General features: G+C 40.4%; 11 protein-coding genes and 1 long non-coding RNA gene across 33 annotated transcripts; 6 read left to right on the top strand and 6 right to left on the bottom strand.

Annotated features, from left to right (window-relative positions):
• Positions 1-3,052: 3,052 nt before the first annotated feature.
• Positions 3,053-16,462, top strand: LOC129180251 (uncharacterized protein C2orf81 homolog). 7 transcript variants are annotated; one of them, XM_054774525.1, is made up of 7 exons: positions 3,053-3,192; positions 7,069-7,157; positions 9,311-13,089; positions 13,582-13,679; positions 14,251-14,513; positions 14,601-14,807; positions 14,904-16,462. In XM_054774525.1, the coding sequence occupies exons 5-7, from the start codon at positions 14,280-14,282 to the stop codon at positions 15,732-15,734; spliced, it is 1,272 nt and encodes a 423-aa protein (XP_054630500.1). In that variant the 5' UTR covers positions 3,053-3,192; positions 7,069-7,157; positions 9,311-13,089; positions 13,582-13,679; positions 14,251-14,279; the 3' UTR covers positions 15,735-16,462. The 7 variants fall into 7 exon arrangements, with proteins under 7 accessions (XP_054630500.1, XP_054630502.1, XP_054630501.1 ...); XM_054774529.1 differs by lacking the exons at positions 3,053-3,192; positions 7,069-7,157 and adding an exon at positions 7,639-7,798 and having other exon boundaries at positions 9,311-9,525; positions 12,333-13,089; XM_054774527.1 differs by lacking the exon at positions 7,069-7,157 and having other exon boundaries at positions 3,071-3,192.
• wdr54 (WD repeat domain 54) lies at positions 8,392-13,567 on the bottom strand. Of its 2 annotated transcripts, none has more exons than XR_008570122.1 (9): positions 12,960-13,567; positions 12,775-12,837; positions 12,642-12,708; positions 10,322-10,378; positions 10,112-10,239; positions 9,884-9,984; positions 9,313-9,470; positions 9,147-9,221; positions 8,392-9,045 (listed from the first exon to the last, which is right to left on the bottom strand). XR_008570122.1 is itself a non-coding variant. In XM_054774531.1 (9 exons), exons 1-9 carry the CDS (start codon positions 13,182-13,184, stop codon positions 8,914-8,916), a joined length of 1,011 nt encoding a protein of 336 aa, XP_054630506.1. In that variant the 5' UTR covers positions 13,185-13,567; the 3' UTR covers positions 8,392-8,913. The 2 variants fall into 2 exon arrangements, 1 of the variants encoding a protein (XP_054630506.1); XM_054774531.1 differs by having other exon boundaries at positions 9,308-9,470.
• A 1,176-nt stretch (positions 16,463-17,638) lies between the features above and the next one.
• Positions 17,639-33,202, top strand: nol6 (nucleolar protein 6 (RNA-associated)). 2 transcript variants are annotated; one of them, XM_054774948.1, is made up of 26 exons: positions 17,639-17,785; positions 18,297-18,500; positions 18,577-18,693; positions 18,784-18,963; positions 19,459-19,627; positions 20,028-20,174; positions 21,026-21,189; positions 21,488-21,608; positions 22,579-22,637; positions 22,740-22,841; positions 22,917-23,032; positions 23,114-23,291; positions 23,537-23,659; positions 23,736-23,884; positions 24,129-24,204; positions 26,664-26,804; positions 26,905-27,022; positions 27,131-27,285; positions 27,395-27,558; positions 27,677-27,829; positions 27,941-28,038; positions 28,184-28,308; positions 31,892-31,981; positions 32,065-32,265; positions 32,507-32,608; positions 32,719-33,202. In XM_054774948.1, exons 1-26 carry the CDS (start codon positions 17,747-17,749, stop codon positions 32,866-32,868), a joined length of 3,441 nt encoding a protein of 1,146 aa, XP_054630923.1. In that variant the 5' UTR covers positions 17,639-17,746; the 3' UTR covers positions 32,869-33,202. The 2 variants fall into 2 exon arrangements, with proteins under 2 accessions (XP_054630923.1, XP_054630924.1); XM_054774949.1 differs by having other exon boundaries at positions 20,028-20,162; positions 32,719-33,200.
• Positions 28,344-29,100, bottom strand: LOC129180456 (cocaine- and amphetamine-regulated transcript protein-like). The gene is made up of 3 exons (XM_054774950.1): positions 28,883-29,100; positions 28,708-28,791; positions 28,344-28,622 (listed from the first exon to the last, which is right to left on the bottom strand). Exons 1-3 carry the CDS (start codon positions 29,027-29,029, stop codon positions 28,515-28,517), a joined length of 339 nt encoding a protein of 112 aa, XP_054630925.1. The 5' UTR covers positions 29,030-29,100; the 3' UTR covers positions 28,344-28,514.
• A 6,059-nt stretch (positions 33,203-39,261) lies between the features above and the next one.
• Positions 39,262-47,721, top strand: aqp3a (aquaporin 3a). Of its 5 annotated transcripts, XM_054773165.1 has the most exons (9): positions 39,262-39,448; positions 39,534-39,611; positions 40,487-40,554; positions 40,900-41,165; positions 45,163-45,289; positions 45,367-45,504; positions 46,451-46,566; positions 46,663-46,880; positions 46,972-47,721. In XM_054773165.1, exons 4-9 carry the CDS (start codon positions 41,058-41,060, stop codon positions 47,171-47,173), a joined length of 909 nt encoding a protein of 302 aa, XP_054629140.1. In that variant the 5' UTR covers positions 39,262-39,448; positions 39,534-39,611; positions 40,487-40,554; positions 40,900-41,057; the 3' UTR covers positions 47,174-47,721. The 5 variants fall into 5 exon arrangements, with proteins under 5 accessions (XP_054629140.1, XP_054629141.1, XP_054629139.1 ...); XM_054773166.1 differs by lacking the exon at positions 40,487-40,554 and having other exon boundaries at positions 40,991-41,165; XM_054773164.1 differs by having other exon boundaries at positions 39,262-39,409; positions 39,534-41,165.
• Positions 47,722-49,836: 2,115 nt separating this feature from the next.
• LOC129180162 (uncharacterized) lies at positions 49,837-50,907 on the top strand. Its single transcript, XR_008570103.1, has 3 exons — positions 49,837-49,981; positions 50,044-50,086; positions 50,211-50,907. It is a non-coding gene; the product is annotated as an uncharacterized LOC129180162 (long non-coding RNA).
• A 3,049-nt stretch (positions 50,908-53,956) lies between these two features.
• si:dkey-245n4.2 (uncharacterized) lies at positions 53,957-61,097 on the bottom strand. 2 transcript variants are annotated; one of them, XM_054774856.1, is made up of 6 exons: positions 60,361-61,097; positions 59,412-59,800; positions 59,146-59,293; positions 56,887-57,009; positions 55,710-55,800; positions 53,957-55,619 (listed from the first exon to the last, which is right to left on the bottom strand). In XM_054774856.1, exons 1-6 carry the CDS (start codon positions 60,584-60,586, stop codon positions 55,421-55,423), a joined length of 1,176 nt encoding a protein of 391 aa, XP_054630831.1. In that variant the 5' UTR covers positions 60,587-61,097; the 3' UTR covers positions 53,957-55,420. The 2 variants fall into 2 exon arrangements, with proteins under 2 accessions (XP_054630831.1, XP_054630832.1); XM_054774857.1 differs by having other exon boundaries at positions 59,146-59,290.
• Positions 61,098-61,245: 148 nt separating this feature from the next.
• LOC129180406 (arrestin domain-containing protein 3-like) lies at positions 61,246-69,125 on the bottom strand. Its single transcript, XM_054774855.1, has 6 exons — positions 68,662-69,125; positions 65,026-65,083; positions 64,807-64,954; positions 64,591-64,678; positions 62,545-62,798; positions 61,246-62,251 (listed from the first exon to the last, which is right to left on the bottom strand). Exons 1-6 carry the CDS (start codon positions 68,915-68,917, stop codon positions 61,835-61,837), a joined length of 1,221 nt encoding a protein of 406 aa, XP_054630830.1. The 5' UTR covers positions 68,918-69,125; the 3' UTR covers positions 61,246-61,834.
• A 451-nt stretch (positions 69,126-69,576) lies between these two features.
• LOC129180348 (arrestin domain-containing protein 3-like) lies at positions 69,577-80,486 on the bottom strand. 2 transcript variants are annotated; one of them, XM_054774743.1, is made up of 7 exons: positions 80,081-80,225; positions 78,650-78,867; positions 78,117-78,174; positions 77,864-78,011; positions 76,060-76,156; positions 73,028-73,284; positions 69,577-71,976 (listed from the first exon to the last, which is right to left on the bottom strand). In XM_054774743.1, exons 2-7 carry the CDS (start codon positions 78,708-78,710, stop codon positions 71,380-71,382), a joined length of 1,218 nt encoding a protein of 405 aa, XP_054630718.1. In that variant the 5' UTR covers positions 78,711-78,867; positions 80,081-80,225; the 3' UTR covers positions 69,577-71,379. The 2 variants fall into 2 exon arrangements, with proteins under 2 accessions (XP_054630718.1, XP_054630717.1); XM_054774742.1 differs by lacking the exon at positions 78,650-78,867 and having other exon boundaries at positions 80,081-80,486.
• Positions 80,487-81,983: 1,497 nt separating this feature from the next.
• Positions 81,984-459,854, top strand: LOC129179358 (X-linked retinitis pigmentosa GTPase regulator-like). Of its 2 annotated transcripts, XM_054772505.1 has the most exons (16): positions 81,984-82,074; positions 83,873-84,058; positions 85,378-85,558; positions 135,501-135,543; positions 138,551-138,785; positions 171,418-171,530; positions 216,855-216,979; positions 223,149-223,292; positions 437,229-437,266; positions 444,110-444,230; positions 446,442-446,554; positions 446,865-446,913; positions 448,263-448,394; positions 453,388-453,500; positions 456,709-457,092; positions 457,943-459,854. In XM_054772505.1, exons 3-16 carry the CDS (start codon positions 85,396-85,398, stop codon positions 458,237-458,239), a joined length of 2,070 nt encoding a protein of 689 aa, XP_054628480.1. In that variant the 5' UTR covers positions 81,984-82,074; positions 83,873-84,058; positions 85,378-85,395; the 3' UTR covers positions 458,240-459,854. The 2 variants fall into 2 exon arrangements, with proteins under 2 accessions (XP_054628480.1, XP_054628481.1); XM_054772506.1 differs by lacking the exon at positions 448,263-448,394.
• Positions 445,669-479,378, bottom strand: LOC129179360 (uncharacterized). 6 transcript variants are annotated; one of them, XM_054772508.1, is made up of 5 exons: positions 476,512-479,378; positions 476,233-476,434; positions 468,614-468,833; positions 468,467-468,528; positions 457,266-461,442 (listed from the first exon to the last, which is right to left on the bottom strand). In XM_054772508.1, exons 1-5 carry the CDS (start codon positions 476,620-476,622, stop codon positions 461,045-461,047), a joined length of 993 nt encoding a protein of 330 aa, XP_054628483.1. In that variant the 5' UTR covers positions 476,623-479,378; the 3' UTR covers positions 457,266-461,044. The 6 variants fall into 6 exon arrangements, 2 of the variants coding, with proteins under 2 accessions (XP_054628483.1, XP_054628484.1); XM_054772509.1 differs by lacking the exon at positions 457,266-461,442 and adding an exon at positions 461,824-462,412; XR_008569951.1 differs by lacking the exons at positions 457,266-461,442; positions 476,233-476,434; positions 476,512-479,378 and adding exons at positions 445,669-446,539; positions 472,669-472,767 and having other exon boundaries at positions 468,614-472,548.
• nr2f1a (nuclear receptor subfamily 2, group F, member 1a) lies at positions 478,156-494,914 on the top strand. Of its 2 annotated transcripts, XR_008569947.1 has the most exons (4): positions 478,156-479,482; positions 480,513-481,040; positions 484,351-489,265; positions 493,371-494,914. XR_008569947.1 is itself a non-coding variant. In XM_054772507.1 (3 exons), the coding sequence occupies exons 1-3, from the start codon at positions 479,050-479,052 to the stop codon at positions 484,623-484,625; spliced, it is 1,236 nt and encodes a 411-aa protein (XP_054628482.1). In that variant the 5' UTR covers positions 478,156-479,049; the 3' UTR covers positions 484,626-490,803. The 2 variants fall into 2 exon arrangements, 1 of the variants encoding a protein (XP_054628482.1); XM_054772507.1 differs by lacking the exon at positions 493,371-494,914 and having other exon boundaries at positions 484,351-490,803.
• Positions 494,915-499,197: the final 4,283 nt, after the last annotated feature.

Genomic DNA, 499,197 nt, shown 5'->3' with positions numbered 1-499,197 from the left:
CATCTGCCAAATCCAGACGACCCTTCATAGATGTCTTTGAGTTTATGTTCTCATTTATGACCATGATTCCCCCAACACTGTCCAATTTCCCCAGCATCTCCCCTTGTTGAATATTATTAAAGAATGTGAATTAACCACTTAGTAACCACATCAATTGTTCACCCGACCTCTTATAGTGATAGATAGTGTAGATCTGCACGCCAAATTGGGCAAATGGTGAAAGAGGTTTAACATATAATACCTGAGATTAGATTTTGTACCAACATAGGACAGAGTAGATCCTACTGTCTATCTCCATAATAACAAATGATGGAAATGCTATGCAAGAGGAAGAAGACAAATAAAGGGATGTGAAAATGATCTGTGTCTTTTTATGTCTTTGCCAGGTAACCGAGGAAACATCTCAGACTCTCTCACAGTGTTTTAGAAGCTAGATTTAGATCTACTAGTCTTGCCCTGTGAAACAAAAGAACGATGGCATTGGTATTGTTAGACACAAGAGGAACTTGTGTGCAAAATAACTGTGCTACATAATATGCCACAGATGGTTTTGTTTTTGTCCTATGAAAGAACTTTAATGTGACGTCTGGTTTGACCTTCTCATCTAAAGACACAAATGCCCTCTCATCAACTTCCTGTTGTGATTATAGTTGGTCGGTATGCACATAATGCCCATTTTATTTATTTTATATATAAAGTATTAATGCATTTCTAGACAGTAGTCCCTCGCCACTTCGCGCTTTCAATTTTGCGGCTTCACTCTATCGGGTTTTTTTAAAAATTATTTAATTAATAAATAGAGCTGTCAAAATAATACGTTAATGGTGGTAAGTCATTTATTTAATTAATTAAATGTAAATGTTTTAGTGTAATCAACGCATGCACACTAAAACAAGCATTCCTCTCTGTTAGCACAGTGGAGCGTCCCCACACAGTCACAAGGAGTCTGACGCTCTTTTATAACTTCATTGTGACCTGAACACATCAACAGCAGTACAATTCCAACACCATATACTGCATGTATCTCCAAGTCACACACGTCTCTGGTCCGTTCAACCTGGGAACGACACTTCCTCATTCTCATTACAAGAACGCTGTCACGCTCTGCTGTGACATGTCAGCCTTTTCCTTATCACTGTATTGTGTGTAGACCCTTTTGACTTGTTAAGTGCTCTTTACTGCCCAGTGTTGTGGTCTGTCTCCCAGATGCTGGTTTTCCTGAGGTGGGCGGAACCACTGGATGAGCGCAGCTGCTTCCCATCAGCACTTGCATTTATGCTCTTCAGCTGCTGCAGGAAGATGTAGGAGTATTCCCCTGTTTTGGACGCTACTGACTACACTTCATGTCAGCTGACTCCCTAGTCTCAGTGTCCTTGTTTTACTCAGACTCTGGGTCAGTCGGGGGGCGTGCGTTTAGCTTGTTTGGCTTGGGGCTGACTCTGGGTCAGTCGGGGGGCGTGCGTTTAGCTTGTTTGGCTTGGGGCTGACTCTGGGTCAGTCGGGGGGGCGTGCGTTTAGCTTTGTTTGGCTTGGGGCTGACTCTGAGTCAGTCGGGGGGCGTGCGTTTAGCTTGTTTGGCTTGGGGGCGGACTCTGGGTCAGTCGGGGGGCGTGCGTTTAGCTTGTTTGGCTTGGGGCTGACACTGGGTCAGTTGGGGGGTGTGCGTTTAGCTTGTTTGGCTTGGGGCTGACTCTGGGTCAGTCGGGGGGCGTGCGTTGCGATTGTTTGCTGAATCCTATTGAGATGCTGTGTGACCTTAAAAAGACGCTTCATGCTCGAAAACCCTCCAATGTGCCTGAATTACAAAAATTCTGCAAAGATGAGTGGGCCACAATTCCTCCACAGCGCTGTAAGAGACTCAATGCATTATCGCAAACGCTTTATTGCAGCTGCTGCAGTTAGTTTTTTTTCCTCCATTAATAATAAAGTTTCACTTAAAAATACATGTTTTTCCTCATTAAAATACACATTTATTCTTGTAAAATGTGGACATTCTTTTAAGAAATATATTACATTATTCACTTAATATTACAAGTGAATTCTCATCACTTTGTATTTATTTTCCTGTCATAAAAAAAATACTTATTTTCTTAGAACATGATTTGATTTTTTTTTTTTTTCCATTTCAGCATGCTCCTAATAATACTTCGTAAGCTAGCGCTTCACTTCACTTCCACGAATATGTAAGAATGGTTTTACTCGGGAATCCCATACAGTCCCCAGGCTGACTTTGTCCCTGGCCACATTTTAATCAGGCATAAGAAAAGTACTCTTACTCTTTCTCTAACGTACGGGACAATGTGATTAACACATGCGTTCCAATGTCCACACCACACCAAAATTGCCAAGAAAGCATGCAACTTAAGGAAGCAGGAAAATATTCAAGGCACTTGGAGTGTCAACTGCAAAATTGATGTCAAGGAAAATACAGAACTGGAGAAATCTGTTGTCAAAGACGTCAAGGAACAGGACAAATGCGATTGGCTGGCAACCAGTCCAGTGTGTACCCTGTCTCTCAGCTGAAGTCAGTTGAGATGGGCTCCGGCTTATTCGTGATCCTAGTGAGAAGAAGCAGTATAGAAAATAAATAAATGGATGGATGGACATTGTCTTGACTACAAGGAAATATAAGACACAACTCGCGAAGACTTGATGTAGCTGAAGTCATAAACCTTCGACTGTAACAACTCTACAAGAATAACATAGATTATGCCAAATTGAACAATGTTCAGCAATAAATTTCATTCATTGACTATCACCAAGAAATTATTGCTTAATTTTTAAACAGAAATTGCTTATAAGTTGTGAAACTTTTATTATGAAATTATTTATGAAATGTTATATCCACCTCCCCTTATTGTAATTTATATTGAAATGACAAAATGTGAGCAAACAGAATATTGTAAGTGTCAACATGTAAAACAGTGATCCCCAACCTCCGCGCCACGGCCCGGTACTGGGCTGTGGGTCATTTGGTACCGGGCCGCACAGAAAGAAAAAATAATTTCTATGATGTTTTATTTTGAAAAGTGGCCGGATTCTCTCTGTTACATCCGTCTCGCTTGACGCATGTCCATTGTGCGTGTGCTAACTTTCTCTCGCCGCACAGATAGACTACTACTGTATTTTTACCATTTTTCTTTCACCTCATATTTGGTGTCAAATGCTGATACTATGTGGGAATGCATAAAGGTAAGTTTTGATGACTTATTGAGTGCTAATGTGCACATTTGTCTCAAGTTAATTCATGCTAGCACACTGCCTTTTAACACACGTCAAACAGCGATGTAATAATCTCTCTGGAAAAACTCCAGAGATAAGATAAATGAAAATTAATAAATTTGATAAGGTAGATCACTATAATGTACGAAAACCCCCCCCCCCACCCACCCCCCACCCCCCCCACCACCACCACCACCCCCGCCTTCGAAAAACATTTCCATTTCTTTTTTTCTTTTAATTATTAACAGAGGAGTCGTAACGGTCTTGGAAACATGAATATTTTTCCACGCTTGAGTTTCCATTTTTCATACTTTTCCTGACGTGGACATTTATAAAATGAAATTCCATACTGGCGTGGGAACCTTACATACCATACCATACCATACCATTAACAACAGAATAAATGGTACTGTGCGTTTGGTACAATCATAGAAACACAATAACCCCCACATGTTCATATGGTCTTCACTTATGAGAATCTCTCTCTCACTCTCGCGCACGCACACACACACACACACACACACACACAGTTAAATCTGACTTGATTTGGAGTACTGTCTGGAACATGAATCCATCATCAATTCAGTGGTGTCATCCACATGCACATATGGACACACACATACACAAAGACCTTGCACACTTTCCAGCGTCACATTAACATCAAACAGCGCCCGATGCTAGGCAACAATGCCATCCCAGATGGCAGGCTCTGATCATGTTTATTTTACTCTAATCTAATGCACTTAAGTCCTATTTCCTATCCATGCCGCCAAGATGACGCAAGACAATATATATATGTTGGTGTGTATGTGTGTGTACATATGCGTTTGGGATGGGCAGTACTGACCCATAAAGCAATGCTATACCATCCATTTTCTACTGCTGATCCTGTTCAGGGTCACGGGGAGCTGGAGCATATCCCAGCCGACTTTGGGCAAAAGGCGGACCACACCCTGGACTTGTCGCCAGTCAATCACAGGGCACATATTGTATATTGTATAAAGACAGGCAATCATTCACACAGTCACTGAGTGGGGCCTGAATTCACACAGCTTCCAACTGAAGTCAAGAGAGTCATCCACTACCATCAGTGACTCACGAATGAAAACCTATTCTAGAAATTAATGTTACATTCAGTTTGCCTGGTTCCACTGCCTGCATAAATTATAAAGGGTTTAAAGTGGTCTCCTGTGCTACTTTCAGATGTTATGCTACCCAATTTTTAGCTCCCACTCAACTCCATCCTTGTGCTGAATGAGGCTGTGTGTATTGCCCATCAAATTGCCCCTCAATTGGTTTGGAAATGGATGTGCCACCCTCCTATTGTACACCCACATTAGTAAATTATATTCTTGGAGCTGTATTGTGCATCCATGCATTTAGCTCTTAGCTTCCTCCGTTGCGAGTGAACAATGGCAATTGAAAAGAGACAGTGAGGGTTCTGGAGCCGAATCTACTCTAATAATTACAACAGTCACTTTAATTACAAATGTTGTTGCTAATGTTTCTCACTGTTACACTGACTACAAGTCATAATAAGACTAGTGAGATTTTATTCTCATTTTGTACATTTTATTTTATGTACTGTATATCCTTAGTGCTTTGGATTTACAGCAGTAAGCAGTGTTTTGTGGCAACATATCATATTTTCAGTGCATTTTTAGAGCGTACACTGGAGAAGGACTTACTCTTTTAATGGGGAGTACGCTACACTTTAGTAGTGTGTTATATTAAGTTTGTTGTGCCATATCTTCCTAAATTCTTAAGCATGTTGCATCATTTTTTTTAAACCAAATGACATCACTGGTACTTAAATTGCCTTTGTGCTTACAAGTAATCCTCTTCTGCGTAATTCTTTTTTTTTAGTGATATGTTGTACATATTGTTAGCAAGTAATTAAGCATATATTAAATGTTATGTTGGTTATTGCACCAGCATTCCAAATATTCACAAGGTCAAGATATAGTTCATATTCACTCCACACACAAATTATCTTTCTTATTACAAGAAGTAGATCAGTAGTTTTGGATAATGCCCACTTCTGAGAATTGATGCATTGATGAATGCACTGGCCTATTCACTGTTTAGTGGTTAATATAGAACAGCACTGACATTTGGGTCATATTGTCTTCTGTTATTTATCATCCATTTTTAAATATGCATTCCTGGCGTGCAACATAATTCATTAAGTCATGCTTGTTTGGTGTAAAGCAAACAGATAAATGTCTATTGATAATGTTGATAGACCAATTATGATTTTATCATGCATTCGTATGCCTTATGGTCTGTCTGACAGACTTCCCCATTTTAGTTAATTGAGAATGGAACATGCATTTATTCAGCATGTATTAGAGAGCTTCTTTATTGTTGGTTTTTTGCTATCAGAGAGATGGCCCATCTATGTCAGCAGACTGGAGGGGCTTTAGGCTCTTCATCCCCTGTGGTGAGGCTCTATCCCAGCAGGCTTAGCCACACAGGCCCAGCTGCTGCCACAAGCATGGATGGCCACGGGATAAATTGTTCACACTGCAGCACGATAATGAAGTTTAACACACAAACATGCATGCTTCTACCACACCTTCTGGCACATAAGGCCTTGTACCATAGCTGCAAGTGTATTGGAAGGAACATGTCTGCCTAGTTTGTTAGGTTTTTTTGGAGCCTTTGTGAAATTTATATGAAACGCTTACTTGTTTGCATTGACAGTAGAATGTCAGGAAAATACATTGGTACACTAACAATGCATTCTGGGACACTACTTGGTTTTTGTTTGCTCCGATTTGGAAAAAAATTCCATTAGGCATTGCAGTACATGGGTAAAACTGTCACAATCATAAAAACTGCATTAAGACTGGGTCTACGAGAACGAGACAAGACTTTAACATTATTTTTAAGAAAAGTACAAGAAAAAAAAACATTTATATTGCAATATATTGCAATTTACTAATTACATTTTTACTATGTTACACTCTTCTGCACTCTGTGTGTATATGCTACTGGCCCAACCTCCACCCACTGAGACAAAGAGACCGTATGAAAGGGCTCACTCCGTTCATGTTGTTGTTCTATGGAAAAAACGTGCCAAAGTGCTGAAACCAATACACAGAGTGAACCCTCTTCCTGCCTGTTTGGAGGCAAGAGACGAGGAAAACAGACCCGCATGCACATGGCAATATATTGATGGCAGCAAAATTATTGAGTTCACTCCAGTCCTAGTGCCCACGAGACATTTTTTTTTCTGAACGAGAAATCTTGTCATGTTTTCATCTTGCAAAATCTTGTGACACCCCTAATTAACAGTACAGGCAATTTCTAAATTGTAAGTTAACCTCACTACAATAAAACGTTGTGTACTCACTCTTTGAAGACTTGTGCAGATGTGTCCAGCATATTCAAGTGCTGGACAGGGTCAACTTTTACCATTTTTTAAATTGTCCTACAAGTGTAAAAAGAAGTTTAATGCCATGTAGTGCGAGGACAGAGACCACTTTCCTGTAGCACATATACGTACAGTACATGTCCATTTCTATCATTGTCATCATATTTTTCTTTTTCCCATCACTGGTGCCCTTCTGTAGCAAAATCACAAAAAAGATGCTCAGATGCTTACTCCCATGTCATTTGCTGATTCTGGCAGGATATGCAGTAGGGTTGCATGACCTCATGCATGATAGCGGTTAGCCCTCTAATATTTTTTCAGACGATTTTGAAAAATAAGCATCTTTGTAACTTTGATTCAAGCTTTTTGCTGAACCTAATTTTGGAGCTCTGAAAGAATAATGTGCAGAAAAGCATGTGGGCACACATGTTCACACATGTTCCAATCTCCCCTCTTTGTGTGCTCAGCTGGAACAGCCAAGTCAACAAGAATTGCAGCAGTGGCCCCAGGCTTGAGAAAAGGACCACAGTGTCACACAGAGTTATTGACTGACCTGGTGAGGACTCAATGACGTTTGTCCCCACGATTTTTTTTAACAAAAGTGATATGCAGGTGATCGTCCCGTCTACTGTTAAACCCTTACTTCAACAAGGTTCGATCAATCCAGCTTTGATTTTGTGAGCCACTTTTGAGCAACCGCTCTCTCCCTGCGTACTGTTCTAGAAAGTTATGTAATAATACTGTCTGTGTCATTGAGGAACTAATTTTAACCATCAAGTCATATACTGTCCCAACACACCGACCGGCCAGCTAGGTGGTGTGGCACAACATGACCTACTAAAATCAATCGATTCCATTAGAAAATGTGTCGCATATGTCCTCATGTCTAGGATTCTCATGTGGCCTGGGCATCACATCGACCCTACCATCAGCTGGCACCTAACAAATTTAAGTTACATAACGTGTGTGTGTGTGTGTGTGTGTGGTGGTGTATGGGGTCAAAACAAGTCTTGTCACTTGATGTTATGTGACCAGTGTTGACTGCAAACCAAAAAAAAAGACAACTCGGGGATTTAGTTGAGCTGCAGACTGACAAACAGCGTACAATTCCTCTCTGACCTGATTCTTCTTATCTCATCACGATAAGGTGGATGGATTACCGTGATACCTATAGCCGCATGATGAGCAAAAAGATGAGTATGTGACGTGTGATAAGGATACGAGAGACCACATTAGCCATCAGTAGTGATAACCCTAACCCTCAAGTTAGGTTTGTACCACTTGATAAGGATTTATAAATAATACATTAACAGTAAATTACTTTCCTCCACAAGTATTGGCTCACTATTTAGCAAGTTCAGGCTTCTGCCACACTGTTAAATCTTTGATTCTGTGCTCAACCATAAATTGATGGTTTGTAAAATTGGTAAAAATGGAAGAAATGTCACTAATCAACAACTACACGTACTAACAAACAGACAAAGCGATAGAAGTCTATACGGTAAGCAGGTGGTCCCTGTGCACTTAATGACAACAGTCCAACTAAGTGGTCTATAATAACACGTGTAAACCCCTTCATAAAAGGTACACTACAGTATCTTCTTGTGTTTTAGCTAATGCTTTCCTGGCCTGTTTTTTTTTTTAAAGTGACATAAAGGCTCTATTTGTTTTTAATTGAATTATTTTTGCTTCTTCTATTCCGTTTACTTTTACTAGACTGCAAAGTTTTCAATTTACCACGTTAGTTTTAAAAAAAATGACATACTGTACTCTAAAAAAATCACATCTGGTTTGGTTTGAGAGAGTTTATGATAATACTGTTTAAGTCTGGAGGAAAAAGAAAACACTTCAAATAAACCTGAACAATAAAACATGAAATGTACAGTACTTATGCTTCTTCACCAAATTGTGCTGCCATATATATTGGTCGTTCTATTATCGGTTGGACAAAAGCAATACTGCCCCCTAGTGCATTTTCTTTGCAATACATTGTTACGTTCCAACTCAAAACCAATCAATGCAATGTACAAGTGAGAGTACAGTAGAATATTTAATCAATCTTTGAAGCAATTTTCACAAACATATAAACATTTTCCATTATAATATCAATAGACTATATTTAAAAACATCAGATTCATTTAACGTGTGTCTGAAGACATGTCCTGAAATAACACTTCTACAAAAAAAAAAAAGAAAGATGTCATTAGATACCCGCTGAGCTTCTGACTGTGCTACATCTAGATCACTTTGCGGAAATATCCCATTACATCCGTTTTGATATCCATATACTCATCCATGATAAAGGTGATGTCCTATGTCTGCGTGTAGCAGATAATCTCATTGAGGTCATATCCTGTCACGGCAAAGGCGCAGCCATCTCCGTCACAGAACTTGGCGCCACAGATTTGTGTGTCAGTAACACACTCATTGTGTAGATGGGCAACCTGAGAGGAAATAATTAAGATGAACTGACGCAACTGTGGACAGACTGATTCTGGCCAAAACTAACTGAATGGGGTTTTCATTGTGTTTGTGGATGATTCACCTCCACACTGTTGGTTTCTGGAGTTACTGTCAGGTGCCACACCCTCACAAAAGAGTCCTCAGCAGCAGACAGGAGCTACAGTGTATGAACATTCTTGTATATTATGGAAACAATACATGCAAACATATAACATGTCAAATGTGTTACTTTTCTTAACTAACCAGACCAGAAAAGGGAGCAATGTCCAGCGAGTAGATCCAGCGAGCGTGGGCGTTGACCTCAGCATGCAGAATTCCCGTCACTGCCTCATAGAGACGGATCTGGCCTGTTCCGTAACCAGCCACCACTGTACCTTTCCACAGCTTCACGGATGAGCAGCTCACGCTGACAAGAAGATGTAGGATCATTGTAGTGAGGAAACAAAAGAATGAGGACAGAGGTAAGTGGAAATTACATTAGAGGAGCAAGTGCTGAATTTGAAAACAGTGGAACAGTGGAAAGAAACACAGCTCAGGTAATGATGCAGCAATGACGCACACAGGACAATGAGGACTACCGTATGTAAGAAAACTACACTGACAACCACAGTATATCCCACCTGTGTATGTATAGTATATTTACCATCAAAGTTGGTTTCGTTTCAATTAGGTCAGCTCAAATGATATTAACGATATTAAACAAAATTGAAGATGCACACAATTTTTGGGCCTATGTTGACATCACAAGTACTGTGACAAATACAAAATGCAAATGTAATCCAGGGAACAAAATTCATGCTAGTGTCAAGGGGGCTTTACTCAAATCCGCAAATCTTGTTGAGAAGCTGAAACTCCTCCCCAGACTTCCACACACACAAGGTGCCGCGATCATCTGCACTGACCAGGTCAGCTATGCACTCCTGAGGGAAGATAGACAGCAGTGGAATTTAGAGATTACATTTGAGTGAGGGTGCTGCATGCAAAATAGTGTCACATTAATTTCTTAATAGCACATCAACTTTCCTTAGGAAACACCTCACGACATACCTGGCTGCCCGAGCACTCAGGAGCCAAATCTGTGATGGGCTCCATGTGCTCCTCCAGGACCTCAGACAGGGTGATATTACTGCCTTTATTGGGAACGTCAAACACCATAACTGCACAGGAGGACGCACCTAGAATGACAGCAAGGGACTTTAGAATTGTTTAATGTATTTTAAAATATTATGATAAGAACATGTTTTACTCAGTACTTACCGACACATATGTAATTTTCCCAAACAGCAGCAATCCCTCGAGCAAACACAGCCTGAGCTGAGAGCCAGAGATAAAGACCAGAACATAATTATTACACAGTCATCTACAACATTAGGTACAACTGCACAAACTCCACAACAACAGCTGTACCACAAATTCAGCATAGTCAAAGATAACTATGCTTAGTTTTGATTTAACAGAGGGGCGCTAATTTAATGCTTACTATTGTGGTTGTAGTTTGCAGTCATGTACAGTAATCCCTTGTTTATCGCAGACCGTGATAAGTAGGAGTCCTTATTTATAAACGGAATAATTTTGTAGTTAGAGCATAGAAAACCTGTTTACAACCTTCTAACTCTGACCCGTATTTATTTTTCCAGAAGTTGGAAACCTGTTAATTTGCCCATTTTAGTTTATTATCATTGAATATTTTTTGCTGCTGACAAACTTGTGCTCCACACTTGGGCCCAGAACTTGACAGTAATGCGCAAATTTGCTAGTTTGCCAACCCACATTAACTCTTTAAGACGAAAAATGGAGACACCAAAGAAGAAGGAAAGAAATGACAGGAAAATGTAAATGTATATTTACTTTGCAAGTCGGTTTCGGTGTGCGCCCCTAAATTTGCCCTGTATAATGTTTTGTACATGTGTTCCGGATGTGTACAGGACACGAAGTGACATTGGTGGTTCAGAGTTTAGTTTTAGCTTGCCGTGGGTTACAGCGCAGCAGTAAATGGTAAATGGTCTTTTACTTGTATGGGGCTTTTCCACCTCCAAGGTACTCAAAGTGCTAATGACGCAGCATCAGTGCCCAAGGACACTTCAACATGATCATGGGAGGATGGAGGATTGAACACGCAACCTTCAGGTTGGGAGAGGACCACTCTACCACCTGAGCCCCGTGTTATCATGATTATTAATATTGTGCCTGTTGTGAGATAATTCAAAGCAGCAATAAAAGCCTGTTTTCCTGCGACAAAGTCTCACCAAACATTACAGTAAGAGGACTGACACCTAGTAACCAGTGTGGAATACTATATATCACAATTTGAATGCATCTTCTTAATGCCTTATATTTGTATTTGAGTTAACGTTGCCATTTTTATTCTTGAAACTGCTTAATTTAGGTAACAAAATATATCCAATTTGCTTAAATGTGCATTTTTAAAATAATAATAGGCCATATTCAACCACAAAACAGCATGATTAATAATATATTTTGAAAAACCGTGATAGAGTGAAGCCGCAAAATTCGAAACGCAATGTGGCGTATACTACATCATACAAAGATAAGATTTGGTTACCCTTTTTTTGAACTACACAAAAGAGGCTAAATATGAGAAACACTTCACTGTATGATCGGTGAATATGTAACCGATATATTAACATTTTTTGCTGTGTGGAGATTCTGTCGCGCCGTTCCAGCATCTCTCTCAGCGTTGCTCCCTGCCAGAGTACCTGGCCCCTACCCCTCACACACAAACAGACTGCAGCAAGGTGCCACTCTTACTGTCTCACTCACTCGGCTGCAGCAGAGAAACAGCGAAAGAAACTGCTTTTTTTTTTTTTTTTACAACATAATTTTGAAAATGTAGGAATGTGAAAAAAGTAATGTATGTATTTTAATTTGATATATTGCATGTTTTGAAAGCTGCTACGTTGTTACATAAAATCTAGTTTAGTCTAGTAATATAATGCATGTTTTGATTATTTCTTATTTTGTTTGTATTCAAGTTTTTTTCCCCACTTTTTAATGTTTGCTTTAGCATTTGTTTTTGAGCTGATGGAACTTTTCAATAGCTAGTAAATGTGACTAATTGATATTGGTAAGATGTTCCTGTGAATAAGCCTTTTATAAAAACATAATGTATTATTTCAAAAACACCTCACATTACCCTATGTATTATCACGTTCAGCCGAATGCAGCCATTTGTTTTTATTTTAAAATGGTCAACTACAGTATCAAATTCCATGTTAATGCACTAAATGTATATATTTTCATTTCACAGGCAGAAGGGAAGAGTAAGGTGTGGAGTCACTTCACAAAATCGTATTTTGGGCATTGTAAGAATGTATGTTCATGTACAGTATATAACCTGTGTATAATCAATGGTCATATATCAGCCAAAATATGGGTTAACAAGCATTATATCGGAAATCGTCCGATATATCGGATATCTTTTTTCATCCCCAAAAATGTTTTTTCAATATGCAATCTAGGTTTAGTTATAAACCTATAAGATGTATTACTGAAAAAAGTGTCTGCAACTGTAATACTGTACAGTACTTGTATAAGGGTTTTTCATTATTAACTTTACCTGTTTGTGTTTCAGGAGTTTCCAGTGCGTGCCAGTACACCATTATAGAGCCATCAGATTCATACATCTGGTGAAATACAAGCTTTTATTAATGTACACAATATAAAAAATACACTTGAGAATGACGTCTCACCTGAATGCCTTTTTGTGAAGTCACCACCAGCATATCTCGAGAGGGCAAAACACAAAATGCAGCCTGTTGCAAGAAAACAGTTTCTCTGGATGCAATGTGGACGTCCAAATGTCATGCTGATTTAGTCAGCATACGATGATAAACCATGGTTCGTTCTTCCAAATGTTGCTGCATAATGGCCTTACCTGCATGATGAGCGACGGACTTGTGGCCACGTTGGGCTCCTTGGACTGCAGCTGCCGGTGGGAGTAGTTGACACCGTCCCACGACGCACTGACCATGTTGACCACATTTGCGTGGACCACCGTGAAGTAGGTGAGGCGCCGCGGGGCGATGCGCAGCGTACTCAAATTGTTGTACAACGCAGACGCGCTGTTCTTAATCTGGATGCTCTTATCTTTGTGATACATTGAGAAGGTTACAATGTTTGATGAATAAATGTAGGTAAGCCTAAAAGGGTGCCTGTTCAAGACTGAGGGGATTTTTTTTTTATAATAACGGCATTACGCTTTCTGCCTTTACTGCGTGGTACTTAGCATTAGCATTAGCTTTAGCAGCAAGGTGGCTGCTAACATAAAGTCGCCTGTAACTACGCAGTCAAATGTTAAAAAATGGCACGGTAACTGTTGTTCATGAAAACATCTATGTTAACGGGTCTATAATTAGTGCTGTGGTTGTCGAGAATTACTAGTACGAGTTGATCTTAGCGTTTCGCTCACAGCTAATCTCCACGGCGTCTACCGCAGCCATAGAGACAACGCCGCCAGTACGTGTGACGTCATAACCAACCACGTGTTCTGTTGCTAGGTAACATGTCTACACACCAGGAAGTGGACTCAAAGAGGAAGATTGTCGCGATTAGTCTGTCTGGACAAGATAAAAGAAAGCGTACAAAAGAATTCGAGGTAAGTTTGTTTGTCATCGTATTTTAGTCTAAAAAATGTCACCCACATGAGTATAGTATTTCAACAGTTGCCCACTGATAATAGCAGAAATGTCAGTAAAAGACTCAATTATTTAAATAAAAAATCTATTATCAAGTAAGACGGAAATACAAATATAAATAGACAATGGTCCCAGATTTAAGTAGTAGACCAGAAATTGCAGGGTTCTCAAACAAAAAAAAACCCACTTCAGTTTCGTTCAATAGATACCAAAACAAAGACGTACATTTTACATTACGTCAATGAGTTATTTTCAAATTAACCAAAAACATGCTCTGATGTTGTGTCAGAAGGATGTGTTTTCATTGGTGATAAAAATTTTACATTATCAATACTGTACAATACAATACATCAATACACACACAATACCATATTAGGTACACTTGTACCTGTGTCTAATACAAATAATTATAATTTCGCTGACACTGTTTGGGAGATATTTGTGTAATACTGTATGTATAGTTTCCATTGGTGAGGAACTGCAATGCTTGATATTGGGAAGTCTTACTAATATTTTGCCCCTCTCATGTAGCTAAAATAGGGTAACCAAACACCGCAAAGATGTCCCGCTCTGCAGCCAAAGCCCAAGCTGACAAAAGTAAGGCCCCTCCTCGGGTGAGCCCGCCGCCGCCACTCGAGCCGGAGGAGGAAGACATTATCCCTGGTTGTCTAACTCAGAGCCAATGGATGGACATGTTGATCCAAGAGGAAGCAGAAGATGTAGTGGGGGAGATAATGGCCGAGTTGATGACCCGGGTCATGGAAGGCTGTTACGCTGTACACATTGAAAAACAGGTAAAACATCATCATCAAAACTTCATTTCATGTTTTATATTATTATATTACATATTTTTTAGTACTTATTTCATTCTTTTTTTCCAGCTAGTATCTTTCACTGCATACTGGGCCAAAGTTTACTTCATACAAGCTTTGGAGCACCATCTCATGTGCCGAGATAAAGGGGAAGATGCAATGGAATCAGTAGGAACAGAAGACTCTGAACCAAGACCAATCACTCCAGATGTCTGGTCTGAAGGATGTTTCCAAGTTATACATGGAGCGCCTCAATCTAAGACTATAGTACCAAAGGTACAGTTCCTTTTCATTGTCTCTTCTCCAAGTCTGTTCTTCTAATATAAGCCAATACATGTACTTAGTAATGAATGTCACATGTTCTCTAACCAGATCACCCAAGAAGATCATGTTTGCCAAGCCCTCGGACCATCTTATCCTGGAACAACCCAGCAAAATGATCCTGTGCCGCAAATGAGCATCTCCCCAAAGCCATCTGAAAGCAAAATAAGTCCCAGCAGGTCTGTCATTGAGAACGTATGTAAAGAGCCAAGTCCTCTCCCCAAACAAAACACTTACTCCAAGAAAAAACTAAAAGCTTCTTTGTCCCCGAAGCTTGCCCCAAGAGCTGTTCTACCAGCGGTGTCTTGTTCAGCAGAAAAACGGGAAACCAAGTATGAAAATAAACTCCCTTCTGTTTCTAAACGTACAGCCAAATCATCGCATCAACAAAAAGAAACTCGATCCATACGGAAGCCTGATCATACTTCCTTGCCCCACTACTGGATCACTCCTCAGTATGAGATCTTAAACAACAGCACAAAAACTGGCAAAAAAAGTAGATCATCTAAACCGCCGGCAGTACATAACAAGCAGCAGACTGACATAATGGGAACTTCGCGGAATCCTGCTAACAGGACTCAACCAGCAAAACCTGCAGATAAGACAGATGTTCAGCAGAGAATGTTGTCTACCATAAAAGATGAGGAGATGATCGCTAGAGCTCTGAGGTTGGACACCATGCATTTAGAAAAAGGTGTTTCTCTCATGAATCATCAGAGAACAGAAGTGGGACCAGAAGAATTAAAACCACAAGCCCAGTCTGCCAAGCTGTGGCCGATACCAAGTGATGCCGTAACTCCGCTATTTTCTCTGGACCAGTTGACAACAGGACGTCCACCTCAGGTTACGCCACTGCTGTGGTCTGAGAAATTTGGCTTGTGAATAAAACAATGGCAACACAAAAGTGCATACATTGTTGCTGCATATAGAACAAATCTAGTAAGATATATGCTTTTTCTGTACTTCTACAACCACAAAATACTGTATCATCTACTAAGCTTATGAGTATACATGTTGGAAACTGTTTCCATGCATTAAAGATGTAATTAGATTAAATGTTGCACATATGATTGCATGTAAAGTAGGGATTGGATCGGGATCGGCTGCCGATCTGCTGTATTTTGATGATCGGATAATCTAGGCTTCCGCCACCATATTGGGGCGATCCGGATGCCTTATAATGTTCGGAACTCTGGGCCATACTCCAACACGGTAGGTGCGGTAAGAGGATTCAGTAAGAACATTTGAACATTTTGTAGCAATGTGCTGAGGGTGACATCCCATTAGAAAAGTTAGCCAAGCTACATCCATTTCTGAATTGCTGGACAAAATGGGCCAATGATGTATTGCATCAGTAAATGTAAAGATTTTTGCATTTAATTAATGGACATTTTATTCACTAACCCTAATAGCACACACACTCTGCTGGTAAAATAAGTGGGAAAAGGTAGCCCTACCCTAAAAGTATTTTGCATTCCTATTTTTTCAAATTAGATTTTTTATTGGATGGATTTCTGTTGGATTAGGGACCTGATTCACAGAGGTGTGTTACAAAAGCCAAACAACATTGTTGGTCATGCTGTGTAATAAAAAAGTAAATTCAGCAATAATTTGGTTGCATTATTTTTAATACTTTGAAGAGCTACTGTATTTTCATAACCATATTCAATTCCACAAATTCATGTTTGTAACTAAAGCTTTTTTTTGTTTTTTTTTTAAAGATCGGTAGTGGATCGAATCGGATTGGCAAAACTATAAAAATAAATCTGATTGGAAGCCAAAAAATGTGGATCGGGACATCACTAATGTAAAGTATTCCTATACTTACTAGACTCTTACATCCTTGGTTACATAGATATTCATATGCAACTGCTGTGAAATGTCGCTGCTTTTGCTCTATAAAATAGGGTGACCATATTTTGATTACCAAAAACCAGGACACTCAGTCCAGCAATGAGACAAATGACGTCAAATGACACTTGACGTTTACTCAAAGATGTCTTATAATTTCAATACATTTAAAGTACGAATTGTTTGTATGGATACATTTACAAAATACTATAACCAAAGAGAAAGGAAAAACGTTCAACAACTAGCATGAAAATGATTCCAAAAACAGAATGATAAAGGGACCTGAGCTCAAATGATAAGTTTTCCAATGTAACCAATATTTTCAGGAAAACTGCGCCCTCTAAGGTCGCAAGAACTTGGGAAATTTAACTGCCTTGTGCAAGACGTCCCCAATTTTAGGAGACTTCAATTCAGCAAGCCTCAGAGGATGAACTTTTGCTTCTTTGGCTTTCTGTGACTTTGGCAACAGTCAAAAAGCCTCTCAGGAATTACATCACATGCAACTGAGTGCCCTAATTCTGCTCAAATTAATGGCCCAATGAAAAATGGTGAAAACCAGGACATTTTCATCACTTTATATAAGATATATACAAAAAAACCAGGGGACAGCTAGGACAGTACGTTCAAACAGCACATGTCTTTGGAAAACAGGACGCTTGGTCACCCTACGATAAATAAATTGAATGGAAAGTCACGGATGAAAATATAGAAAGTATGGCACATTCATGTTTTGTTAAACCGCAAGTACAATAAAAAAAAAAAATCGGTAAAACTAACAGCTGTGCCATTACTCTGCTAATGCAACCTAACTTGAAACAAAGGCGTCGAACCAGGACTCCGCTTGAAACAGCCAACCGGAAACTTCACAGCAGTAAACCAATCATGGTTACTTCCGCCTGTGTAGACCAGTTAGATAATGTTTTCCAAACAAGCATGTTTATGTGACCCTTGCACATGTGTGAGAACTGTTGAGTAGAGTACAACGCACACTGTCGATAAGCAAAAAATATTACATTTAACTCCACTTTGTGTGCAGATTGGTCATGAAAAAGAAACGTATAATTGAGGAGGCGTCAATAGAGGTAAGACTACAATTTATTTGACTTAATTTATGAAAGGAACATTGACATGTTACGAACTTAGCCTCTTGTCCCAGATCCACAGCGGGATACCTGAACACTTCTTCAAAATTAGGGGTGCAGTAGCGTTACTTAGTAAAATTAATCACCAAACACCTTTGCTGGTATATTAAAGTCACACTATTCATTTGCGTCTTAGAGGGCAGCGTTAAATGTGATTGCAGCAGACGTTGTGGTCATTCCTTCGATATCTAAGTAATTTCCAATAAGCAAATATAGTAGCTACAAATACAGACCAATTTAATTTACAAAATTAAATATCGTAATGAAAAGTTTAAAGCACAGATAACGTGAGTGCAATTAAAATATAATAATGTCTTGAAATGTGAGGGAATATTTGTCATGAATATTGATTTTAGTTTATTGAATGCTTTTCATGTTGACATGTACGTTTTGACAAAGGCCGTTTGTTATGTGATATAGTACCACAGCAATAAGTTATGTTGGTCATTAGATGATTCCGTCAGAATCGACCGGAGGCATGAAGGAGGACGACAATGACGGACCTTCTGAAATGAAAAAGAGCAAAGCTGAGGAGGTGATGTATCACCCGGTGAAGCTGTCCAGAAGCGATCTGTACAGACCTCCAACAGTAGAGGAGCTAAACCACCTGAAAGAGGCGGATAGCTTATTTCACTGCAGTTTGCTCAAAATGCAGGTATGACCTCTGAGTTATCAACATTATGAGGAAGACAACCAGTAAATGGACAAATATATTCTATGGCCAATAACAGATGGAGGAGCTGCTGAAAGAAGTTGTATTGAGTGAACGCAGGAAACAGCAAATTGACTCTTTTATTCAGACGGTCACCAAGCTTCTGCTGGCTGTACCTCATTCTCCAGAGGTGGAGGTGTGTACTCTTTTACCTAATGTGGTTCTCTGTGTAAGGTAGAATCACAATTGTTGATTGAATAATACTGCACAATATTTGTCATCTCAGGTAAATGACCTGTCATGGCTGTCTGGTGCTGTGAAGGTTCCAATTCTTCTGCTTCCAAAAACACAAAAGGGCAAATTCCACATGGCACCTCCCGCTTCTATTGATGTAATTGGAAGTTACCCTTTGGGTACCTGCATTAAACCACGTGCTGTGGTGGACCTGGCTGTCACAATTCCAGCTGTAAGTAACACATGCATGCTTTTTCATAGTACAATCGTCCCTCGTTTACCGCAGTTAATTGGTTCCACACCCAATCGTGATAATTTAATCTCCGTGAAGTACGATTCAATATTAATAAATTGAATATTTCTGTAGTTGCAACATGGAAAACCTGTTTATGACCTAAGTACGTTTTTTTTTTTTTTTTACCATTATTAGAGCCCTGTAGACATGAAATAACACCCTTATAGTTACCTTTACACTTGTATTACCTAATATAGGAGACATTATATGTGATAATAAGACATAACAACTTACACGTTAGCATTGGGAAAGTTCCTTGTAATATCTCAAATGAAATGTGGGTTGATCACATGGCATAAAAAAAAGCGACGTTAAAATATTGCCGAAGTGGTGAGGGGATGACTGTATAACCTGATGCTGGGTCATAATGATGTTATTTTTTCATGCCTTCTTGACAATACAATTATTTTTGGGGGGATTCTTTGTTTTTAGGATGCCCTCCACTGCAAAGACTTCTTAAACCAGAGGTATCCTAGGAAAAGAGCTATATACCTGGCAGGTCTGGCACAGTATCTGGCATCCTCCTCAGACATAGGAGCCATGTCCTATTCGTGCCTTCATGGGAATCGTCTCCGTCCCATTCTACTGCTGAGACCTCCAGGTATTCATTTATTTCAAGTCAATTGTATATCTACGTATAATGCCAATTCACAACAGATGCTATCAAAAGGCCAGTTTCATATGCAGCAGGTCGAGGACCATGCTCCTCGTACATAAAAAAAAAACAAAAAACAACTGAACCCAACATGAGCAAGCAGTTTGGTGACACAAGGAAAAACTGCCTTTAAAGACGTAACGTCGACCGGAATCGAGACGTAGGCATTTTTTAAAGTAGCATTTTAACATTGTAAAGTACTGTATCACTGGTCAATTTCCAGGTTTTACGACCTGTTGTGCAATTAACTGTAGAGGTTTCACTGTATTCTACAAATGTGACTTTGTGTTGGAAAGTATTTAAAAAATTATATCTAATGTGCGATATGTTTTATCCCACCCTCTAGGTAAAGACTCATCTGCCTTCACGGTCCGACTTCATGCTTGTCCACCTCCTGGGTTTTTCAAACCCAGTCGTTTCCGCCCTCAGATGAATAACATAAGGACAGGCTGGTACACCGGGGTGAATAATACAGAGTCCGGTGAGATGTTTGGTATGGTTTATTTGTTTCAGTCATGCTTAACAAGTTACATAAAGGAACATTACGTGGTTACATTGTCACAATTCAATATGTCCTATTATGACATTTTACTGTATATTTATCAGGGATGCTCCGATCAGGTTTTTATGCTGCCGATACGATCATCCATGAGTGAAATCGGCCGATACCAATCGCATAGATTAGGTGTAAATTTTAAAATTTAGTATTGGCTATATCAGGGGTCACCAACGTTTTTTCTTGTGAGAGCTACTTTTACAACGTGAAAATGGCCAAGAGCTACTCATTTTTGTACCATTTATTTTGTTAGCTTATTTCAACCCAAACAAACCGAATATGCTTGCCGGCCATCCAGTCCCACGAAGCCAACATTTTTGGTCTATCCACCTTAGACCTCCGACTGCCACGCACACACGTGCGCCTATCCCCCGTTTTGGCCAATTAGCCGCCGCCCGAGCAATGATGACATCGAAAACTTTATGGTATATACGAAAACTCGTCACACCCTGCCAATTGCCCGCAAAACTTATATCACGCTCGCAATGACAGGAAGTCCCGCACGGCAGGCATGCTTGTTTTGGCTTTGTGAAGGGAAAGTGGGCGGGAGGTGGTCGCTATAAGCTGGCTGCTGCAATGGGGCGGAGCTGATCGGCAAAGGTGATCTGCATTAAAAAGCACTGTATGGGCATAAGCCCATACAGTGCTTTTTCACGGAAATCGTCCGATACTATTGGGTGGCCAATTGATCGGAGCACCCCTAATATTTATTATATATCCACTCCCTGTGTTCTTCCAGGCATTGTTATGAGCATTGTCCGTCTTTTTTTTTTTCCCCCTCCTCCCAGAGATTGATGAACCTCCAACTCCACATTACAATAGCTCCCTTCTAGGGGATTTGCTGCCCAGGGCTCACCTACAGTTTCTGTCTGCTGTGAGCGCCCAGTGCTCCGCTTTTCCTGAGGGCGTGGCTTTGCTCAAAGTCTGGCTCCATCAACGAGAACTTGACCAAGTATGTTTGCTTGTTGCATTTTCAAGGTTTGCAAAGGGCTTTGTATTTGATTGCACTATTTTTGTATGTTTGATATGTGGTTTCCCTTGAAGATATTTATTTTTAATGTATTTTAAGTGTTTTTTTTTTTTTATTTTGTCCTTTTTAACACTGTATTTTTATAAAGTGCACAGCTGTGGAGGAACACCCCCACAATTTGTTGTCGCACGTTGCAATGACAATAAAAGCCTATTCTATTCTATTGTACCTACAACAACAAAATTTTCCTCCAACTATGTTCTTTTTTACTTTCTTTTAGGGCACTGGGTCATTTAACGGCTTTCTGGCCTCCATGCTCTTGGCATTCCTTCTGACTACACATAGGATCAGCAACACCATGACTTCCTATCAATTACTGCGAAACAGCTTAAACTTTCTGGGTAAGATGACAAAATCTGTAATTGTAAAAATACAAATGACAGCAATAAATCCTGTCCTAAAAGCAGGGTTTCTACGCAAGTGTGGAAAGTATTGAATTTGATTGTTATAAATTTCCAGGTCTGGAAAACGACAGAAAATGGAAACTCTAGTGTGGAAAAACATTGATGTTTCCAAGACTATTACCACTGTTTTGTTTTGTAAAAGATAGCATTATGAATAAAAAGAAAAAAGAAGAAATTAATCTATGATTTTTTCTGAAGGGCTTGCTAGGGCAGCTAAGATGTTTGTGTGAGAGCACACAGCAGGCGACACATCCCGCGAAACATTTGGGAAGATTGATGAGTTGAATAGCCAGCTCTCTGCTCTTATCCTCTTCCAACTCTTTGTATGAGCTACAGGACCTAGCTAAAATCTCCTCAAAATTATATGGTGACATAATGGCATACACATTCAAAATAATGAAAACAAACGTTGAATTCCATAATTTATTTATTATATTAGGGCTGCAATTAACGATTATTTTCTTAGATTGTTAATCTGAAACTTGTTTGGATTAAGCAAGTAATCGGTTGGGCCCTAGACAGACTAAATCAACATCAACATGGTTTGGTCTGCAACATATCAGAAAAGAGGCAAACATGTCCACCACTGTTCTCCAAAGTCATCTTGTTTTGCCTAAGAAGCAATTTAATAGGGCTGTTTTCTTGGAAATTGAAAAAGGAAAGGAAATTAAAAAATATTCACATTTGAGAGGCTGAAATCAAGGGACATTTACATGTTTAAACCAAAAAGCAATTAATCTAATACCAAAGTAGTTGTCGATTAATTGGATACTCGATTACTCATTGATTAATTTTTGCAGCTGTTATGATAGACATCTGTTTACTGAGTCTGGAAAAAGTATGGAACTTTGCAATGTACAATCCGTAGGAAACCTGTAAAAGCTAAATTTTTTCTTCAAATTCCCAGCATCCACAGACCTGACCACGAATGGAATCAGCTTAGCCAAAGATCCTGACTCGATGGCAGTGAGTGGGCTACTTCAAACATAAACCTCTTATTGCCATTCATTCATAGCTTAAAGTGCACATTTACCTTTAAAACCTTAACTTTTTTTTTTTTTCTTTCAGCCACCACTGGCAGACTTTCACAATGTTTTCCAGGTTGTGTTCATCGACCCGTCTGGACACCTCAACATGTGTGCTGACATGACTGCCTGCACCTACAAGAAGGTACAATAGATTCTAAAAAAATAATGTTTTGTCAAAGGGGCGACTGGTTATGACCCAGCAAAATGAATCTCTCAGCTGCAGCATGAGGCGTCAGTATCCATGCAGTTCTGGGACGACCCAACAGTGGATGGCTTCCACAGTCTCCTCATGACCCCTAAACCAATGATGAGGACCAGTGACCATGTCTTCCAGTATGACTGTCAATATTAATTACCAAATGAATCAACAGTGTTTTCCATGTTGATGTTGGACTTTCGTCATATCCCGCCAAGGTTGTGTGAGCTTGTCAAACTGCAGTCCAGCTGTAAGAAGCTGAACCTCCTTAATGAGCTGATGGACCAGAGTGGAAACTATGTACAAACGGCACTTCCCTTTATACTGTCGCTGCTTCAGAAAGGACTCGGCCAAAGGATCAGTCTCCTCACTCACTCTCTTTCCCCTGAACCTGAGGTTTGTGGCACCACACTATCTGTGTTTACGCAGATGACACAGAATCCAAATGCACAGACACGTAGATTCTTAATTAGGTGTATGAAAACTGATCCTTTTGGTGTGATGTACACTCTACTATGCTGTACTGACTGAAATGACTTATTTAGCTACAAAACATGTATTTGTACTGGAAGGCTGTTAAGTCGTCCAAAAGAGGTGGAACGCACACAGTCTTTATTTATTGTTTGTGAAATATATGGCAGTGGTCCTTGGAAAGTGAACCCCCAAAGCACAAAGCCCAGCCTCCTCTCTCCTTTGGATTGTTGTTCCAACCTGAACTGGAAACCTCAGTCTTGGAAAGAGGACCTCCAGCGGACAGCCCCAAGGTATCCTGCCAAATAATGGTATAGAAGTAGACTTTCAAGTGAATGCAAAAGTGATACTGATGTGGTGTTCTAATAGGCGGCTGAGTTCCGGCAGCTGTGGGGCGCACGCTCTGAGTTGCGTCGTTTTCAGGACGGTGCCATCACTGAGGCCGTCGTGTGGGAAGGAGAAACGGTGTGCCAGAAACGACTGGTACCCCAACAGATCATTACACACCTACTCTTGCTGTATGTATTTTTTTTTTTTTTTTTTTTTTACTATACACATAATTTGCCCTGCTAATTATGCAGTTGTTAGCTACTAATTACATTCATAATTCCGGATTCCTCATTGTCAATACAGACGAACAGCAATAATAATAAACACCATCTTTTCAAGTTAAATACATCTGAATCTGCTTCTTTTTGACAAAAATTAAGCAAATGCATATTATTTCATTTGAGACTTCTTAAATGTCACTTTTCCTTGCAGGCATGCAGACATCCCAGAGTCCTGTGTGCGTTATGTGGGGGCGATTGTTGATGACGTCATCAAGATAAATAGTCAGGTAAAAATCTTATAAGCCATATCATAAAGTTCCAACTAACGTCTCAGTTCAATTAACCACCAGTAGTCTCCAGGTGCGTGGCCTCCAAAAGCAAACGACTGCCGAGGTCTTTAAAACCAAAAAACATCAACATTGGCAGCTGTGGCTGTAGGCAACCTCCTGATGTTGTTTTTTTTTAACTCAACGAGATGTCAGTTGCTGCATTTGAAGTATCATGAGTGGTCAGATCTTTAAAATGCGATACTCAACTGTTTGTGTGAGACTCATGCATGTTAAGCCTCGTTTACACTTGCACACTTTTTGTCCCCCACAGTGGTACGCAATTTTGCATGCTAAACAGGTGTGAAGTATGTGTATGCACTTGTTTTTAGCAGCCATTTTATTTGAGTTGTAGTCTTGTGGACTTAAATGCTTCTTGTTTTAGTCACATTTTAGTCATTTCTGTATGTGATAGTTTTAGTCCAGATTTAGTTGACGAAAACGGCCAAAAAATAGGATTCAGTTGACGAAAACTAAACGTTTGTCAGTTTTAGTGAAAAAATAAAATAAAATATAATTTATGTCAACAAGTATTGGAACTCTGTTTACAAAGTACGCCTGTAAAAGTGTACAGGTGAATACAAAATCAAACGTAGGTATGTCATATCTTAAACAGGTAGTAAATGGGTAGAAATGTCATGCATTTTAAATGTCTGATAGACCAGGGGTCCCCAACCACCGAGTCATGGAAAACTTTCAGGTGGAGTGATTAAAAAAAAAAAAAAATACACTTATTAAAATGAATTTTAAAATGACTCGATTTTAGGTAAATGCATGCCAATTTTGGAAATATTGGTCATTTATTAAAATAAATAATATACAGTTATAAATTCCATAGTTTTTGCATGTTTATGTTGTTGCTAGCGGCGACCTGTCCCACATTGTTTGACAGTCCTTGAATGCACCATTGTGCATGTGCCAACTTTCTCCCACGCTGCACGGATGTTGATGCACAACCTCAAGTTAAATCATGCTAGCACACTGCCTTTTACCACACATCAAACAGTGATGTAATAATCTTCTCTCTGAAAAACAAACTCTAGGCTCATACTGGTAGATGGTGGGTGTGTATTCATTTTGTGCTTTTAATTTGATGTTACTTAGTTTTACACACTACATAATAAATAAGATACATTAGTTTGCTATAATGTAGCAAACCCCCATTTTCGCCGGAGATTTGTGGGAACCCAAGCCGGTCCGTGGGTCAAAAAAGGTTGGGGACCACTGTGATAGACCACCCATAAACATTTTTGTCCGGTCTCATCTTGTTAAGGAAAACTCACACGACTCGTCACATTTTAATCATCAAAGAGCCATGTTTATAATCGTCACCATCTCGTTTTCGTCATGGAAAAAAAAGGGTCGTCAACTAAGTAATTTCGTCAACGTTGACGAAAACAACACTTAAGTGTAACCTTTGCAGGGCTGCGTGCCAGTGCGCAAAGAAAATTGTAAAATGTTCTAAATTTGTGGCACGTGTAATTTCTGTGAACTATTCGTGAACGCACCGCAACCTATGGCTAAACAATGCGGGCGGTGTGTATCCCAAGCGTGTCTCATTCACATGAATGGATTAACTGCTGTTGCGTGGCGTCGCCCTGGACATAGTCTGCCCAAATAATGCCACGACTACTCCACGGATGTGGGAAGTGGTGGCGACAATGCATACCCATGCAGGAAAAATGTGCGTTGCGCGTACTACTGTTTAACAATAAGGTCCAGCTCACGGTTGGTTTGAACCGTGCCAAGAGCTCCACTTAAATCTTAGGGTGAAAGGGCTTTTTCTGTTTGGTGGAGCGTTTTAAGCCCTTATTGAAGTCTTAGCTTTATGGACTAGCTTTTAACGCAGGTTAACCTGGCTATTGTCTACATTTGTTAGCGATTGTTGTTGATTGTACTGTTTCACCATTGGGTGTGTTTATTGTGTAGTTTGTGTTTTATTGGCTGTTGTACAACACTTTGGACAGTTGAACTGTTGGAAATGTGTTATATAAATAAATTCAACCCTCAACCAGTTCATTTAGCCATTTTTATGTTTTGAAAATGCTTAATTTAAGCACAAAATACTTACAATTTGCTTAAATATTCATATTTTTGGTTAATAATGGGTCGTATTCAACCATGAAACTGCAGGATTTATTCAGATTCAGAATTCTTTATTTCGAGCCATACCAAGTAAATATATATTGTACATTGCTGCATACATTCTACCCACAGTTGGTAGAGCAAACCCATTATTAATGAATACGTTTGAGAAACCATGATAGACTGAAGCCGTGAAATTTGAACTGCAATGTGGGGAGGGACAACTTTACACCATTTTTATTAAGGCTATTGTTTTGGGTCTCGTTTGAATGTGTAGCTGTGCTAAATGTTGGGGGTGACAAGTGTTTGCTTTTTGTGTACTGTATATACTCAAGGTGCCAAGTACTGGTGAGGAGGAAAGTTTACATGTGGTTCAATCCTTTGATGACCTAAGCCGAAAACTTTGGAAACTGGAAGGTCTCCCTCTCTCTATTACATCAGTGCAAGGAGCTCACCCGGCACTCAGATACACACAGGTAAACACATATCACCTCATTGCTGTTCATGTCCCACCCAGATCAACTTACATTGTTTCAATTTAAATGAATGTTCTGACATTTCTGCTGTGCTCTGTAGGTTTTCCCTCCTATCCCACTGAAGTTTGATTACTCTTTCTTTGACAAAGAAAGAGCTTTTCAGTCATTGGTGCCAAAGGAGGATAAACCCTGCCCTGCATATGTCAGCCCCATCACAGGTTTGTAGGTCAACTACATTAACGGTCTGAACGAGACTTATGTGATATGGCGTTGTGTGCTCTGTGTCAGCTCCACAAGACATAATTGATGCATTTGGTAACCTGCAGTGATCTGTCACATGGAGGGGAGTGGAAAGTGGCCTCACGACCGTCATGCCATCCGCCACATCAGAGCTGCCTTCCACATCCGCCTGGCAGAGTTACTCAAGATGAAGCATAACTATACATGCAGAGCCTATGCCACACACTTAGATGTCTGGAAGGTACTTTTGGTTTTGTTTTGTTTTTTATTGATATATATCCATCTTTTCCAATCTGTAAGTCTGCAGTAGAAGCTTTTTTTGTTGTTGTTAATCTTACCTGTCGTTCTAGAACGGCTTGGCGTTCCGCATCCAGGTGGCATACCATCGGGAGCCCCAAGTGCTCAGGGAGAATGTGAATGCTGAGGGGCTGCTGGTTGTCAGGGACAATGAGGAGGCTCAGAGCTTGGAGATGAGGACTATACACAGGCCTCTAATAACCAGCACACTGCATGGGTAAAAGAGCGTGCTGTTTGGGTTTTGAAAAATGGAAATTTTGTGTAAAAGAGGCTTGGGTATCATTCCTAGCATAGGAAAATGTTGGCTATTTACTAGGTTTTCTCTTTGTTGGCAGGCTTCAGCAACAACACCCATGTTTTGGGGCAGTGTGTCGCTTAGCCAAACGTTGGCTGGGGGCGCAGCTCTTCAACGAAGACATCACAGAGGACACAGCGGATCTCCTAGTGGCATCACTCTTCCTGCAGCCTGCACCCTTCACCCCTCCTGGGTAACTACCACTCCTTTTTTTTTTTTTTTAAGCCTTGTTTCTGTTTCTTTGGCCTCCTTTCTTTTCCTTGCTATGTCGGTCATGTGAATGCATTTTCCCTGTCCCCTTCAGTTCTCCTCAGGTGGGCTTCCTTCGCTTCCTTCATCTGCTCTCCTCCTTTGACTGGAGGAACAACCCGCTGGTCGTCAACCTCAACAAGCAACTCACAGGCAAGCACTCTCACACATATTCCTTTCCTCTCAGTGCAAACAAACGCCTGCTGACCTCCTTCTATTTACACATCTGACATACTTTAACATCCTGTCCGTTGCCAGTGCAGAGTTCTGATTGTTGTTCTCCTCTCCTCACGTGTAGCGGCTGACTACACAGAGATCAAGAATGACTTCATGGCCTCCCGGGAGTCGCTGCCTGTCATGTTTATAGCAACGCCTAAAGACACAAAAGTGTCTCTGTGGACCAAGCGAGCACCAACTGTCCAGGTCAGTGGACAAACAAATACAAGTGCAAAGCACGTGCATAATTCATTTATTAAATGATACCTTGATACTTTCACACAGTTATAGTATAACAAAGCATTTGTGTGTAAATGGTGTGTAAGTTTATAGTTACAATGTAAAACACTTATTAATACATATGTTTTTACAGTCCAACCTTGTTTAGCCATTATATATAAGAAGAGAGAGGATCAGAGACAACGATGTAGGAAAGAGTTGCATGTTCTCGGCAGGGAGCAGTCACACAGCTTCCCAATCCTGGAGCCTTTCCTTAGTGCACACTGGTCTCCTGGATCACACTGGACAAACAATACACAAGAGAGTCATAATTATATTTGTGTCTTAATTAGATGTATTCTTTGGTGGGCTTATTGCGTCACATACCATTGGCAGGTGGCCCTGTTTTTTTCTGAGGGATACAAGTTGATTTGTCTGGAGTCTTTCCAAAACATCATGTAAATCGGTGATCTGAAATTGCATGATGCATGCGCAGCATGATGAACAATTAAAAAAAAAAAAGTTGTCATGGATAATCAGAACTCTTAGAAAGTGAGCTCACCAGTTGTTTTTCGTTGCTGTCCTCTGTGGTAATGAAATATCGTAAATGTTTAGCTTTATATTCCGCCGTCTTGATCAGAGCGTCACCGTAAAAGGGTCTTGTGGCGCACACCACCATGCAGAAAAGGTAAACACACCAGGCTGCCATGGTGCGTAGCTGACCTAGATAAGCTTCCCTTGCTCCACTTGACTCTCCCCCAGAACACGAACAAGGAGCCTCAGAGCATCCTCTTATAAGGGTGACAGAGGGCAGGAACTTTGGGCTTTGTGACGTTCTGATGAGGCGTCGCCTTGGGGCTTGTCAACCTAATGGTCACTGCATAAGACTTTTCTAAATTTGAATAAGTTAGATTTGAACCATACTCTTGTGATTGAACTCACAAGTCCTCCTAGAAAGAAAATCAACACACCGCAGTGGCAAAAAGTCTGATCTTTTTAACTAACATCACTGTAGCAGTCGTTGTGAATGACCACTGGGGGGAGACTGACCTCATTTGAAGCAATAGTTCACATAAAATAATGGAAATGGTGATAATCTGTTACTAAACAGCTGCATCAAAATCCTTCAGTGTTTTAACTAATATGCTAACATTCTTACTTTCTTCTTCTTGACTTACCATATGAAAGTAAGGAAGAAAATGAACTTAAATTGTAATTAACATGTGCCCATGACCTTCGACCTATACCTTGGCCTCAAAGGGCCCAAATGGTTATTTGTGAGTTTAATAAATGCTGGGGCAATAACATCAAACAGCAAGTAACATCCATTTCCTCGATGGTCGTCATCATCACTCCTTTGTAGTGACATACAGTCAGGGCAGGCACAGCCTCACCTGTCATGATGAAAAGGAAACTAAAATAATGATAACAGAATATATAATATTTGTCAATTGAACTGTATTATAAATATATTTTCTGTATGATTTGTAAAAATCACTGAATTTGCACATTTCCTGATCAAATAGAGGGGCTGAAAGATAAACTTAGACTGCAGTGAGTATCTCCTCTCGGCTTAGTGCTGTTCTGGTTAATCAAACAATAAAATACAGTCGTCTCTCGCTACATTGCGGTTTGAACATTGCGCCCTCATTATCACAGTTTTTTGACAAAGTTAGTAATAGATGTTCACTGTTTTGTGGGGTTCAATATGGCCTATTAGTTTAAAAAATATATCAATATATTTGTCTTTTGAGAAAATGTCAAACACTAAAATGGAGTGGATTTTTTTTTTTTTTGCAAATTGTACTTATTCTTGACTTTAAATTAAGCATTTCCAATAATAATGGCTAAATGAACTAACTCAATCAACTAAGATGCAAATACAAGGCAGAAGAAGCGTTTGAATTACAATGTAGTATTCTACATTGGCCACTAGGTGTCTGTGTTTGGTGAGACAAGGGCCAGGTGTGAGTGATAGAAAAGGCATTTATTATAAGTTTAAATGATCTCACAACAGGCACAATAACATTATAATACTGCCACTGTTAGAGCATGAACCCATGACAAGTTAAAACTCAACTCTGAACCTCCAAGGTATACACACATCTGTCCACCTGCCACTAAAGTCCTCTAGGGAACACATTTACTGTGACACACAGGAGTTTTATTTGCGTCTTAAATGGCTTATTTACTCTTATGTCTACTACATTGGGTACTACGAGTGTAAAGTCATTTAAAGCCACCATTACAATACTTTGAGGAGACCATAACCACTGCAGGAAGTACGCTGTCCAGAAAAAACGAGGAACCGCTAACGTGTTAGTCTGTTATGTGTTTTTATGTCTAATATGTCTTATTTTCTCTGATTATATCTTCTATATTGGGTAATTAAAATGTAAACGTGACTGAGTGATATTTCATGTATGGAGGCCTCTAATAATGTTAAAAAAACATATTTAGAAGACTGGTAAACAGGTATTCTATGCCATAACTATGAAAATATTCCATTTATTAATATTGAATCCTTCTTCACGGAAATTCACTTATTGCGGTCAAGTCTGGAACCTATTAACCAGGGTAAGCAGGGAACGACTGTACAGAGAAATGTCATACGTGGAGGCGCTGCAGTGCTCGACCTCACCATGAAGGGATGCGGACGTGCGTGAGTTGAAAGATGCTTGACGCTGCTTGTCGTCCTTCCATAGAGGGGAAAAGCCAAGGTTTTTTTTTTTTTGACAGCAGCAGCAGCTGGAGAGCAGCAAGCTAAACGCATTCAAAATATTTAGTATATTCTCTGCTGATTGAGTGAATGAATTTGGCTGCCAAGATGGATTATATATCCAAACTCACCAGAAGGTGGACAGGCTTTTACCACAAGTGCCAGTACTTTTCCCGGAGAAGGATAGGGCGCATGTATTTTATATATGAATAAAAGGTAACACCACAGATGTTTTTCAGTTAATAAAAAATAAATTGGACTAAGCAGCATTTGAAAACAAGAGTGAATTATTCTCTTTGTTTCTTGTTATCCTCTTAGTGAGCAACCTCTATTAGGTAATATAAACAAAACCTCCAAAGTCATGAAGGAGTCAGCAGTGAACCTCACCGCACGTCACTGTCCTTTTGCTTTTTGCCAGCACTTAGCCCTGTGTGGGCAGCATCACAAAAAAGCAAACTACACCTCCTGTAGCTAAGATGAACTCTCACAAGATTTCCTGAGATCTGACATGACATCATGCATAATTTCAGTCTAACTTCCAAAAAGTTTTCCACTTTAGAGGTTCCACTGTATTTGGTTTGGGCCAGAGCACAAATTACATCATCTCCTTAAGGCTAAGGTGTGTGTGCGTGTGTGTGTTGTTTTTTTTTTGTTTTGTTTTGTTTTTTTGTTTTTTTTTACAAGACAAGTTGAAACGAATACAGTCATGGTTGGTGACAGTTTGTTAATCCTGGGAACTTCTTTGGGCAATCTCCAGTCTGACTCATTCATTGTGAATTCACACAAATGCATTGCGTTATGAAAAGAAAAACAATTTCTTGCAATGCTTAGTTTGTATGTCTGTGTCCTCAGATGCTGCAGCGTGTGATGATGGTGGCTGCTGAGAGTCTTAAAGTTCTGGAACGTCAGCTCATGGATGGTGGTCAGATACAAGATGTCAGGGTTAGTTTGAGGGAAATCAAATCAGTCGAATGCTTCTACTCTCAATACATCAAGTTTGATTAGGTTTCCATTTGAATGCATAGGTGGCCATGCGTCCTCCTCTAGATGCCTACGATGTGCTGATCTACTTGAACCCTAAGCAGGTCCCCCTGCTTGGCCAGGCAGTGGACCGCCCAACAGTCAACTTCGGCAGGGGTGTGCTCCCCGGCGGTGCGACTCAGTCGGGTGGGATGATGCCCGTCGTTGACTACAACCCTGTGACCCTCTACCTAGCAGAACTGCGGGTGAGTGTTTGCATTCTTCAGGAACAGTTTGTTGTCAGCAGATTCCTGCCAACACACTGAATTGCAAACAAGAAAAATACCCATAAAAACAACGAGGACTTTTTGCACTTTGTGAAAACAATTTATACATTTGTAGGTCACTTTCCCTGTTACAGTAATTGATTGAAGGTACAGTATGTGGGCTACACTGTGTTGCTCATACTTTTATTTTCACATATTTAATCATTTAAAATTGCTCAAGGATGCATTTGGAGACCTGGCCCTCTTCTTCTGTGATCCCTATGGAGGAAGCGTGATCGCTGTTTTATGGAAGCCAAAGGCATTCGCCCCACTACCCTTTAAGGTAAAACACATTTCATTGCTCTTTAACATAGCTTTTAAGGGTGTGACTGTAAGTGACAACAAATAAAACACCTGACTGACCCACGGAATGTTCTGCATCATTTCCGGTAGACATCCCAGATGTCAGCCAGGAGTGTGGAGGTAAATGATGACAAAGGAAAAACCGTTCCCAATGTGGAAGCGATACTAGAGGACTTCAGGATTATTGGAAAGGACTTGGTCAAATCAGTGGAGGCCCGTACTGAAAGATGGTCATTTTAGTCAACTCTGTTTTAGTGTTTGACATTTCGTCACATGATACATATGCTGTGTTTGCTTTTAAAAACACAACAACAACAAAAGTTTGAATTAATAATGTTTTGATACATATATAAAAAAGTGACTGTTTTTGACCATGCTGCATCATGTCTAATAAATATACAAACAGGATCACTGGGCCTGCTTATTTATTTCAGCTGATGTGAAATACAGACATATAAAATATGAAGTATGTAGTTTATTAACTCTTAAGTTACCTTCATATCCACACTAATAATTCCACATATCAAGTATGAATTCTATTGTGGGGGTTTTATCCCTTTTAAAGGCAGTGTTTTTAAATAGTCTAATTTTTCTTACCAAAAAAAAATTTTAACACATTTATTTACATTTACATGATCCCACATCAGTAGAGACACTCTTACAATTTCAGTAGCAAGGCTGCCTTACAGAAGAGGCACTAAGTAGCGCCATCCGGTGGACAAATGTAAAAACTGAAATCTTAAAGGATTATGTTAAGATGCTTTGCCATTTTAGGCTATTATATTCATTCAAAATGGCCAGAGAATGGCTAATGGTACATGCAGTATGTCACACGTGAGTACGACCTCCCATTTCTACAAATATTATATCGTACCTCCACATGAGTGCTGGCAATCTTATTGCATAGAACATTTGTATGTAGAATAACCATTGTTTTTATTATATTCTCTCGGTTCTTTGCCATGCAGTGCCATGTTGAACTTCCAGTGGGAGCGTGTGGAAGAGATAACACCATATTTAACACACCAGCTTGCCTTGTGAGACTAACCAGAGAAAAATGGCTAATTGGGCCGATTTAATACAGTTTAACATAAGGGAGTATACTCACTTTTGTTGCCAGACAGCGGTTTAGACATTAATGGTTGAGTTTTTGAGAGGATAGCAAATTTACACTGTTATCCAAGCTGTACACTGTCTGAAATGTGAGGGGTGTACTCACTTTTGTGACATACTGTAATGTCCCTAGCATCACTTAACCAAAACCTTTTACCCTTTGAGAAAAAGTGACCTAAAAAAGTGACCAATGGAGTGGAAAAAAGCATATTAAGCAGAACGATTGAGGTCTGCCTATCAACACAACAAATTCCTAGTTAAGAACCGTTTGTAACTTTGGTAGATGTAAAAAAATTGTTTAAAGAAATGATATGAAGGCTCGCTACCATGTCTGGTATGAAATAAGCTAACGCCACAAACACATAATACCTTGAACAGATGTGATGTACTGTAGAGATGTGTAATCTGCTAACTGACGCACAAACCGACCAACAACTGAAAACAACAGCTCTCGCTTTAGTGCTTTAGCATGCTTGTCAAACATAAGAGGAAGTTGTCACGTTAGGTTGAATTAATTGCGTGACAGCATCCAGCTGGTTGGCACAGCCATCCGCATTTTGGCGTAAGACTTCCTGTAAAAATGCTACGCCGGTTACTGTAAGGGTGTAATTATGTGGGATGCTGAGTGTTGTCCTTAACAGCTGTAAATATTAGGTGAAAGGTCATGATCCCTATCTGTGGTCTCAATACAAGTCTACCGCGCTAGTCTATCTTTTTGGACCAAAATGAATGCTACTGCACTGCAAATGTAATAAGACATTTAAAGTAGCATGCATTATATTGTTTTAAATTGTCCTTTGCAACATGCAGTGTAGATGCCTGGCATATTTCTCATATTAAGGGCAGACGGCATGGCGGCTTGGGCTCATCATGAGTTACTCAAGAACATACTATAAGGTGGATTTATGAACTGCCATGCTGACAAAGGCGAGTGTCATGTGTTGTGAAAACATGCAGCTGTTGACATGTTGTGACTACAGCCCTGCATAATTATATAGAAAGTGGAAATGTACTAGACATTCACTTTTTATAAACAGGAGTAAACGCATCAACAGCGCTATAAAATTGTGCAATCCTACCCGGTGTGATGATACGTAAATGACACGTGTGATCTTGTTGTTGTCTTGTGCAATAATGCATTGTGTTTAGATGAATGGAATCATTAATTTATTAGAAAGTGTCTTCCTGGGGTGAGTGGTGAAACAGACGTTTTTGCCAGGAGCTAGTCAAGGAAATGAGAGACAACCACAAATCATGGGTATTGCTGTTGGATGATGCCATTAGTCAGTGGTATTGATTCACATACTTCAGTGTCATCCTCTGAGGAATCTGTTTTTGTGAACTTGTGAAATGTAGCTTTCTGCTAAACAACAATTGACCAATTCTTCTTCCGCAAAGCTAGCAGACAACTTGTAGTAAAAATGAATCTATTAACTGTTGATCTGCGTGCCAATTTGAAATTTTCATTAAGACTTCCAGCAACTGATGGAAAACATCTGGCACCCTGACTGGAGACAGACACAGCTGGTTGCCACATGTTACATATGGTCATCAGTCATTTCAAGGCAAAGGCAAGGCAAAACAGTAAAGCCTATGTGGACTTGTTGCACAAATAGTCATTCATCTATTCATTTTTTTACCACTTGTCCTGTTCAGGGTCATGTGTGAGCTGGAGCCTATCCCAGGTGACTTTGGGCAACAGGCAGCGTACATCCAGGGCTGGTCGCCAGTCAATCACACAGTGCATATGGACCAACAACCATTCACATTCACACCAATGGACAATTTAGAGTCTCCAGTTGAATTAACATGCATCTACATTGGTGAGAAAAAGTGTTTGCCCCCTTCCTGATTTCTTTTTGTAGTTCATGTTTCTCACACGTAAATGTTTCAGATCATCAAACAAATTTAAATATTAGTCAAAGACAACACAACTGAACACAAAATGCATTTTTAAATGAAACCTTTTATTGTTAAATCCAAACCTACATGGCCCTGTGTGGAAAAAGTGATTGGCCCCTAAACCAGTTTAAACTGGTTGGGCCACCCTGAGCAGCAACTGCAATCAAGTGTTTGTGATAACTTGCAATGAGTCTCTTACACGCTGTGGAGGAATTTTGGCCCACTCATCTTTACACAATTGTTGTAATTCAGCCACATTGGAGGGTTTTCCAGCATGAAGCGCCTTTTTAAGGTCATGTCACAGCACTCAGTAGGATTTATGTCAGGACTTTGACTACTTTTTCACACAGGTTGTAGGTTTAGATTTTTTTTTATCACTTTAATAATAAAAGGTTTCATTTAAAAAGTGCATTTGGTGTTCAGTTGTGTTTTCTTTGACTAATAGTTATACGTATTTGTTTGATGATCTGAAACTTTTAAGTGTGATAAACGGGCAAAAAAATAAGAAATCAGGAAAGGTGCAAACGCTTTTTCACACCACTGTATATGACAAAACACGCAAACTCCACATAGAAAAGTATGAGCCGGTTTCAAACCCAAGACCACCTGACTGTGAGGCAGACTCGCTGCCTGTTGCATAATTATGTTTCCAAAATATTTGTGGTCTCGAGCATTGTTTTCACTCACCACCCTTCCTGTTGTGCCTTTTAAAGTAACTACTTCCAGAGAACTGGTTAGATCAGCTCCTCTGCTTTTCCTTGTATTGCTTTTCAACTTGACACCGCTTTTTCATTGAGACACTGGACATCTTATCTTGTGCTGCTATCAGAGGAAGTTTTTTTTTTTTTAATAGGTTATATAATTAGGCGAGCTTGACCTTTCAACCTAGAGTCTTAAGTTTGAAGACAAAAGTCAAATTGGGGAAAAAATGAGCAATATATTTGTTAGATTCAACACAGAAAACAAACTCAACATGAAATATTTATTAGCTAAATAGGAATGCAACATTTTTATGAGGAATTAGTATACAGCGGAGCCTCCGTAGTTGAACATACAAAGAAGTCGTAATTTATTTGGTCAAAAAAAAAAAAAACATCTTTAGACCATCATCATGTGTGACATTACATGAGACTTTAAATCAGGGGTCACCAACGTGGTGCCCGCGGGCACCAGGTAGCCCCCCACGACCACATGAGGTGCCCGCAAGCCTGCTTTTCATTCAGGTTTTCAGTTAATAATGAAAGAACAGTAGAAAGAAATGCATTCTGAAATACAAAATGTGAGTTGTGGACACCAGCATTTTGTTCATGTTCTGGTAAAACAAGCATATTCGCTTTGTTTGGGTTTAAAATGAGCTCTGAAAAATAAATGTTACAAAAATGAGTAGCTCTTAGCCATTTTTTTTTTTGTAAAAGTAGCTCTCACAAGGAAAAACGTTGGTGACCCTTGCTTTAAATCTTGCAAGACTTCAGCTCAAGTACTACTGTACTACTGGTTGTACCCGGGCTCCATCTAGTGCCACTCATACCAGAAATAAAAAAAATATAAAAAATACAATAATATTAGAGATATAAAAATGAAATTAAATTCAAACAGTTTTCCTTTGTTGCAATATTAACGATTAAGGACAAGCCTCATATTCGAAGGTAAACCAGATTGTAAACTGAGGTAGGGTGGTACTTGGTGTGAAAAGTTTGAGAACCTTTGGCCGAAAGGGTTCATTCCAAAAGCGTGTTTGGCTTTGTTCTTTTTCTATTTGTGTTTTTCTGAGAGCAAAGAGAGAAAGCGTGATAATGACCATAGAACTTATCAAAAGAATTACACTAAAAGTCACTGCGCCATGCTGCTTTCATGAAACAAATCAAGTGTATAATATTTTTAGCATGTTATGTTGTTCCTAAACTTGCACACTCAAAAATATACAGTGTTACCTCCTTTATCGTGGGGGTTAGGTTCCCAAAATAGTCAGAATTCGGTGTGGCCGCTATTTGCCTCAAATACTCATATTGTAGAATGATAATGCACGGCACCATGCTGCAAGGATCTGAGCACAATTCCTGGAAGTTGAAAACATCCCAGTTCTTGCATGGTCCGCATACTCACCTGGCATGTCACCCACTGAGCATATTTGTGATGCTCTGGATCAGCGTATCTGGTATTTGACGCAAATGGTGGCCTTTCTTTGTGGCCAACCTAAGGAACAAAAGCTGTTTAATCCGCAGCTTGATTTGCCGTACCTATGAGGTGGACTGGTTATCTCACCTATCATCATGTGGAAAAATAAGTTGTTTTGGATTTGTGTCATTACAAAAATTTGTTTTTCTTTTTTTGTAATTCCCACACGCTCCCTGAGATGATGCTAAGTGACATGTCATTGAACACAGTGTTGCTCACCTTCTTCACTCGGACCGGGAGGGGTAAAGTTATGGGGCGACAGACCTACTGCTGACTCTTTTGTTGTTATTTGTTGTTAAATCTGGTAAATGGGGGAAGGACAACTGATTTAATTATACATGCTAAACATTTACCTGCGCTGATTAAATGTTGGTTAAAAAGAAGTGAGATGTACGCTAACACATGCGCTCTGCTAGCTTATTTCATTATGGACATTAAGGTAACGGGTTCATTTCCACGACACACAGACTGGCTAGGCTACAAAAAAAGCGTCACATATTGACACCCTTTTCGTTTGCCTTTCTTCTCTCACCTTTTTTCAATCCCAGACGTTATTTTAGCGGGCACTGGCAGCAGAGTTTCACTCTGATTTGCCACAACTGCCAACTGACAGTCAAAGCTGGAGCTATGAAGCAGTAGTGGACCAAACCATTTAATGTAGCTATAGGTGGGTGATCAGTCAATATGGAAGTTTACTTTTGATCAATGTGGATATTTAACTGTTACTACCAAATACAAGAGATTGTTTTAATCGTTTTCTGACTATATTCAAAAAAAAATAAAAATCACAACCAGATAGCAAAATTATTTACCTATTTACTGGGGCCCCTGTCAGTAATGGGCCATTGGAATTGTCGTAACTTTCCCTCGCTTTGCGGCGCCCCTGAATATGGTAGAGGAACTGGCTTAAATTCACCTGAGCTGCCTCATTTCCTTCTATTCTCATGTTCCCGATATTACCTTCTCAGACTGGGAGAAAACTTTTACAAGCTTCTTTTGCACCTCCTTTGTCTGGGTGGTAATGCTGAATCACCTCGGCGTGAACGAACATTCCTGACGCAGATAAGCTCTGATTAAGGTGATTCATACCAACCCTCAGGGCCCTTTAGTGGTGATGCACGTCACTGCGGTCAGACTTTATTCCTCTTAGGAGCTTGGTTAAAAATCTCATAGAAACAGTCAGAATGCCGATAACGAAGCTAAAAAAAACAAAAAACGAACTAACTGAATTTGCCGCTACAATAAATGGATTTTATTGGAGATGTACAGTACATGTGATTTAATAGTTTTTTAAATTTTTAATAAATTTGCGCATTTACATTTCCCATTTTTTTTCTATGTCGACATTATGGGGTGTTTTGTGTAGAATTTTGAGGACAAAAGTAAATTAATAAGGCTGTCACGTGACGATGCGTGAAAAGCAAAGCGCCGTGAATGCTTTCCGGCTGCTTCGTGGATGTCAACTACACCGTGTCTCTTCAAGCCTGAAATGTTCTCACACTTTTACTGAAACCAGAGACAGGACATGAAGAATAATGTGCAGTGATGAAGTTTCAGACCAGGAACAAAAGAACAGGTCAGCCCGAGCCAGGTGAGGTGGTGCGGAAGCGAGGAAGGAAGAAGAACGGATGTATGCAGGTTTAACCCTTATATTCACTGAATTACAGTTTGACAATTATTTTTATTATGTTTTTTTATTATGTTGATGTGTTCAGGTCAGAACGAAGTTATAAAAGAGCAGCAGAGTCTGTGCTTTGAAGCACAGTGGCGAACTTCATCTGCCGCCATAAGAGGTGTGTTTGCTCTGGTGCGCATGCGTTAATTACCTCCGTAAGGCGCAAGCACAGTGCAGAAGTTATGTTTTTGCTGGCGTTTATCTGTTTGTGTGTGTTCAAAATAACTTGAACACTTCTGAATGGATTTGGATGAAATTTGCAGGAATTGTCGGAAATGGTATATGGACGAACTGATTATATTTTGGGGGTGATCCGGATCACGGTCTGGACCCAAGACATTGCTAGATAGGACCATTATTGGCATTTGTGCATATAGTTCCACAAAAAATGGTCAGAACGCTTGGAAAAAAAATTACAGGACAAATTGCCAGCACGTCTACACAATATCAAAGACTTCATCCATAAAAATGTAGGATTATTATTTTGGTGTGAATCACAATATGGCGCTTGGCGGAGGTCTGCGCTGTCAGAGTGCTTCGCCAGTTACACAAAAAATTGTTTTTATTAAATATATTTCTTACCGCCATCAATGCATTATTTTTGACAGCCCTAATAATATGTTATATTGATTTATAATGTTGGAATTCTTAACTTTCTTCTCTGATTGGCTAGGTGAAATCACATGACTCTGGTGCCTTACAATAAGGCTTCCATTTCAACTGAAGTTTAAGTTATTAAATTTGGTTCCTAACCCCATAAAGGGCACATCTTATGTGCTGTAGGTCTTTGATTTCTGCCTTTGTGAGGAAGAAAAGATAGAAAATCAAGTTGAGACTGTTTGGCATCTTTTATAAGGGTTTAACCACTTATAGGCCACAACATTATCCATATCCAATACAAGAAGACATTAATCATAAATTGACTTCATACTAATGATGATTAGTGCTTAATTTAATTTAAAATGCTTATGATTGTGATTTTACTTTACCAAGATGAAGTGGTGCTGCCTGCAGGAATTCTGGGCCCCATGAACAGAAAAAAGCTCTTTGCCTGCCCCTAAGTATGATTATTTTTATTTTATTTACATTAACTGCACTGTGAACTATAAACGTGTAGTTTATCCTGTCTGATTTTAGTTTGTTTTTATATATATAGTAGTATAAGTTATATTATAATCTTTCTACTGTTCGATGGATTGCATTTTGAATAGAACTGAATTTGAGGTGCAAAATTGTCCATTGAGACTGCAGGTTGATGTATAGCTAAGACTGACTGGAGTACATGACATAGGAAATGCTGCACATACTGTAGGTAATGTTTCAACCTGTCAGATAGGAAATGCATGTGTATGAATGCATGCAATCCTGTCTGTGAATCACATTGTGACGTGCAGTGTGAACTGCAGGCGTGTGCTGCAGTAGGTGGAGCTGCTCTCAGGATTGGCACCGACCCAGTCCACGACTCTTCTCTTTATAAGAGGAGTCTGGTCTTTCCAGCTTCACATTCACCCTGTGAAACCTGCCAACCAAGTGTGCCTGCTCCTTCCCTCCACCCGAAGACAACATGGGCAGACAAAAGATATATTTGGAAAAACTGTCCAAGACCTTCCAGATCCGAAACCTGCTGCTTCGCCAGGCCCTGGCAGAATGTCTGGGCACGCTCATCCTTGTGGTAAGTTTATATATACAGTACATATACTGTACTATTGCATGGCCAGGTAGTAGATTACTGCAGAGTTTTCAGTGTTAATGTGATCATGATCAGTCATGAAAGTTTGTTTTATTTCCGCCACCTTCTCTCAAGAGTCACTTTTGTCCACGTTCCATTGTTTCTATTATGCTGCAGTCTAATCATTTACTCTGCTGTCATTCCTTGGATAAATTTTCCTGTGACAATATTTGCAAAGTAATGAAAGCAACTGACAAGCCAAGCACACACTAGATGGAATGCAAAGTGTTATTCTTTGTATGCAACCTTTGCATTGTAAGAGTGTAAATCTAAGCTAAATTTACATTGTAGTTCACAGTTAAGTGTATCTAATACAATACTCAATGTATAAGCTTGGAACCAGAATCCCAGGAGCCTTAATGATATCTGTATCATGCCACAATGTGTGTGTAGTTGTGTGTGTGTGTGTGTGTGTGTGTGTGTGTGTGTGTTACCACCTATTGCCTACTAAATGCAATTTATTGAATAGGGTGCAAAATTTACTTGCAAATACGTGTAAACACTAATATTATATCATTAAAATAACAATTTCTTTAGATTTATATTCAGAAAAAGAGCGGTCTAATGTCCACCCAAGTGGACCAAGGAGTTCAATGCTTTGCTTGAGGGCTCCTTGGGAGAGCACAGTCGCTCCATCGCTCCAAAGTTCCTTCTTTCATTTCTTACCTTTTATTCATTTTTTTTCTGAAAATAAGACTGTGAGGAGTCCTGAACCAGTTGCCCGATGCCCTAGAATCGTGAGCCCTGAATAGAACAGAACATTGGTTTTCAAAGTTGAAGTGGGAGGTGCCAGAAGACGTGAGAGGAAGCGCAGCAGCTTGAGAAAAAAAATTGTTGATTTTGAGTTCTCCGGTCAGCGAGTAAACAGAGTTTTGGGAGGGCAGAAAACACCACAAAATATACCCCAGAAAATCAGTTTTTCAGAGAATAGGGGAAGACAGAAATGTTTTATATTATCTGAGGGGATGCTCACTGTGCTACACTTTGAAAACCCCTGGAATAGATTAAGCTTTAATTCCTCCCACACTAAGGGGAAATCAGTCCATTATGTCCTTATATACTGCCATGACAAAGTCCAATAAAAAAAACAAAAAAAACCCCATTAATTTCTCCTTTGACATTTACTAAATGACACACAAAGGTGTGGTCCAGGCATTTAACAGTGACACACATAACTAGAATCACAAAGAAGAGTGGAGGCAGAATAATAGTGTGCATGACATGTTTGTCTTCCTGTATCACCGATGACAGAAGTGTCACCTAACGTTCTCTCTCTTTTTGCTGGTGACAGCAAACAGTAGACTAGGCACAGTGTGCTCCGTCTGCACCACCTTTTTGACGTAGGGATATAGATGTTAACAAACACAGATGGATTCGCACACTCAAGTTTGAAATTATATCCCATTGCTCAGCATCTTCTTGCTTGTTTTTGACCTGGATCAAATCCTTCTGCTCCAAAATGCACCACACAAACAGCTTTGTGTTTTAAATTTAACTTTCAGCTCTTTAAAAACATTTGCCAAATGTTTTTTTAGGTGTACTGTGGGTTTGATTATAGGCTTCCCTCACAGTGTAGAAGGCTGTCTGCGTCTAGCCGCGCTGGTGCATAACTTGCTGCATCAGCAAGTTGCAGTTTTGCAAGTGGAATATCATAACATATCAAAACATGTTCTAAAGTAAATCATATATGAACATATATACTGAATAAAAGGAGAAAAACAAAGTGTTTGTGGTGTGTTAATGAGTGGTCCCATGTGAGGCCTGAAGACAAACGTCTGGTGCTTCAAGTCCGCATCCTTTATGTTAACCTCAACACATGAGTCCTGTAAAATGAAAACTTTTAAAGCAAAAAGGTGTGGACCACACATTCCTTTTACAAACCAATAAAGTGCATGCAGAAAACGACATAATCACAGCATGCAATCTGTACAGTAACAACTTGGCAATGATTCTTCCTCATCAGCTGAAGACTACTTCTACTACTACAAGTACTAACCAAATACACCAAAATACACTACTAATGGAACCTGGAATATAATATTTAAATAATAGCATTGAAAGCATTAACACAATCGACCTTTTATAATGACAGTACCGTACATTCCGGTGTATAAGCCACTACATTTTTCTCAAACTTTAAACCCTGCGGCTAATACATAGCTAAAAACTACATTTCCCATGATGCATGGTGTGGTCATGTTCTAATCTCATCTCCTATACTTAAGAACTACTACCAATTGTTTAAATATGTATTTCCGATAACGCTATTAGTAAGATATTCGATCATAAGGGCAAAAAAAGTTCAGGAAACAACCAAAAAACACAGAGAAGCCACCATTCTCGGCATTTGCTAAGCCTGTCGCTGTAGTTGAGCGGAGCCGGGTATGCACACGCTGCAGTTTACAGTGAGCAACAACAGGCACAATTTATACTAAAATCAAATGTAAAACATTGTTGGATTTTGATTATTCAATAAACACCATAAATATATCGCCAAGATTGCAAAGCCTGTTGTGCTGAATGAAAACAAAAGAAAAAAGGGGATGTATTGGAATTGTGCAGCGATCGCGTTGTTGACACACACCTTGCATCTGCTGGGGGGATCCACGCACTATGATGACGCAAAGGTGCCACTGTACTGTGGTTCTTATGAAGTCCAGAGGATAACTCCGGCAGAAATAATGTGTAATATCCAGCAATTTCACAAGTGTCCCTACGTAAACCTTACGCACTGTACGTAGTGCCACAGGCGTACACGTCATATCTGCTGACGTATCCTATACGTCAATAAATAGAAACAAAATAGAACAAAAATGCTGTGTTGTTCTCTTGGAGATGAATAAAGTATCTATCCATCTCACACTGACGACTGAAAATAAACAACCGTATGTAAACCGTCTTCTTATTATTATTTTTGGCGGGCCACAACCAACGTTTAGATGCATACTGCCACCTACTGTACTGGAATGTAGACACGGTGCCTGGATGTAGATGCGTTCTGCACATGCGCAGTGACAACCCGGTAGTAACATCATGGGAAACACGCAACGAAAATAGGTGGACCATCGTGGTGTCTCAGATATACCTACAGTACACGGACATTTGTTTCTCTTGATTTGCTGAAGATCATTGATCAACGTTTGAAAACACCATCATGACATACTTTGAAATATTAGAGGTTTATTTAGATGTAGGATTTGGCACTCACTCTTCACTGTGACTATGAGACCAACACATACTGTATGAGCTCTTGAGTTGCATGCATCTCATGGAACCTTCACACAGTCCTCTTTCCAGTGTTTATTTTTGTCGACTTAGCCGTATTGTACATTGTACTGAGCAGCCACGACAGAAATGTGTGCATCGCTTTCCTACGTAGCAGCAAGTCGCAGTTCCGATTCTAAAGTCATCATCACATTTTTCCTTTTTGCCATCACTGGTACCTTTCTGTGGCGGCAACACCACAAAGGTTTTTTTTTGTTGTTGTTTTTTTTTAAGCCAAAGAAAAAGCAATGTCAAGCATTTCCCTACTTTTTTCACTGAAGTACATGTACAAAAAAACTGAGAGATTCGGGGGTATGATATACTTCACCTTGTTTCTTAAACTCGATCAAACCCATTCAAGTAATTCAAGACATGCTTAAGCTGTTAAACATAATTAAATAAAAAAAACAGCCTACGTAACAGATTTGTTTTATTAGTCACAAAGCACAAAAACCCAGGCCGATAAAAAAAACAAACTGTGTGCCCCAAATGGCCCGCTGGCTAGGCTTTGAACCCCTCCCCTGTAGAGCCAAAGTGTTGTGAAATGAGATACAAGATGAGGATTTTTCAACAGTTTGAAAAACAATTTTTTAAATTGGGTCAAATTCAAAATTGTTTAACCTGCACACCATCTGACCTTAAAGGTTGTAGTTAATTATGTATATTTGTCTTCCAGATGTTCGGCTGTGGTGCTGTGGCACAGTTGGTGTTGAGCGGTGGTTCTCATGGTTTGTTTCTGACAGTCAACTTTGCCTTTGGCTTTGCTGCCACCTTGGGAATTCTAGTCTGTGGCCAAATATCAGGTATAGTTTCAGGCTAATGTTTTCTATTACACAAAGCTGTGCCACCGTTGTTGACAGTCTACATGTACTTGTCGCAGGAGGACATCTGAACCCTGCCGTGACCTTTGCCCTGTGCCTGCTCGGAAGGGAACGATGGAGAAAGTTCCCCATGTACTTCCTCTTTCAGACAATCGGCGGGTTCTTCGGCGCGGCCGTCATTTTTGGCATGTACTACGGTAAGACGAATCCCCGTGTCAAGCTTGTTTTTTATGTTTGGGTTTAGTCAAGTCTAACTGGAATTGTATTCAGTGGTTCATGGGTTCCTATCACGTCCTTTTTCAGTTTTTATTTGGATTACCAACTGTCAGTATAGGATGAGTTTTTTGAGGCTTTTTGAGTCAGCGAATGTCAGTGAATTTTTTAATGTATACGTCAATATTATGGCCATTCAATACAGTATATTCTGATTTATTTTGGTAAGTTTAGGTCCTGGGGAGGAACCAAAATGGCCTTAATATGTGACACTTTATACACCTTTACAGAAACATTCAATGTCCCTGAAGGTTCCTGAATTTTGTCATTAAAAATGTTGGAAATTCAGCTTCCAATTTTGGACCAATGCAAATATTTAAATGTATGTACTTCAAAAAGTTACCTTCAACTATCCAAGTCTCTCAAATCACATGGAATTAAATATTTACAAAAGCAAAATGCAAGCTACGTACAATAAACAACCATTTTTTCTCTACTCACCGGTTATACTAACCTACACTATACATACACTACTACAACAAATCCTTAAAATATACAATAGAGAAAATTCACTATATTTAGCACAATATATTTTCAGAAAAAAAACATCTTGAAAATTAACAAGAATAAATTAGATTAGATTTTTTAGATTAGAATTTTTTTTCTTACCAGGGACTTTTGTGAGACCAATTTGGATACCTTAAGTATTATATAGGAGCTTTGCCATTTTACTTGTTTTGAGCATTTTGGCTTAAAGTCAGGTTTTCTTGTTATCTTGGTAGATTATTTATATTATTTTAAGTAATATACGGTATATAAAAAAAATAGGTATTTACTGCAGTACCATATGTTTTAGATTATTACGGCAAATGTGCAAAATGACCCTCACTGACAAAAGTAACAAAACGGTTATGCCCTGAACCCATTCAGATGCTCTGTGGGACTTTCCTGGAGCATTCAATGTGACTGGACCAAATGCAACTGCTGGTATATTTGCTACCTATCCTGGAAAACATCTCACTATTGTCAATGGATTCTTTGATCAGGCAAGATTTTGAATTCTTTTTTTTAAATTCCTTATATATAAATAAAATACTTTGGTAATCAAACTTACAATATCCATCCATCCCTCTGCACTGTAGATTATTGGCACAGCGGCACTGATCGTTTGCATTCTGGCCATTGTGGATCCCTACAATAACCCTATCCCACAAGGACTGGAGGCCTTCACTGTGGGTTTTGTGGTTCTGGTCATCGGCCTGTCAATGGGATTCAACTCTGGCTATGCTGTCAATCCCGCCAGAGACCTCGGACCTCGTATTTTTACTGCAATAGCCGGGTGGGGCTCAGAAGTTTTCACGTAAGCACCCATTTCACTTTTAATTATAATCATCTGGAAAGCTTGTTGACCGCAAAGTGCTTACAATCCGATCGGAATTGTCACTCTTCAGTGTCAGAAACGGCTGGTTCCTGGTGCCTGTTTTTGCCCCCTTCCTCGGCACAATCATCGGCGTCATCATCTACCAAATGATGGTCGGTTTCCACGAGGAGGGAGAAGTTCGTGACCAGAGGGCCGCGGAGGAAGAGAGTGTTCGACTCACCAATGTCGGCACCAACGACAAGTCGAAAGAGGCCACCAAACAAGTGCATTGAGCCGCTCGTACCACAGCAACAAATTTTTGATTCACTTTCCAGCACAGTTGATCTCCACCCCCTTTCTAGCTACTGCCAGAACGATGTGATCATGAAATGAAGCTACTTTGTCGTTTTTTGTATGATGTGTAGACTAGAGGAGCTTTGAAATTGTGTCTCCAGCCTTCATGTATAAACAGTATTTTTATTCTTTGTACCAGTGTAGTTTTAAATCTGTTTTAATCTACATAAGCACTAAGACACCATACCAGTCCACACAATTTCAATGAATTCAACAAACTGGTCATGATTAAAGTCATATCAGAAGATTACTTTCTATTTCATTCTGGGAAAACAGTTAAATCACGTTGACGATTTTGTGTCACAAATGACCTTTTTTCCCTTGCAGGTACATAGTCATGAATTGAACCGTGAACCATGCACCTTTTGTGACTCGTGTTTTGGTACCAGACTGGAATATGAGCCTTTTTTTATTGTGTTTTTTTTTGTATGTCAGTTGTACGTCAGCTGAGGGGTTGTTCTTTTGTACGGATACAATAAAGTGTTTTTATACGGTTTCGTGAATGTGGATCTCGCTTCTTTCTTTCTCTCTTTACCAAATTGATTTCTATTCGTTGTGTAAAGGCTATTTCTTCTCTTTAGCCTTTTTTTTTCTGGTTCTTTGACATTACTGTCGGAGAAGTAGTCAACAATCACACAACTGAAAAGGTTTTCAAATTGTATTAAAAAATAAGAGCAATGTATCTGGTTACAGCGCTGGACTCTATCATCAATGAGACAGATGGAAAAGAGCCCAGAATTAAAATACACAGACTCTACACAGCAGCTGCCGTGCCCATCTAGTAAGCGAAACTTAAGTTTGTGTGTAAGTGAGAGTTAAGCTTGTGCGAGTGACAACAATGCATATATTGTGTCTCTCAGTATTTTCCTTCATCTCGATTACGGATAATAACGAGCTGTACTCGTTTCATGCTCGTACTCTGCTAAAATGTATTATCCGTACCGGATACTCATCTAAAATGTAAAGTTATTTTTGCACCATTGAAACTTATCAAAAATATATTATTGTAGTCATAATAAAACATGTTGAATAACCTCTGAGAAGCCTATCTGAATTTGTCTTTAGTTATAGATAGTGTTTTGTAATATAACATTTTTTCTGGTCATACTTTAAATGCATTGAAATGATAAGGCATCTTTAAGTAAACTTCCAGCATCATTTGAGTATCTCATTGCCAGGCAGGGTCTCCTGCTTTTCAGTCATCAAACTCACAAAGAGCCATTGTCACACAGTTGTTACACTCCTGAAACTTCACTGTGCTCTTAAAACATGATTTTTAATTACTAAAACAGACCAAGCTACTCCATTATTATGCCGTGCACTGCAGTATTTCAAACCGCTATTTCAAGATGACACTTTAATTACAAGTATACCTCAGGAAACTTAAATCATCATGAAATAAAATCTGCTTTGGTCTTGTTTTGCTCATCTGTTCTCAACATTAGCCAAGAACGGATTCGCTTCGCTTAATTTAGCTTAGCAGACAGACGGCCAGGGTTCAAAATGGAAAGTGACCCTCCTCCAAAGCTTACTCATTATAATTTGAACAAGTATAAATCATAAAGTGTGATGGGGAAAGGTTGATTTATTGACTGACTCACATACTCATTGGGTCATTGGGTCTCATTGGGTCTGTCGAGAAATGAAAAAAAAAAACACAACAACAAGAGCTCATGTCTTCGGACGTTTAAATCCTCCACTTTTGACTGAATGTTGCAAAGTATAATCATTGCTACAACAGAGCCAAACACCGGAAATTTAAGTTGACAGTACTGAAAATGTGTAATTCCACTGTCAAGGTACACTAATCAACCTTACGACTGCGGAAATGTTCAATTTGCCGAGCATAGGGGCACAGTTTGAGTAAAATGGAACTATCCGATCGGGTGTCATGTATTTTAAGTGGTAGACCGACATCTGTTCAAACCATGTCATGTAGGGGGGAAAAAAAAACAATTGTCGTGCTTCTAACTGTACATGTTGCAAAAGGAAGGAAATGTAAACCCCTGACTGGTCTGCTGCAAAAAAAACATGGAATGCTTTCATCTTTAAACTGTGTAATACCCTCAATATAGCATCTGACATACCGAGTGTAATCAATTTTACAAGGGTTACTACAGAGTATAGCTTAAAGTCTCTATTACGTCCCCTGGGTCAGTTTCTGCATGCCAAAGTCTCATCTCCAACATTGTCTCCTGTCTGGATGTGAGTATATTTCAGACAAAACAAGCTGAACATGTGAACATGTGGGGCAAGTGGCATTCTTCACTTTTGTAGTGCATCACTCTTACAAATTGTTTACTGTAGTCAGCAAGCAAGAATCTTCTCGTCTGTCTACCTGCAAAACTTCTGTAAAATAAAAACTTCCCGCAAAGTCTTTGTTTTCGGTTCATGGAAACGTTTACAGTATCACTTTCAGAAGCTTTGACATCAAAATGTGAAAATGAAGGCTTCATTTTTTTGTTATTTCCGTTAGATAGTTAGTCATTACATCTTTTTGACCAGTCAGTTCCCCTCCTTCCATGTGTTTGTTACCACTGTCACATGGCCACTGTTTCATTAGCTTGTCCCTCCCCTTGTATGTCTCAGCCAAACAGCACACATTTAGAATTCAGCATTCATGGTCCTGAAAATCCATGGATTTTTGGCCAAAACAATCATTTTTTTTATTTTTTTCCAAGTATGGCACAATCATCCCGACATCCTGGCAGGAGTCGTGATCTGCTGTGTTTGTGTGCCTTATTCAGGTCAGCAGATTTCTACGTTTCCACCTCCTTCATGTATTTCTTTAAATTGTCTGATGTAACAGCACAGATTCACACCAGTCGGACCCACTCTGGACCAAGTTGAAGGTACAGTGGCATCCAATTTCCAGTTTAATAAAATGTAATGCCTAGGAAGTTGAAAACAACCTTTTTTAATTTCCACATTGGCATAAGACAAGACACTTGTATGTGTCTTGTGCTTTTGTTGCAGATGCCCTCACCCAATGAATGATGCAGTGGCGATTGCTCAAGGACTGCAAGGGAAGCTTATCTTGCCCTATAATGTCTAAAACAATGTGGCGAAATATGTACTGCTGTGTGTACATTTCATTGACTAAATATGCGCTAGAATACCTTCATCTTTTGTTCAGAATCAGCTACTTATCACATGTAACCCACACGACTCCCTCATTCTCCCTTGCAGCGCCACCGCGCTTTTGCACAGTCGGACGCTGAGAGTCTACTGACTTCTACTGGGAAGCGTAGAGGGGTTGTTCCACTGCGCGAAACTGGACGGTCATTGGATCAATGCTGGGCTTTGTCCCGCCCATCGGACGCTCAGCGTCTCCGGGGGTCTAGGGGCAGTGGGCTGGCACGGACGCTCGGCTTCTGCATGATTATTGGATGATCTGTCTGAGGAGGGATTCCCGTTTGATTGACAGTAAAATGAGCGAATCAGCGATCGTGAAGTATAAACCTCCACCGGAACATATTTCAAGTTTTCATTCCGTTGGTCTGAACTGATCCGGGGACTTTACCGATCCCCAGCGACTTTGTCCTTGTTAAAAAGCTAGCAAGCTGAACATCATGCCAGATACTTGAATTTTCATATAAATAAATACACACATTTATGATGTAGGCTGGAAAAAAAGGAGCTTCCCCTCCTTGAATGACCAGCATCCGCCACTGGAATGATGATGCTTTTGCTGAAGCAGTGAATGAAATTAAATACAATTTCTGTTATAAAAGTGTGTCTGCTATTATACTAGATAAAATCATATAGCTTGTAAACCTATGCCATCCTGATTGCAGATAAAGCAAGATTATTATGAAATATGGCCATCAAACAGCATTAAATGAGCCCTATTTCTTCTGGTATTATTGAATCCACATTGATTTGAGTTACATTGAAATTTCAGTGTTTCAATGTTCACAAAGGTTGAAATACAATTGAAATTGTGTTTGTGGTTACGAAATCAACGTTTCATTGTTAGCAGTGGGTTAAAAGTGATGCTAAATCAACATTATAATCTGACAATGATTCAATTATCGAACATTGAGACCTCAATGTAAATTCTACGTTATTTCAATGCCACCTTGCTATCTGGGTACATAATATGTTGTATATGCATATTTAAGTGCCACAACACAAAAAAGAGTATAATGTTGTATAAGGACGATTAACCTTCCTCTTGTGTTAGCTTTCTGGTATCATCTCTTATGTCAACGGGTCAGTTTTGACCCACGTATTAAATCAGCTATAAAATACACTAAAAACATTAAGTTACCATCTAATTTGTTTCTCATCTCTTGCTTACCTTGTTAGGCTTCCTCATCCATGAAAATGTTGGTTTTAATACTATTGGTGTGGGCCTTTGGGCCCTTTTTTGTCAGTATACCCCTCGATTAAAAAAAAAAAAACAGTAAAATGAACCTCAAGAGAATTATATTAATAAATAAAAGGTTGCTTTGTTACCTGACTATTACTGAGGGGTATAGAACACATCTCTTAAAGAAATCTATGGTGTTCGGGTCAATTTGGACCCATATATATTAACGTCAAGAAAAGGCAAAAAAGTGTTTTTTTTCAGCAACAGAACTTTAATATAAACTGAAAAAAATAAAAAGACAACAGGTCATGACACAAAATATAGATTTGCATGGCCAAACACACAAGAACCAATCAAGCAAATAGAAATAAATTACTAGTTCCAAAACAAACACAAACCGAAATCAGAGTAAAATCTTTCGTGTGCAAGAATGTGCTTGTATATGTGTGTGTTTAGATGCGTGTGTGGCAAAAGGTGACACTTTTTGTGTGTTCTTTGCAGAGCTATTTCTTGCAGTTGAAACACGATACATTTGTCTTTCTGTCTGTACTGCTTGGGCAGACCTGACACCTCTTTCTTTTCGAATCAGGTGGCCTGACTGGGGTTGGGGCTGTTCTGGTAGGTGTTGATGCAGAGGAGTAGGATGCACCTCTGGCCCTGGGTTGAACATCAGCAGGAGGAGCTGCACACATCTCTCCCAAACATCCCTGATGGGAGCAAGCTAGTCAGATCTTGCTCTGGTCTCTCTGTTGTCAAATCTGAGGATGCTTTATCATCTGAAGTGACATTGTTGAGCGGAACATATTTCTGCCTGTCGATGCGTCCCAGAGACTATCAGTGGCCTCATTGCCCGATCTGTACACTCCAGCAAGAAGAAGAACACCAATGAAAGCATCCAGGAATTCCTCATCAATTTCTTTCCATATGTCGCCATAGACATTGTTTCCTAGTGGCATAAACAACTCAAAACATGTCTTGATGCAGCAGCTGCCCTGCCATGTGCATCTTGAGGCACTGAGCTCCAAAAGATGTTGCCATTTTTGGACTTGAATATTTCAGCAAGAGCAGCTTTACCACCAGCAACCTCCTCATCCGACTCATCAGATGTGTCTGTGCCTTCTGGGTGATACTCCACATTGTCCTCCTCCTCAGAAAACTGCTCATCTCATGCTGGTCTGTGTCCTCTTCCTCATTGTCACCAAAAATTTGGTCCAGAGCTTGGGTCACTACTTCTTCTCATTCTTTCCATGATGCAAATTGTAAATGTGAAATCTGCCAGTCAAATGGCCAATCAAATGAGTGAATTCACCTCACATGTCTGGACATGCCTGGTTTTGTTTTTCTGCTGGTATACTGGAAAACCCAGCGGAATGAGACTCCCTTCCATGATTATCTGCAGGTATAAAATGAGAATCCCCTAAAGCTTGCATGATTAGAAGAGGATCTGGCTATCGGTGTGTTGGCTGACAGTGCGCTTATGATTTCAGTTTTGGCTCTAATTATTGCTTTATAATCGTATTATTATAACCGGGTCGAAACTGACCCTAACAATACAATGGTCATCATTTCAACCAGAGCATTTTAAAATTTAGTGAAAAGATTTCTTTGTTTTTATTTTGTTGAAATAGAGTTTACTGGCAAAGTCAAAAAGCCTTGATGCAATTTTATGTGATTCTTTTATGCATATAAAATTTAAAACGGGTCGGTGCCGACCCTAACACAAGACGAAGGTTAAGGGATATTGTACACACAGTTAAGGTAAACACTCATTAAAATGCTTCGCTAAATGATGCTTTGTCGAAAAAAAAAAAACAAGTTGTTTTTCCTCCCAGCATATGGATGTGGTTTGGGCAGGGGGGGGTTAAAGCGCCATGCCATTTTCACAGTGTAGTAAGCAGTTTATGTGATGTGGCTCCGTCTCATTAGTTTAAACGCTGCCAGAAGGGCAGACACTTTCTCCTCAAAACAAATGAAAAGAGCACTGGATGCAAAATTAATATATAAGAAAACAATGTCTTACTTTGTCTAAGATAGACACGGATCTATAGATTATTGTTCAAATACAATCAAATTACAGCCCCAGAGGCCATACCGCCTCCCCAAAAAATGGTAAAAAACAAATAAAAAACACTTAGTTGACAGTAGATTCCTCCCACTGGGAAGTTTCCATGCTACAGGCGGATGTATTGTTCCTCAGGACTACAGTCACATTCATCCTACTAGTGCACTCTAATAAATTCAAAGGATTCTTTTGTCTCGGTCTCACACATACACGCACATAACGACAATATTTGAAAATAAGAAGCAGCAACTATGTGCAAATATTGTCTGCCATGGATATACACGCATACAGTTCACACAAAACACAAACTCAGTGGTAAACATAATGTTTTATACAGGTAAAAGATTGCTTTAAAAATGTTCCAAACGTTTATTTCAGAAAAATGCTGTAAGTCAACAAGTTGATTAGAGTTAACCTTACAAACTATTACCTACCTTAATTTACACTGGAAGTCATGGTCAACGTAGACCTGAAATCCTACGAAAAACATTCCTTCCTCTACATCCTCATTTCCATTATAGAAAAATGTTATTAAATGCAAGAAAATGCATTACATGAGTCACAACATATCCAAACAGACATTTTAACTAAAGGTTATCCATTATTTCTTCTTTTATTACACAATATTTCCCACCTTAAAGGCAACTGGCAACCATGGTAGCCACGACTACATAACAACATTATGCCTAGTAAAAACACATAACTTTAATTAGGCACCCGTAAACAAACCATTATTAGATTACGATGAATAAAAAGAAATGACAAGCTGTTGAGTTGAGGCCAGCAGCTGAATGTAACCTCTTACACTTTCCATTCAGTCAAAAGTCCAGAAGATGACATTTATGTAAAAATCCCATAATATACTATGTTTCAACAATTTTAAATACAGTACGTCTCAGAGGTCCCGTAACCGTGTATTGGAAGCGTATCGACACTTTTAAAAGTGGTTTTAGTAAGCCCTACTGGGACCACGATGATTTGTGTGTGTGTAGTTTTAATGCTAGTGAGCTGTGTTTACAGAGTGTGTGTCTCCAAGAAGGGTTATTGTGCACGATATCCACTTTTTAGATGTACAATACACTGTAACCTGACACTTGCCCTGCAGGGCAATTCAGATATTTTTTGCTCAAACGTGACCTGGATCAGATTTTTTCATGTCAGTGTGAACTGTGTAATTCAGATTTTCAAATGTGACTCAGTCCTCGTTCTAAATGCGATACGTATGTATCATGCTGGATTAGCCTGAATAAAAACAGAATGATCAAACTTACAGCTCTCGCATCTTTATAGCTGACCAACGGATAGTTGACAGAGGCTTTATTTTAAGATGAGTAGTGAAGCCTGATTTGTATTTATTTATTTATTTCTCTGTGAAGTGGTGGGGAATCACGGGGCAGGCATCTAGTTAGGGGTGGGTCAGAGGTGGTATCATGAGGAAGGAGGTTTTTCCATTCATGATACAGTATCATAAAAACCTGCAAATTCAAAACCGACCGTTTGAGTGGCTCTTCTCTCAAAAACGGCAAAAACAAGTAAAGATCATGACTGTTTTTTGTTATGTTTAGTGCTCATAAACAACCCCTAGGAACAGACTGCTGTTTAAATGTCAATTTAAACGGGGATGCTTAAACTATTAGCTCACATAAATGGCCAGTAGAGACTTTCAAATTAAGAAATAGTTTTGTATCATTGCAATACCACTAGCTTCATACATATGAAAAACCTCCAGTCTTCTCTTTGTTTTCTCATCTGTTTTCACTAAAACCGCCTTGTCAGACAGTAACATTCTGTGTGCTAATTGCACAACCTTCAGGCCTCATAGAGTGGCGTGACGGTGCCATCTTTCCACTCAATCAGGATTTCTCCTCGTTGTAAAGTAGGGGAGGAGAGCGGGAGGCACATGGCATGCTCTGTTAGGGGAGCTCTCTCATTGGGCACCGGGGACCCTGGAACACCAGCCTCTGGCCTTGGAGTGTACGACTTCAGAACACACACCACCTTCTTCCTCCTGCAACAACAATACAAGAAATGATAGACAATGTCAACCTATTGACCTCATGCATGATTCAGGTTTACATGCAAGATTGTTTACCCTCACCTATTGGAATAAACATTGAGAATAAGGATCACCGTTCCCAGGACGAGAGCCAAAGAGCTTAAAACCAACATGGTTATTTTCCAGCCCATGCCTGTAAAGGTATATATGCAGCACATCATTATTTTTACACAAACCACAGTGCAACCACTTACTGGTGACTATTTCTAAACAGGGATGCACTTTTTGTTCATGTGTTTGAATGTTGACGGTACACTATGTACATTGTAGAATCTAATGAGAGCCATACAAGAACCGTTAGATGTAGAACTCAACTGATGTAGAACTGCACACCATCACATTCGTACAATCAAATCCGTTGAAAGTGATTTCTAGACAACTGCAAATTATATTGCTTAAGACGTTTATGCGTAAATTACAAAACAAAATAGCGCTCTGACTGTGTCAATCAAATTAGCATAACTACCTTTGTAAAAGTATATTTTTTGATGCAAGTCATGCATTGGCTAATTACATAAATCATATGGCACTCCACGCACTGCTTTTACCAGATAACTCTTGAAAACATACACTTTTAGTAATACATCACATTGCAATCTCTCACACTTTTATTTGTTCGCTTTGACCATTTGTTTGCTTTTTTAGCATCTTTGAGTTTTCTCTATAAATAAAATGTATTATTATTACATTTTTCAGTTGTGCACGACTAGTATTTGGTTATGTAATACATTACAGAGAGGTCACCATAGTGTCAATTTAGTATTTTATAAATTACAAATACTTTTTTTGCCAAATGTATGGGGTTTACTTAAAATAAATGTGGAATATAACACATGCACCAACTATATCAAATACATACACATTTAAAAAAATATAGTGCATTGACTTATAAAATCAGCAAAGTAAAAATAAATACATATTATCACATTTCAGCTTGTCAGTATAATATAATATATAATGTAAGGTAATATAATATATAATAATACTTTAAAACACCCTTTTTATGTCCCAGTGCTGGTCCCTCAAGAAACTTCAAAATCTTAATTGACAAATATCTTTCAAACACACACACACACGCTACAAAACATTCTTTGCAGTTTCTCTTTCCTTCATCACCACCTAGTGGTGGATCATTAACATTAAATTGCATGGCTGAAGCCAACATTTCCTCTCTTCCAATTAGATAATTGCTGCATCTATTCTAACATCAATAATTTACCGTAGTCCATGCTGAAGAAAACCATGGTTGGATCCGCAGGGGATTTGGTGCTCAGGAATAAAACATCAGACACGTTTCTGACAGAAAATCCTTCTGTGATGCCATTACTAAATGTAACATCAGCTACCAGGGTGGGACAGAAGAAGAAAAACAGGTCAAATACATTATAGATTTTGATATGAGAGAATAAAAATGACTGGTTTCTTTATGGATATCTACTATTTGTCAAGGCCCGGACTTTTGTGAAGATGGAACATGAGTCATTATTTCCATGACTGGGCAGAAACGATGTTGTCACACTGGTGCACCTGGCTGACTTCCAGCAAGAGGACAATATTGAATGGAGCAAAAGTGCACTTAAATAAATTACAGCCAGTGATGTAATTTGACTAGCAGGCTTACTACAGAATCCAGCTGGTATGTGATACCTCACATCTTGTATTGAATAGTAGTTTGCTTTTAATTCAAAACAGTATAAAGTCTGGTTAATTATTACATTCTCAATTGTGGCCCTCTTGACATAGCCTCACATTACATGGAGTGTAGCGTTTGAAGTCCTTTAGCTTTATTAACTACATGAATAATCAATAACTTCTGGCTTTTATGTTTGTATTATGGGTTTAAATTGCTTCACCTTTGATAACGATAACAACAGTGTTTGCCACACAGTGCAAAGGCAAGCCCGTTCAAACACAAGCACGCATTAGATTGCAATGACTAAACAAAGTGATCACCAGTGTTGAGCATTATTGATGCTGAACTAACTGGCTTTGTGATATCAAACCCACAGTTTATTCTTTACCTTTGTATGTTTTGGCGTGATATTTATAATCAATGTAATATGAATCCACTCCCTGTGTCCTTGCCCCACATGAGAGCATCTGTAGTCTTTACTGCTGCAGAGCACTTGAGCAATTCTGATTCTTCTGCAAACAAGAATTCTATGGTCAAGTCGACCACAAAGTATACCATCTGACGTCCTCAACGTGATTCCTATGTAGGCTGCATGCACCACAACAATATGTTATTCATAAGAGCACTTAGATCAAATAAAATTGTCTCCAAATATTTAGGTCGGGTAGAATCAGTGAGTTCCATTTACTTGTTTTATACTGGTTGTGGTTTACAACATGGGTGTCAGAAGACACTCAGTTCGCAAGACGAGACGATACACAAGACTGGGTCTACGGGAACGAGATGAGACAAGATTTTAATATTACTTTTAAGAAAAGTACAATGAAAAAATGTAACAACATATATGATAATATATTGCAATCTACAAATTTAATTTCTACTACATTACATTACTTCTGTACGCTGTGTGTATGCTACAGGCCCCGCCTCCACCCATCAAGACAAAGAGACCGAATGACTGGCAAAAGTGCTCATTCGTCCATGCCGTGGTTCTATGGAACAAACGCGCCAAGATGCTGGGGGTGAGAGACGAGGAAAACAGACATGCATGCACATGGCAATATATCGAGGCCGGCAAAATGATCGAGTTCATTTTCATTTATTGCGTGATGAATTAATACATTTATCATCGTCCCAGGCCTATAGTGCCCACGAGACTTTTTTTCTCCGTAACGACAAATCTTGTTTTAATCTTGCAAGATCTTGTGACACAAGATCTTGTGGGACACTTAGTTTATAACAATGTCATCTCATGATTCAGTTTTGAATGAATGAATGAATTTGATTTAAATTGAAGATGATTACAATAAAAATGATTAGCATCCATCTACACTTCTCAGTTGTATTATGTGCAATACAGTACAGTCATTATAACTAATTATGCATTTAATTTATAATTCACTTTGAATTTGAAGCAAGCTCAAAGTGCTACAGAGAGGAAAAAATGTATAATAATATTAATAATAACAATAAGATACAAATATGAGGAAAAACCCTAAATAAACATACATTATCATTAAAAACAGTCCAGGTTAAAAAAATAAAAATAAAACATTCTCCTAAAAAGGGGAAGGTCTGAAGGGCTGTACTGTATTGTCATTAAACCACTTAATGTCCATAGCAACTGAAAAAAACCAACATTTTGTCAAGTTTTCACATTCTAGTACACAAGTGGATGAAAGCATAATTACAGTGTAAGTGGGAAACTTGGTGAATTAAACTCATCAACCCTGCAAACCCTCTTGCAAAATAATAAAGTTTAATAATTAATAGTTTAGTAATTTAATAGTTAATAATTAATAGATAGTTTTGAGAGAAAACACATCCAAGTCAAAATATCCGTACCTGCTTGTCTGTCCATATCAGTGATTGGTAAAATGGCGTGTTCCATTGACTTTCCCAGAGAGTGGTGATGCTGGTTGTGGTGGTGATGGTTGCTGTCTCTGCCATCACACAGTGTTTGGTCGTCCAGCGTCCTCCACCGACTGCCCTGCTAGTGAGTCAAAACAACTTCAAGGTAGCACCATGGTTCATATACTGTACATCTTTCTGCCTACCTAATATCAGTGCATACTGTAAATCTTCTGTTTCTTCTAGTTAAACATTCTCACCTGTTTATGTTCCCTCGATAAGAACAGTAAAGTAGATTCTTGTGTGGCACTCAAGTGCAGCCCCCTCCCCAGCAAAGTCAAGTGGCCTTTCTTGGTACAAGACCATTTCTGGCTGCCTGCATCATTGTCCAACTCTGTGCCAGCTTCTTCAACTTGGCCTTCAACGTTGCAGGGCTGCATGTGAACACCCTCAAACTGCTCTTCCGGTGCAGTCAGACACTCCCCGGTGAAATGGTTGCTGAGAGCCTGGCTGCCAGACAGCCAGAGCCATTCTTGTAACGCCGACTGCGGGTTGCATTCCCCGAGTGACACTCTCCCCCCTGGAGTACCATCTTGTACCTGCAAGCATGTTCCCAGCAGCTTGTTCCGTATCTTCAAAGCAGACACTTCTGTGCAGGGGACAAGAGGTAGCAAACTACAATACAGTATACTAATGTGAATGCACAAAACATACATTTAGAAGGAGACCACAACGGCCTCAGAAATTGTGGGTTAATGCTGAGAAATTACATGGAAAGAATGAGCAGAGGACTATAATGACAATTACCACATCTTGAATTATATGAGCACTCTCCAGATAGCTTCAATTGTCTGTAGTAGGATTACATTAGACATGACATTACAATGTTTCCCAACAAAGAATTGCGAAGTAGAGTTGCATGGTGGAGTCTTCCACAAGCTCTGTTCGCAAGAAAATGACAGTTAGTATGAGTCTTAAATCCAAAAGGAACAAACTAATACGTTTTTTTTTAGCTTGCCGTGATATTGAGTACTAAAGCAAACACACAAGTGAGACCAACAGCTTGTGTCGCAGTCCAGCGAAACTACACGCTAAAGTGGCAAAGAGTAAATTATAACAGTAAAAAAAGTGCCAACACTTCAGCTGCAGTAAATAAACAGTTTAAAATAGCGAGATAGTCAACACAACAAGCTCTTAACTGCGTCTCACCAGTAAAAATGAGGAGAGGAAGGAGGTAAACAGACTTGATCTTTCGCCCCATGGCGGCGATGGGTACAGTGGGCCACTCAGAACAAGTGCAACTAGCTGGAAAGTGGACTTCACGCAGCCTCCCTCCTCTCTTGCATTCATTACTGCAGTGAGTGGATGAATGGAAGCAGGGTGGGGGGTGGTGCTGGGGTGGGATTACATTCCTTCCCGAAACTCTAGGGGACATCCATAACTCTCAAAGTGTGGAACTCTTTCATTATAAAAGCCCTGTGCCCTTTTAACACCATTACCATCAAAATTTGCATTCGTGCCAGTTGTCAGTTTTAGGGCTTTTAGACAATTTGGTTTCTTTTTTGGACGCTTGTTACACAAGAAAATGTGTTTTTCCTTCTGCCACATACTTGTGTACCAGCCCTGTAGGTGATCTGGTCAGTGCACAACATGCAAATGGCCAACGGTTTGAGATACATTTGAAGGCCATAAATCTGTTAAGTGGGTGAAAACATTGTTCCAAGCTGAATAGGATTGCCCACTCGTTATGGTGAGAAATGGGACAGCTTTGGAGGCCTGTGCGGTCACATGATGTTTTTCTGTATCTTTCATGCCCCCCAAAGAATGCTATATATAAAAATAAATGCACATTCAACAGTCTTTTTTTTTTTTAGCAGATCTATACTTAATTTGGACTTGTATTTCAAAATAGCGACACATTTTAAATCCATTTCGTTACCAAAACTAAACAAGATCACAGTGGATGTTCACTATGTTGTTTTTAGTTTCCATCTCAACATGTTGCACTTAGGAAGCCTGTTAACCCATTAAGACATGCAAACACCATACTGACCCACATGGAATTTCACTAGAAAAATGTCTCAAAAAGATGGGTTGTCTTATACTTGGAGTCTAGAGAGTTATACGTGGAAACCAGCAGGTGGCATCACATGATTTCTCCCCAAGGAGCTTTTCTTCCTGTCACTCACGCACACAAGTGACCTGCTCAAAAAAAGTGTCTCAAAGGTTGGGCAAGCTCGTCATCAACAACTGTCAAACAGCTAAACATCTACTACTTGTTATACCAGTGATATTACAAATCTGGTTGAAAGGAGTTTACTTTTGTCTTTCATTTTGTCTTACTAAATATTTTTTCCAAAAAGTGGTCTTATATTTGGGTCAATACGGTACTTTATACACAATTACGGTATATACAATAACTTACACCTGCTTTTGTGTATCAGGAGACAAAAAATATATTGGAAACTTCCCATGAGAATAAAAGGGACTACAGTATGTCACGCATCTAAGCCTTTGTACCAACTTCGGTGTTGATTAATTAAATAAATGTAAAAAATGATTAAAAACAAAGATATTATATTAGAAAAGTAATAGCATGCTTTGTCAAATGTTCTTGCTTCTCGTGCAGTCCTTCAGGAGGAGAAAAATAAGTAAGAATTAAAAACATTAACGGCCCACAAACTTAAAGCTCATCTGACTTGCTGCTGTTGGCGGGTTGGAAAATGGGCATGTGCGATGGCGGTTGTTCCCCATGTTGAATAAAAGGTGGAGCAAAGGGTGCTTGAGGCTGCACTACAGATGGAGGGAAAACCGCTGATGCAAAGCCATATGAAGCAACCGGCTGCGGATATGCGTTATTGTAGCCACTAGTGGGCCCATGTTGCATCAGATCTGGTGTTGGGTATCCATAAGGGCCTGGGACTACAGGTAAAGCAGGAGCTGTGAAGGGGAAAGCAGGGGCGGGAAAATCACAGTTGCTTGGGACACCCACAGCACCAGCTGGGTGGGGAGCAATGGTCTGACCAGTCACTCTGGCAGGAACAATGACCAGTGGAAATATCACTGCTGGGTCAATGGTAAAGCTGATGTCCAAATATACCTGGGAAGAAAACAAAACATGAAGTAAAGTAAAATTCACTGGAAGGCCTTTGAGCTTTCCATAGAGACCAATAACAATGGAAGCATGTTGCTTGCGTAGGTTTTAGCAAAAACTTCTAATTTGTTTTAATTGCACACTACCGACACCTACAGGACATCAGTGGAACAGCAACGACCCAAACATACAGTGTGAGCATTCAAGTCTTGGTTCTCAGTCAGTGCATTCAGTGTGAGCATGTATTTAACCAGTGGTAACCGAATGGTAGCGTATGTGAGTACAACAACATGACATACCTTAACATAATACTGGACAGAGATGATTTCACAGTTATGGACAGTGTACGCCTTTTCGGGGACCTTCAACTGGCAGGAGACACTTTCCACAGAGTTTGGCTTGATGGCGTTCCCGACCACTTTGCTCACACTGAGGTCACTGTGTTCGGAGCTGCTGATGGTGTGGTAATGTATTCTCTCCTGTATGCTGACTTTGGGAGCAACATTTTTCGAAGACATGTTGCTGATATGGGCAGTTATGGACAGAGTTTCACCTGTTAAGAAAAATAATCAACATTAAGATGTGCTTTTTCAGGCTATACGTTTAAAAGTAAGCAACTTCATTGGGAATGGCTCGTAAAAAAAAGTTAAGTAAAAAGTAAAGCTAACATTTTCCGTGTGATTGAGTCATGCTGAACACTGGAGACTTCATTGTGTACAGCAGGGGTGTCAAATTCTCGCACATGGGCACAAAACTCATAGGTTACTTTAGGTTGTGCGACGAACTGGACATTACCCCCCATTCCAACCCCAAATGTGTATCTTTGTTATTATTTATCCTGACATTTTCAACATGTATATTTTTGTATATTGACAGTAACCAACATACATGTAATTGATGAATGAAGCACACTCATATGCATCATCAGTGCACACATGCAGATGCTTGTTTGAAGTTGCCAACATGACAGGGCACCAATAATTTGTTTGACACATGTGGTGTACAGTATAACTACATACAGTGTCTCACAAAAGTGACAACACCCATCACATTTCCACAACCAGCTTAGTATATCTCCTCAAGGGAAAACACTATACAAATGAAACTTGGATATGCTTTAGAGCAGTGGTTCCCAAATTTTTTACAGTCGCGTACCCCTTCAGACATTCGACCTGAAGTCATGTAGCCCCTAGTCCTGCACACTTAAAAAACAAAAGCCTTTAAATCTTAATTAGCTTGAAATATTGAACATAATGAATTGGTTAATTAATTTGATCGTAATCTCAGGTAAAAAAATGTGTATTTTGAATGGTCGGATTTTGATACAGTTTCACATGAGCTCTGATAAACAGATAACTAATCATTCGACATATCTTTTATTCTAGTTTGATGTTGGCATCCTTCTGTTTGAATGGATTGAATTTGAGCTTCACTCTTTTTGTCCACTCACGATGGCTACGGATTAAATCTACATATTCATTCAACACCAAATTTAAGGGGAAAGTTGAACAATCATGATAAAGCAGTATCCGAAGTACATAAATACACACAACCGACAATAAAGCCCCACTCACAGTGACAGGTTTTCACTGTTGCGCCGTGCGGGGATTGGAATACCAATATCAATGAACTGTTCAAGATGAAACAATCTTTATGCACAAAATAATCCTCAAACTTACGTATTTGTTCATATGATGCACACAGAGCAATGGACAACTTCATGCTCTGTCTCCTTTCTGCTCCGCTCTCCTTGCGCCGGGAGGCGTTCAGGCGCACTCATAATTGAGATTGTTAGGTGCTAATTGTTTTTCATTTTTATTCATGTAGCCCCTATGACAATTGGTGTACCCGTAAGGGGGTTCATGTACCCCACTTTGGGAACCTAGGTTTTAGAGTAGTCGGTGTACAGATTGTATAGCAGTGCAGTCGTCCCTCGCAATATTGCGGTTCGATTATTGCTCCCTCGCTATATTACGTTTTTTCATAAATTAATTAATTAATAAATGATTTCTGTTTTGTGGTAGATGATGGGGTATTATTATTCAAAACATACTGAAATTCAAGTGGTATGTAGTATTCTGGTCACTAAGCGGCAGTGATGATACAAAACGTTGATGAGACATTACCTTACATTTCATTGCCTTAACACTGCATGAAGTCATGAAGTCAGCCATGGCATGTCCGACATGATAGAGTGAAAACAAGTTCTCCTCCCGTCCCGTGTTGAAGTGGTAAGTTTTTGGCTTCTTAAGTTTAGAAGAAATAAATTTGAGGCTAACTGCTAGCTAGCGGCCGTCTCGAGTCCCTGCAGCACAAAAGTTGCGCAATGTGGAGAGCAACTTTACCTGGAGAGCAAGATCTCCTGTCAACAGTAGCAGACATTTGGACTTCCCCTTTGGACATCTTTTTGGAAACTGAACCAGTCTGAGGACACTTGAAAAAAAGATCAGAGTAAAATATAAAAAAAAAAATCACAGCCCAATGCAGATTATAAACATTGCAACATCAGGTGAACAAAAATTTAAAATAGAATCTTGACAAAAACAGTCAAGTTAGCTTACCATAGTTTGGTCAGGCAGTGGAAAGTACTTTGTAACAAATCTTAGTTCTTTTTGCACAAATGCAGGCATTCGCCAGCTCCTGTAGATCCATGCTTCGAGGGTGTATACAATCTTTCCATGAAACCCACTGAAGGCTGATGGCCAGTCCCTGTGGGAGCAGAGAAGATCCTAAAAGCGGCCATTTCCAAGAATCAAACAGGAGAGGCTAACATTACTTACCCTTCTGGGATTTTGAGCTTGAACTTATAGGAATGAACACCTTTGGAAAGTTCAGTGTCTGCAAAAACAAAAATATGGACTCTCACGTACTGCGAAATACAGTATTTTCTCATATAAGAGCACAGGGCATTTATTGACTGAATAGCAGAGTCTTCTTCTTCTTTCGGCTTGTCTTTTGCATCTTCCTCTGTCACTTCTACCATCTGCATGTCCTGTCTTACCACATCTAGAAACCCCCTCTTTAGTCTTCCCCTTCTTCTCCTCCTTGGTAGCCCTTCTCCACCATCCTTCTGCTAATAATCACAATCCCTCCGTCTCATGTGGTCAAACCATGCGACCTTGTCTCCCAGACGTCTAACATGGGCTGTTCCTCTGATCTGCTCGTTTCATCACTCCCAACAAAAATCGTAGCATCTCCCACTCTGCCTCCTGTCTTTTTATAAGAAAACTTTAGATTCAAGATTCAAGATTCAAGACTTTTATTGTCATATGCATAGTAAAACAGCAGTTATACTATGCAATGAAATTCTTATTCTGTTCATTCTCCCAAGAAAAGAAAGAAAACACAAGAAAAAGAATAAGAACATAAGAAACATAAAGAAAAAGCTGTTTGCCAGCCTTGTGGTCCTGGACTTCAAACTCCTGTAGCGTCTGCCTGACGGTAGGAGTGTGAATAATGAGTGTTGTGGATGTGTGCTGTCCTTGATGAGGTTGTGTGTTCTGCGTAGGACTCTAGATTTATAAATGTCTTGCAGTGAGGGGAGGGCTGCCCCAACAATGTTCTGTGAGGTCTTGATCACCCGCTGGAGTGCCTTCCTATCACGTGTTGTACAGTTACCGTACCAAACAGTGATGGAGGCGGTAAGGACACTTTCGATAGTGCATCTGTAGAAGCAACTCAGGATTGTGGGGGACATGCCAAATTTCCTCAGTCTTCTCAGGAAGTACAGTCTCCTTTGGGACTTCTTCATAATTTGTTGGGTGTTATGAGACCAGGCGAGGTCCTCGCTGATGTGTGTGCCAAGGAACTTGAAGGTTTTCACCCTCTCCACCTCAGTCTCATCAATAAACAGGGGTCTATGCGGCTCCTTTTCCCTTGTTCTTGGGTCGATGATCATCTCTTTAGTCTTATCTGTATTGAGAAGGAGATTGTTATCACGACACCAAGCTATGAGGTCCGCCACCTCTCTTCTGTATGATGTTTCAACACCACCAGTGATCAGTCCGATGACTGTAGTGTCATCCGCAAATTTAATGATGCTGGTGTTGTTGTGGGAGGCCACGCAATCGTAGGTGAAGAGCATGTAGAGGAGCGGACTCAGCACACACCCCTGTGGGGTCCCAGTGCTCACAATTCTTGAGCTGGATGTGCGATTGTGGACTCTGACTGACTGGGGTCTGCCTGTGAGAAAGTTAAACACCCAGTTACAGAGGGAGGGAGACAGGCCAAGTGTAAGGAGCTTATTTGTGAGTTTGTGGGGGCTGACTTGTATTAAATGCAGAGCTATAGTCTATAAATAGCATTCTGACATATGTGTCCTGGCCCTGTAGGTGAGAAAGGGCTGTGTGGATGGCAGTGTTGACTGCATCATCCGTGGACCGGTTCTGGCGATATGCAATCTGTAGAGGGTCCACAGTTGCCGGGATGCTCTTTTTGATGTGGGTCATGACTATTCTTTCAAAGCACTTCATAACAATAGGAGTGAGTGCTATAGGGCGATAGTCATTCAAGCAGGTCACGTTGCTCTTCTTGGGTACGGGCACTATGGTGGTGGACTTAAAGCAGGTCGGTACAGATGCTTGTGCAAGCGACAGGTTAAATATGTCAGCAAGCACATCAGCTAGCTCTGATGAGCAAACCCGAAGTGCACGTCCTGAGATGTTGTCTGGGCCTGCTGCTTTTCGTGGGTTTGTTTTGTTTAGAACCCTGCGCACATCAGCTGATGTCACCATGAGAGGTGAGTCCTGTGTGCTCCCCAGGTTCAGCCACCCTCTCTGCTCATCAGGAGTTTGGGTGTCAAAGCGGGCATAGAACTCATTCAGCTCATCTGGAAGTGTGGTTTGGCTGGACGTGGCTACGCTACTCCGCTGTCAATAGTCTGTGATGTGCTGGAGCCCCGCCCACATGCACCGAGGGTCTGAGGTGGAATAGTAGCCCTCCAGATTCTGTCTGTACTGCCTCTTGGCCTCTCGTATGGACCTCCTCAGGTCATATCTGGCCTTTTTGTAGTCATCAGCGGTGCCCATGACAAATGCAGTCGAACGAGCACGTAGCTTAGCCCTTACATCACAGTTCATCCACTGTTTTTGATTAGGGTATTTTCTGTAATACTTGGTGGTGGTAACAGTCTCTATGCATGTGCTAATGTAGCCAGTAACAGCAGAAGCATATTCATCCAAATCAACAGTACCGTCTTCCCTCCCCGCTGCAGTTTTAAACACATCCCAGTTTGTGCAGCCAAAGCAGTCCTGAAGTACTTGATCAGTTTCTTCATTCCACACTTTAACTGCTGTACGTACAGGGGGAGCTTTTTTAAGAAGTTGTCTGTATGTTGGATAAAGAAATATGGAGATGTGGTCAGCCTTTCCAAAGTGGGGTCTTGGAACAGCCTTCAAAGCACCTTTCATGTTGCTGTAGACTTGGTCCAGGATGTTATTTTCCCTTGTGGGCAAGCTCACATGCTGGTAATATTTGGGGAGAACAGTCATGAGGTTGCAGTGGTTGAAATCGCCAGATATAATGAATACAGCGTCTGGGTGTTTGGTCTCGTGTTTATCAATGATGTCATGCAGGAGGCCTAGTGCGTTAGCGGTGTTAGCTCGTGGTGGAATGGTAACAGCAGTTAAATACACAGCGCTAAACTCACGAGGCAAATAAAAAGGTCTGCATTTCACCATCAGCAGCTCAATGTCCTGCGAGCAGTGCTTTACTACAATATATAAATATTATTTTAACAGAAATGTTCTTGTAAGTGGTGAAATGTTACTAAACTATATACAATGGATAAATATATATGAATAATAAAAAGGTAACTCGGATTATAAGAAAAAAAGATAGATTCTGTTGTTATTTCTCAAATTTCTACCTATCTTAGTAACATTCTTGGGAGTGGAGGGTGGAGTATATTGCTTGCTGCCATAAATTAGATTGACGGACGGTGTAGATTACACATGCCTAACATGTGACTGCTGAAAAACAGGCTGCTGGATGTACAGTAGGCGTGTTTTGCACATGCGTAGAACCCAGTTGAACCGATTGCGCAGTGATAAGGCCCTCTCGAGCCTTGCTACCAAGCCAGGCTATTTTCTAGTCCTTGCCTACCTGCAGGTGTCATCTCCTGCTCATGCTTGCAACTTTTATATCAGTGAGTGTATACTGAAGAGATCTTCATATTTGACCACCTTATTTACTTCCATGACATGGCAAAATATTAGACTTATGCGATGTAGTTATACACCACCCTATGTATCATTGTAGTAGCGACTACAATGATAATATTTATACAGAGTTATAAATAATGACAAATGACAAACTGAACTGTGTCAATCAAACCCGAGCAATGTTACCTTTATAATGTTTTCGTGTTCACCAGTGTTGATGTAATTTAAATGACCAAACCATTATCTTTAACTTACCTTTAGCATTCTCTGCAATTAAGTATTCCTTGTCCTTGAAATATTTCCTGTGCGCATTGTGGGATCTTCTTTGATCACCTGTATTGTCAGTCCAGTGCACACGCGCTTCACCTTTGACTTTTACCTTAAAGCTCTTCACTTTGGTATCTTTCGTCAAAGTGAAAGAAACGGATCCTATAACTATTTCCCCGCCAGAAAAGATTCCTGCTTCGTTGGGAGCCTCATAAATGAGCGCCAGGTCTTTGATTGGAGACATTTTAGTGGAGAGAGTTGCTGCTTTCTGCGTTGGTCTGCCTCTGAGAAATTAGACTTTAGCTTGAAGTTCGCCCTTCGCAGCCGCAGCCAAAGTCACCTGTAGGAAAGTACTTCCTGTTTTTTTTGACAATGCATATGATCTCAGACCCTCCCCACCCAGTCTGGTGTGTAAAATGTTTGCAAAGTGTTGAGTTTCTGTTGACATAGGCAACACCCTACTGTGTACTGCGTTTGTATTGTTTAGTGCGTAGGCGGCTACTTCATTAGGTACTCCTACACATTCTAACAATTCTGCCTTTACAAAGATGATAATGTTCCGTTTTGTTTGACACTGTCAGAGAGGTTTCCATATAACAATATTTATTTCTAATATTTTGACCCTCTAAATAAGTACAGTGCTTAAACGCAAGTAGCTGTCATCCAATGTAGCGCCACTTCACACCAAACTGCAAACTACAACCACAATAATAAACATTATTGTTATTATATTGCGCAGGTGTGCAGCGATATTTAACACCAAGTACAACCTCAGAAATATTTTCGCTTTCAAATACCAGGTTTTCTCTCTCAGAATATGTGGCTTGTACTCGCAGATCATTGGCTTGTTGCGTATGAGGTGAGTTAAACAAATAAAATGTAATTTGAAATTAATTTCACCATTTGTTAATCATTTTTATTTGTACAAACATTGAACCGGTATACCTGCATGTTTGTAATGTCATTTTTTAAAAAGGTGTTGCCGCTGAGTACCACAAGCTGGAGCCCCGTGTACCACCAGCGGTACCATAACTTGCAAAACAATACAGCAAGAACATGTACTGTTACACAGCAAATACTAACTAATTAGGAGCGGCACTAATGAGTAAAAGTAAATGAATTTAAAAAGAAACAGAGATCAATTTGACCTAAATCTTCAACATGCGAGCTTGTAGCATATTGTGAGTATGTGAGCATACTGTGAGCTAGTGTAAAATGCATACAACAATGACAGCAACAACTGAATAATACAAACTGATTAATAATGCAATTGAAAAAAGGTAAATAGCATAGCATAGCATATCAAGTGTTATTGAGCAGTTCACATGCATTATTTTTACAATCAAAATGGCATCATTGCACAGTAATGAAGCTCAAAAGGAGTAGGCTGAAGCAAGAGGCTTATGTATGCCTACCCAATGTTGTTGTCGACATTCATGCAATTTGAAGGCACATTTATAGAGCTCAAAAGATATGTTTATATTTCCTCCTTTAAAAAGAGTTACATCAAAATAGCATGGACATCATTACAGTATCCAACAGCTGCCATTCTCCTATAGGGTGTAATAATACCAATGACATTAATACAGTAGTAAACATCCAACAATTTGCCATAGGTGTAAAACCACGTCTTCCTGAGTTTTTACATTGCAGATTAATGTATAGTATCCATTATCATGATGTAGCTCATACAACTGATAAAATGTCCAGATCAAACAAATATTCTATCAACAGTCTTTTTCCTTTTCATGTTAATACATCCACCTATTTTCTATGCCACTTATCCTCATTAGGGTCAGCCTATCCCAGCTACTTGGGGCGTGAGTTGGGGTATGCCCTGGACTAGTCGCCAGCCAATCACAGGGCACATGTAGACAAACAGTCATTCACGCTCACATTCATACCTATGGACAATTTTGAGTCGCCAATTAACCTAACATGCATGTTTTTGGAATGTGGGAGGAGAAAACCCACACACGCACGGGTAGAAAATGCAAGCTCAAAAGTATTCCATTTTCAAACGTTCCCATTTTCAAAATGTATAGGTGATTACAATATTTTATATCAAGGGTTTGCCTTAGACAGAAGACTGCAGGGGAGGCAGAGCAGCTTGAAAAAAATAAAGAAAACACATTTTTTCAAATCAGCTTAGCTAACCCGAGTTATATCAAAGGCAAAATGAACTGATTTTTAGCGTCCAGGGTGGGCTGAAAATTCTACAAAATATGCTCCAGAAAAATCAGTTTTTGGATTTACTCGAGCTGCTGCGCTTTTCCTGCAGCCACACACTTTGATAACTCCAGATAATGCTAGAAAGTATGAGAATCCTTTAAAATAATGCACGAGATTAAATTTCCTCAAAACTGTTTGATAAAAGCACAGATACAAATAATTTTAATTGAAATTGTGAATATTTTTTTTACAACTTCTTAACTTTTTTGTGTCATTAACAGTATAACAATATTCAATCAACAACAACTGAAATCACAAAGGGTATGAATTCTTTTACTTACTGTATTCACTGTAAGGCAGGAAGAAACAAAGAACATGATAAGGCCACAGAGAGCATATTCATATTCATCATATTCAGTCAAAACAATACCAAACATAGCACTTGACCTTAAATCTAATATTTCAGTTTGTTTCAAATTCACACTTAATGGAACACGATCCAATTTTTTCTGTGGTGTGTGTATACCGCTGCTGCTATTTGGCTTCATTTGACTCTTCATTTGCAGAAGATGGGAAAATAACTGAATAAGCGGGAGGAGGTTCATCAGATTGAGACAGGAAATTGGTGTTCATCAAATAAGAAGGCAGTTCGTATGCTGGAGCAGACGGGGCTGTGTCTAATAGTTGTGGTGTGGCTGGGTCTGAATGGGTCATTTGGGCTGATGGACGTGGATGAAATGTTGGAGAAGGTGGCTGAAATGACGGCACATTCGGTGGAGGGTGAAGAATATGGGATGATGATGATGGTAAACATGGAGACCCATATGAAGAAGATGGCTGAGATCCTGGATTGCTGTAACCCCATGCCATGGGTGCAGGCTGATTACGATGCATGAGTGATGGACCAGCATATGGATTACCTGGGTAAGAAGGCGGGGGTGCTGAATATGCTTGGGCTGCTGGGTATCTGTGTGGGGAGGCAGGATAATAAGGCACACTGGGTGCAGAAGGGAGGAAGTCACGGTTTGGCCCAGAAACACTAGGCTGAGAACCAAAGATTAGCGTAGAAGGTATGACGATGACTGGGAACTTGATCTCTGGGTCGAAGGCAAAACTGATATCCAGATACACCTGGGGGAGAAAAAACATCTCAATATCTCATGTCAACAATACCAAGACAGTGTTTTGCAATGCCAACAAATTACATATTACATCTAATTCTAAGTGTACTGTATATGTGCTGTAATGACCCAACTATTTTATATAAATATCAGCCCTAAAAAAAAGTCTGTCCCTCGCCACATTGCGGTTCGAATTTCGCGACTTCACTCTATCATGGCTTTTCCAACCAATATTCATAAATAAGTTATGCTGTTTTGTAGTTGAATACAGCCTATTATTAAATATACAATATATGTATGTATATTTAATTAAATTGTTCATATTTCTTGCCTAAATTAAGCATTTTCAAGCATAAAAATGGTAAAATGAACGAATATACAAATATAAGCCATTTATACAAGCCAAATACAAGCATTCAAATTGGGAAAGTAGTACAGTCGTCCCTTGTTTATAGCAGTTGATTGGTTCCAGACCCGGAACGGAGGGGGTGATAATCGGACCGCGATATTGCAACGGATGATTGTATTCCACATTGGTCACTAATTGTCAAAAACCGTTCTGTAGGACAAGCACCAGACTTGATCGCTGGAACAACAAGCTTTTATTGCAGGTTGAAATTGTTTCAGGCACAATAATAATAACGTACCATAAATTATCGACTATAAGCCACTATTTTCCGCATGCATTTGATAGGCAGCTTAAACGATGGGAATAATTTATGGCTAAAAGAACTATAGTTCCCATGATGCTTAGAATGCAGCTTCAGGATGTAGTGAATTGGTCTAGTGAAGTGGACGCTAATATCACGCTTTGAAGTGCAGCGAAAAGGGCTTTTGGATTCTCATTTGCTGTGTTCTTTACCATGAGTTTATGTCACTGACTGTTATGGTAATACACAATGTAATCATTGTGTTATTTCTAATTTGGGTCTTGAGCTGCAAAAGTTTGGGAAAACTTGTTCCATATTAACTTTATACACCCCCCCCCCCCCCACCCCCCCACCCTCCTTGAGTGCTTAAGATGACTAACGGCAAGCTATGATAAGGGCAACCATAAGTACCTTTAAGTAGTATTCCACTGAGATGACGTCACAGTTTCTGATGCTCAGCTCCTGATTGGTGGGAATCTTCAGAGCCCAACTGACCTCTTTCTCTGAGTGAGGTTGCACACTTTGGCCAGCTACTTTGTGGATATTTTTGCTTTCATGTTTGGTACTGCTGCTGGCAGTGTACACAATAGCCTGGGTCAAACGCACTTTGGGTATCATGTCACTGGAAGAGGAATTGTTGATTTTTGCAACAATCATTGCAGTTTGTCCTGCGGAAAAACAACAACAATAAGTCAATGTACAGTATAGTCAGTATATAAAGTTTTGTACACTGTTGACTCTGTTGACTATTCTCAGAGAATAGTCCAAGTAGCTAAATAACAAAAATGATGCATATGCAGGAGGGCATGTTTAGCTATACATTTTACCAATATGGTAGATCCTTGCTATTTGCCGGGGTTACTTCACAAGAACCGCCTGTAATGGACGCACCCGTACGCAGCTCTATAAATGCCTATTTTTCATACATTAAACCAGTGATTCTCAACTGGTGGGTTGCGACCCGGAGCCATTTTCACTGGGTCACCCGTCTTGCCAAAAAAAATAATAATAAATTGTGTAACGACCCAATGTCCATGAATGCACCTCACATCTGTGCTATTTGCTTGCTACACCATTGCGAGGTTGAGGGACAGGGGAAGGACATCAAGTGTTAACTTAACGTACCATCCATGACACACGGCTAGATAGCCGTTATATCTGCTGGAGAAGAATGCGCTATAAAGAGACAGACGTCTCACCGGCCCAGCTCACGTCGTGTTGAGTAGGGGAATTCTGCCAACAATGAAGACTTGCAGATACACTTTTAATTCCCAGTTAGAGCTATTGACCCAGGCAGAGGGGTGGTCTACAGAAGAAATGGACCTCCGATTATTTTTTTAAACTTAAACTGCTGAATTCATCAGGAAACGTTTAATTTCTATATTTAAATCTTTTGGAATTGTACTTTTTGTTTATCTGAGGAGTTGGACTTACTTGATTTTCTTAAAAAAGTTTCACCTCTCATCCAGGTCCAAGTCTAGTTGCGGTCGTTCAACTGCTCAGATATACCATGGACCGAAAACCTTTACACACATTTTTGTTTAAATAATTTTTGAATATGTGACTAAAAATGCGTTGTTCCTGAGCAATGCCTATCATATGCCTCTCACAGTAAACAGTATTATATTTACCAAATATGCAGTTACACAACATTGCGTCTTGTCAAAACATCTTCCTATTGGGAAATGTGACTGGAGTGACTTGTGAGATAGCGCCCTCTCCTGGATTCACAGCTGCAGCAGTCCTTTTCCCATACAGATAGCACAATTAAACATACAATTTAAGTTACCATTCAAAAAGCCTGAATTATTTACTATTTAAAGCAGAGACAAGAAATCCACCAACATTCGGGTGGGTGAATGCCAAACCGTGATCTACTGTATATGTGTACTACACTCCTGATCCAAATTTTAAGACCAGTTGAAAAATTGCAAGGTGGTTCTACGTTGGGCTTCAGAATGCAAAAAGAAGAAATTGAGTGAGACAAAAAAATTTGGACTCAGCATTTTATTGCAAACAACCATTAAACTTAAATAGGTTGTTCGTCAGCTGATCAAAGTTTTAGGACCACAGCTCCAAAAACCTAAACCCTAAAGATTTCAAAAAAGGACTGAGTAATGAGTAGCTGCGCCATTCTTGTTAATTACCTCAAAAATTGGTTTGAGCATGCTTGATGCCAGTGTTTCCAAAAGGCTGGTGGGAATGTTGCTCCAGGTGGTGAAGATGGCTTCATGGAGCGCATCCACTATCTGGAACTGATTTAGTAAACTTCCCTTGCCCTCCATCCCCATCCAGGATGGTCTGAAAGAGTGACGTTATTCTTCTGGAGGAAGGCGGGCATTGTGAACTGCTGCGTTGTCCTGTTGAGAAACCCACTCATTACCATACAGACGAGGGTCTTCAGTCATGTGGGATGCCACCCGCCACATAGCCAGCTACCGTTGGTCACCCCTTCACAACCTGAAGCTCCATTGTTCCATTGAAGGAAAAAGCAGCCGAGATCATGACGGCGCCCCCTCCACTGTGCCGTGTGGAAAACATGTCAGGAGGGATCTCCTTGTCATGCCAGCAATGCTGGAAGCCATCAGGACCGTCAAGGTTACATTTTTTCTTATCAGAGAATAAAACTTTCTTGCAACTTTCAATGTCTCATGTTTGGAGCTCTCCTGCAAATTCCAAACGAGCAATCTTGTGGCTTTGAAGGAGACGAGGCCTTTGGAGATGTTTTTTGTTCTTAAAACTCTTCTCTTGCAGATGCTGTCTGGTGGTTATTGGACTGCACCCGGCACCAGTAACAACCTTCATTTGGGCCGAGGATTTTCCGGTGTCTTGACAGCCACCCAAAGCCGGTGACATTTTTTGGGGTCTACCACTTGACTTTTTTGTTCCATAACCCTCCGGATCTTTTAAGAAGTTTAAAATATGTAAATAAAAGATACTTGTGTATCTTGCTTGCTGCTGTAACAGGTGAATTTCCCTGCTGTGGGATTAATAAAGTACTACTACTACTACTACTACTACTACTAAAAGTAACTGTTGTCCTACGTCCAAACTCAGCAGCAATGGCACGCTGTGAGAGGCCTTGCTTATGCAGATCAACAATTCGAAGAGAGAGAGACAAAGCTTTTTTGCCTTTGCAATCAAGAGATAATGACAGTGTGAATACCTGACAGAAAATGGTATTGAATCCACATTTTTGCTAAGATTTGGGCTTTTTAAGGCTGTGGTCTTAAACTTTTGATTAGCTGAAGAACAGCCTATTTTACTTTAATCGTTGTGTGCAATAAATTGTTTCCTTATGTCTCATTCTCCTGCTTCTGCTTTTTGCATTTTGAAGCTCTACTTAGAACCTACTTAATATCCGACAGTGCAAAATTTCAATTCTTGCAATTGTTCAACTGGTCTTAAAATATTGATCAGTACTATATAAACTAATTTCTAACCTGGGGCATAAGCCGTCCTATCCACAGTGGCTTCCATGTGCACATTTCCACTTGAGAAAATTCCCACTTCTTTGTCTGCTACTCCAATTTGTTGTGACTAGAAAGGAACATACAGGATACACATTAACTCCCATTAATACATCCCATAGCTAGCATGCTTATTATTCAGGGAGATTAAATGTAAGGAAGGAAGACCTACAGTAACTGATGACTGTGTAATGACGAAAACAAAAAGAAAATACCAATACAGTAGCACCTCAAAACATATGAAAACCGAATACATTTTTCCCATAAGAAATAATATAAATCCAATTAATCCATTCCAGCAGCAGGCACAATCATCAATACACACACTGGCCCGGCTCACTATCTGTTATGTGTCTGCGTTAAACCATTGTGTTAACTAAGGAACTTTTACATGGTAGTGCTATTGTTACAGTTGTTCATACTTTGTTATGAGTTCTTTCTTGAATTCAATAGTGTTTGTCACCTTCTTTATCACACTCAGAAATACACAGGGTGCTTGAATGCCTCATCAGCACATGGCACATTGCTTGAAAGAACGCAGGAAGGAAACAGATACAGAGTTGTTCTATGAACAAATACACCACCCATACACACATACTTAAGACGACTAAAGAATTCCCTGGCCGCAATCGGTTTATTGCGTTCCAACTCTCAAAGAATCACTATCCATTCTTCACAGACAGTCACCAATGCGTGGATACTTTGTTTAGGCACTCGACTAGTTTGTTAGGCATACTGTAAGTTCGATAACCGAGAAAGTACACGAAAACCGAGACATATTCGTGGCAATAATATTTGTATGAAAACCGGGGTTCCACTGTACAGAACAAAAACAGAAATGTAACTGATGTAATTGCCCTTGTCCATCCATCCATTTTGTATATCGCTTCTCCTCTTTAGGGTCGCGGGGGGCATGCTGGACTGGTCGCCAGCCAATCGCATATAGACAAACAACCATTCACACTCACATTCATACCTATGGACAATTTAGAGTCACCAATTAACCTAACATGCATGTTTTTGGAATGTGAGAGGAAACCGGAGTACCCGGACAAAACACACACACGCACGGGGAGAACATGCAAACTCCACACAGAAATGCCCAAGGTGTACCCGATCTCCAGACTGTTACTGTGTTGGCCAACATGCTAACCACTAGACCACCGTGCGGCCCTAATTGCCCTTGTATCATCCTCTATTTAAAATTACAGAGGGACCTCTAAATTTAAATGCCACTGAAGTTGTACAAATTTGTAATTTGACCCGACCAAAATTTTCAAGAAAAATATGCTATTCAAGTTTCCCAAAATGATATCTTGGTATATATCAGTTCAACGAGCATTGAAGGAATATCTTTGGGCATGTGTTTGGCATTTTCAGAAAGATGTATTCAAAAAGATAAAATGTTTATATGCTTTACATCATGTGAGACTTCAGCATTTTGCAAGCACCACTATATGCAATAGTTATGCCTAATCTTTGGCGTTTTTGCAACACTTATTCTTAAAAAAAGGATTCAACACGGGACTTTGAGAGAAGAAGAATGTGAGAAGATAAGAATATGGAAGTTATATGAAGTAAACTGGAATATATTATTTATATTAGCATTATTTCCTATGGGAAAAAAGGATTCAAAATCAAAATGGAAGATGACGAGTCTAACGTTCTTGAAGGTTTTGGAAATGTTAATGTCGCTCTATTGTTATCATTGTAACACAGATCGGGTCACAAAAAAAATGTTTCATCATAAGTGATGAGTGAAAATGAAACGTCAAACCATCAGAGTCTGTAGGTGTGGGAAGGACTTGGAGCAAAAATATATCTCCTTTTCCACAGTCTGATCCACTCTCCAACTTCTGGCCAACTTTGCTTCAAGCCTGTAGACAACAGAGCCATAGCTGCCCTTGAAGCTTGAAGGCATGCTCCTGTAACAGAGATGAAGCAGACGCATGCCATGTAAACAGAACATGAATTGAGTTACGTTGATGTACTGTATGTGCCCATTAATCAATGTAAAGCATCTTACTTACGTTGATGGTAGGGTAAAGCTGAAGTCATACACATGGTTACCTTGGGAAAGCACAGTCTCTGCAGATGGAAGAAGTGTGGTTTTATGATAAAAATCAATTTGTACAGCCTGACAAGTACTGTACTACTGGTATGGTACTACAACTACTGGTGCTGATTGTCAATGGTTGTCAATAGGGTCAGTCTGAGGCTTTCTTTGACCAATGGCATACACATCAGCTGCCCAACTGACACAAGTCTTTGGGCATATCTCAAAACTGGTAACTCGCAGGGGTTGGGCTATGCCCCTTAATTCCATGCAAAACAATTGTGTACTGGGAAGAGTTGGGAGAAGGTCCTTTTATTTGTTTCAGCCTGATGGTGCGCCAGTGCTTTGTGCAAATAATCAAGTTATGGAACAGATTGTCGACCCACATTTAGGCCGATTGTTTGTTTTTTTTGTCCCATAACGCTCAGGAATTTAAAATCGCTTTCTTTCTGCATCCAAGCTCGCCAGGAATGCTACGCTGAAAGAGGCTTGTGCAGTTCAACAAACCTGCCAAAGACAGAAAGCCTTTCGCCTTTGCCATCAGGAGGTCAGTGTGAATATCTGACATGAAAAAAAAAACGACAAGAAAGTGCAACGTTAACTTCTTAAGGCTATGGTCTTAAACTATGCAGTATCAGGGTTTCCCCCTAGGATTTTTTTGAAGCTGTGGTGGTGGGCTGCATGCGAGGGCGGACTGCCGCCGCTGTGTTGTGCCGCTGCTGCATCTGCAATTTAAAAAAAAAATTACAAATAGCAATTTTTATGACTTATTTATTTATTAACTTATTTCACTTTTTTCCAAAACTAGCAGAAAATGAATCGAGATTATTGCAAAACTGTAAATTTAACGGCTGAGAGTTTTTAAATTGCACTTTATTTAGAAGGCACATCTCCACTCAGTGTGCTGATTTGTCATTAAATACAGGTGTCACGTTTGAACAGAACACTTATAAAAATGCTAAGCGGTGAAGCAAATATTCTTTGGTGAACTACACAACATCAGCTGGTGAGCTACCTGTTGGAAGCTGTACACAAAGCTGTTTCTGTTGCACAACTTCGACACACAACTACAGTTTTGAAGGCAAGCCATACGTATTATAATGATAACAAGAGAGCAAGATTGTTAAGTGACACTTTAAAAAGTAAGTTGTGATGATGATCGTAGCTTGTCCATGGGACAAAAACGAGCTAGCTAGATGCCGCCAGCTTGACATGTAAACAAAAATGCCAGAAAGTGTGGAATGAGATTGAAACGTGAGAGATCGTACACGCTGGCATAAATAGGCTTAGCATCATCAGCGTCAATTGACAATTTACAGGCTATTTGTTCATTCATAACAAGAAAAAAAGTGAAAGTCAACACAAGACGTGTGGCATATCTAGTCACATGAAAGTACCAGCTAGGCAGACAGGCGATTCTGGTGCATGCTTATCAAAATAAAACGCAATGATTTGTTTAAAATTATGTTTTTTAATCGTTTTCAAACTAATTGTGATCAATATGCGCGTACATAATAAGCTATAAATGTATGTGTATAGCATATATCCATTCATACAATATATTATTTAAAATTGTTTTCAAGTTTAATAAACACTAATTTTTAAGGTGTGGCGGCTTTTATTTTGTAGTAGCGCACCGCCACGATCAATTACATGTAGTGGTAACGCTTCAGTATAAAAATGCCTTTTTTTCCCTCGCTCTTGTTTTTTCATTTTGATTCTCTACTAACATTCTGCTTCTACTTGAGCTCAAAATGCGAATACGTCCCCCTGGTCTTTACATTTTGATCCGGAGTGTACTACGCAGGGTAGTTTTAAGTCATAAAACTGCACCTACTGATGATGCAATGTGGTGAGGTCCACGATACAGAGAAGACAGTTTAGAATGAAATACAAAAATCATGCCTGTTGCAAATGAAGAAGACATGCATGTCTTACCATTGGCGCTCTCCACGATCAAAAAGTGCTTCAGCTTGAAGTATCTCCGGTGTGAAGAATGTGTGTGGTTGTGGTTGCCACTCCTAGTCGTCCAGCGTACCTGAGCGTCTCCTTTCACTTTGACAAAAAGGCTTTGCACCGCTGCTGGCTTTTGCAAGGCCAGCGTTACTTTTCCTGAGAGGGTGTCCCCCTCAGAGAACGTCCTGTCCTCATTTAGCGCGTTGTAAACGATCGAGAAGCCTTTAACCGCAGGCATATTTGGGAAAGTACGGAACGCATGAATGAAGAAAAATCAAAAAGTCATGTATTAGATCGACAGTTTTCCGGACTTGTTCAGTTTTTTTCCAGGACCCTCATGGCGCTGATAAAATTGGACAGGCCACTCCCAGTGGAAGTGTCAGCACAACACAAAGATCTCTGCTGCCATCAGACGTTCATAGGGGAGACTGTGCGCAAGTACAAATGTCGATACTAACAGGAAAGCAGCGGTATCTGACCGATACCAGCACTTAGGAGCGATATTTTTCAGTTGACCGTTTCACTGTAATTTCACCAATATCTGTTTTTTTTGGTTGCGTTGTTCATATTGTTACATTAACTTTGGACTTTATTATGCTCAAACAATTGTATGTAATAAAAGAGAATAAATTAATTATTTTTATAGTTTTTTTGATTGCATTATAATGTATTTTATATAGTTACATTGCTCACAAATACGTTTGTTGATAACATATATTGTTTTATGTTTGGCTATACCTAATATATTTATGTTTTTTTTAATTCAAATTATAATCAACAAATCGACATCAACAAATGCATAATCAGAAAATCATCCAATGAGCGAGAAACAGTTCAAAGTGAAAAAAGTATCGGTATCAGTATCAGCAAAACTGGTCGTGTATTTGCTTAGTATCGGATCAATACCACAATTTTCAGTATCGCCCACCACAAGCACGAGGGTCATTTTTTTGTTTTTGTAGTTACGTCAACTGTACACTAGAGGGCACAGATGGGCGAGTGACGTCACCTACCATTTAGACTCAAGTATGATCAGATGCTGTATACGGGTACATCTCCATACATTACAATATATTTTATAATATATTTACAAGAGTTACATTGAGACTTAGGAAGGGAAGCCCTTCTTATTAATTTGCTGCTAAAATATGTAATTTTTTTCGCACATTTTCACATTTTATGCTGTACTAAAATTGGGGTTTTAATAATAATAATAGCAATATATCATCATAATAATTGTTTAAAAATAAGAACTACATTATTGAAGTATTTCACTCTGCTTAGTGAATTTATATAAATACTCGTTTCACTTTTGAAGCGAACTACTGAAATAAATTAAGGTTTTTCACAATATTCGAGTTTGGAGTTGGAAGTCACAGCTTTTCAACCATGCCGTTTTTGAAAAATGAAACTGTTTAATCTGTCCTTGAAAAATATTTTACATTTACAAATGAAAAAAAAGGTAAAATACACTTCCCAAGACTGGACGTTTCTTATTCTATTTTATTTTTTTACATCAATGCATTTGCAGTGGTTTCCATTTCTCAATATAATAGCTAGAAAAACTTTTAACGTATAGATTTCCACTGTATTTCACCTTTGAGAAATTAAAGACCTCAGTCTTAAAGCAATTATTATCAAATATTGTTAGAATGTGTATACACTAAGACCTAGTGTGACCGGGAATTACGACAAATTACTATCAAAATAATTAAACAATTAATTATGTCAACTATTACAAGTTAATTCGGATAAAAAGGTTTATGTTGAACCACGGCACTACAATCTAAATTTATGGAACTTTTTCTTCTCTTCCTGCAGTTCAGCTTTAGGCTGATAGGTGGATGTAATGCACCGTTGTCACCCGTTAATCAAACCAAAAGAAGAAATGTGTGGACGCCATCATCCTGCAGGTGTGTCGAAGTTAATTCCACCTTTACTTCACGAAAAATCACCCGTGCAACCTGAAGTGACCTGTAAGTAAATGTTAGCAGATGTCAACATGTTTTGTGTGCTGTAATTAGAAAGAGTTGTTTGTTTTTTGAGGTGAGGGCATACTAAACTTGATTTGTGTAAACTCTGGATGCTCTTGGGTTGTGTACTAGACAACGGAATGAGAATGCTATAATGAAGATAGATAGAAGGATTGTAATACCGTCAGTCAATCAAGTAATATTTTGGTATACATTACATGGTATATTTACTATAATGAGTTTTTTGTGTTATGCACAACTGATTTGAAATGCTCATCATGGTATTCTCATGAGAAAATGCTAAATATTTACAAGTGTTACTAATTATAGATCTAAATGCCTCTGGCATCGATGAATCCAAATGTAACTTAATTGGTAAAGTATAATCAACATAAATGTACAATACATGTTTTTTATGTAAACAAAGTCAGTGATTATTTGGGCTGAATTATCCGTAATGTAGCAACCTGTGCAACCCATGTCTTTTCAACACAATAGAAATGTTTGAAGTATCGTCAATAAATGTACTGTAGGTGTGACCATAATAAATAAGTACTGGTATACAAGTGTAAAAAAGGGCAGAGTTAAAGCAGTATTGGCCAGATACTGTATACTTGCTGTAAATTTGTCTGTATGCTTGTTGCCCAAGTACCTTTTTTTATCATTTTATTGTGTATACCTGCATGTTTGATCAGTCAATAGTGAAGTATAAACATCTATTTTACTATAAAATACGTGATTATGCTATTGACTATTGACCAAATTCAGGGTTTCCCTTAGGATTTTTTGAAGCTGTGTTGGTGGGCTGCATGGGAGGCGGACTGCCGCTGCTGTGTTATGCCGCTGCTGGGTCGCTGTGATTTAAAAATAAATAAAAAATGAAAAAAATTACTGTCAGTATTAATGTCAACGTAAGGGTTGTTTTCACAGGCTTGACCAACAAATGCATTAATTAACTTTAAAAGCCTTTCTCTGGGCCTTTTCTTCCACTCCTTATCTGTCGAGTGCCAACAGGCAGACAGGTGGTTCCGGTGCATATTTTTCAAAATAAAGTGTAGTGAAATGTTTTATGATATTTGATAGATATTTTATTTCAAATGAATTGTGGTCAATATGTAAATAATAGGCTACACATGTATCTATATAGCACAGGGGTGCTCACACTTTTTCAGCCTGTGGGCTACTTTGTCCCAAAGATCTACCTCCTACTATAAACATAGAGAATATATATGTTTGTTTATTTTTATTTATAAATGAGTATTTATGTACATTGTACATGTATATGTACATCAGGGGTGAACACAATCCAGTACATGTAGCGGAAACCCTGGAATCTGTCTCTTTGCCAAAATATCGGTATTGACAATACCAGGGACTGTTTTGCTTTGTATCACATTGGTTGGAAGCTTTGCCCATCATTCATGTATGGCCTCGAGGTTCATGCAATATGTGCAACTGTCCACTGCAAATCTTTTTCCATAAAGTGGGATAACTATTGCTTTTACAGATTGTTTCCGGCAGGATTTGTTTTCAGAAGGGTGAAATATCATTGGAAAGACAATAAACAGATGTCTTCACTATGCTCAGTAGTTGATCAATAGAGAACAAAAGGCTACTGGAACCTCAATTTTGCTTGTGCTAGTGTGTTTTTGCCATTTTTTTTCTGGTTGAACGCTGCACAGCACTGTGTTTTTTGTAACTTGCATATGTATTATGCCTATAACTTTGACCTTTCTGTGGCTCTTTTATAGCTAACCTCAATTCAGAAAACATTAGCTTGATGTTTATTTGCTGCCAACAGAAGAAGGTGCCATGGAGACTGTAACCCTGCCAATGTGGTCAGTGCGAAGACGAGAGGAGGAGTAAATGGAGTCTGGGCGACGGGGCAAACATACCAGTTTAGGAGGAAGTTGTTGGGGGACAACAAGCACGCAAGTCTTTGGTCTGCAAAGGAAGTAAGAAGACGGTACAGGTCAGTCTGATTGAGGTAATTTAACAATCTATACTCTTAAACCGCACTGCAGACAAAAAGGCACATATTTAATAAAACTAAGGGAAGTGTGTGTTTTTTTTTTGCAATTTAGGGAGTTGAAAAGATTTGGAGACAGATTCTGCGAGAATCTGTCTCCGTTTCCATGCCAGTGTTGTATTGAGCGGAACAAAGCTGCACGCAAGAGTTATGTCATGTTGATCTTCATTCGACCACAGACTAGCTGAGACTGAATCAACAGTGCCGTTATTGGTTGCAACCAAGTAGTTTGCTAATTAATCAACAATCAGTTCCACACAATTGACAGGATTCTTAAGGATTAATTAACCTTCTAATCACTTGTCCACATCCCTTCATTGGGGGCGGCATCGCTCAGGTGGTGGTCGTCTCCTAACCTGAACGTTGCGGGTTCGATCCTCTGTTGAAGTGTCCTTGGCCAAGATACTGAACCCCCATTGCTCCTGTAGGTAAATGTAAAGGTGCTAGCAGTGTCAAAGCGCTTTGAGTGCCTTGGAGGTGGAAAAGTGCTGTACAAGTGAAAGACCATTTGATTTGACTCGTAGACCACAAACTAACTACTTGTTGTTCTGAGTAGTTATTTGGAAACAATACTCTAGGATATGAAATACTTTATGGTTAATACTGAAATCACAGCCTGCAGTGGAGGATCATTAGTACATGTGTTTGTGTATATGCTCCTGTTTGAGCAGGCTGGACACTTATGTTAGGAGAAAAGGGGGGGGGGGGGGGGGGGGGGGGATGGCGCAGTGGTCAAGTCCCGTCTTTATTAAGATTAATGAACAGCTTGACATTTTTAGTCTTCTGTCTGAATCGATAATTTTAATACTTGCAAGAGCCAATGGGGATGTCGGTTTGTGGAACACACATCATGTCCACACGGTGAATGTTAAATGTCCAAGGGGTAATCAATGCAAAGAAATTAGCTATTGATCTCTGATAGTTTTGTAATGGGTTATCTATTGGTTTGCTCTTTTGAAAAATTCCAATATCAATCGGATGGAATTGTGTTGGTTATATTGCTGTGGGGTCTGTGTGTGTTTGTTGGTGCACACTCACAGCTTTGTATATGCGTGTTTATGCGTGCGGGGTCATGTTCTAATTAGGGCAGCGGGCAGATTTTAAATGAACATGTATGGAATAATTTTGGTGATTTGTATGAGGTTTGTGGGAGCCTCGGACTGCTTTACAATAACTTCATGCTAAAGACAAGACCGATGTTGGTACTATAACATGAACACTGATTAAGTCAGACTTGAAATAATAGGAACTAATCAGTGTCCTATCAATGCATCCAGGTTTAGGTTTTACTGAAAATGGATCTTCTGTGCTGGGGCAATGGGGATCTTGGTCAGACTGGACATGGCGGAACTGGTGACATCACACCAGAGGACTCCCATCTCGGGGAGTTCACAGAAGGCGGGCTGGGAAGAGTGAAGCTGATGGCATGTGGGTCTGCTCACTCCGTTGTGGTCACAGGTATAGTTCCCACTTGTCCACTTATATATACTTACCGTAATGGCTTGGCCACTTATTCACCTAAACCACAAAGAGAAAATTGGACAGAGGTTGTTATTTGTGACATTTGAACACTCATTATTAGGGGTGTCACGAGACACTCGGTTCACAAGACAACACGATGCACAAGATTGGGTCTAGAGAACAAGATGATTATAATGTTACTTTTAAGAAACTTACAATGAAAAAATCTGAAAAACATATGACATATTACAATCTACTAATTGAATTTCTACTGTGTTACACTCTTCTGCACTCTGTATCCTAGTGCCCCCGCCTCCACTCATTGAAACAAAGAGACTATATGACTAACAAAAGGGCTAGCTCCGTTCATGCCGTTATTCTATGGCGCAAACGCGCCAAGGAGCTGAATACCAATGCACAGAGTGAACTCTCTTCCTACCTGTTTGGAGGCGGGGAGAGATGAAGCAAACACACGCATGCACATGCCAATATACTGTATTGAAGCCGGCAAAACTATCAAGTTCATTTTCATTTATTGTGTGATTAATTAATGTATTATTGTCCCAGGCCTAGTGCCCACGAGACAATTTTTTTTCTAAAAGAGAAATCTTGTCATGTCTCGCAAGATCTTGTCACACGAGATCTTACACCCCTACTCATTATACATAACTTATTGTTTTCAGAAATACATGTCACATGTTTTTTTCATAGCTTGGCTGGTTATGCGACTAATAGCCAGGTGTGCCTTATGTATAAATATATGTGTATACTGTGTATATATATAAAATTTGCTTGTCGATAATTGTCCTACAAATTGTCGATAATTGATATTATTGAGAACATTTTTTTAAGACCATTTTTTCCCATTAATTATATGGCATAATAATACGGGTACATCGTATCAAAAGCAATCAAATAAATCAAACAAACAACATAATAAATTAAACAACAAAAAAAGACAAAGAAAACACCAATGGAATCAAAATGGTCTCTGTTAAGAAAAAAACTCACTCTCTCACACTCCAGTAAAAACTGGAAAAAAATATGCAACAACAATAAATACAATATAAATAAAATGGAGTATCAAGTCTGTAAACAAAATTGCACTTGAATAAATAATGAACACTGGGTATTATTCCTTAACAGGAAGGCTAACAATATAGCGAACGACACCATTTTGCAATATTTTGTTTAGATTTACTTTGCTGACCAAATGCCTCAGTAAGCATTGACTGTCGGGACGAAGGCTCCGCTACTTTCGGTCTCTGCTCTGCCGCTGGAGTGTTGTATCTGCGTAGACTCCGCCTACCCATTCATTTCAAGTCTGGTCCCCGGCCACACTTGGTTTCTAGGGCTGCACACCCCTGAGCACTTACCCATTGCCCCTTGATTTAAGGACAATTGGGACACCACTTGAGTCTCGTCAACGTGCAAAACCTAGGGGTAAGGGGTAAGGGGTAGAACTGGGATTCAGCCTAAGGTGTGGAGCCACTTCACAAAAGACTCAACAGGCGTTAGATGCCTCCAGCACCAGCAAAGCAAAAAACACTACAAATTTGTGGCAACACTTAAAAGTAAATCACAAAGAGGCATGTCCTGATGTTGACAGCCTTACTAATGAAACTTCCTCATTTTACTTTCTGCTTATTCGTGTTGAATCCTATTTTGGGTTTTATAAGAATTTATGTTCATGTACAGTATATATCCTTTGTATATCAGTGTTGTTATTTCAGATATCCAACGATATATATCGGATTTTTTCAGCCACCAGTATCGGCATCGGCCCCAAATATCCTATATCGGTCGGGCTCTAGTTTGTAAGTTATCGGGACAAGCTACAATAAACAATGTTGGTTAATCTATTTGTCTTTTACTGTGTTTACAGAGCAAATATGTGTGCATAGATCAAAGGTTGTGTATAAGTTACCGCGCCCGTAGAGTCCGTTAGCACCCACCACACACTCACTCGGATATTTGCTGGAGTCTTTTGAAATGTGTAAGGCCAGAAAACAGATCTATTGTGGTCAGGTTGCGTTTTTATTTGTAGGACTTACAAACAAGACATGATGTATACTGCCGCCCTGCCCTACTTATTTGCCAATTTGATAGAAACCCCAAAGACAAGAAGAGAGGAGGTTCTTTTCGTACATTTGCTGGCAGTTGCCATAAATCAGTAGCCAGGATGAGTCTTAGTAGATCACCCTTTACCTCTACTATCATTACAGGAGAAAGGTGACATGTTTGATTGATTAAAATGGTGCGCTCCAGCTTAGGCTAAATCATGTTAAGTGATGTGACATTGCAGTTTCACATATCATATTTCTGTCAAGACAATGGCGGTGGACGGCTTTGTCGAGGCATGATATCTGACAACAGCAGACTTCTGTGGGGGGGCGACCGCGGGAGATTTATGAGAAGGTTTTAGTGGTCTGAGGGAGATGAGAGAGTGTGAAAAGTGGTCCTTTTTTGTACATTGTCACTTCCTGAGTGATTGTAAATTTTGCCCCACTCCTGTTGGGAATCGGAGACATTTACACATTGTGACAAATTGCCTGCTGTAAAAGTATTTACTGGTTTTAGCCCCCCCTGCTCCCCTTTATACTTGGTCAGCTTGCAAGCACATGCCCACCACAGGACATACAGAAATATTTACCCACAGGTAATTTACGTGACACACATTTATGTGGTGTACCTGAGACTAGTCCAAGACATGTTGTAATGATGTCATGTTAAGAGCACTTGTCTGTTGTTAATGCTTTAATAGAGGAGTTGGTCATAATGGTTTTATATTGCACACGTTGTCTCCAATCACCAGCTATCTAACCGTGACAGCCCCGCCAAAAGGCTTGTTTTTGTGAATTTTGCTTCAAAGAACAATCCATATGGTTCAGATGAAGATAAAACTGTACTATACTATACTATACTATAGATCAGTGGTGCCCAAACGTTTTCCAGTCGCGTACCCCTTCAGACATTTGACCTGAAGCCATGTAGTGGCGTGTGTACTCCTGCACACTTAAAACCATACACCTTTTTATCTTAATTAACTTTAAATATTGAACAGTTAGGATTGATTGGTTAATTCGTTTTGTAGTAATTCCGGGTCAAAAATGTGCATTTTGCTAAAGTTTCACATGATCACTGACATAGATAAGTCATCATCCCACATTATTCCAGTCTGATGTTGGCATCCTTCCGTTTGAATGAGTTTTTCATTTTTATTCACGTACCCCTTGTTACAATTGACCTACCTCTGGTGGACTATAGATTACATTTTATTTACTGACATTCACAGAAAGATGGTTACCTGTTGGAAAGAGACATCAGTCAGTTTAACTGTCCATTGATAGCCATGTACCAAACTGGCCCTATTTGCTACACGCTGTGAATGACAAACAAACACATGATTCATTTCAGTAATCTTATGTGCATCTACAGTCTGTCTAAATGTACTTCTATTTTTTAGATACTTTACAATATGAGCCACTTGGTGGCACTGTGAGACTGCCATTAAGAATATGAAGCATAGGGAAGTGGTAGTGGGAGTTTCAAGGGAGGCCTACACTCATCCCATGTGGAGACAGAGCTATAATTTACTAATAGTGCAGGAGCCGCTGTTGCTGTTATCTTTTAATAGATTTGTATGGGTGGAAAACAGGTGCCTGTTCTAAATGTGTTCAATTGGCTAAGTTGCCGACTGAATTTAAGGCATCCATCACTGTCGTATATGATGACATCTCTGCGTTCATGTGGTGGTCTGCTAGGGCTGGGCTGTTTAACAGATGAGGTTTCTCTCTCCTCTATGTGCCCACGGTCAACCTCACTTGCATATACACACCCCAAAACACATTCACATTCTTAAGAGGACAGACTTGCCCTCTACATTAGGAATGCATTTATTGAGTAAAAGCAACTTGAAAGAACCTGATATCCTTGGGATTCAGTGGAGTATTTTCGATCATGGAGGGAGAATATGCCATTTAAAAAAAATCTGTGTCAACTTTGCCCCCCTACTGCTTTGAATTCCTGACCTTCCAGCTGCACCCTTGAGCTCACCCAAGTACTGCATGTTGCTTGCAGGTTTGCCCTGTGCGCCCTGAAAAACACCCTGTGCAGCTGTGTTTCTTTAGGCAGCGAGTTGTAAGGTATATTTGAGGTGCCTGCTAATGCCTTGTTAGGGCTCTATCAGTTGCTGGGTCTCTGCAAGGTCAGTGTCAGTAGTGCTTTAGTTCAAGGCCCTTGATCTGCTGGATGAAGGCTGAAGCACATAGCTATGCTGCCCGTTTGTGACCTCCTGATGTTCCTGGCGAGAGCCTCCCTCTCTCTGCAACCATTGATGAAAAATGAGTTTGGTGTTGGAGGCAGACTGTATGTATAATTGAGGTGTTTTTAAAGCTAAAAGAATTTAGTTAGCAATGCAGTGATATTTACCTGTTGCTAATAAAAAAGCAGGGAGTCTGTGTTTGACTGGGGAAGGGATGTTTTTCAAATCATATCCTCTGTTTTTCACTTTGTCATGTATATCTCTCCTGCGCATGTACTTTATTGATGTCTATCCATATTTATGATGGACATTAAAACAGATCCCTTCAGACAACGTTTACTCTGAATTACACTATTCCGTAATTCAATACTTTTTTTTTTTTTTAACTAGAAAAAATTGATACATCTTTTGAAAGTATGTGACCTGCCATCTAACTAATGAACAGTGACATTCAGGACACAGTTCTATCTCAGAAAAATAAATGGAGGGAAAGATATTTGACCAAATTGATTTAAGGACCGACCGTTACAGTGGCAGAAGAAATCATGAAAGCATACACATGACCATGCTTTTCAAATCAGCAGTCATGGACAGGATGTGTCTTAAGGATAGTGTTCAGGCAGACTCGAGTAGCTACTGCTGTAAATGCAAAATCCACTGTCAGGAAGTTCGGTTGTTAATATGGAGCGCCTTTTTATCCATTTATCTTTCTTCCTGTCTGACTTTCAAGCCATCTTTGCCTGGAGGCCAAAGCACATTTACTTATATATTTTATTGTCTCCTCTAATGTTTGTCAAAATGTGCCGCAAGAAGAAAAGTACTGGCAATCCTTTAGGATGACAACTCAAGTATGCCTGCTTTGGAACCAGAATAGAAGGAACGCTTTGGTAATAATTTGCAGTTTAACTGTGTTATTTTTTTCTCTGATTTCCTGGTTGGCAAAGGTGAAGGAGCAGCAACAGGGGAAAAATAGCTCCTGTCCTTGTCTCACTTTCTATTTGATTCTCCGCTTGATCTTGGTGCGAGGCCGTACGGGCGGGTTGAGAGTTCAGTTTTGCGCTCTGTTGCTCGGTTAATAGTCGGGAAGATGCGTTTGTTGCCACAATAAGGGTTTAACACCCTCAGCAGAATACTTGATAAATGCAGTTTGCCTTCCACCTGACCGCCACTTTCCTCCCACTCACCCGACCCACCCACCACAGATGAGACAAAAGTTATGCAGCACAAAAGACAAGGGAAAGTCTAGCCTATTAGCAGCTAATGAGACGAGCTTGTGAGGATTTCCAAATCCAAAATGTGTGAGCGCTCATGGCGACCCCCATCCCTTTTTACACCTTCAACGTGCACCGCCACGATCTGCCCTCGCTCTCAACCTCTTGCAAGGAGACGAAAGCACCACTGAGGCCCTCCCTGTGATTATTCACACATGGCCCTGGCATTTTAAAGCTGCCAATAGGTGTGGGGGTGGAGAAAAAAGAAATGCCTTGTGCATCACAAATGTGAAAATTGCTCATCTGACAAAAAACAAGGCTATTTCGATTAAATGAATTTACTTTTTACCCTATAGCCAACGAGCTACCACTATCCGTTGTCAATTTTTTTATAATATGGCAAAGCCAGGAATTGGATTGGATAGGTTGCGGTTGGGAAGTTGGTGAGGGAAGCACATTTGATAAGTGAAAAATAATATGCCAAGACAAAAAACAGTCCTCCCAGTTGCTTTTGTCATGCTGCGTTGGAAGCACATATAAAATCTGCTTCTGTAATAGAGATCTTTGAACAGCCTTGAATGATTCGCCACGACTCTTTCTCTTTCTGGCCTCATTTTCTTCCGAGCGTGTATTGGGAGTGAGTTTGGGGTATGTCGGCAGGGAAATGTGAGTTGGACTGAAAGTGTTGCAGTAAACACTGAGCAACGCAAACACAGGCCAGTTCAGGGAATACTGTGCAGAGTATAATGCTTGGACTAAAAAGATGAAATGTGGCACAAATTCCACCCTCCGAAGGGATCTGTAATTGATTCTGTATTGTTTTATACTGAATGGACCACCTTGCTTTACTCAACATAAGAAAAATTAAATGGTAGCTATTATCACAGCACTGTTGGTCCGAAATGTGACCGCAGATGGGTGAAAGGAAAGATGGGTAAATGAAAAGTAGCGAATTAAAATAGAGAGGTGTGGGAAGCGCAGACTATCCACTTGATATGTTATTTGTTGGGGGCCGTGCATTTGAGCATGTTAACTAAGTGTGCCACTGGACTTGGCCTGCTCAGAATGCTGTTCCAGTGCAAACATTTTCTCTCAGGGATTTCTATTATTAATTCTGTCAGAACACATCCATAAATGAATAATGAAATAAATAATGAAAACATTATTACTTTTTGGCGGCCGTGTCGGTTTCTTGTTGTCCTGCTTTGCCCCCCGTTTGCTCGCTTCTTCACTAATTAACTTTCTAAGGAATTGTCCTCCTTTTCACGGTGTTTTATCATGATGAAGATGGGCTACGGAAAGTGGGCTTCCATAGTCTTGTGAAAACACAGCAACTGGGATAATACGTAAGTTCATTGTTGGATGCTCGTCATTCAAAGACGTTGATATTTTTATACCTTTCACACAAAATACAACTATTCAGTTGGGCTCTCAAAAAAAAGGCGTTAATTACGGTTAAAATGTTTTAATCTAATTGACGCATGTGCACGAGGGCAAGCCACACCTCTGTGTTCTGACGGCAGACGAAGGCATAGTATAACGTCCCCGCAGAGTTTGATTCTCTTTTACAACTTTATTCTGACCTGAACACATCATCAACAGTGCAATTCCGACGACATGTGTGTCTGTCACTCACAAACACGTCTCTCCGTTCGTCCTTGGAATAGCATTACCCATTCTCCATCACACTCGTGTGAGGTGCATTCAGGGACATTCCGAACTCTTTATCTCAACTTCTTTATTATGCTTGTATGTGTGGTCTAATTAAACAGAAAACAGAAAAACAATAAGCGGATATAGTTATCACTTGTTCTTATCACTCTCGGTATGCTCGGAAATCCCTAAAAATCAACTCGAAACATGCGAAATCAATTTAAATGATGTGATGTCTCTGAACGCAACCGCTCATTGCTTATAATAACACGGTTAAAGATTCAAGATTCAAGATTCAAGAGAGTTTTATTGTCATGTGCATGGTAAAACAGCAGTTATACCATGCAATGAAAATCTTATTCTGTTCATTCTCCCAAGAAAAGAAAGAAAAACACAAGAAAGAATAAGAACATAAGAAACATAAACACATATACATAAATACCAAGAAATTAAGCAACAACAACAAAAGAGACATTGTGAGAAGAGAAAGTGTGATTCAAATGTTTTGCTACGACTAAAGAGACCAGTTTTAGGCAAATCGATTTTCAGACATGTGCGCTTTTAACTTGATTTAAATTTGCAGTTCATATGGAGCTGTTACTACAAACAAACATATACAGTATAATTCTCCTGTGTCATTTACAGTATCTTTCGGTTACTAAAATACAGGCATACGGGCATATTTCAGACATAGTTGCAAAAGGTGATTAATCATAATTAATTAATTTGAAAGTGGCGATTAATCTGATTTTTTTAAAATCATTTGACAGCCCTACTATTCGGTGAATTGTGCCACAACAGGTGAATGCAAAAGTCGGGTTGACGTCTTTTACCACGTGCTAAAACCTAATTAACTTTCAAAACCAACAATTTTTAAAATGATGGGCTTTTTATCTTACAATTTATGTAATTGTGAGACCGAGAGGGCTTCAGTCGTGTTCCTCTACTCCACCATGACCTATCTCGTGTCTTTAAGATGCCCTTTGCCCAGCATCCTGCTGTTAAAGCCTTGTGTTTTTAGACAGAGGCTTGGCACTAAGTGGTCTGCATTCATTTTGCCACTTAAAGAGGCCAGTAAAGCTAGTAGTCCCCCTCCATTTTCTCTTGCACTACCATATAGATGACCATTCTGTCTCGCTCTCCTCATTAGAGTCATTGCAAATTCTTTCAAACAGCGCCTTCCTCCACTCTGCGTTTTACTGTTAATTAGTTTGCTTTGTAAGGTTAGACGTGCGGACGGTGCAACTTCGGTAGTGCTCGGCCGCCATCTGCGTGCACACGGCGCTAACTATGTGCAGATGGTGTGTGCTTACAGACAGGTTGCCTCTTGTTGGGGAAACGGCGCGAGAGACGCTTTTGCTTACTTTAACAAGATTTATGGCCATTCTCTCAGGTAACCACTCGAGCTCTAATGATGATGGTGTGTCACTTGTCAAAAAATGGATAATTTGAGGCAGTAGGAAAGGGGAAGGAAAGAGGAAACATTTTCTGTCTTCATCCCTGTTACTAGTTTACGTTCTAAGATAATATTTTGGAAAATTTCCAACTGTAAAACACATCGAAGCAATTCACAAGAAGTAAGATAAAACATTATTAGCCACCTTGAAAAAATATTATTTACTTACAAATGCAAGAAAAAAAAAGTAAAAAAAAAAAAATAACAACATTTATTTCAAAATATAGATTTGTGCTTGGTGTGCTTGCAAGGTGCCTCTTCCCAGTGGGGAACCTGCCCTTGTCAGTTGCAGTTCAGTGGCTTAATTCTTTCTGCTGGGCACTTGAGTGACCCTCCTACAATTAAGAAAAGGTTAGCAAAATTATCTTTGGCCTCTTGCCACGTACATTATGTGACTGAGGGGCAGAGTCTCCAAAACGTGACTTTTCCCATCAACCCGTCGCTGTGAAATTGCTCAGTGCAATTAACAAATTAGAGGACAGGAAGTCTTGCAGTAGATGGATAAAAAGAGAACATAGCCGCTGAAAGCCATCATTGTTGTTACAGCTTACTTTTTCTTTTTTTTTTTTGACTTTCACCAATGTGAGAAAGAGCCTTCTGTCACCAATTGTCTCGATATGTTCGTATATTACCCTAATTGTCCTAGTCAAAATATATCATATTTCTGCTTCTACATGTTTCTCCTAGCTCAAAGCAAAGTGCGAACAGTTTTATGTGGTAAATCAAAGTCAGTACTTTTTAGGAGTACCTAAATATGCACTTGCCAGAGCTTATTTATGTATTCAGAGTGATACATCCTTGAGTACATATCATTTTCACAGTTTTGTCAAACACCTTTTAGTCAGGGTTTATTAATAATTATAATTTTCTGTGCTGACGCCTTTTTTTTTTTTTTTTAAATGATGAGATGGAGTGTTGACTAGGCTGAGAGGTTTTACATAAGGCGTCAGCGCTTATGGATTCAGTCATTTTGTTTGATCGGCGGCAATGTTGTGTATTGACATTCCATGGGTTGCGAATAACATAATTGTGACATTTGCAAGATGCTTTCTTTTATATTTCCCTTTAGAGAATCCATAAATGGACAACATTTAAAAAAAATCACACCACTGCTTATTATTGACAACAAAAAGACCACAATATGTCACTGTATGAAATTTGCTTGTCCATTAAAACCAGACTACTCCTCGCTTTCTAAAATCTCAAAGCCTGAGGATCATCTCCAAACAATTCAAGAGGCCGTCCCAAATACCGAGGGAAGAAAGAGAGAGATGTCTTTGTTCATTTCTTCCCCTCTCTTTCTCTCGTTCTCACTCTCCCTAAGGTTCTATTAGGAAATAGATCCCAGGTGTTCGATAAGCCTGTAGTGGACATGACAGCAGTGCAATCAAGTGTATAAATTTAATTGCAGGCTCGTTTTGTGCCATTTATTAGCCGTTTAGGGGCACATCGCTCCACTTGAACCCTGTTATTGCCAGACAGAACAGATGTTTGGCTCCTTTTTTACTGTTGGTTTTAAAAGCCAAATGCTGCAGCTTAAAATAAACGTAAAGCTATGTTTGAATTGCCAATGTTTTTTTTTTTTTTTTACATTTGGTTAGTATACACAAATTAAATGTAGTATTACATTGTTATACCAATAGAAACATAATATTTGAAATAAAGAATTAGTTTTTGTACAAAAAAAGATCAGAACTACTAAACAAGGCAAACATGGAAAGAGTCTTTTCATGCTTGCATGTCTGGCTTTTGTTGCCACTAACGACCATCTTTGCTGCTAACACAACCACACACCAGGAGGCTTGCAAATACAGCAACTTGGTGGACGCCTTACCCTTATGTGACACTCCATTAATAATAAAAGAAAAAAGCCTAGAGAAAGCCACGTTAATTGTTACCATACACTCAGCCGTGGCATTCCTATAAATCACCCGACTAATTGTAACAAATTACAGGCTGACATTAAGCTATGATTCCAAACCGGCAAATATTCATCAACATTGCAAGTAGCCCCTGTAAAAGAGCTGGCCATTTCCCAGGCCGAACATATATCCACCCTCTAACTTTCCTATTATTTATGGATCTTTCTTGTCCTCGCTGTTTAAGTGCTGTGTGGTAATTGAATGAGATGCCGTATTGTTTATTTATTGTACGTTTGGATAAAGCCCAAGCGGTGGCAGTTGTATGACCAGTCGCAGACCTTGTTTTCCATGTCACCCTTAGAGCCTGGTGAGCTCACAGCCCTTTATTGATTAAAGTCTTGCTTGTTGCATCGCAATAAGCTTGAAGGATTTTGGTAATCGCGAGCCTGCTTAGTTTTAAACGGCAAAGAATTGACATTTTAAAAGACTGAGCTTTTCCAGTTTATTTCATGATCTCAACTAGGTGCATATGAACTGACAAAAATTAACCCAATCTATGCCTTTTCACTCAGCTTCATTGTGGTTTTCCTATTTTGTCATTGAAGCAATCGAATGGTTATATTAAGAGGCATTTAACCTTTAACCAGGTGTTGTTTAATTCACACAGACAAACACAAGTAGCATCAGTTTCTCTATGGTCTGTTGCACAGTGGAACTGTTACACCGCCCAATGCGTCACTACCACTAATTTTTCAATCTCCTGTCAAAACAGCCGAGTTTTGTTCAAAACTACCACATGTGGAGTGGAAAGTGGTTAATAGGCGTCTCGCAGGTGTACATCAGCAGGCGGACATGTTGGAGGCAAAAGTCAGGATCTGATTTCTTGTGTGAAATTTTGCTGGGAAATGTTTTGTGCATAGACTGGTCAATGCCACATCCTAAAGTGAACCTCAAACGATTTTCACTTCACTTTACACAGCAATTTCAAGTATTTTCATCTTGTTTCTCTATTTCTATTATCCTTATGTTCAAATTGCTGACATCCTAGTTGCCTCGATGGACCACAATAGTTATTATCAAGACAAGGTGGAGGTGACAGGCTTAAGAAGAATCCCTCCTCTTGACACTGTTAAACATTGACGGCCTTATTAGCGTGTTCTCTGATTCAGCTGGATGTGTTCAAGGATCTTCTCGGCGGTTAAAAAGGTCAGCTGTTCTTAGTTGAGCTCCGCTATAGAATACTAATACTGTCCTTATTCAAATGATCTGCTCTAGCGCTTATTAAATTGATGGCCGATGCACTGTAATTTAATAGTGTTGTTGTCCAGGAGAGGGACAAAGCCGGTGTGTTAGTTGGGTGCTTCGGATGTAAAGTTCAAGCATGAGCCCACTTTACTTTAACGATGCATTTTTCCATAGCAAATTAGTCGTCAATTGTGCGAGTGTGTGAGTAGAAGAAGCTGTAGACTGAGACTGAAGATATTTTCATAGCTGGTGTACATGTCCATGTACAGTAGTTCTACATTGTGACGATTTTGACGAAGGGTGGGCATTTCCGTGATGAGCTTTGACCTACATCACAATCCATGATAATCACGAGAGTGCCCACGAGACAGTGTTTTCTGAACAAGAAATCGTCTCACGTTTTAATCTCGTGAGATCTTGTGACACGAGACCTTGTGAAACCCCAATAAAGTGTTTTCTTTAGAATGTAAACTAGTTACAATTGAATCAACAGCAATGTGTGCTGCATTTGGCCGAGATTGCTTCAAGACACAGTCAACTAACAATTTCATGCAACTGAAATCTTTAACGATCAAGTAATCAATTGTTATGCCCATCTCTAATGTGAATGAAGACTACCTATCGTATCGAAACAGCCACTGAAAACCTTTGGTTTAGTCGTGTTTTTAAATTAGTATCTTCATTGGTTGCCAGTAATGCCCATTAAACGTGTGGTTCCACTTCAGACTGAACTCCAGTTCATTTGGTTTGCAGAAGAGCAAACTAGTAAAGACGGAGGCAATAATTTTGGCCATTTTATTAGTATGTCATTTAATTGAATCTGATGCATGCAGGTCCAAATTAGGTGAGGAAAATGGCCATTTAACTATGAATTATGCTGAATGGGAAATATAAATACAACCACATCGCGGTTCGAATTTCACGACTTCACTCTATCATGGTTTTTTAAACATTTATTTTAAAAAATCATGCTGTTTAGTGGTTGAATATGGCATATTATTAATAAAAAAATGCATATTTAAGCAAATTGTACAGATTTTTTTGCTAAATGAACTAAAATAAAAATATTTATACAAGCCAAATACAAACGTTCCAATTGTGAATGTAGTATTCTACATTGGTCACTGTGTCAGTAATTGTTCGATGAGACAAGCACCAGACTCGATTGCCAGAACAGGCTTTTATTGCAGGCTTAAAGTATCTTCCAGCAAGCACACTAATAATAGTGCTGTCTTCGACTAAGGGTTTTTATAGTGGAATCAGATTTGTTAGATTTTGTCCATAGTCGACTAATAGGCCAATGTTTTGTTTTTGTTTTTTTTAAAGCAGCGCTAATGGCGATCCCGACAAATAAACATATCTCATTTGTGACTTTTTCCACCTCCAAAGAACAAGTCTAAAACACTAAGATAAACAAATAACAGTGTCTTAATTTCTTTAGTGACAGAGAAAGCAAGACGAACAAAACTGAAACACGGTTCATTACCAGCAAGTAGTCATATATCACACATCAGAAAAGTGCACATAAAATAGGAACCACATTTTTTGAAAAACAACAATTTCCCAAAGCTCTGTTAGCAGGCTAATTTCTTTTGTATTAAAATTCACTGTCGGGATATAAAATGAAGTTGGCGGAACAAATACAAATACTTCCAGACTTTGGATGAATATTTTGTTACCATTATGAGCAAATAAGTCTGTCGATGTTGGCGGTCTTCCTAGCGTTCAAAGCTAGTTATCTAACACACATTAGGCGTTTTTTGTATCAAAATAGGCTATTTAGAACAAAAACAAATGCATTCTTTGTAAAAATGTATCCTCAGCCCCGCCATGTAGTCAGAATGGCATCTTCATCACATGACATTTTTATATGATTCAACGACGAGATATAGTCGACTCAGACACCTCCTTTAATCGTCGAGTAGTCGACTATTCTAAGACACCCCTAATAATAACATCATAATAATAATGCTCATCATAATTAAAACACAGGCCACTGTTGTGGCTGAAACCCATGACAAGCTAAAACTCAAAGTCAATTCCTGTTCCCCACACGGAACACATTTACTGTCGTACACACGAGCACAAGTTTTATTTATGTTAATTATATCTACTATACTGGGTAATTCGAATGTCATTTAATATACAGTATGGATGTTATTTCATGTCTAGAGGGCTCTAATAATGTTAAAAAAACGTACTCAGAAGATTATGAACAGATTTTCTATGCCATAACTACGGCAATATTCAATTTAGAAACAAGGAATCCTACTTTGCGGAAATTCACTTATCACGGTCTGGTTTAGAACCGATAAACGAGGGCTTACTGTTTCTTTTTAGAGATAAGCTTTCCCCTTGAACCTTGAACCGACCACTTCTTGTGGGCTCAGCTTCTGAAACCTGTAGCTCATCCTCCGTGTAGTCTAGGCTCTGGATCCTCGTTTGCCAAAAGTAGTTGGCGGCTCTCACAAAGTCTGCCATGATTAGTATTAACAGACACGCGCTTGACACACTGCTGTTGCTGACGGACGTAACACTAGATGTAAAATCAATGCGCTCAGGAAAGAAGTTCCAGGGATGTTTAAAATGACCAAAATATGGCAAAATACTGTAAGTATTGCATGTTATCATGAATGTACCTGTTAGTGCATGGTCACAGCATGTATATAGAATGATAAAACAGTGTTGGAGGTTTTTTAGAGGGCTATGATGATGTCCCATGATGTGCATTGTCAGCTCCCTCATGCTAACTTGTTTTTCTCTCTTTAGAATGCAAGAAAAGGGAAAGACGTGTGCTAATGTTTCACATAAGGATTGTGGATGATGGGCAAAATTCCCAAAAAATGTTTTCCTTTAAAAACATTTCAACACATTAGACACACAATTACACCATTTACTCAATCATGTGCAACATGACCTTCATTTATAAGGTGGGTTGGTGATGGTTGCTTCAGCTACAGTCCATAAAGTGTCTTTAAATCATAATATGGCCCAGAATTTTAGGTAGGTACATTGTCAGTTTTATCACTGTACTGTTATGTTTTCCCCAACTCGGAGCTCTAATTTGTATGGCAACAGAGCCATATTAACCCTCAGACACACAAACATTGCCTGTTCCCTAATAAACTGAGGTGAAGCCAGTCAGTGTTGTAGGTGTCTGATTGATGTGACCTTGATGCTGTTTAGCGCAGTGATTTGTTTATTGGCACTTACTTTGACGCATGTGTAAGTGAGTCTTTAAAGCGCTGCCAGTGACACTTGCACACTTCACAGAATGAGCAAGATAAAAATGGATAAAATGGCTAGAGAGATGGAAGTGGAGGGAAAAAAAAAGCAAGGGAGATGGAGGAGGAGACATGTACTCCCGGGGCAGATTACATAATACATCATTCACAAAGCATTGTTGCCAATGCGTCTTTTATACTCCTTAAATTGCTGTTGCCATCCCTGAGCCCCCCTCCACGCTTTGACAAATGCATCACAACACACACAAACATATTGTATTCTCTCTCTGTACAGTTTGTGTATAGTTAGTAGAGTCTATCACAGGCCCCCTGGGACACGCCTGTGTGAGTAGAGGAGCTTGTGCCGGGGAGAGCTGTACAGTATTGATGGAGCTGTGTTTCTGTTAGGCAGTGAAAACAAAGTCTCCCTGATGCACAGCGGAGTGTAGGGGGATCAATAGATGCGGAGCGCTTCATTTCCTCAGGCTTTTACTGAAGAAAAACTCACTGATGTGTCGGGGCTGCTGCAGTTGCTGCGTTGACACGGAGCAGCAAGCACACCATCATGCTCCACTCTGCGAGAAAGATGGAAACACACGTTTAGTGGACATGTATGCACAATTCGAACTGATTGATTGAACGTTTGTAATCACATTTTCTACACTTGGAGCAATGAGCATTTCACTACTTGGTAGCAACCAGCAGAGGGCAGAATTAATTGAGGCACGAGTTAGCTGTTATAAAGTTTCTGTAGAGAGGAAATTTAGTTTAGAGAGCAATCAGTTGCAATGAATTTGAATGTTTATTGAAATTGTTTGTCTACTGTATACAGTATATCTCAAGCAATGGAGTGAGTTTCTCAATCCTCATGTCGACCTTTGCGTTCGTGCAACTTCATCACCTTTGGAGTAACGCTTTCTGTTCATTTGTAATTCATGTTTCCCCTGCTCGTTGATCAATGCAATTGCTTTAAATCCCGTCTAGAATCCACTAATACGGTATGATGAGGGGAAAGGTGAAGGTCAGCAGGGTATATCACAATAAGCAGAAACAGGCATGGCTTTAGCTGACGCACAGGATATAACAAAGCATGAGCTTGAGTGATGGGGAAGGGTTTGGCCCCCGCACAGAATGTAACTCAACATGCGATCGTGTGCTGAGGAAGGCTTGGCGGGCGCATGGGATGACACAGGGCCAGAGCCTGGGGCAGCCAGGGAGAGTTGAGGGCCCAGCTGTCACCTCAGTCAGCCCCTTCTCTGGGGGCAACTGTCAATCAGCAGCCTCTCATATCGCTCTGTCATTGAAGCTAATTGCTATTGTCAACCCCAGAGACCCTCGTGCAATTGCCCTTTTTGAGAGAATACTGCCTCCAAACATGAGATTAAAAAAATGCATGTACAATCCAGAGAACCATATCAAAGGTAGTACTGGTAGAGCGTTAATGAGGTATTAGAAAGAAATGAATGCAGGATCAGACAACCGGCACGCATCCTGGCCCACAGAGCACAGACTTGACATAGAGGGCATTGTGCAGGCACAGTGGAATAGTTAAACATTGACGCACAGACAGTTACAGCGCCTCTTTACACACGCATGTGCACCCTCACATGCATGTAGACCCTCACGCACATGCACAAGCAGCAATAGACCTAATGAAAATAAGATGGATGCTCTCTGAGAGATGGGTGGCTATGTTATTAATTGCTGTCTGTCCCCTCCTACTGATAATGATGGGTTGCATCCCGGAGAATTTGCAGGGAATACATTTTATTTGGAAAGATTATTTATTGTCCTCCTCATTGGAGGGGTGGTGTGTTTAGAATAGCAAGGCTTTAAATAATGGCCTCTGTGAGATAAGTCCTCATGTTAATTCCTCTTGTGCCTCTTTCTCTTCTGGCACCTTCTTAAGCGAGCCATCCCTGTTATATTAATTTATCTGCACAGTGAGTGAGACCTCAATTGGGATATTTACAGCCTCTATTTTCCATTCATAATTTAAACTCTCATGGAAAAAATGTCATCGGAGTACTTGATAGACAACATAAACAATTTGCACAGATTTGTAATCTTCCTCGTAATGGCATTATTGACATTCTATTCCATCAGGACTGTTGAGCCATCCTGCCTTGTTCACAAGTGGACATGCAAATTTAGAGCAATTATTACCATAGAGATTACCATTCTGTTTTTATGAAGCGCCACTTGGCTCAAATTAAAAGAGCGTGTCCTAGAAGACGCAGGCAACCCCCCAACCCCCAAAAAACAACTAACGCCCACGAGAGTTTGAGCCTGCTCTCTTGCCTCACGTCTCGCACTCCCCTCATTTGTGCAAGTACAGAGGGAAAGCATTATCATAAGGTAACACTGCCTCCCCTCCCTCCTCACCCAACTCCATCCCATCACCCTCTCACAACCCATAAATCAGGATGCTGCTGTCATGGCGACTGTAGGCGTGGTAGCTGTGGCGACACAGAGGAGCCTGGTGTGGGTGTGAAATCACTTGACCCCAAGCGTTAACCTTTTTGGTGTGAATGGCGGATCTCCTCAGCAGGCTGCGAACAAAAGCGGCCTAGTATTGATTAAACTCCATCACGCGCACTTGATATTAAACACTTGCTTAGATACCCGTGTTCCCCTCAATCGCCTCCCTCAAGCCATGACTGCCGCTGGTGTGGCTCACTAGCAGAACTCTAACAAATGTTGAAGTCTTCATCTGCAGTGACCACCCGCATGTGCAGCAAATACACACATCCACACAGGAGTTTAAATAGCTGCGCCGACCATGGCGTTGGGCACGGTGTCAAAGGTCACGTTGGGTGATGGAGAAAGAGAGAGCAAGGAAGGTGGAGGTCTCCGGGGTGATCAGTGTTTTGTCATCTGGAGTGGTGTTTACTTTTTCTCAGCACAGGTTGGCCTCCCCTTCATCTCCTCCTCATCTTCCCGATCAATACCGTGCATCCACAAAGGTCCGTACGAGCATCTGACTCAGTCAACACTTACACAGCTGAAGGCAATGGAGTTTGAAATCTCCCAGCTAGGGTTCAGCCTTCTACAATCACTTTCTCGTCTACTTTTTAGACTTCTTGAAGCTGAGCAGCTGTAGACTGTAGGTGGTGACTCTCTAACGTGTAAACATTTATCAGTCACTCTTGCTCTTAGATAGTACTAAAATAATATACAGTATTTAGGTGTTTGTCCCCCACCCTCTTTTAAAGTATTTTTTCATGTATTTATTTTATTTTATGTTTTTTTGTGTGAGAAGTATTTGTATTTAACTTAAATTTGACTCTTCTTAGTTATATCTAATTAAATATTGGAATTATTACACATTTTCTTGGCTGTGGTTTCTGTGGTCATGCACATTTTTAATATGATTCTTTGTTTTACAAAGGGCTCTAAAATATTTACCTAAAAGCATCTTGTCAGATGATTTTTTTTTTCAGTTAAATGATTTATTTACTTAAATGTATGAATTTACATGAATACGTATGCCACGAACGGAGGAATGATGTCCTGCGCAGACTTGAATGCAAAGTCGTCACTATTTATTTTTCTAATCATATATATTGCTATAGTTATAAAAAAATACCCAACAAAGCAGTTCTCAATGATACAGAAATATTTATTCATTGTATAGAATGATTATTTTCTAATAATACCATATTAAATCACACATAAATATATAAGTTCCATTGCTTTGCATACACATAAAAACAAGACCTTTACTTTAATGGTTGGAGAGACTCGTGCTGCTGTGGCCTAAAACACATGCTCGCTCTTGTCTCGCCTTTTGATCACAAAGGATCCAGTACAACAAGGCTGCTTGTTCCCATACTGTTCTGTTCCTCACCACATTCACTTTAACCACAGACAGGCCGGACAGGGGAACGCCAGCATCTGTTCCGGGAAGTGCTCGTCTCGTTCAGCCTTAATTGTCGTTCCAAAATGAGTTGAGGGCTGGTAAGTGAAAGTGGTGCAGGAGGGGCGCTGTCACGTTCACGTCATATCCCAATGGTCCAGTAAATAGAGCGTGTGAGTGTACACCCCCCATCCCCTCCAAGACACTGACGGACCAATTGCCCACCAGTCACCCGCCTCAAATCCAGCCTCCTCTCCCCCTTATTTATCTCTACTCTGTCATGTTCTTCACCTCGGTTGAAATTTATTAATTACTGCACCCTGTGATGATTTATGATCTTACTGACATAATTAATGATACACATCAATTTTCCAGCTTAATTGAAGGGGGCTGCCGAGCCTGTGCTGGCCCCCCAGAAAGGCCACTGCCCTGAGAATGTGACTAGAGCTCTCCTAGCTCACACACACACACACACACGCACGCACACACCACCCTCAGCTTATATTTCCTCTTTTCCCACCCATTCGTCTTCCCTTCATCCGCCTCTTCTGCACATTGAAGTGCTACAACGCTACTGACGTTAAAGTTTCATATATCACACTAATTCCTGTCCAGAAGCTCCAAATAAACTGGACATTTGTTTTCACGTGCATTTATGCATTCCTACATACCTTGGTGTGTGTGTGTGTGTGTGTGTGTGTGTGTGTGTTGTATGCATGAGGACTTCATAATGGCTACTGTGTGTGTGTGTGTGTGTGTATACAGTGATATATGATTCATGAAGATGCGTGTGAGGCATATGTAATTCCAGCTCTACCCTCAGGACTAGAGACAACAAGGTAGTGCATGAATATTTGATTTGCGGGGAGAAGGTATAGGATCTATGCACAGCATTTTAAACAGACAAATGAGCATATTCCTGTTGGAAATCTAGACACTCAGCTTTCCCGCCATGCAAATATGTATTTTTGAAAATATCTGTCTCTCCTCTGCATTTTGAAAGCTTTAAAAAAAAAAAAATATCTATATCCAATGTGTATTTCATATATAAAGATACAGATACAGTGCTGTTGTATATGTGCACAAAAAACATTTGGATATTTTAGGTGTATTTCTTTGGCGAGTTCCATTTTCCTTTTCTTTCTAATGACAAAATCACCTGAGTTACATTTTTCAAGTGTGTTTCCAAGAGGTGTCCAGCTAAACGTGTGTTCAGGTACTTTCAAAAACTGTCAACACACAGAAAGTGGACATGGAGAGTGTGCAGGGGGCTTAGATTAGTCTCCATGGCAATGGCCAAGTATCACTTTGTGGACTGACAAAATTCTGCTATGTGAAAATGATTGGCAGCCCTATTCCCTCCACTGATGACCCATAGAAATTAGCAAGCGAGTGTTATAATACCCCCGTCGCATTGATGCGGTCTCCATACTTTTTTTTTTTTTTTTTAACTGCTCATGTAAGTGCTTCTCTTTTGGCATTTGCATAAGAAACATGGCATGCTTATTGACAGGGGCTTGGGCATGTTGTGGGCTGCTTTCATATCTTAAGCTTGACGGCTTCTTTGTGATCAAGAGGATTGAAGGGGAGGAGGGAGGATTGCCAGATGAGGATAACTTCATTTCAGCATGAGAGAGGAGGGCTGAGGAAGTTCATGATAAAGTCTCACTCACATATTAGGAATAGGAAAAAAAAAAGTCTGCCTATGTCATTGCTGGTCTATGCATTCATGTGGCAGAGAGAGAAGAGGCCACAAATGGTCACAATTTTCAACATCAAACATGACTCATATCTGTGTGACCACACATTCGCTTTCCATTAATTGTGGACCAGAAATATGAAAAAAATGGTTTAAGATGTGAAAAATATGTGTGCAGGCAATTGACACTGCAGGATGTGCCTTCTCATTACATTACATTTCTAACTAACAATCATCCTGTGTTGTTTATAAAAGGTACCAAGAGATGGAATGGGAGATAAAAAGGGAAAGCAAATGCAAAGCCTTTATTTTGAGATTTTAATCAGTGTGAAAATTGGTGATGATCATGATGTTGTTAAAGCTGCGTAAAAGTAGACTGTTGAATTATGGCTATTTTAAACTTAAATGTATCTATACATAGAACTAATTTAAGCTAAAACCTACAGTAGTCTAATTGCATATTCAATATTTGATTGGGAATTTTACACATTTACTTCCACCATACATTGCAATCAATATATGTAATATGTAATCATCTGCACATGGCACTTGCAGCAGGTTAGTCTTGATTGGACCTAATTTCGATCTAAATCCAGTGTCACATATTCTTCACTAGGTGGCACCAGTGTTCCACACAATGCAGCGCCATGCATTTTCAGGAAGAAAGAAGGGACATCAGACTATGGAGAGAGGCTGTGCGTTTGGCAGCGCAAAACACGTTCACAAGTCAGAGGAATAACAAAATAACCTTGCAAAAATTTTAATTGATTTTGACAAGCGTTTTAGAGGAATCAAACTCACGCTGGCATTGTGAATAAATTTCATTTGACGGTGAAGAATTTTCTTTTCAGAAGAAGCGACTAGTGTAAAAGTTGGGCTCAAAATATTCACAAAGAAGCATGAATGAAAACAATCACCTGTTTTCTGCACTTAGCACTTATGCACAAGTATAGTGAGCACGTAACCAATACATATCAAATGGCAGTGCATTTGAATTAGTAATTTATGGGGGGGAAAAAATCAGACAAATAAAAAAAATGTGATGCAATTTTTTTAAGTAAAAAAAATGTGTTATGTATTTGAGAGGCCTTTTGTGGGAAGTTAATTGATCATTTATGTGTATTTAATCAAAATAAAAATTGCTTTGGTAGTATACTTTTCCACAAGCTTCTGTAATAATTTTTAAAAATTGTAGTAAATTTTAGTTTTATATATATATATATATATATATATATATATATATATATATATATATATATATATATATATATATATTGTGTGTGTGTGTGTTTGTGTATTATCATAAAGCCTAACACTGCACTTTTAGTGATATATATATATATATATATATATTTTTTTTTTTTTAAACACATCTTTTTGTATTTAATTAATTTAGTTAATTTTGTATTTTTGGCCCTGCAAAGTACTAGTGGGATTTGATTTATTTATTTATTTATTTTAATTCTTTATCAGTTAATGGGAGGGTGCTCCGAGTTGTAAATGACAACTGATGAATCGCCTCGGCAGGCACATATTCATACAAACGTCCAACGCCGTCTGTAATCATAGCTCAGCGGTCCTGATCAGTGTGTCACCTGCATCTTATTAGAAACATTTGAAGCCCACACTTCAACCCGTTCAAAAACGCTTTTATTGAACACACACTCCTTTCCCCATCTCCTTTCCTGTATTTGTGCACCCGGTGCTTTGCTCTCTCACAGCATGTATTAAAACTACCATTTGATAATTGCTGCTCTTCAATAACTTTAGGATACTTGTTGCTTTTGCCGTAATTCTCCACATTGACAAGACATGGCCGTATGCAAGCAAGTGCAACATGGACATCTGCGTGCGTGAGTGAGGTTCCCTCGGGGGCTCAGGTCATGGGGCATCATAAGCCACACCCTGTGCTGCCTCCGCTCACACCCGCTGGATTCTGATTGGATTACAGTGTGAGACCACAGAAAGCCCAAATTGGCTCCCTCCCCCTCTTTTTATCCCTTGACTGAATAGTAAATGGAATAGTCGGACCAAATAAGTTGAAGTACAGTAAAAATAATATGAAACTACTTGAGAATTAGCTTAATATTTGGGGTGCTTTTAGCCTTTTAATAATTGAGGTGGCAAGGTGTAGTAGATAACGTTTGGTGAAATTACATTATTCCTTAAGGTAAACCCTTATGAAACCCATTTGGATTAGATCAGAAGGACAGCATTTTCTGATGTTACGTGTGGAAATAAGGTAAATTTGCTTGGTATGTGTACGCATATGATCATGTTTGTTACCCACCCACATTGCAGCAGCTCTCCCTTGTGCTATTGTTGCATGGATAGCTCGGTGCCCTGTCCCCATCATCTGGCTGTGACACCCACTCGGTGGGATGTGGCAGCTCCCTTTAGAAAGCAGCCGCGTTCCAATCATCTACACGCCATAACCTTACGACTGCCTTTGTCCGAGCCTTTGACGAGAGCGGGTCTGACTGCTGAACAATTGGAAGGAAAATATATTTGACTGCCTAAAGATATTTGGAATAAGTTGGACACGAAGAGTTAGGGTTCCTCCCTGCTCTACTGTCCCATTACTGTCCCGTATCTATCCTGGACCTTTTCCCCCAAATGTTCCTGCTTAATTCACCTCCCGTCCCATTTGTTGTGGTGTGTATGCATTTAATTTATTATAGCTTATTATGATTTTCTATGTTACACTTTTAATGTGTTACACCTCCTTAACACCACCACTATCACTTAATTATCCAAACAATCCAATCAATAACATACAAAAACGCAATACAAAAAATGCGTGGCATTACAGAATCGGGGACGAATTCCATTATTGAGCAACAAACCGAGTTAACCCCTTTATCTTCGAATACATCATCTCTAAACAACTCCAAACCACTACACTACATACAGCAGGTGAGAATCAATATTTATTTAATAACGGGACAAAAATGAAATGAAATAAATGACAGAAATGAAATAAAATACATCACACTCACTACTCACTTGTAAGCACTGGTCTGGATGGCTTCCAGTGTGGCTTCAACTGTCTTAGATACATACGTATGTATGTATGTATGTATGTATGTATGTATGTGTGTGTATATACACTATATACATATATACTCCTGATCAACATCTTAAGACTATTTGCAAAATTGCTAGATTTTGCATTTTGCATATTTGGATCTTAATGAGGTTTTAAGTAGAGCTACAAAATGCAAACGCAAGAAGGGCGAGTGAGACAAAAAGCACTTTAAAAAAAGTAATTTATTGTAAACAACAATTAAACTGAAATAGGCTGTTTATCAGCTGATCAAAAGTTTAGGACCATCGCTCAAAAAATACCAAAAAACTCTCCAAACTAGAACGAAAAAATGTTCTCAGTAGGACTCAGTAATGAGTAGCTGCACCGTTCTTGTTAATCACTTCAAAAATTGGTTTGGACATGCTTGATGCGAGGGTTTCCAGGAGGTTAGTGGCAACATTGCTCCAAGTGGTGAAGATGGCTTCATGAAGGGCATCAACTGTCTGGAACTGATCCATCCCCAAATGTTCTCCATGGGATTTAAATGAGGGGAACATGCAGGATGGCCCGCCGTTTGACGACCCTGCACCACCTGAAGCTGCAGTGTTCCACTGAATGGAAAAAGCACCCCAGATCATGATGGACCCCCCTCCGCTGTGCCGGGTAGAAAACATCTCAGGTGGGATCTCCTTGTCATGCCAGTAACGTTGGAAGCCAATTTTTTTCTCACCAGAGAATAAAACTTTTTTCCACCTTTCAATGTCCCTTGTTTGATGCTCCCTGGCAAAGTCTAAACGGGCAGTTTTGTGGCGTTGAAGGAAACGAAGTCTTTGAATTAGTTTTTTGTTTTTAAACCCTTTTCCCGCAGATGCTGTCTGATGGTTATCACGCTGCAGTCGGCACCAGGAAGGGCCTTAATTTGGGTCGAAGACCGCCCTGTGTCTTGATGGACAGCCAATCGGATCCTCCAGCTCTGCACAGGTGACAGTGTGAATGCCTGACAGAAAATGAAAATTTTGAGCAGAATTTGGCTTTTATAGCCTGTGGTCTTAAACTTTTGATAGGGTAAAAAACAACCTATTTCATTTTTTTTTTGTTTTTGTTTAAATTACAAGTTCCAAATGTTTTTTGTCTCACTCCTCCTCCTTGCTTTTGCATATTGTAGCTCTACTTAAAACCTCATTAAGATCCAAATTTTTCCTATTTTAGGAAATAGGCTTTCGGACATCAACCAATCAGAGGACAGGCATATGCTGCAGTCACTGTGGGCCAGGTAGCTAGCCTTGGGAGGTGACTCTGAAATCTGATTGGTAAAAAAAACAACACCATTGCTAATAGTGTAACATGTGATTCTTAAGGCGCTGGGCAGATTACATTGACATGGCAACACATTAAGCTGAAATCTGATTGGATGGAAAAAAAAAAGTAATTTTCACATACAGTACATGCACTGGATACAGTGCAGCTAAGAGACATGCTAGTCATTGAAAACAATCGACTGTTGAGAATAAATTAATAGAATTTCATGAAGCAAATAACACAATTTAAGTTGTAAATGGGATCGTGTTTAGGCCAGCAGAGAACGCGTTGCTGACCACTACTAGAATGATCCACCAACTTCCGAAAGCAACTTTCATTACTTTTTCTGTAGTAAAGACCTGCCGAAATACCTGTAGGGCAACTGTAATAAAATATGCAGCATTGTAAAAACAAGCAAAAGTAACAACAAACTTTGCATTGGCAATAAAGGACAGAAAAGAGACTGAGATGTCAGACAGGCCGAACAGTGGGAGAACACGATGCCTTTTTGTGTGCTAGCTCTGTGGCCCGGCCCTGGGCTTTTTGCCATATATGCCTCTTGTAGCAGCATCCCAGTATATGCTGTAAAATAAGACGGAGGACACACACACACACACACACACACACACACACACACACACACAAAATCAGAACTAGCTGGGCTTGCCTCTTCCTCTGTGGTCAAACATTGCCGTTGTAAGTCACACATGAGCTGCCTTTATTTGTTAGTCAATCAGTGAAAAGGAAAAGACAAAGCTACACAATGAATACATATTTCACATGAAGCGCATCTGCACACCAGCAGGGGGCAGTGTTACTTGCGATGCAAATTGAATCCCACTGATTGAACAAATATGTATGCACTATTAATTAAAGACCAAACATTCTCGTCTGTGTTCTGTTGTTTGTTGTTGACTTTGTTCACATACAACTTTTAGTCTATTTTGCATGATTAGTTCGACTGGAATTGCCTTGCCTTTATTGGCAGGAAACAAATACACAGAGGCCCATAACTTCAAATGTTTGCTCCACTTTCCTCCACAAGGTACTCCACTATATGGGTCATATGTTTTGGAAGGTGGAGAATGAGGGGATGTGGGAATTGGCATATCTTTTTTGAACATTCTGCCCATTTCCACTCCTGGAGTCACCTCCAAACCCTAATTAAAAAGGGAACGCTATCAAATCAAACTTAAAGGATTCCCAAAGGTGCTGACTGAAAGCATTTGGCACAAACATGCCCGGTGCCACCTTTTTCTCGACAGTTAACTAATTCACAGGTATTTCAGTGGAAGGACGTGTGTGTAATTGCGCTTGGAAGAGCATGCATTGCCACTTTCTTTGGTATTGACTTATTGCTTGAATGTGAGTCCGCTTATACAGCATTATGAAACGTCCCATGTTTAACCTCGGATGTCCTTTTGGAATAAATGTTGTGAAAAGATGACACAAAAAGCCAAAGAAAAGCAAACCACAGGTAATGTGAGGCGGGGTCTCGGTCAATATGCTGGCGTCTAACGTGATGCCATGGATGACTACAGTTCTCTGAAGTTTTGTGCAGCTTTAAAGGCATATTTTTCCCCGACATTTTGGTCACATTTTAAACTGTTTGACCGTAGGAGCGTTCAGCTTCAAAGGTTATTATGTATTAATTACGTAGTATGAATGTTATTTAGTGGCGTAGTGCAATGAGTCACGACAAGCAAATCTGAAGTGGTCGCTCCTTGCCACATAGCGGTTTTAATTTCGCGGCTTCACGCTACTCTATTTTACAAAAGACAACCCCTTCAGTAATTCCTACTAAAAGAGAGATTAGACTCCCGTCTTTCATCAGGGAAAAAAAGTTACACTCAACAAAAATATAAATGCAACACTTCTGTTTTTGCTCCCATTTTTTATTAGATTAACTCAAAGGTCTAAAATGTTTTCCACATACACAATCACCATTTCTCTCAAATATCATTCACAAATCTGTCTAAATCTGTGACAGTGAGCACTTTTCCTTTGCTGAGATAATCCATCCCACCTCATGATTAGTGCACAGGTGTGCCTTAGACTGTGCAGTTTTATCACACAGCACAATGTTGCAAGATATATATATATATATATATATATATATATAGAAAATGGATGGATAATCATAACACAGGTGTAATCCACTGCAGCTAAAACTCAACTCTGAACCCCTGACATCACTTCCTGTCTTCCACATGTCCGGAGCACGCAACACACACAAGCATGAGTCTTATTTATGTCTCAAATGGCTTATTTTCTCTGATTATTTCTACTTTATTGGGTAATACCAGTTTAAAGGTGACTATAGGGGCATTATTTCATGTCTAGAGGGCTCTAATGTTTAAAAACCATGTTTAGAAGGTCGTAAACAGGTTTGTTAATGCAAAATAAGGAATCTTACTTCAGAAAGTATGGTTGGGTCTGGAACCAATTAACCACAATAAACGAAGGATTATTGTATTCTATTTTAAACATGACCAACATTGCACCTTAGAAGAAATGCTATTACAAGAAATTAGTGTGATTAAAAAAAAAATACGCCAAATCATTATTTTGGTAGTCAGGCTTATGTTTGTGTTAAAACATACTTTCAAAAATATTTCATGAAAAGCTTTTTCAGGTAAAACAGTTTCTCACTAATTAAAGTGCATTACTTTTTGGGTAACACTTTGCAATAAGGTACACAAAATTACAGTAGTTCATGAGGAGCAAACCTGTCAAACTCTAACCCTAGCCACTACTCATTAGTCATTAGTTCTTCATTAGTTGCTCAGTAACTACTCTAAATGTATGTGCATTAGTTCCTCAGTAACTACTCTACTCTTTAGTTCCCCATTAGTTCATTAGTTTGTCAGTAACTAGTCTAAATTTGTGTGCCTTAGTCATTAGTTCTTCATTAGTTCCTCAGTAACTACTGTATTTTTGTGTACCTTTTTATTGTAAAGTGTTACCACTTTTTGTATGACAACTAAATTGATATGACAACATAATGAGAACATGCTCTATGAAGGGCAAACGATCTGGAGAAATCAAACCCCCCACAGGCTAATCATTCCCATGCACATTTCTTGTTAAATTGTAGTATGTGCGCCTGCATGCGGCACCTTTACTCTTGGTGTTTGCGGCTGTGCACTTGAGCGCCTTTGTATGCATGTGTGCATGTCTGGGGTGACAAGTGAATGTTCGATGTCAGCGGAGGTGAGGGACTCTGGAATGTGGAGAGCAGCAGAGTGGTGCTCCGTGTGACACCGGTCCTGGAGACGAGGGTTAAACAGGGAATAGGGAATAGTCCTGGGGTAATAGCGTGGGGGCGGAGGGTTGATGAAGGGTGAACAAAGGTGATGCAGTGTTTTACAAACACAACACCCTGATATGCTTTGTTGGCTCATTTGATACGCGCACGTGAGTGAAGGAGTGTGCCCTCCGGGGAAATTTAATAGCAGTCAACATCAGCCTCTACGCTTTTGGAAGTAAAAATAGGGTAAACACACACGGCATTGAGAGTGGAATAATTAAACAACGTCGTGGCATAAGTCAGGATATGTAAGTGGGGAAGTGCTTGCCATTCATTGGTAGCCTTTATTTCACTTACCATTCAGACTGTGGCTAAAAAGGAAAGTCTCTGTCTGCATCATTGTGCGGGCAGTCATCATTACACAGGCGTACTCAAGGGTCTCTCTCAGTTTCATTCTTCTCTGAGCAGCTTTCAGATTCATATCTGGTATTTAGCCACATTATACTCTCCTTTTTGCAAGTCTAGACAGAACCAAAGCCTGATGCCACCACCTCTTCAAGGAGCGACTTATTCCCAGGTGCGAAGCAGCATTCTCAAAACCAGACAAGAGGTGATGGGCTCTGAAGTTCACATTTAACGTTTGGGGCCTAATGGCATCCAGGAAAGGGTATCAGGCGAAACACTTGACCTTCCATTAATTGTCTCCTGTGCATAACCACTTGTTAATTAGTGGAAGAGTCAAAATGGCTTCCAAAGCTGGTTTGTAAAAGGTCACTCGCCACTGGGTAATGAACAGTCTCCAAGGCTCTCAAGTTTGATAGTGTGCTGTTCTAGCGTTGGGCCAATGGCTAAAGACGTATGATGAACTCATGTGGACACTGCCGTTTGAGCGAGATGAGAAAGAGGAACTAGCTTTGGCTTTCAAGTTTACTTTTTTATGTTGTGAATGCTGTCTGCCAGTTTAAGTCAGAGACCTAGGCTAGAATTTAAATTCCCTCTGGGCCGTCTATTCTGCATTCATGCCAAATGCTGTCGTGTCAAAGTGGAGTAAATGTAAGGCTATGGAAGTGTGAGGTGCCAATTAATAACCCTCGGGTTCACAACTTTACTACATACACACACACACACACACATCATTAGCCTTTGTCCCTGGTTCTCTTTATCTTTTCTACCTAGTCTGCAAAGAGAATATATACATTCTTTGTAGTGACAGTATTATCAGGGAAGGGTCATCTTTTTGCCTTTAACAATAAAGACGTGTGTTAGTTTAAAGAGCTCGTTAAAAGAGAGGAGCGACAATACAGTGATAAAGCGATTAAACAAAGGCTTTTATATGATGCACATTAACAGTTTGTCCCCTTTCATGTCTCAGGAACGATTACCTTTAAGTAACTCTGGCGCTTTTTATTGTGTCTTTTGAAAGCATCTAAATGACAGCTTAGCAACTGGGAGTGAATTTCTTCTACGCACCATATTTTCTCAAATAGTGGACTTTAATAGACGCTGTGTAAAAAATTATTTCAGATGTGTCATCCACAGCTCACCTCAAGGAAATGCCAATACTCTCTGAAGTTGAATAAATAAAACGGCCCAAGTCACGAGGAAATACAGTTATCGTTTATCTCGATACCCAACCCGTAATAAGTGAATTTCCGCGAACTAGGATTTCTTACTTATAAATCAAACATTTTCATAGCTAGAGCATAGAAAACCTGTTTGCAACCTTCTAAATACGCTTTATAAACAGTATTAGAGCCCTCTAAACATGAAATAACACCCTTTTAGTCACCTTTACACTCGTATTACCCAATATAGAAGATATAATCAGAGAAAACAAGTAATTCAAGATCTTTTAAAAGAGATCAATAAGATTCATGCTCATGTGTGTTGCAATAAATGTGTTGCGGACATGTGGAGGACAGGAAGTGACTTTGGGGGTTCAGAATTGAGTAGATTACGGCTGCAATAGTAGCCCATGTTATTATGATGAGGATTATTAGAATTATGATGTTATTATTGTGCCTGTTGTAAGATAATTCAAACCTGCAATAAAAGCTTGTTGTTCCGGCGAACAAATCTGGTGCCTCACCAAAATATGCCAGTAGCATTACTGACACCCCTGACACCTGGTGACCAGTGTAGAATACCTCATACAGTAACATCCCATGTTTGAATGCATCTTCTGATTGCCTTACATTTGCATTTTAATTCATTTGGCCATTTTTATGCTTGAAAATGATTCATTTAGGCAAAAAACACTTAAAATTTGCTTAAATACACATTTTTTTTAATGAATAATAGACCATATTCAACCATGAAACGGCATGATCTATTAATATATTTTTGGAAAACCATGCTAGAGTGAAGCTGCAAAATTGTGGCCAGGGATGACTGTATATTTCTGGTCTGGTAATTTAGTTTGGAAAGTTCCTGTCTTTGTCCTTCAGTTTATGGGTATTGCACAGTAATACTAAAGTTGAAATTACCGTTTGAACCACAGAACAGTTGTGCAACCATATACATACTGGTATTACCACAAATCGAATTATGGTTCAGGAAAATGTGCTGGCTTCAACTTTGCAGAGGTCTGCAACCTCTGCAAAGGGCATCCATCAGAGGTATGCAAACCTAGCTGATGTTTAGTGGTTCACCCGGTTCGTTCTCCACCTTTACCCCTTTTTTTAATAACTCCTGCTATTGTCTTGGTCCTTGCTGACAACAAAGGGGATAAATGAAATGCCTACTGTAAGTCCCTGTGGTTAGGCCTTGGACATGACATGTGTCAGCGCATGATAAATTGGCTGTGTGTCTGTTCAATTTCAAATGCAAAGCTCAAGAGAGGATAGGAGAGAGAGAGAGAGAGAGAGAGAGGAATGGGGAATGCGTTGAGAGGGTGTGAGGAAGAGAGAGATGCAAGCATTTTTCTGGCACGGGTAGAGGAGGATGCCTCAGTTGCTGGATGTTTGTGTGTGGGGTAAAGATAAGGTAGTGCACAAGTTTCAGTGCAGGATGCCCACTTCCCGGGGTTTAGGAGGTGAAAAATTGGCAGCAAGACAGGTGCTAGACGACTGAGGGAGGGAGAGACAAGGAATGAAAGACTAGAGCTCTTTTCACAGAACTACGAATCCCTGTTTTGCTGACGTATCCACAAAGCACAGCTAACAAATGTACATTATTAACACTGCTGCTTCCCCTTTGTCCTTGTGAGACCAGTTGTCACATGAGTTGCTGGAGAATTGTGTGCAGTAACCGTGGGGGGAAAAATGGCTAAAATAAGAAGTATGCCATGTCTGGCTAATAATCTGCCTGTGCTAATCAGTGCAGCTGAGCTGGGAGAGTTGGCACCCACACACCAGGCAGCTATAGAGAGTGTTGGGGAAGAGGCAAGGTTGCGAGCCAAATCCAGTTTGTATCTCTAAAGCAGAGCTTCATAGGAAGGATGGAGTGAGGGGGGGTTGCAGGGTTAAAAGAGGGGAGAAAGTGGCTCCAAGACCTTGGATTGCTTTCCCGCTTGCCTGCCTGCTTGATGCCTTGATGGGGAACGAGGGAAGGATGGCACTTCTCCTTAGCGATTGGCCTGTTTGGTGGCAAATCCGATATTATGGTAATGTTAGTCTAATCACAGAAAGAGAGATCTCTGGAAAATCCTTAGGAGCTGGTAGGTGGGTCAGTGAGTACATCCCCCTCTGCTTTGCAGCCCCCTAACCTCCCTCTTTAGTGTGGCTCACTTTAAAGACAATCTCTTCCTCTGTTTTGGAGGGAGTTTTGTCTCGTGATTTTTAAAAATATGATGCATCCCTGTGGGAGCCATGACTAGAAGACAGTCTTTACCATTTTCACACGCTATTAATTCATTAATTTTTTATTGCTTGTCCTGTTCAGGGTCACAGGTGAGTTGGAGCCTATTTCGGCTTGGGCGAGAGGCGGGTTACACCCTGGAGTGGTTGCCAGTCAGTCGCAGGGCACAAAGAGACAACCAATTACACTCACAACTATGGACAATTTTAAGTCTCCAATTAACTTAACATGTTTCTAAGCAGTGGGAGGAAATTTAGTACCTAGAGAAATGTAGTACCTACAGTTGTGGCCAAACGTTTTGAGAATGAGTATTGGTTTTGACAAAGTTTCCTTCTTCAGTGTTTTCAAATATCAGATGTTATTGTCAGATGTTATCACACACTGAAGTATAATTACGAGCATTTCATACATGTCAAAGGTGATTATTGACAGTTATATTAAGTTTATGTAAAGAGTTTGCATTTGCAGTGTTGACCCTTCTTTTTCAGTTCACCATGGCATGCTGTCAGTTCACTTCTGGGCCACATGCTGAATTATGGCAGCCCTTTCTTGCATAATCAATACTTGGAGTTTGTCAGAATTTGCAAGTTTTTGTTTGTCCACAGGACTGACCACAAGTCCTCAAAGGGATTATAGTCTGAGGAGTTTCCTGGCCATGGACCCAAAATGTCAATGTTTTATTCCCCAAGCCAGTTAGTTAACACTTTTGCCTTATGGCATGGTGCTCCATCATGTTGGAAAAACGTTGGTTGTCACCAAACTGTTCTGGGATGGTTGGCAGAAGTTGCTCTCAGAGGATGTTTTGATACCATTCTTTATCCATTGTTGTGGTCTTTGGCAAAATTATGAGTGAGTCCACTCCCTTGGACCACTCCCCCCACACATGAATGATTTCAGGATAGTTTGCTGCTGGCATGACACTGGACTGATGGTAGCGCTCACCTTTTCTTCTCCGGACAAGCTTTTTTCCGGATTCCCCAAACAATCGGAAAGTTGATGCATCAAAAAAAAATGACTTTACACCGATCTTCAGGAGCCCCATCCCTGTACCTTTTCCCAATAGCAGTCTGTGCCTGATGTTTTTCTTGGAGAGAAGTGGCTTTTTTGCTGCCCTTCAGGCCATCTTCCAGAAGTCCTCACCTCACTGAGCAAGCTCTATACTTGTGGTGCCCCGATGCCGCAGCTGAATCAACTTTCAGAGACAATCCAGACACTTGCTGGACTTTCTTGGGCGCCTTGAAGCCTTTTTCACAATGACTGAACCTTTCTCCTTGAAGTTCTTTATGATCTGCTAAATGGTTGATTTCATTGCAACCTTACCAGCAGCAATAATGTGAAGACGTTCTTGTGTTAAGCGATCATAATGCAAGCACAACCCTCCTTTTAAAGCTTCTCGTCTGTTATTCAAACTTAATCAGCATGACAGAGTCATCTTCTGCCTTTGTCCTTGTCAAGACTCTCACCTTTGTTAACCAGAGAATTACTAACATGATGTCAGCTGGTCCTGTTGTGGCAAGGCCGAAATGCAGTGGAAATAATGTTTTTGGGATTAAGTTAATTTTCGGGATTAAGAGGGACTTTGAAATTCATTACCATTCATCTTGTCACTCTTAGTAACATTTTGGGGTACAGTCGTCCCTGGCTACATCGCCGTTCGAACATCTCACTCTATCATGGTTATAAGTGATTGCTGTTTCGTAGTTGACTATGGCATATTATTGGTCAAAACATATTGAAAGACAAGTTATATGTGGCATTCTGGTCACTAGGCGTCATAAATGTTACATTGATGAGACATGACATTACCTTCACACTGCATGCAGTCAGCCATGGCATTGCCATCATGATTGAGTGAAAAAAGTTCTCCTCGTATTCTGTGTGGAAATGGTAAGCTTTTGGCTTCTTACTTTGTCCTTCTTTCCTACTCTGTTTGAAACACTTTAAGTTTAGCATACGTAAATTGGAGAGTCTAACTAGTTGTCTCAGCAGCTTGCTATATGCTAGCGGCAGCCGTCGACTCAGGCTGGATGAGTATATTTTCACCATGTTGTGTTTTACCGTTTGTAAACAAAGGTTTTGCAAATGCCCGTTGATGATGTGCAAGTTCCAAGTGAAAATAGACGAGAGGCTCGTTCATTCTTGCATCCAGCTCACCTTAACCATCCACTGACATTCTCAACACACACAAAACACACTTTCGGTCTTGAAAATAAAAACACTGTGTGCCACATCTCCTCTAATTGTGTAAACAAAATAAGGGTGTCATAAAAAATATCTTACATTAATAATGTAATTGGAATTGCATCTGTGACTACATCTGCCTTAATCACTACCACAGGCATTAGACTTTGTTAAAGATGTGTATGTACTTTATTTATCCCACAGCGGGGAAATTAACTTGTTACAGCAGCAAGCAAGCAAGATACGCAAGTAAAGAGTACAGTGTAAAGAATGCATAGTGACTACAACATGGTTCAGGTGGTGCAGGTGTTGTAGAGCCTGACAGCGGTCGGTATGAAGGACCTGCGGAACCTCTCTTCTTACACCGTGGGTGTAACAGTCTGCTGCTGAAGGAGCTGCCCAGGGAAACAACAGTGTCATGTAGTGGGTGAGAGGTGTTGTCCATGATGGATGTCAGCTTAGCCATATATATATATATATATATATATATATATATATATATATATATATATATATATATTGTAGCAATGTGTGCAGAGGCTGACGTCGCATTAGAAAACTTAGCCAGGCTACATCTATTTCTCAGTTACTTAGCGAAATTGGCCAATTATGTATTGCATCAATAAATGTAAGGATTTTTGCTCTTACTTAACGGACATTTTATTCACTAACTCAAAAAGCACACACTCAAAGCTGGTAAAATACCTGTAAAATGAAAAAAGCGGAATTCGGAAAACAATATAACAGGATTTTGGATACAAATAAAATGGATTTCATAGGGCCCAATATATGCAAATTTACATTATAAAAGCTGAGGCAGCAAATTTTGGTGGTAATTAATATTTGTCATTCTCAAAACATTTGCCCATGACTGTAGATAAACCCGAAACAAGCATGTGGAGAACATGCTACCTCTGAGCTGGATGCAAACCCAGAACCCACCTGGTTGTGGGCAGGTACTCAGGTCAAGGTCAATTTCACTAGAATGTCCTCATTTTATTCACGATTAAAAGTGTAAACAATGAACAAATGTCATCAGGTTTACTAAAAGTCAAAGGTCAACCACTGTTGCTCGATATTGTTTTGGAAAAACCTTTTTTGGTCATTGCTGGCAAAGGCATTTGCAACAATGTGTAGAGTTCTCTGTTTAGTGTATTCTGTGTCAAATTCATTTTGTACGTAACTGATATCAAATAGGAAGCTTGGAATTTGTCATCCACACTTCAAATGTTAAAATGATTTCAAAGTCATTTGCAGTTAGGCACCACAACCTGATTAAAAGTGTAACTGTTGTAGAATTCAGCAGCAGGCTACTTTTAGTAGGGACACCGGTGAAGCCACCAAAGAGACTAAACCTGCAGAACAGCCACCAAAAAAACTTGTAAAATATTTGCTGACCAGTAAAATACATGTGACAAAATAGGGATGGAAACAAAAGGTGGACTGAAAGAAAAGTCCATGGTGCGTAAGATCCTAATTGTGCTGACCCAGGGCCATTTTTTTCCTTGTGATCCATCCATGCCTGAACTCTTTGACACCTCATCTAGTGTGCTGACGAGACGTTGCTGTGCCTTAATTGAAGAGGGTTTGTCTCATCCCTGCTCTCCCATCATCCTCTTCTCCATGGGTCAGTGAGAGGTGGGGGGAACCCCCTTGAGTATGGTGCATTGGCAGGATTGCTATTTGCTTCCAACCACCCCGCAGAGAGGATGTTAGATTGAAGTTATTTTATGCTTGGCTTACCCCTCTCTTTCACTCTTCTGCATCGTATCGTATCTTCTTTGTCGTTCTTTTTTTCTCTTCCTGCCCGACTGCTTCCACTATTCCACCATTCTTAAAACCTCTCATCTAGCACGAAGGGGGGGAAAGCATCCCTAACAGTTTTAAAGTGTTGTGATTTTATGGTGGTCCAACACTTGAATAATATGCTTTAGCCATTGCATTGGAATTCAGTTCGACAATATGCCTACCTTTTTATGGTTCAAAATACACGGTGACTGTTAGAAAACATAGTTGGAGTGTTTTGTCTTAATTCAAAGACAAGTTTTGAAGTCAATAATGACCTATCTACTGTAATGCAATGAGTCAGAGGGTCATAAAAAATGTGTTTTTCCATTAAAAGTATTGTAATTTGCGATGTATAAGCCTCTACTTTTTTTGTGGCTTATACAGTGATGCGGCTAATTTATGGCGAAAAGAATCAAAGTTCCCATGATGCTTAAAGTGCAGCTTCAGGAAGTCGTGAATTTGACAAGTGAAGTGGATGCTGTCGTGTTTTGAAGTCTTATGCAGAGATTATGTTTTGATCTGACAAATCTTAAATAATGTTAATCAAGAATAGTAGAATTACTACAGCTTCTGTTTGGACTGCGTGGACTGTGGCAGATGTTGAACTCCAATGAAAAAAGCGTCTCATATCTCATCATCGGAGCTAACGTGCGATGCTGAGAACATCGCATGGCGGTTGGATTGCAGGGTTTATAGTGTGTCATTCTGTGTCAAAAAATCCACTATAACCAACGGGTTTCGAAAGGCTGGATTACTGCGTAATGAAGAGGACAGCTCACGCTAAAGGGCTAATTTGCCTCGAGATGAAAGTTCCACCGAGAGTGACAAGGAAAGAGAGAGAGACTGATCAAGTGTGTGACGAAGGAATTGTGAGGCTGTTCAATTCAGACGCCGAAGAAGACGACTTCAGTAGTTTTACGTCCCAGGGGAGGATGAAGACGGCAATGAATAACTTTTCTGGTAAACTACTCTTTAAGTAGTTGTGTTAGACACACCGTTCGGCACTGTTCCCATGTTACGACATAGACACCTGCGGCTTATGGACCGGTGTAGCCTATATATGTACAAATCTTTTTTTTCTCTTTAAATTTAGTGGGTGCGGCTTATATACCGGTGTGCTCTTGTAGGATAATATTATTTTATTAACTTGTTAGCTGATCGAGTAAATATTTATTACAAGTAGATTATAGAAATACTGTTTTACTAATTTAACGGAGTGGACCAACATTTATTTAAGTAGGTTCTAGAAACACATAAAGATAAAGTGGATTCACATAATCAGCAGTCAGATAGGATGTACTAAGCTGGGGGGGTATGTGCTATTTTGTACAGAAAAAGGTGCTGATGAGAGTCTGCTACATCAGCTAAGACGCAATTCTCAGCTGTTGTCATCATACACATATCACCAAAGAATGCGAGGGATAAGATATCTTGGGATATTGTGGCCAATGGTCTCAGGAAAACAATTACAAAAAGGCAGAGGGGACTAGCGATCAAGGCCGACCCTCTCTCCTTCTGGTCAGGAAGGCGCAGGAGGCCATGAGAAGAGACAGTGAGCCCGGATATCCAAAACATGTGAAATTATTCTTTCTGAATCATTTTCAATACATTTTGTAAATCTTCAATTGGAGTGTGAGTCTTCTTTCCTTTTCTAATTAGAGATTAACGAACATGTAAGGGGAGGTGCAATTTGTTTAATTTACTAAAGTGCTCCTTGTGGCCTTATTAGGGTTCAGGGAAATTCATCTCCAAAGTTCTATAGTCCGGAAATTACGGTATAAGAGCAGCGTCAAGATTAAACATTTAATGCAAACAATAGAACTGAGAGCCACTGGCTAGTAATCTCTGTTCTTGTTCATCCCAAACATGTTTGATGAACAGGGCTCTAAGGTTCCTCCAGACCAAACTCATTTAACCGTAGCTTTATTGAGTTTGCGTTGAATACTGGGGCGCAGTTATGCTGGAAAGTACAGAGTTCAATCACTGCCACATCATAAAAAACGTGAAAAGGTAACTGTACAATGCTAAGTTCAGGAAAAATAGTGGCAAATAAAGCCATACACTCACCTAAATATTATCTGATAACAATCATGATGATTGGACACCACATTGTTTTTATATAACAATACATAACATAATAATGTTTTATTCGCATGGAGTCATTTAGCCCCATAGCTATAGCCTAGCTTCTTGCTTTGCAGCTAGTGTGTGTGTTAGGAGCAAAACAGAAGGCCTTCAAGGTGCTTCCCCCGTTAATCAACAAGCTTGACAGCAGCGGGCACGAAAGGTAACGATTGTTAAATTGTGTAAATTGTGTGCATATTTTGCAAACAGCACATCAATAGTGACTCACACTGCAAATCATTTTACAGGATGTAATTACAGTTGATATCAGAGCCACTCAATAAAACCATGATATTCGTGGCAAGTTTTTGCACCCCTTCCCCTCCCCCTTCACCCAATATACGCGATTAAATCATCAATTAAGAAAAGACCAAAATCCAAGATTCATTTTCTCTTCGCTATACTTAAACAATCTAACAATTACAAGCAGGAATTTTCATTTCACCTACGACAAACAATTTCAAAATATGCATAGAACACAAGATACTTGTAAAAATCTCTGCAGGTTTGGGGAATGTGTCATATACAGTAAATTACATTAAATGTGTACATGTCCTGGGCTAGTGTGTGGCTGCTGCGTGTGTTCCTGTTTTTTTGAAGCTCTAAGTGTTGAGCACATTAGGGGGATGAGGGTAATGATGTGCGAGACACTTGTGTTTTGTGCCAGGGCGACCCTGCGGCTCACACCCCATTCTCAGCCCAATGTGTTTCTGATTCTCTTCATCCTTCATCACCAGTCAGCCTTTATGAACTGCAGCCACCTACGTATAGACTTAGCCTAAAATCCCATGCACGAACACACACACACGTAGTGCATCTTATATGTATCCTTGCATTCAAACTCTTATCCCTCACACAGTAATATCCAAGTGCATATACTGTCAAGCACTCAAAGATATGCATGCACACATTTGATTTCTTTCTTTCTATACAACAATCGGTTCGCTCGACGACCCCTCCTTTTTCTCTGACATGCAAGCACAGAGCAATATTCCACCTCATTCCTAAGGTGAAATTGTAAGGTCATTGTATAAGTAGAAGTCAGCCTTGATTCACCATTTCAACATGCAAACATGTGGGTTGGCTCACATTCACCCATATAAATGTTGTCCCAAAAACCTGTTAGAAACATGCCGCTGCATATGTATTGTCGCCATTACCACCAGAAAGATCTCTCACATTGTGTATTTTTCCCACCTATACCATTGTGGGGTCTGTGGGACACAAAGGCAAATACTATACAGGCAATAAAACCTTCTTCTGAAGTGCTTACCTTTATGGTTCACTGCAGTAATTGGCCAAGGGTGAATGTAGTCACCCCACACTGGCAGTAATATATTTGACAAGATATTGAAAAAGCTGATGAGGGATGTGTTGTAGAATACAAAAGTTAATAATGGCGGGGATTTTGATGAATGGATCTCTAAATATATTCTGATGTCAGTCGAAATTGCACTCTTAGGTCCCACTTTTTTAATTTATACCTTTCCTCAATGACTACACATAAGGTGCCACAAACAGAAGAGCTCACTTTACGTGGAAGATAATACATGCAGAAAGCGCACCGTCTTGCTGTATATATAAATGTCCATTGAGGTTGTTCAGACAACACTGTAAAAACCTTCCGCTACTGTAATCACAAAGGCACACCATCAATGTGTCTGAAGGAGACATGGGCTCAACACACACATCCAATGTGCTTTTGAGTACATACATATCATTTTATCACTGCATATATCATCCTCACACAGAGGCATCTAAAGGAGAGCATGATCTATACCGAAACATTAATCATCATTCATTGTATGTTAATAAATTCAGAATTTCTCCATTTACCATGCGGACGTCCATGCGTGCTGGAAATGCAACCTTTCCAGAGCTCATAAATCACGCGCACTGAGTCATCTGACAAAGTACCCTAAACACAGGCTGAGTCGCTGTGATCCCTGGGGCAGAAACACAAGCCATCTAATGTGACGGAATCAGAGTGGGGACTGGAGCTTTCTGATGCCTTTTGTAAACTAACAGAAAAATATGAACATAGGTATACAGAGCAAGAGGAGGCATTCGGACCGAGTTATGACGAAACACTTATTACCCCCATAGTTTAATGTGGTAAAGTACAAAAAGAAAAAAAAACAACCATTCATCCATTTTCTACAGCGCTTGTCCTCACTAGGGTCGCGGGTATGCTGGAGCCTATCCCAGCAATCTTCAGGCGAGAGGCGGGGTACACTCTGGACTGGTTGCCAGCCCAACGCAGACCACATATAGACAAACAACCACACACACCACACAAACAACAACACTCAAATTCACACCTATGGACAATTTAGAGTCTCCAGTTAGCCTAGAATTCATTTTTTTTGGAATGTGGCAGGAAACCGGAGTACCCAGAGAGAACCCACGGACGCATGGTGAGAACATGCAAAAGTAAATGCGAACAGAAAAAAAACGTGTGTTGTCTAAAACTATTTTCCATAAATAACACATCCATACGTCATACACAAACCTACTTCTTACATGAAGGAAAACCAACTATTGATCCAACAGATGAGCAAGCACTTTGGCGACAAAGGTAAGGAAAAACTGTTTGCAATAGAGACCTCAAAGAAAACTATGACTGGAGATAGGAAAAAAAAAATGCAATGAATAGTTAGAGCAACAAATAATGGATAAATGGAGGTCATGTGTGAATGTGTGGTGTTGACTGATGGTCCATAATGACATTTGTCAAAAGGTCATGACAAATGAGCACAGACCCGTCACTGCAAACTGCACCACCTGGTGTCACAGACAATGTTTTCAGGCTCAGGGCTATTTGCAGCAAAGCAGCTCATCATATTATGTGAACCATTTTCAAGGGAAGCAAGTCAAAAGGCTCCTATTAGGATATGAAGGTCGGTGAAGAAAGGACATACACTGTATCTACTTGCAAGGCATATGATGTGCGGCATCATGTTAGCAGTTTTGGACCTATGTATGCCTCCTGGCCTCCTGGTGAGGTGCTCCAAGCATGTCCAACTGGTAGAAGATCTTAAGACAGACCTAGGACACACAGAAGGAACTTGTCTCACATCTGGCCTGAGAACACGTCGGTTGAGCTTGAGAAAGTGGTCAGAGACTGGGGTTTCAGGATAACCTGAGGACAGTAGATGAATGGACCATGTAAGTAAAGTACTACAATAGTGTTCATCAAAATGTGATGGGGAACACACATGCACCGCAAAAGAGGTCACAGCAGTTTAATGTCTGCAGCAAAATGTAGTTGATTTTTACCTTAATGTGTCGATACAACTCATCCATCGCTTGAAGTTCAATAAGATTACTTTTAAAGATTTTGTTCAGTCTTGCTCCATTTACCTCACATTTTTATCTCCATAGAATACAAATCACTGTAATCTGGTGGTTCAGAAAGATTACCAAGGGAAGTAGGAAATCTGGGCCTTTACATTAGCTTCCTCTGCCTCAGCACAGCAAATCTCCTAACTTGAGAAACTGAATAATATTAGGTTTGCTATTCAGGTGTAAGGCTGTTTTTTTGTGCTTCTACATGACAGATTAGATTATTTTTAGCCTCCGGGGAAAGGATCATCATTGTGTCTGTCTTTGCACAAAAATAAGCAGGTCTTTTTACCTTTTCCCAAAGTGGTCACATGATCTCTGGGCTGTTTACTCTTGCTTTATTCTTAAGATTAAGAGATTAAAGGCTTTGTGGTGAGGGGGGGAAAAGACACGGTAGCCATTGCCAACAGTAGCCCATTGAAAACCGTGATATTGTCAGAAAGGGTTTGAGTCAGAGCTGCGGTTATGTTGTGTACATTATGGAGGAGACCCTCTGTAGTGCGATTAGGGAGATAATGTCATTGCATGTTAATGACCGTTGTGTTTGCAGTGTGGAAATGAGCGCCCTCTGATCTGCAAAACACTTCTGCTGAGCATGTAGAATTGTCTGTTGAAATCCAGTGAAAATAGAGACGCAACTCGGTGCGAGATAGAAGAGAAAGCATTATTTATCTCGCCCCTTTTCTCTCATTTCCTCCTTTTTACCCCCCTTTGGGTCTCTGGATCCTTTCCCATCTTTCCTCTGTTGCAGAGGCCTTTTGCTGGCTCCCCGGAGACTGGAAGACGAGTGGTTATTTCTGACTCCGGAAGATGGTCGTGATTAATTGATTCGACATCTGATGGAACGTGTGTAACGTCTCTCTTTCTTTTTTTTCCCCTGCTGCTCCAGCCTTGCCACTTGCTCAGATGAGCAGGAACCATTAATGTGTTGTGCATATATTTATGTAATATATGGCAGTGTTTGATATGAGGAATGTGTTTATGCCAGTGCTGTCTGTATTCCTTTGTAAAGTCCACATAGAGTTTATGTCCCTGGCAATCTGCATTATTGCTGTTTGCCGTTACCCTTGGAGAAAACATTCTGTACATCAATGTTTCCCCATTGGTTAGATAACAATGGGTTTACATGGCTAAAATTCAACATACTCTCATTTATGATCACTTTGTATTGTTTTTACACGATTTTGCAATGTTGCACCACATAAACACAATTGATTCCTGAGGCGCTTTAGTAGGGATGCCTCTTGTTTTATCTATTGAAGTTCTGACGTCTCGCTTTCTCTCCGTCTCTCCCCTCCTGCTGTCTTCCCCTCCTCTGGTCCACTGTCTGTTTTTTCTGTTGGGTAAAATTCAGAAACATAAAAAGGACATAATAATCGGAAATGTCCCATGGCATTTGAAGGGGGGGGTTGTGTCCAGTCCAAAGGAACAAAGTGATCAGATCATTCATTGGTCGAAGGAAAGACACGTGGGACAACTGATAACAAATGTGTAGTAGCTGCTTGCAGATATTTCTATAGTTGCAGATATACAGTAGTTTACTACACGTGCTCAAGTCACTGGGGCATCTGTCTGATAAATTATTTTGTTGGGGAAAAAAAAAACAACAACTTCATGACTTAGTTTTGCTGCTCATCCAAAGTTTCACTTCCGAAAATAAATATGAAATGAATGCTGAGACACCTAGAGTAAAGTTTGTAGTCCAGTGCACTGAGTGGGAAATAGCAATATGATATAAATCGTTAGTGAAAGGTGCAATTAAAAAAAAAAAAAATCCACCATTTACATCTTTAATAGTTTGCAATGCCAGGCGCAATGGATTTTATGTTATGCCACCAGGGGATGATCAAGTGTGCATCCCATCGACCCACATCCCCTTCCCCATTACCCTGACATTTCATCCCTACATTTAATTCCAGGCCTTTCTAAAGAGCAGGTAATAGTGCAGAGGGGTACAGGGACCCAGAATTAAGCAGTTTTGCACCGAAGGGTAATTTGGTGTGATAAATGTGCCTTCGCTGCTAACTAATAATACATATTTTAAGTAGCAGCGGCACGGCTCCATGGCCCAGTAAAGGTAGCATCATTATTAATGTGGGAGTCTCTGCGTGTTTTAGTCAGGGTTACGGCACCAAGGTCAGAGCTACGTTTCACTGAATTAAAAGCCATTTTGAGCTATGGCACTGCTAATCAACTCAGACCTAAAGGTGCATAGCTCAGTTATAATGAGGCACCAATGAATTTAAATAAACAGCAAGATCTAGTGATTTATAAAGGCAGTGTGCTATCCTTATAGCTCGTTAGCCAGTGACGGATACACTTTATTTTCGGGGGCCTCTTTACCCACAGGAGCTTGAGCTTTTAACCAAGTAATGTCTGCCTCCATTGTCAGCGGATACACACTGAGAGCAGGACACTTATCCCTGTCATTATAAAAAGTGGAGACACAATACAAGAGTAATGGTAATGTATGCTACCCAAATAGGTGATTTTTCTCCAGCCCTCAACCCACCCCCCCTTCCTTTTTTTTTTTTTTTTACGGCTGTAGAAACTACCCCTGAGTTTTAGGCCTATGAATTCATCATCATATTTTCACAAAGGGGTTTTCAGATATCCTGAAAGGAAGCATAATCCTTGATAGTGGAAATGTTTTGCATTTAAAGGACTGCTTTTGGTCTGGGGAAATGATGGTGATGTTTAGAAGAGGGGGGTGGGTGAAGTGGCGGGAAGAGAATGAAAAGTTCTAGTTTGTAGAGTGATCACTTATATATATTATAATATTTTCATGACTGAAAAGTCAGGGGCTTATTTATGCTACTCTCCTTTGAAATACTCCAAACTTGTGCCGCCATTAATATGCTGATTAGGGACTTTCTACCATAATAGCGTTTGTTGCTGATACCTTCATTTTCCAGCATGTTATGAATGAATCCTTATGCAGTCTCCCCCGTTCGTTAACAATCCTAACTTTTCATACTAACTCCATATTCAAACAGTGATCTGACCATTTGCTTTTAGGGCTGGATCTGCATTTCTTAATCTAAGAACCACGGGAGGTTTGTTGATACTTACTTCATTTGGGGCCAGATGGAGCAGTGGTGCATGCACTTGTCTGTGCGCCCCCCTACTACTCCTGTTGGGGCATGTCTGGGCATTTGCCACTTCATCATTGGCTTTGTTGTCTGATGCTTTTGTGTCACCCATTGAAGGACATTGCACGCTAATCAGCGTATTCAGGCTCCTGTTAACAAATTGATACACAATCTGAGAAATTAGCGGCTCTGGGCGGCCTTTTTTCTCAAGCGTGGGTTCAAGATGACATTTCTTTTTCTGGAGTTCCTCATTCCATGAATGTCTGGATTTATCACTACTTACTGAACACCCTGGCATTTCAAGAAAATGATTCGGGTGGTGTACTATTCGACTGGAAGTGATTGCATGTGTCATGGTACCTTTTAGTGTTGTGCAGAACAATTTCTTCAGCAGTACCAGCAAATCCTTAATCAAAAGTGACAGCGAATATTTTAATTTTCAAGGGACAAAAGTGTTTGCTCTCATCCAAAGTACACTTGTTTGATTTCCCATGTGAACATAGTGCGCACTGACACCCATGGCTTTCACCATTCAGAGGCTCACTCGCTCCGCTTCTCACTGTGCTCCTCATTTCAGAGTAATTTTCACTCCTGACACCACAGCTCTGTCTACCTGCCAATTTCCGTCTTGCCTCCTCAATGGGTGATTTGTAAAGCCATGTTCACCTCAACACTCAGAAGATTTACTCAGGAGCGGGCTTGCCAGGTGTTTGAGCTGTCAGTTTGCACCGTGTTCACAAACTTGCCGAAGGGAAAGTAACAGCCAGGCTCAGCAAATTGACTCAGAGTTGTTTTTTGCGGTTGTAGTGAAATACATATGGTTGTTCATATTGATTTATGTAGCAACAGGCGGTGTGGTATTATTTCATGAAATAATTCCTTCCCGAGAAAGCTGCTTAACTTATTATTTCTATAACATGGCAGAAGAATGCTAGGACTTTACCGTATTAACTATTATAGGTGTCTTTGTCACATTTAAAAAAAATAATCCTGCACTATACATGTGGTGCAAGCATTGGTTCTGCAAAAGTGCAAGTCCCTGATAGAATGATGGACAACTCATTGAAGTCGCAGGATACAGGTTGTAGCTACAAATACTGATATCCATGGACCTCACACCACCCAAAGGTTCCTTGTAGATGTTCCAAACCATAGTACTAGTAGTAGTCGTCATAGTACTGAAAATGGCATTCTTCATTCTTCCTCTTTTGTTGTCTTTGTGGCCACCTTTAACACTTCATCCCGCATGCGACACCAGCATAGCATTTTTATATTTCTGCAGATTTTTGCACATTTTGCATCACAATGTCAAAGTCAAGTGATCTTTTCAGCCACATTTCGTGATGGATGGATTCATTGATCCGAGAATGGCTTTGATTGTGTGGAATTGATTACTTGCGTCTTGAAGGAATGGAGTGCAGTGCTAGCTGCCACCAGCACTATGCCGCCGATTCAGTCTCAACTAATCTGTAGTCGGAAGAAGAGCATGACGTCAGCTAGCGCCTACAACTGTTTACTGTACACCTTTTGCGATAGACACCGTACAGCGTTAATCTACCAACTACAATAACTTTGAGTGCACTCTAGAAAATATGGAAAAGAATCAAGTAATTGGTGATTAATATTCCCTAGTCGATCAGGGAAACTGAGATGATGTTGGCATGGCAACAAACAATAATATGCTTCCTCGCTGTGATTTATCGCAAGATATTAGGCTTCACCTTGTAGCTTTTTCGGTACTTCCTTTCACACTTTCCTCACTGAACTGGCTGTAGATATTTTGGGGGCTGGAGGTCGTTGATGTGTCTCCCTCTCCATGTAGGTCATTAAGTTCACCATGGCCCCCAGAAGCATCATGCTTTGAAAATGAGAAGCCCTGCTCGGCTTCCCTGCTTGCAACTGGGAGCACCGCTTGCCCGCTCCTGCCCCAATGATTAATGCCACCCCCGTCCAGCCACAAACCTTTCTGCCTCAGATAATGCCAGGCAGCAAGCGTGGCTGACACTTTTAATGTATAATTAAGTAGAAAAAGTCAGCACCGGCTATGCAAATTTTTTAAAATGATAAATGATGCTGTACAGCAGCAGGGATTGATTTGGTGTAAATGAAACTAATTAAGGAAATGTCAAACATAATTAATAAAACAGGTTTAAACTGCAAAACATTGTCAATTGAATGAATGAGGAGGCATTGGCTCCCATTGTTCAGGCTTTATTTAGGTCTTGTGTTTAGCTTGTTCCCTGCTCCAGAATGCTCTCTCCCCTCCTCGCGCCCTCCACCACCAATTCCCTGAGAGCGGGAAAATAAATTTGCTTGTCTCTCCACTGACTGTAGAAATTAATTGCTGAAATCTTGTCCCATCCAAGTGTTACATTCACACGCAGGACATTAACATAACTAATTTGAAAGAGCTCAAATGACTGCATAATAGCGCTCCGTCACCATGCATGACAGTCGCTGGTCATACCAAATTAGCTTGGTTTTATAATTGAAAATCCCCCCCACCCTATCTCATTTTCACACCATTTTCCCACTTTTTCTTCATCCTTATTCCCCCTATTCCGTGCGCCTCTTGCCTTCACTGTCACTCCTATGCATTTTTGTTTTCCTGATAAAAACACAACTTTCATAATTCACAAAGTCAGAGTGCTTGACCTATAATTAGGGAGAAGGAGTGAGGGGAGGGGGGAGTTGCCAAGTAGTGATGGCAAAGTCTGATCCTTAGTCCTGGTAATGATGCTGGAGACCTTGTGCCCCCCAGGGAGGCAGAAGAATAATGGGATGGGCTATTTTTATGGGGAAGCAAAGCAATGGGCCACCAGCCGCCGGGATGCTGGTGCTCGGGTGTATGGTGCGGAGCAGCAGGGGCAAAGTAGGGTGAACGCTCAACCTGTCACGCCGCCGTGCCCATCAGTTTTGCATGTCAGCCTGATGCACTGCTGGCGGCCTCTGTGCCCCGGTGCCAGCCGCTGCCCTTGCCACAGGAGGAGAGGGCTGGGTGGGGGAGGGTGGGCGAGGGGGAGCAAAACATCTGCCACCAAAACGGAGACCACAGAGGTCTGAATGACTGAAGTGATGCCACGGAATATTTGCATGATTACAAATACAAAAATATAGATTAAATTGGATTTTATGACATGAACACATTTAACTTAAGTTTTCTGAACTAATTTTGCATGTTTAAACTTTTTCTTTGTCCCAAGTCTGCTATAAGCTATTGTGAATATGCTGGAGTTACTTGGAACTTGGCAGCACACTTACAGGCTCCGCTATTTTTGTTTTGTTCCGTACACTCTCTAAGAATTGCTATTCATCTTATTCCCACACCACAAGTCTCTCAAGTGTCTCAAAAGAGTCCCAAAACAAAAAAAAAAAGCACAGTTACAGAAAAACAAAACAAACCAAAAAACAAGAAAACAATACACTGGAATAGTCACAGTCTTGATTCCCTAATGGATGTTCTTCCTCATCTTTATTTCAAAATTCCAGCAAAGACGCTTGTCAAAGTGAACTTAGATGCTGGACTCCTGTGTCTTTTTTGTATTTTTTATGGGTTACAACAATCTTCGCCTCACTGTCTGCCGCTAACCATTTTTCAGCGTCCCACTGAAAATTTTGGTCATAAATGTTTTAACTTATATTTGTACACGGAGAACCATACACGGCCAGAACCATAGACAGTCATTTTAATAATTACTTATCATAGCGGGATGATAGGGCCACTATTTTCCAAGTTAAGCTGAGTAACATTACTGACACCTAGTGACCACTGTAGGATACTACATATTATCTGCTTTTTGTCTTCTGAATGCATTATGCTTGTATTTGAGTTCATTTAGCCATTTTTATGCTTGAAAATGATTAATTCAGGTTAAAATACTTACAACTAATACGAATAATAGGCTGTATTCAACGACAAAACTTGATGATTTATTAATTTATATATTTTTGAAAAACCGTTATAGAATGAAGTCACGAAATTTGAACCATGATGTGGCGAGGGACTACTTGACCTTACATTAAAGAAATGATAACAGATCCTGTTACTAGGGATGTCTGGATCCGATCTTCAGGTTGGATAATATCGGCTTCCGCCACGAGATTGGGCCGATCCGGTTGCCATATCACGTTAGTAACTCTGAGCCACACTCCAATATGGTAGGTGCAAGAAGAAGAAAACGCAACACCACCATGCAGACATGTCCCCGGTGTACCGTGGTGAAGTTCACGTTGCACGTTGGACATTCGGCTCCGTAGCTACAGTGGCAGTTGCCCCTCTCTGTGCCCGGCCTGCTGTGTCATTGTGCGGGGAGCTCGCACCAGACATTTCAGGTATTAGGTAATTTATTGGCACCCTTATGTGAGCAATAGTCTCACCTTGGCCACCCCAATGAAAAATTTCTGGTTTCGCCACTGCTGGCATGGGAAGTGCTGCTCTAACCGCTGTTTTTTTTTTTTATTATTATTATTTTTTTTTACACTAGTGGCCGTCAATAAATTCCACAAATTCATGTTTGTAACAAAAGCTTATTATTTAAAAAAAAAAAAAAAGGGTTGGCTTTGGATCAGATCGGCAAGACTATACAAAAAATTGGATCAGATCTGAAGCCAAAAAATGTGGATCGGGACATCCCTAACCCTTACATATACTTTGAAGTCCGTACATCTTCTTGTTTCTTCGCAGTATTTTACCTTGTCTGGGTTACAACTCTTTAATGCAACCTCTAAAATGCCAAGGGTCACGAGTCAAACATATGCAGCATGGGTTACAATTTATTACCCCACATTTGCCTGATAATTTTTCTCCTTTGACAAGCTTAGGTAAATCATATAGCCTACTCTATAATGTATGAGAACTCTGCAGGCTTGATGAGTATGGTCTGTTGCTATTGGCTGTTTCCCATGAGGCTTTTGGGTTCCCATAAGACCAATAAGGCTCGTCTGTGCTCCAACATGACTGGTATTACTGCCGGAACAGGTAGAGGTCCAGGTATTTATAGCAACCATATGCAAATGGATCAGTGCCACGCTGGACTGTTGGAGCAGAGAGGTGACACTTAAACACATGGACGTGGAAGTAGAAACATATTTCCCCCCTCTCTCTGAGACAAGCCTAATCAGTTAGAAAGGTCTCCTCTCATTTCATTTGAATATATTCATCTTGGATTCTTAAGTGTCTCTCTCTCCTCCCATGCATAGTATTCCTTCATGCTGAAGGCTCATTATTTTCCAGCCGATGCTGTGAGGGTTGGCCTCACTCTCTGGACTTTTGTGTTGAGGCTGTATTAATCAAACTTCACACAGCAGGGAATGGTTCAGACACTGACACGACACACCAGTATTGTTTGAGACAAAGCCCTCTCTGGTTGCTTTGAAGCATAACTTGTTTGCTGTTATAAAAATCAATATATGTTGCAATAAAGTTGAACATTTCCTTGCAGATGCAGAAAATGCTGGACCCCCAGTTGCTTTCATGCTGTTTCAACATTGTAAATATCCTCATTGTGGGACTAAGTAGTGATTTATCCTGCTTTTTTTTTTTTTTGTTTTTTTGTCCACAGCGGATAACAAGATCTTTGTGTGGGGAAATGGCACCAGTGGACAGTAAGTACATTTCTCTCCTGACGATATGGACATCCATCAATGCTTATTCATTACATTCTCAACAATATCGCATGTGATTGTATAAAAGACTAAGCACAACGGATGGTTGTAAATTTCCGTAAACTATTTGGCAGTAGATCAGTTCATGCAGGGGGTCCAAAGTTTTTCCACCAAAGAAAAATACAGAAAATCTGAAGTATGCGTGGGCAACTGTGATATTCGTCAACTTCAAATTATGAAACTTGTTCAGAACAATCTAATGTAGGTCAAAATAACTGAACGGTTAAATATGTCTAAAGAACAAAGGGCCTGCATCTCAGCTTTGTGTTATAAGTGACGAAGCAGATGGTTATTTCAACTTTTTCTTGCAATATTATTACCTTTTTCTCATGCATTTTTTTCCAATGTGTCCCTAATGCTGTGTAATGCTCTGATGTGGGCTGTGTTGAACTATTTTTAGAATATGCCATAAGCTCCTAAAAAAACAAGCTGCGGGCCACAAATGGCCCCTCGGCCTGACTTACGACACCTAATTTAATGTGGTCATTCCTATTTTTAAATGCTGTATTATTTTCCAAATTTACAAAAAGCCCAAATTTGAGTAACCAGTCCAAACTGTACCCCTCCACTCCCCCAAAGACAGCTGGGATAGAGGCTCCAACATACCCGCGGCCCTCGTGAGGACAAGTGGTATAGAAAATGGATGGATGGATGGAAAATTGAGCATTAATCAAGTCCACACGAAGGACAGGTTATTAATCAAGTATTAAGCACGGTATTTCATTCAAACCGGCCTGATTTCTAGCAAAATGAGCGTCATCATTCAGGTGCAAACCCCGCAATGGCAAGACAATGCCAAGTCCTGCTTTGACACACTCAACATACATGGTCGACAAGCCTTTGCCTGTGAATATTCGAATTCATCCAGGTCATTGTATTCTCAGGGCAATGAATTGATTGCAACTGGATTTTTCCAGTTGTCTTAGAAGACGTGTCGCCTCTCATCTGAGCAGGCTTTATTAATTCATGCTCAACTTATAGGTGGGACAACTCTAGTCTGACTAGATAGGACAGCCTGAGGGATTGGTGACGTATTTATCCTCTAAAAGGTAGAGGTATACACAGGCAACAGCCGTTTGGTCTTTGATATACTAAAAAAGACGCACATTTTAATAACTTAATGTACAATTTATCCATCCAACCATTTTCTGTGTAGCTTGTCCTCAATAGGATCATGGGTGAGCTGGAGCCAGGTGATTTCAAGAGGCAGTGTACAGGGTGGGAGGAAGACAGAGTTTCTAATAATGTAATATAGTAATGGTGTGAAAAGTGTAATAGTGCAAAGGTCGGTGGTGTCCACATTGTCGCCTGGGGGCCATTCTCGGCCCGCATCTTGTTTTTTATTGGCCCTCTGCATATTCTAAAAATAAAATGACTTAATTACAGTATTAATTAGATTATTACAATATTATTAGATTACACTTATTTGCTTTGTCACCTATAACACAGTGCTAAGGTCAATGTTTTGTTCAGAACACTTTGACCTACATTGCATTGGTTTTAGCAATGTAATTTTAGCAATGCAATAAATGAGTGTATCAAAGTGCCCCCCCGCCCAGGGACACCCTAGCATACGTGTGAAAGATGGCAGACACGATACAGAAACTTATTGTTTTTCCCCTCTGAGCAGCCTCCGTATTAAAACTTGTCTCTGGCTGTTCTCAGACAACCTGCCTTTCATTGCATTTTCAGGTCTTGGGGCATCATTGAGTTGGTGACCCTCCAAGTAATCAAACGTAGCAGCGCAGGAGACATCTCAGAAATGTATAAAAGAGACAAAAGCGCATTGTCACCTCCTCTTGTTAAGTTGCACTGAATCTTTGTCTCGTTCCTTCAATCCAATAATGCTCTGACCTCTCTAAGCACGTTGAGACTCACCCGTGAGGAGCTTATATTTGGAGGAACATATAGTTGGAGCTCCGCAATACCCACTTACAGAGCAAAGGGCCAGAAACACTGGCACGCTGATATCTGGAAAAAAAAAAATCTGCGACTTTCCTGTGTGTCTCACTGGAGGCTATGGTTGAGAGGGAGCTGTGTAAATTTAAACTGTCAAACTTTCTGATGGAAATAGCCGTGACCCCAGAGTGGTCTTGTCTCGAGTTGAAGCATTGTTGTAATCAATACAGGCCCTCGTGGGGACGGCAGGCGAGGACCTTTCGTTCCCCCGTTTGTGGAAATAATGGAGAAGACGGTTTGTTATTTTTCCTAGACATGCCGCAAACTAGCAGATATGGCCAGGGCATTGCAGGTTATGGAAACAAATACAAAGAGGAGCATTTTATCAAGAAACAAATAGCCGAGCTCAGTTTGAAGCTGCAGGGAGCTTGCGGGTCGGGGGGGGTGCTGGTCTGTGTTTGACCAGCTCATCTTAAAAAGGACTCTAGGATGTACTTTGTTCATTCACACTGGGGACATTGAGACCAATAGCGGAACTCTGTGCTAAGTACAATGTGGAGTCATTTATACAGTCACAAATGTCGTTGGGATGTGGACATGAACCTGCCCTGACTGCAATTATTGCAACATCTTTGTTCATATCCACAGCACTGCTAGCACTTAGTAAAACTACATTTGAGAATGGAAGGCTTCTACATTCAAATTCATGTATTGAAGGGACATGTGTTGCTTTAAACACACAAATGAGGTATTTGGAAGTGAATGTTCATGTGTCCTCCTTTTTTATGGAGGAAAGTAGGCAGTCAAAAAATGAAATGGTCTATGTTTCGTAGTTAAAATTACTTCCACACATTTTTGTATTTAACACACAGCCACATCTACATCGATGTTGATACATAAAGCATGAACTTTTCATAGGCTATATCAGTTCATTCCAATCTTACTGTAGTTCACCTCCAAAGTCAAATACTGTAAGTGATTTAGTTAGTCAGTAGATTTGCTATTTGCCAATTAAACACATTCTGATTTTTTTTTTTTTTTGCTTAAGGTTGGGTAATGGAGAGAGGACAGTCAAGTATCAGCCAGTGGAAATCACATTACCACTGGAAGAGAATCGTAAAGGATCAGACGACAACGTTCAGGCGATCAAAATAGCTGGCGTTGCCTGTGGAAGCAGACACTCCTTCATATGGACTAAAACTGGTCTGGCCTACAGTTTTGGAAACAACTATTACGCTCAGCTGGGCTATGACTTCCAGAGGGCTGATTACAAGGAGCACCAGGTATGGATATGATCATTTACTAATTTTTATCACCAAATTAATACTAAATAAATATGTAAGGTATCATATTGCTAGTTTTGTCACCAGGCATGTCATATTTTTAATTGGTGTGAACATTTCTCAAATGGTTGTTCAGAAGGGAAGAACATCATTGTGGTCCAATTAAATACATATCAAGCTAAAGCGGGCCTTACATCCCGACGTATTACCACACGCACGGGCGCCGCAATTTTTGGGAAATTTGTTGGCCGTGGCCATCACATAGAGGACGTAAGATGTCAGAGGGGTTGCGAGTGTGTCGTACTTGGGGAGCAAGTGACACGTGCTTGCCACTCGCCCTCCATTGGTAGCTTTTAGATTGTGAGTGTGGCATGCGACTCGTGTGTTCTTGGTGCGCATCATGTAAGGCTGTCCGGATAGAACAGCGTCTGTTTTCTGAACAAAAGAATGAATCAAAATAAGGCATATAGCTTATATGTTAGAAATATTAGGGCTGTGAACTACTGTACAGCAACCATCTAGTAGTAGTCCTTGTTTTCGGCATGCGTTAGCAGTGTGCTGTGATTTGAGGAGATTCACCTTCTTGCTCAGTGATTGGATTTTCTGATTTTAGTCACACTTGTGCTTTCTTTGTTCAGGCTTGCAATGACATTTCATCAACAGACAGGTTAAACGGGGCTGCTGCTCAGTGATTTGATGGCTTTATTTTAATGTCACACCGAGGGACGTTATGTGCATGAGCAGAAATGAAAGTCAATCTCTTTTTAACTTCACTAGCTTATTAATTTTTTCAATGACAAGGTAATTTTAGGGATATGTTTTATTCTTTTAGCTAAAAGAAGTATCAAAAAACTAATGTATCATGGGTGTTTTTTTTATCGTGATGCCACTTAATGCAGCATCTATCGAGCATGTTCCTACTAAGCTAATCGACGTGAGCTCAGAAATGAACCCCCAAAATGCAACACACATGCAGCTCAAGCTTGGCACAGCATCCATGTTCAGCCTGGCTGAACACAACTTGTTTGAATGTCATATTTATTCCTGTTTTGTCAGGAAATTGACTTCCTGTGAGTTTGCAGCAGAGCCGAGCATATGGCCGTGGCTCTCTTGAGATGACAGCCTAGCGGAGCGGGAGCTCGCCGGTGCCGCTGCCCTGCTCTGGCGGCAGATGCTCCGGGCTTCTCCACGATTAAGTGGAGATCATCACTGTTTTCTTTGAGCACCGCTGTGCCTTGTACTCTGAAGTGTTCCGTTAATCACTGGCTGTCTTCGCTGCCTTCTCCACACAAGCTGGAAAAGCACTCATTAAATTCGAACCTTTTTCAGCTGGAAAATAAATCTTGGGACTGTCACTTGGTAGACAGCCCCGCAGTAGGAAAACATCACTTTGTTGTACCTATTTGCTAGAGGGAGCATAATGTTTTTGTGCATGCTTGTTTGAATGGTGAATGCACCTGTATCTCTACCTCTCGTCTGCGGTTCATTCATATTTAAAGCATGGGTTGTACAGTGTACACAATACAAAAGAAGAGTTGCACTTACTTTGTGCTACAGAATGTTTTCTCTAGACTCTGTGCTAATGTAGACTGTGTTTTAGTTCCTCCGCGGGCCTTGTTTCCAGTACAGGCCTCAGAGGAAACTGTCTGCCTTTTTTTCAAATTGCCCCCCCTTCTTTTTCTGCATTTTATCGAGGAACGCCACACATCACATTTACAGTTGTACAATAATGCTGTGTGTGTGTGTGCTGAATTTGCAGTATGTTGAGTTTACCAAAACCAAATAGTATGGAATATTCGATGACAAAAGGGAAAGCTTTGTATTTTTCCATTGCTCCTTCATGCACCCGCCCAGCACCGCCCGATCCCACCTCTGGTTTCGGTGCGCACGTTTGCCTCACAAACGATAATCCATTGTTGTTTAACATTGTGACACGCATGAACCCTGATTGATCTTGATCTCCAACACAAATAATAATGTGATTACAGGCCTTTCTTTGCTTGCTTCTCACATGAGTGGAAAATAACATTAGATATTTCTTTTCACGTTAATCGCCTTGGTTTTAAGTATACCTTGGTTCACCAATAGGCCCCTGTAATGCCTCCTTTCTTCTAAAAAAAACATCCCAAATAACCTATTTGCTGCACACCCACACAAACACACACAGACATTGCTTAGCTCTTTAACGCCATTATTCTGCCACCATCAAAGCCTGGCTTGCATGTCCTGGTGCGGCACTCATTCCTTCACAATAGCGGGATGGCATCACTGTGCTTATGAAAGCATTTGCCTGGCAAAGCAATAAATCTCAACTTTGTAAATAAAGGATCCTGTTGGATTTCTAGGATAAATCTGTGGCAAATGGAGTGCTGCATCATCTTGTTTGGATACACAAGAGCTTGGTTCCCCATTCTCTAGTACTCAAGCACCTCATCTTGCAAGGCTATTTCTATATTCTGTTAGGCAGGCTGAACATTTGTGGTTCCCGCATTTACTCATTATTGCCACTAGATTCCGAGATAGAAGGTCAGCCCTATTCATTGACTCGAAATAGCAATTTCTCTTCACATTCCATTGTGGTCAAATTGATTTGTATTGTTGAGGTTGATGAGTGACTCCTCAGGAAAAAAAAAAAAAAGCAATGTTCTTACAATTACAGAACTTTTCAAGGATGGGTTAATGGAGAGCTGCTTAAATTTCCATTCTACCCACTTAGATTAACAATAAATAACACATTTTATAATCATAAACTATACAGTAACGGCGATTGTGTCCCCTGGCCCGCCAATTTGCTATGCAACACGATAAACGTTTATCTCATCTGCTCAGAAATCTATTCATAACTGAACAAATTGCCGCTGCACTCTTGGCTCCGTACTGCAAATTTTTAGACAAGGAAATTCCTTGTCAGGAGCAGCCAAGGGAGAAGGTGTCAGTTTGAAGCCGTACGCACACTAACGGCTGTTGCTGGAACATAAGTGTTTGCTGCGCTTCGGTGGTGGTGCATTTGATTTCCACGCTGACCACCGGTGATGCCAACACTGCAGCCCTCATCCGAGCTGCCCCCTGAGACGCAAATGTTCCTCCCCCACATCTCACTGCTGCTGAGAAGCAAGGAGAAAAATAGAGACTGAGGGAAGCGAGATATGTGAGACGGCGGCAAACTAAGTTGACAAAGTATAGTGTGCACTTTCAGAACTTCTTCATTGTTAACGCACAAGTTCGTGACTACGTGAGAATACAGTGTGGGAGTACTGCGACCTAAACTTCTATATCCATATCCCTCAGGGGGGCCTCTAAAGACGCTTGTTCTGCTCCTCCTCTCAGGCCATGAGAAATGAGTGAAAAGAGGTGAAATTGGGAGGTAGTCTCAGCTGTGTAGGAAGCCTAACCTGCGAGTCCGACTAACGTGACCCACGCATGTCTTCTCCAAATACACACCCCGTTCTCGCTGACATTTTTAGCACCTCGTTGACGTAGTTCTGCTGTGATGACTTCCGCTGCACTCTGGAATTCCCTGTGGACATTTTTCATTGTTTGCATTATCTTTGCTGCAAAGCTCGCACTTGAAAGATGCATTATTTTCTCCGCGTAAATGAGACAATATGGTTTTTGCGACCTTGTTTTAGTCTGAGCCATGCGCCTAACTGTTTCCTAATATGTCCCCAGTGTATGTGAGCCTGAATGCACATTTAAAACACATCAATAATTCTGTACATTTCCTTCTGGAAAACTAATTCTTATAATAGGATTTTGTCAATGTGATTTGAATAATGATCTCAAAACATCCAATTTTAGGCTACTTAACTAAATAGAATATTACTGATTGCAACACTTATTCATGGTAGGGCTTTTGGTAACCTTCTTTTCAGTTTCTTGCCAACAGCCAATTTTCTCTCAATTAAAGCATGATATTAGCACTCACGAGGGCATAAACAGAAATAACCATACACTACTCAATATCATGCCTTGATTATGAGCTTAAAGTGTGGGTGTGCAGATGGATTCTGTTTCAATATTCCTCTTTGAGCGTTAATGTTTTTTTGGAGTGACAGAATAGGAGAGGAAATCACCACCTTGTGCTTGCGCACAAAAGGATGCATAATGTATAATGAAAAACAGGGAAAAAAAGAATTTACTATCATTACAATGGAACCTCTAAAGTCAAACTAAGGGTAGTAGTTTTACTCTATTGTAGTTTTATCTTACAGCACGGTAATCTCTCATTCATCATGGCTAATTGGTTAAAGACCTGACCGTGATAGGTGAATCTCTGCAAAGTAGTGTTCTTTATTTATAAATTGAACATTTTCATAGTTAGAGCATAGAAAACCTGTTTACGCCCTTCTAAGTACGGTTTGTGACATTATTAGAGCCCTCTAGACATGAAATAACACCCCTATAGTCACCCTTACACCCGTATTACCCAATGTAGTAGACATATTATAATAAGAGTAAATAAGGAATATAAGACATAAATAGGACTCATGCTCGTGTGTTACTATAAATATGTTCCCTTTGGGGACCTGAGTGAGGGACAGACAGGAAGCGACATCAGGAGTTCAGAGTTGAGTTTCATGTTGGGTTACAGCCTGTGTTTTTATTAGGGATTTGTATAATGGATTATTGTGACTGTTGTGAGGTAATTCAAACCTGTTCAATTCAAAAAGTCTGTTGATCTAGTCCGGCCCTTGTGTGCCTCACCGAACATTACAGTAAGATTACTGACACCACTGACACCTAATGACCAATGTTGATTACTACATTTCATCGTCTTAGAATGCTTCGATTGTTTGTATTAATTTTTATGGTTGAAAATGCTTAATTTAGGCAAATACACAACATTGGCTTAAATCTGCATATTTTTGACTAATAATAGGCTGCATTCAGCCATGAAACAGCGTGATTTATTAATTAATATATTTGGGGAAAACCCGTGCTAGAGTCAAATCGCAACATTCGAAGCATGAACGTCGGTATTTAACTTTTACTTACACAGCAGCATGACATGTTAGAATGTTACTTAAAAGTTCTTATTATTGTTTATAAAAGTCTTAATGGTCTTGGGCCTTCTTATCTTTCAGATTTGCCTTTATCATATGAATTTTTGCGGACCCTGAGATCCTCCGGCACTGGTCTCCCCATCATTCCAAAAGTCAGGACACACCCACACATGAAGAGGAGTCTTCAATATTATGGCCCCAATTTGTGGAACAATCTGCCGGAGGACCTCAGGACTGCTCAAGACCCACATCTTTGATCTGGCTTTTACTTACTATTTATTATTTATTCATTTTATTAGAGCTGTTTATTTTTCTGTTATTTCAATTATTATCGTTATTTTATTTCTCATTCTATTTATATGCTAATGATTTGCTGTTTATTTTTTATCTTTATTCCACTTGTATTATGTTTATTTTAAATCACAATGCCATTTTTATCGGGGCATTGTTTTTTACTTTGTAAAGTCATCCATCCATTTTCTGTGCCGCTTTTCCTCACTAGGGTTGTTGGGATAAGCTGGAGCCTATCCCAGCCGAGTTTGGGCGAGAGGCAGGGTATACCCTGGACTAATCACAGGGTACATATAGAGAAACAACCATTCACACTCATATTGATACCTATGGGCAATTTACAGTCAACAATTAACCTAACATGCATGTTTTTGGAATATGGGAGGAAACCCACGCACGCACGGGGAGAACATGCAAACTCCACACAGTGATGCTCTAATAGAGATTCAAACCCAGATCTTCCCAGTCTGTGTGGCCAACATGCTAACCACTAGGCCACCGTGTGGCCACTTTGTAAAGTGGATTACATTTTCTATTTACTAAAAGTGCTATATAATTAAAGTTTGATTTGACTGTTTGATTTGAAAAATGTCCTGTACGGTTAATCAAGTTTTTATGATGGTGACAGGCAGGAACAAATTAATTCACTTACTATGTTTTGATATGGAAACATTGTTTTGAACAAATTAGAAGTTCACCAGTGTCATGGAAGGGCTTGTGTTAGACTTTGGAGGGTCCGCTCTAGTAGATAAGAACATCTGGAAATGACCTAAGGCAAATCAGAGTATATTAAGATGAGCAAGTATTTGACTGCGGTGATGCCAGTTGGCCGAAGTTAGCAGGATGCTGTCTTAGTAAATGGCAGCATCTGCTCGCATTTCGTGAGAGCATGTCCCAGTCAGAGGAGAAAAGCGATGGCATCTACATTAATACTACCTTAATGGCCCATCTGGTGCTCCATAGGGTCCCTGACTGCGCCATCGACTCATAGGCGTTTGACAGGCAGTCTCCAACGCACCAGACGCGCATGGCATGCCAAATGGAGGAGAGACGCCTCTGCGGTGCACAGATCTGTCAAACTCTCGCCGCCACTGTAGACGCCCAAGCGAGCGAAGTTGAGGCAAGTTTTCACACGTGATTGCTTCCTGACATAAACGTGGAGGAAAAGGGGGCATGAGAACCACTGCGCTTGTCTGTCTCTTTCCTTTGCGCTCGCCTCCAATTCACACACTTAATCACTCGCACACAAACACACCTTCACCCAAGCACACACTTCATGCCGGATGCTAAGTAGCCGTGACCAGATTAAACGTGAGTGAGAAAGCCAGGTTAAGATTAGCCAGTGGTGGATTCTCTGTGCTCTGATGGCAAACTGAGATAACAAATATTATTTTTGCTGGAAGTCACAGCCTCTTTCTGTAAACAAATACTGGAACAAATTACTTCATTGGAAGAAAATACGGAAGGTCTTATCAAAACACCACAGGGGGTTCTGCTTATAATTGGGATAATTGGCTGATGGAGCAGGGTGCAGTCTCTGATGTGCCACAGTGATGCACTTTACGAGAAGTGACTGATCATGGCTTTAGGTCTACAGATTGTGCTTTTAGATGTTTTTAAACAGTTGGCAAAAAGTATCATACTTTATATGCAAACATAAGCCCCTCACTGGTGTGTTGGTATCTATCATAAACTATATAAACATTTGGTATAATCCTTAGTCTAAAAATAATGTTGTCTTAGCCCTCCACTTTTAAATATCATCGGTTTATGATGTCCCGATGCACAGAATTAAGAAGAGCATCCAAATTCCCCACTCCTGTTTGCTGAGATCCACCAACCTGGCACATTGGAGGTTTTTACATTTTTGGTGTACCTGCCAGCACAGATCACAGTCCCAAATGTCTGCTTCACACTCCTGTCTGAAAACCACACCTTCCTTCTAAATGAGTAAACACTAAACGGAAACATGTATGCCGCCACAATGTACTGCATTTTGCACTTTTTCTTGAGGACATCTTAAAGCGATAGCAGCAGTTCAAAGATGGAATGGAAGGCTCTTTTAAGAAAATGCATTTCAAATGGCTTATTGGGTAGGTAGCCCCAAAGGACACCTCAGGGACAAATCTTGGCAAGAAAGGAAGATAGCAGGGGGAAAAATATAAAATTGGAAAGAAGACACAGCCGTGACTAAAACAGAAGAAATACACTGAAGAAAAAAAGTCGACGTCTCTTCAGCGGAATCACCGCAACCCAAGTATTAGTATTCACGTACTGAACCTTTACTTCCTGGAAATCAACTGTACAATACAGTAAAATAGATAATCTGATATCTATTCAGTCAGATGATCTCCTATTTAAACAACCAGTATACTGCAGTTGGCTAGACATACTGTATAAATGATGGTGAACTTTGGGAGAAAAGAGTATTCTCCATCGGCAATGACTGGCAGCCAAGTGCGACATAGCCGCTCTCCCTTAATTGTAGAAAAGTATGAAGGGAAGTGTGTTTTTCCAACTAGATATCTTTATTTCAAAGACAGACAGGCCCGAGACCTGACAAGCCTCTGCACATTAAACCAGGGGTCTCCAAAGTGTGGCCCGGGGCCATTCACGGCATGTGACTTGTTGTTATTGGCCCTCGGACAATGTAGAAATAAAATTAAACAAAACAAAAAAAAAACAAACTTGGAGTAATAGAGCAAAAAGGCAGAATGTGAACAGCAAAGGGCTGAAATGTTGATATTATTAACTAATAAGTTTGTCTTGAAATATATAGACTTTTCAGTATGCGCCTCTCAGTGGGAAAAGTGAGGACATGCCAAATTTAATTGATGAATCACGTTCTGAATTTCTGCATCCATGAGTAATGCTGCCCAAAGGAGTTTTGCCATGTACAGTTTAATTAATTGTTATGGATTAATTCATTGTTAGTTCTTGACACAACTACTGCAAAGTTAAACGCAGAAGCGTTACAGCTTCAGTCTTACCTTCTTTGCGATATAAAGAACAACATGTCAACTATAGGACGTCTGCTATACAAATGTAGACTATGACATTATTCTAGTCAATATAAATATTTTTTGTATAAATGTATGGTAAGAAAATGAAAGTAAATGTCAAGGAAGTGTAGTCAAATGCGCGTCCCAAGCATGTCCCAAGTTGAACTTTCTCTAGATGCCGTCATAGTGTTCTTTAAACAGCAAACTAGTTAACGGACTTTGCTGGTTGCAGCCAAATCAGGCACTCAGCCTCAATTCATTGAAAACATCCATTCATCCATTTTCTATGCCGTTTATCCTAATTAGGGTCGCGGGGGTATGCTGGAGCCTATCCCAGCTGACTTCCGGCATGAGGCGGGGTACAGCCTAGACAGGTCGCCAGCCAATGGCAGGGCACATATAGACAAACAACCATTCACACTCACATTCATACCTATGGACAATTTAGAGTCGCCAATTAACCTAACATGCATGTTTTTGGAATGTGGGAGGAGTACCAAGAGAAAACCCACGCACGCACGGGGAGAACATGCAAACTCCACACAGAGATACCCAGGCCTTAACTGAATACACACAATTACACACAATTGCTGCACACCAAAAACCATCAATAAAATATATGTAAAATGTATTATTTCCATACCTTGCAGCATGACCTTTAATGATGACATTTTACAATTATAAACTATTTTTTTTAAATACAACACAATAAAGGGGGATGTTTACAATTTACATGGCAAAGTTGTGTGTCGCGGTTTTTAAAATGCAAAATAGAGACATTGGTGCGCATGAAGATAGAAGCTAGGCAAAATTCTAAAGAGTGAGAGTACTATTGAGGAGGTTGAAAGAGAGGAAAAGAAGGGAATCAGCAAAATGGTTTTGGGGGATTTGGAAGAGAAGAGCAGGAGGAACTCTTCAACTTTTTCTCTCATTCCCAGATGTGTTGCAGGCAAGGCGTCGCCTTTGAAGAGCTTGTGGCAAAGTAGGCGATATCTGAATACACACACACCCTCTCCACTTCTTTTACATATACTTCCTCTTATTCCCCATCTCTCACTCTGACGTTTCACATTCTCTGTATATCTCCCTCTCCTTATTGCTCTCTCTGGGCTTTGCTGTTCCTTAGTGGCAAGCCCAGCAGGAGAGAGTGTGGGCTGTTCTGTTGTATTGCGAGTGAACCATCACTGTGTCCTCTGCAATGCACCTGTCCCCTCGCAAACACACACTTATTACACCTATACATGCCTACATAACACAAAACTATACTGTAGGTTTCATTTTCATGCACATTTAAACTGGGCCACTCGTTAAAATAAAATCTCAACAGCAAATAGGTTGTATGTTGGGTGGGTGGGGAATGAGTATATCACATTATCATGATGAGTCTTGTAGTATACCTTACAGCCACTAGAGGGGGGCTTCCATTATTGTTTGGATTCTGTGCCATCTTCTACTCCAGCGGAGTCCTCAGGTCAGGGCCAAGACAGGAGACGAGTGGCCTCAGCATTTGGACGATGCTTTGCTTTAAAGATGTTTGTGTGTGACCGGGTGTGAACACTGATATCCCATCGTGTGAATTTTGAGGTGATAATTTTACAGTAGCTCAGAAGGGTGTGTAATGACAATAACGGCGAGCGTGCCTGGACGTGCTTTCAATCCGCTCCCCAAAAGTAATGAGTCTTGAATAAGCCTGGTCATCCCAACTTCATCAAAAACAGTAGGAAATCTGCAAATGATGTATTACATCCTGTGGCGATTCATCACTTGCACATGCCAGAATGATGCTGAGCTGAAAATTAAAAAGCATCTTTCATCACCATTATTTTCCTAATCGAGATGGAAAGTGGCAGTCAGAACTGTAGAGGAGAACTTGTCTGTTTTTTTTGTTCAGTTGGAAACATATTCAGCTCGAGATGATCATGCTCTCAATTACATTTTTGGATATTATTTTACTTAAGTATGTCATCACAATATGGGTGGGAATTATTATTCCACAAGAAGGAAACTTTTAAAGTCTTACTAAATCCATTTTGGGGATGCTGATCAACCTAATTTTACCCATACAAAGTAATGGCAATTGAAAAAAACAGTGCCAGAGTAAAAACTAGCATGAATATTCTTGAGTGTGCAAATTTTCTAATTGAAACTAACAATGACAGCAGTTTAATGGCAAGTTACAAATACATATGGGAGAATTACTCCTCGGAAATTGAGTTGCCTCATGTAAAGACACTGACTTTCATACATACATTCCGTTTTTCTGTTATTATTTGTGACTTAGCCAAATTGTATTGAGCCTTTTAACCTTATTGAGCCTTGTAACTATTTCCTCCATCTAAACCCCCACAAGCCTACAATAAAATGTTCTCCCCTAATTTCCCAGTCTAGTTTCTTCTACAATGGGCAGATGCATCTCTAATTATACTAACAATTGTTTTAGACTGTCAGGTTTCTGTGAAAAAGAAGCCAGCCTCGTTGAGGAAGTTCAGGATGAAAATATAGAGGAGGAGGAAGAGGGGAGTAGTGGAGCGGTAGCATGATGGACGCACTTTGTAACACCAACATCTGGCAACAGCTGCCACATCATTTCTCCAGCACCAGCTTGCCGTCTAAGTAAATATTGCCACTATCTGTCTTGTACGAGCAAGTCTAAATTACTTTAACACGTCAATAACTACTTTACAATGACGTTGCTTTTTTCCCCCTGCCATCTTGTAAGATATTGATTTCATATTTTTGTTTAAAGGGCACGCGGTTGCTGTTGACTCACAGTAAACCTGGAAAGAACAAGTGATAAAAAAAAGGACAATGTATCACCTGTGCAAATCCAAATACTACGCATTTGTTTCATTGAGAGTGCAAGGTCAGATTTGTGAATATCCACCTAACCACAACTTTTCATGGAAATAAATGGTTAGCCAAGTCCTGGTAATTAAATTACACATAAACATAGTAATGAAAACAATCCCTCTTTCCTTCGCATGTTGATGCTTGGCTGAGGTAATTACCGTCTTCATGGAGTTTGGGGCTTGTGTTAGATCCTTTAATTTCCCCTAAATAATGATTCAGGAACAACTGTATGCTTCCAACATTATGGGAGGACATATGATGGGATGAGTTTACACAGAATCTTGACCTCAACCCTGTCAGACACCTTTGGGATTGACTAGAGCAGAGACTGTGAGTTATAGGCCCTTCTCAGGTCCCATGTCTGTGACCTGATTTTGCAATTGGATGGATACACAATTCCCAGACATGAAATCCTATAGAATGGCTTACCTGAAGAATAGAAGTAAATGTTTGTTTCTTGTATTTTTAGTAGGCATGGCGATATGTAGTTACGCTTCTGAATACATTTTTATAATGTGGGAGAATGGGCACGTGCCGGCCCATAAAGCATCCCAGCAGCCACGTGTCTATTTTCATTCCTATGTGTTCCTCTCCACGACAGCAGATGTTGGGGAAACCCACCAAATCAGAGTTGAAGCTGCACTGTAATTACTGTGATTTTAATCAGGGTCTGTCATTTTGACCCATTTATTTTGTGTGCTGATTGCACTGCAAAACAGTTGTGACTTACATTACAAAAGTGCAGCCAATGATTAACCTTCACATCAGATGCATATCAACCAGCACACAATCTCAGTTGGAATGATAAAAAAAAAAGTTTCTCCCCCCTACTACCTCTGTGATACAACATAATTATGCTACCCAAGGAAACATTTATTGATAAATATATTAATTATAGGAAAACACGTAGTTTCATATACCCATTCTTCAAATTTAAATTCATTCATGAAAAGTAAAAGTAAATACCGTGCATGAATGTTTTAGGCTTCCGTGGGCATGTAGAAATATTCTTATTTTCGAAGCCATTTTCACCAGTTCTGCTCATTTTCACATCAGTGATAATAAAGCAGATTGATTATTCATTTTCATGCGTCAACACCATTTAATTGTGTAGCCAGAACACTCCGAGTTGGGGTCAAACAGGGCTCTCCCTCATTTACACAGCTCCAACACACACACACGCACACGCAGGCACCTCACACAAGCTTTTCTTCCCTTTCTAGACACACACACCTCTAACATGCCCAGACTTCATTTTCGCAAAAAAAAAAGCCTTTATTTCATCAAGCACAAACTGTGGCCCATCTTGGTCCCATGCCACCTTTTCCTTCCACTTGACAATTAATAGCCTTGACATAGCACCCAACAGCCTCAGATATTAGCCTCAGTGGTGGTGGATTCTCCTGATTATTTTTTTTAAAGCACATCAGACATGATATACTTAAATTTGAACATATTTTATAAATGAACATTTTTTTTGTGGTGTACAGTAATCCCTCAGTTATTTTGGCTAATTGGTTCCAGACCCAACCACGATAAATGAATTTCCGCAAAGTAGGACTTGATGTTAAAAAACTGGGATATTTTCGTAGTTAGAGCATAGAAAACCTAATTATGACTTTCAAATACATTTTTTTAATCATTAGTAGAGCAAACCAGATATAAAATAACACCCCTGTAGTCACCTTTACATTCATATTACCCAATATAGTAGATATAATCAGCGAAAATATCCCATTTAAGACACAAATAAAAATGGTGTTTGTGTGTTTCAGCAAATGTCTTCCGGACGGGTGGACAGGAACTGATGTCGGGGATTCAGCCCATACTCAGCCAAGAAACGGCGATAATTGATGAATACATTTTTGAAAACCGTGATACAAACCGCGATGGAACAAGGGACGACTGTACATGTATTCGTATTCGGGATTTTTGGTAAAGAGCTTCCAGTACAGATGAGTAATGAATTCCCACACGTACACAATAAATGTCAAAGACGGGGAGTGTTTCTTGCATCATGCATTTACTCGGTAATCAAATACAAGCGGTCACGAAGGCGGGACTGAAGATCCAGACATGCAGGGCACCTCCTCAAGCCCGGGGAGAGTCCATTACCACCACCGTGAAAGGCGAGGTGTGGTACGTGCAAAACACCTCCTGAAGCATGCAGCCCAGCTTTTGACTAGCGGCTTTTCTTAAAATAAACCTTGTAAATTATGATATATGTCATATTTATAAATTTTTTATTCAATAATTTTATATATTGGCAAAGTAGTTTTATATTTTGTACCCTTTTTGTACTAAAAAAAGAACCGTACAGTGACCAAAGATGCCGTACCATTGCTCCCCTTACAAACAAACCCCTTATATCATAAAGTATTATATATTATACAGTATAAGAATTCACACATCCATTATGTGAAAAACATTTAAAAAAACATCATAGTAGGAGGAACTTTCAGATATAATTTAGTTGAATCTTTTTTGATAAGAACAAAACTTGCTGTGAAATGTAATTTACACAGTATGATTATGTTTGTGTTCCATGAAAATCGCTCTATACCGTAAATCCTATTCATTATAGTTATGGTCATTATTGCACATTTGGAAACAATAAAATTTCTATGTGCAAAACAAATAGCTGACGTACACACAGATTATTTACAATTCAGCATTATCCTTTTAATGCTACCCATTAGAATGTAGAACGTTATGTCTCACAAGCCAGACCAATTGTCAGGTTAGGTTTGATTTGAATGTATGCAAACAAATATTGTGGGTGTGCAGGATTCTGTTTGAGGTTCCATCGATAATGGTGTAGGAATAATGATGTGACATTATGGTAGTTTGTCAATTTACCGGAGCCCCAAATGTACCTGCCATTAAAATATCAGTGTCACCTATAAAAGTCAATGTCAAAGGTAATTAGCCATTATTTAATGTTTGGTGAGTTATACTGCTTTGTGGTCGAGACATTTTCATTGTATCTGGGGTGTGATAAAAGTACACAAGTACCATTCCTTTAAATCTGTATCATCCACTGTCCTCCTGTGTTTTTGTCTCTCTCCTTATCCCTGTCTGTTCCTTTGCTCCATAGCTAATGGATGGTTGTGGTTCCGAGATCTGTTTCGGAAATGTTTTCCTGTGGAGATCTTGGAAGAAGTACCCTCATCTGGCCCCTCGGTCTGCCATTAGGCCACTCCGCACTTTTTATCCCCAGACCTTCGAGACCTCAAACTGCCAAATTAGTTGAATTATGGCCAGTTATGTGGAGCGAACCTTGTGTCACAAGAGAGAGGCCTGACTCAGTGGCGCAAACCACACTTTTGAACATTCAGAGGCAGCCTGATACTGGCTCTCTGTTTCCTCTTGCACCCATTGGCCTGCATAGCAAATATGTATCTCCGAGTGGGAGTACTGCAAGTATCCTGTAAACGCCAATATTATCCATACACTGACGTCAACACTACCATAAACGTTAAATTAGCGGGAAGTAATTTTTAGACATGCCAACACCAAGCAATGATGTGTCACGCTGTTGCTAACACAACACCAGAAGTGTCCAGTCATGACTACCTACAGTATAATGGACTACTAAAGCCCATGATGCAGACTTCATAAAGATGCTTATTTCCAATCCGGTGTACCATCAACATCGTTTTCAAGTTATTTTAAGCTTCACTTAACACAGCTTGTTGCTTGAAACGTGTATTATTTAAATTACCCGAAAATAATACATACTTTTAATTTGGTTATAACAGGAGAAGCCAGTTTATTACCACCAAATGTGAAAAAAAAAAATAACTCCCTCACAGTTTGTTCCCAGTAGGGCTTACTATAAGCACTTTTAAATTGTGTAAACTCCAGCATCAAAACTGGAACATAACCAAAACATTTCTAATACACTATCGTGGGATCTGTGACTTATTTAAACCTGTTGAAAAATACCATAATATGGGACCTTTATTGAAACTGCAGGATGAATCTGTAACAGTCACAGAGAAAACACATTCATGCATGCATGCATACTCGCAGCACTGAATGTGATCCGTGACAGTAACAGGGGCATCATGGCATGATGTATACAGCCGTTTTCACTCTCCTCTCCCCTGTTATGCCTTTCTCTGGTAATCTTGATGTGGTGTGTAATGTTTGTTGTAGCCTGTGGCTGCAATTGAATGAGTGATACATCCACAGGTGCTGGAATTACTCTAGGCACAATTGATGCTATCTGCCCAATGATGTTATTTTTTTTTGGAAGTGAGGCGACAGACCTGGAGAGAAATAGTTACAGAGGTCTATATGAATTTACAGTTGAATTGGTAATATACAAATCTAATATAGTTGGAGTAATTGGTTGAGTAATATTACTCCATTTCCAAATGCATGTATCTTTTCGAATCTTTTTCTGTGCTTTGCACTGATGCTTTAGTCCTATTAATATTGTTACTCATTGTTGTACCCGCTAGCTCAGCAGGAGTGGGACAGATTCTGGCCAGAATCTCGCTATCTAATCAGGCCAGCTGAGGAAAGGGTCAAAGGTAAACTAATGACACCTGCAATGAATAGTTGTCCTTGGAAACTAAAGCTGGAGCTAAGCAAGGCGTCTGCCTCTGGGAATAAGAGTGTGCTGCTTTGAGAGAATGCCTTGACTGAACTATGTGCTTACTATTTATTACAAGATTGTATTTGCTTCTTTCTGCTGGTGTGAGGAAACAACCTGAAGGTCCTCGGCGCATGGGTAGTGGGGTTGAATTGGGGTCAGGTTCAAACAATTCAGATTGCAAGAACACGTGACAGACATTCCACAACAAGCTGAGCATTTTTCACTTCTTATAAAGTTTGGTCAAGACGTAAGACAAACCTTAAAGTTCTGATGTTCTGACTTCCATATATTTCTTGGGGGATTTGATTTGTTTCGTTCTGCTCATTTGACGCACCTTGCCTTAGAGAAAACATGTATTATTTGAAATCAGGTATTTAAGGAAAACTTTTACGTTATCAATTTCTTCTCACATTGGTGCCTTTTAAAAAGTCCAAAAAGTGCTCATGTGTATTTTGTACTCCTTCACCTTTTACATTTTGGTTTTGCTGTGTATTTTTTGGCTGGTTGAGAAAGATTGTGCACCTTGGTTTAAGAACAAAACAAACTGGCTATTTCATTCTCTATGTAAACAGCTGGCAGCCTCCCATGCTTACACAATTAATGGGCATCTAATTGGCAATAATCATTTTTGCTTAAGTAAATTTAGAATAGGCACTTACCCCTTGAACACACAGCTGTTGGCAGACCCTTCTGGGGAACATAGCCAAATCTTCAAATACCTACACTAACACTGACTGCAAGAGATGGCCCATACATGAAAACTGGCTTCCACAAGCTTCTTTCTTCTTAGACTGGAGAATGTTATACACATTAGATTGAAATTGTGTTTTATCATACAGTAGCCTTAAGACTGCTTCTTTCTAAATACCTGTTACAAGCTGTTCCTGCTCACTTGATATAACAATCCAGCCTGGTGATGCTTTGAACCGGATGCCAACATTACAATGTTAAGGTTGGTTCTTGGAATATGTGTCTCAAAAAAGCCAAAGACAAAGCTAAACACACATGCCCATAACATGAAGGGCCCTGCGCACCACTGAAGCTAGGACCGCTATAACACAGACATGGTCACCACGGATCTTGCCTCCTGCCGTAACCCATCTGTCCATACGATAGCATGTTAGCTTTTGGAGCGCAATGGTGGGGATAGCCGGGATGTCGTTCTTAAGCCATCTTGATCCATGTTTCAGAGAATATGTAAACACTCACAGTCTGATGCGTGGATCTCAGAAGGCGTACTATATATGGGCCATTTTGTTGTCCAGGGAGCGAACATTGGCCTCCCCTATTTGGAATTGCAGGCTTGCATGGGTTAGCTGTTAGCCTAGCCCAGATCCCTCCGCGCTTCACCCGCTTCTGCTTCCTGCAGCGCTTCTTCTGTGGTTGCACAGTGGGCCATCGAAGGATGCTTAGTTTGCCTGACGTCCTCAGGTTCATAAAGTCCTTAAAGAGCTACTGCTAATGTCTTACAGCAACGTCCAACAGTACGCATTTTGGTGAACGTAAAGACGTGGGCTTACACATGTGAAGATATCAGGGGAGAGAGAGGGTCCGCTTGCGCCACCATTTTACGCATTTGGAATAAAATATTTTTGTTTTTTGGGGGGCAAAGATCCACGACCCACTGAAAACAGGACCCACCAGTTAAGAATCCCTGCTATAAGGTACTATCCAGACGATGTAGCTTTTGAGAACATGTAATAACACAAGCTTTATGTTGTTGGGAAGTTGCAAACAAATTGACCTTCAGTTAAAGATGAATGTTTGTGGCCTATGACCGGCAACATATCTGAACTTTAGTCTACCTCACAGTGCCTGTAATGGTAAGTTATAAAGATCCTACTTTTTAGTCTTTTGTTTTAAGAATGCTTGTCAAGTGTTCTTTGGGATGCTTGTAAGGTCACCCCTCTGTGATGTGTCTGTAGACTTATGAGTTCATCAACTGAAAGCAACCCTGCCAAGGCCATGATTCAATAATAAAATGCGATGAAATAGTACAGTACAAGCAGGAAGGACAAAGCCTTGCCGCCAGCAGAGTGGCAGGCAGCAAGCAATGAATTAAATAGTGTTCTTTGACGTATAACTTATCTTGCTGGAATTGCTGCAACTGAAAGGCAAATTGGGCTTTTACAAAACAAAGTGCAAAGCGCATTTGATAAAAGGACAGTCGACATGTTTTCATCTGTGACTTTCTGACCTACATTATAATTTTCAAACTAATCTACATATTGTGTTTTTTTTGCTTTCAGCCTTCCCCTTGATTAAAGGTTGAATGAATATGAGGGGAAGAAGGAGAGGATTGAATGCGTAGGATGTTGAAAAGTAATGTCAAACAGCCTCATTGTGAGAACGGAATGGATTAAGGGCATTGTTTGAGATGTAAGAAGAGGTTCTCAGCTATAGTAGTAGCTGACATCTTCCAGTGTCTCCCAGCCCAACTGTGGCCTAATCTGTTGGTTTGCATGCCTGCAAATAATTTCCATTTGTCAGACTGACAGTAGAAACACCACCTTGTTCTGCATCGCGGATTACAGTACTCAGCATCCTGTCCTGCTCCTACATAGACCCCTGACAAAGGATTTAATTGAATATCCATCCGTAGCTAATTTGTGCTTGTACCATGTGGGAACACGCACAAACACAATGCTTGAAGCCCAAACAAAAAACACAGCGAGACGTGTGTTGTTGTTTGTATAACATGCATGCTCCTTGCAGTTTGCATATTCAAGTGAGCATCGGTGTATGTGTCACATGGTGTTTTATTATTACTTTTTTACTTTTGTTTTATTATTACTAATTTATTCATGCTGTTACTTATTCATTCATGCCCCTTTTCCGCTGTCCCGTACATACTCGGCTTCAAATAGCTCTGCTTGCTTTTCCATTTGCAAAAGGACTATGAGGTGATATTTCCAGTACTGTACTTGTGCCTTCATACGGCTGATGAAAGGTAGGGGTGGACGCTCTCATTGGTTCAGCGGATTTATTGTGGATGGGTACAGTTGAGGATACAGTAGATGACAGTAACCAACCAAAATACACATACTAAATGCGCTATTTTCAATTTGCTGCGCACTATTATACTCAGTCTCCACACAGTATAATAACCTTTACTTACCCTTGACCCAAACCCTCCTGTTTGTTTGTTTATATTTCAGCTAGCAGATTTGATATACTTAATGCTTAAATACATATAATTGTCCATTTTAGCTTCACATTACATTTGTGCTTAAGCTAATTAATCCTCAGTGTTTGCCATACACAAACAGTGATGGATTTCCATTACCGGTGTATACATATTCAGTGATGGCAAAATGATGTTGAAATTATTTAGTGCCATCACTGTTGTGTGTGTCCTTGTTTGGGGACAAATGCTGTTGGATGACTTTGACATTGAAGAAAAGAGGTTAATTTTTCTGGGGTTGACTGTGTAGAGATGTTTTTTTTTTTTTTTGTTGTTTAACAAATGAATCCTGATAATCTTGAATGTGGCCCCAGTGACACTTGGACAGAGTCTGTGGACTTTTCGAAGTGACAGCAGTGCTGCATCCCATATGATGATGTGTTAAATAAAACACTGCCCACATGTTTGCCTTAAACTAAGTAGTCCTTAACTGTTTGGACAGACAGCCAGCAGTTGCACTTAATGTATTGTTTATTTTTTAGATAAGCGGCCTCCTTTATGGATAAGCAGCTGATGCTTCCCTTCCGTCAAGCTGGGACAGGCTGTGGAAGATAAAATAGAGTCTGTTAATCTGGTGCTGGTGAGCAGAGAGAGCGATGTTATTGACCTACGCTGGCAGCAATGTGTTTCAATTATACTCCGCTATCCATTTGTCAGGCAAGCAATGTGATGGGAGGGGGGGGGGGCATGTAGTTCAGGCCTGGGTTAGAGTTATTCTCCATCACTTATGTGTCTTATAGCAAAGTGCTTTAATTGAATTACCCAATTTATTCTTCAAGCACCAATACTCCGGCTCAGACTCATTGTGTGAAACAATTATTTGTTTAAAATAAGGGCGGTTTCCATATGCTCTTTATGGTTGAAATGCAAGCAAGCAACATTACCTTTCTTGTAACTGCAAATCTGAATACATCTTTGTGGAGAAAGTGTGCTGTCATAATAATTAACTTAAATAATCTTAATTTAATTTCTATCCTAATTTGATTCATGGTGTACTGTCATAAGTGGAGATACCCAATACATTTGTAATTACAAAATTTTAAAATGCCATACTCCTTAGTAGAGTATAGCTTGACAGTTTGCCTTTCACCAAAGCTGAATCAGTTTGGTATTTAATAGGGTACATATATACTGTCTGAAAGTGTTAAATATTCCACTGTACATACTACGGATGGGTATGACTTCAAAATATTTCTCAATTTATTTAGAACCTGTTGATCATGTGTAATGGATCTGTTTGTTTCAACAAGGCTACATAGTTTGTTTTCTAGCAAAGTGGGCTTTAATGTATTGCACTACATAGCACACATCAGTCGGAAGTGCAGTTGATTTTCACCAAACATGTTTGTTGGCTAAACGAGCTGCTGTATTGAAAGCTCCTTGCATGTTTTATATTATATTTGCAAATTGCAAGTGGTTGCATGAGATCAATTCTTATCAAATTCAATTTATTCTGTTCGAGCAGCTGGAAGAGGTCGAAGTGTTGCCTGCATACTGTCTGTGAGCTGTCTGACAAGATGGCCAGGCTGTCAATCACCTCAACCCCAGTTGCAGGTGTGGATAAGGTGCACGCATTCATGGTGCGCTAGCCTACTTGCACTCTGGCCCTCACACCTGGTTTTTCCACTACGCTCTAATTGTCAATTCATTTATTTCCCACAAGTCTTCAACTCCTGCTGCGTGCTCCCACTATCTGCATCTAATCAACAGTGTATCGCCACAGCTCCTCTTGTTAACAGTGAAGAATAGTGAGTAAAACTGCTCTCTATAAGCATGTAATGTACACCAATTATGGTAATTTGCCGGGTTGCAGATGGTCCAGTTGTGATTGCAGCTTTTGCGTCGCGAGAGGCCGTCTGAAATTGCATCGTAAAAGCCACGTGCTACTCATTACTGCTCATCCTCAACCAAGTATCCCTTTGTCACTTGTTATCCATCTGTGCAGTGTGTCCGTAGCACATAAGACTATGCAAAGCTGCAACAAAAGCAACACAACATCCATTGTCAATGAAAAATTTGTATTTTCAAAATGCAATGTTTGTTTACCTGTTTACAAAGGCGTCACACTAATTAGACCAGAGCTATAAACCCAGTCAGTTGTCTAATTATCTTCTAACAAGCATTTTCATTAAGTAAACACTATGGCTTAAAAAAATACGTTCACAAACATACCTGTTGATACCTTTCCTTTGATATTTTACTCCATCGACGTATGCAGTACATAGTTATTCACTTCCAGCTATCTCGATCCAATCCAAATGTCAATCCTCAATGGGAACTGTGGCATTTAAACAGTGCAACCTTGTGTTGTCTGCAATTGACTGGCGACCAGTCCAGGGTGTACCCCGCCTCTCGCCCAAGTCAGCTGGCATAGGCTCCAGCATACCCGCGGCATAGAAGATGGATGGATGGAACCTTGTGTTGTAAACTCGATAGTGAAACCAGCAAAATGTAACAAAATGGAGAGCAGTAAGGCATACAAGCGTATTCAAGTGTCAAATTGCATGCAGAGTACAACAAATTCATACATGTTGGCAGGTCCGCACTAATATTGAAAGTCCTCCCTGCCTCTCACGCCCCCCCCCCCCGACAGTCCACCGCCCCACTATTTGAGAAGCATTTAGTGATAAAATGGGCAGCTTCCTTTACAAAATCCATAATCAATCAAATATGGAGACATACTATACAGGCTTGAAATGCTGCAACCTTTGTGACGTGGGGAACCTGCCAGTCATGATTCTTGTTTAGTGTGTAATTACTGAGGCTGTGCAGAAAAATGTCACCAACAGATAAACTGTAAGGATAACCACGCCATCAATCAGTGTTTTATACAATATGTTTTTTTAAATAGTAGAAAAAATGAAATGGATAAAAATGACAACAAATTAATCAGAAAATGCTACTGAATAGAGCGTGACCTCAGAAAAATTGCTGTTAAAAAATGTACACTTTAATACAGGAGTCATGAGGTCTGAATTTTGACCCTTTCTTTCTGAGCCCAAACCTACAGTATGATTAGTTAGTTTGATACTTACTTTTTGTTTTTTGTCTTGGACCTGCACAGCTTTCTCACAGCTTTTGTGGTCATTAAGGTAGCACATGCATGCACACAGGAAATGCACAAGGCAATCATGTGCATTGTAACTATTCCCGTGTGACCTGACTCAGTCCATCAAATAGTTTATTTCATGCATGGACAGATATAAGAACCAGAGTTCAGGGTAAAGAGATAATCCGGTGCTTTACAAAGAACACAGCAACAAATAAAGAGGAAAAATGGGTTACTTCTTTAATTATTAATAATAGTTCACAGTGTTTATATCCAGATTATTTTTGCAAAGAAGGAATGCAGGAACCCAAGCTACTCACACTCTGTAATTTGTCTTTATGTTCTTTAATATTTATCCTATCCTATTTCTTTTCTCATTTATACTCCTGCCTTAGCAGATACGCTACTACTCCATACGCATGGGTTTTGTCGTTAAAGGGAAAGTTCGGATTTTTTTACATGAAGTTGCATGACATCAGTAGTGTAGTGCATCAACTGTGAATTTCCCCCCCATTTTGTCCGTGAGCCGAGTTCTGGTCGGTTTTCCGTGTTGAGGAAAGTAGTTCCGGCTATTTGAAGGTGTCACTTAAGTGTTTTGCTTCTCCAAACAATATGCGTTCGGAAGAGTAATACATTTGCATCACAAAACCATTTCCCACGAAAAGTCAGACCTCACAATCGCTCTGCTCTCTTGGTATCACTGCTCGTTGCTGCCAGCTGTCAAATGTTGCACACATTACATCGCCTGTTTCACAGCGTTTACTGCTGGGATAGTGAAAGTAAACATGTCTGACTAAGAAACAAGTGATGGCGATATTCCTTTTAGCTCAAAGCCAAAGGGATACCTATGAACAGGAATACACTGATGGTCGACAAGCTGAAGCTGGACACAGCTGTAGGTATATTAAGTCTTTTCTATGTTAGTTTGACTGATTTCCAAATGACACTGGACATCTAGGTTTTTTTTTTTTAACTCACATACACCTAACATATATATTGCAACTTGACGCATACTCATAGAAACATGGATGACCACACTTCCACGTAGCGAACTAAAATAATAACAGTCATCATTTGATATTTTGTTATATAGAGGCTTCACAGTGTAATACCATTGGCTTGTAAAAAGGTGGTAAGCGGCATCTAATTAACTAGTATAGCTTACTCTCACTCTTACCTGGGGTGCTGGAACTGTAGAACTCTTCAAAACATGTTTCTTCATCTGTCTTGGGCGTGTCGGAACATAATCATCCTCGCTGAAGTGTGCAGTGCACACATGAAGCTGGTTCATCTTGGCCACTTTGGTTCATTGGTCCGTTTTTTGAATGCATATTGTTTTGAGGAGCAAAACACTTTATTAAGTGACCCCACCAACTCGCCGTAACTACTTTCCTCAACAATAAGAACTGACCAAAACTTGGCTCACGGGACAAAGTGGGGAGAAAGTCACCGTTGATGCACTATACTGCTGATGGGGATGTCAAAGAATCTGAACTATCCCTTTTATATTATTGCATTCTTCACTATGACTCGGGTGAGTTTTGTAATTCATATAACAAAAGTGAAAAGAAATGACAACACAAGCTGATCTTCATTGTAATGTGGATGAAATTTGGCATACATGCTTAAAAGCCCTGTGTATTTAGTGGTCAAGTACATCTAATGGAAAATAGATACAGGTGTGTAATGACAGCTGGCTATCATGATTACTGTTAGGCAGTGAGAACCTTAAGCTTCTCAATTCCAATCCTCTGCATCGCTGATTGGCGCCTGAATCCACACAAATTGCCTTGGACTAATGATGGCCCACTAACACTTGACTGCAAGGCGGCCTCCATGACATCATAAGCCTGGGGAAATGGGAGAGCCAGCCAGTCAGCTAGTGTCATTGTATTACCTGCTGAAATTGATGCCGGCATATCTACTCCTTGATTAGCTTTGTCTCGAATAACAATGATAGGTTTAAGTGTGTCTAATTGAGGCTGGGCTCACCCTCCCTCTATTGTATGAAAGTGCTTCGTCATTTTGTCTGTCCTTTTAATAATTACATTATCATTTTACGCCCCTGCTAGTTCCTTGGGAAGTGGGCTGGCGCTTGTGTTGAAGTGAAAGCTCATTATTGGGGCTGAATTATGTGCAGTTTATTGATCCCCGTGGTGGATTATGGCACTCTAAGTTGGTCTAGACAGAAGAGTTAGCCAGATGACAGAGGGGGGAAACGTATAGGCCCCAAGGGGAAAATTCCTGGGCTCACTTAGCAATTAATTCTTCTCAGGTAATGGAATTTAAGTTCACACTAAATTTACCAATGCCTTGGCATATGAAGTGCTGCACACATAAAAAACATTAACTATATAAATTAACAAAATTAACCGTTTTTGGCTCATTTTTTCCTTACATTTGTCTTTAAAATAAATAAAATGAACTAAAACCCACCCTGGCACCCTGGATTAAGTGATTTTTTTTTTTTTTGCTATGCACTTTAGTCTTACTGAGTGACCACTATCAAGGTTGATAGATAGGCTTAAGTGTGCTCCATTTTCTAGACAGCATTTGCTAATGCCCATCATCGGCTATGTGAGGTTGTTTGTCTGATAAAGGGCTCATTGAATGGGTAAAGGCCAAAGTGCTGAGTAAGAGGCCATGCAGGACATTCATCTCTATAAAGCCAGGGGTCCGTTTTAAAGCTATCCATCATTATCTTGATGAACATTTCCCTCTGGTCATCCATGGCTTGTTGCTGTTTGTCCTTCATTGGACTCATCTTGACTCCAGTCATGTGGAAAGGCATGGGGAATATCGTATGAAATATCCATCCATCCATCCGTTTTCTATGCCGCTTATCCTCACTAGGGTCGCGGGTATGCTGGAGCCTATCCCAGCTCACTTCGGGCGAGATGCGGGGTACACCCTGGACTGGTCGCCCGCCAATGGCAGGGCACATATAGACAAACAACCATTCACACTCACATTCATACCTATGGACAATTTAGAGTCGCCAATTAACCTAACATGCATGTTTTTGGAATGTGGGAGGAGTACCTGGAGAAAACCCACGCACTCTCCACACAGAGATGCCCAACATGCGGCTTGTACAAAATATCTTTCTTTTATTAAGTTATACCATACTTCTTGCCGTTAAAATGTACAGCGAGGTATATTGCTCGAACTAGACTATCATGTTTTATTTTGGGAAATATAGTTCCATTGACAAGCAATACACGCAGTTACTCGGTCAGGCTGCAATGCAAAACTCAGTCCTATTTAACGGGTGAAATACTGGCTAATTCAGAGGCATGGGGCCTTGTATGCCCATGCCAGATAACCAAAATGTTGACCTAGAATGAGTCTTTCAGTGACCTTTCTGTCATTTGCTATGTTGTCTTTAATTAGAGTAAATACTGCACACTGGAAAACCTAGCTGCAGCTGGGAGAAAAAGAGAGTTGATTCAGGGTGGAGATGAGAAGGAAGCAGCTTATTATGCTACTTTTACTGCTCCTCTGCTGACTTAGAAAAACACGGCAGCCTTGACCTTGCATAGCAGAGCCCACAGTCCCTCTAATGATCTCTGAGTACCTTAATGGTAGCATATGCTAGCCCTTGACTCTGTGACTTAATTTTACCTATTGGTCTATGTCGTCAACTCTCAACTCTCTGTGAACATTAGCACCACTTTACACATACGCACACGCACACACACACGCGCGCACACACACATACACACACAAGCGGCCTTGCAGAACCCTGTCAGCAGTTTGAGCCAGGAGTCTAGCAAATGAGCTGTCCTATTGAAATAGAAAGCAGAGTGCACCGTTTTGATGAAAGTGCTACTATGGCAAACCTTAAAGGAGACCAAAAATGACAATTTTCAGGCATTTACTTCATTCCTCTCTTTATATTATTTACATATTTTAAAGTTATCCCCCATTTTTTGACAAATATGAGTTAAAACGGATATGCAGTGGCACTTTGGTTAGCATCATTAATTCGTTCCAGAAGGTCCGACTCGAACTGTAAAGGACGCTAACCGAATCAAGTTTTCCCATAAGAAATAATGTATTAGTCCATTCCAGAAGGCCAAAATATTTTTTTTTATAGTTTTACAATTACAGTTTGACATGCAGAAAACAATTTGAAAAGCATATACAGTAGACGCCCCTACAACGTAAATAATCCGTTCCGAGAACTTTTATGTTAGAGGGTTTTTATGTTATACGAAGCGTAAAATACATGTAATTAGCCTAATCCGTTCCAAGATCTTCCCAAACTCACCCCTTGGCCCTTCAAAATATTCAAAGTCCACCAAATATGGTGGGAAAATATAATAAAACTTTAGCATAAATATAATAGAATAGCATTCCAATATAAAATAAGGTAATAAATAAGATTACTGTAAATGAATAAAACTGAAAAACAAAAAGAATCTTACCGTTCACGAGATGTCTTCATCAGGAGCGCAAGTGGAGGCAGGAAGGAGGAGGAGGAGGACTAGCCTGAGTCGAAACGCGACTCAAAGAGTCTAAGAGTCAGCTGGTCTCACAGACAAACGCACACACACTACATGATAATGCTGTGTGCAAAATTTTAATTTGTAACTTAACTTAATTGTTTATAAGTTAGTTTAAGCGCGACTACGAAGAGGAAAGGAAGTTGAAGGGACAAGCCTGTCTCTCACTCTCACGTAAGCGCTGTATGAGCCACCCAATGAGATGAGAGCGTAGGCGGTGCCCTGATAATCAGCCAATGAGATGGGAGTGGAGGCGGTGCCCCGATAATCAGCCAATGAGGGCGTGAAGCGTCAGAAGGCGTCAAGCGCTAAACAAATCGAATTTCTGAACTTGCACCGACTTGACGCTTTACGTTATATGGAATTTATTTCGTAATAGGATGCAAAAACTTTACATAAATTCTTTACGTTCAGTGGAATTTACGTAAAAGGAGGTTTACGTTATGCGAGGTACTACTGTATATATTCATATACATGATGAATGACTGTTCCGTAGGCAGTATCCAGTAAAGCAGTGGTCCCCAACCCGATACCCCGGTATCAGGCCGTAGGTCATTTGGCACATATTTTCATTTTTTTATGTTTTATTTTGAAAAGTGGCCGGATTCTCTCTGTTACATCCGTCTCACTTGACACATGTCCATTGTGCATGTGCTAACTTTATCTCATATGCCGCACAGATAGACTACTACTGTATTTTTACCCTTTTTCTTTCACCTTATATTTGGTGTCAAATGCTGATACTATGTGGGAATGCATAAAGGTAAGTTTTGATGACTTATTTAGTGCTAATGTGCACATTTGTCTCAAGTTAATTCATGCTAGCATGCTGCCTTTTAGCACACGTCAAACAGTGATGTAATAATCTCTCTGGAAAAACTTGGCTGGAACTTGAACTGGTGGATGGTGGGTCGGCATTCATTTTGTGCTTTTAATTTGATTTTATTCATGTCTTAGTTTTACACAATACCTAATAAATAAGAATTTAATATTTGATCGCTATAATGTACGATATATTGTTCATCAAGGACCACTTAGTGCTATAACACAGTAAATAAACTAGGGACCTAAAAATGTGTTTACTCATTGAGATGGTGAACTCGCCTCTCTTCCTTGCACCACTGTACGTTTAAACATCCACACAATGTGGCTGAAGTCTTGCAGTGTAACGGGGCTGGGCTAGTTGTACAGCTTGGCTTCACTGCATCAAAGAAGACTAACCAACCATGATGCTTTCCTACATTTTGAAGGCAGAGGGTGATTGCTGTGTAATAATCTCTTATCCCCCTGAAAGGCGTGGATGGATCCCGGCTGATTGACTATAGGTTCACAGATGGAGGTGTGTCATACATTATAGTCTTCAGTTTTATGCAGGTTAGAAAAGAATAGAAAAGAACTGAAAAACTTCCAGTCTACGTATCCGTATTGCCAATTTGGACAGTGTATAGCAAACAACTTGCAGTGGCTGAAGCCATTCAGTCTTTCCATTCACACTCTTGGCCTACTCAGAGCACAAGTCTTGGTACCCCTCCTCCTTCAGCTCTGTCTTCCCCAATTAAGATTTCATTACGCTCTGAATAGGAATGTTAAGATTGAGGGTTATCACTGGGCCCCTCTCGGGCTCACCCAAATGAAACACCTATAGTGACCTCTCTGATTTATCCAATAGAGCTGGCTTACCCCACCCCACCTCTCCCCCTCATCAACCGTCTTGATGTGTGGTCTTGTCTCTTCATTTCTCTCATTCCTCTCAGCGTGAAGGACTGGAAGGTGGGTGGCAGGGAAGGGGTAGGATGGCAGGCGGTGGGATTGGCTGGAGAGCTTCTGTCCCCGGGTGAGTGAGTGTGGATAAGAAGTTGTTTGAATTCATAATTGTGCTCTTGTGAAGGAGGAGATTTGTAAAGCAAGGCTGGCTTCATTGTGTGGCCGGGCCCAGTCCAGTGGAGGGTGCGAACCGCTCAAAGCTAATGTAATCTATGCTATTAGAGAGGGTTAATTAGCTGCTGAACTGGCCCCTGAAGAGCAGGCACAGAAGGGGGAGGACTTGGGGAGCGAGGTGGCGAGAGAAGGAGGGCCAGCAGTTGCGATAGAGAGGTCTTCAGGGAGTCATTAGAGGCTGCTTGTTGTAATACAGCCACATAGTCAATAAGGCTACTCCTTGTAGAAGTGGAAGAAAGGCAATGGATGAGATGAACAGAGAGTGACTTCCATGATATGAAAACAATTCCAGATGTTTGCAGCCCTGAAAGATGATGACTTTGGTGGGTTTGTTCATCACAAAGTAAAATGAGGGGATGCACTTGTTTAGACATATGTGTCTTACAAGGTGGTCTGTACCACGATTATTCACATGAATGTTCACTCACTCATATCCGCAGTGGTACATAATTTTGTGTACCAAGTATGTGTAACCTGTACGGGGCTGCGTGCCAGTGCAGAGAATAAATTTTGAAATTCTTCAAAATTTGTGGCATGCATCATTTCAGTGAACTAGTCGAGAATGCAACGTGAATGCACTGAGAATGCCCTGCAAAGTACAGTATGTGCAAACAATGCGGCCGGTGCGTATCAAAGCGTACCTCTGAGTGGCATCATTCACATGAATAGGTGAACTTTTCCACCACCTCTTGGAGCAATTCGGGGTTGGGGGGGTTCTCAAGCAATTTCTGTAACATCTTGGATATTCCTTGTGATTTTCTGTTAATAAGTGATGATGCCCAAAGTGATGTCTTCAATTCAGCAATTCCCTCTCTCACACTCTCTTTTTTCTAGTTTATTACCCCCTTCCTGCTCTTTGCACATTCTCCAACTGCAGCTGCACGAAAATATAGACTTGCCTTTCTTTATTGCATGAGTTTCGTCTCTGAGGTTCAACATCTTGAAGGTCCCTTACAAATAGAGGAACTAATAAGTTAATACTGTTGCGTGGACGGGCACGCGGGACACAGCGGGACCAAATAATGCCACGACTGCTTCATGGATGCGGGAAGTGGTGGTGACAATGCATACTCATGCGGGAACAGTGTGCCTCGCATGTACTATTGTCGTGCACAAGACGTAAACAGTACTTGACAAGGTGTAAACAAGCGGGCGCGTGGTCACTTCATGCCAATGCGCACCATTTTTGGTCACAAAATGCATTCGGACTGGTTTATCTATGCGTAAACAGAATGCAAACAGTGCACAAATGAGTCTTCACACTTTTTAGGTGTTTTGCTACGGCAAATTGACAATGCCGAGGCAAAATGCGTGCAAGTGTTAACGCCGCTATACAAACAAAGCATCTCAGCCAGCATTGCCAGTTTCACTTATTAGAAGCGACTTTGGGCTTGTTTTTTGTAAAAATGCTTGCAAATTGCCAACTTTCTTGTTGTTTTGGGCTTGTGTTTGTTAAGTTGCGAGTGATTATGTAAAACAATTACCTGCCAGACACAACTGTTGCCCACTATTCAATTTCTGACGAGCAACTTGGCCTGGTTGGCTAACAATTTGCACATAAATAATACAGGTCGCCGGTGTGATGGCTACTGTTTTTACATCACAAAGTATGGTCGTACTGTACTTGATGTCTTTAATAGCCACTAACGGCAGACACAGTTGTCTATTTTTCTCCACATTCATGAGCAATCCAGCAACAATTTAGATCGCAGCTGGAGTTACATCCACCGAACATGGGCACTTATTAGTGTGAACAGCTTCCAGCGACAACCATTGGACATTGACACATTAGCTTGGACTGCTTCTAGAAATGTGCATACAGCGAACATTTACCAATTTCTACACAATCATGACCCACTTGGCCACAATTAATTCCAGGTTATATCCCGCCGTGGAGGCTGTCGTGTGTGCAGAACTCCGACTCCACTCCAGTACCACGGGCATGCAAGAGAGAGCACTAGTTTCCATTCGCATCATCTAGGTATGTTAATATGACTTAAAAAGCCAAACACGATCTAATTAAGGAGTTTACATGCGTGTTTAAAAGCTAATTTTACGCCAGTTCATGAAATAATTTTTTTTAATGCATTTAAACGGAGCAACAACATGTACACATTGTGGGCTTTCTAACTGTTGTACATGTATGCTGTGCATGTTACCTGTATTATCATGTACTGTAAATTATTAGCGACTTAGAGTGAATGAGATTTTGAGTCATTTTCAGTGGATAGAAAATCTCCACTGCAATACAAGTTCTACACTGACTATTCTAAAGTATACCTATCTTTTATTACATAGTATTGTCCCTTGAGAACAAAAATGGTTGCTGAAATGTAAGGGGCGTGCTCACTTTTTAAGATACTGTATATACAAAGCATTTTCATGTGCCAACTATCATGAGACATTAATGACATTTTTATAAAATTACCGGTTAACTACCGGTAATGTCATTACTTTTCTCTATAAGCAGCCAAGATAAACTCAACAACAGGTAACTTTTATTGTGCCATTAGAGCTGCATATAAAATGTGCCATCCATGCTCTTGATGGTTGTGGACATTAGCATTAGACAACATACATTTTCTAGTTTAGGTGAAACATATATTCTCATTAAACTTTCATACTGAAATAAACATAGTGATTAAACAGTCAATTGTTACCAAAAACAATCACATATACTGTATTGGCACTACACTACGCAGCATACCAAATGAAATCAAGTCAAACTTTATTTAGAATACAGCTTTTATACAAATAAATGCAACCCAAAGTGCTTTACCGAGGGTAAAAACAATGCCCCGTTACCCCCTCCCCCATCACACCGTACCCCAACCACACAGACACACATGCACATTTACCCATACAATTAAAATATGGAATTAAAATATTAAAATATAGCCGCTTGCACCAGGAGCCCACAGCCACCAGGACACTGACACAGGGGACCCCTGGCAGCCATGACAAGTAACCATAATGCAGAGGGCTCCCTCTGAAGAACACTCGAAGATAAAACTAATACAACTCATGAAGATAAAAGTAACAAAACACGTAGAAATAGTAAACACTATATGATTAAAATGGGAAATAAAATATGAGAATAAAAATGGCATTAAGAGTGAAAATAAATAAGATATAAATGGGATAAAGATAAGCAGGATACCATTCCAATATAGACAGAATAAAATATTAGTAACAATACAAAATAAATAGCTCTTATATAATTGGTAAAGATAAAAGAGGTGGGTCTCTCTGCAGTCCTGAGGTCCTCCGCAAAACATAGCAAAACTATTACGCATACTTTCACCCTTATCTCCAAAATAATACTTCTATCACCTTGCACAATGCTTTTAAGATTGAATTTGTTCCCCACATGTGGAAACTGAAAGCTTGATGAGGTAAAGCTGTTAAAGCTCTGTAGGCCCTCTGTGAGTTTATACTGTGTTTAACTATCAGTGCGTCTACTCCAGTTCTTCTATAAGTCTGCATTCCACCTGAGCAAAACTTCAGTTAAAGCAGGCTACTGGGGCCGTTGGAGAATTTTAATTCAGATTAATTGCTTCCCCAGGTGGAAGCAGTCTATTTGTGTTTGTTTGTGGATATTGTGGCTTTTTCTTGACCTTGGGGTGAAGGAAGAAAAGAGAGAGAGCGAGAGAGAGAGAGAAAGCCTTCAACAATAGAGTTATACCCTCAATTTAATAGTGGAGTGAGGTGTTTCTCTAGCCTCATCAGATCAATGGAGAGTAAATAGCCCACACTTCGTGTTTCACAGTGCAGTATTGATCTTTTCCTCAGCCTCTGCTTCCTTTTTGCAAGCATTTCGTGTCTTTCAACCCCAGGGACTGTGTTGATTGCCATAGATTGGACAAGCTAACAAGCGCATGATGAGGAACCAGGCTTGCTTTTCTTCTCATAGGCTGTTTCATTTTTTTTTTTTTCTTTGTGGCACTGGCATGAACACAGCTAGAAAGACAGACGTACACTCAGGGACTTAAAAAAAAGCATCAGATCTACACAGCTCGGCGCCATGAAGGAGTATTCTTTTTTGTTGCCTCTGTTGTTCACGTTGTTCAGTATTCATCTTGGAGTATGTGCTGAAGCTGTGCCTGTGCTGCCAGCCTACTGGAGTAGACCAACTTAGCTACACAGCAACTCCCAGATACTATCTGTGCCGTCACCTCAATGGAAACTTTGTTTTTTCCAGCTGGCACCACGTTTGTTCCGGAGTCTTCCATCATCTTTGAAAATATCTCAAGTGGCCTGTGGAGAGCGACACACACTGTTTGCACTGCAGGATGGGAGAGTGGCGGCTTGTGGGTGAGTTCAGTGTCAGTTTGCAGAATTCTAGACCTGATAGGGCTAGGAGTAGAGATGAGCGGATTAACTCCTCCCCACTCACATAGCTACACCCCTTATATTACATATATATATATTAGCATGTAGCCAAATTAAGACAAAGAGGAAAAACACATTCTCATTTGTGTCTATGAGGAATAATAATATTGATCGGGAGGTATTTAAATAATTAAATGTCAATTCAAGCAACGCTTGTGCACACATCACATGCATGCTTGCGTCTCTGTTTGTCTCCCCTTTAGACTCCACATTGGTAGTAAATACTGTTGAATGCTGTGCGTCTGAGAGGCAAGGATCAATATGGAGTGTGTTTACTGAACCCAAAGGTTGTTTGTGCAGAAAGCGAACAAAGTAGATAAAATATGTCAGCTCTTTTTAGGAACATTTTGGTCATATAGACTGGATCGGAGAGAAACCTTACAATACGAGTTTGCAGTGCTGTGATATTTCTATTTATGCATCAAGATCTGACTTTTTTGACTTTGCCGTTTTGCTGAGAAAATCATTTAGATCCCTTCAATAAATAAGTGCCTAACTGTAATGTTTAAGTCCTAAAAAAAAGACGGCTGTGTGTGCAAAACAAAAAACTGCCTACATTTAAATGTGCATATCCATTAACATAGCAGGCCGGGTCCTTTAGAAATGTGTGACATTGTTTCATGTACTTTAGTCAACAAGAGAACATGTCTAAAAACAATATTACCTTATTGCTGATTGTATGTTTTTTCCACTGATAGACACACATAAGTAATTCATTTCTAAAAGTCATGTTTTCTAAACATAATGTACACACACAGTTGTATATCTAACATTTCTCTATGTTGAAGAGCAGTTTGATGTCCTTTTCCCTTTAACGCTCAGTCAAGCTTGAATCTTCCTTCTTCTGATAATGGAATACCATGAATGAATGTCTCACTATTGAATATTATCATTATGTTATTTAATGCCAAATATGATACTTCCAGCTACCCATCCTTATTTGTGATCTTGTAGCCCCCGTTTCATATCACCTGATATGAACACGCTCCAATTCTTCCCTTCCTTCTTGGGTTTGTTTGCATGTGATATTTCAGGCGATGGTGTGAGGGATGACAGTTCTAACTAGGCCTATTAGGCAACCCTCAGGGTGCCCTCAGCGCTGATTTGAGCACCATTAATTTTCTATTATGGAGTGCTAAGGATGTGCCCCTGCACAGTCATTCACCTTGCTTATTGAGTCTCACACGCACCAATTGTGGACTTTTCCTTGGCTGCTTGCTACTGGAGGTGTAGTGTGACCCCTCAGGGGAGCTAATTTATTATTTGCAGATATTGATCTGGACTTGTAGGCTAGCCAAGCTGTGTCCGGTGTTGACTCTGCTCTGGCCTGTGGCGACTTTAACCATTGCTAGACTAAAGCGGACATACTTGGCCCTGGTTAGAATGCTCTTTTTCAAATATTTTCACTTCCTATTTGCTCGATGGCGTGTTTAACCCAAAGAATAGTAAAACATGAAAATCGAGATGATATATTTCTTCAGTGAAACAGTTTTTTTTTTTTTTATTTGCAGAAAGCCAGGCTAAGCACGCACACACTGAGATTTAGATACACTTGATGACTTATCCAAGTGAAATAAAATTGAAGTTAAGAGGAAGGAAAACAAACATGGAAGGTCAGACAAAACATTTATCAAGCTGTGTGCATCTGGTGGATAAATAGCAGAGCAACGGTAAAGGTTATGACTGCAAAACCGCCAGATAACCACAGCCCATCATGACCGTCTCAAGATTCCCTGATGGGAATGGATATTTCTCAGAGGGCTGCCTGAGGAGCATATATTCTTTCTCATGTGTTGTTCTTTTATTTTGAAGTTACTACTTTATACACCCATCTGACTAAATAAAGATGAAGAAAGGCACAGAGACAGATTTCATCATTGAACACAGCAAAAGCTACTTTATGCTCAGGGCGAAACATGCGCTTGCGAAATATCCAAGTAACGCACATTGGTGGCTTCAACATGACTGCTGAACGGGTTTCTCTTCTGCTCCAAGCATGAAGGTTATAATTTGTTGCTTGTAGAATCTAACAAATTTGCGAAAGCCATTTGCCATTTGACTTGGTATTGGGGCCAAATAAGCCACCAAGCCAACCAACCCAGCCAGCAGATGGGCCAACTGACTCCCTTTAATTACCTGTGCGTGTTGTACGTTGCACTCAATAACGTTATTAGACATTTTCTGTTGTTAAATTAATTTCAATTTGAATTTTCTAAAAAAACGTCCCCCTTTTTGAGTCGTCACTCTGTCCGCACATTTTCTATGCAACCCCCTAAGCGTCATGGAGGACTACTTTGATGGGTAAACAAAAAAAAAAGAGAGATTTTCCCGCTTAATAAGACCCCAAATTTGGTTATGGACTTCTGCCATACATCGCAAACAAGAAGTCATGCTCTAAGTTGTTACACTAATGACATCATTTCTCAGATTCAGTGGCCATTATCAGCTGTTAAACCTCAATGGTGACACTTTTTGGAACAAACCTGGAATTGCATGCTTCAATATTAAGTAGAAAATACACATGCTTTTTTTCTGTGGCAATGAGTCTGTAACGGATGCCAGCTGTTGCAGCTGTGCAACAGTATGTGGGTAAACCTCACTCTCCGACTCCTGAAAAGTTGGACATCAAGTTGATATCTCTGGCTCCTAGCTCGATGGATAGCGATCTTGACACTCATTCTGCAGGCCCTAGGTCAAGCCCAGGGGGAGCGCAGGTCTGGCTGGACCAGGCAGGTTACATTGGTGCCGTGACCTGGATGAGAGTGAGGTTTAGTGTGGTGAGTGTAACAGCTGTGTGAAAGTATATTGGTAAACAGCACTCCATGACACCTTAAGAGTCATGCTGGACATCTAGTCGACAGTCTGGGCTTTTAGCTGGATGGCTAGCACTCGCAACTCTTATTCTGCAGACCCTGATTTGAGCCTGGGTGGAACAAAGTGGGGCGGACTTAACCATATGGTAAATATTTTTGCTTTAATATCAAAACATCCACATTTACACTACACACAAAACGAACTGTGTCGAAGAAATGTCAGGTACAACCAATCAAGCCCTGTCTCGCTGTATGGTAATATAAAACAAATGGAGACAGGAACTAGGCTTTTCACAGAGATGAGAACATGAGGGCATGTGGACAGTGTTTAATAAGATATCCAGATGTGCAGCATGTGTTTGAAGTAGGAATTTGTCCATGGGGAGATTTGTCTCCGCTATTGATGATCCCCTAACATGAACACACTCTTTCACATAATGCATGTACCTGATGGCCAGCAAATGCAGACCCACTTGTGTATCTTTGTGAACATATGCTCCTATATCCTTATCCAGAACAGGCGCTAAATCATTCAGATTGTCACCTGAAGTCTTAACCCTCAAACAGCTATTCAAACTTGTGGGGTCCAGCAGGGGCCCTCAAATGTGTTTTCAGACCCCACCACACAAAGTCATGTTATCCAAAGACCTATTCAAGGCATTTTAACAACTCCAGACTCAACTTGGCCCACCTCAGCTTTAATTGGTTTTTAATGCTTTTGTTGGTCCTCTGAGGGCAAACTGCAATGTGTTGTTTCCCTAAAGTGCTAGGGCTAATTTATCACTGGCGATATTACCAAGCAAAGGGCACAGAAGTAAGATCCAGATAGATGTTCAGAGATGCATTATAAAAGATTTTCCTCTATGTGATTTATTTTGATAGAATCTAACCTGATCTTTATGGCCTTGAACATAAAGAAAAGGTCAGGAATTTTCCCACCGACAAACGGCCTGCTTGAAAGCCAAATTTGTCTACACTATCTCTGTAAAGATGATTTCATGGTTGACAAGCTGTTGTTGAATTTGGCTGGACCTCAGAGGCTGGCACATATTCATCTTTCATTTTCATGCGAGTCACTAAACCCGAGGCAGAGGTCACTCAGAAGACATCTCTGATGAGGAAACATGGTGGAGTGAAGTTTCCACTGTTGCTTCATTGATGTCTGCTAATGCAGTTATGGAAGAGTGCATGGGCAAGCTGCCCATGGAGCCCTGATGGAGAAAGAAACAGGGGAAGGAAGCCACCTCAGACACCCTTTGTCTCGTTTCACGCCGCTTCCAGAACTCACTTGTCTGCCCTTTGCCAGAGACCACAGAGGAGACAGTCTTCACAGCTGTCTACACTCAAGGGGGGAAAGTGAGTGGGCGAACAATATGACAGAGATGGAGGGGAAGAAATACATGAGATATTGACCACTTAGTGTGTTGAATATGACGTGTTTTGTAGCGGTGGGACAAAATATCAATATCACGATTTATTGTATCATTTTCCCATGCGGTACTACAACGATACCAAGGGGTCAAATATCAGTATTATACTGTAGGTGCATGATGTCAAGTACTTAAAGGAAAACTGCACGTTTTTTTGAAATTTTTCCCCTCATCCACAATCCTTATGTGAAACATGAACACATATGTGTTTCTCTTTTCTGTGCCTTCTAAAGAAATAAAAACAGATTAAAAAAAGGCAGCTCATCAATGCATGTAATTGGACACACCTATTCTGCCTAGAAAAATTGCTATTAAAAAAAACTCCAAAAACGTGTTATAATTTTATATCCATGCTGTAACCATGTTGTAACAGGCACATTCATGAAAACATTTAATACTTACAGTATGTTGCTGTACTTTGGTTAATCATTCCCGGAACTTCCTTCTAGGGTGCACTGATTTCACATAGCGTTAACTTTTACAAACTCAAAAACAAAAACACAGCAGCAGCTCCAATATGTAGCCAGGCCTCTCACGATAACGAATTTTGCTGGATGATAACGGTCCTACAAGTTATTGTCGATATGTGATATTATTGACAACATTTTTGAGACCATTTTTTCCATTAATTATATGGCATAATAATGCAAGTACATCATATCAAAGGCAATAAACTTAAATTTTACAAGCGTATTTACATTGTAATTGGAATGTTAAGAGCTTTTTAAATAAAATTGCAGATGCAATTGTAGTAGCTTTATTAATGTAAGCTATTTTTATGACACCCTTATTTTATTACATTACTACTATGAGACAGGATGTGCGCCAGTCTTATTTTGAAGGTCGGAGGTGTGATGAAAATGTGTTTTGACTATGGCTAAATGAGATAGCCGTGGCTTCACACACAATTTGCACGAAGCCAGCGGCAAACCTAAAATGCTGGGTTACATTAACAAGCACTAAAGCACAACTCACACAGCCTGAGTGGCACACACACACCCACACACACACACACACACACACAGCCACATTAGCATGCTCCGCTAAACCAAAATAAATAAAACAAAAAAACCCTGCAGTTTTCCTTAAATGGCAATTTTGAAGTTAATATGATCTGAATCTCAGTATCATATCCAGTGTAAACTACTGTATTGTCCTCACATAACTGTAAACCAACCAATGAAAACTTGTTTTACAGTCATCGCTGTATCTTCACATTATATTATATATATATATATGTGTCATATTATGGGCGACATAGGAGTTACACATCATGAAATTCACTGCAATTCCCACCCGTACACTATAATAGGCGTGTAACGTATTCATCATCATATTTTTCAGAGGCATACCTATTTCCCACACAGCACACATTAAGTGAGGGACTGCAAGTGTAACTGCCCACAGTTCTGCATAAACAAATACAGCACAGCACAGCTTTTATTTAGCGGAAGTCATGGCTCGTGATGGAGCCAATGAAAAGTCAGAACTTCAATGCACTCTTCTTTCGCTAAAATCTCCTGTTTTGGAACACTTGGCCTTCCTGATAAAGCGTTTGAATCTCTGTATGGGCATCTCTGTGTGGAGGTTGCATGTTCTCCCCATGTGTTTGTGGGTTTTCTCCAGGCACTCTGGCTTCCTCCCACAGCCACAAAATAGGTACATTTGGTTAATTGGAGACTCTAAATTCCCCATAGGTGTGAATGTGAGTGTGCATGGTTGTCAACTGGGATACGCTCTAGCTTACCTGTGACCCTAACGAAGACAAATGGTATAGAAAATACATTAAGTCCCCTACTAACGAACATCCGACGTGCGAACATTCGGAGATACGAGCACAAGCCGACTGGTCTATGTTTTCATGTGTTTTGCCTTATAAGTCCATATTTATACTGGTACATGCTTGACCAGCAGAGGACACTGTGACACTGCTAATGGGACCAACAGATACAGGAAGACGAGGAAGAAGAGAGGAAGGCTAAGAGTTTTATCATACAACCCTGACAGAGCGTGTGATTAAAGTTTATGAAGAGTTAATAGGCCTGCTTAATTCTACACCACCCACAGAACACTACCTCTTTTAGAAGAGTCTTACAACAACAACGATTTGTCCTTTTATTCAATATCGCCTCCTCCTCCACCACAACCAACAACGTATGCTCAACCACTCCTCTTCAAAGGTAAATAACATTTATCATTACGTATTATTATATCACTTTTATTATTGTTTTTTTCATTAATTATCCTCGTTTAATATTACTACTGCATCCAAACTCATCTTTACTGTACATACATACGCATATACTGCATATGTATACACGTACATGTAGTACCTATATCATTTGTAATATTACCTTTTCCTCGACTTAAGAACAATTCAACTTAATAACGGTCGTCTGGAACCAATTGTGTCTGTTAGTTGGGGACTTAGTGTAGATTGATAGACATATGTTTGAATTATTTTCATTTTTATTTGAGAATTTTAATTATTGGATAATTACCTGCTAGCAGTTTGCAGATTTTAATGTTTCATTTTGAAATGATTAAAGGTGTTTACACTAAAGGTAAGCAGTTTTGTTTAACATTTTTTGCCCCTTACTGTATGATGAACCAAACCACGACCTTAAAACATACCGGTCCGTAATTATGGCGTGCCGTTACACCCCTACTTGATGGTGCATTTTCCTTATGGTTACTTTAAGTTCATGGTCTATGCTTGTGGTTTCCACTGTTGTAATTTGGATTTAATTTCCATCCATGTCAGAGTTTTGGAACATGTGCCAACACAAGTTGTTAAACACCCAATGTAAAATGCTCTTTTGAAACACAGTTGTCAAAAGCATCAAGCAGACATTGCTTACATCTGCTGTCTTATCACTAATCTCGGCAATCTGTTTTACCAGAAAATGTCCGTACCCGGTGTAGCATTGGTGGAGATGTATGCTCAGCTTCATGGTGTCTTGTGAAATCCAAATCAAATGTTCTTGAATTTGACAGCAGAAGCGTGGAAATTGTATGACAACTTACTTGGATTCCGAGGGCTGCCAGCCTTTTGCATTAAGTTACACTAAGCACTAATTGGATGCTACCTGGCTCCACATCACTAGCAGTTATGAAGAGCATCAGGATCTGGGTCTGACTAACAGCAGGCTCTCTGGTGTTTCTGGCTGATTACCTTTTTGCAATGGAAAAAGGATGAGGAAAAAAAAATCTTCTCTTCTCTCGCACGGGCCCTTGGCCTTGTTGGCATGGTGCTAGCTTTTTGATTTTTCCCGATGTCCCTGAAATTGATTTTCAGCCATGATTGCCTCTGTGAGGATGATCAAAGATTTGGAATAATTGCTGCAGTATGACTGTACGGTGGGGAATACCACAGCTAGTGGCTAGACTTCCTCTCACTGTCGTATATGGAATCATTTTTACTGATCCCTATACAGTATGACTTCACATCATACCTCTCAAATGGTTTCCAGTTATCTGCATGACACTATATGTTTCATTGGACATGTCCTTTACAACGCCCTGATGAAATGTTACAGCATCAAACTCTGTGAATACCATACACTATTGAACTCACATCCGAGAACAAACATGCTTTCTTACACAGGACAACAACAACACGGTGGCTCTCTGGAGCATTTTTCCTGCTTAGTCTAATTATTTATTTGTATTTTTTCAAAAAACATACTGAACTCCTATACACAAATGGAACACCCAAGTATTTACTGCATATCCTGTAGAGGTGTACCCCCACAAAACACTGTATATCAAATACAGTTAACAAAGTTAAATAGCAGCAGCATGGTGGAGCATGTACCTGTGAATATTCTCAGGAGCATGTAGTTAGAACATCTGCCTCACAGCCATCAAATCTTGGCCCGGATTTCTCTGTGTGGAGTTTACGTGTTGTCCCCATGTGTGCATGCGTGGGTTTTCTCCGAGTGCTCCTGTTTACTCTCACAATCCACAACCATACATGTTAGGTTAATTGGAGACTCTAAATTGTCTGTAGGTGTGGATGGTTGTTTGTATGCATATGGGCTGTGATTTACATTGCAACCGGTCCAGGGTATACCCCGCCTCTAGCCCAAAATTAGCTTGGGTAGGCTGTGGCTCACCCATGACCACGGACATGACAAGTAGTAAACAATGTATGAAAAGTGAAATAGTCTCACTTTTTGTCATCTAATATTATCATTTAGAATTGTTTTTCCCAGTAGTTTTTATTTGATTGCTAAAAAGTGAAAACATGTTGATGTTGTTAGGACCGGTGCACAAGGTTATTTATCTCCCTGTCTCAGAACAATGGTGAGGTTTAAACTTCCTGCTTTGTTTCATTATTCTAAGAGGACAGAGGGAGCTGTTTGCCAACGATGACCTTATAAAATTCCACCTTCAATTTGGTAAAGCAGCTCATATAGCCTGGAGATACAGTACAGCCACTGAACACACACCAGCGAGAGCCTCTTGAAACATTCAAGAGAGAGCTGAATCATTCTTGATTGGGATATATCATGTTCAGATGCTATACAACCTCAGGTCATAAAAGTGCAGAAATGTAAAAGCAACAATGACTTAATAACGTTGTAATTCCTAATTAGAAAGAGTGATGTCTCGTTTGATGCCCTGGTTGATGACCTGTGTGAAGTTGGATGGAATTTATTCCTGGTAAAGTTTGAATACACATACAAATATCCCCGAGCTAAAAAAAGGAATGTGCAATTTTGAAACCTGGCACCTCGACTCCTTTCAGTGTTTCCCATACAGTAATGGCTGCCCCTAATTGATTTTGACTGCCACAGATCGATTTAGTGCTACCTATTAAGAATTTTCCATGTTTATGAACATTTATGCGGAAACTCTTATTTTTAAACATTTTACTTTGAAAGCGTCACTTCTGCTTCTTGTTTTTTCATATGTAATGCTATTCTCTTGGCCACTTTCTATGGTAGCTAGCATAATGGCATTGATGGCGCCACATTTTTTTTTTTTTGGTCGAATTTTGAATTGTGCCATTGTATCAGGGGTGTACAACTTCAGAGGCTTCATTGCCAGACCCACCAATAAGGCATCAGCATGTTTGTGTCCAGTGAGATTAAACATCCTCGTCAACTTTGAAAACAGTCGAAAATGGTCTTGCTCGTCTTTTTATTACAGATAATAGGAGCTGCACTTGTATGTTCAGTACACAACACATCTCTTTTGGTTTTTTGCTTGTATAGTTTTACAACTCATCATCTCTCACCTCTCTGCCTCTCAGTCTCACACATTTACAGCCATATCTTTTTTTGACACCTGTAAAATATGGAAGTAATGATGTCTACAGTGAGTTGATGGCTGAGCGAGCCTGCAATGGTGCTATATAGTGCCATGTTCACCTTGGGGCCACTCATTCGATTCACGGCCTGCTCGCTACTGATCAGAAATCATTTCCATCTAATGGTGGACCAGAATGGAAGGAACCAAGCATCTCTGCGGTCGCTGCTTTACCTTCATAATACAGAACAAACCATTAAACCCTCACCCACTTCTTATACCTGCCTCACCGGTGGGTTGGTCCCTGCAAGTGAGTTTTGTGGCAGTCGTATGACTGAGTGTGTCTATAAACACACTAAGTTTATCATGTGTCATTTATCTCAGTGAAAGACCATTCACTTATTCTTATTGTAGCATTACACTACTTTCTTTTTCGTATTGTATCATTTTATAGCTGTTGGAGAAGGGTTTTTATAATTACAACGAAGTGGCTATGTTAACAGTTGTAAAGAATTCATTCATTCATAAATACACTGAATAATAAACGTCTTTGTAGTCATCCAACATTCTTAATCATTTGCAAGTCACACTCAGACCCACATTATTCCCCAAATCAACAATTGGATTTGAACTTAAATTCAAAGGGCTTGGTTTTTATATTTTAGATATTACCATTTTATAACATTGACAGTAAGAATAGGAAAAATGATAGTGTTCCCTTTTTTGTCATGGGGGATAGGTTCCCAAAATAACCCACAATAAGTTCAATCCGCGAAGTAGCCAAGTTAAATTTTTGACAATTATACATGTTTTAAGGCTGTAAAACCCCTCACCATACTCTTTAAACACTTTTCTCAGACAGGCATGGACATTTTCTCACATGTCTCTCTTGTTTAAACACTCTCAAAGTTCAAAAATTTGTTTGAATTTTAATGATCAACCTATTAAGTTGGACACGTCAAATAAGTGACTCACGCGTATTTCATTTCTCTGACAGTGTCTCTTCCTCCTCGCTGCCGCCGTTTGACTGTAGCGTTTTTGTATCTTGAAAACATATTTCTCCTGTCGTCGTATTTTACTCCTTCTCATCGTCCTCCATGAACCGAAGATCCATTTACAGTATTCTGTAGTGGCGCCCTGCAGCTTACTATGTAACTTTTGCCTTCCTTCAGCATGTCCAGAAGTCACATTTTTTGTGTGATGGCTGGCTTCCTCTGCCTTTTGGGTGCAGAACATTTCGTCAACATTGTGGGTTTTGTCCGGGAGAAAACCATACAGCATTCACACGCGGTTAGCTTCTTTTGTTTCTTCCATTGTTTACAGTATTGGCAGTTAGCAAGCAGCTCATTGTTATCTAGTTTGCTAGCCATGACCACAACAAGAGACAGCACGTACAGTGGGAGATTGATTGACAGTGGTCTACAGCCAATCAGGACAATGGGCGGTGGAGACAGAAGAGAGAGAATAGAGACACCGCCGCCTTGTGCTAAAGCACAGAATTGCAACACTCAACTTCCCACAATGCAATTCTTCTTAAAGGACTGGGCTCGGCCTGTAACAGCGTTCATACGCTTTAAAAAAAAAAACACACACACAAAAATTGCACAAAACTTAATCCGCAAAACAGCGAGCCCGGGAAAGGTGAATCCCGATGGAGTGAGGGAACACTGGACATTAAATACATTTTTTTAAATTAATGGACAGCTGGGATAGGCTCCAGCATGCCCCTGCAACCCTAAAAGAGGAGAAGCGGTATAGAAAATGGATGGCTGGATGGATGGATGAAGGACAGTTTGTAGTTGAACACAATCCATTCTGTGATGCTAGCTGACAATCAAGTGGTTTTCTGAAATAATGTGAATGTGTAAAGTGAATTATTTTTTTCTAGGCTTAAAATATTGGCATCATAAAACCATTAAACACACAAAGTAAAAGCTAAACACACTGAGTTTCTCAGTAGTCTCAGTAATTAGGCATGATGATGGTTTTAACGCCACGTTTGGAAGCATATTTATCCAGAAAAAAATGGTGGCTCAGTCTGTTCAACTGATAATTTTATAGTGCCATGTTTTTGTTTTTATTTCTAATTTTATATATTATTTTTCTGTTACTTTCAAATCGCAGATAACACAAAACTCCTGTTTCAAAACAAGGCTTATATTGAGCAGAATGATGCTGCCAGGAAGAGCTGTGGCATAACAAAGGTAACTTTGATGGCATATTTGGCAAATGCATTTTCATTTGGGCTGTTTTTTAACAGCAAATATTGTAGGTAGTGTTTGCCGCTTTTAAATACCTGTGCACGTGTGGACATAGCCAGAGGACTATCTTCTTCTTCTCAGTTGGTCACCGAACAAATGCCATCCTGGTAGCTTCCGCCAAGCCCATGCCGGTCCACTCCTTAATGTCTTTCAGCCACGACGTAGGAGGCCTCCCCTGTCCTTTTCTTCAGTGGACTTTGCCAGATATTATAAGAGAACTATACCCGAGGACTATACTGGCCATTGTAATGCAGTGAGAGAGGACTCGGGCAGGGGCTGGAATGTGCAGGGTTTGAGCACAGGGAGCATGGGACACTGTATAGGCCAGCTATGTGCCTCTGCCAGCTCTCATTGTTCATGATTTGTTCCTTTTCCAACAAATTCTTAGATAAGTATTGGTGATACACCACTCTGCAAGCAAGCCATGAATCCATGTGTCACGGTCCTGGCCTATGAACAAGTCTTGGAATGAATCACACATACAAAAACACCAAACAAGAGTGCATACTCACACACCTTACTCACACAAACAAAACTTTGGGCTTCAGGGTGGACAAGTGGTTTATTTGTTTTGGAGCCAAAGGATAGAGGGTATAATCCTGGATCCTGCGCTGACACTCAGCAGAGTTCAGCAGACATCACTGGTTCCTGTTGTGCCCAGCACTTTCTTCTCTCAACACTAAGTTCTTCTAAGTCCCCATAACAAAGAGAGCGCTCATGCTCTCTTCTCTGCCAGAATCAGCACTACAAGAAGTCATGCCTCTACTTTCTGCCTCTAAACTACTTTCACAGCTCAGAGCTCAAGAGGCACAAGCGGAGGTTAGTTTGTTCAATGTGTTATGATCGCTTCCTGCTTCTTTTCTATGACTTACTCCTGAGATGTTTATATCATTATGATTAGCTTCCCACATTTTTTTTTTCTATTCTAAAAAGATAATTATATTTTTGTACCACATTTTGCTACAAATTGGGACACAAACATAAAGAACAATGGCCTGGTTTTCAGTTCAAAGAAATAATAACCACATTATTCTCTTGCCATGTTTTTTTTTACAAGGGTTCTTGGATCTTCGTTTTGCTGTGTATTATCTAGTCTGATGCCAGCTGAACAGGGGCAGGGGATGACAATGGAGTGGTGTACTGTGAAAGACTGAAGGCTGTGCCAGCAGGATAAGACAGAGTGGAAAACAGAGGGTGGGGGTTTCATTAGCATAACTAGAGGGATGCCCAGAACCTTTCTGGAGTGGCATGTTTATGGCAGCGTGCTTGGCAAGACCGCACTCATTTTATAGGGTTTATTAAGGAGACAAGGGGTGGCATGAGCAGAATTTGGGATTTAGGATATTGTCTGTGCATGTCTTTGTATATTTGTGTGCGTGTGCAACTAAACATCTGTTTTTATTTCTGTGTTCAGTTTGAATGTGTGAGGTCTTTCAACAGAAGTGTGCTTAGTATTTGGAGCTGTGTGGCGGCATCCCGTCCAACTACTTTTACATGTTTGTATTTTGACTTAATTTCCCCTTTAGATGACACAGCATATGGGGGCGCTTTCATAAGCCAATTCTCTGGAATGATCCCATTTCAGAAGAGCAGAGAATGGGGTTCTTTGTTGTACTCCTCCTTTCATCTCTCCATGGTCATTTTCACAGAGCAAACAGGGACACTCATTATCAACCTGCACCTGAGAGGTCAGAACCTGAACTCTCCTCCCCCAATCCCTCCCCAGCTGTGCCTCTGTTCGCCTCTCCTACCCCTGGTCCGCACTCTGCTTTATTAGCGCAGAACATCTTTTCCAGTGACTGAACTTGCCCTTATTGTCTACAGCGGTCAGGGTCAAGTCAAGGGCACTCGGGCGAGATTGGAATCATTTGTCACATGGTCCCGGACCGACGGTGATTCCAGCAGAGGACAGAATGAGGTACATGCTGGTTGCAACACAAACTCTGACACTGGGGGTAAAGGGGAGCAGCCACCGGACTCCGCAGATGGCCCCTACATATTACATTGCCTCCGCTTGCCAACACAAGCCCCCTCCGCCCCTTTATCCCTTTTGTGCTTGCAAATTTAAGAGGACAGAGATGGGAGCCTCGATTGAGAACATAAATGGGGCAAGCTCTCTGGGTTGTCAGGACATATGCCTTCAAGCACAGACCAGTTTCAGAAACCAAGGTCTCCTTCTGGGAGGCCAAAATTGCTGCGCAAGTGACTGTGATAATGACTGCACCTTTTCTGTCACAAGTGGAAAAAAAACACTTCTTCCAGGAGGAAGGCTCTTTAAATGATGTAAACCGTGCAAGTGTTGCAATTTGGCTATAGTGTGTATATGAGGGTTTTTTGCCTCCTACCTCTCATCATGGTCAGCAGGTGCTTGCATGAACAATGGCTCATGCTGAGGTAGCATGTAGAAAATGACTTTAATACACCATATAGAACGGCTTATTGCTCTGGTCAATAGGACTGCAGTGAAGACACTGTTTCCTGCCACTTGGGAAGGTTAGACCTGTCACAGGGGCCACAGTGACTGATACCCAGACTCTGCTTATGGGGTCCATGATGGGTGTGCGTGCGTGTGTGTGTGTGTGTGTGTGTGTGCATGTGATGACAAGAGGTTCTGACTGACAGGCAGGTTTTAGAGGTTACATATGACATACATCTTGATATTAAACCTGAGAATACTCCACATTTTTTATAACTCTTACATCTATGGTCATTTAGTACATGGTACGATACTGTGTCAGGGTCACACTGAAGTACTGATGTGAATCACAAATATTAATAGTATGAATAATAGAGCACACACATCACGACATGTTTATGAAAAAAAACAATAGGAATAGTAGGAAAACAAGGGAAAAGATTGAGCATAGAGCAATTTTAGCTTGTTTTCCCTCAGAGAGGCCAAGTGTGGAGGTGAAGGTCACAGAGCGACTAAGCACACAGCTCATAAACAGCACAGCTGGAGGAATCATTGAAATATAGTCCTTTGTTTTCTTGGTTCCGTAATTGGCCCTGGAGTCTTGTTTCCTTCCAGCTCTCTCGTTTTCTCTCAGTTCATCTCTCTCTCTTGCTTTCTCTGCACATGATTTCCACCAGTGTGCAGCAGTTTAGAGACCACTACTGGAAGGCTAATGACTTTGGGGTTGAAGGGCACACCTGCGGTCACAGAAATGATACACAATACAATAAATACAGAACACACAAACACACTGGGAAATAACAGGAAATGCTCTTCTTCCCCAATGCCCATTTTCTGTTTAGCAGAAACTGATACACTGATAATATTGTGGTTCACAGTATTTCAGGACAAGCAAAATGTTATTTATCAAATTTGACATAAGCTGAATTTCAGCAATGTGTTGAAAGGCGTACCACTCAAAGAGCAAAATGGTCAGCTTCCAGAGAATATTCATTCTGCACAGAACAACACAAGACATTGTTTGGAGTTTAAAATGTTATGGAATGCTGTGAAAGATTTGCTTTAGTCCTCTACATAATAATGTTTTAATTTCACAATAGTCAGCAGACATCTATCCAGAAATGACCATAGGGTTAATTACTTATATTGTTGATATAAAAACCAGAAATGACTTGAAGTCTTGCTCTGTGTTGTCAATATGTGTCACATAACTGTCCTTTATCAAATAAATAACAGTAGATTTATTACATTATGATAAAATTATGAAATTATACAAGCAATTTTAAGGGCTAGATATAATTTGTCTTCCATTTGTAATAGAATGGTTAGAATAATGCCATGTGGATCAGTTGTGCGATGGTGGAGCTCTGCTTGGATCTAGCGCAACTTCTTGGAGCTGACGTTATTTTGTTCTTTAGATTGCAGGACACTTGCCTGTCACGATAACACATTTTGCTGGTCGATAATTGCGCTATAAATTATTGTTGATAATTGATTTTATCGGAAAACTTTTTTTTAGACCATTTTTTCAATAATTGCCATGGGACACATTTGAACCACTAGATGGTACACGAGTATAGTGTACGGAGTACCTGTGTGAGAGCTTGACACAGAAGTTGCCTGTATGTACTGTATGTTTTTGCAATGTAGCCAGCGACACTGGTTGTGAGAGCACACCATTTTGCACTGTTTTGTTTATATTTGCCGACCAAACGCCTCAGTAAGCGTTACTGTCGGGACGAAGGCGCCGCTGCCTGAGGAACGTACATCTGTAGTTTTTTTTTTTTTTCAGTTGAAAAAACTGTTTGTGTCGATCGTCTGTGTTCATGCGCTCACCATGGTTCATTCTGTTTAAAACCGAAATGTGCCCACATCGTGGCTGTTGGCTGTGGCATTCACCTCAAAACCCATCGCTTCTGCACGTTCTTCATGTTAGCGTATGCCGCCTCACGAAGCTCACAGCTAAACCCTCTGTAGCCACTCACCAGTAGCCCCGCCTCCACAAAGAGGCTGAATGAGATGAGGGCCCACTCTTTCTGTTCAGTCCATGAAAGAACCAACAGATGCAGAGTGAATCCTCTTGTCATCCAGCCTGTGTGGCACAGAAAGACGAGCAGATGAAACACACGCATACATGCACATGCACAATTTATCAAGGGCGTCATAATTATATACCAGTTTTTTTTATTGTTCCATTAATCGATTTATCGATTATCGTGACAGGCCTAAGGACACTACTTACTAGGGGTGTCACAAAACACTCACAAAAAGACAATATACGAGATTGCGTCTACGAGAAATAGACAAGATGAGACTTTAACATTACTTTTAAGAAAGGTACAAAATAAAAATATAAAATGTATATGACAACATACAGTATTACAATCTAACAATGGAATTTCTACTGCGTTACACTCTTCTGCACATAGCATTATATTGAAGCCACCAAAATGATTGACTTCATTTTAATTTATTGTGTGATTAATAAATTAATTTATTAGCGTACCAGGCCTTGTGCGTTTTTGGACAAAAAAAAAATTGTCATGTTTTAATCTCGCAAGATTTTGTGACACGAGATCTTGTGACACCCCTAATACTTACATTTCTGCAATTGGTTTGTATTATGAGTCAAATATTCGCTTTAGTTTCCGATGTCTAATTAATTGAAATGTGTCTACATTGGGCTACAATATTAATCAACCATTAATTCAGGACACATTTGACATTCTCCTCAAACCTGCTAATATTGACAAAGTTGATATACAGTATGTGGTACGGAGGTAAGACCCCTATCTCATATGTTTGTGTCATCGAATACATGAGCTCGTCGCATGCTCATTTTTTTTACTTGAGGACCTCTTGAGGAATTAGCTATAGAAAATAGCTGCTGCAGAGGCTCCTGTCAGGAGGCCTGTGATCTTCGGGTTATAGATGAGAATAACAGTATCAGATCCAGCCTGAGATGGGGGCTTCTCCTGGGTGGGGCTTTGCTGTATAAATACCATGTTAACCCAGATGATTCTCTCTGATCTGCGCAAACATCGGGGCGCAGGCCTTGCAAGGCTGGCTTAGGCATGGATCTGTCACATTGCACTGTGGGACACTGGATGTATGGAGCTTAGCAGCAATATGACTTTTGGTGTTATCTGCATGTGATTTATTTTAACTCCTCGGCAAAGCTTGTTGCACACAGTCAGCGCAAACAGTCTCTTTTTTTTTTAATGTTCTAAAAAGGTTTCACAGGCTAATGCTATATTTGCATGAATCCTGGATGACATTGTCATCTGCTCCAAGCTTCAAAGAGTCACTGACATGTTTTTTCAACTTTGCTTAAATATGTTGTTTGTAGGCGTCGGCTTCATGAGCAAACCACAACCATTTGGCTTGTTGGCTCAATGTACCGGACAAGCCATGCAGATTGAGGAGAGAGGGGCTGGTCAATGCCCTACAACAGTCAGCCCTTAACGAGCGGCGTCGTCGTGGCTCAAATATTTTTGGAGGTCCATGGAGTTATATTTGTGCCCTAACTTTCAGGTAGCAAAGGCAGACTTCGAGCCCTATTAACGTGCAATAATTACCGTTGTGTGCGCAAGCACATGGCTGCGGGCTGTCACTTCCTCCCATTCTCGCTCGACCTTTTTGCTAGCGCGGGGGGCGAGTCGGTGTATGAGGCGAGCTGGTGTACTATTGTAACTCCGGCCGGGTTTTGGGGACTGGTGTCCTTGCTGGGGCTTGTGGATTGCTGCCTGGATAGCGGCGATGTGTACGGGCTTGTTCAGTGGACAAAATGCATGCCTGTTGGTCGCTTTCCGGGAGGTGAGGGCACTGATATAATACATTTTTTTTTTATGTTTTCGCAAAGTCCAAAAGATCCACTTGTAGCTCACGATCGACGGATTGGCAACCCCTGCTGTAAAGCATTATACATTTTAAATAAACATCTTTTCACAGCGATATGTTGACGGTGGGGGACGAGGGCAGCAACAGCGGTGAAATACACAATAAAAAACGCTAGAAAGACCCGTTTGCGCTCATTAAGAAGCCGATTTAAAACAATAATTGAAAGAAAAGCAATTCCAGAGTAATTTAAACTTACCATTCAGTGTTTTGAAGGCGACCGATCTTCACTTCTATGTCTTAAGGCTTCAATCCATGTTCTGCAAGTTCTCAATTTTCATCTCCAAATATTTCTCCCATGTTTTCTCCTCAAAAACTATTAACACATCGCTCAAAACTTTGCTATAATCACTGTAAACATCCTCTGTCTCGTACACTCCTATATTTATGTAGTGTAGCTGAGAGATGAAAAGAATTAGTCATAATACATGATTGATAGTATGTTGATATATGATGATGGTATAATAATGAGTAATGGCAAATTAGTATTGCTAAGATGTATAGGCTATAACGGAATAATAAGAATACACATTGCATATGTAATATATTGTTTATGTATTATAATGTATTACATGTTGCATGTGTAGTAATATAAATGACTTTAGTGTTACGAATAGGGGGCGGGTGTAAATAAGCTTGTCTTCTTCCCACTCTTTCTCGAGCCAAATTATTTTAGTTTTATATGTGTATTTTGATTATGTTCTGTGTATCTGCCATATATGTCTAAATATATATTTCTATGTAATTTTCTTTGTTTACTCCACCCAGTGTGGTTGCAGTATGTACAACGTGTGTTTATTTTGTGAGGCTCGAAATAAACAATCAATCTTTTGTGAATTTACTGTTCGCTTTCAAACAACAAACAATGTAGAACATAACTACAGACAATACATAACAACATCTTCAAGCAAAGTTGCTAAATCATGTGACTGACCCTTCAAAGATTCAATATTCAAAATGCAGTTTGACAGAAGTTTTATTGACTAAAACATTGTGTTCAGATAGGTTTGCAAACACACTTGAGCTGTTTAATGAATAGGAAATCCCTGCAATTGTACATACCTTTATATGACATTTTTAACATTTACAGACTTATATAAACACATAAAAAATAGAGATGAGAACATTTCCTTCATTGAGTGTTATCCACAGTGAATGTGAGTGGAGATTTCAGCTTTGGTTGCTTGCTTCCTAAGCCTTATTGATCCGTGGGCGTTTTTTCTGCCCCATTCTCCAAAGTCACTAAGCTTGCATCAATTCATCTTAATCTGTTTGCTACTTAAACCCGGAACAAGGCACGTCTTGTACCTGTTTGTAGGAGTCTCTCAGATGGCTTCCTTCACATCCTTCCTAGCCGGGCTTCTCCTGGGTGGTAACAAGAGGCTTTTCATATCAAATCAAGTGTTATTGAGTTCCCCTCTACACACCTCTTACACCCCCCAACTCAGTTCTTCCCCCTCTCTGTTTTTTCTCCTCTCTTCCATCCACTTTTAACAAAGCATTCGTTTAATGATTGTGGGATTAAGGACCAACCTTTTACAGCCAGTCCATGGACTAGCCTGTAATCTGACCTCATTACAGCTCCTGTGACAAGCTCATGGGTCATCCTACAGTGACGCCACTTTATCCTTCTAAGAAGAAACATGGACACAAGTCCCTTCTTTCTCCAAGTTAACAGTCACTCATCCAAGTCTGGTATCCAGACCACCCTTATCGCACTGGCTTACCTGTTAACCAAGGCATAGCTTTCCTTGATCATTCTCCCTTTTTTTGTAATGTTACTACCATTACACCAAAGCCAAGGAGAATGGCCACTTGTTAGTGTGGATAAAAAGTCCATTAAGCGGGACCATGCATGGTGCCATTGATACCTGCAAAGATGAGTTGTGATGTTGCTCCCATTTCTCACAACAAGAAGGCACATTGCTGTATGTGATGTACTTCTCCTTGGTCTGACCTCCGATACAGTCAAATTAAACACACACACTGCATTCATCTGACCCAGAAAGTCTGTCCAGTGGAACTTCAAAATGTGAGGCATTGACTCCTTTGGTGTTTTTTTTTATGTTCATACAGGCTGCTCATTAAGAGGATAGAAACCAAAAAAAGAGAATAATTCACTTTGGTTTATAAAATGTATTCAGATACTGCTTAGACCCAATTATTTACTTTTTTTTTAAATAAACTGAAAAGCATTTGTGCTCTTACCTTTTAGTTGAGTATGAAGTGCATGCAGCCTTTCCTTCTTCAGGAAAAGTTCTCTTGTTGTACTTTGTTGTAAAAGTCTGATCACCGCCTGGTGAATTTTGGGTATATAATCCTTCATCAAATTCATTCATTCATTCAGCAGAGCATAAATATATTTTTAATGCATTGCATGCAAGCTAGTGTTAGAAAATATATATTAAAAAAAATAAAAATAAAATAAAAAAAAACACAGTGACAAGCACCTTCCAGCTCACGCATGCCCCCATCCCTTCAGGATGCAGCGGTATACTGCATTTGCCTCCCATATGACATTTCTGTTCATTTTATTGTCTGATTAACAAGAATAATTATGTCACGATTAAAGACATTAGACGGGCTGTAGAAAGTCATGGTGTACAATAAATGATGTTTATAATAAATATTAAATGTTTCTGCAACATGATATTATTGGCCACATGCTGACAAACACAAAGTGGCAGGCGCCAACTCAGTGTGCACTCAGACAGTAGGCGGGGCTTTCGCACTAAGCCGAGAAGCCACGCTCACTGCGACCTCACCTTAGGTTTCTGTATTTGATCAGGAAATCTGCAAATTCTGCGATTTTTACAAAAATGTTAAAAAGGATCGGACTCATACAGAAAATACATTTATAATATAGTTTGTCAACAAATATAAATTAATAATCGTTTTGTTATTCTTCCTGAGGTTCTGCCTCACCTGCCTCCCCTGACCGCATGTCACTGCAGGGAAGCTACATGTGCTCCACAGACAAAAACAATCGATCACAGACTGGGACAAGATTACTGCAGAACTTCAGATTCACATATGTATTTGTAGGCTGAATGTAGAAACATTATTAAACATTTCCCATTGCTTTTACACCAATAGATCTTGAATGGATGATGATTTTATCTTCCCATTTGAAACAAATGCTAATTTCATCCGAAACAAGTTTTCATTTCAACAGGTATTGTATGTATCCATTTTAACCTGTCACACATGCTGCCACTCGGTACTGTAGCTTGAAGATGTAAATGGTAGAAAACAGTGGAGCAAACCCTTCACCAAAGATGTGGCCCCCAAGGCTGGTCATGCAGCGCTGGAGCCTGCTTTCTGCGGTTTCATCTGAAAACATGTTGAATGGTGAAAATAGTGTGTTGTGAAGAAGAAACTCTTTTCAATTCATTATTTTACCACGAAGCTCCACCACTGCGTGAGAGCTCCCTGAACAATGGCACAGCAGTCCGGGCACAGCGAGAGGAAACTACCGCTATAGCTACGGAGCCGAATGTCCAATGTCCAAATGAAATTAACTTCATGGTACACGGTACATTGCGGACATGTCTGCATGGTGGTGTTGCGTTTTCTTCTTCTTGTGGGTGGGAGGAGTCGAATGGCACCCAGCTTTGAGGCTCATTACCACATCTTCCACGTTGGAGGGTGGCCCACAGTTACAAGATACAAGATACAAGATACAAGATACAAGAGAGTTTTATTGTCATGTGCATAGTAAAACAGCAGTTATACCATGCAATGAAAATCTTATTCTGTTCATTCTCCCAAGAAAAGAAATAAAACAAATGAAAGAATAAGAACATAAGAAACATAAACACATAAACATATATACCAATAAATTAAGCAACAACAACAGAAGAGACATTAATACAAGCAAATAATATAAACAAATAAATAAATAAATAAAGTGCTATGAGTGTGTGCGTGCGGCGTGTGCGAGTGCTTCGTTGAGGAGCCTGATGGCCTGTGGGTAAAAGCTGTTTGCCAGCCTTGTGGTCCTGGACTTCAAACTCCTGTAGCGTCTGCCTGATGGTAGGAGTGTGAATAATGAGTGTTGTGGATGTGTGCTGTCCTTGATGAGGTTGTGTGTTTTGCGTAGGACTCTAGTTTTATAAATGTCTTGCAGTGAGGGGAGGGCTGCCCCAACAATGTTCTGTGAGGTCTTGATCACCCGCTGGAGTGCCTTCCTGTCACGTGTTGTACAGTTACCGTACCAAACAGTGATGGAGGCGGTAAGGACACTTTCGATAGTGCATCTGTAGAAGCAACTCAGGATTGTGGTGGACATGCCAAATTTCCTCAGTCTTCTCAGGAAGTACAGTCTCCTTTGGGACTTCTTCATAATTTGTTGGGTGTTGTGAGACCAGGTGAGGTCCTCGCTGATGTGTGTGCCAAGGAACTTGAAGGTTTTCACCCTCTCCACCTCAGTCTCAGCAATAAAGAGGGGTCTATGTGGCTCCTTTTCCCTTGTTCTTGGGTCGATGATCATCTCTTTAGTCTTATCTGTATTGAGAAGGAGATTGTTATCACGACACCAAGCTATGAGGTCCGCCACCTCTCTTCTGTATGATGTTTCAACACCACCAGTGATCAGTCCGATGACTGTAGTGTCATCCGCAAATTTAATGATGATGGTGTTGTTCTGGGAGGCCACGCAATCGTAGGTGAAGAGCGTGTAGAGGAGTGGACTCAGCACACACCCCTGTGGGGTCCCAGTGCTCACAATTCTTGAGCTGGATGTGCGGTTGTGGACTCTGACTGACTGGGGTCTGCCTGTGAGAAAGTTAAACACCCAGTTACAGAGGGAGGGAGACAGGCCAAGTGTGAGGAGCTTATTAGTGAGTTTGTGGGGGCTGACTGTATTAAAAGCAGAGCTATAGTCTATAAATAGCATTCTGACGTATGTGTCCTGGCCCTGTAGGTGAGAAAGGGCTGTGTGGATGGCAGTGTTGACTGCATCATCCGTGGACCGGTTCTGGCGATATGCAAACTGTAGAGGGTCCACAGTTGCCGCCGGGATGCTCTTTTTGATGTGGGTCATGACTATTCTTTCAAAGCACTTCATAACAATAGGAGTGAGTGCTATAGGGCGATAGTCATTCAAGCAGGTCACGTTGCTCTTCTTGGGTACGGGCACTATGGTGGTGGACTTAAAGCAGGTCGGTACAGATGCTTGTGCAAGCGACAGGTTAAATATGTCAGCAAGCACATCAGCTAGCTCTGATGAGCAAACCCGAAGTGCACGTCCTGAGATGTTGTCTGGCCCTGCTGCTTTTCGTGGGTTTGTTTTGTTTAGAACCCTGCGCACATCAGCTGATGTCACCATGAGAGGTGAGTCCTGTGTGCTCCCCAGGTTCAGCCACCCTCTCTGCTCATCAGGAGTTTGGGTGTCAAAGCGGGCATAGAACTCGTTCAGCTCATCTGGAAGTGTGGTTTGGCTGGACGTGGCTACGCTACTCTGCTGTCGATAGTCTGTGATGTGCTGGAGCCCCGCCCACATGCGCTGAGGGTCTGAGGTGGAATAGTAGCCCTCCAGCTTCTGTCTGTACTGTCTTTTGGCCTCCCGTATGGACCTCCTCAGGTCATATCTGGCCTTTTTGTAGTCATCAGCGGTGCCCATGACAAATGCAGTCGAACGAGCACGTAGCTTAGCCCTTACATCACAGTTCATCCACTGTTTTTGGTTAGGGTATTTTCTGTAATACTTGGTGGTGGTAACAGTCTCTATACATGTGCTAATGTAGCCAGTAACAGCAGAAGCATATTCATCCAAATCAACAGTACAATCTTCCCTCCCCGCTGCAGTTTTAAACACATCCCAGTTTGTGCAGCCAAAGCAGTCCTGAAGTACTTGATCAGTTTCTTCATTCCACACTTTAACTGCTGTACGTACAGGGGGAGCTTTTTTAAGAAGTTGTCTGTATGTTGGATAAAGGAATATAGAGATGTGGTCAGCCTTTCCAAAGTGGGGTCTTGGAACAGCCTTCAAAGCACCTTTCATGTTGCAGTAGACTTGGTCCAAGATGTTATTTTCCCTTGTGGGAAAGCTCACATGCTGGTAATATTTGGGGAGGACAGTCCTGAGGTTACAGTGGTTGAAATCGCCAGATATAATAAATACAGCGTCTGGGTGTTTGGTCTCGTGTTTATCAATGATGTCATGCAGGAGGCCTAGTGCATTAGCAGTGTTAGCTCGTGGTGGGATGTAAACAGCAGTTAAATACACAGCGCTAAACTCACGAGGTAAATAAAAAGGTCTGCATTTCACCATCAGCAGCTCAATGTCCTGCGAGCAGTGCTTTTCCATCGTCTGTACGTCTGTGCACCACCGTTTGTTTACGTAAACACAGACGCCGCCACCTCTGTGTTTACCAGACGCTAAAGTCCGATCTCCCCGGTAAGCAGCAAATGATTCCAACTGGATCGCCGAGTCCGGTATATCCTCCGTCAGCCAGGTTTCTGTGAAGGTGAGGACACAGCATTCCCTGATCTCACGTTGAGCTGTAATCCTTGCTCGTAGTTCGTCCATCTTGTTTTCAAGAGAGCGGACGTTGGCTAGCAGCAGGCTTGGTAGCGGTGGCCTCGTCGCTCTAGCTTTTAGCCTAGCATGCAGGCCGGCTCGCTTGCCTCGTTTACGCCTTGGATGCTTTGCTCGCCGGGTATTCAGCTCACCGGGTCCGCAGGCTGCTGCGTTCTCCCGGCGCAGAAGAAAGGCAAAGTCTGAGAGGCTAAATGAAAGTTCATGGTGAACCCTGCCGATGTTCAAAAGTGTCTCTCTGTTGTAATGTACTGCGTGAGTGTGTTGAATGTCCAAAATGAACAATAAAATAGCAAAAAATAGAAAAACACGGGAGAGTGTCACAGAGACGTCAGCCACGGAGGGCGCCATCTTTGATCATTCATTATCATCATGCATTACGAACGTAATGCAGCAACCGGATCGGCCCAATCTCGTGGCGGAAGCCGATATTATCCGATCTTCAAAATACAGCAGATCGGCAGCCGATCCCAATCTTGAATATCAGATCGGGTCATCCCTAAAAATAATGTAAACATGCAAAGCAATATCAGACGAGGAGATACGGGAATGGACTTTGTCCCCTCAATGCCAGTTGCAGTCAGTGACGGAGCCAGAAATTTTTCATTGTGGTGGCAATAGGTTGATACCTGAAATGTCTAGACGGCCAGTGGGGTGGCCAGAGAGTGACCAGGCCACCATGTAGCTCCGTCACTGGCTGCAGTGGCACATCCCAAGGACATCCAGTACAAGCAAAATATAAAGTGTGATCTGATTCATTATACAGAATGGCATATGTCTAGATATATTACACAGTTTATACAGTATGTGTTTTTAAAAAGGAAACTTACAATTGCATAAAGAATCAGTCCTGTAGTGGCCTCCAGTGAAAAAATACCACTGATTTTGGTTCCAATCCAATACTAAGTCAAATTCAGGCTGGTATCCGCGATACCAATTTGGAACTTTGTGAAAGTACACCTAATGTGTCTGTTCAATTTAAAAAACTAGTGTATTGTGACTGTGACTGTAAATGCACGTGTAGCTTTGCTGAGACGACTCAGAGAATTCCCGTGGAACTTCATGAAAGAAGTCAGACTTCAGACACCTGCAAACACTGAGCACGGACTGAAAACACTGTTAGCACTGACTCTTAGCGCATTCTTAATAGGTTAAGTGATGGTTAACAATGTTTTGACAACAATATGTTACACTTAGCATGTTTTCTATTCCACTATTTCCGACAAACATTTAAGCATTTTTTTCTGTAAAATAAAGTAAAATGGATTAAGATGTGTTCTTTTAAACATTGCAATTTCATGCTGAAAAAAATCAATGACTTAGCACCATGCTTGAGTCAGAAAGCATATTTTGTTGCAGTTTGTAGACAGTTTGTATTGACAATGTGTTTTAAACTAAATCAATTACATGTTAGATACAGTCTTGTGAATTAAAAAAAAAAAAAAAAACTTTGCTGCATACAGTCAGTCACAGAAGTGAATACAATACAAGCTGTACACAGTACCCGGTATATACAAGTTCCATTTCAGTAGTTGTCCCTTGAGAAGATGACATTGACAAAGTGTTGGCTAAAATGTGAGGGCTGTGCTCACTTTTGTGACTGACTGCATTTCATTAACAGGACAAAACTTTTAGGGAAAAACTTCCATTATACAGTAGTTAGGCAGCATTCAACTCGCAACAATTAAATACAGTCTGCAATTTATGAAGATGCAAATCAGCACTTAATTTATAAACACAATAATATGTGGTTGTTGAGATGCTAAGTGATATGTTGGGCGAAACAGTTGTTAATTTACTCATCATGCTTTATTTATATCGCCCTTGTCTCTCAGCATATGTGATTCCAATGTCTCTGTACTTCCTCCATTCGCCTCTCCATGCCGTCCATTGTGTCCCTTTAGCAGGTGTTGACAGTGACCTGGCACTTTGTCAGGCCTACTATGCGGGATCGTGCTGTTCAGCTGTGCTTGGAAGGACAAGAGAGGCCAAGGCAGGTCCATTACATCAACCCCACCAAGACTGATTGGGCTTTGGATATAGGTCCCATCTATTCACATGAGTAGTTGGCCCAGCTCGACCCATATGCCTTTAATAGATGAACAGATGTGTAGCAAAGACCCTGATCTCTGACTTGCTCTCTGATTATGGTCTCAAGCTGGTCAGGTTTTGGGCCATGCATTGTGAGATGCTAGTGCTTTCTCATCAACCTGCAACTTTAAAGTAGACTATAGGCACGTATCTTCAAATTCAACCTCATATATAGATTTCTTACAAGGTCAATGTTTCATTAATTGTGATAATATATTAGCATCAGTCATGTGTAGATAGTGTACGTCTAACATCTTATCCTGACCTTGAGCAGTAGCGATGACTGAGAATGGGAGGTGTCAGATGAGTAATAGAGGGAAGGACATCTGAAAGGTTAAGTGGATAGACAACTACATAGGGCAGTGGGTGGCCTGATAGACATAACACTTGAATGAGATAGGTGGAGAAGGTGAAAAAGCGATAAAAGAGGAGACTGATATGATGATAGAGGAGCAATGGACCGGACCCAGCAGGGGTTGACTTGTATTGCCTCAGTTGCATTCTGCCCTTGTTAGCTGTGCCAGTGCAGTACAAATACAGCCAATCAGGTCCTGAGGTCTTTGGCAGCCCTTTTTCGTGGAGAGGGATTAGCCACCCCTCCTATTGGGCGGTACAAGGCCTCCTGGTCAGAATTCATCAGTAACATGGCCGCTGAGATGTAAGGAGCAGGTTAATAGATACTCATCAGACATCTGCCACTGGGTTACCATCCAATAATCTTCTCCCTGAATCTGCTGCCAGCAATTGATGACCACATTTTCCCCCTTAAACCCTTCAACTGCCCTCCCTCCTTCCCTCTCCTCCCAACCTCTCCTGTGAGTACATCCAGCTTCATGTGGGCAATTACATTCCTAGACAGGCCTGTGGCTGGGCCATGAGTTAGAACTGTACAGCACTCCCATACATTTCCCTTTGTACTCCAATGATGACAACAGGATTTTTTTATTTGGTTTGGCTGTGACAAAGTTATGTCAACTGTGGCACCAAAGCCGAACTACCTTCCACCCAAACATCATCAAAGGGGAATGTGTGCGATAAATACACACATACATCTACAAGGCTGTTTTTGTGTCAATCACATGCTAAAGCAATGTGAACTACAAGGCTGTGAAGCCTTTATATTTAGATTTGATGTATTAATTTAGCATATTTTAGCCTTTGTCAGTGCTAACATATTACCCGTACTGAAGTAAGGCATCCAATATTACAAATCCAGAAATGTCCCACCCATAAATAACCCGGGGTCTAATTCACAATGGTTGTGTACCCACCAAGCACGCCCTGAAATTAGCGGACACCACTTTTTACACGGATGCCGTGATTAATAAAGAAACAATTTGGTGGGAGAATATACGTGCCTGCACACAAACTCTTGAGCTGTCGTATGCATATTTTGGCGGCAGTGAGAACCGGAGACTCAAATGGGAACATGATAAATGAAGTCACGTGACTCACACGCAATTAACTCTGTGTCAAACCTAGCCTAATCTACTTATGCTCTCATACACTCAATGAAACTTTTATCCGTACATCACTTTTTTTGTATAAAGTGCATGCTTATTGTAGCGTAACTATTCCACTCCCTTTTCAATTTCAAAAGGTCTAAGCCAACTTGTATGTTAAATAGAATAGTCCTTCAAATGATCATTATGATTGATCGCTGGGATACGATTTGACGCCAAATAGCTCGGATTAAAAGCTTTGCGGAGCGGACCGTCAATGATAGTTCATTGATTTTATATTGTCACTAATATTGCACTTTATCTTAGACTTCATTTCTATGATTTCACAGTGAATGCCATCTGTGCTTGCGTTATGCGCTGCAAAGCGAAGCGTGTGGATTAAAGGAAATTGGCGCTAATATGGGGGTATCTGAGATTGTCACAATAAAATGACCCATCTCCAGTAATTTTAGTGCCAACCTTAATTTTGTATTCTGGGGTCCATATTCGGCCCTCGGGCTGCCGATTGCCTTTCCCTGTGTTTGTATTATGTCATACAAAGCATATAAACCAAAAAAACTCCCTGATTTCCTTTCTGGATGTAAGGAATGGAAAGGTTGTGGTTGGAGTTTTCCAAAAAGTCAGTTTTCAATAACCTAAAATGCATATAAAAATATCAGCTTTTAATAAAAATATTGTTCTTGTGGTCTCTCAGGTCTTGATTACTCGGTTTGCCAGGCTCTCGTCTTTCTTTCAATAATTTATTGTAGCTTGTAACATAGTGTCCCTTTCCATCCGGATAATAGCAGTATTGGTTTACCTTGAATGTTGCCTCGAGCCACAAATGATTTGTTTTTCTTCACTGTATTGAACATTCACAGTTAGCACTGCACTTTAAGACACATAATGGCTCTGCTAATGATTACAACCACACAACTCCTGTGAAAGTCATGTGGTTCCTCTCTTATTGACTGTTTTCAACCAGGTTCAGAGGGCAAGGAGAGAGTGACTCTCCCTCTCTGCACGGTTATTTATGACTTTTCTTCCCCAAAGTTATTTTTCTTTCTGTGATTGCGGAGTAGTGTGGTAAAGCCGACGTGTCAGGAGATTACTCAACTGGCCATCAAGTGCACATGGTCAATTTGCCATGATGAGAGGCACTGGATCACACAACCCCTGAAATCCCTCTGTGGAATCTCTAGGGGGGAAACTCTGTGTGTACACACACACACATACACGTATGTTCGGTCTTGGAGGATGCCAATGTGGTAGTCATTTCAGCTGCCAAAGTCAAATGGAGGTTCAATTGTTTCCACATTTCTTAAGATAACATTATGAGAGGGAGAGCAATCCGCAGACCCGGGCAATCAACCATCTTCTGCTTAGAAAGGATACTATGGAAGGAGAAATAATGGGGTCATGGGATGAAAGGTGAGACATGTGAAAGCGCAGTTCCTGGGTTCAACTGTAGGACAGTATCACTTTTTCCCCGACTTCACCACACATGCACAGTTCACCACTGTCAAAAGTTGCCTTGATGTCCGATGGCCACTCTTGGCTGCAATTAGTACAATTGGACCTAATAACATTGGGAATTACTGGGAAAAACAGGAAAGAAGTGGTCAGTAACCCAAACTGTAACATACCAAGCACATGTTGGAGCAGTTAGGTAAACATTATATTTCTATAGTTAATCTTGGGTGAAGTGTATGACTGTCAACATTAAAAAATGAAGGGGTTGCATACTCCAAGGTGCACTGAAAAAAAATACTGTTGGGTGGACAGCAATCCTTTGTTTATTGCAGTTAATTGGTTCCAGACCGACCGCGTTAAATTAATTTCTGCAATATAGGATCCGATGTTAATAAATGAAATATTTTTGTATTTAAAGCATAGAAAACCTGTCTATGACTTCCTTTCTTCCTTCCTTCCTTCAAGTTTTTTGACCTTATTGATCGTGAAATAACACCCCTTCAGTCACATTTACACTACTATTATTGTTTACAACACACAGTGTTGACTAACTTTTGTTACTAACTTTTCTTACTGTACTAAAGTGTGATTTAATCATATAAAACAAACGAATTGTATAGGAACTGCAACAATTACTGTCAATTCCGGATTATTGAGCATACCTGAATATAAGCCGCAACTAGCAAATTTAAAGAGAAAATACATTTTGTACATATATAGGCCACACTTGTTGATAAGCTGCAGGTGTCCACGCTGTAACATGGGATATTTACACAGAAAGGCACGCTATAAACCTTGCAGTCCTACCTACACTCGGTGTTCCCAGTGTCACATCACAGCTATGATGAGTGAGATGCTTTTTTTTTTTAAATAGTTCAACAGCTGCAGCGATCCAAGCAGTCCAAGTTGTCCGAGCAGAGGCTGTAGTAATTCTACGCTTGATCAAACTTACTTAAGATCCACCAGATCACATCACAACATGGTCACTGCATAAGATTCCAAATGTAATATTAGTGTCCACTTATTACTCTAATTCACTACTTCCTGAAGCTGTCAACATCATGGGAACTGTCTTTTAGCCATAAATTAGCCGAATCATTGTTTAAGATGCTGGGTTCAAAGCTTGTAGTTTTTTTTTTTTTTTTTCTTTTGCCGTGGCAGTTTTCTGCTGGAAAATATCGTATAGACCTATATATACAGCATTTTGAGTACTGTATTTTTTTTTCCCTAGAAAAAGGTGTTGTCTTATATTCAGGGTCTCGAGATTTATAGATGCAAACCAGTGAGAGGGACCAAATTACGTTTTTCGTCTTTTACTCACACACTAGAGTAGAGATGGGTACCGGAACTCAATACCATAGTGCCAACATAAATGGTAGTAAACAGCGGGTTGTTACACTTACTTAATTTTGCACAATTAAAACACAACCTTTGGATGCATGATTAACTAGCAAACAGCTGTAACGGCTGTCTAACACCTCCAGAATTGTGTATCAATTGTCACATTCTGCTCAAATTGTGCTGCATGAATGCACTTAAAAGTACTGTAAAATCCTACAATGTTTTTGCAAAATCCCCTGTGTTCTGTTTTGCTGCTGGTTTTGGTGTGATATTTATGGCAATTTCTTGTGGATTTTATTCAGGATTGGGAAGTGTATTACTTAGTTATAATTTTTATTATATTACTTAAATTACTAACTGTTCAACATGAATGTCAAAACATTTCATACAAATAAAAAGGCATTGTTTTCAGATAAAATTTTCCAGTTTTTTTAAGCACTGGTTTGGGCATCGTTTAAGCACTGGCACCTTTTCAGTGGCACCAGATTTGGCACCTTTTCAGTGGCACCAGATTTGGCGCCGGTATCGGATAATACGATACCCAACCCTAGTCTACAGAGATGCAGCCTGTGACCTGTGTGTGAAAGTTGAGGCAAGTGAGCAAACAACAGAGGAAGCAGAAATATGATACACTCTTATATTGTGATCTGTCAGTTATTCCACTGTTCGTGAAACCATCATTTTATGTGATTGATTTTGTGTAAATTTTTTTCCCCCAAAAATCAGGTCTTGAAAAAGAAGGGTTGTTGTGTAATTGGCACAATTGGTGGCTCCTAAAGTCTTGCGCCAAGGAAGTTACTACTGGCAAAAGCACTCTATCATAACTCCTCACTTGGTCTGTTTTTCACAATTGTGCGATGAATCCAAGATGCTGCCCGTTTTAAGGTCTCAGAGGGATTTTTGGGACAAGTAGAATGGGCAGAGGGGCGTTTCCTCCGTTCACACTTGAGGTCTGCCCAGCCATGCTGAACCTCCCAGACTCCATCTCTTCTCAGGGCCAGCATCTCCTCTCCTAGCAACAGGGCAATTGGGTGTGGGGCATGAGGACTACGGCTCATGCTAGGTTAATTGAGTTCAGCCAATGGACCATCCCACCACTTTCATTCAACATAAGCAACTGTTGCACAAATATGTTTAACTATGTCTACTATTGAATACTTACCTGTAGGCCTTGATTATTGCACACGCTTACAAATATGTCTTGTACGGGCTACCTGAGCCTTCACTGAGGAACGTTTAGTCATGTTACCCAAAATAACATTACACAGTAGCTTGCTGCCACAGAAATCCATTAGCAAAAAGATTTGGAGTCAGTGTTACCATATCTGAGCCTTCTGGTTCAGATTGAACTTTGACACCTTGCCACACAATCAACAACACCCCTACGCCTTCCTTTGACGTCAGACATTAAACATTTTTGCTTTCAAAGGGCTAACTTTTCACCTAAAACATGTTCTTCATTCTAATTGCTTTAAACCTTTTTTGGTTTCTATTTTGTTTGGGTTGGAGTTAAAGACTAACTCAGAATGCAAGTTTGTCAAGACATTATGTCAACATTAACAACAGTGCCACGATGCATCAATTGCGCAAGAATTGATATACTGGAATAAAACGATCAACAAATGAAATCATTTCATACACAGTATATTCTTCTCTGATTTTACAATTTTACTTATTTGTAAACCTTTAGGGTCTTAGTTAGCTATATTGATATTTGATGCAGTTGTATCCATACTTTACTGCGAGATATACAGTATGTAGTAACGTTACTACTATAATACACCTATATATTTATCCCCTAAGGAGGCTGTTGTCATCATTCACCTCTTAACTAATTCATACAAAAAATGGAGAGATTATGAGCTATTTTTGTGCAGGTGGTGTGGCGCCAGGAGCTTTTTTATTTTTGCAAAATTTTGAAATTTGTCTTACTTTTAAAAATAGACTAGTGTTAATATGCACAGATAGATAGAAGGGGTGTTTTTGAAAAAAGAGTCTGGCATGCAGGCATTTCCTTTAACTCGTTGTTTGCACTGTTCCCTGTACTGTAAATTGATTTCCAATTAGACCTGCACGCCAGATGATCGCTCTCTTCTAAATCGATATGTTCAACATGACGAGGGTGCCTCATTTCGTGTTTTTGGGGTGTGTTGGACAGGCCCAATGTGAATTCAGAGTGTATCCCTCTGGGTGTCCCATGAGGTGCTTGTGTGATTCCGAATAGGCGATGGGCGTTTCTCCGTTCACACTTCAGCTCTGCCCAACCATGCTGAACCTCTTGGCTTTCCTCTTTTCTAAGAGCATCATCCCCTCCACTATTCTTGCAGCAGAGTAATGGAGTGGATAACATTAGGGTCACAGCGGCTAATGTCGTACTAATGGGAATCAAACAGATGACCAGCCCACCTCGACGTATTACGCCTGCGTGTATACGGAAGACACTTTTAAGACCTAAGACAGGGATTGCCCAAGCACCAGTGATTTTTACTGCTAAGCTGCTCATAATATGTCATAATATTTCTCTATTCACTGCTAATCTTTGTATTGTACTGGAGCTGTGGTACTTTTTCAAAAGACTATGAACTTACTGTTTTATGGGACAGCATTTAACAGATTAAAGCAGTATTTCTATTTAATCTTTCGATTTTGCATGTCTACGTCTAGCTCCTTGCATTTCCCCTCTTATTTTGATCTATCCATAACGGTCTCACAGCAAGTCCACGTCTCTTTCCTGGTCAGTAGGTATTGGAGGAAGGCCATTATTCAAGATAGAGGTGTTATCCATGCTGGGCCGACCTGTATTGATCGCTTTCGAGGGGAGGCTGAGCGGGGGTAGAAGGACTATTTGCTTTAAAGTTCAATGCTTCTCCACTGCTGTTAGTGTTGCAGCCACAGGAGCAATCAATATCTGGACAGGGACCCTCGTCATGAGACACGCTCCCCATTTAGAAACATAATCATGCTGTGCTGATGCTGTTACCCCACAGCCACAGCTTGTGTTTAGATTTTTTTTTTTTACCCGCTCCCTCTCGTGTCAAGTTCTCCTTTTGCACCTTACAAGCGTCTTTCTTATTTTCTACTGTAGGCTGGGTTTAGCGGGGCGGGCTGGAATCAGTGTGAATTGTAATTATAGATGATACATGCATGGCTGGAAAGGAGAGATAGAGGGAAAACACAACAGAATAAAAGGCAAACAGTCATTTGCTGCAAAGGTACAGTAGGTGTCACAATGTAACTGATTATGTAAAGAACACAGTGATGGTGTTTACTATTTTGTGTGTGTGTGTGTGTGTGTGTGTGTGTGTGGGTGTGTGTGTGTGGGTGTGTGGGAGGGTGTCTACGCACGGACCCCCTCGTTTTTGCTTATAAAACACAAAAATATATAATAAAATGCGCTCCCTGCATTTCTTGGCAGCGGTTCAAGTGCTGAGGGGGGCGAAAGAAAGGGTGCAATTGTTTTCTAGTTCAAGGTGTGTAATGTACAGAGGCGTACATACTTAATGGGGTATTGTCAGGAGGTTTGTGCGAGGATATTAATGCCCTGGTTTGCCTGTGCTATTTGGTGCAGTGTCGCTCCCGCAAGGGAAGAGGAGGCTGCTCTAACTGCTATACATCCCTCAATTCAGCCTCTCACCCTTAGGCCCTGACTAGAGGTCACTCTCTCTAGCATTGGAGGCGAAGACCCCTTTTTGCTGTGATGTACAAAATGATGTACTAAATGCATGCCTCCTCTCCTCAGCGCTACCGCCCCCTCCGTTGGTAAACATAAATGCCTCATTGTGTTTCAAGCGCTCACCCTCTTTTTAAACCCTCTCAGTGTCTCTGCTTCCCTCGATGTAATCCCTCTCTACCCATATGCATATGTATAGCTGCTCTATGGCCGTGCTTACATTTTCATCACCCCCCTTTTGCCCCCGCTGCCGCCTCCCACCTCTGCTCTGCTCCTCTCAGCCCTGCAATGATCTATTTATGTTTGAACGTTTTCGCTGGCATTTGAACTTGCCCCATTGATTTCCTGATGGCGAGGCAGTTCTTTAAAGGGGATGGAATCGAACATCTAAATATTTGACTAAGAGGTTGCTTACATTGTACCAGCTGAGTAAGAAATACAGAAAAACGAGTCTAGTGGGCAAGGGGGCGACTGGGTAACGTCAGAAGTGCTGCAGCAGAAACGCTGCAGTCTTTGACTGTAGGTTGCATTTCACCTAAATTTCACAAGAGGGTGCTGCTCAACAGTCCATTCCAAAGCTTAAAGCTTGAAATGGGGAACAGAAATCCCAAATGCCACATGTGCTATTTGCACGGTTAAACAACCTTCACTTTTAGGCATTCAAAAAAAAAGTTATGTACTTATGCTTAAATTGCCCTCCTGAAAAGTTAAATTGATTGTCCTTGCACTTTTTCAAGTACTGCTATTGTGCCTGTGTGACAGTAATTACATGCTAAGCTGTCAGGGACATCAAGCAAAAATGACTTCCCTTGCATTGTCAATCTATCTTTTTTCCTGAACAAAAATGTGTTTCAGAGATAAAACTGAATGAAGAGGGGTCTTGACCGATACTAAGAAATATGTGAAATAGTTAATCTACTTGAATGTCTATTAAGATTATCATTCATGGCCAATTGAGGGAAGTGAAAACCCAAACTCTTTTTAATATTTTTTTTTTCCCATGCAACACAGCATTGCTATGTATAGGTTATGCCGACCATGACAATAACCCTCAGGCAAACAGGAGGGTTCATGTACCATCTCCTGTGGAAACCCCATTTGTAAGTGAGTTCTACAAATCATTGTAAAACCTCACCAATTATTAGCTTAGCTGTAATTATACCTAAGCTGTACATTTCCAAACACTGCCATGTTCCCTCACACCCCAGAAGATACATGATTTGCATTGGAAACAATGAGGCAACAACCGTCCTTACATTAGCAAGGCTCTCCATAATCCACTTGTTATTGTGAGTTGTTTAAATGCTTGTAATTACTGATCTCTTTACATTGCATTCTCCCCTATTAGCAAGCTGTCTGCCCTCACCTCTCTTGTTGCACCACTCTTGTATGCTGCTGTGGGATTTGTAGTCGTGGTGTCTGTTGTCATGGTTTTCAGAGCCCATGCCAGATGTCATAGTTAACTTTGAGGGAGGGAGAGAGAGCTAGAGAGTCATGCTAGAGGCTATTTTGTTGTCAGTGATTTAGATGAAACACAGAGATGTTAGAATGTTAGACTTGCCCCCACAACGCGTCTCTTTTTCCTGCCTCTTTTTATTTTGTGAGATTGTAAATTTACCTTGAGGGAAAGCTGCCTTTTGCTCTGAATACAAGCGCCACGCGGAGAACAACATTTGAAAGCAGCATCATTAACAAGGAGTTATCACAGGAGAACACAGAGATGTATTCATTGTACTTTGATGTGATCCAAAATGAAAAGACTGACTGAATCTCCACGTGAAACGTTACATTTTGTCTGTTTGGGTATTAATCAGCATGTTTATATGACACATAATGCATAATGACAATATATTCTCTCATTATTTCTTCACAATTACTGTCTCAGATGATTCCTATCACTTCATTCAGCAATGTTTCTAACTATTCTATTCTAACTATTAAGTCACACACTGCACATTATAATACAATAAATAAAATAATATTAATTTGATTTTAAATGTATACATATACGCAGCGCAAGCACATTTTTATGTTAAACACCACTTAAATCTAAACTGTGTCTCACAGTTTACTATTTATTATTGTATCTGTAACTCACATTTTGTAACATTTAAAAAGAGATTGTATTGTTCTCAGCGGAGGCTTTATATCATAGTTAAATAGGCCATTAAAAATGTGATGGGCTCTAAAATCTTTCTACACAACACATTTGATTTACTGTAACCACTTAGCGTATGTATTTATAATGTAAATAACAGTGATTTAAAATTAAGAGATTAAAATGTTTTAATTTTTTGGCATTGTGAGATGAGACTGATCAGACTCACAGATTTTTATTTTGGAAATAATTCATCACCTAAAGTTTATTGGCTTAATTTATGGATAGGCAATTTCCAGCAGCAGCAGCACTGTGGTAAACATCGTTAATCAAAATACATTATTATAATGAAGCTGTTTTTAAAGGAAATAGAAAGGGGTTATCCTTTCTTTGTGTGCTCTATTTTGCTGCGATAAATAATAGCTAAAGAGAATGCTTTCTTTGCCAGGGCAGGGGAAACATTTGAACTATGAATTTAACAACAGATATGCTTAACCTTAAGGTAGGAGCAGTACATAATATTACAGCAACAGGCAGATAGGAAGGCACTGCACAGCTTTATTCAAGGCTAGAAAGGAAAGCCTATTAAAACTGTCAATATAAAAGGCCTAACTGGTAGACCGATGTTCAATGGGTGGTGTTACTTTGCATTTCTCGATGGTATCTGCTCTTATGTCCACTAATTTTAATGGAGGTAATGAAAGGTGTTAAACCCTCCTCATTCACTTTGTGACAGCCTACCTCCCCACAGCCCTCTTTTCTTCATGAGGGATCACCCATTGCCACTTCCCTGAGCGCCATTTCTTAATGAAGGCCAAAGTGTTAGATGACACATATCGCTGAATGTAAGTGAGCTCATTTAGGAGCATTACATTTGAATTTATTGGGGTACTCAGAGGGGACAGAGAGGCCATGACCAGGCCACAGAGTTAACACATGACTGACTTATAATAGACAGTAACCTCTTTCATGCGGCAATCCCGCAAAATTGGTATATCAGGGCCTTAACAGCAGATTCTGAATGTATTCCCTCTCTGCCTTTCACACAGGACAAAGTGACTGCAGCATCTCTCAACTTTGCACAATCAGATGTATTAGGTATCTCATATGACCTACAAAATACCTGTTGGATAGTGACAACTGTTTTGAACTCAACAGGGCAAGTATTCCAGGGATTGTTTGCAAAAAATATAAGAACACCACCCCCGGCTACTACATGTTACCATTAGTCGTTTAGAAGAACAAATTGTCCAAAAAATATATATATTTTTCACAGTTACACATTAAGCTTCATAATAATATGACAATAATAATAATAATAATAATAATAATAATAATAATAATAATAATAATAATTTTCGGGTACTTCAATTTGGGCTGAATAAGATAGCTGCCGTTCGGGGCTGTCGCAGTACACACACACAAAAGCAGCTTCAGAGAAACGACCAACAATTTGCTCTCATGCTATTGTTGTGATGCATTCAATGATAGCTAACTTTAGTGGCTAAGCTTTTGCCAAATTACTATCATTAGCTGACAACAAACATAACTAATGCAAAGGCGTGTGTGTGTGGCAGGAAGAGGGTGCGATATCTTGCTTAAAGTGCTTCAAAGTTAAGCCTCGAACGTTAGCGCCCTCTAGGCAGCTGCCTAACGCTTCCAAACAGTCCTTTTAAAGATGACACTCTGGTTCCTGCATAGCATATACGCTTCCACACATGTGCCATTGCCACACTATTTTGGCTCTGACATTACCTCAAAATTGGTGGATCAACTTTGCCCCCCCACCACTCTGGGTTGGTGTACAACACACAGAACAGCAAACTGGAACACAGACAGAACAAAAGACTGACTGTATATGTGAAAGGCGAGTTAACGAAGACCAACACTCCAACCAAAGACAGGATATACATGCACTTACGTTATGTTTGTCTGTCAACTGCATACTGATGTTTGTACTGTACATATATATTTTTTTTACATTCTTAAATATGTAGTTGAGTCTTCATCATTTCTGTTGCAGCACCTCTTTTCATTCTCACAGCTCCAATCCAAACTCCATTGTTGTGGTGTTGTAATGTTTGCCTTGAGTGATTATGCTGTTCCTGTAAATAGACTGCACCGCATTATGGGTGTATGGAACGAGCCGTTGAGCTATAATGCCGCCTTTTCAACGTCATATTATATACTGAAAACATTTTAAAAAAGCATTACCATCAGGAAGCAGGGTTTGGGTGTAACACTACTAAAATGTACGCCTTAAAATTGGCAAATTGGCATGATATGTAAGGGTACACAATTGGGGAAGGGAGAAGCATGCTTTCTGGATATAATCCTGTGAGCTTTGCAGCGATGTCTCACTTTTAGTTTTAATTTACTTAAGTTTGGTTGCATCAACTAAACCCATATTGTCAGTCAACTATTCAGGAGAGTCCTACATTATTTCTAAATATTTGCATTGTGAGACAGAGTAATAGTTGACATACTGTGGATTGCAGAAGACAAACAATATATACCATCCATCTCTCAGCCCACATGCATTTAGTAAACAGTGCCTGGTTAAGAGGGATGTTGACAGAAAATCAAAAGCAATGTAGCCATAGCGTGCTGTAATGAGACTTAGCGCCACTTTACAAGCCCGCTTACAAAGATCTACGATTTGAGAACAATCAATCCCTTCATGAGAGCTTGTTATGTTCTCCTATCATAAGAACAATGTCTTTGTTCCTACACGGCACTGATTACACTTCCACTGTATACGTAAGCGTTCTTGGCATGTGTTTAAACAGGCGTTGTTGCACTGTTGTTGTTTATGAGACTCCCACCTTTTCCCTTTTCTACTTCTTTCTCCATTGACGTACAAGTGATTTTCTATGAACACGGTACAATGTGGCAGAAGACTTGATGTTATTGAATTGTGGTCCAAAATTGTAATACATCTGAAATAAGACAGATGTAGCCTATATCTTCAGTATATCAGGTTCACTTTAATATACTATTGCCACTGTTAGGCAAAATTTTCTTGCCAATTTCAGGTGGAGTTTGCTTGCAAGACAAACAAAAGAAACATCCGTAGTGCTCGTCAATGTGAAGTGTTCGGAATCTATCATTTGAGCGCTATTTCCTTCTCTTTGCAAGGCTTATGCCAGTGGCACAGCCTCGATTAGGCCCCATTTTGTTTCTTTCTGCAAATGACCGTTTAACCGTCTTTTCCAAACCCTGACGCCTCGCCTGTTATTACTGCCATTGTCTCCCCCTTAGTTGTATACATGTGTGAGGCTGGGCCCTTTAATATGCGGAGAGCTTTTCTTAGGCTTTCCTACGGGCACACTGGTCTGTGTTTACTCCTCAGTCAGAATGCCTCTTTTCCACAAGTTTGACATGCCTTTTTGTTGCCATGGTAAGCCCTCCCTTAAAATATATATTTTTGCTTTTGGCCTGGATGTCTTTTTATCTCAGCGGTTTAGAGTCTGTTGCCCCCAGGGCCAGATTTAAATGTGTGTGGGTCTTCAAGGATTTTTCTGCAGAAAAGCCGTTTGGATCACAGCCTCACCGCCATACAAGTGCGACCGAATTGTGTCATTTCAGGTTTTTGAGCTATCGTTGGAACCAAAGGAAAGTCCAAAAGAGAAGCAAAAAACATAAAACAAAAGCTGATGAAAATGGACCCGATTGGATTATGTCAGACTTGGCATGTGTCTCAGTATGAGGGAAGTCTTCGTTCTGTCTTATCACCCTCTGCCTTGCAGCTAAATGAATAAAAAAGCCATAGCGCAGCTAGCCTCCTTAAAACACAACAGCCAGATCATAACTGTAAATACTGCCTTTAAGTGGTGGGGGCTCTGCTTGATTTTTGCTCACAAAACAGGAAATGACAGGGAAGGAAGAAACCTACGATGGGATTGTGACAGAACTTTGGGGGGAATTTAAATAATTTTAAGCCCCTATAGATACTAGGTCAAACTTTTTCCCTTACCATCATATGGGGTTTGTAGTCAATGTAAAATATTCACATGTGAACAAGCTATATCTTACAGATGTTTCCCATTTCAAACAGTATCATCAATATACCTATTTTGGCATTAAGTTGTATGACATCCTCATCAGCAGTGTACTACAGCAACAGGTTTACATAGTTGACTTCCATGCAGATGGTGTGGGATCAGTTCCCCTGCAATTGACATGGTGATTATCAGCTGAGATATGCCCCAGATCCTTTACAGAACAGGTTTAAAGCTGTGAATGTGAGCGCGAATGGTTGTTTGTCTATATGTGCCGTGCGATTGACTGGCCATCATTCCAGGGTGTTCTTGGCCCCTCGCCCAAAGTCAGCTGGGATAGGCTCCAGCACAGACCCCTGGAAAATGGATGGATGGATGGGAAGTTTACAGGAGAGCAGAAAGCAGCATACAAATTGGGTGGTTCTCCAATGTAGACCTTCAGTAATGGATGGGGCCCACCCTTGCAACCGCTTAACAATTTGTGCTAAATGCACAAAAACTCATGACCTAATCCTAAAACCAGTTTAGTTCTGAAATTATGGAAAGGTAATGCTGTTTGCAGTGTTGCTGCAGGGGTTTGCATGAGGTGCCGCACTAGTCCAAATGTAATATAATGCTTCACCTTTTGTTTCCCAATCAAATTCTTTAAATCATGTTGTGTAATGATATCGGTCATTGCTGCTTTGGTCTTTCGGCAGAACAGTTGATTGTGATTGTACTTTTTAAGTGAAGGGCAAGAGTTCAGCTGTGAAACCCGATTGAATCCATTGAACTTGAGAAATTTGTTCTCATAATCCTAGATCCCTGACTCTTATGTGACCATCCTCGCCGGAGGATACGGACCTATGTATCCATCATCTCCAAGTCAACCAACTGTAACACCATTACAAATGCAATCATCCTTGTGATCTGATGTCCATAGCCTTGAATAAAAATAAATACATATGTCAGCGATATGGCTGAAAAAGAAAGCATGAATAAGTCATCCATGAAAGGTTCATCACATGGAACGAACTCTTCCAGCTGGCCTTGATGGCCTGAGGTGATTTGAGCTACATGAGCTACAAAAGGGTTTTGATCATATGTGTATATTGAGGCATACGTCTGTATTTGCCCAGGTCATGGTCTGAAGTAGTTTACACTTTGCATCTGCATATGAAAAGAAAAAGGCGTAAAATCATTGTTTACCAAGTATCTTAGGCAACATCTGGCACACAGCAGCTGTGCAATGTAATGTTTTCCCCGAACAGTCCAGATCAAGGACCAAACACACCTTTTAATTCCACCAAATAAATGCAATGTTACAACACTGCGACACTCAAAAGGGACCACTTCATAATTTAGGAACTGTTAGGTGGACAACATCTAAATGTTTAAAAGTCAAGTGAAGGAAGGCAGCAGTTAGACCTGAAGTTATGTCCTCCAAGGGAACTTTACAAAGATCCTCTGGTAAATTTATGGCCACTTACCTTGGAGCCTGAGTTGATATTCATAAACATGGCTTCAAACAAAGCCCCTCATCCACTAGGCCTACTTGTAAATAAATATAGATATGCCTCTTTTACAGACAGCGGCAATCTAAAATATTACTACCAGCATAATTTTACCACATACATTAATATTTTACAGCACATTGTATTTTACCACATTGAAGCTTAAACGTTCATGGCCGTCCCAAGGATTTTTATTCCTTGGAAGTTATTAGACAAGACTTATGGGGGTCTGAAATATGAATGGCTTGATTTTCTCCGTGGCCATTTCATAGATAACATTTTGACAAAATGATAGATTAATGGCTGCATATATAGTTTGCGTGGTAATTTCCTATGAAGCTAATTTGAAGCGTTTTCGTGCATCTAAAAAGTGACACCCAACCTGTATGGCGCATGCCTCATTATACCGGGAATAAAGTGTAACATCTGCATGTGTGTGTTTGAATCCACACTTGTGCATATGGCTGCATAGTGATTTAAGTACTTTTAGTGTCAAAACAGGCCTAATGAGCTGGTGCAATAATTATCAGCCGTTTTGCTTTCACTTAAATTAGCTAAGGCTTTATATTACAGTTAATACCACTGTCTACCTTCACTGTTTTTACCGTTATGAAAACTATATACGATACTTTGTACATGTCAGTGTTTTAATACCTCCATATCTACCATACTTACGATCTTCTCGAAGCCTCTCCAGATGGGGATCATTGACTAGAGCCTGTTCTGTGAATTTGTCACCAGTTCAAACTAGCACTTTACACATTAGTAGGAGAGTGAACAGGAAAAATAATGAATCTTGACTACAAGTGTTTATGATTTAAATAAATATTGTTTAGAGACTTCAGTGTCACAATGATATATGTACCTCATAAAAACTCATACACCATACAAACGATTAAAGACCGCTCTTTTCTGTTTAAGTTCGCTCAGCACTTTTGTCTAAATTGTCTATCATGTTTTCTTCACTCTTCTTTTCTCACGTTGCTACATGTATTTGGGGGGCTTTGTAAAACTCCTGTTTTATCCAGGTGAGTCGGAGTTGATCCCCAGGCCTTTTGCTCTTGTCAGGAATCTCTAAGGCTATTGGCCTCTCTTGGGGCCTCGTTTCACACACCAAATTGATGTCTCCGACTGGAAATGACACTTTCAGCAGGATTTGCCATTCTAAACCACCTCAAGCTCATGTGATCTCACCCATTCACTCTCTGAGGGATTGCCTTGAAATGCTCCGTAGCTTCAAAAGCCAATGAACGTATGATGTGCCAATGGAAATATCCGACAGGGGAAAAAAGACAAGAGATTCCAAAATAACAGAAATGTAGAGCAATATGTTTGCTCCCAACAAAGGCCAATACATCCATGAATAATTAGGTAGTGTATTGAGGAGTAGATTGGAGGGTGAAAAAAGAAGAAATCAATATGTCAAAGTTTTTAGCCACCATTAAAATGTATTGTACTACTAGAATACCATATCCATGATGCAGGGCAATTGTGGCGGCATCATGTTTGAGTTTCTTTAGTTTAGTTAAGTTTTTTTTTTTTTTTTTTTAAACGTGGGCTTTGCCCTGCTTGAGGGACAAGAACAATTCCAAATAGCAATCAGTTTCCACCCAAAACTTTCAGATGTCTGCTTGAAAGCTGAAGAGGAACTTCACCTTTCAGCATGACAAAGATCCCAAGCATACATCTAAATCAGCAAAAGAATAATTTGAACAGAAGATCAATAATGTTTTAGAATGGCTCAGTCGGAGCCCAGACCTAAATGTCATTTAAAATGTGTGTATGAGCACGTTTGCAACAGTGGGCAAATATCACCAAGTCAAGATGTACCATGCCGAGGTGTATATACTCTCGCAATGCATTTTCTAAAAACAAACTAAACGAGGACCCTTTCCAAGAAACAGTGTGGCTGCTTGATGAGCTTCCAGTATTTTACCCAGCAACCTGATAAAAAATGACCTGCGACCCATTTTGGGCCCCGACTCAAGGTTGGAAAACCCTGATTTATGCCATTCAGCACTCCATTTACTGTAAGAAGAGGAGCACTGTGACCATGTTGCCCGTTTTGAGGACTAGCCATGATATAATCTGACACTGAAGTAGGAGGAGGAGGCAAAAGGTGTGACCAAGAATCCCTCCCGTGACTTATTTTCAACCTCAAGTCTTTTTGGGCATGCACATTTCTCCAAGGGGGCTCTACACACTGGCATAATGGATAAGGGTAAGGGTGTGAAAAGAGCACCTTAAGGCTCTGCATTCAACTCCCCCAATCTCTCCTACACACACTCTTGAGCTGTGAAGATTCTCTTTCTTTGCCCCGCTAACATGGGAGCCTTGTAATAGGCTCTAATTTATAGGGAGGTGTTGGGGTCTTTCTGTATGGGCTGAAGGGATGAGAGAGAGGGAGATTACGTGCATGCATGTGTGGTAGAGTGGGGGAGGAGGATAGGCTGTGGAGCGGTCCAGGGCTCGTACGTAATGAGTCATTAATTTCCAAGCCGTTTTGTGGCAGTTGGCTCATTACCGGCCTGCAGAGGAGCCGGAACAAAGCTCTGCGTAGGTAGGAGGTGAGCTTAAATAGTTGGGGCTCAACACTTCCCAACAAAAGGAGGACGAGAGCGCTGAATGGCACTTGGAACAGATGCAGTAAAAAAGTGGCAGATGCAAATTGCTTGAGACCGAGTCTTCCTTCAAGCACATTTCTTTCTTTATTTTGTCAGAATGCACCCTGAGAGTCTAATTAGTTAGTGAGGTGTTTCTCTTCTGATAGGGCCACGTTATTGTCACAAAGGGGACGTGTGGAAATGGTTGGAACACGCATATGTTCCACAGTCCCCCGTGGAACCTGTTCACTGCCACACTTTAATTAATTTGATTTTTATTACCCTATAGAAAATGAACTCAATATTTGAATGCATTCCGCTTGATATATATTATAAAATATGATAAAACAGTACAAAGATGACAACCCTCAGGTAATTAATTATGTTTTTAATAAAGTGTTCATGCTCTTCTCCCCATAGGCACAATGATTGTGGACAAATAGGCAGCGGTTCGGATGAGAATGTGATCGTCCCTCACTTTGTGCAGGGTTTGGACCATGTGTCTAAGGTCACTTGTGGGGCCAACCACAGTCTTGCATTGACAGGTACAGTAATGAAGTGTTGATTAAAAACACACCAAGTTGTTATATACTGATTTAAAAAAAAAAAAAAAAAAAAGGTCTGTCATTTGATAATGTCAGCACTTTTAATTTTACCTATTGTTTTTTTTTTTTTTAATGCTGCCTCTTATGCCTCAAATGTAGTTCATGCCATGTGAAATTAAGTCTTAGGGAAAGAAAAAAAACAAGTTCTTATGGAAATATCGGTTAATGCTGGCCTTATTTGCATTTCTAATCTTTCACTCTGCTCCAAAATTCACATATTTTACTGTTTTATACAAGTATCAGGGCCTCCCAGCCCTCAATCGACACATCACATGCGTGAGTGAAGGAAGAAGGGAGAGAAAGTGAGAGAATATGGCCCTGGCTTCTGATCCATAACAGTCATTGCCTGTTACATACATTTCAGAATTCATTCAGGCTATGAAGATAATCGAGGTAGTCGACAGTTTCCCCTGCAGCCCAATGGATTTATGATACCACTGTCAAGAAAATGAGGTGAAATGACACAGTAGCTGACTTTGGCTGCAAATAATGTGATAGGCTGTACAGTGGTGCAGCAGCAGCTGCTGTCATTGCAGGTAATAGGCTATAAAGAAGCCTGATAGCAATACCTGTCATTTCTTAATGGCTGACTTCACTGAAGAGCTTTTGTGGCCTTTAACATGAAGATAATAGAAGATACAACAAATTTTACAGCTTTTGAGTTGCATCCATAATTTATCACCGCAGGCCTCGTGCAGCAGCAACACAACAAGGACAACATGCTCCTAGAGGTGTGCTGGAGGGAGCATTCAAGATGAGATGCACAGAGGGTTAGAGTCCTCCTGCTAACAGAAGGTCTCCTTCCACTGTATACTCACCAGGCACTTCATTCGTGGGATATAAAACATATGTTATGATGAAAGTTATGTACGTAAATAGTGGTCTTTTATTAGGTAAATAAGCTAATATGTAGACTGCATACCTCTGACAAGGCCAAATAATCCAAATAAAAATAATGATAATGTTCCAGATGGCAAGAAGTTATTTATCCCTAACTGATGCATAGAGTAGCTTCTCATTTGTTTTAACAACCATGTCCAAAGACAACATGCTTTGGCTGTGGAAAATATGTAAATATGTTTTAGAAAAGTTAAATCATTGACATGCATGAGAAAACATATACGGAGATTGTAGAAACGACAAAAATCGGCTCAACAACTCTCCAGTGCATTCCTAAAAAGTGGAAGGACTGTGGGGAAACTTTGCACAGTGGTCCGAATCTGCCTTTATCAATACAATACAATCAATCTGTTTTTCAACAGATTTGAGTCTGCCCCCTCTCTATCCCCTACCCACTCACCACTCTTCACCCCTACATCCACATCCCAGCCATCCTCTACCCCCCTCTCCATAACTGATGATCAGGTGAGAAGTCAACTAAAGAAGACCAAGGCAAAGAAGGCCCCGGGACCGGACGGCATCAGCCCAAGAATCATCAAGGACTGTGCTGACCAGCTCTGTGGAGTGTTAAGGCACTTGTTCAATCTCAGCCTGAGCCTGGAGAAAGTCCCGGCCCTGTGGAAGACCTCCTGTGTGGTCCCGATACCAAAGACACCACGTCCCAAGGAGCCTAACCACTTCAGGCCTGTTGCCTTGACCTCTCACCTGATGAAGACCATGGAGAGGATTATCCTGCAGCACCTGCGACCCCTGGTGGGCACTTAGCTGGACCCCCTGCAGTTTGCTTACAGGCCTAGGATCGGAGTAGACGACGCAGTGATCTACCTGCTGCACAGATCACTGCTACACCTGGAGGACAGCGGGAGCGCTGTGAGGGTCATGTTTTTTGACTTCTCCAGTGCCTTTAACACCATCCAGCCGTCACTGCTCAGAGTGAAGATGGAGAGTGTGGGAGTAGACCAACACCTGACTGCATGGGTTATAGACTACCTCATCAACAGACCACAGTATGTGAGGCTCCGTCACTGTGTGTCTGACATGGTACTCTGGAGCACAGGTGCCCCTCAGGGTACGGTGCTCTCCCCTTTCCTCTTCACCCTCTACACCTCGGACTTCACACACAACTCCCCACAGTGTCACATCCAGAAGTTCTCCGATGACACAGTCATCGTTGGTTGTGTTTCGGAGGGGAATGATCTGGAATACAGGACGGTCATCAGGGACTTTGTCAGCTGGAGTGAGCTTAACCAGCTGCAACTCAACACCAGCAAGACAAAGGAGATGATCATTAACTTCCAGAGGAAAACATCCCACTTCACACCGGTGAACATCCAGGGAGCGGACATAGAGTTGGTAGACAGCTACAAATTCCTGGGTGTTCACCTTAACAACAAGCTGGACTGGTCCGTCAACACCCACGCCCTCTACAAGAAGGGCCAGAGTCGCCTCCGCCTGCTGAGGAGACTGAGGTCCTTTGGTGTGTGCAGGACTCTCTTACGGACCTTCTATGACTCTGTGGTGTCCTCAGCCATCTTCTACGCTGTGGGCTGCTGGAGAGGGGGCAGCACGGACAGGGACAGGAGCAGGATAAATAGACTGATCAGGAGAGCGAGCTCTGTCCTGGACAGTCCTTTGGACTCCGTGGAGGAAGTGGGGGAGAGAAGGATGTTGGCTAAGCTGACATCCATCATGGACAACACCTCTCACCCGCTACAGTACATGACACTGTTGTTTCCCTGGGCAGCTCCTTCAGCAGCAGACTGTTACACCCACGGTGTAAGAAGGAGAGGTTCCGCAGGTCCTTCATACCGACCGCTGTCAGGCTCTACAACACCTGAACCATTTTGTATTTCACTATGTCTATGCATTGCATGCATTGTCTATGACTATGCATTCTTTACTTGTGTACATACTTGTTTATCTTGCTTGCTGCTGTAACAGATGAATTTCCCTGCTGTGGGATTAATAAAGTACTACTACTACAAGATCTTGCCCAAAAAATAATGTGAACTTGGACACAAATAAATGCTGTGACATTGGAGACGCTTATTGAAACGATGCCATATCCAATGCATGCCATAATCACAGTTAAAGGCGGTCCAAGGAAATAGTAGAATGTAGTTTAAGGCCATAAGACTGTATTGTTATATTGTATTTCAGGATTCAGTGAATGAAAATGTTGGGTTTTGACAGTTTTCTTTTAATGTATCCTGCGATTACAAGATGTATTCATAACATAATACACTTACCTATATAAATGAAATAAAAAAAAAAATGTATGCACATGTGTATTTGTTAAAAGGTTGTGGACAAAGTTGAATAATTCTTTTGAATGGGTAAATTGGCTACGATACAGAAATACTTATCCTGCATTGTGACCCACTGGGGGCACCTTAGTGATATTACTGTATTACAGTTTTTCTCCATTGGTTTGGCTCATTTCTTGAAAAAAAAATTACATTTTCAAAATAACATGGACAAACCTCCAAACAAGTTTGCAGTTGTTCACAACAGAATAGAATTTCACATTCATTTCATCAAATTGCAAATATCTTAGTACATGTCTGAACGTCTAAGTACAGCCTTGTAAATGATCAAGTATAGGTAGCCTACAGTTAGCACAGTAGCATACATTTAGCACAATTTCCAATTTAATAAATCTTGTTAATCTAAACTGATTGTCAATTCTCAGGTCTAATGATTGTTCTCTCCAAAACATATCGGAATCATTTCATCACATGTCATCACATGCACAATAGTCTCTTCAATTGTCACAATTAGTCAACAACATACTGTAGTATCATAGATACTGTATGTGAATCTCATGGAACATTGGATAAACTGATTATTTGACAGTCAGGTTAAAACTAAAACTTGCACTGTGATGTGGATGACAATCTGTGATCAGACAGCCAAGCAGTGCGTGGACGCCCAGAAAGGTGAGAACGGTGGCCAGGAGAGGAAGGGTAAAAATAGTACAATTTCCTTGGCAGTATCAGTGCAATGTGTGATGTCAAGCCTCGGATGCTATTGTATCTGTAAAATCTAAAATCATTTTTTTTTCCAGTTTTGTTCACAATTGTATTCTGTTATACAGACAAAACAATTTGTACCGTAACCATTGTCAATGGAGGACTGGGCTAAGACCGAGAGGTGGACATGAGGGACATTTCAGTGGTCCTCTGCCATAATGACAAAACATCAACACATTTTAACTTGCAGTGCTTACACAATGCCAAAGGGATGATGCGTTCTGGGGCCACTGACAATTTATATGGGAAATAAAGGTAGTTTTGACACATGGGTGAGCTGTTTTTGGAGAGATATGAGCTTTCACCTGTGAACTGTGGTGTTGTGCTGAACCATCCAAGTTTATTTTGCTAAAACAACCAAGACTGTTGAGAAAATCTGGTCAGTTTCAAGGAATGGGCCAAAGCAATTGAGAAGGATCTTTCCATTTTGGTGGTACTGACGAGCCATATGTGAAAAGAATTATCTTTGAAGCACGAGTGAACTGTTTTGGGAGAGATCTGAGCTTTTGCATGTGAGCTATAGTGTTGTTTCAAGAAATGAGCCAAACCAATGAAAAAAACTGTAAATGAGGGTTTTCTAGGTACTTAAACTTGATATCTGGTGCAAAAATACTTTTGGTTTTCTTCAATTTTGATGAATTTATTCAATTTCTTATTAATCATCATTTTGCTATTATTCAAAAGCCAGTTAACATAATTTCAGGTGACATTTGGAATGTAACCTGAATATTTAATTGAGCAACATACTGTACAGTCGTCCCTCGCCACATCGCGTTTGAATTTTGCGACTTCACCCTATCGTGTTTTTTCAAAAATACATGAACTCTTTGACTGCCAGCCATGTTCAGAGCAGAGAGCTCCATTTTTGGGGCATTTTTGCTGAACTTTTAAGACCCACAGAATATTGAGTTTTGGGACTACATAAACACTGAAACTATCTAATCTTTAGACTCCCTTCTTTCATCAGAAAAAAAACGTTTGTTTCTAGCCTTTTTGGGTCTTTAGATATTGGCGGTAGAACATAGGGTACTTTCAGCAAAAACACCTGATTTTGGCCAAAAATCAGGGAAAACAAGCTTTCTCTGCACAGAAGCAAATTCAAGCAGAGTGTGATGGTGGGGTCTGCTGGATGTGGGGATGAATCCCTTCTGCTGACCGATCCAGACGGCAGCCACTTGTCAGAAGAGTCGGGTTCTGAGTCACCCGACACTGAACTGCTTCCGGTGCCGCGCCACATGGCTCAGCAAAGCTAACCACTAGCTTGTTGCTTTGGCTGCCACTGTCAACTGCATTTGTGTCTACGTCACCTACATCACCCACGTCACCTCTATCTTTCACGATAGCGTCACTACTAAAGGCAGATCCACCGACAGACAAGCTCTGTGACAGTGTTAGCTGCCTGTATGTTTTGTCTCCGCTCGATTTCTGCATGTGTTTCGCCATTTTCCTCTCTCAACCACAATCCGTCTTCTTCATAGACACTCTGACGCTGCCGGTTGGAGGAAAAGAGAACTGTGGCCCCCTACTAGGACAGAAATACATTTCCTACAAGTCAGAAATTCACACACAAGATGAGTAAGACTTTGTAGCTCCCGTGAAAAAAAGCAAAAGACGTCAATAGACGTCTTTGCCAGTCAACGTTACTTTTTGAAAAGACATCAATAGAAGTCTTTGGCAGTGGAAGAGTTAATTAATAAATCATCGCTCTTTTGTAGTTGACTATGTCCTATTATTAGTCAACTCTGAAAATATTCCATTTATAAGTAAGGAACTTTACTCAGCGGAAATTCACTTATCACGGCCGGGTCAGGAACCAATTATCTGCGTTAAACGAGGCTTGATTGTATACGTACCATATCATAAATGACTGGAGGGTGCAAATCGGGTACATTGTGGTTGTCTACCCAACCACACAAGGGAAAACAGTTAAAAAAAACTGGTTTTGCTGAATAACTTTTCAGGTCCATATATAATTGAATGGTGCCCAGAGGGATATACAATGCTGTGGTTGTCGATGGCCATGCATGTCTAGTTGTTTGTGCAAAGCCAGACTTGTTAATACAAGTCTTGGATTAGATTGAGCATTCCACACCTAGGTAGTTTGGGACTGGTTAGCCTACGCAAATTGAAAAGTGCCCTTTTAATCATGTATTTGTTCTCTTATTTGTGATATGTAGGTGACGGGAGGTTGTTTCAGTGGGGCTGTGGACGGGCTTGCGGAAACACAAAAAAAAACATCCTCTACCCGCAACACGTGATGCTACAGAGTTCACCAGTGAAGGAGATAGCTGCTGGATGCTGGCATAGCCTGCTTCTAACAGGTCAGTGCATGGCCAATCTTTGTAAAGTCTCATGCAAACACTTCCTCTATTTAAATCAGCTGTATTGTCCGCTCTATAGCACATGCTTTGAATGTATACCCCAACATGCTCACAACGTCATCATATAGGATGCATTAATCCTTGCCTGTACGCTTTGGCCGTCATAAAGATGTACGCTTTTATCTGCAGCATTCATCTATTCACATCATTCATTAAGAGCTCTCCCAGGGGCGAGCGAGGCTATATAAACACAGAGGCTCTTTCACCTCACTGCAGAGGATTCAAAGTCACTTCTCTTTACATAGCAGACCAATGCTCCCCATCTGCATGGCTGATATATGGACCCCTGTTGCAGTCTTCTGACTATAGTGGTGATGCAACTCAGGGCCCATCACAGTAGATCAGTTTTAGCTCTACCTCTTAGACTTTATTTCTCAAAGGGAGTAGGACATTAATCCTTTTTAATACAACACTTTGTACAATCTTTTTCCAGTGTTGCTAATGCCATTGCCTTTTATTAACCCAACTAAAAGCGTAATGTAATTTAAGCATAGAGCTTTAAGTGGATCATGTGTTGCTGTGTTCTTTTCGTTGTCCTCTGGAGGGAGGGGATCCTGCTTTGTTTCAGAATGTCACAGTGCATGTTGTAATTCATGTTTCCTTCAGTGAATCTCATCTCTCCAGTGGCGGCAGCACTCATGCAGCCCCAGTCAATGACGCTGCCTCCGCCAGGCTTGACTGTAGCCAAGACGCAGTTACTGGATCTTAGTACGCACTTGTGTTGCTAGCTATGTTGACAATGATTGCTGTGTGTTGAGTCATGCTCAGTGGATAGTGTACAAGTTGTATGCTGGCAATACTAAAGTATACCTAAGTTTCATTTCTTATAGTATTGTTCATTAAGAAGATATACTACAGCAAAAATGGTTGCTGGTGTGTGAGGAGTGTAAATGTAAATGGTTTAATCTACTGGAGTAACAGCAGCCAGTGTTTTTACCAAATGGTCAAGCATAGATTTACTCCTATTAATACAAACATTTATAAGCACAGACATGTCCAAGTGTACAGAAGCACATTCAAACAAATCTGCAGCTGTATTACATTTGTTCTTCAAATGCTGTCACATCCCCAGCTCGATCCCGTCATGAGGGAACTGAAATATCCATCTCCAATCAGGACTTAATGAATAGCCTGATGAGTGTCGGGCAGAACTGAATTACCAGTTAGATTTGAAGAGCATGAAGGTGTGGGTGGGATGTGTGCGTGTGTGGGATGGTTAGTTAGATGGTCATTAGAACACATGTAGGAATTCACTCTGTAAGAGTTAAAAAAAAAAAAAAAAAGTATTAAATTCTGTCACAGGGCCTCATGGTATCGTGTTTCTTATCTTTCCGGTATGAATTTCATTTGTTAGGGTCAAACTATGTGACGGATGCACATAGGACGTAAGAAAAGAGATTAAGGGGAGCTGAAGTTAAAGTCATACGGGGGCATATTTGAAAATTGGTTAAAAAAAAAAGTGAAAGGGAGTGAAGTGAAATGAATAAGGTACGGAGCAAAAAGAGAACATGCGCGCCAGTGCTATGAGAGACAGCTTGCCTGGGCCAGAGCATATTGAGGGCAGCAGGTGGAAGAGTGGCACAGTTAATTAAAACGCCTGTCTTAATGTCTCAGCCCGTCACTCCAGGGAGGCAGGGAGTGAAAGACTTGCCAGGCTGGAGCTGGGATGTGCCCAACCACCCATCTAGACTGCAAACCACCCAACCAGCGAGAGAGCCAACCAGCCAGCCCACTAGGCCACATGTCAGACAAGCCCTGACACTATGTCCTTCACCCTCACCTCACTCCCCCCAACACATGCAGACACTAGCGCCACGCCTCCTTAGCAATTCACACAGCCTCTCTTATCAAATATATAAATAGTTTAATAAATAATAAAAAGTCTTTCCACCATTAGCAATGCCATGCTAATCTCATAAACTTGTATCCCACTGGTGGAAGCCCGTGTTTACATTAGATCACATTCAATTGTTGTTTGTTGGTTGGTTGCTTTGTTTAACTGATGACAGTTTTTTACATTGATTCATTGTTATTCAAAAGTTACATTTGTTATGGTACATACTGCATCAGTACCATAAACAACTGCAGCATGCCTAGTGTAATACAGCATTGTTAAGTCTAGGTCACAACTGGATGTTTGATTTTTTTGGCCGTGCGAATTTTGGCGTTCCCCACATCGCTTTGTTTTTTTTGTGAAGGACAAGGTTTTGGTGACCATGAAGGAGTAAGAGCTTTACACGCATGGAGGACGTATGAAATATCTGAACATGCATTGGCCACACAAATTACATATGTGGGGTGCATGTGTGGCGCACAATACACATGTGCGACGTACGAAAAAAGTTGTAATTTTGCCCAAACCTGAGACCCCCAAATTGTCCGAAAGACACACGTTGGCCGTACGGACGACGCACCAAGATGTATGATGAATGCAACCTGAAAAAAACGTAAGTGCCCATATAGTTTGTTTGACATAACAAAGAACCTTTGCGTCTGCTCTGTGGCCAGTGTATGGCTCGACAATCAACACGTCACACACGCACCCTCCGTGCGTTTCTTGCGGGTTTTTTTGCATGTAGACCTGCCGTAAGAGCACGTTTGTGATCTAGGCTTCATCTATTACCATGTGTTTCTATAGTTTCCAGTGTGAAAACTATTTACACTACACTTTTAGTTTATTAACTTTGGTATAAATACATCCATCCAACCATCCATCTTCTATCCTCACTGTGGTCGTGTGTATGCTGGTGCCTATCCCAGCTGACTTGGGGCAAGAGGCGGGGTACACCCTGGACTGGTCGGGTATAAATACATATAAACAATTAATGACTTAAATTAAGGTGTAAAAACATATATATACTTAAAGGATAATATCAACATATCACAACAATAAAATCCTAATTTTCAGAGGATAAAGTTATATATTGTGCAAAATAAAGTAGTACGATTTTAAAATCATTTAGTCATTTAGCTGTCACAGCACCACTGGCTGTCATCACTGCTTTAGGTGGACCTAGACAAATGCATCTGACTTTGTGTTCCAGCTACAAAGTGGTGATCCACAGGGGAGATCCTCCTCTTTGTTGTCGCAAACTATTAGACTATTAGGTTGCAGCAAAATGCATTGGTGTGAACAGCCGCAGATAAACGTGCACTTCGTGGCACACTTATGTTGCAATTATTTGAGATGTGCACTTCATAGAATAGATGGTGTAGTTTAGTTTTCCCACGGGTGCTTCAGATTTTTAATGGTTATGTTTTCAAGGATTGAAATGTTTCTGAATTTTGGATACAATAAATTATTGCTATTTATAAGAAATGTCTACCTAGCTAAATAGTCTGCTTGTAGACAGAAAAAAATACATTACATTGTGTTATGAAACATCACTGTGTTAGTTTACAATGCCATATCTCTTCATGTGAAAACTAACAATTTTAAGTTTGTCTATATTGACAAATATTTTATGTTCCACATGTGTAATATGGTTATGTGCCTGAGTGGTTGAAAACATGGTTGGTGACTCAAATGTCGTCGGTTCCAAATGAAGAAATGACACACAAACTCTCATATCAACAACAATGGATTAAAAAAGAGAAATAAGTTGTTAGCAGCCATCCGTGTGAAAGGTTTGTCTGGAGTTCTATCGCGGGGTTTGTCTAATGTTTTGTCAGGCGTTGTTGCTGTATCACTGTGGATTGCTTTGTCAATATCCAGCCTGGCGCTTCAGTGAACAAGAATCAGAGATTGTCAGATAGAGCGACAGGTTCGAGATGTCCGATAACTCAAAGAAATTGGAAGTGTGAAATCTTTAAGGGCCACTTCTTAACACGGCAAATGCCAGGGTATCTTTCCATCAGTCGGCCGCTCTCACAAGCCACCACATTGTTAATGGTGGCCTGTCTGTCCATCATGGCCGCTTCAGGAGGGATTTCCACTTGTTTTGGCGTCTTATCTCGCTGACTGCCTTCCGCTAACCTGACCACACTAAAAAGACCTGAAGTTGACTACTGCAAATGTATAAAATTTGCAAATAAATAGCAATTGCATGTGGGGTTGAGTTGAATAATTTTGAGTGCAACTGTATCTGTTTCGGAATATTTTTGGCAAGAAGTCAGAAAAAGTGACATTCATCATGTGACATTCATCCTGTCATCACTATTTGCATTGTATTTGGGATTTGTGTTACGCTGTGAAGGCCATTGTGCCAAATGTGCACATTGTGCGTAAAATGAAACAATACATCAGTGTTTTCTATGAACATGCATTCATTTAAGACAGTGAGATGACTATCTAGGGCAAATGACTATCCCAAATTAAGCCTCAATTAATTTGAAATACCAATTAATTATTAGGTTGATAATGAGGTTTATGATTAAGAAGATGATAAAAGAAACAGTCATTTTTAGGGTGAGTATTAAAATTGTGTTTGTACATTAGTACTCCACAGGAAGACAGTAACTGTTGGGAAAATAATTTTTTAACACTTAGTTATAGTTACTAGTTACTTTCCCTACAAAGTAACAGAGTTACTCTTACATAAATGTAATTATTGCGTTACTTTTTTGAAAAACTTTCAATTATGTAAAATAATTTGGGATTTTTTTAATGGGTTTCAATTTGTAGTGAGTAGAGTAGAACTGCATAGACGGGTGCTTCATATATTTTTTAAGATTTATTGGACCGCAAACCACAACTGGTAGACATGAGACCTGGCATTAGAGCTACTCACATTGGACGCAGATAAACATTTTGTCCTAGGACATAATGTATACTTATGTATATGTTTCTGCCTCTTACATCAACAACGTTGAAGTAATGCCTGTATATCCATCCTGAAAAGGGCAGTTTTAACCCAACAGACTGCTCCGGACTTAGCATTGTTGCATTGAGTTCTCTTGTGTAACTGTAACAACACCCACCTACCTGAACTCTGGCACTGCTTACCATGAAACTGTATTCTACCTTTAGCCAATCATCATCACTTACGTACCTGTTATCCTTCTCCCATCATCAGCGAAGGACCATCAGAAAACCCCCCAAAAAACATTTAATTTGCAGCTCCGGTCCTGTACCTTGCTGAGTGAACCGAGTCAGATGACAGCTGTTACGTATCAGTGCTGGGGACGGTAACAGCGTTGTAACCATTACCCATTACCCATTACTGGAACACGCCAATACATGAATCCCTTATCGGGGTTAATCGGTTCCAGACTCGACTGTGAGAAGTTAGTTTCTACAAAGTAGGCAATATTTTTGTAGTTATGACATAGAAAGCTTTTACTATCTTCAAAATATGATTATTAACATTATTAGAGCCTTCTAGACATGAAATAACATCCGTATAGTCACGTTACATTTATATTACCTAGGGATGCTTCTATTACCTAGGGTTTATGCTGTCAATTCCGATACCGATCATCCAGGACTGAAATCGTCCGATACCGATCACATGGATTAATTAAACATTTTTCAATTTATTTGTGATTTATGAGTGCTATTGGCCAGGGGTGCCGTATAAAGGGGAATGGTGAAGACAATTCCAAGTTCCTTTGACTGCTTTTATTTACTAATACAATTTTTAATTAATTAATAAAGGGGGTGGGGGGCAACATGATTTTTTTTCAAGGGACCCAGAATTCCTAGCTACACCCTGTTACTGGCTGTATGGTGTGAAAAACCATAAAATCACCTTAATTTAGACAAAAAGATATTTTACTTACTTTTTGAAAACAACATATATCACTCTGAAACTTCCAGAGGATGAGATGCCGTCTTTAAGAAGACTTTGGCGAACCCGGTGTCATCCCCCCGCTGAGAAAGGCCGCTCGTCTCGTCCGATGAATTCAATTATTTTTTGGGTTATTAGCTTAGCCGCCTGACCGTCACATACATACAGGTGAGTGTTAGCCACATGGCTGCGTTAGCTACCGTTTGTCTGGTGATCACACCGTGAGCCTCTAAAACTCACCATACTCGGTCAAGTGTTGTTCTTCAAAACAGTATTAAAGCTAGAATATTTAACGTGCTACCCCCGCCAGGAATTTTTTGTTCCATGTGTTAGCAGTTAGGTTCCACATGGCAGACATGATGGAAACGAAGGAAAGGAAAAGTGGGAGGACAACCAACAAGACACGAAACTGGACGAAAAGGTCTCTGTAGGGTGCAATAATGCTAGCCAAATGTGATCAGCTACGAACGGCATTTATTGGCAGAAGCTGATCACGCGATTTTTTTAAAAGAAATCAGCTGATATGGGTGGGTGACCGATCGATTGGAGCATCCCTAGTATTACCTTGTGTGTGTCGGACTAAATGTTCTCCGATGCTAGTAGGGGAACAGACTAGGTTGCGGACAGAAAGTGACAGTAGGGGTTTACAGTTGAGTTTTGGCTTCTTGTTGGTTATGGCCACAACAGTAGCTCGTGTTATGATTATGATGATGATTATTATTATGTTGTTATTATTGTGAAATAATTTAAACCTGCAATTAAATCGTGTTGTTGTGGCGATTTCTCTTGGAGATGAATAAAGTATCTATCTGGTGCTTGTCTCACCATTTGCGGAGCCAGAATTTTTTCAGTGGGGTGACCAAGGTGAGACCATTTTTCACATGGGGTGGCAATAAGTTGTTACCTGGGTTAAGTTGATGTCTAGTTGGCCAGTGGGGTGGCCAGAGAGTGACTGGGGGGGGGTCACCACGTAGCTCTGCCACTGTGTCTCACCGAACAGTTACTGACACCTAGTGACCAATGTAGAATACATCTTCTTAATGGCATATATTTGTATTTTAGTTCATTTAGCCATTTTTATGCTTGGCAATGCTTAATTTAAGCAAAAAATGTACAATTTGCTTAGATATGCATATTTTTTTTTACTAATAGGACATATTCAACCATGAGACAACATGATTTATTAATTAATATATGTTTGAAAAACCATGATAGAGTGGAGCCACAAAATTTGCACCACTATGTGAGGAGGGACGACTGCACTCCCAACACTGAAGATAGTTACACAAGAATCCCGCAACTCACTCGGCTGTTATTTTAAGAAGTACAGCAGAAAAGGACATGAAGATGGAAAAGGAGGAAGTGGAAAAACTAAACCCACCACATTTGCTGATCCAAAAGATTACTTCGATGCGTTTGTGTGTACTGAGAAATAATGAAAGATAAAAAACAGAGCAAGAGATAAAAAGCTGGCAAGAGAGAACGACTCGGGGAGAAGAAAGGAAATAAAGTGGAAAAGAACAATTTCCCCCATTTTTCCTTTCTCTGATAGTCTCCGTCCCTTGCCAGAGCTCCTGTCTGCTTAGCTAAAACACACCAGGCTCTTCAAACTTCCATTAGGATGTTTCATTTGTCACACGCTACAAATACAAGAAGACGAGACATGAACAGGCAGCTTGTGAAGAAGAAAACAAGGAACAAAAGCAAAAGATACAGAAGAAGAGAAAGATAATAGAAAGGAGCGAGTTGATGGCAACTGCAGAGACAGCGAGGGCGGGGGGCGGAATTCATCCAGAAACTGGTGTGATATTTAATGATCCTTGTATGTGGAGAGGGAGCCAGCTTGTTCTCCTCCACCAAATACCGATCCCCTAACTTAATTTCCTGCTCAATTGCTGTTCTATAGTGCATAGTACAGTGATACAGGCTGGTAATATAGAAAACAGATTGCCTGTGCAGCCGAGTGGATAAGACTGAGGCTTGTGCTACAGGAGACCTGCAGTCTCCAGGGGGGTCTTGTCGGTGGGCTTCACAAAACCAACAAAGCCCATCTTTCTCTGCGACTGGCAGCAGCTGGCAGGTAGATCTTCTAGCGCTGGCTGTGGGGAAGTGGGTCTGTGGGTGTGTGTGAATGACTAGCTCCACTAGGGTGTGTATGTGGTGCAAAAAAGTAATGCTATTCTTTGTAGTGAAGAGTTCCACATCTCTTCTTCAGTCATGACTCCAATCTAGTGGAAAAATGTAATCCGGCACAGGCACCAACAGTCAGTCAGTGCACAACAACAATGTGTCGCCATAGCTGCACTGTTTTTACAGATACACACTGCCTCAAGAACACAGGCATACAGTACAAACACCTGTGTTTACAACTCCTGTGTGCCTCCTTATGTTATGGTGAATTTTATGGTTATAAGTATAAGTATTGAAATATTAGAATGGTTCAATTCATGAATTAAAAATACCCAATAGTGAGTATTAATCTTTATTTCTAAATTCCCACAAACAAAATCCAAAACTCTTAAAAAAGGATATCATAATTCTTAGCTGCTAGACGATTGTTTGATGACTGCTTCAATGATCACCATTATTTTAAAATTAACATCACAACTCCTCCTCTGTTGATTGCTAACTTGCTCAACCTTTGAGGCATTTTTTTCCAACGGGTCTCTGTGTTATAGCTGCATCTCTCCAAGGCACTGGTGTGTGTGAGTGAAAGGAAGAAAATCTCTGACCTCAAAGTAGTTTTGCGCCACCTGTTGGTTTGTATGTATAAATCTCAAGACCCCGAATATACATTAAGACAACCCACCTTTGTTAGCGGAATGGAAGTCAATATTGTTAATAGTTAAATGCAAAGCTTAATTTGATAAATGCGTCTTTCTACAGTAAGTTTCTCTCGTCATAATTACATTTTTCATTTTTGGCTTATCTTCACTGTTATCTTAGTGGGAATAAACTATTTAACAAACATGTACTGTCTGGTGAGGAGAAAGATCAGCTCTCATCCCTTCTCGCCTTATTTCCGTTTGGGGTCTGGACTTTTGGGCATATTTTCTTTGGAATTTTAGGCCAAACTCAGTATAATTAAACTGCTGAACCATTCATCAATCAGTGTCACTAAACGTCCAACCAAACATAATTGCATTGATAAATATTTCCATATAGACATATCAATCCATGTTCCAGTCACATTTGTTTTCCTGATGGTGTCTCATACACTGTGCTCTGGATTGTTGCTGTCTGTCTGTAGAACTATTAAAATCTGATGCCCAGATCTTTGGAGTTGTCTCTCTTTTTTTGTTCAAGTGTCAGTAACCCACTTGCCATCGGGTATGCGCTAATGTTAACAATGTGAACCTCCCCTGACCTCTCCAAGTGACAGGGTTTTTTGTTGTGTAACAAACTTGTGTAATGAACTTCCTCCCTGGAGATGTCATTAAGAACGGGAATGTTTGTCTTCCGCTTGCACCAAAATGAATATTCAGCTGTTATCACTTCACAATATTCACCCAATTTGAGTCTCCAGTTTCACCTTCAGCAGAAGAAGGACACAAATTCCTTCCTGATTGGGTTTATTCAGTTACTTTGTGTATCTGATCAACTTTTGTAATTGGAGTGATTTCTGACCAGGTTTTGTAGCACGAAAACAATGATGTCTTCTTTCATTTGCGCCCGTGAAGAAGAATGTTTTCCAGAGGTATGTCAGTTTATTGGATGCATCTACACCGTTTGCGTGTCCATTTTTTTCCCCACATAGAAGGCCAAGGATAGGATGACTTAACTGTGTGCGTATTTCTGTATTTTGACTGAGACAAAGAAATTGATATTCAGGAAATTGGCCATAGTGATTATTTAAATTCCCTTGTTTACTGAACGAGGCTTAGATTACAGCTGATCTGTGTGTTTCCAAAATATTATTTCTTCTTTGTCCTTGTGATGGAAGCGACCTCCATCTTCTGGAACCTTGATTAACTATTCCCCTTTGAGCATCATCATCATAATTGTCCATAAAACTACAGGAAGTAAAGGCCCTCGCTTCAAATTATAGGGACGTTTACACAATTTGACATTAAAGCATTTTTTTCTGACCACAGATAAACAGATACAAAAGTAAAATATGAGTTGTATAACGTGTGTAATAGCAGGAAAGAGGAAACGGTAGGTCCCTCTAGACTGAGGTAAAGCAGTCGTCTTTCACTACCAAAATGGTGGTTGGAAGACTTGATCCTTGCACGTATAGTCATTTCTCTAATTCCTGACTTAATTCCTCATACTCTCCTCATGTCCCACCCTTCATAACCCTCTCTGCATCACTTTTCAAAGTGGGGCAAAGGGTAGCTGTTGATTGACCCCTCATTTTGAATTTTTTGATGATGATGATGATGATTATTTTATGGAGAGGTAAGTCCAGTGCTTTCCCTGTAAGGTTTGGCAACCTTAGTTGTGTCCCCTCTCTGGTGTCGCCATTGCTGGTCCTCTCACCCCGTGTGTGGACCACAGTAGCATAAATCCCTGGCAAACACTGCTGACACAGTGCTAGTTAAATGCAACATCAATTTTAATTGCAGAGTTTATAGTGAGTTTTTTTGTACTGTAACCTCAAACTGAACTATGCTATGCTATGTCCTTCTGTATATTTAATGGAAGTCTATGATGAAACGCACCGCAGCCAAAAAGGGAAGTATGCAAGATTAATGCTTAGGTCATCAAGAGGATGTGCACATATCAAAAATTGTAAAGTCTTTTTTTTTCATTTTTTAAATGTTTTATTTAGCTGGGGTGTTGATTGTTTGCATATCTTAGAGCACAAGTTTGTGTTAAAGGCTAATCACAGAGGTTTCACTGCATTTGTCCACCCTTAACATGTGTTAATTGCAATATTTCACACTCTCATCACATAACTTTTAACAGCATAGATTTTTTTCAGAGAGGTTTGCAGAGTGAACTTTCCTCCTAGAGGTAACAGATATTTCTCATATTTTACTCCCGTTCTGTCTTTAAAACTGAGCTGAAGTTTGAGGTCACTATCTAGCCAAGACAAAGGATGTTCAGCATGACTGGAGCAAACTTGGCAAAGTTCTTGTAATTTCAAAAACCAAGTCCTGTTCGAATCTCCATCGGGCATCTCTATGTGGAGTTTGCATGTTCTCTCCATGCGTGGGTTTTCTCCAGGAACTCCAGTTTCCTCCCACATTCCAAAAACATGCATGGTAGGTTAATTGCCGATTCTAAATTGTCCATAGGTATGAATGTGAGTGTGAATGGTTGTTTGTCTATATGTGCCCTGCCATTGACTGGCGACCAGTCCAGGGCGTACCCCGCCTCTCGCCCGAAGTGATCTGGTATAGGCTCCAGCATACCTAGTGAGGATAAGCGGCATAGAAAATGGATGGGTGGAAGTCCTGTGCCAAGTCAAAAATCTCTAAGTGAATTGGTTCCACAAGGTTCCACAATTTAAATACAGTATGTCACTACAATGTGCCCTAGGTTTATGTTGATCTCCAACTTGACTTCTGTGTAAGTCATTGTTTTTCAGAATGATTGATATCTGTCCGTCTCTGTCGATACCGCGACTTGTTTTTTTGATTTTCCATGTTTTCACCCTTCTGTCTTAAAGCTACAATCATCCATCCATGAGCTCTAATGCCTTTCTGGTGTGAAAGAGAAAGGTGGTATACCCTGAATAAATAGACAATCACTCATATTGATATAGAGTGACAGACTAGCTTTCACTTAAATTTCACACTTAGGGGCAATTTTCCAATTAGCAAAACCAGATGTTTTAAGTGTGTGTAAGGAAATCCAAGCAACAGGCAGCCCTGCAGGCTCAGGGATTCCATAGTTTCAAGATCTATGACAAGTTAATTTTCTTACTTGCTCTGTGACGTGAGGCATGCTACTTTAACTCAGTTGATTTGACTTTTGAACCTTCTCAGTCATTACAAATGGGAAAAGTCAAGCAAGACAGTTTGGATAAGACTCAGGCTGTGATTATCAAACCAAATGGTAGAAACAGAAGCATTCACCTGAATGAATTATCCTGCATTTGCTTTCCAGATACTGTATCCGTAAAGTTCTTGACAAGAATGTATAGACAGTTTCATCCATCTGTAGAGTATCATATCAAATATAGAAGATTGCACTGTCCTTGAGTCTCAGCCTCATCAAGCCCTGTTACCTCCAGTGGGTGCAAAGCCAAGTGATTTTTGGGGCTCACATCTTGGTCTCTGCACAGTCCATTGGACATATTCCATGTTTGTGTCAATAATGATATGACACAATGTCATAAATTATACTATTCTCCATGCTTATTTGTGGTTTGGTCCATCTCAGTACACATCTAGGTGATGGGATTGCTATACTATCACCAAACCCAATAACATTTTGACTTAAATATGCTATTTAGAGCTATTGTTTGTATTATATTTGTGGATTAGTGCTATAATGTGGAATCCATTGCAAGATACTACAATCATCAGCAATCATTTCAAGATGTGAGTCAGGTAATAGCATTTTCTCAATGAGTTTAAGGTTATGACCTACAAAATGACATAGGCCAGGGACATTATAGACAGACATGATCGCATTCCCATTGCCGCTGTTGTTAAAGATAATTGAGAGCAATTGGTGTTTTTATTCAATACGCACACTGTACTGTATGTGGAGAAGTGCACTGGTCTGAACAGATGAATAGGCAGGAATCAATGACATGGATAGTAAAGAGTCAATGTGTGGAAGGGTTTGCAGAAAGGTGGTAAAGTACTGACAGGATCCTGACAAGTCCAGCTGGGCCATCGTTCCTAGGACCTTTGTGAAGGAATGGCTTCTATGTCATGCCTATACTCACTTATTATACACCCAGCCTCTCCCTTTACATGCACACAGACACACACCGCCATCGCTCATTGTCTGGCTCCAATCGCTCCGTATCCTCATTCCCCACATCATCTCCACCCACCTCTCCCTCCTTAACTTTTGCTGTCATTTTTTTACCCCTCTTTCCATTTTTGATCTCGTCGCTGATAATGATGATTTTTCCTCAACTTTCTAGGTTTTGGCAGAAAAAGTTTGAGGAGCCAAGTTTTGAAAGTGAATATAGTTACAATATTAGTACAAGTTGAACATGGTACTCCATGTGACAGCTACTTTTCCATAATATAGTACCATATTTATTTTGCATGTTGCATGGAGTTTTTGTGTTTTTATTAATTCAAAGATGCCATCTTGTACTTTTAAAAGTTATTGTAATGAAATTGTTGCCAGCATACCCTACAAATATTATGTTTCTGCTAATTTAAGAAAATGGCAATACGCTATAACATTACAAGTAGTAACTCATGCATGAGGAATTTTCAGAGAAGTTGACACAAGCGACTTTAACTAGGTTACTGGTGCCAAACATACTGGTTAGAATACTGTCAAGGTAAGCTTGACCCAAGGGGCAATTTGTTCTACAGCCAGCAGTATCACACAGACACAAAACAACAATAAATACAACATTTAAGACAAAAAAATAAATACAACACCAATATTACAAACAGTAATTCAGCAGAAGAGTGGCTGCCAGAACCACTGTAAAATTGCAGATCATTTGGGATTTTCCTGGAATCCTTTCGGCCCTATGTGCATAATTTTTTTTTACCACATTATCTGTATAAATCTGTATAATTTGGATGAATCTGTTATGAATGTTATGTTATGGATTAATTAACAATAAGATAACACTGTTGCTTATATGATCTGAAGCCAGTGTAATAAGATATGATTTATCTCAAGGAAATAGATGATCTTATTTTAAGGTAAAACAAACACTTGATTTTCTTCCCCTTTAAAACAAATGTCACAGCCTAAGTTATGATATATTTTGTAGTACGAAGGTCCGTTGGTCGATCACAGCTTTTGTCTTGACACAGTGTTAAAGCAATGGGACCCAAAGGCACTATTTTCCAGTATGAAATTTGCGTTAACTTCTTTAATAGAGAGGGTAGAGAAGTGAATGCGGCATCAAATTAAAGTTCAAGTCCTGTTTTATCAGACAGAGTTAATCACAGACTTGATTTTACATATTTCAAAATTGTGTAACATTCCTAACATATGTGCGCTGCAAAACTTCTGTCAGTGTATTCTTGCTAGTTGCTGCACCGTTCTTTCAAATGGCTGCTCTGATCAGGAGTATAATCATCCCCCAAAAAGTATGTCAGCATTATTAATAATTTATACCGGATCTCTTTACAAAAAACAACAGGAATGTAGGAAACCTCACCTGTCCAGTGTCCAGGTATTTATTTCACAGTCGCACTGGTTGAATTTTTGGCTAAAAAGTTACTGAATTGATTTAAAGTTACTGAATCGTTTCAGATCGTATCATTCTAAATGAACCAATATCATCCTTGAATCCTATTGGCAACCACAACTCGTGATACGAATCGAATCGTTATTAAAACGAATCATTACACCCCTACTCAGCAAATCTGCACTGTTTGTTGCTGCAGAACCACTTGCAAGGTCCAAAACATGATGTCACATTATTTGTATGCTCTTCATGTCTCTTCACTTGATCCTCCAATCCTTACTGATCTATCTACTGTTATCTAATTCGGCGGTCACCAACTCTTGTGACACTGAGCTACATGATGCATATTGATGTCAAGTTTGATGGCCAAGGTTCGAAGTGAGCCGATAATGTAAACCATCACTGGTCCCTCATTGATCAAGCAGATTTATCATCACTGCATTGTTACTTATGAGACTAGAAATGACAAAAATAAACACACAAGCGAACATTAGTGTTTGGTCGAATTTGACTTATTTGTTAAAAACAAGCGTCACATGAATGTACGTGTATTCATCAAAGAGGATGACAATTGTTACCATGATTGTTATGATAATTATGATGCTAAATGTGTGTGCATTTCAAACCCCTGATATAAATTATGATGGCAATTATGACGACTTGTTTAATACCCATGTGACATAACTATAACACGCATTATATGATACTAAGTTGTTGTGCGACATAAGTAAACGGTAAGGGGAGTAGACAACAGAAAGTACTACGACAACTGCTATTGTTCCTAAGTTACCCACTGCAGTAATAAGTAGTCATTTCATGCTATTCCTCTTTGATTCGAAGGTTATCAACCTAACCTGTTCTCCTGTAAATAGTTAATAAGTGTGAAATAAAACTCAGGAAAATCTACTGGTTGATAACGCGTCCTCTATGATCTTCTCGGCCTTTTCAAGTGCAGACTGGCGGCAAGTCTGAAAGAACTTAACAATTAGAGAGGGTATGAGGCTCCACAGTGTTCAGTTTGCTGCAGTGTTCCATTTTCTTGCTGCCCTCAGTCTCCTCTTGGATAAATTAATCCTGTAAATAGAGGTGACCCTCAGGCTATGTTCACCCTGCAGGTCATTTTTTTGCTCATATGCGACCTGTATCTGATTTTTTCCATGTCAGTGTGAGCAGCACAATTCAGATTTTTTCAAATGCGACTCAATGTGAATGCAGTATGAACGGTCGAGTCGCAAAAATCTGACCTATATGTCATCGAAAGACGTGGAGTGCCGTGCTTATGGAGACTTTGGTAAAGGTACTCACCGATGTAGGCAAAAGTTCTTCTTGTCATCTGAAAAAATAAAAATAAGTGTCAGTGAAGTGGGTCACGGTTCCTGCCACACGCTCCTTGGAACAGACGTCAGAGCAAGTTCCCTACAAACTGCCATAGCCATAATTCGTGCCCTCTTAAGAAAATATTGACTCCCGTTGCACAAAATCCTTGAAACTGCCACTTGAGTGCACACACTGCCGGAATTTTTGCTTCCATAAACACACGGAAATGCGTGCGACGTTGTGCTTTTGCGCATCTACGTGAATTCCTGGAAGCTTTGCATTCACATTGACAAATCAAATTGTTTTGGTAATATGAACGACCACATAAAAAATCCAAATTTGGGCATCGTACCCTGCAGTGTGAACGTAACCTAATTTTTTTCCATCATTGTTGCACCGACTGATGTATCCAGTTACCGGCAGTACTGTTTTAAGGTGGAAAATTGACTGCCTCAGAGGCAAGCAGAGTCATGTACTTTTAAGCCGGTATTGTGCAGTGAATGTGTGCCTTTTGTGCCAGAAACTCCCCATAATGTTCACTGCAGTCATATTCATTGCATTGTATACTGAAAGACCATTAATGAAAATAAACTATATTTACTCCAGATTTCCAACACCTGTCTAATTAGCCTAAAGCTCTCACGTACACTAATTCAATTCAAAAGCCGCCAATGGTCCTCCTCCTTGATTTTTTTTCTCCCACCTCTTCGTCTCTTAACCTCTCTTTCCGAAGGATTATGTTCAGGTTACAGTGCTAGCACAGCATGGATTAGCAGGGTCTCTCTTCCATGCTTCTTGCCTTTTCCTAATGTGATTATGCATCATCTAGCTTGTTTACGGTGAGGTTGCTCATTGTGAAGACCTGACAAAAGTTCAGCCCCCTTTCAACCTACCATTTGGTGCCTACGCCCACACACTCATACTCTGCTTAAGCTGTCGACTTCCTCGCTCATCCTTTCACAAACAAAGTACTCATAATATTCAATAACATTATACTATGGAAGTCGGGACATGTTTTACCCATAGAATGTTTTCTGTCAGATGTGTGGTTGGGACAAGGAGACATCATGATGAAAGGCCACGACTCCCATTTTTATCAGATGGTTACAATAAGACAGATCATGTGTCAGAGAGTGTTCCCAACCATCCTTAAGCGTCACGCACCTGGTCTCATTAGCTTAATGAAGCCATCATGACAGCCTGTTTGTACAGAGAATGGCCGTGCTCTGTCAGACTTCGCAGCTACGTACTCCATCAGTGGCGAATGAGTCTCTGTGTGGCCTGAGGGGGGTGTGACTTAGACTCTGTGTCATTAGCCATTGATGTTATTGGCTCATTATCTCCCAATTAGGCTGCTATCGGAGGTGGCTGGCGTTTTCATTACGGCCGAGACCTCCGCGATCTAACAAAGACCAGTGGTGCTGATTAAAGATGATTTCAGCAATCACGTGTAGTGTGTGGTCTTTGAACTCTCTGTGATGTAGTTAGTGCGAACACAAAGAGGCTGATTAGAAAGGGCATGTCTCTTATTGTGCTGCGTATTGGGGTTAAGGCAGAGTAATCCTGTTTAATGCGACCTTGGTAGCTCATATTGTACAGTGAATTTATGAAAGTAAATATTTTACCCAGGCAACAATTGCCTGCTTTTTCAAAAAAAAAAACAGAATCATTACTTTAAACGTATGTATGATTACACACAAAGCACACATTTTATACAACCTTTGATGCCCAACTATAAATGCAGGCTTTTTTTTTGGCTGTTCATATACTGTATTATAATTGCAATGTTTTTCCCTCAACTTGGCCATGGGAACAGTGCCAGCTATGTAATACGTATTCCTCGTGTTGTATTATCTCTATAATATTAATTTACCATAACCTCTTTAGAGTGATGAGATGCATTAGAGTTGTCTATTAAAGGCAATCACTTATCTATAGCATTGGGAGATAATTGGCATGCCTCTCTCATGCTGTTAATGACTACAAAAGCATTTTAGATTCAAATGCTGATTGCATTGCAAAGTTATTTATTCCACTCAGTTATAAGATAGACATATCAAGGGCTATAGATGCATGTACATTTCCCAGGATTCTACCTTCTTTACCCATTTGAGGCGTTAGTTTCCCGGATTCATAGGCACTCTTTATATGTCCGACTGGTGATTAACTCCACATCACAGCACTTCTTCCCCCCGCTGCATAAATGGGCTTTAATTGAGGGAGCCAGCTCCTTAGCAGGGAACCTCTTTTAGTCGATGTCGATTAAAACGTCATTTTACAGCCAAAAAAGAAACACGTTCCCAATCGCTGCCCTTGAATTATTGTTCTGTAGCTCGAGGCTTGTATTTTAAAGTCAGCGAATAATTGCAATCAGATTATTCTAATCAAGTGCGGGCGCAGTAATTACAGGTTGCAGCCAGTACCCTGGAAGTCCCATACACAGTGCTGGTGTGCATATTAAAAGTTTATGTCATAAGAGATAAATTTAATGAAGAGGATTCTAATCATATCAGCTACTTTTAGATAGGTTGCACAAGGAGAAGTGGCAGTTCCAGTGGCAGTAAATGACAGATATTTTTTCATCTTGCACCATTCTCCTGCTGCCCCCTCAGTCAAGCGAGCATTAGCGCCAAGCGGGTCCCCCAATAAGACTCGACGCGTGTCCTCCCACTCATCTACCCCCATTGATAACCTCATCTGTGCCCAGGTCTGCATTTCATGTCGAGGCAAGCGTTAGGTGACTTAGTGCCAAACTGTCAGAGAGGCATGAGAATTTCAATCTGGAGGTCTGTGTGACAGTGGAACCATCTCTCTTAATCCTGTTTACGCACATCCGCATCACCCCGTTGCAAAACCGAAACTTGTGTGTGTGTACATGTGTTTTTATTTATTTATTATCACCATGTGCGTGCATGTGCATGCATACATTTGTGTCTGTTTTCATCATGGTGTGAGTGCATGTGTGTATGGCTACAGTATATGTCTGTGCGTGTGTGTGTGTGTGAGCCTCCCATGGTGTTGTGTTGATGTGGAAGGTGGCGTACATGCCCTGAATGTATAATTCAATATGACTAATCATGGTGGAGACTGCCAACCCAGCAGCACTGGCTGACAGACTGGCCCCAAAGCTAATTTGATAAGGTTACAATACTCTTGAGCTGAGATTCACATTCAGTCGTAGAAGCTCAGCAGCGCTAGTTTACCCTCTCGCGCAGCTACCTGAGATACAGTGCCAATTGATTACTATGGGCTGCCATCTATGCACACCTAATTTCTTTTCAGTTGACTTGGCAGTCAAGGAAACATCCGCCTTTGTTTCATCGCTCATCACTTTAAAGTCTCAATACACAGAAGCTCGAAAAACAAATGAATTCAACATCATAATCATTTACGAGAATAAAATCCTCGATCACAGTATCTCTAAACTTGGAGTAGGATGTAGGAGTAGGAGAAGGATGCGAGGGGTCGCTAGTGTATTTATTATAGGGATGCCCCGATTGATCGGCCACCAATCAATATACCATGATTTCCTCAAAAAAGCATGTGATTGGCGTATGCCTTTCAACGCCGATCACCTCTGGCTTGTACTATTGCAGCATGCAGGCTGTAGAGCTCATCCCCCGCCCACTTTTCTTCACACTGTGCAGCAGTTTACAGTGTGGAACTTACCTTCTGTTTGTGAGAGTGATATCCATTTTGCTACAAAAAATACGTATCTCTCCGGAGTAGTGCATTAAAAAGCTTCAATTTAATATTGCATTTGAAAAACAAACACTTGACAGAGTATGGTGAGTTTTCGAGGCTCACGATGTGATCGTCAGTCAAAAAGTTGGACAACACTCACCCGTATCATAATTGAATAAATAATTTGAAAAAAAAGAATAAATAATTGAATTCATCGGACTTGATGACTGCTTTCTCACTTGGTACCTGGAATGGCATCAAATTATGTACTCTTAATCCAAACTCTCCTTAAAGAAGTTTTTATCAATAATAAATACGGATGTAAATCTCTTTGTGGTAAACGATTTGATACGCATCCAGATACGCGAGTTAAGGTATAATTAACCAATATATTTTAGCAAGGGAACAATTTGATACAATTTGATACAGTGTACACACGATAGGGTTCGATTCAATACGATTCAACAGTTACATTTGTTGATGTAGACATAAATCTTACATTATAAAATAAAGGAGCCAATTCTGTAAAAGTAGCATTCTTACAGTATTTTCAAATGTAAAATAGCACACTATATCCCCTAGCATGCTGTAATGCAAGGGTCCCCAACCACCGGGCCGCGGCAAACGTTCTGGCACAATGATAAAAACAACAAAAAAAAAACCTCATTTGTAAATGACTACATCAAATTTTATGCAAAGGGATATCAATTTTGGAAATATGGGACATTATTTTATTAAAAATAATAATTTGCATGTTTAATGTGAGCAGTTATCTGTCAGACTTTGTTCAACGGTCCTTGAACGCACCATCTAACTTTATTCCACACTGCACAGATAGACTACTTGACTGTATTTTTTTGCCATTTTTCTTTCACCTCATATTTGGTCCCAAATGCTGATACTCTGTGGGAATGCATAAAGGTAAGATTTGATTACCTTATTGAGTGATAATGTGCATATTTGTGCGGTGCACCACTCAAACACAAACTCCAGGTTCCTACTGCTGGCTGGTGGGTCTTTACTCACTTATTGCTTTGGATTTGATGTTGTTCCTGGCATAGTTCTACACAATACATGAATAAAATAAATTGCTATAATGTATGTATGTTTTGCTGATGTGTTGAAAATCTTTTCCCGGTGACTACCTAGTGCACTGCTAATGCTATTTAGATCCATTATCGTCTTCAGTCATGGTCACATTGGTACAAGCCCCCAAATAGCTGTCCTCAGCTATGCCTGCCACTAACTAGCAGCTCGTAACCCAAATTTTAGTTCACAGTTCAAAGCAAAAAATCAGCAGAGCGACGGCTCGCATCTAAAAAACACTTGTTAGTTGGGACACTCGTATGCCAAAGTACCACTTTATAAATGGCAACAAATAAAATACCGGCAGTGCTCCAGTACCTTCTCACTTCTCTATGGCAGTCGACGTACTCCGTGACAACTCAACTCACAGCAACAGTAGATACAAACTATATAACACTGGTCTTGTTAACAAAATGCTGGTATTCAAAACTCATATGCTGTATTTCAGAATGCATCTCGTTCTAGTGTTCTCACATTATTAACTCAAAACCTGAACGAAAGCAGGCTTGCGGGTGCCTCGTGGTCGTGGGGGTTTACCTGGTGCCCACGAGCATCACATTGGTGACCCCTGGGCCATATGATATGAAAGGGGAACCATGAAATTTAGACAAAAACATATTTGACTTACTTTTTCAAAATCACTGGTGAAACCTAGAGGATCAGGTGTCCTCCTTTAAGGAAAGTTTCGATGCAAGATCAGCTTGATGGAGCTCCAGCAGGACTCCCAGGCAGTCCAACGAATCCAACCACTTTTCAGGCTATCCGCCTCCAACTACATTAGTCGCCGCCCAACCGTTGACCACATCGCAAGCCTCAATAACTCACCACATCCTGCCAAGTGTCCGCCCCCCAAATGCCTCACGAACTAAAGATTTTTAACGCGTCACTCCAGCGAGACATTTTTCGTGGCATGTTTTGCAGGGTGCAAATCTTATATCGCTCTCACAATGACAGGTAAGTACCACACGGCAGTCATGCTTGTTTTGGCTGAAGGGAAAGTTGAAGGGAAAGTGGGCGGGAGACGGTCGCGATATGCTGGATGCTGCAATGAGGGGCGTGACTGATCCCCGGATGCGATCGGCATTATCAAGCAAGTATTGGCATATGTAGATAGTATGCTTTTTCACGGAAATCGGCCAATCGGACAAAGCTACATGTTATTTTGAGTTATTAAAAGCAACATTTCAGTGGTTTCTCTTGAAATTGTGGCTTTTTGCTCTATTTTTCCCATGTTTGCTGTTTGCTGCTACTAATGAAAAAACTAATGAGTGTTTTGGCTTTTTCTGTAACTTGTAGTGCATATTGCAGTATTTGTTTTATTTAGCAGAAACAGTGTTTATTTGTGAAATGTATCCAGTAGAAGAAGCCCAATGTGTTCATTACACATTAGTTTGAGGGAAGAGCTGCTGCCGATCAGTTTATATCGGTCTCGGTAATCAAGTGTCCGATATTGATGAAAAAGACAATATCGACCATTTCTATAGAAAAGTTTTGCACATCCTGTATTTTACTGTAAAAGTCAGCTCACTCCACACACATGGTGGACATGCGGTTGATATTCTCTGATGACAGCACCGTGATTTGCGTTGAAAAAGCTACATTTGGCTGTGTTTTTTAATAAGGTCAGGTGAGATTATGTTTGCAGCATATTAGTTTCACTCATTCATTAAAAAGACAAACCAAAATGTAATCAGTTGCTGTACACTGGAAGCTCACATGGAGGTCTGTTTCCGGGTTATTCCAAATGTCTGCTTTACGAACACACATACAGCTGGAATTACTTCTCAAACTCAGTAGCACAATGTTGTGGAACCTCTTAATTGTGCAGGCAAAAGAACGGTCTCTCTTCAAATGAAATTAAACTGAAATCCATCACTTATATATTCATCCCTTGCACGAAATAGCACACCTATAGTCACCTTTACACTCCTTTGATTCATTGTTTACAACACATTGCACAACTGTTATGCTGCAGGGACTTGAGACGGACGCTAGCTCGCAAGCTAGCAATTTAACAACCTAGAAAGCTAGCTAGCTAACCGGTTAGCCTCAAATTAATTTCTTCTAAACTTAAGAAGCCAACAACTTAACACTTCCACACGAAAGGGAGGAGAACTTTTTTCATTCTGTCATGTCGGACGTGCCATCGCTGACTCTATGACTTCATGCAATGTTAAGGTAATGTAATGTAATGTAAGGTAATGTCTCAATGTTTTGTGTCATTACTGCCGCCCAGTGATAAGAATACTACATATCACTTGCATTTGAATATGTTTGAGTAATAATAGACCATAGTCTACCACCAAACAGTGATTGCTTATTAATTAATTTCTGAAAAAATGCAATATAGCAAGGGAGCGATAATCGAACCACGATATTGCGGGGGATGACTGTATGCTTTTTTATTATATTGAATTACTTGCAGGCAAACAGTACAGAAAGGTAATCACATGGGTTTACTGCCTTAGCCTAGTATTTTGACTATTTGGTTTAGGAAATGACCTAATGAGGACAAGCGATATAGAAAATGGATGGATGGGCTCCCTTGCTCCATAAAGGGCTCCAGCACACTTTTGCATTAATAGTGAACATAGGGATTCACTGTGTGTGGATACAGTACATTGGGGAAGTGAGGGTGCATTGGGGTATAAGTTGTAAATCGTGCACCCTGGAATTACAAAGTTAGGTTTTTCATCTGCCTTTTGGGCCACAAGTCCAACTAGATTTGACATACTTCCGTAGTTCCTAAAATGTGACTGTGCTGTGATGAAGAGACGCAACGTCGCGTGCAAGAGGCACGGGGCGTTAACGAATGGTTAAGTCACAACTGGCAGGTTATTACACTTTTTCTTCCATTTCAAAGTCCAATATAAAATTTCTATTATAAGGACAATTAATTACCACTACAAAATGGCAAGTGTGCATCCTTGTCAGGTGGAGTGTACTCTGATGGCCTTTCCTCAAACAGAGAATGTGAAGATTTGATCTCTTCTAATGGTTCTGCAGGAAAGGGTAATTACGACATGGTCAAAGCTAATTTGCTTTCTGCCAGATGAACTGTTGTATTTTATTGCGGGCTGACATTTTAAAGTAATTATGGCACTGTTGACCCCAGACAGTTTCACTTGCGCCGTGGTCTTGGGTGATCCCAGCTCTCGCTCTGCCTTTGTCTCTCTCTCTCTCCCTCTTTTTCCCCTCTCTCTCTCGGAATAAAAGTCAGAGGCGTAACAAGGTATAATGACACGGACGGAGAGAGCCATATGGGGCTCCCCCATCCAGCTCGCAGCGTCAAACCTTCACATCATTATTACCCACCATGCATTTCACATTGACTTTGCATCCAAAAAGAAATATATGCCACTACCTTAATTATAGTGTGTGGGCATGTGTTTTCTTGCAAGTGCGTGTTGGGTCAAACTACTTTGTTGTGTATGTGAGCGAGGAGGAAATATGTATTGTCCTTTCATCCCATTCATAGCCCATCCCAAAGATCCATGTATCGATGAGGGTGTAATTATGTGCATCACTGGTCATCTCCCCACATAGGAATTATACAGGCAAAGGTCAGTGTGTGCTCCCTGGAAATTGCCTGCAGAAAATCATAAGGCGATGAGAGCAATAACGTTTTTTTGCTGCTATAAGCGGAGCCCCTTTCCCACCTTGTGTGTGTGTGTGTGTGTGTTTTTTTTTTTGTTTCTCCCTTTTGTCAATAAACATTTGAGCAGTTGTCAATCGATCCGTGCCTCAAGCAACCTCGTTATTTGTACCACAGCGACCTCCTTGTAAATGATCCCTGCTGTATTCTCATCTTACTGTGGAATGCTTCTCGACATTGCTCGACACAATTGTACCAATGACGAAAAGCTACTAATTAATACAGCAGTTGAGCTTCAGCATACACAAACATTAAACAAATTATATTTTGACATATGTACAAGCTCTTATCCTTTTTGCTGCATATAAATGACTCGCTCAAATGATAAAATGGCATGCAGGCTGTTCTTTTCTTGGACTAAAAAAAAATATTCATCTCCAAAGTCAGTGATGATACCTCAATGTCATGGTAGCAGTGGTACCATTGCCAAGTTTACAGGAATATTAATGACTGATGATTTTTCGGTCAAATCTAAATCGTTTTTAGTGCGGGAGCAGAGCATGCTGATGCAGCCCAGCACAGCAGGTGTCTCCCAAATATCCCGGCTTGAGAAACACACCCTCATTCAGCCTGTCACTGAACACAAAGGCACAAAAAGCCCCTCGCCTGATGCACACACAATGACCACCATGCACTAACTGTGCCTGCAGCTCTGTCATGACTGCTGTCTTAGAGAAGATGTATGAGTAAATTTAACATACATCAAATCTGCCTTGTTGATGAGCAAGATAATTCAATTGAAAGCAAAGATGTTGATATTTACTTAGGGTCATGTTGTTTGGTTGCATTCAAATTAGTTGAGGGAAAGCACACTAAACTTTCAAGAGTTTACCTTTGTTCACCCCTCAATAATGTAAAATAGTCTGATTGTTGCTTGTCTTACAATAATTAACCCACAATCAATTAGAATTAGCAGAGAAAAGATACGCGAATATTGGCTTTTGCTATATACTTTGACATTTAAATTATCAACCTTGTATCTACCCCTAAATGACAAGAGTTTTTTGTTTGTCAAACATGGTATAAAAAAAAACATTCTTAGTGTTCCCACGGAAAAAAATGAATGAATAAATAAAATAAACCCCAAAATTATGTAATTTAATGTATTAAGATGTTACCTTCACTAACCTGGGCCAGTACATTGTCTATACAGAGTTATCCATCCCTTAAATATGTTAATAAGAGGGTCCCATCTCATCATTCTTCTTTCTCTTGCATTTTGGTGCAGTAATTGAAGTTAAGCCGGGTATAAAAGGGTTTGGGGACCTCCACAACCGTTATAAACAATCAAGTTGGGGGATCAAAGGCATCAAGACCTGTAGGGGTTCTCAATGAATATATAGCCTACTGTGCATTGTGTGCCCTCGATTTCTTCATAGGTTCTCTACAGCATCTCTAATTATAGAAGCCTGGTCAATTGCTTGGTGGTATTCTGATAATGGGAGCCTCCATCCTTAATGTGCAATTTTCAATAAGCCACACTGGAGACCTTGCATTCATGAAGTGAAGAAATACTCTAAATACAGTATTTTGAAGATGGATAATCAGCAATGTGATTAAAAATGTTATTGTTATTTGGAAAACTATGGTATATTGAGGGTATGTTCAGGAAATTTCTGCTGAGCTTAGTAATGACCTTTCCTGCTCGGCTCGGTAATATTCTGTATCAGCAGAATCACCAATTTTTTTCCATTAACGGACTATTAATCACCTCCAACAACTGTGAAAAGCATGGTATGCTTGTAACCACAATTTGTGAGTTGGTTAACATTACACAAAGCTTGCATAGCCTATTCCTACAAAACATAGCACAGGCATGGTGCATTTTGGTGCAGGTCTGGATAAATGTGCATATTTAGAAATTGTTTGGATATTTTCCCTTATTCACTGGGGCAATGTGGGACACCAACCCAGTAGTTTCAGCAGATGAGGTGTGGCAGTCAATGCACACTAATGCCAACTAAAGGACTGGAGTGGAACTGTATCACTTGGCATGTACTGTAACTGCTTAGGATTGTTTGGCCTTGATGTACCATTGCGGTAGTAGGTATATTTGATTACAGTGCACATTACTTTTTAAAACAAGCAAGCTGAACAGGCCGGGTTAGAAATGAGATTGAAATTGTTCTACAGTTATGAGTGTCATCAATAAACATTGCATTCACCAGCTCCAGCACACTTTCATTGTCTTATAATATAAAGACACAGATTGAATCATGGACATGGCCACAGCCCGGCACCCTATGCTGTTTCATGTCCTGAATTACATTGCAGTTAGTTGACAACCCGAGCCTGATAAAGATGTACAAGATGCGCCAAGGCCTGTGACAAAGCGTCACTATTTGACCTGGGACAAGGGATCTTTTCAGGTGGCTCATGCACGTATATTTTTTTATGGCTTGACCGGCGCAGATTAGCTTGTGTTGGTGTTTTACTAGCCCGAGAGCAGGACACCTACGTGCTCCGTGAATCAATGCGCCGCAGCCATGCCTATTAAATATCCACCATGTCCGTGACCTGTTTCCTCTCGGAGGAAGCATGATTGTTTGCTACCTAGTGCCGTTGTCCTTTTCTACTCGCCTGCCTGCTTTGTACCTTATAGCCCTCAAGCCCATGAGTGTTAGATGAGGTTGGTAGAAAGGGAAAAACGGCTATTAAATTCATCACGCAATCAACCAGCCATATAATTTAAATACCTCCATGGGAATTAGTGCAATGTATAATAACTGCTGTACAGTTCAGCATAATAATTGTCTTCTTATTATGGTTTATAAATTACCATGATAATTTAAGTGGTCACACACTTTGTTGGTGTATAATAACAGAAATGCAGCTATATCTGTTCCAGATTAACCATAAGAAATACATGTCAGGTGGCTGTACTGTACAATCACTGTCCAGTATAGGAAAATGCTCAGTTTTGACCAAAGTTCTTTGTTAATATTTTTGTGCATAAGTGCATTTGATCATTATAAATGGGTTTTGGACATTTTAGTCAACTTATTTGGCTACTTCACAGTGGTAAAATATCAGCAACACCTTTTCATGATGAAATGTAGTTCTTCACTAGCAATAAGAAATATGACATATTTTCTCATAGTGGCCTTTGGTTTTCAGACAAATTGTCCACTTGGACATATAAGCACTGCACCTCAATTACTGTGACACATGATATTGTTATTATTACTATTATTCAATGTGTCAAAAATATTTAGTATTAGTGAACTAAATCATTTTTTAGAAATAATGGCCTCAAAACCATTTGTGGTCTTACCTTTATTTGTATGTAAATGTTCTGCTTATTTTATTTGTATTTTTTTTGTTTGTTTTGAAAGTGCCACAGCTGCTTTGCCTCACTTAAAGAAGGACCGTAGTGACAAGCACCTGCCAGGTCACGTACTCCCCCGTCACAGTGACTACAGTGCGCCTCTCTGTATGACATTTCTCTGGGATTTATCGCCCAATTAGCAAGAATAATGATGTTACACTTACATTAAAGACATTAGACTGGTTGTAGAAAGTCAGTGTATAATAAATGTTTCTGCAAACATATTGGCAACATGCTGAGAAACAGAAATGGGCACGTGCCATCCAACCCAGTTTATGAAGAATTCATACAGAAAATACATTTATGACAGTTTAAAGGACACACTAATATTTATTTTATGTTATCAGTTGTATTTTTACTTTTCATGATGGCAATGAGGCTCTGCCTCAACTGCCTTACCTGACCGCACATCACTGAGGTGTACAACATTGTTCATAACGTACAGTGGAACCTCGGTGTCGTCATTAATCCGTTTGAAAAGGTTTGACGAAAACTGAAACATACAAAAAAAAAATCTAATTTTCCATTAGAAATAAGGGAAATACAATTAATACATTCCAGACACACAAAAATACATTTTATAGACAATAATATACACCTAAAATATAAATGATGAATGAAATGGATAAACATTAAACATCACTTTTACTTTTATTAAAGACTCTTTTTGGTGTGATACTTCCACTTCATTGTCAATGAAGTGCAATGCGGACGCTGTTTCAGCCTAGTCGGTTACGAACTTAACTTGAAAGAGTGAATGGTTAGAGCTATAGTATATACCTGCTCACTTGAACGTGATTATAAACTTCAGCAGCAGGTACAATCATCATTACACACGCTGGTCCGGTTGTCCAACTATCCGTTATGTGTCTCAGTTAAACCATTCACGCTGCAACCCGTGTTAACTGAGGAACTTTTACGTTACAAGCCTATTGTAACAGACTCCACCTTTGTTCTGGCCGTACTGTGGCCTAGTGGTTAGCATGTTGGTCTCACAGTCAAGAGAGCGTCACTTTGTTTCCCCGTTGGGACATAAATTGTCCATGAGTGTGAATGGCTGTTCGTCAATATGTGCCCTGCGATTGACTGGCGACCAGTCTTGGGTGTATAGCTGGGATAGGCTCCAGCATAACCGCAACAAGTGGTATAGAAAATGGATGGATGACTTTTGTTTTTTTTTTTACGACGAGTTCTTTCGTGAATTCATTAGTGTTTTTCACCTTCTTTGTCAAATTTCTGGCACACACACTCAGAAATACACAATGGGCTGCAACGCCTCAACGGCACAGGGTGCGCAGCGCTTTAGAGGAGGAAGAAGAGCGACAAGAAAGAAAAGAAGGGGAGTTGTTCATTATTCTCAGTGCGTTCTATGAACAAATAAACCACACACACGCACACACACAGTAAAGATGATTAAAGGATCCCCAAGCTGCAATCTGCCTATAGTGTCCCAACTCTAAAAGAACCACTATCCATTCTTCACAGAGACCGTGTCACCAGCCTGGATGCTTTTTTTGGGCACTTGGTTCTGCGAAATGATATGCGGTCAAACTGACTAGTTTGTAGCAGAGACACTGTACAAAAACTGAGACCTATTTTTGGAAATGGCCGAACACTTATCCTACAAAACATGGGGTGTACGAAAACCGAGGTACCACTGCACATGCCTCACAAAACACCAACTGCAAGGTTGCAAAGTTTCACATGTGTGAGTCCAAGTTCAACAAAGTCAGTGTGTCCATTCCTCGTATACTTTGCATCCAGGTCAGAACCCGTTTTACAGCGCTGCCTATTTCCTTATTTCCAGGTGGGTCTGATTGTGTCACACATGAGCAGTATTTGTGTGCACGTGTGTCTGTGTATATGTGTCTTGTGTATACCGTGGGGGCAGGGACATTGCTTTCACAGCCCATCACCTTCACTTCCACACCCAATTTGTCATGAGTGTCACGCGTCACTGTGAAAGCTGAGGAAGTCAGCACAAGAAAATGGCTACTTCCACAACACAAATGGGGGGGAAAGAATGGGGCAACGGCTGTGGACAAGTTGATAGTGGTGTTGCACTGTAATCCTCACGAAGCTTTTTTTGGTGTTTTAAATGACAAATTGCAAAATGTATTTAATTTATTGCTGTTTATTGGCTTGAAGCCCATCAACAATCACCATCACTAACCTGGAAAGCTTTGCTGTGGTGATGCTAAGTGAGTGGGTGTGGTAGTTGACATGGCTGCCAAGGCTGTGACTCTGACTGATGAGATGTGCGGTTGGTACTGGGTATCTATAAACATCTGCCCGACTCTTGAGTGACAGGTCATTAGTAGTTTAATCAGATTTTAGCATCAACGCTGGTTGTGATTATTGGTTCATACTACCCAACGCCACAACCCCCCTACAACAACTCTGCGTGTAATTACTACTGTTGATGGCTTCGTCTGCATTTTACTTTGCCCCCCTTGCTACTACACATGCCCTGTGAAACATGCATGTATTGTGGAGGTTATAATTATATTTCTCTATGAGAAAGGGTAAATCAAAGAGCACCATAATGACCTCTCACTATGATTAATATCACCAGTCCTGATGTAGAAACCACCACTAAGAACCTGAAGTAGCTGTAATGCTGGATCTTTGTGGTCATGCTCCATACTCCATGCTCACATTTCCATTCCATTGCTTTTGTGTTGGCCTAAGCCGAGTGGTCCAAAAAGCCATTACAGACGGGTAATACATGTCACTGGAGGATTATGGATTATTGCCGTCTATGTTAGTGGCAAACTGGGAACTATCACTGACATCTTCACCCGGTCAAATCCTGGAGCATTAGTCTCTCAACTGGCTGACCTTTTTCCACAAAACAACTGCTCAAGTCACAGACGGCTAGCACAATGCTATTTTAGACAAAATACAATGGTATAGTTTGTACGTTCAAGGAGTGGTTTATTATGGATTGGTACTTCTTCCAATCAAGCTTTTTTTCCTTCATTGGGGTATTGTTGGTTGGTTAGCAGCATTATACAAAAAAATTAGGGCTGTCAAAGTTAACGGAGATTTCCTACCGGCGCTATTCTTTTTTGACGCACGAGTCCTGTTTGACCTTCGGTCCACACCGTAGTTTGAGAAAATGCAGCGGTGGTTGTGAAGCCCACAGGCGGGAACAAATATTGAGCAGATATAGACAAAGAAAAGGGGATTTTGAATTGTAAGTTTAGCTTCAAAGTCCTGGCAGATGGCTCTCGCAACAAGACCAAAGTTATTTGTATCTACTGTCGCTGTGAGTTAAGTTGTCACAGAGTACGTCGACTGCCAGAGAGAAGTGAGAAGGTAGTGGAGCACTGCCTGTATTTTTTTATTGTCATTTATACAGGGGTACATACATACATACGGGTGTCCCAACTAACGAGTGTTTTTTTTAGGTGTGAGTCGTCTCTCGGCTTATTTTTTGCTTTGAACTGAACTAAAATTTGAGTTACGAGCTTGTGTGTATGTGATGAAGTCACTCGCCTGATAAAGATACATACACACGAATGGAGAGGCGACCGTGCGCAGGGACTTGGCTAACTAAGCAGAACTACGTTCCTCGTCACGGAAATCTGACCAGAACTGGACTCGAGGGACCAAATGGGGTAAGTCACTGTTGAAATAGTCCACTGCTGATGGGGATGTCATACAACTTCATGTCAAAAAATCTGTACTATTCCTTTAACCTGTATATCTAGATCCATATGGAATCGTTTACCACAGAGAAAATACATACATCCTTATAATAGATGAAAAAAATATTTCTGAGAGTAATTGCAATTATGAGTTAACTATGGACAAAATGCAATTAATTGTGATTAAATATTTTAATCGATTGTCAGCCCTACAAAAAAATTGACACACAACTTTGTCAAAGTGTGGGGCAAAGGACAACAAATAACCAAATTAAATGCATTCAAAATACCGTTCAGTGTCTTTCATAACAAGTATGCATTGTGGAAATTCTTTATTTTTCATTTTCACCAATGAATGAATGAATCCTAATGACAGCATTCAAATTTAAGCAGAAAGTTGCACAATTTGGTGCTCGCCAAAATTAAGACTTTTTGGCTTTTTGATGTTATTACCATTGTGGCCGTTATCCATGCCCACACTTTAAGTTTTGCTTAAACAAACTCATACAAAGTATACATATACAAAGTAAGAGCTGATGTCATTTGTGTCCATAATAAATGAACGCTTGAATATTGAATATAAGTAAACTGTGGAATGTTAGACAAAACCCATTCCAGGTTGCTTTGGGATCTTTAATTTTCTATCATAAGACCTTCATCAATTGTACAGATCATTTTCTGAGTAACATGTAAACATGCTTAATGATACAAGTGTAAATATAAGTGTAAAAATATAACACGCAAGTCTTAATTGCAATGGCGAACGACAAAGGCACCATTTGAAGGTGATTTGCATTTTAGATGAGACTTGTTCAATACCTTCATGTTCTCGCCAAATGCAAGGTTTTCTGGTGCTTTTAAGGTGTATTTTCCCCACCAGTTTGGTCAACTCCGTGTTTTTTGCCCTTAGGGGAGTTCAACTTTAGAGGTTCCACTGTATTTGGACCATGTGTCCGGGCATAGAAGGCACCTAGCTGGATGCTGATTGGTTAAGGTGAATATTTGGCTCTTGATTGACACTTGGTATAATGTTCTCATTGAGGGTGTGTGGTGCGAAGCAGGGTAGGAGGTTGGATGGCAGAGGTTTCAACCTGATTAAATCCACCCTCTCCGCAAGATGACTTCACAAAAGTCAAGGAGGCAGGCAACCCTAACATCCAGAGTCCTCAAGACAAAAAGAATGAGATGAACATAAAACAAACCAACAATCCAAGGCAAAAGAGATCGATCTGGGTATCTTGTGAATGGTACAGGATCTGCTCGTAGGCCATGTACTGTATCTCTGTGGAAGTTAGTGTGTGAGCATTAAGTGAAGCAGTGGCAAAGAGACATCTAAGTAAGTTATGAAGTATGATGAAATTAGGGCCCTATGAAATCCGTTCAATTTTTTTCTCAAATTCCATTTTATTTTTTCCTACATTCCGTTTTAGTTTTTCTTTATTCAGTTTTTTTTTTTTTTTTTTTTTTTTTTTTTTACTTTTTACACTTATTTTATCACCATAGATCATGTTTTTTTGTGTCCCTGAATAAAATTCTTACATTTAATGATGCAATACATCATTGCACAATTATGCCCAGTATTTCAGAAACGGATGTGATTTTGCTAACTTTTCTAACTTTTAATTGCGACAACATTTGCAGCAAACGATGTTATCTGTGCTTGCGGTTAATGAAGACGTAGTTGCAGACGAAATTGTAGTAGCTTTAGGAATGTAAGCTATTTTTTATGACACCCTTATTTTATTACCACTATTAGACAGGATGTGCACTGCTCTTATTTTGGAGGCTGGAAGTGTGGTGTGTGTTGAAAATGTGTTTTGACTGTTGATAAGTGAGGTAGCTAGCTGAGTGCCTTTTGAAGCCGCGGCATGTCATCCCTATTTCACACACAACTTGCACGAAGTCAACGGCCATCCTAAAACGCTCGGTTACATTAAGAAGCACTGAAGCACAACATGAGTGGTATACACACAGCCGCACTAGCATGCGCCGCTAAACTACGCTAACCCAGCCAGTTTACACTGGCTGTTGCTTTAAGTGAGCTCGCGCGCGGTGACAAGAAGTTTTTTCGCCGACTCAGCTGATGTTTCTGGTTGTCGCCTCGACATGTGTAGTTCAGGAGGGGGCTGGTTAGTGTTTGTGAGGGCATGCCGCTATAAATGAGCGGTCCGCTGGGGAAATATTCCCCCACAGTAACATTCCTCCTCCTCACGGATACAGTATTTCAATCACACTGTCATTTTCCGCGGGATTCCGCATTTAACAGTAAATTCTGTTTTTATTCGCCAATTCCGCAATTCCGTTAATGCGGAAATTATAGGGCCTTAGATGGAATGAAGCTGCAAGTCATTTTTCCCCTTTCCATGGGATGACTTAATTTACACAAGAAAAGCTGTGTTCCCTCTCTCTCTTTTTCTTTCTGCTCCTCCCTCTTCCCTCCTGTTTTTTCCTCTCCTCTCTTTGGACTGTTGTGTGACCTTCATCTGGGTTCCACCTGCAGGAAGCCATGTTTGATTCTCTGTCCGCCGAGACGCCTGCTTGACAGCAGAATGGTGTCATAGGACAGGGTGGAGGAATTTCTTTTTCTCTGTCATCATTAAGGAGCTTCCCCCTATGGTGAAGGGGATGAAAAGTACGATTTAATGTTCTCCAGAGAGTGGCAGCAGAAGAAAAGCTCAAAGCCTCGCATGCTGGTTTCTGAGTGGGTCACTCCAGCCCTTGCAGCGAATGGGATGTCCCTGTGGAATTTGCCATAGACCGGCCTGAAAGGGTGGGGATTAAGACTCTTTTAGGGATGGAAATGTAACAAAAGGAGCACTTTTATGATGTAGCAGCATAAAATGAGGGGGGCCATTGTGTAACTGATTGCAAAAGATCGTTGAAACAGGCAGCCCTGCGCCGCATGCGAGCCAGGCCCAGTGGGATTAAATGGCTTGTACAAAATGACTTGTCTACATCTGGGACGGAGCGGCTCTCGTTTAGGGAGGCAGCGTAGAAGATTATTGGTTTGTTTCTATTTTCAACACTTCGCTCCTCCCTCCTTTCCCTCCCTCTCTTGCGCTCATTCCCTCCTCTCCGTCTGCTATCAACACCGGGTTGAATGTGGCGACAGAGTCCCAGTGAAAGTTGGGCAGAGCGAGAAGGTAATTAGCATCCCCTCAGGCGTGGCTAGGATAGAATAGGAGGCACTAGTGTATAGCCTTCGTGTGAATGGGAACACCATGCTTGATTTCAGAGGCAATAGTGACCAGATGCTGTCACTGTGCTCCATGCAGAAAGCAATCCAATGCCACCATACATAATTGCAACTTGATGTTTTAATGACGCATACAAATTATTACAGTTTGATTGTATATTTGATTTTTCATGTATGATGTATTTGGTTTGAAAACATACACATTTATATTTACTCTTCATCCTGATGTCTTTATTACAACCAAATATGTCATTCAAGTCTACACACACTGTTTTTGAATTTGCATTTGAGTCAATCCTAACTTTTCCCTCAGCAAGGGGAAGCAAATGATGAGAGTGGCCAGTGAACACTAGAGGGGGAGCTTACCCGTGATGCAGCCTCCTAGCAGCTCTGACAGAGGGAGCTGTTCACATGGGCCCCTTCCAGTCAGTGCCTTCTATTACCCCCACCCACCCCCTGCACCCTCCCATCACAGGCAGTGGGAGACCTCTAAAGATCAGAGGTCAAGGGTTGAGAAGAGTGGCGGGCCTTTTTATTGACATTCTCCCAGGAACGTAAATGGGGCATATTTGTGTATATGTGAGAGTGTGCACAAATGTGTGTATATCAGAGAGGACATGAAGGGTCGAAATCCATATATTTGACTCACTATAGAAATCCATAAACGTTTTTTTTTTTACTCCGCATGCATGCGTTCAATATGAATTCAGAGGCGTATGAGTTGTAAATCATGTTCTAAGTAAATTGTGTCCCAAGATGGGGGTTGCTTGGGGGTGGGGATAGGGGCGGGGCAGCGTTTGGGGGTGTGTTGAGTTGCTAAGTAGGTAGAGAGAAGTTTCGGGGGGCCGCACACTATGATATGAAGCCCTTAAAAGGCCTCCGGAGAGAGTGTAATATCAAGAGCGGGATTACTCCCCAATCCCTCTTTCACTCCCCTCTGCTCTTCAGCTGACCCCACCCTCACTCCCCACATCACTTAAGAGCAATTGAATGAATTATCATGAATTTTTGACAAATTCATTGACCTTGCACAGTGAATCAGCCAAATGTGTTCTGCCATTTTCATCTAATAAAACATGACAGGTTCCTGAAACAAAAGGCAAATAATGTGATGCGATGGTTAAAATTTTAGGTTTAGGGCCGTGTGCAATTCTACACATAAACATGGCATGTACTGTATCCACCTTGAACGCCTCCATATTCAGACTCGGCTAAATTATTTGTTAAAACGTGTTTTGAAAACATGCCTCCCAAACTGAAACCAATAACCCAGAGAAAAAGGAACCGTTGTGGGGGATGGAATTTAGCGCTACACACAGACTGTTCTCTCTGACCTCTGTGTTACCACATCAAAGGGCCTCCCCAGCCCACTTCCCTCGACGCAAGCTGAAAAGAGGTCTGTAGTGCGGAGGCTTGTGCTTGTGTAAATGTGTTGCACTGAAAGCTCCAGGCTGCCTTGGATGTTGCCAATACAGTGCACTCATTGGCAACTCCAGGTTATATGGCTTTGACAGAAGCTGGCTGGGCTTATAAACAGAGAGTGGGAAGGATGGATTTATGTGCATTGTCTGAACATATTTGCTTAATTGTGTATCCTTTCCTTAAATTTTAACCCTTCCACTGTGTTTCTACATTACAAATTAACCTAACATTTTTTTAACTAACCTTTTATGGGGGACTTATTGGAAAACTTGTTCTATTTTTACATCCCAACGTTTTTTTGTTTTTTTTTTTATAATTGTTTTACAAGACAAATAGCAATATATAAAGAAATACCACTGTCTCTGCATTAGGAAACATAATTATATGTCACTGCAGCATAATATCTGAAAATGTTATGAAGTAATCATTCTGAGAATGCATTTGTATGAATACATCATAAAGTGTTTAAAAAAAAAGAAAAACATTGAATGTTGAAAGTGCTTTTTTGACCTTGTAATAAATGTTCCATTGCAAATAATAGCATAATCATTAAAACGTGTACGGCACATCACTTGCAGGTACTGTATATTCACATACGCCGAATGCAGTTACAGTGTATTTAAGAGCCACATGCAAAACTGGTAACTTGCATAATTAACTGCTTTTCTTCACTTATTTCCTTACCTTTGGAATGTGTGTACACGGGTCTAAAAACTATTTCCTTGGGGGACTACATACAGAAAAATTGAAGAAAATATGCGGGAACGACTTTGATATTTTTAACATTTAACATTTTTATTAAACTTGCCTAGGTCAATCCAATGTAGAGCAATGTATAAGCCGTTAGGTCCTTTTTTTTATTTAAAAAAAAAAAAAAAACAGCCTACATCTCAGCTTCCTGTTGTAGTTGTAAAATTCAATGCCTGCCAGTATTAATAGTAACATTTGGCATTTAAAAAAAATATTCAGCATTTTTCGTAAAGTTACAAGAACAGATGCAAAATGTGTGATTGTCAAAATTCACACACGAACATAACCGCAACAGTCTGAGACCAGAAGCAGCTGTCTTTCTCTAGAAACCTGCTGCATATTTATCTGGTTATACCATTAAATACATTGACTTTAGTCATATACTTTTTTTGTAGCATGACGACATTACTAGGGTGTGTGCATATAAATGAAGCCCTGAAAAAAGTGCTTTACCTTTCGTAACAATTTCTCCTAAACTCTTGTTAAAACACACTTCCACATGAGTTGGTGTGTTTACTTGCCCTCACAAGTCTGGACAAACACACCACTGACCCCTTGAGCTTGCTACCACTCTGCTGTCCCTGATCCTCAAACAGAGCAGCATCAGTCATCTTTTGGCTTCCTCTTATTGTCATTTTTCCTCTTTCTCCTAGCTTTTTGTCCTCATCCTCTTAACCTATTCTCCGCCTGTATCCTTCCAGGCAACTGCTCTGTTTGACAGAGCCTGCAGAGCATAGGTCATATTTAGTTTACCTTCTAGCTCCGCTCACATATCAGTAGAGTAAAATATCCCAAAGAGATAGAACAGTCTAATGTATGTAAATCCAAATTGTTGTATCTCTGGCACTTATTTATTCCATTTTTTTTATGGAAATCTTTTGATTTCCTTCCCTCTCTCATCCTATCCCTCCCCCGTACTGGCCCAAAGTCGCTGTGCACCATAAACTTGAAGAACTGTTTCATCCTAGGACAGTAACCCCTGAGAGAATCCATGCGAGGTAGAACACATTGAAAGGTGTCTCATAAATTAGTTACTTGTAATATTAGTTTGATAAATACTCAACACGCATCCTATGTTAACATTTGGTTGTTGTAATTATGGCGTATGAGTCATAGAGCAAGCATAATGTCTCAATTTACAAATGTTAAAAATCTATCATCAAACTTTGATTGTCCAAGTACTGTTGTCCATATGTTGACCATATTTTTGCGGTTAGTCTTGGGTTATAATTTGCGGTCTTGATTTTTTTCCCAATAACCTCATAATGCTTACATTCAATTTCCCAATTAAATGTGGCACTGTTTATTTTTAGCTTCATGGCAAATGAATTAAACTTCTCCGTGGAAGGCTATTAGACATTTCCTGGCAGCAGCAAACACGAACAGCCTGCCATCCAGCCAGCTCTCTGCTTTGGGGAAGTCAGTGCACTGAACACTCAACCCCGCAGAGCGCATAATCGTGTTTATTTGGTCGAGCTCCCAAAATGAGTGTTATCTTAATTAATAAACAAATTATAAAATAATATAACAAAAATAATCATCAGCATAGAAGTTCATCAATTACCAGGATTAGTCAGGCAAGAAGCATGTAATTTACACTGAGACATTTATAGGGCAACGATTATGCCACCTTAACCATAAGCCTTTATTGTGATGAAATTTGGAGCAATAAAGCACCTTCCGAGTTCCCCTGACAAATCCTTTACTCCTACTCAAAATCAAAAGGTGAAGCATTTAGCAGTCCGCCTCTAATTGATAAAGCTGTGTGACGAATGAATTGCCCTCCACACATCCAGTGCTGGCCCTAAAGTGGGTGAAAGTCAGGAAATTAGAAGCTGTCAAAGCTAGGGATCAACTTATTAAATATGGTGGAAAGAAGACACAAAGACTTACTCTGTGGTGATAGAAATTGGTAGTTTGCTGTTCTCCAGCGCATTCGTAAGTACAGGGAATCACTGTTCTGTTAATTATATGCACACAAGAATGAAACCTATTTTGTTTTAGCTGGCATACTGAATCCTACTTTACATTTCGCAACACTTTATTTCTAGTAATCTGCTGATAGAACCTATGGATTAGGAATAGCATCATATGCTAAGTAGGTTTCTGGCTCTCTTACCTGTGAATGTGCAAGAGACCCCTCTTATCTCACTCAAGGAATGAGTGGGGCCTACATTGATATAGGATGCAGAGGCAATGGAAATCTCCATGTCTCTCCTTTGATATGCATATTTCCAACAATTCTGTAAATCCGATATGTTATACATCCCCTCATGCCACCCGCTACAGTAGTCCTTGTTGAGGATCAGTTTGTGTTTTTACAGTTTTCTTATGCCAGACTTGAAGCATCTACTGCAGCTTTGATATTATGTACAGAAGACTGAGATAATCACAAATATGTGTCTGTCTTTCATTCATTTGTTGCTATTTTTTGTATACAACACAGCTAAACTGTCCCTTTTAGCATTAGGGAAGACACTGTCAGTCTTGGTAATGCAGGTATATTCACTGTGGTGTAAGTTTGGTATTTCTTTGATATCTCAGTCTCCAGATATCATCCAGTCGAAGGCTTTGACCACACAAACATGGGTGTTTCTAAAAATCTATAGTTTATTGTATCTACGGTTGTGTATCACTACATGAAGTCTATGAGGTAGAATTTGTCTGAAATGACAAATAAATACAATAGCAAATAAAACAACTGGTCCAAATTTAAGAGTAAAAAAATGTGCCATTTCTGTGGACCTTCCAAATACAAAGCAGACAGGACTGCCAGGGTTTGGCTAATTAAGTTTTAAAAATGGCACTAACCTCTGACAATGATAAATCTTTTCAGTATCAACATCCGCAAACCCCCGACCACTCCCACCGTATACTCAACAAGGGGATATGGGTCTTCCAAGTTACCAAGCTCAATTAGGTCAACCTCTCAAGGGTTTGATGAAGAAAGCTCAAAGCCACCAAAATGCTCTCAAAACCAAGTACACTCATCTTTCACAAGAAAACACAACTGCTCATTAAGAATACATAGCTGAAGGATCTTGTGAAATGTAGGCAAACCATCTGCAGATCCATGTACAATGTGCATTCCCTCAGTGTATTGTATACCCCTGCAGGTCACATGCTTTGCCATGTGAATATTTGTCACACATGGGTATCTCTCTCAATACAGTTACCACTCACTCATTAAGGACTTAAGCAATTACAACTGAAACATCATTGACCTCTAAGCAGGACCTTTGGAGAATGGAGGAACGATTGTGATAAGCAAGCATGAACTTGAATAGAACCGTACCACTTGTTTGTAGTGATGTGTCGGTCACGAACGAATCGGCTCCAAGAGCCAACTCTTTGAAATGAACAACAGGGGCCAGTTTGCATCGTTGGGAGCCAGTTGAGAGCCGATTATTTTTTTTTTCTCGTCTTTTTTCTGTGTGACGCCATACGGGCGGGGTTAAACACACACAGCACACGTCTTTGTACGGCAATCTTCAGTAAAGACACAACTGTTACCTGCTTTTTGTTTTTGTTTTTCACCTTTTAATTTATGTTTTGTTGTGTGGTGGTGTTGGATTGTAATAGAAATTTGTATGCAGAGATTTGACCTTGTCTGTTGAGATGGGTTTTGTTTTTCATACTATATGATATACCTTTGTAGCTGTTCATTGAGGAGTTAAATAAATCTATTTAAATAATAAGTATTTGATATAATGTATTTTTACATTAGTCACACTTTTACACAATACACATAATTTGGTCATTTAAGACAACAAAAAAATCTGAGGAGCCACTTGGGAGCCCATAGACCCTGCTCTTTTTAGTGAACACAGCCAGAAGAACCGGCTCTCTAAAAAGACCCGAAATGTCCATCACTAATCTTTTGCAACTGCCAGTGCCAACGGATGACTGACTCATCAACTTGTATGTCGTACTTCTGAAACACCCTGAAAATAGTAGCTTTTGTGTCAGGTAAATTTGTTGAGCTTAATATGAAATGAAGTTGGGAAGGGATCTCATCAATAACAAACAGCCTTTGGAACGTGAACAATATTTTCCAACAGAATGCAAGCAGTTTTTTTCCCTAGTATCTTTTGGCAGATATACGTCTGCAGCATCAGTGCAGCTCAGATTTTCATGGTCTATATGTGAGGACACTAATGGCACAGCTGAATTGACTGACTCTTCTAAATGAGAACGTGAGCCTTAAAATCTTTCAGTGAATGCTTGTTGTGGTTCATATTTTATGTGTGTTGAATGTACTATACAGTAAACATTTGTTTCAAATGTGCACCCTTAAAAAACACATGAAACTTAATGCCTGAGATGCCTATTTAAATGCTAAAAAAACCTGTCTCTCTGTTGGTAGCTCTCTACAAGCACACAAATGACACTGGAATGTAGATGTTTCTGCTTCCTTTAAGGACAAGGGCTTCTGCTTTGCATGATTTTTATATACTGTAAACTCCGGTGTATAAATTAGAAAATTTAGAGTAGTAAATTTAGAGGAATGTACATATATAAGCCGCATATGTCCATAACATAAAATGACATATTGTGGCGCACACAAGTCTGTGAGGACCAAGCAGCCATTTTACAGAGCCACTCATGAGCTATGAAAAAATTCACATGCTTGTCAACCCATTGGAAATTGCAGGAGGTCATTACTCAATATAACAGTCTGACTCACGGTGTTATCTTACAAAGAACACTAAACTCATCACACAACAACTTAACACTCAGAAGGTATACCTAATATATATACAAACATGTTCCAATACGAGTAAAATGAATAAAAAAACCAACTATTTTAAAGTTTTCCCATACTGTATTTCGTCTGAGCAAAGCATGTCATAGAAAATGGAAGCGGCAAAGACAATGGATAGATAGATGGGTGGATGGATTGATTGATGGATGGCGCTGCAACGCTGCCTCTGTCCACCAGAATGAGCCAGAGGAGCCCAGAGGGAGGCTGACGTCATTGCAGCACCCCGGCAGGCACCAATAAATGCCTTGCTCAGATGCAACGCATTATGGGAAAACTTGAAGAGGTTTTTAATTGTAAATTTCTATTGGTACATGTTTGTGTATTCTCAGGTAAACCTTTTGAGTGTTAAGTTGCTGTGTGATGAGTTTTGTGTTCTTTGTAAGATGACACCGTGAGTCAGAATGTTATGTTATGTTATGTTATGTTACGTTACGTTACGTTACGTTATATTGTTATAATGATGAATTAGTCGTAGTTCTGAAGTAAAGGCGATGTGACGAGATTAAAACATAGTGATAAATTAGCCACACTGCTGTATAAGCCGCAGGATTCAAAGTTTAAGAAAAACTTATACACCTTAAATTACGGTACATGATTGTGTAGCTTACGCCATATGTTAAATGTACAAAGGCAATTTGTGTATGGATATGGATATCGATAACCACCTCAAATATGCCCATGGGCCTGCCTAAAATGTTTCAACACCAAGTACCTGGTTTTCACTTCCAAACTACACTCTTTACAAGTCCACATTTATTAACCTGTAAAACAAAAATTACCAATCACACAGAGTTAATTGCCACTGTAAATAAATTAAAAATATACAATATTTACCATTTTTGAGAGACCGAAGACAAAACCTTGGCAGCGCAACAAACCTGAAGTGCTTGGCGTGCCTGCAAAAGATGAAATGGATACATTAGTAGAGCAGGTGGAGAAGCTATGCTTTCCAATGAATGATCCATGTGAAAAACTGTTTACCTGATTATCAGTGTGCAAACCACAATGTTGTAGAAATCCTACAGTGGCGTTTTGCAGCACAGAGACCACTGAAAAAGAACATTTATGCTTTATGGTTTTCAAATGAACAAACTAATACTAAATTAACATTTAGGGTGTACACATACACCTAACAGTAAAAACTTCAATTTTGTAAAATTTATGATATAATTAAATATTAAAAATGTATGGTTAAATATCAAAAAATTACTTGACTAAGAGGCTGCAGAAAAGCCTGGCGAAACAGCAACACTGAAAAACCTGAGTGCAAAAGATTAAATACAATATTAGAAGAGCAGGTGGATCATTGAGACTTTCTAATGATACCAATGTGAAAAACTGTTTACCTGATTATCAGTGTGCAAATCACTGATAACCAGGTAAAGTGATGTTTAGCAGTAGTGATGGTTAGCAGTGCGGAGACCGCTGAAAGCTTTGGCATTGCTACTATTAATGATAATACGAAAGTGGCAGTGTGCGAGGCATGATTGGAACCGCACATTAAGTGCTTTGCATAGATCCTGCTATTCAATCTACATCTGTGTTCCCAGCGTCAGCGAGTGGCGTGGGGTTGTTTTTTTTTTTTTCCATTGGATTTGAACAGCTCCATGTTAATGTCCAAGCAGAAGTTGTAGTACTACTACATTTGATCCAATTTGTATTTAATGTTTTTTCACTGTAGTTTTATTAAAATTAATGTTAAAATTTAATCTCGTTCTCATCCACCCAGTCTCATCTGCATTGTCTCAAGAGTTGGGTGCCTTGTGACACCCCTAGTAATAAGCAATGATTAGTCATTCAGACCTCAAATATTTAACAACGCATTGGAAAAACACACACACACACGCTGGTTGTCAGCTCAGGCGCAACATGCTTGGGCATGTTCACAGCAAACCTGGAAGCAATGGAATAATGCACATCTTTTTATTAGCAGAAATCAAACTGCACCTCCATGTTGTTTTAATATACACAACAATAACTACGCATCAGAAAAATATACAATCGTTTGCAAGGGTGACGTGCAAGCTAGCGGCCTGCCTGCTGCAACCTATCAATGAGGGGAGAACCGGCTATTTTGTTATCGGACAACAAACCACGCTTTTCAATGAAAGAATGGCTGAATACATTTGCAAAGCAAGACTAGATTAGTGCGGTCAGACTAATGACTAAACCACACATTGCATCTCTTCAGTCACACTTGTTCCATTTTTAATTATTGGAAGTAATATATTTTCACTAGACGGACAATATAATAATGTGTCACCTCTAAGAAGGGCTCGGGTCGTTTCTTTGACTGTACCTTAGCGTGGGGAAATAATGTTGCTTGTGACAGACTGACTCAACTGTGTTGTCTGCTTGCTATCCATCGCTGCTTTATGAGCAGTCAGGAATCACTACAGTGCAGAGTGATGGGTTAATCTTTCCACAAACATGATGTAAATGTCAATAAAACATCACCTTGGGTGCCCGTGTTTTCTCTTTGTTTCTCCACTTTGTCATCTGATTTATGCTTTAAATCTTTTAAATTAACTGGCGCTGATTCCTGAATTCTAGTCATATTACTTGCGCTGCCTGTGCTTGTATGTAATGTACAGTGTGGACCTTTGTTTTATGTGAGATGTTTCATGTTTGTGCTCCTACTTATGTATTCAAAGCTTTGAGAGGTTAAGATGTCTCCTCACCAGGTGTAATAAGCACCTCTGCTCGATTGTTACCGTAGGTATTTCAGTGCTGGGTCTGCACATGGGACTGCATTCTGATAATTTATGATTCGCATAGTCCCCCTCAGCGGGGATTAATTTTGAATTATTTATGCTCTTATGCGTACATGGAGCTGAAACATTTTGGTAGGTGTCAGACGCTCAGTCACAGGCGAGGCTAATGTGCCGACTAGCAGGGGAACTGATGGCACTGTCTTGTTATTTAAAGTCTTAGCTTTTTTTTTCTTCTTTCCTTCATTCCTCTTGGGAGTCAAGTCGAGGGGCAAAAGATGAAAACAATGTGTCTCCTTAAATAGAAATATACAATTCAGACAGTGCTAGGGGTGATTCAGACAGAAGTACTGTTGGAGAAAGATTTAGAAGAAAGTTTGAAGAGGCGGGGATGGGGGGGGGGCAGCCTTTTGGTGGTTTGTTTAGTATGGGTAAACTCTTACACCGCGGTGACTGTTCAGTAAGTCACTTTTGACGCACTGTTGACGGCAGTGAGTGCGTGAACCTTTTATTAAGCAAAGTGAGTGTTTTTATTTGTGAAATTCATGTCACGAGTCAAATATTCAATCGTGGTTTTGTGTTTTTCACAAATGAAAATGGATGTACGTTTTGAACCTGGTGAAGTGAAAGGGGCTGCAGGTTAATTGTTGCATACATTTTGCACAATTTGAATAGTTAGTCATTTCTAATATCATTAGGGAAATGAAGTTGTGAGTTGACTTAATTTATTTATTAAATAACTCTAAAGCATGCTACATGGAGAACAAATGGCCAGCTCATTGTGCCCTTATAAACAGAAGGCCACATAAATCAGGTACAACATGTTTTGCATAGTGCTAATTACTAGTGCTTTTTCATTTATCCGGTTTTGTTCCTGTGTGCCACATCTCACTGCCCTCTCATGAATATAATGAATGATGTAATTCAGTCTAATTCATGTTATGGATGCTCCCGCTTGTGTGCTAATAAATAAGGTTTCTTTGAATATGCTGAAAGATATTAACATTCATTTGGTATTAAAAGGCACTGGCCCTCTTCGGCTCCAAATTACTTTTTTTTTTTTTTTAAACAAAACATTTAAGATGAACACCACCACCTATAGCAGGGGTCACCAACGTTTTTCCTTGTGAGAGCTACTTTTACAAAATGAAAATGGCCAAGAGCTACTCATTTTTGTAACATTTATTTTCAGAGCTTATTTTAAACCCAAACAAAGCGAATATGCTTGTTTCACCAGAACATGAACAAAATGCTGGTGTCCACAACTCACATTTTGTATTTCAGAATGCATTTCTTTCTACTGTTCTTTCATTATTAACTGAAAAGCTGAATGAAAAGCAGGCTTGCGGGCACCTCATGTGGTCGTGGGGGGCTACCTGGTGCCCGCGGGCACCATGTTGGTGACCCCTGACCTATAGCATATATTACTAACAGTAGTTACAAAGAACAGACTGAACAAATTCATGTCAAAATTTTGTCACAAATATATATCAAAATTGTGTCACAATTACAAGTCAAACTTTGTAAAAATGTGTGTTCTGCCCAAATAAAATGATTGGAGTTCATGGCTTTCACTCACGGCTGCCTCTTACATGTACAAAGCAGTCTCATAAAGGCGATCCGCAATTTCGAGTCATTGTGTGGTTATGATAGGCTATATAGCTGACGTTAGTAGCTAAACTTTGCCAAATTGCTATCATTTGCTGACAACAAACATAACTACAGTATTGTGTTTGTGTTACGTGGGGCATGGCTTGCAAGAGGGTGAATATAAGGCTTGCAACACATTCAAAAGTCAGCTCCTTTCTATGCAGTACACAGACAGCACCTTTAATTCTATAGTCTTAAGTCAGTACACATCCAATGCCCCAAAAGTTAAGCCTACTTTTTCTGTGAGAAAAAAAAAAAAAGGCCTGAAACATAAACAAAATATAGTCGAGCATGACAACTCAGTGAGCATCTAAACAATTGACTTAGCAGCTGTGTTTTGCTTTTTATTTTGTTTGTTTGTGTTGTCGGTGATGCCAGCACAAAAGGGTACCAGTGATGACAGAAAAACGTGAGTTGGTAACGTTCGAACCAGAAATGTATTGCAGCATAGGAAGGTGTACAACTGTATTTGTAATATTGTAATATCAATTGAATACACAAATGTATGTTACCGCTCAGATGTTAATGCAACTGCACTTATTACACTCTACCCAACACCTAGAAATTACAGCAATACCTACAAAATGCCACTCTGCAAGCAGCTTCTTGTTTTCTCTCCATTACATGCCTATAAAAACAAAGCATAGTAGTTTTACTTTTTGTTTTTTTTAGCTTTGTTATAGTGTTTAACCTCTTATTTGCACTTGTATGACAAATAATGATACATGATAGCTGTAATGAAAGCTTAGTATTGGTGATAGTTTTAGCCTGGAATGCATCATTCTCTTTTCAACTTGGAAGTCAACCAGCATCACAATGTTCGACTTTGGAGCTTCCACTGTAAAGACAAAACCACATACAAACTATGGGTCAGTGCTAAAACCCTTATAACTCAAGGCAAGCTCTGTAATTGTGTTGGCAGCAGTATTGTCCTTGCCATCGGATCAGTGCGACTATTTCAGAGAAAGGTCCCCTTTCTTGCTGCTCAACAATGTCTAATAAATCCTGTAGTGGGGAACATTGATGCTGGCCACTGACTGTGACACAAAAGAAGGGAATTTGGGAAGAGGCTACAGAGGATAATGAACAGTATTTTAACTCGGCAGTTTAACCTCCGCGCCTGTCACGACTGACCTTTCGCCAACCCCGGCGAGAGTCCGATTTCTCCTCTTTATATTTTTTTTGTATTTTTCCTCCCTCTCCTCCTTCACTCCCATCTCTCCTCATGCCCCTTCCTTGGCGTTAGCATCGCTTTTATTCTTCTGCTGACAGAGTACACTGGAGTAAAAAGCAGGGGAGTTTGCAATGGTGGGAGGAGGGTGGCAGCAGATTTGGGGCTGGGATGTGTAAGAAGTGTCAGTCCAAGACATTTACATGAAAAGCAGTTAGTAGTTGAAAGGAGAGCTGTTTCACAATCTGCCTGTACATTTTCTCCTTTTTTTTCCTCTCAGCCGTTCTCACATGGCTAAGTCCTCCCTCCATCTCTTTTATTGCCGTGGTCCATGCCTGGCGAATTGATGTGAGAGCAGGGGCGACCCCCACATGTCTGCAGCAGACTGGGAGGTGTTATTGTCTCTCACCGAGGCCTGCACACCACCCTCATCCAACATGACCTTTATACAACCTTTTGCGTCACCTGAAGTTGACCTTGAAGGAATGTAGCTCCCTGCAATTATGTTATTATTAGTACTTTCCATCTCTTCTTCCCTTGTTTCTTTCTCACTCCTCGTCCTTTCCAGTGCTGTCTTATTCTTCCCCTCTGCTGTTTGCTGTTACACAGCAGAAGGTAGTCAGTGTAAATCAAGCTGGACCTTTTTTTTTTAGCAGGGGCTCAGATTAGTGCTGATGATGTTTCCAAAGAGGTGAGGGGGGACAACACAGAGGCCACCACAGCTGCTCTACCCTATTCACCATGTCCAGATTTATGTCTCTTTCTCCCCCACTCTCACTCGCTTTCCTGCCACATTTTCAACGTTATCAATATCGATTGGGCCGTGCACTTAGAACCTCTCTTTAACAATTGGCTCCTGCGGTTGATGTAGGCATTAATGGTGAGTGCTTAGGAGGGAGGGTGATTTAAAACAGTTTGAAAGATTCATGTAATTCCACATGAATAACCCACACACGTCATGGAATGGAGTTCTCTCTGCTTCATCAACGTGATCGTTACCCACTTTTATCCAGTTTCACATCATCATATCATCTTGTCTTTGGCCAAATGTTGTCTTTTTATGGGTATTTCATGGGGATGTGAGATGAGGTCATATAGTTGCAATGCTCTGGCTTGTTGATGCTGGACCTGTCCTGATGTCTTGACCCTCTCCGTTTGATTCATGATCACAGGAGTGTGCCAACAAGTTGATGGGCTTCAATCCATTCACTTCAATCACTTAATGAACTTGACAGTGGTCTGAAAAGGATATAGCTTCATCTATAAATATTCAATCAGCTTTATTCTTCTTTTTTTAATGGAAGCATTTACTCTAGTGTGTGCAGAATTCTTACAGTGTACAATATAAACTGCAGAAATGCTTTATACGGATTAGGGATTAACATGATGTATCCGTTACACTGGGGAACGCCATGAGATATTAGATTAGATTTTGGTGAATGATTGTAAATTTGCCATTTGTTTTCCTCCATCAGATGTGGTTCCTGAGACATAGTATACCCCAAATTTTTATGTATACAACTGATCGGAACAAGGAACAAATCATTATTCATTGTCTTTGTCATTACTATGACCTTTTTAATTCATGAGAAACTTTCCTATGTCGAATTTACTTGTTTATGATCAGATTACATCATACTTAACACAATGTTGCTAATGGTCTAATGTGAAAACACACATCATTGTCTAAAATCTAAGCCACCATTTTTTAAAACTTGTTCCCCAGCATGTCTGTGGATGCATTCATCCGGGTCATTGTACTCTTAGGGCATTGAATTAACTGCAATTGGACTGTTCAGGTCCCCAGCGCTAACTGACCATTTTTTTCAATAAATGTATTTGATAGAGGCATTGCATTTTGCAATTTAAAACATTTTCACAATAGTTTTGCAAATCCATTCCTTAATTGTCTTACTTTTATATGTAAATTGCACAACACTCTCAAAATACCTATGGTAAACACACACACACACACACACACACACACCGAGGAAACAATGCCATGACTGTAAATGTCTTTAAATGTATGTATTTTTAGTGAAAAGATCAGTTACTCTGTATTGGCCGAAAAAAAGTCTAGTGTTACATAGCAGGAAGACTTTTCTCTTCAACTAAAACAACCCAGCAACTTCTCTGCCGTGAAAAATCAGTAACTGACCACATTTGCCTCTTAACAATGCATTAACCCCACAAAAAAGCAAGGTGTACAAACAAGAAGCTGATCTGATTGAAGAATAATGGAATTAAATTATCACACCGAGCAAGTAGAAAGAGCTTTTCCACTGCCCCCCTACCCCGGCACAACAAAAATAATTATGCACGGGTGACTAATTTGAAGACACTGCATGCAAAGTATACAAATCCCCCTTTCTTCTCCCTGCTCCAGGCTTGGAGGGGAACAACACATAACCACAAAACAAAGGCAACATCAAGCTCAAAAAATTAACATAGCAAATGACCTGAAGAAGAGGCTTGATAAATATTCCGATCTTATCATCTCTAAATACTGCGAGCTGACTTGAGATCAGCCAATGAAAACTCCCTCGTTAATCTTCCATACCCTCAGATAAACTTTTTACAGGAAACCATCTTTCCAGCAACCCCACAGGGGTCGGGACAAGGGCGCCTTCTCCTCAAGTTGATAGATCTTTTTTGGGGGGGAGATCTACGACTTTTGTTCAGAGAGCTACACACTGACCTTGGACTCGAGCTCAATTTAGCTTTCTCCTCTGGTTTTGCATATCCTCCCTATTTGTGAAGTAGAAAGTACTGTCTGAGAGGCACCATTATAAAGCTCCGTCTCTGTTCTGTATTCAGTCAGCTCTACAAACGGGCGTGTGTGGGTTGTGTTGGTAGTTTGTGTCACATTCCTAACACATTTTCTTTCCTCGTCTTCCAACGGCATTTATGCAAGAGAGGGTTTTGTACAAGACTGAGAGTTGTCGTCCTACAGAGCAAAACAGTCATTGTCGAGGGGTGAGGAGACGCGATCAATCAGTCTTACCTTCAACTCCTTGCCACATGTGTCATGTCTCCTTTGGCCTGTCATTCTTACAGTATGTGCTGCAGGTAGATAAGACGCATAATCCACCTTGTTTGATTTAGCAGATGTTTTTTTATGCTACTGTTTGGATAAAGAGGGTTTTTCTCTTCATACGAGTATACATATTTAACTTCAAATACCTGGAATCTTTCCATCAGCATCGCCTCTATCCATAAACATTGTATCCACCTAAGTGGTAAAATTTCCGATTTGTTGGCCTGACAGAGGTTTGTACAAGGGATGAGCGAGTAGACCACTATCTGTATCTGTATCTGTATCTTTTTCTGTATCTGTATCTGTATCTGTTCACCCATCTAAATGATCTGTACCGTATCTGTACTCCGGACGTGTGCGTGGTTTAACCGGAAATGGACAGAGCTTAAATCAGTACATTATATTAAGTCTGAAATTGACACGGATTGATCAGAAATTGCTATATTTATTGTTAATTACCCAGTTATATACTGTATGTACTATGTATGCATATAAGTGATCTGTAAGACTTGGTTTTTAGTAGGACTGCCAAAAATAGTTACGGCGGTAACACATTTTTTTAATTAATCACATTAATAAAATCTGATCTTGAGGCGGAAGCCGATAATATCCAACCTTCAAAATACAGCGGATCGGCAGCCGATACGATTGGGACATCCCTAATAGTTAGTGCATAGAAAATGTGTTTATGACTTTGTAAATACGGTTTTTAACATTATTAGAGCCCTGTAGACATGAAGTAACACCCCTGTAGTCACCTTTGCACTCCTATTTTTCTTTGTTTACGCCACATTGTGCAGGCTATGGGAACACTGCAGGGACATAATAAATGGCTACCACTAGCATAGCAAGCTACCGAGCTAACTAGTTAGTCTCTCCAATTTACTTATGCTAAACTTCAGGAAATGTTTCAAACGGAGTGGGGAAGAAGGGCAAAGTAAGAAGCCGGTTTTTCAGGGAAGACCCTTTAATGACAGCACAGGGACACAGTTTATGGCAAGGATTAGGTTTCAAAACACTCCGTGTTCTAAAGTTGATGATCTGTTGAGCTCTTATACATCAAGTGTAGTAAATGTTTGGGATACCATTGCTCCTGTCAAGTTTAGAATGGTTACAAGTAGGCAAAAGGTGCCATTAAAAAAAGAAGTGTGTCATGGCACAGAAAAAGGAGTGCCGGCGAGCCGAACGGAAATGGCGCAAGTCAAAGCTCCAGGTTCATTATGAGGTTTACAAAGAAAAGCTGTGTGTTTTCAACCAAACCTTGTGTTACAACAAGTCAGAGTTATTTTTCTGAAATCATCACCAGCTGTAGTAACAACTTGTGTACTTTTTGCTAAAGTTAACAAACCCTCCAGTGCTGTCCTTACAAGTCATTTCTACATCTACAGTACATCTACATCTACATCTACATCTACATCTACATCTACATCTACAGTAAGTGCAATGAGTGCAATGAGTTTGCAACATTCTTTCATGACAAAGTTTAAGGTATAAAATTGCAATCATTTCCACAACAGAAATAAGTCTTCTACACCAGCTAGACACCACATTTCACACCTGTCATTGTCAAAGCAGTCGAAGAGATCATCCACAGTCTGGGTCCATCAACGTGCTGCCTTGGTGAGTTTCCCACTGGATTTCTAAAGTCTGTGCTGAGCAGTTTGCTACCACAACTCAAGCATCTAATTAACATCTCACTTCAGACTGGACAATTTCCAAAGGCCCTTAAAACTGCTGCCATTAAGCCTCTTCTGAAGAAGAGCAGTCTTGATGCCACAGTACTAAACAACTATTGGCCCATATCAAACCTGCCATTCTTGGGAAAAGTCTTAGAAAAGGTTGCATACCAACAGCTTACTGACATTCTCCTCTCTAACAATGTGTTTGATACTTTCTAATCAGGCTTTGGGCCCCACCACAGCACTGAAACATCTCTGATCAAGATGACAAATGGCATCCGTCTAAAAACAGATGCAGGCAAAGTCTCACTTTTAGTTCTGCTTGACCTGAGCGACACCTTTGACACAGTTACCTTGTGTATGAATTGTACTCTATTTGCCTTGCCTGACCACTTCCACACAGAATGGGAGGAGAGGTTTTTTCACTTGGCGGACATGCCATGGCTGACTTCATGCAGTGTGAAGGTGATGTAATATAACGTCATGTCTCATCTGCGTAACATTACTGATGCCTAGTTTCCAGAATACTACATATAACTTGTCTTTCAATGTTTTTTGATTAAAAATAGGCCATCGTCAATTATGAAACAGTGATCATTAATTAATTAATTAATACTTTTTTGAAAAAACACAATGTAGCAAGGGACAACTTTACTTTATATGGTCTTAATTTTGATGATAAAAAGTAGAACCATTTTGTGCAGCGTGAGTCTATCTATAGAGAGCATGAACATACAGTACAATGATTATTTGATATAATTAGTGTAGTTATTAAAGCTGTGAATACACGGGTCTCAAGCCAAAGAGCTTTAGTGTAACTGTATTGTGATGCTAGTGTGTTTTAATGATAACCTGTTTTATGTTATCACACAGACACTCACATTGTGCATGCTGTGGGCGCAGGCACATACAGATTGTGTCTTTCCTGTCTGCATCCAGCAGATATGATTTAGACTGACAGTGGCTCCAGACTTCCTTACACAACTCTGACGAGAGCAGGTTGACTTTGTTTCATTCTGAACTAGGGTGATCCCCTGCCCTACAAGCTTCTTTAAAGACAGAGCCTCATTAAGAAAGAAATCGTCATGTGGCACTGTAAATGTGTGTGCTCCCAAAAAATGGACCCCAGATTAAAAACAACCTTCGGTCTTCAGGTCATACTCACAAAACAGCAGAGCAAATCATCTTAGTTCAAGATTGTAATGTATATCGACCATAGGCACTGAAGCATTAACACTCACACACTATGTAAGACGGTTACCATTCATGCACTGAAATGCATCTAGATTGCTTCATTCTTTATTTATGTTTTGCACTGATTAGGATGAAATGACCAAATCCTCCCATACATTTCCTATTGTGTTAGTAGCAATAAATGTGCGTTGTTAATTCTCTCTAATTTGTTCATTTGGAATAACAATGAGCCAGTATCATCAACAATTGGATGGTGCTCTATGCTACATTTTGGTTACCATGTGCAGTATTTCTCGTTAAAGCTACATGTAATTAGTAGTACTAGTAGTAGTAGTACTGTATCATTCAGAGGTTTTTCCACAACAGTCGTTCTTACCGCAAATAAAATGCAAATGCCTGCTCTGTCTGTGGAATTATATTATTTGTTTTATATCATTTCTATACATTAGTTCACATCTTTTATCTCTTTCATCCTAAAAGTCACATTTGTCAAAAGTTAAACTCACAGCAACCCTGCCTTTTGCCCAAAGTCAGCCGAGATAGGCTCCAGCATACCCCAGCGACCCGAGTGAAGACAAGCGGCATAGAAAACGGATGGATGGATAAACTCACAGCAGTGCATACAGTGTGTCAATTCTATTGCCTTTATGTCACATGTTGCATCAGTAACAGTGCAGCATTGGATTTCCGTCAATAATAATTGTGTCTCTTTCTGCCTCACACATCAATGGCAGACAAGCCAACAGGTAGACAGAATGCAGAATACAGTGCACTGTTAGTTCTCTCAGTATAATAAGTTCCCAGGGGGTACAGCCCAGGATTGTAGTACGGCTGCACTCACCTCAGTAGGAAACTTTGAGGAAATAATGAAAGACAAGAGAAAAGGAATAGAGATGATGGAAATCAGGACAAATTATAGATCTGTATAAATTTGGCAATTTTGTGAATGGCGATTTTGAAGTACAGTAAATATGATTGCTATTGTGTCATTGCTGTTACTTGTCTTATTTCAGTTTCGGGCAGTTATAGGAGTCTGTCAGGGCACATTCCAAACTATAACACAACTCATTTCATGTTGACAGTTAACTTCAGCCTTTGTTCGTTACAATTTGTATCCTCCTTCTCTGCCAGACAGACAAATAGCCACTGAAATGTACATTTTGGGGTCATGAACTGACTTTAAGAAGTGCATCAGAAGCTGTAACAACACTTTTCATCTTGTGAAGTCTACAGCCTGCTGAAAGTCCACTGAAAATGTAATCACCTGACTATGTTTATATATACAGTTGAACCTCTTAGGTCAAACAGAGACTGGTTGTCTTCATCCATCCATCCATCAATTTTCTATACCGCTTCTCCTCGTTAGGGCCGCGGGGGTATGCTGGAGCCTATACCAGCTGACTTTGAGTGACAAGCGGGGTACACCCTGGACTGGTCGCCAGCCAATCACAGGGCACATATAGACAAACAACCATTCACACTCACATTCATGGACAATTTAGAGTCACCAATTAACCTAACATGCATTTTTTTGGAATGTGGGAGGAAACCGGAGTACCCGGACAAAACTTATTTATTGCCACAACCTTCTATTATTCTACTTCTACTGCTAGGAATGATTTAAAACCTAGTTTTAAGTTTTCTAAACTTGAAGGCGATACAGCAGCTCCATTAGCTAGCCTTTTTTGTTGTTGTTTTTGGGGTTTTTTTGGTAGTAGCCTGAGACTAGGACAAAAAAGTAGTTCCTTGGTGCTAGCTCCTACAATAATGTCGAACGCACAGAAAAGAGAAAGACATGTCTATTCCTGTCTCACATAAGGATTGTGGATGATGGGCAAAATTCCACAAAAAGCTCTATTATGATGACTTGATGCCGTTTTATTTTGTGGGTGTGAGTGAAATAAACAAATGGAGTGACTTCTCAGCTGCGGACAGGAGCGCCTCCTCTCTGTACCAGTTAAGTAAGCATATATTAAGCAACATATCAATTGTTTTATTGGTATAACTGCACTGACATTTAACTGCACTTCCCATACTCATACACAGAACCTGACATTATGCGTTGTGTTTTCCATTGTACATACGATAGCACCGTTTTATTAAACTATGTGATATTTGACCTCTTCCCCAATATTGCTATTAGTCACCGCTGAGAGGAGGATGTACTTGAGGAGAGAAGCAATGATATTTAGAGTAATGGGACTCACCACAGGTGTAACCTACCTTCGGCTTGTAATAAATGATGTCCAGCCCCTTAAAGACAATTCTATTACTTCCCCAGTCATGTGCAATATGTCTCTGTCAGGGAAATGGATATGCACACATGTTAGCAAATCAGTAGCCAAGGCCCTATCAATAGCCGTTGATCTCAAGATTTATGCCACTGCTTCGTGTCGCACATTGCCTTGTAACATAGCCAGGTTTTCAGGATTTAGGCGTAACCTGAAGCTCATTTAAAAAGCTTTGAGTGGTTTCGAGGGGTGTATAAAGTTGCTGACCATTTGAAAACAAGAAAAATGTTTCTTTCACAATTTTTAGAATGGTTGGCCTGTGATGGACCACTGGGATTAGAGCATGATTTCTATAGGACTCAGCATATGTTGTGAATGTCTCCAATTTCTCATAGAAGTAGCAACTTAGAGATATTTCCCCTCCTTTTTTCACTTCACGCCTGCTTGTTGTTTACTTGCAAGAGAAACACATGGTTTAAATTTTTCTCTATTATCCTATGTTCTGTGTTTATTTTCTTTTGCTCTTCTTTTTTTTCTGTTGCCGTTTTCTACTTCACTGTGAGCATGAAACTGAAGTTAATCAGAACCAGGGGGGTATAGGTCCCAGCAGGGGTGAGAGGATCAGAACCTCCTTCAGTGTCACATGTGGGGATGGTTAAATCAGGGGCAGTCCTAAACATATACATCCAGCTCACACTTTTACATAAAACTGAGGGGCCTTTTTTTGTAACTTCATATGAACAATTGCATACTTACAATATTAGAGCAGGGTGTTTATCAGAAAAAATACACAGGGGAAATAAGCTAGCAATGTACTAATGGTGTCATGATGTTATCAGCCACTTCATTAGGCCCACTTGTTCAATCTAATAAAGATCTAATACAACAGCTCTGCCATAAAATGTGGCCTTTCATGTGATGATAATGTTCAGTGTTGATGGATGCTGTGTCGGAGGTGTGGATTTAACTGCTAATATAATTATTGATGTGGTTTGCGGAGCTGTTGCTGTAGACTGTGTTATATGTTGGCTATTTTATTTATTTGAATACATTAGAGGAACAGAATATTAGCAACTACGTTAGATAGATAGATAGATAGATAGATAGATAGATAGATAGATAGATAGATAGATAGATGATCTGTCTATGATGGAATGGAGCATCAGATGTCAGGCTGTCCAGCTCAATGCCAATGACAGAGCCTGCCTTCCTCACCAGTTTGTCCGGTGGCGTCTTTCTTCTTGAGGCTGCTCCCCATCTCACTACTGCATACAGGAGGGCACGAGCTACCAGAGTTTGGCAGAAGATCTGTAGTAGTATCTTGCATATGTTGAAGTACGCCAGCCTTCTAAGGAAGTACAGACGGCTCTGCCCTTTCCTGCACATAGCATCTATGTTGGCAGTCCAGTCCAGTTTATCATCCAGATGCACTCCCAGGTATTTACAGGTATGAACCACCCCCACGGTCACCTTTAATGAGAACAGGTTCTGGGTGTGTCCTGTTTCTCCTAAAGTCCACCACCATTTCCCTGATCTTGGTAGTGTTGAGGTGCAGGTGGTTTGTGTCGCACCAGTTGACAAAGTCCTGTATAAGTTTCTGTCCTGATACATTCCACGATGGCCGTGTCCTCCACAAACTTCTGTACATGGCAGAGCTCAGAGTTGTACTGAAAGTCGTACAGGGTAAACAGAACAGGAGAGAGCACAGTTCCTTGTGGTGCTCCCATGTTGCTGGTCACAGTGTCGGACCTGCAGTTCCTCAGCCGGGTATCCGGTATGCAAACTGCAGAGGGTCGAGTGCGTTACCACCAACTACTACCATTTTATTCATTCAGATATGAATCAGTATCATCAGTCAAAAAAAAAATGTTTTGTAAAGTAAAAACACAAGGTAGATCCTAAAATAATGGAGCCTCAAAAGTTTTTCTGGAAAATACGGTATATATTTCCATTATTAGTCTAAATAAAACAATACAAAATAGAAGAAGTATTTTTAAAAATTCTACGATAACATATCCCCCATCCAACATTTATTTTATTTTGCATGAACTACAAGTCGTTAATGTCCCATTGTTTGAGTGTGTGGTGCGTTTGAAAGACTCCTTAAAGAGGGACGTAAAACACTCCTCTTATGTCTTCATGCAGCAACATTTTCTTCCTCAGAAAACACCTCTACCTATCGTGATTAAAACCGCACGTTGCCGTCTTGAGCTCTGACAAAGTGACACTTAAAACGGACAGCCTAGACTAACACAGTTGTTAGAATAATACATTATGTTTCTATTAGATAAGGTCAGTACAGATATGAGTCATCTCAGGTTCATCTGAGGCTGTGATGTCTGTTTATACTGCCTGTTAACACACCACCTCCAGAACTAAGCGTCCTTGTTTTCTCTTCCCCTCTTTCGTTCCCCTAATTTGTTTGTGGACTTATTCAATTCTCATCATTTCCACCTTCAACAATCCTCTTAAACCTTGACCTCTCCAGTTATCGTCCAGTCCTGATGGTTGGCCCGTACTGGCTGGGTGGCCGAGCCGGTGATGCAGGGAGGGAGGGAAAGCTTTGCAGACTTTGGGATTTGTTTACACATAGGGGAAGCTTTTAGACGGGAGATTAAAGTTGGTAACGATGCTGAAGTGCTTTTCCCATCGTCTCTGGAATCCTCCTTCCTGCGACCCTTCTCTTGTCACTCTAAGAGATGTTTGGCTTTGGGGAAATGTAAACTGTGTCTACATTTAGATTTCCATTTGTCTGCTTTATTATATTGCTAAGTGTTATTAGAAATTGCAGAGGACTGCTATCTGGTTACATTCTAAACACACATGGGGGGGGGTGGATGGTTTCTGTTCTTTGACCGACATGGTGTACAGTAACTGAGAAGGTAATTCATGTAAAAATCTAGTCCTCTACCTATGACTTTGTGTTTATCTGTGTAAATTGCTCCACTGTAATCGCTTTAGTGTTGAATTAATCCACTGTTGGTTACACTCTGATTGGTACAACCTCTCACATAAGCTGCCTATATCTATGTTAGCTCAGCCCATGTTTTTTTTTTTTTTTATTTTTATAACCCAGCCGCCCTGCCACCCAAAGAGGCCAGCAGGCAGACAGAGAGGAGAGCAGGGAGGAAGGCTTGACATCAAATGTGATGAATGCCTTTCTGCAGAAAAGCTGTACGGAATGTCCTTGGGTTTAATCAAAACTATTTGTTTTTTTGGGCGGCTCGTCTGTTGTCTCGTACGCATGTCCGACGAATGGTTGACATTAATAACACCATAAATCAGGCCAAGTAATGCCAAATTTTTTAGTAATGCTTTAGGGCTGCTGCAGAGATTGTCATCCTTAGGTTTTGTAAACTTGGGAACAAAGACTTACTTAATTATACAGGGTTATTCAAACAGAATGAATCGATTTTGTTACGCAATATTTTATTGAGGAAGTGCAATAGAAAAATCCAGACACGTAACAAGTATTCTACTCACAATCAAGTTGTATTTCCTGTCTTACAAGTGCTCAATGTGGCCACCACCTGCAGTACAGGCAACATCAATGCGATAAGAGAATTCCTCCCAGACCATATCAGCATATTACGATCCACTGAGCTGATTGCTGCTGCTATTCAGTGTTTAAGGTCATCAAGGTTAGTGGGTAGTGGTGGAACATAAACGAGATCTTTTACATATCCCCACAAGAAAACAACTCACACACAAGGTGAGGTCTGGGGATCTCTCAGGCCAAGCACAAAGAGCAAGGTCTCCGGCCCCCTTCCGACCAATGTGGCCATAGGAACAACACAACTACAGAGCCCTCGTGGCAGCCATTCAAAATTTAGAAGAAATCTTCTTTCAAATTGTCACTGACTCATTCCATGATGCTTGAGAACTGAAGCAATGCGTCATGTAATTGGTTCATTCTTTTATAACCCTGTAGAATGTGTTGTATATGTTTGGATATATTGGGTCCCAAAGTTGAGGAAATCCTGCTTGAGCATGATGACAAAGTATGTGAAGGAAACTCACTCCTTGACAGAAACTAAGCTATGCCACAGCCAAAACAACCAAAGCAAGGCCGCCTTTAGTGCGGCTGAGACAGAAGTAGAGACAAGAGCTACATGGCCATGTTTTTTTTTCTCCCTGCATCTTTTGTTGGAAGAATGACAGACAAATCCAGCCTTACTCTGCTTGCTGTTGAAATGCAATGCTTTTTATTTAACAACCATGTTGGTAACATTTGTACATCAGCAGCATCAGTGGCTATAGCCAAATATAACTGATAAGCAGCTCTCTGCGGATGTGTGAACGCCATGAGGCTTTGCTACACATCCCTCACTATGATAGTGCTCTCCCAGAAACTGTCTTCTCTGAGCCCACGATCTAAACAAATTGGACGTGAGTGATTTGACAGAGGCTGGGAGATAACAGTTCATCGGCCTATACACTATGAATAGAAAAGCCTTGAATCCAGGGCCAAGACAACACTGCTTGCCCAGCCGTATGTTTGGATAAAACGAAAAGGGGCTAGCAGATGTGGAGCGTTTCAAAGGGTCAGTTTGTGTAATTCCATCTCAATTAGCTCGGATTTTGGAGAATGTTCTCGTTTGGCCGTAGTATACTGAAATATCCCAAAGTTGATAATCCTGTGAAACTGGATAAGGCAGTGGGGCACTGAAATCATTTGCCTCTGTCAGCTGATTTTGATAAGATGGGGACTGCAAAAACATCTATTACCATGTGTGTACAGTAGAACATCTTGTGTGTACACAGTCCTTTCAAATTCAGTTTCAAGTCAATAGCCATTGTATGCATTTATTTATAGACTAAGCCAAGGGTTTCAAAGCCTTCCGGCAGAAAAAAACAAAACTTTTCAATCTTGCTCAGTTTATTTTATTGATGTCATTGATGTCAGGCAAAATTAATAGGTTTTTACTTCCTGCTAGTGGTGGGTGGTCAATGCAAGCAAGGCCTTCACTGCTTCTTGGTTAAATCCCACTGAAAGCCCAGGTACCAAATGCACAGACTGCCACTGGTTCCTACAATGAGCAAGTATACAGGCGAGCAGAAATTTTTCAATTTTATTATTAGTTATTGTTAGAATCTCTGAGGTAAGACTCACTGTGCCACACTTGAAAACCGCTGGACTACTTAATTGTTTTCAGGTTTTTTTTGCATAACCTTTACTAACTATTAGGGGTGTCACGAGATCCCTCAAGATTAAAATGTGATGAGATTTTTTGTTTGGAGAAAACCTGTCTCGGGAGAACAGGGCAGCCAGAAGCCAATCATATTATGAACTATGGCATCGCTACAATGAATGATAATACACATGATATGGAAGTGGCAGTGTATGAGGTATTATTGGAACCTCACATTAAGTGCTTTGTGCTCACCTTGGCAATCTAACCTACCACAATGGTCCCAGCTTCAGCGTCAGCAAGTGATGCGTGGCTGTTTTCTCCATCGGAGTTGAACAGCTGCCGCAGTCTTAATGTCCAAGCAGAAGCTGTAGTGATTCTACATTTAATCAAAGTTACTTAAGATTTGTCAGAGCAAAACAAGTAGATGTTCGGACTTGTCTGCACCCTTGGTCTTTGAGCCTTTTTATTTATGTTTGTTACATTTGGCTGAGCAGGCCACACGGTGGCTGAGTTGTTGGCATGTTGGCCACACAGTCAGGAGAATCTCCACTTGGGCATCTGTGTGGAGTTTGCATGTTCTCCCCGTGCGTGCGTGGGTTTTCTCCAGGTACTCCGGTTTCCTCCCATATTCCAAAAACACGCATGTTAATTGGCAACCCCAAATTGTCCATAGGTATGAATGTGAGTGTGAATGATTTTGTGTGGCGACCAGTCCAAGGTGTACGCCACCTCTCGCCCAAAGTAAGCTGGGATAGGCTCCAGCATGCCCCCGCGACCATAACTAGGATAAGCGCCATAGAAAATGGATGGATGGACATTTAACTTTAAAAGCATAAAACACCAGCAATCACCGGTTCCACTTTGTAACATACCTCATACGTAGAAGAGATCCGTGTTGACATTGTCGCTGAATTTAGCAACTAGTGTTTAAAAGTTAACAGGAAAGATTTCTTGCGTCATGCATTTATGTCAAGGCCGTTCCCTCATTTGGAATAAGAATCTCCAAAAGCCATAGAAAAACCAAGACAATCATAGAAACGTAACATCTTGTGTAATATAATGCTCATTGACGTCAGCACCAGTCCAGACCTTTCGGTGATTTTAGAGGCATATTTGTTTCCCAAAACATTGCTCTAATTTGTAATTGTACAACCTTATATTGAATCCATCACCACTTAACTGCAAATGTATGCTTATTAAGGGTTTATGAATTGCTTCTACAAGTGTTTCACAGTTGATAATTGTGTAAAGAGAGACCCCCTGCTTGCCAAATCGTGAGCCCACATTTAGCTCTACCACTTTGCCCGTCTTAGTTAAATTATAGTAACAATTCATTAGTTTGCCAACAAAAAGAAGTTGATGGTGCTCATAGGATCAACAGAAGAAATAACCAAGAAATAACCAATAACCAAGTGTGTCAAAAGCTTGAACAAGCAACATACTGTAGTGAGCCAACACTTTGTTAACCTTTTGGAAGACATTTATTGTTGTTTTTAAGGAGTTTATAATGTCTATTGTGACTTGTCTACTTGAAAGAGAACACTCTCTTCTTCTGCTAATTGGAAGGATGTACAGTTTTCTTCAAGCATGTTAAGTGAGTGATGCCTGACTTTTGTGCTGTCACAGTCAATGCAAAAGCAAGGCCCTGTACATAGATCACAATCACAAGAGCTGTTTGCTTGAATCTCACATTGCCGACAGAAAGCTATCTAGACAGCGGCTGCCAAAAAGGAGTGTGTATTTCTAATCCCTAGATGGCTCATAGGCGCAACAAATCTTATCTATCTACATGCTGTCAAAAAAATGTCACTGCCATATCAAATGGAGGAGACGATACCCAAAGAAGAGGTGCTGCAGGGCGGAGTAAGGAGGGGGGGAGGGGGAATCTTCAACATTGTGTAGTTTTACCATTTTGCGCATGCACACACAAGCACACATCCACACAAATGCACTGGAGAGACTTAGAGCTGTTGTCAGTTGATAAACAAATGACAGACGAATGACATGTTGGAACACCTCCACCAGGGCTGATCGTCTTACAAGATTGTTGCTAGTGGCGTCTCTTATGAAGGGAGGGGGTGAGAGAGAGCGAGAGAGGCACAAAAAGGGTGAGGCAGAGCAAGGCCTCTGTGTCATTTTACACAAACAAACCTCAGCCAAATACACAATCTGATTGCTTTCACCGTCAACTATGTCCAATCTAATCGCTGTGTCAATCTTGGTCACAGGGTGTGAAAACATGGTAAAGATAAGATGATGGAGAGGTGGAATGGTAAAGAGGTGGGGAAAAGCTGATTTCTTGTATTGCACTCAAGAGTCAATACTCACATGGGCTGCATGTGTTGCACCATAAGTTGGGTTTTTTTATATTATTGTGAGAATGGTGTAAAAACATTTAGTACTATATTTTTTTTTCTGATTTTGTTTTTTCAGCATCATGACGTTCACTCAAAAAATAAATATATAACAAACTAAAAAAAAGTCATTCCTTATCATAAGCTAAAATGTTTTATATTTGGTTATAAAAATGCTACATTCTGGCTCAAAATAACTTTCTTTAGTAACATCCGTTAAGAATAAAAATGTTTTTTTCAGGAATTATTCAGGTAATAATAGTTCACTGTTCAACTTTTGTACAAAATCCTACATTCTCCAAAGTAGTCTTTGTGTGTTGCCCGTTTATCCTTTTATCCGACTGGAAGAATTTCAAGAAATTTAGTTTACGAGGGTTGACTGTAAGCCCAAGGACATAATTAGACGCTATTGCACTTTAATGCAGCAGAATGGGCGCTCTGCTCTTTCATTTTGAATACAGTGGCACTTTCCTATTACACCCTGTATTCAGCATGTAATTTGTCAAGTTAAATGTATCCAATACCGGTGCCAAATCAGTTTTGAAACGATGCTGGTGCTTAAACGGTGCCCGAACTGGTACTTAACTTAACAAAACCACTTTATTTTTACTGAATTTTGCGACATGTAACTTGAACAGAATGCTAATTTAAATAATTAAATAATGTACATAAAATTGTAACTAAGTAATAAATTCACCAATATGAAATAAACGTCACAACAAATTGTCAGAATTATCACAGCAAAACCAGCAGCAATATAGAACACAGGGAATGTGCAAAACAAATTGCAAGCACAATAACTGCATACAGTCTGGTGTTGTAAGTCCTCATTCTGCACAATTTGAGCAGAAACTGATCAATGATACACAATTGTAGCGATGTAACTACCGCTGCAGTGGTGTTTGCTAGTTAACCCTATATAGCAGGGATGGGCAAACTTCAACCCGGGGGCCACATCCGACCCGCCAAGCATTTGAATCCGCCCCGCCAGTTGCTTCCAAAGCTTTTAATTTAAACTTTTAACATGCGAGCTGGCAAAATGACTCGCAAGTAGTCAGAGTCAGTCAATCTGAGACACCCTTTTTATGGTTTAACTATGCAGCGATCCAGGCAACTACCTCACCCATGGTGCCAAACAAACAAAAGTCAACTTATATATAATAAGTAACACACAACTTAACCCACACACTGGATTGTCTGGGAAGTAAAAAAGGAGAGACGTTCACATACTCTTTTATAGTCAGTGTTTTATCGTTCATAGTTCATATAGTATGTCACACATTCTCAGTGGCGAAGCCAGAAATTTTTCATTGGGGTGGCCAAGGTGAGAGAGACCATTACTCACATAGGGGTGGCAATAAGTTGATACCTGAAATGTCTAGATTACAAGTGGGGTGGCCGGAGAGTGACCAACCATTGGTCATCACGTAGCGCGGCCACTGCACATCCTTTATTCATGTACATACATTTATTCATGAATGTCTTATTCAATAAAAAAAAACTGTAAAATGCATTTTTGTTATTTGATGTGGTGTGATGTTTAAAGTGCTCCTGAGAAAAGGGACACAAGCACATACAGCACATATCACATGACACTTTTACAGATAAAATAAGTCAAATAATTCCAGGTGGACTGTAAGAATTAGAAGCTTAAACTTGCCAATTTTGTTCACTCAATGCGGCCCGCGGGTCAAAACGTTTGCCCACCCCTGCTACAGTATATATTGTCATGTATTAATTGAGCAAAAGGAACGAGCAAAAGACGTTGCTTGCACAATATCACCTTCAAGCACCTGTTGTACATGCCTGAGTTTGCATCTTTTGAGAAGTACAACCAAACTTTTGAGCGTTTCGGCCTGAGCTTTTAACTCGACACTCACCGTCATTTGTGCAGGTGAAAAACTAACGACAGTAGCACCGTCACAACAGTTGAATCAGGGGTAACTATACCTAATTTTTGCCTCATTTCAGTGCCACTAAATTCATAGCTACGGTATATACTGTACTTGGTTTTTTTTTGTTCTAGTTCCTACCATACGATATATATCCGGATATTTTTTTCCACAAAGTGAGTTTAGACAAAGTCAAAGCCAAAAAAATAAATATCTCATACAGTATATACTGTATATGTATATGTATTGTAAATAGTTTATAAAAATAGCCGCTAAAATAAAAGTCTGTTCTCTTAGTACTAAAAAAAGGAAAGTAAGTAAAATATAATCTTCAATCTTATTTATGACAAACCTTTAGCGATGCTGAAATCCTCAGCTAATACCAAAAGTACAAAAGAACAAAATATGAAATACAGTGCCCGGTTAAATAAGTTTTTCTTCCACCGTTGCAATGGGGACCATATCTTTAGCAAAGTGATAGGACACCATTTTAGTAATAGCACACCACTTTGCACTTTTCTTTTCATGAGGAACGCAACAGGAAAAAGAAGCAAGCAATGAGCTTTGTGTTATGGCAGGAGCTTTGTGGAGTAAAGGCTCTTTCAGCGCGCAGCTTCACACACTTGTGCTGGAGTTTGTGCCAAGTTTTCAGGTGGTGAAAAAGATTTGTAGTGCTTCCGCTCTTGACAGTCACTTTTTCGAAGTGCCTCCAAACTACTGAGCAATCTCTTTTTTCTTTTCTGACCCGTTCCTCCACCGCAGACGTCGCTTCCTTCATGTTTGTTGACTGAGTGGGGCTTCGACTCGGCTCTCTGTCCTCCTTCATGCACGAAGGGGGGCGGGGCAGTTGCCGGATCAGTGGCATCACACAGTGCAGAGTGATGAGTGAGACCTCCGCATCAAGATACCAGGAGTTACAGCGCGAATCCAATCTGTGTCGATATGAACGATATGTCTGTTTTTGATATTGTGCTTGAAAGAAATATTGATATATTAATAACAGCCCAAGACCCATTCTTAGTCAAATGTCATTAAAGATATGACCGTGTGTTTCATATTAACGTTGTTTAGCTTATTTTCAAAGTTAAGGATGTAAAAATCTTACTTGACAAGCTATTAAATGTTTTATGATGGCGACAGATTATTTCTATTTACATTATTTTTTTATGTGTAGTTTGCTCATAGAGCCCATGCCACAACCCCGACCCCGACGAAGAACCGCAAAAGTAGGGGTGGCCAAAGTGCGGCTCGGTGGTCATCCGCGGCCTGTGGCTCATTTGTCATCGCATCACTGCAGAAACAGTGGGGGTGGGTGTGGTTGGTTGGTTGTAGATCTTGTGCATGTTCATGACCGAGACTAGGGATCTTGGTCTTAAAAATGTTGGTGACCACTGCTGTAACAGGTTGTATGAGCATAAAAGACTTCATTTTTTGAATGCCTTCTAACTCACATGCCGTTATAGACAGTTGCCTTGTGTATGTGTATTTATGTGCATAGGAGCATTGTTTTGTGAAAGTTCGGTGCCATGTTGTAGAGGTGAAGCCTGCAGATAATTGGCATCATGGTCCAAATCTTGCAGTTCGCACTTGACCTGAAAGCTGCAGCGAGCCAAACAACACTAAACAGTGAGTGCAAATATAATACAGACATGTTATTTATTTATGTATTTATTCATAAGACCACGAGTGGAAATATGAATATGGTGATGTGTATGTTGTGTAGGTGTCTCAGTAAGTATACACAATTACTAGTCCCACATGCATACTGGATAGTTGTTTTGTATCATAGGGGAAAAATTTTTTTTGTTTATAATAGCCTCTTTACAGCTGTATGTGCATGATTAAAATCATCAGTTGAAATGAGGCCAAAAGTGTTTTTTGCAGTGTCATCTCTTTATTGAGTGTTAGTGGGTCAGTGTTGGGCTAAAGACCCTGCAAGTGGACACATTGAAATGTGTGCCTTTGCCTCTTCTTTAATTTAATCAAGCCCCTCCCACTGCCGTAGCCTCTTTATTCCAATTCGATTAGTGGACTCAAGCCATCAAGATTTCCTAGACAAAATGAATGCTTGTATTAATCCCAGCAATTTCCATTTAAAATGTAAGGGCATCGACTTGATTAATAAGGGCTGATGCTGAATAATTACACAGCAAACACAAGAAGGGTTATAGGAAAACCACAGCTGGGCCTGCCCCCACATGGCCTCTGGGAAACCAAAGAAGAAGAAGAAGGAGGGGCAGTCGGGTGAGTCAAAGTAAAGCAATGGCAATGACTGAGGTGATGAATCTCTTAGCTGGCCCCTCATGCAATTAACGAGCAGCGTTTCTATTAATTTAGTTCCCCATGAGTGGTGACTGGTCAGATGTCTCAGGGTCATGGGTCAGGGGTCGAGAGCAGAGGTCAAGCCAACAAGAATGAGCGCATATATGCGGGAGGGAAATGCAGAGGAGGAAAAGATTCGGGGTAAATTGATTTGTGATGTTTGTCTTACATTTTGACACATCTGATATAAGGATTGTGTATTTGTTTTCATTACAATAAATGATGGTGTCTATACGGATGTAGGTATGACATTACACATTTAATTGGGAAGGATCAGTTGTTGCTTGCAGTGTTAGAGCATTCAATAATGCCCCGATCAATTGTTTGTGTGTTTGTAGGTAGGTGGGGGTGCCACATTGATTTCACACACATACTGGCTTTCCCCTCCAGTTGTGGGTGAGCATGCGATGAATAGTGCATAGTTTCAGCATACTTTGTCCTTATTTATGAGTATTTAATGTTGAAAACTTGGATGACCATAACACGTTTTGACTTTTACCATTTTATAGTGCCCCAAGGCCTCTGAGTTTTTTGGGGTTTATTTTTACTGTCTGTCCTTTAAACCAGGATGAATCAAAAGGTGATTACATTTTTACAGTCCTGGCAACTGGAATTTGGTCTTTTTTTATTTTTCAATGGTAAAATTATACATTGTCTCATACTTATGTTTGAAAATGCTCATTACTCAAAGCCACTATTCATTAATAACTCTTAATGACAGACTGACTGACCTCACTCTGGATACTCTCATGCTAGGCAGAGAGCACTTCAAAAGAGGTCTGGCGGCCTCAAGGTTAATGCTGTTTCAAATAAAGAAGAGAGAAGCTGTTAAAATTAACACTGTGCCAAAGCAGCTCTGTTTCCCTTTAGACCAGTAGAACACTCTTTATCCTTTTATGTATTTGAGAGAAAGCATTCCCATATGTTTTTAAACACGGTGGAAACGCTCCAGGGACACACTGTCATCGTGGCCTCCTGTACGCCTTCAAAATGCCCCTTTGTTTAAGTGGCAGTGGGGGAGGAAATGAAGCCTGACACTATTTTGATTTCAAAAACACCGTCCGGACTCGCCCTGCCTGAACGATTATCATAGTTCTTTAACATGTTGCATGCATGGAAACTGAAAACTGTGATATATAGCAGTTGTGAGTTAGTGGATAGTGGAAGTTCACCTTTCCTTTACTGCCTTCCTCCTGTTACAGTATAATCTCAATTTTATAGCCACGTCCTCTAATTCCAGAAGTATGTCTTTCTTACATTTTGGTCCTCACTAAATGACAGCATAAAGTGTAGTCTTTTGTAATAAACATCTACAGTTTAACAAAATCTAGTCCAGAACACTGGTCTGCCTCCAAATGTGTTTGGATATCAAAACAAATAAATAAATAAATAAATGCATACATACATATAATTTGCTACATGTAAGTATGCTGGAAAATACACTCCAATTTACCTTAAATTACGTGATGCCTTTGAACGCACCCCATCATTGCTCATAATAACCCAGTTTAAAGTGTGATTCAAATGTTCTGCTACTATTATAGAGACTGGTGTTAGACAAATAGATTTTTAGACTCGTGTGGTATCTTTCAGCTTGACTGACATATTCAGTTCATTTGGAGTTGTTAATACATACAAATATATATAATCCTGTCCTGTCAGTTATCTTTCTGTCAATTAAATACAGTAAAAATGGGCACATTTCAGACATAGTTGCTAATGTTGATTAATCATGATTAATTAATATAAAAACTGTGATTAATCGGATTCAAATGTTTAATCATTTGACAGCCCTAATATATATAAATCAGAGCTGTTTGGTGGTTGACTATAGCCAATTATTAGTAAAACATTTTACATTACATTACAACATTACATTTTACATTACAACATTATTAGTAAAGCATATTTAGGCACATTTTTTGCCTAAATTACGCATTTCCAAGCCTGAAAATGGCAAAATGAACTAAAATATAAATATAAGGTATCCAGAAGACGCATTCAAAGATGGGATATGTAGTACTCTAAATTGGTCACTAGATGTCAGTAATTTTACTGCAATGTTCATTCACACACACACATTTTGAACACATTTTTTAAATTTGTGTCGGAATTTGTCCAAGTTGTACAACTTCAGAGCATTCGACATTTGGACTCAAGTCCGATAGTATTTGTTTGACGGCTTGTCATCATTAGGGTTGCGGGTGAACTGGAGCCTATTCCAGCTGACTTCATGCACCGCAGACTGGTTGCCAGTCAACTACACAGCACATAGGGACAGATGTATTTTCCTTACTTATTAATACAACTACATGATTAAATGAGCATTTTTGTCCCTCTTTTTATTTTTTGGATAAGAACAACACTTGGCCTTATAGTTAATTGTACAAACTAGTTCACTGGATAGTGTCCCCTCAAGAGAGTAGCAGCACAGTGAAGACAAGCACTAATGTACGGGGGGAACAAACATATGCTCCCGACAATTTAATCAAAAGTTTATGTGCTTCCACAGACGAATGACTTTATTTGTTTCAGTTCTACTTGGCCCATCTGCCAGCCAACAGGCTAGATTCATTACATGAAGATGAGATGTTCTATGAGTTTTATGTCTGAATGTGCACTCACTGGCCATAACATTTGATACACTTGCACATTCTAATGAGATGTACTGTAATGCAAAAGTTGTATATCAGCCATTTCAACAAAAGAAGAATTTGAGTAAGAGAACACAGTAGCGTCAGTGTAGGCAAAACTTTTGGTCTCAATGCAATTGAACTGTAACAGCAAACTGTGAAAATAAAGCCAAGAAATGGCAATCAAAACTATACCCTTTGCTCTTGAACTTCTGCACCCGGAAAAGGTTGTAAGCCTCAGTTTTCATAAACATGAGAAAGAGGGATACAGTTATCCCTTGCTACATGGCGAATCTAAAACGAGTAACGGGCTCATCCCTATGTAATACAGTATCTGTGACTTTAAGAAGCGATGTCTGGGAAGTGGCGTTAAGTTGACTATTAGCTGAGTGCTAGCAGCAAGTTAGCAGTGTAGAGAGTGGCCGACAGCAGATCATGTACAGTATGAATGCTCACTGCGTGTTGACAAAGTGACTGAAGTACATCGTGAGTCTCTCCTTCGCCATAAACAGTGGCAGTAGAGTAGTATTTAACAGTGGTCTCAAGGTGTCAGTAAAGTTACATCGATGAGACAATAGCCACCTGGGTAATACAAGTGTAAAGGTGACTACAGGGGTGTTATTTCATGTCCAGAGGGCAGTAATAATGGTAAAACCCATATTTAGAAGGTCATAAACAGATTTTATATGCTCCAACTATGAAAATATTCAATTTCGGTAATTCACTTATTGCCGCCGGGTTTTTTTTTTGTTTTTTTTGTGCTTGTTCTGCTTTAAATTTTTATTTTTATTTTTGTACAATACAATACAATAATTCCTAATTGATACATTTTCCTTAGTAATACATCTAATATGATGGCGTCCAATAAATTCATGATGGTATCATGAGAGTGGACTGTAAAGCACACTTTGTACTGATCGTCTCATTACACAATGGAAAAGTGAGTGGAGGAAATAAAAAATATTGGGGCACACAAGCCCCATTTACATTGCATCCTTATGTATGTATTATTTAGTAAAGCCAAGGATCAGATCAAGGACCAAGTGGCGTCGCAGATCCAAGGGGCTCGCATGGAAAGGGGCTGAAAATAGAATTGGGGTGTAGAGAGGGATGAGAGATGGAAAGGAATTAGGATAGACTAGCAAGTCTCTATTTCCCTCCATCTTCTTGAAGGCCAACAGAGTCCTAAGCCCGGCTCAAGGGGCTTATGCAGATTCAATGACCTTTTTCCCAGGGACCAGATTTTGCACTTAAATCACTGTTAAAGCAACGCTCTCCCTTGAGGTCGGGGGCTGCCGACCAACCAAAAAGCCAATAACAGCACTGAGCCTGGGCTGCATGCTAAACTATGTGCAACACATGTACATATACAACAGAGAGGCTTTGCTGTCAGTGATGATATAGAAACAAAAAAGCAGGTGCACTAGGGTAGGATGGGCCATGCACTGCCCTTTTAGTGTAAATATCAGCTTAAGATTCATGTAACATTCATGTAATGTTGCAGCGCTACCTACAGTATGCAGAATTGTTTTGTAATTGGACAGTGAATAGAACCAGATGGTTCAGATACGTTATTGTGGGCAGCAAGTGATTATTTGCTTGATAGGACATCAACGTGAACCCAGTTGGACCAAAAATGTTAGGGGGGGGAAAAAGGCCTTATACAGAAACCCAGTTTTCAAACTATTATTGTGCATGTCACGCAAGACCTCAACATATCTTGTGAAATATGTAATGTAAAGGATTAACTCCACATTTTTGTGATGCCACCACTGAAGGTTGTCAGTGATGAGGAAAAATACGATGATGATCTCAGAACCAGAAATGGAACTTATTGAGGTATGGGGCAGCAGTACACAGATCTTTAACTGGCTGTTCAGTGAAATAACAAACAAATGCACATTAGAAAGCGAGCTACGTTTAGGTTTCACCTTTTAAGCGTGTTTAACTTCTTTTTACACTTGTGTAACAGTTAAGTGTTGCTTATAACATTGCCTGAACGATCATGTTTTGTTAGCAACTAATTAATAAAATGTCCATTATTGCAGGAATTTAATATTCCATCACATTGGTACAGTTTATAGGTTATAGTTTAGATTATTTGCCATGTTCATTTGATCTTAGCAGTGATTCAGTACTTGTAATGTTTACTTACATAACTCGTCACACAATGTAGAACTTTTGTTCTAGAACACTAGGCTGCACATATTGCCATTTGCCAACACATTTTTTTTCCAATTCATACAAGGCACTGTTTCTTTGCCACTGTGTCTATGTTAGCTAGATAAGAAGGACATGGGAGGAAATGGGAAAACTGCAGAATTCTGCCCTTATTACTCCCTTCAAACACAAGAGAATGATGGCGCCCCCGCTCCTTACACTGTAGCTCCATTGCAGCGGTACAAGGACACACAAACACAATTTCACCTCCACTTTCATTGGCCTCAAGTTTGTTTGTCTTTAATTCCCTGCTGTTAGGAGGGAGTAATGGGGACTCCGGGACAGCTGTCATTCTATCGTGACCTCAACGGAGAGCAGATCAGTCGTGGCACGGTGATTGTCAGGATCAGGTGTGTGCGTCGTGACAGTGTGAGAGTATGTGTGGAAGGAAGGGGAGGTGGCATTTGTGGTTAAATGTTGAAAGGGACTTCCTCCACTCTAAGAACCCCTTCAGGCACGACAATATGCCACAGCAAATATGTTTATTCAATGTGAGACGCATTCTGACAGCAGGCCAAAACAAGACTCGCACACTCAAAGTCTGATGTGACACAGGGCATTAGGAAGTGGAAAGGCCAAATTGAAGGAGAGAGGATGGAGTGTGAAGCATTTCCTCCACATATTGCAAGCGTTGATGCATTGAAGTACTTTATTGTAGACATTGCATAGTTAGACACCTACAGAAGGACTTTGTGTATCCGGATATTTATCTAAGACGGGCATACTGTGCATGATAATGAGGACAATTTGATGCCCCTCTTAGGGCGTCAGGTATCATAGTGACTTACTGTAACATTTAGCTTAGTAACACTTACAATCAGGCTTCATTTAGCGTTCCCACTAGGAGTGACAGTCTCCGGTCAAAACAGTGTTAGACCACCATAAAAGCTACAATAAAGGTGGTAAAATGAGGGTGGTGGTGGGGATGCATGAAGTGCAACATCTTCCTCCATCACCATGTTCCTTTTCTCCATGTTGCCCTCGCTGTGTTCCAGCTTTGGACCAGCTCTGAAAGGGCATTCATTCGGTACAATTACGCCATAAAGCTTTGTTCAAATGCAGCCTTTTCACCCTGTTTATTTTGGGATACAGTACACGTGCCCTTTCCTGCCACCCAAGATTCTCCGTGGCCCACTGCTCAAGCCTGGAGGGTATTGCAATATGGCAGTAATGTAAACAAAAGAGTAACAGTCATACATTCTGAAGGAAGATGATGATACAGTATGCGTGTGCTTTCATTCATACAGGTGGTGTTTCATTAAAGAACACCAGGTCTGAAACTGGAACCACTTTCGCGGTGGCGGCGAAAACAATGACACATGCATTTCAGAGGTTTCAGATATTTTTGGTCAGATTTTACTACGGTATACTGAAGTATAATTACAAGCATGTCATACATGCCAAAGGCTTTTATTGAAATTTAGATTAAGTTTATGTAAAGAGACAATATTTCCAATGTTGACACTTCTTTTTCAATTCACCATGGCTTACTGTCAAGTCACTTCTACACCACATCCTGACTTATGGCAACCCATCATTGCATGATCAATGCATGGGGTTTGTCAGAATTTGCAGAATCTGTTTGTTGTCCACCCACCTCTTGGATTGACCAAAAGTCCTGAAAAGGATTAAGGTTTGGGGAGTTTCCTGGCCATAGACCCAAAATGTTTATGTTTTCTTCCCCAGTCACTTTTGCCTCAAGACAAGGTGCTTCATCATGCTGGAAATAGCATTGTTCGTCACCAAACTCTTCTTGGATGGTTGAGAGAAGTTGCTCTCAGAGCATGTTTTGGTACCATTCTATATTCATGGCTGTGTTCTCAGGCAAAATTGTGAGTGAGCCCACTCCCTTGGCTGAGAAGCAACCCCACACATGAATGATTTTAGGATGATTTACTGTTGGCATGACACAGGACTGATGATAGCGCTCACCTTTTCTTCTCAAGACTAGTTTTTTTTTCTAGATGCGCCAAACAATCAGAAAGGGTATTCATCAGAGAAAATTGTTTTGATGTTTTTCGGGGGGAAGTGGCTTCTTTGTGCCCTTTTTGACACCAGGCCATTTTCCAAAAGTCGCTGTGCATGCAGATGCACGCGCACCTGCCTGTGACTATTCCTGAGCAAGCACTGCTTTGGTAGTGCCCCTATCCCACAGCGAAATCAACGTTGCTTGCGAGACTTTCTTGGGCGCGCTGATGCCGTCTACTCAACAGCTGAACCTCTCTCCTTGAAGTTCTTGATGATGTGATAAATGGTTGATTGAGGTGCAGTCTTACTAGCAGCAATATCATTGCCTTTGAAGCCCTGTGTGTTGACTGCACATGTTTCCTTGAAGGTAACCAAGAAAAACAAAGATAACAAGCACCACCCTCCTTTTAAAGCTTCCAGTCTGTTATTCTCACTCAATCAGGATGACAGTCATCTCCAGCCTTTGTCCTTGTCAGCACTCTCACTATGTTAAGCAGATAATGATAACATGAAATCAGCTGGTCCTTTTGTGGCAGGGCTGAAATGCAGTGGAAATGCATTGATTGATGGGATTAAGTTCATTTTCATGACAAAAAGGGACTTTGAATTAATTGTCATTATCTTATCACTTTTAATAACATTCTGGATTATATGCAAATTGCCATCATAAAAACTGAGGGAGCAGACTTACCTGAAAATTAATTTGTATCATTCTCAAAACGTTTGGCCATGGCTGTACAGGAGACCGTTCCTTAAAATACAACTGCAGTGGAACCTTGGTTAGCTTAATTGAAGACGTGATTCTTCATGTGAGTGTTCCCAAAGACACGATGTTGACATCACACGGACAGCACCTTTCTGTTTTGCCATGAGTTATTTCTTGAATTCAGGTGTTTCTCACCTCAATAACCCAAAATGGAGCAAAAGAAAGTTTCAGGTTTCCAGCATTTTCAAAAAGAAGGTGAAAAACACGATTGAATTTAACTGACTTCAAGAAATTACTCATAACGTAACAGGAAGATGGAGTCCCTGTTGTCTCGCTGCCACATTGTGTCTTTGGGAACAGTCACATCAAGAATCATGTCCTCAGTGAAGGTAAAAGTAACCTTATATGTTCATTAATCACTTTCATTCATCGTTTATATGCGTTTAGAATTGCTTTATGCATGTAAAACTGTAAAAACGTGTTTTGTGTTAACATATTTGAGAGTCACATGCTGATGACATCATAGACGGGCTACGTAGCCGGTTCCGGTTACCATTTTGTTAGAAAGCTAACATTTTTTTGTCAGAAGCTAATGACGTTTTGTGATAAAAATACATTAAGAACACAGTTGGACTCACGCAGTTTGTTGACAATACTACAAGACATGTGCCATATTGTACGCTAACTGGAAAATGTACAGTATGTAAACTGAGGCAAAATTTTTGTGTAAATTTTCTATGTTAACTGAAAAACACGCTTACCGGGTGGATGCTAACCAAGGTTCCATTGCATTTTTGCTTGAGTCAATTTTTAGACCTGTACTTTTACTTCTGCTTGTGGCACAAGAGAAAGGTTGTGAACATGCAACACAATCAGTTGGTTTTAGAATATCCCATTTAACAGGGGTAGGTGTAGTCCTTCGAAGGATACAACCCCTGAATTGGGGATTCAGCTTCTGACTCGCATTCCCTCCTTATTACACTGGAGGCTGTCTGGGCCAGGCGGGACTGTCTCTCAAAGTGAGGGCTCCGGTGTGCATGTGTGTATGGCCTGCCATTTTACTGTGCATGACTCATCCTAATTGGGGAGGTCCCTGCCCGTCAGCACAGGCTTCCCCTGCTGTTTCAGCCTGTTTAAAGTGATGAACCTCGAAAGAGCTCAGCAGTCGGACATCTCAGTGGTTATTGCCACTGTGTTTGACCTCATTCTGTCTTCTTCACCTTTGGGTTTCCCAAGTGCAAATGTATGTTCCTGAGCCTATTCCAAATGTGAATGAAAATTAGCTTCGTCTTTGTATGTGTATGCGCAAGTGGAACGCATACTTCTCCCCGCTTTCAATATCTTTGGCGCATATGCTCACTTAAACATACACACACAGCCCTCTAAAATGATTACTGTATATGTCAGCAATCCCTACAATTTGCTTCCTGCTATAGCTGCTGTGAACTCATCACACCAATCCAGGGAATTATGCAAGCTGTAAAGCAGGTCTCACCTGCCAATGCACGGTCCAAGACCCACTGAGAGGCTGGCCGTCATGTGATAAGTCTGCCTTGACCGGTACAAAGCTGACTTGGCCACCAGGTGATTGCTGGCAGCTCATCATTTTAGCAACGAGGAAGCTGAGGAAAAATGAATGACAGCATTCTGATAGGAAAGAAGTTTTGGGGGGGAAATAAGGCTCTCTTTTTTTCAGTTTTGTCACCTTCTCATGAATTTACTAGTTAGTGTCTAAGGGTCCAGAAGCCTGCTCTGGCGACTAGAGGACGTGCAGAAAGCCTACTCTGGTTATGACATCACAGAGCTGGCGGATGTTCAACACCTTGTAGATTTATACTGTATAGTATTGTCACTTGAGAAGATACTTAGATATTTTGTGAGATACCGTACATGAAATTTGGTTTCTGTTGGAATAGCGTTTATGTGTTAATCCATTTTTTAAAGAGAGATCACTGGTGTTTACATATATTTCAAAAGTATGTTTTCTGTTTGCCTATGTAAACAGCTGTTAGGTCAGAACCCACTCCATCTTTTTTTCTCCCAGGGGAAGCATACAAGCCTAGCCTGACAGAAAATAGTGGTTAAAAATATCACTTATGTGTGGCATATCAGGGTGGTCTGCTTGTTGCCTCAGGATGAAAAAAAAGGGATTTAGTCAATTCCAGGTCTCTCTTGTGCTAATATATAGACCTCTTTTCTTTGTCAGTACTTATTTCTGGATCCCTCTTATATGATTTAGTAGGCCTTGCTGATCCATGTTGATTTTTTTTCTCCAAGTTGACAGAAATACTCAGTATGTCACAGCAGGCTGTGCTCCGAACGCCCCCTCAGTGCTTATCTCTACAAAATGTGAATGTGTTATTCTACTGTAATGGAAACCATGTTTGTAACATCTTAACATATTACATTCACTGCAACACACTGTGAAACTCTATCTTACCGCTGTGTCAAAGCGCTTTTATACTGCGGGAATGTGGGGGGGTAACACAATGTTTTGCCCAAAGCATAAACTCTGTGAATGCACACTACAAGGTTTCTTTTTTTTATTATTTATTTTTTATTTCTTTTAAGCGGACATTTTTTTCAAAGGCTGAAAACTCAGGAGTATTGTGCCTTTTAATGTTCTGAAGCGTGTGTATGCCTCTTTCTTTACACTTGCAGACTAGCAGCAGTTCAGATTTCTTGAGGCAATTTGTTTCAGGTAACTGGAGCTTTCAACTGCAGTTGAGTGTATCCTGGGAACTATTAGAGGGGAAAAAAGAGAGTGTTCAAGCTTTTCACAGTGTTGATGGATCCAACATAATGAGCATGTAACTGATCACAAAGATAGACAGATAAGGGTTTTTTTTTTTTTTTTCCAGTGGAGGGGAGGTGTTGTGTGACACAGGAGAGTAGGGGAGCCAGACAGTGCTAGCCAGCAGTATATACCGTACGTGACGGCCTCTGAGTAGAGCATTATTATTCACTTTCTGCTTCTGTTGGGATTGCTTTAGGCTGTTTGAGACTTTTTTTTCCAGAAATCTCTGAGAAGTATTGCACAGTCAGCATAGTTCGTCAAAACACCCAACTGTTTCCAATGATGGAATGTAGGTGTACATTTAAGATATTGCTGTTTTTTGTTATCCTCATATAGATAGTCTTCACCCCTTCACCTAGATTTTTTTAATAAGCAGTTTCACTTTTCTGTTGTAGTAGAACAACGAATAAAAGGCCTTAGGTAAAACATGACTATTTAGGGCATGGATTCCATGGAGGGCATCAGAGAGACAAGAGGTTGGAACAGGTGTTTCTCATGCAGACAGTGCTCATGTAGCCTCCAGTCTTATCGTCGACTGAGACACATGCTGATGCCTCAGCTTTAGAGGACATTGCTAATGAGTTTCGTCTGACATGTGACTAAAACTATTCAAAGGCGGACGTGGGTTAAAGAGAGATATGCCACACATGTTTAAAATGGACTATGTCAACAGGTAATGGAAGGAATAAATCAGGGTTGTTGTCCCAAGAGCTTCTGAGGCTTGGTGTCATTGAGGAAATTGTGATATTGTTATTGGATCAGTAGGGAACGTTGATCTCAAATGGCTCCAGTAGCCTTTGATCTTTGAATGTAGTTGGGTTTGTTTCACTTTTAATACTTTTATTGCACAGTCTGATTTAGATAACACTAATTATTGCCATAATTCCCCTTTTCACACCGCATTGGTACTAACTCGGCTCAACAAGGGCCAATTGATGTTTTTCATTGACAAAAACATGTACTAAAAGATATACAGTATTTCTGGTATTTGGTCAGTGGAGTATTATTATTGCACAGTAATGCAGTGATATGTGTTCGGCAGGTGAAAACAATGATATTGCATATGGATTTGAATTGCACTTTTTTTTATGAACAGTTGCAGGTGTGACCTCCATATGGAAATATCCGTAAGACGGTAAATGAGTCAGTTGTGAAACATCTGAATGAGAAACTGCGGCAAGTCATAACACAATGATTATGAGCACATATTTAGGTCATACCAACTGCCTGTCGTCGTGCACTGCTGTGTAAAATTGGTTGAAAGCGATTTGATTTGCATTTGACGAAGTACTATGGTTAAATACGGTTGAAACATCTATGTTTCCGTCCACTTTATACTGCTTAGGTGGATTCTTGTATTTAATATTTTTTATTACTGTGTTTGATATGTCCCCCATGTGTTTTGTGTAAGACTCTGGTCCCCCACGACCCTGGGTGTGATCTGTGTGCAGTGTGAGTGACTTAGGTGTTAATTTAGGTATAAATTTAGACTTACTCTAAAACTCCTGCGCCACAGTCATAGGAACGGAACTCGTTTATAACCCAAGGACCGCCTGTACTATGGTTGCTGACATGGTCCCATGTATACGGATGTTGATGCACTGACAGCATATATTGTATAAATAATGAAAAAAGGAAGATGTCCAGACATGGAGGAGATGGGAATGACACAACCACACAATTGCTCCAAGAGAGCTAAAATTGAAATAGTGTGAGTGAGTGGCACATTTTAAGGATGGCTTCACTCTCACGTCCTCATTCTCACCACACACTGTATCCCAAATCAGCCTACCTGACTCTACTGTGATTGATTCCCTGCCCCGGGGTTGTAATCCCTGAACCCTTCCCCTCTGCTGGACTTCGTGTCTCCTCTTCCTTTTGTCTCTGCCAGTGTATCTCTCTGAATGCCATCATCAGCTCTGACAGGAGAATAAATATGTGAGCTGTCGCCGTCATTGAGCATTGAGCAACCTCATGACAGCTCTCAATATACCCGTCGAGATTGTTCTCTCCCCCTCCCTTCTTTTCTTTAATCCCTCATCTTCAGACACTGGAATTTTGCTGTCAGCATAACAGCAGCACATTAGCAGGGCGGGCCTACCTGGACCCACCGCTCCCCGACCTGTCCCCTCCCTGTAATTATCCCCTTGCCCCTTTCCTATTAACCTGTTCCCTTTGATCCCCACACATGCTGATGTTATGCAAAAGTGCTGAATGGAGAGACGAGGATAGTGCAAAACAGCAAGCAGTTAGCCTGTGGTTCAGATTTTCCTTTTCACATTATCGCTCCTTATTTATCTTCTTCTTTGTCATGGATTAAATTAATTTCAAGCGAGCCTAGGAGAAGAGAAAAGGGACAGAGGAGAAAAGAAGGTATGGGGGAAAGTGAAAAAAAAGTATTTGACACTTTTACTAGCCATCCAGGATGAATATAGGGACTTAAAAGAAGAAGGTGCCACAGAAGAACTATTTCTTTTAGTCCCCCCTTGCATGTATCAAGTAAAACGTCTTCATTAGGTCGGGGGGCCTAAAAGCAAATATCAGGCCCTGCACAATGCTGAGGGTCTGGGACTGACCTTTCTTTGGTTTTAATCATTGAAACTCTTGACAGCTTAATAAGTTGAAGGTGCTGGGTTGCAGCCTAACTTAATAAGACCCACACCAGAGTCTTGGCCACCTATGATTGCTCCCATAAGTCTTAGCACATCTGGCACTGTGTCCTTGGGTGAAAGTTACTTTCCATAACTTTTTTTATGCTCAAGTCACTATCACCTTTTGTTAAGAACGGGGATGATACGGTTCTCAGTGTCCTCTCAGTGCAAATGCCTTACAATGTATTACAGCGAAATGTTTTACTCTTTAAATATATTGCATAAAAAGTAGTCTGCATACCACACAACCAGTTATTTTCAATCTGATGAATATTTGTTAGGAATACATATTTTGTGTATATACAGTATAATAATTAATTAATTTATTCATTCAGTTATGCACATGGGGTGGATAATGATTATATGCATGACACATTTTAATTAGTAGATATAGATTAGCTATAGTTTAGGTTATAGATTATCTGTATCTAAATCATTACTTCAGAGTAACATTGAAAATAGTTGCATTCATTTGATTAACACTGAAGCTTATTCGATGCTCTGTATTACCGGAATATGATACTGTGTTTTGCATGAACCAATCATCATCAATACAGCACCATCAAGTCATATACTGTATTAGACAATCTACGTAACCATGTTACCATTGTAAATATTGTCGCCTCACCTTTTACTGTATCCTCATAGCAGATTAAAACCATATTTTAGTCCATCAGCATTAAAATTGAGTGTTTTTATTGTTTTTTATTAACATTGGTGAAGTTATTTTTCACTTGAAAGACTGTTAAGTGCTACTTAAACCTTGCCTGTACAATTTCCATTACCCTTTGGAAAAATGTGAATCCAAATATAGTGGTTGTTGATCAGCATCTTGGAACGGATTGTTTCTTTGTACTTACAGGGACCATGCTTGGTTGCATTTCTGAAATAGGTAGCCATCCACAAATGTAGCTCCAACATCTGTCCTCACCCAAAAAAGATGACTCTGACTGCTTAATACAGACGGTCTGAGTGCTTCGACAGTCTCCCATTGTTGGAGGACCACATCACACAGTGTTGCATAGCTATGGTTTGATCTCAGCTGTACTTGCAGAGAGGCTAGCGGCATAGTTTGAACTTGAACGCTTATACTGCTGGATACATTTTAATGAATAGCCTTTTTTTGGCCTTCAGGTTGACTTTTGTGCAATATCCACAGGGGCTATGGAGAACCATCGCCCAATTGAGTACCCTTAAAGGTGAGGATGAAAGGCCTTGTGGGAGATACAGGAGGTTGAAAATAGTGTTGTAGAAGACAAGAAGATAAGGAGGGGGTATGGAGACAGCGTGAAGGCATTAAAAGCAGGCCCTTGCTCTTTTAAATCCACCCGTAACTGAGACAGTGGAAATTTAAATGTAAATTGCATATTAGATTTTCATGTAAAGCATCTCTATCCTCCTTTGTTGCCGCTGTTGGATGATGACTTGCTTCTCATGAATATCACCACGAGTCAATTACGTGCAATGGAGACACTATACTAATTCTCAAAAAGGAGTTGCTCATTTTAGATGTACTGAACAAGGTGAGGCCGCTGTACCAAAGCGAAGTTTTTATATAAAGTCTAGAGGTATTGAACAATAACAGAGCTTTTATATATACAGTATATTTACAGTATATTCCTGCCATATGGGATTCGAAATAAAACGATCAAGATGGAATTGATGTATTGACATTAGCTATAATTCAAAACAGGACAGGGGACAGGGGGACATGTCATCTGCACTGTGTCAGAAGGCGGTTTTGGTGCCATGTAATTTTTACCATCCAAAAATATGATCTACCATATTAAAAGGAGACTTTTAAAAGAGGGTCAGACACTAGGACCGGGTGGAAAACGGCTGCTCAAACTGAAACCTCATGTCAACAATGTAACATTACTGACACCTTGTGACCAGTGTAGAATGCTTTATATCATCACGTCTTTGAATGAGTCTTCTCAATGACTTGTATTCATATTTTAGTTAATTTAGTCAATTTTTATGCTTGAAAATACTGAAAATGTGTTGAAGTGTGCATATTTTTTGAGTAATAATAGGCAGTATTCAACCACGAAACAGCAATGATTTATTAATTAATATATATATATATATATACTGTATATATTTTAACTATGAAGAGTGAAACCGTGAAATTAGAAGCGCAAAGTGGCGAGATCTTATTGGATACTGAAATTGTAAAAAATATATATATATATATATATAAATTATAAACAAAAAAATGAATAGTAACGAATTCTAGTATACTGTAGCTCCACAATGTCACCACCCCTTTTACATATCAAAAATTCATGTCTCTTAATTTAAAGTGGATTTTCATTTCATTTTTGGTTGGAGGGGTGGGGGGGTAAGTGATCTTAATTTACCTTGACGACACAATTAAGGAATACATTGTTGTAATTTGTATCCCCCCTTTCATTTTGTTAAGGACTAAATTGAAGGGGTGAGTAAGCTCCAGTTTAAAGGGCAGACCCAGGTCTCTGCCTCCAGGGCTTTTACGTCAGCGCTGACAGAAAACTGTGTGAACCACTGGGAGATGTTTCATCAGTCACAACACATTATGCAGCCGGAGTGAGAGCAACATAAACTTTTTACAAAGTCTGCCATTGCTTCACTTTTACCGTTCTGCTCACCAAGCCTCCACTGGAGTGTTCAACAGCTCTGAATGTTTCCTTCAATTAAGGTGAATCCCTGGGTCTTTAATATATGGAAATACATGTAGCGGCTCTGTGAGGTTCAGGTCAGAACAGGAGTCATTTATGCACCTTCTGGGACTTTTATATTTTTATTGTGAACCAAAAAACAAATTAGGTTTAGAAATAGGTGGGCATTGATAGGATCATTTTGCCACTATACACGACCCCAGTTGATTTGAAATATGGGGATGGGATTCAAATGTAAACTTTCAGCCTCAGTTTAAGAGCCTTCACAAAAACATGCCATTGACCATTTAGGGATTGCAACAATTGAATGCAGGCACCTCCATTTTCAAGGTTTCAAAAGTAGTAGAATGTTGTATCGATGAACTGTGTCTTGAGCAACACAATGTATGGATACTTCCAGTACCACATAAAAATAATAATACCACGTAAAAATGGTACATTGGATATGTACTTTTGTATCACTCTGTAGGTCTTCCAGCCTTAGAAGGGAAAATCTTCACAGGGGGTCAGCCAAGGGACATAAGGAGAGATATTGAGTGTGAGAGAGGGTGAAAAGTGAGAAGAACAAGTAGGCGGGATTGAGATAAGGGGGAAATAAATGTAACACGGACAAGAGAACATTATTAATAGGATTACAGGGTTTTCTTTGCTTCAAAAAGAGTACAAAATGTCAGCCTATAAAGAACTAACAGAAAGACAAGTACAATCATTTGTTACTGAGATGTCAATATCACAGTCCAGCACCTGATTTGGGTAAATGGTTTAGTGGACGTCATTTTGATTTAGTGTGACAATTGCACTTATTTTACATAATGTACTACATTTTACACACAACTTGCCATTCATTCAATGGCAATACACTTAAATGGCTTTCTTGTCAAAGATATATTACCTTTTTGGGGATCTGGAGGGATAGACCAAAAATCTTTCACATAAACATGACATTGGTTATATGTGGCTTCATAAACTGGTGTTTATGTATACTAAACAGCTACTGCCAGACTGTGACAATTCACTAAAGCAAGACAATAAACCAGGCCACCATCTTTAATGGGAGGAGCAGCGTTTGCTTATTACTATACACAGCAGTTAACCTCTTTAGCAGGACGGCGTGTTAAATCTTTATTCTATGGCTTTCTCACTCACTTAATGGAAGCTATTACACTTTCAAAAATTATATCGCTATTTGGCAATGAACCTTTTTTTCCTGGTTCATTAAGCACAAGCCGTGTTTGAAGATTTAACCTATTCGTGACAACACAACGTGAAGGTAACACCAGCTCTTGTGTTGTTTGTTCTTGGCATTGACACAATTCTGCAGCCTCCTGCCTATTTTACACAAAGTACTACTTATAATATGATATACATACAGTACAACAGAGTCTTAGTAGAACTTAAAATAACCATACATACGCAGTCATTCTAGTGGACACTTGCAATCACTGCTTTTAGCCTCAAACTTCAACTGCATATTGCATATACAGTACAACTCCGGCTTCGTTGCGGGTCTCCGAAACATACATATTAGGTTAATAGGAGAATCCAAATTCTACATGTGTGCATGTGAGTGTGAATGGTTGTCTGTATGTGGCCTGGGATTGACTGGCAACCGTTCCAAGCTGTACCCCGCCTCCTGCCCAACATCAGCTTGAAACGGTCCCATGAACATGAACATGGTAGGTGGTGGAAAATAAATGAATTGATGGTTGACCATTGGCACAGTATCACTGTATGCATCATGTATTTTTATCATACTTTGTAGTTTATCTTATAGAAGTCAGTGGATGATTGCTCATTCCCTGCCAACGATCTTTAAAGACACACTGTAGTAGCAACATCCTCGATGTACTTTAGAGTTCTTTACTTCAGCTGCTCACAAGCCTTTATGTTCTCTCATCTAAGAGTTCCGTTACAGTTGTCTAACACTACTTATTATCTCAGTGTCATATTATATTTCTCACAGAAGGGACCGGAGGAGATGTGTTCAGCAGCTTCCTTACCCTTTCTTGTGTGATTTGGAGTAATTCCAAAGACCCTGAACATATTAAAGTACCACTTTCAGAGACTGTTGTTAAGACGGATTGCTTTCTAATTCATTTCAAACATGAGGAATCACTCCAAAAATTTCCGCCCAATCCCTGTTGAGTTCTGATAGCCAGGCAATATCTGTTTTAAGTACAGAGACAGAAAATCAGCTATCGTTTAGTGAACTTCTTTTTTCACGGGGCGAGGAGGGTGGGAAAGGTTTTTTGGTTTTCAATGGGTAATTTTGATGAGCTTTGACAGTAATGCAGCCACATTGGCAAATGTAGCAGATTTGTGTGACATGCGTGTCACGGGGCTGTGGTTCTGCTTCTGCTCGATCATTAGAGAAGACTTCAGAGAGAGACACGTGAGAATGACTAATGGTGCTCAAGCTAGCTTGTATAAACATGTCAAAGAGCAGAAAAGTTCCTGTGTCGTATTGCTAGGTTATTCTCCAAGAGTGACAAACTAACTAGCTAAAATCCCCAGGGCTAAAATCTCTTTGCTCCAACACTTGACAGTATTGGCTTCTAATACCTTTAAAAATGCGATGGTTGCCTCTGGAGCATTTTACATATCCTTTCTAAAACACTTTCCTTGTTAGCAAACAATGTTTGTTTTCCTTTCTTCCCCCCTCGATGTTTTACAGCAGGGAAAGCTTTGGAAGTGGTGATGAATGAGTAGAAGTTGACTCATTATTAAAGGTGGGAGATGATTTATAAGGACCATGTGTGTTTTCCTCCTCTGTGTAAATAAAATATATCATTCACATAATGCAAGGCTGGGCGAGGAGAGTGATTTATGGTGTGTTTAAATGCCCGGAGAGCAAAAGGCTGAAGCCCTCTCAGACATCCAGCCATGACAGTGCCCTACCCCGACGCTCCAGTGTCACTTTCAAGATCTCACACTCCTGTTCTTGCTATCTCTCTGCATATTCTTATCTCCATTTCTGCCATGCTGGATTTATTTGTCTGACTTCTTGGAGAGTTCCCAGGATTACTCCAAGGTCATTCTGAGTGCATATTAATTACCTTGTGTACATGAGACACTTGATACTTTACTATATTTGTGTAATTTTGAAATCGTAGACCTGTGGTTTGAGGGTAGACGAGAGAGGGGTTTGTTTTTTCATATTATATTGTTTTGTTTTTCACGTTTTGGAGCAAAAAGGAAGGACAGGATCACATCGGCAACAGTTAGAGGACATTTACAATGAGGACTCCACTGCTTTAAATGACTCACCACTCATCCTGGATGTCCATGAGAAGAAACATTGGATGTGCCAGTTTCTTTGGCAGGTGGCCACCCGTCTACAGCCAACGTATTGATTCACTTTGAACCTCACTTTATTTCTCAACTTCAAACCCTGATCCTGATGGAGTGTCTCTATTTAGGTGTTTGAAGCACACTTACACCACAATAGTCAGACATGGATAAACTACACATCAATCTTATCACCTTTTTTGTGATGCATTATCAAAAAAAAACATGACTTCACGCCTCTGTGCTTTGCCGTGTGTCCTCGGAGTCCACACAGTAAGCAACATACGTATGTTGTCGATTACGGATGTAACGGTACATGTATTTGTTTTTTTTTGTTGTTTCTCCTCTGATTTTGGATCAGCATTTGCAATAAATGGGACAAACACGCATTGATTATTGCCACTTCCAATAACACCATTGTTCACTTGCAACAAAGGGAGCTAACAAGCTAGTAGGTCAATAAGAGTTGTGGTTGCTCACCGAGTGGAGTCTAGAAAAAATCGCCTCGCACCCTCATACGCTGACGAGAGCTCTAAAAGGATCAAGATGGCTTCGCAGGGGACGGCACAGTGCATAATCCAGGCTTTAGAGTGACCGTACTCGCAATGCATTTATAAGCATCATTTTGTGAAGTATGACACCTGTAACAACAGGTAAACCGGTATGATTCCTCTACTCTTACTAGTGCCATAGTGTGTTTGAAGTCGATTTTTGGTGAGTTGGATGGAATATTGTTGCACAAATGTTCTATTTTGAAATGCAAGCCTCACATACTTCTGGCAAGAGTATGCAGCTCTAAAAATCACTGTACAAAGGCTACTCATCGCCATGGGGAACCCATTTACCAACAAAAGCACTCAAAACGGACAGACTTTCCAAGACCCGCAAGGGTTATTTGTCACCCACAAAATCAATGAGTGAACTGCTACAACTTATCATTTTAACAACTAAAAGAGCACAGTGAAGCAGAGCGAATTCTAACCTTAAACCGGTGAGATTTAGAGATATATTTGTGTGTGAACAGTGCTGCCAGCATATAATATAATATTGTAAAGGCTATGTTTCATCAAGGGCACTTACAGTATGTACAGGCATGAGGGTGGACCATTGATAATGGTTCACATGGAGGACTTTCACTTAGATAGTGTCTTGTTTATCACTTCAAAACTGCCCCATGATTGACTAGCAAGTATTCCAGGGTGTCGTGTGTCTTTGACCTAAGTCAGCCTGGATAGACTTCAGCTCACTTGTGACCCTGAACAGGATGAGCAGTATAGCAAATGAGCTGAATAGGGGGGGGAAAAAGGGTAATGTCAAATACTGAATAACCCCATAATCACACCACAGTTATCATCACATCATCTTAAATAGGTGCACCAGTGGAGGTTTGTGCCTCGTTATGTGTTACAGCTCTTCCTCTCAATTTCTTGTTAAGTCAAGGCCTTCCAGGCCCACTAACGGCAGCTTGGTGTTCACTGGGGGCATGCCCTCATTTCATGTGTGATGTTGTGGTGGGTGTGATGGAGAGAAAAGGAGAAGAAAAATGTGGAGGAGGGGAATAGAAATGCTCCCGTTGTGCCCCTACTTCAGCTGGGGTTGACACACTTACCAGCCAACATTCTGCCACCTTGCCCGGCATCGCAACAAAGTCATACTCCTGCCTCTAAATGTAGGGCACACATGGATGTGGGATGGAGGAGACACCTAAATCAGCCCGGAAGGAGATGGACGTTAATAGTATTATTCAAGGTTTGGAGTGCCATGCAAGTTGGGGTTACAAGGCTGCATCCCCCTCATATGTTTTGTTAAGGAGCCAGTATAGTGTGACTATTCTACACTGTGATCATTCAAATCCTTCAATATGTACAAGTGAACATAAGAAGCTTAGCCCAGTGAAGGAAATTTGGTCTGCTCACCCGATCTTCCACTGGAAATGACAAATTAGAAATGTTAAACAGCATGCTATGGGTATTACACCTACAGGAGCATTTTAGGCCTCATAAGCTCAGGCTTAGGCTTAGGGTCAAGTAAGAACCAATATAACTAAGCTCAACATGAGTTTGTAGTATACAAAAATGTGCTTTTGTAGCACACATAGTCATGATACAATGTGCCTGTATTAGATGGGCAAGAGTGGGACCTGTGTAACCTTGCATTATGCAGACTCGGTACCGTCATTTATTCCAACCCGTTAAAGGAAAACTGCACTTTTTTTGGAATTTTGAACATGTTTAATTTTTCTGTGCATTCTAAAGATATAAAAACAGATAAAAAGAGACTGCTCGTTACTGCACGTAATGGGACACACCAAGACCACTATTAAAACACCTCCAAAAACCTCCAACATGGTTTTATGGTTTTATATACAGTACATGCTGTAACCATGTAGTAACAGGGACAGTCGTGATAACATGTAATACTTACAGTATTGTGGTCCTTTTAAGCATTACCGGAACTTCCTTCCTGGGGGCATTGTTTTCACATAGCAACATACAAACGAACGCATACAACTAGCATTAACTTTTCCAAACTCAAAACAAAAAAACACAGCAGCAGTGGTGGCAGTGTAGCCTTACCTTCTTGGTAGTAGTCTGAGACTTGTGAGTGCGGCACTGACGTGCTGTGGCCGAGTGTGTGGTGAAGCTAGTCGCTAGCCGGCTAGTAGCTAGTCGGTGTGCCGTGGCAACGTGTCAGTACGCCAGTCACTAGTTTGATTGGTGTAACGATGTTAATAATTACAACAATGTCTCTGTAGCTTCGTTAATATGCACAAAGCATATGTAAATGCTTTTTTGTTGGAGTTTTTTGGAGTGTTTTTCAGAAGGCTTTATAGGTGGAACTAGTGTTTTCCATTACATGCATTCTTGGCAGCGTTTTTTTTTTTAGCTGTTTTTATATCTTTAGAATGCACAGAAAAGAAAAAGACATACTGTATGTGTTCATGTCTCACATAAGGATTGTGGATGGTGGGCAAAATTCCAAAAAAGTGCAGTTTTCCTTTAATACTAGCCCCTTTCCTGACCAGCCTTAATTGTTCTCAAAATCACACGGTAGCATAGTATGGTGCCGTATTTATGTAAATGTACCACGCTTCCATGGAGGGGATCTTCTGACACCAATCCCGGTGGGCAATTATAAGAAATTAATTACCAACCATTCCTGTATTAAGGGTTTATTCCAAAATAAAGCAAGTTAATTTATTCATTTTGACACGAAAAATTGATTCAGTGAGGATTATGGAAAGCTATTTGCTAACCAAAATGGAAGCGTGAAAAGGAGAAATGAAGAAGGGGTTAAAAAAAGAATATGTGAGAAATCCTTTAAAATGCAGTAATTAGTGGCTGATGTGCTGCCAGTGTGTTTCCCAAATTTTCACTGTAGGCATTTAGTTTGGGTTTTGAAGTCATTTCGGTGTATCTACTCTATGTTTCCCCTGTTTAAGTGTATTTCACGTCAAACTCCTGGGAGGGAAAGAATTCCCCAAAAAAGAGGATAATGAGGATTGGTGAGGCCCTAGTGGGTCTGTAGTCCAAAGGTTAGAAGACAAAATGGGTAAGGTTTCTTTAATGAAAAAGAATGAGTCTGGGGGACTCATGACATAATAGCATGACATGTGGTAGGGAGTGAAATTGTGTAGTATTGAAATAATAAAAGATAAGAGAGTGTGAAGTCTGTCTAACGTAACCTTGAGATGTCATGTGGTAAGATGACAAGCCTTGCTGACATTTGACCCAGCTCGTCCTTTTAACAAACATGTCAGATTTATGGGCTGCTAAAGAGTCATAATTGTCAGAGACAAGAGGCCAATGTAGGCAGTATTCCGCTGTTTTAGGTGACTTCAACTTAAAAAGGATTCCCAACACCAGGCCCATTTTTACATAGATACAGTAATATGTCATCACAGTAAGCCGTGGCCAGTTTGTAAGTCTGTATGTGGAGGTCCCACGGGAGCTTGGCCTGGTTGTTCTCAACCACCTTTGGTGGTATCTGCCATCCTGATTCTGGGATCTCCAGTCCATATTTGTTACAGATGTTCCGGCACAATATTCCTGCTACCTGGTTGTGCCGCTCAAGTATGCACTCTCAGCCAACATCTTACACCCTGCCGTGGTGTGCTGCACTGTCTCTGGGGCTTCCTCGCATAGCCTGCACCTGGGGTCCTGTCTGATGTGGTAGACATGTTCCCTCTACGCTGCACTCGTGCACAATCGCGTACTGATTCAGATCGTTAATTTTATGAGATAGTTCCACGTTTTTGTTTGAGAAAAGTTTGAGATTAAACACATATACAAGTGTCTTTCAGTCGGTATGTTTTCTCAACGTCAGACACTTCAGTGTGTTGATGGTTCATGCCTTGCAGGGGCTTGTCTTTCTATGACAGCCCATCTGATGTGTGTGTGTGTGTGTATATATTAAGGCTGACAGTCAATTGAAATATTTAATCGGGATTAATCTCATGTTGTCTATGCTGAATTTGTGATTAATTGCAATTAATCTCCAATAGAAATAAGTTTTTATCTATAAGTGTACCTTTGAAAATTTTAATGTTTTTAATACACCTATCAACATGTTTGCTTTACGTACATTTTTGTTTATTAAACATTCTGTTGTTTTAAACAGCTCAACACAAAATGGACCTCAATGTATAAAAAACAAACACATTGCAAAAAAAGTAAGCATTGGTAAGTTTATCTGTCCATCGCTCGAATATCATTCTCTTCGAGCAAATAATCTCACAAAATATAATTGTGACTAACATCACAAAAACAGGTTTGCAAATGAAGTGAAATGAAAACAGGGTGTTACAAAAATAAGCATTGACAACTTACAAAAACTAAAGTGCTCAAGAACAGTCAGTATCTTAAGGCAGTGGTTCCCAAACTTTGTTGCAGTTGCAAACTCCTTCAGACATGTGACCGGAAGCCATGTACCACCTACTCCTGCTCATTAAAAAAAAAGCATACACCTTTTTATTTTAATTAACTTGATATGTTAACTATAATTAATTGGTTAATTCAATTTATAGTTATTCTGGGTCAAAAAATCGTATTTTGCATGGTTAAATGATGCTAAAGTTTCACATGAGCACTGATAAATAGATAAGTAATCATCCTGCATATCTTTTAGAAATATTGAACAGAAATAATTGGTTAATTAATTTTATAGTAGTTCCATGTCACGATGTGTTTAACATGGTTACATTTTGATAATGTTGCACATGAGCGGTGATGGCAATCCTCCTACATATCTTTTATTCCAGTCTGATGCTGGCATTGCTCCGTTTGAATGGGTTGAATGTGAGCTCCACTTTTTTTGCCGACTCACGATGGCTATGGTTTAAATCTGCATATTAATTTAATACCGAATTGAAGGGGAAAGTTTAACAATCACGATAAAGCAGTATCCAACGTACAAAAATACATACAACCAACGATAAAGTCTCATTTCCGCGAGAATCCCCACTCACAGTGACAGGTTTTCACCGCTGTGCAGTGCGGGGATTGGAACACCAATATAAACGAATCAGAGCCTATTTCAGTTTAATTGTTGTTTTCAATAAATTACTTTTACAAAATGCTTTTTGTCTCACTCCCCCTTCTTGTTTTTGCATGTTGTAGCTCTACTTAAAACCTCATTAAGAGCCAATTGTGCAAAATGCAAATTCTAGCAATTTATCAACTGGTCTTAAGATTTTGATCAGGAGTGTATATATATAATAAAATTAGAGCAGTGCCACTAAATGTCACACTTTATACTGGCTGTTTTTAAGTGCTAAAATTCAGCACAATCCGTTTGTGTTGAGTGAAGGGTCAGTTAGTGTGCATAACAGTTTTGAGACGGACCCCAAGACAACAGCTAAAGAGCACAAACTCTTATTAGAGCCAGCTGTCAGACATCCCATTTGATGGACGCAATGGAGACCAATGCTGCTTTTCTTCCTTTCATTTCCTTACTCGCTGAATTTTATTCCGCTTCTTTTGCCTTCTTTTTTGCATCTTATGTGGGGGATGGGCAAGCCTTTAGGTGGTGCCCAGGCTTGAATAGACTTTTGTCTTGCTCATTTTCCTGCTTCTGTGTCAGCTGCATTGTGCTCCCAGTGAAGGTCCTTATGGCCTTAAAGGCAAGTGGGTTGTCTTGTTGCTCGTTAGCATTCAATGCACTCTAGCAAGCACCAATCTGACAATTCTGCCATAGGGTACCGTATTGGACTGGCTTTTCCATATAAGCTAGTGTAATTAGTGTGCATTTCTTGTGCTCTTCCGACTGAGGTTTTGCGATACATCCAGCTACAGTGGCGTGAAAAAGTTGTTCCTCTCTTCCTGATTTCTTTTTTTTGCATGTTTGTCGCACTTAAATGTTTCAGATCATCAAACAAATTGAAATATTAGTCAATGACAACACAAGTGAACACAAAATGCAGTTTTTAAATGAAACTTTTTATTATTAAGGGAGAAAAAATACTCAAACCTAGATGGCCATCTGCGTAAAAGTGAAAAGCCACCTAAGCTTAATAACTGCCACAGCTGTGTTGGAATTGACTATTTAAATTAGTTTGATGATCTCAAACATTTAAGCGTGACAAACATGCAAAAAAGTAATAAATCAGGAAGGGGGCAAACACTTGTTCACACCACTGTATGTTTTTCACAATACGGCATGTTCATAATTCCTTTGGCTAGCATACAAATAAATCTTCAGACTCCTTCCGTCTCCCTTTTGTGCAGCTGGGTGACATTATAGATACCAGTATCTGCTAGCTAGCATGGAATGTCCAAATAGCCCCGGAATTCCTGGCATCTACTCCTGTCGGGAAGTGCAGCATCAGTAAGTATGTAGAACACTGTGAGAACATTGGACCTCAGTCAGCGAGCCATCATAATAATGTTGTTCATTTTATTAGGATGTCTCAATTGCAGCAACAACCCAATGACCCTTTTGTTTTTGTCCTTCACTGTGATGCAGTGTGTGAGGAAAAATACTTTTAAGGCCTCACAAATTTGATGCATTTGATCATGGCATTAAAATATTTTATTGAAACTCAAAGTATGTGGCTTGTGCAGCTTAAGGCCAAAACCCTAAAGATGGGCAGCATCCCAACACTATAAAAGGGACATTTTCAGTGATCTTTGCAATGTCATTGGAAGCCAGCGATTGTATTGTACAACCTAAGGTCAAACAACACATGCCAGTAGATGGAGCGCTTTTCATTACAAAATGAATGATTCAAATAATTTACTTGTTTCTTCTGCAGGCAAGCCCACATTTCTGTGAAATGTAACACATATCCATTCATATTCCCCTCACATATCTCAGCAAATGCATGGATTATAATGCAGCTGGGCTGTCAGTCTGCCTAATTGCTGTCTACTCTCTACATGCACATGTATCAGAGAAGATATGCTCTGCTCTGGTAGTTCTTGATGGGAGCATATGTTCATGTAAAGTGTAGGCGATTGCCTAGCAGTCCATTGTCTCTCATATCTTGCTGTCCGCAAGACACATTTCTCCGGGACATGGAAAGACTCCTACATTGTTACCCAACCAACTTTCTCAGCATTTCTGCCCATTTTTCTTGGGGGTTACTTAATTAATTAGTCAGTTAGTTAGTTAATTGGAAAAACGTGTGGTCTCCCAGAGTGATACTAAAATGCAGTAAGTAAAAAATAGTAAATATGTTTTTTTAGTGCTTATTGTTACATCCTAACTGATATTGTGACTACTTTTGTATTCACAACAGGGTTTGGAATTCAAAGTCATTTCCCGGATTGTTGATTGGTGAAATAAACAATCATAAAAATATGTGTATTATGTGAATTATTATTATTATTATGATTATGATTTGTTATTATATTTAATATTTTAAAGGTTGCATAAAGTATTGAAAAGTAAGCTATATTTTATTTTAATTTTTACCAATTTTTATTTCCATCCATTTCGATGTTCTATACCGCTTGTCCTTACTAGGGTCGCAGCAGACTTTTATTTAATTTGTATTATTTTACTGTTGTTTGACTTATCTTAATCCTAATGCGTGTATGTGTAACCCGCCCTGTTTTGCACCGCCCGCACCGGGGCTCGAACACAGGACCTTCGCAATGGGAGGCGAGAGCGCTGACCACACGGCCAAAAGCCCGGACTGTCGACCGCTTGTTCAGCGCAGCTCTTGAGGCAGAGGGAGTGAGATTTACCAACGTACACTTGCACAGCCTCACAGGCTGCCATCCGTTACATGTGTCTACTTACCATCCCATACGAGTTACATTCGTAGACTGTGATGAAAGTCGAGTTTCGGTGTAAGTCCCATATTATACCAAAATGATCTCCGAAGGCACTCGCACTGTACACGGAGCACATGAAGGACATGTATACAGTAATAAAACACTAAATAAAAGAACTATATGAACCCGTAATAAAAACTAAAAGTCCAAGCACTAGATAACCTTTCAATCTCAATAATAAGACCACTACACTGCTGTCGTTTTAGGAGGATCATCAACCTGGCAGTTATGTGTATTGTAGTGTTAAGTGTTAGGGTTAGAGTTTTGTGATTCCCAAGCATCTTTGAATGTGACATGACTCCTAAGTGTTTATGTGTGAGTGGGTGCAGGAGGAGGATGGCTGCATGTGGAGATGACATTTGAGTTTGCTGATATTATGGCCAAAGAGTTGGCAAATATGTTTTTGCAATCAATAGATTGTGGATCGACCACCTCCTTGTCATCCTCATAATGTTACATAATGACTTTGGTGATGAGGATGGTTGCGACAGTCAAGCAATTGAAACAAAAGCAGACAATATTGAGCACATAGTGTATTCTTCCGCAGTGTACAGCTCTGTAACTGGATCTCGAGCGAGGTTTAAGGATGAAAATTATGTTTATAAAGAATGTATGGGAGTGCTCACGTAACCACGAAATGCAATAACACGGAATGAGGACCAAGGACCACATGAATGCTTTTGATTCCTGTGGGATCAAAACAGTATTCTGATTCAGAGTTTTCGAACAATCTATTTATTCCAGCAAGAAATTCAACTGCAACATTGAACTTAGCAGGTGAAAAGAAACTACTTTATTTAAACAGAATGGAAAAAAGTACAATATATGCAAACTGTTCCTTTCTGGCAACTGGTGTTGTAAGTATTGCTCTACAGTCATCCCTCGCCACGTTGGAATTGAATTTTGTGGCTTCATTCTATGACGTTTTTTCCAAAATGAATACATTAAAAAAATCGCCACTGTTTTGTGGTTGTCTGTGTCATTATTAGTCAAAGAATATGGATACATTTAAGATACATTTGCATAGGTTTTAAGCATAAAAATGGCTAAATGAAATAAAATACAAATATAAGGCATTCAGAAGATGCATTCAAAGACATGATATGCGGTATTCTACACTGGTCACTTAGTGTCAATAATGTTACTGTAATGTTGGGTTAGACACAAGTGCCAGACTTGATCGCCAGAACAACAAGCTTTTATGGCAGGTATGAATTATATCACAACTGGCACAATAATCTGTAATAAAAACACAGTTTACTGTTGTGGCTGTAATCCACTCAACTCTGAATCCCCGATATCACTTCCTGGCCATCCCCCACTGGAAAACATTTACAGCAACACATACGAGCACGAGTCTTGTTTATGTCTTGAATGGCTTATTTACTCTTATTATGTCTACTTTATTGGGTAATGCAAGCGTAAAGGTGATTATAATGATGTTATTTAATGTCTAGAGGGCTGATCATGTTGAAAAAGTTGTAAACAAGTTTTCTATGCTTTAATTATGAAAATATTTTATTTATAATAAGGAATACTATTTCTCGGAAATTCACTTATCATGCTCGGGTTTGGAACCAATTAACCGCAATAAACGAGGGACTACTCTACTGTATTTATAATAAATGTTATTTTGCCAAGGTGATAGAGTGTAAACCTCTTCTCTTCATGTTTGCTTTCTATTTCGATTCCAATGACATCCCATTTAGGCAACAAACTCATCGGGTTAGAATTAATTCCTTTTTTTTTCCGTTCTTCCATTCTTATTTTTCCATTCTTTCATTCTGCCTTCATTGCTTTAAGATATATTTGCTTAAAAATAATCTCAATCCTGAACTTTAGATTAATCTAAACCCTTTGCATCCATTGCATATTAACCTAATCACTAGAAAATTATACCAAATTCAAACGTGTGTGTCAACAGCAAAGCCTTCTTCCCCAAAAATGTACACTAAATGTGTGTGTGAGTGGTGTGAGATGACAATCTGGTGCGAATGCGATGTGTGAAAGAGAAAGCAATATTGTCGTGTAGGGCTCAGACACTCCTAAAATAAATCTATTATCTTGCTGTGCAGCTGCCATGTATGATATAAGATGCTTGACAATTCCTCTGCGCCATTATAACTCCGTGACATTTTCCCATTCACCAAGCTTGCTGACACCGACAGGATCCAGCTTTGTCGCTAAATTAAGGTAACAAGTGGGGGGAAATGAACCTGGAGGAGCCTGAGATCTTGCCTTGTGTTGAAAGACCTGGCCTAAGCAACTTGCCCATGGGCTTTTCTCAAAAAAAAAAAAAAAAAAAACACCTTGAGGAAGAAAACTGGTATCAGCCCAGCCAGTTGAAATGGTGTGACAAGGCAGAGCTGTCCTTGGACACCTCTTGACTCCCCTCAGTCTCACCTCGACTATTGCTTCTCTTTACACTACCAAACCCCGGCTAAAGCTCTGTCCCGATAGGTTTTAAACGTCTGTCTCCCAGTGTCATTGAAGTGGCCTTACACAATGTCCATTGTCACAACACAGACTGAGCCCTGTCAGAAGCAAAATGAATTTGTTGGCGGTAAAGGTAGAAGGAAAAAAAAACAAGAAGAGATGACAATAGAGATATGTTGTTGTAAATGATGAATAACCTTAAGGTGTACAGGTATTCCACACAAACAATGAAGTGTGAAGTGATGGGAGGATGTGGTGGGGGCATAGTGGAGGGAATGGTGGGGCTTACAGATTGCTCTTGTCAAAGGGACAAGTTTGTATTTATTTATTGTGGGTCTTCTTTAGAGATGGTCAAGGTCAGGCTGTGTGTCTGCCCCCCAGCTTTGTTATGTAGGCTGGATCAATTCTTGAAATATGTCTGTTAACAATGTTGAAGATGTAATCTCTCTGTAGCCCGCCTGCCACCCCCCCACATTCTGCACTCTCATCTCTTGCTCGATAGCCCACACCTCTGCAGTGATCATAATAACCTCATCTGAGTTGATACAGCTGTCACAATGCCGCTGTATGACAATCACAGGTCACTAGAATTTTTCCTTGAAGACGTAAACATGATAAACGTAATTCTCCTGAAGTGAGGCTCTGTCAGGTGTGATGGCGGTATCAGCGTTGCATTGTGTTTGCCGGTGTCGTCAGATGTTATTTATTGTTTAATAGCGCAGGGAGTGGAGAGATCTTTTGTAAATCAATTGGAAGTGGTGTATATTCCAATTGTACATCATTGGCTGGTCCATTATATTCCTCCTCTGGTGCTTTACCGCATCATGTATTGTGATTGATCACCACCTTTTAAACTAATTTGTTACTGTATGTACAGTACTCACTCAGCTTTGTATTTATGTGCTGGGCTTGTTGCATTATTCGCATAATTGATGTGCTGCCTATTTGTGTCTTTGCTTTCAATATGGCAGGCTATTGGTTTGGATTCAATTTGACATAACATGATCAACCAAATGGCATTTGACACGTACTGAGACGCCTCATGATATGATTGATCAGTTAGCCACAGCAAAACACTGTGTAGCATTAATGCATGAACTCTGCACTAAATGCTTTTCATTGTATACCGTGAAGCTCAAATTATTCATACACTTGCCAAAATTGAGTTTAAAATAAATAAAGATTTGGTAGATAGGTATCCTTTAGCTGAAGGTGTTACAAGAGTTATTATTTACATATGAGTACTTTTATATCTTGAAAATTGATCATATTCCTGATATTATCAAACAATTTTGATAATACACAATATTTTGCATCATGCTTAGGGATATGATGTAAAAGATCTACAGCATCAAATATACCTTTAAAACATTGAGAATTATGAATGTATTGAGAAAAGGTATAAACATGGCCGCCCCAGATCACTGCTGCTGTTATACTCCAAAGTGACTCGTGGAAGTAATCTGGAAAAGCGGAAGACAGCTATAATTTGGGTGTGTCACGGAGTTCTGTCTGTGTGTCCGTTTACAGCGGCCACATGTAGGTACCTTATGGTTTTTCATACAGTAATCTGTTTCCGTGTGCATGTGACTTCTGATCCGACACGGTGTGGACGCCATTTTTTTTCAACCCGCCAAAACCTTCCTCCCCAAAAAATGCAGGAGCGTTTCCGTGAGGACAGGTTCTTCATACATGGTATATACTCTTTAATGACTTCTTAATTATTTATTTATTTCTTAAGTGTCTGTGTGACGTAATTTAACCGAAGTCAAATTCCTTGTTTGCGTATGCATGCTTGGCCAATCAAGCTGATTCTGATTCTGTGCTGGAAATGCAACATTTTGAAAGTGGTCCTGATGGTATAATCTGTTAGGATAAACATTTAAATAACAACAGTTACTCAGATAATATCGCAGTTGTCTACTATTTACAGTGCATTGCCTGATTTTTAACAAACAAACTGACGAGGATTTGCTTCTTGAAACTTTACAGGGCAGTTTTTATGCTGTGTACTGCAATTTCATCTTTGGCTTGCTCTGTCTCATCTGAGTGCAGACTGTGTCATGGATCACTGCTGCATCACTAGGCCCTATAGCCTTTTCTTTGTCAGCAAACCAGAGGAGGACAAGGGTGCCATCTATTTCATGTTCTTCCTTTTCATTCAGAAAGTTACAAGAGCAAAAACAAAATGGGCATGTTTGAGAACGTGTTGACAAGTTTGATGAAACTGATTTGTTTCTATTATTGTGTATATTTATGTTTTACTTGTGTATACAGTATGTTGTTGTCTTTCAAGAGGACAGAGAATGGCAAGAGTGTGAGGTTGCAGTTTGTGAAGGAGCAACAAGGGGGAAATGAAGGATCGGTTTGTTTTGGTTTGCCTGGGGTCCTAAAACTCTGAGACATAAATATAAGCAAAGTGAGAGACACTGAGGATAACTAATCTGTGCCGTCTCCAAAAAATGTAAGATTAGAGAAGTTAAATGATTCTAAATTGAGTTTTAATCAAATAATGACGTATTTGACACAAATATGGCATCATGACTCAATCAAATATATATTCAAAATAAATGAACTACAATGACAATGGGAGTAGAGCACTGATCTCCACCAAGTCAGTTTTAAAAAACAAATAAAGAAAATAAAATAATGGAGCACTATATTTGTGTCTTTTTATATGACCATGTTGCAAGTTGGCAAAAGACAGGCATCCTCTTCATCAATACTATCTCTATACATATTTTTAAACATATTGTTCACCATATATAACTGCTTGTATAACATAATACCCATCTTTGCACTTAAAGGTTTGGAAGATTCATCCATCCATTCATCTTCTATTCCGCTTCGCCTCACTAGGGTTGCGGATATGCTGGAGCCTATCCCAGCTGATTTCGGCCGAGAGGCGGGGTACACCCTGGACCGGACGCCAGCTAATCGCAGGGCACATATAGACAAACAACCATTCACTCTCACATTCATACCTATGGACAATTTAGAGTCACCAATTAACCCAACATGCATGTGTTTTTTTTTAATGTGGGAGGAAACCCACTGAAACCCACGTACACACGGGGAGAACGTGCAAACTCCACACAGAAATGCCCAACGGAGGTTCAAACCCAGATCTTCCTGATCTCCTGACTGTGTGGCCAACATGGTAACCTAGGCCACCGTGCGGCCCCTGGTTTGGAAGATACACAATAAAAAAAGACAACAATGATAACAAATCATTGTTTTTTTTTGAGTGGCATAAAAAGGACTTTTTGAAAATGTATGACTATGATTATGACTATTAAATTCACAACTTATAGATCAATAACTGCACATTTACTGACACACTGTAAAACAAAACTGCTGTCTCTGTCAACCCACCATGCTTAAGTTACTTGAGTGACTTTGACAACTTAACTATGTATGTGCCTGGTTTCTAAAATAGCAGTGCTGTTCCCGAGCTCTCCCACACACACACACACACACACACACACACACACACACACACAGATGCACTTAAATGACATTATTTTTTGGCAAAAACCTTAAGTGTTGAGCATATGCTCCCTTGCCTTGAATATCAAGACACTGAGTTAGATTAAGAATGCATTGGATACAAACACCTTCACCTCTTATCCAAACTGTGGATTCATCTAAATTCTATGGAACCTACGGAAACATTTTTCTTTTTTATTTGTCTCTTTTTTTATTTTTTTATTTTTACTCTCAAAGTTCAGAAGCTTGTCAGTCTTTAATTATGTATAATAGTCTTTTGCCCCGTTTTTAATGGAAACTCCAGACTGGATTCGCTCAAGTCATCGACTTGAAAGTTTGAAAACCTCCAGTGACAAGAATATTAATGTGCCAGCAGTGTCGTATCTGTTTCAGCTCATGCATATTCAATGTCCCCCCAGCTCTCCAAGATTTATGTCAGACTTTGCCGGAGTGTAGTTTTCCAGCATTGGAGATAATGGCATGCTAAATTGATGTTATCGGGGGCAGTTTTTCTTTTTTTCGCCTCCTCTCGACTCCAGGTCGGGTGGGTTGGAGAGGGGAGAGAGGAGAGTCACCCACTCGCCTGGCTGCTGCTATTCATGCTTTTGGCAGCTTTAATGCTCACCTCCACCCACCGGTCTGTCTCTCTAGTAGTCGTGGACTAAAAACCTGCATGGAGAGTAGGAGGGGGGATAGAGAGCATATTTTGGAAGGAGATTAGGGGGCGATCCTGTGGATTATCTTTTAATTAAGGACGGTTGAGTTGTGCCCACTCTGGTGGAGCAAACGCCCAGCTGCTAATGAAGTTTAAACAGACATACTTTATTTAATTACCGCTAATCGCTGGGGCCCAAAGTCCGGCCCTCTTTGATCTGCCTGTCGCACTGTAATCTTCCTGGCAGATACCATCTCCCGTTCTACCCGGATCCCTTTTAGAAGTTGCTACGGGAGGTCCAAGATTAAGCATGGGTTAATTGAGACAGCCGGGTTGGGAGTGTATGTGTGTGTGCATGTATTTGTGTGTGTGTGTGTGTGGTGGTGGTGGTGGTGGGGGGGGTTGGGGGGCTGGTAGGATGGCCAAAGGCTTGATTGATGTGTTTGTGGCTCTACAAGTCATCCTGTTTTTGTGGCCTCAGCGCTCTCTCACACTCTCTGTCTAGCTCCTTCTCAGGGACACTTGTGACATCATGTATTGGTCACACATTGCCTGACTGACATTGGAGACATTGGGGGTGGGGTAAAACTGTACATGATACATGCACATAAGTTATATGTGAAACTCAAAATCTCAGCTTTAACTTTTGTTTAGATTTTAAATTGTTCAGCTCAAGATGCAGTATTGAAATTACAAATTTAGACCCAATGAATATATAGAACAATTTGCCATAACATCAATTTACATGATTTACATGCATTGGACCCTCTAATGTTGAATACAATACTCTCCAAGGTGTATATTCGAAACAAATTGTCTCATAAGTAATAATAAAAACATAAATAATCTTGTCAAGGGTGACATGTGGCCTTTATTAACTGTACAGTCAACTTTCATGCAAAATGCTAATAACATTCTTCACTCTAATAAGAGTACAAAAGATCCCAAATTGCAGTTTATAGTTAAATTTGACTTGTATAGCATAAATTTACAATACAATTTTTCAGTGCAGATCCAGGACCGTGCTCTTTTTTTACAAAGACAACTACAGTCGTCCCTCGTTTATCGCAGTTAATTGGTTCCAGACCCGACCACGAAGTCAGTTTCCGCAAAGTAGAATTCAACATTAATAAACGGAATATTTTCATAGTTATACCATAGAAAACCTGTTTTAAACCTACTAAATACATTTTTTAACATTATTTGAACCCGTGGACATGAAGTAACACCCCTATAGTCACTTTTACATGCCTATTATTCTTTGTTTACACCACATTGCGCAGGCTATGAGATCACTGCAGGGACATAAGAGATGGCCGCCGCTAGCATAGCAAGCTCTCGAGCTAACTAGTTAGCCTCTTCAATGTACTTATTCTAAACTTAAGAAAGTTTTTCAAATGCCGTGGGGAAGAAGGACAAAGTAAGAATTGAAATGCTCTATCATGTCGGACATGTCATGGCTGTAATGTAATGTCACGTCTCATCATTGTAACATTACTGACGCTAACTAACGTTTTTACTTCCGCCGATTACGAATGTCAAAGGCGTACTGCAAAGCCAATATGTGTCACAGATACATCTATAACTAATCTCTTTCATATTGCTGTTTCATATTCTTAATTGTTCTGTGAAAAAACAGGTTAACCACGTAAAACGTAAAAACAATAGAACCGTGTGTCTTTAAATTTGAACACACAATGGTGTTCTGTCTCACTACTGAAGTCTGTAACTCGGTGTATAGTCTTCTTCACCTCACATTATTTTTCTTTTGGCTTGTGTGCAGTGAAAAAAGCCAAAGAAAAAACACAGACAAAGATTTTGCTTTGATGCTTGCTGATCAGCAATCTCGTCACGAGACTGAGTGCAATGTGGCATCTCACGTTATGGTTCGAAATGTGCGATTCTCAACAGACATGGATTCATCACAAGAATACCACTTGGCAAGAAAATGTACATTTCTAGTATTATAGAACTACTAAAAACAAACCTTTTTCTGTCCTAACACTACATTTTTTTCAAATTTAAAACCATTTTGAACAACTGAAGAAGACATGCAAAAGCCCTAAAGTCCCCATCACAGGGATGTTTGTATCGATGTTCGCAGTATTGTCATCCCAATATGTAGTTGCTAACTACTATTAAGACCACTGTTGTCATTGTTCATGTGGATGTAAGGATGGTGAGCAGCTGTTATCTTCTTAGGTTTCAGAAAAGGTCAGCAAGGGCACCAGAGAGCAATCTGTGTGTGTATATACTGTATATGCATAAATGTGTGTGTGGTGGGAGTCTTTATCTGACCTGGGGGAGCCATTGGCTTCCTGTTAATTGGGTTAGCTTAGCGACCAGGGGCAAGGCATGTGAGTGGAGGGAAAACACTGTGAGACAAAAAAAAAGGCCCAATGAGGCACTTTTGTCTCAGCTGAGACATATGGCAGTAGAGCTGTGAGTGTTCATCTGGGTGGAGCCAATCAAGTGGGGGTGTGAAAGAAGCAGAGAGATTTTCCCAGTTAATGTGGCATCCCCACATCAAGTGAAAGGGGAGCCAGAGGACACACACACACACACACACACACACACACATACAAAATACATCAGTATTCTTTTATCTTCTTGCACAAACCCTCAGCTATACAATCGCAGTGCTTTCAATAATTATGTTGCCTGGCTTCACCCACTGATTTGATTTGTTATCTATTTGCCCCATTTTTCACAGCTAAGATTGACAAAAAAATTTGTGATTTGTATTACGATAACTGAGGTTGCCTTTATTCATAACCTAAAATTTGTCGAAAAACTATAGAGTATCGAGGCCACATTAAGCAGAAAAAAATGCAGCAAAATTTACAAGATGTCATGACATCAAGACGACTGTAAAATTAGTTCTAAGGTTATGACAAAAAAAAAGTGGTATAGTTTTTTGAAAAAAGTAATCTCGCGAGAATGAAAGCTTGAATATCACATGGATCACGTGGCAGTGTGACAAGATAATATTTGGAATAAAAGTTGTATTTTTCAAGACAAAGTAATTTTACAAGAAAAACTCGTATTATGATGAGAATTAAGTCACACTATAACAAGAAACAATGACACAAAAGGAGAAAGTCATAATGTTCCGAGAACAAAAATGTTGGCCTTTTTGGCTAAGAAAGCTATGAAAGCTGCTTATTTGAAAATGTATTTCCGTGAGAGCCATATAATATTTTTTTAACATTGAATACAACCAAATGTGTGCATCTTGAAGCAAGACCAACAATTTTAGAATAGAATAAGTCTATGAATTTCTTCTTTTTAATAACATTGTTATACCGAAGCTTTCCAATAATAAATAAAATACTTCTTACCATTAATGCGACTTCTGGTGCTGCATGGTTTTGCACCGTGCTCCGTATCGTTCTTTCTTTTCAGCATCTTCTTTGTCAAAATGGTTGGCTCTGCAGAATTATAGATGACTGTTTGATTAAAGGATGGACGTTTACTTCTTGACCTCTCAGTGACCCAGATAGGCTACTGCATTATCCAGTAAAAATCGAGTTTTGGTGTTTGACCTGGGAAATATCATAAGGACAGCTGGCATTGGCTCTGGCTACCTACATTATGTTAGGAAATGGATGGCTGGATTAAAATGCATAAGAAAGTTTTATATTTTGAATGTTATTTTTAACACTGTGATTTGATGTAACGTACTTCAAAATATCAGAATTGTATTGTTTGTGAAACCTATACAGTGGATGTTAACGTTGAAAAATTTACCATCGAAATTTGCCTCAGTTTGCGTACATTTTCCAGTTAGCATAAAATATGGTGCACGTCTCGTTGCCTTATTAATACACTACATGAGTCCATCTGTGTTCTTCATGTATTTTTATCACAAAACGTCCTTTTTTTGAAGTCAGCTCCATTGCCTGTCTATGATGGCACCCGTGGTTGACTCGGTAGTTCTGTGGTTCTTTGCGAACTACCTCTTTGCTTTTATTATTGATCACGGCTACAAAATAACCCACAATGGAACCAAAGAAAGTTGCAAGTGCCATCATTTTGATAAAGAAAGTTACAAACACCATTCATTTAAAAAATAACTTATAGCAAAACACAAAGGTGGTGTCAGAATGGATCTCGCTGCGACATCGCCGTCTTTGTCAACAATCACTAAATGTTAAGTGTCAATTTATCCCTATAATTTGTCATTACAGTATATGCATTTGTAATTATAAAACTATAAATAATATGTTTTGTGATTTTTGGTTTCCTCAAACGGATGAATTGGATTTACATTATTTCTTATGTGCAAAAAATATTCGGTTAGAGTACATTTTTGGTTGGAGTCGGACCTTTAAGAACAAATTCATGACGCTAACCATGGTTCCACTACACTAAAGTCTCATTTGAAAAGCTCCACAACTGTTCTCATTTTAACGCAGATATACATTTTTTTTAATGATTTATTATTATATATATATTTTATTATTTATAATTATATTTTTTAGTATGACATTATTCCCATAATATTTCAACTTGATTCTCATCATATCCTTTATTCCCCCGAATACTACACTGAATTCAACACTGTAACATGAACTGTTGAGTCAGTAATGGTGGTTACATGCCTTACAAAGAGATTTACAGCTTTAATCAGCCGATGTGAAACAGCAAAAAAAAATATTCATAGCCCTGCTTTAAACATGGTTAATGGAATTATGCATTGGCCTTTGTTAATAATTCAAACTTTGCTTCAGATTGTGACAGAATGGTTAATTTATTAATTCACGTACACAAAGTCGAGTCAAAGCCTCGGTCGGTCCTGCGGGTAGAAGTGCTTTCATGAGAATGAACCCTTGTTAAATAAGTTACAGAACACAGTCCTGCGCAGACAGTTGAGTTGCAAACAAACCCAAAAGATTGGATGGGGCTGGTGGGTGGTGGGTGGGTTTAGAGCTAGAGAGAAAGTGTTAGAAAGTTCTCAGACACCGTGTATTAAACACAAAGGCGTCTCTGAGGGTCTGTGGTGCAGAAGATGAAATATTCAAAGCGTTAGTGTTTATTAACAGGATGAAACAAAGGGCTGCTTCCCTTTGACTTGTGCACATTGACACTTGGCACAGAACAAACAAAATCAAATATGATATTGATCCATAATGGATGAAAATGCCAACTTTTAAGTGAGGAGCATTATTAAAGAATTCAAAAAGGGATGAAACCGAGCAATGAGACACACTTTCAGCGTCAACATCAACATTCGCCAGCTGCCTCTTTGACACACAAGTCTTCTTTAAGCCAACTATGTCACATTTTTTGATACAAATGAGCCAGTTGGAAATGAGCTGAGCATCATTAAAATGTTAAGCAATGCATTGTTGTCCTGCACATTCATTGGACACTTCGCACAAAAAAATGATGTCATTACAAATGAAAAAACATGCTCCCTTTTGATTTAGGAGTGCTTATTTTGCAATGTTTATTATTGTATTTGTAGCTTGCAGTGAACTGCACTGTGTCTGTTATTCTCAGAAATAAAGGAAGGGTAAGGTATCAACTAACATTACCAACAAGACTAGATGTAAGCCTCTTTACGTGTTTCTCATGAAAAAGTATAGGGTCGAGGTGACATTTCATGTTGTTAGCTAGTTTAACCCTTTGCCCCACTCCTCAAGGCTCTGCCAGGTCCGAGTGGCACCCCAAATAAGCACTTTTGACACAGGAGCTCCAGGCTTGCGGTCCCTGCTTTCATTGACAATTCTTGACAAAGGGCCCCCTCTTCCATTGATTGCCCTTTGCTGTTATGCAAATCCAAGAGCCTCCCTACTGCTCAACCTATGAAGGAAGGCTTGGGGGCCACAGTGAGGAGCAAAGTTGTTTTCATCAGAAGGCAGTGTCCTTTTTCATAAAGTGAAACATCATAACTTGGCAGATACTGGTGCCCTTCATTAGGTTGCCATGTGTTTTCATTTACAGTGAAACCTATCTAACGCAATGTATTCCAGGTTCTGATGTCTTCTGAATTCAAACTAAATCTCCCATACAAAGAATGGAAATAATCATTTCCAGGGTCAACACTAAAATACAAAAATCCTTCATTAAAAGTAGGGGCAATTTTTAAGCAACATAACATATTTACCTACTATACAGCTGTAAAAATAAGTTAACCACTGTAAAAAAATAAAACACCCAACTTCAATGATGCCTCATGCATTTCATTCATAGCATTCAATAGTCATGCAATTGTATAAAGATGATAACCACTCTAGGGGTGTCACTATAATATTTCTCGTTTAGAGAAAAGCTGTCTTGTGGGAAGAGGGCAGCCAGAAGTCTATCAGACTATGAGCTATGCCATCACTCCTGTGATGATAATACAGGTACAGTGTTCCCTCGCTCCATCGCGGTTCACCTTTCGCGGACTCGCTCTTTCGCTGTTTTTTTTGTGCAATTTTAGTGTTTTTTTTTTTTTCTTATGAACGTGCATTGTGTTCTGCATCCTGATTGGCTAAAGAAGAACCCGCACGTTGCGTTCCGCGTACTTATTGGCTAAGGGAGAACCCACCCATTGTCTTCGGTGTCCTGATTGGCTGTAGACCATTGTCAATCAATGCCGAACTACCGTGTTGTGAAGTTTCAATGCGCCAGTAACGTAGTTCGATCAGTGTGACAATGTTAATAATCATAATAACAATGTCACTGTAGGTTGGTTAATATGCACGTATCATTATATGTAAATGAAGAAGAATAGGCAGAATAAGTGTTTCCCATTACGTGCAGTAATGAGCTGTCTCTTTTTTTATGTTTTTATATCTTTATAACACAGAAAAGATAAAGACGTGGTCATGTCTCACATAAGGATAAGGAATAAAAATTTTAAAAATGTAGTTTTCCTGTAAGTATGTGTTGATTATCCTTATATACAATTTTTATTTGGTTGGTCGCATATGCTTAAGTGGTAGTGTCATCCATATGTTGTAATGAGAAGATCTTCAAACATTCACCTCTGGAAGATATGCAAAGTGTTGCACTATTTCAATGTGCTCAATGAGCAATAGAAATGCTGGAAAGATGTTTTTACAACGTAAAGCAAAATAAATCTTGAGCGAGAACGTGGTGTTCATCTTTTACACATCCAGTACATACAGTCCAGTCTAAGCAGAAGGTGGGTGTTAATGTGGGATGGCCTTTTCCAGTCGTCAGAAACAGACTGTGCTGTACCAAAACAGTAGTTGGGAAACATGTGTCTAAAGCTAAATCATCTATACTGCACACGCTTGACATTTGAATATCTCATCAAGCATTTTGTATCTGGTTGTAGACCATACTATGTGGCCTAATGTAATCCCCAGCTGTGTTTGTATGTCTCTGGGGAGGCTAAGCAAAGCTGCTGTGGTGACCCTATCACATCTGGGAGCAAGTGATGGTTTTTGCCCATATGCTCCAAAGCCTCAGAACCATGTGGGCGTCCTTGCAAAAGGCCTGTCCCCCTCAGACCTTTTCAACACCTCTTCGACACGTGCTTAATACAAATTCCACCAGTGAAACTCGAACATGCACTCTGTTTCACTTGTTTTGGGGCAAGTTGTGGCTATGGAACTGCTTTCTTGGACTATAATCTTTGACGTGAACTTTCAGCTAAGAACGTTTCTCACAGGACAAATCTGCTTTTCCTTTAGTTTTGTAATAAACTTGGGGATTTAATACTATACCAAAGAAAAACTAGGACTTGAAGGTTCCATTCATGAGCACCTGTTTTAGCTTGCAGAAAAAGTGCAAAAAGGTGCAATATTTAATAACTAATATGTGTTTGAGTTTATAGAAGATATCTTGTTTGACTCCAGTTTGAATCCATTGATGGTGCTGGTGTCAACTAGTGAGTAAGAACATTCAAATTAAAATGTAATACTGTTTGTTATCATGGCTAAAGGTTAGCAAAACTAACAGGAATTGAGAGACAAGTAGAGTTTAGGTATGCAGGATTCGATACCGATCCACTTGAGTTGCTTGATGACATTTTAATGACTAAAGGTTATCAAGACATCAGACTGTCCTGGGGTTCCAAAAGATCACAGAAATCAGGGCAGAGAATGTTATCCAAGGCTTATGTGATATTCTTAATTGAAAAGCATCTCCTTGGTGAGAATGTTCTATTCACTGCTGAGAGGGCACAAGTAGACACACTTAAAGTGGTGTAGTAGTTTTATTGCCTGAATCTACAGCAGCCTCGAAGTCTGAGAAAATCTCACTAAGCTGTTAACACTTAAGTAGTATTATTTAACCTTCTGAAACCATTCCCCTTTACCTGTGTTCTCGCAGATCTTCTTGAACAGTCTCCTTCAAATCTTACAAAGAATTTAAATGTGTCTCTGCAGAAGAATGTTTGTCTTTGTATCCAAAGGACAGATGACACAAAGAAAGAAAAAAGCTCAGTGACCTCGTCTGTAGTCGGAAAAATAAACAGAAGGACAGAGAGGAGGAAGAGCGGATGAGGCAGAGGAATAATAAAAACAGAAAAGAAGTATTTCCATGCTTCTCCAGCTGTTTTCCCATGGAAAAGCACCAGTTATCCGACACAGCTTGTTACAATCGAATGAACGAGCCTGGTGGGATCTGGAATTGACAACTTGTGTCTGCTTAGTTACACTAGTTAATGGCCCTAATTATCTTCCTCCTTGCTGTGAACAGTCAATAAACAATTAGCGTGGCATATGGACCCCCTAAACTGTATGTTTTCTATCTCCAAGACAATGGGGTGTCCTTCTCTGGCAATGGTAGACTGTCATTATGGCTGATAAAAGTACACTTTAATCAATGGCTTATCCTCAGACTCGTGGATACTATCTTTCCCTTGGAGGCTTTGCTTCTCAATTGACAAAGAGACATGGAGTACATGTATGTTAGTACTATATCACAGATGATCATGTTCACAATGAAAGGAAACAACCAATATCTTGGCATGTAGTTGGCAGGTCCAGTGTAAACCCTCTTTGCAAACACATTCCGGTTAGCCATAGGCCTTGAACAGCTCCGGATATGGACTTTTGACAGGCCTGTCTTTCCTCGGTACCAATATATAGGCAGAAAATAGCTATATCGGGGAGTCCATGGTTCACCTCTAGTCTATTGAATATGGATGGATATCAGGTGAACTACACCTGAACCCTGCCTGTGATGTCTTTATAGAAAGGCATTTCTGACTTTCTTTTGCTTTTCAGTCACCATCAAAAGTTCAGGAGGCAGTAGTGTTTTGTATTCAAGGCGAGGAGAACCTTTGAAACCTTTGGGATGAAAGAGCTGCGCAGTGTCAGCCTGGAAGGTAAAGGCGATGGTGGGAGGAGGGCTAAGAGGTTGCAGAAGAGAGGTAGAAAAGTGTCCGCTTTGTAGTGCCATTTCACAAGGCTAATCTCAAATAAGTACTGTCTCCCAAGAGAGGAATATATTATATATATATATATATATATATATATATATATATATATATATATATATATATATATATATCTGTGTGTGTGTATATATATATATATCTGTGTGTGTGTGTATATATATATATATATATATATATACACTGTATATATATATATACTGTATATATATATATATATATATATATATATATATATATATATATATATATCTGTGTGTATATACATATAAAATATTTTATAGTCACATTTCATATTAAATTCATAGGGAAGATACACAATGAATCTGATAATTAGTGCAATGACAAGCTACTGTTCTGTGTATAACCTAAAATGATGTGGTTTGTAGCTTCTCATTTCTTAAACAATTACGTTTCTTGTATCTTGGTGTTGTGCAAAAGCTGCATGTTCCTCATCCTCAAACTGTCCAGGAGGCATCGGTAATATATTGATAGATTGCTGCTTTTTATGCAACTAGTAGTTGACTTTCGTAGTAGCAGAAGTAGATTAATTTCCCAGCGAATGCACCAACATCCAGTCACTAGAGATCTCCAGTGCCGGTTAAAGTGGAATAATGTGTCAGGAAGGGAAGACAGAAACTGATACTGTGCATTATTTAAGGTTAAAAAAAAAAAGTTAAACGTATCATATTGACTCGTAACATTTTTCCTTGGAATAAAGTCTGAAAAAGACAGATCGTCTTATGTTTAAGGTCTAGAGAGTGACAACATTTTAACAACTTCTCCCCAAGGGAGTCAGAGCTTTTCTTCAAGTCACTCACACACACCACATGAGGAGGACTCATGATGTTAACTAGAAAATGCCATTCCGTGCAGCAGAGTGATCATTAATATCAACTGCTGTTGAGCAGCTAAGGAAGATTCAGACTTTTATTGAAAGCTAGACATTATTTCACTGAAACTGAACACAGAATGACAATTTTTGTTTCTGATTTTGTCTTAAAAAATATTTATACTCAATACGGCCAATACGGTAGCAACTATACACCACACTAGGATCAGAGGCTATGTTCACACTGCAGGTAAATACAATTTTTGCTCTCATTTGACATGTATCTGATTTTTTCATGCCAGCGTGAACAGTAAAATTCAGATTTTTTCAAATGGTATGGTATGGCTTCATTTATTTCAAACATGCATACAGGTTCCATTGGAAGACTTCTTGTAGTACCTTATATCATCTCATGGTGCCTTTGTATCATTGCACAGTGCTCTATTTTAGGTCTATGACCTCATCATGTAAAGTGATTTATCTTCATACTGCAATCTGAACGTTCGGGTCTTGTATATCCGACCTACTGTACACGTCATCGAAAGGCTTGCTATGTCGTGTGAGAGTTGGGGAAATGTACTCACAGATGTAGGCAAAGGTTTGTGTTGTCATCTGAAAATTACTTTTAAAATCTGCTTCAGTGAAGCAGCTCACGTCAATCCCCCACCACTCCTGGCTCGGGCATCCACCCACACTCATAGGAACAGATGTCTCACCAAGTTCCCCACAAACCGCCATAGCCAAAAGTCATGCCCTCTTTCTTCTTAATCTCCTACATGAAATAATGTTGTTCAGAAAATGTTGACTCCAATTGCTGAGTCACAAATGCAGCGGAACAGATCAGAAATTGCGGACATGTTTACATCCATAAACACACTCACATGCGTGTGACACTGGTGTCGTGCGCATTCGTGTTACTTCCTGGACTCATTGCATTCATGTTTTAAAGAAAAACAAGTTGCATTTTTTGGTTATGTGAACATAAAAAGCTCAGATTTTTAACAAAAAATCCAAATTGGGCATCATACCATGCAGTGTGAACGTAGCCCAAGAGAGACATCAAGACTCCGGTAATGTTCAGCAAGCCCATCCATCCATCTTCTATGCCTCTTATCCTCACTCAGGAAGAGGGTATTCTGGAGCCTATCCCAGCTGACTTAGGGCGAGAGGTGGGGTACACCCTGGACTGGTCGCCAGTCAATCGCAGGGCATTTTCAGCAAGCCAGCTTTTTAAATGAAATGATCTTGTCATATATAAACATAGCTGAGTTTGCGTATGGTTTCGACAGGAACATTTTTCAATCAGTGCATTTGTAGTTATATGTTCACAGACCAATACCAGACCAGGTCTTCAAGTGTTGTTCCCTCTACTGGTTGCCTTCGATGTGTAACATGCCTTTTTCTGTGTACATAATTAGGCTTACTCTGTACTTCACTTTTAAGGGTAAGACTTGCAGCTCAGGGGATTAACTTAGTGCTGTTTGAGGGTTAGTGAAGGGGTGTGCTTGTGAGAGAGCCCATTGTCCTGCCAGATCACTGATCTAGGGGTTTAGACCCACTGAAGGCCAACACTTTATCCTCCTCCTCACTCCACTTCAGTGGGCAACAGAATTGGCTGCATTGTGTAATATGAGGTGGAAAACCGTCCAATGCCCCACCCACCCACTTAGGTCTTGGAGTGTGTTGTGAGCAGTGCTCATCACAACATCATGCACACACACATACACCTCCAGCTGGGAAAGCCATTGATGCCTTCTTAACAGGCCGATTGTTTCCTTTACGAGAGGGAGGAGTGGGGAGGAGAGTGTAGGCAGGTTACTAACTCCACCCCTAGGCTTTCACTGGGGCCAAGCAGGTGCAAACATCCAGCACTTCATGAGTGGGCTAAGGAGTAGGACTGGGAGTGGCAAGCATAGAGTAACCAATCCAATATCGCAATACAGCAATTGTGCAATAAAACAAATGTAGCTAAAGAATTAAACGTTTTAGAAATGGCCCTCTTGCATATACCAAATATTTAAATAGATTATACAGTATGTCTTATTACAGTTCCACATTGCTGTCTGGTTTTTCATTTGAGATTGACATTTGTAATGGTGGCATTGATACTGTATGAGAGATAATTTGTTACATCAGAACATCAGTAGTTTGTCCGTCACCTAAAGACTACACACACTCTTACAGGAAATAAAGAAAAGACAATTGCACATGCTATGTTATCTTGTTTTCTGCAGATAACATCTGTATTGAGTCCTATCATCTTCCCTTTCCTGAGCAACTGGCACAACTCAACCTAAAATGAGGGAATATGGACTAAATATATGGCATTTCATTGCTTTGGCATACCCATACTGTGATTCTCTAGCCCATTCAGATGATGGAAATGAAGCCCTCAATGATTCATCTCCACTTAGCTATGAGTATCCCTGCCAGTTTGGAAAGCGAGCAAGCACAGGAGCTTAGCTTGTCTCTGAATGGAGCTCTGTGTGAGAAGTTAGTATACGTTTGAGAAGCTTCTGATGCTTATAATGCATACTCTTTTGGTAACGCTGTTGGGATTATAGAGTAGGAGGAGGCAAATATATCGACCAGCATGCTGTTTATCCGCCGGCTCCACACCCTCCAAACAGAACACCATTACTCAGGCTAGTTTGGAGAGGCTTAACACCTGTGTTTTTTTCCTCTCAGTTCATATAAACTCATTCTCTGTCTCCCTCTCACTTACTTTTTGTCTTCCAATGCAAAGAAGATGAGGCTGAGGGAATGAGAAGAGCTCCATTATTGCTGTATTTTCTTTCCAGTGAAACATTATTTACTAGAAAGATATCATCCTAGCTTTTAATCCTCTTAGCGGTGGATTGCGGTTGTACTTACAGCGCCATGCACCTGCTAAACTGCCTTCTCTTAAAGCTGAATAAACACAGCCGCAGGAGCTGTTGCCATCCCCGGCTGAACCCATCAGCTTTTTGTATGAGTAAGGGAGAGAGAAGGAGCTCACAAGAAGTTTGGAGGACAACATCTTGACGAGCTGAGGCTCACTCGAGACTCCGCTTGCTCTCCATTCAGCTATGTTCAGACCCCAACCTAAAGTGTTGTTCTTGGTAGTCTACTCGGAGAGTTGCCTCAAGGCCACCAGAAAGGAAGCTTGTGTATACTGTAAAAATTCTCACATAGTCTCACTGCTTTATTGTAAAGGAAGTGGTTGACTGCCATTAACCACATTATATTAATTTAAGGACCTTTGTTGTATTTATTGCAAATAGTAATCGACTCTGTGAAATGGGAATGGTTTTGCTTATTTTGAAAATGCGTAACAAAATTACAATAACAAAATTCAACATGTCCGAAAAGGAGTCGGAAGAAGCATAGCCTATTTACCTCTAAAGTATCAGCAGAAGACACAGTGAGGGAATTTTGACTGCAGAAATACAATATGAAAATGTGAAATATTAGCTCATGTGGTGATTGAACATAGCTCCCTTATCACTGGCTTGCCAGGTTGGCCAGCTGTAATGATGACTTATCACAGAACTGAGGAACATGGAATATCTAACAAGATTGTGTGACATGACAAACACTGCCCTTAGGAGACTGACACACACATATACACACCACACTGTGGCTCCAAACCAGGCCATGCTGGTTGGAGATGGAAGAGGAGCAACACAGTTTGCGGTGCATGTGGGAGTGAGTAAGGTGCATGTGTCATTCGTGTTAGATGAGATGCCGCATAGTGGCAACTCTGATGAATGTGCGTGTGCAAATGGCATTCAATTATCTGGAAAAACTAACATGAGTGTAATCTGTTATTATAGTATCAAGATTTGTTTTTCATGGACAAGTATCCTAAAAGTTACTTTGGTTTTGCTGGCTTATTCACCTTTTGATTTTTACCTTCAGCAACAATGCAATGGGACTTCGGAGGCGGAATTCAATTCATTCCAGAACCTCTAATTTGAGCCATTTTTCCTGAGTAGGGCAGCAATGGATCAGTAGGTAGAGCAGATCATCTAGAAACCAGAAGGATGATCGTTTGAATCCCTCTTCCTGTCACTGCTGTTGTGTCCTTAGGGAAAGACACTTCACCCACCTTGCCTCCAGTGCCATATAAATGTGAATGAATGTGTGACAGTGGTCGGAGAGGCTGTTGGACATGTATGACAATATATGGTTCGTCTATATCCATGTATACAGTCATGGAAAAAATGATCAGACCACCCTTGTTTCTTCAGGTGCTTGTTGATTTTAATACCTGATACAACTAAAGGTACCTTTGTTGGGACAAATATAACAAAGACAACAAAAATAAAAAAAAATTTGCAGTACAATGCTATAGCTATTCACGTAAGAACTTTAGTGATTTTGGTTATCATCAAGAAAACCATGGAAGTTCCTAGATATCAGCTCTTCAATGAATCTCTAATGAGCTTTATTTGTTATCGTCATTATATTTCTACTCAATCACATGCCAATTGTACATACAGATTTTCCAGTGGAGATGTGAACCCAGATCTCCGGACTGTGTTAATAAAACACTCACTTACAGTCTTAAGTGACAAAATAATTCAAAGTATCCTTTGTTGTGTCGCTCAGAAGGAATCATTGAATGATCACTGGGCTGAGACGCTGTGAGATTTAATGTCACGTGCCAGTTTTCCCCTGAAAATTACATGATTGCATTCCGAACCGTACAACCTTAGGGACATGTGAATTCAGAGGCCCCAGCCTACACTGTACATTTTCATCAACATTTAGCTTCCGATTTAAAGGGGTTTCTTTCCAGACATTAAAGCTTGGCTAGGGGCTAGGTCTTTGAAAGAATTAAAATTGAGAGAGGCTGACGAACTGATACACTAATTGACAAATTAATTAAAAGATATACTCAGATATGTTTGTCCATGAATTGTGAAATTAGTACACAGCTTTAATTGTGATTTAGAAGAAGAGGGGAGGTAGTATATATGGTATATATCTGGGTCAGAACATTGTTCATAAATGCAAATTTGTATAGCAAGTCAGAGTAGGATAGTAGGCTCAATGTATTAATTTATCTGAAGGAAGACAAGTACATATTGTCATTATGAAAGAGACCGTAGATATGTCTTGCACTTTATCTACTTTTACATTAACCTTGTGAGGAAAATTACAAAAAGAAATTACATTCTTTGTGTTTTTCAGCCTGGCTGAACCTAAAGACCATGACACTGGACCATTTGAGATTAATAAAACCAGATTTCCACTATTATTCACAAAACCATCTAACTTATTCTTCCCACTGTCTTTGTTGTTTTAATTATTTTCATTCTTTCTGGAGTTTTCATTAATTATTTTCCCCTGGAAGGAACTTGTTTGCCTTCTCTCTTTGTCTATGAATTGCTGGCATTGGAATGAATGTGTTTATAGATGTGACCCTTAGCTGTTTGAAGTCTTAAAGCAGTTCTGCTGTCAAGAGCCAAAAACTCTGGCAAGGTCAGCTCATTTCTGTTTACTTTTCAAGCACTATTTACCCTCTGGGGCTTTCAAAAGCACTTCTGCAAAACATCACTTCGACGACGAGAGGAGGAGAGAGGTGAATGGGTATGTACAGAAGCGATTCAATGAAAAAACTCAGGGGATTGCAATAGGATCGTGGAAGCAATACTATCAAAATATAATGTGGAAGATGTTCTCATTATAGTTTGGAATGTTGACGAATCAACATTTTCAGGTCCTATTAACACTAGTATGCATATTACTAGCAAACACTAACACCTTAATGCAAAGACAATTTTGCATGGTAGATCCTAAGGCCATAGCCTGAATGCAAAGCCATGCGGTTGAGATTAACCCATCAATAATCACTATCTGGTGTGCCATGCATTTGCCCCTGCAGAGCTAATGATTTATCTCTCCTATATGGGACTGATCACTATCAGATTGATGAATGCACTAACCAATCATGTTCCAGCAAAGCCTCGGCATGTACATACACCAATAAGCCATGATGAACAGCCAGTGTTGTCTCTTATTTATGCTGACTGCAGGGGGGGAGGGCTGTGAGCAGTCTTTGAGGTTTCTTCCAAGGATGTGGTCATATACTTCATGTGCTCATGTGTATGTAAAAAAAATGGACTTGTGTATAAAGGTGTGGGTGGTGTGAAATGAATTGCTCTATTCCCCCGAGACCAAAGAGAAGTCATTTCTGGTTAACCTCTCATTATAGTTCAGATCTCTGGAACATGTTGTTGGATCTGGATACGTCATGGCGTGAAATCCCACTGCAAACATCCTTTCTCCGGTCTGCATTATAGGGTGAGAGAGTGGAAGTCATTATGTGAGCATGTGCTTGAAAATGTGTGTGGATGCAAAGCTTCATGGACAAATTGTGTTCTTCCAGTAAGATGTACTGCATCTGCCCTTGAATGATTGATGTCGATTTTGCCCTTGTTGCTGTTGTTGCTACATAGCCCGGGCCCCCGTGTGTTCCATGCTGATGTCCTTGTATAGTAAAGCTCGGGTTTATTTTCTCTGGACTGACAAAGACACCTCCTCTTGAACTTTTATAGCTCCTCTTAGTGATGTGTATCTGAGAGAGTTGACCTCGGTCACCAGGCTTTACAGGCTTCCGCCTGCATCTCATCTTGCCTGTTTGTTTTTCCTTCACTTTGCTCTCTCATATTATTGCTTTTCATGCATTTACACACAAGAAGAATGACAAATGCCAGACAGAAAATAAGATGGATGGTGGCATTTGTGAATGTCACAGAAATTGTCTGTTCATTTTAAACTGTGTTGATCATTGCATGGGCTTAAACTGTATTAGCCAAACTATTGCTGTTGGGTAGTAGTTCAAGTAGTTCAAGTGCAAGTGCTATGTCATGATTAATGTTATTTTAATATTTTTTTTAATGTGCTGGCCAACCAGTCCAGGGTGTACCCCGCCTGTCACCCGAAGTCAGCTGCGATAGGCTCCCCCGAAGCGGCATCAAAAATGGATGGATGGATGGATGAATGTGCTTGCCATTTTTTTCTCAGGTTAGACTCACAGCAGGCAATCTGGACCGTGGACAAGCACACTTGACACTTAAAGTCGTGAGTACTGTTAACAAACTTAACATTTAGGCAAGAAACATTTGAATAATAATTTACACAATGATTTTAGAAACCTTCCTCCCTAAAACTTGCAAGCTACTTTTTTCCCAGCTGCATCAGTTAAGTCCACATGCATACGTTGCATTCACAAAATAAACCGCAACTGCTGGTCAAAGTGAAAGAGCAAAGGACCAATATTTGGTTTCCCTGGGGTGATATTCAGTCTTGGTCAGTTCATTGTGTAAATCCCAATAAAGATTAAGTACACAGCATAAAACCTAATAAATGCCAAAACCAGTAAAAAGGGTTAGAAAGAGCTTAGGTACACAAGACTCCCACAAACCTAAGCTAGAGCAACTTGTATGATACCTTATACTCCCAACCTCGCATGCTTCTCTCCATTCCGTCACACTCGGTCTCATATTATAAAACAATATTTAGTACAGAGGTCCCGTTCTACAAATTGTTGACCAGGCGCTCAGGGTTTAAAGCATGTGGGCCTAAACTAAAGTGACAGTTATTTGCCCCTCAAGCCCTGAAGGAAGAAGTCTGTAAAGCTATTTCCTGTTGTGTCACATTTCTTGGTTGGGGATGTATTCCCATGTATTACACCCTTGTCTAAGCATGCGCTCATGATGTCACTCCACAACCTTTGTCCACACTTTATGGCAAAGATCCAAAGGTTAACCAAAGTTGTTTGCTGTGACGATATGGTCATGGGTTCCTCATGCACTGAGGATGGTGAAATACACTAGGCTAGTTATCATGGCCTCTCAGGGATGATAAATATGGCTGTGATGGAAAACCTCAATTATATCCTATACAAATAGCAGATATGTATAAGACTGGAGTGGTTGCATTTTGCAGATTTTGGTGTGTTTCCATTTTCAGTGGTTGCAATGCCTGCTGTGTCTTATGACAGAGATCCCACATATTGGCCTTGGCCTCATCTGGTTCCCGTTTGAAGCTCACGCCTCCTTCTCTAGCACATCCAACAATTCCTCTTTTGGCTAGAGGGCTCCACTTTCATTATGTGGAAAATCAGAATCATGATACAGTCGAACTTTGAGGGTCAGTGGTCCAGACCGGTGGAATTTTACTGCGTTGTTACTTCACGTATCTTCTGATGTATGTACATGTATTTACAAGTATGTATATGTATGTCTTCTTCTTCTTTTCATTTCCCTTGTTGAGGCTGGTTCTTGTCATGGAATAAGTGTCCTCAAAAAAACTAAATAAAGCTAATGTGCATTGTTACAGTATACATGTACATGACCTTGGTTACTTTAGACATATTTTCCCAGATATTGTGGGGCTGTTTTGTGGGGCTATCCACACAGAAGCGTTTTCAGGTCAAAACAGCAAAGTAATCTATCGTTTCAGCCTTTCATCCACATGGAAATGGCGTTCTGGGTGCCTTGAAACAGTATATTTTGAAAACGACTTTCAGAGTGGGAAAATCTGAAAATGCCGGCTTGCCATTTCTGTGTAGACAATCTTTTATGAAAACGATGACATTACCGACCCGTCGAATATTTGGACTGGCATGACTCACCCCAGTCGACATTCTCCTGATATTTGTCTTATACTGTAAAATGGCTTGCAAAAGTAATTGCACTTCGTTGTAAGTCTAGACGAGCCTTGGGAAGCGGAAGACGATGGACTGGTGCGTATACGTTCTTTCTTCTTCTATAGTTTGGTGTGTCACGGGGTTCCATCTGTGTGTCTGTTTACAGCGACACACGTAGGTGTGCCTTGTGTATTACATCGTTTTCACCCAGTGAGAGTACAAAGAGTACAAAAAGCCAAAGTCAAAATGACATTCAAACTGGAATTTGTTTTGAAATAAAAGCATTACCAATTCACATGGTTCATGGTCAAACTGAAAGTCTCACTGCAACAAATTCAGTTAGGGCCAGGGTTTTAGGTTTGTGCATTGATTTTCATAAAAGTCAATAATACATTGAGCTTTTTCAAGTCGCACAAACATTAACTCAGACTTGTTACGGTGCACCATTTTTTGCTCAAACTAGTAACAGGTTGCCTTAACACCAGATTACAGTGCTTTTTACATTACATTATAGCACATCTGATTTATGATAGACCACTTCAGTTCATCAAATTTGCCTTGCAGGCGACTTGTTTGACTTGTGTTTTTTGCTTAGATTTTAATACACTGAAGCTTCATAAACATTGAAGAAATCTTGCAGCAATTCCAATCAAAACAGTGAATTTTGTTTAGACTGAATGAGATGTGTTTGTTTTACTAATTACGTTTGTCTGAATAAGAAATGCTGTTTGTGTGATTTTTGGTAATGTGCTCGGGACAGATGCAGCAAAATCAAGTCAAACCAGAGCATTATCATGTTCTCCGTTCTTTCTGTCACAAGTATCTCAAAAGTAGGCCTTGCCAGAGGCCTTGATACTCAACAACATTCAGTCAAAGGTGCATGGTGTACCTGGGATCACTCGTCAGTACTCAGTACAACTTTCTCACTGCAAATGATGTCTTTGTGTATGGAGGACCACACAGTGTCATCTGCAACATTATTGTATTTTTTGTAGGCAAAGTCATAAGGCATCTTACAAATCCACAATATTCCATGTGTTTCTCAGCTCATTAACACCTACACCTTGACCACACATATGGAATGCCAGGCAATGTCTGGTGGAGTCATTCAATGCAGGGGATTGTGCATTGGCTAAACGCTTTGTGTGATTGCATAGTGGCACAGGTGTCACCGCGAACCGTCTGTTTTTGTTTCTCATCTCTTTTTTTTCTGTGCAGTGTATTAATGTACTTCTTGGCCGAATATGTCAAAAATCTGGTGTTAAAACACATTTGCATGGTGACAATATGTGCAATAATGCTAACTTTCAGACCATTGTATGCAAGACCTGCTTTATTCTTTGCAATTAGTCAATTATTAGGGCTTCCCGCATGAACTGCTTAATGTTCAAATTTGCATCCGCCGTCATTTTTTCTGCCATTCCGCCTCACCCCCTTCCATGGCTTCGCCCCCACCTCCATCTATTGCGACCTGGTTCTTGATCTCTACATTGGGAGCATATACCTCTGATAGGATTAATAATTCTGACACTTTGATGTTAGAAGTGTGTTTTACAATGACAGAGTTAGGGAGAGGGGGCGATGGGCAGGGAAAGAATAAGACGGAAGGAAGAAGGCAAAAGGCAGGGATAAAGACAGTGGGAAAAGAATGATGGCAGAGATGTAAAGGATCCTCTCTTGGCAGCCAGTTGTATAATCTCAAAGTGTGTCAGTCAGTGCATTACCTCCCCCAAGGTGGTTGTGTCATGCTCTGTCGATTGTCTTTGTCAGTTTTGTACAACTTCCTGTCTAGATTTTGATAAATTCCCTTGGGTTTTTTTTCAAGCTAGTATGGATGTCCACATTAATCGTAAGAGTGACTCACACAGTGATTACATTATTACCGTAAATATATACAATTTAAATAAAAACTTGTCAAATCTTACCCAATCAGGTCAAGTATTTTCCGGCAGTTTATTTTTTCAGGACTTCCAATTTGTTACTGTAAATATTTGTTGTGGTTACTGAACTTCTTTTTACACTTGATGACAGTTATAATAGTTTGACTATAAAACTGATCATTTATTTAGCATTGGAACCAATGCTTTGAAAAGCAGACCAATTACAAGTTAAATTGGAAGTTGACCAGCGTTCTAAAAAGATTGTGTTTGACCTTAGAGCTTTAATTATGTCTTAAAGGAGCACATGACAAAAGCACAGTCAAAGCCGTTCACTCATTGATTTGGCCTGTATTTACAGAAGTGTGTCGTCGTTGCTCTGAAGTAGTGGGGGTCAACGAGGGGGTACAGACCAGGCTTCTATTCCTCATTGACTCCCAGACTGAGGCCTAGGCCTCAACCATTAAGCCAATCACTCACAGGCAGCTGACCCTCTAACAGCCTATCACCTTACGTGGCCTGCAGGCTGAGAGCAAGTCGACACAGACAGAGGTGTTGGTGAGAGTTATAGTTATTGTAAGATGGCTTGGTAAGAGATGGAGTGAAAGTGAGCAGAAGAAAATTAGTAGAAATGCTTCGTATGGCTTTAGAAGCCAAAGGTGAGAGCAAGTGGTGAGCGAGAGCCGCCTTAATCTGTGGCTGACGAGGGCACCAACCAGGAGCCCCTTGTGCAATAATTACATTAGAGTCAAATGGATCCCTGTATCTTAAAGCAACACATTTCTGCCCTGCAGGAGAATCCCTGTGTAATTGTAATCCAGAAAGACGAGGCAAGTGCAATAAGTGCCTACCTTTTTAAAGTGAAGAGGTTTAAGAGAATGCTTTTGTGTGCGCGTTAAGCGTGTGTGCTTGTGTTGTTTTATGACTTTGACTATGCCTAATGGTTGCACAAATGCAAAGAAGAAGCATCTATGAGGAAAATATACAAGAATTGTTTCGATGTGAATGGAATGATTCTGCCGTTGGACATATAGTGGTATAGTGTGTTGAATGTATTTACATGTGTTGTGGCACTTGGCGAGAGTGTATGTTGGCAGCCGAGCTTTTAGCATTGCTTAAGGGAAAGGTGGATGGTAGGATGGAGAGATATACTATAAGAGAAAAGGATGGATAGAATGAGAGGGGGGGGGGGGGTTAGTATATCTGGTGAGCAGAGCCAGGCGCAGCCGGAGGGGAGGAGAGGTTGATCTGTTTAGTGTCCATCTCCTGCCAGCTTTCACTGGTCATTAAAAGTAAGCTGTTATCAGACAGTGCAGGGAGGACTACCCAAACAGGCAGCACAGTGCTGCGTCTTCAGGTAACAGCTCCTTATCTTTTTTGCTGATTGCCTTCACGCTCCCAATCCGTCTGACGTTGGCATCTCAATCAGTCTTAAAATAATCTGCCTCCTCGTGGAGCAGCAGCGCAAGAAGGTCTGTCTCTGTACTTGCATCGCTCCCATTTCTCCCGCTCTGGCACCCCGCCTCTCCCTTCCCGACTTGATTCTGCATATTTAATGCAGCAAAGCGTTTGGTCCCGCACACGTTATAGGAAATAAACAAACAAGTCTCAAAATCTGCCAAGGTGCGTTATGCTCTCTTCCTGAGAATGTGTACCTGGTGTAGTCCAATCTTGCAGATCTGAACTTTTGGCTCCTGCAGGATAAAGAGTCATTGGATCACACATCATAGTGGAAGCCTTGAACCTCTGAGAGCATGACAGTATACAGTAGAACTTCCATGCATGTATGAACTTATACAATTTCTGTATTAAACACATTTTAATAGCTTCTTTATTCATTCATTCATTTTCTATGTCGCTTGTCCTCACTTTACACAATTATTTCTTTCTTTCTATTTATTTATTAATTTAAGAATCGGTCAACAATGAGGAGGTGCTGATTTCAATATATAAATGTTGTTTGTCAGTAGTGAGAAACCTTGTAACCTTGTAATTCAGCAGCAAAAAGGAAAATTTCCAATACAACCATATAACCGCCTTCCCTGAGCTCATTAAAGACAATTTTTTTGTACCACATGTCCTTCAGGGCTATGCTGGAGCTGGAGGGGAAAAGGTCTGTACCAATTCCCAATCACAGATCAAATATGAATGGGGCATTGAGTTGAATGAAAAGTCCTAAAAGTCAGCTCTATGTACCATTACACCACCACCCTGTGAAAAAGTGATTATTTGAAATTAGGTAAGAATCAACCTTTCCTTCAGAGTAGTGGTATTCTTCCTCTCACATTCAAAAAAACATGCATGCTAGGTTAATTGGAGACTGTAAATTGTCCATATGTGTGAATGTAAGTGTGAATGGTTGTTTGTCTATATGGTTGTGTCTATATGTATTTGTCAGTGTGGTCATTTGAAAGTGCAATAATAACATTTTTATCATTTCCATGTCAGCAGTTGTCTGTGAAAACCGACGACAAGCTAATGCCACCATCCCAGACCTTGCATACATAAGCCAACAAAAGTCTAGTTTAAACACTTCTGGACTTGGAAGTGCGTGTGCGGCCTGTGTGTGTAGTATTCTTCCCAAAGTGACATTCCCAACTGCTACTAATATTTGCACAGCATTGTCATCTGTCATTGAAATCAGAAAACCAGCCTTTGGTCGTGGCCGTGGATGAATGGCACAGCAATGACCCTCAGGATCTTGTCGGGTATCTCTGTGCATTCAAAATGACATCAATAAAATGCACCAGTGTTCGTTGTCCATAACATACGCCTGCCACACCATAATCCCACGGCCACCATGGGGCACTCCATCCACAATGTTGACATCAGCAGCTCACCCACGATGATAGATACACATTGCCTGCATCTGCCCTGTACAGTGAAAACCGGGATTCACCCTGGAAGAGAACAGCTCTCCAAAGAGCTAGACACCATCGAATGTGAGCTTTGCCTACTCAAGTCGGTTATGATGATGAACTGCAGTCAGTTTGAGCCTCTGATGACGACGACAAACAGATGATTGATGATTGTCCCTGAGAGAATATGGAGGTCCAGGGCTGGTATGGTTACATGTGGTCTGCGGTTACGAGGCCGGTTGGATACACTGACAATTTCTCTGAAACACCTTTGGAGAAATGAACATTCAATTCACGGCAACAGCTCTGGTGAACATTCCTGCAGTCATGCCTATTGCGCACACGCTCAACACTTGCAACATCTGTGGCATTGTGCTGTGTGATAAAACTGCACATTTTGGACTGGCCCTTTAATGGGGCGAGTCTAGGGCACACCTATGCAATAATCATGCTGTCTAATCAGAATCTTGATGTGCCACACCTGTGAGGTGGATGGATTATCTCGGCAAAGGAGACGTTCTCACTAATACACATTCACGGTTTTGTGAACAATATTTGAGAGTGGTATGCCGTTTGTGTACATACAGAAACTTGAAAGATGGGACCAAAAACAAGTGTTATGTTTATATTTTTGTTGAGTATGTATAAAAAGCTGAAAAGTATACAAGCAGTAAGGATAAGTTCAAGAGAATATGCCAATTTCTCGACAGTTCCACTCCCAAACACTATATATGTATCACATATCCCTTATTTCCTCCCAGTGTGTTAAATATGAGAACTCTTCAGTGAAAGGCTGTCGAGGAAATTCTTTTTTTTTCCTAATGTGACTGGGTCAGAGTGACTGTAAGAAAGTGTTCCTTGTTTCTTGATTTTGCTACTACCTAGGAGATGTTGCAGTCTGTTTCTACAATATTATCCATCTATCCTTAGGAGCTGATTCTTTAAGGCAGACTCATCTATTCAATAGAAGTAAGGAGGCAATCACATCTTCCTATTGCTGTTGGGTTTAGGGCAACACTGGGGGTACATATCATTTCTCACATTATCAACTGTTTTCCTTAGTTCCATCACTCCTATTTAATTGTCGTTGCAGCATTCCTTCCATAATCCAGCCATAAAACTTTACAAAATGAAGGAGAGGATGCTTTCTTACCATTTGGCTTGCTCCCTGTTTTCTTTCTAACCCCCCCTTCTCTCTCTAATTTGTGGTATTATGTTACCCTCTTTGCCAAATGCTGGTATGTCAAGAAGTGGGAGTGAGATGTGTCAAAGGAGTGTGCTACTACTGCAAGACATTTGATAATCCGTTAATCCTTTCGGTGTGTTTTCGCAAAACCAAGCAGAAAGCCAAGAAACGGTGTTGTCTTAATGTGAATGTTGCAGCATTGTATGACATTTACATGAATGTTTACGACATTTCCCTGACACAACAAGCAATTTAAAAGCATTGGCATAGAAAAACACTTGGCTTAGATAGATGTGTAGATACGTAGATACTGTATATAGATTGTGGTGTGCAGTCAGGGCCAGCAAGGCCGTCTCTGCTGGCCTAACCATTACCAGAAGCACTGACCTACATTTTAAATTTTAATTGTAGCATTTGTTCCATCCATCCATCTATGCCGCTTACCATCCCTAGGGTCGCAGGGGTATGCTGGAACCTATGCCAGCTGACTTTGGGCAAGAGGCAGGGTACACCCTGGACTGGTCGCCCGTCAATCACAGGGTGCATATAGACAACCATTCACACTCACATTCATACCTATGGACAATTTAGATTCTCCAATTAACCTAACATGCATGTTTTTGGAATGTGGGAGGAAACCGGAGTACCCGGAGAAAACCCACACATGCACGGGGAGAACATGCAAACTCCACACGCAGATACCCAATGGATTTAGCATTTGTTCCATTAGGTTATTTTAATTTATTCCCCACAGCTAGCTCAGCAGCTAGCACCAGGTGAAATCAAAGTTTTTATTGGAGCACGACAAAACTGAACATAAAGAAATAAAGCATGTCAATTTTGACCCTGTGAATCATTTGCACTTTTTTCTGTTTTGAGAATCACGCAGACTGAGCAGTTTGGTTGGTTTGGTTTGGTTTGGTTTGGTTTAGTTTATTTGAACATGAAGGTTACAATGGAATACATCTCATGTATCATTATTTCACAGTTCCACATGTCCAAAAGGAGTAGGAAGAAGCAAAGCTTATTTAATCCTACCCCTTGTCTTGTTTAAATGCTACAAATTGTTTTAAGTTGTTGCAGATGTTATCGCAGCTCCTTTTATTAATCTAGTTTGATAATCAGGTGATTGAATGCTGGATGCCAGCAAATCGTACAGTAGTTTGTACGAATAAATTAATTGTATGAGGTTCTCAATAGTATTTCAATGGGGGAACAGAACAACAATTCAGAACCACTGCACTGTATGCATACTAGAGCTGTATATTAAATATTTAACAGATGACATACAGAAGAACATTGTTATTATATTATATATTTCTTATTCACTGTGTTAATGAGTTGGCAACATGAAGATTTTTGCTATTCTATTATCCCTGCTGTAAAAGTCACCACTCTGAATGTTGGTCAGTGAGCATTAAAATGAAAAGGCATATGTGGTTGCATCTCCAGTAGATGGTGTAATAGTGACTGTACAGTCCATATTGGCTATACTCCCACCTCACAGTGAGTCAGATAAATGAACATCACTACTTCACTTCTGATGTCATATGGGATTCTATACTGCAGCTGACAACCGAGTAATAACTCCTCTATCTCTCCACCTCAAGTTATTTTTTTTCTTTCTCTGGTGCTCGCTTGTTTGCTTCCTTCTACTTCCACCCACAATGCATCCTTCTACCCCGCCGTGATCTGTCTCGCTCCAGTCCTGCTCTGTCTCCCGTTCTTTGTCTCTGCCCTCATCCATGTGATGCGTGATATGTATCATTGGTTAAGACGACTCCTGGCCGGCATGTTGACATTCCCCCGTGCCTCTTCATCTCTCCCCGCAGAGCTGAGTGCTGCTGAGTTGTGTTGATTAATGATATTGATTGTTTCACACACTGGTTGACTTTCAGTGATGGAGGGCCAGAGAGCAAGAGACAGAAACAAGAGCACAAATGTGAGATAAATTGTAAGAAAAAAATAATAACAACTCACACTCGTTACATTATCCCCGCGATGCATACGCACACACACACATCCATAGAAGCGCTGTTTCCATGGAAACCATACCATAGCAAATGCATAGAAAAGAACTGCAGGAAAACACATGAGCATCACAGGTGACAGGAGGCATGGAGGTATTATATATACAGTGAACAAAGGGACACTGTGGACAACTCAGTGTGTGCATCAATGGCAAGAAAAACAGGATGTCAATATCCTCTCAGGATGGGTCTCCCTGGCGCCTGATAACTAGTGTCAATAGCAATGAGGAAGTGTTAATACCTTTTTAGGGGTGGAGGATCTTGCTCTTGTAGAATTTCTTACAAGATCTCAGGTATTTTCCTATATGTTTTGGCATTTTGTCCACACACCATTGTTGTTGGGATGTCTTTACTTCCTTTCGTCCTGATTGGCTAAAATGCCTAAAGTTTAAAGATTACAGTGGATCCTCTAAGGTTGAAGATGTGACGTGAGACAACCACATAAGAAACAATATCTTTCAAACAATCACTTCCAGTGTCGAGGTGTTGCCATCATAAAACAAAACCTTTTATTACAGTAAAGTCTTAAGCAACATTTTTATGTTTTTAACTGTCATAAAAGTGTAAAAAAAATAAGTTTATTGCTTGCTATAAGAAAACAAAATCAAATTAAAACAAAATACCATGTGATGATAAGTGAGATTATAAGTTATATTGTACTGTGCAGCCAGAACAGTACAGAGATGTCACAACAAATTAAATTTCTCCATTCTAGATCACCGGGATCCAGAAATCACATATTCCCAGTTTGTGACATGATTTCCTGTTCTCTTCATTACGTCTCCTCTTTGCCATCACTGGTGCCATTTTGTTAGAACACATTTTTACCAATAATTTCCAAATTGTATGATATTTTAGGTCTTAAATTGCTGAGGTTCCACCATATAGTGCCAGTTTAACTTTGACTTGTTGGTGAACACGGGGATTAGTGGAGGGAGGTGGGGAGGCGACAGAAGAGCCACGTTGATGCTGTTTCACTTTAGTCCGTTACAAACATAACTTTAAATAGTGGAAGGTTGGAGCGGTAAACGTGCTTGCTTTAACTTTATTGTAAACTTAGGCAACAGGTACAATCATCATTACACACACTGGCCCGGCTCATTTTCTGGAATGTGTCTCCGTTAACACAGGTTGCAAAGAGAATGAGAGAAAAATGAGATGAAAGATGAGGAAAGGATTTCGTGGACGAAATCTGTCTGTAATGTCCCAACTCTAAAAGAACCACGATCTATTCTTCACAGAGACTTACTGTGTTTTCAAGACTATAAGTCACTCCGGAGTAAAGGTTGCAGCAGCCAAAAATGCACAATGAAGAGGAAAAAAAACATGTAAGTTGCACCGGACGATAAGTCGCATTTTGGGGGGGATAATTATTTTATAAAATTGGAGACCAAGAACAGACATTTAATCTTGAAAGGCAAGTTATACTAAAAACAATAAAATGGATAATAACATTTCTTTCTGCTTCTCCTTTTCCAATGCATATTTCACTATTTGCAGCATGTAATCTGCAAAATTTATTTTTGGGGGCATTTGTGGTCCGTCTTTCTCAGCTGTCTCTATAAGCGCCATGTCGCGCCGTGTGGCACAGTTTGACAGAACCACGTGACACTCCAAACCATAGAAGAAAGAATGGATGCGCATAAGTCTGTCGTCTTCTGCTTACGAGAAGTGGAATTACTTCTGTGAGTCATTATGGAGGATAAGAAATATCAGAAGAATGTCGGCTGAGGTGAGTCATGTCCGTGAGTTATGTTGGCTTGTCGTCAACGCTCACTTCTGGTCACGTGACGGTGACGACGCGGCGGTGGGCCAGTGGGCCTGTATACACACCCACTCTGGAAGTCGTTTTTTAAAAATACTGTTTCAGGTCACCCGTAATGCCATTCCTGTGTGGATGAGAGGATGAAGTGGTAAAATACTTTGCCATTTTGACCTGAAAACGTTTTCGTGTGGATAGTTCCTGAGTTGTCTTTATAAGTTGACATTGTACATTTTCAGTGGTACAGGAGTGATTAGGAGTAGCAGACACTGGCTGTAATATCTTCACATATCAACTAAAAGGAGAGAAACTTATCACTTGTTTGGCTGGCTTGATTTCAGAGCAGGCAGCAACATCTTGTCTCTAGCATAATGACAGCACAATTGACAGCTCCTCCGTACAACAGACATACTCCACAGATGCCACATTAGTGTGGAAAAAATAAACATATATAAGTCACTCCGGAGTACAAGTCGCAGGACTAGCCAAACCATGAAAAAAGTGTGACTTATAGTGCGGAAAATACGGCAGTTATCACCGTGTGTTTGGGCACTCGATTCTGTGGACTGGTATGTTAGGCGCACTGTTTTGCCGCACGATAACCGAGATGAGTGTACGAAAACATAAATATTTTTACAAAAGTTTTAGTGCCAAAATTAATCTTATGAAAACTGGGCCATACGAAAACCGCCGTTCTACTGTATACTGTATATATCCGTATGTGAACATGTACTGTACATAGATAGATGGTGTTATAAGATTGTTCTGGATATGAATTCACTAATAGCATATTAAAAGTTGGCGGTCCCTGTGTGTTATTTTTCCAGCATCAATAAACTCACTAATGTTCAACAACCACGGGGCAACATTGTTTATGATCTAATGATAAGGCACTTGATTCTTGAGATGGGAATTCCCCCCTCCCCCAGTAGAGCTTTTCTCTCTCACAGGCTTGATACGACACATGTGGAGAGTCATACCACAACTCTGCTCAAGGTTTGCAGGCTCCCATGAAACACATTAAAGTTCGAGTTCATGTGGCCGGCCGTTCAGGCAGGATGCAGAGTGTGTGAGTAAGGGTATGTCCCACATGGAGTCAGAGGGAATATTTCAGGAAGTGTAAGATGCTAAAAGAACATGTGATGTGCTCACATTTCCTCACATTCCTACTGGCACTTGTGCAAATAAATACAAGTGTTAGCCTACATTGATTGTGCTGAGTGGAGAGTAATGGAGCAGGGCGTAACCTTGCTGAGGTGTGTCACCACAGCTTTGATGCCTTCAACACCCGTCCTAAACAGAAACATGGAAAAGGTGGTAGTGACGCCACACCATCGCTGGTCTGTATAGATGGATGACCAATTGCCTTCGGGTGACACTGAATAGCTATAAAACTGTGATTCCTTTTTCCATCATCGTATGTATGGATTAATTGTACCAGTTGATGTTTGTGCATGTTTTTTAACTCTTGTGTATGAGCATGTTTAGCATATGCTGCCCCGGCTATGTGCGTTTATGCGCTCTACTGTCTGGCCTTCTCTTGTTCTCCCAGCTGTCCTAACACTAGTCTGTGTTGACAGTAAACACAGCTGCAGGTCACAGAGGCCTCGCTCTGGTCCGACATGGGGATCTGAAGGCCGAAGGGGGGAGCGGACCCAATGCACATACACACAGAGGGGGAATGAATGCAGGAAAGGGATGGTTGGACGAAAGGTCAAGACTCTTTGCTCAGAGACCAGAGGACTAAAGTGGAAAAGTTAAAAGAGGATATTCCACTTTCCTTTCAGCACGTGCCCCCTCGGCTCTTGTTGAGGTTGGCAGAGGTGCTAAAATAGAAGTTTCCACAGTTGAGCCTGTTCATGCAAAGAATGATTAAAAAAAAGTAATTTACTCAAGACAGTTTTAACTAACAATGGATTCAAACTGTATTGTTTTGGCTTGTTAAGAGATAAACCTTTGAAAACGGGTGTCATGGTCCTAAGCGTAGACCTTAGGGGGTGAGGGGGGGTGTAAAGACCTGACTACCCGCTGCCAGTGCACTGCACCATTGTCCTTGCATATTAGTACCATTGTCCTTGCATATTAGTGTGGCTCAAGCATAAATACCGTCACCATTGTCACCTGCAGCACCAGAGAAGGCTTGTGTTTTTTGGGGGGATGAATGTTAAAATATGACAAATTTACGGGAAACTATTTTGTCGTCTGCATTCTTTATAAACAGCATTGACACAGAATTGGGTAAGAAGTTCACCCAACAATTTTCCACCTTTGGGGGACATATCAAAGCTGTAACCAAGGTGGGACTGTGCCAGTGTGTAAGGGTATTTAGCACCCGAGACTCACTTCTCCTACGCTGTTGTGTCGAAAGCAATTGTCACCGCCCTACATGAATTTCATACACCATACATCGGCTAACTGCCGGATCTTCCCTTATGGATCGGAGGATTTTTGTGAGATGTGTATGTAAAAGATGAGTTGCGGTGAAGAGGATCAGATCATGTTAACAAAGAACAGTAATAAAGAAGAAACAGGGTGACACATTTGTAGGTCAGGATCACAACACAGCCATAAATGATACCAGCAGACACAAAGTGACCCGAGTGCTCATATGGCTCATTAAATCTCCATACTATCAGACGTTTCAGCCTTTTTACTTCATTGTAGATTGGATGTGTCTTAAGGATCGATATGCTGTGATAAATCATCTCTACATAGTTTTATTTAACAGATGACATTAGCATTGCATACAGACACACAACCATTAGAGGGTCCGTGACCTTTGTATGTATGATTGATAGCTTGTCTGACCTTGTCAACATGTTGCAGCTCCGGCACCAAGACATGCGTTGTTTTAATAACCAACCTACCAACCTATCTCCATGTATAACGTTCCTTACAAAGGGACAAGGTAAAGACGTACACAAATTCCGTTGTTGCACTCTTAGTTGTACAAATCAACTCACACACACTGATCCCCCCCACCCATTTGACGTGTTCCCCCTCCAGCCCCTAAGGACAGATCAGGCACAGCTGTGACTTAGGAGGTCACGAGGCTCAGAAGGGTCAGACTGAGCAGACTCTGAGAGAGCCCAACGCAGGGTCACAGGTCACTCTCAGCAGCCCTGGCGGTGTGAAAGGTCATGGGTCAGAGTCTCACCGCGATGTGTCGGCAGGGTAGAGTTTCAAAAGGCGGCTGGGGCCAGTGAGAGGCATAGATTTATAGATACTGAGCTGAGCCCCGGTCCTTGGCCTGAGGTAATTACACAGAATATGAGCATGCCCATTGAGGCTTTGCCGCCATATTTCATTTCCACCCTGAGCCCCTGTAGACTGAAATAATACATGAGATAGCCAGGGAGGGAGACAAGAGCGAGACCGAGGGGCAGAGGAAGGAAGATCCAGTGATGCGAGGGTGAGAGGAGATAGAAAAGGACCGATGGAGAGAAGGAAGCAGAGCAAATGAGAAGGAGTGTGAGAGTGAGAGGGTGCGTGAGTGGGACACTGACTAGCGGGAAAGTCAAAGGGTCATTCTTGTTACTAAACAAAACTCCATTCTTAGCTACAAGACCTTTGACGTCAGATTCCAGTAAGACAGGGAGAAGGTCATAGGGATCATCCCCGGGGAACACCGGGAGCCGGAATGACACGAAGCACGGACAGCAGGGAGTGACGTCCTCGCGAGACGAGAGCAGCGCAGGAACAGATGGAGCGAGGGAGGGCAGTGAAAGAAAAGCAGAGCCCAGAAATTAGATTAGTTTGGAAAGTGAAGTTGTGATGCAGCAGGGTTGATATCCTGCTCTCAGCAGTTTCCCGTGAGAACCCGATCGGGCCACCGTGGGCTCACTGACACAGTTCAAACATATTTAGCCCTCTTTGGAAGGTACAAATTAAATTAGGTTCTTCCACAAAGAGGAGATGTTTTCCCCTTCTGTTCTGATGTCATGGTAGTGGGCCAGTGTAGAGTGGGGGTCGGCCTGCTCTGGCCTGCATGCATTTATCTTAGAGGCCATTCATCTTCCATTAACTTCCCATCCCCCTTCCTTTTTTGTAGAACCTTCTGTCCTGTATCAAAGTCCATCTCTGCCTAGTTACCTATACACCTACACAAACATGCATGTTCAGGAACAGGTCACTGCTTTGCCCCATCACTTCTTTATCAACCCGCATTCAGTTCTTCCTCAGCTAACAGGAACCCTCTCCTCTGTTCATGTGTTATCTCATACGAGTACAATTTGTGGAGGGGGGCGTCCCTTTGTTCCTACCCAAACAATACTACAACAGTTTTCACTAAAGATGATTACAGTAATAGCTGCATAATTTAGCCTAATATAATTTAGCCTCGGCTGCTACATCCATGCCTCTGCAACTGACTCCCGGCACTGTATGACCTTAGACTTGTAATTGACTCGGTTGTTGCCATTTAACCGAAAGGTCTGCAACAATCCTGAACTACGGATGTAAAGCACATTTATTTGGTGAATGGGTATCTTTTGGCTGGAAATATGACTAGGAAGTGGCAAAACACTGGAAGAAGTCGCGTTGCCAAAGATTATTTTTCAATTAGAATTCTTAGACTGTTTTGAAACTTTTTGTGAGTCATTTCACAGTTAAATTATATCAATTGTACACATTTTTTTAAATTTGTCTTTTCACTTTGAGCCAAAATGGCTGCAGGATGGCTGTATGGATTATGTTGGATTTAACTGCAAGTGAGAAATAAATGAATGCAAAAAAAATAAATAATAATAATAATAAAATACAAACCACATGATACTGAGATGTTTTACATTTTTTCGTTCCCTTCTTTAGAGACATAGGGGCCAGATGTTGTAAAACCTTACAGTTACAGTGTATACTACTGCAAACTACAATAATAAACCAGGGCTCCAGAGACTGTGGTCCCTAACTTAAAGTTTTAGGAGCACAATCTGGAAATTTCAGGGCGCATACCGAAATCGACTTGCAAAAGTACATATTCACATTTCCTCTAATTTTCACTGTATAATTGATATATACTCGAACAATAAATGGCAACTGTCTTGTCTTACCACCCTGTTTCTGTCCGTAGCTTCTGGAAGACGGCTTTGGTGGCATCATATACATCTTAAAATGAAACACATTATGTGATATCATGCCATGTTATGACTGTTATGTACAATTATTTAATACTCCTTCTATAATTACTGTAGACCAGAAACCACCAACCTGTCACCACACAGAATAGCTTCATCATTATCAGGATCATCATAAGTTGAGTTCAAACATGGTTTCATTTAAAACAGGGGAACCCATCGGTACCAGTCCATCAGCGGGGCCGAACCAAGGTGTGGAGAACTTATGTTGATATGATGCACACAGAGCAATGAACAACTTGACGGTCTGTCTCCTTCCTGCTCCGGTCTCCTCGCGCCGTGAGGCGTTCAGGCGCACTCATAATTGTGAGCGTTAGGCGCTGATTGTTTTTCATTTTTATTCACCTACCCCCTATGACAATTGGAGTACCCTTGGGGGTACACTTACCCCAGCTTGGGAACCTAGGCACTATGTGTTTGTTTGTAACTTAGACACACAACTAGTGTTTTGAAGACAAGACATACTTATTATTATGATAACAAGAGAGTAAAGTTTTTTTTTTTTGTTTGTTTTAAAGACACTTAAGAACAAATAAGTTAGCACAAACCCCATGAATGTGATGGCCACTTGTAACTTCCCCGTCGGACAAAAATGAGCTCTGAACTAAAGTCGCTGTGGTAAAAAAGTCACATTTGGAGTCTGAAGACCAGAGGCTAGGTGGAAAAGTAGCAAGCTAGCTAGCTGCTGCCAGTGAGGCTGAGTGACGGCCAGGCAAAGTGTGTAAACAAAGCTTCCAGAAAAGTCGAACGGCAATGAGTTTGAAAGGTGAACGAACACTCATGCTGACATCGATAGGCTGAGCCTGTGACAAGCTGTCATCAATGACTCCACATTTTACAGACTATTTTTTCATTTTCTCGGGAATAAGGGACAGGGACACGGTAATGAGTGTGTCCCTTGCCAACTCAATACAGGACGTGTACCTTTATCTGGTTGCACATGCACGAGTAGATGAAAAATTTACTCACAATGTCTCAAATTTTTGATGCAAAATGCAACCATTTAGTCGCAGTCTGGAGCCCTATAAACATATCAATTATATCTGCTCAAGAATAAATAAGCATAGCTCTAGTATTGTCAGATTCTACAGGTATATCCAGTGAAAATTCTGATCGTGAAAGTGTATTTTTTTTTAAACATTTTTTAAAACATATTCAACACTTTCACTACACTACACTGTATTTTGTGTACCTGGAACTGATCAGGCTTATTTACTGTCATCAGAGCAGTCAATCACATATTTATCTTCAAATACCCATTCTTTGTACATATACCTAATCTTACCTTCACTGTCCCGCTGAGACAAACTAAACCCCCTTAACAGTGACTCTCTGATGGAGTGAAAAAAAAACAAAAAAACTTGAGAGTTACACAAACACACAATAAATCAAATCCATTATTTACAAGTGAACTCATTCAGAAAGGAAGCATATGTAATCTACTCATCCATGGTGAGAGAACGAGAGGAGGGGAGCAGAGAAAGAGGAGTGTTCAGGGACGAGGCAGGCGGCCAGCTGAGAACAAATTTTGTTTTTTGTTCTTTACTCCCCGAGGAGGAGTGGAAACCAGTAAACAAACAAACCGAGCGAGAACACGTTTCCTTCTTTAATGACAAAGGGAGAGAGTGTGAGAGAAAAGCGGGGAAGCACGGCCAGGAAGTACCCCAATGTGTCAGCTGTCAGTATGTGTATTTATATGTGTTCAGTATGTGTATTTATATGTGTTTATGTATGGCTGTGTGTGGGGGTGTGGGGGAAGGGAGGGGTGTTTAGATGTGCACGCGCGTGTGTGCATGTGCATGTGCATGTGCATGCTCTCTGCCCTGCTCATATGCAGGCCAGCAGCCTACACAAAGGTGCACAGGGGACACGCACACAGATTGGTAAATTAAGCCATTGTTTACTGTTTTGTTTCTTTATTATGTTGGGAAAGTTTAATTGTCATTGATTTTTCTCAGTCAGAGTGGTGGCAAGTGGTAAACATTCCCATTAGGCACATTCGGAAACACACTGAGTTTCTCCCCTTTGTCGCACCACCATTGCCCCTGTCAGCTCCTATCACAGTGTGTCTACCTGAAGTGTGCAGTGAGGCCTTTGTGGTCCCCCCCTAGCCAATGGATGGCCATTCTTTTGGGCTCAGATCCATTATGGTCGGGGCGGGCCTCCGTACTCATGCAGACACACATGTAACACTCTTGGGGTCATAGTCTTTCATCCTGAGGAGCTTGACTTCTGCCACCACGGCCTGACAAATTGTTTTTCGGGATTAAAAAAGTGTGAGAGGGCCCAAGTTCCAAAACTCCAATCGCCATGCTGTTACAAGCAATGTCAGCAAAGTGCTATTACCATATTCCCACTGGATTCACACAAAGGCAAGGAAATAAGGAGAGAACTGCAAGCAAAAGTGAAGGCCCAAATAGACGGCCGCAAAGAGAAAAAGAGGAAGACGAGATGGAAGCCAAAGCTATTTGGGGTCTTTCATTTGGTCGATTATGATAAATGACCTGGCCTTTGAGCCGGCGGGTGCTCCCCCGGCACTCTCTCTAGGCCTCCCTGGACAAGAGAGTCTTTGAGGGGAGCACAGACCCCACAGATATTGCTCTTTGTCCGAGATTGTGCACAGCCAAGACCACAATGTCCCGACTTGATTTGAGTGAAACTGGCAACGCAAGATTCCACTTTTATAAGACACAGTGTGTGTGTGTGTACAGTGGAAGTTGCGTAAATGGGAGAAGTTGAGGAAGACTAAAGAAAAGTCAGCATACTGCATTTCTCTGGCACGTCTTCCCATTACTCTTTTTAAGACATTCAGAGCTTTGCCTTAGGGGTACGTGGGTAGATTTGGGGGAAGGCTGAACTCACATCTACCCCAAAGGCACTTTACAAACTGACTCAGTGATCAAAACAACTTGTGAAGCTCACCTCCACCAAGGGGAGGTATTAAGTGAGACAAGCCAAAAAAAGATAATTTCAACTAAAGGAATCCATACAAATCTGTTACACAGCAGAACATACACATTTGTGTTAATAATTGGGGCGACATGGCTCAGATGGTAGAGTTGCCATAGCAATTGGAAGATTCCTATTTTTTCTGCCAAAGTGTCTTTGAACTGAACTCAACCTCAAATGTATTGTAGTGCTATGTCATCAGTGGAGGAGTTCATGAGGGTATAGATAGATTAGGTTAGCATTATAAAAGCACTTAAGTGCAATAGAACCTCTAAGGTCCAATCCACAATCCATTCTGGAACCCAACCCAATCGTTTATTTCAATTTAGAATATTTTTTTCTCATGGGAAATATTGGAAACTGAATGAACCTGTCTTAAACCTTTATAACTGCATAGCCAGTGTTTACGTGACATATTAACATTCCTGACTGTTAACTGTTAAAGTTCTCATGACAACAAACTACCCACTTTTGTCATACTGCTGTCATCCGCCAGTAAACAACTTTAAAATACAAGTGAATTTAAGTTGTGATTATCAAACGTCCTCGAGCGAGTTTTCTGAACCGCCATCTTGACTGTGACATCTTGCCGGGGACACTTTCCTGCAACCAGACTCATCAAAATGCAGTTTTGGATGCACAGCAAAGTGAAGAAAGAGAAATATTCACAACAATAACAGAATAATAACATTCAGTGATATTTGTGTTATGATGAGTAGTTCTTAACCCTTTGACTGCCAGCCATGTTCAGAGCAGAGAGCTCCATACTGCCAGAGTTTTAGGGCATTTTTGCTGAACTTTCAAGACCAGAAAATAAAGTTTGTTTCTAGCCTTTTTGAGTCTTTAGATATTGGTGGTAGAACATAAGGTAGTTTCAGCAAAAACACCTGATTTTGACCAAAAAACAGAGAAAACAAGCTTTTTCTGCAGAATAGCAAATTCAGAGTGACGGTGGGGTCTCCTGGATGTGGGAATGAATCCCTGGTGCTGACCGAACCAGACGGCAGCCACTCATCAGAAGAATCAGGGTCAGGTTCTGAGTCACCTGACTCTGAACTGCTTCCGGTGTCAGGCTCCGGTGTCGCGCTACATGGCTCAACAACGCTAACCACTAGCTTGTTGCTTGTCAACTGCATTTGCGTCTACGTCACCTACATCACCCACATCACCTATATCTTTCACGATAGCGTCACTACTAAAGGCAGATCCACCGCCAGACAAGCTCTGTGACAGTGTTAGCTGCCTATATGTTTTGTCTCCGCTCGATTTCTGCATGTGTTTCGCCATTTTCCTCTCTCAACCCACAGTCCGTCTTCTTCATAGAGAATCTGTCGCTGCCGGTTGGAGGAAAAGAAAACTGTTACCCCCTACTGGGACTGAAATACATTGCCTACAAGTCAGCGATTCACACACAAGATGAATAAGACTTTGATCTGTAGCGCCTGTGAAAAAAAGCAAAAGATGTCATAAACGTCTTTGGCAGTCAACGTTACGTTTTGGCATTGAAGGAGTTAATAGGGATGTCTTTGACGAAAGATTTTCATAGTCGAAACTGAGTCGTTAGATTTTGTCCAAAGTCGACTAATAATCGAATGCTTGTTTTGTTTTTTTTAAAGAGCATAGTTAATTCCGATACCCTTTCTGACTTTTTCCACCTCAAAGAAACAGGCTAAAACACGTAGATAAACAAATAAACATGGTAGGTGTGCAACAACAGCACCTTAATTTATTAACTGACACAGAAAGCAAGATGAACAAAACCGAAACACTGTCGCTTTCGGCAAATCACACATCAGAACATTGCGCATAAAACAGGAACCACATGGTTTAAAAAAACACAGACTGCCAAACCTCTCAGTTAGCAGCTTAATTTCTTGCATTAAAATTCATTGTCGGGATATAAGATAAAGTTGGCGTAACAGCCCTACCTGTTTTAAATGATACGCCATGGTGGTGGTTGTGGCGTGATGTGTAGGAAGCTGTTCAAACAAGTTGCATTTCACTTTCTGGAGTCATTTTTAACCTTTTCAAAATACTTCCACAGTTTGGGTGATTTTTTTTTTTTAGGAGCCATTATGAGCCAAAAAGTCAGTCGATGTCGACTGTCTTCCTGGCATTCAAAGCTAGCGCTCACCCCAGCTCTCGATTGTGCCACTGAAAAGTGGGAGATTTTATTCATGCATGGTAAGTGTAAGTCTTCTGTTAAAGACACATAATTTTCAACTATTTATTAGCACAAATGAGGTTGTTTTTGTGTCAAACTAGACGATTTACAACAGAAACAAAGACATTCTTTGTAAAAATGTATGCTTAGCAGCAGCCGTGGCCACCCCTCATGTAAGTCAGAATGGTACAAACTTGATCACATGACTTTTTATATGATTTGACGGTGAGATTGACTGTCGAATCTGACTGCTCTGAATCGAATCGTCGAACAGTTGACTATTCTAAGACACCCATAGTTAACAATACATTGATCATTGTTACGACATACATGTACGTTAGTTTTACAACATTTCGAGAATAAGGAGTCGGGTGGCACTATATTATTTTCGGAAGCTAGAACTGCCTGTTGACAATGCAGTTCATTGAGCATCTGAGCACCTGTCCGCAACAGGTATGTTGTTTGACGTGCAATCACTGACACTGACAGATCTATGCATGAAAACTCATATTATTATTCTAAGATGTGTAGAATATATCTAGTTGAAAAAATATGGATTTCCTTACTGCCACCTTGGCACACTTTTCGATGATCAAACTTCTTCTATTGTGTTTTCACTCACAGATCCCAGTCTGAGTTGAGGAAAAATAGTTGGGACAGCTGATGGTAGAAGCACCGTCTGGTAATACACATTCAGTCCCAAACTTTTCTTTATCTGAGGCGCATTATCAAAACAACTAGTCAAGAAATTTTCCAAACATAATAAAGAATCTGAAGTGCCGAATGGCACCTTTTGGAAATGTGAACAGGCTTACTCCGTCTGCGCGAGTGTTCGAGCAAAGGCCTGCAAAGGCATAATATAAAACACATATACTGTTATACTCTTGTTAAATGAAATTTACCACTATCAGTACTAAAGGGTAAAAACAATAAATTGTGTATTTACCATTAACCTCGATGGTGGTTGATCAGTGTGATAATGGATGTCCAGGCAGTGATAACTGCTTGGGATGTGAGTCACTTCACATCCATGTATGTCCACTTAGCCATATTGTACTGAGCCTGCATTGCAATATTTTCCGGCTCTGTGGTTGTCATCACATAACGCAAAAAAAGCAAAACACACTTGTAGTGATAAAGGTTTAGATACCGACTGAGCAGAAATCTTGTAAGATTTGTTTGCGTTGGAAAATATGGATGAATTCATGCGTTACTCTGTTTCGGACTTTTCTGCAACGATTGATGCATATTTTTTTCTTTGAGCTGTACAACCTCAAGGACGTTCTGCTTGAGAGCTATTTGACTTACCACTACTGTATTTGTCATGTTGCAATTCTTTACAGCATGTTTGAAAGGCTATTTATCCCACTATTAATCAAACAGCACATTACTTGCATTATCCAATTGCTATTAATATTCAAATGTGTACCCAGAATTAATCACTTGTAAAAATGACTGTTCTGAAGTTCTGCACGTTATGTACCTGTATGAGTGACTACTTCGGTAGTTTTGGATGGCTTATACTGAGTGGTTTATGACTTTTATGGAACTATTTGCCTCTTGGTAAAACCTTTGCATTTTCATGGTAAGCACCTCTTTTCGAGATCACATTCCCCAAGGTGTATTTTATTGTCAGTTGCTAATCTCAGAAAAGACCTCAGAGTGACCTTTAATGTTCACATTATATTAATCTGCATGTACAGTGTTCCCTCGTTTATCGCTATTCCCAAAACAGCCTTCAATAAGTGAAATCTTTTATTTGTTCCCAATTATTATATATGTTTTAAGGCTGTAAAACCCCTCACAATACTTTTCATACACTTTTCTCTGACAGGCATTTTCTCACATTTTAAACACTCTGAAAGTTCAAATTTTGTTTGAATTTGAATGATCAGTCTACTAGGTTGGACACAATAAATTATTAAGTGACTCACGCATATTCACTCCTCTGACCATGCTTAGTCCTGGCGATGTTCGGCTGTCGCAATTTTGTGTCCTTGTTAAAAACATGTTGCTCCTGCCGTCGTCGTCCTCCTCGTCCTGCTCCTTGAACCAAAGATTAATTTAGTCGGTTAGCTCATCTTTCTTCTTCTTCTACTGTTTATTGGTGATTAGCAAGCAGCTCACGCAGTTAGCTAGTTTGCTAACACACAAAGGAGATTGATTGACAATTGTCAGTCAGGACACAGAACACAATGGGCGGGTTCTCCCTTACCCAATAAGGACTGTTGTGGCTCTGTATTTAGCCGGCTATTGTCTACTGTGGGTCACCAATGTTTTTTCTTGCGAGAGCTACTTTTAGAAAATTAAAATGGCCACGAGCTACTCATTTTTGTAGAAATGATTTTCATACTGTATTTCAACCCAAACAAATCAAATATGCTTGTTTTACCAAAACATTCACAAAATACTGGTATCCACAACTCACATTTTATGTTTCAGAATACATTTCTTTCTAGTGTTCTCACATTATTAACTGAAAACCTGAATGAAAAGCAGGCCTGCGGGCGCCTCATCTGACCGTGGGGGGCTACCTGGTGCCTGCGGGCACCACGTTGGTGACCCCTGCTCTACAGGCACGTAAACACACTGAGACAGGCGGAGCTGCACAAGTCTTCAACATTAGTATACAACACCCTCTACTGGTGGCAGTAATAAATACAATAACAGACACATACAACAGAGCACTGGTAGATCGCTTCATATGCTGTTAAAAAGTATATATGCAAAATTGCACTTTAAAAATTCAGCGAAACAGTGTACATTGTACAACACTGTACATTAAATGTGTTTGTCTGCATTAATTGGTTTCTTGTGTGCATTTCCATACTCCAACACACCAATGCATGTGTGGTGAGGGCAAAGTACCATACAGTGCCACAGTGCCATAATCCCCGCCCTTGCCCAGTGGCCCAGATTAATCCTAGTCTTTGATCCGCCCCCTAATCTGAGTAAACAGGGTATGGGTTGAGGGTTGGTGCTCCACTCTGCCTGCCAGCGAGATTCCACTTTTCCTTCCCTTGTCTGCCTGTTTCCTTGCTGCCTCCCCTACCCCCCAACCACCTCCCCACTGGGGAGCTGGCAATTGAAATCAGCTTTAGCGTTGCTTAATACAGAAGTGGGCAGAATTAGGCCCTTTAATGCCTGTCACGGTCGAAGATTATATCAATGGCTCTTTTTGTCACAGCTACATTGGTGTCACGGAGGAGCAGCAAGTCTGCCAGATCCAGACAAAGTATACACTTTACATTCACTTGTAGCCTATCCTGTGTCTGTCTGCGTGCACTCTACACTTTAACACACAGTTTATTGAAACCACACAAATGCAAACAAACTGAACATGTGTTGCTCGTTTGAAACATCTTAAACTGTAGCTTTGTCAGGTACCCGTGTAATGGATGTTTGGTAATTGTAAAATCAACGTTAGTGACAAGCCTTTTTGAAGTGGAGTGTGGTTTGGCTTCTTGGCTGTGCTTTAATGCTACAGTCAATATGATTTACTGGCCATCTGCAAGTGCACAGACACTCTTTGACCAGGCCCTCACCAAATGAGCAGGAGACTGAGTGTCGTTAACCAATTTAGCAGTTTATGTACACAAGCCCATGGGTGATTAAAACAGGGTATTTCTAAAATAAATAGTTTACAACTCAACACATTAAATATAATGAGCCCTAATAGAATAAAGTTAGAGGGAATTCAAGGCCACGCGACCGGACTGAGTTAGGGAAATCAGTTTAATGTCAGATGTGCCGCTCTTTGATCAACAGTAGTTAACCAGTCTCCGAACAGCACCTATCTGGATGCATCACAATGACAAAACACACAAGTATAAAATATATGGGGTACAATTTCAGTTCAAGTTGACATGGTAATGTTCCCTGAAACAACACAAAGACATACAGGTAGAAGTTTTACACAACAAATTTTGCATATATCTTGAGATACGATAAAAGTAACGAAGAAATGAAGATTAGGCTACGTTCACACTTCAGGTCAATTCTTATTTTTTGCCCATATACAATCTGTATCTAACTTTTTCAAGTTAGTGTGAATACTTTAATTCTGATCTTTTCAAATCCGACCCAGGCCTCTTTCATATGTGGTCCTGAATCCGATATGTATCTGATGTGTCCACAGTCCGAACGTTCAGGGCACGTTCATCCCACCAATACAGTATGTCATCCAAACGTCACAATTCTTTGTCAGAATAGAACTCAAGTCAATGTCCCACCACTCCTTGCTCTGATTCCTCACCCACATGCTCCAAGTGGCCCACAAACTGCCATAGCCTAAATTCTTACCCTCTGCCTATTTAATGTCCTATGCAAAATAATTGGGTTAAGAAAATTTTGACTGCACAATATCCCGACACTACGTAATTGGTGCCGTGTTTACTTCCATAAACACACTGTGACATGTACGACGTTGTCGTGTTTTGTGCACGTGTGTGTCACTTCACAAATGCATTCTGTTTACAATTACACACACATTGTTTTTTCTTTTGTAATGTGAATACATAAAAAGATCAGATTTTTATCAAAAAATATGATTTGGGCATCATACCCTGCAGTGTGAACGTAGCCTTTAAGAATACCTGAGCAATGTCTGGATGCCATGCAAATGCAACAGGTAATGACTTTGAGCAGTATAGGGGGTGACATCAGAGGCTACCAGGGTGTCTTTCACTGTCTTGCGGGAAAAAGTCCCAAATTTTCCACCTGTTATGTGTTTGGACTGACCATTAGCAGTGTAGTAGTGGTTTACATAGCCTGCTTTCTTGCAGGTGGCTCACTGACAATATCCTTGTGATTGACTGGCAACCAGTCCAGAGTGTGGTCCACCTTTCACTCTAAGTCAGCTGGGATAGGCTCCAGCTGTTACCGTGACCCTGAACAGGGTAAAGCTCCATAAGACGGATGGATGGATGTGTTTGGACAGAGAAAAGTAATTGCTCACCCATCCTGAATTCAACATTCACACAACACGCTTGTTCACACCTGAGTGGGCATGTGAACGGTGATATGAGAAACAATTAATTTCTTGGTAGTTGAGCAGTCACTCCCCAGTTGTTGGCCCAAGTGCAGTTCCACAGCGGTGTAGCTTGCATACACAACTACAGTACATCTACAAAGGCCAAGCAGTCATGGGTTTTTTTTGTCTTGCTTTTTGGCAGCAGTTGACCAATTATCGCTCCAGTGCTAGGTCCAGCTCACTGGCTTCTCATGCATGGTGCATGGTGGAGTGTTAAATGTGCCATAAATCCGGTGCATGGCCCACAGCACATAAGGATAGCAGAAAGACCTGGCAGAAGGTTATTCCTTTCACTTGGGTGAACAGCAAAGCAACAAGGCCTGAATGGATAAATGAAATTAAGGACTTTGTCTTTATTTGCATAGCTTTCTTTATACTCACATCAGCAGTTTCAGATAATACATATTATACAAATATATTGCATTTCACCAATGATGGCTTTAGATCAATTATCAAACACATTTAGGGGTGTTGTCCTGACTGATTGTATTAGTATGTGTCCTCAGGGTAGCTCTCTTTTAATACTATGTATTCTTCTTGAAGTGTCCTCAAATAATCACGTATTAGGTATCTGGGGAAGGTCAGCGGGGTCACAGTCCACTCTTGTTGCCTCCTGATAAGGGGAGTCATTAGTTTAGGATTATCTACATGTAGGTGTAGAATAAAAAGTTCAAAAGACTAAATAGGGGTTAAAGGTCACAGACAGTCTTTAGTGTAGTCTTATATGTATTTTTTGGTAGCCATTTGTCTAATAATGGACTATATCTGAGGTAGACAACCTGCGTCCTCCATGTTGTGGGTCCCTATGACCTTGACAAAAGAAAAAAAAAACGTAATTAGATTTGTATTTATATACAGTTGTCCCTTGTTTATCGTGGTTAATTGGTTCCAGACATGACGGTGATAAGTGAATTTCCGCGAAGTAGGATTCAATAAACAGATATTTTTGTCGTTAAGCATGGAAAACCTGTTTATGGCTTTCTAAATCCGGTTTAAACATTATTAGAGCCCTGTAGACATTAAATAACAACCCTATGGTCACCTTTACACTCCTATTATTCTTTGTTTTCAACACTAATGCGCAGGCTACAGGATCTTTGCAGGGACATAAGAGGCAGCCGCCGCTCATAGCATATAGCAAGCTACCGAGCTAACGAGTTAGCCTCCAATTTACTTGTTCTGAACTTAAGAAAGTGTTTCAAACGGAGTGTGGAAGAAGGACAAAGTAAGAAGCCAAAAAGTACCACTTCCACACGAAATGGGAAGATAACTTTTTTTCTCTCTTGTCATGTCAGACATGCAATGGATGACTCCATGCAGTGTTAAGGTCATGTAATGAAAGGTAATGTCTTATCAGTGTAACATTACTGATGCCTAGTGACCAAAATACTACATATGACTTGTCTTTCAATATTTTTTTACTAATAATAGCCATAGTCAACCATGAAACAGCTACCATTTATTAATTAAATGATCTAACTGCTAAGCTGCAAATATGTTGTTGTTTTTTATAATGGGCTATCTTTTATTTAAATTTTATACAAATACAGGAAGGACTCAAAAAAGCCTGCATAGTTCAGTGCTTAATTTATTTCAAAGCAGGTATGCACATGTAAACTGTACTTCTGTTTGTTGTATTCGGTTCTTGTAACAGGTAGAATAAAAAATATATGAGAACTTTTAAAAGTTTATAAGTTCTGTTATTTTTTGCGGCTCTAGCCTTTTTTTCTTTAGTGGACGAGGGGGCAAAATGGCTCTTTTCATCGTAAATGTTGCCGATCCCTGGTCTATATTCATGGTATTCTTCAAAAATGGTGTCAGTGTGATTAAGAAAATGTCATTATTGATGTACCTTAGACCTTCACCGATTGACATGTCAGCTGCTCACCTCTGACCCAGATCACAACAGTTCTATGACCTCCAAGTCTTGTTTAAGAGCAGATAGATCATTTTCTAATCAGCGGGACACATGTCAACTTACATGGCAGTAAAAAATAGAGGGGCTGGAATCGCTGCACTAACACCCCTAAGAGTCCCATCATTGACTTTTTGTAATATGACTCTGTATGTGAATGTGTCAGTGTTCCTGAAAGGACTTTGAATGGTGTGAAGGTTGTCTATAATGCCACCTCATTTCAAGACCCGCCTCTAAACTTGGCAAAGGTCTTTAAGGCTCCCCTCTCCTCCTCCTCCGGCTCACTGGAATGAGAATTTTATCCAAATCACTTGGCATGGAAAGGATGCAAATGAACACTGGGGGTTGTTGTGCTCAAATCCAGCCAAGGTCACGCATCCAGCTGTCAGCTCGTGTTGGGGACTAATCGTTTATGTGCCTGCACCACTCTGCGCCCATTCCCTCATTCTCTAGGTGTCTGTCACACACCTCTCCCTATCTCCTTAATTCACTGTCTCGCCTTTTATCACTCTACTGTTTCTGTGTCTCTTCTTTGTATGCGTCACCTATTTCACCCTTCACTTCTCATCTTCTTTCACCAATGATAAAGACGACTGAAGTCATTACCTCCATTGGTAACAACTGGTGCAACATTACAGAAAAAGGCCTCAATATGCTTTTCTTCTTTACATGACCTAATAGTTATTTTTGCAGTACAAATTCGACGTCATTTTTTTCTGTTCACACCTCACAGTCATGGCCACCACCGTCCTCGCTTGTCCAAGCTCCAGTCAGCCATGTAAAAACGTGGCTGCTTGCAGGGTTCAAGTCCTGTGAAATGTGAATCGAAACAGCTGCCCCTAATCACAAGCACAAGCTGGGCTTAAGGGCCTCTCAGTTTCACCCCTCATCTGCCTGGAATTTTGAATTTCCTGAGCGGAGATCAAATGGCAGCCTGAGTCAGTGAGACCTTTGATATATGGACACCCATCTTGCAAGGGCCTTCTGCATCGGGATTTACGCTTGACAACACACTCGGTGTCACCTCTGCTCCCGGTGGATGCTCTGCAAACCTGGAAACATTGGACCCCTTTGACAGGACAGCAGAGCCCCCACCCAGCCACTCCAAACCCCCTGGAGTGCCCAGCAGTTATTTATTAAATTTGTTGTGCCCGCCGTGCTATGGTTTCAGAAGACCACTTAGTTTTGGATTGCACTCTGGATTTTTCAATTATGTGGTTCATTTCACCTGCTCGTGTTCCTTTACCCCCCAGGATCAAGGGCACAAGAGATCACATTTAATTATTTCAAAACACAACTTGCAGGCGGACCCCACAGATCCATGACATCATACTCACCCACTATCTATTGCTCCATCATCGCTACTAAAAATAAGCAACATTGAACGTGTGAAAAAGTAAGAAACTGATCATCTTCTTCCTCTGGCAGCGATCACCATATCTCCTGTCAATAAGGAAATTTGTCCACCTACCAGGAGGGTATATATACGGGCGGAATATGGGATTTTCAGAATTCCCCGCCTGTTGGGGCTCATATGGAGCGAATTAGTGGTTACTTTGATTGACAGCTGCTCCCGTGTGTAGCCAGAAGCAGAGACAAAAAAGATGGGAAATGATTATATTCCAGGTAATAAGTGTTGGCTGTTCATGGTACACATGAAGATGCTATCTTGGAGGGGCTGTGGCCTTTGGATTAGAGAATGGTAGCGGGTCATAATCCTTATACACATGTATGTGTATGCATATTCGCATGCCACCTCGTAGTGGGTTTGTGTGCATTTGCAGTTTAACCCTCAGTCTCACGAGGCCAAATATATAATAGAAATGATTGGGTTTCAGTTTTCAACATTCACTGTATTTGCCACAGGAAATGACCTAACTTCTAGAAAGACTTGGTGCCTTTGTTTTTCTTACTTGGTCTAAAACATGACTTGGAGATTTTACCTGACTTACTTTTTTAACATTTACCTAACTTGTACTCTGAGCCTTTTTTTATATGGACACATGTGACACTGAATTTATCACAGTGTCTAATAACAACTTTAGGTTCAATGGAGGCACTGCTAGCTGATGGCTAGACAACAAAACTCAACTATTATTCAATAGCAGCAAACGTTTAGCCATGCAGTGGAATCTCATCAAATTTACCACGATCCATCCTGAGACAAAGGTTGACAACTTGTTCCATACAAATAATGTACAATGACATTTTAAGTGACATTCATACAAGTGTTAAAATAACTTAACCATTGTTAATAACTTCTAATGAGTGTTGTCGTAAATGTCTGGTACACATCTTATTTTTTCAACATTCTTAATTAATTTAAAAGTAAAAAAAAACCAAATGAAATCACTCTATCTCAACTTTGATAAAAAATAAATGATGCATATGGTCTTACTCAGTCTTTAGCTTCTGGTGTGCAGTCTTTTCCTCTCTTAAAACCCCTTTTGTCCAAAGAAAACTCAAAGCATGCTTGTATTACACTGTATAGGCTGGCATATCGCATGACTTCCTACATGAACGTTGAGGTTTTGCACATTTACCAAAGCATTTTGGCTGGTTTCCTAATTTGCATGACCCAAGGGCATTGAATTTCAGATGGATCCCATGTATTGTGCTTTGCATTGTTTGATTGTAGTAATAAAGATGCTTCGGGTTAGTTTGTAAGGTTCGTGACTCTAAATGTTTTGGCTCCAAAACGTCAGCTTTTCCGACAGAAATATATTCTGTTTTCTTTTGTGGGTGTTGCGTTTAAGTCCAACAGTGCTTTTGACAGGATAAAAAGGGCCCCTTACAGTGTCTTGAATATACCAGTGATTTAAGACCCATGTTTTTCTTAGACTCTCACCATTAAAATAATGAATTACCAATGAAAGTTCATGAATCAGCCACCATTTTTCATTCTTCTTTAAAGACATGTTTGTCTTTGAGACAAAAGGAAGTATTTTTCCAACTTCTATTTCAACAGTCTATACAAAATAAATCAGGGATGAAACCACTGGAGTGGAGAGAGGTGGGCGTATGTTTGCGCAGCCAGGGTGTGGCAGAAGAGATCAACAAAATACTACTGAGAACACCTGACTGTGTTTTGTTATAGAAGCCGAATTTCCCTCTCTCTTCTCATTACACGGATCAGGATCATAAAGAAGATTGTTGTTGAGACAGAAGTGTTCAGAGGGTGCAAAGTGACTATTCCCTGACCCTGGAGTGTGGAACCTAATCTAACTTCAAGACAAGGGTTCGAATGGTCAATGGCAGGTCACTGGCTCAAGTGGGGAGGGCGTGGCCTAAATGTGTGAGAATGTGCCAGAGGGTGGACAGAAACATGGCTTCTGGGTCCTAATTGATGCTCAGTGTTCAGCTGACAAGCCAAAACAGCAACCGTTAGGATTCAAGCTAACTATCAACTAGGTTTACTCTTACTGTATACTTAACGCTCATTTTATTGTCACGTCCGAGCCACCAGACTATCTACCCGTCATTCTATTGAGCTCCAAACAGTCACAACCAATGATCAAAACACACAAAATACAAAACGCTTATTGAGAAATGTGTTGGTTTAATTCTATTATGGAGAGGTATGACATAACAGGTGCAGGTGTTACATTTGACTAGAAAAACTTCTCACCCGTCCACTTAATTTCCCCAACGTCATCCTTCATGAAGCCAACATGTGAACATCACTCAGTGTCTGTGTAAGTCAAGAACCTAGTTCATCAGAAACACCTTTTCTGGCCCCCAAACATGACCTTTTCTCTGCTGGAGTCAGGTTAACAGGCTCCAGGGCTAACACAGTGGATGAGAAATGGACCAGAGACATTGGCTTATGCATGTGTGCATGCGTGTTAGGGTGTGTGTGTCTGCTCAGCTGCTTTTGAAATATATGTTTCAGAGTGTATAATGTGTACGACTAGGCCAACAGAAGGTGCCTGTGGAGGTTACACAAACACAAGAGAAGGGTTATTTATACATCCAGGAAATTATGGGGTTTCTGTCAGATCTGGCCCACTCCAGTCAGATCTGGCTTGGTCTTGGTCTCGTCTTAACCTTAATTTTCCAGCCCACGCAGAGTCAATGATAAAGTGAGAAGCAAATTGTGCTAATATGGCTGTCAGTGAAAACCCCTGTGGCCAGAATCTGTCAGTCTAAAAAGCTCCAAGCCCACCTCCACAGATGGTCCAGTGGTACTTAAGAATTCACCCCCAGGGTTTACTGCGTTGTTGTGTGGATGACTGTCACTGCATAGAAGCATGTGCTTTAAGATATGGGAACAGCATCCTTGTAGAGCTCTCATGGCCTGGCACAATGAGATGTCTCCACCCCCAGTAAAAGAAAAGGATAGTGGACATGCCCTGTTTTATGATGGACAGGATAGAGGCTACCAACTGATCTATAAGGAAAAACAGATAAAAGTGCATTAGTGTAGTACACATCTGTAACATTCACCTTTTCATTTGTTTAAATTAAAATTAGCCACTGGTGGTAAAAAGGTCAATCAGATAATGATTTTTCCATCCTGCAGCCAGAAAAGTGAAAACCTGCCAGCACTTCAGAAGGTCAACCTGGTCTAAATGATGCAGAAAACCACAAATTAACGTTTACTAATTTGTTTATTGCGCCCTTGTTCTGGCTGGTGCTCGTCATCCACCCGTTACCACCCTTCCAGACACTCCCCTTCTGGTACTCTCACCAAGATTCTTATATCCCATTTCAGTCTTCTGCAGGTCTTTCATTTAGAAGCTTTATTTCCTGTTTTTTTTTTGTCAATCAACCTACCATAAAACCTCTTGACTGCTCATATTTGTGAGGAGGTAAACTTACAAAATCAGCAGGCGATCGGATACTAGTTTTCCCCAATGTAGACACATACACATTTACCTAAACAACACATTCATGGGGAATAAAAAAACACCCACGGTATATAATCAAAACTACAACAAAAGCAATGATGATTAATTACGTTACATTGAAGTTGCATTATGAAAACAAAGTGATGCAGAAAGTACAAGTGGTAGAGTCAGTGTAGCATTTCATATTTGTTTTATTTATTATTGTTTACTTCTGTTTTGTCATTGCCTTTTGTTAACAATTTTTGTAGTTCTTTGACAGTAATTGTAAACATAGTTATATTGGATATGAGTCACTTGATGTAAATAGGGAAAAAATAGTTGGGCTCTAAATTGGAAACTTTAGACCCGCAGTGTACAGTAAATCAAGCAAGGTCTGCAGGAAGATGCTGTGTTGTGCATTAATGCATATACAGGGAGTGGGTGTAATGAATCCCTCAGGCATGTTGAACTTCTGAGAAAGTGAACATGATGAGTGTTGTTTTGTCTTGTTTTGTCCCGGTGACTCAGAAGCCATCTCGGATGAGTTGCATTAGCCCCCGGGGGTCAAACGACACGTTTGCTGTTATCACATGCTTGCGTACATGTCTGGTCGTATGTCTGGCTCACATCTCTCTGTTTGTATTTGTAACAATGTATATTAGGGAGGTAAGTGATAAACGGCGGATGACAGCATCTGGACACGTGCCAGGGTGGATCATAAACAAGCAGAGGGTTGTGTTTAGGAGCCAAGGGGAAGTACAACACTTAGTGTCTCTGTCCATGCAAGTCCCCTGCTCAAATTCCACTGATACGACTTTAATCAGGCCTAATCTACTTATCGGCCTCCTGGGGCAATGATCAGCCTAAAGTATTTAACAGTATGCAGGGACCCAAAGGATGCTGCTGCTAGAAAGCATCAAGTGGGATGTTACTGACAGTTTTTACTTAATCTGAATCCCAAAAATTTCATTAATAGTAGACACTATCTATGTGTGTCAAGCTAGTTGACTTTCAAAACTGTACATAATCAGTATAGGGTTTTGATCAAATTTTGCTATATACCAAATAAAAATGACATAAAAACGACCTTTTAGGATTAAAATAAGTGCATGTACAGATACAGATATGCATTATGTTTATTGAGTACAACTTCATTGCCGATACAATCATCCCGGGATGAACAACCTTTCATTTGCTTCTATTTTGAAAAAAAAAAATTCCATAGGATTTATTTATTTATTTTTTTTAAGTTGTCAGTTTCAGGGTCAAACTGTTGCCATGATAAAACTTAATTCAGACTGTTTTAAGTAACCTGCAAAAGATAAGCGTACCACTGCAATTAGTAAAATATAAAAAAAAAACTTAATTTAATGACAACTGTTGAAATGCATGACATAAGAATTTAGCAGGCATTTGACTTTCAGGACTATTATATTGGAAGTAACCTCCAGCCTATTGGTGCTTAATGCCAAATTATTTTTTTTTGAAGACAGAAATCAAGGACAATCTGAAGCCACCCAGATGTTTCCCCCCTGTGTCTATCTGCATCTCTCCAAATACTGAATGAAAGGGAAACCTTACACCTGTGTCGAAAAAACAACTCCAAAGCCAGAGGATAAACCATTAGTCTTTATACTCGAGCAACTCATCACTCTTGACTGAGAGCTGTTTGCAGTAATTGTGAAGTACAGGCTAATTGACTTGATCTTGTAATAGGGGTTAAGAGACATAACCTTGGCTAATGAGAGACAGAGACAAATTTGTGGGTGATAATGAATTTTCTTCAAACAATGCACATAATGGAGCACTGCCACCTGAAAGGAAAAAGCTGCTCCATTGAAGGGTGTGTGTGCTTTCTGCCCACTTGTTCCTAATATACATGGCACTCTTTAACAAGGTGAATGTGATGTTGGATGAGTTCACAGGCCATGTCGGGGCACTTGTCAGTTGTGCTTGATTGTGCTTATAGAGATTATCAGGTCAGTGTTGCTGCTTCACATGGGCCATCCTCAATTTGATTCACAAGATCAGTGAGGTTACCACTGAGGTGGAAGTGCTCTGACCTTCACAATGTTGGATTCATTTAAACTCACAGAAACTGGATTGTGTCCGGCTGCAGACATTTCTTTATGTTTCTTTCTTGTATTATTGTAGCTCACTCATTTTTTTTAGAGTTTATTATGGTTTCAATAGAATCATAGATTTAAAAAATATATATATATATTGCATTTGAGAAGAAGTATAGTCCAACAACATACATTTTGTGACACGCCACGTTTGCAAGGGGGTTTTGGTGTAGTGACCGAAAAGCAATTCAGTCACAAACATGACAAGTCCTGCCTCAACACGCTACAGAGAGGATGACATTTCTGGTTTTTATAAAAATAAAAACAATGTCGATACTGCTTAGTCTGTTCAGGGAGGGACGCTGGAGCCTATCCCAGCCGACCCCGCAAAAAGGTGAAAGGCACAAAAATATCTTATTTTGTCTTATTATTGTTTTGATACAAGAATATTAAGTTTATCGTCTGTGGTTTTCTACCTAATCGGTGTGATCACACTGTCCCCTGTCTAGGGGTGTATAGTAATTGATTGATTGAAATTGATTGATTGATTGATTGATTGAAATGTTTATTTAGAATATTTTTTTGAATCAGGCCCAAAACGAAAGCACAGTTTTCCTCTCAACGTAATAATAATGTAAATAAAATTAAAATAAATGAAAAGAAACATCATCAATTATATATTCGAAAAGGAGTGAGAAGAAGTAAAACTTATTTAACCCCCCCCCTCCCGGTCCTTAAACAAATATCAAATCAACTTCCTTCCATCTACAAAACATATATACACCAATGCATACATACACACACATCTATATACAGTATATATATAGCACATAATGTACCATACAAGCACAGTGTACACAAACACAAAAATAAATAAATATAATAACCAAAATCAGTAACACATTTGTGCATAAATCACCTCCTTCATCCTCATACCTTTTAAGAATAATATTTTTATACATCCTTTTAAACTGCCTCATATTTGTACATTGATTTGTAATCCCTCCTTTATCGCAGTTAATTTCCAAACCCGACCATGAAAAGTGAATTTTCGTAAAGTAGGATTCCTAATTTATAAAGCAAATATTTTTGTTGTTAGAGCATTATAAAACCTGTTTATGACCTTTTATGGTTTGGACATTATTAGAGCCCTCTAGACATGAACTAACACCACTATAGTTACCTTTACACTGGTATTACCCAATATAGTAGACATAATATGAGTAAATAAGCCATTTAAGACATAAATAAGACCTGTGCTTGTGTGAGTTTCTATAAATGAGTTCAATTTTAGTTTGCAGGGAGGTACTGGAGTAACAGTAGCCCCTGTTTTTATACAAGATTTGTATTGGGGATTATTGTGGGATAATTCAAACCTGCAATAAAAACGTGCTGCTCCGCCGACCAAGTCTGGTGTTTGTGTGTCAGTAACATCACTGCATTTCATTCACAGCATCTTTAACAACTGTGACCTTGAACAGAAGTCCAGAATATGGATGGATATATGGAATATACAGCCATGACTGTAGGTTGGACTCTTGCAATTATATTGTACACCCTTGTATATGTTTGTGATTGTGCTGCCCTTAGTATTAATAGTAGAGAGGGCACCATATTAAATCTTGTAAGAAAAAGATGATGTAATCTTTGTGGCATGGTGCCAAGAGGGCTCAGAGTTCACGACCCCACCAAAAAATTCCAACAGGTCACACACACGTTTAACCTAAGGATGGAGAAGGATTAGCAAAGATAGGAGGCACTTGCAGCTGTTTGTCCTTTAAGAGTCTTGTTATGTGGGTGTGGTTTATGAATAGAAAGTTGGACTCACCCAGCTTAAAAATGGATTCTTCTTTCCATGCCATCTTCTTCTTACTGGGGGCTGCCTTGGATTAACACTTGAAAATCATCTCAAGAACAAAGGCCATGTTCAAGATCTCCAAGGGACGATCACTGAAGCTTGCAGGAGAGAGTAAACAATGATGTTAGGTACTGCTTAGACTAAGAGGAGATATGTCAATCAGTCAATCAAATGTAAAGTCATTTGTTAAACACACGGAAAAAAAATATAGACTTGGTCTCATTTTTATCCCCTCATGGACCGGAGGTGAATTGACCTCTTCTACCCTCCTCTTGTCACTATGTGGGGATCCATCCCCTGGACTTATCACAGGTCAGGACACTGCAGGGGCACACACACACACACACACACACACACACACACACACACAAACAGACATTTGGAGCACAAGCTTGACACCTCTTAGCATAACTCCTCTTTGCTATGGCACAGACCTTGCCACAGGGGGTCTTGTGTGTCACTGGGTGCGTTTAAAAACAGATACATTTTCTGAAGCGCACACACACTTACACGCATTCTTCCCATATCTCTTTGCAACACACACATGCAGACATACATTTCCCCCTTTCCTTGCCCTCTGTAACCCAACATACACACAGTCAACTCCCTCCACTCTTGTCACCTCCCATCTCCCAGACCAAGGTCAGCTGTCCAGGCCTGCGGCTCTTGATGTAGTGGCTTTGACCCAACATGGCCACCTCTGTCTCTTCAGAGAGATTAACACAAGGCAGGACACAGAAACTGAGCGCCACACGGCTCCGTGTTATCCCGACCCGCTTTCTCTGTCCCTACTCTCACTTTTCATTCTGTCTCAGATAACTCCTGGTGGCTGCAGACTGGGGAGCAGGAAGAGCTGCAAATTGAATATGTCTGACAGGCAGATCTGTGAAGACTCATGGGGGACGTTAGAGAGGGAAAGCAGACAAAAAAAGTCCACATTATGTCACTTGGACAAAATACGTAAAGCAACGTGTAGCAGAAGATAAGCTGTTTTTATTTTGTGTTGTTTTTTTACCTCTGGAAAAACTAAAAACCGCTACTGATTTCTACAAAACGGAAGGGTGGGGCATTGTCCAAGGAAGAAACCATTCTCAGATGTGTTGGTGTTGTGTTGCTTAAAATTTGGGTCTGGTCAAACATCTACGTATGTAATGTTATTAGACATTGATCCAAAGGAGGACTTCAGTAAAGAAACACTTTCAAATACAGGACTGTGATTTCTTGGACGTGTACTAAAACATTTCCATGTTGTCTTTGTTTTCCTTATTGATTCCCTCCCCTTATTATTTGTCATGCTGGACAGGGCTTGGGGTGACTGCCCCAGCAGTTGAGAGGTTAAACAAAGTGCTGCAACTGTCAGCCTGAGTGAAACCAACTGGCACTTGGCTATTAGAAGATAATCAAGGCTAATAGGTACATAATGGTTAACAGTGGGGCCGCACTAACCGGCAGATGCATCACGGGGGACGGAAAAGCAAGCAGCGTGACCTTGCTTGCACACCAAAGCTCGCTTGCTTCAGAGTGATCAGGCGGAAAGAGCTAGACACCAGGAATTTTGACTACTCACCCTCTCAATTTTCATCCCTAAATTGTTCACAGTACACTCGCTCTGACTGTACTATGCTGGTATTTTTGCCAGTTGTCCCTTGTCTAGTAATCTGTTTTGCTTGTTGAAATGACCACAGATGTTGGTTTACAGTAATTGTCATTGTTTATTTCCAGCCATGCTGTATATATTTTTATTTTATTTCAAACAGCAGTTCCCAACCTTCTCTGATATCTTATTTGACGCTGAAGGATAATTTATACCTCCAAAATGTGCTGTTGCACCCAAGTTGGGAACACCTGATTTAAACCAATAGCATCTGTGTTAAGCAACATACACAGCACATTGATCTAAACTTTAAATATTAGTGAGTATTTTAAATAATATATGTAGAACACATGTATAGTATTTGTAGTACAAAATGAAATAAATGAAAAATGATTTAAATAATTAATTAAATGTGTCATACATCAATTAAAACAATACATAAATCTTTAAATAATTAAATGTGTGATTAATTAATGAAATCAATCTATAAATCTTTATATAATTAATTAAATGTGTCATTAAATGTTTCATTAAATAATTAAAATACCAGTTCATTTAATGTAAAACCATATTTTTGTCACTATTTAATTAATTATTTCACTATTTAAGTATTTCATTATTTAATTATTCATTTAATTATTTCACAGAACTTCATGAATTAAGTTCATCTGTCACAAACACCCATCAAAGTCTGTGGGCGGGATTAACGTTAATCTAGTCCAACGATTGTGCTCTGAAGTCGGAGGACATACTCCAACTTTCTCAGGAGTTGGTGAGCGATATTTTAAACCTTGCGGAGGATGTGGGAGCGGAATCTGCTGACCCACAGCACGTAGCAGTAAAGACAAAGGAATTTATTCAAGTTATCGACCATTATATTGACTGAAAATGTAGACTTTACATTTTTGCGTATTGTAGTTCTACTTCTAGAGCTACAATACAAGAAGGGGGAGTGAGACAAAAAGCATTTTGAAAAATGAATTAATTGAAAACAACAATTAAACTAAAATAGGCTGTTTATCAGCTGATGAAAAGTTTAAGAGAATCGCTCAAAAAATAACAAAAAACTCTCCAAACCAGAACAAAAAATGTTCTCAGTAGGACTCAGTCATGAGTAGCTCCACCGTTGTGAGGGTTTCCAGGAGGCTAAAGTGCTCCAAGTGGTGAAGATGGCTTCACGAAGGCCATCAACTGTCTGGAACTGATGGCCATTTTTATAAACTTCCCTTGCCATCCATCCCCAAATGTTCTTCATGGGATTTAAATGAGGGGAACAAGCAGGATGGTCCAAAAGAGTGATGTTATTCTCCCTGAAGAAGTCCTTAGTCAAGAGAGCATTGTGAACTGCAGCGTTGTCCTGTTGAAAAACCCAGCTGTTACCACACAGACGAGGGCCCTTAGTCATGAGGGATGCCCCCTGCAGCATCTGCACGTAAGCATCCACCGTTTGACGACCCTCCACCTGAAGCTCCAGTGTTCCACTGAATGGAAAAAGCACCCCAGATCATGATGGACCCCCCCACCCCACTCTGCCGGGTAGAAAACATCTCAGGTGGGATCTCCTTGTCATGCCAGTAACGTTGGAAGCCATCTGGACCGTCAAGGTTAAATTTTTTCTCATCAGAGAATAAAACTTTTTTCCACCTTTCAATGTCCCATGTTTGATGCTCCCTGGCAAAGTCTGAACGGGCAGTTTTGTGGCGTTGAAGGAGACGAGGTCTTTGAATTTGTTTTTTGTTTTTTAAAACCTTTTCCCGCTGATGCCGTCTGATGGTCATTGCGATCCAGTCGGCACCAGTAAGGGCCTTAATTTGGGTGGAAGACCGCCCTCTGTCTCAATGGACAGCCAATCGGATCCTCCGGCTGAGCGCCGGTGTGATTTGTTTGGGTCAACCACTCGACTGTGTTGTTCCATAATGCTCAGGATCTTTCAAAAAATGTAGAATGACTGTCTTACTGCGCCCAACCTCAGCAGCAATGGCACGCTGCAACAATCCCACCACGTTTAAAAAGAGAAAGCTTCTTAGCTTTAGCCATCAGGAGGGCATGACAGTGTGAATGCCTGACAGAAAATGAAAATATTGAGCAGATTTTGGCTTTTATAGGCTGTGGTCTTAAACTTTTGATCAGGTGATGAACAAACTATTTCAGTTTTTTTTTGTGTGTGTGTGTTTAAATTACAAGCTCCAAATGTTTTTGTCTCACTCCCCCTTCTTGTTTTTGCATATTGTAGCTCTACTTAAAACCTCATTACGATCCAAATGTGCAAAATGCAAATTCTACAAATTTTTCAACTGGTCTTAAGATTTTGATCAGGAGTGTATGTAAAGGACCTTTTTTGAGCAAAGAAAGTAATGACTGTAATAATATTGCTCATATTGTCAGGGTCTTAATTTAGCCCACAAGACAGTGTGTTTATGTTCTCCTTTATGCCTTAAGTTCCGGTCTGAGGCTCTTATTTTGCAATGACTTCCTGTTCTGTTTCTATCCGCTTACGTTCCTGCTCTGACGCACCTGTATCTGATTTTGTGTTGATTATTTAGTGCAGCCGGTGGCGTCCTTCTGTGTTGGAGCAATGTCAATGTTACTGCTCTACGTTGGTGTCCTGCCAGCACACAGCAGCCATCATAATTAAAAATATACTTTTACCTGCACTTTGGGTCTCATCTCTTGCATGCTGGGGTCGTAAATAAAGTAAATAAAGTGAGGTTCCACTGGCTGGTTTGTAAGCATGTCTGCATCTACAGAACTTGGTTACCTTTGGAGTTTGCTTTTTTACTTTTTGCTTTGTTACTGTTGGCTTGGTAATTAGATTGAGAATATGTTTACTCTGAACTTCCTTTTCATTCTGTCTTGCCAATCTCAATTTTTAATAGAATGTGGTGTCGAATAATTTGAATATAGTTTATTCTTCTCTATTTAAAAATATGTGTATTTCTCTGAAATCCATGCTTTCTTTAGACTTTTCTGCTTTTTAAAATTAATATAAAAATGTATCAATGACAGTGTCCAGCAGTGATGAAGAGAAGAGAAGTTGTTCATGGTTGGTTACATTACAGCACAGATTGGTTGTATTTAAAATTCAGTTGGGCTACAGCACAGCATAAGTAACAGTGAAGCTCTCTGAACCTCAGCATGCTTACATGTTCTCCATAAATATTCAGTATTGTACAAAAGAATTCATTCTCCTGTGACCTGCGCAGCAACGAGTTAAGTTCTAAATTGAAGCAATTGAGCAGAAGGGTCACAGGATCATGTGTTAACGAATGTACACATGCTTGGTTCTCAGTGCTCTGTGAAGCATCCATCCAGCACTTCCCCTCTGACGGCACTCTGTAGCCCTGGACTCCTCTCCACAGACACTTTATGAAAACAAAGCGGGCTTTTGTTGAGGCCTGAGTGCGTCAGAACCATCATCTCTAGAGGGCAAGAGGGATGCGGACCAGAGATGGAGGAGTGGGTGGAAAGAGAGTGAGAAAGAAAGAAGGAAAGTGCTTAGGTGGGGGTGAAGGGCAGGGGAACTGAGACAGAGGTCTGGGTAATTGCAGCACAATGGAGATTGTGTTTGATCTCCGAGGTGTCCGGGCCCATTTAGTGGGGGTGAATGTGCCAAGCTGAGGAATGTTGTAGCTCTGAAAGGTTGAGTTTATCAGGAGTTCATGGAGGAGGTTGTGATGTGTGTGCGTGAGGGGGGGTTAGAGGAGAGATAGGGAAGTGCAAGAGAGAGAGAAACAAGAGTTTAACCAGGCAGCCTTTTCATTATTGGCTAATTATGTCTTTAAAGCTTGTGAGAACTCCACTGTACACACAGTTCACATGTGTTGTGTGTGCTCCATCGTGCCTCTCTTTGTATATGCAAGATGAAATGAGAAAGGCCAGCCAGCTCTGTGGTGCATGGTGCACCAGCAGCAGCCTCCTGATAGCACGGCTAAACTGCTGGAGAGCAGAGAGTGCCCGCATCGAGCACAAGACTCTTTGAACTCTGTCTGTACTCTCTGCTGCAGAGCTTGAACTGGGTTAATCGCTATTAATATTTAACATGCTGCCAAAGTTCCAGCCCAGAAACTATATTTCAAAGAGCTCCATCCAGCAGAGGCCTTTTACTGCTCCTCTTCGCAAGCAAGATGGCTGCTATCTTGAACACAGTGAAGCTGCTGATGTGAGACATGATAATGTTATTTAATCCTTTATTTAATTTAACGCCTATCCCAGCTGACTTCGGACGATAGGCGGGGTACACCCTGGACTGGTCGCCAGCCAATCGCAGGGCACATATAGACAAACAACCATTCACACTCACATTCATACATGTGAACAGTCGCCAATTAACCAAACATGCATGTTTTTGGAATGTGGAATGAACAAAGATGCCCAACAGAGATTTGAACCCATCTTCCAGATCTTCTGACTGTGGCCAACACGCTAACCATTAGGTTACCATTAGGTTACCACCGTGCGGTGTCAAGATAACACTCACAAAGCACTGATGAATTGATATTTTGCACTGAACTTGTGTTTTCTTTTTTAGACAGAATGAACAGAATAAGAATTTCATTGCAAATTGATATGACAATAAAACTCCTGAATCTTGTATCTTGAAAACAGAACAATGATGTTTCTGGTGGCCAGTGGAGATACATTCTTAAAGAACAACATATTAAAACTTTTTCATTCCCTGTGTACCACACATAATGTTTACAGTGCATGGATTTAAAGGAAAACTTCACTTAAAAAAAAAAATTGCCCATCATCCACAATCCTTAATGTGAAACTTGACCACATGTCTTTCCCTTTTCTGTGCGTTCTAAAGAGAGAAAACCGAGGAAATGAGAAAAAAAGCTAGCATGTGGGCGCTAACAATGCACGTAACGAGACACACCTGTTTTGACTATAAAGCCTTAAAAAACCTTCAAAAAACGCCAACAATGGTGTATTTACATGACTGACCTGAATGTAAACCAATGTACAGCAATATTGTTATTGTAGCAGCTAACACGAAGAACTATTTTTCTGGCGTAGTGACGCAGTGCCTCACGCCACTACGGAGAGGTAACGGCCCGCTTCAAAACAATGCGATAGGACACCAATCTGTACTGATTAAGAGACAAGAACAAGCATATGAACAACTACGAATAGACAACCAAATTATCTGTAAAGCATTAGCCCAAATTCCATGTTTTGTTTGTACACGGCTAGATGGACTGTGATATCGTGCTTTCTATGCTAGCGTTAGGTCCTATCTATGGGCTGCGGCAATGTTTAAAATGATCAAAATACGGCAAAATACTGTGAGTATTACTTGTTATCATGAATGTAAAAACGATAAAACGTTGGAGGTTTTTTAGAGGGCTTTACAGTCGAAATAGGTCTGTCCCTACATGCGCATTGCTAGCTTCCTCATGTGAACTGTTTTTGTCTCTTTAGAACGCACAGAAAAGCGAAAGAAATGTGTGTTCAGGTTTCACATAAGGATCGTGAATGGTGGGCAAAATTCCCCCCAAAAGTGCAGTTTTCCTTTAAATGCGGGCAATCACGCCATGTTAAAAAGTCAGTTGCGGCTTAAAGTGCACTTGCTATCCTGTCATTGGGAAGACACCTTAGAACAATTTTTTGGCTTTTACTATATCAGCTGTAGTATTATGGCAATTTCATGCAACAGAGGTTAACTGCAATGAGAAGTGTTAAGAGGTTGGTTATGAAACAACTTGAGGTCACCAGGGGGTTGCTATTGCTGCAGTTCATCTCTCTTTTCTGTCAGTTCCCAAACTGGATTATTTCATCAGAGTTCAAGCCTCTATTGCCTCTGCCACTGCAGTCTTTTTCACTTTCTGTCCTCCCCTTTACATCTCTCTCTCCATCTCTCCGAGCCTGTCTTTCGCTGTATCTCTCTCTCCCTCTCGTTCCCCTCTCTGTGCTCCCAGCTCCAGGACCTCAAACAGCATGGTTAAATACCCTGGCCAATGTGTCGCTCTTCAAAGAGACTCAGGTAGTAGATATGCTGGCAATGGACCAGGATCAAAATGGGGAGTTATTGTGGCTTGCTCTTTATGTGGACCTCAGTTGAACCACATTATGGGGCCCCACAACAGGCCAAAAACCTTCCCCCATAAGGCAACTCAAATAAGGTCCCCCAAGTCCCAGTTCACCCACAGTCAAAAAGCCAGTAATAGTATACATGGACCCATTTTTATTTAACTACATAAATCAGGTCAGCAGGATGAAGAAGGTCATTTGGTGAAGAGCTTATGTTAGTTTTAGCGCCTGTCGTAAATTTCCTCTTGCTGAGTATGTTTGCATATGTTACTCACCTACAGGGAAAATAACAAACGGAGAGAGCATTTAAATGACTGAAATTAGCTTTGATTACATGCGTTTTAGAAAATGACTGCTTGTTTTGGAAGCCTTGCCTGATAAAATATGAACGCACAAGTAAAAGAGGGGAGAGCGGATGGTGGTGGTGGGGGGGTGGGGCGGCTTAGAATACAAAAGCTGGAAGCAATTCGTGCAGCTACCAAATTAAAGTTATTCAGCACCAAGAGTAATTCAATTATCATTCTTTAAATATTTGAATGACTTTGACCTTTGGAGTACTCTAAGGTCACGCAGGTGTATTTACTTAAGCTAATTTAGCATCAATAAAAAACACATCCTTAAATATTAAGTTACTACTACTACTACACTGTGTTTTGGGAAGTTAATTAATATCTACTCAGCATGTCGTTAGGCCTGTTTTCTTTCAAAGCGGAGATGATCCAAGCTTAGAAATGAACATGTACACAATGAAAAGCATTGAGAAAAGATGAAAAAACTGGCAGTGTTTTCCCAGGATGCACTTCTCGGTGTGGCTCATGAATGGAAACAGGTGTGTGTGTTTGATTGTGCGGTGGGTCTTGGAAGATTCGGGCCGATGTGGCTTGTCTACTGCCTAGGTGATTTGGGTCATTGGAGCACATCTGGTACTAGTCACAACAGAGTGCACACGTCCGCAGCCCTCAGACACCCCACCAGGCGGGCCGGGAGAGGCGAGGGCGAGGAAACATCTGGGTTCTCTCTTTCACACACACACACACACACACACACACACACACACACACAGCTTCTTCTGTGCTTTCCTGGGTTGCATGGATTCCTCCAGGTGCATCTGGACTTGTATAGAAATGATCCGTGTGTGTTGGGGGTGCACACTTGACTGACAGCCTTGAACCAGACTGTTCCGTGCACCGAGTGACTAACTCTCCCATTATGCCCACTCCAGCTCCCTTGCTTGCGTTTGTTCTATCAAGAGTTCTCTCACTTTTCCTCTGAGTCATAATCTGCCCATATTTGCTGTTTTTTGTTGGGGTTTTTTTTTACTCAGGCTTATTGTCCTTCCTGTTTTAGGGGGGGAGGTTTTTGATGTTAGCGTGAACTAACAAAATCTACCATTGTAACTTAAAAGTATGACCTCTTGCATTTGTTGTACCACAGACCAATAAGAAGTAAAATAAGTATGTTTTATGTTCGGGTAGTTGAAATTTTGCAAAATTCTGCAAAAAGTGTGAGTTTTTCGATAAAGTCCATTCAATATGTATGAAATTATAGCTGTTTAGTTCACCACAAACAACTTTATGACTGAATAGGTAACCTCCGTCTACTTATACAAAACCAAATTTTGTTTGTCCATTGCATATTACCATAAATTGTGATGATGAGCACGTGTGTGTTCTTATAGCCAAGGCATTTTCCAGTTTTGTGAAGGTGATATTTGGAGTGCTTATAAAGTGCTTGAATTTGACCTTGGAAAATACGGACAGTCATCCCTCGCTACATTGCGGTTTGAACATCGCACCCTTACTCTGTCGCGGGTTTTCACAAGGTAATTAAGTTATCGCGGTTTCTTGGCTGGATATGGTCTATTATTAGTTTAAAAAAAACGTACATTTAAGCACATTGTATGTATTAAATATTTTCAAGCATAAAAATGGCTAAATGAGTGAAAATCCAAATGTAAGACATTCAAAGGGAAATACAGTGTTTGTAACTTGTGTGTGCCTTAAGAAGCGAGGCTTGGGAAGTGATGCGTGTGACATCAGCTGGCTAGAATTGAGGTCAGGAGTGTAGAGAGTGGCCGACAGCAGCTCCTGTGTGAATGTCCGCTGCATGTGTTATCTGCTTGTTAATAAAGCTATTGAAGTGCATTGTTAGTCTCTTTAACCACAAACAGCAGAAGGAGAGCAGTATTCTACACTAGTCTCTAGGTGTCAGTAACATTACATTGATAACCACCGCAGGAAATACACTGTCAATGCTTATGTGAGAGTCAATGTTATCTTGTTTATGTTTAAAATGCCTTATTTTCTAATATTAGGTCTACTATATTGGGTAATACAAGTGTAAAGGTGACTATAAGGTTATTTCATGTCTACAGGGCTTTTAAAAAAAAAAAACTTACTTAGAAGGTCATAAATAGGTTTTCTATGGTCTAACTACGAAAATATTCCATTTATTAATATTGAATCCTACTTTGTGAAAATTGACTTATCGCGGTCGTGTCTGGAACCAATTAACCACAATAAAGGAGGGACGACTGTATGAACCCTGCATGCTAAAAAGCAATCAAATACTGTACAGGCGTCTTTGAAAAAGCTTTGCTTCTCTTCATCCGCATCAAATTTGTATTTGTGTTTGTATCGTACGTGGGGGGAAGTTGTCATTTATTGTACACATATCAATCAAATAAATCTGAACAGGTTATGTTTTAAATAAAAGGATTGTATATGTACCAGTTTCCTCCAGCTGCCTAGAGGGCGCCAACAGTCGATCATTCTGCTATATTTATATCTTGCCTCTTGCTGACGTACGTTTGTTGTCAGGTAATGATAGCAATTTGGAAAAGTTTAGCTACTAATATTAGCTATCACTGCATTTTTTTGCATCATCATTGCATCACAACAACAACATGACTATACATTGTTGATCCCCTCTCTGGGACTGCTTTTCTGTGTGTGTACGCTCCACAGACATGTACGTGAATACCAACATCCGTGGGTGACAGCCATGAACGCCAGTTATTTTATTTGTGCCAAAGAACCATTTACAAAAAAATTGTATGCATTTGAATTTGTAATTTTGAAAAATATAGACATTTTTTGCACAATCTTTTCTTCTATACCACTATTGGTAACATGCTAGCTGGGGGTAGTGGTTTTATAAACTCCTGATCAACATCTTGAGACCAGCTCAACAATCCGACCACATTCAAAAAGAGAAAGCTTCTTAGCTTTAACCATCAGGAGGCCATGACAGTGTGAATGCCTGATAGAAAATTAACATTTTGAGCAGATTTTGGCTTTTATAGCCCGTGGTCTTAAACTTTTGATCAGGTGATAAACAACCTAATTCAGTTTTTTTGTTTTTTCTTTAAATTACAAGTTCCAAATGTTTTTTTGTCTCACTCCCCCATCTTGCTTTTGCATATTGTAGCTCTAGTTAAAACCTCACGAAGATCCAAATTTGCAAAATGCAAATTCCAGCTATAAATATATAGATATAGATATACAATAGAATATATACATGTATATACAAGTATACAAGTGTTAAAGAGAAACGTAAAACTTAGAAAATAAGTTTGCTTCGTGTTCAATAATATTGATAAACTACCCTGGACAATTCCCACGACAGTTGCATAAATTATATTTCACTGTTTCAACTGTTGGGTTAGCAACAGTATTGGATACAACCAATTTCAATTATTTTTTGTTTAAGGTCCAACCTTCCCCTTTAGTGTTTCAGAGTCAAGTGTAACTTTTGCAAAGTTCTGATATAATCAGCTCAGTCAAGTTAAGAAAATAACTCTGATCATTCCCACGCAGTCCGTCCAAGTCACTTGGTGAAGTGATGCTGTTGGGTTTATACAGTAAATCTGAGACTCAATAAAGAACTAGTTCCGTGCACGTGGCGGAAGAATATGTATCAAAGAAAACAATAGAATACTGGTCAACCATCATCAAGGATAAAGATTGTATCACTGAACATGCGAAAGGATCTGCTTCTATGAAAGCGACAGTGATAACTGCATCTTTTGTATAACTGCTTCATTTAATTTAGTATTTTTTTTATTACTGCATGTTATTTATATATAAGTACATACTTTATATTTGTTTACAATTATATAATGTAACATATATTTATTTAGTTATATGTTTTTATTTCTGTTCATGTGTTCTGTGCACAGTTTTCATTTAAGTATCATTTAGGGATAAGTTCTGACGTGCACTAAAAATCAACAAACAACGCATCTCAGGAATGGAACTTGTTTGTAAATCGAGGACCTCCTGTATGTTTTCCAAAATAAATGGCGAATGATACACATCCATCAATGATCATGATCATTTATCCTCATTGTAGTCCATAGAAACATGTTTTTTCACCAAAAATGTTGAAATGACATTCATTTTTAAAGACTCGCTTCACAGAAGAAATGTACCTCCAAAATGCTATCCTTAAGAAGTATTGTATGTAGATGAGGGTGGTAAATCTTAGTGATTTAAATGTATTGCAAAGAGGCCTCAAACGCAATGCTCAGCGACCACATGTGGCCCGTCACATCGTTTTATGTGGAAATAATGCGTGTCAATAATGCACTTCACCTTTGTCCTTCTAAATGTATTTGTTCTTTCATTTTGGCAGAAAAATTGTACTGCATGCAGTTCTTATAAACTTTAATATTTGCTCTTGCAACAAGATATTCCAAGCATTTTTTGTTTTAAAAAATAAATACTTGAATATCAGCTTGTCACCTTGATTTCTCATTTGAAAGACTGTTATCCATCAATTTGCGAGTAAAACTATAATCATCAAATGCACGGGCTATTGTCTAATATCATGAGGCAATTATACATTTCTGTTCATATATATTGACAGTCACATGCCGATGTGGCCCTCGGTGAAAACGAGTTTTGACACCCTTGTTGTAGAGAGTGCTGCCAAGCATACCTCTGCAAACAATTAGGTGAATCCTGTTGGGATCAACACAAGACAATGCGGAGAAGTCTAAGTTGTGAGTTTTAGGTTACCCCTCCTGTGCCAACTCATAAAACCTCAGAATTGGGTGGTGGAAGCATCCCAAACGAGAGAGAGAACATTGCACAAATCCCCCTTTTGCTCACAAATGCTTTCCATAATCCTCAACATGTTTCAATAGAGCCCAAAGAGTTTGCATGTCACTGCACTGTTTCTAACCTTTCTAATCAGTTTGCTAACATGATCAATAGAGTTCAAGATTATGTCAACCAAAATGTTGTCAACCATACAGTTATCTCCCATCAGCGGCCATCGTAGCTCAAAATCGGTAGTTGTGTTGTGGTCTCCCAAGGTAAAAAATAAAATAGAACCATCTAGGGAGCACATATAGGCTGCGACAGGTCCGCTGGAGAAATGATCACATTGTGTGCAAACCAAGCAACTGGAATACACCATAAAATGACATCGTGTTCAAATGTGTGTTGAATTGTGTCCACACAATCACAACAGAAAAGGAGATGACGGTGATAAAGCTGTGACAATGTTCTATTTTGTTTGACAGGGTCCATATTTTTTGGATATGTATTGCAAAAAAGCCAAGCAAAGCACAAGGCCAAGGTTAATCATTTGATGATGCCTGAAGGGAGGTCTCATGCACAACTTCGGTTTGAATTATTTAGAGGCATATTTTTCCCAAACAGTTTAGTGTTATTCTGAATTGCATGACTTAAGGGCTTTTAGACTTACGAGGTACCTCTGTTTTCTACCAAGACAATCTCTGTCTAACTCCAAAATATTTACTGAAGTTATTGAAAGCATTCTCCTCATACACACATTTAAAATATGCAAACACGTCCTGAACTGGATTTACCAGAGAAGAAAGGTTATTGGGCCTCTTCTGACATGCTAACAAACTGTTGTCATAGTACGACATGACTTTCGGACAGCAATACTACACTGAACTTTTGACCTCCCCAGTAAAACCATGCAGCAGTACAACTTTGCTGTAATTCTGCTCAATGTTACCTTTAAGTCCTTCACTAAGTGGGATTTGGAATATAATGCCCTTATGCAGGCTGTTTACACAAGATCCACGCCATACCAGCCACTTTCTTGCATACTCAGCCCCCCTCCTGCCTCAAATCACATTTAATAGGGCTAGTTTGAGTCCACGCCAGCATATGCACACACTTGCTCTGACCTTGGTTGAATTTAATGGGGGTTAAAGAAGTTTTCACATTGGCAATGTGCACATTAATAGTTTGTCTGGCGGATTTGGTAAATTGGAAGAGGCGGAAGTAGGGTCAAAGTATCCAATTAATTGGATACAACCCCTCGCACCCACACTCACACACACCCACGGTGACACACGCACACACACACAACCTTGCTTGCATAACCCTTCTGTTACCTTTTAATTTGGGGGCATTTTTCAACCATTTTCAGATCAAGAACATGTTTTGCTACATGTATATTATGTACTTATTTATTATGTTTGTTTTTATGTATGTAAGTGTGTGTGGGAAAGCTATGCGCTGAGCAGGAAAAAGCATCAAGTGGGAGGTGGAGGAGAGGTGAATGAACCCTAGTGGAATGAGGGGGTGTAAACAAAGTGTGAAGTAACAAAAAGTACACTAAATCAATAAGTCTCTGCAGTTTGACAAAAGTTAAAACAAATGAAATGTACAAGAGGAGAGTCAGGAGATCTTGTACAATTTTACTCTGGAAAATAAATCACATTTCCAACAGTGAATTTGTATGCATTTATATAAATTTTCATGTTAGTGTAATTTAATATGAATACATTGTTTTGTTCCACATTTTACTGGATTTTGTTGGATTAGCATCATTCATAGTCTATTAAACATTTTCCAGATATGGCACTGCAGGCGTACATAATGTTATTTTTCATAAGTGTCTCATACAGCCATCCGACTGTAATATATGTAATAATAGCATTGGATGTAGCGTCATCGCCTGAGCCAAACAAGTCGCATAATCCACTGTAATTGGTTGGATTTTAGCTGTGAGTCAACCTCTCTGTCTGCCGGTCTCTCTCTGCTTTTGATAATCCAATATACATTGCTTTAATCTTTACCCTCTGCATTGAGCAAATTAATTAAATATTGACAACTAATCCAGTGAAACCACAGAAAAACAGAATGTCACAGCTAAACTGATTACTTTCAAGGAAGGGGTGAGAGAGACGGAGTGAGGAAAATATGCCATCCATCTCATGCACTATAAATGATTAAACAGCACAGACAACACCGGAATCCAGCAACTCGCTAAACAAGTGTGCAGAATGGATGTTGTCTTAGCCAAAAGCTCCCTGTGATTCACCATTAGTCTGTGGCTGCTTCCCGTCTATCAAACTAACCCAACATGATAATTGTTTTCCTCATTGAGAAGCTATAAATTTGCCCTAAAGCTAACATAACACACCATCTGTCACCGTGAGGGTAATGTAACCCAAGAAACACAAAGGAAAAAAAAATACAAGATCATGCAGAACATGTTGTTGAATGTGATGTGAGCACAGTCTGTGTAATATGATGTTTCAACCCCCTTGGCAACCCTGGAGTGACCCCTGTCCTTTTCTTCTCAAAGCTAATTGACCAATTTAGGAAACATGCATATAATACATGAAAGGAAGGAGGGAAATACTATAGAGCATCTAATATCAAACACAATCTGTTCCGGGACACTGGTCGACCTCTGGTTTATTTGTATTGAGAAACAATATTTCCCATAGGGAAATAATGAAAATAGAAATAGCAGCAGTTTGGCATCATTCTGTTGCCATCAAGCAACTTCATCAACATAGAGGCACATTCATAACTGTCATACAAGTGTAAAATACAACGTGAAAACAAAACATTCCTTAAATGCGAAGGGCACCATATATCCATTTTTTTCAACATTACTTGTCACACAAACTTACACTTCCATACCAAGGTTTCTCAATACACCCTGGTTTTCGAAGGTTTCGATTTTCGACCCAAAAATATGTCACCGTTTTCTTACACTGTCTTGGTTATTGTACGGCCACACAGTGCGCCTAACAAACTAGTCGAGTGCCCACAGCATCCATGCATTGGGGACTCAGTCTCTGAAGAAAGGATAGTGGTTCTTTTAGAGTTGGGATAATCTCTATTATGCGTTTGTGTGTGTTTTTTGTTCATAGAATGCACAAAGAACGATGAACAACTCTGTATCTGTCTTCATCCTTCCTCCTTTCAAGCACTGTGCCATGCGCTGATGAGCGAGTGCACTATGTATTTCTGAGTGTTAGAAGAATCTGTGCTTTTTTAGATTTAGGACAGCTGCCAAAAAATTGCAATCTCAAAAACTTTGACAAAAACGGTGAGAAACACTATTGAATTCAAGAAAGAATTGTGTTACAATAGGATTTTAATGTAAAAGTTCCTTTGTTAAATATCAAGCATTTATTTTTGCGTAAAATCATTTTCGACAACAGATATTTGTAGTGTATTATTTATTTCCCAGACCCACTGCTTTGCCAAAGTATCAATATTGGTGATACTGTACCTAACCTTAACTTTACTTGGCATAGTATCGGTGCGAAAATCTGTGGTCACGAAAACAGAGGTGTATAATAGCAATGCAATAAATTTTTGCTACTGTTGTTTTTAGCTTGAAAGGCCTTTATAGCAAGTGTTTTGAGTGCAAGCATTTGTACGACTGCGTATAAACATGCATGGGAGAGTGTCTGGCACATTGACAGATTAACTGGTTTTATTAGAGAAGAGATTAGGGTCGGGTTGCAGTGTTTGACACGCTTCTATTATTCTGACGGTGGATGCTGACTGAACAGCTGGTCCGGTTATGTCATCCTCGCCACAATGTACTTACTTGATCATATTACTTCTCAGTCAAATTCAAAGTCTAGGCCAATGAGCGGCACTGACTTAGACCTACAAAAGACTAATAAAAGCACATACTCATGTTTCCTTTGAACTGAAACACATACAGTAATTATTACCCATACTAAGGAGGAATTTCGGTTCTTAATGCACATTGATGGTTGTGATGGGGCGTGCATTACTACAACTGTGTAGTTAATCCGGTTAGCTTCATGACAAATGGTGTCAAAAGTAGGATGGTTAGCCATGAGACCATTGGAGGTACACCCAGTTTGAAGGATCTTTGGAACAGGAGACCCTAATGTGATGGTGGACAGGTTACCTTATGGACAATGGGGCTCCTATTAGGGATGAGCGAGTATACCACTATCTGTATCTGTATCTATTCACCCATCTAAATTATCGACAACCGTATCTGTACTCGGAGTGGGCGGAGCATGAACCGGAAGAGGGCGTGATCTAACCAGAAATGGGTGGGGCTTGAATCTGTACATTATTTTAAGTCTGAAATTGACATGGATTGACCAGAAGTTGCTATATTTATTGTTTATTAGTCAGCTATATGTGTGTTGTGTACGCATGTAAGTGATCAGTAAGACTATACTATTTAATTATTTTTTATTGATCTGTGTGAAGTTGGTGATTCATGCAAACATCCAGTGATGGCAAACAGGGAAATATTCTGTCAACCTTGTTTAGTGTAGTTTTATCAAAAGCACCACGTTCAGTACAACGAGCAAAGGTTTCCAACTGACTTTATATCACCAGCCAAATTGAAGCAAGCAGACAAAAAAAAAAACACCAGCAGCGACCGACGCACCACAAGCCGTTTACAGCTATGCCTTGTCAAATGCACCACGTACGTAATGAAACAAGTTTACCAAGTAACTTTACATACGAGCTGAGCTGAGCAAATCCTAAAAAAAAAAAAAAACAACATCCAGATTGGAGGCAGTGACCAACGCGACACAAGCCATTTTCAACTCTGTCAAATGCACCACGCACTCCTCTCTCTGGCTGTAGGGAGTCTGCCTAGGGAGGGGTGGTCGTTGTGTGTGGCTGGCCAATCACAGAGCGTGAAGCGTGAATACATACTGTAAGTAACTGTAGTTATCCAATGAAGATTTTCCTTCATCACCATTACGGATAATGACGAGCTGTATTCGTTTCATGCTCGTACTCGGCAAAAATGCATTATCTGCAACGGATGCTGGTTCTAAACGAGTATCCGGCTCATCCCTAGCTCTTGTGTGAGACAAGGGCCTTTCTGCAGAAGCGGAGTAGAATGGGATGAAGTATGGATTGATTGTAATTTTGTACACAATCTGGCTAAATGATTTTCAAGCCAATACACCAACTGAGGGTACTACTTACAACATTATGCTTACTTACACAACTGCTCACTGGTGGGGCTAAATGTAATCACAATATCAGAAACACCCCTTAGTATAGTGCACTGCAGTTCTACATCATAATACACTACAACCAAAATATGAACCCCATTTTAAATCCATACATCTCTGAAAGGATAAACCAAGTCTGTAATTTTGTGGCTAGTCGTGCATATTGCTGTTTGAGTTGTAGGTGTGCATCGTTGCCTGAAATAGGTGCAGATCCGCAGATGGAGGTGTTTGGGGGTGCAAGTCCTCTGGCTGGTGCAGATTCTCACTTCCATCATGTGGCTGAGCCAAATTCCATCCTTCCTCCTCTTCCTCCTTCCCCTTCTGCTTCTCGGTGTGAGCAGTGAGTTGGGCCTGGGGCACATGTTCCGATATGGGTTCTCATGATTGGTTTGCTGCCAACAGTTGCAAAGGTCAAGCTGCTCGATGCTCTTTGTTGTTGTTACCTGAGAGTCGTTCCAGCTCCATGTTTCATGATCGCAGCTCCATATGGGAAAGATGGTGTGAGCTGTATCGAGACATTGGTGGTTTATTTCCATTTTAAGCTTCTTCGGTTGGTTTTTTTTGACTGGTTTTGTTGACACAACAGTTCAAATGTGTCAAATTGATGTCTGTAATGCAAAATAATAGAATAGTTTTACAGTTTGCTGCCAATAAAGAGAAAAATGTGGCTTTGCTCAGTGATGTTTTTTTTATGTGTGTCTAATTTGTGTGTAAAGGAAAGTTCCAAGTGAAGCAAAAAGCAGTGAAAAAGATGTCTGTCTTTTGTCATCAACATGTTTAAGTAAAATAAAAACAGAGCAAACCAACACTGTACCATTCATTGTCATGATTCACAAATGCATTTGTATTCAGTCTTCACCTGTGTGTTGTCATATAAGTACAATTCCCAGCCATTACCAAAAATGTATAATCACATACTTGGCAGTTCGTATGCTTAATCTCTGATTACAGTTTACTGTCACAGGAATTTAGTACAATTTCAGCAAACAGTAATGAAAGGAACTGTTTGCTAAGAATCAAATGAATGTTAAGTTATTTTCTACTTTCTTCTATGTAGTATCCTATGGATTTCCCTCTTGGCCTTAACTCTGGCCTATTGCCTATTCAAGCTTTGAACTGCAAGCTTTGACAGGCCCATCGTTTCATTAATTTTAACAGTTATTCCGAAATATGTCCAAATTATGAAGTCCTTGGTGGTCTTTCTCCAACTTTTTTTCAGAGTCCCTGTGTGTAACTGTTTTGCAGTATATTGTGTGTTTTGTCCAAGGGAATGATATAACACAACCCCTGCGGTGGTTGTGTTTTATCCTCTGACCCAAAGTAAACCAAGCTCCCTTAAAAACTGTCAACAGGACAGACACAGATATTACATCCTGCAGGATTTATTTTTTTTTTACTTCTAGGATTTCCTTTATGTCTTGGGCTACCTTCCTGTTAAAGGGTGTGTTTACCACTTCAAAATGTACCAATCTCATACACAAAAAACATGGTGGATTATTTTAAAGAGTTAGCATTTGCTTTGTTTGTCAATAGATGCTTTCCCTGTTAGCGGTCTTGACAAAGTACAGAACCTATTTTCTTTGTGACAGTTTTAATCATCTATCCTTTTCTATCCTGATTGTCCTTATTAGGGTTCTGGGTGAGCTGGAGCCGATGTGGGGGACACCCTGAGTTGGTCATCAGTCACAGGGCACATATGACATACAGTACATACATTCACACCTATTGACGATTTACAATCTCCCTTTAGCCAGACATGAATTTTTACACAGCGGAAGTAAACCAGAGTACACAAAGAAAGCCCACACACTTTTCCTAGTTATTTCCTTTCTTGGAAAGTGTTTGACTTCTCTGTTTCTGGAACTCAGCATATGGGGCGGCAGGTGGTATAGCAGTTGTCTCCCAACCTGGAGGTTGCTGGTTCTATCCTCAGTCCTTCTGTGATCATGTGGAAATATTTTGGGCAAGATACTGATGATAAGATGCTGTTGCTCGGGATGATTCATCATCCGTAGATAAATGTGGTAACAGTGTCAAAGCGTTTGAGTACCTTGGGGGTAAAAAAAAAAAAGCACTAGATAAGTGAAAGTCCATTGAACATACGCTTTGTGCCATATGCTTTAACTTAAGAGCAACAATGTTAGCTGCACAGAATATCATTCGCAACCACCATTAGTGTTACATTTGTAATTATAATCCTTCTTTTCACATGGTTGGAAAAGCAGACAGTATGACTCATATTAAGTCAGGTTTGACTTCAAATATGCATGATTTTAGAAGGTGCCGTTCAAGCTATCTGGAGCCACAATGCTTGAAAGACAAACTTTATAGCAAGTAACTCATCCTCACTGTCAGAATATTTTGTCTGCTCAGCTAAAATTAAGTTTTCCTAAAATCCCTGCTTTTCTTCTCTCCATCCAGTTGTCTAGCCAACTATACTTTGCCTGTACCTCCACTCCTCCCCTCTTTCCATTCCAACCTATTATTGCCTTCCCACCCTCCCCTTTTTTTCATATTGGCCCTTTTGGGTCTCACAACCCAGTCACTTTTCTTCATCGAGCCCGGAAAGGCGCTTCAGCAGTGCATAATTCTGAACATGATAAATCCAACCTTAAATCCAGCCATGAGACTCCAACAGGGTTCCACATGTAATTCTAAGCTCTATTATAGGACCACTAATACCGGTTGAGGATGGCGAATCACGGCACAGCCTGCAGCCATGTAAGAATTAGAAATAAATATGCATCGGTACCAGATAAATATAGCAAGCGGCAAATCTGCCGTGTGACCGAGTGTGTGAGAGAGAGTGAGAGGGAAGCCACAATTTGCAAGCCATTTGAAGAATTTGCAACAGCTCTCTGGGTAATTGATGGATTAAATGCAGTGGTTAGGCATTTGGAGTTAATATGCACCAATTTGGGGGGGGTGAAGCAAGTACAATAGGGTGTTGTTTGGACTGTATCTACAGAAATCTATTTTTCCTCCCATGTTTAATATCTCATAGTATCTATGTCTATGTCTCCTAAATGTAAAGTTCATCGCTTTATTAACTCCTGACATTACTTCGGAGGTAGATTATGGTCTCCACTAGCCAGAGTTGAACTTTTGTTGTGGTTCTTGGTTGGATTTGTTTCTAAGGAACCATACATATTAGTGTAATGTTATTGTAATGAACCCACACCGCTCAAATTCTTTATGCTTCTTTCCAGAAATGTGGTCACAGCTTGTATCCATGGACCAGGAAGTGATCTTTTTCTGTTCTGGTAGCAAGCACCAGAAGTTGATTGGAATCTGAAGTGTTCCTTTACAGCATTGCTTCTCAATTAGTGGGCGCTCCCCCCTTGGAAGGGCGTGGTGAGGTGTCAGGGAGGCCGTGAAAGGCAGGCGGACTTTCAGTGTTACTGCAGCCCAAAATGTACGCATTTTTTGTACTCGGCACACATTTTGACCCTTGAATACGCTTTGCTGCTCTCCAGGTACACATTTTGTTACGAGAGCCAAAGTAAGACAGTAAAAGGCATAATGTAAGAAGAAAAAGCTGAAATGTTGATACAAATAACAAACTATAAAGAACAGTAGTTACTTGGGAAGTAAGGCACATACAATTAAGCTAGTTACTGAGGAACTAATGAAGAACTAATGACTAACTAATGAGTAGTAGTTAGGTTTAGGTAGGTTCGTTCGTCATTAACTGCTGTAATTGTGTGTACACTATTGTATAGTGTTACCAAAAATACATAACACTTGCTTAAATATGCATATTTTTTTCATGAATAAAAGGCCATATTCAACCACAAAACAACATAATTTATAAATAGATTTTTGAGAAACCGCAATAGTTAAGCTGTGAAATTCAAAGCACGAAATAGCGAGGGGCAACTGTATAGCCTTTCCAGCTGTAAAAGTCTACTAATGTAGTTTAATTCATTACTTATTGTAGTCCTACACTATTTACAGTCTTTTCAAGGTACAACATTATAGAAATGAAACTTAGATATACAGTATCTTAGATTAGTCAGTGTACAGCTAGTATAGCAGTATGTATTTACTGATAACTGAAAAGGACTCAACATACAGCCACAACCATCTAAAGAGCTGGCAACACAAATGAGTACTAAGATAATTGTGTCTTGCCTGCGGTCAAGCATGGTGGTGGTAGTGTCATGGTCTGAGGTTGCATGAATGTAGTTGACTGAGGGGAAACACAAATTCCAACATACTGTGAAATTCTGAAGCAGAGCATGATGCCCTCCCACAGGAAACTGGACTGCCTGGCAGTTTTCCCCAAACACACAGAAGGTGGAGGAGCACAAACTGTCTAACATCCACCAGCTCTGTGAAGCTCTGGAAGATGATTCCAGTAAAACCTGTCCAGCTCGGTGATTAAGGCAGTGCTGGTGTTCACTGTAAATGTTGACACTATGGTTGCTGAAATATGAGGGGCGTACTCACTTACAGTATGTGAGATACCTAGATACAATAACTCATACTTCAATATGATCTTGTGCAGTTTGGACAGAAGGTTATTGAAACAACTGCATCACTGCAGCACGAGCATCACTGACTTGCAGACCCCAATATAAACATTTGATTACATGTCGCCCGTCTGAGTTTTGGCCGTTGAGTCAGTTTGTTCAGTGGCACAAAGACTTGAAAAAGTTGACTTTTAGAGTTGACAAGTCCTTCTTTGATAACTTACTAATTGCTTGTTTCTGTCTGACTGAGCAGTGCGGAGGTGCAAATTTAGGTTCTCCTTCACTCCTTGTGTCTGTCTCCACTTTCCTCCCTGAGCTCATCAGTTGATTCAGTTCATCAGGATTCTTCTCTGTGGAACCCTAAGCCCTGAGTGAGAAGCCATGAGTGGTGGGGGTCTAAAACTTTTGATGAATGAATACATCTCTCCCTGACTCCTCTTTTATCTGACTGTTTAATCTTGAGTCTCCTCATTCTTTCTTTCTCCTCCATTTGCCTTTTTTTCTTCTGTGAACCTCCTATTTCTCCCTCTTTCTGGCCTCTGCTCCTCACTCAAGACCCTGCTCGTTGATTTAATTGGATCGTACTGAACTCTGGTTCCCAGTTGTGTCGCTTATGATCATCCTGGAGACTCTTTGACTCACACTTCCTGTGAAGTTCATCTTTGTAACATAGTTTGAGCATCGTTTTCTTTTGGAGCGGAGTGCATCTTCTTTGGGTTTTTCCAGGTATTCTGTGGCGGTGAGAACAATTATCTGTAAAGTTTTCGATGAATCGAAAGTGGGTTAGAGGGAAAAGGCAGACCAGACCTTAAAATCAGAGACAAATAGGCTGCCTCCCCACACAGGGATCACATCCTAAGGCCTCCCCCCGATGCCTCCATGTATACCCTTTCCCCGTCTCACCCTCACCTCACCCCGCTCTCCTTTCCCCAAACCTCCCTGAGCTCGATTGAGGGAGATGATTAAGACATCAAAAGCCGTGCCTCACTGTAGATCAAAACTCGGGGCTGACGGGCGAGAGCCTGATCCCGCGTAGACTTCCGCTGCATCCCACAGCCGGAGATTTGCCATTCCCAGCAGCTCTCCTGCTCCACTCCATTAGTATCTCCATGCCAATCGGAGGCTCCCCGGGGTTTGACATGTAGCCAAGGATGAGTCAGGACTGTGCAATCAACCCCATCCATGGAGAGGCAGGTGCTTTAGTGTTGAGACACTGCGCTGCTGTGTGTGTGTGTGTGTGTGTGTGTGTGTGTGTGTGTTTATCATAGCTCAAGGCCCTTATTCACCCCCACTGTTTTATCATCCCCAACACTGAACAGCAGCGGCCCATCACACTGCCTCTATCTCCTTTTTCTCTCTTTTCTCTTTCTCCTTCACTTGCTCCCTCGAGGGGCTTTGCTTCATGTGATTCCACGCTCCAGCTTTAGCTCAACTTTGCCACTTGGCAGTCTTGGAAGATTCTTTTTTTTCTGCTTGTCTTTCCTTTTACTCCTGCTGTTAAAGTGGTGATAAAAAGAAGGGAAAATGCACACAGGATCATGAGCATAGAGTTTTCCTGCTTATAAAGCAAAGTGTTTCATGTTTCATGTGAGTATCGTGAGCGGGAAAAGGGTTAGAGCCCGTCAGAATGGATGATGACAGATTTTGGAATTTAAAAATAAAAAAGTGTGGTTCCCATGGAGGAGTGGAAATAATAAGAGGCTAAAATTAGCCTCGTCTTGCCCAGGAGGGTTAGGGATAATCTAAATACAAAAAGGAGAAAATGATTTGGTATTTGTTTTAGGAACATTGAGATAAAATGGTGCACAAATAGTGTTATTATTCCCCTGTAACCTGACTATTCTCTGAATTTTTCCCACATTTAGAGCAATTTAGTGCTGATGTCATGGTTTGCACAGGCGGAAACATTAATGATTACTGGAAACACATCCAATGAATAGTCTTTATATTCCTCAGAGGGAAGAGAAGACCATGAACCTGCCAAAGACAAGCCTGATACACAATCTAGCATTTTACTAATGAAGTCATAATTAACATCCAGTTAAAAACTCAGCAGGTTTTGTGTAGTTCGTCACACAAATGATGGTGTTACAGTGATCCTAGTGGCCAGTTGGTCCATCGTTTTTTAAGCAGCCAACCAGTGAGTCTGGGCCTGGGGCTAAGCTCATTAAGGCAGGAGAGTCCCCTACTATCAGTCCCTCCTGCCATGCACCTTGAAACCAGCCACCCCACCCACCCCCCGTCAGCTTCCTGCCTTTAATTGAGTTCTCACTTCTCTTTATTTTACTGTCAGCATTATAGCCTGCTCATTGTTATCCCCCTCTCCTCTCCTTAGCCTTTCTAGAGACCATTGCCTCACTCTGGCCACTGCCATCACGTTTTTTTTTTTTTTTCATATTTTGGAGAGTAAGCACTTTCTCCATATTAAGATGTGAAATTCATTTTGACACCGGGCTGAAAATAGAGTGGAGCCGCCACTCTCCTCCTATCTGCGCCTTTCTTCCTTTGCCTTACCACTACTGGATTGTCTTTTTTTCGTTCTTCAAGGATCCACTTTCTCATTCTGGTTTCTGAAATCACCTTGACAATATCATGTGCGGATAAGGGCCTGCTTGGCCCCAAATAAAATTGTCATAATCGTTAGGACCTCTCTGTTTCTATATGGATCTATTAAGAGAGCATAGAATGTATTGGAAGTGATGTAGAGAAAAAAATTGTATATAAAGTAAAACTTTGGCATCAGCGACTTGCAGGAGACGATACTAAAGATTGTACAGCCACTCCACTTTGTGAATAGTCACAATTCTTAGCCAGCAGCTGTAGTACTAAGTGTAGCAGGAGCAGGAGAAGACATAAGCATGATTACACTGACTGCTACATCTGGCCACCAGCCCAAAGCTAATACACATAGTTGAATAATTGCGTGACTGCATGGCTGGATTGCCCAGACTGTCACATTCTCTCCGGGATGATATGATGCGACTGGATAAAGAGCGGACTGTGTTAATATGCGTAAATGCACTTTAGCCAAGCGCTGGCTTTTCTTACATGATTTTTCATCATGGCTAAATGTTTGTTTTCCCCCCAGGGACATTAGCGTCAAGGGATCGTGACTATAACCGTGTTGCAGAGGTGGATGTGGGCCTGTAGGGGTGTCTTAGCCTTAAAATCACCTCTCTAAGCACTCAAATGTGCACTGAAAGCACATTGATGCATCCACCAGCATGCACGATATAACTGCAATGATGCATACAAATGCACACACATAGATGAGACAGAACACAACCCTGTGTGCACACATTTCATTGAACTCAATTAGTATGCATTACGTTTCGATTTATTCATTCAAGTTTACAAAAAAAAGTCCCGCATGGTCATGCATGTATCCTTACACTCTAATGGTGCTTGGCCATTAGTTCATCATCTTAGCTCGTTTTCAATTTGCTTTTTTCTCAGTCTTTCCTTAAACGTTTCAAGAAGTCAAAAAACATCATGTTGATGTAATCGTCTAAAAGTCACATTAAGTTTACTAGCAATTTCACAAAGGCTGCAGACACATATGCAGTCACATTACATTCACGTGTATGCCGTGTAAACGAAAATTTAAATGAAGCTTTAAACTTCTTTCAATCATTTCCCATACCGCTTATCTGCATTAGGGTCACGGGTGAGTTGAAGCATATCACAGCTGACTTTGGGCGAGAGGCAGGGCCGCCAGTCAATCACAGGATAAATAGAGTATAGACAACCATTCACACTCACGTTCACACCTATAGACAATGTACAGTTAGCCCAGACTTTAAAATGTACATACTCTATTTAAATATATGCCAGTATTACAGACGTAGTAAGACTCCAGCGTCACCATATGCATAGTCACACACATTAGAATATAACGTAGGGTGTTTATTTTTTTTATTCCACAATAAACAATGCTTAACTTTTTACACTAATGTGACAACTATTAATGGTGGAACATGAGATGTGTGAGGCACATCTGCTACATGGCTTCGCTTTGCATTATGCCTTCATCATTAAAGTTGAGTGTTTTGTTACTTTTACTATCAACAGTAGTTAGGAATGTTGAAATGTTACGTACAACATTGATTCAAGATTTTATGATGGTGTCAGTTTTACTGGGCCACTGAATAGTTATTATTCCACTTTTTGCCAGTTAGAAAGGACATTTTGACTTCAGAACAAGCTGGACATCGACCTGTGACCTGGATTGTGTTCGGCTTTTGAGGTTCCACAAGGTAGTGTAGTTGTTCGCATGGTGATTTTCATGAAGCTGTTGTCAGATTAATTCCCACTCAGTGCCCCATTCACAATGACAACCAGTCTGGTAACCAGACTGTATTCCGCCCACAAAGTCACTGAGGTGGAATTGGCTCCAGGACCCCTGGGTTAGAGGGCAAGACAGACTAGCTGGTGGAAGCAGGGCAAAGACCGGTGGTTCCTGACCTCTCAATGCGCAAGACCAGACTCCTATTACGAGGCCTCGCAAGCTGACAGGGAGATGGCTGAGGCCTGTTTACATTTGCCGCTGATTTTTTTGGAATGAGGAAACACTGAGTGAGCATGTAGAGAGAGGAAGCAGTGGAGGGAGGGGAGAAGAAATAAATTACCAGGATGGTCCAGGCAGTGCAAGGCAGGTAATTGCAGCTGACAGTCCGGTCTGCCACACAGTTAATTTGAGTCTGAGCACGCATTCCCTTCCACTATAGGCCACTACACTTACACACAGGACAATCTGTCTGCATAGGCACCATCTCCTTCTTTCTCCTACTACTTCTTTAACCGTCTCCCAAGTGGGAGAATTATTTTGTCCGCAAGATATGGGCATCCAAGTCTCGCCTGGTGGGTGCACCTTCTGTGTCCTTATTTTCCCTCTCGTTTAATTTTCCACTGGGTAATATTGGGTCGGGTGATAGTGTACCTGCCGGTGATAGGGCATCATCTCTAACTCCCTGTGACAGGTGGACCATTATATCAGTGAGAGGAAATAATCCCTCTTTACTTTAAGACTGTCAAAATTCAACTCTTTGGTTGACGACTGTAGAGGAGCAGGAGAGAAAGGCCTCTTAGGTAAATCTGCTTGCATCGGTTAATGAAAGCTGATTGCTCTTTCAAAGAGAATATCTTAAAATAAATAGGTGTTGCGGCAATCCTTACTGAACTGACTGCAAGTAAAGACATATATACACTTAGGCTAAAATATTTGCATCTGTTTGCCATTCATTCATTCGAGACGCTTGCTCGGTTTATAAATCTAATAGTGATATTTTTAGTTTTGTTCTCTTTATGCGCTTATGTGGAAAAAAAAACTTTACCTCAACTTTCCCTTCAAGCCACCATGTGTTTATTTAGAAGTTAGATAACTAAATGAAATGCAGTTTTGCTGAAGTCTAGTTGAAAGGGTTAATTCCAGCCCCGTGTCCTAAAACACAAAATAAGACATAGAACATCAAGAGGACCCTCCTTTAAGCTGCATACGTACCAATGTATGTATTCTTGTTTTATAAATCAGTCCAGAGACTTGTCTTTTTAGGTTCAAACCAATCCATGTTCACCCCGCTGTCCTCACGGTGAAGGTTGGGAATGCCCAGTGGCCCCTCAGCCTACTGTACCATGGATGATATCAGTCCCCCTGGTCCCTCATCCCCGCAACCACTTGACATTTCTTTCGACATTTCCCACAGTGCTCTCACATTAAAGGGCGTGACATTTCATTTGCACACAATCTTGATTAAAGTACACCCCCATGGTCTCAAAACAAGGGGGTATAAGCCTCTTTTGTGCCCTCTACTTAGGGAAATTGAGAAAAGAGGACAAAAATAGAAGATTGTCTGTTGATCCTCACTGTGACTTTGTGTAAAGTGTTCAACTGACAGACATTTTCAGTTTTACATTCTGAAACATGTGGTTCGTAAATACAGTGCTACTGGAACGAGACTGGAACTCCGCCAGCACCAAACAATCTTACTTGTTAATTGGACTCCTTCAGTGACACACATGCCACAGGCACATTTTTAGAGGGTGTGTTCATGGCCCAGGAGCATTCGACAACTCTCTTCCCCGCTGTGGCCCTTAACACAAATACAAGCTGATTTGAATCAAGCCACATTCAGTCAGAGTCCATCAATAGCAGGTCACATCTATGTCTGTGTCAGCACACCTGCACCGTGCGGCTGTTTGCTGGGCCACTACTTAGCCCCAGCTGGACCGCAATGATCTGACTCCAGGCCAGGTCTCACCTGCCAGCTCCTATCGGCTCGTCCACTTGTCCACTGGCTCGGGGCCTGTCACTGATGGGCAGCCTGCCATCCAGTCTAAACAGCAGGCTTCCAAAGACATTCACTTGTGTTTGTTCTCTGCTCCCTGAAACAGCTTCTGACACGGCATTGGGGTTTTTGTTAACCGGTAAGATTTGTGTTTCACCCATGTCTCTCTTTCTGTCTGCTTGGTACAGAATCCAAATCATCAATTTAATTTTGTTCGATACTTAGTAGTCCATAACAATGCCGAAATATTTTTACTCCTGTACCACTGTTAATGTTTCCCTGTCACTGTAACAGGTGGGTGGAGTTCTTTGTTTTGTACTTTTTGTTTTGTTTTGTACTACAAATATACATTCAAATTGTTTTATCAAGATTTAAATGTAGACATGACTTGTTTAACCAGTTTTTGAGTGTAGGTAGATGACGGTGTCATCTGCATACATGAGACACGCTGCAGATCGACAAGTGTCTGGCAGATCGTTGCAAATAGCTGGAATGAGATGTTTTTTTATGGGTTTAAAAAAAAAAAAACTGTATCCATCCCATATATATATTTTAGCATGTGATGATTTAAGAGTGGAAATAATTGACTCTATTTTAGTGTGTCCCTTCATTAAAAGATAAAATTAGGTCATGAGTATTTAGTTGTGTATCCATGAAATTTAAATCACAGTTATCATCCTGGGTAATTTTTTGAACTGCAGCAATGAAATATGTATTAAATAATTGGACTCATCTCATACACTGTATGGGTTTTATGCTGCCGATTCCGATACCGATCGTCCATGAGTGTGATCGGCTAATACCGATCACACGGATTAACTGTATTTTCAGTTAATTCATTTTCAATCAGATTGTCTTTTTTTTGCCTTTAATTGTGTGAAATGATTTTTGTACTATTTGGCACAAACCTCAATTTAATTTGATGCATGTTTTGGAATAATACTAACACATGGGAAACAAACTGTTCAATAATTACTTTTTTAGCTCAAGATAATAACATTAACAGAATAAAATAATACAAATAAATATCTTTATTAATTAGAAATCTGTCCTGCTCAACTTAAAACAGAATAAATTCAGTGATCAGGTTGTAGTGGTCTCCAACCTTCGTCACTATTAGAGCTGTCAGCTATTTGTGTTTTATTTATTACCGGCAACATTTAAATTGTACACTGCTCTATTTACCAAGCAGATCTCCACTCAAACAGTGTGGCCATTGTCTTTACGCTATTTTGTGCTCATTTGTCATTATATTAAGGCATAAAGTCTGAATTGAACAGGAATAACAAAAAATGACTAAGAGTTGAAGCAAATACTTTTTGATCCTTTAGTGAGCTACTCAAAATCACCTGGCGAGATAGGAGACCCCTGTCATAGTATCATTATCATAAGGCTGAACACACTATGTGTTTATGTTAATTAATTATGTTCATTCATTATGTTCATATGTTCATTAAACAGCGACACACAAATAGTGCTTTGAGGACAAGACATATTTAGTATAATGACAACGTGATAGTAAAGTTATTCAGTGACACTTGAAAAAGTTAGTATGTACCCATGAACGTGATATCCACTTATGGGACCTGTGGGACAATAACGAGCTCTGGACTAACCGCATTACTTGTTTGTTTTAAAAACAAAATGTCACTGTGGTAAAAAGTCACATTTGGAGTCCGAAGACCAGGAGCTAGGCAGATTAATGTAAAGTACAGCCAGTGACAGACAGGCAAAGCGTGTAAAAAAAAGATGCAATAATTGTCAAATGGCAATAGGTTTGATAAGAGAGTGATCAAACACGCTGCCATCGGTTGATGTATCATGTGTCAAGCTCAACATGAGACGCGTCACGTTGTTGGCACCCCTACATGACACAGCAGACATGTAGGATTTGCCACCGCATGCCAATCGGTTTATGTGATCGGCTTTGAAAGGCGTTTATTAGCATATGCTGATCACCTGTTTTTTTACAGAAATCGTAAGATATTGGTCGGTGGCTGATCGATTGGAGCATCCCTATTATATATCTATCAATTATCAACCAGGTAGCAGAAATAGTGTACCGAAACATCTGTACCAAATATGGACTGGAGGTCCGAGAATCAAAATGGCAGACACCACCAAAGGTGGTTGAGAACGACCAGGCCAAGATCCTGTGGGACTTCCAGATCCAGACTGACAAACTGGTGATGGCCAACCAGCCTGACATAGTGGTGTTGGATAAACATCAGAAGACAGTGGTGGTGACAGAGGTAGCAATCCCAAATAATAGAAAAATCCGTAAAAAGGAACAGGAAAAGCTGGAGAAATACCAAGGGTTGAAGGAAGAACTAGAGAAAATTTGGGTTGTGAAGACAGCAGTGTTGCCAGTTGTTGCAGTCACTCCCAGGCTGGGTGGATGGCTCCAGCATATACCAAGAGCAACATCTGACATTTCCGTACTGTAGAGCACAATACAGTGAACAGCTAAGATCCTGTGCAGAACCCTCAAGTTCCCAGGCCTCTGGTAGAGGACCCGAGCTTGAAGGTGATACCACCTGGGTGGGCAAGAAAACAGTTTATATAGACAGGATAAAAATGTATTAATATTAATTATCACTGTTTCATTGTTGAGTATGGCCTATTACTAGTGAAAAATTATGCATATTTGTTCAAATTTGTTGTATTATTGAGCATTTTTCAGCACAAAAATGGTTAAATTAATGACAATACAAATCTAAGTTAGCCAGTGCAGTCTCAGTGTGAGTGGTGGTGGTGTGCGCCTTCAAGGGGGAGGCCTGGGAAGTGAGTAGCTAGAGTTGACTTTGTTTAGCTGAATGTTAGCAGTGTCGAGAGTGCAGTGACTGGCGTGATTAGTGATTGAAGTGCATCGGTGACTTGAGTCTCTCCTTAACCACAAACATCGGCATAACAGTAGTTTTCTACACTAGTCACTAGCTGTCAGTAACGTTACATTGATGAGACAATAGCCACCGCAGGAAGTATGCTATGAGTGCTAATGTATAAGTCTACATTGTCTTATTCATGTAAAAGATGTCTTATTTTCTATGATTATGTCTACTGTATGTAAAAGTAACTATAAGGATGTTATTTCAAGTCAAGAGGGCTCTAATAATGCTAAAAAACATATTTAGAAGGTCGTAAACAGGTTTTCTGTTGTTTAACTACGAAAATATTCAATTTACAAAGAAGGAATCCTACTTATCACAGTCGGGTCTGGAACCAATTAACTGTGATAAATGAGGGATTACTGTGTGTGTATATCTATATATAGATATATCTATATGTCTATAGCTAAAAATAAATTATAAAATAAGCAATACATTAGATGTAAACATATTATGGCTTTAAAACATATTTTAAAAATAAATACATTTGTGACAATGCATGACTTTTATATGATTTTTCCTACTTAAGATAGTCTTGTCTGAAATTCTACATTATTGTTTAACGGGCATTATTAGGACAGAGTGAAGAATAGAGCATTAGTCTGTTACCCTAATGACTGTAGCACTGACTGTTAACTGTCATTGTAATGCCATGACCTCTGTAACTCAATTAATGGAATTAGCACAAAAGTAAACGTACAGCTGTGAAGTATGCATTTATGGATCACATTTACCCGAAGCAGCCTATAGAAATTGAGAAAAATCTAACATCGTAACCTAATTAAAAACATTTGACATCATACTCAATGACCGCTTGGTTGTGAAATTAAGAGAGATGCGTAGGTTAATCATAGCCTGTGAGAACCTTCATGAAATTGGCACTAATTACTGTAATTCACTTTTTCTCCAAATTATCTGTGTCAATAAAAATGTTACTGATCTTTGCGTTTGACTTACAAAATACCACACAAGGCTAAACATTATTATTAGCTGGGCCTGCTTTGCACAAAGAATACATGAAGGCAATGGCAATGAGTGTCTGCCATTGCTGGGAGCTGTTTAATCACCATTGTGCCTTACCGATCAGCTAATTTAACAACCATTATAACTAAGTCGCCCTTCCACATTGGTAGTGTTACAGTAATTACCATGGTGGAGGCAAAGGCACACCTTTATAGCCTAAGAGCGTGATTTAGTTTAGTTAGCATATCTTTGGACTGAACTCAATTGGGTTACCTACAAAATGCCTTTATTCTCTCACTGTTATATTAATGGTGTGACTAATGGGGAAAGAAGTAGGACTTCTAAAATTACCATATATATCTTTTTATATCTTTCCATACTTTACACTCTCTTCAGAAGACTGTTTGATCCCAATTTCTTATATGCTACCATTGTAATGAAGTGTCCCATTTTGCCACACACATAGCATCATTTAAGAAGAGAATAAAAGTGATCCAGTCCAGATGCAGTTCCGCCAAGCGCCGGCTCATGTTATTGTACAGATATCATACGGTAAACTGCTATGAAAGGTAAGGAGATGATATCAACAAGGCCACCGGCCCTCCTCAGTGAAACAGTTTGCCGTTACTATAGAACCCGACACAAACAAACCTGATATAGTTAAGCTCTTTGGGTCTCCTGGCACCGGTGGAAAAGGGAGGGGTTAGCAGAACCCCACAGAAAAAGATGGCAAAAGTGAAAATAGGAATTAAGTAAGGAGGTGATGGAGTGATAAAGCAAAATAGAGGGAGCGAGCAAGCCAGAGAAGGACCCAAATTGGGAATCTATTACTGAGCTATGGGTACAGCAGCCCTTCTCTGTGTGCCGTAAACACTCAGAAATGTGTTCAAGTGCAGGAGGCTTTATAAGTTTCTCCTTCTCCAGAGTAATGTGCTTTGAATGGCTGCTAAAATGGGACTGGGAGAATTTCATTCCTGCCGCCTCCCCAGGCGACTCACCTTTGGCCCTCCGATGATATGAGCCCCCTTCTGTTTTTTCCACTTTTACTCTAACCGACTGATGGAGAGGACAGGAAAAAATGGAGAGCATTGACACAGCAGGGGATGAAGGGAGGGACGTGCACAAGAAGACACACATAGGTTGAGAGGACTGAGGTTACAGGGTTTATTTATTTAGGGGAATGAGGCAGGTGCTTAGATTAGCTCATCTGTTTATGCTAAATGCCACACCACGGGAAAGGGGACCATGTCACAGGAAGTAGAACAGGCCATTTATCTCACTGCTCTGTTCACCTGCCAGAGCTCCCAGTGTATCAGGCTTTTTTTGGTATTAGTTACTGACAGTATCGCACAATAGTGACTACCCCTAGTAGTCCGTGTAAAGCTTGTATAACAGTAAAGATTTAGTCAAGACAGCCACTTGTCTAAATAGTTGGAAACGCAAGTTAGCGCACCTTACAGTGAACATGTCCAATGTGTCAATATAAGTGCAAGCAGCATTGTTAGCTAGCCCTGCCTCAATCCCAACAGCATTAAGGCAGGGTATGGAATTCACCAGAGCCCTCACAGGTTGTTACTGGAATACTCTTTCACTTCTCCATGATGACGTCACAGAGCTGGTGGATTTTAGACACCTTGCGCTTCTCCACCCTCCGCTTGAGGATGTCCCACATGTGCTTAATTGGGTTCAGGTCTGGAAACATACTTTGAAGGTACATGATCTCTGGAGACATAATTGTGTATTTTTCCTACTTAGTGTGTGATCAAAGCCTACTAAACTGTAGTAAAACTGGCACTAATAGGACAAGTGAACATGAAGAATAAAGCAAGCATCAAGTATATTACTCTTTAAATATGATGTCGTGAATTTGGTAAATCAAATCTGTAAAATATACTTTCTGGCTCCATTTACACTGAGCTGAGTCGAAAACATGTGTGCATCTTGCTCTGGCCCCATACTAACATATCATCGTGAAACCCAGACTTCTGTCTGTTTCAGCACCCACTTAAATGTAACCGTTGGGCTTTAGGGTACAATAACACAAGGTGCTAAAACATTATAGCAACAGCAAAACATTCGTGTATATGATGGAAGTAATGGCTTAGGTATTCCCCTCCATTTTCTGCGAATGTTGAATATCCTTCAATATACTTTCAGTGTTTTTGCCCTGGACCATGTTCCTTTGGTATTTATACAGTTTATATTGTGAATACTATGGTATCCTCCGTTGTTGAGAACCTGATTGTTTTGTTGAACAACTGGTTTGGTACATAATACATATACAGTATCAGAATTACACATTTGTATGTATTTGTGAATATAATATCACTGTACATTAATGATTATAATAACATTAAACATCTTGGCAACCACCAGGTTAGCTGCATATTCTTTCAGTAAATATCAGTAAATAAAGATAATACAGGTGGCCCTCCAGTTACATACGAGTTTCATTCCTAGACTGTCATGTAAGTTTAGTTTTGATGTACAGTGGTGTGAAAAAGTGTTTGCCCCCTTCCTGATGTCTTATTTTTTTGTATGTTTGTCACACTTAAATATTTCAGCTCATCAAACAAATGTGAATATTAGTCAATGACAACAAAACTGAACACAAAATGCAGTTTTTTAATGAAACTTTTTATTAACAGAGAAAAAAAAATCCACTTACATCCTCTGTGAAAAGTGATTGCCCCCAAAACCTAATAACCGGTTGGGCCTTCCTTTGCAGCAACAACTGCAGTCAAGTGTTTGTGATAACTTGCAATGAGTCTCTTACATCGCTGTGGAGGAATTTTGGCCCACTCATTTTTGCAGAATTGTTGTAATTCAGCCACATTGGAGGGTTTTCGAGCATGAACTGCCTTTTTAAGGTCATGCCACAGCATCTCAATAGTATTCAGGTCACGACTTTGACTAGGCCGCTCCAAAGTCTTCCTTTTTGTTTTCTTCAGCCATTCTGTTGTGTTTTAGATCATTGTCGTGCTGCAGAACCCAAGTTCACAAACAAATGGCCGGACATTCTCCTTCAGGATGTTTTGGTAGACCACAGAATTCATGGTTCCATTTATCACAACAAGTCTTCCAGGTCCTGGAGCAGCAAAACAGCCCCAGCCCATCACACTACCACCACCATATTTCACTGTTGGCATGATGTTCTTTTTCTAAAATGTGGCATTACTTTTACGCCAGATGTAATGGGACACACACCTTCCAAAAAGTTAAACTTTTTTCTCTTTAGACCACTGAGTATTTTTCCCAAAGTTCTTGGAGATTATCAAGATGTTTTCTGGCAAAATTGAGATGAGCCTTAATGTTCTTTTTGTTCAGCAGTGGTTTTCGTCTTGGAACTCTGCCATGCAGGCCGTTTTTGCCAAGTGTCTTTCTTATAATGCAGTCATGAACACTGTACTTAATTGAGGCAAGTGAGACCTGCAGTTCTTTGGATGTTGTTGTGGGGTCTTTTGTGACCTCTTGGGTGAGTTGTCGCTGCGCTCTTGGGGTCATGTTGGTTGGCCAGCCACTTCTGGGATGGTTCACCACTGTTCCATGTTTTTGCCATTTGCGGATAATGGCTGTCATTGTGGTTTGCTGGAGTCCCAAAGCTACCTTGTCCCAAAGCGGGGTAAAATTTCAAACTAGTGGATAGACCTTGGTAATGTTATCAACACAAACTTCAAACATTGCAAAACACACACCCAACATACCAGAGCTCGAGACATCTTCCATTTTCCATAGCAACCCTCCGAAGTTCACTCTTTCTTAAATGTAACACGGACTACAACACAGGGTGCTGAGGGACACGCCGATCGCTTCCGGGTTAAATACGCAGCAATTTATCAACGAACACACTAGAATTTAGTTGTTTCGGATAAATGTCAACGACATATAATACAACGAATAAAAGTAAGTAAAATCCGACTAATAATGATGAATAATTTTGCCCAGTTGGCGTGTTTTTTTTGCCGCTTCGTGCACAGGACACGAACGGCTACCTACGAGAGGTAAAAACAACGGCTGTCAAAACGAGTTACACTGCTCGAATAACACAAAATCTGCAACTCACCCGACGAAAAAAATCATTTCAAAGTGCATAAAGATCTTCTCAAATATACAGAAAAATGAAAAAATCTTACCTTAGACTTGACAATGGTTGTTAAACCGCCAATTGCTCGTCGAATTGAATGATGCTGCTTCTCCGAGGTCTTGACTGAACGTACATCACGCTAACACAAAATGGCGGACACGACGACACATTCCCCCGCTGAACGCGTATTTGGCGAATAACCGGCGGAAGGATACAAGTTTTGTTTGACCCAAGAAGGCACTTTTTATTTTCTAATTCAATATTTACTAACAATACACAATTTACGCTGTGAGCTCGAAGTGTACGTACATAACGGGCTGGACACGAAATTTGGGTGTGTTAGACTTTTGTTCAAATAATCTTATTTTACTTTTTATACACAAGAAATCACTTTAGTTGCAGAGTTGAGTAATTATTCCATGAATATATACCATTGTAATCATCATGGGGTTTGTTTTTCCATGGAATTATGTTCTTCAAAATTTTCATCAGCAGGCGAACACGGAGGTTATGTACGTTTCACTAATGATTACACGACAGTTATTTTTTTTTACACTGAGAATATTTGAATAAAACACATTAGAAACCAATTTCAGACATCATTCTTTAATTCTAAGTAGAAACCATGACAAAATTATCAGAGAAAATATTGTTAATTTCACAATAAAAGTAGACATGCTTTACATGTAACATTTCAATGTCCAAATATAGACACTTTTTTACAACATAGCCGTGCTAGCGCAAAATAAAAACATGAACAGGCTTCATTTATGGTTTGGTAAGCTTCCTCACTCTATAAACGTCAGAGTGATAGGGATAGTACACATTGTTAGAACCACAGTTTCAAATACTACTCAAGTGAAGTTGAAGACAGCAAAGGGTACCCTTGATCTGAGCCATGCACTTATCATGCACTTATAACCTTTTCTAGACTGATAGATCTCAATTAATCTCAGTTAAGTTGTGTTTAAACTTAAAAAATATAGTAATAAAACATTAAATACAAAAATTTAATGAAACAATTATTCAAAAAGAGGAGACCAATTCCTTTGCTCTGTGGCAGGAGAACAAATAAAACAAAAATGAGACGACTGCACTGCTTATTTCTGTCGCTTTCAAAAGACTAGATTTAACAAGCTGACGGATACGATCTGTATTCTTAATGATGGTCGTGGTAGTTGAACGTTTAAGACCAAAAGTGCTGCCAATATTAGTGGCTGTTTCTCTTCTCTCAGAGCTATGATGTTCATTTTCACTTCCATCTTTTCTTTGGCTCATTTCCACCAGAGGAGCCTGCCTTACACTTGGGAGACATAATATGAAGTGCAAAAAGTTAATCAATCAGCAATGTTGTCCACTCCGTGTAGCTTTGAATGAGGCACACGCTGTATTCACCCGGAGTGGGTGAGGTGAGCACACACTGCATCTTTGCAGCGTGCAGCGCGTATTCATATGTTGTGGGTGCGGAAACTAGTTCTCGCGCAAGTCCAGTGTTTATGGACCAAATTTAAGTTTTTCATTGATTTATGGGAGCACACACGTAACCACGAAACACCGAAATTCAGAACGCCGTAATCTGAGGACCACCTGTACATGTTTTGTTTCATTTAGATCATTCAAGTTTAGCATGCAGATGCTGAGATGTATCAAATCTTTCTCCTTCCCAGTGCAGACGATGATGTAGTGATGCTGAGAAATACTCCACTGGCACAAGATTGTTGAACAAAGGGAACTTTATTACAACCAGTGAGCATCAGAACAGGCCAGCCGCCCTGTGAGAAGGCCAAGTTGAATGGTAGCACTTCCGATGAGTTGCAGCCCAACAGCCAGTTTTATAGTCGAGCCTGAGGTCAACGCTATTCTCTTCACCATGTGTCGCCAAACATTAAGCTATCACACAAAATCATATGTCCTGAGAACTAATGGGCTTCAGGTGACGAAACCCCTGATGCCATTCAGTCGGAAGACATTACCTTGTCTTCCCCTACTCATCCCAAATATCACAATGGCTTCTCCACTGTATGGCCTAACCTATAATTATATGTCTTGTTTGTTTGCATGTTAATTCAACATCATCAACACAGTGGACAGCAAAATAATATAATCTAAATTAGTCCACAACTAAGAGAAAAGCAAACTTTTTACTTCATTTGCTGTTAATTTTTTATTGTAGTTTTCACATTTATGATTATCTTTCCAAGATGGTCGACTGTCAGGAAAGTTAAATTGAGTAACACCGCTCACAGTGCCTCAGTCACACTCAAAAATTTACACCAAAATGTTGGCATAATATGGCATAATTTGTACAATAATGGTGTGTCCTGTCGTGTTATTAATTCCCTGCCTGACAGTGTTCTGAATGTATTTTTATCACAAGACATCTTATTTAGCAGCTTGTTAGCTTGCCAGTTGCCACTACATGGAAACAGAAACTGAAAGTCAGTGCTTTTGCCTGCTTATGATGTCAGATGACAGTTACGCCCAGTCTCACAAATGTTAACACAAAACACATTTTTATAGTTTTACAGTTGGAGTTTTACATGCATAAATCAATTCTAAATGCATATAAATGACAAATGACAAATAAATGGCTTCATGAAACGGATTAATTGGTTTTACATTACTTCTTATGGGAAAAATGTATTTGGTTAGAGTACGTTTCGGTTAGAGTTGGACCTTCTGGACCTGATTAACTGATTGACGCTTACCAAGGTTCCACTGCGCTGCAAAAAGAAGTATATGTCCTACATGTTGTGTTTTGTGTCTTGCTTGGCTCATGCTGTATGTGCTTTATATTTTCCCAATTCTTGGAGCTATGAGACTGATGCTTGTTATTTTTCAGTCATAAGAAAATTGTTATGTAATGCCTGCATGATGGCACCTCTCACGCTCCCCTTGGTGAAAGTAAAGGGAGCAGCAGCACAAACAATAAAAACCTGATGGTCCTGCTCGGTCCTCCTCAGCATCACCTTCAAGCTCTGGCTTTTCATTTGCTTTATTTACATAGCTGCCTTTATGAGCTTTCATCAGCGCGCCTCCTTATATAGGAAACTAATGGCTTCTCAAAGTTGTATGTGCTGTGTGTGTGTGTATGTGTGTGTGTGTGTGTGTGCGCGCGCGCGTGGCTGTGTGTGTATATATATGTGGTCGCCGTGTGCAGGCTTGCAGTCATTCCATATATTTTATGTTGGTATACCGTCCATGATTGTGTGTGTGCGTCCACTGTCCTTTGTCTTGACCAACAAAATCAAAGGGGCTTGAGAATTGTTTTTCCAATACACCACTCTACTTCCTTTTCCACTTTCTATCCCACTGCACTCTCTCTGAATCCATTTGTCATACCATCGTTGTTCATTGATTATCCATCATCACTGCAGGTCCTACTACAAATGTTCTGGATAAATAGTAATTATGAGTCCTGGCTCCAAGGTCCAGGATGTTCCTTTCTATTGTGCTATACTATGTGTTATGTAACAAATGTATTTGTGTTTCATTAGGTGTTGCTGTGCCAAGCTTTTTATATTTTGTTTTTTTAGCGGTAAACTGTAAACTCAGCATGTAACACAGAAATAAACAGACACATTTATGTTGTGGGAAAAATAACACTTCCACCACCTCTGTGCCCCTCCTCTCCCTGTTCAACACCCACCGCACACCCCTTGGGCTCGAAAGAAATGGGTCCAGCTTAGGGCCATAATTGGTCTTGATCCTTCGGCTTCAGGCATATTCCAGCGGTGGGTCTGGGTGAGGCGCTTGTTATGTGTGAAAAGGTGGCAGGGGAATGCCTGGCCAGTAATTAACAGTGTGCAGGGGACTGTGGAGGAAATTTAAAAGTGAATGGAGGAGGCCAGTTCATTCTGTGGCCCCTGCACAGCCTCTCACTCCGCCTCCTCTGTTTCTCATCTATTCACTCTTGCCTGTTATTGGAGCTGATTGGTTTATAGAGATTTTCACACTTTTGGAAGTTGGGCTGGCATTGTGAATTTGTTTTTCGCTCACTCCCCTTTTTGCACCCCTTTTTTTTCCAAGCCACAGAAGCACAGACACCCTCCCCCGCTATCAATGTACTTACTCTTTCATCTTTAAAAACTTTATGAACTGAATTATCCTTAACAATTGATATATGTGGGAAAATGCATGACTAAGAATATTTTTAAAATGTCTCCATAATAAAGGGACCTCACACGAGCTCAGTTCAGCGAGCGTCAAAGCACGTGCATACATTTTGCATTTTGTTTGGATTTTTTTGACAATTATTCCAAAAGAAAGACCAGCTTTAACAAGGACCGGTAAGATAAGAAGAAAAGAGAATACTATACACTGGCATAATATGAAAGGGTGAAGTAATCAAGTTACATTCAAAGCAGGAGGACTCTAGTGTCATTACACACTTTGTCATTTGCTATCCAACTTAAGGTAGAGTGTGTTATATTTCACATTAAACAGATTAAACATTAAGAATGTTAATAGGTAGATGCTTTAGGCCAGTTATTGTCAGCTGGTGGGTCGGGACCCAAAAGTGAGTCGCTGAGCCATTTTAGCTGAATTGCGGACACTCAAAATTTACATTAATGTTTACATTAATGAATGCATTAATGAATTTCTCTTGGAGAGCATTGAAGTATCTATTTATCTATCTATCTATCTTAAGATATTTCATCTACAGCTGATGTCTGACATTTTGTTTAATGTATTATTTTTATGCCTGTCCTTGCACGTCGTATGCTCCTCCACATTTTCAACATCCCCGCTAAATTCTGGTTGTCAATATAATTGTTAATTGTTGACCAATCAATCTATAATTAGTTATGTCCTCTTTTCTTGCCATACCACTTGCCCACTCAGTCACTCAACTACTCACTCATTCACTACGGAGCTGAGTCTCCAGCTTGTATAGATTTAGTCTGTACTGTGTTTCCCAAGGCTTTGCTGTCTGCACATTTGAATCTACTGTAACTCAGCACATAAACAGTGTGATAGCATTGTACTGAGTGATGAATGTAAACATAGTACAAAACATGCATCTGTGATGGAGTCCAGTTTTGCTACTTCACAAAGCTGCTGAGTTACAGTTTAAGAGTGCTGTAGTGGTGTGTTGTACTACTCGATGGGCACTTTTTTGTGCGTCACTATGCCATTTTCCTCCTTTCCCCTCCTCTCCACCGCTCTCCAGACTAAACATGTTAGCTTAAGAGGCCTGTTTAGACAGACAGGAAGTAGGCTAAGCGATGAGAACCCCTTTGACAGCATCTAAGATAAATGACAGTGCTGCTAAATGGTGGAAGAAGTGGACATAAATGAGCCATCACAGGGAAGCACCTGGTATGGGGTGGATGCATGTACCAAAAAAAAATGTGATTGGCCATGTCTACTCATGTGCAAGTTTGCCTGTGTGTGGCTCTGGAGGTAACAGGTGGGAGGTATGCCATGTACCGGTTAACAAGAGTGTTATTGTGTCGTTTTGTCCTGCATGGTTGACCGTCAGCTGTGCAGGGTCATCCTCTTTCCCCCTGTAACCCTGAAATACTAACACGCCAGCTCCGCATGCCTGCACACACACAACACACACATTTTTAGGCACACTCAAGGACACTTGCCCAATCATGCACATATAAACACATTGTGTTACGCATCAGTCGGTGTCCTGTAAGTGAAATGGGACATGATCAGTGATATTTCCAATTTGGTGGCCTCAATGAAGAGACATTTGCTTGTGTCCTGGCATACAGAGCTGTTGACGACTGCAGTCTGCATTGAACTTGGCTTGTGAGATAGACACACACACACACACACACACACACGCACACACAGTCTAATGCAGTAAAAGGAGCTCATCCCAGCATTTTTCTTGTTGACCAGCCAAAATGTCCACACAATAATGTTGGGATGTCAAGCCTTGTGCCCCACACGGATAGAAAGACAAGCGCACACACACACACACACACACACACAGCTTTCCTAAATCAGCCACTCACAGTGCCCCAGGTCACTCTTGCTGTTCTGTAACACTACCCAATGACAATACTCCCTCAACTGCTCGGTTGTTTACTTTCTCAAAGAGTTGAAGTCTCCCACTTAAAGGATTACCTTACATTGCCCTGAACCCCCTGCCCTACTTGCCCTATCCCCTCTCTTTAGCACCACACACATATCTTCACACACTGTTGCACCCACGTCCAATGCCAGGTTGACAGCCACACAAAGACAGTGATGAAAACACATTTAGTCTACTGATAATAGGGGTCTTTCCACCTTTAGCACTTCTCTCGTAACATTTCAGCAGTAAGTCTCCTTCAGTTTATAGGGTTCAGCTAAAAGTTGATGCACCCTCAATGAAAGGATGCCTTGATATTTTATTCCATAAAAATGTGTTCGTAAACTAAATATGATCCTCCAATGTTGACCTGAAGTGCTACAGGTAACACTAAAAACTTCCCAGAGGGGAGTCATGCTGCTTAGTCTGTTGTCTGCCCTCTGAAGTGGAGCTCAAGTGGTCTTACAATCTCTACCTTCCCATACAAAGCACCCCCTCCTGGGCTGGGCGGGGCGACCTAAGCACCAAGGCGGGACGTGGGATCGTAACTGATGGACTTGTTTACTAACACGGTAATTGTTTCCCTCCCCTGTGCAGCTCCTTGTTGAGCTCTCTGAATCTCTATGAATCATTGTGGTCAAAGGCGAGGGTAAGAAGAAGTGACGTTTTACGGTATCATGAGAAGGCTCGAGTCATGTTAGTAAACCCACCACTCTGAGTGGGGGGTTTGAAATGGCATGTGTGTAGTAGCATGTACAATGGCATATTCTCAGAATCAGTTGTATGCTTCAATGCCCTTTTATTTAAAAAAAAATGTAATGTAAAGCATTGTTGACAAAATGAAAAAATACAGCAATAATTACAATGCACTTTAATGTCGTGATGACCACACATTTGCATTTATTGTTTATGCAGTCATTGACCAGTGTATAAATCAATAATTAAAGACGCACTACTGATTGATAACAAAGACATTCACTGTCTGAATGCACATGTCAAGAGAATTAAAGATTACTTTCCAGGGCACATAACACCTATGTTTTGTTTGTTTGTTTGTTTAGGGACAGATGTTGAGTAGAAAGAATAAATTTGTATTTTTCTCTAGTGGGGTAAGTCATGGCAAAGCATGTCAGGATGACATAAAATTGTCATTTTTTATTATTTTAGCAACTTGTGTTTTTATTCTATTTTAATCTGTTGGTATGAAAATAAATACTGTGGTAGATTTTGTGAAAAAGTACAAAAGGTCAATGGAAAGTAGGTCTTCAAATGTTATTCAGTTGTCATAACTTGTTTTGGAAGTGTTTTGTTACAGGCCATCAGTATTGTAAAATTCGTCGTACTCTGCATTACCCAAAAGTAGCTCAGAAGTAGTTTGACCCTTAAAATTCAGAAACAGTAATATTGACATATAACTAATTACTGTCAAATGACAGTAACTAGTCAAATGTGATGCATGGCTATGTGCATGTGGGTGTTAACTTTTCTTCATGTGTTGTTTTCCCCCAATAGCCTCTTGTTTCCAGGCCAAACAAAAGTTTCATTAAGATCTCACAGAGTCAGGCTTTGAGCACCCTCTTAATTATTGTACCCATCGGGCAGGAAATACCAAGCTTTTGAGGATATCAGGCCCAGCCCCTGGCATGAAGCTGTCCATTTAGTTATAATCCACCTCCCTAGACAAGCATGCAACAGGGATTGGGTCTCTTTGCACGTCTATTTGTAGCCACTCATTGGGGAGGAGATTGATGCCGATGGATAAAAGACATGTTGACGTTATCAAGGAGAAATACTTGCAATGATAGGTTATGCCTATCAGCACAATTGATACAGTTTGTGTATAGTAAATGATATAGTTTGAATATTGTGCTTTTCTTTTGGATTGGCATACAGCATTACCTGCAGAACAATACACATTGCTCATTCACACATTTCAGAACCCCCCTTAAATTAAACTTAATGTCACGCCTACTCCTCTGAGAATGCAGTAGCCAGCTGACTACTGGAGCTTATGAGAAAGCTCAGTTGTCAAGAGAAAAGAATTTACATGAAGGTGCCGCTTCCAGTTTATGTGCGACGCATGACCTCCACATGCCAGCTCGTGTGCATGGTATTCTCATGTGTGTGATGTGGTATGTGTGCTTTTAAAGGGACTGCATGCCTACATGTCCCGTTTCCAAACACTTTCAAGGCGGTTTACGGCTTCTGTCTGTGTTCATTTGTATTTGTTGTTTTATTTTTGTGCATCTGTTGCATATCTGAGCACTTCTGTGATGTTTTTTTTTTTCAAAAGGTGTGTGTGACAGAAAAAGACAAAGCATAGCCAAACAAAGCCTGATCCTGTAAGGACTCAACAGCTTGTTTGATGATGCTTTTCTGACCTTGCAAGGTGTTTGACTGCACCTCCCTTTCAGACAGACAAACTGCAGTGCCATGAGAAAGTATAGAGCCAAAACTTACTTTTCCAAAGATGATATTTGTCAAGTAACTTAGAGGTCACAGCATGGGCTATGTAAGAATCCTTCTCCACTTCCAAATGACCACAGTGTGACATATTTAACCAACTTACGATTTGGTTTTGTAAGTACAAATGATTGTAATAAAAATGTTCCCATAGGAAATACTAGAAATAGAATTATAGTTCCAGGATCAAATTTAGTTTGACACAAAATTTTTAAATTACAAACAAATGTGCAGAAGGAGGGTTACTGTTTCACATAAAGACTTGAAGCAGCTCAGTTTCCACATTCATGTAGTCACATATTTTCATCTTTGCCATCACCAGAACTTTCCTGTGGTTACCATCCGTCCATTTCTTTCCACTGATCCGGATCAGGCAGCTTCCCTTTTCTAGTTCTACTTTGGACGGTTCCAAGGTGTTTTCAGTTGTTCCTGCATGTCCGAGGTCTCCCCCACAGTCCCCAATTTGGACGTGCTGATTCTCATCATTCTCACTTAGCTGAGCTCTCATGAGATTTTCTGGGGTTTTTACGATGCCATACTTGTATATGACAGCAGTTTGTACTCACATTTTTGTACAACTTTAAAGAGTTTAAATTCTGCTTGAATTACGAATTGCCTTCAGTGAGATTTGATGTAGAGGTTCCGCTGTTGGCCCAAATTGGTGAGACGGACGAGCATAAGAAGGTGTTCTGTATCTTCATCTGGTTTTTGATCAGGACCAAAGGATCAGTCATCCAATTGCAGGTCAGGCACTCTTCAGACATACCGCCACAAATACTGTATACAAATGAATCTGTCATATGGAAATTTACTTCTTCACCTTTGACATACTTCTTGACAAACATGGAACATGTTTTGTTCCAGGGTTGCTCATTTTACAGGAGGTGTGTGAAATATCACTGGCTCTACAAAAACCCTGACACTGGACTATGGCATGTCACAGGTCAGCCCTGTAACACTTGCACAGAAACATGACACTGTAACAGTAACGGTTGCTTACTATAGATGATGCACAGTGCTGTTTATTAAATGTCCAGACTTAAAGTTCACACTTAACAGATTTATATTAGCTATATTATAGTCTCCTGGGTTTCATACATATGTATGTTTTTTAACGCCAGGAGGCTCTCCTTGGCACACTCAACCTGAAGGGCCATGCATAGGTTCATCCATTCATGAATGGCAGGACACAGGGCTTTTGTTATGTGTGTGTTTGTTGGGTCGCCTGTCTAACAAAATGTACACTTACTATGATGAAGGGAGACACATTAGTCCCATTATTCAAATCTCAACTGAAATGTACTCCAAGTAGGGTATTAAAAATAGGTTTTCGGATAAGACCGGTACTGGTACTGACTGGTACCGTATGCAAATGACAGTGTTTTCTGGAACTTCTGCATTTCTGCAGAATTATAGATCATCAAGGTCTGTATGTTGGCTTTGTAAAAACCCAAATAAACAAAAACACTTTATAGTTCTTGTGTAAACTTGCCCAGACATGTTCCCCAAGGAGATGGTGGTTCTGACTATTGTACCAGATTGGCTATATATTGTAGGATTTTATACATTTATGACATAATTTGACAAACTGTAGAGACAAATTGCACAAATAGTATTTAATCAATACTAATAAAAGTTGTACAAGTGAATATTCACAATTATTAAATGGGATTGATACTGGTTTCAATTCAAATTGCATGCAGCTTTAAAAAGTATGTCGCTTAAAAAAATAAAAAATAAAAAAACGCACCATGGGACGTGGTTGGCCTGTGGAGACGGCATACAACAAAGTCGCATCAGCAGCGCCAAATGCCACGTCTTCCAGCCTCAGCGCCTTGGGGGCCATCCTGTAGGCCTGAATGGTGGCTTGTCAGCCAGATATCTGATATCAGTAGTATTCTCCGATATGACAGAAAGCCAGCGCTGCTGTTGTTCCGACCATGGCTCAGAAGTCTTGGCCATGGCAAAGGTGAGCGGCTTGTGACCCACAAAGGTCGTGAAAAGCCAGCCCTCCAACACGAAACGGAAGTGACGACAGGCAAAGAAAAGTGCAAGAAGCTCCCTGTCAAAGATACTGTACTTCCTCTCGCTATCACGAAGTGGTACCTGGGGGGGTGACATGGTGACCAAGGAAGGAGAGAAGACCGGCCAAACTCACACTTGGCCGGGTTGATGATCAGGCCATGTTGACTGAGCCTCTTAAACGGCTGCCAGAGATGAGTTAGGTGTTCCTCTGTAGATGCACTGGCCACAAGAATGTCGTCCAAGTAAACAAACAAAAATGGCATATCACACAGTGTACAATGCCCATTAGGCACTGAAACGTCTGCACCCCACCCATAAGGCCAAATGGCATGCGAAGGAACTCGAACAGGCCAACAGGCCGTGATGACCACCGTCTTGGGCACATCTTGCGGGTGGACCGGCACCTGGTGATAGCCACACACCAAGTCCATCTTGGAGAATATGGTAGTGGTCGTGAACTCCTCTCTGGCGATTGCCAGCTTGGCGGAGTCAAGGCACCAAGCTTGTGCATACACTGGGGGGCCGACCGTGGCACACAAAAAACCTTAACCTTAAACCACAGCATTTGAAAAGTGCAAAAGGTTTGCCAGAGACCTCTGTGGTATCGCACCGGCTGTTAGGAGCGTGTGTCCGAATATACTGTAGTGCACTTTGCTGGGCCGCAGCAGCAGGCTAGACTGTGGTTCCCCTGATAGTAGTGATGTAGTGGTAGTAATGTCAGTATATTTGATTGGGATAAATGAACAGGTACAGTTGGTCAAATCCCAGTTTTGTAGTGTATATGCGGTTATCGGTACCATATCGGTCTAGAGAAGCAGAAAGTTATTGTATCAGTTTGAAAAAAAAAAAAGATATCGTGCAACTCTAACCTTCTGTTATGTGCTGCTTGATGGCCCATTTGGAAATTGTGTTTTTTCAAACCTGCTGTTTTACGCTAATATAAATGGTTACGGCAAGCAGTCAGAGCAAGTCTTACAAATCTTCCTTGGCACTATGTGCACATCAACTTATGCCATCAACCTCCAAGGTTAAAGATCTGTGGGGCAGGCCTTCCAGACACCAGTGTGGTAACTCATACTAATGAGTTGGGGCAGTATCCACTTTTCCAAAGTGATGACTCAGTCACCCTCCAATCCCACCCCCCTCTCTCAACCTCAGATTCACCTAGTGACTCAACTCACCACCTCATGTGTTACCCTTGCTTCACCCAATGTTTTTAACCGTGCCCCCCCTATTGACAGCAGACCATTTCCGCTCTCCTCCCTATTGAACAAATATGTTCTTTGGAGCATTTCCCAGAATACTCTGGCATGTGCCCATGCCCAATCTGCTCACTGTGTTGACACTCATCCAGAGGACAGCAAGGGGGCAGTGAAGGTGTTGGCGGCAACAGCCTGTACAATTTCTGTGCAGTCATAGTGCATCCAACCCCTTGAGGGGAGGGTTTACCTCGTGCACTCTTCTGTGTAACAAGGCATTCGTGTTTGGGCAGGGTTTATTCTCAGGGAAGCAACATTTCAAAGTGAGTCTTCGCCTAAAAATATCAAGTCATGGTCTCTTTGATGGGAACTGTGACTCTGCCTCCAACTGCTATGACGTTATGTACAAGTGATGAAAGGCTGGCTGAGAGAGGGGTGAGATGGGGGTGAGTGATACAGGGTACTGAAAGTGCAGGGTGAAGCAGGGCAGAACAGGATCAAGACTCGTCTGAGCTAAGCCTTGTCCTCCAATAAGAAACACTGCATAGCTCTTAAAAAGAAATTAATCTAGAGTCAAATGAGTTGGGTAGCGCTCAGTGTTCAATTTTCAACATGCGCTGTGTACATAAGCAATTTAATCTTTGGCATATACAGTATTATTGCATTTGCACAACACATAATTATTCCATTTATTCAACCATTTGCCAAACAAATGTCATGTCGTCTCTGAAGCACCATCAATCCAGTCTACCTTCTCTTTGTGCACTTTCATTCTCACTAAATAACAGCTTCAGAACTGCTTATGAGACCTTGTTTTCATATAACTTCAGTACAGGGAATTTATAGTAATCGCAACATCATTTTGAAAAGTACCTTTTCAATGAGTGTTATTAAAAGCCATGTTCTAATTCCAATCACATTCATCATATTTAAATGTTTGCATTCAATCAACAACTTGTTGGTGTTTATAATGATTTTGAGAAATGGTTGAAAAACCCAACTGGTCAATAATTGGGTCTTTGTAAACATGATAATACTCCGTTTGCATTGACACTGGTGGACACCTGAAAAGGCTTGGCACTTTTTGCTACAGTTGTTTCGTAATTCTTAGCCTATTAGAATATGCAGGTGTACCTCACCTGTGCGTATAGACACGATTTGTAGGAAAATACATTTTTTTGCAGGTAAAAATAGGATCTGCATTTTTTTTCCCAATTGAGTACATAAAAAAAAATTCACAGGTTGTTACTATAGTAGGGTCCCTAAAGAATTATCAGTCCTCGCTTCATCTTTCTGCCTTGCAGATTCTTTCAAATTTTAAGTAGTTATTTGCTTTCATTTGGCCATCTATAAAAGCTGCATTAAAACTGAGTGACTTTGATGCGGTGAAGAGGAACCTTTGGCAATGATCCTTGATGAGACAGCCAGCATGCTATCCAGCCAGCCAGCCAGCCAGCCAGGTTTTCATTAGATGAATGCAATATGGGACATGAGCCAGAAAAGATGGGCGCCAGCACACCGCAGTCAACCAAAATAATCTTTCTGACGAAGGCGGAAAAGGTGGCTTCTGTAAAGATGACATGACCATATTTTGGGTACAATTTTGATAAATGTCAACAAGAGAAAAATGAGTTGAGGTACATATACAGTGGTCATTAATCCATTCCAGAAGGTCTGAGTCTAACCGAAACATACTCTAACCAAATGATTTTTTTTTCAGAAATCATGTAAATCCAATTAATCCCTTCCGGAATGCAAAAAATGCTATCACAAAACACGTTTTTATAGTTTTACAATTATAGTTTTACAAGAAAACAATTTGAAATACCTCTAAACTCACATAAATGATGAATGAAAGGGATAAATTAACATTTAAGCCTATATTGAAGATGTGATATTTGCAAAAGACGCAATGTGGTAGCATGATCAACACAGACACCACCTTTGTGTTTTGCGATGAGTTATCATGGCTGCGAAATAACAATGGAGTCAAAGAAAGTTGCAAGAAGGTGAGAAACACTATAGAATTAAAGAAATGATTAATGGCAAAACGTGGAGGCGGTGTCCTTGTTGGTCTCACTGCCACATTGTGACTTCAAAAGTAACTTTAAATGTTCATTTATCCCTAATAATTCAACCAAAAAAAGTAAAAATATAAAAACATGTTTTGTGTTAACATGTTTGAGACTTGTGGGGTAACTGTGTTAGTTAGCAAAGGACTACGAAGTCAACCACTGATTACATCATAGACGGGCGACAGAGCTGACTTCTGGTTCCTGTTTCCATGTAGTAGCAAGCTGATAGGATGCTAACAAGGACGTTTTGTGATAAAACACATTAAGAACACAGTTGGACTCATGAAGAATATTAATAACACAACAAGACGCGCGCAATATTGTACGTCAACCGGAAAATATACGTTAACCGGAAAATGTTTGAAACCGAGGCAAACTGAAAAACACGCTACGCTAGCCAAGCTTTCACTATACTGTATGTAAGACATACACTATACTTGAAATGTATTGCTTGATTGCACATGAATGGAGGTAGCTACAGCTCCAATGAACTATACTCCTTGCACATTGTTAATTTCATCACGGCACTGATAGTACTGTACAGTAGTACCTCGCGTAACGTAAACCTCCTTTTACGTAAATTCCACTGAACGTAAAGAATTTACGGTATGTAAAGTTTTTGCATCGTATTACGCAAGAAATTCCATACAACGTAAAGCGTGACAGAGAGAGGGAAACATTTTCCATGACTAACAGAGTACACTTGGTGACGCCTTCTGACGCTTCACGCTCTCATTGGTTGATTATCGGGGCACCGCCTACGCTCTCATCTCATTGGCTGATTATCGGGGCACCGCCTACGCTGTCATCTCATTGGCTGACTTATACAGCGTGTACGTGAGTTTGTGTGAGAGACAGGCTTCTCCCTTCAACCTCCCTTCCTCATCGTGGCCAAAGGGGTGAGTTTGGGAAGATCTTGGAACGGATTAGGCTGTTTACATGTATTTTACGCTTCGTATAACGTAAAAACCCTATAACGTAAACGTTCTCGGAACGGACTATTTATGTTGTAGGGGCGTCTACTGTATATGTATTACACATTATGGCTTAGGTGATGATTGAGGTGAATTTCATCTCAGGATGTCTACAAATACCAATGGTGATAGTAATTATAGTGTATTTTATTTGTATATTTTTTCTAACATTGTATTCTAACTCTGAGAATAATATAAATTGTGATACTGTACTTTCATTTGGACTGTAAATTATTCTTTTAATGTCTGCCCTATAGACAGAGAGTGCACTGCAACTTACAAATAGTTTCATTCATTTTTCTATGCCGCTTGTCCACTTACAAGCTGTTTGTATTGATGAAATGATTATGAAAATGTAGATTCATGTTAATTATTTAGATTTCACATGCAAGTAATTTTGTTTTATTAGGACATAATCCCTGTCATTTTCTATATGAAAAAGTCTGTTGATGTGCTTTGTATTTACACGTGGCATGAAAAATCGCTTTTTCTGATTGTTTTAAATTCTTAGTGTATCAATGTACGCATGTGACAGAAAGCTGATACCTATCTGAGCGCTAAGCTGATTAGGGTGAACTGTGGCCAGGTTCATTTGCATACGTTCCTTATCTCATTAGATTGCTATCAGCCTCTGTCACCATGCACGGCCTCAGCCGGGAAGTCTTAGTACCTCTCTCAGTGCACGCACTCACACATATACAATACCCCTTGATGCCCCTGGCAAACAACAGTGCTAATGTGTAACGCCAGCCAAGTATTGTGGCCTCTTCATCTCTTCTTGTCACCAGCACTACGCCACTGCTGTCACGGCAACGCTTCACGTCTCCTCCTCAGGCCGTCTACATCCCTGATCCCTTATCAAGGTCATTAACTCCTATCTCATACGCCCATCACCACAATGGCATCTCATTTATTTCTATTTGCCATTTTTTATCTTTCGCTTTTAGGTCACTTTTAGGTGAAACTCACGATAGTGGAGCCGATTTGTGTATTTGTGAGCAAAGTTCTTAATTAAAATGTGACTGGCAAGCTTGGGGCACAAATTAAATCTGTGCAGTAAACACATAAAATATCTAAGATTGCTTCCTGTCCAGAATATAAGTGGATTAATAACTTTCAATTCCAGATGATAAATTATTTCAAATTCACTTTCATATAAGACACATACCGGGGAACTGAGAGTTCCGTTGCAAAAGGTCAGACTCAAACCAAAACGTACTCTAACCTCATGTAAATCCAATTAATCTGTTCGAGATACCCGGAAATGTCAACACCAAACCTGCAGAAAACTATTCAAAATGTAAATGAATGTAAATAAATGTGGCCTATCTGTGTTAGTTAGTGAACAACTACAGAGTCAACCTCAGATGACATCATCGACAGGATGACAGTCCTGACATCCGGTTCCGGTTTCCTGTTCAGAGAATGCTAGCAGGCTTCTAACAGGAACGTTTTGTGAAAAAAATACGTTACGAACACAGTTGGACTCAGTATACTAATGACACAAGACGTGTGCCATATTGTACGCTAATCGAGAAATGTACTCAAACTGAGGCAAAATGTTTGCGTAAATTTTCAACGCAAACCGAAAAATACAACTGACCGGGGCAAAAGATCAGTTTCAGTTATTAGCGATGTGTTTTTGTGCATGAGCAACTGTGCAGGGCCCAGGACTACCTCTCCCGACTGTGCTGGTGCCAGGGAAGTGTAGTTTTCACGGTCATGTGTGAGCACAGTAATCAAACCCAGAAGTGTTTAAAATGTGCTACCTTGTTAGCAACACATCTTCTTTTCACTCTTAAAGTTCTTAACAAAGGCCAATTTTGATCCATGTTGTGTTTAATAGCACTCAGTCCATGTTTCAACCTGTCTTCCTGTTTGTTGTGATGCGTTTGGGTTTGTGTAAATGTTTGGCTGTTTTAAAGGAAATTTGTTGAAAAAAGTCTTTGGAGAAACGTGTTTTTTTTGGGTGTCAGTGAAATATTTTCCTGCAGACAGACAATGCCAAGATTTTGACAAAAGAAAGTCCCATAGTTTTCCTCTCTAGCCTTTTTTGTAGTGTTACATGTACCCCCTCAGCGATGAAAGGAGTACATGTATATGCCTGCGGGTTAACTGTTAGTTAGAGTTAGTAGAGAGAAAGAAAGCTGCAGAGACAGACCCTCACATCTCTGTTCCCTTTATGAGGCTAATGCTTTATTTATAACAATACCCCACCCCCACTCCACCCCCAGGTATGCACCTCAGGTCCCCGCACAGTCCTTTCTCTTCCCCACAGGTATAGCAGCCGCCTCTGCGTCGTGCCACGCTACCTTGCGCACCTTCACACTCCTTTCCTTTCAACATCCCACTCCTGCGGCTCCATAAGAAGAGGAAGTTGAGGGGAGAGATACAAAGACACACATGCACACAATGTGCAGACTGAAGCGGTTTCACAGTCATGGTCTCCGATGTCTCGCTGCAGTTCTCTGGTGTGTTGGAGAGAAAGAGCCAAATCCCTCATCATCTAGCCCTACTCGCTCTCAACAAGCTGAACAAACGGCACAGTGAAGGAAGAGATGGAGATAAAGAAATGTGGAGGAACTCTAAAGCATGGGAGGAGGGGAGAAAGGGGAAGACAAAGGAGGTTGGGGTGGGGGGTGAAAGGAGAAATTGAAGAATGCATGGTGAAGAGTGAAAGAAATGGTGTCGCGCACTTTTTAAACTTGGAGATGCTCAATCCCTTCTTCTTGCTCCAACCTGCATTTCTGGGTCACTAGAGACATTTAAACTGCACTTATAATTAACAGCTATTTTTAAACAGGGAGGGAGAAGTGGAGCGGTGGCGAGGTACAAAAGCATTAAAATTGCCCCAGATTCGCTATTGAATGGGACACATCAAGGCAATATGCTGGCAGATCAAAGAGAGCGAGGAGAAAGGAGACAGTGCCGATCAGTGGGGATAAATTGTTTCCTTTATAATAGCGTAAGAATAGACCTCTTTGCAGCTGAAACAATTTAATAACTGCATTCATTACCTCCGTCCAGCCTGTCCATCTTTCTGTCTGCTGCACAATGTGCAACCACCTTTGCCATGTGCAAGCTGTCTTTGTCCACTTCCTCTCTTTTCTTTGTCGTACTAAGTACGATTTTCCTCTTTCGTTCACTCGTTATTTTGCCCCTACACACATCTTCCATTGAGTCTCCCTTATAACCATTCCTGCAGCCCCCTTGTTCCCATCATTTTGTCTGCCCCAACAGGAGCTACACTGAGTGTGTGTGCTGCAGGCCTCACAATGAAGATGTGCTATGTCTGACACTCTTGGAATGAGAGCCCTAATAGAAAGGGAAGTGGTTATCACAGAGCTCCCCCAGGACCAGACTCTGTGTGCCTGAGGCTAATTATGGTGCATGCAAATGAATGTGCAGCATTAAAGTCAGGAGGAGCCTGACTGCCTGACTCTGTTTGTGTAAGCATGGTTGCTGTGTTAGTCGTAGCTCGATGTGAACGTGTGACTTGTTTGTGGGGACATGAAAAGTGTGTCTGTTTGTGCATGGAAAAAAGGGGAATTAACGCAGCAGGCCAACTGGCGGACTGATTTTCCCTTTTAACCTTTTAATACCTGCACAAAGTGTTCATTCTTTTATGCACGTATGGAAGGAAACCGCAATAACGCAATATTTATGTCACTTACACACACACACACACAGTCATGCATGACTATATGTGAGGTTGAGCACAGATGATCTCACAGGAGTTTTCCTATAAATACATCTCTCTCACATTCACAAGCAACCTCTCAGAGAGCGTGTCTTTATTATAACCATTTTGTCTTCACTTTATGTCCTTTGTTTTTATCTAATCAGCATATACAGCATGTGCAAAAGGATGCCCACTTTATTTTGCTTTTAATACTTTGCTTTTAAATACTGTATACATCATGAGTCCCGTTTTGTATGTTTTCACCAGCGTCTTTATGTGACCGAATACAACTGCTTTGTGTGGGTGTACGTTTATATGTACCATAGGTGTGTGAGCATGTCCTCGTATGTGTGTCGTCTATATGTTGGCCAACTTATCTCCCCATTAGCCTCTTGTGCCCTGACCAGTATTCCCTTTCTCCCCTTCCTGCTTTCTCTAATGGGTAATTTAGCCATGCTGGCCTGACATCTAGCCTATTCCTTGTTTAGTTGCCATGGCTACACAGGTCTATGGATTGCTCCCTTGCTCCCCTGGCCTTTCTGTGGATGCTATAGATGTCTCAACTATTGGATGGCAGAACTGCTAAACAGAGAAAACAACAGAGAGCGCACATCCTTATCCAGTGATGACAACACACAGAAACAATCATGCACATACAGTATGACATTAATATAGATGAATCTCAGCAGGCTGTAACATTTGACCGAATAAAACATAAAAATGTCCATAATCACCATGGCGTTTTGATGACAACAGCATGAATGTAAAATAAATGTTTTTTCTCATTGCATGAACCAAAGTGACACTCTCTCAATTAGATGCCCAGAAGAGTATCAGTTTTGTTTTTCTTTGAACAATATAAATGATGAATATGTTGCATTCCCTTTTAACACAGGCTGTTCAAGGCTGCAGTTGTATTCCCTATCTGTATTCACTATAAAATGTAAAAACACTGATGGCAGAAGCGATTCAATCAATGTTCACGATATCAAGCTCATTGTTATGCGAAATGCTTACTCTGTGACAGTGTGGTGGTATGCTATTATTTACATATTTGTATTTTTATTGTGACGCACTCACGCATGCGCTGCATGACTGTGTAATCAATAATGAAGTCGTATTGCCAGATCCAAAATGTCAACATTATTTGATAATGATAATTAAATTATGAGTGCAGTATGTGCATTTAAAAATACTCCATAGGAGATTCAGTGCCTGTAAAATCACCAAAATATAAAACATTAAAAAAGCCAGCCTCTGAATGGGTTTCTCTCCTCTCTTGTATGTTTTGCAAGTTGGGGCTTCATGGTTGTAGCAAGGGGCTTTGGGGTCAAAACAAACAAATGTGCAAGGAGTTTTCGAGCTTTCGCAGAAGGTCTTGTTGCCTTTGAAGTGTTCGCTATCAAGAACAAAGTAAAGCGGGATAGGTGAACAGGGACAGAGCAAGCTAGGAGAAGAGCAAAAGAAGGAGAATATGTTAAAGAAGTGTGAAGCCCTTGAGTTGAAATTGTGCCTGGCTGGGGCCTACAGAGAGCACATGACAGAAACTTTGGTTTCTTTTGTGGAGCTCACAGTTCTTTTGCCTTACATAACCCCTCCCACTGTGCCTTTTCAACCATTTGGGAAAAACCCTAAGTGTGCACTTAAAAAGTTAATGCTTTCATGTGTATGGAAGTAGGGGAAGAGAGGGGGCGCATCACAGACCACACATAAAGGAGACAGCTCTGACTATTTTTTCGGGTATCGACAATTATGCTTTTCTTTAAGTGAGGTTTAGCACCATTCAGCAGAGCACTGGGAGAGCTACAGAGACACACAGCAAAAATTTCAGCATCTTCAGCAGTGCAAACTTATTTTTTACCCTCCCCCAATTCCAGTTTCCCCTTAAAGTGCCTCTTTGCCCCCCTTTCCTCCCTCCTCATGCTTCTCAGCGAGGTTAAAGCACACCTTCCCTCTAAAGGGCTCTGGGGTCACGCATCTGCATGTGAAATGTGAACCCGCTGACATTCCAGGGCAGCCCTAAACCCTGCAGTCCTTTTGTTCACTAGTGTGACACTGTCAGGCCTAACAAACCAAACTATCGTCTCTGGGACATAGTGGAGGACCACAAGGTGAAGGATGACTGTGTTGGTCTTGCCCCTAACAACTATCCACTGTAACAAGTGTAAAAGGAGAAAAAGAGTGATAAGTATTGCGCTTGCGCTAAGTAGGAGGTTACACAGAGGTGTAGGAGGGGGAAAAGTGATCGATGCAGTATATTATTAATCACCAAGAGAAATTCACATGCTAGTCTGCTAGAATCGGACATTCTCCCAAACAGTGTTATTTAAAAGACACATTAATGTGTGTTTAATCTAGCTGAAGGTTCTCAGGCGCATCCCAGTGGGCATAGGCACTCTTTTAAAGCAGGCAGCATACAGAGGTACTATGGCAGCACTTGGGGTCCTTTCAGCTGGTGAATGAAGTTGGGAGGCACAAAGGGCAGCTATTCAGCAAGCAGTGATGGACTTCACACTCGCCTTTATGTCCTCAGTGGCAGGCAGGCAGAGAGAACGTTGTCAGGATAAATGATTTAGAAAACAGCCAGATTTGCAGATTTGAGAAGTCAAGCAAACTGTTAGTCAGGTTGATCAGTTTGAGAGGCTGTTATCAGTTACAAGTACAAACTGGACACTAACAACTCTCATCCCTACAGATATGAGTTAAGTGTCGGCATGTGCACTTACGTCCCAACCAAAACAACAATGAGGCTCACAGGACTGTTGCATTTTTACTCCTCATTACAATGACTTTGACAACACTTCTCCAACAATGTTGTTCCACCTCTGCAGCTTCCATCTACCCTTTTTTTATACCACTCATCCTGTTCGGGTAATTCTAAATATAGATTGGGCAATGCGCACGTGTATAGCGTTCATGTGTATATTTAAATGTGTATATTGTTTACTTTTTTCAAAGTGACAATGTCTGTCAACACAATGAACATTTTTACGAGGTCATTGTTGTGTACACATACCCTTAATACTGTATACATGCGTTTTCCATTGAACAACCTGATAGTGGTTTCTGTGCATGACATCTTCGTCAGCTTCGGTATAAATGATACTTGCGTTTATAAATTTCACATCCTCATTAAGGTCACGAGTGAGCTGGATCTGATTTTGGGCAAGAGATGAAATACATCCTGAACTGGTTGCCAGTCCGTCACAAGGCACATATAGACAAACACCCACAACCAACGTTCATACCAATGAACAATGTAATGTCTCCAATTAGCATAATGTGCATGTTTTTGGGAAATGAGAGGAACCCAGAGCACAGGGACAACATGCAAACGCCACACCGAGACGTTCCAATGATTATTCGAACCCAGATCTCCTGACTGAGGCAGATGTGCTCACCATTATTACGTTATTTATTTTTAGTGTTTTCACTTTGGTTTCGGTTTAGTCGGATGTCCTTGCTGTTACAACTATGGCCGTCGCAGAAGCATACCATTACACCGCCAGGGACAATCATTACACTATTCTAAATCACATAATATTCATTGTCAAAATTGACATGAGCATGTACAGTTAACTACTAATTGCAGTGCATGCCTAGTTGTACAAATATCTGCAATTTTTTGAGAAGAAGAATACATGTCCTAAAGTAACACAGCTCTTGTTTTGCCCCAGAGTCCTTACATGTTGCCAGCCGACCGTACATGCTCAGTATACATTGAAATATTACACTCCTCAAACAGAATAGTGGAGTCTTTTCACTGTGCACTTTTACTTACACCTTCTAAGCAGCACCTTACACTCCCGTCACACATTCCTTCCCATGTGGAGGTTTGTTCCGTGAGTGTTACTACATTAGTGCTGTCCATCCATCCAGTCTGCTTTTCCAAACACATCCATCCCAGCTCTAGTTAAAACACTGGGGGATCTCCTCCTGTCCTGCCCCCCACCAAACCCAAAGTCCTTTATGATGTCCATAAAATGGAAGAGTGCAGCTTTACTTGAACTAATAATATCGGAGCTTACAGGGCCGTGATTGATGATCTTAAAAGTCAGCCTGATCGCTCTCATCTTTCTTGAGATTTTTATCACTGACTTGTTTGCAGTCATGTGCAATCACAAACACCGGCAGAGGTAACAAGTGCTTGATGTATGATGCTTGAGCCCCTTTTGTCAGCTGTTGATTTCTCTTCCCTCCCTTTGCTTTTTGTTTTTTCTTTTCCATTTTAGCCTGAAGCCTGTTTTTGACACTTCTCTTAAATTGTTTGTGCACTTTACATTGACTGTGTTCTTTTTTCTCTCTTCTTTTTTTCAGATGGTGGGAATGTCTTCTCCTGGGGGATGGGCCAAGAGGTGAAGACAAATAATTTTCCACTTCTAGTACAAAAAGCAGACTCCAGTCTCTTTTCATATCATTTAGATATGCTCTCGCCATAAATAAGCACTGATGTCTCCCATTTTCTTGGAGAGTTGGAGAAGAATTGGAGAAGAATTTTTCCAGAGTAAAGATTAAAAGGTTTTGTGGGGGATCTGTATGCGATCCCTCCCTCAGAGCACTTAATATCCCTCATGGTGTGCCAAGAAAGCAATTTTTTTTATTCTATATATCACCTTTATAGGATCTGCTCTTTGTTCATTTCAACTCATCTTCTTCACATGGACAGAACAGGAAATTCTCTTTGTGGAATCCACTATAGTTTATGTCTGTGCATGGCCTTTTTCAATGTGAATAGTGAGTGTCCTCTTCCAAAGTGTCCTCTTGTGTGTGTGTGTGTGTGTGTGTGTGTGTGTGTGTGTGTGTGTGTTGGCCCTGTGCTGTCTTTCCTCTGTTAGATATAAAGGATCCCACCTGTCACAGAGGATTGTTCTGGCCTTTCATTTAAGATGTTCTCTAAAGAGCCGCATCATTACACAGGCCTCAGACAGAGCCCAGACAGTGTAAAACGTCGGCCCACCTCAATCCCTACGCGGCTCAACTCTCAATTCTTTTTCCTCCTGTGTTTATCCGTGAGGTCGTTTGAACCTTTCCCAGTACATGTGATTTCTTTTACAATGCAGCCGCGATGAAGATGCCATGCCAAGATGATAAAACAAACATGTAGGTGAAGGTTTGTAATGAAAAGGTTTGTGGTCACTTATTATGAGCTTTGACATGGGCACGGCTTGTTGTCCAGCACAACTCGCTGAATTTTTAATAGTCTTTCTAACAGCTGTATAACTCCCAAGTTTCTTTCAGTGCAAGGTCGCCTTCTGTCTCTCCTCATCTTACCTTAAATCCCCATTTCCTCCCTCTTTTCCTCTACCCATGCTCCTTTGCCCCCCTTTTTAACCACCTTTCTCTTCATCTCTCCCATCCTCTCCCCCACCTCTGTCTCAAAGCTCTCCTGATGATTGATTGTTTCTCTGTGCAGTCTGACAAGATGTAACACACGGCAGGCCCCAGGGGCCCTGAGCAGACTGCGCCACCTGATTAAGACTCTCCCTGTAATCAGCTGCGCAGTGCCATACCAAAAACCACTCCAGTCAACATGTAAAAAAATAAATAGCAAATGTTCTACCTCTTGAAAGATAGCACTTTCTTTGCAGCTGAAGTGGAACTTAGGATGAGGGGGTCATCGGGAAATTGTTCTTGCTTAGCTGATACGTTCCTCTCTCAGGGGTTTGAAGGCCCTTGTATATCAGTACCAGAAGAATAAGGTAGAAAAGCAAAAGGTCATAAACTTAATAAAGTTCTCCACTGCCTTACCCACATACACCCAGGCAACGCTAACCCTATTACGGCTGGTAATAGTGTTACAGATAGAAATCTCATTGTTTCTCCACTGTTGAGACTAGAAGACGGACGGCCGGCGCTGTAGCACATGATTGAGGTGGGAAGGAATTTGAATGATGTCAGGGAGTGTAGGTTACAACCAGAATAAATGTGGTAGCCGCATCACAGCAAAAGGTAAAAGGAAGAATCTTTTAAACTTGCAGCCAGATTACGATACTAAACACAATATGCATGGCAGTTGTCATGGTTTATTGAATTAACCAGTGTGTAACAGTTCCTGTAAACCTAATACAAATACTTCCCCAGTCTAGAGCCATGTTCCAAATGTCAGCTGTGTGACAAGGGGGTCAGCAGTCGGCTAAAAGTTGTGCCCCAGAGTTCAGCCTGTCTTAGACCTGAATGGACAAAGCATCCAATAGATTACTCTGGACAACAGAGAGGCATAGAGTGTAATTTGGTTACGGATAAAAGAGAAAATTAAGCCCTATTATTTGTCTTATTGTAAGTGATGAGTATATGATCCAGATGTACATGCTTGGGACCACAGCAAATATTAAATATTTGTATGCAAATATCTGAATGCAAACTAAACAAACTCACTGGACACTTTATTATTTAGATTCCAAAACAAGATCTAGATCAAACGGTTGTATCAAACGTCCTGATTCAGATTTAACAATTCTATAAACTTTTGTTAGATCCTGGATAGTTGTACAAAATATCAGGATCTCCACTACATGTAATTGATGGTGGCGCACCGCCCCATACAAAATAAAAGCCACCACGCCTTAAAAATGTTTTTTTTTAACTTGAAAACAATGTTAATATATTGTATGAATGGATATACTGTATATATAGATATATCTATATATACTCTATATGCTATATAGCTTATTATTTGCGCACATATTGCACTGGAATCGCCTGTCTGCCCTGTTTGGCACATGCACATGTGTGACCAGATAAAGGAATGTGTCTTGTGTTGATGTTCACGTCGTTCCTTATTACCCAGAGAATAAAAAATAGTCAAAATGTGTAGTCCACTGACAACAGCTCGTCACAGGCTAAGCGTACTTACGCCAGCGTGTGTGATCGCTCACATTTCAATTTCATTCAACTTTCTGGCATTTTTGTTCACGCATTTTACCTTTCACTGCCTCTCTGGCCACAGCTAGCTAGCTCGTTTTTGTCCCACGGGTGAGCTACAAGAGGCTCGACATTTTAGACTCTCACTTTAAGTGCTCTCAGCAACTTTGCCATTAAATTAACAGTTTTGCAATGTTCTCAGTCCATTTTCTGCTGGTTGGTGAAAAATGTTAAATAAATAAGTTGATAAATAAGTCATAATTATTATAAATTAGTCATAATTATTTGTCATAATTAAAATAAAATTGTAGACGCAGCAGCAGCATGGCACAGCAGCGGCAGTCCCATGCAGCCCACCACCACAGCTTCAGAAAATCCTAGGAGAAACCCTGAATATTATTAATAGATCATATATGTTTGTGCTATAGACCCAAAAAGAATTGAAAGGACGTTGTCATGTGTGTCTGTGTTTTTCTTAGCATTTGAAACCTCATGCGTGAGTGCCTTTTTAAGTTTATGCACGCTCACGCACTTAGATGTGTGTGTACATTGTCACAGCATCTTAGCCTGTGGGTGTATTCAGTATTTCACCACGCTCTCATTTATATCTGTCACTGTTTTCCCATTGCTTTCCTGCTGATGCCATCAGTACTCACGTCATGACTGATGACAGTCTTCGCCACAGTTTGATGCTCTGTTGCTTAATGTCTTTATTGTTTATTAATTAACTGCAGGACATATATGATAAGAGACACCTATTGATTCTGCAGCCGCATTAATTGATTTTGTGCTTCACTAATCATATTGTTTCTGCAAAATCATTACTGGAACCCTGCTTTGTGGTGGTGATAAACTGTGCTGCGTGTTGCTGTTTGGTAGCGCCGTTGTGGGATCTAGACGTCGCAGTTCTCGCTGAAATTACTTTTGAATGCTGAGAGATGCTGGAACAACAAAAGTTATAGATGACAGCATACAGCATATCGTGCAAATATACCCGTGCTGGGATGACATCTGATCAATCTGATTGGGCGCTGTTTTACAGAATTGCCGGGCATCATTGCTCTTTCTGTCAGTGATCTGAAGTTTAAAGTTCCAAAGTCTAATACTTGGTAAACCAGTAAGTGTTCAGGTTGAAAAAGAAACAACTCATCTGTCCTGAACAAGCTGTACATTTGTTCTTTGTTTTAGGCTGAACATGTTAGCCATGTGTAACTACGCACATGATAAAAGCAAGTAAACGAGTAATAAGAGGTGTACTGTATACTGTCAGAGGAATGACTGCATTAGCATGAATGCATGTCTCTCAGTATTCACAAAAAAGAAGTGGAAAAGAACCAACAAACTGTTTTCCAGGTCCGAAAATGAAAAAAAACCAAATCCACAGTTATTTCTTTATTTGCCAATTATTTGGTAAATAAACCTTTATTTCCATTATTGCCCGTGGGGAAAATTGGTTGAAATTCATCCATCCATTTTCTATGTCGCTTATCCTAATTAGGGTCACGGGGTATGCCGGAGCCTATCCCAGCTGACTTTGGGCGAGAGGTGGGGTACACCCTGGACTGGTCGCCAGCCAATCGCAGGACTCACATTCATACCTTTGGACAATTTTGAGTCGCCAATTGCATGTTTTTGGAATGTTGGGACGGGGAGAAAATGCAAACTCCACACAAGTAAATTCAAATTAATCAAATTATGTTTGGCCTTGGAGTACACTGGATTTTTTGTGTGTTTATATGTGTATGCAAGCAGGTATAGCAAAACTATTGATTCCTTCAAAACTTGCAAATGCATTCAACAAAAATATAAACACGTTTGTTTTTGCTCCCATTTTTCATGAGCTGAACTTAAAGATCTATGTAATGAAATATCATTCACAAATCTGTCTGAATCAAGATGCTTATTAGACAGGATTATTATTGCACAGGTGTGCCTTAGGTTGGCCACAATAAAAGGCCATTCTAAAATGTGCAAATGCCACATCTGTGAGGTGGACGAATTATCTCGGCAAAGGAGAAGTGCTCACGAACACACATTTAGACTGTTTTGTGAACAATATTTGAGATAGACATTTTGTGTACGTAGAAAAAGTTCAGCTCATGAAAGATGGGAGCAAAAACCAAAAACCAAAATGTTGTGTTTGTATTTTTGTTCAGTCGATAATGTTTGTCAAGATCTGGATAAAAGGGCAGATCTAGTCAATATCAAAGTGTTAACAAGAGTGGAACTTTCACAAAGTTTTATAGAAATTGTTGTAGCTTATCTGCAATCGTGCAAACACAGAGACAAACAGCACTTGCTTGTATGTAACAGTGTCGCTTGTACGCAGATGCATCGTTTGATGACATAAACTTGTGAAAAGAGAGACACATGGTAGCTAGAGTGAGATAAACCAGTATTATAGCATCATTGAAACAGATTCACGTGTTTGTGTGTATCTGGCTGCCAGAGGATCCCCTGTGAGTCTGACTGGGGGTTATAGTGTAACCAAAGCGTCTGTCTCCTGCTCACCACCCAGATCCACCGGTTCAGCTCGACTGGGCCCACTTGTCTTGCTTTCATTCTGACGACTGTCTGGGAAAGGTCTGTCTGGGGTTCAAGTACATTAAAGTCATCCGCTCTGCTCCCACTGAGCCTCAACACAGATGGCTCCAGATGCAGCTGGCACAGCAAGGACCAGCACCTGACAGCCCTCATTTACACATACAAACACACACACACACACACACACCAGAATGCACACGGAGAAGAATAAACGCAAATAGACAATATTACAATTTGGATGCAAGGTATGGACACAATTGCTCACTTATATAAATGCATGTCAACACTGATGGAACTACATACTGTACACTCACATTCATAGAAAACACACACACACACACACACACACACACACACAGTCTACCCAGCAGGAACATGCTGCAACACATCTGCAAATCCTCACTGTGGCACACATTGGAACAAGCAAAACACAGATTAGAACATGGCACGCTCGCATGTAAACCAACTAGGGATACTCCGATCAGGGCTTTATGCTGCCAATTCCAATACCGATCATGCATGAGTGACATCAGCCGATACCGATCACATGGATTAACTGTGCATTTTTTCAATTTATTTGTGATGAGTGCTCTGGGTCAGGTGCACCGTTAGACAATTACAAAGGCCCCTGGCAAATAGGAATTACTGAAAATAAACGTTTGTGCGGATTGTCTTTTTTTGCCTTTATTTGTGTGAAACAATTTTGTATTATTTGAGACAAATCTCAATTTAATTTGATGCACGTTTTGGAGTAATACAAATACATGGGAAATGAACTTGTGGCCCCAGCAACTAACCGGAACTCCGTTGCTCATCACCGAAATACAACCAGAACTCGGCTCACGGGACCAAGTGGGGGGTGAGTCACAAATAGTGTTTTGAGGACAAGGTACAATTAGTATAACGACAACGAGAGAGTAAAGTTGTTCAGTGAAACCTGAAAAAGTTAGTACGTACCAAACTAAGCGCATTGCTTGTTTGTCACTGTGGTAAAAAGTCACATTTGGAGTCCGAAGACCAGAAGCTAGGCAGAGCTACCTAGCTATCTAGCTTCCACCAATGCAAAGTGGCAAGTGACAGCTAGGGAAAGCATGTAAACAAAGATGTAAGAATAGTCGAACGGAGATAGTTTTGGTAACGGAGTGGCCAAACACGCTGGCATCGATTGGCGTAGCCTGCGACAAGCTCAGTACGAGACGCGTCATTTTTTTTGCAACCCTATGTGACACAGCAGTCATGTACTATTTGCCGCCGCACGCCAATAATTGTTTATGATCCGCTTTGAAAGGCATTTATCAGGTCCGATTGATCGGAGACATCCCTAAAACCAACACATACTGTGCTCACTTGCAAACATATGCCAAGGCAGGTCGACGTGTCTATGTGAGCACCATGCAGAAAAGCCCTTTATCCCTGCAGGAGTAAGCAGGAAATAGAGCGAGATAGCAGACGGGAAGTCAAAAAATGAACACCATCAGCAGAACACACAAGGTGACATGGTCTGGTTTTGAAACAAATATCATGGTCTCACCATGATATTCGTTTAATACTCGAGATTGCTATGATATTTTGTATGTAACCATGTTGTAATGGTAATAGTCCGAATTCCATTTCTTTCTTTGGTATTTAGGATCAGTGGCAGCTTGAATTGAAATTACAGACTTCCTCAATATTTTTCTTACCCATCACCCCGTGTGTGTGTTTGTGTGTGTAGTTAATAATCTATTAGCACTGGTGTGGTTTGGATAAAATGTTGATGTAATCCTGAGACTGCCACACTATTTTTCTTGTAGGGACAACTCGGACTTGGAGAGAAATGCCTTCAGATGTCAAATCCTTGCCTGCTCAGCTATTCCCACCTAGTTCAGGTCACCAGAATACAAGCAGGAGATAGTTACAGTGCAGCTGTCACAGGTGAGCCCAGCTTATGACCTGCAGGGGAGGACCATGCTTTCATCTTCCTCAGCTCTATATAGTCTCTGCACATACCAATGTGTACAGTAGCACAACCCATACATTTTGCTTTTGACTTTTTACATCAACATAAAAACAAAAATTACCTAAAGCAAAACAGTGTGTACAAGGATGTGTACAAACACATTTTTCTTTTAATTATTTTCTATTTAACTCCAATAACTTCATTAACTGACTCTATTGTCTAACACCACAGCGCTGTGTTTTGTCTTGATGATGCACGTCTATTGTGGTGCACTATCCTACCAATTGATCTCTGCAGCTTCTTTACTGTAATTAGAAGAGAGAGATAAGACAAAGAGGTGCACATTTGAACATCAGTTATCCTAGTTATCGCAACTACCTCTCTATTTCTACAAGTGAATGTCATAATCTCCACGTAGGAAGGCTTCATATCATGGATCTACATGAGTCTGATAGACTGTATGCAGTGTTGCCAACTCCCAGAAAAATAAAGGACACCTGGCAGACCAGCCCACTCTGATTCTCGTCACCCCTCCCAGCTTGGTGATTTTGACACGGAAATGTTAGACCTCACAGTCGCCTTGCGTTACTTTTTCTCCCTTTGTATCACTGTGCGCCTCTGCCTGTCCAGTGTTGTGTATGTGTTTCACGGTGCTCTCACTGGAGCTCTCTCACATCACAGCCATCGTCATCCACGCATGTAAACACTGTAAAAAAAGAAAATAACGCAGAGCGATTGTGAGGTCTGACTTTTTGTAGCATCAATCAACAAAATGAACCTGAGTGAATTAAAAGTCTATAAATGAACATTGAAATTCAACAAAGCCTGAATTAGGTGAAACTCTTGACATTACAACAGCTAATGCATCTTGTAAGACATATGAGAAAGTTCCATAGTAGTGTACTCTATGCTGACCTTGCATGAATGATTTAACTGCAACTAGAGACATGTATTGCTTTTGGTGACCTGTCAAAGTATTACTTAAACACAGGCCGTTGTGGGACGTCTGACTTTAGTACATGACTGATGTGACCTCTCAGATTGTCATTATTTGGGAAAACATCAGCTTTTAACCTTTTTTGGTGGATTACCCTGCCAGCTCGTCAGTGTGCTCCTGCATCTCTTGGTCAGTTAACGTGTGCACAGGCATGTGTTACTTGTTCAGATGGGCTTTTGTGTGTGTGGAGGGGGCACTGAGCAGCGGCTGGCTTGCGTGTTTGTGAAATTCACTTGTTAAGAGATATTAAAAAAAAGATACACAGACTGATACGTTTGTGTGTGCGCACAGATGCTACATGTGGCTTGATGCAGAATATAGATTAATGGAGGCTTACCTTGAGGAGGATTCTCTGGTATCTCCTTGTAATTAAAATCCACCTCATAAAGATTATTGACTCCCCACCACACAAACCAGCATGCTCACTGGCTTGGCAGAGTTTGCAAAAGGCGTCTTAAAAAATGAAAAACAGCATATTAAGCAGCCCACATTTCGCCATTTATGCAGAACATTTAGATGTGGTTACATTATCGTAATGTGCTATAAAACCTGGATGTGAAATTTGTAATCCACTTTGGAAAATTGCTTACTATATTGCTTTAATATTCCCTGAAAGAGCTTTTGAGATGTATATGCCAGGTTTATTGTATGCCATAATTTAAAAGTCCTCAATGTAGGTTGTAAATATAAATGTATTAGTGGCAGGCTTAAATGGCGCACTGAGATGATTGATGCAATGCTTGAATTTTTGTTGATGACAGAGTACATCGTGTGTCTTCCTACACTCACTAACCATGGAGAACGCTTTGTGCACATGTGTAAGTCTCACAGGAGGAGAGTTACCATCTCAGTCCAGAGCTGTACATTAACTAAACCAAGCCAAGCTGACACAGTGTATAATTCTCTCTTCCATTTGATTGCTTCTATTCAAGGTCAGTGTTTCTATTCCAATTCGGACTAAATCATAAATTACAAGTATCAGGAGCAAAATAATCTGAGGTAGCCTGGCATCGGAATCCCTGCAGGCTCCAATGTCTGCTATTTCCACTCTAGCAGTAATTGTGTATGTTGTATAAGTAGACCTACAATCACAACCTGGGGACACACTGATGAGTGTGGGAGGTATTCTCACACGTACACCTTGTGGCAAGTTGACACAGAGTGTCTGAATATTTGTTCATATTCCCAGCAGGTGGAGAGCTTCTTCTTTGGGGTCAGGTCCCTCGTGTGTCCCAGCTCAGTGAGCATCCCAGTCACAGAAGGATTTGGATCCCGCAGCTTGTCCCACTGTTTAACACAAAGGTAAAGCAAAAAAAAGGACTGTTATTGTCTCGTGTATAAGTGTTGAAAGTTTCACAAAACCATTCTGGAAAGTGTTTGGAAAGAGCAGAGAAATATTGGAAGCTGGCTGGACAAACATTTTGGGTGTGAGATCAACAATTCAGAAGTAGGAGACTTAGTATATTTAGTCTCAATATTCACACAATAAAAAATATAACAGTACATGAATGACAAATCACTACAATAATGACATTTGACTTAATTCAGACCTTTCACTTCTTTTTTTAGCTGTTATCCACAAGTTTGTTTTTCATGTTTGCTTTATTTACAGGTGTCGGATGTGGCCTCTGGTACTTGGCACGTCATGGCGCTTGCTACAAGTAAGTCGACTTTGGTTAACATATCTTCAGTGTTTGGTATGTAGTGCTTCTTTACATTCATATATGTCTTTTTCCCATCTCTAAATTATGCCTCCTTCTCCTTAAAGCCCCTCCTCACTCATTTTCCCCACCCATCAAGCCATAATTTATGACAGATTGTAGCATCCTTAATGCACAGTCGGAAGTAACAGCTTGAATTGTATTATATTGTGTGTTTTACACTCTTGATGACTTTTGCATCGAAATGAGCTCAACCTCTGGTAATTGTTTTATGGATGTGATGAGTTGATAAAAACAAGTCAGTGTGCATTGTACTGTATGTGCATGCAGCTGTAAATGCTGTGACTGGGGGAAGTGTTTGTGCTCATGCATGTGTAGTACTTGGACTGATGACACACATGAATGCAACATACATTCCTTTAAAAGCAGACTTAAGAGATGATTTTTCAACTTAGTAATGACTTGTAAACAGCCCAAATAAAAAAATCTGACACTTTAAAGCCACACATAATTTCTTAACACCATCAGTCCCACACCCAACTTGACACGAGCCTTCATCCATCACATCACAACTTTCCCTATATTCTCCACAACCTGTTATCCTTTTAGTTTTCACCACTCTCTCGTACATCCCTACTAAACGCTGCTTTGCCTTTAGCTAATCAGGCTGATTGGAGGTGTCCTTTGGCTCACCTGGGGGCTTCCAATCCTATTAGGCCAACCGTCCTGAGCCGAACGCACCCAGCAGCCGCTCGTGTTTGATCACTGGTGCTTAGAGCCCACACTTGTCCTCTTATGTTGGTGTTAAGGCATGAGGGAGGGGAGCGGTAGGGTGGAGTTTGGTTGGTTGGAGGGGGGAGTTCAAATGTGATCTCCTTAACTCTCCAGGGGGGCAGAGGGGAGTTCAGTGCCCCACCTTCTCCACTGACTAACTGGAGCTGGTCTTTAAAGTTCTGATGTCAGCTGAAAGGCGGAACAGTACAAGTTGTTTCCAAGGAAAAGGGAAAGACGGAGGGAATAAATACTCTGGTTGGAAGGAGAATAGCCACTATATCAAGTATTTTTTATCACTTTTACTGATGCTGCATTCTTTTTTTGTGTGTTTTTGTGATCTCAAAATGAAAATTTTCCAACATATTTAATTTTTTCCTCCCTGTTTTTACCTACCAATGTACCTAGCCACACCTCTTTGTCAGAATCTCTACCATGTCCTGTAATTTCACTCATCATTTTGTCTCTTAACCTTCTTCCACATGGCTATCATTTTATCTCACCGCGAGCCAATCACTGTTGTAGCTCTTCTCACTACCCCAGCTTCCCTCATATCCACCTCCTCCTCTTTCATCTAGCCAAGAGTGCCCAGGAAGAGCCATGTGTTTCCAAAGTGGACTGGATGGGAAATCGAAGAAGGGCTTCTGTGTTTATCAAGCCCCAGCTCCGTCACCTTGCTCCTACTTCTGTCTGGAGCCTCCAACAAATTGGTGACAGCAGCAACAACCATGGAGCAGACTTTCGCCTTTCTGGGGGTTGCACACGTCCACATAATACACACACACACACAGCGTAGCACCTTGGCCCTGTTTAGTTTTATTGCTGGTGTCAGGTGAGGAGGTGGAGGTAGAACTGCTGTCTAAAGTCACCCCACAGACACACACACACACACACACGCACCATCATTTCCACCCTGCCGAAACCTCAGCTAACAAGACCTGTGAACCACAGTGACAGAGCTCCCAGGCATGTCAGAGTTCCAGTCATTTAATGCCAATATGTCGACCCCAGCTCCTATCCAAAAGGGTTTCTACATGCTCACTGTGACACAATAGGCTTCACAGTATGCCACTGAACATTAGCCTCTGGTAGACTACTGCTTCCTCAAGTTAATTCAATTGAAATAATACATTTGCTCAAATTATTTGAAGTAATTGTGTTTATATGAAATATGTGTGCAGTGTGCTTCTTGATGCACTAGCAAGTATTGAGTTATTAAGTATTGAGTTGTCCTGAGTCATTACATGTACTTTTGCATGGATTGCTACCACAAAACCTGGAGCTCAATACTTTTCTTTTTTTTGAGCGCAGTTCCCTTTCTTTTCTTTTTTTTGCTGCAGAGTAAAATGGAGCGTTGACTCGAGTTAGAGAGCCCTACACAGCCATGCTTCCTTGAAAATGAACTGCACAAACAACGCCTGGCCATTGTGTCTAAGCGTTTACAATGATGCCATTTAAGAGACTATTGATCCGCTAGTGCAGGGTCAATCACTGGATCAATGTTGTGTGTCGGTTGGCTCGATGGCTGGTTGACTGTGTGAGTGAATAGCTGGATTGATGAATGGATAGCTGGATTGACAGAGTGATCCAGGGTTGGATTTGTGGACAGCCGATTGAGAGGAACATCAGTGTCAGATCCAGCCCAACATGAACTTGTGAGATACTCAACATTTCAGTGATCAGCCTTGGTCTGTGTAATATTGCACAAATGTGGTGCTTGACACATTTAATATGTTATTATGATGTAATGTTATTAAACATCTTTAAAGGGGTGTGAGAACCTTCAAAAAGAAACAAAAATTAGTAATTTTGTGCCGAAACGGAGTTCCCCTTGCCATCACCAGTACCCTTCTGCAGTGGTCTCAAAAAGAATAGATAAACCACAGCCGTGCCAATTCTTTAGATCATGCATGTCAAGTAAATACTTCAGTATCAACTACTCTGCTGGCATTACAAGACAAAAGTGGCCGCGGTATTACATTTAGCATGAATCGCACAACCACAACCAAAAGTAACAATAATTTCTGTACATGACTAGAAACGACACTACCTTAGCTATTACACCCTGTCTGTACAAAACACCTTAAAGGTGCATAAGACAAAGCCTGCTGGGAAACACATAATCCACCCATTCCGCAGCTGCAAACTCTTACGGGTCACACGTCTCACGGATTGTGATGTTTTAGTGTTAATATAAAATGCTTTAGCTTTGGCTCGGACGTTGAGAAGATGACGAGAAGGTGGTCGATCAACAATTACTTTATTGAAACAAGCCACCACACCAAAACAGCCATACTTATAGACAGTACGCACAGCTGTCTCCCCCTCCTCTTTTCTGGCTCATCCAATGAACAGCAGGACACGTTCACGGCATCATAGACTGTCTCAGAAAGTAGACATTTCAAGCAGGAGTATTCCAGTTATGGCCCTGATCTAAATTGTGCTTTGAGTTTTGGCCCGCTGTGCGATCGAGTACGAGAGCCTTTTTTAATACTCACTGAGCTGAAGTCTACAAGATATACTTTCACTACCTATACTGACGCCTTGTAGGAGGCAATGCATGACGGCAGTTCCCAGTGAAACTGAATGACCTTGAGGGGAATCAATTGTAGAGGTTCCACTATTCATACGTAGACCTTTATTTGGGGAATGGAGAAAAACTAAAGCAGCGTTGACACTTGCATGCATTTCGCCTCTGCCTTGTCCCGCAATTTGCCATGGCAATACGTGTCATTTATTTATTTATTTATTTATGGCACACCTGAAAAGCATGAAGACTAGTTTGCGCACTTTTTGCTTTCCGTTTAGGCATCAATTACACACTTGGCACGCAATTTGTGACCGCAAATGGTGCGCATTGGCACAAAATGAACACACTTCCGCACGACTTATTTAAACCTTGTCGAGTCGTGTTTACGGCTAGTGCACGACAATAGTACACGCGACACTCATTGTTCCCTCATGGGTGTGCATTGTCACCACCACTTCCCGCATCCATGAAGCAGCTGTGGCATTATTTGGTCCTGCTGTGTCCTGCGTGACACCACAAAACAGCAGGCATCACCCCTATAGCTTCATTGATTCCTCTGTTTGCAAGTGACCTACAATATACTGAACTCCATAGAAGAAGCTCATGCAAAAAAGAGGTAGTCTAAATATTTCTCGCAGCTGCACATAGAGAATGTACAAAGGCAAGAAAGGAGGTGTTAAACTAGAAAAAAAAAAGGTAGATGATAGTGTGGGAGAGGGAATTGCTGACTATAAGACATCACATTGGGCATCATGATCACTTATTAACAGAAAATCACAAGGAAGATCCAAGAGGCTACAGAAATTACTTGAGAATTAACCCCGACTTGCTCCAAGAGGTGGCGGAAAAGTCAACCCATTCATGTGAATGAGACACTTTGATACACACCACCCGTATTGTTTGCACCTGCAGTGGTGTGAATAAGCGTTCGCCCCCTTCCTGATTTCTTATTTGTGTGCATGTTTGTTCCACTTAAGTATTTCAGATCATCAAACAAATGTAAATATTTGCCAATGACAACACAACTGAACACAAATGCAGTTTTTAAATGAAACTTTTCATTATGAAGGGAGAAAACAAATCCAAACCTACATGGCCCTGTGTGATAAAGTGATGCCACCTAAACCTAATAACTGGTTGGGCCCCCCTTAGCAGCAACAACTACAATCAAGTGTTCGTGATAACTTGCAATGAGTCTTTTACACGCTGTGGAGGAATTGTGGCCCCCTGATCTTTGCAGAATTGTTGTAATTCAGCCACATTGGAGGGTTTTCCAGCAAGACCCGCCTTTTTAAGGTCATGCCACAGCATCTCAATAGGATTCAGGTCAGGACTTTGACTAGGCCACTCCAAAGTCTTCATTTTGTTTTTCTTCAGCCATTCAGAGGTGGATTTGCTGGTGTGTTTTGGATCATTGTCCTGCTGCAGAACCCAAGTTTGTTTCAGCATTGAGGTCACAAACAGATGGTCGGACAGTCTCCTCCAGGATTTTTTGGTAGACAGCAGAATTCATGGTTCCATTTCTCACAGCAAGTCTTCCAGGTCCTGAAGCAGCAAAACAGCCCCAGACCATCACACTACCACCACCATATTTTACTGTTGGTATGGTGTTCTTTTTCTGAAATGCGGCATTACTTTTATGCCAGATGTACAAAGTGCGTGCAAGTGTAAACACCTCTTATATATATTAAAACACATTGAAGGAGGCATCAGAGTTGGACTTTGTAAATATTTTAATTTGTTTACTCAACACTCGATTGACCTAGATACCCAGCCCTAGACAATGCAACATGAAGAAGTATAGCACAATTTAACCGAAAAGAGGTGTAGGCCCTTTATTATTTGAGACGTGTGCGTAAACACACATGCATGCACATGAAGCTGTGATTATCAGGGGATGGCTGAGGTCATGCCTCATGACAGAGTAGGCACAGGGAAACAACTTATTTGAAATTCTGTGAGAGATGTCAATTGTGCCCTCAGTGTATTTCTATGGAAAATTTGTAAATAGATCCTTTGTAAATAGCTCCTCTCTCTGCCAATCACTCTGTCTGCTCTCTGCACCGCAGCATTAAAAATTGATCCTTAGCTGCACTAGGGTGAAATGCTAACATTGCTGCCAAATGACTGATTAAAAAGGAAAACCTTTAATCTTTGCTTAAAAGTGTCTTCTGCCTTGGCATGCCTCTCCCCTGTGCTCTTCTATCTTCCAAGACTGTGAGGGGAAGGAGGGGGTCGCGGTTGGGGGGAAACGGGGTCATGCTTCATGTAGAGTCAGCGATGTACAGTGATATGGCTCCAGACGTGATGGATTTAACTAAGAGCAGATCTGGGATGCAACACGCTCCGCTCTCTTCGGAATTTAACCCCAAGCCAAAAGGTTAAAATCACATTTGAGAGGAGGCAAATGTGTTGGCACTGCTGCTAATGGTGCACAAAAAATAGCTGGATTGTATTGACAATGCAGAATGAAATACACTGTTGTTTGCTACGCCACAGATTTGTATCTGAATGCTCTGGACAGACAAAAATACAGGATCTGCCTATCATGAGTGCACTTGACTTTTAGTCTTTGTGGACATACCATTACTTTTTTTGCACTGAAAATATAAAAAGATTTACCTTCGAGTCCAATAATCAGTCTTATGAAGTACAGAACTTCTGGACTTTGAGTGACAGAAATAGATTCCTACTTTTCTGAAACAGCACATGCCAGCATTTGACTTTTTAACTACGCAATTGCCCAATTTGCACCCCTATATACGACCAGCGAGAATTAACTTTACAAGTGTACAGTATTTTGTCCTTTTGTCCTCAAAAAATACCTCCATACATTTTGGTTACTGAAAACGGAAAAGGTTTTAAAATTGTTTTTATTTAATTATATCACTGTTAACAGTAGAACAAGTTTCCCTACTCAATCTCACATACACGTAAATGTACGTACAGTTAAGTGAATAATACACATCGTAACAGCAGCAAGTTATTATTACTGAAAGATGATGGACTATGTTTAACTCATGTTCACCACTTGGTCCTGGTCAACCACCATTGTTATTAGGGCTGGAGTTATTATATTATACACTATTGACCTCAGCGTGCAACTTTTCACATCTCCACCATCTCTGAGATTCCTGGAGTACACGTTGATTACAGGTGCATTTGTATTTCAGGGAGCAGCAAGAAGGAAAGAGATTGTGCTCAATCGGAAAATGATGCTCCGTTCAGAGACCATGTCAGGAGTACCCCACTGACAGAGCACACAACGACAGAAAACACAATCAAGGTAAGATTTAAAAAAAAAAAAAAAAGATTCCTCCCGTATCTAGTGCTTCACGAAGCGTTGGATTGTTCACCCACTAACAGGGAACGTGAGCTGGGATTAGACCGTCGTGAGACAGGTTAGTTTCACCCTACTGATGATGTGTTGTTGCAATAGTAATCCTGCTCTGGATGTCAGAGACCAAAATGAACTCCTGGAGTTCAGGATCTTAGAGCTTGTATATCATAGGTTAATCTGGAACACGTTAACTGACCGAGCAAGTCCCCAACATTTGCTTTTTCTACTTAAAAAGATAAATAAATATTAGTATTACCTTTGCCAAGTCGTCTTATTTTCATTTCATCTGTTTGTTTGTACATGTATTAATTCTCTGATTTATGCGCAAGATACCATCCGCAGTGTTTGATCTCTCAACCTAGTCAAATTTAATCTGATTCGAACGAAGTTCGGCGTGTGTATTTAATGTCAACCAGATCTTATCCAGATTGGGCATTTGTAACTTAACATTGAAAAACAGTGAATTTTTTCTTGTGTATTGTTGTTGCATTTGCTTCAGTTCGATCTATTTAAACACAATCAATCAATCATACATGTGAAGTGGAATATTGTGCACTAAAGTACAACCTTTAAAGCGTAAAAGTGTTGAATTATGTTCACTTAGAATATATGCAAGGACCTCTAAACTGCAGTGCTCACCCAAGTTCCCGCCCCCCTCGTCTCTCTGTCATTCAGGTGTTTACTGTCATTTATACTCAGGGTTTTGTATAATCCTCTCACCACACCTGAGTGCTCCCCACTTCAGTGTCACTGGATTTACTCTCTCCGCCCGTCTCCCTCTGTCTCACTTCGCCTCTGCTCCAGTGCGCAGCCTTTTTCATTTTGCATCACAGCCATTCTTATGCACACGTTGTCATTTTCTTATGTAAATAACCACGGATAAAAAGACACTTAACAGACATTTTAAAATTTACACACGCCGCTCACCGCGTATGTTCTCAGTCATCTCATCTGCCTCTCATCAGCTAGTTTGTCTGCACAAGTGTCTTTGCCTGTAGCTATAAATTAGGGGTTGTGATTTAACTCATTGAGACAAAAGAGAGAGACAACGAAACATGAATAAAACAAATGATTTGGAGAAGGTGAAGAAAAGCAGGCAAGGGGATGAGAGGAGGGGAGGGTGAACCGAAGGCAGAAATGGGGCAATATGTATTTCTGCTCTACTTTCACTTGACTAAGGCTTCATTAAGAAGTCTGTTTTCAGATCCTTGCACACGCGTGTATGTGCATGTGTGCGAACATGCCTAGGTTAAAACTGAGATTGTGTCAATTCATGTGCACAAATGTGCAAATATGTGTGCATACTCATAAAAATTACTTCTCCGTGCTCTGTGAGAAATAACTCTTAAATTATTTACACCCAAAGCTCTCTAATTGGAATCAAGTTTTTAAATGGGGTCAAATATTGCAGTGCGGTTCCATGAACTTTTTTCTTTTGCCTCAAGTACTGTACTGTTGTGTCTAGCTGTACATGCGACATGCTGCTGTTTCACGTTGCATGCACCACCAAGCAATATAGCACCATTTGTAAAACAGATAAAGCTGCAATGGTGCTAATATGTCAATGCAGTTTCTCATGCGTATTAACCATTCTGTAAGAGAGCTGATGAGTCATAAACATCAAACGTAAGTGCACGCATACACACTCACACAGCCTTCGGCAATGCACAGAGCTGGTGTTAGATTTAAGCTCCCTAATAAGACCAATTAGAAGTATACTGTGCGCTAGTGAAGGCAACTTAAAGAGAGCATTCCCTCATCTCTACACTTACAGACATTAATCATTTTCAAACCGAATTGTACGAAAATTTAATCAATTTTTCCCATCGGAAACCATGTAAATTCAAATAATGCGTTCCAGACAACCAAAAATGTTAAAACAAAACACTTTTAATATGGAATAATTCTATTTTTTATATTAAAATTGAAATGCATATAAATGACGAATGAAATGGATAAATGAACATTTAATGTCACTTGTACCTTGTTAATAGGGATGAGGCGGATACTTGTTTTAGACGAGTATCCATTGCATTTTTGCCGAGTACGAGCATGAAATTAGTACAGCTCGTCATTATCCGTAATCATGATGATGGAAAATCATCATTGGGTAATTACTTGGGAACCTTCGATGCGATTACGATTCAGAGGCTCGCGATGTGATGATGAAACCATTATAGATGCATCTTGATGCATCTTTTTTGTGATCAATAGTTTGTCAGTTTTTTCATGCATAATTTTTTTCTATATGTAATTTGTTTTTATTCACTGTTTACTACTAAAACAGCAACTTCTGGATGACTTTCCTCCTGGTTTGGGTGGAAACGTGCTATGTGGTTTTTCATATTTGTTGTGTTCCCAAAATATTTTAAGCTTATATGATGAAGCTTGTATATAGTCTGGCTCTTGTCCAGCTCATTTTTACCTTCAACTACGTGAAAGCCAAAGTGCTTCCAGACGCACGCTTTAAATCCAGCGGGTGCGGGTTTACGCTCAGCCATTCCTGTAACATCTTACACTTAGGTGCACCACCATAAACTGTCAGGGCGGCACTTCCGCTTTCTGTCTTTTTGTTCCGTGTTTTTTTGTTCTGTCAGCATCGATTATTGACATTTATGAATCGATTAATAATCTAATAATAATAATAATCTGATCCATTCATGTCAATTTCAGACTTAAAATAATGTACCAATTTAAGCCCAACCCATTTTCATTTAAACCACGCCCACTCTCGGTTTGTGCCCCGCCCACTCCGAGTATAGGGATACAGTTAATTTAGATGGGTGAACAGATACAGACACAGATAGTGGTGTACTTTCATCCCTACTTGTTAAAAAAGACGGTGATGACACAGCAACGAGGGTTGGAGAGATCCAAACAGAGGACATCTTCGTGTTTTGCTTAAGGTGTAACTGTTTTGGTTAACAACTACAGAGTGAACCGGTAATGACATAGATGGGAAATGGAGCTGGGGAACAATGACTTCTGCTTCCGGTTTCCAGTTGAGAGCTGGCGCGTTTTATAATAAAGTCACTTTACGAACACAGTTTCACTCAAGCAGTATATTAATAATACAACAAGACTGAGTCACTTGTTATGTCATTTTCTATCAACTGTACAAGGGAAGAGGAAAATATATTCTTTATCCTCGTAGGGCTTCAGACAGGTTGGCCTTGAAGAAAGAAAGAAAGAAGACGAAGAAGAGAGCGATGAAAGAGAGAGGGCAAATTCAGAAGAAGCACTCAAAGAACGAGCAAAGGTCCATGTTTCAGCATTCAACAGGGCCAGTTCTGTGACAAGAACAGGAAGCAGGCTCTCAACAATCAAATCTGGTTTGTGGGAGGCAAATGGCGGAACAGTCTGTCTGTCTGACGAAGGACGATGGAAAGAGGGGTACAAAAAGAGAGGAAGCAAAGAGATAGTCTTCACTACATTGCATCTTTTACCCACATCTGTGGAAGACCCCGACCCGCTCTGCCCCAGCATACTGCCAAGGCTGCAGCCAAGACAGCAGCAGGCTTATACTGACACTGGGAAGGTGAGCAGTCATGTCATTAGTCTAACCATCATCCCACGAGTCTTCACTGTATTTCCTATAGTTAGATTTTACTTATTAATAAAGATACAGTTTAATAGAAAATAATATCCAAAAATGTATGACCATTTTATGTTCAATCTTTACTTTTTACGGCTATTTTGTGTTCTCCTATACCTGTGCAAACCTCAGCATAGTAAGTGTTCAAAGATTTGCCTGTCCTGTACATAATGGACTCGCTGTGGTATATTTTACCTTATGTTGGTTGCAGGCTAGTGCATAAATTGTCACTTTTGCAAGAAACTCCCCAAAATATATCACTTTTCCTATGAAATACTATTAAATTCTACTACAAAAGAAACTCGTGACACTAAAGGGCAATGGGATTCACCCAAGCAAACACTGAAATTTGAACAGGCTCTCAACCGCACTCATCTGTCTGAGTCTACATTTGTTATACTTCTCAATGTCTGTTTTGAACTGATTTTGTGCATCTGGAGGCAGTATTCAATCACTTTGATAGGATTAAATAAGCAAGTGTGTATGAACTGTTTGGCAGGCTTACTGAAGTCATACTGACTTCAGCATGCTTGATTTGAAGAGAAAAGGCAGCTAAAAGTAACACAAGAAGACATTAATACCAGGATGCTGGCTGCTGTCGGCCTTCCAAATAAAGACTATTTACAATGTTATCATAAAGATCCCCCAAGAGTTCGAATGTTCTGTAATATAGTATGCGACCGAGTGTTTTCACACAAATACAGCAACTTGAACCGTGCTTCTTAGCGCAATGAAGTATGTTGTCACATTGATTAATTTATTTTCTACATGGTGTATGTTTTTGTCTCTTCAGGAAAGGGAGAAATGTCTGTCAACAATCCAAAAATCTGGAAGTGATAACCGCATTTTGTCCCAAGTTGTCACGGGTCTCATGCTCAGACCCCAACCGAGACCTCCTGGGAGACGTGCGGGTTTTGAGGATGGGAATGTGGCCTCTTGCCACGGTTCAAGCGTGAGATTACACTGTGGCCACAAGTCTCCAGTTTATAGCTCCCCCCTGCTTCTTCGCCCTGAAGAGCAAGTTCTTGTCCATCCGGTGCCACCTGTTGAGGACTCTTTTTCTCAAACCTCCTCAAGGCTATGCAGATAAGGACTTTACTTTATCATGGTACTTCTCACAAGCGGTGAGTGCCCATGATTCATGCCCGATTCACTTCCTGTTTTTAAGTTATCTAAGGGCACTTTTTGCATAGAGTTGACCTCGTTCTTTGCAAAAACTCAACAATTCCCCCTTGGGCAAGCATTAAACCACAATGACGAGTACAAACCTTCTTCTAACAGGAAAAAACCTTGAACAGAACCAGATTCAGGCTCGGCAACCATCCAACAGTGAATCTGGAAAAATTATCTCATTTCAACTTTGAAGTTTTGCCGCATGTCAAGTTTTGTGTTCTATTTAAAATCAGGATATATAATATAATATTTGATCCTACAATGGCCTCCTAAACGACACCACCAAAAGATCAACTGTTCCCTCATATTAGTAACCACTCTCAAACAGTGTAAGCTAATTGTGCTCATAAATGAGAAAAGTGAAAATGAGCACATTAACACCCTAAAACCGATTGTAGATCAGGTCTACGCCGATGTGGCAAATGGTATAGACTGCCCTTAGCATTCTCCGAGTCATCAACAACTGTGAACTTTGACCTCATCTGGAAGCAGACTTGCAATTCAAACCGTGATTGTGGGAGCCACTGAGTGTTGGACTCACCACTTTTAAAATGACTAATTTCCCCCTCCATCCAAGATGAACTGCGCTGACGTGAATGTAAAGCTTATAGTAGGTTGTTTATTAAAAACATAACCGAGCCCTAAGCCCAGACCCCCACAGTTCATGGCCCGTTGTGAGACACTTCACGGTGGAGTGCTTTCAAGGCTGCACATCTCCATGGCAGAACCACTTGTTCATGCTATTGCGGCTCTTCCCATTGTCAGGTAATTGACTTGTTTCAAGAAGAAGATTGTATATGATGAGGATGTTCTACATAAAACAGGATCATTACAAAAAAATCCTTGGAAAGCATCGATGTCTAAAGTGAACACTGACTCGGTGGATATATGTCATGGTTACAATGTCTTGTGATGTCAACTTTTGGCCTCTTAATTTATTTGGTTTGATTTCTGTTTTTTGGTCAATATAGGTACAATCCAGGGGAAAGGTCCTCATAAATGTTTGCATGGAAACTTCTTACTGGGTTTGAGTGTAATACATCTTAATAAAACATATTCCTCAAAAGCAAATTGCTGCTGAAACTATGAGATCAGAACTACAAAGGCTAATTTTGAGGTTAACTGTTTTCTTGCTTGGTAGAATGAACTCCGTAAGTCTCTGAGAAGAGCCACATTACTCTTTTGCAGACAGACAAACCTTTTCTTGCTCTGCTTTGTGACTGTAATGCAAACAGGTATTTGACCTTATTTGTAAATTTGTCCTCTTCATTTAACCATTCCTGGGGAACCTTTTAAAATCATCATCCAACTTGAAATCACTTTAGGTTCAGGTAATACATTTCGATGTAATACTCTATTGTTGTTCCAAATAAATAGACATATTGCTAGAGGTTTTTGGAGTTTTTTTTTAAGAAAAAGATATTGTTGGAGTATTGAATTGCTACTGTGGAGCGTTACGCAAGATAATTGAGACTTAGATGTGCCTTGAGTGAGTTGTAAAGAGTACATAACACAGAGGCATTTGCCCTCACTCATCCTACCAATTGTCTTTTAGTTTGTTTTGGTGTGTGTGAGAGTGTGAGTGACTGTAGGTTCTGTGTATCATGTCCATGGTCTGCACGGAGGTATCCTGCCAGTCGATTCAAGGTGAGAACTGTCGATTTAACACCCTGAGCTCTGCTCTAAACCTAACCCCAGGGTGATTCAACCCACCTCTTGCACACACATACACACACACACCTGTCATCAATCAATATCTCCACCACGGTCTCTATTGATCCCCCTCCATTCATTCGTTTTCACCCCCATGCAGTACAACATCAGGGCTAAGACTACGTTCATGCAGATTTTATTTCTGACAGATTTACAATAAAACTCAAGTTATTATTTAACTCTTCCGGCTGCAGTGCGCTCCTTGATTTAGCACCTTAGGATGGGGGATGAGTTACAGCTGACGCGCACAGTCTGCCTGGGCTCGGGCGGTAGGCAACTCGGTTCATAACTCAGCCGCCAAATGTGTAGTTAGTCAATCACTTCATCTGTAATCACAAATGCTGCCAGAAATTACATGAGTGATGAGCTGTAATAAAAGCACTTACTTTTCCTGCTCTGTCTCTTAAGTGTTATTGGCAGACCCCTCTCTCCCAGGAGGCCGTGGCTGTGAGACAAAATCTCGATATAAACCGCCTCATTGGTCCCTGCCTCACACTTGCTTGCTCTCTCCTCTCTCTCTGCTGTACTGTATGTGTGTATATGAGACTAACTGTGCTACAGTCTAATGCCAATTTCTTTTTCACTTTCCTCCCTGCGTTCTTGGATTGCCTTGCCTTGAATGATCTTCACTTGAGTAAAGACGGCCGTCCGCTCCTCAATCACTTATAATTTGTATTGTCGGCAGAGGTGCAAGGAAACACAATTCACTCGGGATGATGCTATTTACACAGACTCTGCACTTGTAATCAGCCGGTAAAATGGATCACATACTGCAAAATCTGACATGTTCTTTTTAAATTCCAACTTTCCTAACATGTCATGTCAATTCCGCACGTCGAAGAGTCAACCTCATGGGGCAGCTAATCAAAGATCTCACAACCATGACAAACCCCTCACTCCCACCGCTGTAGCCTTTGGCAGGAAGTCCCACACAACACTTTTATTGATACGAACCACTGTAATAATTACACAGTCTTGCATGCACTATTGATTAGCGCTATTGATAAAATCATATTTTACTGGAGAGGTCTGATGATTTGATGTATGGTAGCATATATCTCTCCTCACAAGCAGCTGCGTTGGCGCTCCGACTGCCAAGTGATTGATGCCCCCACAGATAAGCACAACCACTTCTGTCTTTTCTATCAGATGCTTGAACGCAGCAGTAATAGTCACAGGTTAAAGACAGACAGAAGACAGGATTGTAATGATATCCATAACTTGGGTCTATCCATACAAATAAATGATCATGGTGGATGACAAGCGCTTTCCAGCCCAGCTCATATGATGTGATATATAAGCTTTGGGTGTTTATGGCGTCACTGCTCCATCTTCTCATTTGTATTGTCAGCTGGGGCTGAATCTGCATGTTGGTATAGTAATAGATTCTGATGTGGTTCAAATGCCCTGTAATGAATATCAAATAGAGATGAATGTGAGGTATTGTGGAAAAACCTTTACTGTACAAGAAGTATGTTGTAAACCTATTGATTTTGCAATTAGCCCAGAGATAGCGAGATGGTTTAATACAGTAGTTGATGTGAGGAATAGTCCTGACTATTGAAATGGCAAGGATGTTTTGCCATTACATTTTAGAAGGAACTTTTAGGAAAAGGACTATATTTAATTCAAACTGTACATGTTCCACTCACACAAAATGGCAAGTACCCCAACCAATTTAGCTGTCGTGCAGCAGACATGTTTTGTTGCAGTTACAGAACATTTTGCAGTTAGAACATTTTGTGTTCATTAAATGTATTGTGATTGTACAAAATAACATGCCGTCTTTTTACTAATTACATTGCAATAGTTTTCATATGAATTCATAAACAACAGGCTTAATTTCCTATTAAGGAACATACTCGACGTTTTGCTCCCAGTTTGTGTTAGAGGTTTAGAATTAAAAAAGAAACTAACACGAAACAAACATAAAATCTCAGCAAATGTACATACTGTATACTAGTTCGTTGTTGTGGTGCATTATAACCTTTTCATCTCACAGTGGGAAAACCATGCAATAAGGAGAAAGAATTTACTACTTTTGAAAGGGAAAAAAACAGGCCTTTATGCTTTAGGTTAAAAAGCGGCGTATTAGACCGTGTTTCCACTTTGGCACGCATTACAAGGCAATGTTTTCTTTTAGGGCTTTTCTGGCTCAATTCGAAACCACTTGGGGGTACTTTGAAAAAGCGTACGGTACAGTAGTGACGGCTGTTTTTCACATTTGTTGTTGGTCAAAGGGACATGGGAAACATTTAAGTTCAAGGGGCCTGCAAAACTCAAAAAGCCGGCATATGGAGGTAAATTGCTGGCCCGGTCAAGACCTCCCCAGAGCGGCTACTTATGCACAATGCTGGACAGCCTGTCTGTCTTCAGCCTGCAGAAAACAGAGGAGAGGAAATTGATTGTAATCAGAAATGATTTGTTTTATTATCAGAAAATCTGCTCAAACCCTGAGCCCTGTTTTGAGAATCCAATCAGAAACTCGATGCTCAGAATCAAGTATTCATGCTCATGCCTTACCAATAATTTGCCCATGTTTCATTCCAATCATCAGAAATAACTTAAGAAAAAATTATTTTATGAAAACTGAAAACAGTTCAGGCCACAAGCACCTGAAGTGGCAAAGGTCCAAACCACGTGTGCAGTCCAAGTCCAGAATAATTCCAGTCCAGTCATTCATAACTCCATAAAACAGGAACATTTGATTTGAGCTCTATACTCTGGGACAAATTTGATTGGCGAAAATTTTGCCAATCATTAACGATTGGCAAAATAATCTGGCTAATAATAATTTAATAATCTGGGTCTGGCTAATACTAAGAAAATGAGAATGCTTTGTAACAGGAGGTACTGTGATGTATAAAACAGTTGGTTTGTCAGTTTGTTTCTTTTTTCGACATTCCAGCTTGTCTCTGCATTCAGTTTTCTGAGATAATTGCAATATCTTACATATGCAATGTACACAAAACAGATACAATACCAGGATTGAATACTGTAGTTTAATTTTAGTTTAATTTGAGTCTTTTCATTCATCCAATTTACCCTTTGCATCTTCATGTTTAATTGATGACTTGCTTGCATATGGTTGATAGTGTATGGAATCTATTCATGGTGCATGGCACATAACTAAAAGCAGACTGCTGACTTTCAACATATAACTACAGTTGTAGCGCAGCTGTTTGAAATGCTAATACTGAACAATACAGCCAATGTGCTCCCCAGAGCTTGAGCGAGAACGCAGAGCAAGAAAAAAAGACCGTTTTTAATCTGAGCAGGAAGCCTACACTGGCGATTCACTGTGACACTGTGATTGATATGAGTGAGTAGTGTATTTACCGAGGCTGACGGGATAGGAGAAAGACAGTGTTTTCTTCCATCCATGTACTTATCTCCTTTCATAAATCACTGCCAATGGGATGCATTCTAAATGTGGATGAGCAAATGTTGTATGGCTCAGAGTCAGGCAATTCTACTTTGACCTTTACATTTGGTATTGGTCACAGGTGCTAAATACATACCCTGACCTTCCTTGACCTTGGCGTATTCATATTGAAAAGTTGTGATGCTTGATGCCTGCACAGACAGTGTACAGTACACATGCAGCACAAAGACTGTCTCGTACTGAACACAAAGGAAATCATTTAGTGGCATAATTGGAGATTCAATCTGGAGTGCCCTGTGTGATGTATTGTCATTATAAATACAAAATAAACTAGACAATATTTCCTCTCTCCTCGTCTCATCGGTCAATGTCTTTGTTGCTCTGATTCCATTATTCCCTGCCCGACGGCGCTCTGTGATGCCTATGTCCGTGCTAACCTTTGACTCCAGCCAGTGCTTGCAAGGTTCTGCACTTTGCCCTCGCCCATTTGACCTGCCTGAAATATACCTTTATAATTGCCCCTGTCACTATCAAACGCACATATATGCGAGTAAAGGTTGCGGGGGGGCTGACATCTGCCCAGTAACCTTTTGGCCTCTTGTTCATCCTTTCTGCTTGGAGCCAGCACAGCAGGCCTCCTGCCACCACCCACAGTCCCATACTGTATTAGTCTGCATGTCAGCATTATTGAGGACCTTTTCGAAATATTTGATTGGTCAGTCACAATCTTTGACTGGGGCAATGCAAACGCTAAATCCTCCTATTGACATATATATATATGTGTATATATATATGTACAGTGGTGTGAAAAACTGTTTGCCCGCTTCCTGATTTCTTTTTTTTTTTTTTGCATGTTTGTCACACTTACATTTTTCAGATCATCCAACAAATTTAAATATTTGTCAATGACAACATAACTGAACACAAAATGCAGTTTTTAAATGAAACTTTTTATTATTAAGAGAGAAAAAAAAATCAAAACCTATGTGGCGCTGTAAACCACAGCTGAAAACCACAGCTGAACAAAAACAACATTAAGGCTTGTCTCAATTTTGCCAGAAAACATCTTGATGATCCCCAAGACCTTTGGGAAAATACTCTGTGGTCTGACAATACAAAAGTTGAACTTTTTGGAAGGTGTGTGTCCCATTACATCTGGTGTAAAGGTAATGCCACATTTCAAGAAAAAGAACATCATACCAACAGTAAAATATGGTGGTGGTAGTGTGATGGTCTGGGGCTGTTTTACTGCTTCAAAACATGGAAGACTTGCTGTGATAAATGGAACCATGAATTCTACTGTCTAGCAAAAGATTCTGAAGGAGAATGTCCAGCCATCTGTTTGTGACCTCAGGCTGAAATGAATTTGGGTCCAAAACACACAAGCAAGTCCACCTCTGAATGGCTGAAGAAAAACAAAATGAAGACCTTGGAGTGGCCTAGTCAAAGTCCTGACCTGAATCCTATTGAGATGCTGTGGCATGACCTTAAAAAGACGGTTTATGCTGGAAAACCCTCCAATGTGGCTGAATCACAACAATTCTGCAAAGATGAGTGGGCAAAAATTCCTCCACAGCGATGTAAGAGACTCATTGCAAGTTATCGCCAATGCTTGATTTGCAGTTGCCGCTGCTAAGGGTGGCCCTGGTTTAGAGTTTAGGGGGCAAACACTTTTTCACCCAGGGGTGGGTTTTTCTGCTTTTGGCACTTAGCATGTACAGTATAGGATCAATAGGCAAAACACATTGAGCTCCTTAAAATGGAAACAAAACACTCATACGTGGAGAAAAGAACTTTCATAAAAATAAATGCGTAAGACACCAATTTTAATTTTAGTACAATATGTATACTTTGCAATCTACATAAAATGCAGCCTGCACTTTTGCTAGTACAGGTAAGTTACAAAATACACTTCAAAATGCAAAACCTTTGTCTCCACACATCCTCTCTGTTTCTTCACTCATTCTACATACTGTATGTCTCTTCATCAAAGAGAGTGTAGCCTGTACTCAAGTACCCACAATTTAGATAAGTCCAACCACAGCCAGACAGTTACCTTCCAATTAGCTAACCTTTTCTGGAGGCACTTAAGAAGGCAAGGACCCCTGAGGAAAGATGTGCAACAAGCACTTCAAGAAAGACAGACAATGATGGAAATGGAGAAAAGACAGTATCTAGGGATCATTACCTAAGCCTGCATCTAAGCGTGGAATTTGAAGGGCCTGTTGTTGTCAGACATGCGGGGGCTTTGTGGAGGTTTACCTGGGAGAGGCCAGGTTAGCAGAGGGATGCCTTGGAGCACCAAGTGACCAGTCGTCTGTCCCCAAGCACAAACCACAACTAGCTTTTTAGACGCTGTTCCATTGACTGCAAGGAACCAATTATATTGTCTTGTAGCTGAGGCCATTGTTACAATGTGGACTCACTCTGCTTCAGCAGTATTCAGCATTAAAAGTACAGTGGGACCTCGGTTTTCGAGCACCCCAGTTTTGTAAGATTTTGTTTTAGACAAAAACATTGTGAAAATCTTGCCGTGGTTCTCATACATACATATCTCAGTTATTGTACAATTTTGCCTGAAACAAACTGTTGTATTTTATCATTTGGCATGTTAAATCTTGTGGTATTCATAAAGATGTGGGCAGACTCCTCCCAGTGGTGCTTGTTTATTCAGCCATCTTGAATCACACACCAACAAAATCACACATCACACTTAATGCTAATGCTAATCACTACAACACTCATTACTAACTCTTCATTCTTGTGAGTTCATTGTCAGTACGCACCCATTATCCAACTATGCTCTGTTATGTCTATTTTATGCTTATTATTACTGTATTTATTATGACTGTCATATCAATTATTTGTGGTGACAACAACTTTGGCAACTGTTATACCACATTGTTACATTATCTTATCACTGTCCTATGTATTTTAAATTAGCAAAGAAGACTTTTGGAATACAGGAAGTGAACAAATGTATTTCAATTGATGTGAAACAGATGGGGGCTAGGATGAAATAAGCTTTGCTTCTTTCGACTCCTTTTGGACATGTGGAACGGTGACTTGTATTAGGTGATGTATTCCAATGTAACTTGTTTGCATGTTCAAATAAATTAAACCATTACAATTACCACACCCAACACCTAATCTTGTGATACTTGATTGCTTATTCAATACTACGGTATCTGTAAGGCACATTCATTTATCAATCTCAAATAAGAATGTTACGCAAACTAGTCGATATTCTCATGTATCATTCAGCGAACTTGAGAGCCGAAAAATAAAATCCCACACATTGGTGACTCAGTCTTGTTGTGTTATTGATACACTGACTGAGTCCACCGTGTTCGTAAAGTGCCTTTATTACAAAACGTGCCTGTTAGCCTTCTCTCAACTTCTGTCGCCCCTATTTGATGTCACCACAGATTGTAGTTCTAACACCGTTATACCGCAAGTGTGTACTGTGTACTGCTTTTTTTTTTATTAAGTACGGGTGCAAAATAAACCCCATGGGCCCAAAGAAATTGCCATAACTTGTTGCAAAGGTACTGTCTGTGTGTCTCTCCGATTGTCGCCAGCAAGAGTCTTCAGTCAATGTTAAATTTTCATTTATCCTTTTAATTTCTCATTTATATGCATTTTATGTTGTTTCCTACATGTAAAACTACAATTGTTCTATGTTAAGAGTGTTTGTGTTTACATTTTTTCCTATGGGAAATATTGTTTCAGTTGTTCTACGATTTGGTTTTAGACAATAACACTGTATTACAGTCCACTGAGCGCTGTTCTAATGTAAATGCTTACAATCATGCATTCACACAATTAGTACATCAAAAAAATATTTTTTCTTAGCATTGTACTATTTTTTTGCAGTCAGTAATTGCATCGCCATTCCTCAGTGGATTATGTGACTCGATTGGGAGAGTTGAATTTACTTGAAGCAGTGCTGCAGCAGTGATGCCATGGCATTGCCCAAACATCATACATCAACATCAAACATCATTCGACTCAAAAGCAACATTAATTAGTATTTGTGTGAAATTGCAGTTTGCAGATTTACACATTAAAACTTCACTTGTCTGTAAGGACGTGTGACGGTCATGCTGGGTGTGTGATAGAAAAGCAGTGAATATATCTCATTTGAAACTTTCTCAACCTTCTCCTTGGTGTTTTGGTAGAACATTTTAACAAGAGTCATGATGTTACCACGTACCCTGGTTTACAATGGGCTATGTTTCAACACTGATATCTGATACTAGAATACCCCGCAGGGCAGCCACAGCAAATCGACAATGGATTAATGGATCTGGTCCTACTCATAAATCTCTTTCGGATTGGAAAGCGTTTGAGGACAGTCAGCCTGTAGTGGTGTGCTTAATGTTACCGGCAACTTGGATTTCCCATCGTTCAAAGTAGTGACAGGCTAGTAAAGATGTGGTAGCATCTTATGTCTGTGTTAAATCAGCGAATGTCAGGAATGTTGGATTGTTAGCTTGCCATGCTGAGAGCCATAACGCCATTGATTTATTGGTACATATTTGTTTAGAAATTGCTTTTACAGAGCTCCTTAACACACCGTGCAATAACAACCACAGACAAAAAAGTGTTGTGCAGACATGCTCTTATTCATCAGCATCAGTACAGCCCTCCTGTGATCAGGCCTTGCTATAGATCACAGTGGTTACCTCGTTCCTGTAGGTGTGTAGGGAATAGCAGTAACCACTTCCATTACTGGAAAGAATGGCTTGACCACCCCACCCCTCCCTGACAGTGCTGTCATTACCCATCCATTGTAAGGTCTGAGAGGGATGTGTATGTACGACAGACTTATGTCTCAGTTGGAGTGGCTTTTCCGGTTTAGGGGTAGAAGAGGGAGAGCAATGTTGAAGCAGAGACCAAGGGTGAATGGACGGGCCACTCTTTACCCCACTACCACCACACGAACCCCTGGCGTGTGCGTGAGTAGAGTGCACACTGCAGGGTAGGGAGGGTTATTTGGTGCTATTTTTACAAGAAATGGGTTGATTTGTCTTAAGCCATTACCGTCTATTACAGCTGCAAGACTTGGTGGAAAAGGTGGGAAACGGCAGACGCTGGCATTCTGCCTAAAGAGAAATCAATGAAACAAATTAATCCTTCGCAGGCTGCGGTGACACAGTAATCCATCATTCAGGGGGCGCTTTTACGCACTGAATCAGTGAGTGAGGCAGGAGCATGGAGGGACTGGGGGTCGGAAACGGGGGGCTGGGTGCTTGTTGGTTGAAAAGGGGTGGGATAAAGTGGGACCGGTGCCCTGGGGGACGAGGGCAGACATCCACGCTCCAAAACACAGCCGGAACCGTGGGTGGTGGCAGGGAATCAAGGAGCTTTGAGCGCCTTTTTTTTTTTTTTTCCTCTAAACATCTTTCAGCTGCCTGTGGACATAGAATGAAGGAAGCAGAGCAAGGGACATAAACATGACAATCTGCTAATGGCGTCATGGCTATAACTTACACATTTGCCTGCGCCTCTCTCCCATTTGTCTGTCGTTAACTTCCTGTTTCAACTCCAAGCTGATTGCTGACACTTAGTGTTTTTGCAGCGCTTAATCATTTATTTACACTGCGCATACACGCAGGAAGCTGACCATTAATGCCAAGACAATGCTTGAAAGTGAAACTAGACCATAAAGCCACCAAGTGGTACCATTCACTTGAGCTTGCTATGGTACTGTTTGGACCACACTTGTTTCCTCCTTTTGCACTCAATAGCAACATCAGCTACTAAAATAGTATAACACTGTCGCAGCACTGTTGACAAAAAGACAAAAGAGTTCTTTCTTCTCTGTATTAGTTTATTTCTTTATTACAAGAAGAGGACAAACTTATTTTGAGAATTTTGTGATCTCGCATTCCATTGGTGGATTCTCTGTGTCAACCAATCAACCGATTGCCTTTAGGTCTTTAAGTCTGTAATATATTATGGATCAGTTGTTTTTGTTACATTTATTTTCTGCCGTTGAAAACTAACCAAACTGTCCTGCAAAGAACAAAAAACACTGGCTACAGGCAATCAACAATTTTCTTAACATGGCAGTTGCACGGCTTCATTTGTCGCGCTTTGTCGCTATCTTGTATTTCTACGTGGAGACTATTTTAAGTTGTATCCTGGATTCACAGCAATATTAAAATGTTGCAATAATGTCTTTACCATCATGCCTGAGAAAAAAAACATTGTTAAAGCAGAAAGCATGGCCGTAATCGGCACCATTGCTCGGTACATTAGAGCTCAGATCCATCTGTGCTGTTGCATCATGTGATCACCCACCCTGAGAGGAAACATTCTTGACCAGGTCAAGTTCCATGTTCAGCCATGTGTAGCCTCCAATGGCTCCCGTAGCAGACATCAAATGATACCACAATTCAGATAGAGGAGGGGAACAAAACATAGTCGCGTTATGTAAATGATGTTTTTATTTGGATTGCAGTGCCTTTTAGTACAATTACATAATTACAGAAGCACATTCAAGCATCAGGTCCAGACTTCTTTTTGTCCTGTAAGTGTGTGTGTTTTTGTTTTCATAGGGTGAAGCTTTGACGGAAAGGGGGTTGACATTTAGCCAACCAAAAAAACAACCAAAAGCCTTATTTGCCTTGTCATCACAATATAGGAGCTGCCACTTACCTTAACTAGCTTCCTAGTGAAGAACAACATTTTTAGAGCTTTCAGTAGTCACAGGTGGTTGCACTCTTTTGGTGGCTTTTTAGAAAATTAGAGAATAACGTGACAAGGAAGATAAGCAGAGGGAGAGAGGAGGAGGCACTGAATGTGCGGAGAACTAAAGAGGCAGAAGGGTGAGGTTGACATCGGGTGAGGATGGGACAGCCGGGACGAGTGGTAAAAGGAGACAGAATGGCCAGAGAAGGAACAGGGAGGCCTGTGAAGGAAGGGGGAGGGGGCTGTTGTGGTGGTGAAGGGTGATGTGTAAGGATAGAAAAATGTGGGGATATTGCAGGAGAGTGGATGGTGTGAGGGAGGCAGAGTGAGAAATGTTGCCGGAAATGCTCGAGCCAGCAGTGTGTGTAAAAATCACACTGCAACATTTCTCATCCTTGACATCACTGACAAGCTTTTCACACACACAATCACATAGTGTGCTTGGCCGTAATATCCCAGTCTCTTGCACAGCCCCCTCACCCCTTACGAGATCATGCTATTTTGTTTTGTTGTTTAAACAAGGCAGGCGTTTTCGGGAAATGTAATTTTAGCTCATGCTGTAATTCTTAATGTATGTAAAGTTTGCCACAGCAATCCCAATAAAGCATTTTTTTGCCCAGTTCATGAAAGACATGCAGCGTAAAGGGAAAAGTGCAGTGGAGGGGTGGTTACGCGGATATGAAACGAGTGGTAGAGGACAAGATTGTTGTGGAATGTTTGCAGTTCTGGCCAGAACTCTGCCATCTCATTTGTCACGGCTTGACCCCAAACTCTGAGGTCAGAAGTCACATGCAACATCTGAGGGAAGCTGACTACACACACAGAAAGAAAGAGATGCGTAAACACAAACATGTACTTCTCGCCTTCATCATTCTCACACATAATTCAGCCTCATGTGCGCCACTTATGCATAGATCATCATTAATATCCATCCTTGTGCTCTCTAGCTTATTAATACAGACTGCATTGCGCAATATATTATGTTAGGATTACAACATGATTGCGTTCTCTTCTAAAAGGAAAGTACTTGTTAATCACTCAAGTTACGTGAATAGACCGTAGTTGTATAATCTTATTATATTCTCAACAAAGCGCACACGCAGACATACACTAACCGCCCACGTTATAGCGGATATAATGATAACACACGATATTGATGGGAGTGTGAACAATTTAACAATATGGGTTTTTTGTGGTTATAGGTTACAGTGATGTGGAACTGCACTGTATAATAATTTGACTCTCATTTTGCAAAATCAGTTAACTACAATATTATGAACATACAGTAGTATGATGCAGTGCAGTTCTACCAGACTGCAGACGACAACCACAATAATAAACACGGTTAAATCAATATCTTTCTGACAATGTCGATCCAAACTGAACACCGCGGAACCTCGGTTAGCGTCCGCTCCGGGTAGCGTGTTTTTCGGTTAACATCGGAAATTTACGCCGCAATTTTGCCTCGGTTTGCGTACATTCTCCAGTTATTGTACAATATGGTGCACGTCTTGTCGTGTTGTTAATACACTGCTTAAGCCCAACTGTGTTCTTAATGTTTTTTTGTTTTTTTTTTTATCACAAAACATCCTTCCTTGTTGGCATCAAAACATCCTTCCTTGTTGGCATCCTATTAGCTAGCTAAAAAAAATCGCAACCACAACTGGAAGTAGCTGCATTCCGTTGCCCATCTATGATGTCATCGGCGGCTGACTCTCAAAAATGTGAACACAAAACACGTTTTTATAGTTTTACAATTACAGTTTTACATGCATAAAACAATTCTAAATGCAAATACATGGCGAATGTAAGGGATGAATGAACATTTAAAGTTACTTTTACCTTCACGGAAGACGGGACTGTTCCCAAAGACACGATGTGGCAGCGAGATCAACCACCACTACATTCCTGTTTTCGGTCACGTCAAGAATCCTGTCATCAATTAAGGTAAAATTAACCTTAAATATTCATTTATCTCTTTTATATGTAAAATATTTACATATTGCATTTGCATTTCAAATTGTTTTCTGCATGTAAAACTATAATTGTAAAACTATAACATATTTTTTGTTAACATTTGTGGCTTTCTGGAACTGATTCATTGGATTTACATTATGTCTTGATGGAAAAATCGATTCAGTTAACGTCTCTTTCTGTTAGAGTCGGACCTTCTGGAACAAATTCATGGCCCTAACAAAGGTTCCACTTTACTGTATTATCTTTGTACAGGTTTAGTACTGAATCTCATTTGATTGTGCAGGTTCTCATAACGTTATGGCCGGTTGGGATGTCACTACAAACCCACTTCACCATCCCTCTAGCTCACAGCTCATAGCCATGAAGTGCATCTCGCCCCCGTGTTAGTCCTTGCACCACACCGACACATCCCGCCGTGCTTCAGAACGCCGCGCCGCCACGTTGCCCGCCACCTGTGAGCAGACACAACACATAGTTGGAAGCAAAGGGCAAGGTGAGCAGGTAGTGAGAGCGTGGGTGGCCGAAATGGTCACACACACACACTAAGTGGATCAGGTTACATTTGGACTTACTATGAAGCTTCTGTCGTGTCTCTCCTCTGTATGGTCTGTAAAATACACATTCTTAATGAATTGTTTGGTGTTCACACAGCAGCAACACACCTGCCCCCCCCCCCCCACCCCCCACCCCCCATGCCCCCACCCCACCCACCCTTACATTGTTGTCATTCTTTGGTCACACACATCAAACAGCTGCATATGAATAATTTATCTTAAGAGGTTCCATTGATAAGGTCACAGTCAGCCAACTTTGGACACTAAACACAGGCAGGCCACCTCCACATCACTGTCTTACACACACGTGTCCTCACACACATCTCCAAAGGAAAATACACACTCACCCTGGAGGCTTTTCTCATCTGGTCTGACAGTATATAGTGCGGTGGTGGTGTATGTGTTTTTCTAGGATGTGTATTTGGAATTATTAGAAATAGTTAAAAATCAAATTGAAGCCGCCTCATACACACTCATAGACTTGTTGATGATCATTAGATTGTGCAGGTGTATCTAATGGTATTACCAGTGAATCCATAGATTATCAGTGTGGGCCACTTGCATCATTTTAACAGCTTTTTTCCGCCATTGCTTTTCCAGTAATTATCTACAGTCTGCTGAAAATATTTTTTTTTTGTGGACCCTGAACTAGACTTGTCATCGATGTGCTCAGTCAGTCAGAGCTCCATCACACTCACGGTTGAGCTACACTACATTTCTAATTAAGCTCCTGCTGCGTGTTGGTTTAGGCGGGTAAATGAGGGGTGGGGCGTGCAAGGGGCTTTAGAAAAATGTTACACTTGTGATGTCGTTACTCAGCTCAAATTGAAACAATCAAACACGTTGAGGCAAAAATGTGGAAAAGTCGTCCCCTTTGTTAAACTAAGCACTAAGATTTCTCATTAAACTTGCCATTCATTGTTATTATTACATTCCAAAAGTACAATAAAAGACTAAAACGTCAGGAAGAGTGCTTTGTCTTTCTCGGTGTTCAGTAGTAGTCTTTAAGTTGTTTTTGCACTCCTCAGTGTTGTGCATGCATGGTGCTAATCTGGACTACTTTTTGTGGAGCTATATTTCTACTGTGTTGTCGGCTAATGTGCGGATGGGATGAAAGGTAATCTGCGTGCAGAATTCCTAAAGCTCCCTTATCCTTGTTGAATTTCTTAAGAATTCCACCTTTGCCCTCCGGTTTCCCTTAAAATAAATGACGCCTTCACGTCAGGCACCCCCGCGTTTTGCCTTAGCCTTTTTTTCTGGCTGCTCTTTAAACGAGGGCAAACAGGTAGAAGTGTACATTTAATATACGCCATTCCTTAAAGCTGGCGATTAACTTTATATATATATATGTATATATATTTTATATGAAATGAAATCAACATTTTGTGAGTGTTTACTTCGTTAAGCTGTACTTAGTTAATATTTGTCCATATAGGACAAAGTTTGCCTTTTGCCTTTAAATTGTGTGTTCTCTCACCACTGTGGTGTACTCTATAGACGTGATCATCTTAGATCTTATTAGTGTGTGAAGGAATTCTGGTTAGTGAGCTATAAAGCCATTGTCCACAGCGTAAACGACTGTCCCACAAACTGAACTCCAAACTCCAATCAAATTGACAAAGGCGTTATTATAGTCCTCAATTAAATTTCCCTGAGAGTGTAGTTAAAATAATTAAAATAAGTATGAAGAGTAAGGTCACGATCCGTACGTATGTTGTTGCATTTCAGTTTGTTGCAATGCAAGTGCCTACTTTCTAATTAGTGTTGTCGCCTGTTAAATGCTGCATGTGGCGTTAAATGTCCGCACTGCACTGCTCTGTCTGACCAGTGCTCGTTTTCCATTAAGGGCGATTAGATGATGTCTTTTGAAAGTTGCTGATCCATACAGGAAGAGAAACAAAAAGACAGAAGCCAACAGATAAAGAGAGATTTAAGTGACCCTTTCCATTACTTTTACACCAAACTGAGCCCCAATAATTTGGAGTTGAGATTTAGGCAAATAGAAGCAACTTTTTTTATTTATTTATTTATTTTTTTTGCACACCATCTCACATCAGTACAGAGCTTGGTGATATTTTCATTAATGGAAAAAATTGTTTCCACCTAGTACATTTTCTAATAACTTACTGTGTAATTGCATTTTTTTTCAGTAAAGTTGCACATCTAATCACTGTGGGTTTCCTAAAGTTATAATTCATAACTTTGTTTATATTATGAAGATAAGCCCAACTTAAATGGAAAATAAAATCCCAAATACGACCAACTAACTCTTCTCAAGACTAATTATACTATAATCACTGTATCTGCTATTGTAATCACTGTATCATTTATCATTTCAGATTATGCTTAGTTTAGTTTCAATTTGCCCTGCAAAGACGTTTAACGACTTTTATTGCCTAAATGAAACCAAATGTATGTCCCAAGTATTTACCAAATTTAATGCGCCTTATTATTGTTTTTTAATTAAAACATGAAAGAAAGGACAAAATGCATTGCATGCTCTAAATGAGCTCCAATCATATTGAAAGTGTTTGATATGCTGGCAGCTGCTATAGTGACGGGGGTCAGCTTGATGTGGCCCCCATGCACCCTCTTGTAGGTGCAAATGATTATACATCCACCACCAAGCACCCTACATTGCATTACTGACCACTTACAACACAAACGTAATTGCACGCAATCAGTGGAATATACTGTAAATGTGATTAATAAACAGCGACATAGAATCATCCAAAACGTGTTCTTGTGGTGCTTCAATTGGGAGGGGGGTTGGGAGGCTGCACTCGTGACCTTAACGTCTCCCCTATATTGCTTGCTGTCTGTCAGCTATGTTAAACCCAATACTATGTCTGAGCACCAATGCATCATCTTGGATGTGACCACAACACACATCTAACTTTATAAATAATAATTTAATAATGTAATGTTTAATAATTTATTCATAGATGCATTATATTTTAAATATACTATACGTTTCATGGGATGAGTGATTAATTTGCTTGAATTATTAACGTCATCAATGTAAACATGTACTCATTAAAATATTATTATTGTCTATGTGTCGTTTGTCCTCAAATAACTTAACCTGAGCTACATTAAAATAGGAGACAATATTACATAACCTATATACAAAAAAGGACTCCTGTCGTCCAATTTTTAGTTAACGTAAATGGCTTATTTGTGCACACTGCAGCGCACATGGCCACGCACGGTGTTCGAATAACACACATGTGTCCTCCCTGATCAACCTTTTAATGCGGTGACACTATCTCGGAGTGCTATCGATCTTTAGCGACAAATAACCTAGCAGGTGAGGTGCGCCAAAAAAGCAACGCTTCAGCGTTCCAGAGGGGCGCACGAGGTCTAATAGCTCCCCGACTATCTGATGTCCTCATCGGGAGGACAACCGACAGCGCAGCCCCGGTGGTGGTTGATAATGTGGCGGGAAGAGGTGCATGTCCGCGGGTTTAAAAGTTGTGCAGCAGCCGAAGTGCATGCAAGGTTGAGGTGCGCGTTCTTGCAGCCTTCCACCCTAATTCAATGAACAATTAAAGGCAGCATGCGTAATATTAAATGTAGTACTTGCCTTATGATGGTTTCTTTCAGTGTTTGTCTGCTCCATGCAGACCGCCATCGCCGGTGCTTCTTCCCTCAATGCCCCGCTGTGGTCCACTTTCTCCCTTTTTCTTTTCCCCACAGCTCTGCTCCCCATTCGCTGCCCCTCTCTATGTGCTCTCCTCCTGTCCTGCATGCGAAGCCCCCTTTTTAAAACTCCCAATCTGATCTGTGGAGTTAAATCTTAATGATACACTTGCATGGAGTAAAAAAAATCATTGTCCGATTTAATCTTATTGGTTTCACCTTTTCAAAGAGCTGCAGACATGGCCGGGGAGTTTTCATTGGAGTTGTCCGAGACAAGGAGAGAGAGCTCTCTTGTTGGAATACTTTAAAGAAAGGGGAAAAACAACCCATCCCTCCTATGTGCTTCCAAAGGGGTCACTTGCATATTTAAGCTCCATTTATCTGCAAATATGTCTGCATGCTTGAAGTATTCTGTGCAACGACTCCCATTTATGTTTAATGAAAACTGATAGCCTATTAACTGATGGGCTATTCTTCTTTTGCAAGGTGCATATGTGTGTTCAATGCCATTTCTTTGCTAACGTACACTATTCATTTCTTCAATGTAACTTAAGTGCCACCATTATGTAGCACTATTATTCACATTAATTAGAGTAAGGGTTGAAAGCCTGATAAACAAAATGTTTATTCCTCATTGTTGCTATTGAAAGCCTTAAAAACAAACTTTGTGCGATTAAAAATCCATCTTTGGTGGCATGTGCATGCACTTCTATGGAGGTTGCAATTGTACATTGTACGCTAGATGGCAGCGCGATCCATTTTTTTCCCCTCACAGAGGGAGAAAGCCTGCAGAAATCCTCACACAAAAAGCCGGAATCCCCATGCAAATTCCTCAAATAAGTTCACATCATTTTGAATGAGCGTCATTATTAAGACATTATGTGACACCGGCTATGTAATTGTGCACAAGAAGGGACCCGGCTAATTGCCGCATGTGCCTTTTTTTTATTTTTGTTTTTTCTCCGTTCCGACATCTTTGCATGCTATGAATTTAACACACAATTGGAGCATTCTGCTCATTGCATCCTCTTGTTTCTTTGACAATACAATGTAAGTTTTATTCAGCGAGGCTGGAGCATTTACACACTGCATGTACCGCAATGCGCATGCCGAAGCTCCATACATGACGACCCTCCTATAAGCATGTCAGTTACATTTTGGAACAGAGTCTGTTTTTAAACTATATCACAACCTGAGACCACCCATTCCTTTTGCCCCCTCTTTCTTGCTTCACAACACGTTTTTTCTGCCATTCTAGCCAGGGTTTCTCTCTTACTCTCTTTTTTTTGCCCACAATAGGCGACCCATACTAATCGTGTTTCTAAGGAAATGGCATCGTGGGGTGAGCCGAGCTCAACGTAAATTGTATCTGTCAAAAATATGAACAAAAATATAATAAAATGTGGAAAAAAAAAAGAAGATGAGAGCCCCCAGTGGTGAGATGTGAACACTGCAAAAAATATCCACAATCACGCTTTGGAGGGTTTGACAAGTGGGCCGGAAATGATGAATTTGTCCACAAAAAAAATAAATAAATAACACCGAAAAAGATCGAGCATCCTTTAAAACAAAAATATCATTAAAAATGTAATCTTCTCATCCAAGAGTGTTGTTGCAAATCTTATTAATAATAAATGTTTTTCTTTTAGAATTAAAGTATTTTTATAAGAATGAAACATACCTAGCTGTATGGACATTTTTTGCAGCACGGAGAGCAAGACGGGGACTCTAACCAATGGAGTGAGAGAGAGGGCTTGGCTATAACCTCAGCCTCCCATTCCTCTCTCTCTCTCTCTCTCTCTCTCTCTCCCGTCTCCTCCTCCTCCTCTTCCTCTTCCTCCTCCTCCTCTATGCGGGGCTCTGGCCAGTCAGTCGCCTTTGATTATCAGTCTCCAGCAGCCCCTCTCTTGGCTCCTTGACATGAGCACCATATAAGGCGCAGCGATCTCCATAGAAACGTGTCAGTTTCAATAGTAGTGTCAAAGTTCACTATATACAGACATTCGCGCAGATCCCCCCGTTTCGGAAACATTGCTCTGCAGCTCCTCTTCCTTTAAAGCATTTTTGGAGCCTCTCTCTTCTTTTTCTTCTTGCATATTCTACTAGTTGTTTTTTTTTCTTCCTCCTTCTGCTGCTGCTGTGATATCTTTTCTCCGTTGCTCCAGCTGGAGGAGAGGTGAAAGTCTTGAACGGTGTGGACTCTATTCGCTCTGCGAGAAGGTGATGATGAAGATGATGATGAGCTTTATTTAAGAATACAGACGCGGCAAATCTGCAGTTTTTTGTGTGTGTGTTCGCTCCGCTGTCCGCACGGCGACTGGTGGAAAAGGAGAAAGGAATTTATCCACCGCAGCACTTTGGATCCAGCGTCTTTTCACCACAAGAAGGGTTTTTTTTTTATTTATTTAAATACTCGCTCATGTGAATTGCTTTCCTTTGTGGCTTTTTTTTCTATCAAAGTGCAGCTTTTCCCCCCAACACGTCTGGACTCGCCTTTTCCTACAAGATTGGGGATTCCTGAATGGCTCAGTGCAATTTACCTTGGAACTGGCCTCCCGATACTTGCATATCGTGATCGGGTCGTCCCCTCCAGCCGTCCCCCTCTATTTTGAATGTATCGATCCACCTCCTCCTCTATGAGATTCCGTGCACCGATTTGACTTTGCATCCATCTTGCAAAAAAACCCCTTTTTCTCCCATCCACGCTCCAGACCAGCAGCGATCATTTCGCTCTACAGCACTTTCCGTGGCCGAGATATGGCAATGGTAGTTAGCGTCTGGCGAGATCCGCAGGAAGACGTGGCCGGAGGACCTCCGAGCGGCCCCAACCCAGCAGCTCAGCCGGCGAGGGAGCAGCAGCAGGCGGCGTCGGCGGCGCCTCACACCCCGCAGACCCCCAGCCAGCCGGGACCTCCGTCCACGCCGGGCACGGCGGGGGACAAGGGCAGCCAGAACTCGGGGCAGAGCCAGCAGCACATCGAATGCGTGGTGTGCGGGGACAAGTCTAGCGGCAAACACTATGGCCAGTTCACCTGCGAGGGGTGCAAAAGTTTCTTCAAGCGGAGTGTACGCAGGAACTTAACGTACTCATGTCGCGCCAATAGGAACTGTCCCATCGACCAGCACCACCGGAACCAATGCCAGTACTGCCGCCTCAAGAAGTGCTTAAAAGTGGGCATGCGGCGGGAAGGTGAATATTTATTTTGCAACACTTGCTGCTATGTTGAAGGCAGACGGCCATGAATGTGCTGTCTCCATCCGTGATGCATGCTTCTACATGGACGGAACCATTAGAGGGTTTGAACAAAGCTCGTGTATTATATAGCTGATGTTTACATTTTGCAACAGACCCAGCAGGCCCAGTTTATGCACCTATTGCACATTATGCATATGACCCTCCACCCACCCCCATGTGTGCGTGTCAATATATGTACATAGTCCCTGCCATAATTCATAAAAACACTTGAAAATATGTGTGAATGCAACATACACACACCCCGGTCTCTCCTACGTCTCTGCCGGGCTTCATAAGCCTTACACACACTCAGTCATGGCGCTCAACTTGCCCCTTGTCTAGTTGTTTGGCTCTGCTGCACAACTTTACAAACACGTCAAGTATTTTTAGGTTAATTCATGCAAGCAGCCCCTATTTACATGAAATATATTTGTATATAGGGTGAGCTCTTGAGTTGCAGCTTTCATGTATTATTGATAGTCCAAAGCAATGCCAGGAATCTTTTTATTTCCAGGTGATGTTTTAGTGTGCATGGAATTCACGAAGAGCATAATTTAGAACAAGAATTATCAGTCTCTGTTAGAATTAGTTTGACTACTCTAACAATTGTTGCTATGGAGAAACAGCACACGTGAATATACATGTTTAAAAAAAACATGCACCACCAATATAAACTATGCAGATACGCTTTTTAACATATACGTAATTGTAGTAAACGTAGCACATTTAATTTAGAATAGTTAGATGTGTGTGTGGTGTGTTAGCGATTATTGTGTGTATGCATCCCCTCTGTAAAAATACAATTGTAAACATTGAATGCACAGCAGTTGATTATGTTTGAAATAGGCCATGTTGTGGTTTATTTTTTAGGCTGACTGCAGTGCACCCACAAAGGACACACAGCAGCTATTTGTGCATGTTACTTGTGAACAATGTTTGTCAGTCCTGGATGCACATTTCCTCTTTTTCTCTTTCTTTTTGTCAGCGGTTCAGCGAGGACGAATGCCTCCAACCCAGCCCAACCCAGGCCAGTACGCGCTGACCAACGGGGACCCTCTCAACGGCCATTGCTATCTCTCCGGATACATCTCGTTATTGCTGCGGGCTGAGCCCTACCCCACGTCCCGGTACGGGAGCCAGTGCATGCAGCCCAACAATATCATGGGCATCGAGAACATCTGCGAGCTGGCGGCTCGGTTGCTCTTCAGCGCCGTGGAGTGGGCCAGAAACATCCCTTTCTTTCCCGACCTGCAGATCACCGACCAGGTGTCCCTTCTCAGGCTGACGTGGAGCGAGTTGTTTGTTCTTAATGCCGCCCAGTGCTCCATGCCCCTGCATGTGGCCCCTCTGCTCGCCGCGGCTGGCCTGCACGCCTCGCCCATGTCCGCGGACCGCGTCGTGGCTTTCATGGACCACATCCGGATCTTCCAGGAGCAAGTGGAGAAGCTCAAGACCCTGCACGTAGACTCTGCAGAGTACAGCTGCCTCAAGGCCATCGTGCTTTTCACGTCAGGTGGGTTTACCCCCCAAAAAACACGCCGAGGGCCCATTGTACTCCTTCATGGGCCAGCCTCATGTTGTACACAAAAGAACATGGCTGTCATGCAGAGCAATGTCACAAATGGGCCTTTACGAGACGTTTGCCTTGCAGATGGGATAAATCTATCTTGTCAACAGTGTGCACTTACATGCATTTTCCTGGCAGCTGAAATCGTAGTGTGTAAAAAAAAAAAAGGGGGGGGGGGGCAAGCAAACCCTAACCCCAAATTTGATAGTTTAAGCGTGCATTCTCATTATAATTGCTCACTTTAAAGCGTGTTTTTTTTGTTTTGAAGATGATAGATGAGCGTCCATAAATGTTCAGGACACATGTCACACAAATGTGCCTGCTAAAGGGGGACACAGTCCACCAGTGCGTGACAGCTGACACGTTTCTAACCATAATAACCCTTGAGGAAGAGAAATATGTCAGAAATGGACTAATATTTCAGTACATTCAACGCATCAGATTATTGAATGTGGATTTGCGGTGATTAGTTGTTTCTAAAGCGAGGGGTGTGTTAGTATTTATAGAACACACTTGTTTTGTTTTTTTTACATTGTTCATACATTAATTGAACCATAGATGTTGAAAAACGTATTTCTTTCCTCCTCATGCGCAATTTAGATGCTATTTTAAACGCAATTTATGTAAAATATATACTGTAGAGAGAGAAGGGAAAGTTTAATCTCACACAGGCCGCATACTACTTGCAAAAGTTTCTACGTCAGTGTCACTTTGAGTGAACAAAAACACATACAATAATAAAACAGCACAGTTACTAAGATTGTACATTTACTATGATCTGACTAATTTATGATAAAAAATGTGCTATTATATAATTATGTACTACATTATGTCACAATTTAAACTTGTATTTGTGTGTATTGAGAAACATCTGTGGTGTAACTTAGTAATAACTTTGAACTTACTATGTATTTGTTTTCTAAATGATTTACTCACATTGTAATTTATATTATATTATATTATATTATATTATATTATATTATATTATATTATATTATATTATATTATATTATATTATATTATTATTAGTGTTGTATTGTGATGTACTAATAATAAATGAATTAATTAAATCTCCAGACGTGTGGGACACACATACCGTATTTAAAGTCCTTAAATAACCACAAACATGTTATTTCCCCGTCCATGGAAAAAGAAAAAAAACATTTGTACAACAATATACTCATTGAAAATATGTATATGACAGTCACCACAGTCATGATTGTATCTCCCAGCAGATTCTCCATATTTACTTGCAATGCATTGATTTTTCTTGCCTACTTTTTGGGATTTCTCCTAAATAAATCCTCAAACTAGACATGCAGCTCATTTAGTTTTAGCACTTGATAGACTTCAATATGTGTTTGTTGGGCACCAAGGCAGGTTCCTCCTGCGTGGCGTTTTGCCAGGAGCAGCGTGGATTATTTGCTTTAAATAAATAACCTCAGTGCTGTCACTATTTGATGCATAAATAATGGTGGCCGTGTTTCAACACAGTCGACTGACATCAGCTCCTTATTGACATGTACATTCAGTCTTCACTAAGCTGCATAAATGGTGGTTTGCAAGAGTGTGTAGAGGGTGGGGGAGTGCGCGCGTGTGTGCGCGCGCGCGCGCTCCCATGTCACGGTGTATTGTTGTGTTAGTGTGCATGGGACAGAGACACAGAGGTCTGATGGAGATTTTAGAAGTGTGTGAAGCTTTCCATGCAGACACATTCAGATTTATCCTCCACTATTGTTTTTTTAATCTCACCTGCATTTTATCCTACATAACTAAAATCTCAATTGGATGGAGTTAAAGCATATTGGCTGCTTTGGCGCTAAAGGGACACTCAGCCTTAATCCAGAGGGATTTGCATACATGCTTCTTTGAGCAGCCTCGCTAAGGTCACACTAAATCACCCCAAGATCTCAGGGTTGCCCTCGGGTTCACAAGGTTATTGTGTCTGGGCCACAGTGAGTTATAGCTCACAACTCACCAATAGGCTCAAAAGCACACCCCCAGCATCCTCACCCTTCCTCACCCTAGGCCCAGTGCTGAAATGACTTGTATTAGTGTAGAAAACAGGGTCAAACAAGAACCCAAAGACATGCAGTGTGTTCTAGTATTCCATGTCCAGTGGAGCTCTGTTTGCTTAGATCCAAAACACAAACCAGGCATTTCAGCAGCCCATTCTAGGACATTTTATGTCCTCTTTAAGTGACTATTGACTTTACCTCCCTCTTTCTCTTATAATAAATGTGATTGCTTCTAGCGGCCTCTGCTATAGGCTCCTTGGATTGGAAAAAAGGGGAGAAAAACGGGCCAGAGTGGTCTATGGAGAGAAGAGCGGCGAAATGACTTAACAGCTTACTGCAGAGTAATTAGGTCACATTACAAGCAGAGCAATTTCACATTCATCAGGGCCGTTTGGGCTTCCTTAAAACTTGAATCTCCTGAGTGTAGACATCAAGAGCACACCGGCATTCGGGCCTGAAACACCCACCCTCTGCATTTACACCCTCCAAACTCCCTCCTATAGTTGCTTCTGCACACTTTCCCACATCTTTTCTTATGTTACTGAAGTGCTTGCTACATTCTTGCTTATTCAGTTGCTCAAACTTACTGTGGCGCAACATGTTTGTACATTGCACCGCTTAAAGTCAACAATATGTAAAGAAGGGGTGATGCTGAATGATGACCACAAAGTGCTGTGTGCGGGACGCGTGCCAAAGCTTTCTGCGCCCATCTCATGTGGTTTCAGAGCATTTTTTTAAGGTGGACTTGTCCTGTGATATATTGGAAAAATAAAACAAATGTACAAATAACACAAATTAACTAGAAAAGATGAAAGGAGATAAACGTCAATTTATAATTTATGATGTAATACTTGAACATACATGGAAATAATTGTCTTCTGAAAATTATTTTTTGGGTTATATATTTTTCATTTGTTAACACCTTATGCGCGCTTTTCGCACCGTAGAGACCGACACAAAACAGGTCCCGGGTCAGTTTTATAGGCTCACCGATTGTCAGAGTAAAATTGCATAAACGTTTTTGTGAAATATATGTTAATTTTTCTGCTAAAACTTGGTCAATTATAATGAATTTTGCTCACGGAGAGGAATCACATGTCTGAAGGTGTCTGAAAAGCTGAAAGGCTTTGGCAACGTAATTTTAAGGGACACCAAAGTGATATACTGGATGCATACTGTTAATTAAATTAAAATGACAGTTTATACGTGGATAATGACCAGTGTGTTTTGTCCTGCAGACGCCTGCGGCCTCTCGGACGCTGCCCACATCGAGAGCCTGCAGGAGAAGTCCCAATGCGCCCTGGAGGAGTACGTGAGGAGCCAGTATCCGAACCAGCCCAGCCGCTTTGGCAAGCTCCTTCTGCGGCTGCCCTCCCTCCGCACCGTGTCCTCGTCGGTAATCGAGCAGCTCTTCTTCGTCCGCTTGGTAGGTAAAACTCCTATTGAAACCCTCATCAGGGATATGCTATTATCCGGGAGCAGCTTCAACTGGCCTTACATGTCCATCCAATGATCCTTATATGACAAAAAAGAGGAAAAGGACCAAAATTCAGCACCCATCCTCCTCTATGAAGACTATATTAAGACTTTTTCTCACAAGTTTGGAAGACTTTTGCCCCCCCCCGGTCCCCCTCCCCCTCCCCTGCAGTCTTCTGGGACTGAGATGGAATATGTACAGAAAAATATTGGAACTGGACTTTACACCTGTGTAAATCCACCCTCATCTTCAAGAACAATACTCGTCATTTTGTAAAATACTAGTCTTTATTTTCCTTTTTTGTAAAAAAAAAAAAATTACAAATAAAATGAAAAACATCGTATGCGCAGTAAGAAAAAAAGAATCAAGACTTAGCGGGAAATAATGTTTCCAAGCAATTATAAGAATTTGTCCTGTGTCTATGTACCTCTCTGTTTTGTATTTTTTCTGGTTCTAAACCAGGCTTTCTGTGATTCTATACTAATAATTTTTGATATAACCTTTTGCTTCTTATAATGAGTGCGGTATATGTTGTCGAAGCTATGTTCTCCAAGAATTAAAATTGAAGTGAGAATTTAAAAAAAAGAGAAAAACCAGGAAAAAAAATAAAGAAATTTAGACAATAAGAAACAAGTCTAATCGCTATGACAATATCACCACTGATGGTTGAACTTTTTTTTGGTTATTTTTTCCAACACAATGGACCTGCAACCACAAACTGACCCCTTCCCACCCAGCCCACCCCTCCCCAGGACATTTTTACTGAGAGGACATCTGGGGAACCCCCACACCCACCCACCCACCTTACATCCACCACCTCCCCTCCTTCGGCCATGAGTGCGATCATCAGTCAAAGAGGAGAGACATGAAAAATCAAAAAAGCACTTTTAATATATCATTTCAAATACATTTTTTGTTTGTTTCGTCTTTGAAGAAAAACATTGTTTCTTGAATTTTATTGGTTGTTGCCTTCAATTTGCTTACTCCATGATGCAGCTTTTTTTTTTTTTTGCAGAAAGGCTCGGTTGATGATGAAGTTGTGTGATGGTGACTGTACTATTAAAAGACAAATAGGCAACGATGTCTCGTTCTCAAGAATTTTCCTACACTTATTTGTTCAACAATTTGTCTTGAATGCAGCCTGGTATCGCAATGGTACACCACTACAACTAAAATACTATTGATAAAATAACATTGGTATTAAAGTACTACAAAACACATCCGAACTTTATTGGTGATTCTGCAGCTCCCTGTTTAAAAACCACAGCCTTGATCTTGCATGCTTTAATATTGACGTGGGCGTCTCTTGGCAAAAAAAAAAAAAAACACAAAAAAAAGGTTTTGGCCCTGCTGCAAAGCTGCTGTGATATGCGTGATCAATGTGGAAAATGTATTTTACAGCATGTAAGCCAGTCGATAGGGAGGTGGGAGGGGTGATGATGTTGCATTGTGTGGGAATAGAGACGAAGATGGAGTGTATGTGCGTGTACGTGTGTGTGTTGTACAAAATGCATGGGCTCCGTATAGAGGTGTGTGTGTGTGTCTCCTTATTGTGGACAAAAGACAAGGAGTCTGTCAAGACTGCATTGCAGGTCCAAGTTACAAATCGCATTGGAAAGTAGCAAAAAGCAGATTTGGTGTGGCATTTGTGACCTTTGCCTGTTAGCACCATGCAGCAGCTCCTTAACCATTGGATTTGTTGCTTATGTTTGTGACGACAGGAGGACACGTGAATGCATCACGGTGTAATGTATAAACAGTGTGTCATCTTCTTGCAATCAGAGGGAGGAGTCATCACTTTATATGTGTGCATTGGTCGTCTTATTCCACATAAGGCGTGCACATGTATGTGTTGATGCTTTCTTCATAAGCCTTATCCTCGGTTGCACCCTCACATGGACACACTGTGTGTGTGTGACGCCATCATGACCTATTGGGCGTATTAGGGGACCTGTGTGTGGCTGTGGGTGAAGCTTATTGGTGGTGTGACATTTCTGCAGGTTGGATACCTTTTAGTTTTAGCTTGTTCATTCGGGTTCGGCTTTTGGGGTGATTTATTGCATAAAAAATAGAATGTAGCCCTAAATGAATGCTCAAAAATACAGTGGCGTTATTCCTGTTGGATTGCATGTGGGACTAAATGTTTGTTTGGCCTGAAAAGAAGCTTGACAAGAGCCCATGCAGGCAGGTCGTTGTCGTTTTATGTAGCTGTGCACTAAATGGTTTGCTGGGTTATTAAACGCAGCGTACAGCTGCTTGTCTGACACATAATGTATTCTAAATCCCTCCAGAGTATAACCATCTTTTATCCTCTCGCTGAGAGCATTTTGTTGTACAATTGTTACACTACGGGCTATATAAAGCGAGCTGCAGATGAAATAGTGGCATGTGTTGCTAATTAACGTTTTTGTATGGACAAAACACACCAGGATTCGAGGAAAACGATTAAAATGTCTTTGACGTCACGCATGTGCTATATTTAAAAACACGTCAATCATCGTTACATGTTGCTATCGATACCAAAAAATGCAATTAGATCAAATAAATGTGCAGGTCCACTTTAGGCAAGTCTAGGAAGCTGTGGTTAAGAAGTGTTAATCCAGAAAAAAAGTTAACCAAGCAGTTAGCTTTGTCTGCTTTCATTCATCAAACCACAAGTGGAGGACTCCCAGCACCAGGGACTATTTGTTTGCTTTTTACGCAAGCAGCTGGGTGCGATTTCACGTTTGAGGTGAGTGTCTGAAAGAGGAACATTTATTATCCCAATATGTCAGCGCGGCGGACCCAGGACGTCTTCCTCTCCGTTATATGTCATTTCTCAGCTCACTTTTGAAGCATTTTTACACACAAGACGCAATAACCATTTTACCTTGATGGCACGAGATTACTTCCCATACTGTCTGAATAAACGTGACAACAAATACACCTTTTTTGCAAGAACAATGCCATATCAAATAGTGTGTGGCGAGATGTTGAGGACAAAAATGTCTTGAAAACATACTATTTAATCATATGTGTGGTATATTTCAGAATGTCCCTGAAGGCCACACAAAGGACCACCCCTATAAACCGTGTGCGCGTGCGTGTGTTAACGTTTGGCCAGGTTGCCACAACAACCTGGCGAGGCTTTCTTTTCAATATATTTTTTTATATATAAGGTTATTTCTTGACGAGCGTGTGTGTGCAAGCCCGTGCGTAAAAGCGCACACTCACCACCATGCAGCCTGGATGTATGCGTGTGTCTGTGTGTGCGTGCGCGCGCGCACAGAGAGAGCAGATTGCTGTGTAAGCGGATCCTTTTGTGTTGATTTAGGAAGACGTTTGCTGTATATAACGTTCAAGGCTGATAATATCATTGCCTGGCCAGATAAATAAAGCATTGGCCAAACCATCGGGTCAGCTATCGATCCGCTTTCTCTCCCCGAGAGAGGCGGAGGATAGTGGGAGAAAGGGGGAGAAAGAGAGAGAGAGAGAGAGCCCACTCATTAGCATTCCACAGCCATGGACTAAACGCTGACAACTAACAGAGATATCCAGCTTCACACCGCTGCATGCACTCCCTCTTTGTCCTCTCCCCTCCTGGCCCTTCATTTCTCTCTCTCATCACAGCCAACACTCTTTCTTTTCCTCCTCCCCTCTATCCTCTCTCTTCTCCTTTTTTGCACCAATGGGCCCCGTGCACAAGAGCCAGAACCTCCCAGAAGAAGAAAAAATGAGGAGGAGGAGAGGAATGAGAAGGAGGGGTGATGTTGTAAAAGCTGTGCAGAAGTGACAGCGCTAAGCGCAGCGGATTTAGTCAGGACAGATACAATTGTGTGTGTGACTTGACAAAATAGAAGGCGGGAGACGTTTTGAATTGAAGCTGCCATTGTGGGTTGTTTTAAAGCACTCCCACCCAAAAAAATAAATAAAAAAGAGAAGGGACTTTTAACCGGTCTGTTTACTTCAGGATTGACAACTTTGACGTCCATTGGGTGGGAAAACTGATGCGTAATAGTGCAAGTATAATCACATGTTGGATGGGTATATTGAAAGAATTATCCTGTTTAGGAATCACTAATTAGAAGCGTAAATGTATCACTTAGAACATACATAGAACACTAGAGCATACAATGTAAAACGTGTGTTATCTGTACAATTAAGATGACATGCTTATGTTGAATGAGATGACAAACTGCCCCCCTCATCCACCTATGCATTATTTGAATGTTAACAAATGCTTTACATATGTTTGCATGAGTGATACCGTAATACGTGCGGCAACAATGACAGCTGTTCATCTCACATAGTAACTTCTTTCCAAAGTTTGCACCCCCCCCCCGCCCCCCACACACACCCCGAGCCCCCACCCACACCTCCTCCTGCAGTGTCTGTCCTGCTTTGTTGCTTTTAAAATATGCATGTCTCTCCGGAATGCCAGTCACGAGTCTAAACTGTGTGTCCCAACCTCCCACATGATGAAATGACCCCCCCCCCCCCCCCTCATTCTCCCCCCTCCTTTTTCTTTAAGCGGGCTCAAAATGTCTCAATCTTGCACTCTTCATCTTCTTCTCGTTTGAGAACTATAGGGTGCTGGATACAGACCCCTTATAACAATCATAATATTATGAATAATATTAATAAAGGACAGAAAACAAGGCAAGCGGTGGATGGGTGGAGATTTCTTGCAGGAGAAAGTAAGGCTCTTTTTTTTACTCTCATTTTATTTTGTCTTCATAGTGCATGCATATGCTTGTGTGTGTGTGTGTGTGCTTTGTATGCACTCTTTGCACACACACCAATGATGCGGAGAGTGATGTGAAGTCAGATGGGATGTATAGAAAAGACTGATGTGTCCATTGACGTGCATTGCAAACACAGCAATTGTACTGTAAATGTCACTCTATGAACTTTAATAAAAACACATCAAAAACGTCTGCATGTGACGCAATAATGTTGCAGCGGAAGTGGAGCTTTTTCCACCAGCACGTGATGACGTCAATTCAAAAAACAAACACGTGACTTAATGATATCCAATGTTGAACTTCGAAAGGTTAATAGAGATGTTTACTACTATATTTTTAAGGCGTGCAACCTGTTGACGTCCAAGGAATGTCCCGTCCAAAAACACCTGAAGTTAGATATAATTGCTCATTAATTGATTGACTTCAACTGTTGCAATTAAGTCAGCATTGCAACTAATTCTCTTTGCATTATATGCAAAATATTAAATTAATTGTTTGCATGGCTAATTATATTATTTTTTATTTGGAGGAGAAATACATTTAAAACAATTTAATCTAATGTATTTTTCCAGCTAGGTGGTTTTGGTGAATTAATATGTTATGAGAGAAAAAACCCACACAGGCCTCATTCATGCTCAGCCATCTTTGTTCCAAGCCTGTGAGGCTTGTTTCAGTCACTCACTCAGGCAGAAGAATGTGTGTATAAAGATATAATCCACTGAGCCTTATTTCCTCCCTCTGGTCTCTTATCCTCGCACAATAAACGCAGGTCTTGTCTCCATCCTTTAAGTGAACACATTGAATTGCTTTTGCTTTGGATTTTTTGGGGGTTCGGGGACTCATTTTTGGGTTTATTTGGCTGTTTTTGTAGACAGTTCTTTTGTAATGTAGCTGTACTGTTTGGACAAAAGTATTTGGACAATATACAGGGTGAAGTGAAAACCTGCTGCTATAATAGCCTCCACCCTTCTGGGAAGACCTTGTGCGGGGTGTTTGAGTGAAATTTTGTCCATTTGTGAGGTCAGAGGTCATGATGATGGACTTCCATGATGGCTCGCGATGACTTTTCTAGTTTGATGACTTGGCTTGAGGTCATGTTCTTCTACAGTAATGTCACGCAAGCATGCCTTTATGAACCTTTCTTTGCACACTGGGGCAGAATTCCCACAACTCTCTATGTCCTAGTATGATGAAGACAGAAGACTCAAGGAAATCTAAAGGGTTGAACTCACTCACTCTGATGGATTAATGAATTGATTAGTTCTAAATGCAAGTAACCATCTATCTATCTATCTATCTATCTATCTATCTATCTATCTATCTATCTATCTATCTATCTATCTATCTATCTATCTATCCATCCATCCATCCATCCATCCATCCATCCATCCATCCATCCATCCATCCATCCATCCATCCATCCATCCATCCATCCATCCATCCATCCATCCATCCATCCATCCATCCATCCATCCATCCATCCATCCATCCATCCATCCATCCATCCATCCACCCACCCACCCATCCATCCATCCATCCATCCACCCAACCCATCCATCCATCCACCCACCCACCCACCCATCCATCCATCCATCCATCCATCCACCCACCCACCCATCCATCCATCCATCCATCCACCCAACCCATCCATCCATCCACCCACCCACCCACCCATCCATCCATCCATCCATCCACCCACCCACCCATCCATCCATCCATCCATAGTCGCTGTCTGTTGGTTCAGAGTGAAGTGATGCTGTGAAGTGTAGTTTACCACAGGGAGCCTCATACTTGGCAGTGTTAAGTTTTCCCACCATGTCCTTTTTAGTCCACCCTCTTTTTCCCATCACTCAGCATCATCCATCAACATTTGCGTTGCTGTATGAGCGATGGCACATCAGTATTCTACATCATCAACAATGGGATGCACGGGTTGTTTTTTCTTTCTTTTTTTTTTAACTGTACTAAAAGCTGAATTGTCTGTAGAAACTATAAATCATTGTACCGTGGTGACGTCTGAGGTGATCTTCTTTTGATTAGTTTGTGCCCTCTAGTTTTATTTAAAGCTCTGTAGCTCTCCATTCACAGTGCTCAGAGCGCTCCACAGTGGACCTGTCTCCCCATGGTTGCGCACTCCTTTGTGGCCCCCACATACCGCCGCTATGACTATAGAACACCCCCTCCTCCTCATCTCTCTTAAAGAAGCTCTAATCTGAGCCCAGTAGTGAAAATGTGGCCGCGTGTGTTGTGTGTGGAAGAAGAAGAGTGAGTGGGGGTCGGGAGGAAAAAAAAGGGGGTGAGAGTAGAAAGGAAGATGAAGAGGAGGAGGAGGAGGGTAGTAGCACGGAGTGGTCCTGTCCCTCTGCTGAGTGACACGACCCCTCTCCTCTCTTCAAAGGCCAAGCACAGATCCACGCATGCGCATCTCATTTGAATGGAGAGTGCTCGGTGGTATTTCCCCACATAGAAATAAATGCAGCAATATTGGATTCAGGTGGGCATTCAATGGTCTCCATTTCTGTGCATCCACAGTTATATTTGGTCCAACACCCCCCACTTCACTCCACGCCACTCATGCACACCCCACCACCACGTCGTCCAAATTCATTTGCATCAACTGATGATATCAGTAATGAATAGCTGGCACTGTGTGATGCAGTTTGGGGGGTGTGTGGTGGTGGTGGTGGAGGTCTTTGGATAGAAGTGGACCAGAGTGGACACGGCCCTGAAAGGTCAGCCGTCCATTCATGTCATGGTGACATGGGGGCTGTGATGGAACAGAAGTGTGGTTATTATTTGGAAGATAGAGAATCTGGACCATAAAGCTTGTCATGTTAGAATAATAATCAAATAAAAGTGCTGCCACATCTTCAAAGAGTCATTTTGGGTCCAGCGGTACCGCCTGCAGAACCACAAATTGAAGGTGTCCCACCCACATAGGTATTTTATTGTATTACTGATACTTATTTACTTATTTTCTACGTACAAAATTAATTGGTAACAATAGTAAATTAAAAGGATTTTGGTGTGTGTTTTTAATGTGCAAAATATAATAATAAGATTGAACAATCACCAGTACCCACAGGAAAAGTTTTGTTTTGTTTGAACGATAATTATTATTGTATTCAATCATCTAATGCATTCTCCTGTTATACAAAACACACACTTTTATCCCTCAAATCAGTCGAGTCACACTTTCAATATACGGATGACTAAAACTGTAAAACGTATAAGTACGATTTAAAAAAGGGGCACTAAATTGTTGCTTGGCAGGATGATGAATACATCTACTGACATTATGATTTATACATGACTGCAAGTATCAGTAGTAATATTTCTTTGTACTTAATGCATTTATTTATACACCTAAAGTTTCGTTTAACAATGATTTTTATCTTACCTTCTCATGAAAGTAATCATGTAAAAAAAATCTCGATATAATAATTGCTGTGTAGTTTGTCCTGTTAGTAAACTGAATGATACATAGTATACATGTCATCTATGTAGTTATTGATAATAAGGGACCACTTCATTAGGTACACCTGAGATCTGATACAAGAGCTGTATGAAAAATTCTACCTTTACAAAAGTAATAGTTCCTAGTTTTTACTGACTCAGCCAGAGAGGTCTTGCATTAGGTACTGCATTTTGACAGCTGTTAATGTCATGTACAATGACTTGTGTTCATGTATTTGTATTTATAGTGTAACTTTTGTGAAACTTACGGTTTTGCAGTGGATCTTCTTACCTAATGTGGCCAACAATGGATAAGCAAATAAGTTGAATAGTGACATCATCGATTTCCACAGTCAAAGCTGTTCCAATTGCAGATAGACTATACACCGACCGCGCGCACACGCACACACACGCACACACACTGATGCAAACCCGAATGCTCTAAAGTAACTTGAACTAACCTTTACGGTTCAGCCACACAGGCGTCTTTGAAAGCTGCAAAGCAAGGAAAGGCAGCATTTCTCCTTCTTTCTTTCTTTGCTTTTTGCTGTCAGTGAGCCCCTCCTTGCAGGCTGACATTGTTGCTACCTTTGTTTGCTAGATGGCGCCCTGCCTTAGGGGACCCTCTCTGACACTGGAGCCGCGCAGCACAGCTCTCGTCTCTGCATGGACCTTCCCTTCTTTCTTTTTTGAATCCTTTTTATTTTTAATGCATCTGAACGTGAATGCTGGGAACCTGTACAGGATTTTATTCACACTTTTTTGTATTTTGTAAAAATTGCTTTAGTGCAAAGACACAAATAAAAATAGCGATGTGATTGATTTTAATGTGAACTGCTGGATTTCCTTGTTTGTTCTTTTAAAAATATTTTACAATTTCAACTCATCGTACGTTAATTACGTAATAAAATTTAAACGGGTGTTATTTTTTTTAAATAAACGGAAGCCTATTCATGTGCGACAGGTAGATTTCCACATGGGAAAATCTACTAATGTGACTGCAATTCTAAACAATCTTACGCATGTACTAATATGTTTAATGTCTGTTCAAGCGACATTCAATATTTCATTCCCCTTTTTAATGAACGAATAATCATTAAATGTGCAACAACAGTGTATTTGTGACTCGGTTTGTTTAAATGTCCTCCCCCCACCTCCACACACAGAAAATACAAATACACTGCAACACTTTCACTAAATAGCACCTTGTCGGTGTGTGACGTTGATGGATGTGTTGGAGACTTCCAGAACCTTCTAAAGCTCTGTTTAAAAAAAATAAATAATAAAAAAAAACCCACGGCAAACAGATTAGGTGCAAGGAGCAGGCTTTGATAAAGAAACGTATATTTCTGTGGAAAGCGATGCAATAAAAGAAATCATTTTTGTATTTTATATTGAATGCCTGCTGTGCACAACACCACGTGCACTCACACAAATAGATATACATATTTCTTTCAAAATATATATGCTTTTAAGAAGACCATCATGCTGCGTTTTGCATTGTTAGTATTGAATTGCTATTTATAACATTAACATTAACATTATTTATAACATTATATTCATTAATATCATTTAACTGCACTGCATCGTACTGGCCAAAATGTTACAAATAGCTTTGAATACGATGCAGTGCATTTTTACACAACCTTAATAGACATAATCAAAAGTAACAATACATAAATAAATACATTTAGTATGATCGATATGCGCAGGTGTACCTAATGACGTGTCCATTGCATTGCACATGTCTCAGTGTGCTGTGCATTCTTGGACAATGTGGTCATCTCAAGAGAAACCTAGTGTGTTTTTATGAGGGTGACATTGTCTTTAGCTTGTGGTTTAAAAGTTCTATAATGATTCCCAACTGGAAGCCATCAGCTATGTTCCATCATATTCCCTTTTCCCTCTTTTACAAGAGCAGACATGCAGAGCCAGAGAAGAAATGTCTTCTCATGTGGCTCGCCAATGTGGGCTGTGAATGTTTTTTGGCTTCCTCCTCTCCTGTGGTGTCATAGTCTCAAATGAAGACGTTCAAATCTCCATGAAAGTGTTATTATTATAAGGCAAATGAAGCTTTGTGGGTTTTTGGAGTTTGCATGCTTAATTTGGTAATTGAGCGTAATGATATGTTGGGAAATACGTGTTTGATTATTAGAGAAAGCTATGACTTTTTATGGTAAAATAAAATAAAAACACCTGCAGACAACATTTCATCATATATTTGCTTTATTTTGGGACTTTCACCTTCTTCTCTTCCTTTAATTGTGTGGTCCAGCAGGTTGTCTTGCAGCTTGCACCACCTGCAGTCACCCACAGGACCCAAACCCAGTCGAAAGGCATGCCTCACTCTCCCAAAGAACAACCTTTTCTTGACTATTTACATTATTTATATATTGTTTTTTAATACTGAATAAGCCTTCATCTGACACAGAATGCCCCGCAGGCTGCGGGCAGGTTCATTTCAGGTGGAATAATGCATGTGTGATAGTCACAATTGCACAAAAAACACCAAAAAAAGCAGTAGTTTCTTTGTCTTAATGTTCTTTGTGTGCATCTCTGCCATCAGTGTCATTCCAGAGCTTATTAAAGTATTTAATAGCATTCCAACCTATATCTTCTCTAATTCAATCCATTTTGACACCCCTTTCTTTCCCTCCTCTTAATCGAATTTGCCACATTTAAGCTGCCTGCTGCAGCGTGGATTTGGGAGCTCATAAAGCAGCCATTTGGGCTCTATATATCCTCGCGGAGTGACGGGGACTACTGAGGTTTGTCGTCATTCCTTAAGTAGAAAACAAGCTATTCCTCAGCCACAGTGGGATTTGAACGAATTAGAATATCTCACTGCGCTGCTGTGATAAAAAAAAAAGGTAGAGGAGGATTGCTGAAGTAACTTGCTGTCTGTCAGCGTGCTTAGCAGCGCACTGATATGGACGCTGGCTGCATAGCCTCATCTCTCGGGCTTTTAATTAACAAGCTGTCTAAAAGCTGCACAGCTCCATCAAACAGCAGGAGCACCCATGCATCTCAAATCTTCCTCAGAACCATCATGGCATCAATATATTATTATTGTTTTATTGTAGCATTATTTTTAAAATATTTTTAAGGAACACGAGGACGTTCAAGTTCAAATGCTACTGAAAGTGCAGCTTGGTTCTGTGCGTAAAATACGCATATGCGTAAATTGATTACATATGTCAGTCTGGGTTATGCACGTGACAATAACGCAAAGGCACATCCGACATGTGTAGTCCTTAACACACAATATGCACTGTATTTTTTGTATTCTATGAAATATCCTTTATTGTATGCCACAGTGCGCAACGGGGACAAAATGGAGATTTTGAAGGATGCATTAAATGCAATATTTATGTGTGGATATTATTATGCTGCACGAGGAAGTGGACGAAACCAGGCCCTTCCTGCATTTACAGAGTAAAGAGCAGCTTTCTTTCTTTCGCTCGCTCTCTCTCTCTCTTTTTGTGCATCTTTCCACTTGGTTGTGATGTGTAGTCCCCACACACAGGGGTAATGTGATAGCAAGGCGAGGTCAAGAAGGAGGGTGACGCTGTCCATGGTGCTGCGACCACCAGCCTGGATGTTCTCATCACATTAGACACAGGACAAGTTTGAAATCGATGCCTGCAGGCCGCCAGCAGAGTCGGAGTTAAAGTCACTAACAAGCCCCCTTTGACAGGTCAACACCTACACTGCGAACACACACACACACACACACTGGTCACATAATATGAAGGCTGTATAAGGGAATACACAGGATGGCTTTTTACGTGCTTTTATAAAGTTATTTCTCTCTCTTACTTGAAGTTGTGTGATTTATTTTTTGACCATCTACATTTTGTTAGACACACACGTTGAGCTGCTGTTAGAAAAACACACCGGCACACGTTTTACTGTTTAATAATGAAATGAAAAAATAGTGTTTATTTTATATATATTTTTAAAGGGGTTGCACATTGTTGCTTGCATTAAAAATGTCACGTTTTTCATGACAGATTTCATGAACCAAATATCCCCTCCACAAAACAAACCCATAATCACAGTAACTTCATATTTATGTTAATTAGTATTAACTTAGTTTGCTACACATTCTGTCAGAACATGATATTAGGTTTTATTTAAAAAAAACAAACATACAGTCCCATAATTATATGTATTATTTTCCAAATATACATACACATGTGACCAAATTATATTAAAAATGTTTCAGACATGCAACACATGACAGGATGCAGCTCTTAAATGCAAATCCAGCCACTTTAACGTGCTATATGAAACACACTGGGCACACAATTAGGTACACGTGCACCAACACATGGGGGGGGAAACAACTTTTACAAAGCCAATAATGCTAAGTTGAATTAACTGTACAATAGGAACGTTGCTAAATGAATACCTACATGTCTGACAGTGTCAATCAAAGTTAAGCATCGTATTAGACTGTGCAGGTGTACCTAATGTAGTGTCTAAACAAGACACACGTTGTACACGCCTTCCCAGCTGTCTTTATAGTGCAGAATGCGAGGCCCACATACACCGAAGTGTGTCTCGTGCAGGTACGTCATTATAGTGAAGGTACTGTTACTTTGCATCGGTTGGAGCAAGAGTGAATAAATAAGTTGAGGGGGTCCACACTGATTAGACATTCTGCCAATCTGTCACCGCCTGACAGCTTTTGCTGCGGGGATAAACAGCAATAAAGTGTAGTTGGCTGGACACACACACGCACACACACACACGCACGCACGCACGCACACACATACACGCCAATCATCAGCCCTGTCTCCGTCCTTCCTCCCCTTTTAATCCTCCCTGCTGACTCAGGTGACAAACACAATGAGAGACATTAGAATAGCTGATAGAGGAAGAGATGGGAGCAAAGTCTAAATCGCCAGGAGGGGGTGTGAGGGGTGACACCGTGGGTGACTGTGGGGTGTGAGGCAGGCTGCGGGCCCTTTAATAACACACAAGTATATTAACTCGCTTAACCATGGAGATTCCAAGGCGCCGAGCACTAAAAAGAAGCATGAAATGCGCATCCAAACACACACCTGCCCACGGCCCCACCCACACGCAGACACACACACACGCACATTCACATCCACACGCCTGTCTGTCTGGCAATAAGTTGCTTTAAAGCTTCATCTCTTCATGGCCAGCATGTGATGAAGATGAAGGTGAAGAAAGGTTGCCTCCCCCCTCTCTTCTCTAATAAGAACTTCTTCTCCTGAGCCCACGCTGCCCACGCACCGCCGTGTTTATCCTCGGAGGGCTGCGTGCACATGATGAAAGCCATCTATAATGTGTGATTTCATATATTATTGCCTTATTTCGACTTGTTTGTTTGTTTTTAACCCAAAAGTGCGCAGAGTGGACGCTGCAGGGTGGTAATAATGAAGTCATAAAGTGATATTTATTTCCTAAAAAAAAAAAAAGGAATCACTGCTCTCCACAGAGTATTTGTTGAGTTTTCTAAATAACACCCATTTAGATTATTTACTTTAACGTGCTTTGCAATTGTTTGAACGCGTGTGAATGTTTTAGACTGAAATATCGAAAGTAATCAACGGGACAGTTAGATTTTAAACATTGTGAGATGAAATACAATCGCTTTTATTTCTTTGAATTATTTTTTTCTCCCCCGTGGAACCATCCAAATAATCGATAGGTCCGTGGCACTATTGATTTAAGGTGGATTGGATGTGACTAATTCCTGGAAGGAGTTCATTATTTCGTTTCCTTTATCATCAGAACAATATGATTTCGACTACAGTCGATTTATGGTATATGTGTATTCATGTTTTCACTACGTTGGTCTTGCTAGTCACTCTCACATAAAGTGTTTTTCCGGCCATATATTCAAGAAAGTAACAAAACACTTTTGACAACAAAATGTTATTTTTTTTACCTACTTAAAAAAATATATGTATAAAAGGATTCAGTATATATTTCGATGAATCTCCTATAATATTATGATGTGTATTTTTTCAGATATACTGGGAAAGCGTCCTCATATGATGAAGACAATCTATTAGGTAACTGTACTTTTTTTGTTTTTGTTTATTTTTATTATTATTATTATTATTTTTTTAGCACAACGGCCTAGTGGTTGGCATGTTGGTCGCACAGTCAGGACACCGAGGGTTCGAATCTCCGTGAAAACATCCCTGTGTGGAGTTTGCATGTTTTTTTTTTTTCCTCCGGGTAGTCCGGCTTCCTCCCACATTCCAAAAACATGCATTTAGGCTCGTTGGAGACTCGAAACTTCCATAAGTGTCAATAGTTGTCACATAATCGTATATTATAATAATAATAATAATAGCATAATAGCGTAATTACAGCCAGCTGGGATAGGCTCCAGCTCCATCAATATGTATAGAAAATGGATGGATGGACGTTTTTTCGCTTTA

The sequence above is a fragment of the Dunckerocampus dactyliophorus genome, chromosome 4, assembly GCF_027744805.1.
Source record: "Dunckerocampus dactyliophorus isolate RoL2022-P2 chromosome 4, RoL_Ddac_1.1, whole genome shotgun sequence".
NCBI classification, from domain to species: Eukaryota; Metazoa; Chordata; class Actinopteri; order Syngnathiformes; family Syngnathidae; genus Dunckerocampus; species Dunckerocampus dactyliophorus.
This window is presented reverse-complemented; position numbering and strand designations above follow the sequence as displayed.

Excerpts from the sequence above, each read along its gene's own strand:
- wdr54 (XM_054774531.1), bottom strand. The coding sequence starts at position 13,184 with ATGTATCACAAAGATAAGAGCATCCAGATTAAGAACAGCGCGTCTGCG. Across the intron at positions 12,838-12,959 it reads GTCCGTCGCTCATCATGCAG|GCTGCATTTTGTGTTTTGCC; the intron begins GTAAGGCCATTA and ends TTCTTGCAACAG. Across the intron at positions 12,709-12,774 it reads CTTCACAAAAAGGCATTCAG|ATGTATGAATCTGATGGCTC; the intron begins GTGAGACGTCAT and ends GTATTTCACCAG.
- LOC129180251 (XM_054774525.1), top strand. The coding sequence starts at position 14,280 with ATGTCCCGCTCTGCAGCCAAAGCCCAAGCTGACAAAAGTAAGGCCCCT. Across the intron at positions 14,514-14,600 it reads CTGTACACATTGAAAAACAG|CTAGTATCTTTCACTGCATA; the intron begins GTAAAACATCAT and ends CTTTTTTTCCAG. Across the intron at positions 14,808-14,903 it reads CTAAGACTATAGTACCAAAG|ATCACCCAAGAAGATCATGT; the intron begins GTACAGTTCCTT and ends TTCTCTAACCAG.
- nol6 (XM_054774948.1), top strand. The coding sequence starts at position 17,747 with ATGAAAAAGAAACGTATAATTGAGGAGGCGTCAATAGAG. Across the intron at positions 27,559-27,676 it reads ATAACCAGCACACTGCATGG|GCTTCAGCAACAACACCCAT; the intron begins GTAAAAGAGCGT and ends CTTTGTTGGCAG. Across the intron at positions 28,039-28,183 it reads CCTCAACAAGCAACTCACAG|CGGCTGACTACACAGAGATC; the intron begins GCAAGCACTCTC and ends CCTCACGTGTAG.
- LOC129180456 (XM_054774950.1), bottom strand. The coding sequence starts at position 29,029 with ATGGCAGCCTGGTGTGTTTACCTTTTCTGCATGGTGGTGTGCGCCACA. Across the intron at positions 28,792-28,882 it reads ACAGCAACGAAAAACAACTG|ATCACCGATTTACATGATGT; the intron begins GTGAGCTCACTT and ends ATGCAATTTCAG. Across the intron at positions 28,623-28,707 it reads AACAGGGCCACCTGCCAATG|TGTGATCCAGGAGACCAGTG; the intron begins GTATGTGACGCA and ends TTGTTTGTCCAG.
- aqp3a (XM_054773164.1), top strand. The coding sequence starts at position 41,058 with ATGGGCAGACAAAAGATATATTTGGAAAAACTGTCCAAGACCTTCCAG. Across the intron at positions 41,166-45,162 it reads TGGGCACGCTCATCCTTGTG|ATGTTCGGCTGTGGTGCTGT; the intron begins GTAAGTTTATAT and ends TTTGTCTTCCAG. Across the intron at positions 46,567-46,662 it reads TCAATGGATTCTTTGATCAG|ATTATTGGCACAGCGGCACT; the intron begins GCAAGATTTTGA and ends TCTGCACTGTAG.
- si:dkey-245n4.2 (XM_054774856.1), bottom strand. The coding sequence starts at position 60,586 with ATGTCCCCTAGAGTTTCGGGAAGGAATGTAATCCCACCCCAGCACCAC. Across the intron at positions 59,801-60,360 it reads TCCTCTCCTCATTTTTACTG|AAGTGTCTGCTTTGAAGATA; the intron begins GTGAGACGCAGT and ends TCCCCTGCACAG. Across the intron at positions 57,010-59,145 it reads TGATATGGACAGACAAGCAG|CTGATGTTACATTTAGTAAT; the intron begins GTACGGATATTT and ends CCACCCTGGTAG.
- LOC129180406 (XM_054774855.1), bottom strand. The coding sequence starts at position 68,917 with ATGTCTCCAATCAAAGACCTGGCGCTCATTTATGAGGCTCCCAACGAA. Across the intron at positions 64,955-65,025 it reads AAGCTCAAAATCCCAGAAGG|GGACTGGCCATCAGCCTTCA; the intron begins GTAAGTAATGTT and ends CTGCTCCCACAG. Across the intron at positions 64,679-64,806 it reads CACTGCCTGACCAAACTATG|TGTCCTCAGACTGGTTCAGT; the intron begins GTAAGCTAACTT and ends CTTTTTTTCAAG.
- LOC129180348 (XM_054774742.1), bottom strand. The coding sequence starts at position 80,336 with ATGCCTGCGGTTAAAGGCTTCTCGATCGTTTACAACGCGCTAAATGAG. Across the intron at positions 78,175-80,080 it reads GATCGTGGAGAGCGCCAATG|AGACTGTGCTTTCCCAAGGT; the intron begins GTAAGACATGCA and ends TTCCATCTGCAG. Across the intron at positions 73,285-76,059 it reads TAGGACGGCTTATGCCCCAG|GACAAACTGCAATGATTGTT; the intron begins GTTAGAAATTAG and ends GTTTTTCCGCAG.
- LOC129179358 (XM_054772505.1), top strand. The coding sequence starts at position 85,396 with ATGGATCTTCTGTGCTGGGGCAATGGGGATCTTGGTCAGACTGGACAT. Across the intron at positions 446,555-446,864 it reads TCCCACTGTTTAACACAAAG|GTGTCGGATGTGGCCTCTGG; the intron begins GTAAAGCAAAAA and ends CTTTATTTACAG. Across the intron at positions 457,093-457,942 it reads CTTATACTGACACTGGGAAG|GAAAGGGAGAAATGTCTGTC; the intron begins GTGAGCAGTCAT and ends TTGTCTCTTCAG.
- LOC129179360 (XM_054772508.1), bottom strand. The coding sequence starts at position 476,622 with ATGGGTTGTTTTTCCCCTTTCTTTAAAGTATTCCAACAAGAGAGCTCT. Across the intron at positions 468,529-468,613 it reads CTGCCTCACTCACTGATTCA|GCAGAATGCCAGCGTCTGCC; the intron begins GTGCGTAAAAGC and ends ATTTCTCTTTAG. Across the intron at positions 461,443-468,466 it reads TCTTGCAGCTGTAATAGACG|GGCATTTGAACCACATCAGA; the intron begins GTAATGGCTTAA and ends TATTCATTACAG.
- nr2f1a (XM_054772507.1), top strand. The coding sequence starts at position 479,050 with ATGGCAATGGTAGTTAGCGTCTGGCGAGATCCGCAGGAAGACGTGGCC. Across the intron at positions 479,483-480,512 it reads AGTGGGCATGCGGCGGGAAG|CGGTTCAGCGAGGACGAATG; the intron begins GTGAATATTTAT and ends TCTTTTTGTCAG. Across the intron at positions 481,041-484,350 it reads CATCGTGCTTTTCACGTCAG|ACGCCTGCGGCCTCTCGGAC; the intron begins GTGGGTTTACCC and ends TTTGTCCTGCAG.